Source organism: Aythya marila (genome assembly GCF_965140915.1).
Source record: "Aythya marila genome assembly, chromosome: 19".
Taxonomy (NCBI): domain Eukaryota; kingdom Metazoa; phylum Chordata; class Aves; order Anseriformes; family Anatidae; genus Aythya; species Aythya marila.
The window spans coordinates 9,894,229-10,306,454 of NC_139060.1; the positions used below are offsets into that span (position 1 = coordinate 9,894,229).

Consider the following 412,226-nt stretch of genomic DNA (forward strand, 5'->3'; position numbering starts at 1 on the left):
GTGGATGTAAAGACTGGAATAGTGATGGAAAAATTAAGAGTATGTATGGCATGAGAAACTGCACTAATCTGACTGAACATATCTTATGTTTCAATGTGATATATAACATGAAAGGACGGAGAAAAAAATAATCAAAACTCCATAAAAATGAGGAAAAGTGAAACTAGAAATTATTCTGAGCTATTAATCTTCCGTGTTAATGAAGTACTTAGGATGACTTCTAAAACTCACTTTCATTTAGATGCTTCATTTATTTTAATCTGGTAGATAATTAGAGGGAAATCAAATCCATCTCCACAGCTAAATATTTACCAGAGATGCAGCTCAGACTTCTCAACGTGTGTTCCCTGTGTTCAGATGTAGTGTTAAATATATTGTTAGAACTTTACCTAGATTAATGCCCGTTAACTAATTAGCATCAAAACTAGAGTCTGCAGTGTTTGCTGCCTTGTTATCTGTCAGAACAGGAAATCTTTTAGTGATTTTTTTTTTTTTTTTATACTAATAGGCCAAATTTTGCTTTCCCTGCTGCGAAGCACAATTAGACTAAAAGTACTAGAGCGGATAGATAAAATTCCATCCAGCTTTCTATATCCAGTCAACTATTATCTTCACCCTGCAAAGTTACAGGGATGCCATTTCTGTAGCTACTGGTAGGAACGTTTGGAGAAGGAATGGGGAAGCACACATTAGAAGTAACTAAAAGGCATTGAAAAGATGAAAAGAATAAGAGAAAAGACACAAAGAGAAAGTGTTGCAAAATCTTTGCTCGTGAAGACAAAGCAAACACAACCAGAGCTCAGATCTCACTTTGAATGCTTTTACTTTGGTGTTCTAATCACCCATGGAGATTTACAATGTCCTTCACTCGAAGCTTACAGTAAAACCATGTCTCTCTCAAGAAGCTCCACACACCATTCCCTCTTCAATGAAATGTACTTGGAAGCAGGAGGGGTAGATCTCAGCTGAGTGAGTATGGAGCTGTCACACAAGTTCCCATGTATCATACAAGGAGCTACAGGACAATCATTTTATGCACTAAGGCACAGGATTGTCTTATGGTGCAGATACACAGACATTATTCAATAGATTATGCTGAAAAAGCTGCATCACTGATGAATTCTTGCTGGGAAGAGCCCATGATTTTTCTCATGACTGACTAATCCTGTTTTAAATTATTTAGCAGTCTAAATGTATTGGAGAAGAATTCTCAGTTGAATAAGCTTTCCAGACACACACTAGCATTCCCCAGGATTTTTTTTGTTGTAATCATCACTTGCCTTTTTTCCATATTCAATATGTACTTAATGAATGCTTGACATGACATCAGCGTTAAAAAAAAATAGTTGCATAATTGCAGATGAAAAAAATCTTTTTCCAGCTCCAAGCACTGAAGTAATCTTAAGGGTGAAGGTTAAATGCAGGTAACACAGCACAGTTTGCTTTCCAAGACATTCTATACACTGATCACAGCAACCTATATGTGTAGCACTGTCTCTGAAAAAATATTTTGATCTAAAAATAGTATTACAATAGCACTTGTAGATATTATCAGTTATGTCTTGTTCAGGTGATTCTTTAACATGTATTAAAGAAATGTTCCTATACAACTCTTCTGAGTATCTCTTTCCAAAAAAGGACAGCAAAATTACCCTTGAAATCAAAACATACCATGAGAAACATATTTAAGCTTGCCAATAAGTGACAAAAGAAGAACCGAATAGATATCCTGATATAGAGGCAGGCTTATAAACATTAATAAATAAATACATCTCCCTCTCATGTCTTTAAAGAACGGCTTAAAACGAGGTGCTTCCTTAAAACAGAAGGCATCAAGTCTCTCAAACTGATCCTACCACAAGCATTTCTGTGCAAGCTGCAACAGGCAGTTCATCTCATTCCTAGATGAGTTTATACACTGGAAATAACCAACACATGTACCTAGCACTTCCACAAATGTGAGTATTCATTCTGTATCAAGCCACTGATTACTATCCTATAAGCGTTTTTTTGAATGAATTAACATTATGGATGCAAAAGGAGTCAAACAAAGACGGTTGGGACCATAGTTTCCTGGATAAACTAACATAATTGAGAAAAAGTATTTTGTTTTTGTAATTATTGCAAGGTGCAAAAAAAAAAAAAAAGTCAATACACTTACTGGATATCTTTTCTTTTCTTTTTCTGAGGGTCCACTAGACGAAGAGTGTCTCTGATAACAGCTACTTTCACTTCTTCATCAACAGGGCTTGGGACATTTTCAAATACCCCGGGAGAGAGCTTTAATTTACAAAAGGATACAATTATTCAGCGAAGAACAGGGCATTACCTACTCTACATCTTTTAAAACCTTTTGTATATAACATATGTTTTAAATACACAGTGATAGATTACAAAACACTTCTTAAAGAATAAGCAAATACCTTAATATTTTCAGTATATTACAGCAACTCTTAGTTATTTCTCTAGTAAATCAAGATTTAAAAAAGAGATTATTGCCAATGTTACCATTGATATTATTTATTCAAGCATGAAAAAAATATATTAGCAATCCTCTAAATACAATTAAGTCAACTGCAGAGGATGTTGAATAAATGTATTTATGACAAAGATGATGGAAAGCTTTCACAATTCCAATAAGTCATATTTTGAGGATATAAGATTAGCAATGATTTCAAAGCAGGGAATTACAAAAAACCTTGGAGGTTTCATATCAGCAAACAGCTTTCATCTTTCAAGCAAGGAAAAGGACCAGAAAAAAAAAAAAAAAAAAAAAAAAAAAAAAAAAAAAAAACAGAAAACCAACCCTAAACAATTTCATTCCAATATCACAGTCACATTGAGAGGCCTTACCTCTTGCTCATGTTCTATTCTCATGCTGGGATTTGCATTTACTTCTAGTAACATGGGCTTCAAGTTTTTCATCAGGAGAATGTCAAAGCCTAAAATCTGTGCATAACAACCAGCATGTTACTTTCCTTCTACTTATGGTGTTCTTCTGGAGAATGCAATGGTCATCCAAATATCAACATTTGGTTAGAATAAACATTGGAAGAACAACAGAAATAACTAAAAATCACAACATATTGCTGAATAATTACTCCAGCCATTTGTCTTTTGTCTTACTGCCTACTTTCACACTACCCACATCTCTAAATAGCGCATCTGTCAACACAGAATTTCAGCACCTATCACAATTGGGTCTTAAAACTGCCATTGTCATAGTTCCATTGGGCAATGGCAAAGCTTCATAGCTGTAACATCTAGAAGCTGGAACCTTGAGTGAATACTGATCTTAATGATTGATCCCCATTAAAAGTTCTCCATATGTTTACAGCCAGGAGTAACATAGGTCAGGTGACCGAGATTTGTCAGGTAAAACTTGGTTGAGGAGAACCTAAGCTAGGAGCTCACACAATGCATTGACCATTTTGCATCTGCTACTCCTCTTTTCCACTACATCCAACCACTGATCAGCAGCAAAACTAAGAGTAACTTTTAGAAAAGGAAGGACACATCCAGAAAATGAATCCATGTACATAGATAACAGCATCCCTAACAGAAATCTCAACCCACCTGGAAGCAAGTTGGCCCAGGCTTTCCCGCCGGTATGTCGGACTGATAGTAAACTTTCAGTTCTGGAGTCAGTGCAATAATTGTTTTAATCACCAGTGAAATTATATCTGACCAAACCTTTTTGACATCAGCTCCTCTGGAAGACAGTCTGCACAGAATGCTTGAAAAAGTCCTCTTGCTGCCAGTGTTTGCGTTGTCAGAATGGATGAAGTTCCCACTATGGATATTTAGTGAATAGTTGGTTAAGTGCATAAAAACCTGGTGCAAATTTTTTACAGTGGGCTCTTGATAGGGCTCTGTACAAAATCTAGAAAGTCCATCTTTGGCTACATAAATCTCTAAGGGTTCTAAAGATTTCAGTAGGACATAAAGACGAATATCAAATTTCAGCTTGTCAACAAGCAGGGGTTTGCAAATATATTCCTGGACCACAGCTGGTCGGTTCTGGAGGCTCCCCGTCAGTCTGACGTCACTTGGGTCTTTAACGAGGTAGATTCCATCCCCCTGGCACCCTCCATCAGGTTTTACAATAAAAGTGGGCTTCCAGGACGGATCGCTCTCTTTCATCATCTGAACCTAGGAGGAAAAGAATTATAATAAAGGACACTAACTAAGGGGGAAGAAGGGCTGATACTATGGACGCCAAAAAATCACATTCATAAACAATAAATCACACGATCACATCACTAAAGTAGTGAACACCATACAAAAAAGGCAGAAGATAAACAGTACTGACAAGCACAAAAACAAACACGAGTAGAGAGTTACCAGTGCAGACAAAAGGGCTTTTTATTTAACAAGCCATTGTATTAATGATTCCAGGAACTTCTTTTTAGTGTTACGCACCCATTTACAGAACGAAATGCTGTATAACTCATGAGGTCCATTCTACTAGTCATTAATGTGTATGAAACTGCAAAGTTAAACTTCTGTGTTGCATTTTGAACAATTATTGACAAAAATAATCATTAACCTAAGGAAAAAGCACCTTAATTATTGAGGCATGAATGCAATATAGGAAGAAAAGAAGATAAAGTAAAACTTCGACACCAATAATATCTTTTTCTACCACTAGATGTTTTTCCACAGTCAAGATACCCAATATTAGAAAACTCGGGACATGCAGATATTGAGCAAACATCACAAGTTTACAAAATAAAACATACGGTTTATTCCTCAGTTGCTACCTACCACCATTCTCCAAAATGAAGCTTTTTTTCTAAATTACACCATAATTCCTCTCAGGCCTGGCATGCGATTACCAGCTTTCTATCCAATACAAGAGAAAAAAAAAAAATCTATCACAATTTCAACAACTCATACCAGTGGCTTTGATTTGTATTAAGAAAATCTGTTCATATATCATGGAAGTTCAGATGCTTTCATTAGATGTGCCTAGTGTGAAATGAGGACAGAATAAGGCTGGGGGAGAATTTGATGGTGGTCAGTAACAAATGGAAACCTTTGGACGGATCTGCACAGCACTCCATGCCTGGACTGGCACTTCCTCCAGCTAGTGCAGATGTTCAGTCCGTCACCGTTTCTGTGCTGGTTCAGCATGAAACACAGTGCACTCTAGCGTATGAGCTCGCAAACAGCTAACACCAACATCTACACAGACATAACGCATTTTAATAGTCAAAAAATGCTTAGAGAAGTCAATAAAGAAGATACATTTCACCTCCTTTGCAGAGAATTGCTTCTAGTTTACATATTTCTTTAAAAATGTGTCAGTTACTCTGTAGTGCTAACAAATTATGTTAATAGAATACTTCCAGAAAACATTTCTACAGTCACACATTCACAAACGAACTTACTCTGTTACATCTTACTCAGACATGGCCTAGTAAGATGAAACTCCAGAGTGATTTCTATAGGGAGAATTATAGGATCACGGAAACAGTCTATATCCTCACAGAGAAAGCAGTAATAATCAAGTTCTAGAACTCTAATCTAGATCCAAATGCCTCATCTTCAAGAAGCCACTGAGTCTGAACCTTTTGTTCAATCCCTTTGTGATTTGTGTATGCCGACATCAGCAACTTGATTTCTGGGACATAAGCAGGGCTTGGCACTTTAACAGCAAACAGCCTTTTGCAGACACCAGCTTCTTGGAAGCAGCAATAATATATTTGAGGTTTGGGGGTTAAGAAACTAATGCGAGTCACACAAAGAAGTAACAAAAAAAAAAAAAAAAAAAAAAAGATGACAGACGTTTTTCTTTCCTAGAGAAGCAGTTATCTTTGAGAAAAATCAGTGTCTTTTGGAACAGACTGTGTTAATGGTTGGCAGAAATAAACATAAGTATTGTAACAAGGTTGTTTTGGCCTTTGAATGGTTAAGCTGATACATTCATTGTGCAGGAAAAGTTCGGAAGCTAGTATTATTCCCAACTGGATACAGTGAAACGGTTAAATCTGACACCAATAACCACCAGACTAAAATCTGCATTTTTGTAAACTACACATATTTACTCAAAACTTTTTCCATCAGAGAAAAGAGCAATTATGCCATCTAAATTGCCTACGAAGTTCACATTCCCAAGTAACAAACTTAAACTTTGCAAGCTTCAAAGCATTTTATTTGAAGACCAAAAAAAAATCAGAAAGATAAACTAGGTCACTGTAAGGACTTGACACAACTGCTGAATATCAGATCTCTGATGTTATATGCATATCTCCCGCTGCCTAAAAAAAGGTTTTGTTTATTTATCACTTGTAGAGCAAAAGTAAGAACAGTAGACATTTGGATGCCTCAAACAAGAGAAGTGAAATTGAGAATGAAAGTCAGGAAGGATTTCAAGTTACCTAAGATGAATTTTAAGCACTATTCGTATAAATAATTACAACATGTAGCAAGGAAGGAGTATGAACACAGTTAAGCCAGTGAAGTTAACACGTTTCAGCCTCCAGAGGCATCCAAGCCAAAAATGTAGCTACATGGGGTCCTGGCTGACCAAAGGCTTGTGTGCAATCTCTGCGAGTGCAGACAGCACCGGGGGTGCTCACACTGCCATCAGGGCCCGTTTGGCAACAGCAATGGTAATTTAGTGATCCACCTGGCATAGACTGAGAGAACCCAGGGGAATGGTATTATCTGCAATTGGTTTGGAGGTCAAAGACTGAGCAAGCAATGGAAAACAAGCTGCCACATCACCCTGGCAGTCCTTTAAGTTCACGGTAAAGCAACAGCACCCTAGTGAGGAGCCCGTTGCAGCTCAGTCTGGTTCTGTTGCTGTTCTCTGCATTCAGATACAATCCCCAAGGGTGCAAGTCTAGCAGTGCTGCATTCACAAACACTCAGCAAAAAGTACACTGTTAGAGAACAAACTGTAATTTTCAAAATGTAACTATAAAATTCAAATTTCAATTCATCTCCTGGGCCTTTTACCAGTTAAGAATAATCCTCCCATTCTATGACACAAAGCTACATACTGGAGGATTCTTCCTAGCTCACACTTTGTTCAAACCAGCATCCCAGAAAGATCCATGGCTAATCTTGAACCTCCACAACTAAACATGCTTTACTACGATTCGAGCCATACATACAAAGTGGCTATCATGGTCTACTAGGGCAGAAATAATAAAGAACCCTTTGAAACGAACAGGGCAATCTGCCTGCTGTTCCCCATGTCTATCATACACGCCTCAGGCTATTTTTGCTCTGCTGCAGCAGTACTTTTTCAAAAAAGATAATGCTTTCTGGGGACTATTGTTAAAGATGCAACAGCAACCTGCTTTTGAAATCCTGCGTTTTAACAATCATTGGTTGCTGTTTGAGGTCAGAACAAGATTTGTGTTTACTACAGAGAGAGGCCAGGATATCGTACAAGTCTAAATGCCATGTGCTCCTTACATGCTGGCTTCAAAGAATAAAGCAAGACAATTCTCTGTTTTGTTCTCATCATCAAACAAGATAACTCATTTCTCTGACCAGCAAAGGCAGCAGGAACATCATATAAGAAGTCTGCCGAGAGAACAGACAACTTGCATTTCAGTATAGACTAATTGAGGAGAGATGCAACGCGTTTCAGGTTTGTCTTCTTGTTTCTAAATTAAAATTCTTGTGATATTAAACGCAATCATGCTTCCATAACATACCACAAGGATACACAAATGACAAAGTAACCCCACTGATTCAGCCAGGGAAGTCATTCTAGGGGAATGATTAAGCCACCAAAAATACACTGTGCTGGAAATTAGACAGTCCAAATTAGATTTTTATTAAAAATTAATCACACTAAGCCTATTCATCATCTTCACAGACAACAGAAAGGTAGTAAGAGAGCAATCGAGGTCTTGGTTTGAATCCCAAGCTAGTTACTTTTCAGAAATTGGAATTTCCTAACAGAAATGAGTTATCAGACAGATTCTTCTCTAACAGTTAGTGAAGTAGTGACGACTGCAGCACTTGAGAGACTTGCTTATCTGTAACTCATCTCCAGTATAGTAACACCTTAGCAGGGAATGCTTTAGATGGTTTAAGAACAGTAAATAACTCAAATAGACACATTTACTAAGTAAAAACAACTTTTAACCCCTTATTAAAAAATCCCATCACCATTTCAGTTTAATATAAATGGCACTAAGGGCACTATTTATCTATACCATTTTCTTGGTATTTCCCAGTATGAAGCTTATCCACGACAAACTTACGAGTGCAGTTCTCTCATCGATTACTGTTTTTTAAAGCACAGAAGGTTAACGCTAGGTTAATTGCTGTGTTTTCTAGCTGGATGTAGGTATGCAGGAAAGTGGGAAAAATGAAGAAGCTGACAGCACTTTTGTTTTGTACTTTCTTGTTTTAGAGGACTTACATTACAAACTCACGTTAAGCCAAACACACTCTTACAACATAAAATATAATGTTTGATAACAAGAACTATGCTTCTCTCAAACACAGATGGAAAAACATATGCAAAGGAAACTCCTAGGAGTGTGTTACTGGACATCTGTTGTTCTTGGAACAAAAACCAAATCATTTTCACTCCAGCAACCGTTCAACCAGAGAAAAGCATTTATTCGCAGTGCCACCTGCTGACAGCGTGCATGTCTGCCTGTGCATTTACCCTGATGTACAGACCACATTGCTACGTGCTGCTCAGTTAATCAGTGCCTTGTAACTGAGACAGGCATGGTTCCCAAAAGAATCATTGCTAAAACCCCAGTGCGCCACTTTGAAAGTTTACTTCCAAGTTATTTTCACTTATCTACCTGTCATTTCTAAATTTATTGGATAATTTACACTCCTTTTTACAAATTGGCCTTACATCTAAAGCAATAAAGCTGTGAAGCACTGTTGGGATTTTATTCATTTTTACTGTTACCAGCAGCACCATGGCAGTGACCCAGCACACTTGAGGAGCATATATTTAAAGATAGATGTTCATGGATTTAATTGGATTGCGGGTACGGTAATTATCTAAGAAGTAACATACAGACTTCATTAGACTTCTACGCTGTATCTTCTTCTCTCACTTTTCCAAGCAAAGGACACTGTAGAATACAAGAATGCACTTGGCAAGTCAGATGAGGCTAAAACAAGCACATGTAATTTTAAAGCTATTCGTGATAATAGGACCGAGCACCAACACACAGCACTTTTTTATCCTCAGAAAAAAGCTGAATAAGCACTGCGTTTTATCACATTCTGAATAATTAAACAAAGAAACAGCTTGACGAGATTTAAAGAAGCATCTACTTAGGAAGATGCAAGTATATTTAACACACTACAAAACTTTGTTTTGAGAATTTAGATGAAATGGACAGGATGGACAAGAAACACTTCATCAGCAATGAACCTGATATCACATTCCACACCCTACAGTGCTGAAACTCCTTCAGTCCTTCTATACTCAGTACAATATGCAGGGAAAGGGATTATGTTTCTACCACCTAATTTCCAGACAACTCTTCTGGTATTGCAGAGAAGCTGAATTTTTATTTTGTTAAAGTTTGTTCTAGAACATAATCAAAAGCATTTCATCCTGTGTCTAATCACCTAAGTGTTATTTTAAATGATTTGGTATGTATGAAAAACTTAAGAATGACATGGTGACAACAAGTATACGATGTCTATGGTAATATCCAACAAGTTATATATATTGTTCTTAATAAAAGTAATCTACCTCGTCCACAAAGAGGGGAAATTCTTCTGGCAGAATCCAGGATCGAGGGTAGAAGTTATATTCTACAGGAAACAGATCTTGCATTGTTCTCACTGCCCGACTCAGTGTAATTTTACGTACCATCTCTGTCATGCCTGGGGAAAATAACAGACAGTATTTAAGAGTGATGAGGAATCCACACTGAAGCCTCATCCTGAAAGTAAATTGTCACATCATTACTCACCCTACTGGTAGGCACTACAGCCACTGCTTTCAGTAAAGCTGAAAACCTTTCCAAATTTTAAATCTGACAAAACACCTGTAGCATTTTCCTGACACATTACCTATTATACGTATTACCATATCATGTAAGAAAAAGATCAAGTTGATTATTCAAAACTTAGAATAAGGAGAGGGAAAGCCCTAGTCCAATAGCAACTTCTGTCTTTGCTACAATCCCAAGTTATTGCCCTAGCCTGCTAACATTCCAGGAATAGGAAACAATGCCACTTAAATATAATCTACCACTTTGTGTTTACTTCCCACTCCTTTATGTAACTATATCAGAAAGAATGGGCTGCTTTGTGAACAGCAGAACTTACAAAGCCTGCTTTCTGCAGCTTTCAATCTCATGCTTGGATCCTGCCTTCTCCCAGGACTAGGGCATTCCAGGTTATTCTCCTGTGTTGATTGCGAGCTTTTAAACATTACAGCAAGGTCATGCTGCAGCTTCTATCTCAGTGAGAGCAGCGTGTGTGGGCTTTCTTTACTAGACCTCTTCTTCAATAGAAGGAATTCGGTAAAACCCAGCATCAAGTTAGAGCAACGTTCCTGGAAACGACTTCTAGTTCTGAAGGACTCTGTTTCTTGACTACTGTGCATTCCATTCACTTACCACGCAGAACCCACAACACAGAGAGGGAAACAGTCAGGTAACGCTGAGATTTAAACCTCCAGAGAACTATACCATTTTTATTTGAATGTGAACTGCCCATAGACAGGAGAAATTTAGGGTAAATAGAGCATCAAGTTCGATATCTGAAGTTTCTTATTCTCACAGCACACTAACAGCACAGTAAATCTGAAGTAAAGTGCTTAGATAAGTCAATACCTAAGCTCCTAACTCTTATTTAGAGAGATTTCAACAGAGATTAAACAACAAAAAAGGGAGTTTAAAAAAAAAAAAAAAAAAGTAGAATAGCCATAATAAGATGAGGGCTTGCATGAACTCTTCAACGTTAAAAATCCATTTGAGAAGCTTTGCTTTGAGCTTCTTCCTGAGCTAGACCAGAGTATGAAGCAAAATAGATTTTCCAATCTGAAAAAAAATAAATAAATCCAAAGATACAACACTGCAATCAATGTTAGATAACAAAATAATTGCATACTCACTCCACTTAAATCATAACCAAAGACTTATTTTCCCCTAAATTCATGTATTAATATATTCTTTCCATCAAAACCTCTTCCTCTCTAAAACAAACTTCAGTTCATGAATTGCTTAAGATACGCATTCTGGTATTCACACCCCCCTAAGCAGATTTCACCTACCAAAAATAATATGCTAAAAATACTATCAGCTGGTTAGGCAGATGACTCACACAGAAAATAGTAAGCCCAAAAACAATTAATCATGTTTTTTAAGCACTCATTTAAAATAGAAACTTAAATAAGGTACAGTACCTGGAAACTTGTTGACTTGACCTGAGAATATATCGTTATCATGAAATGACACCCCGTGCCAATAGATATCGCATGGCAAGCGTCTGCCAAAAGGAAACTAGCAAAGAGAAGGAGACAAGTTTTGAAGCAAACTGGCAATACTCATTCCTCATTTTTCTAAATGCTCATATTACATACACATCATTCAAGAGCAGTACTGTCAATAGAAAGCATGCTCTGTATTGTGGTTGCAAAACTAAGAACATTTTTATCAGTTCAAGGCACTTATGTTCAAGATGTTGAATTGGAAAAGGTTTATAGAAGAAAAAAAAAAAAAACACCTCTGAGGCACACAATCTATCTGAGAAATTTAGAGCTTGTTATCAACCACAATTAAGGCATGACTCACTTGTAATTTGAAATACTATTACAGGGAATAAAGTTCATTAAGAAGCACTTAATTCTAGCACGCAAAGGCACAGCAATAGCAAGTGGCTACAGCTTGGAAGTAAACAAAACCTGAAAATGCTTTTTGGCTTGTTTTCCTTCCCAGTTTAAGGGGTGATAAGCAACCATCAAGGGAAAAAATCACTAGAGGTTAGGAATGAGTTGTCATACTGCCAGTTACTAAGTTCTATTGTTAAATAGACCACAATTCAGTACAAGCAATCCTGTGGCTTCTATTTCGTGCTCCCCCTCTACAGCTCGGTAATCCAAATCCCTTTTCGCAGGTCACACCCACACCAGTGGTGGCCTCGTCCCCACCACGTGCGGCACCCCCGCGTGCTCCAAGCCTCGCACGAGCAGGAGCCATCACCGCTCCCTATTTTGGGGAACAGACGTAGCCAGTTAGCAATGGTGTTGTAAAGTAAGAGTAAGCTGCAACTGCCACGGACTTCCTGAGCAAGCAGGCTTACATTGGTGTCCAAGCTGCAGTAAATTGAAAATGGATATTCAAGGCATTATCTATCTCTCTATATATATTTGATTATACGTATTCATATGGTATTAATTACAGGCTATTAGTAGCTGAAAGGAATTAAAAGAAAAGCTTACAATTCAACTAATCGTCTGTTGAGCTTTCAACTGGCAAGGACTAAGGCAATTATTTCAACCGTATTAAGTATTCCAGCAACTTAAGAGCTTCTTTTCCCATTCACACAGTATTTCATCATAAATGGTGAAATTGTAGAGCTAGCTTTCTGCTATCAGAAAGTTTGGTGGTTTTCAGCCTGAAGAGCCCTCAAACAGCATGGGCAATTACTGATAGCAAGCTTCTAATAGTAGTAGCTAAAAAAGGCTACCAGCAGTAAAAACAAATGCCCTAGATATTAGCAGTTCCAACTACCTAAAGCAAAAAAAATCACTAATAAAAATCAGACATGTATAAGCTCTGTTACAATAATAGTGGCTAGTTTTGTATAGAACAGGTACCCTGATTTTTCCTGCTGGTTCTCTTAGACATAGTCCCTTTATTCAAAGAAACCAAAGCCCAAATAACTTTATCTGCAACCCCCTGCAGATGCTGTTAATTACCACATGGAGCGCATTCACAGGAGCCTGCCCTGTTATTAGGTTACATCTTCTTCAAATGAGCAGGCTATACTTCTGACCACAGCACTTTCAGGATACAGAATTCATTCAAAAGCTTTATAAGTTTCATTTTTTTTTATTTCCTTCATTTGCTACTTTAATTAAAATTTCAGTTTCAGCAAATAGCTTTGAAAAATTAATCTCAAACGCTAATTTAGCGACACATCTTTTCTCTATTTCCGTACTCCTAAGGATGAAATACCCCAAAAAGCAGAGCTAGGGGATTCTTCACTTATTCCATTATTATTCAGCCTGCAAAAACTGGTTTTGTACATGTGGAAATTAATTCTGTTAGGCTCTGAAAGACAATCAGTGGCCTTAACCTTTCCACAGGTACGTCCAGAATACAGATTCCGTGTTAGGTCTCATACTACCCTTCCCACTAAAACCTGAGCAACTTATTTATTTATTAAATGAAATGGAAATGCAAAGAACAAAATTTGCATTTATATAACACCTTTCATCTGCTGAGGATATCAAAGCACTTTACAAACACTGCACAGAAATCATTTCACAACAGATGAAGAGGAAGCACCTCTGGACTGGAAAGCGGAAGCCATTCCAGCCCAGAATCAGCAATTCAGATAGCCCAGCAACTTTTCTTCTGACATATCAAGATTATTTGGATTTATCCAACAATGGGATCAAACTCACCTCCTGGACATGCTGGAAAGGATTCTTTATCATCTGCACTATACTTTCACATGAGAATAGTGTTTGGAAAGGAACAAACAAGTCAGGTTTATTTTGCTCACTCTGCAGTGCTTGGCAGACATGAATTAATCTTGCTGGGTAAAAGGGGTCTTCTGCCACCTCCCCAGCTTCTGACCGATGGCAAAGGCAGGGTGTAGGCAGCCCAAGGACTTGGGGTGCTCACTGCTGCCAGGGGACAGAGCTAAAAAACATGACCAAAGCCATCTCTGCCTCCATCTATCTGCTCAGCCCGGTCCTACAACCGACTGCCAAGCCTTCAAAGAACCCATTTAAAGTCTTTTTTATTCAGAGCTGGGGCATTTGTCAGAAAAGACAAACAGAAGGCCACAAAGTGAAGAGAAGTGTTTTCACAGCTTTGACACAATTAATAATCAATCACAGCCAAGTTGCCTGACAGGTCATTTCTACCTTTTGATTGGAAGCCAATAATTTAAATTGTCTCCTGGGTCACATCAGTCTGTTCCATCACATTTAATGACAAGTTAAATGACTCGTCTTCTAGTCAGCTTCTCCTAGCATAAAATTTCAAACTATTTTATGCCTCTGTGCAGCTCCTGAACAGCAAGACAAATGAAACGCATGATGTTGGGACAGTTGATGCCCGAGACATCTGCTTCTTCCATTTCCCTAGTAATTGAAAGCTAGCCAAATAAAATAATTTATTAAGCCATGAATAAACTCAGGATGCAAGCTCAATTTGTGCCCATTATTGCATTTGGCGTATCATGTTCATTTAAAAGAATCTGACACACTAAATCAGATCGTCCAATCTAGCAATACCAGTAATTGCTTCGCTGGCATGCCCATTAAGGTTCTGCAATGCTTTTTAAAAGGTCCGCCCTGTGCGTGGATAAACTGCTCACCGGTATTAGCCACGCTTAGAGCAGTCTTCCTCGGGTTTTGTTTTTTTCCTACAGTGGTATTTAACACTCATATAATCAGGGAGCATAGTGCAACTACAGCCTGTGACTGAAACAAAGCCCTTCTGGCAAGGCAAGGGAACCACAGAAAGGAACTTTCAGGATGTATGACTTAAAACAAAAGCCTGTGTGACACTGACATAATGCTATCCATCAGACAGAAAAAGCTATCAGGAAAACGTAGTCCACCTTAAAAACCTAGTGTAACATCTGCCCAAGAGAACATTCAAGACAGCACAGCCAGCAGCAAACGTGCAGAACAGAAACAGAATGACAGCAGCGATGGGAAAGGATGTAAGAAGTGGTGGGAGAGAAGGGCCAAATATACCAAATCAAAGCCCAAAATGCAAACAACTGGAGAAGTATCACAGAGTGAAAAAGAGTGAAACACCAGCCCCTAAACCAGCACTATTTCAATATACACGTTTCACTAATACTTCTAAGACTTTTTTCACATTATTTTTATGGACTGTACAAGAAATAATGTGTGGTCCCTCCACCAGTCCTGCTGTAATGGTGACCCTGTTTCCAAGGCTATTTGGACATCAGCGACAATTATTTGAACACCACAGTGCTATTTTGCTAAGTGTTTGAGAGGAAAAGCATTCAAAATGTTATGCAACTTGACCCAAAGAGGTTTCCCTGAATTTCTCTTCTTAAAGTCATTTACTTTTCTCTTCAAATCTAAACCAGATCTTGCCTACCAATTCCCTGCATCTACTGAGGTCTGCTACCTTGAAATCAATAGTTTGTCTTGCTCCCGTGCTAGATTTTCATCCTCATGTTTTCCACAATGCAACCAGTACTGGCAAGGAGATACTGCTAATACTTCCCCTTTCAGTACACCTGGGGGGATCTGAAAACTGATCTGACACATGAGAAAATACCTGCTTGACAAAAGATAACGTCACATCCATACATATTGACCTCTTCACTATAATAAGCTGAAAACCCTACAGAAATATATTGCAGGGACTTGTTTGAGAGGGATGAGTTATTAGCCACCTCCACGGTACAGGCAGATGTCCCACAGTTCCGTACCTGGTCATTTCTTTGTTAGGAATAAGAAAAGGCTGCAGGGGGAAGCAACAGACTAAATGAGAAATATTGACCATGCAAACAGATGGAGAAGAAAGGGTATTGAGGGAGACAGCAAACAGAAAAAGATTAAGTGACGCCAGAAGCAATTGCTGTTGGGGAATATGGAGCAGGAAGAACGCCGATGATGCAGTGTGGATATTTGGGAGGAAGGAGTCAGGCTGTAGGACAGCACAGCGTGCCTGCAAAATCCAGGGGGGGAGCTCACAAACTCTGAGCACAAAAACTTAGCCAAATAAGAACAACAAAGAAACATTAAATGTGAAGGATGTCGGTCAGCACAACGCAGAGCAAAGCTGCTGACGGACCCCCGCGGGGGACAAGAGGGAACCTCAGCAGCCTGGGGCTTCCTCCTCGGGGGCTCAGCTCCTGCTCTGCACTGAGAGCAGCAGGGAACGGGACGGAGCTCCTGAAGCTTCTAACTCCGAAGTTAGGGATAACACAGAAGGACTGCCTCCCCCAGGTCTGTACAAGTTTCCTTTACAAGGCACCAGGTGCAAAGAAACATCGGGATCTGGTGAGCCCAGGGACGGAGGGAGAGACAAAAGGCAGAAGCAGGGAGCTGCACAAAGGAACATTTCTTCATCCCAGCCCTCCACTTCGCTTCCCTCTTCCAAAAGAGTACAAGAGTAACCTAAAAAAAGAGTTACCTTTTTTCTTTTTTTAGAAAAGCTCCCAGAAGCCATCTGTTCCTATAAAAACACTTACAAAGATGCTGCAGAAAGCCGCTCTTCACCCCCAGAGAACCCTTTAACCCCTGCGCTACACCACCCAGCAGAAACCTCCTCAGGCTTCACGCGAGGAGTTCAAAACCCCCGATTCTGCCCCAATTCGCCTCTTCCCGTGCCACCACCCCCCCCTCCCCCTCCGGGCCGGGCCGCAGCCCCCCCGGCGCCCACCTCCCTCCAGCGCAGCTGCCTCAGGCTGATCTTCAGCGCCTCCAGCGACGTCTTGGCCTTGGAGCTGTCCACCGTGACGCGGGGCGGCCGCCGCCCGCCTCGGCCTCGGCCCCCGCCCGCCTCAGCTCCCCGCCGGCCCGAGGCCCGCCCGCGGCACGGCCCCGCTGCCTCCCGCTCCTCCTCCACCTCCTCTCTCCGGGAGGGCAGAGCCGGGGACCCCGGAGCCTCCACCGCCTCCCGGGCCGAGGCGCAGCCCCCCGGAGCGGTCCCAGTGCCGGTGCCGGTGCCGGTCCCGGCCGCCTCCATCCCTCCCCGCCGCCGCCTCAGCCCGGCCCCGGGCCCCGGCCCGCCCCCGCGCGTTGCCATGGCGACGCCGACGCCCGGGCGGGTGAGGCTGAGGACGGAGCGCGCGAGGGGCCAGCCGCCGGTGCGGTGACGTCACGACGCCGCCGCGGCCATGTTGGGAGCGGGCAGGGGGCCGCCCGCCCTTGCCGGGGAGGCCATTTCGGAAAGGGGCGGGGCGCGGCGGCCATGTTGGAAGCGGGCGGCCCAGCCCCTCAGCCGCCCCCTGTCAGCCGTGGGGCTGGGGGTTGACACATCCGTATCCGTGTCCCTGTCAGTGTGGGCAGGCGGTGCCCAAATCCCCTCACACCGAGATAAATCAGGGATTTTGTGCTGTGGGCTGCCACTGGGCCTCGGCCCCAGTCCCTTGTCCTTGTCCAGTAACACCCAGCTTGCTGCCCTGGCCACTGTGTGATTAAACAGTTTCTGTATCAACCCTTAAATAGTTTCTGTACCTACCCGAATTGTTTGTGCTGAAAGCCTCCTGCAGGAGCTGCTCGGGAGGTGTACGGCTGGCAGACCCGCACTGGGCCTGTTGCTCAGGGCCACGCTGCCGGAACGGCTCTGCAGCCCCAAATCCGCAGGGTTTGTACTCAAAACACCTCCCAGGGCTCCTGCACTCAGGGTGCGCTCGGTGCTACACTTCAGCTGAGCACTGTGCTTCTGGAGTCACTAAAGAGCAGTATCTGTACTTAAACACGCTCCTACACTGCTGGAGGGAATCAAAAGCACAGCAAGAAAACACAAAAACCATTTGTCTCTTATAGTGTCCATAGCTAACAATCTTACGTGCGGTTATATGAAGCCCCCACAATATTAATTTATGAGACGCGATGAATTTGAGGTCACACGAGTGACCTGCCCGGTGTCCCAAAGGACAGCAAAAATAGAGATGGGAAATGCCAAAAGCAGGACGGGCCGAGGAGGCTGCCTGGGGCCGGCTCGGGCAGGAGGTGGCGCTGCGCCCCCTGAAATGGGGCTGGAGGGGGGCAGAGACGGGAATCACCTGGATTGTGCGAAATTGCTGTCCTTAGACTCGTTTTCTCGGTCTGTAGAAGGGGCAGGACCGAAACAGGATGTCAGGGGGGGAAAAATCACTTAAATGAAAGCAAAATTTAAATAAATGCAGCAGAATTTGGGACTTTCCGTTAGCTGTGAGTTAAAATAATAAGGTCACGTCAGGAAGATTAAGATCCCGAGTCGGGAACTCCAAGGACCAGGATGAGACATGCACATATCTTCTACCTGCTACACCAGGTTTAGAAACATCTGGATTAATGTCTCACTCTCGTCTCATGCTTCCTGGTATTTTACAGAAATCAAAGCACAGTGTGTCACTACCTGTCACTGGACATCTGGGCCCTTTTCCACAAATTATCAGCAGTTTACAAAGAAGAAAGTTTGTTCACCCAGATTCTCTCTAATTTCAACAGCCAACTAGACCGTCACCTGCAAACAGTGCCTGCGTTTTTTCAGCGCCTCACCTATCTTCTGCCATTCACCCTTGTAGGCGAAGACACTCATTAATTAATTATTTACAACATTGTGTCTTACAATGTGACGTGACCAGGAAAGTGAGATCACATAGCTCACTCTTGGTTGCTATTAAATATGCATTTTTTTATAGCTGTGACAATTCATAACTGAAAAGTTGGGAGCATTTCACTGAGCCAACAGGAGCTCGGTGGGGCTATAACTTGAGCAACGATGTTCTGTCTGGGGATTGCCTTTTCCGCATGTTTCAAAAAAATGTGTAAGGGCGCATCCTGGCTGTCTCACCAACCACCACCAGATGGGAGCAATTGTTGGTGTCTGCCAACAGGAGTGTGATTTAAAGTGGTGACCTGACTCGGGCTGCCTCTGATTTTACTGCCAGGCCCCTGGATGAACACTTTTTAAAGCGTATTTTAGAGATTTATCATCACCAATATCAGCAGTGCTGAAGAAAAGCCAGGGAAATAGTTAAGATGGGTCAAGGCACTATGAGACTTCAGAGCACGGGAAATCCCAAACTAAATGATTGCAAAGGAAAAATATTTGTGTATCTAATTATTACACATCCACATTTCTTATAGCCTAATAAGGTACTAGTGCTTTCTCTACCAGAGCAGCTGTAATACATCAGATACCTGGTTTGCAGTGTGTAGTATGGATAAAACCTTCATTTCATGTTGAGATAAATAGGGATGGTCTGCGGTGTACAGCATGAAGTCTGACTGTGCGTGATACTCGGGTACTGCAAGGTAGGGGAGTAAAGTATAGGTTGAGTAGTAATGAGCTAGCAAGGTAATTCAGAGGGAGAGTGTATCCTGCTGAAAATTGCAAGCTGGATCTACCAGCAAGAGGACTCTTCGTTCATTTGCAGGGATATTCTCACTGAAAGCCTAATTTTTAATATTACACTTTCCAAGTCAGTAAATTGAGCAGTATGGGCTTCTCACCATGACAATGTCGATCCAAGCACCTCTCAAACTGGAGATGAACCATACTGCCTACCTGTGGCATACCAAACTCATGAATCACACATGGGCGCACACTAAGCTTATGAGTTTAATAGGTCACAATGGTTTTCTTAAATGGTGAATTTGAGTTCTAGTAAGCTTTTTTGTTGTGAGTCTGGATCAAAATTTCTAGTGTTTCTCTAGCATTGTAAGAACAATAAATGTATTTCTTCTATACTTTTTTAAAAAAGACAGCCCAGGGAAGTAAAACACCGTGGCACATAATGTGTAAAACGAACATACAATCTTTTTAAAATATCATATAAAACTGGGCTCCTTCCAGTCACAAAGTAAGAATTACTTGCAGAAATACTCTGGCTAACTGTTTTGAAAAAGAATACATTCTTCAAGCTCCTGTATAAAAATAAGTTACTCATTGAGAACTATCCATCCGTTTATGACGTTTATAGTTCCTTTTGCAATAATGGTGAATATCTTCTGACAATTGTACTTTCACAAATCAACAGGAAAGCAATGTTTTATAAAATGAAATGTCAGAAGAAAACATATCTAGTAAACAGACTTGGAAAACATCAGTGTTGTTATTATGCTTCTCAGACTGGGTTTAAATTTGTTTACATCAACCTATGCTTCCAACATTTATGTTAGACCACTGCAGATTTGTGGTTGACCTACATATGCAAACAAAACATTTGCTGCATATTTGGGGAGGGGGGATTTGCATGACAGAAGATGATGAAAATATGCATAATTATAGATGACATTTTTCATTCCCAAATCCTGCTGCACCAAACTTTGGAACTGGCCATGCATGAAAGAGGCTTGCAATTCTAATGGGCAGATTTCCTGGCTATGCTACAAAGCTGAACCGTGAAGACCTTAAGCTTCTGTTTCTTCTTGAGAGACACAAATCTGCTATAATCATCTAACGAAGCAGACCCTGTACTTGCAGAGAACACATGACGCTGACTGAGGAGGACTGAAAGAACGACGCTGGGGTAGCCTGTTCCACATGTCACTTTTGAGTTCACATCATATGGCACCCTCAGAGACTCACTGAAAGATTTTGCTTGTGATATTTTCCTTGTTTTCTTCAAATCCTTGATACGGCAGAGAGTAACATCACACAATTTCAGCTAACAGTACCTTGCCTCCATATTTCACCACACAGCACCATTTATAGGATGTGGTTGCTGCTTCCAGGCTTAACTGGTTAAACAAAGATTTTACTTTATCACCTAGTGATCACAGAGAGTTATCTGATGTAGGAGTAACTGCAGGACAAAATATGGTTCTGAATAACCTTTTTCTACCATTTCATCCACCTTTATTTTGATAATTTACTTATACAAAAAAGTTAAGCAGATATTCTGATTTGTTCCCAATGTTTACGTTAAACTGAAGGTCCAGACCAATTCATTTAAATGAAGGTTGGGCATCTGCATTGTTTGGAATAGAGTTCTCTACCTTCCTTTGCTTCCAGATCTTCTTTTCCACTAGAGGAGAGGGCAGCTTCTGAGAACAGAGGGAAAAACACATACATAACCCTCTGACCTCACAGTAGCTTTGTAAGACAACATTTCATGGCCTTGGAGAACTCCCGACATGCTGTTCCCCTTAAGTCTCTGTCTTAACTTTTGATCAGTGTTTTAAGATATCAAGAAAAGCCAACAAGCCTTGCTGTGTGGTAATGCTGTTTAATTTTGCTTCCCTTGAGTAAAGAAGTGACTGTGAAGGAAGTAGAACACATCTGAAATTTTAGAAATCCAAAAGCAACATACATTTTTTGCTTCCACTAGCAGAGCATGTTGTTCCTATAACAGCCTGTCCTCCCTTGCCTCCACATCAGCTCATCCTGCTCTGTAGAAGGAGGGGACAGAAGCTGGTTGTTAGCATTACGTACAGAAATAAGTCCGTTTGGTCTTAATCTATTAAATTTTACTGCAGTAACTGCTGATTCTCAGTAACTATAAATTGGGCATACTTTGCCTCATTCTGTCCCTTTATTAAATGTAAGCAGCATTTTTCTGTATTCAAGAGAATACACATCTGCTGAAGATTGGCAAGTGAATTCAGCTGCTTTATCTCACAAGGCTGTCCACTGGCACACTGAAAGTCTGCTACCATGAAAGTACATTGGAGATTTGCTGTAAAAATTGCAGCAGAACAAGTATTAATAATGCTAATAAAAATGACATGACAAAACCACATCCACTAAGATAGCAAACTTGTAGAGATCTCTCAGATCTTAGGAGCATGATATGGATGTGATTTCCCATAAAGGAGGTTTTATCGGCTGTTACTGGATGTCGGTGTGGTTGTTCTTGCTATGTCACATCTTATTTATCATTTAAAATCTTTGCAGTTCTGCAGAGCAGAAATAAGTGCTTAAAATGGTTAGCAGAAGGGAGGAAAATTTCTTGGCATCAAAACCAAGTCTCCTGTGGAAAGTGTGCAGCGTCTCTGCAACTTCCCTATCTGAATTGTGAAAGTGGGTTTTGGAAGAAACCTGACAGCATCGGATGGGAGCAACAGCTACCTTCCATGCAAATCAACCGAAGAAACAGTTAAAGGACATGCTATAAATACCCTCTACCTGATTTACATCTCATTCAAGGTCCCTTCAAATTAGGAAACTATAAATGAAGAGAGATTTCCATTTGGAGTGAATGTCGATGCAAAGATTGAAACGTGCATGTGTAAGAGAAAGAGAAGGAAAGAAACCTTGGTAGCTGTGCCTGAAAAAGAAAGCTGATACAAACCTGCTCTCCGCAAGAACACTTGAAGCTCTGAGCCAAGAAGCTGTCTTTGGTGCCTAACTCCCACCGTGTTCAGAGAAATGGGACTTTCTAAGTGTGCTTTGCACATCAAAGGAATAACTAGCTCAGTACCTCCATCTGATGCAAACACCCACTATGAAGTTTGGCTAACCGCTCACGTCAAGAAAGGGTAATGCTTCTAAGGATTTGTTTATACCAAATCTGTGATGATATACGGTGTAACAGTTTAATTCCACATATTTGCCCAGTTTTATTATCCAGAAGGAAAGACAGCTTTTCTTACCTGCAGTGGCGTCAGAGAATTTTCTTTGCCCAACAAAGAAACAGAAAACTAATGGCTTTGTAAGTTCAGCAGCCTTCAGACTCAAATCTCAAACACAGATCCAAACCATTAACCTTAGAAGAGCTAAGCCCTATGAAGAGTTCATGGAAGTTAATGAACACGGAATATTAAACAACTCCATTCAATTGTGATATAACAGTCTGGCACTGCAAGCTTTATTAAATCACAATTGCCTTATTTTTTCCCAGGATTCCTGTGAAATATTTCCGTCCCCCTACCCAAAGGATTTTATAATCTGCAGGATACCGGAGAGCATCAGAACTGAAATAAAAAGCCCATTCTTGTTATTTCATCCTGTCTACCAGATTAAAAGATTTGACTCTCCCAAGCAAAGTCCACATGCTCCCACTCACATGGGAACGCTCTTGTGTCAATGGGAGGGAAATGAGGAGGAGCTTTCAGCTGCTCAGTACCGTGACAGGTTCGTGCATGCCTCAGTTAAAATGCAGTATTGCAGAATCAATGTAGAGACTCGCTAGCAGTGGCTGTGTTAGGCTTTCTTCTCTTACTGGGTGAGCTTCACTGGCGTTAGCATCAAAGGAAGCACAAGCACAGGCTGTGCCCAGATGACTGAGTGGCATCTCCTACTCTTAGGGCTTAGGAGAACCAAGGACTGCACTTTGCTCCATCCCTCCAAGGCCATTTCCACACAAAATCTAGGTTTTTCATTCTGGTCAACAGATATTTTTTTATATCAGTATTTCTACAAGATAAGTGCCATGGAAGATTCTAAGTAGGCAAAATCAACAGATAGCTAAACCAATGACTCTGCAAGTGAGATGTGTATCTAGGCTGATTTTGAGTTATGCTGAATGAAAGAGTGTGTGTGGATATTAAAAAGAAAGGAAATGTAACATTTAAACTTTGAAATAATAATAATTAAAAAAAAAAAGCCTGTCTGGAAACAGAAAAACAGCACAGACGCTGACCACAGAACTCATCCCAGCACTACGTCCACAGTGCCAGAATGAGCTGCTAATACCACAAAGTACTGGAACATGTAGGCTCAGAGTCAATGAACCAACATTAATTTCTTGGACTTTTTCTCGCTCTCTTAATTGTAAGTTTCTGGATTTTTGGCTCCTGTCCATCTCCCTTCTGACTTACAAGTCTCCAGAGATGCCAAGAAACTCAAGATGATTACTCTCATGAGCTGGAGACAGGGAATAGTGCACTGTCTGCCTGTGGCCAAAATTTTCTCTCCTGCTAATGTTAAAGCCACACAAAAGGTGGTGTCCAGCAATGCCCAAGCATCCATCTGGGTGGATATTTGTATGAAAGTTATAACTGATCGCTCAGAAATTCATTCTGAGAAAGCCAAATGAAATCAGCCGGAGCAAATATAAGCCCCATCCCCTTGGGTTCTATGCAGTTGACATTTCTGATCGTTCCTGTAAATGACAGAGTGCGGCTGTACTAACAGCTGGAAGCCAAGTCCTGGGTCCTGCCACCAAGCCGTGCACGGCTCTGCACCCATCCGTACCTGTGCTGATGCCTGCTGAGATCCAGCTGCTCAGGCACGTCGGGCATCCCAGGGCGGCATCCGTGGGGGCTCTCCTGTGTGCTGGCAGAGCTGCACCACGAGACAAAGCTGGGAAGGAAAGAGAAGCCTAAGTGCACAGCAAAAGCCCCAAATCCCGGCAGTGTATTGAGTTGGTCAGTGGGCATCAACCATGCAGGCTTCGAGCAGAGGGCACGTGTTAATTGCTAACGAAGCTACGTCACGTTAAAATGGGACGTGTGTAATTGTTGTAGCCTACTGTTTGCGCACAGAAGTTGCTGCGAGAGCCCAGCTCGTTCTGCACAAAGTCTTTTTCAGAATTTCCAACGAAGGGCGTGCAGCAGGTGCTGCCGAAATTATACAGCGTGACTTAAACTGTCAAAAAAAAAAAGGAAAAAAGAAAAAAAAGGCAAACAATTCAACCAGGACGGGCCTGCATCCTTAACCCTCGGTCTCGCAGCACAGCTCCCAGCACCTGGGGACCGCAGTGTGGGGACCGGCGGGGCTTTTAGGCACAGGGGGCGCGGGGCAGCCCCCCCCGGGGGGCACAAACCCACCCCGACAAAACCTCCAAACCCCAAGCGGCTCCTTGCGGCCTCCCCTTCCCCGAGCCGCCCGGGGCTCGCCCCGTACCCTCTCGGGGGGCGCCTCCACAGCGGCTACGGCCGGGGCGGGCCCCCCACACGCCCCAACCACCCCGGGCCGGGTCCGGTGCCGGCGGCCGCCGCCCCCCGCATCACATGAGGCAACTTCGGGCCAATGGCGCCGCGGCGGGGGCCGGGGCCCCGCTGGGTGCCCGCGGACGCTCATTCAAAACGCGGCCGGGCTCGGGGCTCCTCCACCGCCGCCTCCTTCCCCTCCTTCCCCTCCTTCCCCTCCTCATGCCCCGGCCGCCGCCCGGAGCCGCCGCGCAGCCGGGGGGCGCCGCCACCACCTCCTCATCCTCCTCCTCCTCCTCCTCCTCCAGCCGCGGGGCTCCGCGGGGCCGGGCGCCCCCCCCCCCCGCCATGTCCCCCCCTTCTCCTCCTCCTCCTCCTCCTCCCGCCGCGGCCTGAGCCGCCCTCCCCGCCGCCGCCGCGATGCCGGTGAAGAACCGGTACAACCTGGTGGACGATGGCTGCGACTCCCGCGTCCCGCTGCACAACGAGGAGGCCTTCCAGCACGGCATCCACTTCCAGGCCAAGGTGAGCCGCGGCTCGGCACCGCTCCCCCCCCTGCCGGAGCCCCCTCCCCACCCCAAGGGACACCCGGAGGCTCCCCGGGGTCCCCCCCCCTGTGGTGCTGGGCCCCGTTACCGAGCAGCCCTGGGGGGGGGGGGGGGGGTCGAGGCCGGGGTCTCGCCGTGCTCCCCCCACCCCCCGGAGCATCCCTGAGGTGCCCCCAGCTGGGTGCTGGGCCTGAGGGAAGATGCTGATGAACTATGGAAGCTTTCTGCTTAAAATCACAAACAGGTTCTTTTATTTTTCCCATTTTTTTTTAAGCTGTTTTGGTGCTTACGAGCCTGGTGTGCTTCATTTATGTGCTGAGGACCCCCCCTGAGAGGGGCAGGCGCTGGCTGCACGCATCCTGGCTCTGTCCCCTCACTGTGCAGGGTCCTGCTCCTGCCACGACGAGGTGACAGCTCCCGATCCCTCAGAGAGCTGCAGGCTGCTACCTGCTGCTGAGGAACACCTCGTCCCTCACCCCCTTCCTCGTCCCACCTGAGCTGACCCCTGCTTGAGCAGCTAGACGTGGTAGGGCTCCGTTTAAACGCACGCAGTCGTGGGGTATCAAGGAAATAGGGATATCGTCAGAAACTTCACGCTGATCATGAAAGATGGTCTGGCACTGCACCACCGCCGAGTGAGCAACTCAGGGGAATTGGCATTCTGTGGGCAGCGCAGGGAATGGGTTTGTAATTCGCCTGGCAAGAGGAACTGCGTTTTGCTGGAGCAACTCTGGGGCTTTCTTCCCCTCTTTGCAGGTGGCCTAGCACAGATTAGAAATGGAATTCACGCCTGCTGTCTCCTGAGCTGGAAAGAAGGGGAATGTATTCAAATAAAGCTTTGGAACGTGGATTTTGTGCGGTCTGGTTTTCCTGCTAAGAGAGCTGCAAGATGTAAATGGGATGTGAGGATGAATCTGAACAGACAGTTGATCACATTTTAAAAACCTCTCTTCCTTGGGGAAGAAAAACAATTAATCTTTGTTTCTTTTTTTAAATTAACAGTTGCTACACCACAAACTGTGCCGAGAACAAAAATCCGTGTTTTTAAAAGATGTGAACAGGCTGTACCTTTAACTGAGTGCAATGGGCTTCGTAAGAGTGACAGCTTTAGGCACCCAGAGCTATTCAGAGAGCGGGTGGCTGCTGAAAGGCGTGTGGGTCTGAGATGGGGTGTGCATTACCTTAGTAACGTGCTGGCTCCGTTCTGTTCTCGCCTGCCTCTCCCAATGAGGACACTGACTGTGGGCACACCACTCAGCTGCAGCTCAGCGTGACAAGGCTGCAGCAAGCAGCCAGGTGTCTTACACCAGGCGATCTCCCTGGCCACTCAGTCTCTAATCTCCGCATACCAAACCGTATTGCTTGCCCTGTAATCTTCGGGGACAAATGTCACAAGGTCAGAAACGGGAGCTGCATGTGGAAAGGTGGCTGCGTGCACAGGAGCATGAGTGCCTCAGCTCTTCCAAAGCAGGGAGTTTGGGAGGATCTCGCGTGGCTCTGCTGTCACCAGTTCTCTTCCTGCCCCACCTGGGAATTCACCTTTGGCAGGGTGGCCTGTTCCTGTGCAGCTCTGCACAGACAAAAGCCCATTGGGAGTAGCCATGACCACACTGGCGGCCACCTCAGAGAACAAGATGCTTGCAAACAAACAGGCACAGCCCTTGAGAGACACTGACATGCCCTTGCAGTGAGGGCAGAGGGAAATCCTGGCTCCTCTCTCCCTTCCCTGCTGCCCTCCAGCTCTCTGGCTGGAGTGGTTTGGCTCTCCTGCGGTTTACCAAAGGACACGCCTGAAGTTGCTGCTCTCAAAAATGCCATTTTGCAAAGGCATTTACAGAAACATCAGAAAGAACAGATGACCTTTCAGATTGCTTGCGGTATTTATTTCAAGGCAGATAAAAGACCAGTAAATACCGAGCCAGGAGAACTCATCTCTGAAAAGCTCCATTATGCAAAAGTTTTCAGGATAAAACCCCTTGCAAGCTGCAAGTGTTATAGCAGAGAAATTAACACTGAACTGTGTCAGTAACAGTGACAGCTCTGCAGCTGCTCTCAAGGAACTATTTGGTCTCTGTTCATAGCTGTTATCACATTAAGTGTTTGCAGGGTTCTCCTGACTAGGTGCCTCCTTTTTCCTCCCCCTGTCACAGGGGAACAAACTCCAAAAAAAAACAACAACTTGGAGCCAAACACAACTCATGAACCAAGCGCTCAAGATGGGGACTAAGCTTTGTCACCTGCCCTCTGTCCTGACAGACCCCCCTGGGAAAATACCAGTGCCAAGCTCCTTGCTCAAGCCCCTGCTGTCGGATGAGGACACTTCTCCCCGCACCACTCAGCCTTGTGCTCAGGCAGCATCTCCCTGCCCTCTCCAGCACGCCCTGGACAAGTGAAGCCTCTCCTCAGCACAGCACTGACACAGCACGAGAGAACAGGCTGCCAGCTCGCAGAGAGCTGTAGGTTGGGGCCTGGCAGCCACCCCCTGCCTCACCTTTCAGCCCCAGAGCAAGGGGTGCTGCTGCCCTGCTAGGACTCGATGCTCAGGCACAAATCCTGGGTGCCACGGGAAGCTGCTGTGGCATCGGTGTGGACTCACCCAGCAGCTTGGTTGGGACTGCAGCTCCCGTAAGCTTAGTTAGGAGCAGCTGGTACAGGACACAGCTTGGAGCGTGTTTATGGGACTGCAGACAGGTGAATGCGTCCAGCCAAGCAGCAGCAGTGTCCAGGGGGAAGATGGTCCCAACTGAGAAGCTAGCCCAGACCTGTGAGCCCGTTCCAGCAGGGCTGGTTACCGCACATCCTGGTAACCCTCATGTGCTTTTAGCTCCGAGTCCTTTAAAAGATGTGGAAAGGAACAACAAAAGGTGGATGATCCCATTTTCAGACCCACGGGACTGTGATTTGAGTCATGCAGATGTTGCTGTGCAAAGCACGGGCAAAGGCACAGCCAGAACCTGAATCCGGTCAGACTCACACCCAAAGTTAGGAGTTAACATCTCCCTGCCTTCGATAGCACTATCCACAACACGCATCCCTACCATGCCCTGGATTAAGAGTATCTAACTATGCAGGGACTGACTTGATGAGAGATGCTGTTTGTTCTGAAGATGCCTACACCATTAACTCATGCATTGCTTCATGAACTTTCTCACTGTTCTGTCTTTCAGTACATCGGTAGCTTGGATGTGCCCAGGCCCAGCAGTCGCGTGGAGATTGTGGCAGCCATGAGAAGGATTCGGGTAAGTTCAAAAGAGCTGAGTCTCGGGTGAAATAAAAGGTTACCTTCACTGGAGTGATGTGCGCTGTTCTGCATTTTCCTCCATTTCCCCCTTCCTATCTGGAGCTCAAATCTCAATCAGGATTGTAACTCGCTTCTCTAGAAACTCCCAAGGCACGTTAGGATAGACCTGCCCCCCTGTTCTTTGCAGAATGATCAGTTAGCAGAGCTCAGGCATGAAACCCTAGCCTCTGCCGAGGAGGTATGGAGATTCTCCTTGAACCTAAGAGATTTATTTAGCCTGGTTTTTTTTTGTACAAAAAGCAAAATGAACACAATCTGCTTCACAAAAGCACTCAAATTCACTGACAGTTCTAGGTACATTATGTTATTATACGCTGAAGTATCAGTGACCTGGCAGATGTTATGGATGTAAATCCCATTAGACAAGACTTTGTGGATTCTGCTGCTCACAGAATAACTCGCTGTTTTTTCCCTGTCCTCCAATACAGTTTCCCAGTTCCTCTCTCTCATCATCACGTCTGCACTCTTCCTGTAGCCCTTTACTTTTCAGAACAGCCTGTGAATGGTCACCAGATTCAGCAGTGATAAGCTTTGTGGCTAGCTTACATCTGCTTCATGTTCAAGTGCACCTACCCCAGAAGGCAGTGCAGCCGTTGTGCCTTGTATTGTGCGGGTCTTAACTCTGAGGTTGTTTCTTTGGCTCACATCAGCTGAAGCAGGTTTGAGAATCTTCCATTTAGAGCTTTGAAGGGATTATCCTATTCTCCACCCTTCCCCCCGCAGTGTTTAACCATCTATTTTTCATTTAGAGTACTGCTTTTTAAACTTAGCCTGCGACTGACTGGTGGCTGATGTATTCATCTCCAGCCGGGCTCAGAAATGACATTCTGTGCCTGCTCAGGCTCTTAGCACAGCTCCTGCTCAGAACACGGTGCAGTCGCAATCTAAATTGCCCGGTTATTTATGGAGCAGGTGAACACCAACAGGAAGCAAAGGTGCGGAGTACTGGGCCAGTTCAGATACTGGTGCAGCTATTAATAAGTTTTGCTCTGAATCGATTTTTTGGCATTTTGACAATGCAGAGCAAAAGCGGCTTCTTATGATCTTTGAGCAGGTAACACCCTTGCAAGAAAAAGGTAATATTTTAAACCCAGTTTCCAGAAAGTGTTACGTTCTGTTTTCACACCTGCTATTGCCCCGGTGGCACCGTGTCTAGCTCTGAGTTGTGGCAATGCCATAACACGGTCAGGTGCTACGTGAGGCATGTAACAAACCACTCTGCATTTCTGGATGCCACCAATTAATCCGATCGCACAATATTTTTAAAGTGGGCACCCTGTATTCTATACTGGATTTTTAATCTTGGGAGCCCTTTCCAAAAAGGGAGGGCTTCCCTTTTCATGCGCGTATTGTACAGCAGGATCTCATTCAGACGCTTCCTGGCTGCTGAGCGGAAGATGCTCCTCTATTGAAGATAGTTAATTGGCACTGATCCTTAATTAGAGCATAAAGAATGAACTGGGAGGTCTTTGAAGAGCGTTCTAGTGCATGGAGTACACAACCTAGGAACTGAGGGAAGATGGGGGTTATTTATGTAGCATTCATTTGCATGCAGCGGCCTTGTCTATACCAGAGTCTTTTCCCATGGGCTCTCGGCAGAACCAGTTACAACTGGGAGGAAACACTGGGAGAAGCTATTGGGGGAAACCAGTATTTTGCTACCACCTTATTGTGAGCGGTAGCGCCTGTTTGCGCTGCGAGAGCGAGCAGGGTCCTGCGGCCCTGCCAGGCCTTGGTGAGGGCACGTTCTGCTGCAGCTTTCATCCTTTGTGCGCCCCAGTGTTCAGCTGGAATTCTCTGCTGGAGCAGAAGAGAAGAGACGTGCACGGTACAAGCCCCAGCACAGCATTGCTGGTGCTGCCCTGCGACACCACGGGAGGAGGCAGCACTGGGGCAGGCAGGGCTGGGAGCCAGCTGAGCACAGGGGCAGCCCCTGGCACAGCCCGGCTGTTATTTGTGGCTTCTGCTGCTCCGAGAGGGGAGCGGGGAGGAGGGTGAGGAGTTAGAGTGCCTCTCTTTAGGGAGTCACCACCAAACTCCACAGAGCTGGTTACTCTAGTTACTCATTAGTAAACTAACACAAGCTCTGAAACTGCCTTCCTACTCCTAGGCCTGATTCTGGTCTCCACTCTGTGATTAAAAGCACTTGCCCCAGGGAAAAAACAAGAGCTACCTCACGCTGAAAGTTGTCTGTACAGTGTGGGAAGAGAGAGAAGGTGGTAAGAGAAGCAGCAACTGGAGTTGCTAAGTCTACTCCTTGGCACCTTGCTGGCCTGTGTTTTGTACCGGGCTCTTTTGCCAGTTGCATATGAATTATGCCAGGGAGCCTAGGAGGAGTTCAGTGGCATTCTCCCCGCATCAGCAGAGCTGTCTGCTTGCAGAGTTCAGGACACGCAGCGTGCTGTGGGACGCTACTCCCAGAGAGCCTCAAATGACAAGCTTTAGGAGTAGCCTGCTGCAATCCTGATCAGTTCTTTTGCAGAAGGGATTTGAGATGCACTCTCATAGTAAAGCTTAAATCCGTATTTCTTACTGAATGGATGCTTGTGGATTGCTAGCAATACTCCATTAGTCACAGATTAGATTCCCATTTCATAACAGGCTGGAAAACCTTGTCTCGTCATGTTCTGTGCTTCCACTGAAGGGAATGCAAATGCAAGAGGTAGAACAGGGAAGTTGCTGTTCTTCGCTCCCCATTATGCAGAGCTAGACAACTTTAAATTTGCTAATCCTCCCCGTGGCTTATTAGCTGCGTACAGCTGCCATGTTATTATATGATTCTTTGAGTTCAAACTAATCCCTCTACCTCCTCCAAGACCTGGCAGGGGACGTGATGAAATTGGTTTGCCACTTGAATGAGCGCACTGTGCTCTGACAGGCACAGCAAGTTCCAGGTGCTGGTGAGGAGAGTCCAGCTCCCTGCGAGCACCCCGCGCTGCCAGGCGCCCCACCGGCTGCTGCCCGAAGCCGTGCAGCTCCGGGTGTCTGGCAGCACCCACTCGGCTCCTGCCCTTGGAGTCAGCACGCCAGCCCTGGCTTTCTGCTCGAGTGGATTCACCTGCAGATACTGAGCCTGCTCATCACTCTAGGAATTTATCTACAACACAAGATTTTTCTTCCTACAGCAGTCAAGTGGCAGCTAATATGACAAAGTGAAGTCCTTTCCAAGGGCCCAAATAGCACCGTGATTCAGTGGGGTCACCCTCTCCCTAGACACGCTACTCCTGGCTGCCTTTTAGAGGACAATTAAACAGACAAGTCCTCCCTTTAGCCAGGTGGAGGCTCTCAGTGGTTAGGAGGAGATGTTGTTGAGCCCAGGCAACAACAAAACTACAACAGCAGCAGGAAGTCTTTGCTGGCAATGCCTGTGGGTATGGCCCTGGGGGTACAGACGAGCTTTAACATTGCAGCATCCCCTGCATCCTTTCCCCAGCTTCCAGAGCTAACACTGACCAGAGGGAAGTCAGCTGTGACCTGCCTGGAGCAGCGCTACCCTCAGTGAGCCCTGCAGACAGCCCGGCAGCCCTGGTGAAGTGCTGCTATTTTGAGAGGCGAGTTTCCAAGGACACTGTAGGAACAGTGCCCAAGCCCATCACCCCTACAGACAACCTCCTGCCAGCAGTTCCCCAAGTCGCTCCATTTAATTACCTTTAAGGCAGAGAATCAGGCTCTCTGGAATTCGCACTTACTATGGAGCCTGGATGTTTCAGGCCTGTTTGGGACCTGAGCAGGTATTAACACTTGGAAAGCAGCCAGATGTTGGATTGCTAGCTCACTTTAATCATTTCATTAGGGGACTGGCTACTGGTGCTGGGCCCATCCAAGCACCAGGACGAACTAACAGGAGGGAGGCATCTCCAGACTAACATGTTTCTGCTGTTAACCTCCATATTTCTTAGACTTAATTTAACTGAGAAGGCTTTTCTCCAGAGATTAGTGTGCAACAAAAGCAGAGACATTTATAAATCTTGACACAGGACACATCAGAAATGCTGAGTTCTCCTTGGCGTGCGAACCAGCTTCTCACTCCAGCCTCCCCCTTATCCTGATAGGTTTTTTTTTGTTTTGTTTTTTTGCTGCATTCATGTTCTTAAGCAGAGGCTCAGCGAATTGCAGTTTCAGTGTAGTATTCTAGTGAGGAAGTTCAATCCAGCCACACAATAAATCATATTGACTGCCAAACATCAACTGGTAGTGTTGAAGTGTGACGTGACATCAGTTTAAATCCAGATGAGAGGAAGTCAGAGTCCCTCAGTGCACCCTGGTGAAGCAGAGGAGGCAGGGACAGCTGTGCACAACCTGCCTCTGCTGCAGCCCTGCAGCTCCCACCTGATGGCTGGGCAGGCTTCGTAGGGCAGCCTACGCTGAGAGCCATGCCGGGCTGTAAGTGGCAAGGGCTCAGGAGCAAACCTGGGTGTCATTTGTCTGCTCGTGCTATAGGAGAGGAACCAGGCAGACAGATGGCGGAGGACAGGGTGGCTGCCTTCAGTCATTTCAGTTTAATTTATCACTGTGTGGTGGGACTCCAGAAATAGAGATGTTTAACAGACTTGACAATGAGATTCTTCTAGAACACGGTTCCTCCAGTTTTCCTAGGCAGACACCCTTCCTACTACAGGAGAGAAGTTTGCCAAGATTATTGCTGCGTAGATTTCTCTGAAAGGTTCTGCCTATCAGCCCTTCTTTACTCACTATGCACGGAGCTAAGCTTTCCTACCAGTTTTGCATTAAGCTGAGCTGGAGCTGCATTCAGTACTTTAAAAAAAGGAAAAAAAAAAAAAAAGCTGAACTCGTAGCTTGTGGGTTTCTCTGTTAGTCTTTGCAGCCTCTCCCACTTTAATGAAGTGGTTGGCTCTGCTGCAGCTGAAGGACAGGCTCAAGCGTGGAAGTTCCCCTGTGCAGCGATGGAGCACTTGCCCTGGTATGGACCTCTGTAGCTGCATGCCAGGCTCTGTTGGTTTTGGATGGGAGTTTGTTCTGCTGCAGTTCCTGGAGGGCTTTTCCTTTCAGCCTCTTTGGAAGAACATCCAAGCACTCAGCTAATGACAGCCCTGAGCTGTGAAAGAAAACTATGCCAATGTCTTAAAATATTTCAGCAGTCCTCAAACTGCTGGTGTGGACCTTTAATTCTCAGGATGCCATGCACCTTCCTTTCGTTTACAGGATGGTACAGAAGAAACAGGTGACAGTTCTTACATGGTTAGGGTATAAAAACACCAGCATCTCATGTGTCTGCTCCAAACTGCTAGCACAGCCTGAGCCAGCTAAGGACAGTGCTGATAGAACAGTGTGGGGAATATGTTCCACGTCTGGGTGGGCAGCCAAGTCCCTTTTACTAGATGCCGTAAGAGAGCTGGCAGGAGAGGAGGGCCACCTCGGTTCACCCGAGGCCTTTACATAAATATTGTCATCACATAGTGGCATTCACTGATGAACAGCACTGTAGAAGACGGTCCCATGCTGTGAGCATGGGTCCAATCCACATTTATATTGACAAGCATACAGGCAGGCGTCAGGCCTTACAGAAAGAGGAGAGGAGTACTTCAGATAAACAAGTTTCCTAAGCCTGTACATTTCTCTTCCTCCCCTGTACAAAAAGGACAATATATGCTACCCCAAAGCATGCTCCAAAAGAGCAGATCTTTTTCTAGGATGCCTTCCCTTCTCCAGAGAACCTCACAGGGACTGCATACACATTAGATCAAGCCTCTAGCCTGCAGAGCTCAGTGGTTGTAGGTGTCCCAGTCTACATGAGCATGTTCAAACTTGCTCTCATACCTTTTGCAGAAAGTCTGCAGTCAGTTTTGGCTGTTCTACACAGCAGAGGCAGTACATGATCAGGCTACAGCCAGTCCTCAGCAGAGGCTGCAAGTCTACCTCAAAAATTTAACTGGAGAACTGACACTGGAGACTTCACTTGGAGAGAGATTTACAAGAGATCATTGCAAGCGTTTGTCCTCTGCCTACTCTCTGGATCTTTCTGTACTTCCATATCCCTGTCCAGCAGCCCGCACACCTTTGCCTGCATTGCCACCTGTTACCTGCTTTAACTAGGGGGGTACCATTCGACACAAGAAGGTACACAGAGAACAGCCTCAGCCAAGCAAGTTAAGAAAGCTGGGAACAGCACAAGGGCATCGAGAGCAGATGCCAAGCAAGGCATCCTCACCACGTGGCTCTCCTCCCTGGGGAACACAGCAGGGCCATCCCATTACCCACAGGAGGGCTCAGCCCCGGGGTCATTCCAGGTACTCCCAGGGTCCCATCCCCAACAGGCATCTGATGCAATTTAAGGTTTCTATCACACAAGATTAAGCTAATTGGTTTTACCTTTCTAGGCCCTGGCAAAATAGAGCAAGTGTTTTCAGGATGGTAATTAAGCGTTAATTGCAGCTAAGTTTAGCCCTAATGCTTCATTAGTTTGTTTTCCTCTATCTGTTACAGCTGAAGCAGAGTCTCCTGTGTGGGGATCAGGGGGGGCTTCCAGGGAGCCCCACTCCGAGGCACCCACCGAGCCACCCCTGCGCCTTCCAGCAGGAGGAAAGCTGTGGAGGCACTGGGATTGGGAAGCCCTAATCCCCATCCCAGCTGTGCAGGGCACTGGTACACCCAGACACATGTGCTAGCCTGCTTTTGTGGCACAGAGGATTTGGCATCCCTTCCTAGGGCTCCTTCACCAGAGCCATCACCCCAGTGGGCTCTTGGCCCACACCAGAGGAGGGCTCAAAACACACCCAGCTGGTACTGGAGCTGCTGATAGCAGCACCCTGCTCTGCTAAGAACCATTTTACTGTTCACCACCTGCACTGGGCTCCCCAGCACCCGTGCTGGTCTCTCAGCAGATAACAGACCCGAGGGACGTGCCCCAAGAAGGCCACGGCCGCATCGCAGGCCTTACCTTCTTGTGGCAAGGGTGCTATAGAGGGTCAGCAGTAGGGCCTCTACCAGGGCAGAGCTGCATCTCCTCACCTGGCCCCTGCCTTGTCTCCACTGAGGTCTCCTGAGCCCTGGGCAGACCTTTATAGGCTCCTGGGCCCAGCATGCCCTTAGGGGCCCAGCACCTCCCCTGCCATGGGGGCATCGGGGCCTTGGAGGCCCTGTGGAGGCCCTGTGGAGCTGCCTGTGTACTCCAGCCCATGGTCACCTCAGCAGGCTCAGGCACATTTCATATATACGCTTCTTTACTAGCCGTACAGAAACATTAGTTTTTATAAACTGAAGAATTAGCTTTAAAAATGTGGAAGCTGCTTTCCTAGACCTGTCTGCCATGTCTTGGACTGGCCCAAGCTTTTTCCATCTAATTTCTGTTCCTCACGTTATCATAATGCAAAGGGAAGAAGCTTTTAAAGAGTTGTTTTTGCAGTGGCATCGTGCGTGGTGTTTCTAAGCAGCACAGTGTGGCTGCGGTAGAGAACTGACTACACTGCTTGTGCATCTTGAGTGGGAGGAGAGGAATAAACACCTTTGAGATGGAACCCATCCGTCTGCTGGCTGCTTGGGGATGTCTCACTGTGCCACAGGCTTAGAACCTCCTGCAGGTTTCTACCATGCTTGTCTCCATCCCAAAATCATCTCTGGACTGCTTGCCACAGAATAATAAGCTGTCTTCAGCCACTTCTGAGCTGAAATTATGTGGGACTGGTTTAGCTGTGACTATGTGCCACTGTAACAGAAGTCATTTTAGAGCTTTTTTTCTGTAGCCTCATGCTATGACCTAGATTTCCAGAGGGGACTGGTTATTGTAGATGCTTCAGGTCTTATACCCTGTTCAGATAATGTACTATGTTTGATTGATAACAGATGGATGGAGGGACCACTCAGTGAAATGTGCCATCTCTAAGCAACAGCGACCTTTCAGTGCCTTTCTGAGAGAGCTGAAAACTGGATGGCTTCTCCGGTGAGGGGGTGGAACTAGACAGGCATATTCATATTGTTTTGCATAAGTCATGATGGATTGAAGTTTAGCTGAAGGCTAATAAAATCAGCAGTTAGATAAAAGCTAAATTAAAATGTTAGTACTAAATAGAACAAGACAGAGCTCTTTGTGTGATGTTAGATCTTGGCATTGAGGCAGGTACCTTTTAATTGTAAAATAAAGTGGCTTTAACAGTATGATCATTATTTTACAGAAGCTTTTGAGTTCACTAGCTAAAATATCGGCATATGAGATCTCTGCAAAGCTTTTATCTAGTTTGAAATAAAGTAGGATTTTTTTCAGCAATTATATCACTGGTTGTAGAGTGTTACAGAGATGAAATATAATGGCTTTCAAATTACATTCTGGTGTAGAGCAATCAGCCATGACTCAAAGCTCTTCTTTATTGGTGTCTGAAAAAATGTAATTGAGATGGCAACCAGAGTGGCTGCAAGCACATTGGATTAGCTCGTTAATGAGGAGGTGCCTAAATCTGAGTGACAACTGTGTGAGCAAGGGCACATAAACCGGGGTTGGCCGTGGCACGGAGTGCCTCCACTGTGCTGGTGGATTGGAGAGACCCTCCACGTGTGTCTAAGGAGCATACTCCTTGATTTCTGACAAAATGGTGTAACCTAGTGCTATGACTGCAACCTTACTGGTTCTTAGGCTGTCTCCATGGGAGAAAGGCTAGACCTAGTGCCTTTGTAGATGCTGTACTGATTGTTGTCTAGCACGACAGTCCTCTGTACTTTATGGATCCCTGTTCTGAGGAGAGGGAGCCCTGGGAGACCATGACCACAAAGCAAAGTCAAGCCTAGCAAAATAAGATTTGCAAACAAGAGCTTGGTTCTGCACTTGCTTTCTCCGTTCTTCTTTAGCTCTGTACTAAATGAGGCCCGAAGGCAAACAGAATCCATACTGCTTAACATAATACAGTGACAAGTTACTTCATGTTTTCACTAAATAACTCCATGATAAATCTACAGAATAAAAATCTTGAACAAGTCCCTGGAGGGAGGAATACTTTGATGAGGGAACAGGGATTTTTAATAGGCATCATGCAAAGGTTTTCTTTTTTTCCTGCAGCAATGATTAGACGTTCTCCAAATGGCCTTTCCATGGGCCAGATGGGTTGTTTGGACTAATTGGCAACCGCCTGTTTTCAGGACACCTGAGTCAGTTCCCCCTTCCTCCATCCTTCTGTCACTGCTGCTGCTGGTCATGCGTTACCGCCACGCGCTGGGGCTGCTGGAGAGGAGGATGTGGCCTCTTGCCTTGCAGAGAGCATCACAGCCCTGAATCGCAGCCACCTGCACGGTCAAGTTTGGCATACCCCCAGCTACCCCAACAAACCCCCTGAGCTCCAGAGGTTTCTTCTAAAAACAGCTTATTTTTGTGACAGGTGGAAGAGCAGTGAGATGTTAAGATGATGTAGCGTGGTGGGAGGACTGGGCACTTACAGCAGGCTCCAGGAGGGTGCTTACTGTTCAGGCACATGGGTGCTCTAGTAGAAGTGGCCCAAATGCTGGTGTCTGCCATCAATACCTGCCACCTCACCGAGAGCTGCTGGGGGTCTGCACCGTGCCCAAGCAGGCTGCCACAGGCAGCTGTCTGCAGGCTGCACAGCTCCATGCTTACTGACTGGTTTCATCCTTTAAGGGCTTTCAAGTATTGATTCCTGAGGAATCAGTGGGACCCCATAAATGCACCAACCCCCTCTCCTGTTAGAGAGCAGGAAACGTGGCATTGGGACATTGGCTTTGAGTAGGGCCCTTGTGTCCTGCACCTACTGCAAAATCAGCTGCTAAGGTTCAGTGATCCCAAGGCACCGTGGGCTGGTTCAGTCCTGCTGCGGCCTCCTGTGGTTAATGATTACAAGGACTAAACTTCCAGACCTGGAACATTGGGTTCTTCCCCTGTTTTTGTTTTTGCCTCGGGCAATGCCAGTCTCCACTCCACTTTCCCTGCATCCAAGCCCAGGCCGCTTGCCTTGGCCAGGTGCTCAGCTGTGATGCTCTGGTGCAGCTTTGGTGATAAATACTGATGCCACAAAACTCTCCTTATCCATACTTCCTGCTATCTAAACTTGGGCTATGTTTCTCATCATGATTCACTAACCTCATTAGCTCCCCTGAGGCTAAAAGAGTCCTTGAACTGTTTAATATTCTTGGGTTTGTAAATGACACAATTAGCACTGATTTTTTTTCTCTCACCTAGTAACAGCCTTGTTTCCAAATTGGAGAATAAGATTTTACAGACAGCTTGAGAACTCAGAGACCTTCCTTTAGATTTGGGGATTGCCACAGAGAAAGGTCACCACAGTCTGCTGGCGATTTTATTAGTGTTCAGTAATTTTTAACAAAGGACCACGTAGTGAGAAGCGGGTGCCAGCTGTGCTGTGCCTGGCTCTGCTCGGTGCCTTCGCATCAGGGCAGTGTTTGGATGCGACTGACCCCTGCCCACAGGCAGCCTGGCAGCAGAGGTGCGTGCTCCCTTCCCCGTTAGCTGTTGTTGCATTACAGAAATGCTCCTGGGCAAGTTTCTAAACCCATTTACATTCCCTGTGTGTTGTTCAGAACGACCATGATTCCTTCTAAAATCAATGGCGATTGCATGCTCTAGAAAATCCCGTACAAGCCACATCTGAGCATTAGACCTGCCTGCTGGTTTTACCAAGGAGGCAAGCTTCAGCTGGGAGCCCTGCACACTGGTCTTTGCTAACAGACATTGCAGGCAGGGCTGCAGTGGCCCTACAGCGACTGACACCCTCCAAGCTCCATGGCCTGTTCTGGCTGCACTGCTGGTGCCCGCAGATGCAGACCCATCCTTTTTGTGCATCTCTTGGAGGCCAACAATAACCCCAGGCTTTCTGTAAGAAATGTTTCCTCAAGTGGAACTGCTGGAGATTGATAGTATTAACAGCTACACGGGGAAAGTCTCCTCGCCTGGGAATAAAGCAGATTATTTCAGACCCTGACTGTCTCAGACCAGGACGTAGCAAGGCTGTTCATGAAAGTAGCTGGCACTGGGAAATGGAGCAGTTCATCTGCACCCGGGGCTTGAGCTAGCAAAGGGCTTTCTGCCCTGAAAGAGAAGGGAGCCTGATTGCACCTAGCAAATGAGGCATGAAACCTGGTCGGCACCGAGCAGCACACTAAGCAGCTCGGCATCCCTCACATTCTCATTCTGGTCTAGTTTGTAATCGAGCGCTGTTCCTGAATGCAAATGGAGCTCAGGTCTTCACTCTAGCTTAAATTCTGCTTGCTCATAGCTGGAGATGTACGACCAGCTTCCTACCTCTGCTGCAGCTACACAAAGGAAATGTTAATTTCTCAAGGTGGTGGCTAAGGGAAGCCACAAGGCACAGGGCTGGAGGACAGCACCCAAAACACGTTTGGTGCATGATAGCACGTTAGAAGCCAGGAGATGGTCCCTCCCTGCAGCATTTGTCAGAAGCAGGTGTTAGTCATGCAGATGTAGCTGCTCCAGCTTTTCTCAGGAGCAAACTAGATTCTTCCTAGGAACATCTCCCCTGCTGCCTCTGATCTCCCTCCCCAGGACTCACACATTTCACTGGTGTTGCCACGTGAGCAAGCGTGTCAGGCTCACGGGAAGGAGTGGGAAGGGACTGAGTGTACAACGGGACTTCAGAGGGAGCAGCAGAAATCCTCAGTTGCTCCCTGCTCGTGGATTTGTATGAGCAGCATCTCACGGCCTGGCCCTGCTGGCCTGGCGCTGTGGAACTGTCACTAGCAGGGGACAAGCTGTAACCAGAACAACCGAATGAAATAGAAAATGAGCATCCTTGTTTTGCATACGAGAAACCAATGCACAAAATATTGTTACCTTCCCACAGCCACATAGGGGGTCTGAGGCTTTTTCACGGAGCTCTGAGCCTGTTGCAGAGTCCTGGCTCCTGCTCGTCTTCTGAGCTTTGTTGTTGTTTGAGCATTTATGAACAAGGTTTAAAAAAAAAAAAAAAACAGTATCTTAACTTCTCTTGTCCTACATACCAGACTGGAGGGCAACTAGGATACAAAATAGCGTGTACAAGAACAGGAGACCTTCTCTGCCAGAGCCTCAGCAGTGATTTTTATAGGGAAATACAGAATTACTTGAAGGTGCCTCAGTGCATAATTGCAGTGTCACTTGTAAGGGTTATTTCAGGTGAATTTGACTTGCTTCTGATGAACCAAGCACTCCTTATCTGCAATAATTTAGCAGTTTTGGGGTAGGAGCTATGCTCACGTACACTCAGTGCCTGGTACATGAGATTCCTTTGGGGTAGGGTCTCAAGACACCACTTCAATTACTGAAACTAATTAATAACCCAAGCTTAAGAGCAGGGAAGAGCATTAGCTCCAAGCAGCTGCTGAAGGACAGCGTGGCACAATGACAGCTGTACCTGTGCACTGCACACAGCAGGTGCTCCCCCCAGGGTGAAGGCACATTGTGGGGCTCAGCACGGCCAGGAAGGCAGCAGTCAGGCTGCCCTCCTGGTTTTCAGTGCAAATTCACTGACAGAGCTTCACGGCTGGCTCCCCCAGCTCTCCCTCCAGCCTCCCCTTGCAGATGGGCAGCACTGTGGACAGAAAAGGTAATTTGTTTTTTCCTGCAAGTGAATAGAGGTAGGGAGAGAAAAAAGACCCAGCTTCCCTGTGAAGCGGGGCTGGCCCACGCTGGCAAGAGAAGGGCAGAATGGCTGTGTGTGGGAAAGCTCCCTATTAAACCTGGGGACAGCGGGGGGCTCCTGGAAGTGACAGTCACACAATGGTGCTTTTGTCAGAGAGGCACCAAAGGCCAGATGATGTCACCTTGCACTGGGCTGTGAGGCTGCTTGTGTGCCTCAGGATGGAGCTCAGCAGCATCACATATCTTTTTAACAGGGAGGAGGCAATGAAAAGGCTGCTTTTATCCCACCCTTTTTAAAAAGCAGATGAAGCAGCTTTGTCCCAGAACAGTTTGGCTGTTGTCAGAGGTAGAAACCCCCAGCTAAAGAGCTGCTGCCTGTACCCCACCAGCTCCCATCACCTGCAGAAGCTGTAGCCTCCCCCATGGGTGCAGCTTGGGGCGCTCTTTGCTCCACATCCTTTTGTGCTGGCTCAGAGGAACATCTAAACTCTGGCCACATTCTTCGCTTTGCCACCTCACCTTTTCATGGAAAGACCAGGCTGGCCTCAAAGGCTTCCTGGAGCTCCAGCAGCTGGAGACCTCCCGTGATAAGGTCTGTCAAAGACGGGGAGAAAAGGGTTGAAGAGGAAGGCCTAAACTAACATGCCCATCTGAATGCTTTGCAGAACCTCAGGAAGCAGGATTCCCTCAGAACTCAAAGGAGATGTGCATGAAAGGCAGTGCTTTTCTTTGCCTTGCCCTTGCCTGACCAACTTCAGCCGCAGGCAGCATCCTCACAGCCCGTGCACCATTTCTCTCCAAGCTCATCTGCCCTATAGGTAGGCACTCAGAGAGCATGGCTGAAGACAGCCTGCAGCACAGCCTCTTGCCAGCTTGGGACAGGGTCCTGAGCTGCTCTGGTGGTTACTGGGTGGGCTGCAGGGACTGCAGCCCCACGGGGGATCACAGGTTTGCACATGCTGTGCAGTGGGGATGTGTAATCCTTACCATGAGTGGGTGCTGGAAACTCCTGATTTCAGCTCTGCTGTGCCTCGACTTGCCCAGTGAGCTCCTGGTGAGTCGTCCTGCCTCAGTTTCCCATGCTGGGGCTCTGGTTAACATCTGCCCATCCCAGGGAGAAGCTACAGTTCAAGATTCTTGTCTGCAGAAGGACCTGAGTGGAAAACTGTGTTCAGGAGGAGGTCTTCAGATTAGTCAGCTCACAGTATGGCTGCTTTTGAATATTTATGAAAGCAGAAAACTGTCAGACATTTCTCCAAGCTGTACAGCTCCTTACCTGAAAGGAAGGGTTTTCTTAAAAGCAGTGCTTGCTTGCCTCAGTTTTTCCACAGAACCTCACTCTACCAGGGTGAGGGACAAAAGCCTGGGATAACAAAAGCAGGGTGTCTGCGAGGGGATGCAGCACAAGCTCCTTGAGCTGAAACCACCACACAGCATTGCTTTTTAATAACTAGAGCCTGAAAATTGTTGCAGAGAGGCAGCACCCAGAGAGCCTGGATCCACAGACTGCTCTCTGCAGCTTCCAAAACATCAGCGGGGGGGCAGTACGTGGTACAGCTTCCTACAAGTGATTGTTTGCTAGATGCTAAGCAGTTTTGTGGCTTCACTCTCATAAACCACCCCAGAGACTGACTACAAAGGAAAACCAGGAGTTTGCATGAGGCAGCCAGGCCAGGCATGCCCAGCATTCCTGGTGGTGCCTCGTCCATAGACCTTGGTCCCCTAAAGAGCATCCTAAAAAGAGACAGAAAATGCCTGTGTCTCTGCAGAGAGCTGAAACATGTCCAGAGCCAAAATTAAGAGGAGCTAGGCCAAGCTCACATGCCCCTTGCCATTTACAGGCAACTTTCAAGAAGTTTCTTTTCGAGCTGCAGCTGTGAACTAAGCCAGGACCAGGGCTGAAGTGCCCTCCTGCTGCCAGAGGGCTTGGCAGGTACATGGCCACAAAGACCTGCAGATTAGACCTATTCATACACTGCTGACAGTGCCAAATCAGAAAGTCCAGAAATGCAAATATTATCCTAGCTTAACTCAGGTTTTTATTTCATCCCTCTCCCAAACTGCAGCACAGCTTGGGTCTGGTTGCAGCAAGAGCTTGGCCACTAGCAAGAGGTTTGGACAACAGGGACTTCACCATCCTGGGCCCATCCCATAATACCTGAGCAAGGTGAGCAGAGCAGGCCTGGGGTAGCAGCCAGGAGTCCAGATCATCAGGCAGGTCCATGCTGATGAGACTGGAGAGAGGCCAAGCTGGGACATCAGCGGGTCCATAGCAGTCATGGCTGGGCTCAGCTGGAGACCAACGCTCCCACACCACAGCTCAGGAAAGGTTTCAAAGGCCCAGAGCCGAGCTTAAATGCAGCCCATGTGCCCGGTGTATGGGGGTGTGGTGGAGGCCCCAGGTGAAGCTGGTCAGGACCGTTAAGGCCTGCGGTGGCCTCAGGGCCCTGGCACTGGGTGCGTGTTGTCCAGCTGGAAACCAGCAGCTTAATTCTGCACCCTGCGGTCAGGGCAGAAAGCTGCAGAGCTGTTGGCATTGCACGTTTCTGCAGATAAATGCAAAGCTGTGCCTGTGCGCACTTGGTGTCGCTGTGAAGTTGTCAAAATGAGAATAACCCGAGGTGTCAGCACAGCCCACCAAGAATGAGCCCCAGCATGGAGCTGGGCTTGGTGGGAGGCTGTGAAGGACAAGGGCTGTCCTCCAGCTAGATCCAAGTGCTGGGGTTCAGTTATCCTGGAGTCCGTCCCCTGGACCTGTATGAGCCTGCCAGTACTTCTGCTTCCACCTCCCATCTCAAATTGCCTTTGCCTGCCTGCTGGACCCAGCCAGTGCCAGGAAGCAGATGGTTTCGCATACCTTGGCTGAGATGTGTTGAAGAAATGTTGAGCTCTAGACTGGATTTTCCCATTAATACTTTGAACACAGGCGTTTGACAAGTTGTCTCCAGCTCCAGCACCTGAGCAGAACCACCACGCGTGGGGCACTGGCTCCGGGCAGCCCGCAGTAGCCCCATAAATCAGTCCTTGGGGCCTGGCCTGGCCCCTGGGTTCCTCGCCAGCACTGATCAAAGCCCAGGCTGCAAGTTTCTGCAGCTCAGGCTGCGGTCGGGGCTGTCGGCACCGTGGGGTGGTTGCACACAGACTGACCACGGGCTGGAGGTGTAGGTGGAGACCTGGTGAAGGAGCGTGGAGCTCCCCAGGGACCCTGTGCCCACTGCCTGCATCTCCGAGGGCATTGTGCAGAGCTGATGGGCAGGAAAACACCCACGTACTGAGTCTTTCTGTGTGCCTTGGAGACCAGGCCAGAGCATGGAAAGACCTTCTGGGTGCATGAGCCTGCAGACACCATCCTTCCCCCCGGCACCACTGCACAAGCCCCAGTCCTCCCCGGTTCCCCAGGCAGCACAGCCGGAGTGCCGACGAGGGCAATGTAAATCCTGTGTGACAGCAGTGACCCCGCGTCCTCGCTGGGGCTGCTCCTGGCACCCCCCAGGTCACCGCTCGGGGACGGCCTGCAAAGAGCTTGCTGGGGGGGAAAGAGCTAATTTAAATGAGAAAAAAAAAAAAGACTTTGGGTCCGTTGCCAGCATTCTCCTTGCCTATTGTACTCCCTGCTCGGGTTCTGCTTTCCCCTGGGCAGCTTTATGTTTCCAAGGCCCATAAATTCTCGTTTTTCCACTGGGCAGGAGGTGTGCTCCTGGGCTGCGCCGCTTCCTGCCGGGTTTTGTGTCCGTGTTGCCCAGTTACTGCGGCGCAGCCCCGGGCTATGCCCAGCCCCATTCAGACCAGCTGTGGCCCCCAGCCCCGGCAGTGTGGAGGATTCGGGGCAGGAGCTTGCTTTCCAGGAGGAGAAAAGGGAAGGCTGAGAGCCCGTGGCTTCCAGACAGAGGCTGTGGGGCTCAGGGGTGACCTGAGAGGGTGTCCTCCCCAAGGGGCTGTCACCTGGAGGTGTGCTGCAGCTGGGGATGTGGTGACTTGCCAGGGGATTTGAGGCTGGGCTGCAGCCGGTGGCCCGAAGGCTGTGGGAACTGACAATGTTTGTTTGTCAGATCCAAAGCGCCCGTAATCTGCCCTTGCTGAGAGCAAAGCCCACAGGGTTTCTGTGGCATCATTTCCAAGCAGCAGCCCTCCAAGCATCAATAATTCAAACAGAAGTTGAGATAACACCGTGTCCCCATTCCGTGCGGGCCGGTTTGGTCAGAAATTAATAACATTCCTGAAGCAGAAATACTTGGATTCTCTGCGGTACTGACTCCTAGCACGGCACCCAGGCGGCACCAGAGGTTGCAGACTGTGGCCGGGGGGAGAGGCCTCACCCCCGGGTCCTGCCATGGGCCTGTTGCTGTGCGGGGCCACCAGGAGCCTTCTGTAGGGCTGAGCAGATCTCTTCCCCTCATTGCCGTGCCTCCGGTGTCCGTCAGCTGGGGCCGGGGCTGCGCCTCGCCGCAGGGTTCTTTAGGGACACAGAAATCCCAAGGCTGCTGTGCCAGGAGTGGGGCTGGACAGCTGCAGCAAGAAACAGTCCATCCCCAAGGCTGTGGAATCATCCTTCGGGCATGCAAACAAAGTACTTACCCACTTAACTCCTGTCTCAGGAACCCAGAGAGCCTCTGCCTCGCCTTCCCGTACTCACCGCTGCAAACCATGGCACCGAGCGGGTGCTGGCTCCCGCAGCTCCCCGGGGTCCGGCCCTCCTGCTCTTTGTTAATGAGGAAGGTGCATTTTTTGGAAACAGAGCCTGCCTCCAGGACTTGCAAACACTCTATTTTATGACATTTTTCATTTGCATAATGAAGGCCCTGATACCTTCGGTAATTAATCACATTAAGAATTGCTTCCTTGAATAACTCTATTCATGCAAGTTGTTCTTAGTGCTGGAAACTGCGTATGATTTCAGATGTGCATTAGCCCATCTCTTTCATCAGCAGATGGAAGCGGGTAACTGCATGTGTAATTTATATCTGCTTGGGTGGAATTATCAGATGAAATATGCATTACACAGCGCCATTAACATTTCTAGTCATACAGTCTTTAGCTCTTGGGTAAGTTAATATTACATGCCAACAGTGTGGGGGGACCGTGTGAGAGGCAAGGACCTGAACACAGGGATTTGAAAACAAAAATGGAAAGTATTCCAGGTCAGATGCATCAGAAATAGAATTAATGAAGCTGCTAAATTAGGTGAGATGCAGTGCCCTTTTTTGACCTGCATTTTTTATAAAACGTCCCCTCCTCTCTCCATAGCCAATAAAACCGCCAGGTTTGCCCACTGGATCTCCGCTTAGGGGCAGCTCCCGACTCCTTAACATCCAGAAAGATCCCCCAGAGGATAGCACAAGCAGCAGGGAAAAACTTGAATCTCAGAAGGCAGATTCGGGGGTCTCACCCTGCAAGAAGGATTTCAGGGCCCTGTGGATCCGAATCATTTTTAGGCCAAGCTCTGACCCTCCGGCTCAACATCAGCCCACAGGAGGAACAAGGGCAGGGCCGGGCAGCTCACAGCAGCCCTGTGGCTGCCTGCGGGGCTGATGTCCCCTGTGGGTCCCCTCCAGAGCCCGTCCCGAGGTCAGGCTGTGCAGGATTCAGGGCTGAAGGAGGCTCCCCCTTCACTTCTGGCAGTGCCCAGCCGTGCACTGCCGCTGCTCCCGGTCGTTTGCTTTCTGGCCAAGACAGAAAGAAAAAAAAATCTCTCTGCAAAACCCAGACTTGGACTTTGCTTAAAGCCTCTGAGTAAAGAGCCTTGTTTGAATGTAATTGCACCCCTGTTGCTACAAGGGGAAAATACACTGCATTGCTCTCTCTTTCTTGGAAAGCTCGGCTAGTATTTTCCCAGCCATTTGTGTACAAAGAAAGATAAATAGCTCTTTAGCGGGCAGAACAATCTCTCCGTTTTTTTGTTGTTTTTTTTTTTTTTCTTTTTTCTTTTTGACATCCATGCCAGCACATGAGGCGCAGCAGCTTGGCGGAGCTGAGAGCAGGGAGGGTGCAGCCTGGCGGAGCTGGGAGCAGCAGCAGGGCCAGGGCTGAGGCTGGGGTGTGTGCTGTCCGTGAGCTCCTGCAGGCTGCCCAAAATCCAAGGGATGCTCCTGCCACCTTGCCCATCGCTTTCACTCCTCCCTCCATATACATGTTCATCAGATTTAGCTCCAGCTTCACACGCTGTGGTGCTATAGATAGATTTTTAAAGAGCTCGTCTCAGAGTAATAATTCATGGGGAGATCAAAGGGCTATGGTTTAATCAGGGGTCTGTCTGATACCAGCAACCTTGCAGAGTGCTAAGAATTCAATGAGCATCATCAAAGGGCTGATAAGCACGAAAAGCCATCCAATTTTCTGCCCGTAAGGCTGGTGGGGCTTACAGGGGTGCTGAGGAGCTGGACAGACTCCTGGCTGCTGTGCCGACAGAGCCACGCACACTCCAACATCAGGCTCTGATGGAGCTGCCTGGACTCCCCTAATGACTGAGCTGCTGCCTGCAGCTCCACTGACTCCACGAAGAGATAAGATTGCTAATTACATGTCTAATTACACAGCATAGGTAAGCTTCAGTCTGCGCTCTGCCTCTTGGCATCCCCTTGTCCTCCACGTACCAGAATCACGTCCTCTGCAGGGATTCTCCGGAGCAAGGGGTCAGAAGCCATCCTGGGGGCTCACTGCTGCCGTGTACGTGGCCCCCCAGCCCTGCCACAGCACGGTTATGTTTTTAGGTTATCAAAATGGGGGATTTGGGATTTGTTCCCTCTGTTTTACAGGTACGGTAACTGTACATCGAGTTAATCCAAAGGATTTCTTTTTTTAATAGATGCATGGGGTCTGTCTCTACGGCTGCGCTGACAGTAATGGCTCTGTGCTGGTTTAGATAAACCGAGGGTCTGGCCCAGGAAAGCTGGGTTTCAGATAGGGACTGCCGAAAAAATATGGGGTATCAAAATGCTGTGTTTGGAAGCCAAAAACGGTGCCTAAAATGGGGCCGGCTGGGATCAGCATGGTTAACACAGGTCTCCAGAGTGGAAAAGGCTCTGCCATGCTTCTTAGCTATCATCACAAGCAACATTTAAAAGCCAGCAGTTTAATTTTTAACACAAATGGAGGCGAGTTCAAACTGCAGACACCTGCAGATAAGGAGTTGGTTTTTTCTCTAGAGATACGGAGCGCAGCGAGGTTAATGTGATTATGTCAATGACTGAGATATAATTGCGTTACCGCCACCCATCTGGCCCTCCCTGCGACTCGTAAGTGATTTTATATTCCCCGTGCACTGCAGCGCTGAGGCACAAGGGCACTGGAGATGCCAGAAATCGCTGCTTGGTGCCTGCTGCAAGAGCCACCCCTCGGCACGCCGCTGGTGCAGGTCCTGCTGGACTGTGCAAGGTGTTTCAAACGTCAGCATGTCAGGAAATTCCTTGTGGGTCTGGATTAACAGCCCCTGGGCTGCTGGGCTCTGGTGCAGCCACAAAGCCCCTCCTTGCCACCAGCACCCTCACCCCTGGGTGTCCTGCGCTGGGCTCCCCCAGGACGCTGCTCAGTGAGCTGGGTTCCCACCACAGGCTGGGACAACGTGGCTCCTGGTGTGGTCCAGAGGATGGAGCACTGCTTGTCCCCTCCCGAGGGGCACTCCTGACAAGGGCAGGATCCCACTGGCACCCCAGCTCCAGCACCGGGTCCCTCCAACAAGGATTTTCTCAGCAGCATAAGCAAGGACCGCTTCCCTCGGCAGCTGGGATTAAAAACAAAAACATTTTCATGTGAAGCACTGATTAATGCAGCACAGTCCGGTCCTACCTCTCTCCTAACCCGCCTTTGTCTTCCCATCAGTATGAATTCAAAGCCAAGAACATTAAGAAGAAGAAGGTGAGCATCATCGTGTCCGTGGACGGCGTGAAGGTGATCCTGCGCAAGAAGCAGAAGGTGAGGCTTCTCCAGCCCAGCATGCCCGGGACATTGGCCCTGACCATGGCAGAGCATTGCTGCTGCTCAGAGGAGTCAGACTTCTAACCAGAAGGGGCCTTTTCTCAAGAAACACCCAGAATTTTCACAAGGAAAAAAAAAAACTCAATTTTTCACAAAAAAAAAAGATAGCAAAATCTCACTGAAAAAAAAGAGTGGGAAAATTACACTGTGGGAGGAGGATTTTTTCTATCAGAAAATGTAAAGCTTTCAGGAAATGCAGTTTCTTTTCCTTGTTAATACCAGCAGGCTTCCTCCGCACTGCCTCGGCTGCGCACCGTCCCTGGGCTCACCCCCAAGGGGAGCCAGCGGCTGCCCCCGATGTCCCAAACCCCCTCTCAGAGCCTTGTTCCCCAAATGTGTTAATCTTCTGCATATTTGATGATATAAATTAATCTATAAATTAATCTTCGGAACAGTTTTCAGCCCTGGAGGCTATGATCAGATGACCAGATATGATAAATGATCAAAGAAATCTATTTTAATCCAAGATACCGACCAAGCAGCCACTGCTGACATGGTCACAGAATCATTTCAGCTGGAAAAGACCCCTAAGAAAATCCGGTCCAACCTTTAGCCTGGCACTGCCCAGTCCTCCACCATTAACCCAGTCCAGCTGTAGCCCCGATCTTGGCTTGGGGACAAACGTGCCTTTTTCCTGGGTCCTGCCCGTCGGCGTGGTGGAGTTTCAGTGCCTGAAATCCACTCTAACCGTGTTTCTGCCCCACGTACAGCGCAAGGAGTGGACCTGGGACGAGAGCAAGATGGTGGTGATGCACGATCCCGTGTACAGGTACGTGCCGGGGGTGCACCCCAGATGCTTTTATCCAGCCCTGGGGGGTGCAGAGCTGTCCTCCTGCTTGTTCCACCTCCGGGAGGGCTGGCGCTCAAAGATCCATGAAAAATTAACAAGGCCGCAAAATTACTGCTGGCGGAGAATCTATTTCATGCATTTTTGGGAGTGAGACAGACAGACTGAGCTGGCTTTGAAGCCTGCTCTGCGTTGAGCAGGGGTCAGACGGTGACCCGCAGAGATCCCTTCAGCCTGAATTGCTCTCTGATGCTAACGCAGAGGACAGGCTTCCTGTGGTCCCCAGCAGAGCACGGCTCGCTGTGAGCCTCTGAAGAAGGGCCTGATGTTGGGGCATGAGCTCTTGGAGGGAATTAACCCATATGGGATGCACCGATTGCCATAGCACCTGCTCTGGGATCTCCGGGTACCTGAGAAGAGAAGTCCCACCCAGAGGCATCTCCTGCTGCTCTGTGCCTGGTGGTGACAGCACTCAGAACATCCTGCAGGGCTCTGTCCGGGGGCTTTTCCAACAGGTCTGTCTGGGGAAAGAGCTTCTTCTGTGTGTTTAATTCCCCCTGTGTTTTCCCCCAGAATCTTCTACGTGTCTCACGACTCGCAAGACCTGAAAATATTCAGCTACATCGCGAGGGACGGCGCCAACAACTCCTTCAGGTGCAACGTCTTCAAATCCAAGAAGAAGGTAGGACGCTGCGTCCACCTCAGGCCCTGCACCCTATGCCGGGGGGGTGTTTGGGGCTGTGGGACCCTCCCCAGGGCTGACGGGGGGGGGGTCTCTGCCCCGCAGAGCCAGGCCATGCGCGTGGTGCGCACGGTGGGCCAGGCCTTCGAGGTGTGCCACAAGCTGAGCCTGCAGCACGCCCTGCAGAACGCCGACGGGCAGGCGGACGGCGCCAGCGACAAGTCGGCGGAGGAGCAGCCACCAGAAGGTGACGTCCAGCTCCCCGCGGGGTCTGGGAGGCAGGGATGTGTTGGGGTGGGGGGCTGTGCACGGTGACCTGTCCTCCTGGGCCAGCTCTGCTGACTGCGAGAGCTTCGTGGCCCATCTGGGGCCGTGGGGGATGCGGCTTTCCCACCTCCCCGTCCTGGGAACACGGAGGCTGAGCCTCCTTTTCCAGCAGGGTGGTGGCCTGGCACGCTGCCCTGCTCCTGCCCCACTGCAGCACACGGAGACTTGAAGCAAGGCTTGGCTGCTTGGCTCTTCTTCCTGGGCTGCTGGGGGGCTGGCGGCTGTGCCTGGTTCATTTTATCCGTCTCGTTTGAAGTGCACCAGATAAAGGGCTCCAAGAGCACAGATGTGGACGAGGTTGGCCTCGACTCCGATGGCATCTGTGTGTCTGAGAGGGGACCAGGAGAGCTGCCGGCTGCCAGGGGTGAGCTCAGCGTGCTGAAAGCTGGACAAGGCACCAAGGACAAGAACTGCCAGGTAAGAATCCTTGGGACCAGGCTGGGGACGCTGCCCCCACTGCAGAGCCAACCTTCCTGGTGTCCCGGGGCAGCTCAGCAGGCCCCTGTGCCCCATGCCATGAAGCAGCTGGGATTCTCAGGGCACACGGAGCTGGCCAGGGCTGTCACCACCATGGGTGAAGCACCCCAGTCTCCATGGGCAGACCCGTGGCAGGGCTGCCTGCTCAGCATCCAGCTGGTTTGTAGTTGGCTGTGTCAGAGCTTCCCCAGCCCGTGAGAGTCCCCTGGTGCAGGGCAGAGCCCCGGGGGGTCCTGACTGAGTGCACCAAGAGCTATCACACAGCACTGGAAAGGGAAAACGAGGCAGGGACCCCAGCTTGAGCAGCTCCCTGTTAATGGGGAGACTACAAGGTGTCTCCAGCAAGGTGAGCGTTTCTGTGCCGTGCAGGTTGGTTTCTGGGCCCCAGGGCTGGTCTGCAGCGGTCGCTCCTCTGTGCTCAGGCAGCGACCCCAGCTCCCTGCTTCCCCTGGGCAGCAGCATCCCTCGGGGCAGCCCGGCCTCTGCAGCGAAGGCACCGAGGGTGCGCTCGGTGCTGGCCGTGGGCAGCCCGTAATGAATAGCTGCTCTGCAGAGCCGATCAGCGAGCGTTTCCTGGCTGCCTTAATGGCACCATTTCATTTCACACAATTGTATCGCTTGCAGAGCCTGGCTGCAAACAGCTGCGATGAAATGCACTCAATTGGATTTATTTCCTTGGCTCGGAAGGCTGGGCTTTGCTCTGCTTTCCCGTTTAGATGTGGATCTGCCCGCTGCTGCCCTGGTGCCCCTGCGCTGCCCAGGAGCAGGGACGTGGCCGTGGGGTCACCGTCCCTGCGCTGCGCTGCCCGGGGCTCTGCAGGGCCCACGCTGGGATGCTGGGGGTGCAGGGGGTGCACGGCACAGCGTGGGCACGAGGGGGGTTTCTGGCAGCGAGCAGTGCCCAGCCTGGGTCTGGGTGGCTGCAGGGGCAGCTCTGCCTCCCCAGGCAGTGCCACAGGGCCCCAGCAAACTCCTGGGGAGCTTCTGTCTGGCAGCCCAAGCTAACCAACCCCCCTCACCGGGACTTTCTCCCCACTCCAGGACCCCGAGAGCTGCTCCCTGTGCCCGGCCGGCTCCCAGCAGCTGCTGAGCCCTGGCAGCCCCTGCTCCTCAGCCTCCATCACGCCGCTGGCCTCCCAGCACTGCCTCCAGCTCCTCCAGCAGCAGCTCCTCCAGCAGCAGCAGCAGACGCAGGTGGCGGTGGCTCAGGTACAAGTCCTGCATTCCCCGGGGACACCCCCAGCCCCTCTCCTCGCCCTGCGGGACCGGGACGGGACCGAGCGGCCGCTCCCTGCCCGTGGGGGCCCCGAGAACCGGCAGAGGGCGCCCAAGCCCCGCGCAGAGCCGGGGGGTGCCCGGGGAGCTGCTGGGGGGGACCCGGGGATGCTCCGGGGAGGGCCCTGGGGGAGCCGGGGATGCTCCGGGGGTACCCGGGGATGCTCCGGAGGTACCCGGGGATGCTCCGGCCCCGCAGCCCCGTCCCTTCCCGCAGGTGCAGCTGCTGAAGGACCAGCTGGCAGCGGAGACGGCGGCGCGCATCGAGGCACAAGCCCGGGTGCGGCAGCTGCTGCTGACCAACCGCGACCTGCTGCAGCACGTCTCGCTGCTGGTGCGGCAGCTGAAGGCGCTGGAGAGCCGGGCACAGCGCCGGCAGCCGGGTGAGAGGGCGCGGGGACCGGGTGCTGCCTTGCTCCGGGGTCAGTCACAGCGCCTCGCTCACCCCGCGGCTCTCTCCGTGTCGCCGCAGTTGACCGCTCGCTGCAGAACCTGTCCCTGGCGCAGTCGCTGTCCCTCAACCTGAAGAACCACTACAGCCTGGACATCGCCCTGCCCTCCACCTCCACGCCCGCCAGCGTCCTGGGCAGCCCCGTGGGCCCCCGCTCGCTGTCGGCTCTGGGCGCTGGGGATTCCTACCTCAACCTGCTGGGCCTGGAGAGGGGCGGCCCCCGCTTCGGCAGCAAGGAGGGGGACGAGGGCCTGGCCGCCGCGCTGGAGGGGCAGGAGGGGCTCAGCAGGCGCGTGGAGGGCTCCGAGGTCAGCGAGGTGGCTCTGCTCAACGGGAGCGGCCGGCAGAAGGCAGAGGACGCGGACAGAGGGGACGAGGACAGGTGGGGACCCGCTGCTTCTGCTCCCACCGGCCAGAGTGGGATCACCGTGCTGCTTCCATCACTAATTGCAGCACTACACGAATTAGTGTGAAGAAAATTAGCTTGATCCCAGCCAAAAGCAGTATGACAGCACAGCGCCTGCAGCAGGGTGCTCACAGCTGCCCCAGGGGAGGGAGGGAGGGAGGTGCTCTTGATCCCATGGCTCGAGGGTCTGTGTGCTGGCTGAGACCAGGAGGGCAGAGCCGGGTGTGGAATCCACCGTGTCCGCCCCTGGGGACAGGGATGGGGGTCACTGTCTGTGCTGCTTTTATCCTCCTGGAGCGAGGTGGTCAGTGCCACATCACTGCAGCACCCCAGCTCCAACACACACAGCAGCAGGTTGCACTGAACGCAAAAGGTGTCTGCCTTTTGGAGAGCCTGGGGCAGCCAGACTGAGCTATCCGCACAGGTAAGTAACTCCTTGCCCATCACCTCCTCTCTGCTCTCGCTTCCCAGGCGGCAGCAGCCCATTCCCAAGCTCAACCCGCCGCCACCCATCCTACGCAAGAGGTCCAGCAAGACCTCCCCGAGCCTGGAGGTGGAGGCCAAGCCCGAGAGCACTGCCCACGTCAGCCTTCCCAGCCCCAGCGTGTCCAGCCTCACCAACATCACTGCCAGCTCCCTCACCCTCTTGGACTCCGAGGCGAGGACTCCTGCTTGGAGCGCTGCCTCCAGCTCAGAGCCCGTCCCCTCCAGGACCTTCCAACGTGTTCTCAGCAAGGACAGGGCTGGGGAGAACGGGCACACATCCCCACCAGCCGGCTGCCACGACCCCGCAGCCAGTGAGGTCCTGGGCAAGGACTTGGCTGTGCTGGTGAGCCCCACGGACAGCACACTGCCCTTCTCTCCTGCGGACGACACCTGCCTACACATCAGCTTCTCGGAAGATGAGCTGCTGGAACCGGAGCTGGACGCTGCTGTGGGGCCCAGCAGAGTCCCCTCTTAGTTGGACCACGGCGTGTGGCAGCTGGCTGGAGGCAGTCCCAGCGGCTCCATCCACACCGCTGCGCTGGGGTTGGGGGCCCTCGTGCCCCAGCTGGGTGGCAGGTCCCTGCTCTGTCCCTGCCCGCTGCACCAGCTCACACTGCCCTCCCGCTGTCCCCTGTCCTTGTCTGTCTGTCCTGCCTCTGGTCGGGGTGCCGCGTGGGTCCCTGCCTCTGGGGAGCTCTCGCTGCTGCTGTCCGGCAGGGGCACAGACCACGCTCACTGCTACGTCCTTGCTGCTGGCTGCGGACAGCCTGGGGCCACCCCAAATTTCCTGCAGCAGGGGTGCCTCCCCCAGCCCCAGTGCAGTGGGGAGGCTGCAAACAGCACTGCTGGATGCCAGGGCACGCTGGATGCAGATGGCACTGGCTGGGCTCGCTCTGAGGCTGTTCCCAGCCAGCGGTCACTGCACGGTGCTCTGCTCGCTGTCACCCCGCCCATCCCACCCCAAACATCCCCAGAGCCCCTGGGCTGGGGCACGGCAGGGCTGTAAATACTTGGACACGAGGCTCCTGCTGCTACCCCTGCCCATCAGAGCCCAGCCACCCTAACACCGTGTGCCACCCCAGCGGGTGCCTCGCTGCCCCAACACCAGCCCTGTTCTGGGGATGCCACCACTGCCTCCCTCCAAAGGTGCCTTTTCCTGCTGCCCACGCGGGCTGGGGGCCCACAGGAGACCACCATGGGGCGATGGGGTGCAGGGGAGCCCGGGGAGCCCATTGCTGCAGTGGGTGCTGCCTGCACCTCAGGGTGGGGGCAGCAGCTGCTCCGTGGGAGAGCCTCACGTACCTCTGAGCAGCCAGGGGCTGAAGGTGGACGCTGCTACGTCGTGTTGGGGCGTTATGGTAGGGTTTGAGTTTGTTTGGGAAGTGTGAATGTCTGGGGATGAGTTTGTGTACTGAAGGTGTAAGGAAGAAACCCAGCCCTGGGGGAACATCCGAGGATGCCGGGTGCTGCCACGCATCCCCCAGCAGCACAGGGGCTGGGGCGGGTTTTGGGAGGGACCCCAGGAGGTGATCTTCATGTGGGTGCATGCGAGAGGGGTTTGGGAAGGTGCTAGAGGGTTGACATGGGGATGTGTCAAGAGATGGAGAATCGGAGCAGCTCTGCCTCAGTCCTGGTGCAGCGGGAGGGGGTGGTGGGACCCCAGGACCCCCCGGCTGTGCAGCACCGCGGGGCCCAGCGCTGGCTGGGAGCCACCAAGCAGGAGCTGATGGCAGAGGAGCTGTGTTCGGGCTGTGCGTTAGCGTGGTAGAGGCAGAGACCACTCCTTAGGAGCTAACCCACACTACGGTTTGGTAACTGACTTTTAAAGAAAATAAACGTCTCGGATTTGCAGAGCCAGTGCCGTGGTCCCTGTCCTGCTCGCGGGAAGCGTCTCGCCGCCCAGCCGTGTCGGTGCCCTGGGGTGCAGGATGAGGCTGTGGAGTTCTCCTGGTGCAATCAGATCCCAGCTGGATGCCAGGGCAGCCCCAAGCCTCCAGCCTGCTCCCCTGCCACGTGGGGAGCAGGTTTCTCCGGGACAGGGCCCATTTCCAGAGCAATCCCCACAAGAACACAGCACCTGCACCCGATGCTGCCACCCACTGCAGCCCCTACACCCTTTGGGGTTCCTGAGCAGGACGGGGCAGCCCCAGCTCCCTTTGCCCTTCCACACTCTGCTTTCTGCTCCCAAACTAAATCCTGGCCCCAAACCAAGCCCAGCCCAGGTGCACAGGGAGGGAGAGCCCCGGGTGAGGCAAAGCCCGGCCCTGTGGGTTGTGACCCAGGTGGGGACGGGGACCCCACAGCACTGTGCCCCCAGGCCCCCGGAGGGGCTGCAGCCAGCAGCAGAACGGGCTCAGGGTGAAGGCATCCTCAGGGCTCGGCCGAGGGGCGGGATGGAAACGCAGCCTCCGCAGAGACATCTGCCTGGCGGGGCCGCGCGGGGAGGGGGCACGTCCAACCCCACGTTTTTATTATGCTTCCTTCATGGGAAGAAACTTTTTCCTTTGCTGTCTGGTAAGCTGCTAGCAATCATCAGGCAGGCAGGTGGTAAAGATTCATATCCATCAAACAATGCCATTTAGTTTGTAACCTGTGACTAAATCTGGTGTTAGCTTTAATTTCAGAGTCTGCTTTAGGGCTCGCTTGTTAATCTCTATGCAAAGCAGATGAAATGAATATGCAGCATTTTGGATGTAATTGTACGGCTTCAATTCAGCACTATAATTTTCCAAACAGGATCTTGCAATCAAGCTTCTATTCATTAGTGTATAAACAATTTAGTTTCTCAGCTCTCCAGTATGCCAATCATTTCAATGGAGTGAGCATCTCTGACAAAAAGAGGAGGAAAGTTTCCTTTGTGTAACAGAGGTAAAAGTTGCTCCATACTTCAGGCAATTCCCACCCGGCAGACCCAGGCCATTTCTGCCGAGGCGGCCGCATCCCAGTGCCCCACGGCACCGGCACCAAACGCTGCTTGGGGGCAACATCTCCCAGCCAGCACAACCCTGAGCACCGCTGGTTCTGCCGGCGAGACCCCAGAAGGTGAGCAGGGACCCTGTAGGATCCCTCCTCCTGGAAAGGTGAGGCTGCACAGCACCTCCTGCATCCCTGGGCCGCTGCTGGGCATCGTGGTGCTCTCCCCGTGGCTCTGCTCAGGGCTCTGCTCCCCCACCAACGTGCCCAGGACGTGGCCGTGTCCCTGTCCCTCGAAGGAGAGGTGGGACCGGCCCCGAGGCTCCACAAAGGGAAGCACCGTCGGCAGAGACGCTTCGCGCGGTCTCGGTTTCCAAATGAATATCGACAGCACTAATTACAGGCCGCCATGCAGACAGCTTATTAGCTTGTCACAAAAAGACGGTATTGAACTCAAAGCCCGCGGTATTCACGGAGCGCAGCAAGACGCTCCCCAGACAGCACAGCGAACCAGGCAGGCGAACAACCTCCAGCAAAACTAATTACTTCCTGATTGTCTACGGCCACCCACTGGGTATAATAGTATAGACTAAATTTGGCATATACATAACTAAGCACTCGGCACCAATTTGGCGTACAATAATCATCCTCTGTGTTGCATAATTAAAATCTGATCACTCGGAATAATTATTTCATATTCCCGGCACTGGGTGAGGACTGCACGGTGCGGCGCGGTGGGGGCGCGGGAGCCTGGTGGGCAGGGATGGGACGGTGGCGACATGGTCCTACAGACGCTGCCCGCTCCCATGGCACGGGTGCCACAGAGCCACCTTCATGCTGCCCCTGTCTGGAGCCTGCTCGGGACAGGTCTGTCCCCATGTCCCCACAGCCGTGCATCGCGCTGACCTCCTGCAAGCCGGCTGCTGACCCCCCCGCCTGCCCGGCCGGGACACTCGCCGCCTGGCCCTATTGTCATCGCGCGTCTGCTAAAGGCGTTTGGAAAGACAGGGCAATAAAAAATAAAATAAAACGGAACGTGTGTGTCTAATCCATTAACTTCCTCTCGCGGGCTCCCCGGGGACCCGGTGAGGAGGAGAAAGAATACGTGGATATTGCACGCGCCCTGGCATTTTGTCCCCGGGCCAGCCCCACCGCTGGCCGCTGCCACGGCTTGCGCCATCCCGGGCTCATAAATCAGCGCGGGCGACAGCGTTTCACAGCTCGCTTCCCAGCCAGGATATTGCCATTCCTGCTGATTACACGGCCAGCGCGCGGGGGAAGCTGCATCTCCCACTTCCAGGAAGGGAGGCTCCGCAAGGAAAACGCATTGATAAAAAGAAGAACGAAATCAGCTTTGTTCACGTTGCGAATCTCCTATTGTTCCTGCTGCGACCGTCGGCCGTTGCTGGAGAAAGTATTTCCTCAGCGATAAATCTCCTGGGCTCCTCAGCAGCCCTCGCCTTGGCACCAGACCCTCCTTGGGTTGTTTTGCAAGAAAAAAGCAGCTTTCACCGCTACGCCAGCCCGGCACAAGAGCCCTCGACCACAGGACCAACCCAGCACCAATTTCTCAGCCAATTTTGGTAATTTTGCTCGTTGGCCAAGAGCAGGCAAAGTGGCATCGTGCCCCTGGGAGGGGTGTCGGGCAAATCAAGGTGTGAGCTCAGCCCCTAGCCCCTCATATTGGGGGATGAGGGCCGTTCCCAGTGCAGGGGGTCCAGGGCCATCCCAGGGGTCTCCTGCCCGTGTCTGCAGACAGCACTGCATCAGGGACCACTGGTCCCCAGTACCTCCCTGGCCCCTGCCCTCGGAGCACGCTATGGCCGGCACCACACACGTGCTCCTGGGCAGCACGTAGCAGCCGGCGCGGGCCGGGGAACGCGAGTCTGACCGGGGCCACGCTAATCCCAGCGCCGAAACGCAGAGCTGGCTCCGGCCAAGTGCTTGAAATACGGGAGTCAGGCTGACAGTTGTACAAGAAAAATAGATCAAGTTTCCAAGAAAATACAGGCGAGCTGATCTGATTTTCATCAGCATCTTCAGCTGCCTTTCGGGAAGCCCCAGCCCTCTCCTCATTCCTGGTCTCCGCTTTACAAACCACTTAATTCCTTGTTGCTTTGGAAACCCTCACAAAGACCCTCTGCATCCCCCAAAATAACGAGCAACAGATGCTGCTTTGACCTCAGCAACTTCCTGGAAACATACATTTGTCAAAATAAAAATAAAAAGATTAATGTGAGGAAGGCTCTTAAATTATAAGGAAATAGCAGACACGAGAGCCCAGGCGTGCACGCCTGCCATTTGTAAGGGCAGCGGAGCACTCGGACAGGCGGAGGAGCCCGGGGCCGGCCACGGGGGGCCGGGGAGATCCCCACATCCTTCGGGGTCCCCACACCCCTGCTGCCCCCCAAAGCCAGGAGCAGCCACAGGCACTGGGGCTGTCGGTGTGGGGGCACCCACAGGCTCTGTCAGCACCACAGGTCCCAACCGAGAGATAACTCACTGCCTTGCTTCAGCTTGGGCTAGCAAAGCAGTTTGAGGGTAAATATTGAAATTTACACTTCCAGCATGAAACAAAAGCATGGAGTTGCTTATGTTGGAAAAGCCCCTTAAGATCATCCAGTCCGACCACCAACCTAGCTCTGCCAAGTCCACCTCTAAGCCATGTCCCTCAGTGCCACAGCCGCACAGCCCTTAAATGCCTGCACCACCTCCCTGGGCAGCCCATTCCAGTGCTTGACCACCATCTCTGTGAGGAAATTCTTCCTGATGTCCAACCCAAACCGCCCCTGGTACAACCTGAGGCCATTTCTTTGCATCCTGTCACTTATCAACCAAGGACAAGACCAGCACCCTCCTCGTGCAGCCTCCTTTCAGGCAGGTGCAGAGAGCACGGACACCTCCCCTCAGCCTCCCCTGCTCCAGCTCCCTCAGCCGCTCCTCATCTCATTTCCCAGACCCTTCACCAGCTCCACTGCTCCTCTCTGACCACATCCAGCAGCTCACTGAGGAGCCCAAAACCAAGCACAGAGCTCCAGGTGGGACCTCACTACCACAGAGTACAGAGGGGCAAGCATCATGTTCCCAAGCAGCCCCTTCCCACACAAGGTTTAGGGTCGGTTCCACCCCACACACTCCCCAGTGTGCCATTTCTCAGCTTATCTAGGGTTTCTGCTTTCTTTTACAGAGTTTTTAAAGCACTTTGCTCGTGCTGCAGTGGCAGCGAGATGTGCAAGAAGCTGTCAGCCAGGACCTTTTCAGGTCAAGGTGCTGAAGACCAGAGGGTTTCACCTCCTCCCTCTGGTTGCAGCCACCCAGCAGGTCCTAGGGCTGGCACAGTAGCACTGCTGAGGGCACGAATGCCCTGGGGGCTCCTTGCTGTCAGGGCTCGTGAGAGCTTCAGGATAAGTGACACGATGTGAGGTGACACGACATGGCGCCCACAGCACTTATCAGGCCTGAGGGCAGGCAGGGGCAGCTCTGCAGGCTCCACCTGTATGGAGCCTCTTTCCCCTCCCAGCTTTATAGGATCAGGCAGCAATGAGCTGCGGGGAAGGGCTGCTGCTGGGCCTGGCATGAGGTGGGGCTGGGTGGCTCTGGGGGTTTGGTGCACCTGTGTGCAGGCCCCATCCCCGTCCCGCTCCCAGCTTTGTGCTGCTGTGTGGCCCCGTGGGACCGAGGAACATCGCTCCCTCGGGGTGATTCCTGCCAGGCAGGGGTGCCCAGATCTTGCTGGGGGTGCTGGGGACGCGGCGGTGCCATGGGGTGGGCTCAGCCTGGCGGCTCTGCACCAGCACCGCGGGGTGCCGGGGTGCCGCTGCGCCGCGAATGCAAATCCTGACCCGGGCTGGGCCGGGGGCTCTGCCTTCCCCAGCACCCGCGTAATGCCTCTGGTAGCCATGGCAACCGCCATATACATTTACATATTCTTCCCGTTAATCACAGGGACATCCAAGCAACTGTCTTTGCTGGGGGTTGTTTCCATCCCTCTGAATGAGGGCTGGAGCCTCACCCACCCCACGCAAATGAATCTACCACGTCCCCACTTCTAGCCTTCTAGCCCCATTTGCCTACCTGAGGAAGGAAAAGAAATGACAGAACCCAGGAGGTGCTTTCGTGTTGTGTCCTGCAGCCTCTTCCCTGCAGCTTTCGGGGCTGTGGTGGTGGGGCTGGGCCCTGAGCGCCTGGGCAGGGTGCTGGAGCCTGTGCCAGGGTGGAGAGGAAGGGGCCACTCGGGGAGCCTCAAAAACATTTTTCCATGGCATTAACGAGAGCCAGGAGCTTCCTGGTGAGCCCACTGGTGCCAGCAGGTGCGTGTGGGCGCTGCCAGCTCCCAGCACTGGTGCCAGAGGCCTCCTGTGCCAAGGGATAATGAGAGCTGTCCTGCGGCTCAGCGCAGCCGGCCCGGCTGGCTCCCGTCATGGCAGTACAGCACTGCCTCAGCCCCAGCTCCTTTTGCGCTCAGAGTTTCTCACCCAGAAGGTTTCGCCACGTTTTTCCCTTGTGGGGTACAGCTGGCAGCACCTCAGCACTGCCAGGGGAGCTGGGAAGGGACTCCGTTTACTGAGGTACAGGGAGGAGGAAAACCATTAGAGCGAGCCTTTCTGATTAATTGTACCCTTAAAGGGAGCATTGCATGGAGCTGTGTTCTCAGCCATGAACAGAGAAGGATCCTGCAGTGTGGAGCAGGGAGCAGCATGCTGAGAGCTGCAGGGACACTGTCCCTGTGCTGCCTCCTCCTGCTGAAGCCTCACGCTGCTCCTGGGGGCCTGCAGGGCCCTACACCCCCAGGGGGGCATCGCAGCATCGGTGCCAGCAGGACAGCCCCGGGCACGTCGTCTTTGCGTGCGTGGAGCAGCCCGGCCCCGGCCCCAGGCTGCCAGCATTGCAGACCCACCGGTTTCCTCTGCCCTTTCCACCGAACCAACCCGCAGAAAGTTTTATAAACTTGAGGAAACGCGAGTCAAAGCAGAAGGAGCCTGAAGCTGAGCCAAAGCGTGACCTCAGCAACCTCCCCTCTTTGTCCAGCCCGGGACCTCGTTATTATCTGTCAGCATTTGCTGAGTCTCCTCCTTCGGGGCCACACCAGACCCTTCCGGAGGCGCAGGGCCTCGCCGCAGCCCGTGCTCCTGATGCCTGCGTTATCTCTGCCGCTTCCAGCTCCGCTTCCCCCGCCGGCGGGGCGATGCCTGCTGGGGCTGGCAGCACCGGGGGCTGCGTGGGTGGGGGTCACCCCTCTGCACTGCGGGGCTGGCGGCAGGACACCAGGACGAGAGAACAGATTCCTTGCCGTGCCTCTTGGAGGGGACATGGGGACAGCGTTGATCCCAGTGTGATGCTCCCAGCCTGGCCGGAGGAGGCAGCGAGCCCCAGCAGAGCAGGGGCTGGGAGACAGCAGAGTGCAATTTGGTGTCTGAAGTATTGAGCTTGCCCGTCTGACATGAGGGCAGTGACAGGCAGGGAGTGTTTGGTGCAAAGGAAGGAAATGGAAGAATTAAATCCACAGAACTTCCCTGCTTTTGTTCTCCCTCCCACCCCCGCTCGCCTCCTTGGCCGCTTGCTCTTCTCGCTGGATGTGTACGGCTTGATACTACCCAACCAAGCTGGAAACGGGGTCTATCAGCTGAAAGCAATTTACTTTGAAATCCAGCTGCCAGATTTTCCTTCATTTGTTTACTTTTAAATGCTTTTTTAAAAGCCAAAGTACACAAGGCAGCCAAATTGCTGACATGTGTGCCGGGCCGGTACCCCGCAAACGCTGCATTCTTTCATGTCCTCCTGGGCTCAAATCCACTCATGTTTATTTAAAATACATAGAACACTTCAGCACTATTAAGGGCCATGTTTTATAGTAAATGGAAAAAGATTTCCTCGCAGGCCAAGGGGAGAGGGAAAGAATCACTTCAATTCAGTTTTGTTCTGCAGCACTTTGCCTACCACACGACAGCGCAGCCACCCACAGCTCACCAGCGGGCGGCTCAGCACAGCACCAGCACCTGGTAGCGGTGCACCGCGGGAGCTGCTCATCCTCCGTGGTGGCTGCCACCTGGCAGCACCGGGGACACGGGGCTCCGGCAGTGCCCAGGCTCAGGCCTCTTGCCCCAGGGATGTGCAGGGCAGCTGGACTGTGGTGGTTGAAGCAAGCCCTGAGATGGGGTTTGCAGTCACCGAGGTTTTCTGCTGCTTCTGAGTCTCTTGGGTGTCCTGCTGCCATCTCCATGCACCCGCTGCCAGCTCAGCCCAGGCCCCTCTCGTCACCTTCCCATGGCTGCTCACTCCCCTTGCTCCATCCCCACTGCGCCTCGCCCCATGGCAGCAGGCAAAGGGCAGCGCTTCTCCCCCAGGCACCCAGCGCCACTTCCAGATCCCTGTGCAGACGTCAGAAGGTGGCACAGGAAAATTTAGGGCCTGATTTGGAAAAACAGCTCTGACGGAAGCAGCACCACGTCACCCCTACAAGCTGAGGGTGTCCCCAGCCATGGCACAAGGGCAGCCCTTGCAGGCTGCAGGAGCGGGTGGGAGGATGGAGACATGAAGGTGGGCAGGTGTGGGTCTGCAGGAGCTCAGAGGTGGAGTGGGCAGAGGATGAGACACGGCAGGTTTACTACAACACATCTGATCAAAAATATGATAGAGATGCTGGCACAGAGAGCAAATATTTTAATGGCAATAACAGGTAAATGGGCTATACATGGAAGTAGATAATCAAAATTAAGAATTATTAAGTGTTTTGATAATGTGGGCATTTTGGGAGGAAAGGAACATGGAAGAGGTATTTTCTAAGGGTGCCTTTCCTTAAACCATCCCTCTGTGGTTGAGATGGCCTGAACTCTACAGGGTAATGTAAGGATGCGCATCAGAAAGCGAAAATGTCAACAAGCAGCAGATAAATCCTCCAGGCTGTTGTCACTACTCAAGCTTAAAGAAAGGCAGAGAAACAACAAACATAGAAAGAAGCAAGGAAATGACTTACATTTTTAATTGAATGATCTGCTACCACCAACAGAGATGGACAGTGGAGTTGTGAAAACCTGTTAGCACGCCTCTGGCAGATCTCCTTCCTAAAAGAAACCGCTAGTGACGTAGCCAGAATTGGTCTGTTTTGTTTCGTAGCAAAGAAAGTACAAGAAAGCAGAAACCTCCACTTATTAACTGTTAATCATTTAGACTGCAGCACCTTCAGAGTTTTACTGTAATTAGCCAGACTAGTAAATCTTCAAAAGGATTCCTCCAGTGGAATTCCCAGACTCTGATTATGTCATGCCCTTAACACGAAATCCCACAACTGGTTTCACTCATGGTTAGGAGAAACAAAGGCTCTAAGCGAGTGATGATGGGGAGCAGAGCAGGGTTTGCAAGGACAAGTGCTGAGCACTGCGTGCTGGTGCTGCCTGCGCGCTGGGGATGTCTACTGCAGCCAGCTCTGCCGCTCCTTGGGTCCCTGCACAGGTTTCCCCACTGCATCTCCCACTGCTGCCAGCACGGGCAGCATCTGCATGGGAACGGGGGCTGACTGCTGCGGGGCTGAGTGGCCAGGGCAGGGCTGGGCACAGCTCCTTCTGCTTGCTCCGGTGAAGGAGGGCAGCGAGCGGTGGGCCTGTGGCTGCCCTGACAGTACAAAGCTTTGCCCCAGACCCCTTGGAAGCATTTTACAAGGGCAGGGATGGTGAACAAGTGAAGGGCGGTGTGTCGGTAGAAGCACCCCAGGGCCCAGAGGGAAGCAGCACATCCTAAGGCCACATGAGGAGGCAGCGGCAGGCAGCAGGGGGAAGCTGGGCGGCCTGTCCCCTGGCACAGGGCTCTGCCCTGCAGACCGCACCGCTCCCAGATCGCTCTGTTCTTTCCCCTCCACAACGTGCTGGTGTAAAAGGCAGAAAAAACACAAGAGCTTGTAACAATAAAGAGCACAATAACTGATAGTAAAGACTCCGGCAGCTGTAGGGAGCCAAAAGCTTCTTGGAGGGGGTTGGATGGAAGCTGAGTTTCCCTCCCTGCTTGTATTGTATTTCTTTCCTCTGCCAAAATGTGCTTCCTGAGTCTTGGGCAGAGCTCTCTGCTGCTGACCCTCACCTTCCTCTGTTTAGCCTGGAGCGCAGGCTTGCCACGAGCGCCTGAGGCCGCGCCTGGGGACAGGCAGAGCCTCCCGCTGCGTGCACATGGCCGGGGTCAGGCCTGCTGTCAGCGGCTTCCTGCAAACTGCAGCCAAGTCGGGCCACACCTGACCGTGTCCCTCGGGAGCTGCCGGGCAGGGACCCGGCACGGGAGCCTGCGGAGAGCAGCGGGGGAACGGCTGCAGCCGCCACGGCTGGCGCTGATGGGGCTGCACGGGCTGCGTCCAGTCCTTCTCCCGCAGACAAAGATGGGTCAGGCTCGCTCCGCACAGCTGGGAACGGGAGGCAGCGCGAACAAAGCGGAGGTCAGACGGTGCTCGAACCAAAGGGGTAATTCTGACTCCATTAAAATGCTAGCTCCCGTTTGCGTGGAAGCAGAAGGCTGCGCTACTGCTCATAAAGGACTAAACCACCCTCGGGGTGACTCATAGCCCTTAACAGAGCTGCCACGCTGATTTTACAAATATTAGAGCAATGCCTCGAAGTCAGTGTTTTATACGTTTTAACCTATCAACTTGGGAGCAGACCCGTAGCTCTTTCAGAAAGCTCCCCTTCCCCTGTATTTTATTTCCCTTCTCAGTGCCAGAATCGGAGCCAAAGCCAAGCTTAACAAAGCAACAGGCATGGCCATTCTTCCCAGCCCTCATTTCCCCTGGTGAGATGGGAGAAATTAATTTAAACCCTATCAAAACAGCAAAAGCTGTTCACTATTTTGTGCAGCAGAACACAGCGTGAACAAAATACTCGCTTGAACCATCCGCATTTGCCAGCCCAGGCAAGAGCACAAGAACACGCAGGTTGGAATCCTTTTGTTTGGGCATCTGCAGTAGGCAAACGCAGACAAACGTGATCTAAGCTATTCCCCAAGCAGTGAGGGCAGCAGCAACGAGATGCTTGGGATGCAGGCAAGACAGAGGAGCCTTTACCTTATCCAATGCTCTTATTTCTTTTCTCTGAGCCCTCACTCCTGGATGCAGTCAGATGCAGCAAAGCTCCTCACTCCCACCAACTGCTTGTGCCCTAGCCCCGCAATAGCCTGGAGCGGCACGCGACCAGCTGAGCAGACTCAGAGCTCAGAGGCAATGCAGTACCGCTGCTGTCAACCCCAGATACCACACACAGGAGGAACCTGCACCAGTGCACACGTTAGCCTTGCCAACGCTTTTGCAATGTGTGTAAGGGAGTGGAAAAACTTGCCTTTGAAGCAGGAAAAAAAAAAAAAAATGGAAAAAAGGGAATAACCCCTGCACTGCCAAGCAAAGGGATGCTGACGTGCCTCTGGTACTCAGGAACCACCCCCGGCACAGCAGCTGGTTGCTGGGCTGATTTACTGCCTTAACAGCCAAAATAACACTGCAGGCTTTTTGCTTCCACTTTGCTGGGCTGTATTTTCTCAGCTCGTCTTGCCAAGGCACTACTCGGACCACTCTCAGCCACACAGGAGGTGTCTCACAGCAGTTACATCGAGACCCCACCCAGAAGGGCTCATGCAAAAGCACAGCCATAAAATTATTAACAGGAGGGCAAGGTTACATTATTAAGACCATTTGCTAAGGTCACATCCATTCCTCATAGAATAAAGAGAAATAATGGGTTTTTACATGAAGTTAAATATTGCAATTAACCTGCTTCCTGTGTTTGCCTGTCACCCACTGCTAACACTGGCCCAGCAGTTCAGGGCTGAGCACCATCCTGCGCTCTGCAGTGCCACAGACGCCTCTTCTCTGGATTCAGAGAAGCAAATGGAAATTGCACTGGGATTTCCCAACAACCTCCATCTACTTTAGCTGTCTTAACTTCCTGAACTCACATCAAATGTAATTGAGGTGATCAGAACTTTTCAACCAATTTTTCTTCCTCTTTTCACTTAAGAGTTTTTTTCCACCCGTAGAAAAAAATAAGTTGAGACAATGTTCAAGTGAGGCTCGTAGCAAAGAGAAATCTTTAATCAATTATCAAGTTTCTATTAGCAATACTGAATTAGCCTTAGGACTTGCATGATGGCAAAATCTTCATCACAAATGCCCAAGACCAGCTTAAAGCAGCCACAAGAGGGAGTCTCAAATCTCTTATTAATATCCAGATGGATTCTAGTTTCAAAATACTTCTAGTACAAAGTGCACAGCAAGCTTTCAAAAGGGTTTTACAAAGTCATCTCCAACTCCAAATCGTTCTCTCTGGATTCGCAAAGTATCCTTGTTCTGAAGGTAAAGGTTCTTGAAGGGTTTTCGTTACTTATGAATGGGCAAAAAAAAATCCATCTCATTTATTGTAGCTCCATTCTAGAACCATATTGCAATTGAAGGCAGGGAAGAATTTGTGAATGGCTTTGTCTGAGCAAATCTCAGCTTATGCATGCTCAGAAGGCTAGTTGCACCTAAACTGACTTTTTTTTTTTTTTTTTTTTACAGGAGTGATAATGGCATACAACAGATTTATGAAACTGTTAGGAGAGCTGAATAAAATCAGTTCCTTTCCACCACTTTCTCAGATGAACAATTTGGTGGCTGTAAGCAGAGCGGGCGTTGCTGTCAGGCTTCTGGTCTTTCTGGCTAGCGGTACACCTTCTCCAGTCCTTTTGCCTTGCGAGCTAAGCAGAACCACTTGAGATCAGAGCTTATCAAACTGCCAGGTATCATGGAGGGGGCCATTCCCCGTGGAACAATGCTGTCATGCTAGTGCCACCCAGTAACAGCTGGGCTAGAAATGAATGCACTCCTCCCTTACTAAGATTAGAAATTGCAGTATGATTTTTCTCTTGCCATCCATAATCTGACCGGGAGCAGGTACTGCCTAATCCAGCCTATGGTGCAGGGCAAGCTAGCATGACATTGGCTTGAAATTTTGTTAATTTCACATGTGATTAGAAGCTCTGGCAGAGCTTAGAGACGACAACATAACAAATAACACTTCTCACATTGCCAGTAAAATATCTGTGTTGGATCTGTGTGCGTCTGCTCTCCATCTGCCAAAAAAATGTCAGGATACATTCCTCAAAAATAGTTTTATGGTCTTTACTCAATCTTGACATTCACTTGTTCTAAAGTTTCCAAAAAAACATTACAGCTCCAAAGGGGGATCTGTGCTTGAGTAAAGCCACACAATTTTGAACAGAAATAGCTACATACAGGCACTGTCCAAAGCACCAAGAAACAGAACTTTGGCAAGACTTTTTTGCAGATTCAGCCAAGAGATGGAGACGAGAAGTAATTATCTCAAAGAAGTTAATGAAAGAAGTGCTCATAGTACAGCTGAGTTCTACTTGACTTTATGATCACTTCATTGTCCCCCTCTGCTGCTCTCTTTTGTTCATTCACCTTCCCACCCCTGCACGAAACTCACGTGGGAACCTAAGCAAGCAGTTAATTCTGACTTTTAAACATAATCAATGCATCATTATAGGATCAACAACCTCCAGTCCAAGAGGTAGTAGATTCAGCTGTCATGAAAGATGAACAATCTTAAACCTTTGAGACTGCAGCATAAGTCACCTTTTTTTTTTTCCTCCTTACAGTACCAGCCAATTTAAGGTTGGGTTTTGTAAGAGGCTGTTTAAAAAATGTCATCCCCTCACATTTATGAATGTCATTCTGTTCAGCATGAATTTAATTGAAAATGCTTTTTAATTATGATTAGGGACTGACTATGGGAATGCCTATGCAGCACTGCAGTATTTCATACATTATGCTGACAATAGCTATCAACAATACGTAGTATCTAAAAAGCCTTTTGGAAGGTTTGCCTAAGTGTTAGAATGGGTCAGCACAGAGATCAGATGTGATACATGTTAACATCCCCCTAAAACTGGTTCCTCTGCTTGGCCAAACTTCATTTTCACTCACTCAGCTGAATGTAATTAGACCTCAAGCTTTCAATCTCTAGAGAAGAGGTTATCTTTCTTCAGAAATACATTGCTGCTCTGAAATGCTGGCAGTCATCTGGAAGGAGAAACTGCGAAGGTTTAGACAAGGAGGCGCTAAGACTGCATGATACGGGCATTAAAATGCAAACATGTATGCCATAGCACCTGCTTGCTGAGTTTCAGTCAACATACCCAAACAGAAGTAGCAAGAACCCATCAGCCACACAGTACATGAGCTATTTTTAGATAAAGGTTATACAATTTTCCCTCTAGCTCCATGGATCAGAAACATATGCTGCAGCTACAGACCCATTACAACTTAATCCTACCCCAAACAAGGGGATGGTAAATCTTCAGATCCTGATTTCACTGCTAGTCTATTCGAGGAACAAAATACTATTTGAGCCTGCTATGGTTCAGACTACACCATCTGGTCTAGAGCAAGCTGAACTGCACATGGCTTTGTGAAAACAAGTTCATTTGTTTCTTCTGACCTTTGTAATAAGGTTCTTGCTATTAAAGGGGAAGAGCAGAGGAAAGACTAGATCCATGAAACATGCAACTTCTGGATATTGCAAACTAGCTGGAGGCGGCAGCCTTACTCCTCCCTCAGAAAGAATCACGGTGAGACTACAGGAAGGATCTGCCCCAAGCCCCTCACATCAGGCCATTAAAAACCAACGGAAGCAGCTAACCTATCTGCGGGAGATCTAAGTAGTTGGCCACTAGAATAAGGATCTGTATATCAGAAACAGCACTGACCTCATATCTATCCAAAACCACCAAGACTAAGGTCTTGCTCCAAGACAGGTTTTAGGTAAAAATCTATACAGAAGCAGTATCTTGGAAAAAATGCAGCATGATTAGTTGTAAGATTGTAAGGGAAGACGTGAATGACTTATTTGTGCTTAAAGCTTGCTTGATGCAAGTGACAGGGGTCTCAATAAGCAAATAAAGCCACACACCATCTTGATTGTTTAAAGCAGTGGCCAAAGACTCAGGCTGTATTCATATGCCTCTCAGACAGGCCTGGCAGCCACCGTTAGGAAACTGATGTCACTGTGTTCAGATGGTCCCAAAGGCTATAGGACTGCAGAGACCATAGCACAGAACAGGAAGATACTCATACAAAATAGTCACTTAAAAATATGTTTAAAGAAATCCACTAAGCCATGTAACTTTTTTGTTTGTTTTTTCTTTTTAATCATTACATTTAAAGTTATACCCAACGTATATTGAACAATTTACATTTGAGAGCAACGTATCTTTGCATTTTAATTACAGGATAGTTTGCCCACTTTACCAGGACCAGAAAAATAGCCTACTGCCATATGGAGAAGGCTTCAGCTCTCCTTCAATGGGTGGATTTGGTTCTGGTCTAGGCCTAGAATGATAGACATTCTCAGGGATAGGTCGGTCCGTCTTCACTTTTGTGACCTGGAAAGAAAAAGAAAGGAATGATACAACTCCTTACAGCATTTAACAGAAAAGCTAGATTAAGTCAGAATTTAATGGAGGTACCACAAAACCACACTAGGGATACATCATTGATCTGATAAGAGCTCCTATCTGCAAAGTACTTTAAATAAACAGAGAGGAGGGGCATTTTATTCATAGCTACATTGTAATTCCTCCTCAGCCTCACTCCTGAAGAAAAAGTCTCTGCATAAGAAGAAGCAACAAGACTAGCTAGAATTGTGTGAGAAAAGTGCAGGTCCTCCATGAAAGCAATGCATTCACTCCCAACCCTACAGAATGCTAGAAGAGTCCTGCACTTAGTAAAATCCACAATTTTCCAGTGTTGAGTTCATACATCACCTTCTAGGTGTGGAAAGTTTGAGACCCGGTCCGGAAAAATGCACATAGGGAAAGAAGAACCTGGCTATCCAACCCAAAAGATAGGAAGTTACCTTAGAGAGATCTCCCAGATCAGGTCTCACCCAACCCAACTTCTCTAGTACACAGTTATCAAACACTGCCTGCTGCTTTCGGCATCGACGAAGCTCCTGCAAGTTGGTATAGTCAATGCACGTCCAGTATTCAGTAAATGGCTCTGCACAGTGCGTCTTAATCTTCCTGCAAGACAACACAGAAAGAAAACGTTCAGCAACTGTTGTAGTTTTAATGTTTTCTCTCTTATTCATTCAAGCCTCAACTTGTGCTAAAATGTTTTTTGTAGTTGTTCTCAAGAACACTTAAAAACTTCAGAAGTCAGTATTTAAAGCACCATTAAACAGAACTTTGTACCAACACCACTGCAGTTTGTAGCACTGTAGCTACAAGTAGGGATAATGATAACTTCACCAGTACACGGAAGGTGTTCTTCCTACGTAGATGTACACAGCTCCCCCACATCGGGTGTTTGCTTTGCTAGGTAACATATTGAAGCGTTGTATAACATGCGCTACTTCCAAATTCGTTGAAAATCTTAAATTTGAGAAGACACACTTAGGACAGAGGTTTTTGATTACTGGCTGGCTGCTACGCTGGAAGAGGACGAACTTTGAGCTAATTAACACAGCCCTTTACCAGCAGCCCAAGATCCCAACACATGCCATGCCCTATGTTTTTGTCACAAGACATCGATTTCAAACCTAAGTTTCTCTAACAGCATGCATACAAAACCCAGGACAGATGAAGTAAAACTTAGGCTGGTTTCCTAGATCCCATAACACAGCTGCAAGGTGCAGAAACAGCAAGCCTATGACCCCTGAGGGCCTTCCTCTGTTAACCTGAGGAATCCCTGGAGCCACTCACCCTGCAGCTGAGCCCACAGAGCTCTGAGGGAAAGCACAACCCGAGATTTAACCATGCAAATAATAAGATAACAGCACAACCTTTTCTCCGGCGACTGCGCCCCTCCTCAAGGGCACCGGCCGTGCCTCCAGGAGCCGGGCAGCGGCAGCGAGACCCCGGGAGGGGGCTGCGGGGCGGCTCACCTGAAGAAGTCGAGGGCGCACTGGTTGACCTGGCGGCCCTCGCGCAGGCAGCGCCGCGGGTCCTTCTCCTCCCAGCGGCACAGCATGAACTCCTTGTTGGGCCGGTCGCACTGCGAGCCGTAGTGGTGGGCCGCGGCCTTCAGCACGGCCGAGCTGACTCTCACCTGCAGCGGGGCGGAGCAGAGCGGCAATGGAGGCCGGGCGGGGGCCGGGGGGCCGCCCCGCGGGGCCGCTCACTCACCTCAGGCACCTCCAGCTCCTCCAGCGAGGGCAGCCCCGTGCCGCCCGCCATGGCGGCGCCGTCTCCTTGAGCTCCCCTCAGCGCCCGGCCGGCACTGCGCATGCGCGGCCGCCTGAGGGGAGGGAGGGCGCGTGCGCGGGAGGCTCGGCGCGGGGCCGCCCCAGCGGTGTTGCCATGGCGACAACGGAGGCGCCGCCATGGAGGTGACGGGCGGGCGCTACTGCGGAGAGACCGTGCGCGGCAGGTGGGGGCGGTGGGGCCAAGAGGAGGGGGTGTTGCCGGGGGGCTCTCCTCGCTGACAGCCCCGTGTGCTCCCGCAGGATGGAAGGACGGGGCTCCTACACGCTGCCCACCGGCACCGAGTACCGGGGCGAGCTGAAGGACGGGATGTTTCACGGCGAGGGCGTGCTGCTCTTCCCCGGCGGCGGCAGATACCAGGCGGTGTGGCACCGCGGGGTGCCCGCTGAGGTACCGGGATCCCCGGGGCTGGGGGGCGGCTGTGGGGCGCTGGCGCTCGTCCCGTGTCCCCCACGGTTGTTCTGTCCCCCACGGTTGTTCTGTCCCCCCCAGTTTGTTCTGTCCCCCCCCAGTCTCCTCCCGTAACCCCCCATTTGTGTTGGCAGGGGAAATACACTTTCGCAGATGGGCTCGAGTACAAGGACGAGAAGTGGCATTACTGCGACGGCTACGACAGGAGGTTCTACACAGAAATCTGCTCCGGCCTCAAGCCCGCAGGTACCAAACCCCGGCTGTGGTCCTGAGCAAGGAGCCGAGCTCTAGAGTTCCTCTAGACGGGCACCGTGCAGCCGCAGCGTGTGGTTGATTTCGGCCTTACCAGTGCCTCGCCATACCCCAACGAATGGATTCCACCTTCCCCTACATTAAACACATGCTTTCAGTACAGGCATGTTGAACAGAAGCAGTTAACACCCAAGCACCAAACACCAAATAAAGTTTGAACGCACCTACCCTGCATAGCTTTTTAGCAGGAACCACCATGAACGCGTGTGTCTGGTCTGTATTTCCACAAAAGACTTTTAGAACTGTATTTGCCCATAGTAAAAACACAAAAAGATCTCTAAGGAACAAGGGAGTGAAACATGTAGCATAATACATAAAATACCCTTTATAAATAGAATATTTTAGGGATGACACGTAGGAGTTCTGCGAGGCCAGCAAGACTCTCCTGGCCCCATTCTGTAGTTTGGAGTCATATTTGTAATGTTGGCATAGTGGTCTGAGTCACAGGACTTTGAGGAAATCAAAATGCTATATTTTTACCCCATAAATTTTCTGCATAATTCCTCCATTTTCATTTTCTACATCTGCAAAATTGAAAAAAATGTTTTATAAAACTTGTTGTAAACCAATTATATTGTTTGTATAGCAAATGCTATGGAGATGTAACATTTGTTATTTATCTAGACAAAGGCATGAATACAGAAAAAAAAAAAAAAAAAAAAAAAACAACACAAAACAAAGCAAATCCTTTGTTGTTGTTGTTTTTAATTCAGGCATTTCTCAGCTTACAAATCTAGATCCTCCTAGAAAAATCCCAGCAGGATGTTACGACTGTGGTGATGGATTCTATAACCCTGAAACCAGAATTGTCGTTGACTACAAACTGAGGTTTCTGAGAAACACAGGTATGATTAACTTCTGTAAGGTAAATTTCAGTAAGTGTATTTGTCCTATCTTCTAGGATATATGATTAAAACTGAAGTTTTTTTAAAAGTCCATGATTGCGTCCTGTTATCACTGAGCTAAAGTATTTCTTAGGTTTTAATTTTATCAGCTATTTATGTTTCCTCAGAGTTGTACAAATTATATTTTGCAAAATTACAGTGAAGTAATACCTAAAGTTTATTACCATTGAATATCTTAATATCAGGAAAATCAATCCCTTCCATTACAATCTCAAGCAAAGGGACTGTACACTAAGATGTACATCATTGATCCTGAAAATGAATAAACTCTGTTGCGATCAGCAAAGAGGTTAAGTATGTGCTTATCGTTAAATGTTAGAACAGTCCACTTTATTTAAATGGGTCTTTGGGCTATGTTTAAATGCCTTGCTGAATAGGAAACTTTCTTGGCACCTTCTAGAGCTGTGTGTGTTTTGAGTAGAATCTGGCAAATATTAGGTCTTGTGGATCAGTCCTCAAATTAACAAACCTTGAGGAAAATTGAGAAATTTTTCAAATGAAATACACACAGAAGATTCCTAAATGGTTGACACTGGGATAACTCAAAAATGTAATATGACCTGAAGCAAATGCTTTGTGTTCTGTTTATTTAACCTATCACCCTTTTTTAACTGCAATTACTATTTTTTTTTTAATGAAAATGCTTTTCAAAGCAACCACCCACTTTTTTTTTTTTTTTTTTATTCCCCAAACATCTAAATTGGAAGACATGGTATTTCTAGAAGACAGAACATTTCAGTTTCAGTGTGCCGCAGTTTAACCGTTTTGTTTCTTGGAAACTATTTTTCAGCAAATTTACTATTTGTTGAAAAAAAATCTGCTCAGCTCTACTTTCAAGAGCTTTTGTAAGTATGCACTGTGATATTGGAGGAGGGAAGTGAAGGAGGGGGCTTAAATGAATTGGAGATACCATCTGCTATAAAATATACCCTATGATACATGGCCTGTTTTATAAACGTTGAATAAAAACTGATCTAGATTATTACAAATGGCATTGATCCAAAGTACTGGAATGCAGTGGGCCTACTGATGAGGAAGATAAGCAACATGCTTTCCAAAAACACAGGAACCTACACAGATTAGTACAGGAGGGAACGCCTTGGAATTCAATTTATTGTTTTTTAATCTGTTCTTTGAACTCATTGTCCTTGATGACATTTATCTCAAACTCTACAAATTATATCAATCAATATTCACCGACCAGACCAGCACAGCATGCAGTCCGACAGAGTTGTTGGGGGATGTGCTTTGTGTGACCGTTCCATTGAGAACCGTGTACACACAGTTAAACTTGTTGATGTGAGCGTGAAGAAGGAATGTGTCATGTAGGCCAGACCCTTCCTCTTAAGAACATGAACACAATTGAAAAACCCGGCACTTGTTCAACATCAGAGGAACTCTTTCTGCCCCAGGAGAGATGATTCAGGGCACAAGGCCACTGCAGTTTAAAAAAAAAAAATTAAAAACCCCAGCTGTAAGCAGAAGAAACTGAGGAAGAGGCTGGAATGACAGGGAACAGATCCAGAATTACTCCATTATAGGTTGGGCAGGAAGGAGCAGGAAAACCTCCAGGCTTCCAGCCAAGTCTTGAAAGCATCAAAAGCAGATGGTAGGAAGCATTCAGGAAGTTCTTACAACAGCTTGACAGGTTTACCAAAATGACACTATCTTCCTCAGGTCTGAAAGCAGGCTTTAAGAATACTCCAGTTCTCACCTTTCACCCTGGCCCTATTATGAAGCAATTGCTGATTGTTTCTTGGCTGTTGGGGAAACAGGGCAAGGAAGCATACTGCCTTGGCACTGGCTTTCCTGCCAAATTGGCAGCATCCAGGTATCATTCCAGAAGAGAAACAAATAGACTCCATTTGAAATTACTGAGTTTGCTTCCACCGCTTCTTTGTCAGGATGAGTGTTTGTAGAGTACCGTAGAGACTCCTGTTAGATTTGGCAAGCTTTGCATTTCACTAGCATGGAGGTCTGATCCTCATTTACTTAAAGCTCTTACAGTTAAAGCAGTGCAAAGGCCCATCATGAAAATATAATCAGGTCCAGGGAACGAAATGACAGCAACAGTTTTGTTATACTTTTTATCTAGCAAAGTTTTCCAAATTCTCATTGCAATCTTGCAGTTATTACTCCATCCCTAAACCTCCGTTTCCTTGGGGATGCTCAAATTTCTCTTGATTCCTCATGTGTTCCTCAATCTTTTCTTTTTTTTCCTCTTGTATTGTGAAGTACACAAAATTGGACACATAAATAAGAATAGGAATACTCATTTGTAAGAAGATACGTTGTTTATTTTGAGTAGGCTCTGGGACTAGCCTCCTGTTTCACTCTGAGTATTCCCCCCTAAAAAAAATTGGACTCCTGGCATCTTTGTGAACGAGTTTGGTCAATAGAAAGATGGGAAGATTTCCCATTTTTCCAGTGAAAAGTAGGAAATATATGACGTTATGTTTAATGCAAAGCAGGGAGGTACAAGAAGAGAAATGATTCAGATTTTAGGGCCCACAAATATTGGAGAGGCCCATAACTTTCAAAGAGAAAATACTGTCAGAAACAGAAATCCTGTTCTCCTGAGGAAAGGATGATAGGAGATTGCCTGAGTCACCTTTCTCCTGATGAAAAGCAAAGATACTTCTGATGAAAACTGATGTTTCTCCTGCACCTACCCTGATGCTGGGTTAAATAGTATACATCATACTACAAAGAGCAAGAGCATGATAATATTTGTGCTTCTATTTTCATGTTCCATTTTTAGGCTTAATTAGTATGAATATGGTGCATAGGGTAGCTTTCTATACTGCAGCCAGTATTACCTGAAATATGTGCATCTCTTCATATAAGATCAAGAACAGGAAGACCCAGAATCTGACTTTACACTTTAAACTCAGTAAGGTATCTGAATTAATATACGTGTAACTAAGAGCAGGATTAGGCCCAGAAAACCAAGGAAAAGTGCCTATTAGGAGGAGTGGTTTTGGTATTGCTGCAGTCCCAAGCCAGCCAGCAATCAGCTTAGGATTTCTACAAGCCTGAAAGTCTCATAAAAAGCAGCAGGGAAAGTCCTGCTGCTTCAGGAATCATTATAACCTGAAAAGGTCAAGACTCAAGAATATAATTTTATTCTAGTTTTAAGAAGACTGGTTTTAGGACATCCAAGGTTCCTTGGTTTTGAGGCTGACCCAACTCCACAGGCAAGTTTGAGAACACATTTTAATTCTAAGTTCTAGTAATCATGGCCTTAGAGTTTCCTCACGTTGTTACCTTGGCATGAAGGTTCTCATGCTTGGTCTGAAAGAATTTAGAAGCAATTTTTTTTTGAAAGTCAGCAGAGATCTATTCATCCATTTCAGGCTTATCCAAGTATGTAAATCCATGAGATGAATCTACATTTAGACTTTTTTTTTGTCTTAAGGCTCAGCAGTGACTTGCACCAAGTGCTTTCTGAGAAAAGTAGACTTTGACTTGTCTGAAAAATGTAGTTCAGAAACAGAGCCATAACCACTCAATAATTACGCAGGGTAATATTTCTGTACCTACCCTCATGTACCCCAAATACATGCAGATGTTTGCGTGCTCTTTCTCATAAACTACTGGAGAATTGGGTGTGGGATGAGGACCTGGCAATTTTTCAGGCCTGGAGTATTTCTGGAGAAAAGACAGCAAGTTTAACTTATAGTTGACTGTGGTGCAGGGAAGAAAAAAAAAAAAAGAAAAAAAAAAAAAAAAGATTGACTGCAGTTAGGGATCATGCACTGAGCTTTATTCCCTGTTCTTCTTTGAAATTGCCCATTCTGATGATGGAGGGAGTGGATGAACAGTCTGATTCCAGGCTAGTCCCTAGTCATTGCCTAAGAATGTAAGAGTTGTTTTGGCAGATGCCCTTAGCAGTGGAGAGGAAAGCCTCAGCAATACACATACACAGGGAATATAGTATTTTTGTTCGAATGAATTTAGCTTCCCATAGATTTAAATGTCTACTTATAACACAGGACCATTTAATCTTTTGTACATTTGTTTCTTTTTTATTTGACTTAAGATACTGAATTTAGATGAGGTTTAGTTCCTACATATTGAAACTCTTAAAAGCTCTTCAAATAATTGTTCTTTGGATACTTGTTAAGCTAAAGAAATCAGTTTTGATCGGCAGTAAAAGTTCATGCTATTTTAAGTGCAATGCTATAGCTATTTTCTGTTGTATATTTAATCATTTTGAATTATATGTCATGTAAAAGATTTTAGCTCTGGGGCATTTGCCAGATGGCTGATTCTGCATTTCACACAACAAAAGAAATAATGTTTGTGTAAAGCTCTTAAAAATAGTTGGTAATCAGTATATTCTACAACGAATAGGATCCAGACCTGTTTGAAAAAAAAAAAAAAAAAAAAAAAACAGCTTTTGCAGAAATTAATTTAGAGAATTTGGTCTCTACCTCTGGGCTCTGAACAAAACAAATTGTGTCTATTGTTTGCTGATTTTTTAACATTTGACAAGTTAACTGAATTGTAAATTTCATGTATTTTTATGTTAAATGCCATTTATTGCTCTCCATTGATCTTTTTCTCTTTACTTTGGCTAGCAAACTTATTTCTGAAAAAGGGGTTTAGTAAAATAGAGAGCCAATACTACTCTCCATTTACACCAGTCAAGCATGTGAAAGTCAGAAGCCTTTTGCTTTTCTTCCAACAGCTGAAGCTGTTGTCCTTCTCATGTTCTCCTCTGACTACTGCTGACCCATCTTTCTGGCCTGTTTTATAGAAATTCCTCCAAAACACCTTTGCAATAAGTATTTTGTCTCTCTGCCACTGCACTCAGCTTGTTTTCTTTACCCTCTAGGCTCTACACAAGTCCATACAAATTCACCGTTTGGTCTTGTCTCCTCCATCCCCCATATACTTTTTTGCCCTTGCAGTTAGTCCTAGGATAGCTGTTCTGCCAACATTCCTATAAAACTGCAGTTTTCTGGTACTTGCTTTCCAGACTCATTGCTTCTGTGATAGTAAGAAAACTTGAAAAATATTACACCACAAGGAAGGTTAGAAATTTTATCATAACACTTTCATCTGGATCTCCAAGTGTCTCTTGCCTATTTCCTACTTTTTTTTTTTTTTTTTAGATAGGTGGCTTTTGGCCTGATGTGAGAGCTTTGGACATAAATAATCCACAGTGCTCAACAAATAAATTAGTTGAGGACCCAAATGTTAGGAGGCAGAGAGGCAGAACATCAGCACATATCGTTCTGGAGATGGCTGAATGGGTACAACAAGAGAATGAATGTTGGAGAGAAGATGGCAGAAGGAAATTGAGTCTGCTTAAAGAGAAGATTCCAGACTCCTAAGAGAAGTAGCTTCATATCTTTTATTATTCTACCCTGAACACCTTTTTTAACGTTGGACTGATTCTCCTACCTTTTGTCTGCTCTTTTCCTTTCTTTTTATATAGACGTGTTAAGATTAGGCACATTTTGAATGCCATTGCAAAATGCATACTTACGTCTTTCTCTGTATCAATGTCTATTCAGGTGACAGGCATAGTTGGAGCCCCCTCGTTTGTGTAACCAAGAAAATATTTTTATATTAAATCTGGTTTTTGTGTTTTAATATAAAATATCTTCCATTCAGGAAAATAGATTATGAAACAACATGATTTATATTCAACACTATAACCAGCAATGATAATATTAATATATGCATCATGATACAAGTCATTACAGGAATTTCAGTAGCTATAGGTTTTGCAAGTATGTTGTTCCTTGTGGTTTCCTGGTCTTAAAATACTTATCGTTTTGAAAACTGTGAAAATCTCAGTTCCAAATAGTGGCATGCCAAGAAAAACAACTTTGTTTGTGTGCTAGCCATCCCATTGTGAATCCATTAGACAGGTTATACACAGTTCTTATAGGCGCTTATAGTCAGCTATACAGTTCATGTGCAAACAAGTTTTACAAGACATGGAAAGTTCATTTTTGGGCCATTTTGGAATTACAGTAATTAAATGTAAATGGAAGGGTGAGAATTTGTGGGTGGAAGCAAAGGTTAATTGAAAACATGTTTTCCATTTTCTTGCCAGCCTTGATGTTGGTGAGGTCAGGCACAGTAAGGAAAGTGGTGCTAGGGACCCAGAGGGGCAGTGGAAATGAAAGGGGTGTGCCAGGCAGAATCCATGGCTGAGATGCTATCACATATGATTGTAATTGTGCAGTGGAAGAACATGATAAACTGCACTGCGGGTGATGGGAGGAGTCAGGCATGTGAAAGAATTAACTGATATTGTTGTTTACAATGTTCTGTGTGTGCTTGGCCCTCTACAAACAGAGAGGAAACTCAGCTCTAGTTCAAGGATTGTCTACTGTAAACACCCGCTCTGACAAACCGTGTTCATGGAAAGCTGCTCTGACACACGGCCGTGACTGCACAGCTACAGGGGTGTTGTGAGCCTCCAGTCGTCCTGATGGAGGGACATTTCAGGGCACAGCTACTTCCCTCCTGGCTCACACGGCTTTGAACAGCAGCAAGAGAGAACAAAAGGATGATGCACACTCGTGCCTGGTCCCAGCTCGCCACTGGGCAGAGGAAGGAGCCAAGGATCTGAATTTTGGAGTGCAGCTGGGGTAGCACATCGAGCCTCCAGTGTAGATAAAGCCTTTAAGACACCAGAACCACATACAGCTGCAAAGTGCAGTATGAAGACCTAACACAGTCAGACCAGAAGGCTTTTAAGGTGAACAGTGTAGCTTCTCCTCTGGGTGAGCCACTAAATGTTCTAGGTTCAATGCAGTGCATCCTCCTGTGCACCTCTGGGTGGCTTCCTGAGGAAGCACTAGGTAGAGGGCAAATCCTGAAGCCTGCAAGATAAGAGTGCTCTTTGCTGGCAGTCTGCATCACGGCATACACCTAAGCATGAAGAGTCCCAAGAAATCTCTCACAGCTGAGGTTTCCAGAAGCAATACAGAAATGCGATAGCTAGGAGAAAATCATTCTAAACTTTGCAATATGCATTTAATATAGGAAGACTAAATGCACCTAAATTACAGTGTATTTTCAAGCCATCCTTTGGAAGCACCCTGAAGCAAGCCCACCCTGAATTTTCAGCTGTTTCTAATCCCCCTTGAGAGAGAAAATGGAGTGTGTAGTTGGGGAAGTCTCTTCTGCCACTATTAGCTGAACATTGGAAATTAGACAAATGGTTTCATTTTGCAGAAATGTTGAGCTCAAATCCACTGTTTTGAGGGGGATGCAGTTTGAGCCTACCTTGGAATATACCTAGCAGCATTTCTGACAGGCACTGCTTGAATTTTGCTGCTATTTGCAGCTTCCCCTAAAGCCACTCAGAACAAGGAAGAAACTTGCAAAGAAGTAGTTAAGAAGAATTAATACAAAAACGGCTACTTACAGAAACACAGTAGGACCAACAGGCTTAACGGGGTCTTAGTTGCCTAAAAATTCTCTGTCCCAACTGACCTGCTGACCATGTAAGCAGTGTCTAATAGCAGAGCACTAGGATTTCCACCCCAGGGCAATCATCCACTGGGGAAAGACGGTGTTCTGGGGATGCGTTGTGCAGGTGGCTACCAGGGTTGGCCCCATATGCTTTGGGCCTGCTTATGAAAACAGCTTGAATTAATTATATAAATTAAAGAGGAGCTGTCTCAGTTTGGGCTGGCTGAGGATGTGGCTCACAATATTCAAAATGTATCTTGTGGGTTGTAGAAAAACTGATTTTTTTTGATTGAGGCATAAGGAAATAATTCACAAGAATCAATCAATGCTTACGTGTATTCTAACAGCTCATCCATTAAGATCTAACTCAGTCTCTCTCTCTTTGAAGATCTCAGTTGTATGTCATGATAATGATTGTTACATTTCACTAACTTTTGAATAAATAATTTGTTAATGTTTACTAACTGAAAAGGGAGACACCAGACTGCAATAAAATTTTCAGCCAAAGCTGTTTTCTTTACCTTCAAACGTAAACATTAGTCCTGTTTCAGCAAAGTCTGTTCCATGACTGTATATTCTACTGAGGAAAATCTAAAAAAAATGGATAAACTTGTAAAGATAAATATGCTGACACAAAATTCAGTGCACAACGTGAAGAACCCCATACTACCTAATTGTGCACAGGGTGATAATTTACCACTGATTAAAGAGTTTGTATTTTTTTCAAATCTTTTTTAAAGGGAAAATTACTTCTGAAGGTGAAGATGTGCTTAGACAATCATATTAACATATTCAAACAATCGCAATTTGCAAAATAGTAATTACAACTCACTATCTGGTAGCATTAATCAAACTTCAAGGTTTAATTCCATTTTAAATATTGATGAAATGTGATTCTCCAATCTAACCCTGGTGTTGCAGGGTTATGGAAGCAGCCAGTGACAGAAAAAGAGGAACGTGTAGTTAACAAGCAGCTGCCACAAAGAAGGATCGGCATCTGTGATTTAAATTGTTAGCTGCACAGTCAGGTAGAGTGTAAAAAGGGTAGTCAAGAGGCTGTTAAGTCCATTGCTGCCAATTACTAACAATCAGGGAGGAGCTTTAAGACTTGTTCAGTACAATAAACCCAGTTTGTCTTGTTTCAGGGGTTACTACTGAAGAGGTTGCAGCTGCACTGATTCAAATAGCCCTAAAACTACAGTAATTATCAACCAGTCTTCTTTAGTGTAGCAAAAGTATGTTTTACCATAGCTTAACTCTTTACATTCTAATATTTCTCTGCCTCTTCTCACATAGCTAGCCCTGGAGCCATTCTGATGTCTGGTTTTGTGGTTCTTCTAGCTATGCTGGATCAAAGCTTTCATTTCCCCTTACCTAGACCAAGGAGCGGTTGTGCAGTGTGCTTGGGTTGGATGGCATCTCTGGGATTTGCTTTAGATTATTTTTTGAATATGAAGTCATTACATCTATTATTCATTTTCTTGTATAAAGTTGAAACTCATATAGCTCATTCAGTTTTTGCAGCTGATTAAACTATATGCAAGTTAAGCAGTGTTTATGAACATGAATTTAATTTGCCTGGGCTCAGATTCCTACATGTACTGAGATGTTTTGAGACTGGTTTGTGAAGGCTAAAATCCCTACCACAATCTGCCTTGTGTGCTTTCCTAGAAGATCATGAAAATATCGAGTGCAGAAGGAAACAACCTAGGCAAAGCAAGGATGTGGTGGAAATCCATAATACAAAGCCAAAAGTAGGATCTGCCTTTCTTAGTGCCTATAGCCCTGATGCTGTTGTGTGACCACAACAGATTTCTCACTAGGAAGGTGAACTGATTAGTACTTGGTGAGCCAATTATATCATTACCCAAATATGAGCTAGATAGTGCTGACGTGTAGCATGTGGAGGGTTTTTTTATTCCTTCACTGTGATGGAAATAGGCAAAGTTTCATTTCCTTGTGATTATTACAAGCTCAGATAAACTATTTTTCTTAGTCAGGGAGATCCCAGCTAAAACCGCAGAGATACCCGGACTGGACAACGTCTGTCACAGCCTGGGCTCACGTGATCGCATCATTACAGAGCCGGAACACCTAGTGCATAGAACAAAAGCCAGCACATTGATTATGGCTTTGATGTTGTTTTTAAGAAAGCTTAAGGACCACATTTGCATTCCTGCTGCAGCCCTCAATGGAATCTCTGCCTGTGTAAGGATTGTGTGGTCTGTAAGCAAGATTCACTGCTTATCTTTTTAATTTTCTTTTTAGCTTATTTCCCAGCATTTATTTTCTCCTAGTTTGTGCCTGAATAAGAAATGTGCCATAAATGGGGTGTTTTGTTACAGACCTTTCAATTCAAAGTAAATAACACAGAGTGAAAGAGGTATCATGTCCGCGACAGAAAGACCAGTACTTAGGTACTCTATCAAAATGATTCAGTCACTAAAGCAAACCTACAGCCTGGGCTGTTGGAACAACGGCAGTCCAGGGGTGTTTTCTACCCCATGCACAGTCACTGGGGCACGAGCAGACACATTGACTAGAGACCAGTGGCTGCAGGCAAAGACCAGACTGGGAAAGTGGCTTCTAGGAAAATCCTCCTGAAATTCACAGAGCTTTCTGACTACTGTTTGTCAAGGGTGTCAGACAAGTGCTGCCATTTAGACAAGGGGTGAATGCTTTGACACAGACCTCACTCTAGCAGGCTTTTACTAGGATGCCAATAGAGCTCCTTGTGAGCAGCACCTTATGAGAAGGGAAGACCTGCACTCAGCTCACTTAACAGAAAGGAGAAATAGGGAAGGGCAGCATTAAGGAAAAAAAATTAAAAAATAAAGAGACAAAGCTGACTTGATTCAAAACCCACTGGAGTCACTGAGATTTAGGCACATACCTGAACACTCTTGTACATCAGAACTAGTTTGTCACATACCCTTCTGCAACCATTCACTTCTGAGATGAGCACAGCTGCACTCCCAGGACCTTCCTACCTTTACATTCAAAATGCTACCATGTCACTTTAGCTGAAAGGTACAACTCCCCAGTCAAAAGGTTTCCAGGAAAATTTGACTCCTTACAAGCAGCATTCTTCTTTCTTGATCTGTTTTGACCTAACTGAGCAGGGCTCTCAGCTGTGCAAGGTGGGACCATGAGCTATGCCAAGTGGTGTTCACAGCACCACAATCACAGCTCCCTCTGCTCCATCTTTCTTGTAACCATCTGGGCTTTCAGGTAATAAAGGCTGCTACAAAAGCTTATAGTTTAGGAGGAAGCAAGTGAGAAGCACGTGTCACAAGCAGATAATGTGAATTTCTTAAGAGAGTGGTAAACACAAGAAGCAGCTCTAATATATTTCATTTATACAAAAATAAATACAAGTATTGTTTTAAGCAATACCTTGATTTTTCCCAAGGCTTTTTGAAGTTTGTTTTTTCCTGGTCTACTAGACAGATCACTTTTCCCCTAAGCAAGTGAAAAAAAAAAAAGTCTGCAGAACAGTTTTTGAAGACAAGATTGTTTAAGTCCCTGGAATAAAGAAGCCACAACTTATATTTGCCACGTTATTTTTTTGTAATCATACACACAATTTCTATTCAAACTTTGCTGGACAGTTGTTTTTTCCTACATTATCTTTGTGTTGTTTTTTTTTTTTCTTTTCACACTGTTATTCTCTGAGAATATGACAGACATGAATACTAACAAGGGACACAGAAGATGATCTATAACATGCCCATCAGTATTATATCAACTTATTGATACCGATCATAATGTACATTTCAAAAACAGCACCGAAAGAAAAACTGGAAGAGAATAACTTAGGCTTTGACTGTAGATTTTTCATTACCTTCACTTTTCATAACCTGACAAGCAATGCAGACATAGTATTCAAAAATGTGTAACTTCACTTCTGATATTTTCAACAGATTTCCTGTAAATGGTCATAAAAACTCCAAAAAGAGCATAAATTTCAGTTCTGCCCATGTTAATCCTATCAAATAGCTGAGTACTCAGAATCATTGCCATGTATTCAGTGTCTCCTGCCTTGACACATTCCAGCACAACAGCACAAAATCTTTTCAAGAAACAAAAATGTGTTCTAAGAGATGCCAATGGCTAAGAATGGATATTTTTTTCCTCAAAGGAAAAATTGTTTGAGCTGGACCCTGGTAATGCAAAAAGCAGGTGTGAAATGGTGATATTTGGCCTTCTCTTTCTCTCCCTTTTAGATGATGATGAGCATGAGTGGATCATTCGGACCTGCCGGAAAGCTGAGGATGAAACAACTGGGCATAAACCTAAACAATGAAAATTGGTTTTGCTAGACAATAATAATCTAAAGCAGGTAATCTGATTCACAATAAGTCTAATTTGTCCACACAGATTTATATCACCCCTTCCCTCTACAGGAATATAATCTTTTCGTCATCTTTGTCAGCATAAACAAAAATGGAAATAATCATTTAATCAGTCATGCTGAGAAAAAGCCATGGAAAAAGAGCAGACTGTACTCACAGTAATATTCCTGAGAGGTGTGTAGTGTGGTATATATACACGTTATTAAGCTTGAAAACAATTTGTTAAAAAGAGTGCCTCAGATTCAGTGTTGAAGTCATTCAAATCCATCTTAATCAACATTATTTTCCCAGATTTTAGTTAGCTGTCCTGGTGAATTCCTTTCCTCTCTTTTTGCTCAGTACTTTGATATTGATTGATCATTGTAATAATGTACACCAGAGGTATTCTTTAATGACTGGTTTGCTAACTAGGAAATTATATCCATTTACTACGAACGTTTGTTGAACTCTCCTGAAGCCAGAGTTTAACAAAATAATAAAAGAGGAAAACTGGGTGGGTTGCTGCTTGATTAGTAAGCCAGAAAGTATTTAAAAATAAAATAAAATGGAATTACATCATTTTCTGGATGTAAGTGCCAGCACTTCTACTTGCATTAACTTTATTTATTACACAAATAAGACATTTACAAAGCACAACATTAAAAGTATGTAACAAAACAGACATTGGTTTTACAAAAAAGTGCTTACAATTTAGTTTTAATTTTTAAAATAAATATTAGTCTTGACTGTCCATTCATTTAGAGAATTTTTTAACCATTGTAGCCAAGACATGCATAATTGCAACATGCTACAACAAAATGATTGGCTGATGAAATAAAACCGATGTGTCTATAGTTGGCATCCTACAGATATATCACTGATAGTAGTGCAGGATTGATTCCCACTCCCCCGTCCCAACTAGTAAGTTGTGTAAGCACCTTTAGCTAGGGCATTGGGGTTAACCAGCGTGAGCCAAAAGAAAAAAAAAAAAAAAAAGCAATAAAATTGTAAACCATTCCACTTTCAGACCCTCACTATATTTAGTTACCTTATTAAAATCGAGTGAAAAGCCTTTCACTGCCTATCTTCACCAGATTTTGTCTGCAAAAGTTTTTGTAAATAGCAACTGGAAAAGTTTAATACATGGAGTCTGCATTGCTGCACCAGGACTTATTTGGCAATTACTGAATAAACGAAGAAAATGAGAATGAGTTTTACTTTTTCTTTTCTTTTCTCTTTTTTTTTTTTTTAAATCTACAGACAGGAGATGAATGCAAATGACCTGAGATAAGGTTTGGTTCAGTGGCAACAGTCAGTGTGAAATATATTGTGAAACAACGTATTGAATAAATTAGAGAATTTCTTACATTCTTGGTAGAGTTGAGTATTTTCCATACACATAATTAGCTCTAAAACTGCACAAGCTGAATTGCTTCCAGTTTTTGCAAACAATTTGGGCTTAATATGAACAGAGCCTGATTTCTGAATTAGCAAAGCTGCTCCTGGCTACTTACGGGGGGAGCTGCCCTCGGGCAGGGTCTGTGCAGTGCAGGTCGCTGTGAGCACAGCGCGGCCGGGGAGAGACCTCCGCGTTACCCTGCGCTTCGCATGCTGGTCCCGTCCGTGGTATCAGCTACAAAAACTTTGACATACAGTACATTTCACAAGTGGTTCTCTTGGTCAGTGACTAAGCTGATATTTAGCAGATACATAGTTAATAGCCTCCCTTTCACTGCACTGCTGAGACAGAAGATAAATGCAACAGACCGTTTTCTCCCTCAACAAAACAGTTGTGGAAATCTCAAGTACTGGGGGGTGTCAGGTCAAGTTACAGCCTGAGGTCTCTCCTTCAGCCTTAAATTGGACAGCTACCCATTAGTTTATAGCACTAAGTCCACAACTAAACAATCATTCCAATGCGCGAGCACAAACGGAGAAGAAAGTGGGGCCCTGGTGACCCCGCCGACCACCCCCAGCATCTGAAGGCCGTTTCACGCGGACACAGCACGCCACGTACACCCCGCAGCCACCCATGCCGGGAAGCAGCACTCACAGCCAACAAAAGGTCTGCCAGTCCTTTCGCTCATCGCTACAGACAGGGAGAAAAGTGGCAGGAACGGGAGCAGCTTGTGACCGTTCCTGCCCCACGGAGACACTTTGGAGCGGTGGTTGCTGCCAGGCCACGCGTGCGGGAGTCCCTTGTGGTGGGTGACACGCTGGAAGTGGTTATTGGTGCGTCAGGAGGTGACAATAATACTTTACGGACCTAATTTCCTCCCTCCTTCCAAATGCTGTTTTAAAATGGAGGTAGAGCTGCTAGCTGCAGTTAGACAGAATACTGGCCTCACTGTCCGAATACTACCATCACTCTCCCTGCTTTACATACATACACACACAGAGGTTTGTATGTATTTGTTCCAACACATACCAGCGTGTGCTTGCATTTGGTTATTCCTCAAATCAAGAGATCTCGGTGGCCACCTCAGCAGATATCCATATCTCCTCACACAAGTCCCTGAGCAGCCCATGGTGACCGTGCAGGGCCACCAGCGCCCAGCAGGCCCGGCCCGGTGCCACCCACCCAGCTCAGCCACCAAGGGCTGCTGGAGATGGATCTCCCCGAGAGAAAAACACGTGTATCTGCAGCTTGAACCAAAAACAAGTTATGCAACCGATGGATTCCTGTCGTCTGTCCCGCAGGCACCGCTCAGTCACGTCACGCACTAACTGTGGCTCATGGTAGGCTTTCACATTCTTGGAAATGCCGCGCAGACACCGAGCAGCAAGACAGACCCATGAGCTCATGTGAAGAGAGGTTTTGTTATCGGCCTGCTCATGGCTTGGTGCAAGCTGAGAAGGGCTGGCAAACGCTAGCTGTTTACTTTTGTTCTTACTGTCAATGAAGTATCATTTCAGAGGCTTTTTCCTGATTTGGGGCCAGAGGGCCGAGTACTTCCTTTGTTGTTGCAGTGAGACTGCCTCTGAGGGTGAGCCCCGCATCACCCGCTCCTCTGCGAGCAGCCGGCTGGGGCTGCGCCTCCATCCCAGCCATGGCAGAAGCAACAGTCGTGCTTCAGGAAGGGGGAACAAGGCAAGGGCAGAGGTAATCGGGCGCTGCCAGACAAAGGAATACGCCGTCACCTTGCTGCCACTCAGCCAGGACCACTCCTGCCGGCCTTACCGCCGGCTGCACCTCCCTGACTGCTCCCGGGTTCCTCCCCTGCCGCCCTCAGCGAGCACTGGGCACAGCACTGGGTCCCTCTCCTGGGGCCCGTACCAGGGCAAGACTTTTCTACTCATTTACAATCAGCTTCCTTTAGGGATTCCCCAGGCCCAGTGTATGGAGTGCCTAAGTTTTGTGTAGGTACACTTTGAAATCACCCCTTTGTGATCCAACATGACTCCACGGAAATAAAGTAGCTTGTTAATAAAAAATGAGACTGATAATAAAAACAATGAAAGATTTGGCAGATGGCTATGAGAGGAGAGAGATATTCAGTGCTCTGAGAACAAGTCAGCAATCAAAACCTTCAGAGTGCTAAACCTGGCTCTGCCACCAACCCCCACCACTCCTTTCGGTTCAGGACATCTCCGTTTCCCCTCCTACAAAATGAGGGGGGGAAACACTAAGGTTTACTTACCTTACAGAGTGATCAAAGGACATGTGATTCTAAAGCACTTTGAGGAGGAAGGAAAACTGCCTATTTCCAGCTGGCATCATGTTTTCCACTTAGTGGAGCCACAGCTACCTGCGGCTTTGGCTCAGGAGTCCTGTGTGTATATTGAGTTGCTGAGCCAAAGAGCCCATTTCGGATTTCACACATGCAAGTGTAAATAAGGAGGGACGTCCGGGAACCAACACTGCTTCACTGGTGCAAAAAGAGAATCAGGCCAAACCACGTAAATTCCTCCTTTCTTTATATTCATAGGTGATCATCGAACCCCCTGTGACTCAGCGTAAACTGATCTGTTCATATTCCCGTGACTGGGGAGCAGGATTTGTAAGCACAGCAGAGTCACTAATTTTGGCTGTGTCTGGCATTGCCTTGGAGAGACTCACTGTCATTCTACAAGTCCACAAGAAACAAGTGAAAAATGTAACTCTGCACTCGACACACACATACACAGAGTGTTGCTGGAGAAATAATAGTGGATGTTAGATGCTGGTCAATGGGAACAACTGAGAGTGCTGGATCTGAGTTTCTCCTGCATGACTGAGAACAGTTGCCTCGGGCTGGACGCTGTTTCAGCGACTGAGGGGCAGTGGTGCTGGTAGCGCCGTGGGCAGATGAGGAAGAGCTCGCGCAGTCAGTACTGAAAGAGGATGACCTAGTGGGAGAAACGTGAACCAAGCATTAGCCACTTCCACAGACAAATGGCCCTCACCACGGAAATGGGCTCTCGGGGAACAGCCAGGCAGCACACACACCCAGCCAAAAGAGAGGGCAGCGACTTGCCCGTGGGACAAACTCCTTCTGAAGCCACTCTTGCCCCTGAACTCCACAGACCAGAGCTCACAGAGAAGGCAGCACACAGCATAACAAGCGGGAGGTAAAGGGAGCACAGCAGTGCACCCCTAAGGGAGTCACCAGCTCCCTGTTAGCCTGCAGAACTGCACTGCACGGCGCAGGGCAGCCTGTAGGTATCTTGTTTGCTCTCTGAGCAAATCTCACAGTCTATGAGGAAAAAGATGCTGCTTTAGGTTTCCAGAACTGAGCACAGCAGGAATTGTTTGGAAAAGGAACTGGTCTGGGGGGCAGCCCCATGTCCTGAGAACCCAGCCCTGCAACATCCACAAGTAATTGCACTGAAGTCACAGGAACCAGTTGCTGCTGGGGACTTTCTTTGAAGGACAGCGTCAGGACAGAGTAATATTTTCTGAAAACTCTCCAGTTTTCTGTGTAGATATCAAGATAAAATGCTATCATTTTGACCAAAAAAGTAACTTTGCTGTGTCCCTGCTTGCATTTATTGAAGCAGAGCTCAATAATCTCTGGTTGCTGCACTGAATAGAGAAAGATTTGGAAAGAGATGCTGAGAGCTTCTAAAAGTAAAGATGAAAGCTACAACAGTAAGAGTTGCCAAAGGCTCAGTATAGTATTTCCTCAAAATGAAGTCACTTAAATTGGGATCCTAAATAAAATCCTGAGCCTAGGCATGTATACATCATTTCAGGAGCCTTGTCCCAAAAATGAGCTCTACGTTAGAATGGGCAGATACTGAAGTACTGAAAAGAAAAAAAAATCTATATGCAATATTGTTTCTTAGCCAGGCATTGTGAAATAACATTCCTATTTAAGATATGATGATGGCCAGTTGTTATTCTTTAAGCAATACTGGAATCCCCAAGAAATGAATCCTTCTTATTAGCTCATGGAGAGCTGGAAGTCAGAACGTGGCGCGGGTCCTGCCCGCGCAGTCACTAGCAGACCAAGCGTGCTGACAGCAGGGCAGCAGAGCAGGGAAAGAAGCGAGTGACCACAGGGAAGGGAGAAACCAGAAACACAGGAGCTAAGGCAGGGGGAGGTTGGAGACTTGAGTGGCTCCAGGCATAGCATCCCACCCAGCACATGACAAGGAGGGGAACTTAGTGCAGAACAAATCGGTGCCATGTACCAACAGCTGGTACATCAGTCTAGGGCCACCAGAATGAAGCAAACACCATGAGCAGCTGGCAGCTGCTATAGATCACAGCGAAGCAACCCTGCTGGCACGAGCAGGCAGTGGCAACGACATTACACAAGCAGCAGTTTGGCCCCAAAGCCTGAAACAAAGAGTACAATTACCTTCTCACCCCTATTAGATAGTGGTCCTTCCATGTCTGCTTTGAGGTGCACTGGTGGAGCAGTGTAGGGAAGTCTACAGTGCACTTGTCCACACTGTACCTGACCTGTGGATGAGAAGAGGCTTCAGCCCCGTTACTGCCAACAACACAAGCCCTGAGAGCAGCACGGCTGGGCTCCTGGCAGGGAGCACCCAGGGACACGCATTGAGGAGCCTCGTCTGGTGTAGGCAAGGGTGGGGAGAAACCTCATGGGTTGCACAGAGCCCAGAGACTCCATCCTGGTGACCCTTCCCACCCCAACAACACTGCCCTACTCGCAAACAGTTCATCAGCAACCAGCAGTTATTAGGAAAAGCTCCTCTGACCTTGCGCAGGAGCACACCAGCTCCACAGGATGCACCCACGCTGCTCTCCACGACAAAGGGAACCCAAGGAAGGCCGAGGGCCCTAAAGCCAAGCCAAGCCAGGGACCTTTGTGGGACCAAACTGCTCAGCCCCTCCCCAGCCCCGCACTCACTCTCTATGTATCCGTGCAGCGTCACCATCCGGGCCCGCTCCGGGCTGCTGAAGGGCGAGTAGTGGATGTCCTCGGGGAGGGAGGAGGGGATGCGGGACGGGGGGGCCCCCGAGGGCGGCACCGTGTGCTGGGGCGTGTGTTTTTTATGGCGGGCTCTGCAGTTTTGAAACCAAACCTGAAAGGAAAGCAGCAGACACTACGTGAAGAGGGAATTGGGCTGAGCTGCGGTCGCTCACAAAGACCCTGTGAGAGCTGCCTCCACGGGGTATTTACAAAAAGGCATCGCATTTGGAGATCTCCGCGCTGAAACACCTTGTTAGCGTCCGCTGCCTCCCACTGCTTTTTTTCTGCGCTCGCTGGAGGAAGACTTTTGTCTCCAGAAAGCACAGACAATAGCATGCCTGAAGTGGCACCATTATGGTTAATTTGGTGTGGTCAGAACCGACACCATTCTTCAGTAAGGCAATGAAAACTTTCGTGCTTGGCGCAGGAGTCGCTGGGTGAAATGCCACGACCGGGCTGTGCAGGAGCTCTCGCTAAATATCACACCGCTCCCTTCCGCGCTGACAGCACATCCGCAGCGAGCTGCGTCTGCAACCGTAGGAATGACGAAAACAATTCAATCTCTTGTGGTTATTGTGTCCAGAAACCACATCAGCAGCACAATGAAGCTGAGAAATGAAGGTATGACAGGAGACAGCCCTACTGCATCCACCAGCAGGCAGGAGCCTTCTGACTGTATCTCACTGCTCCTAATTAAAGGAATAGTTAGGGGGTTACACCCTAGAACTAAAACATACAGAGAGGCTTTTTCCATGCTAATGTGGTGTTTTCTTTCTTATGCTTTAATTTCTGAAGGATAATTGGGAGTAGAAACCTTCCACAAGTCACAGCGAAGATCAGCGCCCTGAGGCCACGCACACTGGACCATGCGAAGGAAACAGTCACAAGCGTTTGACAAATTGTTTCCTGCTCGAAGCACCTTTAAAAAATACCCACATAAAAAACAGCCCAGCGTGCAGACCAGTTGATCTTTCTCTAAATGAAGAGTCTCAATAACCGAGGCTCGAGCCAGATTTTCACGCGCTAGAAATTTAAATGCGTCTTTGGCAAAACAATTCCTGGATGAAAGCTCCAAGTTTATTTTAATCACTCGTGCTCTCATTGTATGCAGAAAGTGTCAGCAGCACGCCGAAGTGAGGAGCATGAATGTGGCCGAGGGCACAGCTGGGGTGGCTGCAGGAGTGGCAGAGGTACTGTTTTCCTCCCAGCCCCTCTGTCACGGCTCTCCCATCCCTCACACACGGCACAGGGACAGGGATGTTGCTGCCCTCTTTTCTGCTGAAACTTCCCAACACCAATGGTGCAGCCTTGCAGGACCAGCACCTCGCTGCTGAAGCACCTGTCCTGCCTGTGCCCAGGTCAGTGACAGAGTGCTGCAGCCAGTGTGTTAGGGGCAGCTCCCTACCCCATAATTTGTTTGGATTGGCCAGGGCTGTATTTTTTTTTTCATTGCATTAAAAAGAGAAAAAAAATACTGAAAATCAAAGAGTGAGAAAGGGCAAGGGTGGTGCTGGCATTGCGAAACAATGCACCCAAAAGAGAGCACAAAGCTGCTGGATGCAGCAAGCCCGGCAGCCAGCAAGGGGCTAGGGGGATGTTCATCCCATTTAGAACCAGTGTTCCCATCACAGGGTCACCAGTGTCCCCCTCTGCCCCCTTCTCCATCCACCATGGGGGTGCTGGTGCCCGCACCTCACCTGTACCCCACGTCCCACACGCTCGCCCCACGGCTGCCCCTACCTGAATGACTCTCCGACTCAGCCCCGTCATGTCTGCGAGTTTCTGAAGCGTTTGTGCGTCGGGGTTGTTGTCCTGAGCAAACTGTGCCTGCATGACCTGGCGGGCGGCGAGCAGAGGGGTGAGGGTGAGGCCGGGCACCGCGGGCCCCCCCAGCCCCCGGCCCAGCCCCGCTACCTGCAGCTGCTCGGCGGTGAAGGAGGTGCGCGCCCTCTTGGCCGGCTTCGGCTGGCTGTCCTGCTCCGAGGGCACGGCCCCCTCCAGCGTGATCCCGTTGCCTGTGGAGAGAAGCCCAGAGTGCTGCAGTCAGCGCTGGGGGAGCTGAATAACAGCCGTGCACCTCCCAGCACACACACATGCAGCGTCCTCCCTGCCCTGCCCTGCCTGGGGACATCGCGGCACGGGGCAGTGGCACTGACCCAGAGAGGGACCACTGAGTCTCTCTGTCCCCAAGTGGTAATGCTGCCCCTGATGTGTTTGGAAAAAACAGCAGTTTTGTGGAAGAGGTGGGGAATGAGGGATGGGGAAAGGACAGAGGGAAGATGGACGTTGTGGTGTATAAAGGAAGGCACTGACGTCCTCGGCTTGTGGCACCACCAGGCTGCGTCCCCCCATGAGCAGCTCAGAAGAGGACCCTGCGTGCTGCTGAGCACACCGACACCCACGCTGTGCCCTGTGGCCCTGTCTCCACTGCAACACTGCCTCCATCACCCATCCCATTCACTCAGGGTGTGATTGAATGGGCTCCTTGCTCTTCCCCTGACCATGTCCAGGGCCCCACAGCAGTGGTGCCGGTGACCTTGCTCCGCGTGCTGCCACCACCCGAAGCAGCAGCCACACAGCAGGAGGACACACTGGGACAGGGACTGTCCCCCACTGCCCAAACAGGGCCTCGGGGCGAGCCTGGCCCCCCTCACACAGCCACGGAGACAGTGGGGGGACAGCCAGGGCCAGGGCCCCCACCCTGCTCTGGGGACCCCACCGGAGCCCACGTCCTGCCCGGAGGAGTGATGGATGAGGGAGGGTGCCTGCGCAGGGCTGGCGCTCGCCCCGCTCCCAGGATGTGCCTGCACACCACGACGTTTGCTCTGCAAGCTGGACCGGGCTGTGATTGTCTTGGCTTGAGTTGAAGGACTTTCTCATATAGTTTGACTTGTTCTTTTAGGATGATGAATGGGACTCTGACTTCAGCAACATCTGTTTATTTTTCTTGTGTGTAAAACCTCATGTGCTGAAGAAATTGCTGGGTAATTACTGGAGGGGGAAAAAAAAGTGTGGCCCTCTAACTCTGCAGCAACACTGCTCTCCAGAGCCTCCCCATCCCCTCCTGCAGCCAAGGGGCACTGCGCTCGAAGCCGGGCACCTGCCCGAGGACACTCGCCCTGTGCCCCAGCTCCGCAGGGCTCGCCAGCACTGGCAGGGACCTCCCCTGCAGTGCAAACCAAGCCCCAGCTGGGACCAGGGCACTGCAGGGCCCTGGAGCCAGACCCGGCCACGGTCACAGCCTGGCCCCACGCTCCCCCCGGACCCGCAGCCTCTCCCCACCACCCCCCGTGCCCGGCCTCAGCCCCGCGCCCCCACAGCCAGCCGACCACCGGCCCCGCGGCCGGGACCCTCCCAGCCCGACAGGGCACGCTGTTTCCATTCTCTTACTCAAAGGCTGTAAACAGAAACACTGATTATTTTCGTGTCAGGTTGTTAATAGCTTCCACATGCTGCACGGGCTGGGACGCGGCGTTTGCCTCCCCATGCCCATGAAGCACTAGCAAGGGGCAGCATGGGCAGGAGCCGTGCTCCCAGGCAGGCAATGCCCCAGCACAGCCCCATGGGGTCCCTGGGCATTTCTCTCAGCATTCCTATGGCCGCAGAGCATCTCCATGGGCAGCCTCTCAGTGCCCAACATAATAAAAGCAAGCAGCCCTGCCACAACCCTCACTCATCTCCTCACCACAGACATGAGCACGGGAGGGAGCCGGAGGCGGTTGCAGCCCGAGCATGTGGGGCAGGACCTGGCCAGGCTCCCTCCTGGCCCAGCCCGGTGGTAACGTGGCACGATGTGGCCTCGCAAATCTTACAAAGCCGTTTCTCTCCTCCAAGCACCCTCTGGGCCAGCACTGGGGCCAGGCCGCACTGGAGGAACCGCAGCGCTGCGTGACCTGGTGGCACCAGCCCAGCGCCGTGAGAGGGGGACTTGGGTGGGACCAGGAGGCCATTGGTGACGTGCCACAGCAGGGACAGCAGCACACAGCAATGAGAAACCCATCCCAGGGCCGGTGGAAAAAGACAGGAACAGTCTATCTGCCTGCCAGGTTCCCCACCTTCTAGGTTTATGACTCACGGCCTCAAAATCCCTGCGGTTTTCTGACTCGCCGCACGTGACAGCAAGACCAGGCGGTGCGGTGGGAGCTGGACCAGGGGCTGTGCCCAGCATTGCCCTCAGCACACGGCTCTGCCACCAGCAGCGCCAGCCCATCACACCCACGTGCACCCCAGGGCAGCAGCAGCCTCTGGGCAGGCACCGTCCCGCTCTCCACGTGCCCCCAGCAGCAGCGGGACCGGCCCCGACACCTCACCACGGCAGCGATGTCCCCGCACCGAGGGCTGCACCGCGGCTCCGTACCGTTTTCCGCCGCTCGCTTGAGGTTCTCTATCATGGTGTCGTAGTGGATCCGGCACAGCACCTTCTCCTCCACCAAGCCGAACTCCTCGCCGGTGGAGAGCTGCCGCTTGCAGGAGAAGCAGGCGAAGCAGGCGAGGTGGTAGGCGTTGCCCCGCGCCCGCCGCACCCAGTCGCTGGCGTAGATCTGCCTGCCGCAGCGGGCGCACTTGGTACCAAACCGGCTGCGGGAGGAGAGGAGACAGGGTGAGGGCGGGCAGCCCCCGCCGCCCCATCGCCCACCCCAACCAGCCCCAACCCCACAAAGCCCACGCGGGGAAGGGGCTGTGGGGAAACCGTCCCCCGGGGGCTACCGCGGGCAGGGGGCCCAGCGCGGCCCCGCAGCACCAGGCGCGGCCGCGGGGCTGAGCCGTGCGAGCGAGCGCTGAGGTCACGCAGTGCAATGAATCAGCCTCCAAGTTCGTGGGCTTTTTATTTTGATAACAGGCAGTGTGACACTCAGATGGAAATTTTGTTAGAGCCGTTTTTTCCCCTATTGCAATAAATCAAAACATGTGTTTTCTCCTCACACACACAGACGTATGCATCTGCTTTTTCCTCCTACGAGGAGGTCTCCTCGCGGCGAGAAGATGATGATCGCACTCGAGTTATTTATGCTAGGAAGTATTTCAGTGAAATGAAAAGGTAACGAGGCCGCCGCATCCCCACACACCGGGGGGGCCGTGCCTCGGCGCACGCTTCTGAGTGCCCCGCTGCCGGCAGCTCCACCAGGCCACCGCTCCTGCACCGAGCCCAGGCGGTGCCACCACAGCATGGGCACGGCCTCCACTAACGCGGGTGGGTTTTCACATTGTAGTTTTACTAAAACCGTTAAAAAAAAATACACGCAATGAGCAGTAAGCAGCAGGGAGAGAGCAGCGTCTCCTCCAGCTCCGCAGGGCTGGTGCTGGCCCCGACGCAGCCCTGCTCGCAGTCACCACGTCACGGGGCTCGCACCCGGCCCCGCGCTCCTCGTCCCCATCCCTGCCGGGAAGCAGCAGCCGCTGCCATCCCCTGCCCGAACAGCCCGAGCATTTCCTGCATTGCAGGCAGGGAACACGGAGGGGACTGCACCAAGGGCACCTCTCGCTGCAGCGCCTCGAGGCTGCAGAGCTGGGCAGGTGGCAGAGACCGCAACCGCTCCGGGCACCCTGAGACAGCCCCAGGTGGGAGCACGCCGCAGCCTCGTGCGCCACGGCTGAGCCGTCCCTGAGCTGCCACCCCTCCGTGACCCTGGGGAGATGCTGCAAGACCATCCTGTACCGAGTCGCTAGCTGCAAGACTGTTTGGGAGGAAGAGAAAGGTTTAAATTTTTCAGCCTGACCATAGCTGACCAAAAAAAAAATAAAAAACGAAACCCAACCAACAAAAAAAAAGGCTGCTTTAGAGAGGACATTTCTGTGCTGAAATTATACAGAGACTTAGCTAAGAGACTTCGCTAATTTACTTCAGATGGGAACATTGTAAACTGACTTTGTGCCAGCTCGTTTATATAAACGCACAAACAAAAGAACTGTATTAATTTTTTATTTAGAAGTAAAGATTGTTCCTGTAAGTCGAATTACTTTGAACAATGTGCTATATAAACAGTCGTATTTGCTGAACGCTATCAAACGAGGGGGCAGGCTTAAACGAACTAATAGCACGTGGTAATCGCCTCTCCCCGGTTCAATCGCTCCCTGCTCCGGAGCAGGCCAAGCTGCGCGCTGGGACGGGCACGGCCCGGGAAGATCACCCCACGCAGGCTGGGATCCACGGGGACACCCGGGTGGCTCAGACCTGCAGCACGGTGTCCCCGTGGCCAGGCAGGGTCCCTGGCCAGTGGCAGTTCCTGGCAGAGGCCACTCTGCTCGCCCCACGGAGACCCCGTGGTCCCGCAGGGGGACACGGGCACGGGGCCGTGCAGGAGGCAGCGCCGGCAGCCACCGATGCTGCGCCCGCAGCTCTCACGCCAGTGCCTGCTTCCAGCACTGGCTGCAGCTGGCGGGTTTTGATGGAAACCAAACCAAGCCAGGGCCGTGCATAGGCACCCGCTGTCACCCAGCAGGGGCTGTCACCACAGGGACATCACCACCCGTGGGGAGAGAAACCGCCCTGACCCATCGCTATGGGAAATGGTGTTTCAAAAATAAATCTGACTTCAATTCACTGAGCCTGTTCCTGCCACGGGCAGCGAGAGCCCAGGGAGCCCCGAGCACGCGGCAGCTGAGGGGCACCACGTGAGGGGCTTCTGGTGTCCTGCTGCCCGCATGGCACAGAGGGGACAAGGATGGAGCCACGCTGCAGCAGGAGACACAGAGCTGAAGGCTTTCCCCAAGCCCAGGTGGTTTCTCTGATGGCAAAGCTCAGCTCCGCAGCCTGGCCCATGCACCACAGCTTGGGCCAGGGCATCGCCAACACCGGCTGGATCCACAGCTCCGGCCCCGCATGTGGTTTGTGGTGGGTGAGCAGATGCTGCCAGCTCTCCGCACCCCCACCAGGAGATAGAAAGCAGCAGTGACATTACCAGGAGGGACTCATCCCAGAAAGACCCGTCCTGCCTCCTCCGGGGAGAGCAGAGGCAGGAGGGTGCCTGGTACGTGCAGGCTCACGGGCACCCGGGTGCCGCAGCTCCCCGAGCCCTGGCACCCCCATGCCTGTGGGGTTGGAGTGAGGGCCACCGACAGCTCCACACGTCCCCATCTCCCTGGGTGTGCTCTGTAGGAAGCTCCTAACACAGCCCCTAGAAGCAGCCGTGGCTGCGGCTTCCAGGATCTGTGCTGAACCACGCAGAGGAGCAGCAGCGCGCTGCCGAAGTGAGCCTGCCTGCGCGGCGAGCCACGGCTGCGCTCAGGCCGGAGCACAAAGGCACCCCAGGGGCACAAAGGCTGGGGGTGACAGCCCACGCTGGCCCTGGCCCACCCGTGGGCCTTGCGCTGCCCCAACCTGCAGGGACCCCAAGCTTTTGTGCCCCGGCGCTGCCCAGCACGGCCGGGTGCCCTGGGGGTCACACCAGGACCACGGCGGGGTGCTGGCCCTCCCCGAGACCGCAGCCGTGGGAGCTTGGCCGTGAGCAGCCCTCGCATCACCCGGGAACACAATGTTCCTCCGAAGGAGCTCCACGAGCTCCAATTTTAATTTGGTTCTCCTCGAAGCACTAGAGCCCTGGATGCCAAGTGCAATTATTTGACAAGACACAGGAAACGGCGACGCTTGCTTAAAGACGCGCACGGAGCTGCGGGGCCGTGGCAGCGCCAGCACAGCCTCTTGTGTGAACGGGAAGGGACAGGGGGACACAAGGGACAGGGGGACAGTTCTGCTCCTTTTTTAAAAACACGCTTTGGCAAATAATAATAATAATTTAAAAAGTCGGAAGAGTCGGATTTGTCCCTGGCCAAGCACTGGGTCCCTGCTGCCCGGGGCTGCAGGCCCTCCACGGGCACCAGCGGCTCCCGGGGGCTCCCCACCGGGCTGCGGGACCCCAGCCCGGGCAGTCCCCGCCGGCGGCCCCGCTCTGCCGGCCGGAGAGCCCCGCGGACCCCCACGCGAGGCGCGGGGTCCCGGCCATCCACGGCTCCCGATCGCGGCGCTGAAGCCCGGCCCCGGCCCCGCAGCAGCCGGGGCTCGGCCGCCCCCGGGCACCGACGGCAGCGCGGATCGGCACCGCCCGGGGCTCGCCGCGGGGACCGGCTCGGCTCGGCTCGGCACGGCAATGCCCGGCCCCGTACGGCTCGGCACGGCTCGGCAATGCCCGAACCGGCGCTTTGAGTCCCCCACCGGCAGCGCGGTGCCCGCGGGCTTCGGGGCCCCGGGGGCGGCCAGGAACGGGGCAGCCCCGTCCCCACCCGGTCGCGGCCCCGCCGGCGTCGTTCCGCGCTCGAGAAAAATTCAATAAAAATTAAAATCGTTTTGTGCAAACGGCAAACGCCACCTCCGGCTCTGCGGCCGCCCCAGCGCGGGCAGCCGGGGCCGGCCCGGCCAGCAGCGGCTCCGGCCGGGAACGTCCCCGGTGGAGCGGGCGGCGAGCGCCGCGATGCCGGGGTTCAGCCGCTGCTCGGAGCCCGTCCTTAAAAACCGCCCGTCTTTAAAAAAAAATAGCAATATCGTGCGAACGGTTATTAATTAACGGAAAGCGCTGGAATTGCTCCGAAGCAGCACAAAGGCACCCCAGGCTGCCCCGGTGCTTTCCGCCCCGGGTGAGGAGGATTCCGGTGGGATCCCCGGTTCCTCCCGCCGGCTGTTCGCGGACAACGGCGCGGCGGGGCCGGGGCGGGCGCGGGGGGAGCCGGGCTCGGAGCTGCCCCGCCGAGCACCGAGAGCACCGCGCCGGAGGGCCGGGGGGCACGGCCCCCTTCCTGCCGCATCTGGAGACCCTCTTAAAAATAATGAGATAAAACTAAAACCAAATTAAATAAAATAAAGCCCCTGGAGGCACCTAAATACGCCGCCCGCGGAGCACGCCCTGCCCGAAGCACCTCTGCCCGGGGGAGCTGCCGAGCCGTGCCAAGCCGAGCCGAGCCGAATCGCGGCCGTCGTGGCGAGCCCCACACAGCCCCGCCGGGGTCATTCTCATTTCCTGCCTGCGATTTCCCCTTCCTCCTGGGGCAAACTGCGCTCCCTCGGCGGGCGAGATGGGCGAAGCCGGAGCGGGGGGCTCTGCCGGCAGCCAAACCCCGGCGCGGAGCTCGGGAACGCTCCATCCCCGCGCCTCTCTTTCAGGGGATGGTTCCCGATTTGGGGTTCTCCACCCGAAGGCTGCCGCAGCCCCAACAAGCGGCCCCCAGCGGGACCCGCTCCTCCGGCCGCCGGAGTCCCGAGCTGCCCCGGTTCCGGTGCCGGCCGGGCGCTCCCCGCCACCGGGGACTCGATTCGCCGCTTTCTCGCCCTAACGCCAACGACGCCGCGGCGTTTTTTGGTGCTACGCGACAGGAGAAGGCTTGGAGCAACGGCTCAGCCTTGCCGACGGCTCGGTGCGGGCTCAGCCTGCCCGCAGCCGCCGGGCCGGTGCCGTCCGACGCCTCCCGGTCCCTGCCCGGGCGCCGCGGGGCCGGCGAGGACCGGAGCCGCCGAGGGCACGGGACCGGCTGCGGTGCCTCGGCCGTGCCCGGGGAGCCGCCGCTTCTCCCGGCCGCCGCGAAGCAGCCCCGGGGCTCTCTGCCCCGCGGCCCCGCAGCTTCGCGGCCCCTTCCCCGGCAGCACCGGGGCCGGCGCGGCCGCTCCGCTCCCGACGGGGCCGCTCCCCCCGCGCCCCTCTTAGCCCCGGCGGCCCGGCCCCTACCTGAAGTAGTCCATCTTGCAGAAGATCTCCTTGTTCTTGATGTAGCAGCTGTGCTGCTGCCGCAGCGAGGTGCGGCACACGGAGCACTCGAGGCAGCGGACATGCCAGATGAGGTTGTTCACCTGCGGCAAGAAGGGGGCTGAGACCCGGGGCCGCCCGCCCGCCGCCGCCGCCGCCTCCCCCGCCGCCCCCGCCGCTCACCTTGAGCAGGTACCGGTCGAGGATCTCCAGCCCGCAGCTGGAGCACACGTTCTTGCCGGCCGACGGCGTGGACGAGGAGGAGGAGGACGGCGGCGAGCAGACGGACGGCGTGGACGGGGTGCTGGGCGCCGAGCGGGCGTCCTCCTTCTCCAGGGCGCCGGGCAGCGGCTCCCCGTCGGGCTGCGACTGCGGGCACAGCCGGGGGGCCGTGAGCCGCGGCCCCGCCTCGGCCGCCCGGGACCCCCACCCCCCCGGGGCCCGGCGCTCTCCCCGCGTGTCCCGGCCCGGCTCGGCCCGGCGGGTCCCGGTGCCCCCGGTGCCCCCGGCAGCCCCGGCGCGGCCCCGGCCCCGCTTACCATGGCGCGGGCGTGCGGGTCGAGGCAGCGGGCGCTCCCCTTGGGCAGCGGCTCCGGCGGCATCACCTTGCGGGAGAGAGCGGGAGAGGGAGGCTGCGGCTCCATGCGCCGGGCGAGCGCGGGGCACCCTATATAAACCGCCTCAAAACAATAAATAAGAACTTTCTAGTGGCCATTTAAATCCTTTGCAACAAAAGCTGCGTCTCTTTAATGAAGCAATTTGAATGTGGATTGAATTCTCTCCCTGCCTGCACTTAACCCGGGCCTCTTGAAGTAATCGCTCGGTTCCCATGCGAGCCAAAGCGCTGAAAAAACCCCACAAACTACCTGCAATTAGAAATTGCCGTAAATGCCCGAGATAAGAGGTACCCAGAGTGTCAATTCCGGCTGTCAATCAGGGAATCCATCAGGCCACCCAAAGAATTGCAAATTTGATTTTTTTAATGGTAGTAATTAAAAATCGAAATTCTTCCCCCTCTCCCTCCGCCGAGCACAAAACGCCCCAGAAAGCGCCGGGATGGAAAAATCCTCCCCTTCGGCGCGGGAGGCGGCGAGCGGCCCCGGCCCCGGTCCCGACCCCGGTCCCGGCCCCACCGCTCCCCCCCCCCCCCACCACCACCCGGTACCGGCCCCGCCGCCGCCGCCGCCGCTCTCCGGCCCCGCTCCCGGCCCCGACGGCGCTCACCTTGCCCGCCTCGGCGCCGGCCGGGGCGCGGCGGCCCGGGCCCCGGGGCTGCCCGCCCTCATGGCTCCGGTGCATGGGGCGGGCGCGCCCCGCTCCGCCCGCCGCCGCCGCCGCGCTCCGTGCCCGCGGGCGGCGCGTCCCGCGGCCGCGGCAGGAAGGGCGGGGAGCCGCGCCGGCCCCGCTCCCCCGCCGGGGGCGGCCGCGGGCCGGGCAGGAAGCGGCGCCCCCCCGCCGAGCCCCGGGGGCCGCCCGCCCCGCCGGGCCCCGCTACCTGCGGCGGCACCGGCACCGCCCGCGGGGTGGAGAGGGGATGGGATGGGATGGGAGGGGAGGTTGGGGGGGGAACGGGGGTGGTCGCCGGGCCCCCCTCCCGGCCCCGGCGCTGCCCGCCCCGACGGGGCGCACGGGGCCGCCGCGGGCAGCGCCGCCCCGCCGGGAGCGGCCTCGGTCCCGGAGCCCCCCCCCCCCCCCACGGCGGGGCCGGGCCGGGTGCCGCAGCCGGGCCCGCACCCACCGCCGCGGTGTCTCGCCGCCCGCCGCTGCCCGGGCTTCATTAGTAACCTGATAATTCCCCGGCAAAGCCCCAGCAGCGGTTCCACCATGAAGTAATTGGAGGACGGTAACGTGAGCTGATGGCGGCCGGGGATGGATCCTCGCCGTTATTGGTTTTGACAGCTAAATTGTTAACCGAGAGGGAAAATCAGATGAAAGCCCTTTCGGAATAAATACAAGACATTAGGTTTAAACATCGAGGCTGTAAGAAAGCCTGCGAAAACCCCAGGAAATCCAACCTGAGGCCTGCCCGCGGATCCTCCCCGCCATCCTCGGCAGCGCAGGAGGGACGCGGGTGAGAGACGAGCGCTGGGAAGGCGGCTGGAAACCCCTGAGCCCCACCGGGGGCTGCAGTCAGCTCCTGCTGCTCCTGCAGGAACACGGAGGAGCTCTCACAGAGCAGCGAACGCTGCCCCGAGCAGGGCCGTACGGCTTCTGTCTGCAGCCCAGGAGGATGCAGGGCTGTAAGGCCCCGGCACGCCGTCACGCAGTGACACCGGGGCTGGCTGTACACCCTCATTAAACCCCAAGCAATAAGGGCCCAGTGAAGTCAGAACAGGCTGAGGTGTAGCCCAGCCCCTGGCTCACGTCTGATGAGAGCAGACAGGGGCTGGAGCCCTCATTACAGAGCTGGGGGCACTGCAGGGCCCAGGGGAGGCAGAGCAGCACAAGAGCCAGGTGCTCGCACCGACCTTAGCCCCATTCTCACCCCTCCCTGCGCTCCCCACCAGCACTGCAGGAGCACAGACAGGGAACCCACATCGATGAGCAACTGAGCCAGGACCCTGAGACTTGAGGTCAGGCATCTTACACGTCCCCAGAGGTGAAAGCGTGATGGGGGCAGGTCTCACCACCAGCAGGAAAACTGAAATATTGGGGAAAAAATAAGGAAAAGCCCACATTGTGGGCATGGTAAACATGTTCCTTGGAATCCCATGTGGCTGGCAGTAGAGTGGAGCCAAAGAAACCCCAACAGGACAGGACCGTAGGTGAAAGACCCCCAGACCCCTCCCCAAAAGTGAGTGGCCGCAGAGCTCTGCTCCTGCTCCCTGCCTGCCACCCTCTGTGCTCACAGCTTCAGAGCCAGCCACGTCCTCCGCCAAAGGCACAGCAGTGCCACATCTCCCGTGTCTCCGGGTGCTTTTCCAACCTAGCTCATGGTGGCTGACAGGGCCTGAGCACTGGTGCTCGTGAGTTCACCCCTCCCACAGCTCGTGGGAGAAACTCCTTGGGGTTTGGCATTGCCATCAGTGGCGGCTGCTGAGGGCCGTGGGGGCTTCAGGAGGCCGTGACATTCCTGGGCAGCACGAGCAGCCGACAGACAGGGACCTGCAGTAAAGCTCCCCCAGGTCTGGGTCTGGCCGACAGACACACAAGGCACTTCTGTTACCGAGGGGGCAGTGGGGAAAAAAAATGACTGCTGCTATTGTACGCGGCCTCGTAGCAGCAGCCTGCGGCTGATGCCAAGCATTTACCACCCTCACGTCCTGGGAGAAGACAGGCGTTTTGGACGTTTATTTAGAGCGGTAAGAATTTCAACAAGTTCGATTTAAATACAAATAAATATCAAAGCATGTTTCTGAAGAGAATGCAACCGCATGCCTGACTTGGATTTAGATACTTTTTAAATTCTTATTAAAAACAAAAACTGTTGTTGGAAATAATGCTGATGCACATCCTGAGGAGTACAAGTGTTAGACCACGTAAGAACAAAACACAGGCTGTTCACAGAGGAATGTAAATGGGTGTTATTGACATTCACAGGGGTACAAACTCCAAATGACACCACTTTCTCTTTACTCAGGTACCCAAAGAAAATTAGAAAGCAAATATTTAACAGTACAAGACCTACTTTTTAACAATTCAGGCTTTTAATCTATCCATCATACACATGCACAGCTTCATTCTAGATGCTAAGTTGGGAAGCAGGAAGCGTGCTCAGCACTTGAAGGCAGGTGCACCGCTTTGGGAATACAAACCTTACTTTGCTATACAAGTGAGCAACACCTGTGCACAGAAATGGAGGCTGTTTAAAAATCACTTTCTTCCTCTTGTTTGAGACCACTGTTCGCCAGCTTGGGGAAGCAACTCAAGAGTGACAGACAAGGTAAAGACCGCTAAAAGGACTTGAGAAAGTGAACATCAACAAAATCAGAACAGTATCTACCACACCTGAAAACACAAGTTCTCCTATTTCCCTCTTGCACACGCAGTCACAGTACCATGTACACAGGAGAAAACACTGCCAGAGTGGTCCTTCTTCAGATCTTTCAATTTTGCAGAGAACGTTTAAGGAAAAGAACAAGCTGCAGATCAAATGATTTCAGTAAAACGCCACCCATTAGACCTCTCCATTAAACACCTTGCACAGGTAAGCCTCAGCAGGCAGTAGAACCAATTTTGTCACAAACACCTGGGTCACTTTAATTACACTGAGAGACAATCAACCTCCCTTACCAGCCAGTGGAAAGAACAGGAGCTGGACTGGTTGGTGGGCAAGTGCTGAGGTCATGTGCTTGACAGATGTCTCTGAGGCTGCAACGTTATTCTCACGCTGTCACATCTGGTTTAGGAAGAGCTACCACTACAGGGGATTACTGAACGCAAACATCAGATATGCCACTGCTGCACTCCGAAGCTTATGGCACAGAACAAACCTCAGTGGTGTGTAAATACCCCAATTCCAACACAGAGGCACATACCTACAGCCCAGATGACACTGCAAATACCCGTGCTGTGTCACGACTTATCTTGAAGTTAGCAAGTCAAAATGCAAAGTAAATTTGCTTTGGTGCATATGAACTATTGCATGCACAGTTACTTAAAGTGTTGCAAAGTCTATTTAAAATGAGTTTTATTAAGATGAAAAAGTTTTCCATGGTAACTACAGAATGCTAATCGAAACCAAGTGCTTCCCCTCCATTTAAAACACAAATTGGAATATTTTTTGTTAAAAAAAAACTTTAAAAAATAATCAGTTAACTGGAGTTTTTTGGATGTGCTTTACTCCATACATTGGTTACTGTTTCTAATCTTGCTAATGAATGTGGGCTAACAAGAGGTTGTCTGGATGTTCACCAGAGGCTTTGAATGCAACCTGCTTTTCTGAACAGTGTTCAGCTGTGGAGCTACACTGGCAGTAAGGAGTATTCAGCAGACCACCTAAGGTGTTACAAAGCCCTGTGCCATGTGCAGTGGTGTTGTGCTCAGGTGGCAGTATCCTTCTCACTCTAGAAGAGTACAAAAGCATTGGAGGATTCCAGATACACAAAGCAGTGTTTCTTGCTACCATCATCCATTCATAAGCATCATCTCCTAGATTTCCAGGCAGCTCTGGAATAAGGAGTAGTCCTTTTCTTATCTGGTGGTTTGAAGTAAGAATAAACAGGTGCTGCTGGATATTCGGCATCTGGATTTTCTGCCATCATTTTCAGCTTCGCTTCAATGGCCTTTATTTTTGCGCTGACACTGGAAAGAGAAGGGGGAAAAAAAAAAGAGAAATTGAGCTTGATCTCAGCATGGAAACACACTACAGCAATCCAAAAATTGTGTTGACAGCTGAATACCTCGTTGCACCAGGAGCAGCTGGGCAGACCCCATCACTGCCTCCGCAAGCGTGAAATCAGGAAGCAGGAATCTACTGCCGAAGGCCCACGCTATTTCACTTGAATTCTCAGCATGGATTTGCTTAGGAAAGGCCCTCCATGGCACAACACAGCACCACGAAACAGCAGTCCTTGCACCTACTCAGCACTTTCTTGAGGATTCTGAGCTAGATGAGTACAGAACAGGGCTTCCTACTTCACGCAAAATGAAGTCATCCGAGGAGCTCTGAGCATGTGCAGCAGAGTGCAGCTCAGACAAGGCTGCTGGAAGCAGCAGAGAAATGAAAGCCAGACTTCCTCCCAGCTACACGACCATTCGGGATGGGAAAACCCCAGACTCTAATTGGGCCAGGAAGAAACATTATTTCATCATTACCAGAGTTCATCCCAGAGGGAGAAGCTATCCTAGTTTACACCCCAAATTCCTAGGACTTTTGTTATCCACTACCCTCTGCTGGGTACAGACTGAGGAACGTTCCCTTCTCCACGGCAGCTCCTTGCGGCATCCGTCCTCACTGAACAGCTCCTTTGTGTCACTGAGGTAGCTAGCAACCTGCACGACTCCGTCTCTCTGCTCATTACTTCCCTAGCACGGTACTTCTGAATTTCAATCTCATTTTATCTGTAGGCAAATTAATTATCCCAAGTCTCAGTTCCTTATAAGGTTCCACCGACAGAACACCGGGGGGTGGGGTTGGAAATCACACACACCTTTAACCAAACCGTAAACCAAAGCAGCCCTGGGGTTGGAGAATTTAACCACATCCCACAGACACGACCTACTAATCCTAATGCCGGCAGCATTTTATTTATTTTTTTTTTTTGTAACTTAATGGAGAAAGATTTTTAAAAATCTTTCACCATTATAAAGGAAGTTCTTGTTCATAAGCGTTTTGCTTAATGAAATTAGTCGAGTACAAAACCTCTCGCTGAAATTCATGTGAAGTACAAAGCACGTTCTGGCTAAGTGAGCTGGAGTATTGCATATTTCCAATTCCTCTCTCTACCACTTCTCCCTTAAGTGTCCCAGCAGTTTAATACATTAGAAAATGAACATCAAGTCTTAAGTAACTCATCTGGGACACTTCGCAGCATGCTGCCCATCTACAAACAGCTTCACTGCCATGTTAGATTTTTAGTACAAAGATAATGCCAACTCTAGATCTTACTGAAATCTAAGACATTAACTCCTTATCACTCCCACAATTTGGTCACCTCTCACCCACTCCATCTCCTACCTTAGGTTAGACTGGGGTGGCTCCGTGCTGGAAGATGGCTCCAGGCTGATTGGAAGAATCTTCTCATTTTTATTATGATCGTATCTCTGCAAACAGAAAACCAACATTCAAGTCAACTGGAATTACAAACAAAAACATTTGCTTATGGATATGCTTTAAATCTGGATTAATATCACCTTGGGTTTTGTGAATCTTTCAACTGAATGATTTTCATGGCCAAACACTACAACAAGCCCTAACCACGATGCTTGTTTAGTGCCAACATGATGTGTAGATACTGCACACTTATGTACATTGTACTATGGATCCTTACACCTCATCCCATTTTATTACTTCCTGTTCCCAACTATATAAGACAAAGTAAAGATGTTAAATTTTAAGGCAACTACTGCACTGCATCACTACAGCCTTTATAGACATCGTTCAGAGTGAGAAGATAACCCAAGCACCCAACTCCTCTGAATTGTGCAGTGCTGGAAGAAAAACGCATTCCAGATCAGTTGGGAACCACCTCCTTTCTGTAAAAAGCAGCTTGTGAGCCTGTCTTCTCTGTGGGCAATGGGCCTCCTGAACTATTCACAGTGCTCCGCTTCCTTGTTGAGCTTGGCACAAATTCAGGTTTGTTTTTCAGCAGAGCTGCTCAAATTGACAGTGTCTGGTAAGCCTTGGCTGCTCATCTTAAAGCTACTTAGCACAGTGCTGCTATTGCCTAAAATAAACACTTGTTGCAATAAGCTAAGGTTGTGTGTTGTTAAATTTTTCCAGTCACAGATTAGAAATTGCTTGTTTATGTATGCTCTGTGCCATGCCCTGGCCAGCCCAGCACTGAGCTACCCTCTGAAGTCCCAGCTGAGCCACCGCCTGCTCCTCTGGCTGAAGCTCCTTTGTGGCCCAAACGCTCATCAGGCACCCAGAGGTGCCTGTGGCTCCAGTGCCCAAGAAAACGGAGACTGGATCTGCACACATTTGGAGGCGCTGACAAGAGCCTGGAGCCCTCAAAGCCAGTAATTAAAACAACATGGTCTCCTTTAACAAAGATACCTGCCCTTGGTTTTCATTTTTTGTTCCCTTTTCCCTTTATAACACTCCAAAACAAACGCACTGCTACACTCAGTAAGAGAAAGGCTAGGAAGTCATCTATAAGATAATCAACACATGTTTAAAAGCAAACTACCCACAGGCAAATAGCAATAAGCAGGTTCCCCTGCCTCCCCCCAACCTTCTGCACAGAAAGTTATTCAAACTACGTTGCTTTATCAAATAGCAGTTAGCAAATAACTGCAAGAGAAACAAGAAAAGACTTCAGTGACATTAAAACAAGGATGTTCCAGAAGGTACTGCTTAGGTTAATACTAAACACTTAATGTTTTATGCAATAGAGCAAGCAATAAAATGATATTTAGTTTAGAAGTGAACTACCTTGCTTTAGAAGTCAGAAGTAATTAGAGCTGCTGCCACATAAGTGCTTTCACAAGTGGAACAAAGTAACAGAGCGCCTAGTAATTGGGAATTTCCATGCATCTCCGATCCAAAAAGGGAGCAAAACCACAAAGGGAAGGATACAGACTTTCAGCCAATCATTCCCTACGCTTGGGAAAAGTTGAAATGCAGACATTTACAGAGTAACCTGTTCACAGCGCTCTGATTAGAAGCTCCTTTACAAAGAACATCAGGTTAAACGGCCTATTCTCATTCATAGCTGATCCAGCACAGCTTAGGTGGAAGAGAGGAGTGACAGATCGTTCGTGCTATTTCCATGAGAATTATTTCCCAGAACAGACTGAAATTATCTTGCCAGGATAAGGCGGCCTTGATAAGAATTGTTCCTTAATATTAAAGATTTTTGCCTTCAGAAACTAAACACAGTTTTCATTTAGAGCAAGAGGCTTACCTTGACTTGTGCGTGTGCCCACCGCACCACCAGTTTCTTGGAAAGGGCCAGCTTCCCATTGAGGCACTGGATCGCCTTTTCTGCTTCCTGCACAGGACGCACAGGAAGACAGTTCAATAAACAAACTGAGTCCTCAGTCAAAACTGTCGCAGACGTAAAGACCCTTTTCTCTTTGTAACTCAGCCTTCTGTAAGTAAAGCTAACGGACAGCAAAGAAAGTCTATCCCATTGTATCCCAACCCAGGAATATCTGGAAGCCTCCCACACCCACCTGAGTAACCAGACTTTTATAAACCAGCAGGGCAGACTCCTTCAGCTGTTGGGGGAAGGAAATGGGGAAGACGAACACAGGTTTTGAAAAGCTCAGCTGCAGGAGCTGTTGGAACAGCGTGCCGGGGGAGGTTTGTGCTACAGGGGTTTCTCTCGAAAATGCCATGATTCATTACAGTGATTACACGTCTCATAAACACCTACCTATGCTTATCCCAGATCTTGCTAGCGCACACTGGGGATGTTAGCCACTTGGCCCTGATCTAGGTTAAGCAGTGAAACCTCACTTCTGGGACAGTCCCATAAAACTTAATTCACAGCAGTGAAAAATGCACATTGCAGTGCTGCTCTGCCTGGCTATGAATAATCATTCCAGCAGAGCTTCCAGAGCGCTGGCACCGCGTCACGGCTCTTCTGACATCCTTAGGGAGGGTTTCACAGCAAAAGGACGAGGGCACACCATCTCCAAAAACGCTGTTTTACATAACTTTTTAACAATTTAGCAGAATTTTGACAAATAACTACAGCTCTGGTGTTAGAGCTAGCATGACTTGAATTTTAGACTGCAAGAGATAAACCCCAAATGGGCACCCAGAGGCAGTTCCCTCCAGGATGCTGCAGATGTAGCATGTTGTGTATCTGGCAGCATCACACGAGGTGTTTGCATGTTCATGAAGCCTGGGAGGGCTTCCGAGCAGTTCTGGGTCTGGCAGGCTGATCCAAGGCTCTGCATGGATCGCAGCACCACCAGTGCACACCTCCACCAGCTCGCGAGAGAAAGGAAACAAAGAACCAGCCCTATGCAATCAGCACGAGAAAGCATTTAATTTAAGTATTTAATTAATCCCTTCCTGGTTTAGATTTTTATTGACATAAAGGAGATGGGGAAAGAAGCCAGTCATTTAAAACAAAATCCTACATAAAAGCATCATACCTGTTTGGTTTCAAAGTTCACAAAGCAGTAACCCCTCGGCTGCCCCTCCAGAGCACCGGACTTGTGAAAGAGAAAATCAAACTGCTTCACTTTGCCAAACTTCTGGAGGAGCTTGAGGAGGTGGTACCTGAAGGGGAAAGGAGACATTTACTGCACCTAGCTGTGCTTGGAAAGCAAGGACACACACATAGGCACACGTTTCACACTCAGCCCCACCATCCATCCCCCTCCAGCCTGGGCTCCCTCTCCTTTATTCCCTCTCCCCACACGTTGATATTTTAGCACATTTGGAACAGCCCGAGTACATTTGTCTGCTCAGCCTCTAGTGCAACGAGCAGCCTAAAATCGGGAGCCTGTTTGCTGCAGAGGCCACATCTAAACCTGGAAGATCCTTACAGCTTTTTTGGTTCCCCCAATCCCAGCTGAGCACCGCTGGCTGACCTACAAGGCAAACTGCACCTGCTAGGGCAGGCACCGGCTGACCCCAAACCTGGAGACCAAGAACTGTCTAAGGGCTTACAAAGGGCATCTTAGGACTCAACTTCTCCTGGCAATTAGCTGTATAGCATTAGCAGGCGTGTAACCCAGCCCAATTTCCAGCTTCCCTGACGAGAGAACAGTCGCAGCTCCCAAACCCACAGGGACAAATCCTGCTGCACACGGGCAGGCAGTGCCCAGAACAGCGTGTGTCCAGACACAGAGATCAGCAGTGTCCCAGGACACCCAAGTGCATCGTGTAACTTTAGGGACAGTCCGAACGGGAAGGACAGGACAATATTTTTCCTAATAAAGCCCGATAGGATGTCTGAAACGGGCTGTGGCCCTTTGTAAGCTTCAGGAGCCAAGCAAGAAAGTTCCAGGAACGTGAGTCATCTCCCAGCACGGGCACGGCGGACGTTCAGGATGTGCACTTTCAAAGAGGTGAAGGTACAGAAAGTGTTCAGGCCCGCAGTGCAGGAGGGCCAGGTTATCTTCCAGGGGAATAAACACATTGTAAGTGATTAGGGGACGCTTCCTACGTCCTTCAAAACACAGATGAAGCACTGAAGTGCTGGGGTCTTCCAAGAGGCCCGCGGACACTCAGCCTCCGCTTAGCAGGCAGGAGAGACAGAAAAACAAGAGCAGGAAGAGAAGGGAGCCGGTTCCACAGAAACCAGGCGTCAGCGCTGCACCTCAAGCAGTCACAGCTGTACCAGTAAAAGCACCAGCTTTGGAGGTGCGACATAAATCCCACGTGTTGAATTGTCAGAGCCTCCAAAGCGTGTAAATGCCCCAGGTTTGTTTCTGTGAACATATTTCTACAAGAAGAGCTTGCAATTTCAGCAGCATGGAGATGAAGTCCTTACTACCAGAGCGCTGTTCCCTTTTTGCAATGAGAGCCGTGGGACGGGCAGCAAGGATCCTCTCTGCGCCCCGTTCAGCAACGAGGGAAAGCCCTGCAGCTACCTCATGGTGGCGGCTGTCCCCCCGCACACCTCTGCACTCAAATAACAATGTTTATTTCTGCTTTCTTGGCAGCAGAGCAGGAGTCATTCCTTTAAAATACATTTTATTAGAAGAGCCTGGAAGCGACCTACGCAGTCTATTTAATTTACGAGCTTTAAATCTTAGATGATACAAAGAGGGATTTCCAACCACACACGCGATTTTTACCACTGGGAGTCATCTACCCCACAAGGAACCGCTCAGACCTCAAGCTGTGTGCACCCAAAAGTTTCGGGCTGTGGCTACAAGCCGATGTTAACACAGCGAGGCATTGACAGCGGCTTGACTCATCTCCAAGCGAAGAAGACTTCAGTATTCAAGGGAGACCTGTAGTGGAAAACCCCAAGTGTAAAAAAAAAAAGAAGTGTGACCATGTTGGAAGCGTTTTTATGGCACTGACCCAGGCTACCCAGAGCCTCGGAGCCGCTCGCACAGATGCGGCCCCGCGGCCAGCCCCAGTTTCCACTTCCTCTCATCTGATGTGAACGCGAGACAAACCCGCAGCTCCCCCGTTTCCTTTTCCTCCAGCCTTCCTCCTGGCACCCCGAGTGCTATTCAAACCCCGGCGAGGCTTCCTCTGAACAATGCCGTCCCAAGGATGCCGCGAAGGTAGCGGGCCACATGCTAAACCTATTACTGCGAGGAATTCTGCCCCGCTGGGAGCCAGGAGGAGGCTGCAACAACAACTCGTGCACACATTGTTTTTGAGGTGAGACTCATCGAGATGGGACCCCAGACAAGCGGCAGAGCAGCCGAGGAAGTCGGACACCCACGACTTCATACCTGCAGGCAATTAATGGTCATTCAAAGGCTGCTGGGGACCAGGCAGCATGTGTGTAGCTGCAGCGCTGGAAGCACAGCGTTTGGACACAAAATGTGGGTCTCTGAAGGCTTTTCCACCACGTAGCAGCACAAAGCATCTCCCACCTCCCCCGGGCGACAAATGCTGCACCAGAGGCTTGCAGCGGTGGTGAGGGAACCCCGCAGCCTCCTTGCTCACTGACACCAAACCCAGAGGCTGACCACCCAAAAGAAGCCCCCCAGTACCCGGTACCAGTAAGGACACCCACCAGAAGGTGCCCCAAACCCTGCCACGTAAGAGGCATTGGTGCTCGACCCCCTCCGAGCCCCCCGTTGGAGCCACAGCTGCTCGGTACACGCACAAACCTCCCGAAAGCCACCGGCGTGCAGGCTGTAATTTGCAGGCAGCCCTACATTTATAAATCCCTATTACCACAGCTTGTGCTCGAACGTGCACGTTACCCATTAACTCCCCAGTGCATGATTGCAGCTGTAGGCTGCTCGCTAAGCGGAAGTCTCGGATTAATCCGAGACTTTCTGAACTCATTTCTGCTGGAGGAAGTCACAATGATTAGCCCTACCAACAGCCCCGCCGGCTTCACTCCACCTTAAGGGAATCGAACGCAGGCATTGCAGGGGCAATGCTCTAAAATCAGATAAAAGCTGGAAAAGAAGGAAGAGCTATTTTAGCGTTCAGGTGCATGGCTCCAGCCACACGATCCGTAGGCTCAACGGGGATAATCCAGGTGAGCAGGGACGGGTGTGGAGCCTCGGACCAGGAACACACGGGTCAGTGTGGACATGCAGGGTCTGTAAGGACTTGCAGCAGTGACACGGTCACCCCTTTATTTCCGTGCACCGCAAGGAGCTCCCTCTGTGTTTTTTTTGCAAGGAGACGGAGCTGCCGATGCCACCTTCAGCGGGGTAAAACCTTCCGTAAAGCCAAACCAAGAGCAGGACGCGGGTCTGGAGCCTGGATGATGGATCCTGGAGCGGGCAGCACGCCCCCAGCCGAGCCCCGGCACCGGGTGGCACCCCCGGACCCCCCCAGTGCCCCCCGGGCCGGGGCTCAGCGCAGCCACGGAGCCCCCGCGGGTGGCGGGGAGGGGCAGAGGGGGGCTCGGCCGCTGCAGGGGGGTACCGGGGGGGGTAACGGGGATTGGGGGGCACCGGGAGGGGGCACCGGGGAGTACCGGGAGGGGGTAACGGGGAACGAGGGTACCGGGAGGGGTAAAGGGGGCGGTGCCGGGGGGGATGGGGTGGTCTGAAGGGGGAACGGGAACACCGGGGGTGGCACCAGGGGGTCCCGGGGGTGTCACCGGGGGGTTGGGGGGTGTCGGGGCCCCTCCCGCGGCACTCACTCGGTGATCTTGGGGTCGAGGTTCCCGATCCAGAGGCGGTGCCCGTCCTGCAGGGCTCCCTCGCACAGGATGGACGCGTTCTCCAGCGGCAGCGCCTGGCGGCCCGGCTCCATGGCGGCGCGGGGCGGACCGGGACCGGCCCCCACCATCACCTCCCCCCCCCCCCCACCTCCTCCTCCTCCCGCCGCCGCCGCCGCCCCGGGCCCCGCGCAGGCCTCGCCCCGCCCTCGGCGCCCGGCGGTGACGTAGGCGGCGCGGGGCCGTGACGTCAGCGGCGCGCGCGCGGGGCCCGAGCGACGGTGAGCGGGGAGGCGGCGGCGGACGGAGCCCCCCCCGCCCCCCCAACCGGGGCTCCCGGCACGGCCCCAACGGGGCGGGGGAGGGGGGCGAGGAGGGGAGGGGCGAGGGGAACGGGCCGGGAGGGGCGGGGCCAGCAGAAGGGGCGGGGCTACGCGAGGGGGCGGGGCCGCGTGGGGCGTGGGCTGCAGGGGCGAGGTCGCGGAGGGGCGGGGCGGTGTGCGGGGGGCGTGGCCGTGTGGGTGGGGGCGTGGTCGGGGGCGGGGCTTGGGGCGGAGGGCGCGCCACGGACCCGGCGGGTGGCGCGCCCTGGGCGGCGTGGCTCGGCAGGACGCTGTGCGGCATGGCACGGCTCGGCACGGCACGGCACGGCTCTGTAGGGCTCTGTAGGGCTCTGTAGGGCACGGCACGGCTCGGAATTGCACACCCTGCTCAGCACAGCCCAGCCCAGCCCAGCCCAGCCGGCCTTCCACCTCCTTCCCCTTCAGTTCTTTTGCAGCTCGGATCTCCGAGCCCCAGCCTGCCCTTGTGCTGCAACAACACCTCAGAGCTCCCCGCAGCAAACGTCCTGAAATAAGGGCTTTAAAATAAGAATGCCTTTCAGCCTCAGAGCGGGTAGGATGGAAGCCAAAGTTGCCACAAGCGCCCTGTCCCCCGGCGAGGAGTGTCCTCCCGCTGTGGCTCCCCAGGCTGTGCCCTTCGGGTGGCTGGGACAGCACCGTGTCCCTGGGCCTGAGCCACGCAGCTGCAGGGGCACCAGGAGCAGCCTGCAGCACTCAGCTGTCACCACTGAGCTGTCACTGCTCAGCTGTCACCACTCTGCTGTCACCGTGCCCTGACACACACAGCCAAGGCTTGAAGCCGTTTCTGCTCAGCGAGCTGAGCACCCCACCCTTCTTTTCTCTTTCCAGGTGAGCTGTAAACAATGGCCATGGCACTGAGATGCTTTCGGCACCTGCACTCCCTGCTGTATTCACCGTTGGCCATGATGAGGAGGCTGCCACAGGCTCCTGCAGGCTGCCCAGCCCTGCTGCTGGAGGGCTGCAGGCAGTGTGTCCACCAGGTGCTGCTGACCCGGCAGCTGGCCACCAAAAAAGGTACAGGCAGCTATTCTGCCCGGGTCTGCAACCCCCAGAGGTGTTGCCAGATACTGCTGAAAGCAGAACCTCTTACTCCTTTTCACTCCTGTACCAGTATCGATCTAACTTAGGCAGAACACAGCCCTGAAGGAGCTAGCTTTCCCGAGTGCACTGCAGTGTAAAGGAGACTTTAGTCCTTCCTCAGGGAGAAGTGCTGCGTGGAGCTGTCACTGCAGCAGCAAGTAGCCATCGACACCGTCCAGGCTGTGGAGTTAGAGTTCGTGCACACAGCACAGCCTTCAAATGTACCTTGCCCGTGTGCTCAAGTGCTGGGCAATTTACTCATTTAGGAATATCAGTTTATCTTAGACTCAACTCTGAATCTAACAGTGGTTCTAACGTCTTCTTTCTGCTTTCTAATACAACAACTAAGTGTTCTCAGAAACAGAAAATATTTTTTGTGTAATCCTCAGCTAAAGGTAAAGGGCAGACTCAAGCCAAAGTGAATATCAATGCTGCCTTAGTTGAAGATATTATCAATTTGGAGGCAACCAATGAAGACATGCAGGCGGTGGTGGAAGCTCTGAAAGAAGATTTCAACAGAAATGTCAGCGTTAGAACCTCACCAGGTTGGTAAATTTCTTGTACGGTGCTCTACTGCCTGTAAGGAAGGATACCCATCCTAGTAACAGAGAAGTCCGTTTTTTTCAAAATTGATTTTCTTTTTATTGAGTTATTCACTGGGCACCCGATTACTGCAACCTTGACATCCCCAACTGAAGGCTCTCTTCACCCTGAGCTTGACCAGGAAGAATCTATTTTTGTTAATAGCTTCCTGGAAATAGCTTTTCTAAGTGGGAGATGTCAAAAGTGTCTAACTGAACTGTTTGCAGATGTGATGAAGAAGCAGGTTGTCAGCTAATGGTGCAGTAGGGCAGGAAAAATCCAATTGCCATTAAATTAGCCTTTTGGAAATTGCCATCAGGCTGGTGTCTGGCATATACAAACTTTTTTTTTTGCTATGCATCTTTGTGGTTACTGACCTTTACAAGCCTTATTCACTTACTGAATTTTGTGTTTCAGGAAGAAACGTGAATATATTTGACTAAGCTACAGTTACTATAACACTCTGAACATATGTATTTGTAAGTAGTATCAAGTTTCAGGGATAAAATTTAACATTAAACAATGACCAAATTTGAATCATTCACCACCCCTGCTCTGGCAGGGGCACTTCAGTTTTTAATGGAGTTGGAAAGTGTAGCTCAGTCTCTTAACTATTTATTTTAACCATAGGTATTTTTTTTAATTGCACTGATAAAGTACCTCTTGTCCCATGTGCCTTTTGGCCTGTTAACATTTTGCAGCAGAAACAAGAGAGCAGATTAAGAGTAGCTCAGGGAGAAACTGAATACTTTAAATTAGGCAGTGTATAGCACCTCCTCTTGGGACTTGGAAAAAATGAGGGGTTTAAGGGAACGTTGCTAAGTTAAAGACAATCATTTTCTAGATCTTTGTAATAACATTTTAATGTTTAAGTTTTAAGAATTAAAAATATTTCCTTTTTATTCTTTGCAATCTTTGTTTAGTTTTCCTATTCTAGTAACAAGTGAGTTTTGTTTTCACGTTTTTGTGCTCTACAGCAGTGTTAAAATAATTAACTTGCAAATACCGCAGGGGATGCATAAATACAAAGAGCACCTGAAGTATGAAAAAAAATACATAATTTCTTTATTAACATCTATATTTTGCACAACAGAAGGAAAATGGGACCCTCTATTCATGTTTTTACTACAGCATCATCCTGAAGTGCTGTATCGTACTGAAATTCCCGTGTGTTTGGTTCTTTTGAGGGGCCCTTGATCACATAATTGTCGTGACGAAAGATGGGAAGTTTCCGCTGAACCAGCTTGGGCAAATCTCACTGAAGTCACCTCAGCTCATCATAGTCAACATGACCAATTTTCCAGAGGTAAGGACACGTTACCGAAGGCATGGCAAGGGAGGTAATTACTGACAGAACAAACGGGTTGATACCGAGCAAAGAAGCAATTGGACAAAATCAATCAAATCGGAAAGGGTCAGAGAGCTCTGACCGCACTGAGTATCACTTCTTGTCTGAAACAAAACAGAAGCCGTATTTTGCTGCTGACTGCACGCTGCACATGGCAAGTGCTCTGTCTGGAGCAGGGCATCTCCCACGTGTGGCAGCACTGGGGTCAGGCAGGAGTGGTGTGCTGCACATCAGGCCGTGAGGGCCCTCAGGCTCATACCCAGAGCACACCACTGACCGGTCAGCTTGCTTTGGGGGTTAGGGTGCTGTCAGCTGCATCTGTAAGTTAGGGTGCTGCAGTGCTTGGCAGGACACCTGCACACACCGTGCCCTGACAGGTCTCTGCTTCCCCTGCTTTTTCTGCACCCAGTAGTCCTACACTCACCCTCTCCTTTGGTTGACCTGATCTCCACATGTGGGAGCAGTGCTGGATCGGCCCTGATGTTTTATATCAGCACAGCTACTTGAGGAGACATGGCCATGTGCTGAACCACAAGTGCAGTTGGAGTAGTCTGTACTTGTGCTGGGGGCACCATCAAACTCCTATAAAGCTTGCTTACTGAGCACAGAGGCTGAGGGCACCCCCTGGAAGGTCGTGGAAAGCAGCTGCTGATGTTGCCTCTGAGCTGGGCCTGGGCTAACGGGAGCAAGGCCTAACACAGGCCCTGCTGTAGTTAGTGAGCTCCTCCATTAACAGCGCCTTCAGATCAGAACCCCTAAATTAGGGTCAGTTTCCCTTAGTCTTCTGCAGGAGGCTTAGACTTGCCCCCAAATTAAGCAGCAAGTATGAATCACACCTCAGGATCAGGCGTTAGCAGTCCCTCACAGGGGGCTCCTGCAGATCGACCTGCAGATGCGAGCGGCAGCGACCGCAAGGTTAGTTATTCATCCCGCTCCGGGTCTGGAGGCTTGCCAAAGCTTATCTCTATTTATTTTGCAAAGGCTTTCCCCAATTAATTAAGTCAGCAAAGTCTCAGAGGAGGTCAGCATAAGGCACTTGATGCCTAAGTGTTTCTTAAAGTGTATCCAGCACATATAATGACTTCGAAGACTGAAGGCCCCTCATCAGCGAGTGCACCGAGGTCCCTCAGAGTGCCAGAGCTGAGAGGGCCGGAGGAGCCATGGCATGATGCAGCTTCTGTCCATGCAGATCAAGATACCAATATCGTCATGTCTACCATTGCCTGCATTTGCTTTCTAAGCCAAAGGACCACTTTTCATTTGAACCAGAGCTGTAACTGTTTCTCTCAATGCAATATTTTATACCACAACTGTTCCATGGATAGGCTGAACTGCTTAATAACATTATACTCACTTTCATGTGATGTCATTATTTATAGAATATAGCCAATACTTCATAGCATTGAAAAGCACATAAAAATCCCTGAAGAGTCTAGAAAAGAAAATAATTATAGAAGAGGACTTACAGGGCCAAATCCCGTTTGCCCAAGAGTTACAAAAACAAACAAGATCATGTCTTTTAACTACAGCTATTTTATGTGCTGCGATAGGATGGAGACAATATTTTCACTATTTCTATCTCTTCTAGAATGTATGTTAAACAACGCAACTTCTAGCGAGCATTCTCTTCCTACAGAGCATGCACTGTGCATAGAATAACACGTTACAGTCCTAACATGCTGAAATCTTCTTTGTTATGTTTTCTCTGCACTTTTTGTGTTTTAGAGTATGGCCGTTGTGTTTTACAGAACACTGAGACCAGCATTAATTTCATTCAGTGACATCACGCATTGCAGAGCTAAATGAATGTGCAGAGCTTTAGTTTGTGCCTCGGTTGATAGAAACTGAACTTCATAAACACGGTCTACTGTAGCAGCCTGGAGCTAAAGTTAACAATGGGAAAGAATATCAGAAATAGCAATGCGCCTTGTAGGAAATGCCACACTAGTGCCAAAGGAATAGACTAGTTCGGTCTTGTTATTGTCAATGTCAAAGAACGAAACAAACTGGCAGAGCACTGTGGGAGTTGCCAGCAAAGCTGTGATTTAACCATAACGTTTGATGCTGTGTGAAAGTTCACCAGCGCTCTAAAACAGGGAAGGAAGCATTTTACTCACTTTGTAGTTCCCAAGCAAACCTGCACACCTCACCTTTTAAGCAGAGCAGTGTCAGTCAGCAGTGATGGAGTTTTGAAAACTTAATCCTAAGTAATAAGCTGTAAAATAAACAGAGCTGGGCACAGGCTCCGTTCTCAGCCAACTGCTACTGATGTAATGTGGTTAGGTTGTAGTGCTGAAGTGGTTAAGTTAGTTAACTTTTCTAAATTGGCACTGTGTGATTTCTAGTGGAAAACATTCAACTGGAATTTTTAAATGCTCAGAATCTTTCATCTCCTTTGCCACAGTCAGGCTATGCCTAGGGAATTTATTGCGGTTTCACTCTGCATTGCCTCAAACCATTCAAATAGTTTCAAAGAAGCAAAACAGTTTTCTTTTGTTGTTGCTTCCCTTCCCCTCTCCCCCCTTTGTGCCCTTCCTACCCCGATACCGAGCACAGCCATAGTTTCCCATTCAGTTTGATCAAAGCTCTCCGCACCAATGTAACTTCCTGATCTTACTGGTAACAGAAGTAAATGTTTCCATGTTCTGTGGAGATGGATTGCCAACTATTGACAGAGTTCTGGCATATGGGAATGATTATTTCCTAATTCTCTTTACCTTTTGATCTGTTTTACAGAGCACAGCTGCAGCTATGAAGGCTATAAGGGAGAGTGGAATGAACCTGAACCCAGAAGTGGATGGGACGTTGATTCGGGTGCCGATTCCGAAGTAAGTGCCCACAGCTGCCCAAGTTCACCCTCACATAAGATAACACAGAGGGCTGCGGTGAGGGCCCTTCAGAGGGCAAGCTCACCCACATTCAATCCCTGGGACCAGAGCAGCCCTTGCACCTGTGCATGCTCAGACCCTGCAGTGACGGAGCCCTCAAAATGCCCTGGTCAGACGCAGAGGCACAAAGTCCCCACTGTGTGATCTGCCATCCCAGGGTTACATGGCCCTGGGGTGCTGTGAACAGCTCCCACAAAGGGATGGCTGCACATGCAAACCCTGCACACGTGCGCTGTGTTTTAGGAGCAGGTGACTGCTAAGTAAAGATGAACCGAGTATTTCTCGTGCCTTAGATCTACTTTAGAAATTCTCTGATCAAAATGCTAGATAAAATTCAAGAGAAGTCTAATTGCAGCTTTCTGTTGCTGTCGGTGAAAGGGAATGACATTATCATTCTATTTGCTGATTTTCTTTTTCCCCCCGTGCTCTCTGCCCTTCCCCCATTCCTCAGGAGAGGAGGCAGAGGAGGAGGGCACCATTATCTTCATAATTGCTGAGGCTCCCGGTTTGCTGCACAGTGGTTTGATTGTTAATGGGCACTTGGGTCATCCTTGAATATGAATTGCAGGGGAGGAAACTCCAAAACTACAAATCTTGATCTTTAAAAAAATATTGTTTTTCAAACAAATATATACGTTCTGTCACTTTCTTTTGTGGTGTCGTGGATCAAAACCAGGTCTTCTCTCCCCAAGAAAGATCTAATGTGCTCCCTTGTTCCTCTGGTGCACAAGGGTTGCTGCTCTTGGTCGCTTTCTTCCTGGACAGTCGGCAGCCCAGGGAGTCCTAAGTTAAATTGATTTTCAGCTTGGAAAACTTGCCTTGCAGGTCTGCCTCATGGGCGCCTCTAGTTCCATTTTCTGACCCACTCTATTGACACAACTAAATCTGTCAGAGTTTCATCCACTTATCAAGAAGTGAAGCAGACTGTTTCAATCTTTAAAACCTAATGCAAATGGAAGAAAAATAAGCAAGTTCAGCCAGAGACTACTCTTCAATATTATCTCTCTGAATTGATTTTTTCTACTCTGAACTGTTTTTTCTATATTTTTCTGAAATATTTAATTTTCTCAACTCTCTAAAAATATTTGCAAAGAACATACAACAGATGGAGGCAGTGAAATCATCAAAATTACAGCAGGTGTGCAAAACAGGCAAACAATGAAGAGACAGTGTTTCTGCAGAAAGGGATTATTTCATGAGGGAAGATGTTAAAAGTAAATCAAACACAAACAATCTTTGCCTGTTACTAAAAACACTTTTTCATCAGACTTAACAGGTGAACACCCATGCATTATATTTTGCCTCGTATGTGCAGCTACACATCAGGGCTTGAGATTGTTTTGACTGAGCATTTAAAAATGAAATTTACTTTTCAGTATTTATTCTATTAAATAAGTTTTTGCACTGCAGTTAAGATGTACACTAGTTTTAAAAATACACTGTTTTGTTGGTGTTTATTTCTGCTTCCTGCTAGGATCCCCTCTACTCCCTAAGGTATTAGCCTGTTTGTGTTGCTAGCACTGCATAGGCAATATTTATTTATATAAAAATTATTCCCTGAGGGTTTAAAAAAAAGAAGAAAAAAACACAGCCATGGGAACATTTGTATTGGTCGATCTCGTGGCCGAATTTGACCTGACCTTGTGTCTTTTATGGTATTGCCTCATTTTTAGATTCATCTTTTTTGGACCCATTGTGTTACACTGGATATTGTTTGTAAATTAGTAATATTTTTACACATGCTTTACTGAAAGCCAGATGACTCATTTGAAAGTTTAATGACTCATTGTGAGCTTTTATTTTCCTTTGCCCTTTAAGAAATATGCAAAGATACCTACTATGGGGAGAAGGGACTTGAGAAATTTCATTTGAAGAAAACAAAGCTGTTTGAGCTGCGTTGCTCCAGATCGCTCATCATAATAAGTCTTTTTCATGCTTTTTGTTGAATAATATATTTTGCACCCTATGTTTATCTGCAATTATGCATGCAGAGTATCTAGTTAAGCCTACTTTCCTTGAACTGATCCCTCTCATTCACAGGAAATTCCTAGCATTTGAGATACAGAAATTATTCTTACCCGCATAAACGCCTTGTGTTGGAGATGAGATGTGGCCTGCATTGTTTTCACTGTGGGTGTGCTCATGCCATATGCTGGGAAAGGAGCATCCAAGTGCTGCAGTGCTTAAACCACTGGTTGCTGACTGAAGCAGAAACAGAGGAGACGTTACCCATGGTGTAGGGTGCATTTCTGAACGCACTGGTGTGCGGTCACCAGGCTCTGTGGTGATCCTGGCAGGACAGGATCGTCCCTGGAAACCCACGGGGTTTGAGCCTTGCCACTTTACCTGTGGTGGTGGCACTGATCCAGCAGCTGCCCCTGGATGGGAACCTTGTCCTTGCGCCCTGCTTCTGGCACCCCTTCCCCAGGTTTGCTTCATGCTTTTGGGGGATTAAAGAGGAAGCAGCTGCAACAGTTACTAGACAGCTTAAGAGTCCCAGATCTGGGTACAGGAATAAACAACTGTCCTTAAAAACCATGGGCCTGGCTCATGTTGATGGATTCCTTAACCAGAAACAGCATCTGACTGAAAAAGTGTCCGTTTCTGGCATCGGTGGTAGCATTGCTGAGAATTTACATACGGTCTGGTTGGAACGTAAAACCCGCTGAGAAACTCCACGGCACTGCGCAGTGATAAAAAGAAATTGGTGTTAATAAAGACAGACAAGGAGGCACAAAAGCTGTGACCCTGTGCCAAGAAGCATAGGAAATCTGGCAGCCCTGCATAAACAAAAACATTTCCTTAAAGGCTCGGCAGCCCCGAGCAGGCGAGTGATACCCTCAGCACAATTCGCACAAGCTGAAGCGAGTGGGGAGGTGAAAAGCGAAGGGCAAACTCTGCCTCCCCCAGCTGAGGCCGTCCTCCTGGACCAGCTCGCCCCACCGCCCAGCAGGAGAGCAGAGGTTTCCAGCTCCCTCCTCCCAGTTTAGCAGCCATGGATTTTATTTTTTTTTCCCCTCCCTGCCCCCTCAGAAAGCTGCCTGAGAACCTGACCTCACCCAGACCTCTGTTTATGAGCTGGCTTTGCATGTGCCGCAGGACCTCTGGCTTGGGATTTTAAACAAAAGAAGCCCTAAAGGCATCGGCGTTGGGATGCACAGGAAACCACAAGTAACCCCGCTCGCTTCTAATTAGGCCTTCGAGTCCCAGTCCCAGCCTGTGCTGCCCAGAAGCCCCTCGCTGTCTGTGTGCTGGTCGCCCCCCTTGGCAGCAAGGACAGGGCCACATCGCTGTCCCCAGGGTGTCCCCTGGGTGCGAGGGGGGCACCACAGTGCCGCAGCTGGGTCCCAGCTCTACATCTGTCAGCCCTTCCAGGGATACCAAGTCCCTGCAGTCGCTGATCAGTTCAGGAAAGCTTATTCCCTCCTGTACCTCAAAGTAAAAACAGCCGGCGGTGCTGAGTGGCGGTCGGAGCCCCTGCAAACATCTGCTGCAGGACGGTGCCAGAGGCAGCGCGACGCATGGGGCTGCAGCAAGCTCCGAGAGGCGCAGGGCGATGCACGCTGACAGCCTCCCCGTAAGCAATACCCGCGAGGGGGCAGAGCTGGCGCTGCTGCGGGAGCCCTCGCCCCAGGTTTCCTGACTTCTTTGCAGGAAGAGTCTTGGCCTCAGTGTTTTGGTGACCCAGGCTGTTGCAGCCAATTTCTAAATATTCGCGTGAAATGTTTATTTTGCAATATCTTCCGCGAGCAGACGGGAGCTCTCTGCATAGCAAGTCTCAGCGAGAGCACTGCGTTTATTCTCAAGGTGATGTGGAAACCGCAATAGCCATGAAAATAATTTACAATATTATTGTTAAGCACTAACAGTTGATGCTGACAGTGATCAGCTGTAAGTGCTGGAACACTACTGGAGCTAAGATGACATGTCAGCCGATCCCAGGCTCCCTCATCACCTTCAGGTTTCAGTTTGGGATGGAAAGTTGGAAGTTTTCTGTGACTGGCACTGTGTCAGGGGAGCTCTGTGCCACATCACCTGCGGCTGTACGAGCTGCTAATGTCAGATCCATTTCTGGTGTCACCTCCTTGTCAGACAGGGTGTTACACACGGTCGCGGTGGAGATGCCTGGTCACGATGAGCTGGAATAAGGTCAAGTGAAATACAAGCTCTATAGGTTCCAGATAAATGATTCAGCCTCTTCCAGTTGCAGGGAGACGGCTCTGAGTTTCAGGAATGGATGGAGGTTTCCTCACAGCTTTGCAGGGAAATTACACTTCTCAGCTCTGTCTCAGGTCTGGAGCTGGATTTTCCCTCTTCCCTGCAGATGCTTTGGCAGGAGAAAAAAGAAATTAAACATTTCAGCATGACTTTCAGGCACTGCAGCGACAACCATAAAACAAGTGAGATTCAGTCCAAGTCCCTAAGCTTAGAGCTGTGCTGGGAACTTTCTGTTCTAGGCTCGAGACTCTCTGTGCCGAGATGTGTTGCCATGGCAGATGTGCAGAGGTAGCTGAGCTGCCTCAGGGTGACCAAAGCAGGATAAAAGCATGCCCTGGGCAGCACCGTTGCAACGTGAAGCCTTGCACAGAACCAGCACCATCGTAACACCTGCACAGCACCATGCAGGTGCTCTCTCACAGCCCATCAGCCCCAGAGGAAGGGGAGTTGTCTGAAAGGTGCCACAGCAGAGATGGCCACTGAATTTACCCCAAGTCCAGTCTGCCAATCGCAGGAAATAAATCTGGCTGTGCTACATGTGACACTTTTCTCTTCCCTTCTTTGTTGATAGGGTCACCAGAGAGCATAGGGAGAGCCTGGCCAAGCTTGCCAAACAGTCCACCAACAAATCCAAAGACGCCTTGAGAAAGGTGCGAAGCAAAAGCATGAACCAGGTAAAGAAGTTCAAGAGCAAAGTGTCTGAAGATACCATCTGGCTGCTAGAAAAGCAGGTAATTTTTTTTCCTTTTAGCATATCACGTTTCACAGCTCAGTAGTGTGAACACACAGTGAGCGTTTATGCCAGAGCTTGCTGACAAGCCTCCAGCACTGAGAACCTGGCTGGAAAAGAAGTGACCCTGGGTTGAATTTTTGGAGTAGGCAACAGCTGTTGTATTTGCTTTTTTCTTTGTGAGATTTCAGGCTTGAATCTCAAAGCCAAATTTATGGTATGAACCATAAGCTGAAACAGGAAAAAACATTTTCCCCGAAAGCTTTTGTAGTCCAACGGATTGTTACACAAACCAGCTGATCTTGGGGAGCAAAGCTACCCAAAGTTTTACCACCACTTAAGCAGTGCCTGGACATCAGAAAACAGCTGGCATTAATGAGGATTGCTCCAGTTTGTTGTTAATGAAAAGGCTAGCAAGATTCTCTGTTAGGAGTTTTTTGGCTCTGATTCAGGAAAATACTTAAGCACACGCCTAATTCCCTAAGAGCAGATGTCACTAAAGTCAATTACTTGGGCAAAAACTCAGGCACAAGCATAAGTGTTTTGCTGAATTGATGCCTCTGAAGGCAGGCCATTACTTTTTAGCTGTTTGTTTATTAACAGCTAAAGTTAGATACGTTGCAAATGCTTCAGAACTGTTCTCTGAGCGCTCAAAAAAATAAACATTGATATACAGAGCATTTGTGCAAGCAGGAAAAATGGCCATGCTATTGTAACTGAATCCTGTTGGGAAGCAGTTGTCCCACAGCACACAGATGGTTTTCTGCATTTAGAGAGGTAGCATCTCAAGTCTAATTTTCACTTGTACCCAAATTTTTTTTTTGGCATGAAAGGTCTTATATGCCTTGGAATCGAGTGCACCTTAATTAGTGCTATAAAAGTAGTACACAAAACTCCCAGAGGCTCCAACCTTTCTCTGCACATGCACCCTTCACTCAGTCAAATACACGCATGCCCATTTTGGAACTGTTTGCCTTGTCCATCCCATGTTACCATGATCAATGGACAGGGCTTTAGCAATAGCTGTTTACTTCTTTTTACAAGAAATCTATTACACAAGGAAAAGAAACTTACAGTTTACAAGAATTTTCTTTTTTTTTTTTTTTTTTTTTTTTTACAAGCAGTAACAAGTCTGTTTATTTCATGTATGAATTCTTAGTGTGCTAAGGCTGTGTTCCTGCTGTGACCTGGTCTGTTCTAATAATAGAAGGCTGTAGAGATAAGCCCTCTCTGCTCTGGTGCAGACACCAGCTGGTCTCTGACTCTGCCTTTCCCTGAAGTAAATAAGGTCTTGACCAAGTAACTTGTGAAGCACAGCCAAGGTTTTTGCCAGGAGCCTTGGAAAGGAGAGCAAGGATTGCAGCAAGCGTAAATTAGATACAGGGCATTTGCACGTGCAGACATCTTTGGGTGCTGAGCGGGTCTAACTGAAACAGCAGAGCACTGATGGGGAAGTCCCCCAGATCCCTCACCATGCTGTACTCCAGCATCCAAGTCTGTTGGCAGTTAAGTAGGAGTTGCACAGACAGTCCATGTTGAGCTTCTCTTTTCAGAGCCTTTGACCGATCCCTGTTATCACTGTGCAGATGTAGCACTGGCAAAGACTCACCCAGGGCAGCTGTGAGCTCTAGGAAGAGTCAGCTATTGCCCAAGCACTATTTTGGATTTTATGAGGGCTTTAGGCTTTCTTTCAGGAAATGGTCTGGTCGTTCCTTTCCTTTAAACTGTGACATTACCTAGTACGTGACTCAAACTTGTGCTGTGTTGCCACAGATCCAGCAAATGGCAGACAACGCTGCAGCAGAGATGGACAAGTTGCTGGCAGCAAAGACCAAGGAGCTGCTTGGATAAATGTCATCCATATGGACATGCTCTCCCCCTCACAAGCAAGAACAGACTGCCACATACCCCACTGGCCATCCCTGCCTGGAGTCAGGCAGCCTCAGGTGATGGGCAGGGATAGATCTCCCAGACCTCCAGAGCAGATATGGGCTTTGGGATCCCCTGGCCACAGGGATTCCTGAACCTGGATGGTGCTGGAGGGAAGGGGGAAACTCTCCTTGCTGTTCTTCATTCAGGCATCAGCAGAATTGGCATCAATTCAGCAGGAGTGGGTGAAGCTCATACCACCAGACATGTCACCTCCTTGCTGGCCTGTTTCCTGCACACCCTACCCTCTGCAGGGCTGTGGAATCGCCTCGCACCCTGGCCTGGTTGTGCTTCTAGCAGCAGTCAGCCTAGAGCTGGTTGAAGCATGCACCACATGCAGGAGGAACTTCACACTCCTGTTGTTACCCTCATTTATTCTTGCTTAAAATAAAGCAAAAGTGAGTTCACCCCTCTCCAGAGAAGCAGCTGGGACAGCACAGCTACCTGCGACCTGGCCACCAGCCGCTCCTGGAGGGTGTGTGGCAACTCATCACCACCTGCTGCACACCAGCCAGCAGGAACCATGGCTTTGCAGTTCCCTAGGCTTCATAGATAGAGAATTGAAATTAATACTGTGAGCATGGCTGTTTTTGCCAGGAGTAAAACAACCAACAGTCAGCACAGGAGTCTACAAAGCCAACATCTTCCCGCACGCACTGCTTGCTCCACATTCCAGAGGTTAGAGAAGGGAGAATCATGACATGGTCCTGAGCACATACTATAACCCTTGGTTACCAGCAGGTACTTTCCAACAGCAGCAAGCAGCCTCAGGCAATGGCAAGACGGAGGGAAGGTGGTGGCCAGCACCACAGCCCCACTCCCAAAGCATTTGGGTTCAAAGAGCACCAAGCCTCTGCAGTCCTTAAATAAACAACTCCCAAAAAGTTAGTTTGTGCACAGTGGGGAGGGGGAGAAGGATGAAGGATTTGCTCTGCTAGGGCCCCACATGTCAACAATTTCTCTGCTTTGTGTATTTTGGCCAAAGCACTTACCATGATAAATGAATAAAGGAAAATGGCGAGCCCAGGGCGGTTACATGGCTCAGTAAATTGCTTTCAGCTGATTACTGTATTTCTTCTGACATTTATCAACTGGGCTTTTTTGCTGTTGTTGCAGCCTCTACATCCCAGCAGCAGCCTGGGGCCAAAGGGTTTCCCCTGTACCTGCCTGGGACCGTTGTGGCTGCGACGTGCACTTGGAAGGGAAGGCACAGGGGCTCCTCCGGCCTCCTCCTGTTCTCCCAGCCTTAAAGGCAGTAGTGATGGGATGGCAGCAAAGCTGCAGGGAGCCATTGCATGGGGGAATTCCTCAAGTATTTACTGCTATTGTCGCATCTCACTCCACATTAGTTAGAAACAGAGGTAAAACCAGAGCTGCTGTACAGGCACCTGAGCACCATCCAAAATGGCTGCCCCAGGCCTCCCACAGGCACCGGCAGCCATGTGCTGTGGGGACAGGGCCGCCTGTCCCTGGTGTGGGTACCCGGTGTCTTTGCGAGGCAAGGGCGGAGATGCAGGCCTCAGTGGCACAGCAACACAGGTGCAGAGGTAGGTTTTGTGCCAGGAAATAGAGACAAAGAGCTGATCACCACACAGTAGGGCACCAGGCAGGGGAGGCAGCCCCTGCGTCCTCCCGCAGCCCCCAGTACTCTGTGCCACCAGCAGCCACTGTTGCCCCAGCACACACTGACCAGAGCCACACCATTCACCTGTCCTTCAAACAGCAGGACAGGCACCTTCCAGCCACACAGGACCACCATGGCACCAAACACATGCAAGGCAGGGAGACCACCCCATGCCTGCCACAGCACTGGCAGCCTGCAGCAGGGTCACTGCTAGTCCAGGAGAGAAGACAGAGGACATCACACTTACTGTCACCACATCCAGCAGGCTCACAGGGGTGGCTCTGGGCTGGTCCTGCTGAATATCTGCTCTGTTGCTGCCCCAGCATCTCCAGCACACAGCAATGCAAGGTGGAAATAAAAAGGCTCCCTCCACCAGTGCCAGAAGCAACCCTTCAGTTAGCTGGAGCCTGGATTGTGCCCAGCGCTGATAAGAAGCTGCAGCTGATGCTGTTGGAGGGTGGAGAAGGAGCTCCAGCTGCGCCAAATAACCCAGGAGGAACAGAGATTGCAGCCAGAAAACATTTGGGTGTAACAGCACTGATTTCAGCAAGCTGCTTTGGCCATCAAACAGTTTGGGTGCAGCAGCAGCAGCAGGAGGGGGGTTCACAGGAGGGTGGTGGGATGTGAAGGGGGCTTTGCCCAGAACCCCAAGTGCCCTACCCCAGCACCGTGGGTGCCAGCACGATGGCCAAGGACGGCAGCTCCACGCTCTGCTCCCCTCCGGGCTGCTGCTCGGTGGAGCCGCAGCAGCGCCATCGGGCTCCTGCCACCCACACGTTGAGAGCCGCGGCCACGGGGAAAGCAGGGTGGAAGCGAAAGGCAGGAAAAACTCCGAGGAAGCTGGAAGCTCTCGACACAGTTAAAAAACAACATTGCTCTTCAAAATAGATGTGATTGCACTCCTTATGACTCATCGAGCAGAGACACCAAGATTGCTTTGTGCCAGGGACGAGCCCAGGCTCTGATTGTGTGCCTCCCGGATTTGTATAAAACAGACCATGGATGGCATGTCAGAGTTTACAGCTCGCATACATTTTCAACAGTGAGCTTTGCAAAATGTATCAATGTAATCTCTGCCTCCTATATTCCGTGTTGATTAGACACGATTTCTGGCTGGATTTTCAGAAAGCTCAAGTGCTTTTTTAATCACTACAGAAGCTCATTATTGCTTTCCAGTGACTCTTATGTCCTTCACTTCTCCTTTCAGATTAGAGTCTATAGTCAGATGAATATTGGATGATTTCATTACATACAAATGCAATCAACAGTTTTGCATAAATTTCTCCTCTTTTCTTGAGTTTCAATTGACCTCAGCACCCGTGGAGGCAGGCGCAATACACATGTAAATGAGCTGGCGTTGCTGCAAAGACACGGATGCGGAGAAACAAGATAAACTGTCAGATAATATTCAGGATTTTAAGAGATCAAAAAAATACTTCCTTGCTCAGCCAAGCCGTAAAAATGGCACCTTCAGCTGCCGGGGAATTCGCTTTTGTTTCACTTGTTGTCTGGCTGTGGACGAAGGCCAGGAGTGGCTCTGGGAGCGAAGGGCTGAGGCGATACGGCCAGCACCACAGAGCGATGCAGTGGGTGCTGCTGCACTGCATGGGCACCTCTGGGGGGCATGGGACACTCTGGGGGGCACAGGGCTCTCCAGGGGGCATGGGAACACCACGTGCGAGGGGGATGCCCACTGAAGCCCAGTGCTCGGTGGCTGGGCCCCTGCAGGGTGCCTGCTGCTGCATCGAGGCTGGCCCAGGCAGGGGATGCTCGATTTGGGAGCCCCCATCCCCGTGCCCACCCGGGACCCCCGTCCCCAATCCCCTCGCTGGGTGCGGGGGTACCTGCCCCAGGCACAGGGCTCAGCCAGGGGCAGCCCCCCCAAACCCCGGCAGGGTGAACAATGCCTTCAGAATATATTTAAACTAGCACTCCATGCTAACAATCAGGGCTAATTTAAACAAACTATAATTAAACATAAAGGACCTCTTGGTGGGGAAGTCAGGGAAAACTGTCAGCAGTTACTTTGGATGTGGAGCCCTTACCTTTAAAAGAATAATTTTTGTGCTAATGCGAGCAATCCAGCACTCCCACACTCGCCTTCGGGGGCCGGTGGGGAAAGAAACTCTTGGGTTTCTTTTGATACCTTTACGTGCTAATCTTCTTAACAGATTTTTAATTAATGGGAACAGAGCACTTTGCAGCCGTGAAATCTATTGGTGTAATTGCCTGGTGGATTAGTCCCATTAACCACACAAATTACCTGTCTCCAGGCCGCCAGCCCCACCAGGGAGCTCCCCACACTGGACACACTGAGCGGCCCCATTCTGAAGCAATTTTGATAAAATAAACTCTCTAATCAGGTAAATAATTCCATAAGGGAAATTGCTGCCTTCCCGCAGCCCCCTCCTCCAGCGGGGACCTGGCTAGTTTCAGGGGAATGAAACATGCCTCCAATTACAGACAAATCTCCAGCACAAAAACCGTTTGGGAGAAGCTCTCGGCGCACGGGACCCCCTTGAAACGCAGCGTCCGAAGAATTAAAGCATTTAAGCTGTCAGCCGGAATCTGGCCAAGCCCCTGATTACCTGGGGGCGACGCACGGTGTATTTAGGTTTGTGTCCGCTGCAATTTCCTGGCCCCCAGCGTTGATGCTGAGTGACTCGCGTCCGTGCCGGGCTCCTGCCCGGGGTCCCTCCGCCACGTGGCCCCGGGTGCGGGGACGCCGACCTTTGGGCCCATTAAGGACATCCCAGCCGGCGGCAGCCCGGAGCGGTGGAAACGTGCAGCGCCCCAAAGAGCCGCCGTGTGAGCACGACCGCCTGCACCCATTTTACAGCAGCACTCGTCCAGGACCCCATGGCTGCTCCTACCGTGGTTATGACCTGGGGGAGTTGAGCCCTAGCGGGGACATGTGCTCCAGCCATGGTGGGGACGGTCACACAGAGGGGTGTCCCCTGGAACATCCCCGGTCCCCATTCCCATCACGGAGGAGCCATCACCAGTGGCACGGGGCTGCTCTTCCACCTGCAAGAGATGGGAGCCCCAGACTCCCCCCTTGGTCCCCAAAGGACGAGGGCTGGGCAGGGGCCAGGACCCCGAAGGCCACAGGGAGAGGTGGGCACATGGACTGGAGAACCTCGCTGTGCAGGGCCGGCGAGAGCGGCCGGGGAACCCTACACCGCAGGTAATTGGCATCAGATGCTCCCTGACCTGCCGCATCCACCGGGAAGCTGGAAGCATTTATTTGTCTGGGCCGGCAGCTCTATCTGCGTGCGGGAGGCGTTGGCAGCGGCGGGGCTGGGCTCGGCGAGCCTAATGAGCCTGGGCTGAAGATGATGAATATGATTGCTGAAAGCGCTTTCCTGAGTCCTTCTTTCCTGGGGCTCAGGTTACGAGTTCCCAGACAGCCTGTCCAGCCTGGGCTTTTCAGCTCTGATTTGTAGCCCCCCAAACAGCGCCCGTCAGCTCCCCGTGATGGAGGAAGAGCTCGGTCCTCCGCCACCGTGCCCCGAAGGGCTGGGCTGGGCATTGAGGTGAGGGCTGGGCACAGTGTGGGCACCTCAGACCCTGCCTGGATGTAAGGGAGGGTTGTGGCCCCAGCTGTCCCTCTGCTGCCCAGCCCCATGCCCTACACATCCTGCTGAGCCTCATGTGGGGTGGATGGGAGCAGTGCCACAGGGCGGGCTGTGGCCATCAGCTCTTCCCGTGCCACTGTGAAGGAGTTAAGGATAGCTCAAGCACTGTCACGGGGTGCTGGGCACGAGTCCTCTCAGCCTCCAAAGGGGTGAGGCAGAACCAGACCAGTTCTGTCCCGCAACGCCTCGGCCCTGGTCTGCCCCTGAGCCACATCCCCACCCAGCGCGCCTCTCAGGGGGGTGCACGAAGCCAGGGCAGGCTGGGGATGCTCCCAGGGCAGTGGGGGAGCCACGCTCCCTCCAGGCACGGCCACCCCGAGCAGGGGGCTGAGGGGCAGTGGGGACCTGCATGGGCTGAGGGGTCTCGATGCCTGCCCCCCTTGGATGTCACCCTTCCAGGAGGGGCTCCCAGCGCTGCCCCACTGCTGCTGGTTTGGGGACACGAAGCAGCCGGGACAGGAGGGGTCCTGCAGTGCCAGCCCACTGCAGGTTTGGGGGTCCTGCCATCCCACCCCCCAGCACAGGGGGACAAAACACCGCTGCAGACCCCGGGGAGAAGTGGAACCCAGCGGGCTGGGGATGAGCTTTGCTCTGAGCCTTCCCGCGTTCCCCGGCCGGCTGCGCGCTGCCATAGACGGTGTTTTGCTGCCTCCCTACGGGAGGACGCAGCCGGCAGCGCTGGGCCTCCACACGTGGCCAGCCCGCACTGGGGGCCCTGGTCCCAGCCCCAGGGACACGCACATGGGGTGGGGACACCACGCAGTGACTCTGGGAGGGGGTCCCAGGCCCAGCTCCGCAGGAGGGGCTCGATGGGTGTCCCACTGCTGCTGCGGCTCCCCGGGGACACATGGCCAGGAAGCACCCGATGGAGCTGGAGACAGAGTGGGGCCAGAGTTGTGCCCCCCCTTGCGTGGGGGCTAAAGAAAAAGGAAGCAAAACTTGGGAGATGCCTCCCGAAGGAGGAAGAAAGGCGTGAGAGGAACGGGAGCAAAGCTGTGACCCCTGGCCACTGCTGAGAAAAGTGGAAGAGCGGCGAGAAAACAGCACAGGGAGGGTGCAGGAGGAGAGGGGAGACCCCTGGGGCTCCTCAGAGGTTTTCAGGATAGCAGCGTGCGGGGCTGAAACCCTCTGGCTGGACCCCGACCCCCCCAGGCATCCTGTGCCACACGGGCCGTGCCCTTTTGCCACGGCACTGTGATGGAGAGGGCACGGAGAGGGCACGGAGAGGGCATGGCACAGGACCCACGGCGTCTCGCTCCCCACAGGGTGCAGGGCAGGGCTCAGCACCACGGCCCCGCTGCAGCTGCGAGCTCAGCCCAGCTGCGGCCACATCTGCGCCGCCCGCCCGGCTCCAGGGAGGCTCCCGCGGCCTTTCTGAAGTCACCGGGGGTGTGTGTGGGGGGGTGATGTTATTTTCCCAGTGCAAACCCCAGGTTGTTTGTACAATTTAGGAACTCGCATGCTCCATTTCCCAGCCCTGTGACCTGTGAAACTAGGGCCACGGTGCTGCGGCTGGCACAGCTGGGGGGTCCCAGGGTCCCTCCCACCTGTGCCTCCCCCTTTGGCACCCCCATCCCACAGCGAGGCGGGGAGGGGGTCCCTCTTCAAAGACAAGGCTTGCCAGGCCAAAAGAGATCTTTTAATTGCCCTGGTTTCCCACCAGGGCCACCCCCTGTCTGGGTGACACACCATGGGTGCCAGCAGTACCCTGGCAGCACCGTCCCGCTGCCACCGCGCTGGTGCTTCCCCTTCCACCACCCTGGCCATGGAGGAGTGATGTTGGTGCACCTGCTGGCCAGCTCCAGCTCCAGCTCCAACATCTGCACTGCCCCTGCCTCGTTTCTTCCCTCGGAGCACATGAGAAGCCCGGGATGCTGCGTGCTGCCCCCCCACTCCTCCCACTTGTGCCATGGGACGAGCAGCAGCGTCCCTCGCCCTGGGCCTGTGCGTGGCGCAGGTTATAAAAAGTCCTGGCGAGACAGTGAGGCTGGGGCTGTTGCAATTGCTTCCTGTATTGTGCAAGCAAATGATTATTGAATCCTGATGAAAGGGAAGGGAGCGGGAGATGTGAACACTGTGGGCAGCCAGCTCCAGCCACCTCCCCTGCCGCCACGTGGGGCTGTCGGCGTCGGCCGGTCCCAAGCAGCGTGGGGCTGGCTGTGGGGCCGCGGGCTCAGCCAGGTCCTACACGTGCTGAGGCTGGGTGCTGGGCACGTGCGAGGGGGACAGCACCAGAGCTGGCAGGATGGGGAAAAAGAGCTTCTCTATGGGGTAAACCGCTTGGTTTCCTGAGCCAGCCCGCAGGGCTGTGGTGCTGTGGGGCCACTGGGGGCCGGAGGGGCAGGAAACGCCGGTGGCCTGCTGCTGGATGGAGCACAGAGAAACAGCCTCCAAATCCACAGTGCTGAGCTGCAGGGCTCAGCCTGAAGCACTTTGCTGCCAGGGCTCCAAGCTGGGAGCACCAGGAGGGCCCCACAGCACTTGTTTGGTGCAGCGTGGCTGCATTTCGTTTTGGGGAGCAGAAACGTGGCACGAGCTTGGCACGTGTGCTGCCCAGTGGGGTGCTGGCAGCACCGTTACAGCAAAACCAGTCCCTCGGTGCTGGTCCCTCGCTGCCAGTACTCATTCACCAGGAGCAGCCAGCACCTCCACCCTGCTGGAGCCCACCGAGGGCACGCTCAGCTCACATTGGGGTCAGGCTCGCGCACTTGCCCACGGGGCACTCACAAACCCCTCCGCCACCCATCCCCGGCCACCCCCAGCACGGGCAGGTCGCCGCCGAGAGGGACGACTGCGGCACGAAGCCGCCGTGGAGCCGCGTGCACCTTCCCAGCAGCAATTTGGAGCCGGCTGTTCCAGCAGCAGCACCTTTCCACTTTCCAGTTCAGCAGGCTCCTGGCTCGGCCCTGCTGCGCCCCGCTGCAGCCGCTTCCACCGCGGGTGCCGGAAAAACGCGGCCACCCCCGGGGTGCCCGGGGCTGCTGCTGCGCTGCGGGGGGTGACGGCAAAACCCCCCGGGACGTGCCCTGGGGCTCTGCCACGGCCCTCTGCCAGCACGGGAGAGCGCGAGCGGCCAGACACGGTGCCAGGCTCATGGTGCCACCGTGCTCTGGGTGCCACCGTGCTCAGGGTGCCACCAGGCTCCGGGTGCCACCACGCTGGGGGTGCCACCAGGCTCCCTGGGGCTGTCGCAGCGGGGGCTGCAGCGAGGAAACGCTCGGGGCGAGGGGACCGGGGGGAGGATGCGGAGAGCCGGGGGTGGGCACGGCGATGCCGGGGCCGCGGGGACCGGGGCACGGAGGCGGCCCCGTCCCGTCGGGGGCGGGCGGAGGCGCGGCGGGGGCGGGGGCGGCGGGGCCGGGCCGGGCAGCGGCGGCCCGCGGCGGAGCTGCCTCTCGCCATGGGCGGTGGGTGCCGGCCCCGGGCCCCCCCGGCCGGGCTGCGGCTTCTGCTCGGCCCCGCGCTGCTGCTCTGCGCCGCCGGGAGCGCCGCGGCCGCCGGCACCGGCACCGGTACGGGGCGGAGGGGGGGGGGGGGGAGCCCGAGGAGGGACCGGGCGGGGATGCGGGGGGGTCCGGGGGATGTGGGGGGGTCCGGGGGGATCCGGTTTGGGGAGGGGAATGCGCCGGGATCCGGCAGGGGCCGGGGACCCGGAGGGATGTTGCGGGGTGGGGGGCGCGGGGCTGGGGGCGCTGCCCCCGAAAAGGGCACGGGGGGAGAGCTCGGGGTCCCCCCGGATCCCCTCGGTGCTCCCGGCGCTGGCTGTGTCCGAGGGGGCCACGCGTGTGTCCCGGGGCAGGATCGTGCCCACGTCCTGCTGGTGCCCGGCCCCGTGGGATCGGGACACGGAGGGGAAAAGAGCCAGGTCCCGGGGGTCTCCCCCCATCTGCTGCCCACCCCCGGGGCCACGGGCAGGGGCTGGAGGAGCCCCCACGTGTCCGTGGCCGTGGGAGCCCCCCGGGGCCGCAGCCCGGGGCATCGAGGGGCACCTCTGCTTGCAGCCTCGTGGGCCACCTCCCTCCACGTGCTACCCCGGAGCAGCTTCCTCCAGGTCCCCAGAAGGACCCTGCCTCTGGTCCTGCTTCCAGGAGATGATTTTCCTCCCTTCCATGGAGAAAAGCCCACCCCGGGTCCAGCTCAGGGAACTTCTTGGGTTTTGCAGCTCCCCACTAGCTCAGGCTGCGTTTGGTGTGATGGATGCTGCCCCCGTCTCCATGGCCTGGGGCTGGGGCAGGACGTGGGTGCAGTGACCCAAAGGGAGCTGGCTGGGGCTGAGCGGGGCAGAGGGGGCTGCTGGAACAGGGCACGGCTTCCTTCCCCCTGCCCCGCACCCCTTCCCCGCAGCCATCCTGCTGGGACTTATCGGCGTTGAGGCGGCTGTTCCTGCCCAGAAACAATGCCCCTAAGGTGGAGACTTCCCTCTTTCGGCACCGTGTGTGTCCGAAACGGGAACATGAGCTGAGGGTTACGGCACTTTGAGGCATGGGAGCGAGTGCTGCAGGAGGAGGAACAGCGCCCGGACCGACACGGGGCTGTGGCACCCCACTGCGGGTCCCGGCGGCAGGGCTGAGCGCACTGGGTGCCACAGGATGGGGCCAGGACTGGTTGGGGACACCCAACCCATGGTGGCTGGGACGGGCACACGCCGGGCTGGTGCAGCCACGGGCAGCCCCAAGCTGCTGGCTGCAGGACGGGGCCAAAGCAGAGCTCACCACGTGGGGAAAGAACCCGTAGCTGGGATGTACGCAAAGGGATGCTTATCTTCCGAGCTCTAATTAGCAAGGGAGATACCTGATGGAATTAGGGGAACCGTGCTGTGCCCCGAGGGGCTGCCAGCAGAGCAGATGGGCTGCGGGAGGTGTGCAGCTGGAGGACCACGGCCTTAATCTTGTGCTCAGATCTGCTCTAGAAGACAGAATAACAGGATGCTGGGCTTCGCCTGCAGCCTCCTGCCCGCTTGATGGTTGCTGCTCTGAGCACTTCTCAGCCCCTCGCAGGCTCCACCTTGCCTCTGAGCAGCGATGTTTGCTCCCCGTTGAGGTTTTTCCCAGGCTGTGAGCTGAGCCAGCCTGGTCCCGTGGCGTTTCTCCATTTGCCCCCATGGATATTGCCCTTGGGAGCTCGTCTGCAGCCTTACCCTCGGGGCTGTGCTTCTGTTCGAGAGCAAACCTTCCAGCAAAACAACCCCACGGCCCCTCCAGCTGCTCCTCGTGCAGGTCCCACACCGTGGAGGCCCCTGGATGCCAGCACCGTGCCTGGGGTCCCACCACGGGGAGGTCGGTCGGGCTCAGACCCCGCGGGTGCCTTCGTCAGAGCCGATTTTGATTTGTGCCCATTTCCGCCACCTGCGGTCGGGTTCCCTCCCCCGTCCCTGTCGGGGTTTTGGCTCCGCTGCACGGAGGGGATGGCGGAGCACGGGCACAGCACGGGGCTGCTGCTGGGGCATGGCCACGTCCCCCCCCAGCCCCGCTGCTGGGAGCAGCCCCCGTGCGTGGCCGCAGGTGCGGGAGGAGGAGCCGCCAGCCCCATGTGCGGCGCAGCTGCGGCCCTGGCAGGTTGCTGTCGCTGGCGGTGCGGTCACAAGTGGTTGCAGATGACAATCTGGCTCCGTGGCGTGGGCTGGGAGCAGCTCACGGAAAACCCAAGGAAACCATCCCCGATCCGAAAAACAAGCGTGTGAGCCGTTTGTTGTCTTCGCAGCCCGCAGCCGTGCGCAAGACGGGAATGTCCCACCGGGCAAGCCCGGCTCCAGCCCGCACATGATTCACCCCACGTCGCTTTGGCTGCGGTTTGCAGAGCGGATGTCGTCCCCCAAAACCTGGCATTTCTCAGCGCTGATCGCACGTGTTCACCGGCTCAGCTGTCACGGAGGGGGCCGCGATCCAGCGCGGGGGCTGGGAGCAGCTTTCTCCACACCTGGAGCCGTCCCGGCCGGATTCCTGCCCGGGGTGGAGAGAGGCCGGGAGCGCCGCGGGGGGCGGCTGTCGCGGGCTGGGACACGCCGCGTCCCCTCGCGCCCTTGTGGCTGGGACATGCCGCTCCCGCCCCACCTCGGGGCCCCCACGGCGCTGACACCGCTGTGACCCCGGCAGGAGGCAGCTGCCTGCGGGGCCCTGGCAGGGAGCAGCCACCCAGCCCCACAGCAGCATCCCTGTGTCCCCCCCCCCCCCCCCGAGCTGGCTGGGGCAGGGAGCAGGGCCGCTCCTGCAGATGTTTGTGGTGGAGCCAAGCGCGGAGCTACTGGCGCGGGAACTGTTCCGGGGATGCTCTGGCTGTGCTGCGGCACGGTAAAAGTTTCCGTGCTACAAAAAGCTGCAGGCGGGTGGTCTGAAGTTAATTTGTCTGAGATAAATAAGGACCTGCCTGCTGCCGCCCGTCTGGATGCGTAACGGAGGCTGGGATGGAAAGAGCTGGGATGAAAGGGAGCCCGAAGGAAGGGCTGGGAGCTGAACTCTGCGAGCTGCCCCCCTGTAGCATGAGGGGTTTGGGATCCCAGGGCTGAGAGCAGTTGTGAGAGCTGCCAGCCCCCAGGCAGCCCCCACCCTGTCCCGGCCCCGAGCTGCCTGGGAAACTGGGAGACTTTGCAAAATGAGCTTGATTTTTCAAAGATGTTCATTTTTAGCTTCAATTTCCTATGGAAAAATGTGCTGCGCGTTGTGCCTGCCCACCTCCCCTGGCGTTAGAGCCTGGCTCCGGCCTCCAGCAGGACTTGGAGCCGACTGGGCTGAGCCCCGCAGGGCCGAGGATGCTGCAGCCACCCCCCGGTCACAGCTCCTGGAGCCTTCTGCGGGGTGGCACCGGGGTAGAGCCCGGTGGGTGCCGTGGCTGTCCCCGCGTGTCCCCACCACCCCCGTGCCCCATCCCTCCAGTACACGCAGGGGCTGTTTTATCCCACCGAGACGTGGTTTTGCTCCTCTCCAGCTTTGTCATCCCCGTTTGGGGCAGGGAAAGCAGCAGATAGCGGGGTGCCGGCGCTGCTGGGGCTGTGTCTCTCCAAGCCCCGACCTCCCACGCCGACGCCGTGCAGGGCGGCCGGGGAAGGTCCTGGCGGGGGGGCAGCGGCTCCAGGCCGCCCACGCGTCTGCAGGAGCCGGCCCCAACGCGCTGCCCGGTGACACCGGGGGGGCACCGGCAGCTGATGGGACCCCGGTGGCCACAGGCAGGGCAGGACGGGGCCCTTAGCCCCTTAGCCCCTTATCTGGAGGCTGCAGCTGGGGCACGCGGGCAAGGAGGTGGCTGCGGAGGAAGCGGCAGGGCCAGGGCTGGAGCCAGGAGGAAGGAGCCCCGTGGTCAGCCCCTTCCACCAGCACACGGGGCCGGGGCAAAGCAGCCGCGTGCCAAAGCAAACTCCAGCCCAGACAATTGCCATTATTAACAAAGCTGACATTGTGTTTACAGGGGTTTGCCAGCTCCTGGGCTCTCGGGGCACAGGGACCCCATGCGGGATGCTCTGGCAGCACCTTTCGGCCTTTCTTTCTTTCCCAGCTGCGTTCGGGGCAGCGGTGGCGCCGTGGATGGCCGGTGACCTCTCTGTCTCTCTCCCCGCAGTGAACCCGTGTTGCTATTACCCCTGCCAGCACCAAGGGGTGTGCGTGCGGGTCGGCCTGGAAGGCTACGAGTGCGACTGCACGCGGACAGGGTACTTCGGGACTAACTGCACCTCGCGTAAGTCCCCCTCCTGGAGGAGCCCCAGCACCACACGGGCTGCATTAGCAGGGTGAGCGCTGCAGCATCCAGTGCTGAGCCGTGTGCCCGGGTTTGTCTCCCCCCAGCCGAGCTCTGGACGCGCCTCCACAACGTGCTGAAGCCCAGTCCTGCCTTCTACCACTTCGTCCTGACTCACTTCAGGTGGTTTTGGGACATCATCAACAGCACCTTCATCAGGGACACGCTGATGAGGCTCGTGCTCACAGGTGCGGGGGGCGATTCCCGGGAGGGTTTGGGACGGGTCCTGGGGCCGAGCAGGACTCCAGCAGCACCATCACAGGCAGGGGACAGCGGGGCCACCGAGCATCTCCTGGTGGCTCCAGTTTGGGGCCTCCTCCCCGCGAGACGGCCCGCAGGGGACATTAGCAGGGGGGGCCCAGGGGGCTGAGCCCCGCACGCACCGGGCTGGGAGCCAGCTGAGACACATGAGCTGCTCTCGGCACGCTGCGCTCCCCTTCCCGAGGGCTCTCCAGCAGACACAGGGAGCAGCTGGTGGAAATATGGAGCTGGCCCATGTTAATTCTGTCCCTACATTTATCACTTTGCGTAAATATTTAGGTTCCAGCTCTTGGAGCTGTAGGAACACATTCGCGAGGCTCCGGCTGTTGGTTTCCCCATTTCTGCGTGTTTGTCATCTAATTCATCATGCAGGAATCCACTTAGTGCAGCAGCACAACCCCCCTGCTCCTGCAGGGAACTGCAGCCCCTAAAAGGCTGGGTGTGGGGGGGGGGCACAGCACAGCAGGACGTGGCCGGGCTCTGCCCACCACCTCCTTGTTCCTGGGGGTCTGGGTGCTGCCCCACGGCACTGACTGCTCTCTCCTTCCAGTTCGTGCCAACCTCATCCCCAGCCCCCCCACCTTTAACTCCAACTACGGCTACATCAGCTGGGAGGCGTACGCCAACGTCAGCTACTACACCCGCATCCTCCCGCCGGTGCCGGACGACTGCCCCACGCCCATGGGGACCAAAGGTACGTGCCCGGCGCAGGACCGGCACCGCGAGGCGATGAACACGGCTGGGTTTGCAGAGCAGCACCGGGTCTGTCCCTGCTGCAGCACCACCGCATCCCAGTGCCCGTGCCTGGCTGCGGGGCTGAGCCCGCACGGCACCGCTGGCACCCGCCGGGGCACCGGCGTCACCCCCGTCCTCCGCAGGGAAGCAGCAGCTCCCCGACGCCCAGCTCCTGGCGGAGAGGTTCCTGCTGCGGCACAAGTTCGAAGCCGATCCCCGGGGCACCAACCTGATGTTTGCCTTCTTCGCCCAGCATTTCACCCACCAGTTCTTCAAGACGTCCGGGAAGATGGGGCGAGGCTTCACCAAGGCGCTGGGGCACGGGGTGAGGGCGCGATGCGAGGGCGGCTGGCGCAGGGCGAGGGGAGCTGGGGGTGGGCATGGCTGGGCTGGTGGTCCCATCACACGGCGCTGTCTCGCAGGTGGACCTGGGGCACTTGTACGGGGACAACCTGCAGCGCCAGCACCAGCTGCGGCTCTTCAGGGACGGGAAGCTCAAATTCCAGGTACCACGTGGCGCCATGTGCCAAAATGCGTCTCAGTTCTGTGCTCCAAGGTTGTTTGAAGCCCACGTCCCTCTGGTAGCTGCCAGGACAGGGTGGTTTTCTCCCCTCTTCCCTTTCTACCACCCCGTCCTTGTCTCCCCAAGGTGGTGGATGGAGAGGTGTACCCCCCCTCGGTCACCGAAGCACCAGTCCACATGGTGTACCCACCTGCTGTCCCCAAGGAGAAGCAGCTGGCGATGGGTCAGGAGGTGTTCGGGCTTCTGCCGGGGCTCTGCATGTACGCCACGCTCTGGCTGCGGGAGCACAACCGCGTCTGCGACATCCTGAAGCGGGAGCACCCCACCTGGAGCGACGAGCAGCTCTTCCAGACGGCTCGGCTCATCCTCATCGGTGAGAGCCGGCAGCACCGCGGGTCCCCGCGTCCCACCTCCCACGGTGACCTGGTGCTGTCGGGCTCTGCGGGGGCCAGCCCGGCTGTAAAGGCTGGAGGAGTTCCTCTGGCAGCCTTCTGGGGATCATTGGCTTTAGTCCATCAGAAAATTTACTTTTGAGCAATTCAGCCATCATTCTGAACTATTCCATTTTAATGGTCTGGATTTTGGATGGAGGCGACTGTGTGGAATTACAGTAGACTTACGAAAGACCCACAATGCCACCACACTGCCTCTAAGCTCCAGGCCGAGCTCAGCTTTCTCAGAAACCATTTTGTTTTTGGCAAGCTGACTTTTCCCGGCGAAAAAGATAAATGACAGAAACTCCCAGCCAACAACAAGCCCGATGTCAGGCAGGTCCGGGCGTCAGAGGGTGCGGGGGTGCAGGGACAGGCTGCCGCGGGGAGCCTCGCTCAGCACATGAGTAACAGGGGCTGCCCCGAGCCCTGGGGGAGCCGGGGCTGATCCGGGGCTGTGGCTGCTCCTGTTGCCAGCTGACGCCTCCTCCTCTCGCCTCCTGCCCAGGGGAGACCATCAAGATCGTCATTGAAGACTACGTGCAGCACCTCAGCGGGTACTTCCTCAGCCTCAAGTTCGACCCCGAGCTGCTGTTCGGGAGGCAGTTCCAGTACCGGAATCGCATCGCGGTGGAGTTCAACCAGCTCTATCACTGGCACGGGCTGATGCCGGACTCCTTCGTCATCCAGGGGGAAGAGTACAGCTACGAGCAGTTTCTCTACAACACCTCCATGCTCCTGGACTATGGCGTGGAGGCCCTGGTGGAGTCCTTTTCCAAGCAGACCGCGGGGATGGTAAGGTCCTGCTCTCTGCAGCACGTCCCATGGGGGGCTGCGGGACCCTGGGCCCAAGGCATCATCAGAGCACAGCCACAGCCCACCCATAACGAATGTCCCGGTTGTGTGCAGCATTTGCAGCCTGTTCCCAAGGGCAGCAGGCAGCCTGTGTGTGTTGGGGAGTCCTCCCCACAAGCAGTGGGGTGAGTTTGGGTCTTGGCAGCCCCATTTGCTTGATCCCGGGACACTGGAATAAGCATCAGGGCGAAGCCAGCAGCGTGCAGCACCCTGCTGGGTGCAGCCTGGGCACGGGAACAGCTCGCCTCACGCTGTTCTTTGCTGCCATCACATGGATGTTTTCTTCCAAGTGTTTACATCAACGCTTCTGACTTGGGCAAAGCGACACTGCTGACACACAGCCCTGCTGCTCTTGGGGTGTGCAGGCTCCCTCTGCGACCCCAGACCCCCAGACCCAGTGATCCCTTCCCTCCTTCCTGGCCGGTGGGACACTGCCATCCAGGGCTTCTCCTGCAGGAGATGGGCTCTAGCCCGAGCTGTGCCACCACCGGTCTTTGGCACTGCCCTTGGCTCCCCCTCGTCCCGCTGCGGCCGCGCCATGCCCAGGATGCAGGCAGGGAGGCCGGGCTGTGCCTCCATGGATGCTGGTGCCTCCCCATGTCTCACGTGAGCGTGCCCCTCCTTGTCTTCTTGCCCTCCAGATTGGCGGGGGACAAACCATCAACGCCAATGTCCTGAAAGTGGCTGTCGGGGTCATCATGGAGTCGCGGCAGCTGAGGCTGCAGCCCTTCAATGAGTATCGGAAGAGGTTTGGCATGAAGCCCTACACGTCCTTCCAGGAGCTAACAGGTATGAGCACCGTGCTGCCAGCAGGGCCCGCAGGTCTCCCTCCTGCCACGTCCCCGTGCCCCATGGCAAGGCCAGACCCTTGCTGACGCGTCTGGTGTTCACCTGGTGCAGGAGAGGAGGAGAAGGCTGCAGAGCTGGAGGAGCTCTATGGAGACATCGACGCGCTGGAGTTTTATCCGGGCTTGCTGCTTGAGAAACCCCAACCCAACGGCATTTTCGGAGAAAGCATGGTGGAGATCGGAGCTCCCTTTTCCCTGAAGGGGCTTCTCGGAAACCCCATCTGCTCCCCAGAGTACTGGAAGCCCAGTACCTTTGGCGGAGCAACTGGCTTTGAGATCGTCAAGACAGCATCCCTGGAGAAGCTGGTGTGCCTCAACGTGAAGAGGTGCCCGTACGTGGCCTTCCGTGTGCCGGACGCCGCGGCAGGAGGCACGGCCAGCAGCAGACGGGGTGGTGGGCCCTCTATGGAGCTCTAGCACCTCCACCCTGCACAGGTAGGGTCTGTCCTTGTCCAGGGCTTGGGGGAACAAGCCCCCCGCCCAGTGCTGAGTGCCTTCTTTGTCCCTGCAGGCAGCGTTGGGGTTGGGGAACCCACCCCGTGCCCGGCAGGAGCAGGACCGACGATCGTCCACCCTGGGCAGGCTCCAGCCCAGCCCCACGCCAGCAGGGAGAGGCTGGTGCCCGCTCTGGGAAGAGCTCAAGAGCCCAGGAAGAAGAGCTGCCATCGCCCGTGCTCAGCAGAACTGTTCCTCTTCCCAGCCCCTGCCTTGTGCTAAGCCACGTTCGGGGCTCTCCGGGGATCCCCAGCACCCAGGGGTGCTCCCGGCTCCTCTGCTCCTGCTCAGCCTCAGCTCCCGCTGCTTCCCAGCACCAGCAGCCCCTCTTCTGCAGGGGCGTCCCCGCTCAGATGGAGAGGGGCACAGCACACAGGGAGCCCTCCCAGCCTTGTCTTCCACACGTGGCAACAAGGGAGGGATGGGGATGGTGCACTGCAGACGTCCGTCTGTCCTTCCTTCCTTTCTGGCCCAGCTCGGGCTGCGCTCTCACCTGGCTCTCCTGCAGCCTGCTCAGCTCTGGCTCGGCCAAGCCCAGCCCAGCAGCCTCATTTGTCTGGGCTGGGACAAACAAGCATCCCAGGCATGCTGGGTGCAGTGCTGTGGCCGTGCCAGCTGCCCAGCCCTGGGTCTCAGTGGGATTCCCAGGCCCCCGTGCCCCTGGCACCACGCTGGCCCCGTCACACACGATGCCACCTCTGTGCCAATCACCCGTTAAGGCTCTTGCACCCTATGCTCGTTACACTGCCCTGCACTAATAGCTGAGTAAATGGCGTCCCCCAAGGCACACTGAACTTGCTTGTCCCACTCCACAGCTCGCAGATGTAAGCCATCGCCGGCAACGTGATGCGATCGCTGGAAGCCAGGGTCGCTGGCCTTGGTCCCAGTCAGATCCCAGAAAATGGACCTCTCGAATAAACATTGTTAAAAACCACTCTCATTTCCTCCAGCAAGTTTTCAAGCTCTCCCTCGGCAGAGCCAGGCCAAGGCAGGGTGCCCAGGGCCAGCAGGAGCTGGGAGAGCAGACGTCTCGGTGGCGCTGGTGGACGGTGAGTGCTCAGCCAGGCTGTCAATGTGAGCCATGCTCACCAGCACCGTGCCCGTGTCATTAACCAGCTGTGTGAGAAGAAACAAGCGGAGCTTCCCGGCTCCCTGTGCCTCAGCAGGGGCCGTACCACAGCCTCCATGAAGGTTTTGGCCCCGCTGCTTCCCACCGGCCACCAGCGCCCCACAAACCTGCTGCTGGTGACGCAGAGCTTAAGCCCAGCACCGGGTACCTCTATCATGTGAAATCCACCCCTGAGGGCACAAACAGCCCCAGCTGCAGGCGAGGCTGCAGCTCCCCTCTGTGCTGAGTGGCTGGAGTGACCCCGGTGCTGTGCTTCTGCTCTGCCCCTGCACTGGGGCTTGAGACAGCAGCATGTGGCCAATTCACCAGTGAAACCTGGCAATATCGTCTGCTAGGTGGGCAGTGCTCCTGCTCTTGGTGCTCTTGGGTGAGAAAACTTCCAGAAAAAACGCCCAGAGAAGCTGTCCCACCACGTCCCTCCATCTGGAGGGCCTAGTCCCCTGCAGACCCCTGCTCTGCTGCACTGCACACGCTGCTGCTGAGGAAGGCACGGGTGTGCAGGACGTGCCTGGGCACCAACACACCCAGCCCACCACAGCCCAAAATGTGGTGGCTTCATGCTCCAGGGGCTGCCAGCCTGCCAGAGGGTCCCAGCCCTCACTCAGGTGGCAACACTGCTGAAAAGCAGAGTGAGCAGCACCCAGGCTGGCTGCTGGCATCTCCCCGTAGGGGAACGCACCCCGCGAGCTGTGCGCTGTGCTCCCACATCACCTCCAGGGCACGCACACGACTGCCCTCGCCGTGCAGAGCTCCAGCCTCTGAGCATCCTTCAGCATCTGGTTAGCAGCACAAGCTCGGCTCGTTTCAGTTAGACCACAAACATCCTGCTTTTGTTTGTCGCTATCGCAGCCTGCCAGCACGGCCTTGCTACCAGCCGATAAGCGCGCTGCGGCCCGGCAGGCACATGGGGAGAGCTGCCTAGGTGCTCCCTGCTGCCACAGAGGAACATCCTGCCAGGAATAGTGCAGCTGAGGCAGCCCTGCCAAACCTGACAGAGTACAAACGGCGGCAGCTTGCGGCTCTGGAACAGCCCAGCATCACCCAGGGGGGCTGCCCAATGCATCCAGGGTTCAGCACGGAGCCGGGGGCTGCCGGACACCCAGCTCCGACAGACACCCAGCTCCGACGGACTCCGTTCTGCTGCTCCCTGCTCCTGGCCCGCCTAGAAGACGCCTTCATACAAGCACCATTTTTTAAACAAGCGCCTCCGGGGAGCACAGCTGCAGCTCGCCTGCCCGCGGGCTGATCTGGAGAGGAGACCGCTGCCGCTGTGCTGCGTACGTGCGGTGCGCGAAACGGCAGCGCCAACATCTGCCCGTGTTTGTGTGACCTTTGGAGCAGTGATTCACCGAGCACAATGACCGGAGTGGACGGGAGGAGGAGATCAGCTGCCCGCAGCGCTGCTGCATGCAAAGGGGGCCTCAAGGTGTGAGCTGTGCACGGCCATCACCTGGGCGGGATCGGGGGCATCCAGCAGCGTTTTCACCCTCATCAGATGAGTTCTTCAGCCAGGCTGGGGCACTTCACCAGGCACCAGAGCAGGAATGGCTGCTTGGATGTTTCAAGAAAGGCATACTTTGAATGCTTTTAAGTAAGAAGATGTAAATCCACGAGCATCTAGCACTTTTTAGCTATGTTAAGATATTTATCCGTAACAATGATATTGAAGACAAAAAGCATAATCAGCACAAGCTTTGATTTTTTTAAATCTTGTCCTTGGGGTGACAACCTGATTATCTGGCTCCGATAAAACATCAAGGAACCTTACAGTACTAATTCACTTCTTGGTGTCCCTGCAAATAAACCCCCAGCACTCCAAAAGCAATGCAACATGGCTGCATGACCAGAAGAGACAGATGCAGACAAGCAAACGGACAGCCCGTCAGGGGAGCTGTGGTTTTTCAGGCTCCACGGGTACACACAGGACTAAGCAGAGCTACACCAACAGGCAGAAAAAGCCCAAATCACCTTGGCCATATCTGCATGTTTGTCCTAGGCTTGAGAAGCAGCAGACAGAAAACACGGCACAGAAAGGACAGACTGCAGACAGAGCACGTAACAGCTCAGTAGAAGTCTTACTCACCAAATCCTCACCATGCATTACCTTGCTGTCGTATTTCAGATACACAGACTAGTACAAATGTCTCAAAACATTTAAAGGTAGTAAGTACCAACCTTGTTTTCCAGCACCAGTTGTTTTCCTTCTGAACTCTCTTGCCCCACTGAAATAATGGATTTAAGAAGTCTTGCATTCATTTGATGCTGGTAGAACTGCATCCCAAAACATTAAAACCTGAGCAGTGCCTGCACAAGCTCTGCCACGGCACGAGAGAGGCAACCAACCCCAGTCGCTTTGCACTGACACTCCAGCCTCCCTCGACTTTCACATTTATAGCTCAGACCAGTTTCATCAGACGCACTAATGAAAGGAACAGAATTGCTGGTGGCAGTAGCTGGGGCAGGGAACAACTGCTAGAGCTCAAGGGACGTCACCCTCAGGCCGGTACCTGCCCAGCTTCATAGCCCCGGGCTCTGCATCATCCACCAAGCCCCCAGGAGGCGCAGGGTCAGCAGTTCTCGGCTAGCAGGGAGAGCTGGGCAAACTCTTTCCCAGCTTCTGCTGGTCCCTGAGAGCACTGAGGACTTTTGGCCCAGACAAGATAAGGTGCATTGCTAGAGACAAAACATTTGAGTGCATAACCCAATTCAGACAACCCACTTCAGACATCGCAGCCAACTTCTCTCTGCCACCTCCTGCACCAGAGCCATTTGTGGTACCAAAAATGCCATCACGTTTCTGCCAGGAGCTATGTTTTATGCTAGGGAAGTTGCTGTGCCAGAAAAGATAGATGAAATATCTGACAAAATTAAAAAGCATCCTTTATTCAAAACCAAACCATTTAGTAGAGCACATCAACATAAATGGAGTTCTGATGGTGGCAGGATGCAATAGCTTTGGGGCAAGGAGAGGCACCTGCACCAAACCAAAAACCTGACGCTCCCAATGCCAAACTGGATGTTTCAGAACTATTTTATTGTATGTAGGGGTTGGTACAATTTCATTTTATTTTCAGTCCTCTAATGCATATATATACACAAATACACTCCAGTTTTTAGCCTGGTCAGGGCCTTACCTAAAATTAGATAAATAAATAGACTTCAGCATTTCAGCTATAACATTTACAGACAGGAGTTGTAGTTTTGAGTTCTATTGAACAGACAGGGGACAAACAAATAGCTAACATATCTTAAAAAGCACCGGCAGCACTACCCAGCCCTGCCCACAACGCTTCTCAGCAGCTCCAGCAGCCAACCTCTGACTGCTCAGATTTGTGTTGTCTGTGTTGACAATGAGAAGCAGCATCCTAACACATCTTCTCTCTATCCCTCTCTCCCTTATGCTTATTGTATTCTCCAAGATTAGTGATTAATTGAATTCAGACTTCTTTCCCACACGCCTTTTTTTTTTTTCCTTTTGCTATTGGCACCATGAAACATCTGTCATGTAGCTGAGCACTGAAGATTAATAACTGAGTCCCCTTGCTGCAGGCCATCTGACACAGAGCAGCAGGAGAGGTTTTGATCCTATTACAGCTTTACTGACGTAGGGATTAAAAAACAAAAACAAACAAAAAACACTTTGTACAAATAAAACTTCAAAGCACTTCAAGCAGTCAGCTCTCACCCCTCCAAATCATTTTATTATGATGCTAATATGCACCCTGTCTGTGCTACAGACTTAACTGAACCTCCTCCTAAATATAAATTACAGCTGCTTTGACTTTTTTTCTTAAATGTGCTGATACCCACGCTCAATGATTTAATTTCACGTAACTTTCATGTGTTTGTTTTTTTCCGCAATTCTAAAAAGAAAAGAATCCCTTATCACATTTTAATATTTGGGTTTCTGCCAGTTCCCTTAAAACAGCTACAATTTGTGCCAATTCAGTAATTTTTAATTACAAACTACTTATCTTCCTGCTTATCGCACTTTTAGTAATATAGTTCAAATAGATACAATTGCCAACACTTATTCTTCTCTATTAAGATCTAGTCTTACTGTGAACCAAGAGCTTACACAGACATTTGCATTTCTTCCTGGTGTTCCGAAGTGCCTTCAACTTACAAAAAAGCTAAACAACAACGAAAATTAAAAAAAAAAAACATAATTAAATTTAATCATTAAACATGGCATTACACTGGGTCGTATATTCAGGTAACTATAGTCTACTTTCCTCACAATTAAAAAATAACGAGCAACATAAGGAATGCATGAGAAAGCAGAAGTGTTGTAACATCCAATTAAGTATGCAGAAGACACGTAATTCAGTAACAACTACGTACAGAGTGCACGCATTCAACATGCTCATTTGTACCAGGTACATTGTTTGAGTCATTCAGCCATAACCTGGCCAGGAAAACCTTTGCGTTGCTCTGCATCGCTGGAGGTTTTCATGCTTGCGCTCACTGTAAATTGCTAATGGTTTCTAATGCTACTCAGGTTATCTCACGGCTACCTAGCGCTAGACTTGCTGGAGTCAGGATGAACTGTAACGTACTAGAAACCCTGAAAATTACTTCCCCATATTACCTCTGATATACAAAGTTAGTAGAGCATAAACAAAACAAACACTTTAATAAAAACGTAACCACTAACAAATGGTAATGACGAAGCGCAATATACAGCTCTTGTGTGCAGGAGCAATAATGATCATGAAAAGACAAACGGGCTCAGCCAGTGCTGCACGGCTTTCACCGTGCCCAGCAGTAGGAGCCCCCCTGTGTTCTGGGGGAGAGGAGAACTTTAAGATCAATGTCACTGGGCAGCTGAAAGAGCTGTGATAGCTCCTGAAGAGCTGCCATCAGAGGAAGAACAGGACAGTGGCCATGGTTTTGATCAAGCCAAGCCCTCTGTGCAAGAACAAGTCCCTGTGCTTCAGACAAGGGAATCAGCTGTGCTACTGAACGCCTGCCTAGGGACCTGGTCTATCGGCTCAAGGATGATTTCCCACAGAGCCTTCCAGTCATCTGTCAGGTCCAGGGGTTATTAATATTCAAAATGCAGCTGAAGACTCATCTTAGCAGATAATCTGAAGACAGACAGAAATGACCATCAGCAGTGATTTAACAATTTTAGAGATGTACGAAATTCTGAGGCTATTCAAATTCTAATTCTGCATTTTGCCAACAAAGTTCTCCTTGATGCTATTCAGCATGTCCTTTGGAGCTCTTCATAAAAGGTCTCTTTCTCTTAAGAGGCAGAGCTTATTTTCTGCAGAAGTAACTACTATGAACTAATGGTAGGTATTTTAAAACCCAAGAATACATTAAGAGCTGTAACAGAAGGAAGATTTTCTCATTTAAGTCTCGGGTTAAGGTTAAAGAACCCTCTCCAGCTGAAAAGTAATTTTCAGTATCAAGTCAGGAGCTGTTGTTATTTGTAAGTGAGAAAAGAACAAAAATATGATACCAATTGTTAGAACAATGGTACTTCCAAGAAGGGGACTACAAATGGAAGATGGGACCTAGCATTGTTAATTCGCTGGCAGCAGTTCAACTGCAGGTTAATAAAAGATTTGAGCACTTCAAAACACGTTTGTCTTAGTAACTAGGTGCCCACTTTCTGATCCAATTGGTATTCGCATTGTTTAAGCAAATCTTTAAGGAGACTGACTATTAACAACTGATCCAAGAACAAAATGTTTACAAAATTTAAGTGAGAGATGACAACAGAATACACAATTTCCTAAATTTACTGAATTGTGTTAGAAATTCAGGATTAGTATAATACATTTGAACTGCATAAAAGCAAGACAGTTTTAGTGTGCACTTTACTGAATTAATTTAAGAAAATGTTAGGAATTCCTTGTATTATTTTAAACAAAATTTTAACGAGCAAAAGTCGAAGTGCATGGAGGGGAAGAATAATATACCCACGCTAAGAAAGGAAGAAACCAGCCCCTAGCACAACAACATCCCGCTGTACAACTACACCTACTGGCCCGTCGGTGTAAGTGATTCAGTCTATTTCCAGATCACTGTCTTCACTGTAACACGCAGATGGGTTATGTATAGAAGTCAGGAGCACTAGGTCTTTTTCTGGAAGCAGACCACACTCCTGCAAAAAAGCCTCCAGGTCTACAGCAAAAAAATCTTCTCCAAGCTGGTCAGTGATTCGCACAAAGTTGCCAATGAGCTCACCCGCCTTATAGATCAGCAAAGCCGGCAGAGCATTATTAGTAAAGCGGGTGCTGGCACCAATGAGCGAACTCTTTACTCTGCAAAATTTAACGGTTGGATACTCAGCAGCCAGGCAGATCATACAGCCATTCAGGGATTCACTGCCAGGGATATCATCTTCGTAAATATGGATCATGATCAGTGTGCTTTTATGCTCTTTATCAACCGTGTCCAAAAATGCTTCTCCACTGGTAATCTCAAAAACCTTTTTAAATTGCTGCCCACTGTACAACTGCTGTCTCATCTCCTCCATCCGCTGCTTCCTGTATCGCTGTAAGAATTCCTCATCATCTTCATCGTTGTGAATCATGTTATATTCTTGTAATGTCATCTAAAAAATACACAGAAAGATATATGACAAAAAGAAAAGGTCTACATCACTATGTGGGTCACTTACATAATTGATTTAAATCAAGAGGATTAATGTGGGTTGCTCATCTTTAATAATACCAAAGTGCAACCCACGAAGGCTCAAGCACCCTCTGTATTACATTCCATTTTGATCTAATTAGGAACTATGTCCAGTGGGAACAGTGATTTCAGCCTTGGGTATTCCTGTTTCCACAGGCTGCACTAATAACACAAGTGGCTGCTCCCACTTTAATTCAGGTTAATGGCAGCTCTGTGCTTTCACTAAGCTATGAGCACCGCTTTGGGTAAGGTGTCTGACCTCAGTCTATGCTGTCAAACAGCTTCCTTCTCTCATCAGCTTTTTCATTTAGTTTTTCAGTAAACAACTTTTGCCAAAACAAATTCACTGTCTTGTCTGCAGAACTGAAACGAACAGAGTTTTATGCATTTTGTCTGTTCACCTCCTCTGCTAAACAGACCTGCTGACCAGATAATGATTCCTATCTGCTTCACATACACAAACGATGAAACAAAAAATGTCAAACATTTAAATGGCATTTTAATTCCTTTGGGCCATGTTACCTTTCCATTGATTTTTTCCTGGATCTCTTTCTGCTTCTGTTTCTCAGACTCTTCATCTAAGTGAGATCTACAAGTCATAGATAACTTCTTTATGAGTCGCTCCATTTCTCTGCGCTGCTCCTGTCTCTGTTCTGTCTCCAGTTGTTTAAATCTCCGCCAGTCATTAATGACTCCTTTCGGACCTGAAATTAAATGGCATTTACTACAAAATTACAAACATCATTTCGTAACGTACAATACAATTACATCTCTCATTTAAAAGTACAGTCATACTATACAAGGCAGCAGTAAAATAGTGGGCCTGTCATAAACTTTTTATACACTGTGCAAAATGCTGTAATTAAATGAAATAAAAGTAGCTTGCCATTTACATGTCCTTGCGTGCGTATCTGGGTGCTGGGTTATCTTTTTTTTTCTTTTTTTTTTGGTACATCTGGGAAGACTAAAGCTTATCTAACTAGGCTACTCTCATAATTGTCCCAAAGGTTATTTCAAAGATTAATATCTGGGCTCTTGAAATAGAATCACCAGCCCTCAAGAATTCCACTACTGTGTGACTTTTCATAAGAACAAAAAGAATGCGATGGGAAACTATAATCAAGTTTGTCGATATTCCTGTACAGAAGTACATTCTGTGACATACAATAGCGTTAGTTCTCACAGACCTCACCTTGCAATGTGCTACCATGCTACTGGGGCCCTGTGGAAAGAAGTACTTTTTCAGGTCCTCTCTAAATATGCCAGTTTAGTACCATAATGCTTCCATTCTTCCTTCTCAGGTGATGCATGGGAACACACGCAAGGAAGTTTTTTTATGGTTCTTAAAAAACACACTGTGAAATACAGAGGGCCAGTATTTCACAAGAATGTAAAAAATACCCTCTGGATCCTACCAATTGTCTGCAAAGACCAGTACCGTGCCTCTGACAGTGCCCGTACAGAATGCTGCTTTAGGAGAGCCTGGCCACTTTCTGTTCCTCGCATACTTGTTCAGCACCTACATCTGTCACATCAGGACTGCTAGTGGTTAACAACTGGCGGTTTACAGGAAAGAAATTTATGGATTATCAGCCAAATTGCATAAATCTCTTTAGTCTGCAGAGACTAACTGCCCTAGATATAAAGCCAAAGCCTCTCAAAGCGTAAGGCAAACGCTAAAATAAAGAACCAGCTATTAACTAAGGTTAGACTATAGCCAGGAAATGATCAATCTCTGACTCGAGTATACATAAAAATAGGACTTTCATTACCAAAAAAAACACACAAAACTTCCAGTAAGCAAAGTATTACAAAACAGTTAGCTTGATATAACAATACCTGTGTTGACTGCACTTCCATCACTGCTGAGCTCTATTTCCCCAACAGTTTCAGGAATGGAGCTCTCCCCTTCTTTATCTTCTTTCTCACTGTCTTCATCCTCACCCTCACTACTGCTGTAATAATACTGGAGCTTCTCGCCAAGTAGTTTATCGTCCAAAGCAGTCATTATGTTCTAAAAAATAAATTAACAAAACAGACATTTCTCTTACTCAAACATGCAGCACAAGAAACCCCTCGAAACGTGTAACAACAGTACTCTACTTTTTCATGTTTTTTTAGCCACATAAGAAGGTAATGGCCCACTATCTACAGAGCAGTCAGTCACGGGTTAATTCTTGGTCACAATTTCATATGTATTTAAGTTAAAAACCTTTATGAACCAAGCTTTGAGGCTCACTACTAAAAAAAGTTGTTATAGAACCCGTTTCTGCACTACAGTGTACTTTAGTATATATCTAAATATTTTTACCCATGCAGAATGAATTTTCTAACCGTGACTTGGGCGTCTTGAAAGCCCCAATAGGATAGCTCCGTTAGGTTGATTTCCCAATTATTTACATTTTAATTTCCAATATTATTTGAATTATTTTAACAATGATTCCTCTAAGCTAAAAAATGCTCAATGTAATTAATCAAATTCAAACGTTCTGACCTTTATTCCTTTCCAGTCTCTCAGAAACAAGCTTCCAACAAAACCTGGAGGAAGAGATTTCAGGTTGTATTAATTCAAGCTGTTGAAGACAAACCCATGAAAACTTCTGCAGGCAGTCCGTGCATTTAAACAATGAAATGCATGGAAGGAAAGACGTTTAGAGAAAACACAACCGCTTTTTCTGTTAAAAACAGACGCGTTATTGGAACAGGAAGCACATACGTGTTAAATACGGGGACAAACCAGGCAGACGCTCGGTGCTGACGGCTCTGACCTGGGATTTGCGCTGCGGATCAGGGCACCACCGGCGAGGTCTCCGCGGCTGCCATGGTCCCAGCGGTGCCGGTTCCTGTTGGCAGGGACGGGGCCGCTGAGGCAACGGCCGCCACCTCCACAGCCTCCTGCCCCCCTCCGCAGCGCTGCTCCGTGCCTGCTGCGGGTTTACCGCCGGGATTACCGGGATTATCGCCCGGATTACCGGGAGGCGGCCGCTGCCCCCCTCCCGTCCCCACCCGGTCCCGGCCCCAGCCCCGGCCCCAGCCCCGGCCCCGCCGCCCCCTCACCGCCAGCCGAGGCCGCTCCGGTACGCGCGGGGAAGGCCGGGAAGAAGGCGGAGCAGGGGAGGCCGCACCCCCCTCCCCCAGCCCAATGGACCCGCCCGGACGCCACCACCCCGCGGGCAGGGACTGGGCCCGCCCGGGCGCTACCACCGCGCGGCGAGGGGGGAGCCGGGCCCGCACCACCTCCTCTCATCCCTCCCTCCCGGCCCTTCCCCGGGTTGAGGCACGGAGGCGGTGAAGGTGGACAAATAATTTTTATTTGTGCATGCAAATACATGTCAATACTGCAAACTTCTTCCATCGATTCTCTCAAACACTGAAAACCATGATGCTCTACTCTGTGACCAGCCAAAGCTAAAACCTCTTCACTTCAGTGCTACAGCAAACACGCACAGAGCGCCCCGCCGGGCCCTGCCCTACTTCTAACACAAAGGGAAACAGTACAAGTCGGGAATAAAACCGAAATAAACGGAATAGAATTTACTCCCCCATATAACCCCATTTCATTTTACAGATTTTAAATTATAGTTTTAAATAGAAGCTGAGAATGCGCCATAAAAATGAGCATTAAATCCATCGTAGCGATGGTGCCTGCTTTATACATGATGGGTGTACACCATCTTTTATTTCATTTACATTTCAATCGAACAATAGATTTGCAAAGAAAATGTCTAATACAGACGTAAAAATATTCACACTAGAGCTTCACAATCGGTTGTACAATTGACAAACAGGCCTCTTTTCCCAAACTTTCCAGCTAAGCAAATTTATAAAATGTAATCAATGCAACAAGAAAAAAAATTTCCTTAAAACTTCCAGGGAAAAGAATACGCAGTAAACAGTATAAATGCGGACAGCAGATGCTGCAAGCTAACCACAATACTTCTGAGTGGCTGTACAGTGGGTATGTGCAGTACAAATAAAAGCCACGTGTGTTGTATCACAACTACCGTATAATGTACTTGTTTGCCCAGCTAAGAAAATGCATGCATTTCCATGCCTTGGATTAACTGAGATCTACTCTGGATAAATTGATGGGCTATGTGCAAATGACCCTGGCTTTTGGCAGTAGTGAATGCAGGCTCTGTTTTATTTCAGCTTTTACAGCAACCTCTTGACTGATTAAAAGCTTCCACAAACCTACTCCTCAAGTAACGGGGTGTAGCGCTACGGTTCGATACAGGGAATTTGGAATATTCACATTTGTTTTTATCCCATCACTGCTAGTTCTTTTCCCTTGTTGTGCTCCCTTGCAAGCAAAGAGATACAGTGACGACTACTGCCAATTTTAGCTGTTCATTTATACTGGAGAATTGGGTCATTTAAAAAGCACATTTGTGTTCTGCTTGCAGAAGAGGTCCCTCAATTAGAGGGAATTTCCTAACAAAAGGGATTAAGCTACAACATAAATAATGGACTTTTACATACTATATGTCGATCATTTCTCATTTTGTTACACTCTCAAATTCAGCATCTTCCTTTAATAAGTCTAATAATAATGAAAAATCTGTTCACAAATATGATCAAGGAGCTGCTGGCATACAGTGTTTATGTACAGCAACAGGTACAACTTGACAACTTGTGCTTTAAGAAAGCAAACAGAAAACATGTTTGGAACTATTCTGAGTTTAGATAGTTATTTTTAAGTGTTCTTTCCTCAGCTGTTTATGACCGCTGTGTATTATTTTGTACCTCATCCAGCCTAGTACACTATTATACAAGAACAGCATTCAGCTCTTGAGTACAGGATAAATTAAAATCTCAATCATGTTATCAAAGCACTAAAACCTCCCAAATTAGACTTATACAATGAGCAATGAAGAGCTTATTTAACATAATCAGCTGTATACAATCTTTCTTCTTTGAAATCAAGTGTCAAACTTTAGCGTCCCTGTACTAGACTACCAAGAACCAACGCCAGTTTGCTTTGCAAAGAGTCTAACCTTTCCTTTGAAGGGTCTAGTATACATTCTACAATGCAAAATCTGCATAAACACTAAGATTCATTTCTTGTCACCTGTTTACAGGAACAAAATATCAGTAGCAGGGCGATCACTCTGCTATAATTACACGTTAAGAATGTACAGATAACTACTTTTCACACAAGCATTCTCCCAGCACAAGCATTAGTCTCTATTAAGACCTATGTGGGAAATGAGGCAAAACAAGGAATGAATCCAGGTAGTGAGGCAACACAATTAACTTAGATACTAATAACTCCTGTATCTCTTGCATGTGAAATCCCTGCTGTACCCCTAGTAGGGGTGGGGAAAAACAAACAAAAACAAAAATAATAAAAAATGCTTGTCCAAGCAAAGCAAAAGAGCCAATCTCTTTTCCCCAATCTGCTATGGGCCTTTTTTTTTTTTTTTTTTTCTTCTGACAGCAAAGGCCAAAACCTAAATGGGAATCACTGCTATTAATGCACGAAGATTAGTCACTATATCTCAGTGTCAGAAAATAAGCCCTTCCGTAGCCCAAAGGCACCTGATTTGCAACTAGACAAATGAATACATACTTGTTTATATAGGGTCAAGGGATGAAACTCCACCAAAGAAGAAAGCCAGAACTAGGTTCCCACCTGTAGCTTCTACTTGTCAGGGCACTGGAGGGCATAGTTTCATGGCAAAAATCACATAGTCAGTGTTAAAACTGCAAGACAAAAGCTGACATGCTATTTAAACCCCCAAGTAACTTTTTGCCTTTCATTCTCTATATTAAAAATTTGAGAAAATAACTAGCCTCAGTTAAGAACCAACTTTCCATATGAAGTGTATGGTCATCCTAGAGAAATACTATTATCATGGGACCTCCTGCTGCAGACAAGAGTATATAGATACATTTGTTCTTAAATATGCCAATATGGTTGGCAGGAATATGTTAGGCTTATGTAACTTCACTGGACAAACAGGCAAATGTGTGTAAGCAGCTTATCCCAATCCCCCTCCAGCAGAGCACAACCAAGTTTTTAAAATTGCAATTTTAAAATTAAAAAGTTAAGGTAAATACACAATCAATTTATGTAGTATATATTCACCCTCAGATCATGCTGAAGATGTTCTGTGGAGTTCTGGTGCACAGAGGGCTCTTTCCCTGAGGGCAAATAAGGACTTCTCAAACCTTTATATTTTCTCTATTTTTGTAACAAAATAGCAATTTAAAATTTAAAAATCTTTTAAAAAAATTACATCACCTTCAACATGGAAGATCTCACTGTTTAAATATCCATGAAAGAGACATACTTGTTTGCATATCTGTTTTGGAATTACATTGTACAGCAAATAATAGTATCTCAGAAGCATTTCAAAAGTAATATAAATTCATATTTACAGAATGGTCTTGGTATAAAATATACAACAATCATATTTATGTCTAACATTCTAAGTTAAATTTAACATCAATAGGAAATAAGTTAAGGTGACAAAGGTGGTCTGGTTCTTGTATCCATTCACTTTGAGTTGCAAGTGAAACAAAGCATCAATCTAATCCTAGCTATGAGGTGGCACTGGCTATAGGAAGGTACAGCAACAGCCAGAGAACACTAGAAGACTACTTGACTGTTTTTCTACATACATTCCTTAACATTTGAGTATTAAATAGATGTGTAAGATCTTCCATACTGACACCAGAATATCAAAACTAACCCTTGGATTTTCATGTATATTTACAACATAATTATTTCATGGACAGGTTCGTTAGGAGAGATATCAAACACCAATATTTACTTAGTCTAATCAGTAACCCTCAGGGAAACGCCAACCCCCACCCCCCAGAAACGTGCACAAAACAGTTATCAAAATCTTACCCGACCACATAGCTGTGATTTTGTAAAATAACAACTCAGACGACCAGTAACATGATCCTCTTTAAGCATTTTGCTAGCAGGAAAAGCCCTTACATGCAGTACACCTGGTGAAAGATCAGCTTGGCTTAAAATATTCCAGTACAATTTTCAGAGTAAACAACTTCACAGAAGTTAATAAAACATAAAAAAAAGTAAAACTTGTCACAAAGAAAAGTAAGAGGACAAACAAGATAGTAATTATCAGGAGGGAGAGTCCTGCTTTCTTTTCTGAAAAAAAGTCAATTTTTAAGCTTCTTAAAAAAAATATGCCCAGGGCTCTAGATTGTGTGTATTTATGAAAAACTCTTTTCAGTTGACATGTCTAACATGATTCTCAGTCACATCTTAACAGGGCATAAATTCATACACTTTTCCGTACTCTGAAGGTCAGATAATGCTATATTATTGTATTTTCAAGGTCTTTGAAAATAAGTTGCCACTGAACAAGCAAAAATTAAACCTGAATACAAAATAATGATTAACAACATTAAACAAAAGGTAATAACTGCCTTAAATTCCCAATATTTAGTTTAAATTAAAAACAAAACAGTACAAAAACAGCAATACCATCTTGTTAGTCAGTGCAAACACTACATACAGGGTTTTCAAAGGAAAGCCAAGAGCACCTGATACTTTTTGCCAAGTCATCTGGATTCTATAATCTGCAAGTTGAGAACTATTAATAAAAAAAAAAATGCTGTTACATTAGTGCATAACCTCTCAAAATGGTTGACAATTGTTTCATGTATAACTTGGGGAGATCAATACCTAGTACATTAGCTGGAGGACTTAGGCACTTGGTTTACTTCTGGTGACTTTACTTGGACAAGTAGCCTGTGTATGTGTATCTACAGTACTAAAGCAGAAACTGGGTGGGGGGATGGAAACAAAAAGCTGCAGCAAAGCACTGCACCACAGACCTGCAAATAATGCAGCAGTGCAAAGCTAATGGTGTGTTAACCCTGTAAAAAGTCTCAAGTCCAAATCCCCACCTCTCAGTCTTCAAACAGGAAACAATACTCCATGCAAAGTTCCACAACTAAGGAAAAAGCAGCTGCAACGAGACACAAGTTCTTCTCTCATGAAACAAAATAGAGACAAATAAGTTAGTCTTCCTTTCACTAGATGTATCATTGTAGGATCCTGCTAGTTTAAATAACTGAGTTGTTAGTTTTCTACAGAAGCCATTTTAAACAAGAATGGCTCAGATACCGCACCGGATTGCTACAAACTCATAAAAAGCTGCTTTAAGCTTAAGTAAAACAATGTCCAAATTCCATTCATTTGTGGAAAGTGAACGCCTTACCCTAGTAAAGTAAGTTTTTTTTCTTCAGAATGCTAATGCGAGAGGGGCTTGAAGTATCAAAGAGTCCACAGGAAATGCATGACCCCAATATTATTTTTTTTAAAAAAAATATACATTATATAATATATATTATATATATAAAAAGCTAGTGTAAATGCTTCCATGGTGTGGTCACAAGCTGGAAAGATGAATGCCTTTCAGCTGTTAACCATCCTGCCATTTGCAACAGGCTTTAAAAAGTCATTTTTATCCTCAGACATAATGTGAGCAGTTTTCAAAATGAGGCTGCCAACACTGACTGATGTGCTGATGGGCAGGCAGCTTGCATTGCTAACAGATGTTGTGATCGGCTGACTGAAGCAAGAAGTTACGGGCAGGATTGTTTTCTGCTCCTCCCTGAGGAGAAAAATAAGTTACAAATATTAAACAAGTACATGCACAAGTATCCGGAACTGAATTTCTGTGCATTAAATAAATACTGACAAACTCAATTTTAGCAACAGGAATAACATCTTACTAGGGAAGGGTATGCTCAAGATGTTAAATGCAGTCTGCCTCATTTTCAAGGGCTGCATTATACATTAAAAACTAAAGAACATGTAAACCTAAAATAGTGTATTTTAAAAACTACCTCTCTATGGAGATTTGTGCAAACAGTCTGAAACTTAACCTTTTGAAATTTTTCGAAATTTCTGGCAACTATAAAAATACTTCTGCATTTTTTGCTTACTGAACATGTGAAAGGTATTTTTAACAGCTGTGACACGTTTCAGCATATATGATAACAACAATGCGTACAAACAATGGTACCATCCTGTGACTTTCACATTTGTGACCTAACTTGATTTCTTAACAGGTTCTTCTCACTTCACCATGTATACACAATGCAGATGTCTACCCCAAGTCTGAGAAGGTATGTAGTTCATCCTTAAACAACCACACTTCAACTACTTTGATGCTGCTGTTTGTCTAAGACTGGCAGACACTGCTGTTTTGTCTAACACTCACAGAATCACAAGGTCTTCACCTAAACTTTGTCTCTTCTGTTCCATAGATTCTTTCTGGTGCTGCTTTAGTGGATGCCCGTTCTCTACAGTTGTTCCATTGAGCAGCTGATCATCTTGAGAACTAATACCTAGCTGTATATCCAGAATCTCCTACAGGAGAAAAGGAGAAAATGTCCATCAACACTGTTGCTAACAACTTCAAATTCTCCTATTATGTTCCACTACATAAAGCTGCTGGAAACTGTCTCCATGTGACTTTTGATTTTTATTTCAGACTATTGGTACGTCTATCACATTTTAATATAGAAGTGCTCATGTTTCATTTTTGCCTATCACTTCAGGTATCTCTAACGTAGCTTTTTTTTTTTTTTTTTTTTTTTTAATAGAAGTAATGTGATATAAACTGTGAATTGACTGAAATTGAAACAGAACTTATTCAAGAAGCTCCTTAGCTGCAGGTGTGACCTCCTCATCAGGCATTTCAGGAGTACTTTGACCATCTCCATCATTTTCCAGCTATAAAGCTGACATAAGAGGCAGATTACAGAAGAGATCATAAGATCATATCTAGATTACACGCTGATCAACTGTTTGAAATTACAGCTAATCCCAGAAGTTTAGGCACCATATTCTGTTTATTAGAATTCACAAGGGACACACAATTATTTGTCCTTACACAATTATTTGTATAAGAAGGAAGGAAAATAGCTTCCAAATTCTTCAGTCCTTTTCAAACAAAGGATATCAAAAAGGAAAAAAAAAGATTAAAAAATAAAATGTGATCTTAAAAAATTTAAGATCACATTTAAATGTGATTTTCAATGTAAAACATTCTTAAATTATAGCTTCAATGCTGAAGAGGAAGGGGAAAGGAATAGATTTCCCACATGACTAATGCTATTAAAAAGTAAAGAGTAAAAAACTGAAAGCTACCACAGCAACAGTCAGCTGGCTTTTAACTTAGCTATTATTAACAGCCACATATTAACAGTATCTGAATAAGAAGTATGAGATCCCTAGTGTTAAAGTAAGACAAATGCTTGATATCAGTACAAAGAGTAAGACAAAAGGCTTTGCTATCAACATAATCTACTACTGCACAAAGAAAAGTGTTAAATTGTTTTTGACTAATTAATGAAAGGATCCAGAGACCTTTTTAGACACAGATTGTTAACTTACTTCTATTTGTTCACCCTGCCCATCAGGTTCATCTGTATCTAGGGCTGACAGCTCCAATTCAATGTCTCGATCTGGCTTTGCATCTGCACAGTCTTCAGTATAATCAGTCTAGAAAAGAATAAAATACTTTCTGTAAATATCAAGTTGGCTTTTCACCTGCTTCACACAACACTTAAATACTAAAGTGAAAACAGAAGGTGCATTTCTAGGACACAACAATTCTATGATACAAAAGAGCTAGTTAATCACAAAACTTTGGGTATAGGCAAAACAGGACACACAGCATAATCTGTTCACAAAGCAGTGATACAGACAACAAATACTGATTTGAAATTTCTGTAGCCAATTAACAGAAGTTTTAGATTTTTAACATGCACAAGTAGAGCAAAGAGAAAGTATCACATGAAGATCAATGGTCACATTCTTCCCATTTTGCAAATGGAAGACTGGAGCAACAGCACAGCAGGTGTACCTACTTGATCTTGGGAAACAACTGGGTGTAATAACAATAGCAACTTAACTTGCACAGAACAAATTATAAATGTTTGGGAACATTAGATTTGAGAGGGTGTTTGTGTGTGCATATGTACATATATACACACAAAAAAAAAACAACAAAGATTTGTTTAATCCCAATTACCCCTTGCTTTACCTCACCATTCCTCAAATCAATTTCCTTGCTTAAAAGATTTAAGGTAAGGCGACTGCCTTCATCTAGAGAATTCCACTTCTGCTGCATGGCTAGTGCATTCGCCTCTCTCTGAAGTAATAACGAGTTACTTTTGGCCTATGGAAAGAAACATACCAGTTACCTACCAGTATACTTGGAACACATTGTCAAACAGCAATATAAAAACAGCTTACAAATGAACAGCTCTCACTCCAGATGGGTAATTATGTATTCCTTTGATGTCCAACATCTATTTTGCTCTTTATCTACTGACATTTACCAAGTCCACTACTTTATCCCAAAAATGGTCTTATTGATGTCAACGGAACAGGTCATACTAGCTGTCCTTATGCACCTGCACCCCAGGAAGCACCGTGGTACTCATGCCTAGGTAACTTACTTATCATCTTGTTAATCGCACTATTTTCTGTAGGTTATATCAAGAATGTTTATTTGATCTTTTTTTTTTTTTAAGCACATGGTATATCTGATCTTACCTGCTGTAATTCAATACTTAATAAATCTCCAGTGCTGGAATGCTTTCTGTGACCAGACAAATCTGTAACTATGAATCTGTCCCTTTAAGAGAAAAGAAGGTAAAACTGGGAATTAAAAGCAAGTTTTCTAAATCAAAGGACAAAAAAAACAGTCTATCAATATCAGGTTTTTGGACAAACTACATGACTAAGGTACTACATGACTCTTCATCTTCATGGCAAGGGAGGAAAGGGGTATATTAACAGTACCCCAAAGCATCATATGAAGCAAACATACTTATTGGTAAGAAGTGGTAAGAAAATTTGAACTAGTCAAGATCAGATTTGGACATGATAGCTTGGCAGTACCTGACTAATTCTTTGATTAGGTGTCTCAAGAGTAACATTGCTAGTAATCTGATATTATTCCTGTATTTAGTATTAAAGACTACACAAGTTTTAACTTAGTTTTTCAAAGTCTTTATGATGGATAGAAAAAATCTATTGCTTTAAAAATTAAGAAGGTCTATTAGTAAATATTTTTTTAAATTACATTCAGGGATATTAAACATTAGCCAGCTACAAAAAAAAAAATTAACTGACTATACCAAGGACAAGTCCATACCGTTCTGCGTAACGTGCTGATGAAGTGGAATCTGAGCCATACGAACTCCATCTCGAGTCAACGGCATTGACATAAGGGACATAATCTGTAACAATTTAAAATATGTTTGCATTATCTTATATTTTTTTTTATATATATATATATATATATATACACATATATATATATATATACACACATATATATATATATGTATCTGTTCTTAAGAAGTAGAACATACAGGTATTTTAGTTTTTTACATCTTCATTGCTGTAATAAATATAAGCATGAAGAAATGCTCGTGATATATGCTACGTTGTCAATAGGAAGCCTGTACTTGTACCTGATACACTGATGGGCTTAGTTGCACTTCCTTGGGAAGCAGTGGCCTGAATAGGATCTGTTGTGTGATAACCTGTACGGGATGACCTGGAGATTGCACCCCACTTGGAAATGATCGGTCCATCGCTAAACGGGATTATAGGATCTTCTTCCTTTGCCCTTCTCTGAGTTTCAAATAAATGCACTCTTCTTTTAACATCCCCGCTGTCCAAATCCTATGTATTTAAGGAACAAAGAGATACACAGACTTGTTTGAGGTCATTCCTATAACTCAGATGGCAAATGACTTTCTGACTACTGTTGCTGAATACAGTGAAGAAAAACAGTTCCACTAGAGAGCCAGGATGGACCACGATGATTTCACTATTGCCTTTTAACAGCAAACTGACCGTAAGAAAGCTATTGCCAGTATTAGAACTATTTTTTTTCCAAGCTAGTATTTCCAGGCAGAAAATGTTCCACTATTGCTTTAAGGTCCTTCAGTACCATTTCCTGTATTAGGAGGAAGTATTAAAAACACTTGAGAAATTATAAGATTTGGTTGTATGTTCTACACAGGACATAAAGGTAACCTGCTACACTGTGTAACAGAAAGTCTCTAAAAAGCATAAGCTCTCAGCCTTCCAAAAGTAAGCTGTGTGCCACGATTCCTACTACATTTCTTTTTTTGTTTCCTGAAGTACTTCATTTTTTTCCCCTCACTCATTAAAATCAGATGATAAAAAGTTGATAAAAGAGACAGGATTGAGAAGTCAACATTTTTATCCCATCACTCCAATAATTAGAGAATACATTTAAAGAAAATTAGTGAATCCAATCCATTTATAGACCATCTACTCAAAACATTTTGAATACAAATTTGATTTAGAGGGATGTGTTATTAACATGGTTGCTTCAGATGTCTGAGAATTTTATTCCTGGCACTACGTCCTGTCACTGACATAAACATGTAGTTTGTTTACAAAACTGGGAAGAGGTACTCCAAACAATTTCAGATGGGCCAAGCTACTTTAAACTAAAATACTAAGAATAGAAGTTGTCAATAAAAGAAAAAAAGGCTTGTTTAATCAAACAGAAGACACTTCAGCATGTAAGTATCATTACACTAATGAGATAACATGCAGAAAACCCCTACCATTAACACGGCATTTGAATTGGCAATCACATCCTTGGGCTCTGAGTCGATAGCATTTATACAAGAGCCAATAGTGCCACAAGACCACGGTGAATAGTGAGAGAGATGGTCTTCCTCAAATTTAGTTCCACTCAAATCACTGACACTCTCTGAGAACTACAGAAAAGGGAATAAATAAGTAATAAATAAGAAAAACAGGGAATTCAGTCTTAAAATAAGAAAAGACATTTACTGCTATTTAATCATATTATCTCAAAAGTCAACCAAGGAGGTATATCCATGTTCAAGACTTGACTCAGGGACAGCATAACCCATGCAACAATCAAATTTTAAACCAGTGCAGCTGACAGCTGTCCAAGAAGGGTAAGGCTTTCCCAGTACAAGTAACTGTCTGACCTGCCAAGATAAGAGGCTGAAATCAGTGTCGCTATATTAGCAGTGGGTTTCTCCGTGTGATTACCTACAGTAAGTTAATTCAGAGGAAGCCATGCATTTTTCTTTACTGTAGAAGCCAGTGGCAGATAGAAGTACGACTCAGAACACTCCAACCTGGATGAAGACCTAAATCCTGATATACCTTGAATACACCCATGAAGGACTTCAGGTTTATCTACCTTACAAGACCTATTCTGAATAATTACAGTAGAACGCCTCAAATGTGAACAGTGAAACCAGTAATCTACAGCAAAGAGTGCTTGGTACAGTGGTTCTCATTCTCAAAAGAGTTTCTTGGATGCATTTAAGTTACATGTATAGAAAACAATGATTTTTTTCATTTATTATTTTTTACCCCCCACACTTAAAGCACACAATTCCTATTTGGTAAATTTCCATTCTTGCTTACAGAACTGTGTTGCATAGGTACACAATATTCTGCCAGTATCTTTTGTCACTTTTAATGGGTATATATTCTCTAGGATTTGACAAGCATTTTTGCAGGTTGATTCAGTCTACACATCATGCCATAATGCCAATTTGGAATATGATAAGGAAGGTCCTTAGTGGAAAACAACCATTGTTTCCTATGTGTGGAGAACAAAAAAAAAACAAACACAAAACAACAAACTCACTCTGTGAAATTCACAAAGCAAGTTCAACGTAGTTATATTTCCTTTAATGAAAGGAAATTGAATTGACCTCTTTGCTTTTTGAAGTTTTTCAGCAATCACGTTTAGCATCAGCTTAATAACAAATTGAATGTATTCATGATTAGATACTACTCTCCTCTTGCTAAAAGAAGGAATTCATTTTCTGAACAATAGATGGCAGAAGGAAAATCTTTACTAGAAATATTAAATGGCTTCTTACAGAAATAGGAAGGGAAAATAAAGAAGTTCTTTGGCTTCCCACCTCTGTGCTGAAATCTACACTGAAGAGAGGAGAAGGTGGTGTTGGAGATGGTGTTGCCATATGAAGGGCTGACGACACAAGAGGAGTTTTCTGTGTGTGGTATTGTGCCCATTGCTCTGGCTTCCGTCTTAACTGCTCATCGTAACCAGTCTTCAAGTGACCACAAGGCTCCTAGCAATAATAAAGATAGTTCTGTTTATTCTGCCATACTCTAACCAAAAGGTAAATACTTGCAGTAGACACACCTGGACAACATATTCCCTTGGGACTGTAATTTTCCAGTGATATTACTAGAAGAATCCTGCAAGGATCTGGAGGAAAATCCAGTCCATGTATGGTAAATCAAATCTTAAAATATGTAATGAACTCAATCAATATGTAATGAATTCAATCGACCTGTACAGGAATTCCAGAGGCAGCACTGCTCTGGTCCTAATCCAGATTACAGTAATCTATTTCACAGGCTCAATTTATTTTGTTTGTAAAACAGAACAAAAACTTTGTCCAGGTCTTATTTCTTATCTCTGTAACCTCAACTAAACAGAGGAGGCCTATGCTAATTATTTACCAACTCTTCAGTAATGACCTTTAGAATAAAGCCTTAATCTCTCCCTTTCTGGCTCTCACTTACCCTTGGTAAAGGCACAGTCCTCTGTTCATTTGGGGGTTGACAAGCCACAGAGTAATACCCATCCAAAGAGTTGTATCTCTCACGTAATGATGTCTGATAGACAGATGAGTGCATCACATCCATGGGAGGTAAAGAATTGCTCCTAATCATATCATCTCGTGGATACATCTGTGGGCGCCAGATGCGCCTGCTGTCATAAACTGGAGCATACATTCCAGAAGGGACAGGAGGAACTGGTCCATACGGCTGCGGAGGAGGAGGTTGGTAAGGAGAATTCAGTCGATCTCGAGGGGGAAATGTACTGTAATGATCGGCATATGGCACGGAAGCAGGTGGGAGGGAGGATTCTGGAACATTATTGGACCTCACAAAGCGAGGAACACAGGGAGCCACGCCAGCTGGTACTGTTGGAGGTGGTGGATAATAGCCTTGAAAATTGGAAAAAGGTATATTTAATGTGACCACAAATGACCCATAAATTTACACCTTCTAAAACTGCAAATAGCATTAAGTAAAGCATTACACCTTTAGAGAATGAAGTGTCACATTTCTACAAACTCACTACTGACCCTATCATCTCTTTAATGGAATATAATTTCATGTATGACAACCACATTTGCAGTTGCAGTGCTGACCCTTTACTAGCACGACCCAATCTGGAAAACCAACTTTCTCTGCCATTGCTCCCAGATACTGCAGTTTAACTGTCTATGTAACTAAAAAGTCAGCATTTTAAACACTTCTTTATATACACAGTTAAAATAGCACCTCTAAAATAAAAGCTATACTGCTAAAAATAAATAATTTCAAAGGTTTCTAAGTAACCATTTCACACTTGGTTTACTCCTTTTCATTGGAGAGAGTTGCCTGAACACCTCTAACATTTGTTCTGATAGCTTGTGAATGACCTGATGCTAGAACGAAGTCTTAATAGTTTGAATATAAACATGCATATGGCAACCTAAAAAGATAATTGAAACCTTTCAAAAACATCTGAGCAAATACAAAGAGGTAAGAGCATCATAGTACATGAAAACACTGTTCTTCCCCATGACTCTGAATGACTAAAGCAGGAAAAAAAAAACACTCCTAATAATACATGTAATCTAGCAGGGCATTTCTCTTGTTTATTAAACACTACTAGAAGCAAGCAATGCCTCTGGGTCTGAATCCTGGCTACAGCTATCCTCCATGGATAGGGCACAAGGTGAGTGAGCCTAACTAAACCTGTTTAAATGCTAATGAAGGAAAAAGTACATGAGAGATACTGAGGTTCAAGCTCTGGATTATCAAGGTACAAGTTGCATAATATACAGCACTCAAAACCAAGAATCACCAATACTGGAAGCAGACTACAGGTCCCTCCCATATTCAGCAGTGGAACAGTATTCTACTAAATGAAGATTCAGCTGATATGAAATCCACAAAACTGAAAGAAATCCACTAAAATGAAACCAGTTATTTCTTAGCACACAACACGCAGGTTTATCTAGATGAGAATTCAGACCTATCGTATTGGTGTGCATCTCACTCACCTGTCTGGGGGTACTGTGGAACTTCATACGACAACTGAGTCCTGGGATCTTGGAAATATTGAACATTATCAGAATGTGGAGGGTAGACAGGTACTCTGGGAACAAACTGGCTGGATTTTGGAGGCACAGAGTTCACTTCTGTTCCAATGTTGGGAGGACCAGCTGAGGTAGCTGCCGCCTGGCTTACAGGAGTCTTGGGTGGAGAACCAATTTTACTGAAAAAGGATTACCAAGGAATTTTTAAGCAGACCTTAACTTATTTCAGGTAATCAGCATTCTGTGTACACACTCCTATGGATAGTGAAAAGTTAGGTGAAGTCATTTGCTCTGAAATTTTAATTTAACACCCCAAACTGATGATATTATCAAATCTCAGACTCTCATAAAAGAACTCAAAAGCATATATAGATGGTTCTGGTATACCCTCATAAGCTTACGTACTACTTCTAAGCGTACTCTGGTAAAGACAAAGGCTTTGAAAAATTGAGAGGTTCAGTGTTTCTTAAAGAAGTACCTAAGCATTTTTAAGGGAAAACCCGAAACCTGGAAGGTTTCCAGGACTATAAAGGGATTTATTATAAAGAGATTTTTCTTGATTTAAGGAAAAAAAACACAAACTTCTGCATGAATATCAAATTTTGAGTACCATTTTTTTGTTTTGTTTTTATGTAATAGCTCAATACTAAGTTATATATCAGTTGAGAACAACAGAGTAAAAGATATAGAGAGAGATTTGCAAAATTTATATTACATAGAACTATTCAACAGCTAAAACAACTGATGTTTGCTCTGACTGCTTGAATCCAAATTCTGTATGATGTCCGCACTACAGTACAAGATCTTGCACAACTCCATAGTCAATAAGCAACACCAGCAACAGTAAGCTAGGACCAGAATTGTACCTATTATCTCTGATCCACAAGCTTTCTTGCCTTGATAATCTAAAGACAAAATATTGTGGTTAGTTATTTTTATGAAAAAAAAAATGTTACCAACTTTTCAGGTAGTGATTCTGTAGGGGATCCCGAAACGTTCTGGCCATTGGCTCCAGTCTTCCCTCCCTTCTTGGTGTTCTCCAAAGCTCTCAAAGAGGTGTCTGCACAGCGAGGGATCAACTGGGGAACACCACTTTCTAGATTAGCTATTCCATTACTACTCGGCACCATCTTCCCTGTTGCTTCAGGGCTTCCTATGACAGAAATTACGTTTCCCGTAGTGGTCGAGACAGTGCTATTTACGCCAACTTTATTTAGAAGGGGGAACGTTCTCACTGTTGCACTGATTTTTTTGTTCCTCAGGCGGTATCTACAAACAAACATATGCAAACACAGAAAAGACAGATGATTAAAGAAATGCTTATTGTACAGTTTGATTTATTTGTAAAACTGACTAAAGAGAGGGATTGAGATAAATATTATAACCAAAAATTACAGGAGCTTACACTGGTATTTATTTTCAACAGTTTGGCCGAATCTGCAAGTAGAACATCAGTGTTTTCCCTGTAACCAAAAACCACCTCCTCTAAGAAGATTCACTTCTGCAGTTCTTTGGAAGTGGATTTGCAGGAAAACAGTTTTAAAAATGCATATGTTACATATTATGTAAAAAACTCAATTTACTACTTAATTAAAATATAATTAACATTCTTTCCCCTGTGGACAGTATAACCAATCCCTGACAGACTGAACCTACGATGTTTCATAATACATAGTGATAATATAAAGTAAAGTTCTATTTAAAAAAAAAAATGCAATTAGTTTCCAGGCATTGCTTTACTGTACCTTCAAGTTCACATTACAAGTTGTCACTTCAAGACATTCATGAACCCATTCAGAATGAATAAATGCATAGAAGAAACCATTTTCAAAGTTCTAAGGAAAACTGCTTGGATTTAAATTGGGTAAAAAAAAAAAAAAAAAAAGAGTCTCCTATACTCACTTTTCAAGCTCTTCCTGAGAATGAGCAAAAGTACAGTTGGTTCCTCTTGGACATCCCCCTTGTTGTCGAAGGTCTCGGCACATACTTGTTTTGTATTTGCTATTTGGTTGTGGCTTAAGAAACACAAATAAAAGACACTCCGCTTATACACCAATAAAAAGACAAAAATAGCCTAAAAATACACACATTTAAGAAGTTTTAAAATTTTGCATCTTTAATCAGAAAACTCAGAAATCTCTTGTTGATGGGTTAAGTACTATGCTATTATACGAATCTCACTTCAGTAAGCTCTCCTGTATTCCATATTCAGAAACTTTACGTTTTCAAAACCTGAATGCAGCAGTTAACAGTACCACTGATTATTCCACAGAAAACGCCATTAATATTTCAGGTTAACCATTTTTTTATTTTTATTTTTTTTCCAAAGTTGCATCTTTCTGTAAGTGGTAGATTAAGACATGTCATACAATAGTCAAATATAGTTACCTGTGGAGTTTCATGTCCTTTTCTACTGTAATTCTGAATGAAATCCACCAATCCATGTACCACAGTCTTTACAGCCACCATTGCATTTTCCAGCTGCTCCCATGTTGGAGATGCTGCATCTAAAGTTATTAAAAAGCAGGCTTGTCTCTGTCAATAATTCTAAGTGTATCATAAATGAGACAACTCTACCAAAACACTAAAGTAGCATAGAATTCAGAGAATCCTGAAGAAGAGTTTATGACACACTACATTAATTAACAGGAATTTTGAAACTAGGAACAGGGGTTATCTTATATAATTTACTTTGCTAGATAGGAAGAATGTGAAGAGATCTTAAAATAAGATTCATTTGCATACCTGGATTTGGATCTATATTTGCCAGGAGCTCCAAATGAGGCCTGAGCCTGTTTAAATTTGCAGGATCGCCCGTGCGCTGCAAGACAATTGTCAATTCTTGTACACTCTTCGCAAAAGACTCTGGAGATTGGAGCTGAAAACAAACTAAGTATTAGTGTGTTGCATCATACAGCTGTGAACCGCTAATGTTAAGAAGATTTTCATTACATTGGTTCCTAAATGCAATAAGCAGTGTCTTCAGATAGTACATAGCAAGTATCAGTGGAGAGAAATTTCATTTCTCAACTCAGAATCTGCCCTATGAAGCTTCATCATAAGACACAAAAAAACACTATACTAGAAAACAAAATGTCTTCATATGAAGAGTACACTACAGTGAGGAAAAGTCTTCATTCTAGTTTTAATCAATATTTGATAAAACCAAAGACAAAAAAGTAACTGAAGTAGTTCTTGGATTTTCAGTATAACATTTAACAGTCAACTATAATATTACAAAGATACTAAAACCATCCCCTTGACAAACCTTGTCGATAATGGATTGCATGTGTGATTTATGTGCCAAGTCACCATAAAGAAGGGAAGACCATTGTTCTGGTGATATTCGAAGTCCTGCTTCCATGGCAATGTGAACAATTTGGGCATCATGCTCTCTCCGCAAAGCCTCGTAACTCCGAAACTCTTCTTTAAGTTGCATCAGAGAAGAATCTTCATCCCTTTTAGTGACCTAATAAACAGCGATATGTAAACACTCCTTCTTTAACAAAAAAATCTCTAAGGCTACCAGAAAAAGAGCTACCCAGCACAAAACACAGAATTATATTACTGCTGGATATTTACCATATGCTTTTTTTTTTTGTGTGTGTTTGTTCATCTGCTTGCAGCGCATACAGGCAAAACAGCCAGCTCTTCAAGATTTTACAGGGTCACTAGTAAAAAAAACCTGTGATATCAACTCCACTACTTCCAACTTAGTAGTCAATCAGATTTGCTTAAGTCACAGAACATACAAATCAGTTATCTGATAAGATATTTACTAGTTCTACCAGTAGCTGTTGCTGCCCAGCAATAGTAGATGACTAAGAAACAAGAAAGACTCCAGAATTGACTTAAATGATACAGAAGAAGAAAAAATTGAAGATAGTGGCATTTAAGGAGTACAATATTAACCTGAGAGGCCACTATAAATATTAAGACAGTTGTCATAAAAGGCGGCAACAGATTTCACGATGTTTGTTTAGTGACATTAAATATTAGATATTATGATAACCGTGTTCTTAACTGTGATTCAAAAACAAACAAAAAACAAAGCCAAAAGTGACAATATTTTACTTCTTCCTGACGCAGGCTCGGAGTGTCATGTTTCATGCCTCTGTATTTAGGAGAGAATTTCCAGAGGAAGAACAGCAATTAGGAATGAGTGGTAATTCCAGAATTGATTCCAGCTACTTCCACATGTGACTATTTGTTCCTTTGGCAGAGAACTTCAATATTTAAACTACTTCATGTCAGTTTTATGCTATATTCTCTACACTATTCCAATGTGTAGAAACTGAATTTATGTAACATTTTATAGATGAAGGATTAATCACAGGAAGGGTTCTTTGGAATTGCACTAGTTCACAGTAACAAACTTCAAATATTTTGAAGTTAATTGAGGTGTTTTACCTTAAAGCATGATGCTCTATACAGTAGCTGCACAACATGACCAATGCTTGTTTTAGAGGCCTGAGGAAATCTTGGTTCTAGCCTTTGCACAACAAAAAGTACCAGAACTTTTCTTGAGAGCGCAGAGCCATCTTCCAATGCCAGTAATACAAGTTTCAGTGCTTCTTCTTGCATAGCTTTAACACAGAAAAACATAAGATAGGCATAGAAATACGTTGCCAGAAACCAGTAAGGCTACCACACATTAACACCGTAAGTAGGAACATATGAATTATCTCGAACTTAACTCGTTACTACTTTATTTCACTAATCATTAAAACAAAGCTTTGTAAACATATTTTAAGAAATTTAGAAAGATTATTTAGAACAATACTTATACAGCAAATTTAAAGAGCTAAGACTGATTTTCAGTAATAAAAGTATCACTGGTGCACCTTTTATATTTTTTTCTACTGTGTAGTCTTATAGCCTTTGTCATTTTGGACATTTCAACAACGCTACACCATGAAGCTGTACAGAATATGAGAATGGCACAGCAACGCTACCATCAATTATCAGAATCATGAGAGGAATACTTCCAGTTTAAACGCAACTTCCTTCCCATCTCCGTGCTTACTTCTGCAGCATACTTTAAGAATTTGTTGTTTGTATTGAAGATAGAAACACCATCATTATAAAATTTAAAAATAAAGTATGCTGCAATTAAAGTTAGGCTGAGTGTACTTACACCTACTGGATGAACAAGAGAACATTTGCAGTTTTCTATCAAATTCTGATCACAGGTAGCAGTACAACTAGTCTATGTTAGTTGCACTGCATTACAGGCTGTGCAGAAAGCATGTTTATTTACTCTTCTTTGCTGGGAGTTTTTAAATAATTCCTCAGCATTTCAAAGAACAGTCAATAAGGCAGAAAAAAACCCAAACCTTTTAAGAAAGCAAGTTCTATTAACTTGTAGGTTTTTTTTTTTCTTCTTTTCCCTTTCTTCTTAGCTTAAAGTTGAAAACCAGAAGTAATTGCACTTTCAGCTGCACAGAAGAAACTTCCAAGGAACGTTTTTGCATTAGGAAAAGGTACAGCTGAACATACTCTGTTGCAGATTCTGCAATTACCTTACCTGGCCCTAGAAACTGACATCCCCGTGCCCTGACAGCAGCCCAAAGGTTGGCAGAAAGCTGCTGAGGATTTTGGTGCTGCAAGATCAGTTCTGTAACAGTTCTCTCTCCCAGTGATCGAGCTGCCCTCATAGCTCGAACCCGACCCTCTTCCTCTACCAGTTGACAATTCACTAGTGTCACAAGCTTCCTTTGCATTGGACGGCTCAGTGCACTCTGATTCAAGCTAGCAACACCTACGAGGAAGGAAAGAAAAGGTAAACTACTGCTTTTTATCAGGCAAATTAATCTAAACAAGGCAAACAAAAATGTCTAATAGTATATGTATGTCTCTCGGACTTGAATCTAATCACAGGTATCTTCCTTTCTCTTGGGCAATTCTGGGCAACTCATTATCAAAAAGAATTTTAATTAGAGTCTTAAATTGACGTCAAACCCTTCCTTTGAGGAAAGTTCTGCTTTAATACAAAGTTAGTACATGGAAATATTATTAAATAAGAGTATTTTGTAAACTTGAAATTAAGAACCAAGTGTGACAGGTGTGAATAAGCTTTTAAAGACATAAGGGAAATTTTATTCTGAAAATGAGAATTATCCCACTGAAGCCTAAAATCAATGCTGAAAACATAATGCTGTTAAAAGTAAGCCAATCTGCTGCATCAAAATTCTGCTGTTCAGGAGAAACTCACCTTTTCCTCCACTTAATGGCTTTAAGTAGAGTGCTAAATCCTCAACACATTTCTTTGCTACTTCATAATGTTTGTTCTCTCCTACATTACTCAACTTTACTGTCTGATGATCAGGTACCTACAAAAATGCAAGGAAGAGGGTAGAAAAAAATTAAATATATCCATCTGACAAGCCTATGATGGTACCAACATCACTACTGTTAATTACATAACACTGCAGATGTACGATGCTTTTTAGAGAAGACAGGACCCACCCATGTTGTCTGGAATGCAATAAGGAATAACAGAAAGGACTAAAGACAAAGATCATGGTGGTAATGAAAGATTACTTTTGTTAGTATTTAACACATGAAAAACAAAAGGTAGGATAAAAAAAAAAAACAAACACAAAAAACAATAACCAAGGCCTCATGAGAATGTAGTTAACAGATAAATGAAGAACACAAGATTTGTGAGATGATCAGTGTACAAGACCAGCATGATTTACTACAGACAGGGAAGTTATAATTCAATTGGCAAGAATACAGTATGAAAAAGTCAAAAACAAATTTAAAAAAAATAATTTAAGCACAAAGGCACATAGACATACAAATAGCTTTGAAGTCTTCAAAGAGAAGAACTAGAAAACTTAACTGGTGGAAAAACTCAAAGTGGATTAACAAGGTCAGACTATGAAAATAGAAGGAACATTAGTCATAATACAGTCAATTGTTTGAAAGACGTAGCAAGAAGTTAGGAGACCATGAAAACAAACGTTGTAAGATCAAGGCAGTGACTAGACACAAATTTAGAAACAAAAAAAAAAAAGAAAGAAAGGAACAGATGAATTTGAGAAATGAGAACACTGACACATAGTGTTATTACCAATCGTTGTGTCTAGGCATGTGATAAGGCATTAAAAAGGAAAGTAAAAAGCGTCCTTACTGCATCACCTAGGTGTTATTACCAGAGTAAAACGAAAAAGCACATGAATCAGCAGAAGGTGAACAGACTTATTTAGTCCCCATAAAGCACAGTACTGATTATATAATCGCTGTTTTGCCACTGCTACGAGACAGCACTGGGAACATTCCTGGCCTGATTAGCCACTATCTGAAAATGCAACTGAAAAGCCATCATGCATATTTAAAAAAATTACACACACATTTCTGGAACTTGGTTGAACAGCTAGCTACTTCGAACATGTGACATGTAGAAATGAGACTCCTTGCAAGAAAATTTAGAATGAATGAGTGTAGTCTGCAGGCTTCCTTTTCTAGTGACACATAATTGTTTATATCCTAATAGGCTTTTTTTCTCCAGTCACAGTTCAAGAGCCTTTTTAAACCAGAATTCAGCTTACAAGTAGAATAAGTTTTCATTTCCTGAGAAGTGGATGGTTCTGAAAATGGTGTAGCTCCTTTTAGGGTACACATGGACTTTAACATAGCACAAAGTCAAAGCCTTGCCATTTCTCAGCCTAAAATGAGGGGAAAATATCAGCACATGTACTGCACGTAAATGCTAATAACACGGAGTGGCAAAACAAAAAGCTGCTTAAATCATACCTGGGCTCCAACTAACTGGAGGAGTGCAAAGTTTACAGGAAGCACATCGATGTCTGTATTGATGGCAGTCTGGTCGAAAGGACATGCCTTGCGATGAAGCTTGTTCAGGCAGGTCTTACAGACAGTGTGAGAGCAACCTAAGCTGATGGGTTTGTGCACATTCTCATCAAACTCGTTGTAGCAGATTGGGCAGGACAGAAATTCTGTCCACTGAGCTGCCTGCACAGGCATTGTGGAAGCTGGACACTTGTTTAGCAGGCTAGCAGACCATTATTTCACTGTACTACGTTTTGGCAGCTGTAAGTGAATAACAGATTATTTAAAACATGCTTTCTGATAATTTAGAATAATTTTTAATAAAAATACAATTTCAATATTTTACAGAATAAAAATGAATCATGTCAAAAAAAACCAACAACTTAATTTTAGTAACTGAACGAAAAAAGGCTCATGAACTGAATCAACGCAGACTACCAGAAATTAAATTTAAACATATTCACAATAAACGGCATTAAAGTTCTTCTCATGGGATTATATACACTGTTGGTGGAGGAAAAGGAAGACATTTATTGGCGCAGAAAGTGTGTAAGCATGAATCAATCCCATCTAAACTCAAATTTTCAAAATGCTAAAAACATTCCCTGATTGCAGAAGGGGCCTGGGGAGACGGCACACAAAATGAGGGAGTATAAAACATTACATGTTTTCATCTAAAGTAGAACAATGCCTTCCTTCTGAAGTTCTTATTCGGATTTAATCAGACACCAAACTAAACATTGCCTTTCACTTTTTTAAAGAAGCATTTTCTGTTTCTCTAAGGCATTTCTGTTGAGAGTTAGAAGATACTAAAGGAGTAAGATTAGTTTTACGATTCTCTTATGCCTTTTCCCCTTTTTTCCTGAGAACCCCTCAGAAGGGCTCTTCTCCCAGGCAGAGATATCGGTGTTCAGTGTTGCTTGTCACATCTCTACCCGACAACAACGCGACTCCACTTCAGTAAGCTTGAAAGAAAATACCCGATATACTGAACATCCAGGCATTTTGGACAACAGTCTTGATAAAGCAAGCAACAACTTCAGCTGACTTGTTATTAAGTCTTTTGTCTTAAAAATCAGCACTCTGTCTAGCAGTACCATGTAATTCTGTCACGTAATTGTATTCCAGAGAAAAAACAGAGACATTGTTCTGAAAGATAGACAATTTTATATAATTTAAGTTCTACAGAAAAGATAACAGGCCTAAGAAATTCATCGAAACCGCTCCCATTGAAGCTTTCGTCAGGCAGATTTACATTCACAGCTTCATCTAGGAGCTGAGCAGCCCCACCCTTCCCTGCAATGTGCCGCGATGTTGACTTTCCATGCAACCCAGAGACCAGTTAGTTCACTTCAAGGCAATGAACAAGCCTACCCTAGCAGCTTGTTAGAAATGCAAATACACAAATGTTTTAATTACGCGTTTAGGATTCTATTTTTCTTTTCCATTGATGGAAAAAGGGAAGCTGAGCTCTCCCCTCTGCATTTGAATTCAGTGACTTTTCACGGCGATCCCATTGTTGGCTGTGCTACAGTTTAATTAATGCTAAAGTATCGGACCATTGAAATAATTACCAGAACACCAAATAGACTTGATGTGTGGATGTATTTTATGTTAATTATGACCATCTGTTTAGAAATCCTATTTAGTACTATGAACATTCAGTGGCCTTTAAGTAACAGGACACTTGTACAGGATGTCCTTATCTCAGTGAGCTTTTCAATATTATGCAGAGATTTTACATTTACTATGGGAATTCATTTGGGGAGGGAAAACAAAAACTGAAAGTTGAACCTGTCCCTCCAAAGCCAGACTGCTGAGACAACGCTTGCAGCATCAGCCAGAATATTCACATCCACAGGACAAAATAGATTTTCATCCAACTTCTACAAAAGCACAGGCAAAGCTCTTGCAGAGGTGAAAAAGGCGCTCATCTTTAATCCACTGCTGCTACATTTATCTTTTAACCAAGGAAATGCAGAAGACGAGCAAATAATTGCAAAAATAAACAATGAGCCAACGTGCCTGGGAAGATTTTCAATTCCTCAGTAAAGAATCCCACCATTTCCTCCAGCTTCCCGACCAAAACAGCAGGACAAGATGCACAGAATCGCAGTGCAGAGCCTTGCAGTAAACACTTAAATCTTTTTGCCAGCGTTACCAGAAGCAGCAAGGTACTAACCCCACGTTACTGCTGACCTAGAGCAATTCTCAGTGGCTTTCCAGCCAGCTGACTGCACAGCACAGGTAGCAGCACGGCCCAGGCTACGTGGGGAGGCGTGCTGCCACCGTGACTCACAGAGGGAAAAGTTTAAGGAAAGGCCAGCACACACGCAGCTCGACGGCTACCATGCTGTTGGGCACTGACAATCTCCTAATAAACAGTCTCTATTTCCACACCACTCATTAACTAACTCGAATGCAGGAATCCCTTCTCTGACACAGTAGCCACATTCAGTTTCCACAGATACTTCAGAGCCTTGCACAAACAGCCACCTCTCTATTTACAAGCTCCTACAATATAGCCGCTTGTTTTCCAGGCCAACACAGAACTGAAACAAAACAGATCCTTTAAGAGAGCACCACTGATTTTTGAAGATCTGTCTCTGAGTATTTAATCATCATAAATGACAGATTCTTCTAAGCATGTGTTGACCTTCATATTTCTTGACAGGAAAAAGTCTAATTAAATCAGCAAACAGCTGGGGAAAGCTCTCAACTCTGAAAACTTCGAGCAGCCAAAGACAGAGGAAGTCTCCATACTCTATTAAACATGCCAGATATCCTGCCATTCTTGCACTCCAGTGCGTTAAGAAAACAATCTCATATCTACTAATTATCATGTTGACTTCTACAAAAAGCATAAGCCACATGTTTAATAGACTCTTGCTCCTTGTCAGAAACAATGTATTTCAGGGATGCTCTCTTGAAGAACAAATTGCTCCAGTGCTCTGCACTGAACAAAGACAAGGAAGGGAACACAATAAAGAAGGTGAATGAGAAATCAGTGGCATCACTTTTTTTGTTTTGTTTTAAAAAACAGAAAATATACTCGGTAGAATTCACCTTGGTCTACCTATTCATTCTGTTAGATACGCTATGTCAGCACACAACACCAGGCTTCTCTTCCCTGTCAAAGTTGAAGCACCCTGCAAAAAGGAAACAGCTGACACAGAAACTGGCCAAATATACAAGTAAAGATTTTAAAAAGAAATGGTAATTTTTACCTAAAATATATTTACATACTATCACTCCAATACATGCCATACTATTACTACTAAGAGCAATCTCGGACAACAAATTGAAAAACACAAGTGCCTAAGTTCAAAGTTACATAATAAATAAAAACTATTACAGTTGAGTCATTTTGTTTGTAACACAATAAGGTCTTCCCATTGCAGTAAAGGTTACAATGGAGCACAATAACAATCAGGAGAAAGTCAGGCATTAATCATTATTTTAGATGGGATGCTTGATGGAATTGAAAGCAGGGATGGGGGGAGCAGGTGCGAAGCCCCAAAGCCTTTCCCAAGCAGCGGTACAGTGTACAAATAATGGAAGTTTTAAGATTTGGACATTCTTATTTTACATTAACTTGTAGCTACCTAATTCTAGTCCCATGACACTCTTTGCAACTAATCACAGTGATCGTACGGATTCAACAACCTCTTGATACGGCCCCACAGGCAGCATGCAGGCCTGGTTTCCTAGGGAAGCCAAGCTTAGGTGACCAGACTTCTGTCAGCAGCTTCCCCTCCCAAAGGAGCCTTGGCACCCCGGGCAGCTTTCACGTAAATGCGACAGGGATGCTTCACATCTGAAATGCATTCACATCACAAAGTTGGTATCCAGAGACCGATCCAAGTCCGCACACATCTCAGGGCAGGCGATGGCACCATGCACAGCAGCTCCCTGCCTGCGCTTACTTGCCAGGCCTGCAAGGCAGATCCCAGCCCTACCACCCCGCTTTGCCCAGTATGGCACAGGACTGTTTGGAAGGCAGGGCTGGGACAACTCCGCGGGAATTCCAACATTTGTCCTGTCACAGAAGTACTGGCAACCTCTGGCTTTGTGAAGGCAGGGCGGATCTGTGGAGAAGAGCAGCAAACGCCTGGTGCTCAGAACAGGACTCAAACCGTGAGGACAGCGAGGCACTGTGCTGAGCAGCGTGCTCAGGACTTGCTAATTAGAAACTGTGATGCCAGCGCTTTATCTGGGAGTCGATCCACATCCAGAACTGGGAGCCCTCACGCCAGGAGCCATTCACTTCTCCACGGCAGAAGTTAACGACCTGAGGAGGCCAACGCCGTTACACAGGAAGAGAAAGGGACACGCTTCAGGTAGCCGTGCTGGTGCCTTACGCTTTAATTCACTGACTAGGTTTCTCACCCACACAGAGATACAAACCCAATTCCTTGTAAGTGCTTTTAACCCACATTTCCACCTTCCAAAAAAGCAGCCAAACACATGCCTCAAGACAGAGCAATTTCAGCCCCTCCATCTGAAGCTGTTCTTCACGCCAAAGGACTCAAAGATAACTGCAGCCTCGTCTGCAGCTGCCCAAGCAGATGACTTGGATTTTCCTTCATTTTAAAGATTATTTGAGCATTTTGACCAGCCAGCCATTGCACCAGATCGAGCTGTAGTTCTTTGAGCAAGGAAGAAAAGAGCCAGTGCCTCCTCCCCAGCTAGGTGCCCCAACTCCTGGGTGGCATGGTGAGCATGCGTCTTGTTCTGCAACTGCTTTATTTTGTCCAAAGCGCAGGGTGTGCAAGTACCAGCCCTGGTCAAGGGGAAGGTCAAAGGCTTGAACTCAGTTCCCCACAGCCCAGGCAAACACCTAGGAAGAAAAAAGAGCAGCAGCCTGGGAGAGCCACATGAGGTCTGCCCTGGCCTGCTGCTCACGTCCCCTGTGGGACACCCACAAGGGACAGTGTCAAAAGCCGACTTTGTATGAGAATGGGACGGGGCTGGATGGAGGAGAGTCTCCTCTGCAGATGAAGGAAAATCTTAAAAAACTTACAGCGGCTCATTATATGGAGCTGTCATAAACAAAGACAGTACAGCCCACTGTGGATTTAATCCACAGTCTTAGACATAAATTGATTTTTAATCTCTAAATTAAATAGTCTTTGATATTGACTTGCTCTTAAATTTGACTGCAGAGATCATGCTATCTTCTTTCTTTTTTTTTTTTTTTTTTTAAATCCCCATTTTAACATCCCACTTATTCAGATTGTTCTCACTGCAAGGAGGTAACTTCTTCAAGCCTTCCTTCCCAAGTTAGGCAGTTCTGAGAGCATCCTGCCTGGGTCAAAAAATTAGAGTGTCTGCCTAATCAAGTTATTGGTATTACGTTATTCTCTGCAAAGGCTAGAATCTTTCATTCGTTTCTCTTCAGCAGCCATCATCTACAGATCTACAAAACTAGCTTCATTAAAGGCTTAGAAAGGGGCTACCCTCGCAATAGCTTTGCACCATTCAGCGGTGGACTTGAAATTAAAACAAATCCTCTTTGCAGAGCAGACTTGCTTATTTCTACCTTCCATAGCATCTGTCACAGGTAAATCGACCATTGGAGACGGCATTTCGATCCTTTTTTCCACTGAACATTAATGGTACTGGGAACACTACAGCCCAGCTTCAACTCCAGAAAAGTTATCATCAAGAGAAAACCTGGTGACATCTCTGAATCTGTAACTTCACCTGGACTACGCGTAGCTAAAACGCCCACCAGATACTTCGCTAGCCAGCTTCAGAAACTAAAACAGATCGCCTCTCCCTCCCTAAACACGTGGCTGAGGAATAATTCACAACAAACAGCAGCACAATTCACCGACAGAAACGTCGGTTTGCTGGTACTCAGCGGTGGCCAAAGTTCATTCAGTTCTGATGGAAATCTCCCCACCCTGCTCAGCACCAGAGTCAGTGCATCCCCAGCAGCCGACACCTGCTTGTTCCTGTTCAAGTGCTGCCAGCAGAAGTCCTGCCGCTGGATTTGAAGTTTCCTAGGTACTTATGTAATGCTACCGTGGGTTTTTTGTGCTCTGTAGGTGTCACTGAGAGGAGAGCTTGCCCTTGCCACAAGCTTGATACGAATTCAGCTCCTGTGACAGTATCGACTTTTCAGAACTAACTGAAGGGCAAATAAACGAAAAATTTTCTTTGCCACTAAAATTGGTTGAACTTGCACTGGACGCAGACTAAGGGAATCTATTTCTAAACAGACCCACATTGACGCAAGTACTTTGGTAAGAGATACTCTGAAGGATTCCCTATTCTTCATGCGTAATTTCAGAGAATGAGGACTCTCACGTGTGGCTTAGTTCCTTAGGTCTTTCAAATCCTTGGGGTGTTTGTTTTTTTAAACACCACCTCCACTGCAATGCTTCAACTATAAGTTTACAAAAGAGAGGTTCCATGCTCTAACGTTTTTCAATTACAATTGTTATGAAATACTAATGCCATTCTGAGACATTAGCAAGAAAACAGAGGGCTTCCATAAGGGGCAGAAAGCCTTTTAAAATTTGCACAGAATAGCTTAATATTCCCATGGATATAAATTTTATTCTTTTCTTCAGGTCCAGCCAGTAAAGAGAGCCCACTTCTCTTCATCCCACTAAGAGAATTACATTTTGTTTTTGTTTTGGAAGCTTTCGTATCACACACCTGGCAAAATAAACACTCCTAGCTATTACCCTCTGGACACTGTAAATATTGTAAATCAGCAAAAGCCTTAAATAAAAGAAGATGAATATTCAAGACCATGACTTAAGTTCAGGATATCCCAAGAACTGTCAGTAAAATTGTTAGAATTTAATATTTGTGAGAGAAACGGCCGTGACCTCAAACAAGACAGCAACATGATTAAATAAGAAACCTTTTCTTGAGGAAATCTTTGCCCACACTGCAGATATAAGAAAAATTTCATTAAAAACGCGCACAGCCCTTGGGAAAGTGATTAATTACAGAAATTGAGAATTTGGTGCTGGACGGAATAATACCTGTGCCAGCAAGACAAGCTTCAATTTCTAGAAATTCCACAGATGTTTAACACAGAGCAGAGGGCAAATGACAGCATCCCGATTCAGGAGATGTGAGTGGTACGTTCTGATTGAAAATTAAAATCCTGCCACGATCGCAAGCTCGCACCCCGGTGAAGCTGGGGCTTGTTCTGACCGTGCCCTGCAGCGCTGGGACGCGGCTGTGCAGGGGACCGAGCACAGCCCCACAAAACCCCTCAGCGGCCGATCCTACAGTGGGGCCCTGTCAGCGGGGCCGCGCCGTTCCCTCACGGCAGGCAGCCCCCGGCCCCCCCCCCAAGGGCCATCCCCGCCGCTCCTGCCCGCGGTTATTCCCTTATTTATTTATTTATTATTATTATTATTTTTAAAAGGCCCCCGAATGGCGACGCGGGGCCGGGCCCTGCCTCCCACCACGGCTCCTCCAGCCTCACCCTCAGCAAGGCGCCGCGGGGGCGGCTCCCGCTCCCACCCCCCCCCCCCGCCTCAGCACCTCAGGGCTCCGCGGGCCGTGCCGGGGCCGTGCCGGGGCCGTTGCGGGCGGGCTCCGCCTCCCCCCGCTCCCTCAGGCCGCCGCCCGCGGGCCCGGCCCCAGCACCTGCCCCGGGCCCGGCCCCGCTCCGCCGCCGCCCCCAAATGGCCGCCGCCGCCTCACGGATGGGAAAGGGGAGAACGGGAGGGGGGGGAGGGGGGGGCGGCCGTTAGGGCCCGGATTCCGCAGCGACGGGAACCGGGGAGGGAGGGGGGGGGGGGGGCAGTGCGGGCGGGGCCCTACCGGGTCACCGCGTCCCCCCCCGTCGCCACCACCGCCGCCGCCCCGGCTCGCAGCTCGGCCGAAGCGGCCCCGCTCCTACCTGCGAGGCGCGGGCGGCGGGGCCGGGAGCTGGGGGCCGGGCCGGCCTCTCAGACGCCATGGGGCGGGCAGCGCGGCGCGGCCCGGCGGAGGCAGCGGCGGGGGCCCCGGCGGCGCCGCCTCATCGCGCTGACAGCCGGGAGCGCCCCGCCCCCGCCCCGCCCCTCTCGCGAGAGCGCCGCGGGCCCCCGCGTGACTTCGGGGAGGGAGGGGGGGGGGGAGCGGCGGCACCACAGAGCGGCCGCCGGCAGCGCCTCCCCGCGGCGCGTCGCGAAATGGCGGCGCCGCCTGTGACGGGCGGGAGGCGTCCCCCAGGTGAACGCGGGCACAAAATGTTTCCCTCACGGCGCTGCAGGCGCCTCACGGTGGCTCCCAACAAAGGTGCGCTTCAAAAGTCTCCCTCTCTTCCCTTTGAGGCAGGGAAATCCCCTTCGCACGCCTCTAAAAACACCTCATCATTCCTTCTATTTCATTGGTCTGATTGCCAGTGATAGCCATACGTCTGTCAAAAATGAGTACACACAGTACAAATTTAACCACATTTGAAACGAATCTGTGCCATAACTGCGCATTTATTGAACGGTAATGGCAACCCGGTGTAAAAGGTTGAGGTGTGGGGGAGAAATAAGCTTTTTCCTTGTTTTATGACCTCTTTCAAGTATGAAGTTTATTTAAAATAAGGATGTGGACACAAAGGAAAAGTTACATACAAACCTGTACATATACCCCAGTTAATACCTGTAAATACAGGAAGGGTGAGTGCAGGGTATTAGCATGCTTTTCAAGGTCAGGCTCATAATTTTGAAGCAATTAAGAACCAAAAATTAATACTTTTCTGTGAAAAACAAGCAAACTCAATATTAATCACAAGGTCAAAAAGGCTGACAGTGACAGACTAATGAATGCAAACAGAAGACATTGCTCAGAAATGCTTTTTTTCTCCCAAACGTGAGGCAGTTGCACCATAAACAAGATGGCTCCCAAACCTCAGCGTGACAATTACTGCAGATAAAAATCACCAAAATAAAACAAACAATCACCTTTTAACATTAAGTAAGAACAGAGATTTTGAAGGCAAGGCCTCATGCTCAAAGTACTGGATAAAACAGGTGACTTTAATCCAGTTGCACAGCTACTTGCCTTGGGTGCATCTTTTTTGTCTCTACTCGTACACACCCAGGTAGGCAGACTTTGCACACGTGTATGACTTGAATTTCCAATGGATCAATACAATCAAATCACTCACAAGAAAACTTACACAAGTTAAAACTTTTTGTGAATTTTTGAAGGAATACCACACTGGTGGCTCACTCAGCTTCAGAACACAGTACTTGCCCATTTTTACTCCATGATATTGGAGGAAGGCATACACACACAAAAGGCCTACTATGAACTGGGACTTGCAAATATTACAATCCAACTAATATGTACTTTAAGTACTGAATAATATCAAATTAAGAGATTGAAAAACATCTTGTGAAGCAAGTTCTTAAAAACTCCTCAATTAAAGTTTCTAATACACAATGGCAATGCTAACGCTGGCGTGGCTGATTGTTCCCATTACAGGTAGTACCAGGAAACTGCACCCAACCCCTCACATTACTGATAACTAAAACCCAAACAACAACTGGTACAGTCACAGTTAAGTAAATTAAGTTAAACTTGTTAATTGACATTAAAAATTGTCTTTTATTTTCAAAAGAGCCAAGCTATGGAGCACAAGCGTCACACTTCTGGACTCATCAAGAACTTCACAGCAGCACTTCTGACATTTGAAGGAAAGCAAACCCTCGTGATACAGACAAGATTAAGAACGACTGCTTTTTGCTAATTGGAGAGAGTCTAATGTGAGTACCATTATCTTGTAATTGAATTGCAACTGAATTGACTCTTTATTCATATCACGTTAAGTGAAAGAAACATATACCAGTCAAAGACAGGTACCGGATAAAGATTCTGCATTACAGGGCCTTCACTACTTATGATGAAACTGAAATGACCTTTGACAAAGTACAAACACAGCTATCCAAACACACGCAGTTACTGTTTTACTGTATCACAGAACCAGAGTATATAAGACTTCTATGTCTATGTTGTTCCTTTCAAGATATAAAAGAATTGTTTTTCAAAATGAACATAGCAAATGTTGTTACATAACAGCATACAGTTTAAGTTTTCACATTGGTATATGTATCTAAGATCTGTAAAAGAAAAAAAGACAAATGTTATAACTCAGCAGATAGGACTAACTTAGTAAGTCAAATACAGGCACTAAACACTGGTATGACAAAAAAAAAAAAAAAAAAAAAAAAGATCAACCAAAAGTTTAGAACCATTCAGAACTCATTCATAAAACTGAATGCATGTCAGTCTTATGAGACTATCCAGTTTAAAAAAAATAAATGAACTGCAAGGCAATACTTTTTTTTTTTTTTTCCCCTATTTGCAAAAGGCAACTTGAAAGCTTCCTTGATTTTGTTTGTTGGGTGTTGTTTTTTAAATATCACAGATTTGAGTATGAGACTGTGCCTTTCTTTTGGTGAAAGATCCAGCAAAATTTGGTCAAGTTAAGGAGATGATTTCACCATAAGTGACACATGAGCAGGGTGGGAGCGAATGACTCGCTGAATAAGTACAAGAATCTCCTTCCCTTAGCAATTATAGATCAGGAGCGTCGTGGCTCAGGCTTCAGCTTATTGCAGTGTCAGTAAGAGTTTGAAGTCGGCAGCGCCCACCCTTGAAAAACGGGAGCGTAGAACATAATTAGCTGCATGAAAATTAGATATTTCAGGGACACTAGAAGAGAAGCATGGAACATTTTCCCCTATTTTATGGTTTACTTTCAACCAGTAAACGCATTTTGAACGCCTACAGCAATAGTAGCCTCAATACAAGCAAGATCGCTGTTCTCAGGTGTCTCTGCTCACCAGTCACATATCCGTCCTCTCCATTACGTGGGAATCTGTTAAAACATCTAGAGTTTCACTAGGTGGGAGCGCTTGGTGTAACGCAGCTCCACAGCCATCCATCTATTCATCATAGTCAATTTTAATTTTTGTAATAGCGCTCAGGTTTGTTTTTTCGCTGCTGCTCCTCCCGTGAACAGATGTTAAGTGTTTTTTAAGAGCAGACTTGTGTTTAAAGTCCATGTCACAACAATGGCACTTGTAGGGCCTGTCACCGCTGTGTATATTCAAGTGGTCCTGCAGAGTACTTTTGGCAGTAAACGTCTTCAAGCACACCATGCACTGGAAGGGGCGGATACCCATGTGCCCCCGGATGTGTCTGTTGAGATTCTTTTTTTGAGTAAACGTTTTACCACACTGCAAACACAGGAAGAGCTTGTGCATTTTTAGATGCCTCAGATAGTTCTCAAGATGCAGAAATCCCCTCGGACACTTTGGACACTGGTGCCGCCATGAATTACCGGAATCATTCAGACTTTGAAACCCATTCATCTGACTCGAAGTCCCTTCTGGGTTGTCATTGACAAAAGCCTGGAAGTGATTTCCTGACGTTTCAGTATTTCTGCTTTCAACCGTAGAATTTATCAAGGAGTGCTGGGTTTCTGGAAAGTATAAATTTGTTTTAGAGGAGGTGCAAGGCTGAGGAAAGTGATCGTTTTCTACGCTAGGGACACTCACAGAGTCCATCCTGAAGATACAAATTTCGTCATCCTTATATCCTATTTCAACCGTTGATATTTCCGGGGTTTTCGTTTCCTTCCTTTCCGAGTCCACGCTCTCTGCTGTAGGCTGCGAGACATCCCCGTTTTCCTCTTTAATGGAGAACTCTAAATTAGCCGGGCTATCTTCCGCAATCTCAATTATTTCACAATCTTTATCCACCGCGTCCTCCCTGCTCCTCAGCTCCGTGTCCGAAGAGTGGCACCTCTCCGCAGCCTGGCCGCCGTTCTCCATGGACGCGTCGATTTCCAGGTACTTCGACAGCGCCTCGGTGCACTTCTCCACGATGTGAACCATCTGGAGGTAGCTGGCGGCGGTCAGGTACTTGAGCAGCTCCTTCTTCTTGACCTCCAGCGCGCCGGTGTAGCAGGAGAGCAGCAGCTTCCTGCCCACCTCGGCGCTCTGCAGGATGGTGATGCGCACCTGCCGCGACTGGTTGAGGAGGAACTGGTCCCGCATGAAGGTGGAGCAGGCGGCGAAGATCACCTTGTGGCCCGGGAACTCGGTGTCGTTGATGTAGATGGAGACGTCGCAGAAGAGGTTCTGCTGCCGCAGCAGGTTCATCTTCTGCAGCACCGCGTCGCCCTGCTGCTCGAACTGGAAGTGCAGCACCTCCGAGTCCGCAGCCATGGCGGAGCTCCCGGGGGGGGGGGGGTCGCCGCCACCGGGGCCGCCTCTCTCCGCCGGGACCGGGTTGGGCCGGGCCGAGCCCTCCCCTCGCAGCCCCACGGAGCTCTACGGAACCTCACGGAGCCCTCGCAGCCCCTCGGAGCCTCCCCGCTCCTCGCCGCCGGTGCCCCCGCGCCCGCCGCCCGCTGGAGCCGCCTCCCCCGGCCCCTCCCCTCCCCTCCCCGCCCGCCCTTTCCGGTACCGGCACCGGCTCCGGAAGCGCCCCCGCCCCGTCCCGTCCCGCCCCGCCCCGGCGGACAAACGAGAGGCGGCGGAGGCAGAGTTAGCAGCACGTTTATTGCGGGACTTGGCACTGCTACGGCGGCGGCCGCGGGGCGCAGCGCCCGGTAGAGGTAGCGAGGCAGCGGCCCCCTCCCGCGGCCCCGGCCCCGCCTGCTTTGGTAACGCCGCTGGGGACGAGGGACGAGCCTCCTGCCCGGTCCCTGAAGAGGTAGCTGATGCTCGGTCCGCCGGGGGCAGTCCCACAGCACGGCGTCGCTCGGCCTCCTCCGCTCCTCGCCGAGCGCCGGCTGTTTTCCTCCTTCTTTCTCCTCTCTCTCCGAAAGCGAGGTTTAACCTTAGATCCGTTCACGGCTCGGTCGGCATCGAGTTTTGATTCTCCCTCCTCGCCTTCGCTCCTCCCAGCGAGTCCAGAACCAAAACCGGCCCCGCACCATTTGTAAGTTACTTCAGGAGTTCAGCGGCAGCTTTCCAAGTTTTTGCCACAAAGCTGGGGAAGAGAGACTGACGCTTCGGTTACATCAGTTAGTAACTTGCAACACACGTCCTCGGAACGAAAAATGACAGAAAGACTCATCCCTGATCTCTACAGGAGGCCATGCAGCTGCCCCACGTTCAGTGGGGCCGTGGGCTGCACGAGCTACCACCCCTCAGCAGGGCGGTGAGCCTCAGCCTCTGGTAAATCTAAGAGTTCTAAGAATTCTCCTCTATATCAAATAAATAAAATGCCAACATAAAAAATCCTATTATATTCAAGGAGTTATTAAAATACTTTTGTAATAGACCAGTTATTTTTAGGATATGCAGGAAGTTGTACAGCACATTAAGTTGTGAGACTATCCACTTACCAGCAAATAGTATTCTACACATTAACACACAGATTATAACTGCCAGAGTCCTTGTCTGAATACGCAGCATCAGCAGCAACAACCACTGGATCTAGTCTTTCACTAACTGGAACATTGCAATGAAGACAACATTTTACATACGTGGACAATTAAGTTCATCTCATTCTATAATCACACTGCCTCTGTATATTCCATTTATAATCATTTTCATTCCATTTTAATCTAATTCAGCGAAGAGGCAATAGCCAGATTTTGCTTTTCTAATACCTCTTCTGTACTCTTCACTCATCTGTTCCATATGGGGGCAAATCTTACATGAACTCTTACCACTGGCACACTTCACATTGTGCCATCAGCACGTTGCCTTCTTAATCTCTAGTGCTTCTGGAGCTACATTGCTGTCTCCTGCATAAATCTTTTGGTCTGCACCCTTCTGCCAGGCCAAAAGCACAGACATTTGTAAGAAGACACTTTTCATCCAACAGATCTTGCTTTCATTGAAGAAGCAGTCTTCTGCATTTTCGCTTTTTCCCATTTATTTTTGCTGTGGTTTCACCAAATGACACAAGCAGCCTTTCAAATGAACAGCCAGCAGTCTCGGCCTTCTCAGAAGTTGGTATCACCAATGCACAGGGTGGATGGAAAACCTGGATGTCCTGATCAAATCATTTTTTTTGTTTCTTAGGATAACCCTTTGTCTCTTCAAGTCAGCTTCAGGTCACCCATGGCTACTTCAACAAGCTATATCCATCCTCCTTGCAGTAGCATTACAGCTTGGTAATTCCATGAAGAAACTTCCCAGACAAAGTTCTCAATGCTGTCCATTTTGCTGCCACTTTTCCTCTAGCATTTGCAGTTCTATTCCTTTCTCTGGCAGAAGACCATTTTCTTTATCATATCTGTATCCGTGTATTGTTAGATTTGTCACTAAACCCTTACAGTATGTTGACCGGCAAGTTCTGATTCTCCATTTCTATCTTCTTTTTGACATTAGAGCTGTAACTTATTTCCATGTAGCAGGTAACGTTATAAAAATGTTACAACACAGAGGATTCTGCCTGAAGTCAGAATACAAGGGACTGTCACGGCCTGTTTTAGCTCAAAATGATTCTGGAAGCAGGTTACTGAAGAGGAAAACAGCTTTGCTTCCCATGCCTACCCATTTTTTGCCCCTGGAACCTGAACAATACTTCTTAAAAGTCCCAAATAGTTATTTTTTAGGCCTAAATATATTTGCTACAACTTGAAAGACGTAATGCCCTGACTCCATTTCCATTGCTTACTTCATAGCTGTCCATGTAATAATATAATAGTTAATGTAACAGTCAAGTACAGTAGTTTAAAAACTCAATTGCAAAAACTGATTCACAGAATCACCTTGCTTTGCTACTCGAAGGTATGTGGATTTCTGAACACGTTCTGCAAGATAAACACTTTCTACTGTCCATCAGTGAAATGTCTGCATAAAGAAATCCTGGTTTCTACATACACGTATCTGAAGATCAAGACCAACTTTCGATAAGTACGTACAAAACATTTTTTTGCTCTAACACACCTTTGGTCATACCTGTTTAGCATTTTTAACCATACAGTAGCAGCCTCCCCCCACCCCTACCCCTCATTCAGACACACAGACAGTACTACTTTTAGGTAGGAAGCATTATCTCAGCCTCACGGCAAACCTTGAGGAAAAGAGCTGCATTGGAAGAAATACTTATTCCACATACACACAGCAGCTCTCCACCAAGGATCAGCCACTTGATTATTAGTCTATGCTACACTTCAACAGAATGAGTGCTCTTCTACTGGGAATGGTGTCCTTCAGATGAGAAATTAGTTTCTTTCAGCCCAATTGGGATGTGGATAATTCCACGGCACTTTTGAGAAGTAATACAGTATCATCCTAGAATCCCAATTAATATGCCATTCCCGCTACATTTGATGTTTAAGGCGGTATACAAGAGGTATTGCTGAGTACAGTCAATAGCTGATACACTAAACTATGGAAATTGTGCTACCTATACCTCATCGTAGGCTCTGTAAAACACTAATGGTCATGAACTATGTAGGTCACTTAAAAAAAAAAAAAAAAAAAAAGTGTTCTTTGAGTATCCAAGAAATCAAAAAAACTTCATGTTAATATTCCTGTGGCAGGTACTTTTTTTTTCTTTTTTTTTTTTTTTTTTAAACTGACATGTGGCCCTTACTAGTTATCAAGGAGAGATATACAAGAACTAAGGAAAAAAAAGGAAAAGCATGGAGTTACTATACATTGCAGCTTTTAAAAAACAGAGTATTTTCACAGTGTCAAAAAGCAGTATTTCTCCATTCCAACTTTGCTCTAAAACCTATTAGGAAAGTAGCAACTGTTGTGGTTATTTGAAGCAAAATTTATGGAAGATAGATAATAACTTCTAGTTCTGAAGTGCTTAGCTTGTCTCAGTACATACAACGTAAGTGCCCTTTAGCGACCCTCGGTATGACGGCCTGTGAAATCGGTCACACCGGCACCCCAGGTGCCACGCTCGCAGATTTCAGAGCTGCAACTTATTTCAAACAGTCCTATGCAACCATCAGCTAACCCTGCCAAATCCTTCAGGGTTTTACCTTTTCAAAACGCATGCCAACATTAAAAACCCTGAGAGCTTTTAAGATAGTGTTGATTGGCAGTAGTAGTTTCTTGAAATAGTGTAGGAAGGGCAAAAAAAGTGACGTAAAAATACTTCATTTCAACTGTAGGGGTCTAGGGGTAAGATTGGGAAAAGATAATTTTAAGAGGTAAGTTTGAAACAAATTAGCACTATGTGGAGTGCTTTCTCAGTGATCCAGTGCTTTAAAAAATAGTAACTGGGTTATCTCACAGACTTGTCCTCTTTGCTCTTTCCTCCATCTGCCCAGACACAGAGAAGCCTCTGACTGTACAGCAGATGGCTCACTTGCAGCCCACAGCAACAGTCTCTCACAAGGTGTTAGTCTTGAGTCTCCTGATCAGAGAGAAATGAAACAATTAACCCCTTAATCCACAGTAGAGACACAGACAGAAACCTGAAGGAAGATTGTTATTCACAGAAGGTATCAAGTAAGACTAAGAACGATGGCTGAAGACCTGCCAGTTTCTGCAATCCAACCCTCCATCCATCCATCTATCCGTAGCCTTTCAGAGCAAACCACTAGTTTAGGTAAGAGCCCAAGCCAACTGTTTGCTCCTCTCAGTCATGATCCCCACAAAGGGCTGCTTTTAATTGCTTAATTGACGCAGGTGCTATCATTTCTTAAACTGAGCACAGCCTGAGGCAGCTTCCCTGCATCCAGTACCTGGCTTGCGTCAGCTTGCTGACAGACCTTACTGTCTGTAGCAGCGCTACACGTGAATGAATCGAAGTCCACCGTTATGTCTTGAACGTTTCTTTCATTGGCATTGTCAAAGCTATTTTTACCATGTAGCTGTTTAAGATGTTTCCTCAGAACGGGTTTATGCGCAAAAACCATGTCACAGTAGTTACATTTATGGGGCTTGTCCCCACTGTGCAGGTTGAGATGGTCCTGTAAGGAACATTTCTGAGAGAAGGTTTTCCCACAGATCTTACATTGGAACGGTTTGATGCCTGCATGCACCCTCATGTGCCGGTGGAGATTGCCTTTCTGAGTGAATGTCTTGCCACAGAGTAGACACATGAATAGTTTATGCATCTTTAAGTGATTAGCATAGTTTTCCAGATGCCGAAATACTCTCGTGCACTTTGGGCACTGATGGTGCCACTGGAGGCCTTTGTCTATACCTCGGTTGTTAGGCCCAAACATATCTTTAGAGGCCAGAATGATGTTATCGCTGCCGGCATACGAAAGGGCATAGTTGTGGAGGTGGTTTTGCTCTATTTCACTTGCTCTGTTTTCAACGGTGGAGTTGATTAGAAAGTGTTGAGGCTCTGAGGAATGCAAAGCAGTTTGTTCAGATGAAATAAACTGGTTCTGATCCTTCTTGTTCCTAACTTCTGTTACCTCCCCAATGGACTCCACCTTGATGATCTGAATATCGCTGTCCTCCATGTCCATACTGTCTTCTGAGGGCTGGATACAAGGTGAATCTTGTGGAAGAGAGTCTTCATCTTCTGGGTGCTCCTTCAGCTCGGAGGAGTCGCTTTGCTGTTCGCATTCCTTGCTCTCCAACGGCTGCTTCGGTTTGATGAACTTCCAGAGCGCCTGTGTGCAGCGTTCCACGATGTGGCTCATCTGCAGAAAGCTTGCAGCAGTTAAGTAGTTCACCAGTTCCATTTCGGGAAACTCCAGAATGCCACTGTAACAGGATAAAAGCAACTGCCTCCCCACTTCCGAACTTTGCAGTATGGAGATTTTTACATCTCTGGAGTCGTTTAATAAGAACTGATCTCTTAAAAAGGGAGAGCCAGCAGCAAATACAATTTTATGCCCGTGAACTTCAACATCATCTATATGGACCACAACATCACAAAATTTGTTTTCTTCCCTCAGCTTGTTCATTTTCTGTAACATTGAATCTCCATAATTGTCAAACTTGAAGTGAAGAATGTCTGATCTTTCTGACATTTTGGCACACCTAAAGAAAAGCAGCAAGGAAAAAAAAAAAGCAAGTGAGAAACTAAAAACTAAAAAGTTTCTAGAATGCAAGTCAGAAGGTTCTGAAGTAAATCGTGCTCAATGAGACACCATGTTTTGCCCTAGGTAAACAGTCAAGCATGTTAGACTTTAAAACTGAAAAAAAAAAAAATCAGGTTTGCACGTTGCCTTGCAGTTACATTTTTGTTTTTAATTTGATGCAGTCTGAATATGAAGTAGAAATGATGACAGAAATCCTCTTGAGGCAGTATCTTAAAGAGTTAAGATGTTTTCCACACTCCTTGTATGGAATTTAAAAGGAAACTCTGGAAGTATTTTTAGCAGTCTTAACTCTTTTTAAGTTTTGCTTCCACATTGCAACTCTTGAGATTTTGTCTTTACCAAATACAACAACGTTCCCTTAGCTTCTTTAGCTTGATTTACTTTTGCGCTAAGTGGCTTTCATAACACATTAATTCAAGGAGAGATAGAACCTGGAACCTGCCAGACAGAGAATTCCCTCTTAGTTGTCTATCTACTACACACTACTCATAAGAGTTACAGTTCCTCTAAGACACTTCATGATTTTCAGGAGTATTGATATAGGAGAAATTGTCTCACTGGAAGAAACTAACTTTGGCTAACCTGAATTTTATAGAAAGGACTACACAGGCACTTCAGTATCTGCAGCACTGGGTTGAAGTGACTTTTACATGGCCCTGAAGTTTTTTTAATGATTTTTTTTTTTTTTTTGGGGGGGGAGGAAGGCAGGGGATAAGCCTGATGTTTTTTAAGATTTAAGAAAAAATCTCCTGTATGACCCCTCATTATATAAATCACACCTCCTAGCCTCCCTGCTTTGAATACCTGGGGAATGTAGGAAGTCTTGTTTCTTGTCTTCTTCCTTGAAAGATCACTCCTCTAGGAAGTTTGTTCTTCTCTGATAGTATTTGGGAACGAAGAACAGTAACCTTTCATAAGACAAGTATCAATATTTTGTCTTTCAACAGTTCTCTTAAGAACCCATAAGGCTACACTGATTCTTGATGAAACTGTTAAATAATCCTGCCAGAGAACTGGGATTGCAGGAAGTGAACAAATCACAGGAGACTAAATGATGCAAGGTTTGGTGAGATAAAGTAACAAAACAAAGCAAAAAACTTACACCTCACCACTATTACGAACACCACATAAAGCTTGAAAAGAAGCTTTGAAGTTTATACATAAAAGCAGATGCTGCTCTCTTGGGACATGAAATATTAGGTCAATGAACACAACAGGAAACAGTCATGCCTAGGGTAAATGAACGAATAAACAAGACAGGGGACCAAGAACATTTTTAGCAGTGTTTGGTGATGCTGTTGTCAGAGTTGTTTCAATTTCGGGATCAGGCATAATTCTGAGCCTCGCTACTTGAATGCATCAAGTCTATCTTCCAGCGTATGACACACACAAACTACAAACAGATTTCAAGAGTTTTCAGGAACAAGGCACCGACTGCTCAGAAGCAGCAGCACCGTTTGAGGCACAATTCTGTTAAACCTACAGAAGGGAAAGCCACGGGGCTCTCGGTCACCCTGCGGCCAGCGCTGCCTGCCTCAGCTGCTCTGCAGGACAACAAGGCTGCAGCAAACAACTTTGGTGAATCTCAGCAATTACCAAACGACTTTTTCCCGTTACTCTGTAGGAAGCTCCGAGCTCTACGCGTGAGCCTGCCCCGGGTTACCCGGGCCGAGGCAGCGGCAGTGCCGATCCGGCTACCGGAGCACGGCTGTGCCAGCCCCTTCCCCGCGGTGTCCCCCCGGTGTCCCCCCGGGCTCGGGGAGCCGCCGCCGGGCCCGGCCACGCGCAAATCCCGGGGGGACCCCACGGCACGGCCCGGGAGGGAAGGGGCCGGGCCCGGGACCAGAACCGTGACCGGGGCCGGTACCTGGAGCGTCTGGCCGCGTCCCCCCGCTGGCACCCGCTGCCGCCGCCCCCGCCGCGGGCTCCGGCTACGGACCTAGAGAGGGGAGGAGGAGGAGAGCCGCCGTCAGCCGCCGCCCGGGGCCGGCACCGCGCCGCCCCAGCGCCGGGCCCGGCCGCGCCCCCCGGCCGGCCCCGCGCCCCCCCGCGCTCCCGGACGGGCCCGGCCGCGGCGGGGGGGGCCGAGGAGGAGGCGGCGGCGGCGGCGGGGCCGGGGCCGGGGCCGGGGCCGGGGGGGACGGCGGCGGGGGCAGCGGCAGCCGCGCCCCGCTGCGGGCCCCCGCTCGGGGCCGCCGCCCCCCGCGCGCCGCGCGCCCGCCGGGCCCGGGGCCGGGCCCCAGCGCTGCCCCCAGCGCCGCCCCCGCGGCTGCACCTACAGCTGCCGCCTGGCCCCGCCGCCGCGCCGCGGGCCCGCATTGTTCGGCCGCCGGAAGCGGCCCCGCGCCCCCCGCCCCCGGAAGCGCCTCGCGGGGCGCCCGCCCCTCGGCCCGGTCACGTGGGGCGCGGCAGCGGCGGCCCAGGCCCGGCACCGGGAGGAGGCGGCGGCGGCGGCGGCGGCCGGGGTAGGTGGGGGCCGCCCCCTCCCCTCCGTTCCCCTCCCTTCCCCTCCCCCTCCCCCGGTACCGTTGCGCCCCCTCCCGCCGCGCACGGGGCAGGGCCCGGGGCTCCGGGGGTCCCCGCCCCGCTGCCGGAGCCGCCCCGGCCTCGCCGTGCCCCGAACAGCGGAGGGGAGGGGAGGGGAAGGTGGCAACGGGGAGAAAACCGCGGCGGGGGCTGTAAAACCGGGGGCAGCCCCGCACCCCGCTTGGCCCGGTCGTTCAGCTCGGGATCCATCACGGAGCGGCCGGGGGGGGGGCGGGGAGCGGCGCGGGGCTCCCCACATCCCCGCTGGGGACCGGGCGCTGCCGCGGTGTGCGGGTGGGGGGAGCTGAAACCGCGCTGCCCACCCCGGCCGGGTCCCGGGGCTTTGCTGAGCCCGGCCGAGATTTGTGGCTGCGTCGGTAAAAAGGGCCGGGCTGCACCCGCCTGCCCGGGGCTGGTTAAGTTACAGAAACGCTGATTTTTTTTAAAAAGGTCTCTGCTGAACGTGAAAAGGTCAAGGGCTTGAACAAACTGCGTTTTGTGTACACAGTAAATAAATTAACAAATTGAGCTTGGCGCAGGGCTCTCCTTTCACTTTCCACGTCCAAGCGCAGGCAGCTTGTAGCAGCGCCCGGCTCCTGCTCCAGCTCCCTCACAGCGATTTCCCAGCGCTGTGTCTGCCCGCTGAGCGTAACGCTGCGCCTCTCGTTGAATCCTGGTGAGAGGGGAACCACAGAAGTGTGTGGAGCGTGATCAGAGTGTGCCCAGCACCGGCTGTGCTGCCTCTCGCTCTGCCCTGGCCACCAGACCGTCCGTCTGTCCATCCCTCCCGTGTGTCCAGCCCTGCACAGGCAGCCCCTGGATGTGCCCGATGCTGGCAAAGCATCAGCCGCAGGGTGTGGATGTTGGGGTTAATTCATCCCGGCCACGTTCTTGTGACGGGCGAGCTAAGGCAGCGTCAGCATTTCTGTCACCAGCCACGGCTCCCCAGGACCTGCAGCGTGTTCCTGGGGCTGGGGAATCGGCCTCTTCCAAGAGCCTGAAATGACAGTGCTGTCCTCTGAGCAAATGGCTCAAAGCAAGGGTAAACACAAAATGATTTTGGCACCAACTTGGAATCTGCTAAGGGTTGTTAACAAAGATTGCATTATCTTAACTCTTGTGTTTGTCCAAATTCCTGGCTCTGCGTGAATGCGGAGTGACTCCGCCAGCTCCCCGCGGTGGCTGTGCTCTGCTCTCGAGGAGCGGCGGTGACATCGGAGGCAGCGTTATCTGCAGATAAAAACCTTTCCGCTTGTCTCTGGAGGTTAGCGGGAACATCTGTGGCTGTCAGAGTCTTTTAAAATGAACAGAAAATCTAGTATTGCAGTTGCTATTTTGCGAATTAATTGCTCTCTTCAGTTATCCTAAATCTTGATTTTTCACACGCAGCGTTCCATTGCCTCTCTTGCTTCACTTGGAGTGCAAAAATACTTCCCGGTGCTTTTGAGAGGGATTTGCCCAGGGAAGGGAAGGCTGTAGCTGTCTCCTTGAAAGAGCGGTGGGTAAAGATCAAACGTGCGATTATGCAGACTAATCATATGATATGTGAGAAGAAAAAGGTTGCTAGTGACTGATCTTCCCTGTATGATTTTTTTCCCAGAGCTGCAGTAAAATCCAGGCTCTGTGCATATGCTCAAGGAAAGTTGACCTGCAGCTCCTTTCCCACGTCTGTCAGTGCGACACCGGTTTTGTTCTGAAAATTTCTTAGGCTGCTCAGACAAACATCTGGATGACTGCCTGCAGTGGCAGCATTGTGCTGTAGCATTTTCCACACTCTTTCACTCACTGTACTTATAAAAATAATAAATATGGCCCATTTGAATTGAGCAGGAGGAGGAATCACAGCTGTCAAAGCCTGTAAGGAGCTAGAAATCCTAAAGGATGCTGGCTTATTCTTCCTAAACCAGCTTTGGGATGTGTACCTTAAAGCTGCTGAACTCTACAACAAATTCCACATTTCACTCACACCGAGTTGCTGCTGCTGAAAACCAGGAAAGTGAAGGCCGAGAAGTAGAACCAGAAAAGATGTTATTTTTCAGTGAATGAATCCGTTCTCAGTCAGTCACCTCAGCTTCTTGGCTGTAAGCTACCTCCTTTTTCATGTTTTTTAATGCTACACGTACTGGGTTTTTATTTGTAGAGGGTAGAGGTTTGTTCTGCATGACGAGCTTTTTGCCTTTGTTGCTTCAGGTAGCTTTTTGAATTAAAATCTTCTTCAGTAATTTAATTAACGTTACCGTATCATTCTCCTGTACCTGGTGCATTCATCAGCTGCGCCCTCACCGTGGGATTGCTAAAGGAGCTGCTGCTGATGGATAAAAGCCGAGAGGTTTGGAATGGGGAAAAAATCACCTTTTGTCTCCAGCTTGCACACCCTTCTCATGCTGCTTCTCTCTCCTGCCCTGAGCCCCCTCCCCAAATTGTTCTGTGTTGCGTTCGTGTCCAAATTCAGTGCTGAGCGCGCTGCTGCCGTAAAGGTAATGCTGTTCTGAGCAGCCAGGGAAGCTCACAGCTGGGGCATTGATTTTCTGCTCTCCTGCCTTTTGGTGTGGCTTTGGGCTTCCTAAACACTGGAGAACAGGCGCTCCGTGGAGTGAAACCAGCCGCAGTTATGAGTGCTCGGCTCTCACGGTGGCATTCAGGCCTCTGTGTCTCACAGCACTGTAAGGTGGAAGGTTTTATCTTCTGTATCCTGTTGGCTCGAAGCTCTTCTAAGTTCTTGCAGGGGAGAATTTAGATCTCAAGTTGCAGGCCAGGTGGCAGATACTTGGGAAAAGGGTAGGAAAGGAAAGGATAAATGTCTTATAAATCTGCTGAACTATCATTGAAATTTCATAGGTGTCTCCCCATTGCTTGAGATCTTACCCGGTGCAGGGTGTCCTTGCTGTCCGTGTGCGCGTTATCTTAAACAGTGACAGTAAGGTGGGCTGCCTCAGCTGGTTGGCTGCTGTGGTGGTGAATGAGACTGCTGCTGGAGGAGAGCTTGGTTCTTGGGCACGCGTTGTGCAACGAGAGCAAGTGCAGGGTGAGGGTGAGTTGTCCTGAGACCCAGAATTTTAAGCAGAGCTGAAGGCAGTGGCCCAAGAGGCGGCCGTGGTGCCTCTCAGCTCGCAGCCTTCTCCAATGGTCTCTCGCCTGGGGAGGGGCCAGGATACCCCTTTAATTAATGGCTAAGCAAAGTAGTTAATAAAAATTTGCCTCTTGGTCTGCGTTTTACCCAGACATTCTGACTCCCATGGAGGTGTAAAGACACCTTCGGGCAAATGCATTGCTGAGGTGTAGGTTTGTGTCCTAAGCTGTGCTGAACTTGAAAGCTCCCATTTTCCTCGTGTTGAGACACACCGGGCCCTTTCCTAGTACGGGATGAGACACTGGCTTCTTCTGGGAAACACTACAGCTTGAGGCCTGCACTGGGCTGGAGGTCTTCTCTCCCGACTCCCAAAAATCCCAGCAGAGAAAGCTTCGGTTCGCCAGGAGCTGCAGATAGCACTAATGAGCGCTGTCCCTGTCCTTGGCTCTTCCTTTGATTCCAGAGGAGCCGTAAGCCTGCCACACGTAATTGCTCTGCTGCTGCTCTTTGATGTGCACCCCTCTGTAGGCGCTTTAAGGAGCTCCTGGGCTTTGGGGTGTGGGTGCTGCCGCGTTCGGTTTCCTGGTTCGGGTACAACGGTCCGTGAGGAAATCTGCCCGAAACAAAGGGCTCCCAAGCACCAGGGGAATAAAGCGCGTGCAGAGCGAGGTATGGGATTGTGCACGTTCGGGTTAACCCCAGGCAATGCTGTAGTGTTGGTAGCATTTGAAGGCAGTGCTTTTGCAACCCCACCGTTGGGTGTCAATCTGATGAACCTCTGCTGCTGATTCCAGAGGGTTGGGTAACCGAGCCTCGCCTGCCGGTGCGTTGCTGCGGGACAGAAGCTTCGTCCAGCAACCTACTGCGCTCTCCCCTTTCCTGTGCTTTCTTGTGTAATCTCAGTAAGGCTTTTGCTCAACGTAAGGTTGGTGAAGTTGGGCTAATCAGGGCCTTCTGCTGTTGCAATTCTGTGTTGTGCAACCGCTGCGGGGGTTCGGCTAAGCCAGCTGTGCTCCAGGACCACGGGTGCTGTGTTTCCACCACGCTACCACAAAAAGGAGTACACAACAGCACAGCGTAATTTTTCCTTAATTGAGGTTAATGCTGGTGAAAGGTGACAGACTGAAGGGCTTTGGAAGCAGGTGAAATTAACACTTCAAGACAGGCACGCTGTGCCAAAATAAATTGCTGAATTGATCCTTGCCTGGGTGATCCTCACCGCTGCTGGTGATCAAAGCCTGCTCTTCTACTCGTGTCTTAGAGTGGCAAACGAGTTTGCTCTGTTTGAATGAAAGCAGTAAAGCTGGGGGCATGTTACGTGTTTTAAGCTTATTTTTATTCGGTGTTTCAATACATTTGATTTTAGTGTCAGATAATGTGTGTATGATGTAGATAGCGCGATAAGGAGCTTCTTGAGAACCGTTTTGATACTGACATTTTAAACAACACCAACTTAAAAATGAGAACAATGCCCTGCCTTTAAGGTTGCTGCTCATAATATCAGAGACACACAGTGCATAAAACTTCTCAAACTGTCTGTGTTTCTCAGCCAGTAACTTTCATGGAAAGCCAGTGCAGCTTAAAATGGTTTTGAAAGGGATATGTGAACATCGTGCAATTGAAAAGGCAAGACAGTAATCACAGGTATGCTGTTACACGTGAACAACCCACATCCATTATTCATCTTATGCGTAGCTTCAGATGTCCAGCTGAACGTTTTCAGGACCACGAAGTGACTGGATTGGGAAAGTAATCAGGTTAAAAATAACCCAGAGGAAAAAAATGTTGTTGTCGTCCTGGCCGATTTTCAAGTCCTGTTGGTAGCTGCGGAGACGGGTATTGACAGAAATAAAAGCAGGCTTTGCTATTTTCAGATGCATTGTTCTTGGTTCAGAGAGGAATGTGATGAGCTGTGCCTGTGGCTAGCCCAGGTGCCTTTGTTGGTCGCTGCTCTGCTGGAGCCAGGCTGGGACAGCGCTCCCCGAGTGCAAGGCCGAGCTTGAGGTGGAAAAGGCCTCTGGGTTTGGTCCTGCTCGGGAGTAAGTAAAGACCCAAGCCGTCACGATAAGGGTGTAATCGGGTTTCTGGGAAATGTAATCGGCCCTTTTATCACGGCCGTCTGTTTTGAGCCATGGATTCTGAGAATCTGTGCTGTAGAGTTCAAGGTGTGCAGCTGAACTTCACCTTTTGTTCCTTTCTTCAGCTGCCTCTCAGTGCCAGTTCCAGCTTTTAAAATTCTCTGCTGGCTCCGATTCTCAGTACTGATCCAGCCCACACTGTTCTTCCTGCTTCTTGGAATCTTTTATTGTTCCGTCCAGTGCAGAAGATTCAGCACAGATTGACAGCCCTTCGGCCCGAGGTTCTGGAGCAGCCTCAGTGCAAAACGTCACGAGTTGGATCCAACTCTTTTTCGGGGAGGGGAGTTGAATGTGACTGCACATGCAGCGTGCTCCAATAGCTACAGAAATACTTTGCATGAACGTAGATGAAGGCAGAGGGATTCTGCCTTATCAGAAAGTAAATGGACTGAATAGTTCCGGCCCTAAGACAAGTCCCTTGTCACCAGGTGTAGCAGGTGCTCCGAGGGCCTGCTTTGTGCTGGGATTGAGCGGTGCCTGACACAGTCATGAAATGCTGCAAAAAGGTTTATTAACGTCCCAGCTGTGAGCTGTGGAAACCAGTGATCTAATAGCAGTGTGCTTCTTAGCAAAACCAAAGCAGGACAATGAGTGTGCGCTGGCAGGGGAGTTGTAACGTGGTTGTGCTGTCAGATGTGTTGCTTTCCTTTTATTTTTTTAACTAGTCCGCAGGTTTCTGTAAAGAAACATTTGAGCATTTTAGCATGAAGTTTTATATAAGTATTTTTATGATTTTTGTTTTTCAGGAGTTTATAAAATATTTAATCTCATTCATGAGTCGAACTTCCTTTTTAAGTCATGGATGACAAGGCTTCTGTTGGAAAAATCAGTGTCTCATCAGACTCGGTATCCACTCTTAACAGTGAAGATTTTGTCTTGGTTTCCAGGCAAGGGGATGAAACACCATCTACAAATAATGGTAGTGATGATGAAAAAACAGGACTGAAGGTAAGAATCAGTAACCTGAGTTTGTTCTCTATTCTTCTAACCCTAACTAACCATAGAAGAGCTTAAAGAGGGACTTCTTTATTGTGGAAAACTTGACAGAAAGGAGAGCTTATTCAAGAATTGATTTTGCCAGTAGTTTCTGCATTACTTTTGCTGATGTGAAAGGTGATAATTAGGTTTTGAGTAAAAGCTTTCTCCATCACTACCTGTGGGTTTTTTTTCCCACTTCACTTAATCCTTCATGAAGTGTTTAGGATGAAAGAGACTGTCAAGAGCTTGGAGCTGTGATTTCCACACAGATTTCAGGTAGAAAGCAGTATTATCATACACTTGATTTGAACGTATCTGTTAATTCAAAGTTTATTATTAAAGTTTTCCCCAATGTGAAATGTTCTCTTTAAGAACCGTAGAAGTGTAGTTATAACTAACAACTTGGCATGAAACTGAGAATACAAGCCTGTGTGGGTAGGCTTGTGTGAACTGGAAGGGTATTGACGTCTTCTCGCTTTTAAAAGTGCTGTTCTGGAAGGAGACCCTCGCCATTCTTTTTCCTTTTTTTGTCTACTTAAGAAAATCTTCCATTCCAGTACGTATTTGAGCAGCCTTTAGGCAGAGTGTCACTAGTAAGGTGGTCACTCAGAATTCTGTCTTTTTAACCTGTTGAAAACCAGGTATTTCCTAGAGCAAGTCAAGTTGGTGTGTTCTTTGTGGGAGATGGAAAGACGTTCCACCACTGCAAGAAGCTGAAACCTACGGTCACATCTGTGTCTTCAGAATAATGTCTTCAGAGATGATAAGAAATTGTGTTCTGCTGGTAGACTGTGCATTCCTCTTTTCCTTACCAGTAGTTGGAACAGAGACTTTACTGAACATTCCTTGATGTCTGTGCTCATCTTGCTTTTACATCCAGTGGCCTTACTTGCTTTTTGTGCATTGATTTGAGTCCCACGCAAGATGGGCCACTATAGCGTCTGTTTTCTTTTACATAAGACTTCCAGCTAAATCTGTGAGTTAAGTCTCAATATTTTTATTTAATCTGGCAAAAATACTCACTTATGTTTTATTGCAGTTGCAGAAGATTGATTTTTCTCTTCACATTATAGAAGGATAGTCTGCAAAAATTTGAAAATTTCTTGAATAATCAGCCTGATGTTCTGTAAAACCTGCTGGAAGACTGTCACCTCGTGCTTATCTTTCTAGATGCTGCATATACCTGCAGCTATAAATACTTAAGAATTCAGAATAGTCTCCACAGTGGTCCTTACCTCGAGAACACATATGTGGAAGTTGTGTCTGGTTTAGCTCCCAAAGTCAAAATGCATCATTTGAGACCCCAGGAGACAGACATGGTCTACCAAATTTTTCATTCAATCTTGTTATTCCTAAAGAAGCTTTGGAAACATGAAATGCTTTGGTCTGCAACACTCCCTGCTCCACGAGGGAGCTGTTTGAGCTGTTCGTCTAATGACTGCCTTGTTGTGGCTGTCCTGTTGTGATAGTTTGACAGGACGTATCTTGTTTAGTACAGTCACAGACCTTAAAGAGACTTGTATGCGAAGCCATCTTCATTAAAGCACACCAATATTTGTGAAGAATATCCTTAATCAATTTCAGACCGACTCCCGAAACTTACTACTAAAATTTTCTTCGTGTTTACTTCCAAAGCAGTCCCAGAACGCTGGCTGCAGGCATGCCGTTCCTCTCAATGAGGAAAGGCCATTGCCATTGCTGCCCCCAGCTGAACAACAGCTGAACAGGAAAGTTACACTCTTTCCTGGCTTGGCACTGAATGTCACAGAGCTTCACAGGTCTTAAAGATAAGCTTCTTTATGAATTTGGTGCCAAGACTGAGCACAATCCCTGAACAGAGTGCTTCACCTTGAGCCTTTCCATATTCTGCCGTTTGGGAGCGTGTGCTGGTTTGGTAGTGGCTGCAGTCGGCGTGGTTAGTGGAAGCACTACACCTGAGATAAGCAGTGGAAGTTCTCTCATGCAGGAATTTTCCTGTTAACCTCCTTTCTTCTGGGTAAGGTTGTAAGAACAATTACCATCAGGAATGGAAGGTCTTTTAGCTGGCCTTAAGGATAGAAATTGTCTTCTGGTATTGTTCTGCAAGAAAAGAGATACTGCCCCCGAAAGCACCTCTGTTCTTGATGTCTTTTTGGTTTTAGTTTGATGATAACCATTTAGCAGACACTTTTACTGTATTATTGACCTGTTTAGGAATAGATAAATGGAGTTTTGAAGGTTGTCAGGTATGTTAAAAGTACTGTTGCAGTGATAGGTAAAAGTACTGAAGTGGTATATGGAAAATTAATGTGACTACAAAACGAGCACGAGGTTATGCATTTCATGGGGACAAACAGGGAGAAGGGGCTCTTCAAGGAGAAGCAATTGCTTTGGTTTGTGGAACTAAGTTAAACTGTAGATGTCAAAACCCATTTGCCTTGATGAGCCCACCAAGAAAAGCAGAAAATAAGTTTCGGTTTGTATTTGAGCTTTTGTCTTTTTTCTGCTGCTTTAGAAGAGCAGTTTGAGGATCCTGCTGGTTTACATTTGCTGAGCACAGTCTGACGATGGTGCTAGAAGTTTAGGCTTGTGTTGGCTGAATGCAGTAGGCTGTCAGATGTGTAGATCAAATCTGAGCCTTTCATTGTGCATTCTTTGCTAAGCTGTCGTGTTAAGGAATAGTGCTGTGGACTGAACTAGTGCACAGTTTTATTCTTGGTCTTTCTCAAGTCCGAACAGGTGGATATTTCTTTGGAATAGTCATGTTTTTCTTTAGTTGGTTGTAATTTGTACTTTTTCTTTGGCTTTTTTATATAGAAAAACATGATTCGACAATTACAGAACAGGCTTGTCACTGATATGTTTGCAGAAATATCATTTGCTAGCTGTCTCTGCTTTCCAGTATTATTTCTGTCTGCTTTTGCTTGCTGCCAGTGGGACTGAGCTGGATTTACAAAAGCCTTGCTTCTGGAGCCCACTAACTCCTCGAGTTCTCTGACAGCAGAGGCCAGCAGCACATGAGTAAGGAGAAGGGAATAAACTACATCTCTAATAAATCCTTTGTGCTGTCATAAAGGAAGTTTTGAAGGAGGCTGCGTACTGTTTCAAAGTTAAGTCAAACTCGTTTTCAGTGCTGTGAGAAATGGGGGAAACGCCGTCTAGGCTAAATGGTTTCTCTCTTCCATCTCAAGTGGACCTACATGAAGACGTTTGTTAGATCCACTTGGATTCTTCTCCCCTTCTGCCCTTGGTTCTGCTGCACTCTGTCCTGCTGCATCTTACTGGTTTTGGGGTTGCAGCAGAGCTTCAGACAGGGTAGCACCTAACACTCGCTTTCCCCACAAGGTGGTTACAGCTGTGTAAAAGACTCTGCTGCACCCGAAATCAGCCAGACTTTGGATGTTTGGCCTCCTTTGGGCAGCTTTGTTGCAACTGGCTGCTAAGCTGTGAGAACAGAGGCCTCCAGTCCAGAAGTATCACTGATGTTGCTTTTGGAGTTGGTTTTGGAGGGCAGTGCCTGGCTTGAGAAGGAGGGCTTCCTTGGAGGCATTACTTTTTAAATGAGGAGTTGGAGTTTTTAGAATTTTTGCTAGATAGGCTCCTCAGTGGGCTGCGCTGCTCTCTGCTGATGCTGTGGGCTTCACATGTCTGCTGTCATATTATTTTTGTCTACTTATCTTTGTTAGAACAGTTAAATCTAGACTTACCTTGGATCTTAGAATATATGGAGGCAGGCAGTAATTTTGCTTGTCTTTATGGAGAGCTTAAATGTTACACTGGATCCAAGCAGTGCCTCGGAGCCGAGTTCTGTTGCTTGTTGGCTACTTTGCATTTCATGTAAATCTCCCCTAGCCCTTTCTTCTTCTTCCCGTACCTGTTCAGTGTCTCACTGTAAACAACGTGGCCTCACGTTTTATCTGTCCCTGCTGCTTTTATGATTTTTTTTTAGATCATGTTTTATAGGGCAGTATCAAGGTATAGTTTTTAATACAATTTGTTGTACCTAATACAGTGGGTCAGCATTCGGAGTTCTGTCTTGTAAGCCTGATGGGATGGAATGTTTTTCACCTGCGTTTCAAGTTAAGACCATTACAACATTGAATTCTTTTTGGATAGAAATTCCCCACCATCCCTCCCCAAACTATGGTCTGTTTAATCCTTGTGAACAAAAGCATGTGAGGAGCAGGTTTGTGCCCGAATTGGGAATTCCTGTTCCTTAGAATCCCTGCCCTGTAAAATAGAAGTTACAGGCTTCAGTGGGGCTGGTGGAACACTGATTGATTCATTATAGTTTGCTGCAAGACATAAACAGGGCGCAGTAAAACAACATGTAGCATCTTCCATCATCATCACCACCTTTCTGAGGAAAGCCTGCACAAACCTGAATAATAAACTTGATACTTACAGAGGTTATGTCTTTGACCACATATTGTGCAAGATTTTTTCATTGCTTCTGTGATGAATCACAGAAAAGAACGCTAACATTAGTGTGGGGGGGAATGGGAATCTGTGCTTGTAACTAGCTACAGGTTACAGGTGCTTCTGTGTGTTTCCAGCTGAGTAAAGCAGTTGCTGTTCTGCTCCTGGCAGGTGATCCCAGATAGCACGTCAGTACGTTTTAATCCATACTAGAAAGTTGGTTTCTGTTTGAGCATCAGTTTCAGGAGGATAAACGTTCATTTTTTTTACTGTATTTATTTATTTGTTTATTTATTGTTAAAATATGAGAACCTTGTCCGTTGTTTCAGATACTTTCAAGATAATTTATTTTTCTCTGATGAAATGTGGGTTTTGAGGCAGATGGAGTTTGCTTTAATACTGAGATTGTGTTATGGGTAGACGTCTGTTTGCCCTGAATTCTTCCTCCTGCTTTTAACCACTTCCTTTTTTTTTTTTTTTTTAACTCTTTTATTTTAAAGAGAAAAAGAAAGAACCCAAATTTTCTCTAATAGGGTTTGTCTGGCAGTCTTTTTAGGTAGTTGCACAATTTGGATTTTATTAGCTTGCACGTAGTGCCCTAAGTCAATAAGCTTCGGGAAACATAAGGGCATAGAAATGTGTATCTGCTCGTAGGGCGAGTTTTGGTGCCAACAACAACAACCAGCAGCCAGCAGCTGAAGTGTTGGAATCAGGTACGTTGCTCTGGCTGCCATCTGGTAAAATACTTCCAGTAAACTCAATTTCCACGCTTAATTTCTGACCTGTGTAAAGCATCACTCACTTCCTATTAATTGCAAACGAACAGGCAAAGAATTTAGGGGTTTACTGTGAGGGTGACAGAGCATGGGGACAGGCTGCTCAGGGATGTTGTGAGTCTCCTCTGGAGATACTCAAACCCTCCTGGATGCCATCCTGCACAACGTGCACTGGCTGATCCTGCTCGGCAGAGGGCTTGGACCAGATGATTTTCAGGGGTCCCTTCCAACCTCGGCCATTCTGTGGTTCTGTGAAACTGCAGGAACGCAGTAACGCAGGGTCCTGCTGCTGTGACTGGTGTCCTGCATTTGTATGACTTTGGTACGCAAGCTCTTAGAGAGCTCCTGTCCACTGAGACAAAAATGTTCACATCCTTCCAGTGGGATCGCTTGTTACAGTGGAAGACTGCTGAGAGCACAGGTCTCCGTGTCACGTTGGAAGGGACCAGGAGGTCTCAGGTCCTGTTCAAAGCAACGTGCGGTGCGGGGTCAGACCAGGTTAGGCTGTCGTGGCTGTCACCCAGTCAGGTCTTGAAAACCTCCAAGGATGGAGACTGCACAGCCTCTCTGGGTGACACGCTTCGATATGGTACTGTCCTCATGGTGAAGGAATGTGTCCTGCTATCCAGCTGGAACATCTTGCTCTTTATGCCACTTTCTCTCCTTCTCCTGCTGTGCAGCACTGTGAGCCTGGTTCTGTCATCCCTCGCAGCTATGGAAGGCTGCTGTTGGGGACCCCCAAAGCCTTTTCTCCTTCCCTGTCCAGCCTGGTGCCCCTCTCTGGGACCTGCTGCAGCTCACGGGTGTCTTTCTTGCACTGGGGAATCCAAAATTGGATGTGGCCTTCTAGACGTGGTCTTAGGAGAGCTGAGCAGAGGAGAAAGCCACATCCCTGTGGCTGCTGGCTGTGCTGCTGTTAGCATAGCCCACTGCTGCTACAGCCTGTGCTGATCTTCTCTAAGGGACAGAACCTGGAGTCTCTTCGGTCTTTTTGCACAAAGATTGAACATCTCTGCCCAGATGTGACTAGAGAACAATGCAGTGGGATCGTCTTTGTCAGCAGGAGGTAGTGCAGGAATTCCAGTTCTTCTCTTTCTCTTTCTCTCTCTCTTCAGTGAACATGAACAGTTCCCTGCATATTGCCTACAAACTAAAAACAAAACCAACAAAACAAAACACAAACCCAACAAACAAACAAACAAACAAAAAAAAACGAACAAAACCAGTACTGTAGCACTTAATATCTTCATCCTCTTCCTAGCTTAGGACCTAATTTTGCACCACCTGGGCTGCTGCACTTTTTCCTGTTGACTTCAGCGAGTGCAAGGTCAGGCTGCAGATGAGTGCCAGGAAATAAACCAACACTGCTCCTCAGGCATAATCCTGTTCCAGATTCTTCTCTTCCTGTGAAACCTTGCTATCTTCCCCATGAACCGTGTTGCATATTAATTATATTTGGTCCTTTCTGGAACTATTCTGAGAATTGTAATAGACCGATGAACTGTGGACTTCTCTAAGTCTCCTGTGCCATAAGCTAGTCTTTGTAGTACTAGGAGATTCCTGCTTTAACAGACTAACAGAGGGAGCTCAAAGTGAGGGGGATAGAATCTGAACTGGGGAACATTTTCACATTGCAATTTGTGTTTACGGTTGTAACTAAATGAAATCTGTTGCCTGCTGTTTTGGTTGGTGGAGGCAGCCAAATGAATGACCGTGTACCCAAAAGCTGTTTTTTTGCTTTTTTTTTTTTCCTTTTTCATTTGAACAGTCTTTTTTCTTGTGTGTGTGTCCCAACTCTGTTTGTGCTCTTAGATTGTGGGGAATGGAAGCGAACAGCAGCTGCAGAGGGAACTTGAGGACGTGCTGATGGATCCACCCATAGAAGATCAGTCAAGTGACCGGGACCATGGAGAAGAAATCAGGACGGATGGCGATGGGGAAGAACCTGTTGTCCTCGAAGCTTCAGCATCTTCTACCATTAACCCAGTGTCGGTGGCAGGACTCCAGAAACCAGGAATGAGTTTGCCAGTGAAACCATCCCAGGGAGGTTAGAAAAAAATGGGGAATGCCTGGTGGTATCTTCTGAACTATCTTTATCTGGGGAAAGGAAGGAGGATTTAGGTACAGCTGTGTCCATCTACCTTTCCCCGTTTCTCCCATTATAATCACCTAGTGCAGGTTATGTGATGCAGGAGTTACCATGTGCTGAGACATTGTCTCTTCTGAAAACACTTTCTCTACTGGCCTTGTGCAAAAATACTATGGTTATTTGCCTGGCTGTATAAAGTATTAATTTGTTTAGCTTGTCTGTGCATCTTATTGCTGTAGTGAAAATTGGTGCACTCATATTGAAAAGCTGTCTGAGTGAACTGATTGTAGAGTTTCGGTAGCAGTGTTAGCAATCAGTAACTTCCTTTCAGGAAGGTTTTGCTGTAGTATTTTGGCCTGACCTGACTTTCTATAATATGTTCCTTAGTCATTTTTTGCATGCAGTTAGTCAATCTCTGGTAATTTACTGCTGTTAACCTGGTCTTGCTTCTTATGTTCAACTTTGTCTCTTACCCTAGACTGTGAGGATTTGAGCCCTTTTACACCTGTGACTGATGAGGACAGTGTGGTGTTCAGCAAGCTCACCTACTTAGGCTGTGCCTCTGTGAATGCTCCTCGGAGTGAAGTGGAAGCCCTCAGAATGATGTGCATCTTACGAAGCCAGTGCCAGATTTCTTTAGATGTGACTCTGTCAGTGCCTAATGTCTCTGAAGGAACAGTGAGGTACAAAGTTAATTCAAGAGTACTCTGACTTTGTGCATTTAATATTACTTTCTTTTAGCAACAGAAACAATTTACCAATTTATCTGGGAGGAGTCATGAGCAACTTAGCATTTCTTTTAGTGGAAAAAGTGGTTTTTAAAGAGATCTGTGGAAAGTGATGCTTTGATTTTGTTTCCTGAAGGCATTTTTTTGCCCAGGAATCCGTATGGAATACTGTGATGATCCAAGGCATCCCAAAAGCTACAGTGGGAGTGGTTATTAATGAACACTTTGGAAATAGCCTGAGAAGTGTTTAGTTTGTAGGGCTGGAATATTGCTGGTACATTAGGCTTAACAGGGATGAGGCTATCCACTGCTGCATATTAATTATTTTATTCATGATGTACATTCTCCAGTAGCTATGAAATTGTCAAGGCTTGCAAGTTATTGGCTGGCTGAAATAATTCTTCTAAAGGGTGCAGGTTCTTTCTCTCTCTTCCTTGCCCCCCAGACTTCTAGATTCTCAGACAAACACAGAAATCACAAATTATCCAATTTTTCTCTCTCTTTTAACAGACTTTTAGATCCTCAGACAAACACAGAAATCGCAAATTATCCAATCTATAAAATCCTTTTCTGTGTACGAGGGCATGATGGAACCCCTGAAAGTGATTGCTTTGCTTTCACTGAAAGCCACTACAATGCAGAACTCTTTAGGATTCATGTCTTCCGATGTGAAATCCAAGAGGCTGTAAGTTGAATCTTTTTGTCAAATAATTATTATGTAAACGTAAAAGTTATTACTGAGATAGAGCAGAATTATGTCAGGCACTTCAGAAGTAATTCAATTCATGACTTTTTGTTCCTTTTATACCCCAAGTTAAGATAATTTTATGAATCTTGGATATGAAATGAGAACACATTTAATGGTTTATTCTTTAAAAAAGTGTAGAAAAGCAGTTAGATGCTAAAGCTGCCAGCATCTTTATTTCTCATTGTGTTATATAGTGAAGATTCAGGTAGGTTTTCACCTGCTACATGCTGTACACCTGTATCTTTCTGAACTTTCTTTGGTGCTGTCTAAATGCAGGTGAGCCGAATACTGTACAGCTTTGCCACTGCCTTCCGTCGTTCTGCCAAACAAACTCCACTCTCAGCCATCGCCACCCCACAGACTCCAGACAGCGATATTTTCACCTTCTCTGTGTCACTGGAAATCAAAGAAGATGATGGCAAAGGTTATTTCAGGTATAGATTCTTCATTCATTTGAACCTGATGCTACCTGCAAAGTGCTGTTTCTATTTTGTGTTCTTCTTTTGTCTTCAAAACCTTTTCTGTGCAATGTGTTTTAAGTGGTGCTCAGCTCATTAGTCCAAGCCGAAATCATAGAATCATTCAGGTTGGAAAAGATCATCTAGTCCAACATTTGATCTTCCAGTGCTGCTCAGTAAAGGTAAATGTTTGGAATAACATGGCCTGTGTAGATGTGCTGTTATTTTTTATCCTAGGAAGAACCCAGCTTTCCTTATTTCCCCCTCATGTTTGCAACTTTTAGTTACATCATGCAATTTTAAGCTTAAGAAGGTCAAATTGGTCATCCTTATCCATTTCCCTGTGATTTCCTAGGGCTGATCTGTATATTAGGTATTGAAAGCAGAAAAGAAGGCAGAAATGAAATTTATTATCAAAAATCATCAATATAGATTCTCTTTGGTTTTGCTGTGGTCCATTTATTTAAATTACTCACCTGTTCTGATCTGTAAAGTAGTGCTTTCTTGTCTGGATCAAAAAAGCTTTATGAACAAATGTTGCTTCTGTTTCTGAACGTTTCTGTTTTCTGATCCAGTTCTCAAAATACCATAAATCTTTTCCCAGGTAGGCTTGTTTGTTTCCTTATCCAGGTGTTATGGCAAGTGGTATTGGGTGAGGGTGTTTGAGCAGCTTTTCACATTGTTTTAGTTAGTGCCATTTTCATGTTAAGTCTGCTAATGGATAACCTTGGTTTCTAAAAAGACTTTTTAAATTTTTTGCTAGAAGTTTTTTTTCTGCTTCGCCTATATACAGTGCCCTTAGATGTTTTATGCAACCATTTATAGTGTTCTGTAATTGCTGAAGTGTCTTTATTACAGTACAACATGTCTGCCAAATACTCTGACTTGTTGAGAACATTGGCTCCTAGCCACAGCTTCAGCAGTGTTTCTCCTCTTGGATTTGCATCCAGCTCATGCTTTATTTATTAAATAAATAAATAAATCACATCTAATAATCCAATATTTATTCAGCACCTTCCATTGTAGACAATCCAAAAGACTGCTCATGTGCTAGCGACAGAAAAATGGTTTAGCTCAGAGCCTGAGCGTGAAAGCTGCTGATGGTTCTTGGGCTTGGGCGCAGCAGCAGCCGCCAGGGTGCGTGGCTGCAGCACACAGCGGTACTCTAGGTGATGTTCAGGCTCTCTGGCCCGGTACCAATAGCAGTGTAGTCACAGCTGTGCAGGTGCTGTAAGCCGTCCCTAGGATTTGACGCTTGGAGTGTTTTTCAGAAACCATGCTGCCAAGAGCTGCTTCAGTCATAGCCAGCTCAGGTATGTCAGCATGGACTGCACTGAATCTCAGCCTTGCTGGAGGTCTCACAAGAATAAGCAAAGCGATATACAAAATACAATTTTTATTTTGAAAACTAAATTTCCTTGGTTTCACCTAATTGTGATAAAATACTAACATTTATTATGCGTCTATTTCTTCCCAAGTTACTGTTAGCAGTGTGCAAGGAAGAAAGGTCTTAAGTGCTTTAGTGTAAGAAGCTGGCTTCACCGAGTGTCTGATGCTGTTTTTAATACATAAAAGGAATACAGTTAAGTGATGCTCTGATAATTTTTTTTTTTTTTCCTTTTTTTGGTAAATAACAGCGCAGTTCCCAAAGACAAGGACAGGCAATGCTTTAAACTCCGCCAAGGAATTGATAAGAAGATAGTGATTTACGTCCAACAGACAACTAATAAAGAACTTGCTATTGAGAGGTAATTTTATAGATTTTAAAAAATACATCTTTAATTGATATTTTGTGTTCTTTCTTCTGAGGCAGCAGCTTACTGCCTGTTTCATTAATGCTCCGTTTATGTAATTTATTTCGACACCTCTGTGTTGAGTGGGATTGTGCAGAAGATCTGATTGGTTTGTTCAGCACGTGTGTGACAAGACACAATGCAGGTGCAGTGGAATCTGCATGGATCTGATTGTTGAGTCAGTGTCATATCTACTCTAGCCCATTCAAAAACTTTGTATAAAAATGTACTATTTCCATTTTAAACGGTCAATATGTCTAAAATGCAGAGGCTGTAATCAGCAACTGAGTTATTTAAAGTATTTTGCTTTCCTTTTTTCTCAGTTGCATCTGAGAATATCTTGGTATGTGCACTTAGAATCTGCTGCAGTCTGGAATTCTAGAACATGAAGCACCTGTGTAGGGAAGGGAGAGTTCAGACTTCAAATCTTTCGCTGCTTGGAAATAAACTAGCAATTTTTGGTTACTGCCAGAGTTTTGCACTGCTCACAATACAGAGAAAAGATGCATCTTCTGCCAGACTGCAGTCTGACATGAAACGTAGGAACTTCAGAAAGTGTGGTAAACCACAGGATGAGGTGGAATACCTCTATGGGCCAAAGGTATTTCCAAATTAAACCCATAGAACACAGGTCTATGCACTTCACGTAGGATTTCCTGATTCTTGTCTGTTAAAAGGTTAAATTGTATGCAAATCTGTAGCAAAACCAGAACAAAACAACAACAAAAATAAAATAAACTAAGGGAAGAGAAATGGTGGCAATATTGCCCTACCTACAGGATAGGGAACTCATCAGCAGAGTCTGTTTGACAAACAGTTATCTTTGTTTGGAGGCATCTGAAGGCAGGATACAATCATGCTGTAAATATGTTCATGAAATCTTTCTTGACATTTTCAATATTGGCTTAACATTGTTTTGGTGTACATGGTTGATACTACTCTCAAATGTCAAGAGTTGTTCACATTTGTTACTGCATTCGTGGGCTGCTTGTGGTGTATGACAGAATATTCAGATAAGGAATGCTAATGGTTTGTTTATAAGTAGTAATTTTTGCAGATTAATTTTTTTGTCTGGTTTTGCAGATGTTTTGGCCTCCTCCTGAGCCGTGGGAAAGATGTTCGGAGTGGTGACATGCACCTTTTAGATTTGGTAAGGATCTCTTATTAACAAAATTCTATAATAACTTTTATTACAATTGCTTGTGATCTCTGGATAGACAGAAAAGATTGAGCTTCTTAGGCACACTTGTTTTGGGTTGCTGCTGTAGTGTATGCTCTTTAGTGTAGCCCTGTGAAACTGGGATGAATCACTGCTGCTAGAGTTACATGACATGACATAATGTCGGTCAAGGGAGTTGCCCAATTCTGCAGTTAGCCATGACTGTTCTTGTTTAGGGGCCTGGAATAAGAAACGTGGAAGCATCCCCCTCAGTGGCAGGGGTTGGGTTTAGATGATCTTTAAGGTCCCTTCCAACTGAGCCATTCTGTGATTCATTTTGTTTTTGGAAGTACTGAATGTTGAAGAGCTGTGCCTTGAGCTTCGAAAGTTTTACAGCATACTTACTGCTGTAAAAAAAAAAAGGTCCAAGAGCTTCCTGTATAACTCTGAGAATTAGTGGGCACTTTGTTATTATAACTCACTTTTTCATCCATAAAATGATGTTAGAAGTTTTCTGACTTCACAAGTGTGCTGTAAAAACAAACTTGGTTAGTGTTTATGAAGTACATACTTGTTGCAGTAGTGACTACCCCAAATGATTCCATACTTCATGAATAATTTTGCTTTTTACCAGGCTTTGAGTTGCTCAGAAAATAAGGTTGATGGGAAGACAGATACATTGAACACTAAGGATAAAATACTGACTCAGTTTCTAATAGCTGAGCAACATGTTTTGTTTGCTGAATGAAGCTGGATCTCAAGATGTTTTAGAGTAAAATTTACTTATATAAAATAGCTATTTAGGATAAAATAAAACACAGCTAGTTTATTAAAACATCATAGCGAAGTAGAGAAATGTTGATGTGAAACATCTGCCAAGTTTAGTAGAGAAATGTTGATGTGAAACATCTGCCAAGTTTACAAGTTTAGTAGCTTGTAGGACAGTGTTCTGGTTTATTTTGTTCTTTTAGAAGCAACGAACTACATTCCTTAAGTGCGTGATTAAAGCTTTATGTGTTTAAATGCTTTGCCAGTCAAGCAGCTGTCATTCAGAGACTCACGACACAAAATAAGGCCAGAATAACTGGATTGCCTTGGATTTCCCAGAAAAAAAAATTAAAAAAAAGTTTGAAAAACTTTAATTTGTTTTTGTTTTTTTTCCCCAAACAACAGCAGCAACAAGGGAAATAAAAAAAAGTAAGAGCAAAACCTGTGAAACTTGGGCAGCTGGTGTACTTGCACCTACAGCTTTGTGAGCTTAAAGTTGCTGTCAAATAGCCACCTCCAAAATGAGCTATTGATCTTCAGGTGTCACCAGACAGGTGTTCGTACTACGTACACACAAAACAATTATCAGTAGTTGGCCTTTTTGTGTCATCAGCAAAGGAGGAGAGACTCTCTGGGAACTCGGCTCTTACCTTCAGAGATGATCTCTGTTATAGGACTATGTAAAATGGACTACACGTGCTTGCCCTTCTCTTGCTAGTGCAGGAGCTGTTTTATGCAGCTGAGACTCCTGTAATGTAGAGATTGTTGTAATTTAAATAAAGTTGCATTAAAATTCCTTGTTTCCAGGAGTCCATGGGTAAAAGTTCTGATGGGAAATCATACGTGATCACTGGGAGCTGGAATCAAAAATCTCCACACTTCCAGTTTGTAAATGAAGAAACACCAAAAGGTATGAACCTTGCCAGATTTTATTCCTAGTTAGGGCAGATGACTTATGTAGGGAGCATTGGCTCAATTCTCCTTTCTTTAAGATGAACGAAAAAGAAATTATTCTGTTCTTTTGTGTTACTAGGAAAGAGGTTACAGAGTACTTTGTTTGAAATATTTCTCTTGATACTAATGCTTTGGTTCTTCTCTCTAGATAAAGTACTTTTCATGACTACAGCTGTGGATTTGGTGATAACTGAGGTTCAGGAACCTGTTCGATTCATTCTGGAGACTAAAGTCAGAGTTTGCTCACCTAACGAGAGATTGTTCTGGCCTTTCAGCAAACGTAGCTCGACTGAAAATTTTTTCCTAAAATTGAAACAGGTAACACTTTGAAAAACAATAATAATAATCTACAGTTAATGTGGGATTTGGCTGGGCTGATTTTCAAGGTTAATTTTGGTGCAGTCGATTATATTGTTTGGGAACTTGAGAGGTAAACTTACGGCGTAATGCTGAATAAATGCAAATGCATTGAAGATAAAGAATTGTATTTACTGGTGCCTGTTAGCAGATCAAAATTTCACTACAGTTTTTTCTCCCTGGGATTGGACTGCATCAAAAACCCTTACTAATATAACGTTTATATTTCAACATTTTTCTCCTGAAATAGACGTGTAATAAGTGGTCTTCGATTTTTAGAAAAGCTAAAATCATCACGCTAATTGTTGGTGGTTATCAAAACTTCCCATAAAGAGCTGGGTGTCCTCATTTCAAAGCAAATTTTGACAGCTTTGACGAGGCTGTGAAGTTATACATAGGCTTATGGATTTTCCAGCCAAACCTCAGAAATAAAAGGAACAGAGAATTTATCTGCAGTCCAAGGCTGTGCCAAGAGTTGGTTGCATTTGGGTTACATAGGGCAAACATAAAATAAAGGGTTAATGGGGGAAAAAAGCTTTTAACATAATCCTGGTGACATGCTATCCAGTATGACGCTAGGATGATTTTATCATACAAATTAAACTTTTTTTTATATGAGCAAACATCCACCTGAAATTAGGAGGGAAAAAGACGTATGTGAAAGCCTCTTTTCCCACTTGTACATGGTTGAGAGCAGAGATTTCACACATACCCCAAGTTTCCCCTGGGGGAAAAAAAATCTAAGCAACCACAAAAAATCCCTAGAACTTGTTAAAAATTTTTACTGTTTCTTCCAACTTTTTTTTTTTAACCGTATCTACTAAAAAGGAGAGGATATTTCTGTCTATAATATTCATAATAACAATACAAGGCAATAACTTAGTCTCAAAATAAGTTTGGAAAGTTGAAGGTCCACATTACTGAAGAGGTGATGTACTTGAAGTTCTCCTGCTTTAGAAGTCACTGTTCTGAACTGAAAGTCCTGTTTAAAGGAATTGAAAGATAGAAACAAACATCTGTGTGGGTGTATGTACTTTCTCAAGGTTTAATAATTCTGAGTGAAGCTCAAAAAAGCAAGGTTGGAGTCCATCTCATTTCTTGATATTCTTTTTTTTAATGATGTTTTGAATGAAATTGAAAGCTTTTCTGAGCTTTTTTTTTTTGTGTGTGTGTGCGTGTGCACTTGTCTTAAAGTGCTAGCACTCTTTCTTTGTAGTAACAAAGATGAGGTTTGCTAAGGATTCATTTTTTGTGCGTGTCCTATCTTTTGTGTAAAGTATGAATAAATACTTCGGAAACTTTCCTTCAAAATTTCCTTCACAACGTAAGGTGGAAAAAATCTTCATGATTGAGATCAGTCTTTTTACTTGGAATGTTTGTGAGGAGTAGCATGGAGATGTTGAGCTGATAGAGCTGCTGAACTATAAATATTTTACTACCTCCAGCAGACACCTTCTTGGATTGGTAGTTTAAAGGAAGTTTATCTTACTTAGCTAATTCTGTATCTTTTGTCTCACCAAATTCACAGGCATTGTGACTTATCTTAGCTAATTCTCATTTTTCCACAGGCACTGTCAGGCTGTCCAACTTCCAGTGTTTACTAATGGAAGATTATCAAAATTCATAGTGGAAGCAACAAATATAGAATGTACTGCTTGATAAGCCTGGAAGGGAAACCTGTTTCTATGGAGTCATGATTAGCCTATTAAAATACAGCTGTGTAGAATTGGCTTATCTTACCTTGGCAGTGTTTCTTTATTCGGAAATGGTGAAAGCAGAGGGATTTTATTTTCTCAGAGTACATTTAGTAATTTAGTCCTGTTTAGTTTTGATGCATTTCTCTTCATTTTAAGTACTACAAGGGATAAAACTGAGCACAGGGAGCTTAATGTAGAGCGTGATTATAAATCTTATCTTCCTCTTTTCTTCACCTTTCTTTTTCTATTTTCTATTTTATTACTTTATGACAAAAAAATGAAATTCTTGGACTGCATCAAAAATTTGAAACAATTTCACAGAGAAGGGCCTTCCTTTTAAAGGAAACATTGAAAACTAAGGATGAAGCAGGTCCACGTAATAAGCCTGGGGACCCCCCAGTTCGTATATCCGTGTTCTCCCCAGCAATACATAATCACAGATAGCTGACTTGGAGGTATTGCTCAGGACATTGTCATGTTGGGAAACTAAATGTGAACAATTTTTATTAGAATTCTCCCTTTGCTCTCCCACCAGTATCCCCAGAAAGTTAAAAAAGATAAATTAGACTGCACCTGAAAGGTATGAAAGTATGCTTAGGGTTTGTTACACAGTATTAGGGATGGGAACATTTGCAGGCCGGCGTGATGCATTGAGGGTGCTGCAAGGATTGAACGTTTTTCACTGCAGAATGTGATGAAAATTGTTTCTTTCTTAGCTCTCCGATTCTAAAAAGAGGAGGTAGAGCCTTATGAAGTAATACGGAGATTCGTATGCTTTTTCTTGGTAAAAGGAAGCTTCTTTTTTCCTAGATAAAGCAAAAGGACAGAAAGAATAACTCCGACACCCTGTATGAAGTTGTGTGTCTAGAAAGCGAATCAGAGAGGGAGAGAAGAAAAACTACAGCAAGCCCTTCTCTTCGCCTGCCCCAGTCTGGGTCACAGGGCTCGATGATTCCTTCTCCTCCAGAGGATGATGAAGAGGAGGGTAAGATGTGGATTGTGTAATTTGTATACTTCAAAAGAAAGGGTAGCTTTTAAGTAATAGCTATGAAACTTGTTGAATACTTTATCAGCAGGACAGAGTCTGACTGGAGTTTTTGCTGTTGTTGTTTGGTTGGTTGTTTTTTTCTTGTTTAAATTTTGCTTTAATGCTGTGAGTATTCAGTAACCAGTGCCCCTGCATTCCTGGATCAGCCTCTCCGTCTGCCACTTCTGTGCTCTGTCTGTGCTTTGCTCAGCACAGGCCTCACGAAGCCTCGTGTGTGATATATTTGGAACAACGTGAAAAGAAGCTGCTAAAAATTTGGGATTATCATGTAGCTTCTGCCCCTCCCTGAGCAGCTGTGAAAAGATTTGAGAGTGAAAATGAGAAGCTGATATTTAGAAATGTAAGCAAGCAGCATTTTTAGAGAAGAGAAAAATAAAGACATCTGTAATACATAAAACTCTATCAGGAGCAGCCTAGTCTGAACCCTAATGCATTTTCAATATATCTTTCTGGCTTCTTTATTTATTTTTTTATTCTCTTAAGCCAAAATATGGACTAGTTCTGAGTATATAAACATCTGGTTTTACAGCTTTGAGCTGAAGTGCAGATGACTTTATGCTTTTTTGCTTTTTCTGCTGGCCTTCTGTGTGACCTTAGGTGAATTGTTTCACTTCTGTGCCTTACCTCCCCTTTATTTAAACAAAACAAACAAACAACAAAAAAAAAGGTTTGAAATTTAACTCCTTTTTGCAAAGTAATATTCATAAGGAATCTCCAACCACTGTGTTACCACAGTGGTATTCCTTTCAAGACCAGGAACATAGATATTTTGTCTACAGAAGACAGAACTTGCAGCATTGCAAGAGTTTGCTGACAATTTCAGGCGTCAGCTGAGCTACAGTCTTTTTTACTAAATCTGTGCGATTTCCTCAATAATGCAAAAGCGATGTTGACTGCTCTATTGATGAAATGTAGTTTTTGTGTGTGATACACGCTATTAGCATTTTAAAATATCTGGGAGTACATCAGTTTAATATTGGTTTCAAAAAGAATTACTGCGATTATGCTAATCTGTGCACCCTCCACCCCCAGTTGAAAATGTTTGGTTCAGAAAGCTGTTTACTTTAAGTCAGGGATGTTATCAGAAAGTACCAGGTTTCAAAGGAAAACTACAAAACAGTTAAAATGAAATAGCTTGTGGACTGTCATGGATCTGCAACAACAGGGCTGAGCCTGCAGCTGGTCAGCGGAACCGTATTGCTTTTATTGTGTTTTTAGCTTTTTTTATTATTTTATTTTTTTATACAGAAAGTTGTGCTCTTTGAGAATTTTTGTGATCCTCCAAAAGTCTGGGATAGAGTAATAGAAGTACTTTTATGGGAGAGGACCTGTGGAAGTCTCTAGTCCTGCCTCAGTGTGGGTCCAGCTAGTTAGGTTGTTTAGGGCTGTGCTGTAGTATTTGACAGCCTCCAATGATGGAGTTTCCGCAGCCTCTCTGGATCCTTCTGTCCAGGTATTTCGACACCCTTGTGGTAATTTTTTTACCTTATTTTTTTTAACCAGAATTTCACGTTAAAGCTTGTCTTCTGTGTTTTATCACATCTGTGCTCCTTTGAAAAGACTTCTGGCATTTCTGGGTGGAGTGCACAAGCAGTGCATCCGCAAACGAGGAATTCTTCTTGCCACACACAGTTAGGAGAGCAATATTTATATCTGCAGAGGTAGCGTTATGGTTCTTGGTCTCATAGCATCTCCTTTATTCTGCTGGCAGACAACGATGAACCTCTCTTGAGTGGTTCTGGAGATGTTTCCAAAGAGTGTGCAGAAAAAATTCTTGAGACGTGGGGAGAGCTGCTGTCCAAATGGTAAGTTGCAAATTTGCATTCTGAAAGTTAAAATTCTGAATATTCTCATCCTGTTTGCTCCTTCTGCCTGGATTTTTTAGTATTTCCAGAAGCCAGTTAAGTTTAGTGTGGATTTAGTCCTCTTTTGTCCCCACAACACTCCATATTCTTTGGCTTTGTGTTTTCTGATTTCTTCAGAGAGAGTTTCAAGTATTTTCATTTTTGAGTGCATGTTTAAATACAGTACAGAAATTCATTTATGCTGCTTCTTTAGATGGTTATCTCTTAAAATAAGTGTTACTTATATGTAAGCTTGACTAGAATTCTATTGAAGAAAAATCTAAACTAAGTAATATAAAGAAAATACAGCTCTTTTGTCTTTATTTTGCTTAGATCACTTCCATTCCTGTCTGTAATTCTTATGTAGTTCACAGCCATTTTTCCTGCAGCTGTCATATCTTAGTAACTGCAGCTTAAGAGTACAGGAGATTTGTACTTGGACAGAAGATGCTTTTCTTCCCTTCTCTGAAGTGAGATGGCTCCAGAGCCTGCCAAGAAGGAAGTATATGAGTTCTTCTATTTTTTTCCTCCAAAATGCCAATTTGCAAGAAGCACGTTTCTCAACAGTCAAGTTGCTAATGCAACACCTGCCTTCCCTTCGTGAAGGATCTTTTAGTCGCCTTGAAGTAGCCTGAGTGGTTTTAAGAAAGTGATGCTAGTCATTGAAAAATTCATTATTATTATTATTATTTATTTTTCTTTTGCAAAACAGGACAACAATCACAACATTGGATTGAGCTCCAATGTGCTACATTTCAGGTCTTGCTTTAGTTGTTGCCTTCTGCTTCCTAATGTTATTGAGCAGGGCAAGGAGCGTACAGCAACTGGTCTTAGCAGAGTATTAGATCTAAGGAGAAGGAGAGCAGAGATTAAATGAAGTCATGCACTTCAGATGAGGGAAAATGACCTGGCTGAGAGGTCACATCAGCCTTTAAATTAAGGTTATCACAACGTGGTATTATTTCTTATTTTTGCTATTGCTTAGTGCTTATTTAAATAAGTACTTTTGCTACCATTTGGTTTTGCAGTACTGTGTTGCACTAATTTGATAGGAAAGGGCACATCTGATATGGCCACCTTTGTAAGAAGGGGAAGGCTGTGCTAAGAAGATACACGATCCCTTTTTCTTCCCTTTCTTAGACTTGTAGGAACATCGTTAACAGATGAGCTGTATGCATCTGCTGCTATGGGAAAGTTTCTTTCAACTTGCATTTTCTGTAATTCTTCCAAGGGCTGAAAGATAATTAAGCCACCTGACTCCCATTGAAAATGTTTTGGCAGCTTTAAGAGGATATGAAGTGCTTCTTTGCTAATGCTGGCAACAACAGCTTTAATATGTGTTAAAGGGCTTTCCTTCTTAACTAACAATAAGCATTTGGAAGTAATGATCCTTGAGCTTTTAACATAAGAGGATTGAAAATCATAAAAATCAGATTTCAGGTAGTTTCATGCTAGGTTTTTAGAATCCTATTGTTAGATTTGTATAGCAATTAAATGTGTTGGTATTTTGTGATTTCTTAATATCTGGCTCATTTTATAACTGGTGAGTCAGTTTTTTCACCTCAAAATAGTTTGGAAAAATCTAGTAGTGTATGGCCACAGCCTTATAGCTCATGGCTGTCTTCATTAGAGTTACTGTTGTATTTGTTCTGGCCTGAGATTAAGGTAAAGCTTTCATTGAACAGGCCTTTGCAAACCACTCTGTGATTTGAGTATTTTGTATAGTGAGTATATAAATATTCATATAAATAGGAAATATCAGTATGTATATATAGATATAAGTGTAACTATTATAGAAATATTATCTTGATTATAGTTGATTTTGTTTAGAGAAAACAAAGTGAAGGTGGACTTTACGGTATGAGCTGATTTAAGTGTCCAGGATGGCTGGGCTCCAGCTTATTGTGTGGGAACACTGTAGGCAGGAAGAAAGCAGCAAGGATTCCCAGCATGTGTAAAATTATCAGCCACGTATGTTGGATGGTTAATAAAAGTTGTTAAGCACGAGTTTATTATTAATAGAATGCAGTCAATGTTGACAAGTTCAGTTTTTGCCTGGTTTGTCTATCACTCCTCTTAACCATTTTACAAAGAAGTTTTCTTTCAATAACAGTAGAAAAAAAAATGTGATTTCTTTGATTTAAGGACTCTGTTTTTTGGGATTTTAATGTTTGAGCCACAAATGGACTGTTCAGCTTAACTTTCTGTAACTGCATAAATTAAGTTCAGTTTTTTACAACTTGCAGTGCTGTAATTTATGGGCTGTCAACCAGTTTCACTCGAAAAAAAATGTTTAGATGGGACTAGCTTGTGTAACAGTGAAAGCTGTTCAAATGTGTGGATGCAGTTAGAAAGCCCTACAAGATTTTTTGATAGGTTAGCTGGTTACCTGCCTACTCTGGCATAGAAGGACCAGAGAGCAGTACGTGCTTCTGCAAGCTCTTTCTGTTTGTGCAGCTTGAGATTTACACAATGTGGTACTTGTCCTCCAGTTCTAGTTTTTGCTGTGGACTTCTGTCTTCTTGAGTGTTTTATAGCTTATGCTTATATTGTATTTAAATTTAATAGGAATCAAAGAGTTTGCAGAGTGCTTCTCTAAATCTGTTTTTTTTTTTTTTCATAACTTTTTACTCTTCAGAAAAATTTCATGTACTCTTGACAACATGTGGAGTATCTTGAGCTTCTGCCATTTGTCATGTTAGGTGTTGCACATCAGTTGTTGTTCATGTACTCGTTTATTTGTACTTGGATACTAGTAACAACCGCTTCCCCCACGCCCAGGCACCTCAATCTGAGCGTCAGGCCAAAGACATTGTCAGCGCTGGTGAGAAGTGGTGTCCCCGAGGCCCTGAGAGGAGAAGTGTGGCAGCTGCTGGCAGGGTGTCATAACAATGATCACCTGGTGGAGAAGTACCGAATTCTCATCACAAAGGTAGAGTGCTGTTTTATTTTTCATCTTCCTCCCAACGCCCATAAGTTCATGAATGGAAGTACAGAGACTTCCAAGTATGGAACCTCTTGTTTAAAGGCTTATGAGTATATCTGAATATATGTGAACTAGTGAGGATAATTCAAATAATTCAACCCCCCTCTCCCTAAAAACATAAAAATAAAAAATAGTTGTTACATTATTTGTAGAGTGCTTTCATTTCATAGTTTTGCTTCTGTTACACTTGGATTGCTTCTGAATTAGTTTGTCAAAAATTAAAATTCTATTAATTGCATTCGTAATTGAGAGATTCAGGAAGCTCTTTTCCTGTGCTTGTTTGGATTTCCTGAAAGAAGGCTGAATTTTTTTCTGTTGTCTTAATGTTTATGCTGAAAATCCAGTGCTGGTTGAAATGGCAGGGTGGTTTTTTGTTTGTTTGTTTGGTTTGTTGGTTTATTTGTTTGTTTGTTTTCTGAAGATAGAAAAAACAGAGCACTTTGGATATTTTGCATTACTAGCAGTTTTTTAACTTCTCATCTTGAATGCTGACCTCAATAATATAGGAAAAGAAAAGAAAACAAAAAAAAAAAAACAGACACAGACATCATTCAGTGTTTCTCAGAGTTCTAGAGTAACAAATGTGTCACAAAATCAAATCTCTCTTTCCTACCAATACACTGGTTTGGATTTGATCTTTATAGATAAGCTGTTTTACTACTTTCATCAAATGTGCATGTCTAGAAGGACTATATTAGACATTGTTAATGATGCAGGTTTAGTACTAAAATAACAAACTAATTGTTCACCAGCTAAAAAAGCGAAACAACTGAATCAGGCACTGTATATTTATGTTCTGATGGCACAGATTCACAGGGAGCAATTAAAGATCTTATTCTCAGGGTAAGAGGGCTTCTGAATTTAAACTTGGTTTCTGCTGGCATCCTGTAGGAAGGATCCTACATGATTCAAATGAATCATGTTAGATTAGCTAAAAATGTTCTGCCATAAATACTCACACACGCTTACTGAACGTAGGAGAAGCTTGATGTGAATTCCTTAATATTGGTACCTGCATAGTAGAACTTGTACCTATGGTACATAAATCATACAAATATTACAGAGGTTGAGTGCTCTTGCAAGGAGCATACCAGAGATATTCTTGCTGTGTTGTTTTAATTGCCTAGTGAGTAGGTGACCATGTCCCTTGTTTCTGTTTGAATATTTTGGTATCAGAATGGAAAAGGTGATCTCTGTAGCACAGTTGATGACACATACCGGTGCTATCTTTGTGATCTAAAAAGGAATTGTGTAACAATTTTTAAATCTGTGAAACCTTTCCACTCACTCACATTTAGCAGACACAAAGGAAATAACCTGGATCTAATGTGCTGGAAGCGTCTCTAGAGTCCAAGTACAAGGGAGAGGAAAAGAACTGACCAGCAAAGAACTGGCTACACTTGCAGTGGTCATTCAGCATGTAAACTAATTAAGGAATTAAACAAAGAAAATGAGCACTGAATGTCTATTTTCAGACTCTGCTGCAGTCATATGATTTCTGCCGTACACAGAGGCCATGAGTTCAGGACCTGGGAAGATGATGCTTGCAGACCCATCATATATACTATACACGGACAGTATAATCATGCTGAATAGCATCTTGGCCTTATTTTTTTATTATTTTCATATCTTTCATAGATTATTTGATAATTTTGGAGTTCTGATGTGACTGGTTATTCTTACAGCTCTGAAAATAGCAGCTCAGTTGTAGTCAAAATGCACCAGTGCACGAGAGAATGTCCAAAAAAGAAAGTCATGAGTCATGTGAAGGCAAGGGTCTTTCTGATCTGTTCCGTCCTCGTAATGCTCCGTCATGTTTTGCATGTCACAAAGGCTAATCCTGCTCTGGCAGGAGTGCAGTTATTTCTGCTAACATCCACTGAAAATGTTCTATATGGAAATAGCTGCTGTGGCGCAGAGCTGAAGCATGACTTGATGCAAAACCTTTGCTCTTCAGTGCAGGTAGGAGGTGCAGTAAGCCAGTCTGAGCACTCCTGATCCCGTGCCCCTGCTCTCTTCATGTTGACCTCTATTTCTGTAGCTGCATTTGATTTCTGCCATGCTTTTCACGACCCCATGTGGCAGAACAGTCCCAAATTAATAAGGATCTGTGTTGACAGCCGCTTCAAAAGCGTCTGGCCTCTTTCAGTGATTTTTTTTATTTCTTTTTCTTGTGAGCAGGGTGTTGGATGCAGGCTCTCCAGTATTTCTTTTGATGTTTGATGCTTTCCAATGGAATTCTGGTCGCTGGTGCTTGGAGGACTGCTTCTAGCTTTCTTTTGCAAATTAACTGCTGCAAGAATAATTTCTTGTTTACTACTGAAGTGTGACTACTGAGTGATGAAAAGAGAAGTGTCTTCCAGTGGGTTTCACCAGTGAAGGCTGTATCTAGTTCTCTTCTTGAATCTGACTTGTGCATAAAACCCAGCATTGAAACCAGGCCTCAAGGTGCAGTGCTGTGTCCTAGCCATGGTGACCATGTTTATTAATTATTTGTTCCGCGTTTCTTTGGTATGCGCTGGTTGGGTTTGTGCTCTCTGCTTTTGTTATTGCAGAAGTGTTGCACCATTGTGGTATTTCAAATTACTTTTGAGAATTTGCACACCATCTGTGTGCAATAACAAAGCTTTTAGCAACTCCAGATTGCCATGCTCGTGATGGGGAGTGTGGATGAAAGCCAGCCCAATGAATTAAGGTCATGTCCCTACTGGGGACAGAAAGGAAACTCTAGGTAAAACGATCTAGACAATCCTTTGAGAGGCATCTGTTCCTGATAGGACTTTGGCAGTCGTGGTTACGGCTGTTAATCCTTAGGCTTTCAGCCACTGAACAGTAGGAGGGGAGAGATGAGGACTTGCTCCAGGTGTTAATGGGTACCTGAAGGAGAAATACTTAATGTTTTTGACAGCCATAGATGGATGGAGAGTATTGTTGGATGGAAGACTTGTAAAGCTACCACACAAGTTTTAAAAAAATAAATCATGATACAAAGCAAAATAGACATCACCTACTTTTCAGACAATGTTTCTAAAGAGGATTAATACAGCTACTGAATCTCTCAGATCAGTGGAGGTCTTTTAGTGGATAAGTACTCCATAATACGAAAAATTTAAAAACCTGACATTTACAATATTGAGGAGAAACTAAAAGCTTCTGCATATAGGTCTGTGTGGGAGGAAATAAGGTTGAAAGATTAAAATATAAAAAAAAAGAAAACAATCAACTGTTGTACCAGATAAATAAACTATATTAAGAAAAATCCAACATGAGAGGGACATCTGGTGGCACAAATTTAAATAATAATAATAATAAAACAGTGGCAGAATGGGTGTCCTGGGATGTTACCCTGCAGTAACATTTCTGGTAGAAATTCTACACCTAGTTAGATTTTTCTTAGAGCAGCACTCTTGCTATTCCCTTTCTCATCTTCCCCCTTTTTTGTCTCCATGAGCAGAGGATTGTAGTACATGGAAGTTCTACCAAATGCACCCTGAGTCTTGGTGCAAATTATACGAATTTTTAAGGAAGAAATAGGTTGAGGTGTCACTACCATTATTTGACTGAATTTGTTGCTTCATCAGTGGCGTAAAATGTAACAGTACTTTACCTGTGGGTGTCTGGCATTTATTTTCCATGTGTATCACAGTCAGGTTTCCACGTGTTCATTTAATTCAGAAGTGTCCATTGAGTTTTCAGGAGTGCAGAGGGCCACAACTGTGTGTGATCCATCAAAATGAACCTTAACACACATCTGTGAGTCGCGGCGTAAGAGAAGTATGACAGTCTTGGTGTTGGTGCGCTTGAACTTGTAGCTCCCTTCTTTGATTAGTTTTGATCACGTGGTGATAAAAGTTTAATTATCTTTTAGAAGCAGGAGGTCTCCCAGGAGCTCTCGCTGTAACTTCATGGAGCAGCAGTGAGTTGGCTTGGGCTCTGGGCTGAGCTGTCACTCTGTTAAGAACCAACACGCTGTCAGTTAAAGGGAAAAAACTTTTTACATAGAAATACCTGTCAGCTATAAAGGAGTTAAGCTTGGACTTAATAAAATAGTAATAAAAATAAAACACTGAAGACTATTTTGATTTGGTGGAACATCTTTTGTTTTGAAATTCGAGCAAGCAGATGTTGTTTTGGGCAGTCTCAGGGTTTCCAATACCACCTTACTTTTATATCTGAGATATATTTAAGGTTCAATGTGTGCTGTTTTACTAAGGATGTTTATAATGTGCCTATTCATGCTTAAGGATCCAGAAATACTATGTGAATCAATTGGTATGTAAATCATTCCCCGCTTTGGAAAGATAGGAGATCATTTCTCCAGCAGTAATTCAATCAGAGCTTGTTTTTTGTACAACCACAATGCACTTGCCTAAATTTAATTCAAAGTTTATGTTTCCTAGCTACAGTTCTAGTACTTAACTTTCCATGAGTAGAAATGCCATAAATTATAACAGAAATGAAGGACAACAGTGAAGTGATCTTTGGGGGCTGGGGAGTGGAATAAGGTGCAAAAATGAGATTTTGGTTTTGAGAGTTTAGCAGGAGACTGCCTATGGATTTGCCAAGTCATGGTGTTGTCCAGCCAAGGTTTTTGAGTAGTACAAATACATTGTAGAATGGTTTTTCTACCTACAGGTGAAGTGAAATCCCACGTGCAGCAGTGTGATTGCCCCGAGACTCATCCCTTTGGCTAATTCCTTTCCCATTAGAGATCCCACAGTGCGACAAGCACTTGGCTTGCATTAACTAAACCCTTGCGCTTGTTGGTACCGATGGAATTGGGTGTGTGGACTTGCACTGGTACACAATGGCTGCGTGCTTGTGTTTTTGGTGAAAGGACTTCAGTTGTTGAAGAGCCTCGTTCCAGTCCCTTACTGGTTTGAGGGGCTCGACGCCCAGTTCCTATAAGGACAGCCTGCCTGCATCGTGGCTGTGGAGCAGTCGGTTTGGTGTCAGAATGATCTTCGGCAGCTTATGGGGATGTGTTTTCCAGTGCACTGAGCGAGCAGAAGGCTCTTGGGTGTTTTTCTCTGGCCTTGCAGATCGGGTGCCCGTATCGTGTTGTGACACCAGTGCCTGTGTGCGTACACGAGGTTTTTCGCCGTACATGTGCGTGACGCGTTACTGTGCGGTGCAAAGTCACTTAAAAGTGCTGGTGTGAATCCCTTGCATGCTTACCAACGGGAATGCCCTCAGGTTTTCCAGTCCGTGTAGCTGCTTTGGGCTCCATCAGCAGTTGGTTTGGGATTTCTCGTGCACCATAAGCGGTCGGACAGCCGGCCGTGGGGCTGGGAGCCTGCAGGAGCCCCCCAGGCTGGTGAGCCACCTCGGGGCTTGCGTGCCCTCACTTTCAGGTGCCTCCTGAGCAACGCAGACCGCGGCAGGCAGGAAGACACAGAATGGGTTTCCTTCCTCCCCCCTGAATGAGCGCTTGTGCCCTGGGGAAGAGCCTCAACGGAGCCTGGGGTGCTCATTTCACACCCAGGCTCGGGCTGCTCAAAGCCGGCAGGGCAGGTGTCCATCCATCCATCTGTCCGTCCATCCATCCATCCATCCATCCAACCATCCATCTGTCTGTCTGTCCGTCCATCTATCCATCCGTTTGTCCGTCCATCCATCCATCCATCCATCCGTCCACCCCTCCGTCTGGGTTGCGCCGTGCAGGAGGGGACCCGGGGGGGGTTTTACCGGTGTGGGGGGGAGGCTGCGGGGTCCCCGCCGGCGGCGCCGCGCCCTCGGCGCGCTCCTGGCCGCCGCCCTCCCCTTCCTGCCGCCCTCCCCTCCCCTCCCCTCCCTTCCCCTCCCCTCCCCTCCCGTCCCCTCCCCTCCCTCCCGGCTCCGCAGTGCCGGGCCCGAGCTCCGCCGCCGCGCTCGGCCGGGGCCGCGCCGGGGCTGGGTGGCGGCGGCAGGTGAGGGGCGGGGGGCGGCGGCGGAGGCTGGGGGGGGGGACACCGGAGGCTGGGGGGGGGCCGGGGCGGCGGGCGGCGGCGGGGGGGAGCCGGGAACAAAGCGGCGGGCAAGATGGAGCCAGGAGGGAGAGGGGCCGGGACCCCCGCCCCGCCGCGCATCCCGGGAACGGGGGGACCGGGGGGGGCACCGGGGGGGAACCGGGGGGGGGGGGGCCGGGGCGGGCGGCGGGGAGCGCCCGGGGAGGGGGCCGGGGGAGCAGGGCGGGGATGATGCTGTAAAACGCTTTCCCCTTCTCTTCTGTCAGCTGCGGGAGGAGTCCCGCCCGGGCCCGGGGATCGTCCCTGCTGCTGCCCCCCGGCCCCGCAGCCCCCCCCCCCCCCAGCCCCCCGGGGCCGGCAGCAGCCCCCCTACCCCCCGGGGCGGCTGCCCGAAGTTGCTGCCATGCCCCCCGCCCGGTCCCGGTGCGGCGGCGGCGGCGGCGGGGAGCCGGCTTGCGAGGGGGATTGTGCTGCAGACAATGCGCGGCGGCATCTGGAGCAGCCCCGGGGACCCGAGCTCCGGTTTTGACATTGCTGCACACACGGCACCAGCCGCAATGACAGCGGCTGCCTGGAGCGGCTGCAGGCAGCAGGCAGGAGCATGAAGTGAGGAGACCACTGCAGTGCTCAAGATGAACTCCTCCTTGGTCGGCAACCAGAGTGGCCGGCCCTTCTGCCTCCTGGCCATTAGCTACCTGGAGACCATCAATTTTTGCCTGCTGGAAGTGGTCGTTATCGTGTTCCTCATGGTGCTGATTATTTCGGGCAACATCATCGTGATATTTGTCTTTCACTGTGCACCTCTGCTGAACCACCACACCACCAGTTACTTCATACAGACCATGGCGTATGCTGACCTCCTGGTGGGCGTGAGCTGTCTGGTGCCTTCTTTGTCTCTGCTGCACTATCCTATTGTGTTAAGTGAGTCCTTGGTTTGCCAAATCTTCGGTTACGTGGTGTCGGTGCTGAAGAGCGTCTCCATGGCCTCTTTGGCGTGCATTAGTATTGACAGATACATCGCCATCACAAAGCCGCTGACCTACAACACGCTGGTCACCCCGTGGAGACTGCGGATCTGCATCCTGATCATCTGGCTGTACTCCTGCCTCGTCTTCTTACCCTCCTTCCACTGGGGAAAGCCTGGATATCACGGGGACGTGTTCCAGTGGTGTGCCAATTCCTGGAACACCGATCCCTATTTCACTCTCTTCATCGTGGTGATGCTCTACGCCCCGGCTGCTTTCACCGTCTGCTTCACGTACTTCAACATCTTCCGCATCTGCCAGCAGCACACCAAGGAGATCAACGAGAGGCGAGTGCGCTTCAGCTCTCAGGACGGGGAGACTGGGGAGGCCCAGCCCTGCCCGGACAAGCGCTACGCCATGGTTCTTTTCCGTATCACCAGTGTCTTCTACATCCTCTGGCTGCCCTACATCATCTATTTTCTGCTGGAGAGCTCCAATGTCTATAGTAACCGCGTGGCGTCCTTCTTGACCACTTGGCTTGCCATTAGCAACAGTTTCTGCAACTGTGTCATTTACAGTCTCTCCAACAGTGTCTTTCAGAAGGGGCTCAAGCGTCTCTCGGGGGCTATTTGTGCCTCTTGTGCTAGACAGAGGGTGGCTAAGGACTCCTCTACCTCTAGGAGCAAAAGATCTTCCAATGGATGTCATGTCTAAGACACCTATCAGCTTGACTGGGAAGTGCAGGGACAACTCTGTAGATTGCAAAAAATTAAATACGATTTTAAGATGTCCAGATTTGCAAAAAGGTTTCTGAGAAATGCTGCTGACATAGAAGAATCAGGAGCACATATCATTGTGATTTCACTTTTAAAAATTTATTGCTGTGGAGGCGGCCGTGGAGTTTCACCTCCATGTTCATTTTTAAGAATAAAGCTGTATCTTGACAGTTACCTCTCCAGCTGGTGTGACTGAATGGAGTGGGTGTCTGAGAGCTTCAGCAAAATGTAGTCTTTCTTACAGCTCTACTAGGTTCTTTGGAGATTCGTGCTTCACATGTAAATGATAGATCTGAAGTGGAAATGTCACGGTATATGGTGTATTACAGGGATTTTTTAATATATGCCAAAGTATATTGACACAATTTTCCAGCGTCGTAAGAGAAGGGGCCAAACAATTTGTTTTTCAGTGCTACCTAGACAGGATTTCTAGAACAGTAGTGAACAATGTGAACATTGCAGCATGAACTTAAAGTCTTACTGAGCCATGGGTGCAGCAGCCTGGTCTGGGCAGTCGTACGCGCAGGGGGAGTGATCCGGCTTCTGTGCCCCTTCCTCTGGTAGGCTGCCTGCGTGCGATCAGCGTGGCATCTGCGTTCTCCTATTTGTTGTGAAGTAGGAAGAAAAACTTGGATCAGACCAAATCTAGCAGTTAAATAAAATGTGTTTTGATAAGCTAAGAGAAAATACTTGTCGTTTTATGATAGCAGAGTTGTGGCAGTCACTCGAGGATGATGCCAACATGTGAAAATTATTCCCAAAACAGTGGAGAAATGCCACATTTTTGTGTGGAAATTTTCTCAAGAACGACTTTAAAAATAACATCTCCCCCCCCCCTTTTTTTTAATCTAAATTCTTCTGATATTTTACATACTGGAACTTAAGGGGAAAGGAAAGAAAACAATTGTCTTCTAAACAGCTAAGGGAACTATGTTGTAAATTTAACTGTAGTATTTGAGTTATTCATAAGTGCACAGAGCTAAATCAGAGACATTTTTCTTTAGGCTGCAGGGGATTAAAGATGGTTCGAATATAGCAGGAGCTAAATCCTGTTGGCAAACGCATATTTAACTGGTCAAACAACGTACGGTATCTGAGAAACAAAGTCTCATTGACCACGGCTTTTTCCAAGCTCGCTTAGGTGAGGTGTTTCCGAGTATTGTGATGCTGTTAGAATGCAGTGCGGCCCTCAGCTGATTGGTTTTTCTAAAGAACATCTCTGTCTCTTTACCATATTGGAATATGAAAGTATTTGTGAACCATGTTTTCCTGTAATAACGGGTTACATCTGCATCACCTTTCCTAGCTGCAGCTCTGCGGCTCAGGGGGTCCCCGGCAGGCACAGCTCTGCTCTGCAGCTGGAGCTGCGCCCACGGTCACCGCGTTGTGCTCCCCCCCTGTGCCCCACTGCTGTGACCTGGGGGGAACCTTGGAGCTCTTGTGTTAGAGTTGCTGTTGGTGGACGCTGTTAGCCATACGGGGAAAGGAAAAAAAAATAGGGAAAATAAATTTCAGAGGAATATTTTCAAAGCAGGGTAATTCTTTTGGCCGAAGGGAAGACTCTGTGTATTTGTTAATTAGTTTCAGCTCTACTGTTGTCATTGACTGAGATGATCTGTTTTAAAGTGGTCTACCCTGCCCCTCCCGCAAGCATCTACATACCCTGCTCTGATGTGCTGCGTGCTCCAGCCCCTGGTTTTCCACGCTGTGCCCGGAGGATGGCAGGGCACTGCCAGAGGGCACCAGGGTGCTCTCGGCGTGCCTGGTCCTGCTCAGCAGCAGGCGTTGATGCACGAGTCCCCCATGAGCACGGCGTGTGTCCCACTCCTGGGGACACCCCGACTGCTGCTCCTGAGTTTGGGTTGAGAGCCGCTGCTACAAACCGTGTCTAAGTCATGTCGTGGTCGGCGTTCAGAATGTCATCCATCACCCAAACCTCTCCAAATAAGCTTCCTCCTTCGTTCATCCGAAATCTTGAGGATGAATGCTGTTTAAATCCTGATTCCTTCACGACGTTACTTGTGATCTTCTGTATTAAGACAGCGTCGAGAGCGAGGGCGTTCGCCGTGGCCTTCCCACAGACGTAGCAGAGGTGGTTCTTGCAGTTCTTGCAGTCTGACTTCTGGTTAGAGGCACCTGAATATGCCAGACAGCCGTGGGGGAGCAGAGCATAACGGTGTAGTGAGTCACTCATAAACGGTGTAATAAGCTCACGGCACACCAGCTGGCTAATTGTTCCTAGTGTTTTGTAGGTATTACGGCATGGGGGGGCAATGGAAGGGCTTGAGTCACCAGTATCAAAGCATTTCTGCGTGGCAGTTTTTGGAACAGCATCTCAGGTAAACTCCCCAGTAGCTTTTCTCTGACTCTTCACCTGAGCTAACATTTCCATGTCTTTGAAGTGATGCAATCTCGTGTTAAAATAACACTTGAATGAATTTAATAGAAGAAACTAATCTGCTAGGGCCTGAAACCCTAAAAATGGCAGTTCCAGGTTTAAGTGGGAGCTGGGCTACAAATATTGTGGCTTTTATTTCAATTTTTGTGGCATGAGTAAAAGATTTATGTAGGAGTATTGTATGTTAGTTTTTGAGAAAGTTGGGAAGTTTAAAATAAATCAAGGGCTGTAAACGATGGCATGGAGATTTAACTTGAGTTGAAGCAGTTGCTACTTCAGCTGTAAGCCTGGAGCTGTGCTCGGTGCAGTGGTTGTTAGGATGTGGATGCATTTTTGCAGCTGTTGTTGCTTTGCAGCTAAAGTTCTAGTCAATATTCCTGACAGCTAGGTTTTTCTTCAGTCACCATACTCATCTCAAAGTCTTCATCGGCTCAGGTGTTTTCCATAAGAGGTGAAAATCAGAACCTGGAAGTCTGCGAGATGAAGGGCAGAGCTGCGGCCAGCTGATGTGCTCAGGTTCCGTCCGGTATGTCCAGAGGCACTTCTGAAATTGCCTCAGTAGCCTCGTTTGTTTAGTTTCAGATATTTCTAGTTTTGTCTATGTTCATTTATCTTTTTTTTTTTTTTTTTAATTTCCCCTGTCAGTTAATTTAAGGTTGGTTGAGTTTAGTAGGTGATTAGATGTTTTAAATACTCACAACATTTGAGCCTGTTGCCTTCAGTGAAACCACACGGGGTGGATCTTGCTCACAGTGCCAGCTGTGGAAGAAATAATTTTGAAATGCATTACCTTGTTTGCTCGGCATTCCATTTAACATCCTTTGCCATGGACTTAACGTGAGGCACTGTAGTCCTTTTCATCACAATATGTGCTATGAATTGTTAGGCAGCTAACTTTCCAGCCGGATCGCTTTCATCGTTGTACATATGAAACTAATCCCTTCTTGGCTCTATTTGTATCCGAGTGTGCCTAGTGATTTAGAAATTGGTATCAAGAGCACTGCACATATGAATGCCACGATGAAGAGAACATAGAAATCAAATTCTGTCTTCATAAAAATGGCATGTTGGAGTACAGTTAAATGAACTAATCTTGAAATTCCATCTCAGACTCGACATTTATTTCTTATTAGGGTTATCTGCCTTACTTTCAAATTAAGCTGCTAGAAGGTTCAATTTACGGGATGGAATTCAGTGGCATTTTTTTAGTATCATGGGAAAGGATTTCTATACGCACAACTTCTCAGTGTGATTAATTTGCTTCATCTAGTACTCTTGATTAAAAAAAAAGTTTACTGGGTGTTGAGGCAGTGATGATATTGTCATTTTCCAAATGGGCTAGGAGAAAACCTGTGAAGTATTAATTTTATAATCTTGAATCAGGTGACAATATTTTTTAATTCGTGTGAAGCAAAATTATTGTTGTTGTCTACCATCTATTTTTAATATTAAATATTACTGGTTTCTACAGTCATTATTTGCTGTTAGGGATTTTTTACTTTTTTTTTTTTTTTTTAAGCTGCTTATTACTCAGAAATTTGTTTCTCCTAGTTGGAATTCTGACGTGGCTCAGTGTCAGAGTGCCACAATTTTGAATATTTGTCATAAATCTACAAGAAGAAAGTGGTATAAAGTACTGAGGCTCGGAGAATCTCAGTAGTTCAGGTTGAATGAAGGGTCTTTCACAGAGCAAAGACTTAAATGAGAATTCCCGAATTTCAGTCTTGCCCTGCATCTCTGTGGCAGCACCCCTTTCCCTTTTGCATAAAGCTTTCACCTTTAAGTCCTCAATTTCAACAGCTTGTTTGTTCTGAAAAAAACACTTCCAAAGCATATATGTAATGTCAGGTGGAAATATTCAGTATGTGAAATTGATGAGTAGTCTTTGTATTTATTTTGTGGTATCACCGGCTGCTGGATGTTAACAGCAGCATTGAACCTTCCTGAGCCAGGAGGCCTGAAACTTTTCAGTCTGTTCTTATTCCTCATCAGGGTTTGAAGTTGATTGAGCTTCTACTTCTAATCTGGCTGGTGCTTTAGGAAGTATTTTTTGTAGGAACTAATACTTGAGCATAGGAGCCTGCCTTCAGACATCACAAACAAAGCATCCAATTAAAATTTTTCTAGTGACTTTCTTCATCTGTTGTAGGTAATCGTAACTCTCTATGAGGAGATGGAGAGTTTGGAAGTTTTAGCTTATTGTTGTTCTAACACATCTTTAGTTCTGGGTACTTGAAGCACCTGCTAAACTTTTGCTGACCTGGTCCTTATTTTTGTGTTATTTCCCTTACTGCCCTGGCATTGCAGGGTTACCAATCTGTAAGACGTCTTCTGCAGATAAGCAAAGGCAGATGATTTAATGCTAAAATTATATCAGTAAAATGCTCTTGGAAGAGGAGAGGTCTTCTAAATTAAAATCTAGTACGTGTAAAAACAGGTGCCATTATATTTAGAGAAAGAAACTGAAAGCTGTTGGAAACAAACAAAAGAAGCCTGTGGGCCAGCAGTGTGTCTGCGCTGGCGGTATGATGTAAGTTGTTAACACAATGGAGTATTTAACCTGGGTGTATCCCTTACGGCTCGCTTGTAAGGGTGATGGAGGTCACCCTTCTTGCTGGGCTGTGCTCTGAGGACAGCTCGTGTAAGCCTCGGGTTCCCCACGCCTGCAGCGCTCGGATCCCATCTGCAGCAGTTGTGTGGGCTGAGGCAGCTTCCCAGTTCCTTGTTGTGGCACGGGGTTTTCTAGGTATGCGAGATGTTGGTCACACAGACAGCTACATCACAGTTCTCTGCTCGTTATTGACTTCTGTCGCCTTCCAGTTTTTATTCCCATTCCCGTGCACGGCCTGGGAGGGCGGCCTGGGCTCCTCGTTGGGCTGCTTTCTCTGTGTGAACATGTGAGACGAGGGCAGTAGCTTTGGAATCCAAATCCTCAGCTTCTCAGGCGTTGCTGGTGTTCTTCGGTTAAAAGGTTACACAAATTCGAGCAGCCCTTCCTAAAGATGAACTCGGACAAGTCTTGCTGTGCACACGTGGGTCATCCTCCAACATCCCGAGGGTGGCGTGCTACCGGCAGCCGGATGGGTGGCACAACAAGTCAGCACTTCTTGTCCAAATTGGGGGAAACAAAGGTTCTTTCAGGATTTCAACTGTACATGAATCCTTAAAAATCAATAATTAGATTAGTAAAGGATGATGTTTTAATATGCTGGCAGGAATATAGAGGGATTTGTCAGGGGAAGCAAAAACAGACTTTGCACTAAAGTGGCTTAGGTATTATTTATAGTGTTAGTGATATTTGTGTGCGTGAAAACTTTGGACAATTTTAATATAATGTAAGGCTTTGAGCTTTAGCTGACTAAAGTTGCTTGTTTTATGAAGTTACATTAGTACAACACTGTGAAGTATTTTTAAATATTAGCATTACTGGGTATTAAAAGTATTTCATAAAAACATTTTTTAAAACATTTTCTGTAGATGCTGTCAAAGGAGTTGATGTTTAGTGTACAAAGAAATAAAACCCTGAGGGCTGTAAGGTACATGTGTGGTTCTGATCACCTCAGTTTTTGAGGGATCAGGGATTTTTTGGGATAAATTTTTGTCGTTAAAACCTACTAAAAATAATGGTGCATTTAATCCTTTCAGCTACAGGAAGCAGCATTACCTCCAGCCATGCTTTTGAACTGTCTGAAAGGATTTGCCATCGCGTTTATTGTCTTCATAGACTGATGTCTTTAGCAATGCTGTACAGCACAGTGTTTTGCAAGTTGCTATGCTGATAAATTTCTCTCCATGTGTAACCTTTGGAATCAAGTTTCTATTGTAATTCTAGCATGTAAACACTAGGTTCAATTTTGTATTCCTCTAATGAATGCAACAGGATGGAAATGAGTTTGCAATTGCTAATGATGAGCTTTCTTACTGTTCTTAATACTCGTGGGTATGTCTTTACTTCAGGGAGTTCAAAATTGTATTAGTACCTTTTTTAATTGTTTCTTTTTTTTTTTTTTTTTTCCCCACATGCTGTTTACAATTAACCTGCAAGCATGGGAGGCTATGCATGCATGTGCTTCTAGGTTGCTTTGCTGAACAAAATGCAGTGGAGCGATCTGACTTTACGGATGCTCTCTTGTCCTTACATTCCACCTGTGTCTGCTCCTTCACAGTCACTGGGACAGCAGAAGCCACCGGTCAGATAATTTCAGTGTTCTGCGGGATGGGGCATCTGCCTGAGGGCTGTCAGGAGGAGTTTTTCTGGGGGAGATGATCCAGCTCTGTACATGAGTAGTGTTACAACTGGTACTTTTCTTCCGAGCGTCAGCGAAAAGGCCAGGAATAGACAAAATCACACGTAAGAGTGTGTATGTGTGTTTGTAAGAAATTTGTGCACCTTTTTAATGCTGGAATTTTTTTATTTTTTAATTAAAAGATGAGAAAGAGGTGTGAGTGTGAAACCCCTGCTGTGAAAAAACTACAGGGAAAAAAAATCCACCAAAGCAGATGAGAAGAGCAAACAGGTGAATTCGAGGCAGTCCAACCCGTGAGACTCGGTGATGCTGTGTGTAGCTGTGACACAGGGTGGAACATTGGGGTGGCCTAGGCCCCTTAATGTTCCCCACCTCTGCCCGATTTGTTCTGTTTTGTACCCTGCAGGGGAAGGGGGGAGTAGTGAAGATGGGCATTTTGATGTTCATGGCAGCTGAGGAACGGTTATTGTTGTGGGTCCAAAAATGTGTATTTTGTGCCAACTCAGAATTGTTGTTAAAATACAGGGGGGAGAGGTACTTCTGCCCAATTATTTTAATAGACATTTCTGTAGCTGATTTTTCAGCTAAGGCTAATATAGGAAAAACTATAGTTAAGCCAAAAATTACAAATGTCACTGATTTAAAATAACCTACGTATTTTTAAAGATGAAATGGAACCGCATTAAAGCGAAGTATGTACATATCTGATCCTCAGTCTTTGCATAATTATTTCCAAGAGATAATTTTGCTATGAGCTGTTGAAACTCAAAGCAATGTATTATTCCCTTTGAGCCGACCTGTACTCTAGCTGTGTCATCCATCTCTTGGTTCGTTTCCTTTTTGCTGTAGATGTACGTACATACATAGCTATGTATGTATCTCAGAGTAAGCGATTTAACGTGGCAGTAATTGTACAGTCACACAGTTTAGGGCTTTGTAAAATATGTAATTTTAAGAATGTCAATGTGGTTCTTAGCGAATTTTATAAACACTTTTCTGAATCTGTTATCAGCACTTCCCATCCTAAGAAAAACTGCACATATTTCAGTGATTGTTCCACTGGTTACATTTTTGTCTGCCATTCGTTTTGGATTGATGTAATCTTGATACTACTACAATTTCAAGGGCTGTTGACGCATTTCACATAGCCTGGGATTGCCTGTTCTCCAAATGTATGGATCGTGCATCAACAGTACTACGTAGCCTTACTGTTTTGCCTAAAAGCCTAGCTAATTTATTTAACATTCTCTCTTTAAAGAGAGCTCGTCGGAAGGGGTAGCGTATTTTAGGATGCTCCTTCTCTTTAAAGGGAAACCTGGAATTGAATAGCAGTACTCGTTGATCAGTGATATTATTGTAGCCAAAGGATGCATGGGTGGTTTAATAGGAAGTTTTTGCTTCAAGTTTCTTGATGAAATGTAGTGTTCTACAGAGCTGTGTGAAGAGTGTAGTTTTTTATTCGGAAATGCACTTGTACACTTTATTTGAAAGGTCTGAATGGATCATAAATACATTTAAGAAATAAATGATATGTCACATGTTTTCATGTCTTGTCTCAGATGACTTCTGTGTAACCGGGCTGATAAAGGTGTGTTCGTTCTGGAGTGGGTGGCTTTCCCCTCTTATCTTTACTGCTCCAAATATTCTGCTTTTTACGTAAGTGCCAAGATCAGGAAAACCTTCCATCATACATTTTGTGTTTATGCGTTATCCATACATGATGCAGGGCACTGTAGGCAAGCTTCTCTCTATAATTTTCCTGTGGGAAACTTGAGCCCTAAAAGGAAATGAACACAGCTAAAGGGCTGGATATCACAAGGGATTCACTTTTATTTTTAGAAGTGCACTATATTGCCATATTTGGACTGAAAGTATGCTGTATCAATGCACTATTGTATCAAATTGCAGCTGTTTGCCCATTCTGAATTTCTCTAAATTATTATTTTTTTCTTCCCCCCAAATACTACTGTTTATTTGGGAGTGTTCTGGGTGCGTGCTGACTCCAGGTAACACCCGTGTTCTGGGGACAGCATTTCTTGTGGGAAGCTAACCAGCGTGTTGCTTTGCAAGTGGGATCTGTGGGGCTTCCTCAAGGTCTCGGTAACAGGTGCAATTCTCCTTCCTAAATCCTTACAGTGCTCTGGTCCAGGACACGCAGGAGATGCACTCACTGTAAATGTTCCTGTCAAAAGCAATGGTGGGAATGCCATTAACCTCGTTAACCTGCAGAATGAATTTGGTGACGTGGTGTCCTACCAACATCCAAAATAGCCATTGAAAGACCTTTGAATATTGCAGGATGTACTTGAAATGCACAGATCGCCAAATAACGTACCCATAGCATGTATCACTACCCTTGATGCTGCCCATGGAAGTTTGACAGCTTCGTTTTCCCCGCTTGTTAGAGCTTCTGGAAGCTGTCAGCAGATGTGCTGCTTCCTTCAATGTCTTGTGTGTGCCTTGCATCGATACAATGCGCCTTGCAACACCGCGCCGCATGCTGATCAGCCCTGGGCCAAAGCATCTGAAATGTGACCGACGGATGGGATTTTTAGGCCTTTCTTTTCACAATAATCTCTGCCTGTATGACAAAAGCTCTGCAAAGTCAGCGCGACCTCCTGAGAAGCAATTGCAGTGTGAAAATTTACTCCATGGTGCCAAGAGTGAGAATTGAGCAGAGTTTGGGTTTTGTTTTCTAACGGGAATGGTGTTTGAATTCAGGTTTATGCCAAGGAAATTCGTAATTTCCTTCATTTTTGTATTTTATTTGGCATTTCACAGAATCACAGAATGGTTGAGGCTGGAAGGGACCCCAGGAGGTGATCTGGTCCATCCCCAGGCTCAGGCAGGGACACCTTGAGCAGCTTGCCCAGGACATGTCCAGACAGCTTTTTCCTTGGACAGTTTTCTTTAATTCTTTTTAATTTCTTTAATTCTCTTAACTTTTTTGAACCTTTTAATTTTGGTAAGCTTTAAATGTTTAGAATTTTAATCATTTATTGGGCGGATGTGTCACCCCAGTGAACAAACTGTATTTTGATTTTTTTGGGAGATGGTCTTAAGTTTTAGACCTTATAGTTTTTCCGTTTTTATATCACTTTTTGAAGTCAGCCTGTGTCTCGGTAAGGGCTCTGTTTTATGTCCACACCTGATTTCTCCAGGTGTGACAGGAGGAGTTGTTCCTCGAGTGGTGAGCCAATTTGAGCAGGTAACTTCCTCTACTGAAATAGATCATTTTAGTTTTCTTTCATCACAGCTCTTGTCCCTTCAGCAATTCTTTGCTGCTGCTGCTTTGTCTTTTCAGTTTTATGTAGGGGATTAGGAAGAATAAATCTGACCTACTGAAAACTACAAGTATTTCAGCCCTGTGAAGAGGTCCTCCTGACTCCAGCTCTTCGAGATCTTTGAAGTGTGGCTTAAGCTCCTGAAAAAGCTTCCAGTGCACCAGTCTCACTCTGAAGATGTTGATCGAGATTGTGACTGCACGATGCAATTTGCAGATCCTGGGATGCTCAATCAACCGGAGAGGAAGTTTTTAGTATAACCCCACTAATATTTTAAAGTGCATGAAAGGGGGAGGAAGGCTGTGTTCAGAGCATCCATATTTCCCTGCTTTCCTTCAGAGCAGTGAACTGTTGTGAGAATTTTAATCTTTACTGCGCTTGCCTCAGTTCTCATGGCTGTTTTCCATTCTGTTTTCTTTATTACTTTCTTTTTCTTCCTGTCATTCTTAGCTTTCTATTTTTCAATCCCAGTTTGTGAAGGGTGTGGGTTCAGAAGGGTTTCCTTCAGTTCCCAGTCCCCTGAAAGCATGAGAAATTGCCCATTGAGCCAATTCTCACAGCAAGGTATAAAAATAGGAGTAAAGAAAAGGTTACACAATGCTTGGATTGCAGCAGTTTGTACTAACGGAGAGATTTCAAAGCCACGGTTTGAAAAACATTTTTAAAACCTTATCATTTCCGTTAATTTTTCTCTCACCAAGCTATGTTTGAGCTGCAGGAACTAGCTTTCCAGATTACTTGAGGAATTGTACTGAAATACAGGAGTCAAGTGCTCAACAAGTCACGCAAAGTCAGAGGGACCACTAATTGCTCTCTTTAGTCAAAATGAGTGATTTCTTTGAGAATCCTGTCCTAAGAGTTTCCAACCAGACGCTTTTGTGTCTTCTATTAAATAAGGGAATTAAAAGACAGGTGGATTTAAGGTTATTTTCTGTCATCTGTGCCCTTGCAGCAGACCACATGTAACTCCCAGGAAATCCACTTGTTTGGTGCCACAGACTGCTATCAGCAGTGGACACTGTCTGCACCCTTGCAAAGAAGGGCACTTCGCTGTAATTCAGCCTCACAAACTTCTAAGAAACTGGAAGTTATCACAAAGGCGTTATTCGCATGCTTTAAAATTCTGGATTTATTTCTGAGCGTTTGTTTTCTCTTCTTGTGAAATGAGCTGAAGCTGACAGCCAGCCATCATCTGACTTGTCTTTGTTGACTTAAAAGGATTTTTAATGCGTGTGTGTGTATATTTATAAATATGAAATTTCTTTAGTATTGGCTTCTCTTTGCTTCTGATTTCCTTGTAATGAAATGGGCCTCTTTGGCATATTAATTATTACCAAATTGAAATGCTGTACAGTACTTTTGATATCATTTCCAAAACAATCCAATAACTTGATTCTAATAGCAGTGTAATGCTTTCCTAATGAAATGTCTGTATTAAGCCACAGAGAGGAGCATTAAACTTGGATAAAATCTGAAGAGACAATGAAGTCCACTGCTGCAGTTTTGTTCCTGTTTGCAACATTGAAAAAGATCAACTAAAATCTGTATTCCTGCAGATTATTTCATGCTCTCTGAAGTTACTTTACTTCTGAACTTTCTTCCCTTTGTCGAACAAACCCACAAGTTATCTGGCTGTAGTAAACCAGCCAACAACAACCACCCACCTCTTCCAGTGGGGTTCTGCGGGGCACCGTGGATGTTTGCAGCTGCATCCTGGTGTGCTGCTCTGTGATGGCCTCAGGTGTGAAGCCGACCAGGGTTTTATTTGAGAGTTCAGCCAGTCGGCAGTGCCACCTAGTAAGGGAGCCTGGATCCTTCCCGGAGCAACAGTTGCTGATTTATTGTTGTGGGATCTTTTCAGCGAGTTTCTCACTGCCGAGATCCCCCTACCGAGGAGCTCTTGTTCCATGCCGAGGAAAAGCCCTCTTTATGGCAGCAGAAAGAGGCACCAGTTGTAGGCAAAAAGAAATACCTACAGATAAAGAGGGCTTTGTTTCTGTTTTGTTTCCAGCGTAATGGCCTCTCCTGATTTGGTGGTGGTCACAGGCTTGCTGCGGGGTGTTCCCCCGTGCATGTTCCTGAGCCACGTCCAGCAGTGCTGGTGCCAGCGCTGGTCTGAGGGCTCTCACCAGTTACTGGCCTCCAGCTGGACCTGCACCGCTGCTCACAGCTATTGGAGCCCAGCAGCCCAGGCAATTTTCCACCCACTTTCTGCTCCAATTACCTAGCCTACGTCTCACTAATTTGATTTTAAGGAGAAAGTGGGAGACTGTGTCAAAGGCCTTGCAATCTGCTGGCCTCTCCTTATCCACAGCTCCTGTCACCTCACCGTTTAGTTCCAGGAGGTTGGTTAGGAGTGTTTTGCCCTTGTTACATCCACGTTGCAGCTCCCAGTCACCTTCCTGACCTTTGTGAGTTTAGAAGTGGCTTCTGAGAGGTGTGTGGTGCTGTTGCACCATGTGTTAAGCTCTGGGTGGTTAGTGTCTTCCTTGGGCTCATACTCAGTTTTCTATTTTTGTATTGCCTAATTTTTGAGGGAGGATGAAGAGTGATTTCTCTAGCTAACACATTTAAGAGAATAAATGAAAGAACTTAGGATGGCAGCATGCAGCTGCTTACAATTGCTTGTTACCCTCTGCAGTTGTAAGAAAAATGAGATGCGACTAGGCAGCATTTGTGTTCAAGACTGAGAGGGAAGGCTGCTGTCTGCACTGCAACGTCCTGGAACGCTTTTGTGTGTGCGCTTTTTCTGCCACTCACTGACTGTTCCCAGATGTGCTTAGGTAACCAAATCTATCAAGATTGTGATCTGGAGCTGCCAGCCTGCAGGCAGGCTGTTCTGGCTGAGTAGACTGTATTTTGTTAAATTTAGAACAGTGCACTGAACACAATGCCAATCTCTTAACTCTCAGTCCTAGCATATTGTAATTTAGTCTCTTTTGATGTGTTTTCATTTACGTTACCTGAAGTTTTATTTTTGTCTAATAGGAATCTCCGCAAGACAGTGCTATCACCCGAGACATCAATCGAACGTTCCCTGCGCATGATTATTTTAAAGATACCGGGGGAGATGGTCAGGACTCCCTGTATAAAATATGCAAGGTATTCTTTAAATTCTTCTTCACTTATTTTGGTAACTTATGTTTAAAATCATTAACAGATGTAACTGTTACCTGAGAAGAGTCTGGAGGGTATTATCGTTAACTGTATCGTGGAGACAGACTGGTGCTAGGCTCAGGTTGGTCCTTAATTGTAGATGTTTGTCTGGTTGTAGTTACATTCAGGTAGGAGATCTAAAGTAGTAAGCCCTCTGGATCCTGAACACTAATTTGTTTCGTACTGAAACTTCATGTCAGTCTGGATCGGTCTGGACAAATTATATGCTGTTATGGAGATGAGGACTAATTCCGTAGTGATCAAGAACAGCTTGTCACTCTAGCATGCTCCCTGGTTGTCAATATTGTCTAAACAATTCCAGCAAAGTTGGGGACACATGCAGGAAATCATGCTGATGTTGCCTCTTGAATTTGATTTTGATTGACATTAATGTATTTTACATTAATGTGTACTAGCAAGTGTGAATGCAACATCTACGTGAAATAAATGAAAGATGTTGAATTTCTTCTGTTCAGCTTTCTCAGCATTCTTTAATGAATATATTTGGATCTAAAATGGAGATGGTGAACATTTGCAAATTAATTCAAGAGACCAGTTTGTAATTTCACAAAGATGGGAGACCCCTTCCCTATAGCAGCAGGAAGGCTGCTCATCACAGTGTAGTTGGTTAGAGATGGTGAAAGGAACCTGTAGGTGTGTTTGTGACAGGCCTCCCTGACCAACACTACTACAGGTAGTTATTCTAGGAGAAAAACCTGAGTGATTTGAGTGCATCAAACACAGGCAAAATACAGCCATGAAGAAACGGTAAGAAATCTTAGAGTTTTTATCAGAACAGGGCAAATGTGGATAACTGCCTTTCTATAGATCACACCTCCACATCAAAAAAAAAAAAATCTGAAATCCAAACAGGGGGTGAAACTTTTCCAAAATTTGACTAATGAACCTGTAGGGTGTCATCTGAGATATGCTAGTCTAGCAAAGAGCAAAGATGTTGGGGAAAATGCACAGTGGTCTTTAAGACTGGAGATAGCTATGCTATAAAGCCACAGGCATGCACTGGAGTTGTTTATTAAAAGGCAGAAATAAGCAGCACAAGTGGGCAGCTTTTTGTCTGTGTCTTGACCAGAATATTTTAAGCTTCCAGCACTCCTTCTTTTGTGTTTCTTGTGTTTCTCCATCTTCCACATCTGACCTCCTAACACTCCTGTAGCAGCTGGTCAGAGGTAAAAGCACTGGGATAAATGGAGAGGCTGCAGCAGTCCTGGTGCATTGCTGTAATCAGCCACTGCCACTACGTGCCATGGTTGGATTCTTCACACGGGTTGTCCCCTCATTTCCCCCTCAGTAGATGATGTCTACTGGCACCAGTACACCTCATGAAACTTTCATGGAGCTGTGTTTAATGTAGCATTCATTCTCATTGTGCTTTTAGGTTGAGACAGATATGCTGTAAAATTTGATTCCTTTTTTAGGCCTATTCTGTCTATGATGAAGAGATTGGCTACTGTCAAGGCCAGTCGTTTCTTGCTGCTGTGCTGCTTCTACATGTAAGTGGTGTTTTTTTTTTCCAGTTTGTCTTAAGCTTAAGAATAAATATTGCTCCACATGTCTGGGACAGACATTGGTAACTCCCAAACTAGCGGGATTGCAGGCTGCTTATCCACTTAAATGTTGGTCAATAACAATGTGATTTTAGACTGAGAAGAGTAAATTGTTTAAAACTTACTGGGATATTCGTAACAAATGCTGCCTTTATTTGGAGGCATTGTAGGGCTTTGTACTTCTTGGATTTAGAGGTTATTGAAGGATAACATAGTTTTTATATTTGCTTTGTTAATATACTCAAGAATACTTTTTTTAAACTTAATTGTTGGTAAAAGTGACCTCGGCAGAGTAATATCCTTTAATTGCTTGCGTGTTCAGAAGCCAAGAGATTTATGGTTACTGTAAATCAGAAAAAGTTTTAGATTCACTCATGCTTGGGAAATATGAGAGGATTAGAAATCTGTACAAATTATTTATAGACCGTTCTTTTTTAAAGGAAGGTCTGCTTTTTATCACTGTGTGTCTTGCAGCCATGGGCAGTTGAAACTGACCAGTTCCTAAGCCCAGCAGAGCTCTGAGATTTCTTTTCCCAAGTTGATTTTTAGTTGCTACCAGTGAGAACTGAGCATGAAGTCTTCTCTGCAGTTTCCAGTGGAAGGGGATGTCTGATCTTCGGTGTAGTGTTTTCCACAATGTTATGAAGTCGGTGGAGGATGTCAAAGATACTGTAAACTCCATTCTTTTCAGACATCAAGCAAATGACTAAGCAGAGCAACCTTTTAATTCTTTGTGACTGCAGTCTGAAATATTTACTTGATGACCAATTAATCCTTTACTGCTGTACTGAATCAGATCAAGAAGGATGATACTTTCTGACTGGAGAATTGAACCATTTTACTGAAACATACGTGCTTTCTTTTATCTTTTTCATTGTCTTATGTCCATTTTTTGAATATCCATTGCATTAGAGAGAGTGGCTGTCAAGAACAGACCATGAGTTATTCCAGAATTCTTTCTTAATAATAATTGTTGCCTGTGGGAATGAAGCTTGCATTAAAAAGGTTGAATTTGAAATAAGTTTCTTTTTATTTGATTCTCTTTGAAATCAGTCCTTGGAGTATGGCTGCTAGGGAAAACAAATATTAAGAAAGTGTTGCAGAGAAGGAGCCCTTCACTACCAGTTTGGCATGTCTCAGCAAAGTTTTCATTTTTAACAGACTCCATCTGCAGATTAATAATAGAATACTTGAGATGGATGTTCTGGCCTTTACAGGAACAAGTGATCGACCTGAAGCCAGCCTTCACTATTACTGAATTTTGATGTTCGGGAGAAATGTCTAAACACTGACAAGCCATGATGAGTGTTCCTTCAGTTTTTGGCAGGAAAGGGATATTGAACATTCCCAAACCAATGCTGAGTTGTGATAAATAGAGCTTTTGGTAGCAGTTACTGGTCTCTCGTAGTTGTGGCATCTGAAAAATAAACATCAAATGTAATAATGTCATTTAAAAAGGTAAATATACAGTTAAAAATAAGGGAAAGATCCAGTTAAACATCATCTGATATTGTTTTTTTCTTGGTTACATAGGTGACAGAGTTAGGCTGTTTAAAATCTGTAGGATTCTGACACAATTTGGAAAAAATATGGCAAGAAGCTTCTTTGGTCTCGATGTCTGAAAGACGTGTTTTCAGTTGGGCATTGGGAGATGGTTCATTCCACAGAATAAGAATGAAGTGCAGTTTCCAATGCTAGGCCTCCTTTTGTGTGTTAATACTCTTGTTTACTTTTAAACTGGTTTGGGCCAGATTAAATAGTAGTAATAATCTGGCATTCTGTAAGAGGGAGGAGAAACAGCAAGGGCAAATGGACCCAGTATGAAAGATTTAAATGCTCTGTGATAAATACACTTTCCTCTCACAGATGCCTGAAGAGCAAGCTTTCAGTGTTCTGGTCAAAATCATGTTTGATTATGGACTCAGGGAACTTTTCAAACAAAACTTCGAAGATTTGCACTGCAAGTTTTACCAGCTGGAGCGCCTCATGCAGGTAGGTGCTCAAACTTGTGTGAACTGAATGGATCAGAGCCTGCAATTCGAAGGGTTAGCAAAATCAGCCATTTGTTTTACACATTAATGTTTGTAACCTCTTAGTAAGGATGAAGAGTGAGGATTATCCATGCTGGAGGTTTTCTGAGACTAGAGAGTGCTGACCTGAGACAGTCGGATAGCACTGGCCACGTGCAGTAAGTCTGAAGGCAGAGGTGTGTGAGAGCTGGAGTGGCTCTCGTACAGACTGTCCTGCCAGTGACTTTTGAGCTCACTGCGGACATGCCGCAGAGTGGCTTTGCAGGGTCAGCACATCTCCTGTCCGGGTTTCTTGCTAGGGTGAGAGCATGGAGACTGGGCTCATTGTGCATGTAATACAGTGGCCTTTTGAGCATCTGCACTGGGACATGCCTTCAGCATCCTTGGAAGGTTCTTTAACAAGTCATACAGCTGGCTTGTCAGGCATGAGTGGATACAGAGCCTGCCTATCTGCACTGATTGTCACTGTAAGGGCTCTACCCGACTTCTGTTACTTTGGGATTTTATCTAATGCTCCAAAATAGTATAAATTAACTTTTTTTTTTTTTTTTTTTTTTGGTAATATTATTCTTAGGAATACATTCCTGATCTCTATAACCACTTTCTGGACATTAGCCTTGAAGCACACATGTATGCTTCCCAGTGGTTCCTTACATTGTTCACTGCAAAATTCCCTCTCTACATGGTCTTCCATATTATCGACTTACTCTTATGTGAGGTACGTGTTATAACTGGAGATTTGTACTACTAGTAACTTTTGACAGGTTTTTACTATCTTGGTTCATGTCCTTGTTACTATCTGTTCTTTCAGAGCTAGGCAAGTGATACTTATTTTTATGTAGAAGTGTTATGTTTTTGCAGTGAAAAAGAGATCTCAGCGTTTTAAAGGTATGAATTGGGAACATATGTGATTATAATATCCCATTTCATTGAATACTGTTTAATCTGTATGTATAATTCCATACAGTGCTCATGGAATGGAAATTAATTTACAAATACGTGGATGAAAGATTCCAAATTTATTTCATGGTTAAATTGTATTATACATGATACCATTTTTTTGTAGAACACTGTTGCAAGAAGGCCATTGCATATAAAATTGCTCAGCTAACTTCTGTGCTGGTAACCTCACAAGCTTGGGGCTCTTTTTCCAGGAGACTTGACGTCTCTTTATACTTCCCAGCATATAAGGAGGAAAGCAAATTCTTTACTTTGAGGTTTTGTACGTAATCATGTTTAAAACAATATATTTGATGGTATGTTGGTAAGTAGTGTAGTTTCAGTTGGAGCTTATTAAAATATATGAACAATTCACATTTTGTACTGAAGCATCCCTGAGTTAACTAATGATTTACTTTTATACTTGCTGATTAATATTATTCATGCATTCTTCACCAGATCTGCAGTTGCTGCTGTGAAGTGGCACAGTTTGTCTGCATTCCCTACACGGAGGGGTTTCAGCATTCATAAACCTCCTGGTCAATGTTTTTACCCTTTCACTGTTATCTGTCTGCTGCTTGATTTGTCCATGTGCCAATGAAACAGAAAGTAACAGATGGTATCTAGAAAATCAGTTTTATTTGTTTAGAAACACATTTTAAATTCATAAATAGTAAATGTGTTCATAGTGAAGGCTTAGGGGTTTCTTTGTCATTTAGAAAAAATAATTCATTGGGGAAGAGAAAGACAATCTTGAAACAATATCAGCAATGTGTGTCGATTTTTGAAGGTACCACTTAAATTGCATGCTGCTGTTGACTTTTCATAATTAATTGCTCAATTTAAATAAAACACTTCTAAAAAGTAGTGGCAAAGGTTAGATGATGTAGGACTCTGTCCTAAAGTGATGACTTTCTTTGTCATTAATGACTTTCTTTGTCATTAAAAGAATTATTCCAGGTTTTGAATACCAGAAATTGATGTATTCATGCATATATTGCTGCATATGACTCCAGTGTTTTCTGAAGTTGCTATATGAAAATTAAGGGACCTTGAGCTGACCGACTAGTCGTTAAAAATAAAGTACAGTGCTCTCATCATTCTGGAGTTTCAGACTACTAAGGAGATAGTAAAACCTGTGCTGAAAGATTGGTTTGCTATCACATAATGTCAGTCCAGTAAAATACCTTCCTCATTTTTTGCAAAGTCATTCTCAGGGCCTTTGATTTCATGTAGTACCTGTAGTTACCTACAAGTGTAAACTTGTATCCTGGTTCTCAACTTCACAAAAACTAGACAAACAACAAAACCCACCAAATAACTAGAGTTGTAAATACCGAGAAATTAATTTATTTTGTTATTATTTTTCTCTTTAGGGAATAAGTGTTATTTTTAATGTTGCACTGGGATTATTAAAAGTGAGTATCCAATTTTTAAAGTGTTTTATGCTACATCATTCACAGTATCAAAACTTAAGATGTTTATTAAAAACTATTTAATAATAATAATAATAATAATAATAATAATAATAATAATAATAATAATAATAATAATAATAATAATAATAATAATAATAATAATATATATATATATATTTAAAGCGAACAACTTCCTGTATTACATATACTGTTGTGTGGCTTGCTCAGTGCAGCAGGGTGCTTTTGGGGGATGGGGTGGCAGGGAATAGAAGGTTGCAGAAATAGAAACAAACAGAGTTTTTAGAAGGTTAAAAAGTAAATATGTTCTTGGAAGCTTTACAAAACTGTTGTTGCGTTGTCTCTGGGAATTCAGTATTTGTTCAAAATCTGCTTTGCAATTACTGGGTCTTCTGTCCTTGTCTCCAGACTACCAAGGATGATCTGTTACTGACTGACTTTGAAGGGGCATTAAAATTCTTCCGTGTACAGCTGCCCAAGAGATACCGTTCAGAGGAAAATGCAAAGAAGCTGATGGAATTAGCCTGTAATATGAAGGTAAAGATGTGGTGATAGCAATTGTGACTATATCTTGAATGGGTACAATTTCAGTCTCCATATGTAACTTCACAATTTATTTGTCCAAGTGAAAATAATTGCAGATTTTTTTGCAGAGAAATACAGTAAAGCCCTGAGATTTTCAGTGATAGAGGCCCACATGGAGAAATAAGAGACTGGCTTTCAGAGAGCAATATTCAGTGCTACTAAAATCAGACTTAAAAACAAACAAACAGAAAACAACACAACAACAACAAAAACGCCACTAATGGCACTAAAATAAAATACTGACATAGCTGCAGTTCTTTGAAGTTCTCGTCTAGTAGTAGGTGCAAAAAGGGTAGTATCTTTAACTGAGAAGAAGGGGGGAGGTTTTATTTAAAATGGAGTATATAATGCACAAACAAAGTGTTATCTTTCAGAGTGTGGCTATTTTTAATTGGGCACACATGATACTGTAATAAAAAAAATACTGAGAATGGTTAGCCTTATGACTTACAGAACAGAAAACGTGTATCACGGGAAAATATGTCATCTCTGATCCTTTTAGGAGCCTTCTTTTGGACAGAATAGAAGCTAGAGTTCGGTATGTACTGTAGACTGGAGAGATGTTGTCCCAGAAATTTTCTCTCTGTAAATGAATTAATCTCAATAGTTCCTGTTTTCTGAGATAATTTATTCAGAGAGCTCTGTGGGCTTCCTTGTGTGTTTGAATTGCCGAGGTACACAGTGGAGTTCTTTTGTTTGATGTTTTTTGTTACATTTCAGTTGCCCATTAAGCCCTATTTATTAAGTATAACTACATGAAATGAAAGTTCTAGCCTTTGACATTAAGACTTTAGTTATATACATCAAGTATTGCATTATCTTGTAGCTGAAAGTCAATTGCTTTTATAATCAATAAATACTCTAGCTAAAGCTTTATATTGGCATTTTGGAATAGGCCCTTAAAATAGAATTTCAGAATGAAGTTACTGTAAGAAATGTATCCTTTCCTCTTTATAGACGGGATGATTGAGTTCTAAAATGGAACTTTGATAATTTATTTTGTATATTTTAAGGAAGCTGTGATTCTTTCTTTATAATTTCACATAGATTAATGTTTGGTCAAATATACTGGTATGATTCTTTTTTTTATTTTTATATTTCTTTAAATTCACTGGAGGAATTCTTTTGTAGCGTCAGTTTATAAGTACACATCTTCCCTAGTATGTTAACATTCAAGACATCAAGTAGTAGCGATATTCTCCATAGAATTCAAGCATGTCTTAAATGACACTAGTGTAGAAATTAGGAAATCATTGAGAAGTAAGCAAACTGTTTTAGCTCATCCAAACATTTGATGTTAGCCACAGATCAGACATGGATATACATCTGGTTAAGATCATGTAATGGGTGCATTTGCTTTTCATGTTTCCAAATAACTTGTTCCTCTTCCCACTCTGCCAAATTTCCCTTCGTTCTCAGTGCTGTGTGAAGTAGTTAAGGCAAACAGTCAAGGTCGTACACTGCTTTCTTGAGTGCTTCATGTTTTCAGGGGATTAAATGGAAAGTTATGGAGAAAGTGCAGGCTGCACTGCTCTGTGCAGGCTCTGCACAGATGCTGCACACTTCTGTATCTCATCCATGTTTGTTGCCTCTGATTGGAGTGCTGCATGTAATAGCCTTCTTTGACTTAAAATACAAGTCCTTTGCTGTCAGTAGAAATCTCCAGCTCTGTGTCTGGAAGTGTTTTTGAGCAGAAAAGGGTCTGATGTCAAAATAAATCATTTATAGGAAGGGAGAAGTAGCTTGGCTAAGGCATTGTGATTACAACAGCATTCTGCTGAAAAGGAGGTCAGTAAATGATGAGCTTGAGACAACACTAATTCCTTAAAGTCACTCCTCAGTGGTGCAGTCAAATGTTAACAGAGTTACTGCTGCCTTCTGTGCCCCTGGAGAACTGGTGGGACTCCAGCGTTCGTTTCTGCCTTCCATCACCACACACACCCAAAGGCCTTGCAGACTCCCAGAGCACGGCACCCCCTCGGGCTCCAGAGTCAAGAACCAGTGACAACAGCAAATGTTCTCATGATCACCTCGCTATTAGTATCTGGAGGCAAAACTGGTTTAATGCACTCAGAAAAGTTGAAGATGAAATCATAGTGGTGTGACTTCCTTCTCTTCCTCTTGCACAGCTGGATGCCTCACTTTGAAGAGCTAACCTTTACACAGCTTGAGGTTTGGTGTATGAAACACAGCAACTTGGGCAGTGTTTTGGCAGAACAGTGACATAACCTCCTGAAGTTACTGGCTGTATCGTCAGTAGGGTTAATACTCTCAGTATTTGTCTGGGCTGCTTAGTAAGAATAACTTCTGCACTTGTGATGGGGCTGGCTGACTCTACTTAAATGGGTTGGCTTCTCCAAAAAAATGTCACCTGAAGTACATTCAGCGAAATGTTTCTGTGCAACTCTCACTAGGGGGAGCCTACCTACCAGTTATCTACAGCTCATTTCAAGTAAGAGTATTAGTGATAAAAAACACAGATAAGGGAAATTAAAGTGTGCTTTCCATTGTCTGCCATTCATGCATGTAAAGTTTGTTTAATATGTTTCTCAGACAAAACCTGTTTTTAAGAGGAAAACATATCCATAGCTGTTCAATTTTCTTGGTTTACTAAGATAACAATAAAGGCTCAGCAGCTTTTCTTACTAGCAGTTTAATTTAGATGGGTGCTGCCTTGCATGTGAAATGCTTGCAGCAGTGTGAGCATAGCCTGTCCTGCTAAACCATGGTGGTGTACAGCGTGCCTGGCTGCGGACCCCTGGAAATACACTGGTCAGGATCTGTTGTAGATCCCGTGGTCTCTGTCCCTGAAGGACTTGGACAGTGTGCACAAAATACTGAATTTAACACTGCCTTTCTCTCCCCTCTCACAGAAAGGGAAACTGTGACCCTGAGGGAGTCACCTGCCTAGTGTTGTGCAGTTGTTGTCAGAAATGAGAACAGAATTCCTGTCTTCTGAATCCCAGAGCAGCAGGAGACACAGCATGTTTGCTTCTGAGGTGTTGCTGCTTGCCTGAAACACCTAGACAGCTTTAGGACTGGATTGTTTTCTACTGGGCTTGAGCAGCACTAGCAGAAAAGTCAGCTGAGCCTGCGCTTGCCCTTTCAGCATTTGCAGCCTCATGCAAAGTAAAGCAAACATTTCTGCATGATGATGAATGTCACAGCTGAAAAAACAGCTGAAGAAACATTGCCATCATGCTAAGTTGGAAATTAAACACATGCTGTGGGCCTCAAAGCAATCTTGTTTTGCTAAGCCACTGTAGTATTTGGAGCATCAAATACGTTGTACATTGTACAGTACCAAGGAGAACTTGGGTAGGCTGCTCCATGGGATCCCTTTCAACAAATTTTCTGTTTCACAAAACAGTAAGAGAAAGTGATACTTCTGTGATTATATTGAGTGGAATGGAATAGAATTTTGGACTCTGTCTAATGGTTTGACACTCAAAATTTGAGTGAACGTGTTAGCTGTGTTTTGTAGAAGGCAGGAGTTGCCCAAAGCTTGTACCATAACCCTTTGTGAATTGTGTGTTCTTTTATTGATGTTCTGGACAGGAACTAATGGGCTGCTTTAATTTAGATTAGCCAGAAGAAGCTGAAGAAATATGAAAAGGAATATCATACCATGAGAGAGCAGCAAGCTCAACAGGAGGATCCTATAGAAAGATTTGAGGTAATGCCTACCTACTGCAATCTGTTTTAACACAGTGTACCTGCAAGTTCCCACTTGGGCTTTTTCTTCAAGCTGTTTTCTTTGTTTTGTGACTAGTTTTTGATGTAGCAGGAAAATAGACTACGTGAACATCAAGTACATTTCTTTGTATTGGCAATGTTAATTGTGGCAGGGTTCTTGTGGGCCCAGCTTCTCAGTGAAAAAAGGAATAGTGTGAATTTTTATTTGGGCTTATAGAACTGTTTCACTAGAGCCAGGTTTTGGCACTTAAATAATGTGCTGATTGTGCCAATGTCAGGAACAGAAAGAAAACTCCTAATTGATTATAGCTCTATTTTCCATTGATTATAATCTTTGCCTTTACTCCTCTGCCTGATTTTAAATGATGTATGTTGTGGTAAGTATATAATTTTATAAATATTTGTTTTGCAAAATATAGGAATATATTTTATATATAATATTGTGTGCTTATACATTACACATCAACACATACATGCGTACATTTATATATTTTAAGCTGAAAAGTTGTATATAAACTTTAACATCTGTCTGTGTGCTGGAAATTGTAGCAGGAGAGTATAGAGTGGCCTTCCCAGTACCATCCTCTCTCACCTTTTTCTAGCATGCAAATTTTATTTTCAGCCAAGAAAATCAGTTTTTGTAGGAATCTCCTTGCAAGATATTGATGGCAGAAAGACACCCCTATCATTGCATTCTTCAAAACCAGTTCTCCAAGAAAACAAGTAATAGATGAGCAATGTTATTTATATATGGTTTCTTTTCAAGGCTAACATTTAATTTATATTAACAATACAGCTAGCTGCTTTTGTCCTCAGTAAATTCAATGCAGGTAGAGAGTTCTCTTTCAATACTTGAGATATAAGGTAGCTTTTGGATTCAGCCACAGTAAGCATTGTGTTTTATAGACAAATACCTGGTAAGACTTTTTTCTTGACTTCTTTTTTTTCCCCATAGCGTGAAAACCGTCGTCTGCAAGAAGCAAACATGAGGCTTGAGCAAGAAAATGATGATCTTGCACATGAACTGGTGACCAGCAAGATTGCTCTGCGAAAAGATTTAGACAATGTAAGACTTCTTTTATGCTCTGTAGTAGAGACAAAGTACTGGGCTAATTCCTAGTTACTCCTCTCATTGAAGGTATCATAGAATGTTTTCACACTTAGTACATTTGCATTTTCTGTTCACAGGACTGATAAATCCTATTCTTTGTTCCTTACGGAATGTATCTTCACTCATGTCTTGCCTTCCGGCTTAGGGATTGCCTTTATGTTTATTTCTGAGACTACTGGGCTACTTGCAGTCCTGTCAGGTCCATAGGCTGAGCAGGTGCAGGTTTTCACATTACATGGTGTGGGGGGGCATGTTTACAGGGTATCTGATACGCTGCAGAATGTGGTGGTATTGATTTGGATGGGATAGGATTCTTTCCTCCTCCATGTTTCTCGTGCAGAACGGTGATATGTAGACCTGTGTCAGATATCCACAAGCAATAGGACTGCTGACTGAAATACTGATTGCTCTGAAAAGCATTCAGTGTAATCTGAGGAAGAAGGCAGGTTCTAAACCTGTACTTGAGTAATTACTTTCTGCTGTATGTATATTGAAAGAAAGTATGGCAGGAGCCAAGTCTTTGAATTGTTACAAAAAATAATAGCATGTATTCTGTTTTCCTTCAACTGGTATTTTCATGTGTATGATCTCACAGGAGATGGGCTTTTCTAAAGTAGCTAATAAATTTGAAAGTCTGAGTCTGTCTGGCTCTTAGATACCTCAGGCAACTCTGAGAAAGTTACTGTGGTTTGGGTTTGGCTTGTTGAAATCTGCCCATGAAATCTGCCCACTCACTGTCAGTGGTTGTTTCCCATATCAGTAGAGCTCTCAGGAGGAAGCATCAGGTTTGCTTTGTTGTAGGTTTTGGGTTTTTTTAAGCGTACTCTCCCATTCCCTTCTTTACATAGTCATATCTGGGAGAGTTTATCAGGTTATGTTTTTTTACAAGACATGCAGAGGCAGCAAGATACTGGCATTGTAGTGCACGTAGTAGGCTAGAACACATTTGGTCTATCTGCTTAGAGACATGAAGAGTTCACGTACTTGGTGTTTGGCATTTTCGTTCTGTACTGAGATAAGTACAGAAAAAAAAAAGGAAAATAACTTTCAAAAATCATATAGTGCAGGAGTTGACGGGCTTTAAAGCATTTCAACTTACCTGCTGCAGAGAACATTAAGGTTTCTCACAGTCTCCTGGAAACTTGGTGTTAGAAAAATATTCATAGTAAATGTTGACGCTAATGGATGAATGTTGCTCTTAATGAGGTTTGTTTTGTGACTTTCAGGTTTGTTACATCTACTGCTCTATAATGTTAAATGTGGAATCATAGAAGTATGTTCCATACAGGGTTTTCAGAAAGCATTGCTATGTCCTCTTCCTATTACCTATGCTTTTTTACTTCATTAAAGATAGCTCATAGAAGGCTACACAGACTGCCCAGTAGTTGCACTCAGAGGGTGATCTGTGGCAAATAAAATGTACTGAAGAAGCTTTTTGTATCTGTTTTTAGCAGTTGTTTGTGGCTGCTTCAGTACATGTAACCCAGTTATGCTTTTATATTGATTTGTTGAAGTGGAGAGCTAAGAGAGGAACAAAATTAAGCATAATCTTTGAGATACCTCAGTGGATATATAACAGTGATGCCTTCAAAGATAGTAAACGATTGGTAGCATTCAGGTTATCCCCCAGGAGGAGATAGGTAGGTTTGATCCCACTTTAGGACCCTGATTAATTCTTCTAATTGGAACCTGAAATGGTAAGTTTCGTTCTACTAGCCAGATGTCCTGAAAGAAAAGTACCAAAGGACATTGTTTAACACACCTTTTCTAATACCTTCATGGTGTGTCTGAAATCTTGCAGCCTAAAAGATCAAAGCAAAGCATTTGGGAATATGAGAATTTCCTTAATAACCTTTGCACTAGACCAGCAAATAGGCTTCATTTTTCTGCTGTTGCTAGACTCTCACCATCCCAGTTATCTTTAACTTTAAAACAGCCTTAAAAACCATGTATAATGAAAGGATATTCTCTTTGCCTTTGCCATCTGTTTTAAAGGATCAGCAGGACTTTAAGGGACTAAAATTCGCTTTCTGATTTTCTTCCTTTGAAAGGAAATGGTACAGCTACTCTCTGAACATTTTATATATCAGTTGAGTTATTGATCTATTTTTATGTAGAATTCGTACACCTGTTGGGAAGTACTGGGCTGCCGTGTATAAGACTGGAAAAAGATGTCTTACTTTGCAGAGGTATTTTTGCGTGACTTATGAAGAGCACAAGATTTTTCAGCTCTACAGCTTTATTACAAAAAAAGTTAAAAAATAAAAAATGTATGCTTTCTGGTGGGACATCTCTTTTCTTAAAAGAGAGGAGTCTGACATTTATTTTGGCAGCTAAATTTTTTCATGCATTTTCTGGGTGACATTAAGGTGGTATCAAATCCATTGGTAGGCGTCAGAGAGGTGTGTCTTTAATGTTACAGAGACATTTTTCATGAATTCTGTTTGCATTACAAGTTTGGATGCTTGCAAATTGAACTTAGGTCTAAGCTGATTAGAGTTGTTTATTGATCTTGCACATTATGAGCTGTTTTGTACCTTTCATTGTCTTCAAAATGTATTGGTCAGCTTCCAGCTTGGATGAGAAAACAAAGCTTAATTCTGTAATTGGATTTCTTTGGAGCAAGCCCCACTCCAGTTTTGCTAAAAATAATCACTGAATTCAGGAGAGGCTTTTGGGGTGATGGAGTATAGTGGTGTACTCTGTTAATTATAATTTATTGTTGCTTTGCCATTGTAGATGGTACTTTTTCAGAAAAATAATTACAATTAAATGTTTATTTATTTATGATGAAAATAAAACAACACCACAATAATCCAGCTATTGTTATTAGTAACAATGAACAGACTTTTATTAATAAGAATTAAAAGACTGTTTTCTTGGTTGTGCCCTAATGGAGCCTCCGCCCATGGCTGCCTCACAGCATCAGCACAGCAAGAAAGCATCTCTTTAGTGCTGTAAACTTCTCTGTGTTTCAGGCGGAGGAGAAGGCAGATGCTCTGAATAAGGAACTGCTAATGACCAAGCAGAAGCTGATTGATGCAGAAGAAGAAAAGCGGCGCTTAGAAGAAGAATCAGCTCAGGTTAGGGGCATTTCTGTCATTTTCACATTTCTGTGCAGTACAGAGAGAGAGGGAAAAAAAAGTGACAAGCGTGGGCAGAGCGTAATGTTCGAAGTCATGTTTGTGCCTCTTCTGTAGTGTAAAGGACGTCAGCAAAGCAGAATTCTTTGCTTTCCTGTCAGGTGCTTCATAGAGTAGTGAATTTTTAACTTGAATTTGCGAAGGCGCAGACTGTGCCAGAGACTGCTGCACAGAGAGGCAGCATAGGACTTCACCTGTCAGTACATTTAATACTTTCTTCTCTAAAATAGTTATTTTTCTAGCAATGAGAGCCACCAAAGTCCAGCTTTTCCATGTTCCCATGTAGGTGAGATAGACCCTTGTTCCCTATAGAGTACTGCCCTGTGCAAAAAGTATTGAGGTTAAGGAGAAGGAGAAAATACCAACCATTTATTTTTTCAGTTTGTCACAAACCTTTTACCTTTTTTCCTACAGCTGAAGGAAATGTGTCGTAGGGAACTAGATAAAGCAGAGTCAGAGATCAAAAAGAACAGCTCTATTATTGGTGACTACAAACAGGTAAGCACAATTTAAAGATTACGTGTTTGGCAATCTAATCCCAAGACTTTCTCATGAACATTAGGAGACTTCTTTGCCATGCATTCAAGGAGATGTTTTATCTATTTTAAGCAGGAAACTTGCTCTTGCTTTGTGTTTATTTTGCTGAGATAGTGATAGCCAGTTCTGTTTACCCCTGACATAGGTATTTGTAGATCACCAGTCACCACTGCCTCGGTGACAGCCTAACGTTGTTCAAGTTGGCTCTCATATATCAAAGTTGTACCTTATTATAAAAGCTCTCCAATCTTCACTTCTTCAATCAGGTGGTAATTGCAGTTAAGAAGAAAAAAAAGATGTCTTTTTTTCTTTTCAAAGGTTTTGCTTTAGAATTCAAGCACCTGATCATCAGGTATCAGGGGAGTGAATTCGTGCATCTTTTTGTTTTTTTAGACTTTTTCTTTGTACTGTTTTTGGGTCTTGGCTGGTGCCTTTTGTCCCAAAGACAGTAAGAAGAGCCATGCTTTTCCTAATCTTTTTGGATTCCTTTGGCAAGACCAAACAGAAGGCCAATAACTTATGTTGAAACTGCACCTTTTCCTATAGGCATAGGAGAATATGTATAGAATGAGACAACTTAATGTAGTATCCCAATTTTCCGGATTTTTCTCGGAGCCTTCAAACAATCCATATTAACATTCTTGTAGCACTTACCTGTGCTTTAGCATTCATCTTGGAGAAAACGTACATTTATAAATGATCTGGTAACATAATTTTGCTTTCAGATTTGTTCTCAGCTGAGTGAGCGACTGGAAAAGCAACAAACAGCAAATAAAGCTGAAATTGAGAAAATACGGGTAAGAGACCAGATAGAACCACAGTCTGCATTGTTTAAATCTTTTAATCAAATCATAAACAGAAAGCATATAATTTGTCATTACTAAAATGATGGTTGAAAGAGCATTCATTGTTGACTTACAGTTTTGGAAATAAGATTATGAGGGGGAGATCTTGGAGGAGGGATGGACAGCTGTCATCTTTCTCCAATGCTGTATTGGTTACATTTTCATGCTGTGCAGTAATAAATGTTAATTATTCCGAGGGGTCTTTTTTTAAAATTTAATTTTATTTATTTTTTATTGGAGGAGATTGCTCTGGCTATCTTTTCCAGAGCCCACTATCTTAGCCAGTTTTACCAAAAATACAGGAGTGTTTGTACAGCCCACAGATCTGGGCATGGCTGGAACCTACTTGGCTGTGCTCCCTGGTAGTTAAGAGTTTGCAGGCCATTGGTGGTCGCTTGCATTGTGCTGCTCTGCCAGAGCAGAGGCAGGAAAAGGCTGTGATAATATCGTCAGTGCTTCAGTACAAGCATTCACAATCAGGTATTTACTTTAGCAAAAAGTGGATGACTGTGAACATTGCCGGGAGTTCTTCAATAAAGAAGGCCGTGTGAAGGTTGCTAGTTCAGCCAAGGATGGTTCAGATGAGGACACAGATGAGGAGAAGGAAACGCTGAAAAACCAGCTGAGGGAGATGGAGCTTGAGCTGGCCCAGACCAAATTGCAGCTTGTGGAAGCAGAATGTAAAATACAGGTAATACTTTGGGGGTTCATTCTGTAGTGTGTATGGTGTGTCTGCATTCCTGGAAAAGTGTGTTTGTTGTAGAGGGGTTGGAATAGATCCTCTTGGTTGAAACTGTAACCTGCTGTTTCCTGTATGGCTTATTTAACCAAACATTGTCTGAAACCAGATAAAATAATTGAAATTGCATGAACTGTATTTACCAGCTACCACAACTTCCAGACATTTGCCTGGCTGCAGTGCAGTACTTACTGACTGACCTTCTGCAACTTCTTGGATGAAATCCAAGTTCTGACAAACTACTGAACCATGCATTTCTTTATCTCACAATGTTAAATGAAGAGCTAATGTGACAAATGCTAGACATATTTCTTAAAACATGACTGAAAAGCACTCCAGGTATTTGAGGTACTAGTGTAAAATATGACAATGTTGTTCTTTTAGCCTAAAACTGGTATGTTAGTGCTTCTTCACAGAAACTTAAAAATTAGTCTGTAGGAACGTCCACTTTTTGTGGGAACACCTCCTTCTCAGATAGAAAGAATTAATGGATTTACATGTACTAAAGAAGGCTGCATGTTTCACTGTGGGCAATGACAAATGCTTGTTTTGCTTTTCAAAGCTTTTTTTTTTTTTTTAATCTGGTTATATTACTTCTAATTTATGTAAGACTCGTTCAGCTTCTACAGTAGCCAAGAGATTGTAGATGTCCTATAGCCTTCTAAGTTTAACTCCTGTAGCTTTGTGTTGTGAATGCATACCAAATTAAAGAAATTACTCTTCTGTTTGCAGGATTTGGAACACCATTTGGGTCTGGCATTGAATGAAGTACAAGCTGCAAAGAAAACATGGTTCAACAGAACAATAAGCTCTATAAAAACAGTGACTGGAGTCCAAGGAAAAGAGACTTGTTGAAAAGCAGTTTGGTCAAACACACCTTCTTAACACAACACCTTTTGTTGCCTTCCTTGGCCAGATGTTTAATTCTGTGACATGAGAGGACCAGAATGTAAATACAATAGAAACACAGCATGTCAGGATTTCAATAGGTCAGTGATAAAAAAAGATGGAAACACAAAAACGGCTTTATTGCTAGACACGGGATCTTCATACTACTGATATTTAACAGGTGATGTAGCTAGATTGAAGCTCTTCAGAGAAACACTCCATTCTGCGGTCTGGCTGGAGGCTTTTCACAGACTAGGTACGAGAACTTACCAAACCCTAATCGTTAAGTTTACATATGATAGGTTTTTTTACAGTTATAATCTTTTTTAATATTTTATTTGAAAGGAAAAGTGTCACTAACAAAGTTTAAAAAAAAAAAAGAAAAAAAAAAAGAAAAAAAAAAGAAAAAGAAAAAAGATAACTTTAACAAGAACTACATCAGTGCCAGAAAGCAGTCCCCAGAGGTAGGATATGGAGAGTAGGAGGTGACATGTTTTGCTTTATGAATGGGGATGATGATTTCAGCATTCCTGTCGGAGCAACCCCACTTTGGTTTAGTTAGATGCAGCATCCATCTCTCTGTGTTTGGCATTTCTTTCTGTTACTAATCAATTCTATGCAACTCTGGGCTTTTTTTTTTTTTTTTTTTGGCATGGACTGCCAAACAAATTCACAACCTGAGGTTGGGAGCCTTGTCTAAGTGCTAGACAAGAATAATCGGAATTCTTGGCAAATTTCCGTTTCACTTCTGTGTCATATTGTTTGATCCACATATCAACAGCGTTAAAATCCCCAACACCAGAACTGCTAATAAGTACTAGTTATGTGGATGGTCTGACAATTAAGTCTTTTTGTTTGTTCTTTTTGTCCATTTTTGTTTTGTTTTAGTTGTTTTGTTGTTGTTGATGTTTTGTTTTGTTTTTAACTGGCTGTAGCAGGCCTTCTGTGAAGCTCTGAGAAAGCTTCCAGGATTTAGTTTTGCACATAGGTATGAATGGGACAAAGAAACAATAAACTGAGATATATATGAGGCAAAAATCACTGCGTGAGTGTAGCTGCGAGCATCTATAGCTGTCCAACTGGCTTCCCTGTTAACATGTTCAGAGGTTGTGTAGGTCATTTTCCACGCTCGATGCAGTTGCACTAATAGGTGCTAAACGTGCTTGGATTTCTTATTCTTTGGATTGTCTTGAGTTCTCACCAGAAAGCTGTAGAATGGAGTTTGCACCTTGTAATTTTTTTTTTAATTTATAATGGTTTGTGTTATGCTGAAGTATCTATTGCATCAGTGGATAAATTTTGTGTGCAGTGTGAGTATAAGCTGGTAACAATAAGAGGCACTGGTTTGTATATAAAGATATTTGGTTTATTTTGTATTTCTACCTTTTTCTTGTTTACTGTACTAATGCTAGCTAATGTACTCTGTAACTACAGAATAGAACATGCTATGTCCAAGCTTTTTTCCTTAACTGCATACATTATCTCTATTGTTTAATACCAAAACAAAACAAAACCTGTAACTCCATCAATATTAGATGCGTGGACATTGTGGTAGCATAGTTGCAGTGTGTATACTTTATGAATTGAAATATAAACTAGTAAAATTGTATAACTACTTTGTTGTTTCATTTCATTTTAACAGGAAATTCATTAAATATTTTGCAATATGAAACCAATTTTCTTCTTAAAATAGAAGCATTAGGATCTGCAAGCTTCTGTAAGACCAAAACTATATTCATGCTGCAAAGGGCTTTGCTAAAAAAGACTGCATGTTCTTCATGTTGCCAACACTGCTTTATATAATAAAATCTAGGTTTTGCTTAGAAAAAAGAAACTGCAAAAATGACCTTGTGCAGCTTGAGGCTTGTGACTCAGTATTTCTCAAATATGTCCAATTTAGAACGCTTTTTTCCATGACCCTCCAAATTCTGCTTGGATCTGCAAAATAAATGTAGCCTAGCTCTGCTTATCATCAGGAACATAAATTCTGTGGGGTCAAGTGTTGTTCACGTCATCTTCACTAGGATCTTCTAGTCATAGCTGAATGTAGGGTTTAGCAGTGCAACCGGATGAATGCACTAATTGGGTCACAGTGCAGATCAGGCTCCCCTAACTGCATGTGTTCTGCAGAGATAACAAGGAGTAAAAATGTATTTTTGTCACCAAAATGACTAAAGGTGACTCTGAAAGCAGCCCTACTCTGGGAAGCTGTTATCACACTGTCATTTTTCTAACCATACTTTGCTGTAAGAGAATGGTATTATAAGGCTGCGTGTAGTCTTTGCTGCTTTGTCTTTCACAGACTGGTATCCCTTGGCAATTTCAACTCTGCAGTTTCTCAGTAATTACACCTTTTTGAGAAAGTTTGAAGGCAAATAGGTGAAAGATGGGGAAGAAGAAACAACCAAAGACCAAAGGAATTAATCCATTTGCCTTTCCCAAGGGGAATGGTAAATAGTATAGCTTCCTTTCCTCCAAAAATTAGGTACTTAAAGGAGGGGAAAAGTTGCTTTATTCCACTAAGTAAACATAACCTAAAAACTTCATGCAGCATATATTCCTTTTAGTATGGCCATGGAATGTGGATTTTGATGCTCAGAAATGAATGTTACCAGTATATTTCACATCTGACTCCATCTAAAATATTCACAACTAATTAAGAAAATTGGATCCTCCATTGAGAGGCATATCTTCTGAATCTTAGTTACATGTGAAATACAAGGAAACAGGTCATTTTGAAGATGAGGAAGATGAATTTACAGATATTCGAAACTATGTATTAGCAAGGTTAAAAAAAAACACATTGTGTCAAAGCTGCTATAAGCTTTGTATTTACAGGCATGTAAGCAAAGAATGAATGTATTAGTTAGCATTTTTGGCATTAATAAGATGTCTAGTTATCTCCTGGTAGTTAATTATCTTTCTATTCACATATGCCTCTCAGCTGGCTTTGTGCACAAAACTGAAAATAAGTGCCACTTTTTTTAAGGAGTTTGGTGTGGCCCAGGCTCCAGATTTGCATGTTCTGTGCTGCGTCATTGTGTTCCCAGGGTTCTGTAGCGTTGGTAGCTCCAGTGTTACGATCTCCTTTCTGTTGCAGATCTTCTGCTTCTTGGCTGTGCAGGGTCTTCAGATGGAAGTGAATATTCTAGATCTATCAAAATCTTTACCTTTAAGTGTTGCTGGTAAGCCTTCTTGAAATTTATATAACCATCTCCTTGACTTTTTTTAGCTGCCCTTCTTATCCATGGCAGTGATATAAAGTTCCTGTTATCAAGAGGAGGATTTCACTCCATCTGTTCAACAGCTTGGCTCGTGTTCATCCAACCTAACTTTAGACTCTTCACGGAGGTGCCTCACTTAAGAGCTTAATCGGCCTGGGTTGCTCGGCAGTCCCTGGACATGCCGGCCCGCGTGCTGCGCTATGACTGAGTGAGGAGGCTAATGGCAACCAGCTGCATGAAGGCTCTGCTTAAATCAAAAAATAATAATGAAAATAAGGCATTGTGTACACAGCAAGAATTGCTTTCTAGTTTAGATCCCCGCCCTCCGCCTTATTTTTTCTTACTGTGCATTATCTTTCCTAACCCTAACACTATCCCTAAGGGCAATGAAAGACTGTACAAAAACCTTTAGAGTTTTACTAGAATTTACAGCTACGTGTCCAAAATGACTTTGAGGAATGAGAATTTGATTTGGCTGCATTTTCTGCATGCTAATGAAATAAAGTGTAATCCCATGCTGAAGGACTGTTCTGAGGATAATCCAGGCACTCAGCTGCAGTCCAGTCACAGAGATGGTGGGAAAGCATGGACTAGGTATGACTATGTTTTAAGAAAGCATCTTTAATATTTGTAGCGTTTAAAGTCGTGTTCTACAATGGCGTAAGGTCTTGCTGAACACGGGCTAAGCGGAACCGAGTTCACTTTGGAGCCTCACACATGGCTGAGGGAGGGGCAGTGAGAGCCCGGGGCCGCCGCCCCCTCAGGGGCACTCCCGGTTCCCGCCTGAGGAGGGGGGCGTGTCCCGCGTGTGGCAGAGCGGCCTCTGATAGGCCGCTTGCTGATTGGCGGCAGGAGCAACCTATGGGAGACGGCAGCTCGTGAGGCAGGTGCTAAGGCGTCGCCCACAGGGCTCCCGCTCCGCCGCCATTTTGTGAGCTGCGGGGCTGTGGTGAGTGAGGCGCGGCGGGCGCTGTGGGGCAGGGCCTCGGGTGGTCGCGCTTCAGAGGAAAAGCGTGCTGAACGTGGCAGGGCATTAATGGCTGTTGTGGAAAAGACACGTATGTACACGTATTTTCTAACTTACATGGCATTTATATTGCGTTGTCCTCTGTAGGCTCCCTGGGTTGAGGAAGGGGTTGGGTCTTCGTGTGGTGTGGGATCAGCACCTGCTGTTGCAGGGGGTTGTTTTTATGTCATTTTGTCACAGTTGCAGTTAGGTTTGTTCTTCTCTTGTGCCAGCTTTGCTGAGAGGGGAACTGAGGCCTCCTAACGTGACAAGCTTTGAACTAGCACTTGAGAACTGGCAAAGCGCCGTGTGCTCAAACCGTTTGGTTCGTGATGTTATGAGCAGTGCCATTGTGCCCACGATGAGAACCCAGGGAAGTCGCTGGCTGCTGCACAGGGTGAGGCAGATCCTGGTCTCCTCCACCCTTTGTGGGCTCTGCTGAGTGTCAGCTGTGTTCTGAGGCTGGAGGTAAAGAAAGCTGGAATAAGAAAAAAGCCCTACCCCTGTAAATCGTAGAATCACTGAGACAATGGTTGTACAGGTGTGTAAAAGGAAGCTATTTCTATGCAGAAATTAATTTTTTACAGGTAAAAAATCAATAGCCTGTGTGTTTTCACATCTAATGCATACAGATGCATTTCTATAGGGTACAAGCTGCTGTAAATAGAACTTTTCTTGTTTCTAATCCTGAGGTAATGGGAGGCGAATATGATTTATCAGATCTTCTGAGAACTGCAGAAGCAGTTTGTTAAGCAATTCTTTGAAATTATTTTTGTTTTTAATTGAGTAATTATATTATGAGATTTGGCCCAAATTGGCATAGATGAAATTATTGCAGATGGTACTGTAAAAATTCTGGACCCTGCAAGACTTCTAAAGAGCAATGTTAAATAACAAGATTCTTAACAGAAATGATCTTTGTTAAATGATCTTTTAATGCTTAATTAAAAGTTTGCCATACTTGCAGGGAGCTAAAATCTATTTCAATAAAATTCAGCAATTAGGCAATTCAAGCAATGGAACTATAAAAGACAGGATCTGTCAGGATGCCAAACAGCATCCAGCCAGAGATGCAGATTTCAAGATAATATTTATCTTGGTGCTGTCTTGTCCTTACTACACGTATTATTCAGTGTGCTTGGCATATCATATTAATTCTGGATATCAGAGAAGAGTTGAAGAAGGAAAACCGTGGCCTGATGTTTATTTGTTATGGAATCAATTCGTTAGTCTGCAGCAGCAGAGACAGTTTTAATGTGTGCTTAGGCTCTTCTCAAAGGCTCAGATCATTAGGTCTGGAGTTTTCCAAGGAATCTGAGGACAGTAGGTGCCCAGCATTAGCAAAAGCCTCTGTGTGAACCCTCATTTCCTTTTAGCAAATCCAAAATCTACAATCTGTGAGATAACCAGGGGGTATTTACAAGACTAGGACATTCCATGTTAGTGTCCTGTGAGTTTCTGTTCTGAAAGCTGTGTTGTTATAGCCTTGTATGAAAAAGATCTGCTAGGATGGAGTGTGATTAAATTTAAGTATGTATGAAGTAAATCTGTGAGATGTATTTGTAGTACATCTTAGACTTGGCTTAGCGTACTGATAAGTTTTTCTGCTGCTCTCTTGCTTTAAGAGTACTGCTTTAGATATGAGGCAGAGCATACTAGAGCAACATTTTATCATGTTACAGTGAAAAAAAAAGAATATGATTAAAAAAATCAGCTTAATTAAAACGTTAAGACAAAAGTATTTTTTAATCAGCTTTAGTGATGAGTTAGTTCGTGTGATGTGACCTAAGTTGTTTGTTTGCTCTACTGTTATCCTGCCACATGGGCCTTCCATGTGCAGGTAACTCTGTACGTGGCTGTCTCCAGAGGTGGTAAGTAGAGTATCGGCTGGTTTATAGAAATGAGCACACTGTTTTCGTTCCAAGGTTGCAGAGTTTCTCCTAATCAACAGCTCATAAGACAAATGTCTTGATTTGTAGCAAGGTTCTGTAGTGCTTCAGGTAGAATCACAGCCGCTGCGGACTCTCAAGACGCCAGAAGGTGCAGAAGTGATGAAATTTGCAGCCTGCCAGATAGGAAGCAGAAGCCCTCATGCAGAGTGCGCAGTTAGCGTAAAACCATGAATACATCAAAGTTGTGTGTTTAAACTCCCTGCTGTGAGCATCTGTTAATGCACAGAGTTGTCTGTGATCCAGGGTAAGGGGGGGCCTCAGAGCCACACTGATAAATGAACTTTGGGAGGTGACACTGGAATGATTCCTGATGAGGTTTTCTGATCTGTTGTGTGACCAGTTGATCTCATGTAGGGAAAAGAAAATTCTGCAGATTTCACTCAGCTTCTGTGCGTGAGAAAAGGCAGTAAAATACTTGCTGAGATGAGGCTGAGAGCTGTGTTTGCTATCAGCTTTCACAGTGTGAAAGTTTTTTATCAGTTCTTTTAGAATACTGTAGAAACCCATTGTGGTTTTGGCACAGTTCTTGGCTGACAAGAAAAGAGGGAAGTGACTTAATGCCTTCTGTGCCCTGAAGGCTTGTACTAGTTTAAAGAAGTTGTTTTATGGTAATTTAATAACAATGCACCAGATCAAATGGGTAGGGAAGAGGAGAAGAATGAAGGCTTTAACAGAGTAGTGTGTGTCTGAGCTCTCCACCGGCCCGGGATGTAGTAGGGCTGCTGCATAATCCCACTGAGAATCACTTGTGGAACACAATCTTGTCTAGCACAGAGGGGAAGGGACAGTGTTCCTAAGAGGTGATGACTGTGCATCTCCTTAAAGTGCTTTTTGCATGGTACGGTGAAAACCCCAGCATGCCAGAGGGGCTATGGAAGCCTGTGCCAGACTTCTGTGAATTATGAATGAGATAGCTGCTGCTAGTACAGACATGAACAGCGAACTGTAGAGCTCCTGGGTGCCGTCAGTCTCAGCAGCACAGTAAAAGACTGAGTTTAGAGTCAGGTAGCTGCTCAGCAGCCTGCTCTGAGCTCATTTCAATGTCTTTAGATGTCGCAGGTACTGCTGGTGCACATGGGTAGGGCAGAGTGAGAAGGCCAGTGATGAGTAGCATAACTGGGAAGCTGCAAATCTTGTCCAAGTCTTCACTCATTTGTTCCCAGGGAGATCTGTTTAACATGTTTGAATTTAACTTGTTCGTCATCTTTCACCTGAACACTGCTTTGTTTTCCTAGTCTGAGTGTGCGCTAGTCTGGCCTGTTTTGTTCTGTAAGTTTTGCGGAGGATATTGTCTTTCCTTCAGGTGTTTAATTTGTACTTTGTTCCAGTAATGAAACAAAGCAGTTGTAGTCCCAGACAGCCCTGAGTAACCCTTGTGCCCTTCGTGAACATAGCAAGCAAGGTGAGAGAATAAATAGAGCGTAAAATATCTTGAGATAGCTTCTCGGACATGCAGCCCAGCCTTGGCGGACTGGTTCCACTGGGCTTCTGTCAGTGTTCTAACAGATGCCTCCTTTAAGGAGCTCAGCTGTATGCAGAGAAAAATTAGTGAAGGAAAGATTGGTATAATGGCAAAGAAGTTGTGATGCTCAGCTTTCTGTACGGTTAGAGGTACGAGGGAGAGATTTTATTTATTTATTTTATTTTATTACATTTTGGTATCACTGGTGTGGTTTGTTGACTTCTGTGCCTTCTGTCTCCAGGTACAAAGCTGTTGTGTAAGAGCAATCACTCGTCAGCCAGGCACAGTGCCGACAGGGCTCTGCTTTCGCTCTTCTGAGATAAATTGCCCCGAATGAGAGCTGGCAGGTGGAGCTGAGGCGTGCAGACTGCCTCCTGGCTTTCTCTGAAGCACCTTTCCTCTTAGACCACATAGAAACGAAGCCCTCAAAGTCACTTTGGACCAGGCTACTCCTCTGGGGTTTTAAACCTTTCAAACTTTCAACCTTTTTAAATCTGGTTAAGAAACCAGCATAAGAAAGGTTTTTTGAATAACTGTCTTAACAGTAAATGTAACTAACAGTAGATGGAGAAAGCTCTCTTCATACTTACCTGGTCACTGGGACTGGGTCTCACCTTTGTCTTTCGGAGTTTTTTATTCATTGCTGAAACGGAGGCACCCACAGATCTCTGCAGTCCCCAGGCTGCAGGCTATGTATCTTCAGCATTTAACAGCATCTTTCATTAAAACGGGGATAACTGACCTGCATTTTGCAGCTGATAGCCCTGTCCCCAGGCTCTTTGTGCTGCATGCAGTGATTCTGCTACACCAAGCCCTGCAGTGTCACCATGTAGGAGTTTGGAACTGCTTTGGAGGGCAACGTAATTTCATTTGCTTGAGCTGTAGTTTGTCTTCTGCTGTAATCAGAATTGCCTAGTTTAAAAAACAATCCTTTTGGAATAACTTCTAATGAGCAGGGGGCTGAGCCTGCTCTTCCTGCGAGCAGGAAATCCTATCTTTGGTGTGTGTCAGCACCTAAGGAAGGGGCACTAGAGGGAAGTGTGAGTTGTGCTAGGGTGTGTGACCCTTTTTGGGGATCCAGAGGCCTCTTCAGGTTTTTGCTCTGTGTTCATATCTGGACCAAGAAAGGGCCTTTTTGTGCTGCTGTGACAGGAGCACACGCAGGCTTTTTGTACCTTTACAAATCTGCTGGAACGTATACCCCAAAATGGGGATGAATTCAGGGCCCTGAAAATGTTAGCAGCTCCAGTTTCTTTCAGTGGAGTACCAAGGATTGGGTTGACAAAAGGCAAAGATAATTTACAGCTTGGCAAGAGGGAAAGAGCTCTTTCTAGCTGACTTGCTGGAACTCAATCTGCAGCAGAGGACCAAAGTCAGCATTAAGTGGTGAGCAATTAAGCGAGGTGACATTTCTCATCTCGCAGCAGGGGTGCTGTTCAGAAAGAATTGGTGCTAGCTTGGCAGGGGGGACAGGCATGGTGAAGGAATTACTGTTGTGATTTATTGACAGCTAGCCCCATGAGGATGGGTGGTACTCGAGTAAGCCTCAAATTCTGGTTGGGAGCTGTGCAGTGGTGAGGGAGATTGCGTGGCACTGGGGAGAGCAGGGGCTCGGTGGTGGGCCGGATGCAGAGTGCTAAAGTTGTGTGTTGGATGACATTTTGAGGACTACATCGGCATCCAGCGGGTAGCTCCGTGGTCGGGCTTCTTACCGGCTCCCTGCAGAACAAAACAGGTTGCTCCCATGCTTACATCTGCAGTGGGTGACACGTGGGGGCTGTAACCAAGCTGCCCGTCTCTGCTGGCAAGGTGTGGCTCAGACTGCTGGCTTCGGAAGTTTTCAGAGACCTGAACGCTGAACCAAGAGCCTTCTGATCTTTTGTCAAGGAAACCTGGCAACATGAGTTGTGTCTAGCAGCCTTGTGGGAGGTATCTGTGAGCCTGGGGAAGGCAGACATCCTTGTTTGAGGCACTATCAAGATCTCTACTTCACTCTGCATTAACTGCTTTTCCTTACCATTTTCCAGTTCTTTTGAAACAGACCAGCATTAGAGGAGACCACCGTGAGGGATGGTTTAGTGGCTGCTGTACACAGGCTGCGAGCGTGCCCTTGAGTAAATAGGAGCCACTGGCATCCCCGCTGCCTGGGACAAAAATTTGCAGCTGGGACCTGTTCTGTATTCATGAGGAAAGGGAACTGATGCCTAGATAAATCAAACTGCATCGATAAGTTAAGAGGCAGTAGGACACGGAATGTGCATTATTTGGTGTTGTGTGCTTATTGCACAGTGAGACTAGAGCTGGTTCTCTGCATTTTGGGGCAGGTTTAGAGATGCATCAGGCCATGTGGAAGCGACAAGCTGGGTTGCTAGTTACATGGACATCAGTCAATAAATCATTTATTCAGCTTTGTTTGTATCAAATACAGTTCTTCAAGGTGATGCTGATTGCAGCAAGAGAAACCGGGCTTCCTGCCCATTAAGAAGCTGGTTCCTGCCGCATGGTCCCTTCGGTGCTGTGCCTGCAAGGGATGAGGCTGGTGCAGTCCAGCGACTGTGGGCTGCTGAAGAGTTCCCTGCCTGCCTTTAGCCCCAGGCTGGTGGCACTGGGTGTTGGCGTGGTAAAGACATTGCGTTACCCAGAGAGAAAGCAGACAGACTTGGGTGCTCGTTTGTGGTTCCTTTTGGTTGTTTGGCAGGGAGTAGGTGGAGCAGTGTTGTGTCCATGGGGCCACGATGAGCAGCCTCCTGTTCTACGCAAGGCTCCATGCAGCTGCCTCGACAAGTTCAGGTTAGCTACAGCAGGACAGGGAACGTCTGTCGGCGACCTCAGGCAGTTTCACAGGGAGGAAGGGTGGTGTGCTAGCCTCCCTTATTGATCTGGAACCAAATCATACTGTCTCCTGCGTGCCACTCTCCTGCCTACCCCTTGTTCCATTCCTCTGAGGCAACAGCTATCCGCCAGCTCCTGGAGCGGGCCCAGGGCATTTCTGTAGCTGGCACTGAACAGCACTTGTCAGGCTATGGCTGAAGAGCTGTCAGCCTTCCTGGCACCTCTGCGATGCTAATCCTGAGGTAGCTTTCTGAATGACCTCTCAGTAAGCCAGGCAGCATGTACAGAGGCACGGTATGATGTCAGTGTACAGGGTAAAGCGGCCTCTGTTTCAGCCAAGTGTTAATGGTGTTTTCTTAAATGGCTAAGGCCAGTTCTTTATGGCTCTTACTTGCTAAATATTTGATGCAGCTCTGCATTTTTAAAAGGAAACATGGTTTAGTCAGTTTTGGCACAGAGGTCCCTCAATAGCTCTTACGTGCACAACTGACTTTTTTGCCTCACAACAGCAGACTCAGCTGGCTGCCCACTGTGTTGTTGAGTACAGAAGTCACACACCACATCTTACTCCCAGTGCCATACATGCTAAGCTGTGGGTTTCCACAATTCTCATGTTTAAGAGCGCTCTCAACTATAGTCAGCTCACAGTGGTTTTAAAACCTTCCTCGAGGTTGAACTCCTCTGAATTTGATTAATGAGCTCTGCACTTAGACTTGAAAAGCTGAATTAAAGACCATGAAAAGACTTTGAAGGAAAGGTAAGGCCATCTGGTAAAACACCTTTTCTATCTTGGTTTCTAGACTAAAAGCGTGTGCTCTAACTGCAGACACCTGGACATACACATGTTCAGTAAAGCCTGCTGTGGGATTCAGCCTCAAGCAAACAGGCACACAGTTCTCCCTCTGCCCTCAGGGCCTTCAGTGGCTGTGGACAGGGAAGTGGCTTGGGTTTGCTCCAGACCTCAGAGGGCAAACCAGGACCATGAGAATTGAATGTTCTAGGAAATGCAGTGAAGGGAGAGCAACAAGAATAGAAGTTATAGAAAGAACTTAACTGGTTCTTCGTTTGTGTAATTTATATTTTAAGAAAATAAGCATCCCACTATCCCACTTTACCAATTAACTACATGCTAGAAAATGAATGTTTTTATTCTGAAGTACAGCTTGCTTTCCTGGCTAGTCTCATCACAGCCTTTCCTGAGCTTTTGTTACTGCTGCCACTGGCTAACACCAGGCGGTGTTTCTGTGCAGCAGCCCTTCACGTCAGTGTGTGTGTCAGACATTAGTCCTGCATGCTTTATTCACCTCTGTGACGGAAGGCATTCCGCTGGGTACAGGCGGTGTAAATGTGCTTTACGTTTCCATCTCCATGACACAGCTCTGCTAACAATCGCCTCTGATCAGACGGCAGCCTTGGAAGCCTGTCTTAGCCTCCTGCCTAAAGCAGAATGGACTTCTGTGGTTTGGCTCCCCAGGCTTCAGAAAAACCTTAAAGCCAATTTCCTCGCTGAAGACAAAAAGAATAATTAAAAAAAGAGTCATAAGGACATAATTCCCATTTACAGAGATAAGCCTTTATTGTGTGCTATTGGAAGCAAATGGGACATGGTTATGGTTTTATATACAGAGAAGTCCGTAGCATTGGGTTACAATCAGTGGCAAATGAATCAAGGTTACAGTGCAAATATCGGTGTTGTGTACAGTTCAGAACAGTGGCTGGCATATAAACCACAACACAGAAGCCAAATGAAGCCAAGTGTACTGGGTACAGCATCACATGAGGAAGCAACTTCATGTCCAAAGAGCATTCCATTTACTTTACATTTGCAGGCTTTTTTAGCTAGTGAGTACGTACAGCTCACTTTATTAAAAAATATTTAAGATGCCTCCTGATTTGTAAAGTATTCTGTAATTAGACCACAAGGATCTCCTGTACTTCATTTGGAAATTTATTTCTGAGTAACTTCTTTTGAGAGGGAGACTTATTAGGAAGAAGGATGGAATTGTCCACCGTATTACTTAACTTATGGAATTTGGTGATAGGATTTAAGGTTTAGATAGTTCAAAGGCCATATTTTGTATTATTCAATATCATATGTAATCTTAGTGTAAAAATAAACACTCTGTCCTCTATGGATAATTAAGTCCATCTGGTGGCTGCAGGTCAGACCTCTCTATTGGTGAAAGAGATTTATAAAAATAGTCCTTTTCTTTAATGTTTACTATGCTGACCCACAAAGGAAAAGTGAAATTCATTCAAGTCTAGAAACAGAAATACAGTACAAGTGATTTATAGAATTGCATTCCTTCCCTCTGCGAACTTGCTGAGCATGAAACACTGCCCCAAAGCACTGCCTCAGTCTTTTTCTTGTCTTGTAGGCGTAATTGTCATCAGAAAAGGAGCACTGCACTGCATTGCCAGAGCTCCTGTCTGCCTTGCAGTATGCATACTCTTAGCAGTGATCTGCCTCCAGATGATCCTTCGTTTAAAAAAAAAAAAAATTCTTCAGGTGGATTGGTGGTGGTAGTTTGGGTTACACAAGGGGGATATTTTAGCCCAAATTAGCAGTAATTATTTGAACAGATTAGACTGACAGTGAATGGTGGATGGAAGCTCAACTGTTTGGGGAACAAAAGGATTGTGAGATGAGTTGGACTTGGAAGACACCAACCTTTCCTCAAGGTCACCAGATTCACATCTCCTTCCCATAGATGTCCTCATTAAAGGGCAGGAGTTTTGGTGGTACAGGTTTCATGCTCAGCTTTGTCACTAAGACCTGGGTGGGACTTGAGAAAGCATACAGCCCAGCGGGGGTTGCGCTGCTGTGTTACTGCAGCACTTCTGCTGGGTGCCCCCACAGCAGCGCTGCTCTGAGAAGTGCAAGTGTCCCAGAACGCCTGGGCCAGCTGGAGGACAGGTGACATTCTGCAGTGGAAGCAGTAGTTAAGCACCAGTTGTTGGCCCCTGCAGAGGCTTGAGAGGAGAACAGAATTGCTTTGCGGAGAGCTCATCGACCTAAAAAGCTTAGTCAGTTTGATCAATAAATACTGCTCTAGGGTTAGGATCAGAAATAAGACACTGAGCTTTGGAACTGGAAGACGGCGTCAACTTCCTTTCTTTTCCGGCCGAAAGGAGACTATCTGTAAAACACTCATCCTTAAGGGCCTTTGTGTCACCTGGTTTGTAACTCAGTAAGCACATCTGGATGTACCTGTCTCTTTTTTTCAGGGAAGAATAGGTGTATGACTGGACAAAGGTTCGAGGCTTTTTTCTGGTTTTTGTTTTGATTTTTTTTGTGTATTTAAAAAAAAAAAACAAAAACAAAAAAAAATCTGTTTGGTGTTCTGTTGTCCCTGAAGGCATGTTTACCCACTCTTAAATTATGCAGCATTGCCCAGAGAATGGCTCTGTATAGTAGAATATGCTCTCAGCAGTACAGCCTCCATTTTCATCCAGTACATTTCCATGCAATACGCGTTACTGGAAAACTACACTTGTCTTATCCTGTTACTTTGAGCAGGGAAGCAGGGATACTAGTTTGAAAACACAAGAAATAATCTGTATGGTAGAGTTGTTTCATCATTAAATTTATATCACTGCTAATTTTCCAAAAGCTGACTAATTTTCCAATAGCTATTCTGCTTTGAGTAGTATCACTTTGCAACTGCTTATAAACAGCCCTTTGTGGAAATAACGAGGGAATAATACTTGCTTCTACACTGACCACATTTTACTTTGTTACAGGATGATCTTGCAGAACTCTAACTTATACTGGGAGTGCAGGAATACACACATTTCCATATGCATAGATCATTAAATTGTAACAGTGCCAGTAGTAAAGCAAACCTGCCAAGATGTTCTTTTCCTCTTAATTAAGCTTGATTTATATGTGCCTGTTGACTGAAGATGCAAGTTGGTGTCCACTGCTGAGATGACACAGTACCCTGAGTAACTTTGTGTTGATTATGCTTATAGAAGCTTGTGCTTTTCTAAGAACATAGAAATGAGCACAAAGAAAATAAGTACGTCAGGTTGTTTCCATGGAACACTGTTAATCGACTTATTTGCAGCAGTTTCGAAGCACAAAGCTGAAACTTACCTTCTGCTCTACTGCCTTAGAAAAATTACTGTGCTATAATTAACTCCCTTGTAGCTTAAAAGATAGAAGCAGATAAAATGTCAAAATAAGCTTTTCTGGTAAGATGAACTGATCTTGTCATAACTAGTTATGCCAGTATTAGTGACCTGAAGTATGTACATTACAACATGTAGTTGTGAGAGCAGTATCAGCTTTCCCTTGTTACCATGCTGCTCTTCTCAAAGGCAGGTTGTCTAGAATACCATGGTCATTGTATCAATAAGTTACTAGTATTCCTTTAGGGAAAACTACTAGTATTCCTTTCCCTGACAAAATTCAGTTGTATGCTTTATATACTGCATGGAGGAGTCTCCCTGTTGCGGATAGCAATGCATCAGCAAATACAATTTTAAACTACAAGAGGGTACCTTTAGATTAGATATGAAGAATGGGCTTGCAGTATCCTGGTCTAGTGGGAGGTGTCCCTGCCCATGGCAGGGGGTTGGAATTAGGTAATATTTAAGGTCCCTTCCAACTCAAACCCTTTTGTGATTCATTGGATTGCTCCTGTTCCTCTTTCCAACCTATACCTGTTTATTGAAGCAGGAAAAAAGTATTATCTGCTCCAGCAGATTTTTAGCTTGTAATATGGGTAGCTTAAATCTCTTACCTAATTTCATACAAGCTATTGAAAAAACAATACCGCTTCCTCATTGCTCTTAGTGTACTAAGGCTGCTGATTTACCACCATAGACAAACGTCCTGTTTTTTCCAGAGACTGTATTTATGGCCTTGGAAAAGGCAGTGCAGCTTTCCATGCAACTTCCTTTTCTATTTAACCGAAGACTGGAGAGGTGCACTCTACCTTCATTGTTTTCTTCTCTCTCTCTCTCTTCTGCCTCAGTCCATTCTACCAGGACCAGGTGCATTCAGCAAGCAAATGTGTGTTCAAGTAGAAGCTGTGCTACACCTTGCAAACTGCAAAGCAGCATAAGGCACCTGGAGCTTCTAGATTCAGGTAAGAGGCAGGAATGAGGCTTAAGTTCACATGCTATTTTGGACTTAAACATTAACTGCAAATCTGACACATTCCAAGCCCCCTGTACCAGTGGATAAAGGATAATTGACTACATTCCATTAATACCCTTCTAAACTACATTCAGTTAATACCTTCTAGTGCAATTTGTTCTAGTAAAGATAAGAGTCCATAGGTTTTCACAAACACACACTTCTGGCCAGTTTGAAGTTTACTTACACAACATAGAAGAGATTGTACCTTTATCTCATTGCCACAAACCTTTGAAGTTGGAAATTGGATACATTCAGTCCCAATTCGTAGTTAAAAAGTTTATATAGTCTTTAAATTCTTCAGGTTTTGTTTATCAGTGGATTATTAGTTAAACATGCAGGAGAACTCACACTGAGAAGGCTTGTCGTTGCTACAGTTTCTGTAGCCTAGCTTGATGACTTCTCTTAAAATACACTTACCCACTAAACTACCTGTGGTACAGTATAGATAACATTAGATTGTACAGAGTTAAGGCACCGAATACATGTTAAAACAACATACAACATAAGAAATTTGATTTAGAACTGCACATCTCTACTTAGCACTTTAGATCACTCAACTCCTCTTAAGTGTCAAGGTAAGCATTTAGTCTGAATGTTTTCACATAGCCACAGAACTTGGAGAAAAATATACTGAATTTAAGTCTTAAGAACTTTTTTATTAAAAAGATCACAGAACTACTTTTAGTAAGCTATTGTACTGCCTACACAGTATTAGACAGGTCTAGCAGAAAGAGCATCCTCTCTCGTAGAAAACACCAGGCTAAAGGAACAGGTCTGTATGTGTCCTACTCATGCTGTTTTATTATCTTGAGCATCAGTTGCACATAAATAACTGAATCACTCTTGTTTCTGTGAGTACAGTGGGAAACAGAGAGATGTCTTGGGGCACTAAAGAACCTACACACAGATAGGTATGGAATTAGATGAGAGAAGCTAAGCTAAGGAGACTTAACTTCAGGGGTTAAGTAATAAAGCAGCTTTGTGATGTGAATTCTCTTAATGTCAAACAATAAATTACCAGCTGAAGTGGTTAATGTTCAAAAGAAAATAGAGGTGAAAACTGCTGCCACAACCTGTAAGGGTAGGACTCCAGTGCTGAGTTTCTTCAGTGAATTGCTCTAAAATGACTGCAACAGCATTTCTACTTTACAGTAGGGCTCAGTTTCACAGCAAACCAGATCTCCTAAAACAGGAGACTGGAACCAATGAGCTGTTAGACAAGCTGTCTATATACTAAGAATAGTGGCTGCAACTATGCTATACCTTTGCATCTCTTTAAACAAGTCAGCAAAGTATCTAATTTTTCCGTAACTTCTTCCAGCAGGACACTTGAGAAGGTCTGTGTCCTGAAAATTCAAGCTCAGTTACTGGTTCTTAAGACAGTACAACTGTACGTTAACGGAACTTCTCTGTAAGTCCAGCAGAGACTTCATTTTCATTCTTTTGTTGCCAGAGAAGAGGCCCCAGTGTGATTCATGACTGAGAACAGCAGTCTAAACTTTATATTTGTGTATCTCATCATGTATCCAAAAGAATCTGCCCTGGCAGAGTTCTTGTGCTATTTCCCAGAGCCTCAGGAAGTAGGAGCCTTTTTTTTGTAAGCTGCTGATGTGACTTGGAACTCATTTGAAGGTGGAAGACATATTTTTCCCTTTATTTATTAGCAAGCAACTGACTACAGAGGATTTATCTAAAGGCACTAAGTTCTAATACAAAATGATTGTATCTTAGCCTACAGAGCAAAGGATGCAGAGGGAAACTTGGAATTTTGTCTAAGGCTCAAATATTATAATGTTGTGCTAGCTCTTAATTTACATAGTTCTGGTGAGATGTTTGGGAATCTCATCGCTAGACTGTGATGACCCATGGACTCTTGAAGTACAGATGGAGAATTAAAAACAAAGCAAGGGACCCATGTGCTTCTACACTGTTTCTGTCAGAGATCAGTGACTGAAAACACAGGGACTGTCAGACTCGTTCTCTGAGGACATTGCTGGATTGGATCAAAGATAGTACATTGAAGCTGCTCACATTTATTGCTATCTTGGAATTTTAGAATTGCCGGGAGATTGGTGTCCCATAGTTGAACAGCCAAACAAGGAGATTTTTTTCTTAGAACACCTGAAAAGTCTTCGTGCCACTCCTTCATTTTCTACTTCCTATTAATACAAGAAACTTGTGGTCAGGGAAATTTCTCTTAGTAGTCCAATGGAAGGAAAAATGCACAAATAATTTTAGAACTAAGACAAACATTAAATAAATCTACTTTTTCTGCCAGAAGGCAAGTATCCTTAAAGAAGGAGTACTAGTGCCCTTTCAAGTGATCAGAGATACCAGAGTATTTCTCACAGATGTTTGCATATGAGTAAAAATAGTAGTGTCTTGGCACATTAATAAGTTTGTAGGAAAACTTGTTCCCTAAAGCTTTTCATTGGCTTATTAGAAATTCTCAACAATCTAGAAACAGCTACATAAAGATTCTGTAACTTCAGAGACTTGGTTATTTACTGGAATGCTAGAGGAGATCAGAAAAGGCAGCGGGAAGCACAGCATTCACAGAAGCAAAGGTATTCAGCTCCAGTGAAACTTAGGACAGCAGGGTTTACAGCACATTAACTGGGAACCACGACAATTGCTGAATCATCTAATTAACTCACATTGGCTGCATGACAGCAAATTAGACAGATTAGGAACCACCTACCCAGGCACTAAATTGCCTTTGTGAGGGTTGGATTGTGTACTGTGTCCAAGAGAAATTGCTTGGGCAACAGAGGCCGCGTGTTACACAGTCCCTTCATGGGTATAGGCTGGCCTCCCTCCATCCGTATGGCTCAATGCCCAGGAATAAGGTCACCATGTTCCAGCTCCAGAATGCATGCGTAAAGTATACAGCAAGCACTGGCAGAGAGAGGATACGATGGCAGGAAGCATCGTGTGCCATGCTTTCAGCTCGCCAAGTCCTTTCACAGTCATTCAACCCTGGTACTTTAATGTACAGGCTTTCAAGCAAAGGCTGGTGATGGAGTTATGTCTCAAAAGGTTTAGGCAGATTTTTGTATGGTGTTTGTATCATGTACAATTAAGACACTAGCTCAAGATAACACTTTCCTTCCAAAGTCACCTTGTTGCCTTAAACCCTTCTTTAGACAGACCATGCCTGTAGAAATTCCATGTAGCTGGCAAAGTAGAATTTAAGTTCCCTTGTCAAATATGTTATTTCTTCACAAATCACAGTTTCCTATTTGGAAAAATGACAACCATTCCAGCTGCCACTCAACCATCAGGAAGAAAAATGCTGAGGTATGGCTAGCAGTATACTGTACTTAGAGGTTTCCATCTGTGAAGACTGCTGTCCTGCACGGCCACTTCAGATACCAATCTGACAACTCAAAAGGCTGCTTGTGCATTTCTCCCTCACATGGTTCCAGAAAATCCAAACTGTTAGAAAGGGAAAGCCACTGTGTGTGATTGTGGATTTGTATGCAAGAACAGCTATATAAAAGCAAACAAAGAACAGCCTGTATTTTAATCTCGCTATTCTGTAAATAGCCTCACTTCCCTCCATGTCAACCAACCAGGCCACCCAAGCTCATATTTATACTTCCAAAGTCATTGTTAATGCCATTCATCTCTAGTCCAGGTAACACACTAAACAGGTCAGTTTTTCATTGTAAAGCTCTGGTTTCTTTTAATCCTTTAAGTGCCAGACATCATCTCCCAAAATACATACTGGCATCTGGTTAGCTAAAACTAGAATTAAGGTGGGAAGTGAATAGATACAGACTTTCCCAAGTGTCCTATTGATATGTAGTAGTTGAAAGGAACTTTTTCAGAATTCTTTTCCATGAACCAGAAATTCAAACTGTAAAATATTTTTGCTTCACATAAATGGTACTGCAGAATTGGCAAAGATAGCAGCAGCTACACAGAGCACATGGAACCAGGTTTCCACATTGACTGCTGCATATATCCAGAAAGACAAAGCTTGGTAGCCATCAAATAACAGACCTCAATTTCTCAGAAAAGGCACTTCAGACCATTCTCTTGGTGAGGTGGATTTTCAAAGGAAACCTGCAAGTGTTAGGCAAAAGAAAGCAGTTTCTAATTCTGCCTTAGCAAAACAGTGGCTGTGATGACATTGATCAAGTAGATGTTATCCAAATCACTCATCAAATAATAGCCTGGTATTTTGGTTAGGGTAATACCTGCTGGAATAGAATGCAGTCTGTAACAGTTCTATCAAATGCCAATGTATTAGGCACTTGTGGAACCTCTATGAAAGATGTTTCAGAACATGTGAATATTTTGCTCAAGTACCACCGTGAATGAGACAGTCCTAGGCACTAGGCAGTCTTAGCACCCACATTAGGGTCTTGTCACTAACTCCAAATGGCTTCAAAACCAGGATTTAGGAGTTTCAAGTACAGCATGTACTTCATGTCAGGAAATGGTGTCCTTCCTATTGCGAAGGCATGCAGCAAAGCCAAGGGGACAATTTTGGGACCTAAGTGTTTGTCTACCGAGCAAAAATATACCAAAGAAATTTAGTATCTTTTCATTGAAAAAGAGGAGAAGATCCAAGAACGTGAAAATGCCAAAAAAGCAGAAGGGCAGAATGCTTACAATTCTAAGAGTTAAAAGGGTAATGACAGAAAAATATGGAAATTCACAGTCAAAACAATGCTGATGCAAACCAATACAAATGGATAAAGCTGCCAAATCCAGGCCACAAAGAGAGATCAAAGAAGTCAGTTAAGAAGTTATTAATCAGTCCTTGAACTGGACAGATAAGCTGCTTGTCAGACTGTTATCAGTTAAACCTACAAAAGGAATACTCAAGAGAAGTTCATTATAATGTGCCTTAACATCGCCTTGAAGCATATAAAACACTGTCTTTCAGAGGAAACAGAGCAGCCTGCTGCTCCACTATCAGGATTGCTTTGCCTTACAGGCTGAACAAATAATTGAACATTAAGTGAGCTTCAGACCAAACCCTATATTTATACCTTGAAGATAACAGCAGATGAAAATCTGCACCACCAAACAGAAAGGTCATGCTGATGGCTCATCAATTGCACCTGCAAATGTAATCAAACAGTTATGTGCTTTGGTGGGCAAGTCACTGGTAAAGTTCCTGAACTTAAATTTCTCCAGGTGCAGATACATAGGCCACTTGCAACATCAGGTTTCCTCCAACATTACTAAAACCAACAATATTTGACAGCTATTTTTCTACATCAACCTATGTATTTTATCCAGGCATATCCTGAGTTATGGAGAACCTACACATGCAGTTATTTACTGAATTTGATATTTTCAATATTGAAAAGAAATATAGTTTATTTTTGCTGTTATATTTTGATGCAAAACAACAAGCTTTAGGCTCGATTTACTACATATTTCATACCAAGTATTTTTCTGTTTTACATCAGTATAAACCGTGATAATCAGGGTTTTTTAATGCTTTCATGTCTGAATTGAGACCCTAAAACACTAACACATCATCAACCCCCTGCTTTTTTTTTGCTTTTTTTTTTTTTAATATAAAAGAGTTGTTTCCAGCAACTTCAAGTACTGCAGGTACTGCAGTTGTGCAGTACTGTGCTATGCAATCTTGCATAATGTAAGGTTATATAAATGCAAATTAAGAAAACAAGTATCTTAAAACTACACATATCATGTGCACCATATAAGTCATAATCCAAAATCATTTTACTCCAAGTAAAATATCATCTAAAACATTTACTACAGAACTGAAGATAATTATTTATGGAGGCCCCTGTCTTAATTTCTAGCTTTAGAAAACTACAGCCAAACAATTTATTCATGCACAGTTAGATCTTTTCCTGCCTGCCTGCCTTCCACTGCACCCACAAGAGGAAAGCAAACCTGGCTGCTTCATGAATTAATTTGGCCTAATGTAATTTGATCTCTGCAGATTTAAACTAACATCATCAAAGTCTTTCATTTTCCGTTTGGAGTTTGGCTTTATTAGTTTAGGGAAATAATTTCTCTCTTGTTAGTTAGATAATACCACACATTCCACTTCACATTTTTATTTCACATAACTGTAACCATGGTATGGCTTTCAGTGCGGGCCATGGCCAGGCTTTAGTACCTATCTAAATGTTTTCCACAAGTATGCAAGGAATGCGGTGCCTGATACACAGCATTATCAATACAGCTTTTTAGGCTATGCTAGAGAAAGATACTTGAAGAACAGTCTGTTGATAAAACCAAACTATTTCTTAAAAGTATTAAGAAATATATATATTTTTAACTGAAACTGGAATATTTGAAGTGGCCTTGAAAAACATGAAGTTGGAATCCAAAACTGCATATTACTTGTTTACAGTTAAACAAAACATAATAAAAATCTGCCATATACAAGATTGTCACAGGTATGTGAGATTTTTAGAAAAAATCAATAAAAATATTCTTTAAGCTTAAAATAAAATTTCTTACCTTTTACATCACGATCTCAGCTTACAGTCATTACATTTCTGCTTATTTTATACAAGTGCATATGGCTATGGAGGTCCGGAGAGAATGAGAATAAAGTGGTATTAACCTGCTGAAAACTGCTTAAAAGTCTTAACTGCAATATACAGATGTTCCAATACCATTTAAATAAACAAGGACATTTACCTTTTAGTTATTGCTGATTACTGATTCACAATCTCAGAATATCAACATACAAGTTTAAGAGGAAAAAAAAAACACTCACTAGTAAATTTAGAGAAGAAAAGATTTTGAATTGAAGATTTATCAAATACTACAATTTCCTATCATTTGGTGATGATTTTAAGAGACACAGAAGAACTATTTCAAAGTCAAATTCAGGCCTACCCTTTTTGTGCCTCATATTAATGATGTGGTAAAGAAAGAGAGAGAGAGAGAGAGAAAGAATAACATTTAGTTATATTTTGGAGAAAAATAGACTATTTTTTCTTCCAGCTTTTTGCTACATTTCATGTCTGCTGACATGTACAATGGTACAAAGCACTACTGCTTCAAGAGCGACCATTGCAACTGTTCGTAGCAGTTTTTATAGGAAACATGCAAATACAGTCATAGTATTAAAATTCTGAAATACTTAAATAGTGAAAGTAAATGTGGGTTCACTGCTTAAAGCAAGCACCCTATGAGGTTTAAAGTCTTGTTTTGTTCCCCCCCTCTTCCCTTCTAGTGTAAAGAAATAACCAGAAGTATATACACATCTATTGCTATGTACCCAAAGAAAGGACTGTGGCTTGAAGTAAGTATTGCTTTTCATTAAATGGAACAAAGTTCAAGAAGTGAGAAACACTTTTGAGAGAAAAAAGAAAAAAAAAAACAAAAACAAAACACCTCAGATTCCATGTCTGAAGTTGAGAAACCTCAAAACGAGCCAGTTTTGTTCTTGCTTTTAAGACATGTACAAAATGCCATTTGGAGCCACACAACCTGATGGTTCTAGAAGTCAGAGAAGAAATCTTGAGGGCCCAAGTGAATAATAAAAGGTGCGATGCTGAGAGGCTGGCAATAGGGACTGTCAATGAAAAAACCACCTACAGTGGGAAAAGAGCAGAGAAGCAAAAACTTCATGTTAATTTCAGAGAGTGGCTGAAGCTAAAGCTCCATTTAAATTTCTCTGCTCTTTCAGCTGCAAGTGGAATTTTCATTGTAAAATGGGCACTTTTAATTCTGTGAAGGTATTGAAACATCTAACACTTCCAAGGTTACCACTTTCTAAACAAAGAACTGACAGCTCATTCATATTTCAGTAAAGCAGAGAAATGTAAAATATGCAGCAAGGGGGCAAGTTTACAATGTGGTTAGTAACTCCCAACAAATGACAAAAAAAAAAAAAAAAAGACTTCTATCAATCATCTGAAATGACTGCCATCATGTTGGAAAAGAGCATAGCGCCCTCCTTGTTTTTGAAATAAGGAACAAGTTATCGGGCATACAAATGTTTATTGTATAGAATTGGTTCAGACAATATTTTGTTAGAAATTTTACAAATCCAGGGATTAAAGAAAAAAGAAAACAGTTGCCAATCAGGGGAACTCCAAAAGGGGGGTGGGAGGGGGTGGAACGTGTGCAGAGGAAAGATTCCTTTAATGAATATTTGATTAACAAAAATGGGCTCTTATCAGCCATGCTTTTTCTGCTCCGTGATGGCTTCCTTTCATCCATAGGCCAGCAAAATGTATTGGTGACTTACGAGCACCACTCAATTTGATTACATCCCCAAGACCCTGCTCTTTATTTCAACACTATCACATGGATGAGAACAGCAGGCTCACCGCTACTTGTCAGTAGAGCTGCATTTTTTATTAAAGTACCACCAACACCAAACAAAAGCGAGAGCTATGTCAGAAGGAAAACCATATAAGATATGAACACAATTCTAAGCATAGATATTAGTTTATCAGGTGCAGTTAATTCCAAGAAGAGCAGCTTGTTAAATAAGCTGCCCTTTGTTATGCTGTTCTACTATTTGTTTCCCTGTAATGGGTGGTGAAAGGGAGGAGGAACTTTACATGGCTTTAAGCACTGTTCTTACACCCTCTTCATAAATATAGCTTCCCCCTGCCTCAACAGCAAAATCTGTTGGAGAACAGAGTGTATAAATTCAGTCTTGGAAAGAGCATGAACTAAAGCAAACCTCCTGAAAAGCAACTTAAAAGAGTAGAGAAGTACAACCAGCAACGCTACTTATTTGTGGGGGTGATACCTTAATAAAGACTACTTGAATCCCTCAGTAGAGCCCACAGCAGTTTTTCTGCAGGAGTCTAAAACACATGGAGCCAGCACAGAGCTGGGGCCTGTCCTGGAATTTGACAGGTGCACCCGCTCCTTATCTGAAAGGAAATTCTTTTGGTTTGAGCACCAACTCTTAAGAAAAGTACTGGCCTATGGCTGAAGTGTGTCACTTTCCACAGCAGCACTCAACAAGAACTGGGACAATTAAATAGCAAGTTTTCATGGGGACCTTGTTGCTGCTTTAGATTCTTGTAAATGTAAGGGGAAAAAGGAGAACCCTTTGTTTTAATACAAGATTGACAACTAAAATGCTTTCTGCAAAAATGGTGAATGGAAAATCAAGGGTGGGCAGACAATCTTAAAAGTGAAGAAGGCCACAAGAACAAGTGCAATTTTTTATTTTTTTTTTGGTCAAAAACAAAAGAAAGGAAAACAAGCAGCTTTTGAGCTCTAAAGAATGAGATTGTAACATTATTGACGTCCTTTCTCTGGGCAATACGGACTGAACTGTGTATCCCTGTAATTATGAGCTCTTCTGTGGGAACTTCCTTTGTTTAGTATGTGTTTCACAGAATGTAACCTAATACAAAGAGGCTGTCTAGGATTAATTCCCTTTGCTTTGTTTGTTTTTCAGTATTCTGTGTACAAACGAAAAGCCTTCTTAGATAATTAAGACTCTAAAGTCACTGAGAGTTACAGGATGCTGATTTTAAAGATTCTAAGAAAACTCACATACTGATGCTTAGCTCTATAAGATAAAACAATATTTAACCCATATTTTACTAACTTTATTACACACCATAATATTTACGAAGTTATATTTTAACTGAAGTTTCTTTTTTTAATTTTTATTTTTATAATTTTTTAAAGAACTATGCCCTGCATTAAATAACCCTACAACAAGTACAGGTCACTAACTGAATCTGTGTGACTGCATTAGGAAACAGGCAGTACTCTTGTGTTACAACAAAACAGTTTATTTGTGATCAGTGTTTTATATTCTATACATCCTTCACAAATTTAATTTTACATAATCGGATACTTCATTTAAAACGTAAGATTTAAGCTTCTAGTTCTTCCCTATAACAGAAGGCTGGTATAAGTTATTTGAAAATGAGGTAACATTTCACAGAACATTTTTTTCAAGTTTTAGAGAACTAAATTTGCATTTTGTTAAAATCAAAAAGTAGGAAAAAGATGTTTCTTTACAAATGACTTTGCTCAAGTATGTGTTCAAAGAAAACAGGATAAAAAGGCTCTTTTTTCTTCTAACATTCTGCACTGTACTGTGTTGTTCAATCAATAGGAATTAGCTTCTGCCATTTGCTAAAAGAATGAGTAGTGGGGAACAGGATAAGTTGGGAATTTCATAACTGGTAACAGAACCATTCTCTTGGGTAAACCTACAGAGAGAAAAAAGGGAGAGGACTCCAAATAAGTTCAGTGATCCAAGGAAGTCAGATATGAGCTTACAGTAGTGTTCTCATTAACCTTTTCCAGATCAGTCAATGTGACTTTAGGGTACAGGGCCCCATAAACAGTAACACTTCAACACTTTGTACTACTTCAAACAGATGGTTAGCTTAAAGTTTGCTTTTATTTTTGTCCCGGTGTTTGTTAAAATTAAAGCAAGCAGTAGTCTCAAAAATAGAGTGTGTTTTGTTGAAAAGAGGTTGGACTTGAAGCTATTTCATAATCTTTATGATAATTAATCTCTACTACCTTGTTCTGTGTTTGTATTTCACAGGCCAGTAACAATTGCAGATACTCTTGACAGGATCTGCTATGCATAAAAGAAAATTCATAGAGAAACTGTCCAGCAGTTTTGATAAGCTTCCACATAGGTCAGCCAAATAATTCAGTACCTACAGTAAATTTTGTATCTGCTGCTTTATTTTGCTTTTGCTATCCTGTATTGAAGTGGCAAATCTGGAAAGATTAATATTTGCCTGATTTCATGGTTATTACAGAGTTCTTGTGGCCTCACAAGCTTCTGCACAATTAAATCCTTTTTTTTTTTTTTTAATAATTCTTTCCTATTTAAGTTCTAGTGTTTATCCTATGTGTCCATTTAGAAATCACAAAGCAGCAACAGCAGGTATTCCAGAGCACCAGATGATCAAAGTGAAGTTTCCCAACATGCAACAGCTTACAAAGGCAGAGACATGTTTACCTTACAGCCAAAAAGCATTATCCCAGTACTTTGCATCACAATCATAAGACATTAAAAACAGAAACTCTTTATGTGAAAAATGGGGGCATTCAATTCCACAGTGTTTTGAAGTCAGCGATATGTCACATGTACACAGTTAGTTGATTAAAATCTAGCTCCCAAAATACTCATCATGAGAAAAAAAAAAAACACAAAGCAGAAGGAGTAAAGGAAGACAAAAAAAGCTGTAAGTAAAACTCATGCTGCAGGAGCATTGATAAGTTGTACTGTCTTCTTCAGCCCGAAAAAGATTCATGTTACATCACTGCAAGCCCCTGGCTTGTAAAAATACACAAGTGCATATACCACTGGATCGTGGTTATAGCCAGTCACTACAGCTTGGAAAGAACTAGAGGTTTTTTTAAAAATCCATGCCTTGAAGTAAGCCATAAACTAAACTTCCTTTGATTTTTCCTTGAAAAACAAATAACTGTTCCTTCCATTTTCAGTAATACAACACAGAAGACAATGTAGAGCACACTCTGTAGGAAAGCACAGCTGTCAGCTGCCATTTTGTCAAAGCACTTGGCCGGTCAACGGGGCAGGATTTGCAGAACTAGTGAGGTTTGCTTATATTTTGAAGGGAGAATTCCCACTGTTAAGTGCAGCCCATTGGCCCATTGTACTTCCCCTCTCCACTGCATGAGTACAGAATAGGGCCGGCTGCTCTTAGTCAAGCAAAGAGAATGTTTTCAATAAAGCAGCAGCATTTTATTTTCTATAGCTCATACCTCTAAAAGAAAGTAATGAAATAAACATTTGAAAATATTTCTAACTTTTATAATGCTATCAGGGGAGTTGGTATTGCCCAAGCTATAAAAGCTATGCAAATTAGAGAGGAATAAGTATTACAAATACTACAAAAGCTAGAAAATGAGTAGGAAATTGCAAAGCTCAGTTTCCCATATGAAAAAACTGCAGGCCTTGAAATGTACTTATTGTCATTTGAGTAGCAGAATTTCCCTCCTGTCCTGTGACAGGAGAGGACAGTGGGATGGGTTCTGGTAGGTAGGTGCTGGTGTTTTTTTTGTGTGCCAGGACATATCACTGACTCCAAACTGCTTTGCTCCCATTGCCACATAAACCTCATTCAAAGTAACCAAAAGGGCCGGTTAGAGGTAAATACACTTTGTTAGTCTAGCATTAAAAAAAAAAAAAAAAAAAAAAAAAAAAAAGCAGGTTGGTAGGGAGAAGCTGAGGTAAGAAAAACCTTTCCATCAGTGCTGATTTTTAGTTTATTTTACAGTCTTAACCAATGCTTTGCCAGCCTAATTTCACTATGCTTCTTAGTAAAATCATCGTGGCAAATTCCTGTATCCTAGCTTCCTTGCAGTCTAATCACCAGCGATATAAGCTACACAAAATCGTTCTGCTTGTCCCAAGCAGCAGTGGTTTAGCCTGCAGCAGGGGGAGCGGGGTGGGGCAGGGATGGGATTGTATGCACATAGACTTCTCTATGAAATAATCTCTGATATAGTAGTTGACAGCACTAGGGGAGCTTGGTCCACAGGCCAATTAAAACTTGTAGGCAAACATTGCCAATTATTTGTAAAGCCATTTAGATAAATATTGCTCAGAGATGCTGACATAGGCCCTTAGGTAGTCTTTGAATGGAGCACAGATTGGCTGTAAAAAGTAAGAAAACTATTTCAGTTCAGTTTCAGTATGAAAGGGAACAGGCAATTAGAACAAGCGGTCCTTCCACAGATCAGGCAAAGCATAGGCAAAAAACTACTCCAACCAAAAAAGAACCACAAGGTTATGGCAAGGTGTTGTCATCATGGTTTAAGAGCTTTAATCTCTTAAATTTCTCCTGCAAAACCTAAACCAACTTGGACTGCCACATTTGGACTGGCACAATGGTTTCTGTATAATTTCTAATTTGTCAATCACTGGGCTATACATACCGTAAGCTGGCGCAGCTGTACTATACCCATATGGTGCTCCATAGCCTGCAATATAAACAGATGGGGAATGGGTTTTCATTTCTTGTGATACCTGAAGACAATTGGTATTCGCGTATCAATACACAGGGACACTTTCTGGTATACAAAGAAGGACCACAGAAAAAAACAAAAACTCATATTAATGCATGTGAAAACTGCTGAAAACACTAAAATCCTTCTACACAGTGTCTTAAAGAACAAGCTACCCAATGACTTTCTTAAACCTCAGCTCTTGAGTCTGTACTGTCAGAGCATGGATCCAGTTACACATCCCGTATTTGCTTATGCTACCTCTGAAGTACAAATACAGTCTGACACAAAGAAAAATCATCGTCCTCAATTTGCATTATAAAGAGGGGAATGCCTGCAGCAGATACCACATTGTCATCAATAAAGTTCCTGTGTGAATTCAGCGTGCTCTGCCACTTCTGCAGCCAAAAAGGACAAAGGACATGGGAACAACTAGATGCAAACAGAAACAGTATCTTTTTTCCAAAGGGCTAGGTGTTACTGTGGAGTGAGACAAACAGGAACAGTGGAGAACACCAATCTTGGTTACTGTATCTCAGTAATTAAGATTGTACAGGGTTGTGTCCTCTCCCCGCCCCACCTGCTGGAATCGCTTTAGTCCATCAGAAAAAGCAATAGATTTCTGAGAAGAGGATGAAGAGAAATAATCTGTGTAGGCCAAGACCAATAAAAGCTTAACTACTGCAATGACTTGGAAATCAAACCTATTTCTGGAGTAATTCCATGCTGGCAAGGAGAATGCCCTTGACAGGTTAAAATGTCTCATAAATGACTCCTCAGGCAGCAAGACAGTTCCAAAAACAATGTTAACAGCCATTAAAAATGAATTACTGGTTTTTAATATTTATAATTACATCAACATACAGGAACAATGAAGACATCATGCTGTTGACTGTGCCAGAAAGCAGGTCTAGCAAACAACAGGGCTATGCTATTAGTATGTGTGAATGGATGAAGAGTATAATTAGAGTTCTTGCTGTATTCAGAAAACTTGAGTATGAGTATACATACTACTTTTGGAAGCTATTGGATTTGCTTTGACTAAGGGATCTCCAAGCATCTCATTCTTAAAAATCTGTGATTCATATTCAAAGTCAAAACAACGTCTAGACTCCCTTTACATTACTTGCAAGCCTCAGATCTGATGCAGAGTCACAAAAAAAACAATGCACTTTAAGAAGTAAGGAGAATGTTAACGTTTCATTAAAGTTTTCTTGTCTGTGGATTGTAACAGCTTACACTCTGTATGCCCTTCGTATCTGCTTGCAACCTACTGGTTAATAAAAACCATCACTATTTTGGACCAGCCACTAATAGTTGAGCACGTAAGCTCTTCAGAAGCTCAAATAGTTTTGCCTCTGATGGTTGCAAATCTGCCCTGAGGAGTCAGCAGTGAAATAACCTGATTAGTAACTCACCTGCTGTGTACAGAAAGTACCACGTATGTGAACCACAAGGCCTTTGGTTTTCAAAAGATCCTTTGCTACTCAGAACAATACAGCACGGATGATGAAGATGAATTAACAGAGTATGAACACAAATTCTTTTTTTTTTTTTTTTTTTAGGCTAGCATAGAAGCTACTGATAGATATTGTTCTCGCATGCCCGATTCACGTGGAAAGTTTCTGGGATCACAGTGACTGCCAGTTCTATCCCTGCAAGGGTTTATTGGGCAAGCCAATCCTACTGCTACAGGACATGTGATGCAAGAGGTTCCTGACCCAGGAAGAAAGTTCAGGAAATTGTTTGGCAGTCAACTACAAAGACAGATAATAGAATGATAAAGCCAGGAAAGCCATTATGGGGATAACTGTGTACTCATGCCCTGTACACATGGAGTTTTAAGTTGCAGACTTATAAAGGATAGGTACCGCCAGTTGTTCAGCTCTTTGATTTATTAAAACACCCATGAATTCTCTCTTCTGCTTCATCTCAGATGACTGAACCTGAAGAGGTCACTTGCATAGTTGACTGACAAATGGAATAGGGCACACCAGTAGTCAGAATTAAAGTATTAGCTGTTAGTGCCATGCCTTACCTGGTGTTATGTATCCAGTAGCAGCAGCTGCCCCAACAAATGCCCCTCGTGTTAAAGCACCTCTTCCTCTACCTCGAACAGCCTGGACTGCTGCCGAAACAGCTGTATTGACAACCCCTTTAGTCTGCTCAGAGTAATAAAAACAATAGCAATTCAGAAGGTGGAAGTGTTGCTGGAAATACAAGGCCATCTGCATTAAATCACCACCTTTCCCAAATCTCTTTAAGAATGCTTGCTGCACAAGCCTTATTTAAGGCAGAGTACAAAATGGAGAAGTAACATTTAAAAAAAAAAAAAAGACTGACAGAAAGAGTCCTTTCTGAGAGCTCACTGCGTAGCAGTCTGAATCTAAGAGCGTGGTCACTTCACTGTGTCCTGGCAGTTGGCATAGTCAGGCCGTATTTATTTCCTTCCTTAAGTTTTGGCTGTGTGAGCGTGATCAAACGTGACTAGTTTCTGCCCTATTCTCTGATGTGCCTTGCCGCTATCTTTTCCACATCCTTACAAACTGCCTCTCCCTGATCTACAACGTGGTCTTTGCTTTTTTCCTACAACCCTGAATCTGCAAATTTTCAGCAGAGCCAGGACTTCACCACAAAAGCAAAACCACCTCATGACAATGCTGGATTAGTTTAGACCAGCTTCTTCTAGAATGCCATCTTCCTTTCCCATTGTCACGAGTGAAAGAATTCAGAGTACAGCAAGGAGCTGCAGACACTGGTGTTGCTCACTGCATCAGAGCAGAGCTTTGCTGTACTACATGCCCCCCGGCTACCTTCTGAAAACACAGTAAAATCAAGCATATCTAGGTATTTCAAAGACAAGTTTGGCCATAAACACAGAGGAAAAAAATTTAAAAAAGAAAAGATTTAGTTAAGTGCCAGAATCAGAAGTCATTCTCATATTTTAGCTGCCTATGGAACATTGTCCTGTGAGGTACCATTTCTTCTGATCTACTAGACTTTCAACACAGTAATAAAACTGAAATACTCCTAACCAAAAGTCTTAGTGAGTTGAGGAGGACTTAGTAATTACAGACAAAAATAGAGTTGACTTTTAATTTTTGTAAGTGTATTTGGGGATACATTCTGCTCCTGTGAAATAAGAAAATCCTAATTCTAACACATTTGCACAAAAGAGAACCAAATGGTAACCCTCAAGGGTGTTTTTTTTCCCTGATAACAGTTCTTTGGAGGAGGAACACTGTTGATAGTTTCTGCTCTGTTCAACCTTAAACTTAATAGACTTGAGAAATCACTGTGGCTATTAAACCTAATGGACAAGACCAAGCTTTGTATTACAGAAGCGTCCTGACTAAATAAAATGTCTCATTTGAAAACTCTGGTGCAAAAATCTCAACTTACTCCAGAACATAGACTTAATGCCTTTGCCAAGCTATAAATGATTTATTCTCTATGTATCTTAGATGGTGGAGGAGCACAGTATGGCTCTGGCCTTACACACAAGAGACTTCCATGTCATCAGCAAACCTGATTGTATTTCCTCTAGCTAATCACCACCTCTCTTTGTGCCTCCTTTTCTACTCTTGTGTCCTCTAGGTTAAACCCCTTAATAATAAATAGGAAAATATTTTGTAATAGCACTAGCGCAATACAGTCCCAGCTACCATACTATATGCTACAACAATTACTATATAAGAATAAAAATAGAAACTTTACAGTGTGTGCACAAGGCAAGAAAATGAAATTACCTGCTTCCTCTAGAAGGTCATGTGTCATAAAACCATCCAAGAGCTGTGGTAACAGAGTGATCCAAAAAGCAAGTAACAATTCTTACCTGAGGAAGAATCTTCTTCTTCTTGTTGTTTGCTGCATTAGGCCCAGAAAACAGTTTCTCAAGTGCAGCTAATGCAGCGCTTGCTTTTGCTACTTTCTTATTTGGACCTGCACCTCTGAATTTCTGGCCATCTACTTCTACCTGAAAATTAAGATACAAATTTATGTTAAGATATGAATTTATGTCTAGTATTTTATCCTTGGGAATACCATGCTGCACCTACTGGTCAGTGATGAGAGAGCCTCAATAGTTAAAAAACAAACAAACAACTAAACACCATTCCATGTTCTGTATGACAGATTTCTCATTTTATTTTCCTAAAGCATAAGACATTCCCTTCCCCAGTCACATCACAGCTGTAATAAGAGATACAAAAGCCTGAAAAACATCACTACAGCTGTGCGGTGCAAAAAGCACAACAAAAAAATCTACAATCATAGCAGCAAGAACCCCAAAGACTGAAGCACAGTTGCTAAAACCACATACCAACTCTACAAGCTTGTTTCACTCACCTCCATCACAAAGCGCTTGTCGTGGCTTCCACCCGTCTCGGAGATGAGCTCATACTTCAGACCTCTTCTTTTTTCATTAAGCTCCATCACTGGGTTTTTGCCACTTGCTGTCAGTATAGGACCCTGAGTTCTTACCTAGAGACACATTTATGGTGTTGCTTTAGAGCCTTTTATCTTCCTATGGCAGACATCTACAGTGGTATAGCTTACAGCATCAAACGGCCAGCCCCTTGGAGAAGGCTGGCATTATCACCGTGTCAAGCCTCTGCAACAGCTCGTTGTTCCCAGTACGTACACCGCACTGGACGTTCCAGTGGCAGACCTGTATCACAGATAACACTGCCTTGGCTTCAGTAGAACATGCTGCACCAGAATAGTGGACAACTCAGGCAATTCTATGACTCTGTGATCCTAGCATGATTTCTGGGGACGTTCTGCCAAGACTGCTAAAGTTACTGGAATTTTGTCCTTTGTGGAATACCGTATTTGTTACAACTTCAGTGAGGAAACAAGCACTGCATACTGCTTCGTAGCAAGCGACTTCAGTCAGCTACAAGTGCTGAAGTTAACGTAAATGATCCAATTTCAATGTAATCTTCAGTGTGGCTTTTTCTAGGTCATTCAATATGCACAGAGGTATTAGGTTTTACGTTTCCTAACATCCCTTGATGAATTGTTTTGTTTTCATTGGTCTTCATGTGTATCAGTAAGATACTGTCTACAGAACTATACGTTTTTGACAAACCTATTACACGAAATAAAATACCAAAATTGCATTACCAAAGCCCAAAGGTAACAAACAAGATTATGGTGTCCCACTCCTAGGACTGGACTGTATGTGAGCAAAGTAGAAGAGACAACACCTGTCAAAGAGTTTATGGTCTTAAAAGCATAATATGGCTACTTTACCTTAAATTTTAGGAAAGGAGGCATAAAAATCAAGCTATTCGTGCACAGTGACAAAGCCTATGGAAGGTCTGAGACTGGAAACTCAGTTTCTTATCTGCTGCCATAAAGAAAACATCATCCTTTTCTAAGACAGGAAATAAAAACCCCACACCTCTCCATCACTTGTACTTTTCTATGTAATGTTTACCTCTAGGGTAGTGGAGGTGTCAGATGTAGAATTTCCAGTATTATTGCTTGAGATTGAAGACACTGTTTCATTTTTGCCTTCGGTATCTGATTTTTCATCAGAACTTACACACTCAACATCTGCATCAAAACCAGTTGGATACCCCATTGCTTGTAAAACCTACAATAAAAGCACATGAAATGAACTGTAAAATAGGCTAATGCTACCGAAGCAAGTATAAACAAATAGAGGCCTAATCACAACACAAAAGAATGGCCACTATACACTTAATAAAGGCAGATTGCTTAGAAAATGCATTTTCTCCTGTGTGAAATGGAGAAAAGCACAGCAGCAATGGGGGAAATAGTTCCAGGTTTCCAGAAGTGGAATCAACACAAACAGAAATGTTTGTCTCAAAGACAGCAATTACTCATGAGCATCATTCATCTTGATAATTCCATGCAAAAGAATAGGGTAAAATTAAAAAGTTCATCCACTCCATGATACTGCTTAACAGTATGATAAGATTGTTTTGCATACTTTTTCCTCTCTGTATATAGACAGGTGAACAGATTGACTGCAGGGCAAACAGGACAAACAGTCTCATGAGAATCAAAGCACTGCACTTCTAGAAGATGGCACTTCTGGAGCTTCCTAGAAAAGTGCAGTGACAGCTGGTCATGCAAAGTGTATCCCTAGAGCTACAGGGCTGACATCACCTTCCTTGCTCGCATCTTTCAGAACACTGGAGGGTAGATGCTTCCAAAGTTCCACAGGGAACAAGCTCGGGTGTCCTGAGCTGTGAGATGAAGGAGGGTCCAGCTGGCAGAGCAACAAACCACTCCATCTGCAGTAAATTTTAGTGGAGCATTCCACAACTTCCTAGTTGTTGCTTCCAGCAGCTGCACACCAAATGAAATTTTACTCTCCAATTAAGGTACTAATCGGTTCCTTCAAAAACATCCTCCGCTAGCAACGTCAGCCTCTCCTTTAACCAGCTACCTAACCTAGCTGGACAGAGGTACCGGACACAGCCCCAGGGAATCTGAAACCAACTTGAAGCTCCACTGAAAACGCAGTCCCAAGAAGAAAGTGCAAAAATCACTGTTTAAACACCGAACTGAAAACTATACAGAGGTTATCCCAGCCTCAGCTCCCGTACAATTGCTGTATATTTAGGTGAATTTTCAAGGCTTCTATGTTTTAAAAAGATCAGATCTGGAAACTGAAATGGTTACACTAAGCTCTCTTGTAAGTCTGCGAAAAAAGGCCCCAGATTTGCTCAGGGGAAAAAAAAAAAATAATTGTATCTACACACCATCCATTTGCCCTTGGCTTGAATCGGGGATGTTTTGAAATTCAACCCAGGATTTGTGTACGTGTAGACTGAGAGAGAACAGAGCTGGGTGTGTACCAGCGCAGATATGGCAGATACAGAGAGGTTCAGTGGCAGAGAAACTGCAGCTTTTCAGGGCAAGTTTTGTTAAAAAATAAAAAATCTCTCCCTATATATAGATACATCTTTTTTCTTTTTTTTTTTTTTTTCCTCCAAACGACTGCAGGGAGTGAGGTAAAATAAAAGTATGAGGAAGAAGGTCTGGAAGGACACACATGCAGAGAGATGCTTTTCCTGAGGAACAACACATTCCCTCAGATAGTTCTGGACACTTTGAACTTGAAAGCACAAGGGACAATGGGATTTTCAAAACGGAAATCAAAAGAAAGCAGAAAGTTGCCAGATGAAGCTTCTAAAAAGGCAGTTCTTAAAAACACAAAACGAAGCACAGAATGACAGATGCGCTTGCTCCTATCATAAGTGCAGTTCTATTAGAAGAGGTTCTCTTTCACATGAAAAATCTGTAGGAAACTTTCCTTTCTTCCCAGAAACCCAGAAGGCTCGGTCTGCTTTAGCAGTCTGAACTGTCCTCTTGCCATACAACAAGGGTGTTCATGTTGGGCATTCCAGTCTATTACTGCTTAACAGACAAAAGCTCTGCCATGTACAGCACCTACAAGAAGCAACAGTAGGTTGACTAGCGACTGCATGAGATTAGTCTTACTGAAAAACTGACTGGAGACCAACCATTTACGTTCAGCCCAGTGCACAAAGGTACTCTTCAAACACTCGGGACAGGAAACAACTCCATGTTTCAAGGAGTTTCACAACCCAGGAATGGACAGACAGAGAAGGAAGGGGAGAAAGAAGGAGCCATCAACATGCTGTTTTCTAGCCAACAGGAGAAAGGAGGAGAACAGAACAAAACCAGCACGTACACCCCCCCCAATCCAGAGCTTAGACACTGCGTTCAGTCCTCTGGCACATGAGCTGACCTGCAGAGCCCTGGGACGTTTTTCCTTCACATTTCCACATTGTCCCTCTCCACTAGTCTAAAAGGAGTGGTGCCCTTTGAACCTCTGTTTCAAGTACATTGGTAGCACCTCAGCTTCATCCATTTTTAAAATTCAGTTTTAAAATTTTATTCGTTACTGAGTTTTACTAGTATTACTAGTTCTAAACATATTTCATGCTCTATGTTCCAAGATTTGGGGTTAGCAGAGTATTTTAGGCTGCCTTACCTTCACTGCCACATGGAGCTTGGCTGTTTTCTTAGAAGGTCCTGATGCTTCATATGTCGTACCATCAACATCTACAGACATTGTGAAGACTGGGGCATGGACTGGACCAGACTGTGACAGCAGCTTATACTGAAGCCCTGGCCTGATTTGGTTCAGCCTCATCAGAGCATTCATGAGATCTATTGCTTTACTATCTAGTACTAGTACAAGATAGTGGGGAAGGAAGGGGAGAAGGGGGGAAAAAAAGGGTGAGGGGAGATGAACAAAACAAAATGAACAGCAAAATGAAACAGTTTGCATTTAAGAGCTTTCTGTCTGTATAAAGGAGCAAAACAACCCCTCAGCCTCTCAAAGATTGAGGGTAGTCATGACACTGTTAAGTCTGTAATATGCCATTCCACTTTTGGGTAACTATAATTACCCATCTTTTAATATTGTTAGTGCAATTCCTTTGCAGCTACCTGTATTTTTCCTGGTTGATATCAGAGTAACAAGTTTCATTGGTAGTGAAGAACCAGACATAGAATTGGCACCAATGTAGCACAATCAAAACAGCCTCTGGAATTGACTGGATCCCAGAAATGCTGAGAGTTTTAGTCTGTGCATTTTCATCATCATTTTGTAGATTAAGCGTTTTATTTTTCTTGAGAACGGAAGAATGCAAAAAGGCGAATCTTCACACAGCAAAATCACTGCAGTATTTGGCAGAAAAAAAGCTGGTAGAGGATAGTAATCAATAAAATATCTCAGTTGCTTGGGCAACTTAAATTTTCCTATGACCTGACAAGCAATCCTATTTAGATTGCAAATCATTCAGTTAGTAAAACATGTCAGGGGAAATTCAAATGCCCCATAAGAAATATATATTCTCAATGTGAGGCAAGAGAGGCACCATTTCTTGTTCCAAAGACTTCCTCGCATGCTATTCCACACCAACAGTGAGAAGCTTTTAAGCCAGCTCCCACTGTACAATGGGTCTTTGAAAAGAGAATGGAGGAGCATTGCACTTACTTTTCCTCAGATTACGCTTCATCTTTTTATTTGGATCTTTCTCATCCCCAACACCATCTTCAAATGGTCTCTTGAGAGCAGATGAGCCTGTACCTAGAGTATAAATTTCCTTGTAATATGAATAAACTATTAAAAAAATTCCATTGCAGGAATCTGATTAGTCCCATACTGTTCTTTCCACATTTATAACTAAGAAAAGAACTCAACCTTCAGTCAAAGCTTTGTTACTGTTACATGTAAACCAATAATAGCTCATTACTCGTTGCACCAGGCCATGCAAGATGTCTGTTTCTAATATTACGTGTACTGTAAGTACTGTAATTCTGTAGTGACTTTTTTTGTTTGTTTTATATTTAGTCTATGGCAAGACCTATAACAATTTTGTTTTTCCAAAAAAGAAATACATGGAAAGTTTTTTTTGTTAGATGTATACTATTTTCTAGGAAAAACATGAGTAATTCTCATTATGGACATTCGTTATACATTTTTCGACCAGTCTGAAGTCTCTCCTTCCCCAGCACAAGAATCGTAAATATTAATTTTACTCTTCAGACGCCAAAAGGATTTGTGCTTTAAAGAAAGTCATCAGCTATTCCCTAACTGCTCCTTTGTTGGTACTTCTGGAGAACAGAACATTCAGATTTTCTCCTAACAATAAAATACGTATATTAAAAAGCAACAAACCAAGCCACCAAAAAAGAACCCAAACAGCAAACCAACCAACCAAAACAAAACAACAAGGCAAACAACTAAAACAAACCAACCAACCAACAACAGCAAAAAAAAAAACAACAAAAAAACAGACAACAAACCAAGTAAAAAAACGAAACAAAAAAACATTTGACAAAGAAAAATCTTTGCTGTAAATTCATAGCACGGAACTCAGGAATTTCACTCATTCTATATTAACCCCCTAGTTTACTTCCAAATTAGTGATTTTTAGAGCATACAATACCTACCTTCTTTGTCAGTTACTGACCAGGAATATTTCTGAAATGACTTATTTGATGGGAGAGGATCCATTTCCAAAACCTTATAGATTTGACCAAAGGCTGATAATCTGAGGGCATGCTATAAAATGACAGTAGAAATACAAGTTACATCACAATGTTATTTTATCTGAGTTGTCTAAGTTTGTAGACACAAAGTAACTTCTTCTATGAAAATGTTAATTTCTAGAAATCTTAAACACATCAGTTTCTGTAATATGAAGTGCAGGACACATTGACAGGGAGCCTACCCAAGGACTGTGCCTTAAGTGTTTGAAGTAGGATGCAAATGGTGCACACACATTAGGCTGCCTCGTGTAAGGATTGTATTTCATCTGTATTTAACTCTTGCACTCATAAAATATTATTTCATCTTTCCAGTGCAGGGCACCGTAAGAACCATCAGGACCACCACTAAAATAAGCCATCATGCCAGAGAATAAGTTGAATTAATTAGCTGAAATCTCGAGTATTATAGCACCTAGCTCCTCCATGTGAGTTTTCTACCTGAGCACTGTGCGTAATGGCTTCTTTTTGCTGAACTGTCATATACGACAAAGCATCTGTTGGCTCCCGTTCACAGGGGTCATGCAGACCAGGGCCTCCTGGGAAGGAAAAATGTAAGACAGATTATTGAGAGTAAACACGAAGCAACATGAAAGAAGAGAGTAATGAATATTCTAACAGCTAGCCTTCATCTTCAGCAGAGTGGGAAGTGCACCCTTCCCAATAAGGGATTCAAATATTATACAAAGCAAGCTAACCCATGAAGCAAGAGGCCACAGAACTTATCAGTGTGAACACTGCATGGGTACAACAATGTGAATTAAAAGCAGGAGGTTTAAAAGGAAATAATGATGTTTTGGGTAGATATGCTGATTTCAGTAAATCTATATGAAGTAGCTAGTCATTAGGTCCACATTTGTTTGGAACCCCTTAATGAGATCAAGGTTCATTTATAAACAAACCTAACATTCCCCATGAACTCCTAACTGTGTTGGAAGTACTTCATTCAGTTTGACCATGCAATTTCCTTTTATCTTTCAATTTTAAATAATAAGCCATATTCATTCAGTTCCACTGCAGATGGGAAGCACAAGGCAGGTGTTTTTCATCTAATCATACAGCAGCATACTTTTAAATGGGTTTGGGCTGCCCGAACAACAGTCTGTATTCCTGAGGTTAATCTGGCCCCTTACCAGGAAGCAGAATTCCAGATGCCAAACACTCCATCACTCGTCGTAATGCTTCCCCAGCGCCCAAAGGTCTATTACAAGTACCTATAGATTTTTCACATATAAGCTCGAGTGGCTAGAAGACATTAAATTATGATTAGTATGGACACAAGGGTAACTGTAACTGCAGTTAAATATGGAGAGGTAGAGGGGAAGAATATTCACATCAGCTTACTTCAGCTTTAATCCACTACAGGTCTAACTGACAGAGGCTGTCCATCTCAGAGGACAGTTACAGCACATATATTTGTTCCCTGCTTTGAGTCACCTTTTGAGGAAACCAACTGCTCTCCGTTAACTGCACTGTTAGTCTAAAAGGAAAAGCCTTCTACAGCCAAATCATGTGAATATTCTCCTCCTGTCAAAGGGATATCAATTCTATGCAAGAGAAAATGCTGCCTCCGCTGACCTCCAAAGTGTTCCTCTCTGGACACAGAGAGCATTTTGCCTTCCGCAGAGCTGCTAGCATGAAGTGGCTGCTCTGACAGGACCAGCTCTGTCATGGTAGCAGAAGACTTGAAAAACTGAGGTTGGAAGCAACAAGTGGGATTCTACTGCTAATCCATGAGGACGTGCAAGGCCCCACAATGTCACGCCTCTTCCCATGGTGTCAGTACATCTTACAGACTGAACAGGACTCATTCTCTTTCCTCCCGGTAAGCACTTTTCTACACAGCTTGCAGTTAGTGAGGAGCGGGGAGAAAAGGGGGAGGGAGGCAGGTTAAAGGGAGGAGTGTCATACAATGCACTGCTTCTCCCAGTCCAAACACCGCTACAATCCGTAGAAAATTTGAGATCTGACCAGGTTGCCTTCAGCTCTTTCTGTACTTACCCATCCTTTCAGTGGTGCCCATGTGGGGACTCTGTTGCACAAATCCCGTAGAATACGAAGCACAATTACACATGATTTTAGTCCATTTGCCCTGGCCTAAAACAAACAAAAGGGTTCCAGTATACCTGCAAAGACCTGGCCTTCAATTTTGCCTTTTTTTTTTTTTAAAAAAAAAAAAAAAGCAGAGTCCTGGGATAGACTTTTTTTTTTTACGATAACTATTTAATACTTAATCAGCTTCATGCAAAACAACAGTTATATTAAGTAAAATATTTCAACTTATAGAGAGACAAAGAAAAGGAAGCAAGATATCAAGATTGCTCTCGTAGCCTCATGACAACTCTAGACCAGTTGGCTGTCTACCTGTCATGCCTGCCCCTTATACAGTACAGCACTGAATTCGGAAATCTAGACCTTTGCTCTACTAGGGACTAATCAGAAGTTAAAGAGGCATTAAAATTAAATATCTGAAATTAAACCTCATAAGGCTACAGTAACAACAAGGTAAGAACAAATAGCCAACCTGAAACCATTTGGCGTGCCGCAGAGACGCCAAGGCCTCCAGGCATTTCTGCCTGTCCAATAAGTCCGGAGGATCTTTCATCGCAACATTATCTACTGGTAAAAATGGGATAAAAAGAGACAGATACAATTTGACCAAGGGGTTTCTGTCACAATACAAAAAGAGCGGCAGCATCTCAATGAGGTAATAAGACTCCCAGAATTTAAGTGCACTGTTACTTAATTTAAACAAGCCGTTAAAAGGTAGTAAATGTGCACGTGTGCAACAGAAGCAAAGGCATTCACTCCTCATACAATAATAGTAATAATAGAGATGGCCACTGCTACAGACAATCTGGGATCTTATTAAAAATGTAGAACATTTCAGGGCAGAAAATAGCTATATAGCACTTCTTTCATTGTTATTTTTCTCTTCTTTGTGACTTCCAAGTGCAAAAAGTAGCACAGAATTTCAGAAACATGCTTCTTTTGACAAGGGGAATATTTTCTTGAGGGACACAGAATATTGAGAAAAATTATAATAGGTAGAAACACTTTGAAGTTATTCCCATGCAATTGCTGAGAATTAAAAAAAATTGAGTACATTTGAAATACTTTTTCTTGAATAGTATTAGTCAATATAATTCAATGAAAGAAATATGTAAATGCTAACAATAATCTTTCATATAGGCAGAACGTATGAAAGAATTTTGTTAACTACCAGATTATTAATATATTGAGATGTAGTCTCCACTTATATAAAGCTTCTCTTCCCAACAGCAACCAAAATTGACACGTGAAGTTCAAAGAAGGGTTTTAGAGACAAGACATCTTCTGTGGAGCTTTACACTCTCCACCCTTCCCTTTCTCTTTTTTTTTTCTTTTTTATCCAGCACACAACAAACTGCTTTTAGCAGTCACAAGCAATTCTGTAATGAGGGATATTATACAACAGTCCTTTCTTCCCCGATTTGTATTTATTTATTTTTTCTTAAATGTGTGATCAGCACTCAGATTCACTGGAAGCTATGTACAAATGACAAATTTTGCATATCAGAGAGTTCAGGTTACAAGGATTTTAGATTTCAGCCGACATGAGAAGAACATAGCGGAAGAGCTAAATGAATCCATGGCTCAACTAAAACCATGAATATGTTATTTTTCTATGAATACACGATTATTCTTAATTTCAAAATAATTTGGAAAAAACTCTCTTTTCATTATTCACAATGGACAACTCTGCAGGTTTCAAGAGAGATCCTGGAATGCCTCACTGAAATGCAGCATCCAGTCCAAAATCTTTGCCAGATAAGCAAAATCCAGTACCCAGAAAGACATTTAAAATATCAGGTTGTTAGGAGAAAAAAAGTAAAATCAGTTTATATGCATAATTTAGTTACATCTCAATATACCTTTACATAGATTAATTTGGGTAGTATTGACTGCAAATGTAATTGCATCTTTAATGTTCAGTTACTCTACCTCCTATGCCGTTTACCAGGAAGGTTACTCTGGTAAAAGCACATTATGTTACGATGGATAAAAGAACCCAAAGCAAAAAAAAAAAAAAAAAAAAAAAGAAGTGTAAAACTGAACAGAAGCAGGTATCTTGTCTGATTGGTCATGGTTGCATTTTGTACCTGCTGGCTCTGCTGTCTGCAGAATGAAGACTTAAAGTGCTATAAGCTTATTTTCTGACCCTGATGAACTTCACAGCAGATATTTGCATTGTTTCTTATTGCCCTCACCAACATTATTACAATATTGAGCTTAATCACTCGTCTTGCCTGCTATTCAAATAAAAGCTGCAAAGTCTCAAGGCACTTGATTTCTGTGAGCACAAAAGGTCACCTTGAAACAAAATTTACTTCCAAGTTTCCTTCGCAGTTTCATTTATTTTCAGGAGTAATGTTTTGTGGCACACAATTATTAAATGTACTTCTATGTGGCTGCATAAAAAAAACCTTTATTTTGGACAATATAAACATCTGCTTAAAGCTCACGTACTGTATAAAACAGCTACTGTCAATGAATGATCAGAATCTTATTTTAAAACGTTAGAATTAGCAAAGATGACTGATTGCAAAATCATTGAATTTTGGCAATATTTTCACATACCTAGGGACTTCACTTAGTATTGTACAAGACTGCTAAAGCACGTGGCAGCTGTTGACAAAGTAAATTAATTTTGACTTTAAAGTACAAGGCCATAAACAGAATGTTATCAGTCATTCCGGTGAATTAAAGGCCTTTTCTGTTCTCATAAGGATTGTTTTCAGCAGACTGAAATGTTACTTCTCCAGCAGGATCAAGGCTATTTCCAAAGGTCTAAATTACAAGTAACTTGGAGAATTTTGCCAATTGCAACTTCCATACTAGTGTTGTGAACACCTTTTGCAGATGTTGCAGTCAGCCAGCTTTTGATGCAAGATTCTATTAAACAGAAAGATGAAGAGAACAGGCAGTGAAGAGGGTGAGCGGCTTGCAGCAGACTCCCTTTCGACATCCTCAGTAGAATGGCATGTTTCTTCATGCTCTGCCAGTCAGGAAAGTGAGACCCAATCAAAATTTTTAAACGTGATTGCAAAGCTTTCCTTTTTCTCTTGTGGTTTTAACAAGGGCAAAGATACAGAGTTTAATAAACAGCTCATAATCAAGCCCTGACATTAGCTCACACTCTGCAACTTAGAACCAATCCTTCAGTAATTCTCTCCCCACTTGCTGCATTTACTCTCTTCATACGGTGGCTGCTGACTTCATTCCTTACAGCCAGCCACACAAGGAGTGCTGCCTTCTCCACAGAGGCAAGGTACATCAGTGGCTTGTTGCCCCTTCAGAGGGGCTTGGCACCTTTGGAGCATCGCTGGCTGCCTGCAAAGGCAGGCTGTTTATGCAGTAGTTGCTCAGTTCCAGAGCAAGGCTGATTTCAGCACCACTTCAGTGACTGAACTTGTTTATTATTATAATTATAATTATATAAGCTTGTTTTACTGTAGTGCTCAGTAACAAGAATTGATTTGCAAGGTACCACATTCTGGCCTGGAAAGCCCAATTTGCATTTGATGTTGTGACTAAAAATTTAGTTTCTTAAGTTTAAAATTTAAACTGATGCAAAATGCAGAAATTTTAGATGCTTGACTTCTTAACATGACAAAGCAGAGCTTTATGGATAGCCATTTGTGAGAAACACTGAAATGCACACACACACACACACACACTGGTCTGCTATTTATTTTTGCTAACAAGCAGCAAAAACAAATAGGGCAAACACCACAGTTTAAACAAGAACACTTTTCCAAAAGAGGTGGGGACTGAAGAGAAATCCAGGAACGTTTTTCGATACATTCTGACATCAGGGCATGAAGGTACACACAGCATTCCTACAGAACAGATGGGAGCACTGGTAACGAGGTCATTGCACCTAACCTTGCTGATTTGGTTAGAGGACAGATTAGTGACCAACACCGAACTGCTGGAAACCTTGGTCAGTTTCACACAGCCTCTGCTCACTGGGAGCTGCTGCAGGGGCCCGCAGGCTCTAGGGCAAACCCGCAGCAGCACCTGGACCCAAAGGGCCTATCTTACAAGGAAGATGAACGGCAAGCTGACCAGCATTCAGAGCCCCTTCATCCAGAAGGATGTACAGAATAAACTCGAGGCCATTTTTAGAACTGCACAGAAGCTGTATTATGTTTGGTTGGCATTTTTTTGGGAGCATTGGAAAAAATATGGCAATACTTTGGAAATCTTTCCCAAAAAAAGGTTTTTTCACCTGATGGTTTCTCTGAGTATTTTCCATTGATAGATAGAAAACTTTTTTGGTCTGAACCCAAGTTAAAGTGACTAAAAACAGTTGCAAATATTATGAAAAAAAGTATTTTTTTTAAACTCTTTAAAACCTGCATTTAGTGATATCTGCATAATGTTTCACATACCTTTGATAAAGGAATACAGTAAATTCCAATTGCACTTGTGATGAATCAACATCAAAGCACCTGGACTTTGACAGGATCCAATTATCCTGCAAATACTTATTAGCTTTACAGCAATGATAGTGCAATGCTGCTCTAACAAAGGCAGTGAAACCATTTTAAGTCTTTAAAAAATAGTACAATATTTTGAAAAATATTCAAAGACACTGAAAATAGGACACATACACTTTAAATATAAGAAAGCATAAAAATTCAAATCCTCATTCATTTTAGGATGAATTCAGGAGTCCTGAGAGTTTACTGCCACAATGCTATCATTTTGGTGCAAGAAAATATTTGGATGGAAGCCTTTGCACAAAACTATTCCCTTATGGGAATCTTACAAATCTTTTATCATTAAAATTTGTTCTGCACTTTGTGCTCCTCCTTACAAACATCCGTCAGCTGCAGTAACACCAGGCCTGACCTCAACATCTTACAGAAAGTTGAAGAATAACTGAAGTAATGTGCAATTTATTTTAATGGTCTTGCAAAAGAGCATGGTTACTAATTTGAGAATAAAACAGACATCACAATTAGGAAATCTTTGCCATTCATCTGTTTTGTAAGATTTTTCTGCATCCAACTGCTGCCAGAGGGCTCTGTTTCCTTTCAAGGTTATCCTTCTTGCCCTCGCCTCAAACAAAAGTGAAGGGAAACTGACCAACATTTCCCATTGTATCGGTAGTTCATGTGGGAGGGGGGGAGAAGCAAAGGGCTTGTGGCAAGTCTAGAATGGGAAGAGAGCGACAGGGAGTTCCCTAGCCCACGCGGGCCCAGCTGCCTCAGTTGTCATGACAGAGAGTGGCCAGTTGGTCAAAGGTCTGACATCGTCCGGTGGCAAAGTTTCTAGGGATAGGTTTGGGAAGCGGAAGCAGAAATTACTGACAAGATTTGAAAAATAAAATAAAATATGGCTACATTTGCTCTTCTCTATTGCTCGTTTTGTTTCCAGCCTCGTTGATACTACCCGTCCTTACCAAGGGGCTGAGGACTAGATTGGAAGTCAGGCAGTTAGGGGGAAGGAATAGAAAGAAACTAAGTTACAGTTTTCTAAATCTATTTGGGACTAGGGGCATGAGGAACAATACTCAACTCAGAAGCAAAAGTACTGCATTATAGCACCCTAATTTCATTGACAAGGAAACTCAAAGCTAGAACCATACACATGTATCAGCAATTGATAAGAATTGAGGGCCAGGAGGATATACTTGTGAGCTTTGCAGTTATTTTATGCAAAAAGAGGAACAATTTTACAAGTTTGTCAAGATACTAGAACCAATCCCACTTGACTGACTGAATTTAAAAACAAGACTGTGCAGCGCTAGGGTGCTCCAGAATTAACCACTAAGTCTGAAAGAAAGAACTAAGATCTGGTTGTGTGTCAAAGTTAACACTGTAGCAATGCTGCTTGCAAATGAAAACCATTGGATACTTACAGGACAATTAAGTGGCTGCTATCTTTTTAAGGTACAAATAACGTAACCTATTGTGGCAAAAGCCAGTCTAGTTAGTATAGAATACACAATTAAAAACCTATTTCCTAATTATCCCTGTGCTGCACAGTCAGGGCATTTTGATAGAACAGTCTTAGAAACACGTTAAAACGCTCCATGTACCTCCTTCCTTCTTCTCTGCTTCATCTCGAATGAGAGGGGATGTAAGTATCACCTTCAAGGTTAGCTTGGGCTCCTTTGTGTTACGAATAATAATAGCTGCCTCATTTACATGCTCCTCCACGAGATACTTCTCTTCTGTAAGTTTCTGAAAGTCACCAAGAAAGATTTCAAGAATCTCCTAATCAACTGAAAAACCGCAGAATCTCTTTACGTGCATACACCTCTTGAACTAGTGAGACGCCTGCAAACATTGCAATAGCAACTATGGCCCTGCCTCCTTCATTAAAAACAAACTGGAAAACCCCAGGAACGTGACTTTTAAAAAAGCTAAGAAAATTCTACAGCAAATGTAATGGCAGTACTAAGTAGTCCCACTACAAAGGCACTACTATCACTTTTTTTTTTTTTTTTAATTAAAAGATAGAAGCTAACTTTTGTAGCTGCCAGTATGTGAAATACCACCAGCAACTTCTGTTCTTAGAAGTAGAGACCTCTGGTAATGCTGCCTCTAAACGTAAAAGCTCTCGTATGCAGAATGACTGACACAACTGTGCCTGCCAGTGCGAACGGACAGCAGGCTGCAGTGCAAGCGCCACAGTGGCTCACCTGGCCCATTTCTTACCATGTCTAAGCCAGTCTTCAATGCCCCAGCAAAAAGGATTTCACCACTTTGCCAAACAGTTTATTCTGATTCCCACATATATAGACAACTTTTTTTTTTTTTTTTTTTTTTTAAACAACACAACTGCCCCTTGCTATACTTCCAATTACTTTTTAAATTACACTTTAAATTACCTTTGGTAGCCATACAAGGTACTGAATGCCTGTCCCTTTATAAAAAGCCATTAATGTCTTTTTGAAGCTTACACCTGCATTCCATCTTGCCTTTTTCCAAACACAATCATTTTCACCTTTCTTCAGTGTTTTTCTAGGTGCTCATTCTCAGTCTTCTCTTTTGATTTTCTCCAACTTGACTGTCCATCTGTCTCACTCCCTTTTCACACAGCACTTGAAACTGAATGCAAGACTCTCCAGCATCACCCACCTCATTAATACCAGCCCCAGAAGATTCCTGAGAATGCCTGGAAAACCTAACCTTCCTCTCTTGACAAGACATCAGTAAGTGCATTTTTAAAACTGATTTGTTCTCATGCATTTTATTTCTTGCTTAGACTTCTTTTGTAGATAGTAATGTAAGTTGCCTAATAATGCGTTCCACTAGTTTGTGTCAGAATTCTCTCAACTGATCTGTGTCTGAAAGGTATTTCAGTGCCCTTTGGGTCTTCTCTCAACCTTCAGAAGTACAGAGATAACCAAAGATGAATCCTAAAGTCAGCTGCTTGTATTTGTATGTTTAAGCAAGATTATGAAGTTAGAACATATTTAACTTGTGTTCTAACTACTGCTTCTCTTGTTGTGGCCTGCACTTCATCTTCTTTATTTTTGGGATGAAATTCTTTAAGCATGCTCACAGCTAGCTTTCAAAGAAAGATAAAGCAGAAGTTGTTTATGTCTCTGTACATCATGTGCTGGTTTTGCCCACTAATGAACCTGCACCTTCCTCGTCTCTCCAATGTGTTTGCAGAACCTCTCCTTATTGCCATAATAGTTGTAGCTTGTTTCACTAGATTCCTCTTACCCCAACTATTCTGTAATCCTTTCCGTCAGGTTGCTTCCCCATAAGACCTTACCTGCTGTCCCCAGAGTTTATTGCAGTCTGTATGTCTTATAGTTATGGCTGTTCTGCTGTTCTTGCCTTTTTTTTTTATTAAAAAAAAACAAGCATATGTCAACTTTTCTTATTTTCAACCCTTCTCAACTCACACCTGAATATAAACAGTGAAGTTTACTCTCTACCATTCAATATATTCCTATCATTTTCAGCTATGGATAGGGCTACATCTGCAGGCACGGTATTACCTCATTAAAACAAGCCCTTTGTGTGAACAAATGAACAGTGAAAACAAACAACTGTCAAAAATGGCAGATCACATTGTCTATGTAAAAATAAACACAAGGCAGAAAAGCAGATCAGGAGAGAAACCAATCCCCTTTGGACCTGGTTTGGAGAGAGGCACCTGCACTGGAGTATTTTGGGGCTCGGTGTCTCATGAACAGGGCACGTCTCAATCTGGAAGCTGGACTCAAGCTCAGAACTCTGTCAAAAAGGTATTAACCCTGGCTGCTTTACAGAGACCAACATTAGCTTTAAGTGATGCCTATTGAATGCCAACTTTAGAATGAAATAGCTGTAGATAAAAAAGAATTATGAGCTCATGAGTAACATAAGCTAAAATGAGTGATCACCTAAATTGTCTTGTTCTCACTTCAGAAGTGGAGAGGCACTTATTTTGGAAAAGCCTAAGCAAAGCAAAGCAAAGCTGCTGCAATGTAGAACTTAGTTCAGGCAGGGGGACAGGGGACAACAACGTAGACCAACTCACATGCTTGAGCAGGGAAGATTTCTGGGACTGCAATTTAGCTCACGTTAGTGGATTGGAGCAGAGAACAAAAATCAGCTTGGTTAGTTACCAAATAGAAAGGTTAGCTGCCAGCACAGGAAAACTGACATCACAAATTGGGATTAGGCAGCATCAGGAGTAAGATGTTAAGTTTTGTAAATAGCTACTTCATAACACCCCATTAAAGATGTTACATTCCTTAGATGTCCTAGATTCAAAGCATATTCTTTAATCTCTGTCATTTGCCTCTTTTGCTGGAAGAAGTTCCAGCCTTTACCCAAATACACCTTGCAGTGCTGTCAGTCATTATTACAGGACTACCCTAAATTAACTCACCTGAATTTGAACTGGGAGATTGTCTTTGACTATACATAACAACGTCTTTGTGGGTTTTTCTTTGCACATGAGAACCAGCTCCAAATCCATATCATCTTTTATCAGCAAGCCCTTTGCAACCAAGCCAATTCTCATAACACCACACAAGGTCCGACCACTTTGATCCCTGGAAACGAAATAATTCTGAGTAATTAAAATGGTATTTTCACATGTTCAAAATACTTGCATTATGCTATCACAGTGAAGAGACGAATGGATTGGTCTGATTACAGTGCTAAAGTGGCATACCACTGATCAGAAAATGAAAAGCATAGAGTGCTTTTATACAAGTAGCTCCTATGGAAAAAAAGGACAAAATTGAAACACTGATTTGCAATTCACATGAATGCAGAAGTTGCCTAGCTTAAGACACAAAGCACACACAAAAAAAAGCACCAAAATTAACTATCTGCATATCTACCAAGAGTACAATAATTAAACCGACAAAGTTTTTCCTGTTAGCAGAAGTGATCTGAGTTGTCTTTTAGGAATGCTTCAACTCCAAACATGGCCACATACCTTTTCAATGCTTCTTTAGTTGACCCATAAACTCAATCTTAAAAATTGTAAAATCAACTTCTGAAGTTTTAGCACATAGTACAAACTGATGTTTCAGGAAAGCTTCTAATTCTAGAAAGACTTCCAGGCCCAATTTCTTCAACAAGTCTCACCACTGAAACCTACAGGAACAGATGCCTGAATACTCGGTTCTACTCCCCACTAACTTTCAGGGTAACTTTTACAGATCACAGCAAGCAACTTTCAGAGCAACATAAGAACATTTTAGTTCTGAGTATCAAGAAGAAAAATGCAACAAAAAACAATTTATTAGGCTACAAAAAAATAACACAAAACTTGCATAAAAACAGCAAGGAAAAAAATGCAAGAAAAGCACCTTTGATAGTTCAAAGCCAGGTATTGCCACATGATGCATCTCAAACACTGTGGCACCAACTAGTGGCAAATTTCTGTTATAAAAACCACAGAAAGTATGTAATAAGTGAAAGTGGCAAGCCACTGCTGCCAGAAGGACAGCACCCCGCTCCTGTCATTCTTATCGTCCAAAAGGATAGACCGGATAAAAACAAAACCAAACCAACCAATCCCATTGTGATCAATGATCATCAAATAGATCCTGAGAAATCCTAAGCTTCACTCAGAAGTATCTTCATCAAATCATTTTACTAACTTTGCCTATGCATTTTAAACGGAAATGCAGCAATGGATGCTTACACAACAGAGTAGAAAATAAAGCGACTTGGAAAACCAAGGGTAATTCCACTCTTCTTGAAACAGCCAGAAGCAAACAAGCAAATACTGTTAAAAAAACAAACAGCCTCTCAACTTCCAGCATGCTCTGCTTCTTTACCAGTACCTTGATGCAAGTAAGTGTGAAAACGTAGAATTCCTTTAGATACAGTTTGTAACTGCCATAAAGATGTTTTACATTGTGGGGAAATATACTATTTTAGCCCCTCTTAGCTTGTAAAGAGATTAGTAAAATAATCTGCCCCAAAGCAAATGCATAAATTCACAAACTATTTTATAAATCTAATACTACATGGATAGTTACTCCAGATTTGTAACAGAGCTCAAGCACAAAACATCCTGCACACACAGGTGTGAAAGCAAGAAGGCTATCCAGTTATCTCAAAAGCATTTAATGCAGGTCCTCAATTTTTTATTTTTTGAAGAATCCATCCTGTGCCTATGTTATCCCCTTTAGAAGACATGCAGATATGCTGCCAGTAATGCTAGGAAATCACCCACAAAACATACAGTACACTGCATGGCAAGAAAGGAAAGAAAGACAGTCCTTCAGCAGGACACTGAACCTTTCTCAAGAAGATGACAGAACCTAATTGTCCGTCTGTGGAGAAGCAGCCTATCAGTCTACTGCAATTATTCTCCAGCGGCAATACAATCCCTCTGTCTTAAACCAATTTGTACGTTAATTTATGTAAAAATATTCATGAATTTAAGTGTTTTGCTATTTCTATTTGAATAGATTTCACACCAAAAAAGTGATATAACACAGCTCGGCCTAACACAAAAATGCTAGTGTTCATGAGTGTGTCTGTTAAATATTTATTAGGGGAAACAGAAAGCCACAGAATCAAAATGAGGGACTGTTTGTACATTTACTTTTTCAAGGCTATCATATGATGGTCTTCATGCTGCTGACCGTTTCTGATGTAGATCAGTGTATCCTGAGTAGGTGGTGCTCCATTTAAACTTCATGCAGAGCAAGCACTTTCTTTCAATAGTTCCCAAACCCATAACTTTGTAGTAGAGGTAATCAAAGAATTTCCCGAATGCTACTCTGAAAATCTGAGAGGCCTGGCAAGAAGTAGGAACCCCAATGTTAAAAAACAGGAAGCAACATTTCTCTTATACTTTCAGACATACATCACTATGAATTTAGAAATAACTGATAAATACAACAGTGATCGGTGTCTTTCACTTTAAGCCGGTAAACTGTATTTTCAATTTGTGAACTGACACAGTCTTCCCGATTCAGTTAGCTCTTCCTCCATTATCTGCACTGAACCATATCCTACTCCAGAAGCACATAGCATAGAGCATCTGCATTTCCATTTCCTACTGCTAGTGCAGGCTGTACCTCCTCCTGCCCCCAAATGTGAACAACTTAATTTTTGGTGTCCTGGTAAATAATACATATTTTTAAAAGGCCTCGATAAAATTTTCACTACCGTAAAAGGTGTCAGAAAACGTAACTAATACAAATGGATAAAGAATACACTTTATTTATCAGCTTTGAGAACACAGTATAAGTGGGCAAAGCCCATGTAGCAGCAGACATTCTTAATACTGCACACAACATAGGAAAGGAGATTGGAAGAGCCCTTGTCTACACCTTTGGCGCAGGTTATGTTACAGATGTAACCAGACTAAGTTCAGTGGAGAAGAATTCTCTAACAGGAAGAGAACAGGAAATCAGATTTTTCAAGTCATGACAACTTTGCTGTTAGTCTCACAGAATCAGAGAGCTAAAGAACACCTTGGGTTGGAAGAGACCTTAAAGATCACCTAGGTGATCTTAGCCCCATGTCTGGGGCTGCCCCGGCCCAGGTGCAGCACCTTGCAACTTGCTGAGCCTCATTGGGTTTGTATGGGCCAATTCTCCAGCTTGTGCAGGTAGCCACCTAGTGCTTCACTTCCTCATCCACAGACCTGAGAGAACACTGACAGGAGCTGCAGAGCACATGACGAATTAGCCAGGAAGTGTTGAAGAACTGGAAGCACCCAAGTTAAGAAGTCATACATCAAGAAACCTAAAATAAGAAGCCATTTGTTTCAGCTTCTTCCTCAACTACTGGAGTTATGCTACAACAACAAAACTGGGCACCTGGTCAGGGAGTTGACTCAGAAATACTGCAGACAGATGTTTCACTCAGGAGAGCACTACATAACAGTAGATAATGAATCCTTAGAAAAGTTAGTTTGCTGGATAAACAATGAGAGTTTACAAAAAAAAAAAAGTCTTTTATTTCTTAAACTGAGGGAGTCCCTAAGCTACACAGCTGTGGATTTGCATTCGTGTGTTACAGGGACATATATTCACTTACAATTGCTGAGAAGTTTGTCTGCTAAAATGCAACCCGACTGTATCACATTAAAATAAATAATGAAATAGAAAGCAATTGCTGCCTACATTGGACGTATTACTATTCCCTGCACTCATCCTGTGTGCTCCACCTCAAAAAGTGCAAATATATCCACTTCCTTCTATGAATGCTCGTATGCAACAGAATCAAGGAACACTACAACACTTATTTAGGAGGAAAAGAACCCATTCAAAGCCGTACAGTAACACATTATGAGGTTCAACTCACTCACTTGGCATTGCTTTCTGCAGCTTCCTCTGCTTCCACGTCACCCTCACATTTTGCAGACTTGTTCTTTTCATCCAACCAGTCAGAGACATGTTTAAGGGCACATTCTACTGTTGATACCATGTTCTGGACAGCTTCAAGTTCTTCTGGAGATGGATAAATGGTTGAATGTTTCACCATAACATGGCGGTCATCGTTAGCAAAAGATCGGATAGATCTCTGTTACAAAGTGGGAAAGGGGGGAAAAGAAAGTTATTGGGTTATCAACAGAAGGACATCATCTGAAGGGGAATCCTCTCTGACAGATGCAGGCAGGTGTTTTTTCATGATCATGGATTATAATCTTGGAAGATTACCAGAGGGAGGGAGAGACCAAACACTAATGCAGAATCAGCATTAAACTGGTAAAATGTATAAGGCCTTTGGTAGGTTTTATGGCACCTAGATTAGATGCCTACAAGCAACTCTTCTAGAATCACTTTGTTGGCAACTCCAACAGTCACATCTGGAGCACAGTTCATGTTTATCCCACTTTAGGATGAAATTAATTGTACTTCAGAAGTACACTCCTCTCCTGCCTATCCCCCTTCTCTTTGAAGAAGCTGTGTATAAGACTACGGTGCTGAAGCAGGGGACCAGAAAAACCTGAGTTTCATTCCCAGCTTTGCAACAGCCAATCCAGGGTCCTGGACAACTCCCTTCACTTTCAAGTGTCTCTGACTTTCCTCATCCTAGGGATGACTTGCTTGTTAGTTTAGATTACGTTTTCAAAGCCAGTGAGAACAGACGTAGGCCCTGATCTTGCTCAAAGCAAGATCTTCATTATCCTGGAGATACAGGCTGAGTAACAGAACTGGGAGAAACACCCTGCCCGGGAATACTTGCAGGAACTCTAAAGATCCTGAACTTCAGTGATCTTTGCTGACTTGTCTCAAGCTTCAGTGGCTCGATAGCTCAAAGCATAGAGAAAAACTAGGGCCTTGATTCCAAAAGGTAATCACATTTCAAAGCAGGGAAATTCAGAACTTAAGTAGCCCAGGGTGAAAGCACATGGGGCAATACCCATGTAGAGGAGGGCAGATGAGGAGAACACTCATGTTTACAGAAGGCATCGATGCTCTCCAAATACAACTTTGCTTGTTCAGGATAGGCTGAATGCAGCTGTACCTCTCCTCAGTTTATGCTAGAGCCAATGGCAACCCCTTTAGAAGGCAGTGAAATAGCCAGTCCCGTATGGTTTTGTTGCTGCTGCACATGAAGTCACAGGCACCACCTAGTACTGAGAGAGGCTTAGCAAACTGCACTGGGATTTACAAAGGCATGAACGAAAATTAGGACAGAGAGAAACTGGTAAGAAATGACATAAAAATAGTTTATTAAGAATTTGAAAGAATAGAAAGGGATTAGACTGCTAATTAAAGAGTTTACAGTGAGACTGTAATACCTGAGTGACAGCGCTGAGAGAGGTAAATGTAACTGATGGGGTGACTTGTGCCAGGAGGTTATGGTTTGCCACACACTTATCCAAGTGAGACTTAGCTGATCTAAACAGGGACCTGGACCTGCTTTACCTCAGTTGTACCTCCACTTCATGAGTTTAACAGCACATACCCTGGAACCGCACACACTCTTGGGGGCTGTGAAAGATCTGAAAGGCCTCTGGGTTGAATCCTTGTTAAGGAACTGGTCAAGGCTTCCTGGCTTATCACATCCATAGGTCCCTCAAAGGTCTGTGTCACAATTTGCTCCCTAACTTCTGCACTCCTACCCAAATAGACAATTCAGATAGTAAAACCTCATCAGACAGGAGTCTGGTGTCATCCCCAGCACTTTCATAGGTTGCAAAATGTTGCCAGAAGGCCCCTCCTGAGGCTTATCTGCAGCCTGGTACACAAAGAAGCTGCGTTTCACTTCAGCAGTGAAAACTGACAAGCTGGAGTTCCTAATTCACACACACACACACACACACACAATCTCTTATTTCATGAAATATCCATCAGGAAAACAGTCAAATCAGTAACTCAGTTTAGAAGACATTTGTGTTCTTTTCTAACAGACAGGGACTGGCAGAATCAATTCTTCATTACAATTTAAGCCAAAAATAATAGCAAAACAAGACTTTTTAAAGCACAACGTATTGACAACTCTGGTGTGTCACAAGTTCATCCTCTCTGTGCTCTGTAACAGGTAAAATCCTGTCTCAGGTCTTCTACATTGTTTTTTTTGTTTGTTTGTTTTGCTTTTAAATATAAACGCACGTCCTGGATATCATCCACAAGCAGCTACACAAATGTTAGAGAGCTGTATTTACAGTTTATTGCATTTACTCTCATTTTGTTTCTCTCAGCAGTAATGCTGCCCTTTTGTGAACGTGACTTTAGGACCTTATCATCGCGATCCTTGATCACAATCCATTGTCTCACACAATCCCAATTTGCAACTAATACTGGGCAGACAGGAAACGACCCCTCAGCCTGTCAGATACACTCGGTGTGTACTGTTTACACACATCTCATCTACGCTATTAACAAAGCGTGCACAGAACTACTTGCAATCAGCTTTTCATGCACACACACACAAGTATGAATAATCAACACTCGCTTTTGTGAGGGAGGGTGGAAAGGGAAGAGCAGCATTCAGTTACGCAGTCTGCAAGTTCAAGGTCATTCGTGCTGTCTGCTACAGCTTGCCAATGCTGGTTTTATTAGAAAACCTTATGAGCATCCCCTTCATTCATATTTAATAATTCATGTAATGCAGGCTCACAAGACAACTCTCTGGTTTAAAAAGGCTGACAAAATATCAAACCTCATTTGCTTTGCTCAAAGCATGCAGTACCATCTCTCATTTAGTGCAAGGTCAGAATATCCCTTCAGTCTTGTTTTATCAGGCCCCACGCAAGACTGTCAGCAGAGAATATTACTAAAGCAGCCCTATGAAGATGACAGATACCTACCATGGTTTGTTAGTGTTTCAGCTTTTCTCTTCCTTTCTCCTTTTCCCTCCTCCTTGGTGTCTTTGCTAAGCGCTGTTTTGCCTGACAGAACCTCTTCATAAGCCTCTCAGTCCCTTGACAGCTCAAGAGTTCATAAAGCCAAGATGCTCTGAGAGTCACTTTCTGTAATTCACCTGGAAGAAAAAAAAACAACACACAAAACACAAACAGACACGAAAAAAGAACTTGAAACCAGAAGAAACAACATGGTAATTCCAAAAAGTGCTCAGTGCAGAACACGATATCGAACCGCAGAATAAAGCGAGCTGGATTCATGGTGGGGAAGGACTCGCTGAACTGTTTATCTCAGAGCAATACAAGATGTTAGAGAAAGAAACTTTTTGTGAGGTGCCCACACGTATGTAACCACTGTCCCATGCCAGTTAGAGCTCCCCTCAGCACGGTTTGTCAGCCAACTGGCAATCCCAGTTTCTGTTATGAGGAAGACAGGAAATCCAAAGTCTCAAATATGTTCTGTATGAAAGCAACTTGAAAAGACTTCTATTTTTACACTATATTTAATTATCAAAAAGTAATTATCAGCTGAAATTCCCAGTGCATCGTTTGATCCTAAGTGCGTCAGCTGCTGTACAACATGAGCTAAGACTCCAGGTAGCAATAACTGTACGCTGTTATTAAAAAAAAACTAAGTGCATTACAACAAACTGAAGGCATACTAGTTGTGACAACGTTCAGCTGAAATAATTCGCACTGCTTTTTCTGCCCTTGTATGTCTTTTTGCAGCACACAACAGCTGAAAGAGCCTGTAAGAGCAGCCCTCTTGTACTAGACTGGGAGAATGACCAAGTGGTTGGTGTGCAAGAGAAGAAAGGCTAAGCTCACTGCACAGCACAACATGCAAGTCCTTGCAGAAAACTGTTTTCCTTTCATTGCACATACTGTTGCATCAGCTTTTCAGCAACATCTTGAAGGAACTGGAAGCCCTGTCAGTAAATTTCCGCAGACACGCACTCAACACACACACAAATATTTTACTTTTCTTCTATGTCAGTCCTGCTTCTCTAGTTAGAAATTAAAGGCAAGTTTGGCAGCTACACAGGTATAGGTGAGATGACTTGAAAGTTGAGTAGATGTTTAAACTTCAGAGGTGTAACAGGAAATAATTAAAATACTGTATCTGATAGAGACTTAAGCATTCCAAGGGAAGGGCAAAGGCAACCACAAATTCTTCTTTATGATTTTCTCCATCAAGAAGAAATGCAGTGGGTTTACAGGACCAATAGCTTTGATAGTAAGTGCCTTATAATTATTTATTTGTATCTCATGCCACAGGATTTAGGATGCAAATCTGAGTTTAAAAAAAAGCAGCCAGACAAGAACACTATGCCGAGGCCTGTCTGCTTCAGCAGCTGAAGACTGCCAGGGAAGAAACCCCAAGAGAGTTAAATGCACTCATACTAAAAATGCTTGGGAAAAGCAAGCTAATAAAAACCCTGAAGGATCTAATTTCTCCTCACAAAGGCTATATATCCTACCAAGTTATGTTAACACTCAACCAAATCGCTTCCTAGAAGCAATCAAGGAAGATGTTCTTTAATGGGACCGGATTCCTACCTTAAGAGACCCTGAAAGCCAAGCAGGGTCAGCCAGGAGCACAAACAAGGCAGGATTACTGCTTTGGCACTATTTGGGCTATGAGCTAGTCGTAAGCACTTCCAAACTCACTAGCTTTACACCATCTCCAGAACTGACCAGACCCTGAGGTCTTTTTGCTTAGCTCTTCTATAACAGCAGTAGTAATAATAAATAATATTCTTTTGAGTCAGCAGATGGCAAGCTAGAGAGACTTTTACCAGACATGTTTCCAGATCATCTATTTCGAATTAGATGGGATTTAGTTTGAAGAGAGAACCACCTTCACATACCCCGTTCTTCCCTGCGACTCCTACATTTCACATTTCCAGTTTGCTGTCTTCTCTGGTAACTGTAACTTGGCAATTCCAGGCAGAGAGAAGGGCATTGGAATGTGTTGCTGACTTTAGCATATGCCCAGCACGACGTCTCTAGACTCCAAGCAACACCCCAGCCTGGACTCCCTCCTAAGACTACTGCAAGCTGTTGCTTATCAGCTTGTGCAGTGTATTGAAAGCAGATGGACAAGGATAGCTGGCTGAGCAAATTCTGGTGCTTCAGTACGTTACTGAGCAGCCTGCTGTCTAGAGGGCAAGTCTACAGGCTCTCTCACAAGCTCTGAAAACTGCCATACCTCAGGGTGCAATTCTGCGTGTATTGAGAGCTTTTCAGTGTTCTTTGAAAATCTGAAACAGGCTGAAAAGGAATGTTTCACAGCTGTGAATCTTTTACTAGAAAGACAAAGCAAAACCACCACCATCTCCCAATACTTTGCCTTAAACGGGCCATAGCCATCTTGTCTTTAAGAAAGAACCTTTGAGACAAGGTTCAAGTTTCAGTGACGAGCAATAGCTGCATGAAGACATTTATGATTTCCATTCTACCTACCCTTTTTCTCAGCGGTGAATGGCTGAGGTCTGGGCATACACAGCTGAAATAAAAAGGGACTTTATTTTCCACTAGTGCCTGTCATTATAACAACTCAACTAAAAAAAAATCCCGCAAGCTGAGTTGAAGCTGACATACATGAAAGTCACGTTAATGACTTGCAAGTCACTGACATCCTAAGAATATTTCACAGAAACACGCAACGGAATGAAAGCCTAATTTGGTCCAGACTTCAGAGATTTTTTTAAAATAAAGGACTAAACAGGAAGTTTACTACAAAAACGCAGACGCAACGTACAGAACAAAGTACGTTTGACAACACGCAGAATTAAGGAAAACTAAAAATCAAATCTGCTCCAACCATATGGACCAAGGCAGCAGAACACGGCTCAGCACTGAACACATCAGAAAGCATTATGTGGAGCGAGCAGCAATCCCATAAATCCAACAGCCCCATTTTACTTGCAGGTTACAGCAGGATACGTGTCCCCGCGTCCTCAGGGAGCAGCAGCTGAGGCCCAGACTAATGGCACAATAGCGTAACGCACGGTTGTCCGAGGCAAGGGCTGCCACCTACCCTTGCAAAAAACTTCTAGACAAAGCTCCTAGCGCTAGTGAGCCCTTGGTGAACTCAAGACAGTCACTTTACCTGTAGATCATGTTGACCTAAAGCACAAAACAGAGTAAACACTCGCTGTCTCCTGATCTGGAGGAGCTGAGCAGAGTCTGCAGGGTGGTTTTACACCACTGGGGATCTGACACATTAGAAATGTTACTAAAACACCATGACAGTCTCTCAGTGTTTCCATTAAACATCCCATCCCGCACAGAGGCAGTTTATGCATTGGCACAAGACAAACAAGGAAAAGAATTTCAGACAAGGCCTTTGCATAGGGCACATTCCTGCATCTGGCACTTGTGCCCTGGGAAGGAGGCGTTTAAACAGCCAGGAGCACCGAACCTGCTCCCCTACCTTTAGGTGCAGGCAAGTGAAAAGCAGAAGCAGGTACTTGCCCTCCGTAAAAGCTGACCGGTAAATCCCAAGCCCAGAGATTTAGAAGGCCCTGAGCGAGGTAGCAGCCAGCTGAAGCAAAACCACCCCCCCAGCCTATCCCCTTACCGATGGCTGCTCCTGGAAACTACAGCTTACAGCCCACACCACCCCGAGATTGCTCCATGTTTGTGTCAGCAGCACAGCAAGGACAGCGCAGGGTGCTCATAACAAACGGGTGAGCGTCCAGCACAGACTGGGGAGCATCACACAAGGCAGTGGAGCAGAACTGGGATTTACACAGAGTGGGTGAGAAAAGGTGTAACCTATCTTTTTGTTACTTTTACAAATCGGAATAAGAGGCTTGCAACTTGAAATTGCAGGTTGATTTTAACTTCTGCTTCGCATTGGGCAGACAGGTAGGTTTTCGTCACACTGCACATGGTGCTGCCGAAAATATGCTGTGTTTTTCTGCAGTAAATTTTTTTGTTGGCCTTCTGCCAAGAGCCTTTCTGGCAGCATCTCCCACAGTTGGAAACTGTGTATCTGGGTCAGAAAAGACAAGTCGCTTTTCAGAACGGCTCAATACATTTGGCAGAGATGCTGATATTATAATTGAACTCTTTCAGCAACTCTTTTTGTGATGTACCCAGACACCAAACAAAACAAGATCTGCAAAGTTGATTAGTGTCAAAATAACAGACAGAGAAATAGCAAAATAGTTTTCCCTCATGTTAAAAGTATCAACAAACCAAGAGATACAGATAAAAACCACAATTCACAGGGACTGAATGCAGCATGGGGCATAAATATCTGCAGAGTATGAGCAGCCTTCAACTTGTGCAGATGTTTGCTATTTTAGATCCTGACACCCTGCATGCTGTACAGCATTGCTTTCTTCACCGCTGAAGAGAAACCCTTGCCGCTCACCATCACATAAGCAACCTGTGAAGGAAGGCGATGGTAGCACTAGGAACCATACCTAATAAAAGACTCAGATCGCTTCTACCAACATGCTCAGCATCCAGCTTCACCTGCAGACTGTACAGCCATACGAGTTTTATTATTTTCCAAGTAATACAATTCCTGGCAAAGCTGCATCTGGTTTAGCCTTCAGAAGGCTGGAATTTTCCAGCCAAATAAATAATTACAAAGCAACAGTCCAGCTAAGAGCTGGGAAGGTACTTCCCACAGCAAACCCGGACACTGCACACAACACACACTGAGTCTAGCATTGCTCCTGCTTGCTCAGTTCTCATGCCAGTTTGAGAAAAGGCTCCTGTGTTCCAGGTTCTCAGGAGCAGCCAGGCAGGCACACACTTGGTAAACAGACGTGCAGTGATAACACCAGAACGCAGGAACTACCCAAGCCACCTCCCGGGGCTAGAGCTCACAGTGCAAGGACAGCAGCGTTCAGACAAGACTGGGGAGGAAGCTACTGGAAGAGCTCCTAGAGAGGATTTGGCTGCACTGAGGAGGACAGAGATGGGGACGGAACTTGGGGACCTTCGGTTGCAGTGATGCAAACAAGTATGTGTAACTGCAAACAGGTGAACACACGGATTCCTCCAGGTAGTAGAGCAAAAAATAAAAAAAAGAGGGAAAAAAAACACCAGCCAAAATAAGTCACTCCAGTAAAGAAATCCAAGTTTAAGAATTAAAACCAATCAATCAGTTCATTAGATTAATTGATTAAGGTAAAAGGAAACAGCAATGTACAGAGCATAACTCACATTTTTAGTTCGTGGATAAGTTAAATAAAAAGATTGGTCTAAGAGGAAAACATCACTACCCTAGCAGGAAGGCTAAAAAGGAACATGGAAGCACGGCGTAAGCAAGTGCACAATCCTTGGAAGAAAGAAAACACCGTGGTCTGGAGAACCACACCAGGCAACCTCTGAAAGGAACGCACATCAGTAGGAATAACTGCAGATATCAAATTATGATGTAACAAAAGAAAAAAATAGTTTGAGGGCTCAACCAGTCAGAAACATCCAAAACAGAATGCCTGTGAAATTGAGTCCTATAAATAAAAACTAAAATATCTTAAAAGGAGAACTTCTTGGCAGCATCTTTAAAAAAATCGCAATTAGATGGTACATAAATAATTAATAGTGAAGCATTCATCTTGAGACTAGACAGAAACCACTACTAGACTCTCCATGTCTGAAATGTTAAACTGATTTCTGACTTCCAGCAGGCATTCCTGCTCTTCTGGCTAAACTGAGTGCTGGAAACCAGAAGCTACTTTGAAGTACTCACCTGTTAGTGAAGCAGTCAGAATTTGACATCAACATTCAGAATCAGAGAATTCCATAGAACAGACTACATTGAGTTACAGTTGAAGAATTAACTAAATTAATAAAAAGAATTACATTACACTGAAATGAAACCATCTGCAATGTCACTTTTCCCAGAGACAGATTTGGCTTAAGCGAAGTTCTGGATCTATGCCCGAAGTTACATCACGTTCCCCAAAACAGAATCGCAGCTCTACCTCCTCAAGCACACAGCGCAGCTTAGCGCCATGCTGGGCTTCTTACTGCCCAAGCCTTGCCCTGCGCTCGGATCCCAGCACCTTTACAGACCTTCATCTCCTAGCCACTTTCCATCCCCGTATTTCTGTCCAAAGCCTTACTTTTGAGGCTTTTTGTTCCAGAAACATAGCGGGAAGCAGCCACAATATTGAGGAGAAGAAGAACTGGGACACTCCTTCCCTAGCATCCTCCAGCTTAACTCAAAAAGCTGCAGTGCCCCAGTTTCTTTCCTGTTGTGATTCACACCCCAAAGACTGCGGGTTGACCTACGCTGCAGCCTGCCAACCAGCAGCATTTGACACACAACCGGGATGGGGAAAAGACCAAGAGGTCACTCATCAACCCAGGAGAATGAGTTCTCCGCAGGACAGCGAGGCCGAAGCAGCACACACACGGAGCAGCAGGTGCTGCAGCCTGCATGCTGGAAATCACGGCATTCCTTCCCCATGTGGGAAATGAAACGGGGAGTGAGACAGACAAACAGAACTAGATCAGCTTGGTGGTTTGCACTTCTCATCAAGTGAAGGAAGGATAATTGCATGAAGCAGTAACTTCTTACCTCACCCAAGGACAGCCTTTTGGGTGACACGCTAGATCTCAGCAATGAGTCTATTCCTGTATAATTTCATATTCAGAAAAGCCCTATTTGTACTTAATCAAAAACACTCTTATGCTTCAAACTAAAATCAGAGCAGACTTTTTTTTTTTATTCTAGGCACATCAGATAGGATAAAATAGCTTATTCTAAAAGACTAATGATCTTATCTGTTAATATTTGTAAAGGCGTTAAAAAGAAACACACGCAAGCTCACAAATAGGCTATACATGAAACGTATCTGGTATCTCACACAGTTGCTTCTCTCACAACAAGGCAACACAACCCTCCCAGGAAATATCTATTCAATTTGAATTCCTAGAAGATAGTCTCTGCAGGTATCATTTAACATACAGGCTTACTGCCATGAAGTATCATTAGCCACTTCCTGGGCTCTCCAACAGGTTGGTGTTTTGTGACCACTCACCAACGTAGAGGAAAGCATTTCAGACATTCCTACGTAAGAGATGCAGACCTTTTTCCTTTGAGCTACCCACTAGTTCCTCCATCAGTAGGTTAGACCATGGAAGAACCATGGAAAAATTTCTCCTTGCACACTCTGAAGCACCATGTCCTGCTTCCCCTGTCTTGTCTGCATTACCAATCCCTGTTCAACAGAAGCACAGCCACAGCAGCACGTTCACAAGTTCACCAACACATACAGGTTGCTTACAATACACGATCTGCCTCTCCCTTTAGTACGACAGCAAGAACTCCCCAACAGCTCCTGCATCAGCTTTCCGTCTGCATCCAATCCAAAACATTTTGCTGAACAAGAGCAACGACACAAAGAGCTGAGGTACAGGTCAGCTGCAGCGGGCACTGCGAACAGACAAACACCCAGCGCAGCAGTAAGGCTGTGGTCGTGCTTTGTGGGGTAGCGTCAAAGTTAGGGGCATTCTCCTTCAAGCCAGGTCCTGCCCCAAACCCACAGAAACTCTCAAGCACCAATGCTGCTCATTACAAGTTTCTTACTGTAGAGGATGCTCAGATCTATGAGTTTTCAAAAGATCTTATCTTATTTCAATAAAGAGCGTTCAGTTAAAACTGCTTGCAAAACCATTCAGCAGCAGAACACATTTGCTGTAGTAGGTGATCCCTGCTCCTGGTCTCAAGCGAATATATAACTCAGCAATTTGCGAGATGAAGGAGAAAAGTAACACGACTTTTTTTACAACAAAAGTCTGCGCTGTAGATAATACATATTTAGTAATTCTGTCTTACAAATAAGAATGTAAATACTGTATTTTAGACAGCATTGAGATCTGTATTTTTCCAATGCTAACAAAAAGTTTTAATTTCAAAGGATTAAGAAGTTTTTAAGAACAAATGCTGTTCTGATTAAATCCCAGCAACTCTTAATAGCAAAATTAACCAACAGCTTCTCCTCTAGAATTTCTTCCTTGAGGTCCCCAGTGGCAGCACATGAGGAAGCTGGCATTTTCAATATTGCAAATTCATGCTGGATATGGTGCACATTAGCCAGTTTAAACATTCATGACTCTCCACTTAAATGCATTTTCTAGTATGTCAGTCTTGCTGCCTCGGTGACTTTTTTTAAAAAAGAGAAAAGATTCACAAGAATTTGGAAGAGAAGACTGCTAGCTAGTCTCTGCTAGCGTTATGCAAAGAGCTCTTGTGGTCTCTGCCAGTCCACATCTGCCATCAGACTTGACCACATTCTAGCGCCACTTGGATGACCAGACAATGCTCCAGTCCCGGTATTTTCAGCCTGTTCCTCTGTTACCATGCATTGTCTCAGTATTCTTCTTTGTCTTATATCATTATTTCCAGGGAAGCCCGAAGCTCAGTGGCACAGTATGTAATGCCACAGAAGCGTTTAAAACAAAAACTGTGACTACCATTGTAGGCTGCTTAGGAAACAGAAGCCTCCTCTTTGGAAACTCTCCCTCACAATGCTGCAGCTCCGCAGACAGTCTGAGCTACCCAGAGGAGCAGGGCCGAGCGCTGCAGAGTGCCCTGGCTGCCATCTCCTTTCAGCCTCAGGATGGATTTACTTCAAAGGCACGATAAACCTATGAAAATATTTGAAGTAGTTTATTTAGGCATGAAAGCTAGCAACAACACCCATGATGAGAATAAAAACCAACGCCACATCCACATTAGATGGCAGAGAAGAACAGTCAGCCTGACCTCAGCAATCAGCACAAAGCCAGCAACCCCCCAGGATGTTGTTACGAGAACATGGATCCAGCTTCGTTGCTTCCCTTAAGTTTTTACATGGTGCCATGAATTCCTTTAATCTCTCTTCATAGGTAACAATGTCATCTCCAGTGCCGCTTCACTCGGAGCAGCAGGCACACTCCTGGTTCTTGGTTCATTACCAGAAGGCTCCCTCATCTTCACCATTCCCCACTGTTTTCCTTAGGCCCTGTAATTGCCAACCTACCTTGCTCTCTCTCTCAACGTTAAGCAACACCTCTGAACATCAAAATATAAGGCTATGACCAACACCAGAGGCTTGGAGGCAACTTGCTTGCCACAAGCCAAAGGACTGAGCCATTTGGGGGGTTTGTGGAGGTTAGGAAGATGACATCCAGGTTAGGAAACAGAAGTGCGTGACAGCAACTGCAATGTAAAACAGGGTGCATGCCCATTCTTCTCTGAGGGAAGCAAATAGAGTGTGTAATCGATAGCAGCACTCAAAATGCTCTCAGCTTTACAGGAAGATCAATTTACAACAACAACAAAAATCTCACTTTCTCCCCAAAGCCCCCTCTGTACACTATAGCTGCTAGAAGTAACACTTGAAATTGTTATCGAGGGAAAGACTGTAGAAAAACAATCTAAGTTTGTTTATTTTGGGTCATTAACTATTTTGTGTCTAGCCACATCAGCTTCCCCTGATAACAGGGAACCTGCTGTTCCCAAAAGCAACAGTGAATGTGTTTTTTTTTTTTAATTTTATTTTTTTCAAAGAAGGTGTACTTGGGAAGCCACAACACGTCAGGGTATGACTGCACAGATCAAATGCACAGGGCAACATCAAAACCTAAATAGAAAAACAGCTACTTTATAAATCAATGGAATTTCTCCTAAGCTGGGCAATAGGATACAAAACCTTTCAGCCATCAGTCAGATGTTATGACAGAGCTGTATTACAGTCCTAATGTTTTGCTTACCTGCTTAGCCATCTGTGTCTGTGCCATGTCACTACACCATCATTATTACAGGATACCACGGCAAAGGGAAAAAAAAAAAAAAAAAAAAGAGGGACATGAACACTGAACTCTAATCTTCAGAGCACAAAGAATCTCCTTAGTTTTTACAGTCTAGAACTATACTTCTGGTGGTAAAAAGAAAAAAAAAAAAATCAGATCCTAATGTTCTCAATATAACTGCTTCTACCTACATAGACCTCTCAGCACAAGAAAAGAAAGGTTACTCCCTGGAATTCAATGGACAAATTTTACCAGACAGTTTCCTGCTTTACCAAGACAAAATCTGCAAGTTAAATTTAGAATGATGATTTCTGCAGGCACTCAGATGTTTCTGCTCTAAATTTTCTAGAAATTGCAAATTAGAAGTTGGCAGACTTTAAACTGACCCAGCATGTGTCTGCTGCAATCCAAATCATATTCTGTTCTATTACTCTGCAAAACTGTTAGGAAAAAATCATGCCTTTCAACACATGGTTTCAGACAAGTGACAGAGACATTCCATTTATCCCTGTGCTGAGAACAAAACTTTAGTGTTTTTTCTTCTTGGAAAAACACCATGAAAATTAAAGCTAATAGAGGAGTCAAAGGCAAGCTCCATGGCACTCCAAGCACTGTTGCTCAATAGGACTACTTATACAACTAGGTTCATTTCGAGTGCTTGGGGTAATTTTTTTCCATGTACCACGGGGCAAATATGTCACACTTCTAGACTCTGGCCTCATTCTTAAATCTGATGAGCAGACACGGACCAAAACAGGCAGGTGTCACCAGGCTGCTCTGTGGAAGTGACCGGCAGTCCCCGCAAGTTCCCTGCAGCCCCTGCGAGTCCCTAGCACTCTGCTGCCATTCAAGAGATTTTTTTTTTTGCAGCACCATGAACAATAAATTGAATGAAACAGCTCGGAGGTTACAAACTAAAGAAATATGGGTCATTACTTCTCCATCTACTGGTAAACAGACAGTACTACCCAGTGCTCCACCGCTGACCTGTGGGAAACAGCAATCTTCGGCTTAACCTAGCAGCAGGGACTGAAGCATAATAAGCTCTTCCATTTTGATTGCAGTAGGAAGCTCCGATGTGCTTTTTCGTTAGAGAGCAAAACGCTCCCTGAACGTAGCTGTGCGTGCAAGAATTTCACAGCACTTCCTAGCCATTACTTCCCCAGCCCTGGTAACAGGTACACGTTTGATGCTGTTTGCATTTAGAAGAGACCCCGTCTCCAAAGACTCAAGTGACATTCCCAATGTCATTGTAAATCTATGGCAGGACTTGGAAAATAAATTAGTTTTTCACTTACCATACACACTAAGCCCTGGAGTGTGCCACAGCCCCCACCCCACCAGCTTTCCACCCCTTACTCAGCCTTCTTTAGTCCAATTTGCACAGACGCTGCGCTGCTGGCTGCCCTCACTCGCAGGAGCGGAGCCATCCTTTGCAGGCCAGCTTGGCAAAGAGTCCCAGCTAAATGCTTGACAACAATTACCTGCAGATTCATGGCATCCAAATTAGCAATTCAGTATCTGAATATGGGGTGATTAATCTCAGGAACTGAATTCAGAATGTGTCCTATTTTCAGACATCAGATTTTTTGAGCACTCCACTCTTTGGAAAGTCAGACTGACACAGACTCAGTGACCCCCCCGTCTTTTTCAGAAGAGGACAATGGAGTCCCTCTTTTGTTAGGCAGCAAGAGGCACACAGTCTGTTCTCGGGAAGAACAGAAGCCAGCAAAATGAGGACATCTCAGGACACCAGCAAGGGCCATGAGCCGTTCAGCAAGGTGAGGGGAAGCTCTGCAGCCCCATTCCATCCAGCAACCCCTTCCTCAGCATCACGCATCGCGCCCTGGACACCAAGTTCCAGCACAGTATTTTGGTTTTGAAGGAAATTAATTTCAGGCACGCTCAACAATTTGAATCCAAGTCAGTATTGACATGAGACACAAACCACAGAAAAAAATCTTTGTCATTCAAGGACCGGTGTCCCGTTTTCCCCCAGATTTTGAGCTCAGAAGATTTCCTCTGATAACAGGCTGGGCAGGAGGAACCCTGCCCCCAGTTCTGGGGCATTTAGCTCATAAATGTTGAGATTAAATCTTACAAATGCTGCTTCTTGCAAGCATGGACACACGTTGAGGGCTTCACTGCACAAGCCTCCCAGGAATAACTTCAAAGGCAGCAGTAAGAACCCAGCAGCACATCATGTTCACATCTCACGGCTGTTACCAACTCTGCCAGAGACAAAAGGCTAAACTTTTTAAAAGTTGTGTGCTATTGGCACCTTAAAGGCTCTCCAAATTCCTCTCCTAGCACCACTGCTGGGAAAAGGAGGAAAAGAAGCAACTTCTGCTTTCATTGGGACATGCCTGTTTCTGTCACCTGGCAAACGTCAGGTTTTACACTGTCACCATGATTTTGCTTTAAAATAACAAAAAAGGAAACCAAAGACATGCAAGTATATGTAGATGCCTACAGACAATGCACATGTAAAAAACCAACTAATTTCTCCTATTAGCCAAGTCACCAACACACCAATTTAGGCCTCAAAGACTTCTGAGTCCTCGCAGTCACCCAGTCACAGCACATTGCAGCCTGCCAGCAGCCCCGGCACAGGGATGCGATGAATTAGAGCCACACACAAGAAAAGACCGAAAGACCAGCGCAGATCCTAGCCTGCAGTAGCCTGTGGTTACTGCGGAGAGCACTGCAAGGGAATCAGGCCGTTGGCTTTGCCACGCAGCATTTCTGAAGCTCTACATGGCACAGGCTACGGAAGATAGGGGAGCTCACTCCCCTCAGAACAACAAAAGCAGCCTTCACACTAGATACCGGCTGGCCCTCTATGTGGCCCCAACCCCATCAGCCTGACAGCACCTCTCTTACGAACTAAAGAAGAAAGCCGAAACTCCAGGATGACCAGGAGAGCAGATGTCAGCACTTCGCTTCCCCCTCCTGTGCCCACATCACACACCTCAAACAGCATCCCTTCGATGTCACGATCCCTACACGAAGCCCAGCTCTGCCAGAGCACCACTTTCCATCGCTGTTTGTTATGTGACTCTACCCTCCTTCTAAAAACATCTCTTAGGCGCCTAAGAAACAAACAAAAGGAAAGCAAACACAGCCAACAGTTACTGCTTCCCTCGGGCTCCACGCACTCTGCACATGTGGTTCTCTGGGCAATTTTCTCTCCCTCCCGTGAGCAGCACAGCGAGCGCCGCCAGAGCTCCCTGCTCTTCTCCTCCCCCCGCATGAGGCTCCGCAGCAGCCACCGTTCCATCACTCCTATGCTGAATACCTGCAAGCTGTTCTTGTGCTGCAGTGCTGAACAGCCACGGCCCTCTTACAGCATCCAGGATGACAGTTTTCTGATCTGTTCCAACATTTTGAAGTATGAAGGAGACTTAGGGCTGTATTTTGTGCATGCACATTACCCAATTATTAACCAATCTGCCAATAAAAACGCTAAACACACACAAAGTCCTTTCAGGAAACATTCCAAACTTTGTGAACACAAGAGGAGCACAAATAGAAACAGAACAAGAAAAAGAAAAGAGAGGAAAAGTACAGCAAATCCCTGTACTCCTCAGCTCTCAGCCAAAACTGAATCTTCTCTGTACCGAGCATGAGACTTGCTACTGTACTGCACGAAGGGGGTGAAGAGCCCCCATTCAGGCACGGCGCACCTGCTAAAGCTGGCAGTGAAATCAGTCGACTCCTGCAAATCAGTAGTGCCCAGTGCAAACAGAAAGCCAGTTTTTATTTTTCTGGCACAAGAGTATGGCAAGTTCCACGTGCAGATCAAACATTTACAAGCAAAAGAAAAGAACCCAGCCAAGGGGGTCACATTAAAATAAAGATTACAGATCTCAGTGTGAAAGCAAACAGTAAGCCTACCATTGAGTCCGTCCCAAGCCCAGATGAGCTCTCCACAAGCAGCTCCTCCAAGGAAGAACTGCAGGGAGGCAGGCTGAGCCAACTTCAGCAACTGCAGAAGCACCGGCGTGACAGTCAAACACTGCAGTAACTGTACAAGCATCAGGAGCAAACGGATACTCAAACTACTGAAGGAACTTCTGGCAGCTTCATCTGGACTCTACCTACCTACAGGCAAATCACTGATCCAAATCAGCTTAATTCAACTCTCTGCTCGCCTGTTTCTCTTCTACCTTAACGTTCTTTCAGAACGCTTGCTTCTTCCAAAATTTCATGGAACTTGACAGAGCCTTCACAGAAAGTTTTGCAGACATGGTGCTGCAAGAATGACTGACATCCTGTAAGGAAAAGACCGATGGCACCTTCCTACAGTGCTGCTGCAACTTCTCACCAGGGGTGGAATGCTGTTATGACAATGACACTATGCTTATGTTGCTTTACTAAAAGCACACTTGGAAACATCTCAACGGAAACCAAAACAGAGGTGTGTTATTTTTCAACTACACAGAAAAATCAGATTCATTTGTAACATGCAGTTATTCCAACACTAATGTGGAATCTCTATTAAGTGGCCTGAAACACTGCACTTACGCACTTGGGAAGTTGTTCAGCTAAGAACTGTAGTTCACCCAACGATGTTTAAGGCAGGCCATATCTCATCTCCCTTTTAAGAATTTCTGTATTAAAGTCAAAGTTTCTCAAAGTTGTGGCTTTATCAGCAGTCCTGTTCAAACCCTCCTTATAAGAAGTTTTTTTCTCCTCTCAACTCTGCAGTCCTATTTTGTTTCTTACTGAAACTTGGCACAAAGCTCAGGCTCCCGACCCATAGCAAGAAATTAAACAACACAGTTTTGCTCATTTGTTTTTGAAAGAGTCAGGAAGTCTCCAGTTTCAGGTTCTTCAGTGTTCTGGCTGAGGAGAAACAATATATGTCAAGCTTCAGAAGCATTCAGTTCTCAATCACTATCTGCAAAGTTAATCAGAGACCTGCCAAAGGCACACTTGGTAAAGTACTCTTGTTATTGGTCTATTACACAAGGCCACGTCCACAAAAACAGACTTTTGGTCAAGAGCTCACTACTTATATAATAATGACTCCCATCTACTTGGAATAAGCCACATCCTACATCCCATGGGCTAACAGAGAAAAATTACTAGATTCCCCCAAAAGATAAAGCAGATGGTAGGGAAACAGCCAACCTACTAAATATTACAATCTCATTCCCACAATACTGTTAGAAGAAAAGAAACATAAGGAAGAAAATAGTTTATTTCTATTTTTGTGCCTTTTCTGATGATCGTTTCAAACAGTACCATCACTATTTAGATGGTGACACTTGTTTTTTTCTAAAACGTGTAGTACTGTGAAATCTCAAAAGGAAAATTATCATATTGGTAAGTTGTTACAGCATAAGCATGCAAAGAAGTGCTCTGAATCCAACTGGTTCCTTAGCAGGAGAGTTTTGACAGGAATGGAGTCCAGTTGCATCCAACCATCTTTTAACACAACACAGTGTAAAAATTATGTATTTAGAAGTTACAACAGCGTCAGGTTTCACGTAATTTGCTAAGACTGAAAATTCAACCAAACTTTTAAAATTGTCAGAAATACCACAGTTGCAAGAGGTTCTTATTCGCCTTCAAGGTGGGAGTCATGATTCTTTTCTCTTACACAAATTTAGGCAACTGTGTTCTCTTTTCAGCCTCCTGGCCATCTGTGGAGATGGGGAGGTGTGTGCAGATGTGGGCTCCGAGCAGAACAAGCGACTTGTCTGAGCTCATATTTTTGGCAGCCGCCAATTTCACCCTCACCCACCAGAAGCGGAGAAGTTATCAGCCTTGTCTCCAACCCCCCTTTTCCCAGTGTTTGCCTTTCTTTCTGGCTTTTCTAGAACACTTGTCACCATATTTACCCAAGTACATATATTAGTGGTTTCAAACTAACAGTTTTTGTGACAGAGGGAAACATTTCAGGTCTTTAAAGGGGAACCTGAGACATGAAGAAATGAAATCATGTGGTAAATCCACAGCAGAACCTGAAAAGGAGCCAAATGCTCCCATAATCAATACTTTCAGTTTAATCACCAGACTTCTTCACCAGATCAGTGCTGCTCTGTGCCTGGTTCTGAAGAGTTTATTCTCCGGGCTTTTTATCAATGTCCAGTTGGAGAAAGAACACTCGCAGTTCTCCTGGGCTTGAGCGTGATGCGCCTAACACAACAGCCCCTGTTCCATACATAACAAGTGGCACTTCTACAGCGAAACAGCCACCCATCCTTAAGGTCATCCAAGTGGCATAGCTGACCACTTTGAAGCAACAAATTACATCTCTATACGATTAAATACTGGGACAGCATGACTGAGTAACCAAAGAAACCCTAATGTATTTGTTAAGTCCAATTATCCAGACATCAAATCAAGAGATCATGAAGCTTTAGGACATTAAATAGCTGCTCCACAGCGCACTGCCCTCTGCCCAGCTCCAGGCCAGGCGTAGGACCAGGTCATCAAGAACATAAACAGCTGGCCCTTAAACTTGGCTCCAAATTGATTAAATGTTAACACACATTAGTCAGCACTTTTACATCAACTGATTACACGTTATTTGTTTCTAGGGTTAAGAAAAACATCCACAACCCAATTCTATTCATCTTATCTTGTAAGGTTGCCCGGTGGGACCCTTTATCACCACGCTACATGCTCTAACAGACACACAGACCCAGCAGCGCTCTGGACAGCTGAATCTCCTACCACAGAGAAATCAAATGTTGTTTTTTTCTGTCTAGTACAAGCTATAATTTTTTTTTTTTTTTTTTTTTTTTGAAATGGACTTGTGCAACCTTTACTGTAGACTTCCATCCAATGTCCAGGTGATGCATTTAGTACCACCATTCGGGGTTTTGCTAAGCAGGCTGTAAGAAGAGCGGCTGTTCAAATTAAATGCCTTCTTTAGTCCTGCACATACTAGCCAGCAGTTTTAAAAGCTTCACCCATTTCAACAACAGCGACTAAATTCAGCAGGATGCAGCATGCTGGCTTCTTTTCTTGCTCAATTTTGTGTATGCTTTTAAAAGAACAAAGATAGGAACACTCAAGAGACAGCACGTTTATGGGACAGGTTAAATAGGTAGACAGGTAACCAAAGTTTGGGCTGCTACCTCATAACAAAAGCCAGTGCCCTGCAACAAATAGCAAAATTTTTCATGCCTCCTCAAAGGTTAACTCTGTGACTTTACAAAATCCACAGCTAAAGATCCTCCCCCTAAATATATATATATATTTCAGTTTCTGAGTGTTGTTGCCACTAGGATAAACCCTTCTGCAGTGAAATCTCACTAGACAAGATCAGCAGTGTTGCGTGCCCATGAAAATCCTGCTCCCAAGCCTCAAGTGTGTGACTGCTTTGCCAAGGCTCATTTGTAGAAACAGGCAGCCCTTGTTCCCAAACCAGCTCTGCACAGCACCCGTGTCTGTGCTTCACGCTCACCTGGAGCCCATTTGTGCTTTTCCAGGAAGACAGACACTGCCAGCTGAGAGCTATGATTAGGGGAAGACTCTGGTTAAGGTTATAATCATCTGAATTAATGCAATAGCTTGGGAGAAACATTTCCCCATGTAACAACATACCTGTGGCTCAGAGAACACTAAAAACACCTCCGGGCCCAGCACTTAAAACACTGTGCTAATGCTCTGCTTTGCTGTGCTACAAGTCAAACAAGAAGTACCTTTAGTGAAAGTGTCTCCCCTCCCAGGAATCAGAGGAAGGAGAGAAGTAAAGGCCTCCCAAACCAACTTGTGCTTCTCTGCTCCTGCTATGGGACACGAATGCCTGAGAGGCGGTGGCAGCTCCTCACCACTGAGCTCACTGAGTGCTCAGCTTCGGTCACTGCTTCGCCTCTCACACCACTAACTACATCGGGAAATTCAAGGTCTAAAACCTTAATGGATATTGTTTTCTAAGATTTCTCGAGGTTCTTTGACATCTCTTGACCACCCACTAGTGAGAGTGTTGCTCCCAATCAGCTATTCAAGCATTTAATTTTTCAATAAAGTCAATTTAAAGTAAATGCACAATAAGAATGTGAAGCAGCAAAATTTAATTTACTGTGATAGCCAGACATGCCCCAATTTTATTTTATTTTTAAGCATACAATTAAGAGTAATTCAATTCCCCTATGCAGATATTAAATGGAAGAGAAGCATTGCTGTAAAAAGAGCTTAGTACTATTGGTACACAAACCTTACGACAGATAAATTAGAGCCTAGTAAAACAGCATATAATTTACATTTTGTTATGTCAATCACAAGTAGCATCTTGAGGCTCTTAAGCAGTATGCCAAGCCACAACATAAGAGCACTGCTTTAATTCAACCCGTGCAGCAGGATCACTTAAGTTTCCCCAGTCTGAGAGATCTGCTAAACTTAGGCAGCAACTGGATTTCCTAAGATTATTCCTCCTGTAGGCACCTGTAGTTTGCCAGCACATTGAGAAAACATTTTACTACGAAAGAGAAAAATTTTGCTTAGCTATGAAAAAAATCAATTAAGTAAAACAACGAGGGCATGGGTTTTAATAATCCATGGTCTTTACCACTTGAGAAACCAATCAGCAAATGTGCAGATGGCCCAGTAACAAAGCAGCCTCGCTCGGCTGCATGGAAAATCCACGCGTAGGATTAGGCTCAATTCTTGCTTTTAGCTGGCAGAGCAGGAGGGAGGGAGCAGCTCAGTACCATGCTTTACATACCTTTCAGTAGCAGCAGAACAAACCACATACTCCGAATTTTTTGTAACATTTCTCCTATACCCAGCACCTTGTCTACATTCCTATAGTGCATAGGAAATTAACGGAAAGGTCAGTATATGCCTTGCAAAGCCGAAGTATGAGTACAAGGCAACAGACCAACACGGAGCGAGGTCCAAATCCTCCTTCATTCCGTGATGTTTAACATTAAAGGACTAGAAACATAAGGTAATATAGCTACAAAATAAAGTCCAAAAATACAAAGTGCGAGAAGTCTAACTCACTCATATCATTCGCAACAATTCTTATGCATGCCTTTTCTTAAAGGGACATCAATTTAAAGTTTTTTGAAAAAGCTAAATAGAAACACTGTCTGTGAGTTGACACAGTGCATGCGCCACTATCTATGTCTTCTGTCATCATTGCGCTGTGAAAGACTCGCACATAAGAAGGAAAAACTATACAACTGCCAAGAAATGCAAAAGGACAAGTGAAGAAATACTGTCTCTTGTCTTGTAGTTTGTATTAATCATTGCTTTTAATAAAAATAGAAGCAAATATTTTCAGGTAGGACAGCACAGGCTTCTCTTTCCTTAAATATCAAGTGCTAAGTTTCTATTTGCCAAGTGCACACTGCAAGTACAACATACGCAGTAAAACTATGATTCCTGTAGAAACGTTTGAGATTTGCATTTTTCTGCCATTTAAATCTGTAACTGTAATTTTCACGTTGCTTTAAGCAGGATTTTTCCCTTTAATTTCATGGCTGCGGCGTATACAGCAGTAAAATCACCTTCACTTGCCAATATTGCTCAGTTTACAGCAAATCCAGGACACTGCCTCAGCCAAGTGCTCCTCATGCATATGTTGTCAGAACAGAAAAGCCTCCTCTCCCTGACCTCGATACAAAATAAGTTACAGAAATCAAAATGCGGTGCTCCAGTCCTCTGCTGGCATGGCTACATTTATCTTAAACCCTAACCCACCAACAGCTGCCAGCTGCCATGTTCGGCACAGACAGGACCCCGGCCTGCACACCTTCTGAGCGCCTCCTGCAACGCTGGCACCTCTGGGGGATGCTTCCCCTCCCTGGCTCCAGGTATTCACCCTCATCCAGCCCAAGCTACAGAAATCCTCAAACTGCCTGCTTTTCTTGCAGCTCCATATTTATACTCACCCCTAGAAGCGGCCAGCGTGCCTACACACATCAGCACAGCCAAGGACGAGACCCTGCAAACTTTTCTTTCTGTTCCAACAGGTCCGTCAGTGAGCACGCTCACGGTGGCTTTTTACACACACGCAAGCTTGTTAACCAGCCAGGGCATTTCCCTCTCCCTTCTTTCCAGCCATGGACGTGCTCTTCAAAGAGCTCTATTTACATGCCAAGTTACAAAGTTCAGCTGCTTCCAAAGCAACGTGGAAAAAGCGCAGCTTTTATGATTCTACAGTGAGGCTTTTTCACAAGATGAAGCAGCCTGGACTAGCTCCCCCCTCCCCTTTTTCCTTTACTCTCCCCTCCTCCCCCAACAGGCTTCACTTTTTAGATGAGACAGTTCAAAAAAATGCCTGCCCAGCCACAGACCTCGGAGGAACAGAGTGGCTTCAAAAGAAAAGAACTCTGCAACCTTAAGCATCACTGCTACCGAATGAACACCCATGGGAAAGACTCCGCTCACAAGCTGGAAACCAGTTCCCAAACTCTGCATCTGCACCGAGTTTCAGTTCTACGCTAATATTTACGGAAGGCATACCTTTTGCCCTCTGCTCCCACACTGCTCCTCTCCGCCCAATGGCTTTCTATACGATTGCTTAGCTAGCTCAAGCCTCTGTTGTAGGGATCTGCACACCAGGCCCACCTTGTGTTACACCTTTCCACTTGCCTACCACTTCTTCTCACTTGCAATTGGTTTTACAGCAGCAGCAACCAGAAGCAGCTGGAATTCCATCTTCTAGGACAAGCCACGAGGCTGGACTCAGCAACCTTCAGTCACCAGCTGGGGCTCACCCAAACACAGGGGTATTTCTAGGTAGAAGCTTCCTCCGGTTCCAAGAAATTCAGTCCTAGATTCCTACCTTCCATTTAGCCCGTGAACCCTTGGGAGCAAGACCTGGTGCTTCCTCAGCATCCTCTGGGAGGAGACGACAATACTGTCGATAGTTCAATAATAGCGATCGGCGTGGACAAACGGCCCTTTTATAAAACAGGAGTAAGAAACTTTGCCAGAACAAAAGATTCTACGAGGAATGCGAAAACAGCACTAGACTTGTGCTATCAATGACAAGATAATGAGAAACAGAAAACAAAATATTAAAACCTGACCATTAGCGATCCGTGCCCAATCTTTTACCCATTCCTTCCTTCATTCTACACTAATGTGAAGCAGAAGAAAATGATTGGAAAGTTCCAGAGAGACAAAATGACACACGCCAAGAACTTCCAGAGTCCAACTTCCTAAAAATGACCAGGAACGTAGTACAAGTCACAGCCAGCCCGTTTGCTGACACGACCTTCTACTACTTCTTCTCCAGACTGGCAGGAAATAACCTCAACCCATCCTTTACACATTTTTGATGGCCCATCTAAGAGGCAGACTATCCAAATTCTTGGAGAACTCTTCTGCTTTCTGAGAGGCTGCAAGCAACCAGCACACACTTATAAAGGAAAACACCAGTACAACCTCTACGGACACAGCCTGGCCTTACTCCTTCCCTCAGATATTTTCAAGGCCTCCCCCTGTCCCCCACCACAGGCAGCACTTTTCCACCTTCACTCCCTTGCTGCAAACACCAGGCCCTCTCTGCCTCCTCAGTTGCTTCCTTTGGGTCTCCCAAAGAGAGGTCATCACATCCTCAAAACCAAAACACAGTGAGACCGAAGTTTTCAGAGTCCTTCCTTCCCTGTTCTTTCCAAGAACAGAAAATTATTCTGCACGAGTGAAGGAAGGGAGGTTAACTTTCTGCCTTTACTGGGTTTCAGATGCTTGCCAGGACACACGGCTGTGTAAGCACAACTATTTTGACTTACGTTCCAGTGGTGCAAGCACTTTTTAGAACTGGAGATCTGAAACACCTTACGTCACGTTACGACCACCTGACAGCAGCGTGCACCTCAGTCTTCCCTCGCCTTAACCATGCTCAGAAACGTTAAGTCTTCTGTAAGAAATACCCTAAGCCTTGTATGGAAAATGAAAGGTCTGTAGGACACAGCCACGCAAATTCAGACCCATCCCAACTCCACCATTTTACCAGCCCTTCCAACGCTCTGCTCTGTGCTCTTTGGAGCAGGACGTTCTCCCCGTCCTTTCTGGGATCGCACAGCGCCATGGGATCACCAGGGAGCCCTTTGGCCGGGCAGCGGCACATCCAGCCCCACACAGAACTGGCGTTTTGCCCCCCCTGGGGACCCTCCAGCGGATCCCCAGCCTCAGAACTTCTCCCCTGCACACCAAGCAGCGGCTCCACAGCCCCCGGCGCGGGGCGAACCCAGGAAGGGGAATAAAAGGTAACAAACCCCGACCCCAACCCGACCCCAACCCCAGCGCGGGGCAGGGCGCGGGCGGCTCCTCCCGCACCCCGCGGGGCTGCGGCGCTGGGGGGGGCCCCGGGGACGCACCGGGGGGGGGCCGGGGCCGGGCTCCCCCCCCCCGCCCCCCGCTGGCCCCGCGCCGCCCCCAGCCCCCCCCCTCCCGCGCTAACGGCCCCTCAGGGCGCGCGGCCGCACCCCCCCTTCCCTCACATCTCCCCCCCCCACCCCAACGGTCCCAACGGTCCTAACGGTCCTAACGGTCCCCACGCCCCCCCCGCCCCCCCCCGGCCCTAACGGCCCCGCCGCCCCCGTCCTGCCCTTGCCTGCTGCCCGCAGTGCCCGGTGCAGTGGGCGGAGCGGTGCCCGGCGCCCGCCTCCCCTCAGGGTAGCACCGAGCCCCCTCCCCCCCCCCCACCACCGGTCCCCCCCCGTCCCCGCTCCCCCCCCACCCCCTCACCCCGCCGGCCGCCGGCCCCGCCGCAGCCCCCGGCCCGGCCCGGCCCCGTCCGGCTCCTCCGGCTCCGCAGCGGCGAGCGGGGCTCGGGCACGTGACAGCGCCCCGCGCCCCCATAGGCTGCGGCTGCCGGGCAACGTGAGCCCGCCCCCTGCCTGCACCTGAGAGGGAGCCTTACGCCGCCGGCGTAGAAGGATGCCGCGCCGCCGCGCAGAGTGCGTAGCGGAGCCCCGCCGGGCCGCCCGCTCCTCCTCCCCACCCTCTCTCCCTCCCTCCCCTCACCGCGGCGGCCTCGCGGGGCTGACGTAAAGGTGCTCGGCCCGGCCCTACCTGCGGCCACCGCGCCCCGCGTACCCCGCCTTAGCCCCGGCCGCCGCCCGCGGGGAGCGCTCCCGGCGCCTCAGGGAGCTCCCGCGGCCGTGCGAGGCGGGAGCGGCCGAGCCCGCAGCTCGGTACGCCGCTTGCGTAAAGCCCCTCAAAGAGGGCAGTGTTCCTTACGGAATCTCCGTAACGCCGCCGAGGCGGGCGCTGCACCTGAGAGGCTTCCCGTTGCGCAAGTGGCGTAGGTGCCGGCGTGCCGTGCGCAGGGTACGCAAGCGGCGCGGCGGGGCCTGGCGGAGGCGGCCGCAGGTGCGCGCGGGGAGCCGCGGCCACGGCCCCTCAGAGCGGGGGCGCCGCGGCCCCGCCTCAGGGCGCTCCTGTGAGGGCCGGTCCCGGGCCGTGCCCGTCCCGTCCCCGCCCGGCCGCTCGGCTCGGACAGGGCCCGGCCCGGGGTGAGGTGTGAGGTGAGGCCCCGGCGCTTCCCCAGCCCCTCGGTGGGAGGGAGCGGCCTGCGCTGCGCTGAGGAGCGGGGTGACCGTGCGGGCTGCTCGCCACACGGATCCCGCAGCGGCTGTCAGGCCGTTAAAATCAGGACTTGTGGGTGAGCCTGGGCAGGGTGGGCACCACAAGGAATACAGCGTGCAGTAATACACGTCTTTCTCCTCTAGAAATCAAGACAAAGGCTGACGTTCTCAGTTCCAGTTAGATTTCAGCTGCCCTGTGGTAATTCTTCCCAGCCCCAGACATCTGACGGTTCTAGAGCTCCATCTGCCACGGGCACTAACACAAAGTCAGAGAGAGAGTTCCAGTAATGTGCTTCAAACGCTTCAGAGCAGCGCTAGCATGCTGAAACCTTTAGGTATGAGGAGGGAAGATTGGGTCTGGGTTTTTTTGTTTGTTGGTATGCGTGTCAAAGAACCTCAGTACTTCTGCTTCAACATTCAAATGGCCAATATCATTACATTTGAGTGCCTCAAATGAGGATATTTGACCCATAATTTGTGCAAAAATATTATTTTTTCCTCTCAAGACTTGGCACTCCAGGATCAATGTAAGAGACAAATGTTTCCAGAGCTGTTTGCGCGAGCGCTTCAAAATTTCTGCAAGGTTTTCTAGTTTAAGTGCCTTTCAGGCTCAGCTTTGAACATATTAGTTCATGGCGATTGTACTATGTAATATAATTTCTCACACTTTTCAAAACCATAGGCTGCAGGGATGAAAGGCAATTGACTGGGGAGTGCCATGCCAAACTAATCAACGTGCAACATGCTGTGCTAAAGCAGCCTGTGAGGGAACTTTGGTAAAAGGCGGTAGTTTTTGGAATTCTGCAGTGCTGAAGATAAGCAGTAACGTTCATTCTAAAGAGAAGTAGAAAACACACGTGCATGAATAACTTTACATGTAGTGGGAGGCCTAGCTTGTTCAAACTGAACCGCTGATAGTTTGTAGGCTTCTTTGCAAGGCTGTGGTGTCAAGGGGATGCTTGAACATTATCTGGTATTTTTGAATTTTCCCAGCATCCCCTAAACAACTGAGGGAATCACAAAGGCTGTAGAGACACAGAGACAAAAAATGAGCTGAAGCACTTTGCCAGAGGTAACACGCCCAACTCATGTAGTCTGGGTTAGACTTCCAAGCTGAGTATGGAAAGGAAACTCACAACCTGAGTACTGCACAGCGATTTCTTCTTTCTCCTGAATGGTCAGACTAGCTGAGGGTGGTCTGACTTGTGCTGTGTAGATTTTGTACTGTGACAAGTATATAATGGGTTATAACCAGTTATATGGAAAAACATACCGATCTGAGATGTTAATGTAGAGCACACAGAGTAAGTGACTGAACTCTTCTATTTATTTCAGAGACATTTAATATAGAATTAGCTTGTAAAAATATCCATGCCAAGACTGATTTTACAGCTTGCAGATCTCATATGTGGTTATGTTGCATTCTGTACATCTGATAATTTTATTACCAGTATTAAATAAAAAATAGAGGAAAGGAAGGGGTTGGTATATATGACCAACAGTTCTCATGGGGACCGAAAACAACCAAACAAAAGCCAGAATAACAGAGGAACTCTTTGCAAGAAGCTGTTGATAGTTACTGATTTTAAGCTTGGAATGAACCAGGCACTGAGATCCTGTGAGGCAGCCCCATGGGACGGTGTACTTGGATGATCCAGCATCAGCTACAAATGCTACATTGAGGACTAAATGGCTATTAGCTATAGCAAAGAGAAAAATCCTACGTGAGCAAGGATGAAATGTAACCTATCAATTTTCAAGTGTCTGGTATTGTTTACAGACAAATGGGCATGTTCACACAGTGCCTGAGGGAAGAGGCATTCTCTTGTTATAAAACAGAAAAGAAATCTCTGTTTGAGACTTGCCATTGTCCAGTGACCCAGTTCTTTACAGGTTTCAAATTCTGCCTTCAGACATATGTACCAAAGTTAATGGGATTTGTGCAAAAGTATCTGAGGACAGACTTTGAATTGGAAAAAAAAAAAAAAAAGCTGTTTGAGGCATATATTTTAGAAATCTTCATGAAAAAAAACAAAAAACAAAAAACAAAAAACTCTTTATATGTGCAATTAGTTTCTTCAGGTTCTAAGAACTAAAAAAAAAAACAACAAACAAAAACAACAGAGAATTTGAAAACGAACTTGTTTGACTTTACATCTTTTTAACCTATAAAACCAAATAATTTCATGTGCTTAACTTTAATTTCAGTGGGAGTAATGACATTTAATGTGACCGTTTGCATGCTTTGAAGTTTGGCAGTGTCTGAATACTTTCCACACAGGAGACTTGGATTTAGACAGGTGATAAGTTAAGATGATGGTTTGCAACTGCAAAGTATTTTGAAGAAAATACTGAAGTTTGACAAAGCAGCTCGTCTTTAATGATAGGAATGAAGTCAGAAACAATTCCATATAATGTAAAACAATGTCTAGAGCTTTGTTACATCTTGTATATTTGGTAGTAAGGAGAAAAGTAACGAAGGGAAGTAGAATGCCAAAGGATACAGGAAACAAAGTGGAAAGTCATGATGTCATCTGGCTTCTACAGGAAAAAAAATAAAAGAGCAGAAGGTGAAGGTTAAAGGGTTGTAATGTAAGCAACATGAAGTAGATGGAGAGTGGATTAAAGCAGTAGTCATGAAAGGTAAACATAAAACAAAGTCCCTATCTTTGTAGGGCAACTGTGCAGATATTAAAACCAATATTTCTGCAAATCTGCATTAAAATCAAAAGCTCAGTACCCGTGTAGTCAATTTGTGGTTGTGGTCCGGAGTGCGGGAAGGGAAAAACCAGCATCTCAGAAGAAGGGAGAGAATCAAACAGATGACTTTCTGGGGTAGAGGCTACTTAAAAATCTCAAATCTATGCTGCAAAACAAATGACAGTATGCGTGAATCTGATTCTTTGTGTACCTAAGTCATTACTAAGAGTTTGACAGATTACTCACTAGTATTTTGTGTAATCCTGAACAATAGTTGTTTAGTTGTTTGACTTTGGACTGGAAGCAAAGGAGATAAAATTGTACTGGAGGAAAATTAGACTCCGAGGGGAGAAATCATACAGTGAAATGTGCCACAGTGCTCTTCAGGTCCCAGAGCAGGCTCTGTGGGGTTACATTTCAGAGATCTTTTTAGCGATAGGGATGAGGATCAGCCTGAAAAGCAAGCAGAACTGGAACCAAGTAAGTGGGAAACACTTTCAGGTTATGACTAATGCAATTATTAGAGACTACTGCATGCGCTGAGGTGGATTTAGCTTCAAATAAGAACAGAAGCTATGCCATGTGTGATTGATTCCAGGTTGGGTTACAATTTAGAAGTGCAATTAGTGAGTCATTTGCTATTTTGTATCAATTATTAAAAACAACAAAGGTCTAGGTTAAAAAAAAAAAGGTGCATATTCCAGTCTGTGCTACTCTACCTGTTAATCTTCTGACTCCACGTCTTTGTTTAATGTCTTAGCTTTGCAGAGTGTTGTGATGTAGTGCTCCTCCTATTAACAAGTGAATTTCTGAGCTCTGTACCAGCACTCAGCATATCAGTCCCTTTGGTCTGCCCCCATCACTGCATCCCTTACTCCTTTCTTTGGCTAGAACCAGCCCAGGTGAAGTTGTCTATAGTGAACCTGCACATCAGCAGCTTCCTGAACCAAAAGTGCTTTCATCTTGTCTTTATAGATGCTGTTTAGGACACGGCGCAGTGTAGCTAGTCTTGGGCATCCCAACATCTAGCCGGTTCTGCGGGCTGTGCTGCCGTCAGTCCCCTTGTTCCCTCACCACCCCCTGGCAGCTGCTGAGCCTGTAACTCCAACTTTCCACTGGTGCTCATGACAAAACGCAGAGCAGTGAACAGCTGGCTTTGAAACTGAGCATGCTTATGCAGACGTCTTTTCTGCTGAGGTTGTTTTGTTGTGGCAGGTATTCCAGGTGTGTTTCCTGAGAAATTAAAGCTATGGAGTTAACTTAATACTTTTTTTTTTTTAAATACCTGTAGCGTCCCCCAAGAGGGGAAAGAGAATTTTTTAGGACTGTTGCAGTATTGCTTATCACTTGCATATGTTGTCACGTGTGAACATAGGTCAGTGTGGAGGAAAAAAAAGTAATTTTGATTCTTGTCTCAAAGTGTTTCTGCAAGTTGGTAGAACTTAAATTCTTGCTGATAGTATGGTGTCAGTCCCTACTGAGAGGCAAGTGAGAAGGAGCAGTAGTTACTGGCGTTTGACATCACTCGTACAACAATTGTGGACCTTCAGGGGAAAACAGAAAACATGTAACAACCTTAAATGAGCATTTAATTAAAATTTCTGATAAAGGTGAGGCAGTAATCATCTGAAGTCTCCTGATCCTTAGCATCTCTCCCTTGGGAAATGGGGTGTTGTTATATGATCTGACTTCTAACATTTGTCTTTTATCATGAAAGGAAGTGCTTTCACCTGTTGTGTGCACAGATAAATATTTTGATGTACATTCGGAGGAAAATTTGTGTCTTTCTAGAGAAATGGTTATACAGTTGTCAGGGTAATGACTTTCAGGGAGGAATGTGATTGGACAAGAGAAAGGAAGACAGCAGTTCGGTGAAGGGTCTCAGTTTGATATATTACATTGTTCTTGGTTTTGTTTTCCTTTATCTTTGAAGTTTAGGACAGAAAACCTGCCATCATCCCAGAGTAGCAACACCCTGGGTGGCCTTTTTATCACTAAGTCAGAGTAACTGGGCAGGACCGTGCCTCCACTGTAAAGAGACCCTGTCACAGAGGAGGTTTTCCAGGTCAAGATTAAAAGCAAAATATCTATCGTCACGTGAGCCTTTCTACTGCGCCCATATTTTTCTAAATGCTTGTGGCTTATCTTTAATGTTTGTACTGCTATCAAAAATAAACCCAGCTTCCATCTCCGCGGGTGTTGTATGTAACGTCAACACTGAATAGGCTTTTTCATTCTTAAATGCTAATTTTCTTTCCGTTTTCAATCTGTTTCTGGTACAAAAGGTTTTTGTTTTCAGTGCTTTTTTTTTTTTTCTCTTTTGTTTTGTGACTGCATGTTTTCTTCTCCCCATATCTGTTTTTGTCTATAGCAGTCTGTATTTTTTGATGAAAGCAATAGCTGAGTGTCCATCAATGACCCTGAAGCCTAGAGCCAGAGTCAGAGTTTGTGTGAGTGCAGCTGGCGATACAGTCATAATAAGAAACAAAGCAGAAGAAAAAAGCTTTTACCAAGATTCATTTTCATCAACAGAAAGAGGAGAATTCTTAGGAATAAGAGTAGTCAGACAAAAATAAAAAGCTTTGAACCATGCTCAAAAATCCAGTCTAAAAGTCTTGCTGTAATGAGGACTGTGGTTATAATGCAGTAGTTTTACAACATCATTAAAAAATTTGTGAGACTACAACAAGAATTCAATAGCATTTGGAAAATGTTCACAGGCATAAAATTCCCTTGGCATAAAATCCTGGCCTTGCTGAAGCTGGTGCGAGTATTTCCTGAATGGAGTGCTGTCCAGATCCAGGAGCTCAGCATGGGGACAGGACAGTTCCTGATGTTTATTCATCCTTGAGTAGTAAAACTTTGGAGCAAACAGATGTGGTCCTGTACACCAAAACCTAGATCTGACAAATGAGTATTGATATATACATATATATATGTATCTCTCTCTAACTAGAATCATGGGAGAAGACATACCTTATAATGTTTTACCTTTTTCATGATGTTGTGATGTGTTCCTTGTGTTGTATAAACTAGAAGCAGCCTGTCAGTGTTTGAGAATATTTACCCAAAATGCTGCTGCTTAACTACCTGGTATTATCATATAAAGTGATAAATGGAGAGAGATCTGCAACAGGTACGGGTCATCTTCCAGACATTAGGTGTGTACTTCAAAATTTCGTAAACTTCGATTGATATCCTGAGGTGTTGTCTAGATGTAGAGTACGCAGTAGCTGGAGATTTCAGTAAGCCTTTACTAGCGAACGAGTTGTGTGTGCTGCTGGAGCAGCAGGAAGATTTGTATGTCTGCGTCATATGAGTTATGTAGATGGAAATGCTGATCATCAATTTTGAAGTGTATCAGATTTCCCCATTAAGGGAAAGTTGAGCCCAGTCTGTAAAGATGATCCTCGGGGCAGCCCAAAGTGTTTGGTAGGGCAGATACCCTCATGACGATCACACAGCAGCAAAGAAGCTCCCAGGGTTTACCTGCCCAAATGCAAGCCTAAAGCGGTCAGGTCATTAGTCTCAGCAGTCTAATCAGCTGTAATTTAGAGTCTTCCAACCGGATATGGGTAGGAAACTTTTTCTTCTCCTAAGCCATTTTGAGGAAGCAGGAGCCTGTACAGATGTGGAAGGTGGAGTTACTGTGTAAGAATGTGGAAATAAGTGAATGAAATGTTTAAAAATGTAGAAGACCAATTTCCCTGCTGAGGCTGAAGAGACTGCAGGTTGGAGGCCTCCTTGAGGGAAGACAGTAAAGGACTTTAAAGTCAGACAAGCTGTCTCTGTAACGGGGTAAGGCAGTGGGGCAGGTACCTCCTCTAGGTATGACAGGGCAATGTGCTGGAGTAGGGTAGATGTCATAAAATAGATTAAACCTGAGACATCCAAACAGATATACTGCTGTATTTTCACTAGAGTGTATTTTACATTCATTTTCTCATTGTTAGTGCAGCACATCTGTGAGTGTAGAAGTGCCTCGTGCTGCACGTGGTCTTTGCTCCATGGCTCAGATTTGCCCCGAGGAGCTGGGGAGGCCCCGTCCCTGGCAGGGCTCAAGGCCAAGCTGGATGGGGCTGGGGGCAGCCTGGGCTAGTGGAAGGTGGAACCAGATGGTTGTAAAGGTCCCTTCCAACCCAACCCATTCTGTGATTAGAAGATAGATTCCAAGTCCTCAATTTCAGATTGTCTTGCATTAGACTGGGAGAATGAAGGCTTTCGTTATATCTTCTTTTTTTTTTTTTTTCCCCCAGTTAAAGTACCAAGTACCTTTGATGTAGATATGTGTTGTTATCCTTTTTTTTTTCCTATTCTGGGTTCTGGTTTGTCAGTTCTGCCTCTTACACTTCCGTGTGCAGTGTCTATCATTTAACTCAACAAATGAATGTAAAAATCCTATTATACACAGATGTTCGTGGAGCTGTGACTTTTTATTTATCCCACTTGCTATTTGATAACCTACATGATTTTAGCTCTTCTGATTACTTATTTAAGGGCTATTGATCTCTCAGGTTCCTTCTGAGGGGCTGCACAGAACAGTGGATAACACAAATCGCATGATAGCTGCCTGCAAATTCAGGCAAGCTGTAACAGTGTAGTAACAAGGCAAGTGGCTTATCGCAGGCTAAGTTCTATGTGAAATATTTATGTACTGATTTAAATACTAAAGAGCTGGAGTTCATGTAATACTGGGAATACAGCTATAGGACAGTCCACCGTTGAATCTTAGCAATTTTGATCATGCTTAAATGTTACTGATAATGTTACTCTCCCTTTGCTAATAAAACCCAGGAAAACTTTTCTGAGATTCAGTAAAGATTTCTTTTAATTTATTTTTGCATATTCACAATTAATCTTTACAGACTAACTAATCACAAGTTTGCTAAGTGATTAAGTGAGATGTGTGAAAAGCAGAAAATATTTTAAAGGATAATTTCCTATGGGGCACTAACAAACACTCATAGCTTGAAACCAGCATGGTGTATTTGCTGTAGATATTTAGTGTAACAAGAATTCACTGTATGTAAAATTAAACTGTTCTTAAATTACTGGAAAATTGTAAATGGGGAAGACAAAGGAAAGAGGAGATTTTCCTGTATCCTTTCCGTCCTCCATTTTGCATCCTGCAGTTAGTAACCAGCCTGAGTATCAGCACTCCCACTGGATAACAATCTTCCAGGTTTGTGCTGCTTTTACCCTGAAGCATAGCTGTTCTTCCCAAGGGACAGGCAGAATGCAGTCAATGCTGCTTCTCTATTCTGTACTCACTAATTGATCTCTGGCTTGGTGACTTCCAGCAAGGTCACAGAATTGGCAGCTAAAAAAACCAACGTCCTGTGGAAAATTTAAAGGGAAAGAGTAGAAGTACATAACACGGGCTGGTTTTTTAATATATATATTTTAAATATTTATTTATAAATATAATCAAAGATCCTACAAATACATATAATTCTGCAGTAGTCTAAAACTTGGATAGAACCGGTACCAGCAGTTTGCCCACTGTGACCTGTTTCTTCAGTTTGTGAGTGATGCCCTCCCCTGAAAGCTGCTTTGTTCTCTCTGTAACTCTGCTTCTGTCTCCGTTCTAACAGGGCATCAGCAGTCTAAGTATAGTTCAAATCCTGTAAAGGTAGAACGATTTCTAAGCAAGTACAGTTTGATCTTCTCCAGTTTTCTTTGCAGAAGGCTTGTCATCATGCTGGTCTTCAGAGACACCCAGGTGTGCTTTCTGCAAAAGGGCTTGAAATCATACTCTGCTTCCTCAGGAACAACTGATTCGTTCAAGCATTTTATTGTTTGAATGGTGATTGAAATTTGGTTAAAACACAAAATACCTGAACTGTCAGTCTCCAAATGCCAGCCTGTATCGCTCATTTAGACACTGTACAAGTAGTGCTCACTGTCTTTGTCATTGTTACAGTAATGCGCCTTTTACAGTGCTCTGAATGCTGGCGGCTGTGCTCAGCAGGTAGCAGTACAATGAGCACAGCCCGTGTTCCAGGGCCACATACGGTCTGTTACGCTGTTGAGCCATTCTAAGGATATTTACGTGCTTTTTTTTAAAGCTGTGTAGCATGCTGCATGTGTCTGGTCTAGCAGAAACATGGGAGAAATGCAAATCAAAAGGTGCATTAGTGAAACGTCAGTGCTTACATATATGAAAGGCGGAAGAATGCACAAGGTTTGAGTAAGGTAAATAGTCCAAACTGCATTGCCAGACTGGAATCCTCGGGGTAGAATGAAGGGATTTTATGAGGGGTGTAGCAGAGACTGGAAAAGCTCTTTGGTTGACCGGGTGCAACTGGTGTGGGATACATATGGGCATCTTCTGAAAATGTTGTGAAGATACAGATCTGTTGTAGGAAGAAGCTAGAGAGGCTTTGGATGGATGCAGAGGCCAATGCTGTTGGCATCATAAGTTAAGAGCTTGGATACCCTGGTGCTAAGAGCCATATGAATAGGAAACATATGTTTTATTACCTGGGAACTCCTCCGTGCAGATTTGTGTTCTCACCTGAGCTTTTCCAAAAGAAAGGCTTGCAGCAATTCAGCAAATCCTGGATTTATTGTATTATGTAATAATGTTCCAAGTGACATCATTTTGAATTACTGGAAGTTTGGTAGATGGCATGTTTGATCCCTGCAGTAACTACTCCCATTGCGAATTTGTGAATTGTGCAGAAGAGTTGGTTTCTCTCCTACATGTACACAGTTAGTCTGCTCTGTATGTTAGCTCATATTTATTTCTTCATGGAAAGCTAACACATCTTCAGTAGCAGCAATAATTATTCTAGAGCCTGAAAGTTACCAGTATCAAAACATCTTGGTGTTTTCATGCTCCTTTTCTCAGCAACCATTTAGTGTGTCAGAAGAGGCCCCGAATATTTGGATTAATGCATGCTTTGTAAATAGAGCACTCCTATTTGATGAAGTGCAGCTGGTATACACAGAGCCAGCTTGGCTAACCTGGTAAGTCAGCTAGATGAAGTTTAATTAAAGTTTTATGAAATGGTTTATACTGAGATGATCTTTAATTATGTCAGTGTTTCTAGATTAGAGTTTGTTTGTGTGGACTAAACAAACAGTAACAGCTATGGTTAGGTGAAATTATCATTATTCAGGAGGCTGAGTTATTTATTTCTGAGGTTAAATGCCTGTGGTTTATAAACTCTGTCCTGAACTTCAACTTGTACAATCTGTACAAAGATTCCTGTCAGAAAAAAAAAAAACAGTTGACAGAAGTGACTTGGCCTTGAAAAGCCTTTTTCCTAATCCTGCTCTGCTAAATACCGTCCAGTTGGAAGCGTTCTGGCTTGCAGCTTGTCAGCAGGGATGTTCTGGAACCGTGTGTGTAACTTTCTCTGACTGCCACTGGAATTATTGTGGAGTTGGAGACTTGGGTAGAGAGGAGTAAACGCCGGGGTCCCAAATGTGTAGGGAGCAGAAAGTCCTGTGGCCAAAGTTAGGCATAAACTCAGCTCCGGGTTCAGCTTGGTCCTTCTGTAAAAGTCCTGCAAAGGTGAATTTGTCTGCTCCCTGTCGCTTGTAGATCAGGTGGGTAGTTATTGCTGTGTGCATTTATCAGTTCGCAATGTTGTGATGGTTTCAAAAAGATTCTGAAACAAGAAGGGGAAAACACAGATGCAGAAAAGGAAATGTAAATTCAGTCATGTAAATTCAGGTAGGTCCCTTGACTTGCTCCCTTGCTCCTGTGTTGGGCAAAACCACTGCAGTCATGGGGTTGCTCCTCTCAAGGGAAAGAAGGTTGTGGCCATAGAATCAAAAACTTTTGCAGCATATGTATAATAAAATATGCAGCTTCCTCACATGTGGAATGATGAGCTAGGTCTCATGAGGCTGACAGCAGCATCTGGTTGGAGAATACTGTTTATTCACATTGTGAAAGGAATCACAGTTAGGAACATACACTGTGCTTACAATTGCTCTCAGTAAAATAGCAATCGAATTATCTGCTAAAGGCTTAAAGATTAGACACGATGTTTTTGGAAGAGGGTGTGGAACAAGCTTAATTCCATAACTGCAGGAAATCCATTTTCTGTTCATTGTGACTTGCAGCAAACAGTTTGGTGGTTCAGAACTTCTAATGCTCTTTCTTGTACAAAGATAGCTGCTGGTGTTTGATGTTTTAACTCGTGTGAGACGTGCTGCCGCAGAGAGGAGGCAGAAAATGGATGTGTTAAATTATCACGAACCCCCGAGCTAATACGGTTTATTCTACTACAACTCGAAGTGATTAATTGAATAAATGTTTGTTTGAATCTTTAATTTGTCTATAAATATGGATAGTAATTAATGCGGCGGCAAGAAATTATCTTCAGAGTCACCTTGAGCAGAGAATAAGCATGCACGATGCATTCCTGGGAACCAGGAACGTGCTGATGGTATCCAACCTCTGCCACCAAGTGGCAGCGGGGTATCACTGCCCGGCATTGGCCCCAGCCGGAGGAGGCCTGGCAGCAGGGCTGCGCTGCTCAGCCTGCCAGCATGGCCCTGGTTTCAAGGGAAGAAGGGCATCGTGCTAAGGGGAAGGAAGACAAAAGCAGATTCTTTAAGCAAAAGTAGACCTGAAGTTTCAGAAGTTTTTCTCAGCGCAAAGCAAACACCAGCCTGCATGCGTGACTCTGACAGCTGCTGTTTTCTGCTTCAAACTTGTGCTGGGGGAGCAGCATTCAGTATTTTGCTCAGTGCAGGGTACAGACCTAATCTAGAGAAGCAGCAGGGTGGGGAGAATGCTTCTGGCTGCTGTCTGATGAAATGGACGAGGAGAGATCAACCTGTAAAACGCTCAGAGGGTTAATCGTTTATCTATGAAAAACAGAAGAAATGGAAAGAAGGGGATGGGATTAAGGATAGACCAGAGATGGGAGCTTTTATACTGAAGGGATCATTTGTGTATGTGTATGGTACTTACAGATTCATTCTAGGCAGAACTTGATACAGTGATTAATGTAGGTGTTAGCACCACTGCGTGTGATGCTGACATGACAACACTGGAAAAAAAAAAAGAAAAAGAAAAAAAAACCTTTTGTTTCCACGTGACAGTAGAACTAGATTATATGAACGTTATGAGAGCTGATTCATTTCTGTCCTTCACAGAAAATGGCAGAGATGTAAATATTGAATTAGAATAGCAAGAGCAGTCATGCTTTTCAACAGAATAGTAAAACTACTGATTAGAGCAAGTCCCAAAATAATCTGAACAGTTCTGGGGTTTGGCATATGTTGTAAAACCACTGCCTGATGTGAAAAACACAGTGTGTATTCTGTATTTAAACACTTCGCATCTACTGTAGAGAGGCTGCTAGAGTGGTGAACAGGTTAGGCCTTGTAGGCTTATAGGTGTAAAGTGCTTACATGTTAGGTTATTCTTGAACAGAATTTGGGCTAAATAAGAGTACAGCGGGATACAGGAGGAAGTTTTTGCTCACCAGCAAAGTGTTTTCTTCTGAGAGGGCTGCAGTCAATTACTTGCAGTGAGGACGGGTACACAGATCGTCCCTGGGAACGGCAGCAGCCTGGTCAGCCAGGGCAAACCCGTCGTAGGGCATTTTCCTGTCTTACCCTGGGTGAGGAGGCATTGCTGCACAGGGCTGTTTTTTTCCAGCAGAATTCCTGTGTGCCCTCTGTTCAATACATAATTCAGACGCGATGCATAATTAAAGGACTATAAGGCAGCACTTACTCGTGTGTATTTAAATTACTTGGTAAGGCAGCGATGGTGTTGGCCGTGTCTGTGCTTTGCTTTGCCTGTTCCTGTAGAATGTTGAAGAATGGGAACCATCCAAAGTCCAGCATTTTCAAAGCTAGGAAAAAAACCTAACTTTTTTTTCCACTCGAAGTGTAAAGATCTTGCAGAAACGGTAAAAAACCCTGCACTGAACCACTTAGACTAGCACCCCTCCTAGGAACAGCATCTAGGGAGTAGATGAGTGTGTAACATCTGTTGTCTCACAGCGGTCTGCAACGAAGAGTGGCTTACATGTGAAATGAAGAGGAACAAAGAGTCCTGCCTCTTGAACCTCCTCACTTCCTTTCTGTTCTGTTCTCTTTCCTTTGGAGCAGAGGTTTGTGACTGATCCTGTTACAGGACTCAGTGGGCTGGGCTGGGAGCAGGGCTCTTTAAGGAAAGCATTTTTAGGTGCCCTGGGCCTTTTGTTTCAAACATTGGACAAGTAACATTTCCTATATTTAATCACCATCAAGCAAAGTGATCGGATACAGACTATTTTGAGTGACTGATGTCTCTGTTTTCACAACCCACTCAGACACCTATGAACAAAAAAGCCTCCTTTCTTTGAACAATGCAGTATTGCCAAATATTTTGGTTTGTTTTGGCTGCTGGGATTGGGGATAAACTAGCATTGGGAAGATCTGTTCAGAGATCAGTCTGTTTAAACAAACAAAAACTCTTCAGACACTTGATGAAGATGTGGCAAATGCTGCTTCTCTGCTCTGAGCACCAGAAGATTAGGCTGTAACTATGAAGAAAACATCAGTTATGTTGAGCATGAGGTAAAATCAATACCTGAAACGTAATTCAAAAGCAGAATTGAAAACTTAATGTCCTTTTATACTGCATGGCAGAAGTGTTCTGTAGTTGATCAAGTGACCGTTCACAGTGGCGTTAGTAAAGGACATCCTGCAGACAGACTCAGTTGTAGCATCTTGTCATGTGTTTAATAGATAACCCAGTGTGTCCCTCTGTACTGCTCAGTTAAAACTTGATTCTGCACTTTGTGGTGCAGATCCATAGTCTTTATAGGCCATGTGGTTATCATTAAAGCTTCCCATTATGTGCTGATAACATCAGTTATTTAGTTCCTTCCACTTAGAGGACGTTTTCATTTCTGTGCTTTCCACGGTTGTTTTTTTTTGGCTGGCTGGCCATTGGCCTGGCCAGCCCTGTGCTGTGCCGTGCCGTGCTGTGCTGTGCTGTGCCCCACTTTCTGGAGTGGCAAACCAGTCCATCCCAGGACATCTTCCCTCTGAGGTTAAGGATTTAGGCTTATCCTATTGCTTGTCCCGACCTGGGGGAGCTGAGCCATTTTCCTGACAGATCATTGCAAGCAAGACTTCACAGCATGATAATCTCCAGCAGTGGGACTCTCACTTTTTTCTTTTTTTTTTTCCTTTCCTTTTTCACACTTTGCTTATGACACCTCCATCTGTTTGCTGTACTGTGCTTGTATAATTACTGTGAAAAAAATAAATGCAACCATGTCTTTTCTCTAGAGACAGAACAGATGAGATTAAAAGTTCCCACAAAGTTTACATTATCTGGTAGTTCTAATGCATTGAACGAGGCTTATTCAGGCCTTACTCTGTCTCTTAGTTATTTTTACAGCCTTTGGCAGTCTCATGTTTGTCAGGATCTGCTGCAATGTGGAAGGATTGAGCTTCCTGGCAGTGTAGTCTCTGTGGGCCTGAACCAAAGCCTGCTGTAATTGCAAGGGATCTTTAATTACTTCTCTGGCCTTTGAGTCAGATGGTAAGTGTAGAAGACTCTTCAGTAACTAGCAGGCTTTTTCTGGTCCTTTGACTTCTACCCCTTGTCCTGTGAACACCTCAACATTTCTTTGTTACTTTTCTTTTAATTTTCCTATTTTAATATCTCTGCCTTTATGTTCCGCAAGCTAAAGCTGCACAAACTTTTTGATGTGATTTCTGTGCACTCCAGCCCTTCCCCTTGACCTCCACAGAAATTCAATCTGCTCTGGGCTCCATGCTGAATGTCAGCACAAGAAATCCTGTCTGGTTTTGGCACCTGGGGGGGCTTTCTTCCAGGTGGTGGAGTTACAGGTTTGTACACCCTCAGGACAGAACTGGTTGGGGATACACACGCGTGCACACACACACAAAATACGTAATTATCTGGAGTCCCAAACTTGCTTGTGACTTGTTTCCTTTTTCCTTCAACCCCACTTCTTTCTCTCCTTTTTGCCCTCACTACTGGGAGTCCAAATTGTGGTCTTTATCCTGATACTGCATTAGGGAACTAGGGAAGAGGAATGCCATACTTCTGTGATTAATGTCTAATGGCAGGCGGTTGGGCATGTCTAAGTACTTTTTTCCTGTTTTTCTTCTGCAAATAGCAACTGCTTTCCAGGCAGGGAGGCCACTAACGCGCAGCCTTTTATTGGGATGAAGATTTGCTTCTCTGCTCCCTCCTATTTTTTCATGGACTGATACTTGCATGTTATATACCAACATGGCACAGTGCAATGGCAGGCTGGGACTAGAGAAGCGTGTGGCCTAACAGGGGAGTCTGAACCTTACAGTAGGCTGCCATGCTTTGGGCCCTACTCTGCTTTGAGAGTGGTTGTCCTGTAGAGAAACAAGCCAAGCAACACAAAAAAAAAAAATGCACAAGCAAAGTGCTTCTCTTCTATCAGAAGGTTATTTTTCTCTTAAATGTTTATTTTACTTTTTTTTTTTTTTTTTTTTTTTTTTTTTTATCTTCCACTTATTCATTTTAAATAAGACGCCTTGTAGATGAAAGGCACAATATGTAGAAATTGAGAGACCAAAGAACCTACAGAACAAGCCCTTTCTATATCCATGGGTTTGTGCTGCTTCTCCCCGCGTCTCAATTCTTCAGCAGCAGGAACGAATCCCAGTGATTCTGCATTGATGGAGAATTTTGAGCATGTGTTTTATTTTTCACAGAGGCTTCTGCATTTTAAAGCACGAGAGCTGGGCTGTGCAATGTTTTACCTCTCGTGTAGTTGTATGTAATTGTTCCTGAGCCGCCTTTTACCGAAGCAATTCACATCGGCTTAAGCACTTTCAATGGCTGAGTTAATATTCTCGAGCATGTTACCAGCATCTGTTCGGGGAGGTATCGCAGCTGCAGTTATGCCGGCGGAGCCAAGAGGGAGCCCTCCTGTGGAGCTGGGTGGTGAGCAGCCGGGTAGCAGCACTCCCCTAACGCCGTGGAAGCAGGACCACCGCAGCATGCTCATCATGTACTCGTTGGATAGGTTCGTGTGACCTGAACGACGGTTTTGTGGCAAGGGATGGGCATTGCTGTTACGTTTAGCACGGGGTAGTCCACCCCCTCCTCCTCAACACTTTAATTTGAAAAAAAAAAAACTAAGTTTTTCTTCTTGTCGTTGCTTTTGTACCTTAGTAATTGTGGTTCTCCATGCTGGTATACACAGCGACTGTCCTCTGGTGCGCTCAGCATCTATGCCTTGGTACAGTTTTCAGGAAATGATGTATTTTTTTCCATATAATGGTGATGTAGCAGGCCAGGAAGCAGGGGTGTCCTTAAGGAGTGTGTCAGTATACCTTTCTGCATAAATTGTTACCTGCTGGCTTATGCTATAGCTGCCGATCTCACAGGCTAGTCACGAAGCAAGGAGTTCTGGAAAGGCGCTGTGCCAGGAAAGGAGCTGCCGTGATTTCTGGAAGGAGTGCATTGCTATTGCTCTGCTGCAGATCAGAATAATTCAGAGCATTGTATGAAAAGTACAATGGTGAGAGGAGACACAATAACAGCTGCATCAAATATTGATAAAGTAGGATTATTAATTAGAGCAGGGGTGCAGGATTAAAATGTCCCCCGAGTTTCATTCCCCATTTGATATGAGAGCGTGGTTTTGCGGTCAGAGAATGGGAAGCTCAGGACAACTGGAATCTCTTCTCAGCTCTTCAAAGTGTTTGCTTAATGTCCTTAGTGGTTCGGTGGATATGTAATGCTATTGACCGGAGTTCTTACAGTTATGATATGCTCCTATGGTGGCACTGCTGAGAGCCAGCTTTACAGTGATCTTTCTGTTAGTGCAGCTTAGTCTGATGTATAGCTAATAGAAATGGAAAACACCTCTGAATAAGCTGGTAATCTGCAGGCCTGGCATCCTGCAGTCTCAACCTTCTTCAGCGAGCTCTGTTCTGTGAGATGGAGAAAACAAACTGGATCAGTACCATGGAGCAGAGAGCTTACACTGTCAGACTGTTTGGCCCTCTGGTGCAGAGCAGAGGACATCATTTCCCTTCTGACAGTGTGTGTAATGCTGATCTAAACAGATATCAAAGCGAGGAGAATGAATTAATTTTTCCAGTTATATAGCCCTTGTTTAAAAAAGCTTTCAAATGTCTTGCACTTGAAAAAGAAACTGTAGGTTAGAAATTAGATTTCCTTTTAGAACAAAGTCCTGATCTGCATTACTAATAACAGAGGAGGTTATTAAAATAGAAAGAATTTCCCTTTGATTTTCTTCTGAACAGCATCTGTATTCTCTGCATAACTGGTTCTTCTTTTTTTTTTTTTTTTTTCCCTCCCCATACAGTTCTGCTCCACCAGGGCAGCACAGTGAGGATTATTTTTCATCTTTAGGTTCTTCCTGGTTCTAACATACCTCGAAGAAATGGTTTAAACCTGTTAGTCTCACAGTTCTGTAAATTCATTCTTTGATTCTCATGTACTAAGTGTTCATTCTTGGCACACTTCGATGCGTGTCTGGGTTGTAGCATTTTAACATACCCTGTGTGCCCCAGAGATTCGACAGATAAAATATCCAATCTTAAAGCAGCTTTTTTTTTCTTCCTTTTTCCCTTGAGTGTTTCTCTTGCTCTCTCTAGAGCTATTAGATGTTCTAACTATGCACTTCAGAAGATCAATATGTTTTTGGTATTCACAGGCATTATCATTCTGAGACTGTACAACTAGGATGTACTCATCCTATTAACATCTGCTCAAAATTCCCAACATCCCACCGCAGCTAATAGAGAATGACCACTTTGTCCTTGGTCAGGCTCTGTGGGTTGGACACCTGACATCTGGCTGGTTGTCACTGAGAGGACGGATTCCATCTCACTCTTCATTTTGTTTTGACTTTTTTTCTTTGCTCTTGGAAGCTCAGTTTCAGCTGAAGATGGATAAATGAGTGAGGAAGCATTGTGTCTATTGCTGCTGTGGCAATTCCTGTGTGTTGATGCCCAATAAATTCTTCTGGTTCCTAAACCGTAAGTACTTGTTCTGACCGTACAGGGAGATTCCATCAGCCCATGAGGATGTGCTGATAATTGAAGTACCAATTCTGTTAAGCAGTAGAAAAAGACAGGAGACCAAGTCCTCTGCTGGGCAGAATCAGCTAATCAGCTAGTTTAATGGAGGGTTATGAGCTTAAAGTCATAGAAAGGGGAGGAACCTTGGTTTTGACATCAGTGTAAACTCCAAGGGACCTGTGATGGTGGGAATACAAAGTGTCAGTTTTATGGTTTAAACAGAAATTGACAGTAGAGTTAAGTGAGTGAGGGGAAATAAACAAGGAAATTGGAGTTAAGTATGTAGCAGTTTTGATGTATCTAATGGCCAGGAGTGGATTCATAATTTTAAATTCATGTTTACAGGACATAGCCTCTTCCTGAATGAGAAGAAACTGTTCCAAGGCAGAGAAACAATGTGTTGACATTCCTAGTTTTCTCCTGTGCCTTTTGGTCATTCACATATTCCTGAAAGTTGGCTGCATTCACAAGAAGCATGCATTCCTGAAGGCTACTTTGGGTTAAGTCTGAGTGACAAAGGAAAGCTCACGGTAATCATTACCTCGTTCAAGATTTCAGGGAAGTAGCTGTATTCCCCGGGTTATAAGAGGAAATGTAACAGCCCTGACAACTGACAGTTTTGCAGGTTGTCTTTCTACCTTTCTAAGCCAAATGAAATCTCAGAAATCTCAGAAATCCCAGGTGCTCTGTAATGATTAGTCCCCATGTTACATCGTCTGGTCTGAATCAAAGAAAATGCAGACGCAAAGGGAGCATGTTTTAACAAGCTTTGCAAAGGGAGGTGGAACCAGAACTGAAGAAATTTTCATTTAATCTCTTGTACTCCAAGTGACAGTGATTTTGTCTTTTTCTCTGAGGAGGTTTCGTCCTTACTTCTCAGGTTCCATTTTTTCCAGAGCAGTTGCCCTACTGACTTCCAGAAGTCAGACGAGCAGAAATAAGCAAGGTCCTTTGGTTCAGAGTCATGCATTAAAAAAGACTTGGGATCAAATGGAGTTTACATCTTCAACCAAAGGCGTTTTCTGGAAAGCATTGATGGGCCCTCACCAAACATCAGTGACTCACTGAATGTACAAGCTAAAGATCCAGAGATTGATCCAAATACCATGCAGTGAAACGAAATTTCTGTACCCGTTCTCCTATTACGGGAAGCTCAGCCATATATACTTTGGCTTGCCTTCTGGTTGCAGATACAGGAAACAAAATTTTTCTGAAGTCAAGTCCTTTAATAGAAAGAGGAGGAGCTAAGGCTGAATTGGAAGCAGAAAGAGTCATCGTTTGCCCAAACAGGAGAGCCAGGCTGGTGCATTCAGCCATTCCCAAAGCGAACGAGAATTAAATTGTCATGTTTGTGACTTCTGTCTCTTAAGGCATTCAGGCATAATAAATGATGCTGGCAACCTGGCCTTGGCATGGAAATCTTTCAAGATACAAGATGCTGCTTCTTGCTGTGATAAATATAGGGGTGACTTAGTTGCAGTGGAGTTTCTCAGGGAGAAAATGGATAGTGTTCCAATAAGCTGTCAATTATCATGTTTCTTTCCAGAGATATGTATCATTGGTGAATGGCAAGGCTGAACTGGCATCAGTTCAGATTTAAAGTGATAGAATGCTTTCCATGTTTCTTGCCGTAGTTCTTGGGAAGATTCTGGATCCATCCTCTTGAATATTGTATATACAACCTCAGAAGAAGCCTTCCATGTCTCCTGTCAAAGAGAGGTGTCTTGCTGCTTGTTCTTGCTCTTACTGAAGCAATCATACTTGTGATGTAGCTACCATTGTGCTTTAACAAGGATTTACCAGGGCTCTGTTCCTATGGTTGTGTTCAGAAGTATGTTGGAAGAGTTGAAAATGGTTCCCAGTGTGTCTGCTTCCATCTGCTGAGGTCACTTTCTACTGGAAGTTTTTGAGCATTCATATGGAGATGAACTCTTCTGCTTCAGATTCTGCTGCTGCTGCTTCCACTTCCCACGCCTGAAGCCTTTGACAATGCAGCCACAGATCGGATGGCTCTTGGTGCATGAGCAACAGAGTCCCTTGGCTTAAAATGTTCCGTTTAATAAAACGCTCGGTCAGACACCCAGAACTGCCGCACTCCCTCGGATTCGGTGCGTTGTCAGCACCGCTGGTGCACTGCACAGCCTCACTTAGCTGCCACGCCTCCACTTGCCCAGTGTAGCACAAAGCAGTAATGACTTCATGCAGTGCGGTGTGCTGGGTCCTTAAAGGTTGGTTTACATCACGGTTGTATTCCTGAATTATAAATCAGGATTATAGATTGTGTTTTAATTCAGCATGCTACTGCAGCTTTGTTTTCCTTTTGTTCAGTCCACGAAGTAGTTTTTGTTTCTGACGTACTGATGGGCTCCTGTGCACATCCAGCACACCAGTTACCAGAGCCAAGGATTCGAACACCTGTGAGCAGATCACGGGCACCTTTTAGCAGAGCCTCGGCAGGGCTTTGTTTTGTCTGCTGTTGGAAGGCATGGAGTAGGAAATGGACACAAACTGCTCCCTAAGAGAAGTGGAACAACCTAGAGCTTCTCTTGGGACAGAGAAGTGCTGAAGTCCTAAAAGCTTCAGCCTACCTGTATCTCCGGTCCAGTTAGGCAACTAGTAGCAAATAAAGATATTTTCAGAAAAGGATTTGAGGGATTAAATGGGGGATTTTCTCTCACCTCTTATTGTTCTGATATGACATCAGTGCTGCCAAGTTGGTCATCACCAAAACATTTCTATAGCAGAAGAAAACAGGAGTGCAAGCTTATGTCCTTATTAAGTTAATTTTGCTTAGATAATTCTTTTTTACTTAAATAGAGATGTACATGTACAGAGGAGGTCTGGAAGTGTCATTGCCACTGTGATGACAAGATAATTCTTCAGGTTCTAATTACAAAATAAATTCAGTGTTACTGATACTGGGATGCAGCACCGTTTGAGGATCATGAAAACACACTTGATGCTGTCGTGTTGACAGTTGTGTAAAGCTCTGTATTTGTCGTTCTTGAAATTCGTTAAGCAATCTGACAAATGGATGGTGATGGAGATCACAGGGTATGGCATCTCAGCAAAATGAAATGTCTCTGCCCACATGCCAGTGCATACTGCAGTAATCCTTGTGAGACTTGCAGACTCTCTTATCCAAGCGATGGTGGATCCAGCAGCTGTTGCACACCCCGTATAGGTACGGCCATTCTTCTGGGACAGCTCGGAAGAAGAAACAATTGACTCAAATGGGAGCTCCAGTTAGTGAACTATTCTTAAAATAGAAGGTAACTTAGGAGATGTTTGCTGCTCTGTCTCGCTGTGGCTCAGTCAGTGGTTATAATGATATTGATGGCCTAGAAAGTCATGAGTGTGCAGGCCTGAGATACTGAGAGAGCTGGGCAATGTCCCCGGCTTGTGAGTGGAAAAATGGCTCTCAGTAGAGTTGTCCCGTGTCTTCATGGCAACAGGCATGTCTGTTTAGTTACCTGGGTTAGAATAGGAGGTGGTGAGAATATTGAATGGAGTGTTTATTGAGATGCAAATGTGCAAAAGAGAGCCCCACATCTTTGTTGTCCTGGAGAAAATGACTCACTCCTCAGCATTTGGCACATGTGAGGTCTGCATCCATTCTACTCCTTGCTACCGACTGTGGTAAGAACGCACATTTTGTGGAGCCCCAATTACAGAGCATAATGTGTGCATGAAGGCTGTGAGAGATCACAGAGATTGCATCTGGAAGGAAAATGAGGCAGTGCTTGCTGATTTATGCAGCTTTCAGAGGTGTAATTTCCGTGACACACTTGCCAAACACAGTGCAGCAGGCCTTTGAGGCCAGGCTGCCTCAGAGCACAGCAGCTCTGCATGCTCACACAGTGCAGCTAGATGCAGTTGTTTTTCAGGTCCAGCTGGGAGCTTTCCCAAAGTTCCCTTTTCTCCACCCCCTGCTTTGACTTCCACAAAGTGCTAAATTTTGCATTAAAAGGTTCCTTTCCCCCAGACTCTGCTGCAGAGGTTACTTACTCACTCCTTTCCTTTGGCTCTGATTGCAGGTTGCACTGCTTCTGGCTGAGCATTTAACTCTTCCCCTGGAGCCTGCTGAGCCCCTAGGGAGCACTGGGACTCCAGGGTTGCCAACAATGCAGACAGTCGCAACAAACATGCTGATGGATCTAGGAGGGTGCCTCTCAAAGCTGGATTTTGGCTGGCAGATCAGAACGCTGCCCGGCACTGCCCTCTCGTGGCCCGAAAGGCTCTGTCTGGGCAGTGCTGGTCGTGATAAAAAAAAATAGACATAAAGACGTATTTCATTTACAAGCATGTTGGATCATTTTGACAAAAACAGCAGCAAAAAGTCCTTGTAATACTCACCTTCAAAACCCTCTTGGATCCAGGCAGCATATTGGACACATGCTTCTCCCAGCTCTAGCACTTTACGTACAGAATATCCTCCTGAGGGGCGTCCAGGCAGTTAGCTGCTGCCTGTTAGCTGCTCAGCGTTCTCATCGCCCCGTCTGCCAAGAGAGGCCTCCTGGAAGGGGTTCGCCTCCACTGATGCAGCTGTAAGCAGTGGAAGAGGATCAAAGGGGCTTCAACTTGACCTGTAGCACTCCAGCAGAGTCTCACATAGATCAAAAGAGACGTCCATGGCTAGAGCCTGACTTCTGTAACTTCTCGTGGAGATAACTTGGCAGAAGCTTGGCTCTGTCTTTATGATGGCCTAGGCTGCACGTAATGTGAATGGCCTCGCGCGGTGGAGGGGAAGCCATAAAGTGTTGTGTGTGTGCTGGATATCCTTGTTCCGGTTCTTCCAATTTGTTCTTTTCTGAAATGAGGCATGTCCTGGGGATCTCTGCACAGGCGGCTGATGCTGCAAGGCAGAGGAGGTGATTCCAGGCTTCAGGCACTCTGCTTCCATTTCGTCCCCTCACACCCTAACCTCAGACCTTCCGTAGTCTGCAGACAAACCGGGGGGGTCTTCCCAGAACTGGGCGGTAATGCTGATTAGAAGAACTGAGACTTAAGATGTCACTTCTCTTAAGAGGACCTGGTGTTGTCCCAGTTTCTCAGTTAAAGCAGGATTTCACAGAGGCTTTCTTGCTAGTTTGTGCTGTGGGTGCCAGGAGTCCTTTCTGTGTTTGAGCCAGTCTCTGGTGCATCACAGGACTGAGAGTCTGCTGCCACAGGATGGCGCCTGCTGGCCGGGCTTTCAGGGCTGCACGTGTGGGAGGAGGCAGACCACACACCTACGTGTGATTGTGTGCTATATTCAGTCCTAACTCACACAGATATTTCCGATGAAATTCCCATACGTGTTTGCTCTGCCTTCGTTTTACAGGTCTGCTCCTCTGCCTTAACACCGCAGTTCTAGCTGAAATCAATTGCTGTGTTCAGGGAAGTGAGACTGGCTCAGAAACTCTGACCATCCTTCATATTTCTACATGTCTGTATGTCTTGAGAGTGTAAATTTTGTGTGGTTGTTCCCAACTTTTAGTAGCAACTTCGAGGTTTTGATTTGCAGACAAAGCTTGGCTCGTCTGCCGTGTGGGTGTTGCAGCGGCTCGCGGAGCGTTCGCTGTGCGGCTTGGCACCGTCCTGCCGCGCTGCAGCCTGTGCCTGCTGGCGTTGGGCTGACAGCGCTGCTGGTACAGGAATTTCTTTTCAACTCCCGTTCTCACACAGTGGCCTTTGCTTGAATTCATGCAGTGCAGAAGGGACATCTAGTGGCCAAATGGGAAAGTGGTGACATGAATTCTAAGGGTAATTGTGATTTGCAAGAAAGCGAATTTTGAAAGACTGGGCCCCCGAGAACCCTCAAGCATTACATCACCGTAAGGTCTTTGAACCCTTCCGTATGCAGAATTGGCCTGTGGGTCTGTAAGCTTGAAATTCGAGAACTTTAAGTCTTTTTGAATATATCTGGCACTTCTCAGCTGTGATTGAGAGCAGAGGAGTGTACCAAAGTAGTGATTTTTTCTCACAAGTGTTTTGAGTGGAACTGGACATTTGCTTCTTAACCAGCTTAACTTCCCTTGTACCAGGCCTGCAGTCACCGAGGGCTGTGCCTAACAACACTCAGAGGAAGCTGATGAAAAAAAAAAATCAGAAGATTCTGATCCCGTTAGATTGCATCGCTCAGTTCAGAAAAGCAGAAATTTTTGTTCAGTGAGGTTCCAGAACTGGAAGGAGGGAAGGTGAGGCTCTGCGGCAAGTACCTGATGTGCATAGAAAGGAGGCGTGGATGGCCCTGTTCTTACCAGCTTCTGTCTGTGGTACTGACTGTCACCTCACTCGTGTAGTCTCTAGTATCCGGTCTGTAATTTTAGCACTATATAAGCCCTGTGTGAGGAAAAATAGTGCAACCATGCCACCATGCATAGTTCTTGGAATGGAAAGCACAGGCTGTTTTGCTCTGGTACTTTGCTGTGCATTCATTGTGAACTGTTCATGGAGAAATGTGTAAGATTGTTTTCTGAAAAGTGTGCAGAAAAGGAGGTAATACAGAAAACAGCAAGGTTCTGCAGGGTACCCCAGACCTTCTCTCTCCTTTTTCCCTAATCCAGCTTGCCCGCTGCTGCCCCATTTTCCTGGCATGCATTTCCGGCTTGCAAAGTTCCCTGCCTGCTTGCTGAGAATAGAAGCCTCGCTGTTACGCTGTCCTTAAGTCTCTCGTAATGAGTGTTACACAGACGAAAGCAGCTGTGTCCTTTGGCTCTAATTTTAATACTATGTTAAAGAGCAGATTATACTGGCGTTGGGCTGCAGCAGTGCCGAGGTAGCACAAACCATGGCCAGTGTGGGGAAGGCTTTAGCAAGGATGACTAAGGACTTGGAGCTTATTCTTTAGATAACAAATCCACCCAATTGTGCTCTTTCTTTGGAAATGTAGTCAAGCCTAACAAATCAGGGCCTTGAAGAGTTGCATTAAAGTCCTTTAATTGGACTAAGCTGGTTAATACCTGCACTGGTTGCTGTATGCCCCAGGGCCCAGCACAGAAGTGGTCTGCCATTTATGCTGGCAAAATCCCATACAATTGCAAGCGTGACTGTTGAAAAATTAAATTCTAATATCCGCATAGGTGGATGCCGGATTAAGGTATTTTACTTAGGATAATGAAGCAGATGTCTTGACCTATGCAGGCTTTGGTAGCTTGGGCTAAATGAGCCTTAAGTCCCAGCAGACCTCTTAGATGTGCTACCAGTTAACATTGTCTGAAATATACTGAGGGACACCAGGAATGTTCCTCTCAAGTTCTTTTAATTGTTCAGCCTCTGCTAAACTGTTCTGCTCTTTGAGTCTAGCTGGCAGGTACCAGGTCTTCAGGAGCCAGTGGCTCCGACAGGGGTGTCAGGACCCCGCCGCAGCAGCACGTGAGACCTTAGCCTCTGGGGGAAGGCCTCTACCAGTTGGTTACACTGCCTCTGTTGTATGAACAATGCATGGCCTGCAGGTAGACACGTGAACCAGCAGTTACTGTGGGTAGTTGTGGAGCATTGCAGTATTCAGCTTGGAGAAGGGGCAGTGTCTGGCGGAGGAAGAGCGGTGCTCCTTGCAGCGTGGCCGTGCAGTGGGTTCGCACGTATTGCTTTGACAAGGCAAGCTGTTGGCAGCATCATTCACCCAGGTGAGGCAAAAAATTCTGGGCAGAAAGATTCTGCACGTGAGTGCTTGGTTACGTCCCCTGGCAGCAAAATGAGAATCTAAGGAGGGAAAATGAGTTCCAGATGGCTGCCGTAGCTGGCAAAAAAAAAAAAAACGATGCTGAGGCTGGTCTTGAGAAAACAGAGCGGAGACACCAGAGCTGGCAGTGGGGGCAGGGTGGTCCAGATAAGGTTGATTACACGATGCATCATCTGTGGAGCGATCCGAGGCAGGGTAGTGAGGTGAAGCATTTGTTACCAACCATCAGCCTGGCCAGTGTAAACTGCTCAGTGCAGGATTCCTGTTGCTTTCATCAGATTCTCGGGGGGTTGCCTTTATTTTTGTCCTGCCATAAAAGGTCTCACAGTGGACAAACATGGCAGTAACGGCAGAAGCACGGGGCAGTCTCACAGCTCTGTCTGAACCCCTGCTGTAGTTTCGCATACACCTTTGTGCACAGCAAACGTCACAGAGACCCTGCCAGAGACTGACCCCTAGTTTTACCTTTGCTCTTAGTTTTAGCTTTAGAATATACGGAGCACTGACTGCAACTTGGAAGCGTGTTTATTTTGTTCCACATTATCCTGCATTTTCAAGTTAAAATTGGTGACGGTTTGCATGAACCTGAGCTTGCTCTGGGGGTTGTTGAATTCTTTACCTTGATAGTTTGCAGCTGGGACCTATTTGTGGTACTGGTAACCTGTATTTAATGGTAGGATACCTGTGGGAAAGAGCCCATGCTTTAGTACGGAACTTGTCCAAAACAGGAACTATTTTTTCATCAATTTCTGCACTTGCTTTCCAAGTCTGGTACAGGTATTGTTAAGAGTTTGGAAAGGAAGAGAACTGATGAAGCACTGCAATGGATTTGCAGCACAGGTCTGTCCGCGCTGACTCCTTGCTCTCTTTCATGCTGCCTTTTTAAGCTCGTACGGCATCTTACCTGCCTTCTATTTTTAGTTGTCACTGGAGGGGTGAGGCAGTGTACGTAATTCTCATTAGGGTTAATTTAATCCAATTGTGATGTGGATTTGAGGTACTTAGGAGGTCACAACTGAGCGTGAGCTCTGTCTGCTTCCAGGGGCTCCCAAAAACCGATGGACCCTGACAATTTTTTCTGCTTGTAAAACTCTAAGCACATGCATGTAAATGTGGGGGTGTGATCTGGTGCTTGTGTTACACGGCCGTGTCTGTTGGTCTCTGTGACCGTTCCCTAACCAGAGAAGAGGGCTCGTGTACGTCTCAGGGGTTTGTGTGCTTCGGGGGCTCACAGACCTCATGAGGCAGCCGTAAGGACCGATGTCTCTGCTCTTTGGAATTACTAGTGAGCTTTTTGTGTCTTTTGGCTTTTATTCTCTTTGGACAAGTCATCCCCTTCTGGAAGGTCCTTGTTGGTCCTCACCTGCAACAGTGGACGGTGCCTGACACAGCACCTGCACCCGGCCGTACCCCCAGCGCTGGGCTCCTGTCCCAGCCGTGCAGCTCCCAGCTTTGTGACCTTCCTCAGTCGGAGGAGTGCAGGGGAGCCACAAGCCGGGGCCACCCGCGGGGTCCTGCCCCTTCTGGCCTCCAGCAGCGCCGGGGTGCCCGTGGGGCCGGAGCTGTGCCCCCGGCAGTTCGCTCCAGGCGATCCAGGCAGCGTTTTCCCTGTGCTCGGCAAGGCAGCGGAGCGCTGCAAGGCGCACGGGGACTCTGTCCACAGCCATAGTGCTGGGCCCGCTCCGGCACAGCATGGACGGGGTGCCGCAGAGCCCGTGATGTAGGGAGAGCTGCTGCGCCTGACCTGCAGCCTCCCGTCCTCCCGGAGGCTTTCACGACAGCCACCCGTAGACTTGTCATGGAATTAAAGAAAACTACATCCAGGGTGTGCAGCGCTGCGCTCCTGCTGCCACTTTTCCTCTTGTTTTGGGGTAAGTTTTTGTCTTCTGTGCCTGATTCTTACCCAGATAATGTGCGGTAACTTTAGATCAGGTCTGTGATCTGTGCTTGTATTGCAGACGTAACTGAACGAAATGCCACTGTCATGGTTAGATTGGGAGCCTGAAAACTTCTTGTCAGGAAGATAAAAGACATTTGATTCTAGATAGGCTTTTCCTTCTATTTATTTCTTGTCTCCTTTTGTCCTTCTCCCTGTGCACTTGGGAGTGCATTTATTCACTAGAGCTAAAAGCGTGTGCACTTTCGTGTAAAGAAGTACTCAGCTATTGTAATAACCACTTGCTCCACTGAAAAGTTCTAAATTTCACAGCTGTGCCCACACAGAAGAAACACAGCTTTATTCCCAGTCTGTATCCTTCAGAAATATGTCAAGGCAGGAGAGGAGTGTATCTAGGGGAGTACAGCAGTACGTTCAAGTGTCAGGTATCTCTGGTGCAAAGTGTGGAGGAAGAAGACAGTGCATGAGTTTTCTCTTAGAGATGTTGAAGAAAGTAGATCTGTCCTGAAAGTGCAAGAAGTGACGAGGTAACAGAAGAGCTAATGAGGTGATGAGGTAACAACATTGCTGCTTGTTGTTGTTGGTTGGTTGCTTGCTTTTTTTAGTATTTTCTTCCACATTGAAAACTTACTTTATAGACACAGAACATACTTGAGCATACTGGGGTCTTGCAGCTCCACAGCAATGTGTCTTTGGGCTTCAGAAGTCACCCTTGTATATAATTCCTTATGGTCCCTAAAAAATATATTTGTTTCTTCTGGAATTGGGTGCTTGGAGATCTGCTGGGCCTAGACATCTGTTTTAGTCATCTAGGGATTATAAGGTTGTGTCAGGAACATGTCCAACCTTTTACTGGAAAATATGATTGGGATTGAACAGGCCTCCTTATGCTCTTTTCAGCACTGCCAGGCCAATACATGTATATACAAGTCCTCTTTGGTTGCCACTCAGAACAGCAATGAACAAGGGTGTGAAAAAGTAAAGATAAAACTACAATCCAAGTGCCTTCTCTCTGCTCATACCTGCTGGATGCTGCATTTGGGTGTTTCTTGCACTAGTGGGTGATGTTTATGGCCTTTTTCAGCTTTCTTTTTATTCCCCAACAATTTATTTTTTCTTCCTCTGAAGCCTCCCTAAATTGACTTTTCTGTGATCACCTCCAACCATGAATATGAAAGTCAAACTCTGTTGTTTCTGGGTTCTTTTTTTCCCCTCCTACCAGCTTCTTTGTGTGGTGGGTTGGCTCCAAGTGCCTGGAATTCCTCTGGCCACAGGGAAGCAGCAGGACTGTCTTTTGTATCTAGTAACCATAGCTACTGGTTTGAAGTGGGAGGCAGTCATGGAGCCTTTGTGCTGTGCAGGGAAGGCCGGCTGGGCTGCACAGACCCCGTATGTGGCTGCTGGAGTTGGCGTGGGCTTGGGGGTTGGTGCTGTTTGGCCGCTGCACCAATAACTTTCCTCTTCTGGGTGAAGCTCTTCTCTGGAACAGTATTTTCCTGAGAATGTCCTTTTCTTTTGGATGGTGGATGACATATCAACGTAGCCAGTAAAGCTGAAGGCAAGCCCAGGTTTCCACACCTGCTCTATTTTGCAAGGGGAGTTCAGCCAGGATTTACCTGTACGACTGGTGGTATTTATGTGGCACCTGTAGAGCTCTTAAGGCCATAAGGAAATGCCTTTTCTTGCCCTCGTGAGGCATAGGACTACTTTTGTGATTTCTAATGGGCTGAGTCAAAATACCATGGAGGCACAGTATGGCCAAGTTATCCAGTCATGGTGCTGGTTATCTCAATGGCCAGTTGCAAGCTGTAACTGCAAGACCACCCGGCTCCCAGATCCACGCTATCTCCAGTGGTTTAACATAAACTCTGGAGGGAGAGTGGAGGAGCCTCTGCATGTGCCTGCAGTTTTAGTGCTGCTTGCTGCGTAATGGACAGGACGGCTCTCAGCCTAAGGTGTGTTGGAAAGTAGATTCTGGAGAGCAGAACCAAGTGTCTACTCCTCTCTGTTTCCACAACTCCAGGCAACAACAAGCACAGTAACTCATGTACCTTTGGCCTGTAAAATGCTTTGGGTGCCTACTGAGAGAGAACACGTGCAGACAAAAGTTTTTTCTGGCAGTTTGCTGTTTGCTATAACGCGAGCTCTTGAGATTAGCTGGGACATCCAGCCAGTTTAAGCCTTACGCTCTTTTAAACACGGAAACAAAGAGATGCAATCCTTTCAACTCTGTTGATTGTCAGTAAATTTAAATTAGAATTGGAAATTAAAGCTTATGACTCATTTTATTTAACTGGCCATGCAGGAAACCCCCGTCTCAGTATTTGATCTGTGGAAATGGCTGAGAGATCAGAGAAGTGTAAGCCATGAAGGTCAGCTTGGAGGAGTGTTTATGGAGGGGAAATACGGGGATGTTGTAAGAACAGATCAAAGAGTTACTGTGGCAATATATGCAACACTATCAAACCCAGTTATTTATAGCCTGTGTCTTTCTCTAGGTTCTAGAGAAAGATAGTGGGAGGTACATCTTCATAGATGTGCTAAAACATTGAACAGATCATGAGAAAGATGGCCATTTCCACGGCAAACAGGACAAGGAATATCAGTTAGGGAATACTTCAGGTCAAATGAAATCAGTGCCAGTTGCTGGCGTTTCCTAAACTTGTCAGTGGTCTCAGAGAATGCCAGGGCCTTGCTTTCTGGTTATTATTTCTGGCTCCTATTACTAGGAGCACGTGCTTTGACTGTGTCCAGGGAGAAGGGGCTTAATCTCACTCTCCCCCATGCTAAACACCTCAATATTTAGCTTGTAGTGAGGATGGCAGCGTTCTGCTGTGCCAACAACAACGTGGGGCTTCTAAGGGCCTAGGATGCAAAAAGCATCCCCTGAAGAGGGGCGGTGTGCCCCCAGGGCAGGTAAACTGAAGGCTCTTCCTAGGGAAGGACTGGGTTTTGTCAGGTCGCTGCCTTCCCCGGCAGATAGGCTCACCCTCTGCAGTTAGCAGGCCTGGGGGGAGGGAGGGCAAGCAGCAGCAAAGCCCCCCTCAGCCTGCCCAGGCCTCCTTGTGCTGTGTGGGACCCGGGAGCAGGCAGTGGTGTGCGCCCTGTCACTAATCCCAAACACTGACCAGGACAGGGAAAGATCAGCAGAGGTCGGCAGGGATTTACTAACATAAGCACATGCCTTCCCGTTGGCATGGAAACCCAACTCTTTCCATTCCTTCAGTGGGTGACACAACCACTAACTAAGCTCTCGGATACCCGGGGTGCAGGGCTCCTCTCTACCTTCGGCCTCGCTGCCTTTCCCCAGCAGGCAACGTGCCAGGGTGGTCAGCGGGAGCCCTGCTGGAGTCGCATCAGGGTGGGCTCCTGAGCCTTCACCCCTCAGGCTCTTGAGAGTTCCTCGAGCTCAGCTGTTGCGGTGCAGCCAGGGGCTGCTGCTGGGAAGGCTGCTTTTCTCTCCTCTCCGTTGTAATCTGTCTTTTTTTGAGTTGTAGTGAGCGGGCGGGTGAAATCCGCCTGAAGGAAGCCCTTTTCTCCACAAGGCTCCCGAACCTTTTCATGAATGATGACAACCAGAGGGGGTAAGATGTAAAACAGCATGAAGGCCAAGGAATTCAACAGGGCAGATCCATGCACAAACATACATAGTGCTCCATGTACGGATTGTAACTTTGGAAACAGAAAGTAAGACTTGTAAACATGAAGTAGTCCTTTCCCAAAGTACATCATTAAGACAATATGCCTAAATCCTGTCTGATGCAAGCTGAATAATAGAAGACAAAAGTGCTAATTTAGGAGATGAAGTGTGTAAACTCTTTTCTCCCCGCTGTAGGAGCCCTGCTCCTCCAGGAGCTGACTGTACATTCCCGACCCGTGCTTGGCGTGGGACCTGGTTGAGGCTGTTGGTGCTGCCTGGAGCCTGGTTCCCTGCCAGAAGCCTTGCAGCTTCCCCATGGCATTTCACATCCCTGCTGGCCTTCTGGGAGAGGGAGGCTGAGGGGGATGACAAAAGTTAGAGCCATGCAGGCTAGGTTCTCATCCTTTTGTCTCAAAAAGCCCCACTTCAGATTGACCCAAAGGTAGGAAAGACAATTCCTTCTATCATTAGTGCTCCCATAATTAGGCCAGGTAAAGTACCCAATCTGACATTGCCCCGGGCTCCAGAGCCTACCTTCTGCTGGGCATTGTCTGTTTCCGGAGGTGATTCAGGCCTCTGGGAATGCTCAAAGCCACACCAGGCAGGTGTAGAAGTGGGCAAGTTTCACATCCTGGAACTAGTGAAAATGCATTTGGTAGTGTTGGTATGAACCCAGAAACAGGAACAAAGCGCACCCTTTTCTGTGACCACCTCTCCTTGTGATAGGCAGCTGTGATACTTATATTATGCGCAGAAATAAAGCATGTCAGGGAGAAGAGAAAAATCTAACTTTTAAATTCTGTAATACCTCTGACGTAGAGCATTAAAGGCTTGGAATAATTCAATCTTAGAGGAGACTTGTGAGAATATGTAATAGTATCTATTGTATAAGCTGGGCAATCTGATAAGGAAAATGAAATTGGCCTGCCTAAGCTCACATCGAGTTTTTGCCAGGCCAGGTAATAATTTTCTGGCATCCTGACTCATAAGGCATTTGTGTCTAGGATTGGGAGCATTAGTAAGAGGTGGTCGTCAGGTGAGAATGTGCTGGGTGCAGGGCACATGTGTGCACAGGTGTTCAGGGAGGTGCCGCTGACTGCTTGGAATTTTCTAGTGTGTGTTGAGATGATGTTGTGCCATTTGAATGAAGCATTAAATATAATTAAAAGCCAAACAAATGACAGTAGTCACATGTCAATGCTGTCCTTCAGTGTGAAGAAGACAAGACGGTCTCTGGGCTGATAACCTAACACAGCCACTTCCCTGCTGGAATTTTAAGTGACTGCTAAGAGCACCTCGAAGGTAGTTATCAGGGAGGCACGATATCGTTGTCAGTGAGTACGTGCTAGAGTGCCAGTTAAGGGGTGCCTTCAGCTGGTAGTGCTAACAAAATACCAGAACGGAGAGCAATCTGTGAAAGAAGTCACTTCACTGCAACTTGTGGGCTTTAAAAACAAGATTGCCCTGTATCTCAGTAATTGCTGATTTCTTATTTTATAGATACAAAGCTGGCTGTTGCTACTGCCCTTTGACAAGAATATTTAATAAAGATATAAAGTATAAAACTATTAAAGCCAATTATTAAAGCCCAGAAAAGCAGCTCATTTGCCTTAAAGTGATACAAAAGGTCACAAACCCCCTCTTCTAGGGAAAACCTTTGTCAGCTTCTTTTAAAGTGCAAAACCAGACCTATTCTGACAGAGCTCAAGGAATGCTTTATATCTGACTCTATAGCCTTTGAAGTTCCTCTTAATCCACCCCTAAATGCCTGGAACATATTCTTCAAAGAAACTGTGTCTTCTCCAGTTTCATTCCAGCGTAGGGCTGCAGGATGGCATGACTGCAATATAGTGGTCATTGTTTTTCCACTTTAAAACATCACTGATTTGTAATGTTCTTGTGAAAGGTAAAGGAGAAATCCTGAATGCCGATGTTGAACTAGCAACAGAAACTTTTTGTGGAAAGCTATAAACTCCAGTGACTTCTTTTGACTTTATTTTCACAATTGTTATAAAACAGCATGGTCTGAATTGTCTGCTTTTACAGTCACATGGATGTGGTGCAGCAGGAAACGCTAATTCATTTGTTATGCTTCATTAGCATTTGTTGCATATTCATATGCAATTCACATTCACGTAGTAATTTATTCCAAAATTTAGAGGAATTACTGTATGCCCTTGGGCTGATTGATGAAAATATCAAAAACCGAGCTAAAAAAATCAGACTTGTTCTCAGTGTAGGTGGCAGCCTCCATCCTCGATACCCGTTCAGGACACTGGATTCTTGCAGGCTGTGTGTAGCTCTCTGGCGATGCCACAAGTGCTCCTCTCACTTCTCACTGCTGAAGTCCCCCTTTCTGAGATTGCTTTGTAATAAATTCTGCTGAAGAGTAATGTCTCCTCTGTGACAAAGTATTTGGCCAAAACTTTAGCATTGCCACTGGCTGGATGTTAGGGCTGTGCTGTATTTACACGGGGTCATGTTTTGTCCAGGAATATTGCAGTAGTAGTGTGGCTGGCTGCCTGGGCATCCCTGCCAGAGGCCAGCTGCTTAGCTCCGCAGGGCAATTCAGGCTTTGGGGGAGAGATGGAAATAGAAATGTGTTTTCCTTCTTGTTTTGAGAACTTTGCTGTCTCTGGTAATTACCTGTCTCCTTGCCTAGCAGCGGGGTGCTAAGGGAAGAGGTTAATTGACGCACACAGGTAACGTTCATCTTTTGATGTGGAAAGGTGCCAGTGCTGTGCTTGAAGCATCTCCAGGCAGAGTTCTCATGGGGGCTAAAGTGGAGTGGAAAGGAGCCTTTACTAATTACCTGTTTGATATTAAATTCCAAAGGTGCCACGGTGCTTTAATGACCACTGCCGTGTTCAGCCCGAGCTGAGACTAGTTAGGAAGATCAAGTAGTGAAGAGGGTTTTTACTTTCAACTTGGCTCAGCACTCAGTGCATCCAGCTGCCTTTTCTGCCTGAGGCCACGAATGTTTTAAATTTACAATTAGAAGATTAAATCCAGAAAGCAGAATTTTTTTTTGCTAACCGTGGAGACCCCTGACAGATGGAATCAGAAGCGTTGGACCAAAGCGACAACACAGAGCGTTCATTAATAACCAAACCAAAAAGGCAATGTTTCTCTGCAGAGTAAGGTCCTGCTGAAGTCACCACTGTTAGACGTAACTCAGGAAACATTTGGTCACATGTAGCTAAAGGTAATCCAGTAACAGTGCAGTGAACCTGTCTCTCTGCAATCCTGCACATACCTGACGTGAAGATACAGCTGGCTGTGAGTACACATAGCAAGGTAGCTGCTGCTGCTGTTCACAACCATAGTGACTACAGAGGAGTTGGGATTCTCCCTCTCTTCTGCCTTTTTTTGGTAAGCCAGGAGGGCCTTCGGACTTTTTAATGAAGCTTCATGTTTGCTGGACTTGGTATGTCTTCGGCCCTGTTTTATCTCCAAGTGTGCACAGGTGGGGACATGCAGTTCTCACCCAGTTCTGGTGCCACGGACAGGCGTTAGCGGCTAACCCAGGTGAGTGAGCACTGCAGCCGTGTGATGAACCAACTCAGAGGGGGGACCAAGAGGTACGTGTGTTGTGAAAGGGCTTTGGAGACGACAGGAAATGTTGAAGGAATTTGCTATTTAACTTTATTTGCAATAAACGTGTAGCCAGTCTGCTTATAATGGGAACAGAACAGCGCACGTAGTCCCTGAAGTGACTGCAGCCAGTCTGTGCCGGCAGTGCTGGGGTGACTGCGGAAATGTCAATTCCTGTGCTGCAAACCAGAGAAATCGTCCTGAGCACGCAGTGGGCTTGGGCTCTTTTTGTCACAGGCTCCTGGCCTCTGGAAGGCACGGGCTGGGCCTGGCTCCTCATTAAGCGTACAAAGGCTCGGATCTCCTGCCTAGGAAAGCTTTTGGGAATGGTTTCCTGGGCTCCCACTCTAATTGCTACAGGGATTCCAGGCAGATTCCGTCATCCTTGTTTTCTGCCTGACTGGGAATCTGAGAATAAAAGGGTTCACGGCAGAATAATGAGCCTGCTGGACAGTGCACGCTCAGCAGCAATCCCCGGCATCACATGGGAGAGGAAGGGGAGGCTGGGCGGGGGGGATGATGCTGGGAAGGAGGGGAAGGGGCCGGCTAAATCCCTGAGCACCCTCCCTCCCCCATCGGCACTGCCTCTTAAAAGAAGACTTAGAAACACCGCAGTCCTTCGGTGGGAGGAATTAGGGGGAGGTCAGGGTAGGGGCAGGCTTTTGTAAACCAAAGTCTCCTCTAAATCCCTTTCAGGCCCTAAAGCCGGATGCCTCCACCTTCGTGCACAAAGGGACCGGGGAGCTGATGGGGCCGGGAGCTGACAGAAAGCCACTGATGCAGATTAACTGCTGGCTGTGTAGGAGGTGCACCAGGGCACGGCAAACAGAACCAAAAATGGGCTGGGGGGCTGATGGCACGAATGAGAGAATAACTAAGGTCAGCCCAGAAGGGGTACGGTGGTGGTGCTGCTGTGTGACCCCGGCACGTCCTCAGCGTGGAGCACAGCGTGCTGAAACCTCTCCGTGCTGGCAGAAACGTGGCAAGGGCCGGGGGCAGTGAGCTGCAGTGCTGAGAGCTCTGCGGGCCCGGTTTGAGTGACTGCACGTGCTCTGCCAGTGGCTGGGGACCTGTCACGGGCTGCACGCAGGTACACACACGACAGCAAAAATGGCAGAGCATGGCATGCAAAAAGAAGTGATTTTTCCAAGAGAGAAGCGTTTTTTCCAAAACACCTGCTGTATAGTTGTTTGCAGAGTTACTTCCATGTCGGATGCTTTGTAACAGCTATGCGGGAACCAGCCTGGGGTTGGCCCCTCAGCTTCTCTCCTGTGCGTCCTGTAATGGGAACCAAAGCAGAAGCTGCCTGATACCAGAAAGCTGCAGTGGGATGGGAAGCTAATGACTGCTGTCTTTGTGAGGGGGGACTGTCTGCATTGCCTTTCTCCCTTTGTGCTATTTTTATTTTTCTTCTTTTGCAAGTATATCATTGTGTCATCGAGTCCAGGGTGTGTATCCTAACTCCAGTACCAAGGCAGCAAGCTCTTGTTCCCTGGGCCATTTTTGCCTTTGACCAGTTAGATCATTTCACAAAGTGAATTTAAAATTTCATTTGGAAAAGATATGAGGATTCCCCCTATTCTGCCATTCTCCATTGACAAATACACACATTGAACGTTTTTTGTTGTTTTCTCTATCACGTACCTGTGTAATCTTGTTTATAAGAATTAAATTTGCAGATATTAATAGTTAGGGCCATCAGCATGAACCTCATCCATCTCTGCTCTTCTAACACCTAAGGATTTCCTGCTGTGTAAGGTTGTAGGCTGACACCCTCTGAGATGCACGTGGTGATCAGCAGAAGGGCTTTCTTCTTTAGGGCTACTTAATGCTGACTAATACAGCGTCCGTTTTCTCAACAGGAACTTCATCCTCTGAAAATGACAGCAGCTGTTCATCGTCCCCGTGTGAAAACGGAGGGAGCTGCAAGGATTTGGAAGTGGGTTATCAGTGCACCTGCCCTGTGCAGCCTGTAGCCTACACGGGCACAAACTGTGAAATTCTCTATGATGCATGCGTCAAACATGATTGCCCTGCCCACAGCGTTTGCAACAGGACTGAAGGACTCCTGGAATACGAGTGCATCTGTATGCCTGGCTTTACAGGTAGTGATTGTGACATTAATATTAACGAGTGCGAGAGCAACCCCTGTAAAGATCCTCGTTTTGAATGCGTAGATAGTATAAACGGATACACCTGTAAATGCCGAATGGGACTGGATGGAGAAGGCTGCCAAACAGAAAGCTCTGTGTGCTCTAGCCACCCCTGCCTAAATAACGGGACGTGTGTTGAGGGTCCTGGGGACTATGCCTGCGTCTGCCAGCCTGGCTTCACCGGGGCCCACTGCAAAGACAACATTGATGAGTGCGCCTCCAACCCGTGCCAGAATGGAGCCATCTGCCGAGACAGGGTGAATGAGTATAGCTGTTTCTGTGTGCCTGGGTTCCAAGGATACAACTGTGAAATAGACATCAACGAGTGTGCGTCCCGGCCCTGTAAAAACAATGGCACCTGCCTGAATGAGATGGATCACTATTTGTGCAAGTGCATCCCTGGCTACACAGGTACCTTTCATGCTCGTGTACTGGCCTGGTGGTTGGGTTACATCTCGCTGCTTTTGGTGCTCCACAACGTGCCTGGTCGTGGTAGGAGCTGTCCCGAGAAGCTGTTGTTCTACAGCTGAGTCTTTGATGCACAACTTAGATTTTTTGAGCGTTTTGTACTGTGTGTGAATGATGGCATGGTGCTTGTTTTCATGGCTCCCAGGCAGTAGCTGAGAATTTGATTTCCAGGGACGGTGTGGATGTTGAGAGACACGGATATAAGAGTGAAGGTGGGGGCGTTGCCTGAGCCAGGAGTGCTAGATGCCAAGGAGATGTGATTAGCTTCAGTAGGAAATTACGGGAGATGTACAAGGAAAGAGATTTAGTATCAGGAAGAATACGCTTAGTGTTATAACTAAGTCCCAACAGGCATAACTGTCTGACTTGTAGTTCTTTGTCCTGTCCTGCAGGACTTGTCTGAGGGGAGTAGGCTTTTCTGGAAGAGAGTGGCTTTTAGGTGGAGATTTCTTTTCCAGTTCTTTGATGTCTGGAGAATGTTTTTGGCATGTGGCATAAGTATCCCTTTTATGTGCATCTGTGCTAATGGTGACTCGGAGAGTAATCTCCACCTGTGAGTTATCTGTGAGGGAGGCAGCGGGGGGTTCTCCTTTCTCTAGCCCTGCTTATCGGAGAGGAATGCGGCTGTGCTGCGCCCATGGCTGCCTGGTACCACTTAGCACATGAACTTTCTCAGCCTTCCTTACTGACACAGACTGAAGTGATTCAAGAGTTAGGTTGCTGCGAAGGAATGCTGCTGATTACCAGTGGAATGAAGAGAAGTTACAACATCAGGAATGCGGTCAGTGATGCTGAGTCACTCTCTGATAAAACTGAACAGAGCCAAGGGAGGAAAAAAGCAGAATTCTGTAGGCCTTACAATTACCACTGATTTTGAGTATTAAACGTGATTCTCTTTGCAAATCAGCTTCTTCTGTACCTTTTCCTGAATCTTCAAATAAGGATTGTGGGATTCCCCTGCCAGGGAAGTGATAAAATAACCCAGGTAGCTGGAGGAGTTTGTTCTCTGAGTTACTCTGATGTTGTGTATGAGCCTATGATCTAGTACTTCGTCCTGAACTCAGAGGCTCTGCCACCACTGGCTGCCAAGGCAGGTTGTTTCCTGGTGTTCTCAGCCGGAATTTGGGTGAAGGAAGTTTTGTATGGGTATTGACAGGTTTGAAACAGCAGCTTAGGGGGCCCACATTCCTGAGGATTAGGATGGCCTTGTCCATGTTTTTAGCCTTTACCAAGCAGAAGAGATTAGATGGATTGGCAGGTGCCACTGCGATGACTAATGTTTGGAGGTGATGTCAGGCCACAGACAGCCTGAAGTGGTTGAATACAGTACGGCAAGATTGCTGCAGAGCAGTGTGCATGGCAGGTCTTACTCTGTCAGTGAAAGCTGAGGTTTTGGACCAAAAATGCCTGACTTAATACTCTTCACAAGTAACAACAGCTAATGCCTAATTTTTAGTAACGTTTCATAATATGATGGCTTACTATTACCTAGTATCACTGTAATTAGCATTTTGCATTGCTTTAATGTTTTTTTCCCAGGTATCTCAAAGCAAGTTACAAATATTATTTAAATAAATGGAACAGTGTTTTGGAGAAGCAGGTAGAGATCACTTTTCCCATTCCCAAAATGCATCTGCCTCTGATGTGGAACACTGGATCTGGTTAATAGCAGCACAACACAAGTGAGGAGTACCATGTCTAACTAAAAGTGTAAGGGTTATATCATATATAGAAGTTTAAATAACGCTAACTAGCAGCGAGATTCTTCTTTCCTCATCCCTGTCCTCCCTCCCCCAAAAGGATCCCCAGCCAAAACAGCTGTCCTTAGATTTTTAAGGAGTGCAGGCAAGTAAGATCAAGATTTTATGGCTTATTCAGCAAATGGATGTCATTTGTGAAGTGCTGATTGATTGACTACTTCAATGAATCTGCATGAAAGAAACAAAACCTTCATAAATTCTGGAAACTTTTCTTAGTTTTGTTGTAAGACTGAAATCCAAAATCCTAAACAAAACAATTTTGTTTCTAAGTAAAAATTAAAGGTCCTTAATTTGTAAGAATCGCATACTGTTCAAAAGCTCCCAATGTTCTTATGGCAAAATTAGAAAAGATCATTATGGTAACCAGTTAGAGTTGGTAACCTTAGGATTGATGGCTTTAGTGATTCCAGCTCAGAAGTGGAGGCAGCACAGATATGCTTAGCTGGATTTTTAACACAGTTATTTCTCTCTTTTGTAACCAAGGTATAAACTGTGATGCTGAAATAGATGAATGTGCTTCATACCCTTGCCAGAATGGGGCCTCGTGCATAGATCACGTTGGGTTCTACACCTGCACCTGTGCACCCGGTTACCGAGGAATCCAGTGTGAGGTGGACATCAACGAGTGTGAGAGCCAGCCATGCCAGCACAACGGGACATGCCATGACCTCATTAACAGGTGAGAAATCAGTGTTTGGACAGTCGGATACTGGTACTGATCTAAAGTTCTGCTTAGTGGAGCCTGTCAAATTAGAGTAGACATCCACTGGGAGAATTGGAGTTAGTCTTTCATACCTCCCAGTGGTTCCAGTGGCAGTACCCGAGAGTGATTAATAGCAATATGTGAGAGGACCCCTACCAGTAGCAAAACTCCTAGGATGCTCAAAGAAAGGTAGAAGATGGCTCCTGTTATTGCTTCCAGCTGACATATCAGATGCAAAGGGAAGTGATTTGCAGATCTTGATCAGCAAAAGCAGCTGCTGAGAACATACCTGTGTGTGTGTGTGAATCTGCCTTTTCACAGACATTGTGAGCTCCCAGACTGCTGGGGTTGGTCTGCTCTCTCATTAGCGTGGCCTGTTTGTGTGGATGGAAATGTCTTTTTCCTCTGCCCCACAAGTGGGTTTGAGGATGAACTCCAGCTTCATTTGCTCTTTTCTCACACGGGACTCAGCAGTGAAATGAAGAGCATTCTGCATTGCTGTTTTGTTGTCCCACAGCTACCAGTGTGACTGCAGTGACACAGGCTTTGAAGGGGACCACTGTGAGTTGGATATCCTGGAGTGTGCCTCTGAGCCCTGTCTGAACAATGCCACGTGTGTTGAAGGAATCAAGAACTACAGCTGTGCCTGTTGGCCAGGTAGGTTAGAAATCTATTCTGTTATACCAGCATGTAGGCACATTGCAATGGAGAGGGCATTATAAATTGTCCTGTTGACGAAGTAAGGAATGAACAATTGTACTGCATGGTCCAGCATGATTGTTTTTTTGATTATCCAAAACAGTGAGGCTGCCACCACTTGTCTTTACAGTTCATTCCAAGATCTAATTGATCCCTTTGTTGAGAAAGGCACACTGATTCTCAACCATAAAATTTCCCTTCTCCTCTTTTCTGCCTTTTCCCATCATATGTTTATTTTATAATTAATAGTTCTCTGCAAATTGGCTATCTGGCTCTTGCCTTTGACATACTGAAGAAACTGGAGGACTCTGAGACTCCCTACTTGATGAGCTGCAGGGTCATTTGGCTTTTATTCTCACTTTCAAGACAACCACAGTAATTGGGTGACCACTTCTAGTGAAGTGGTACGTGATGTTTACACTGTCTCCTGGCAGGTTACACAGGACAGCACTGTGAAGAGGACGTGGATGAGTGTGCAGCAGATCCCTGTTACAACGGAGGTGTATGCCTCGAACGATCCAACCAGTCCTACTATGGAACACGACCTGACTTCCCCAGTGATTTCAGCTATAGCCAAGCAGCTGGTTTCCAGTGTTGGTGCCAGCCAGGCTTTGCAGGTGAACTATGCAGTACATGTTGCATCCTCACTGCACCTGTGGTTTGAGTAGATAGAAATGATGTTCAACTGAAATACTACCCACCATTTCCGTGGTTTATAAATAACTATAAAACATGGATTTAAGAGCTGTGGAAATTCCCTGGAAAGAGGAGCTAACAATAATAGTTCATTCTTTTTTAAAGAAAAAAATGAGTATGGTCCACAGTTGTGCAGAGGGAAATGGTTCAGAAGTTCTGATCCTGCCCCACTCCCTTTCATGACACTGGCAAATCACTCAACCTTTCCTTACTTCATTTTTCAGAATTGTTTCAATGATGGTATCTATTAACCAGAGTGTCTGCAGAGACACGCTATAGTTCAAGGAATTCTTCTGCCTTTTGAGGTGACAAAAAGAGCTGCAAAACGTTAGGTGTCATTCATATCGTTTCCTTCACTGATGCATGCATGCACTCAAGATGGGTGTTTGTGTTTTCACTTCAAAGGGGAGACCTGCTTTACGAACATTGATGAGTGCGAGTCCCAGCCGTGTCAGAATGGAGGGCACTGCATGGACCTTGTTGATGGCTTTCTTTGCCGTTGCCTACCAGGTTATTCAGGTAATGCTGGCGAAGGCGGGTGGCTGGAATCAGGTCAGTCTGTTTAATGCTGAGTCGCTGTATTACTGCCTGGCTGCAGGACTGGACTCCAGCCTTGGGTAGCCCGGGCTGCTAAGCAGGACTGAGATAAATTGTGGAGGGCTCAGTAGTTGTGCAGAGGGAATTCTGCAGTTCAGGGCTCAAATGCCATGAGAAAATCATGTGATTTTGGTCAAGCAAGTAGATTAGACTATGGACTAGATTTTGAGAGAGAACATCAACTATGTAGAAGAGTCTAAGACTCTTAGATCTAGCAGGCCCGTATCCTGGAGTGAAAGTTCACCAGGAGAACTATTTTTTTTTTTGTATATATGCATGATGAATGTGAACAAAAAACACTTTCAAATAAAAAAATATAAATGGAAAAAAAAAAAACACTTAAAACTCTGGATGTCACAAGCCACTGATCGTAGCAGGTTGGATCCACCGGCACATAAAACATCTGTAAAACATATCTATTCCCTAACACCCCTGGATAATAAGAGCCAGGGATTTGGGGTTGAAGGCAGTAATTTGCAATGTTAGGAGGTCAAAAGGTCTTTGTGATGTGAGCAAATGAAGCCTCCTCTGTTTACAAGGGAGTGGGGAGTCTGGATTCTTACGCAAATGCCCTTCCTGACCCTAATGGGTCTCTGTTTTCTAGCTGAGAAACCAGGGGATAGTGAGTACTGCACGTCAGCCTTGTTGGGAAGGTGCGCTGCTGACTGATACTAAACCTCATCTCAGTTTAGAATAGTTGTTTTCAGTCGTCTTCATCTTCAGATTCTATATGTACTCTCTGTTTTGAACAATTTAACACCAAAATAGTTTATAAGAAGGTAGAAGGTGGCCCCTAGCACGATCTCCCATTTGTGCATCGTGTATGTGGATGTAACCTTTCCGTGGTGTTCTTAGGCTGCCATCTCGTGGGGAAAAAAGAAAAATTTCCAACCTGAGTAAAGAAGTTTTTAACTTCTTGGAATAGCAGGTAGCAGCATTCCAGGGTCTTAGGTCCTTATTACATGGGAGAGTTTCCTGTTTTCCCTCTCTAGTCATAATGGTTGAGCTGTGTAGGAGTAAGTCTGTCCAGTTGTTTCCTGGGAAGACCCATTACACAGGGGCTTTCACTCTCAGAATCTCAAGTCCACTCGTAGTTATCGCATTCTGTTAGTGGGCTGAATTCTTTGTATGGTTTTGTGGTGTATGTGGTTTGCTTTGGATTCCTGATGTAGGTTAGGCCAAGAAAAAAAATGCTTTTTTTAGGTGAGGCTTTTGAAAATAGGTTTTTACCTAAACTCTGCATTGCTACTTCTTGGGTAGTTACCGTGCTGCACTCGTGAACTGAGATCTTGTTCAAAGTGATGGCTTAACGTTCATCCTACTTGTCAAAATTCCCTCTCACGTACGTGCCCTATTCCCTTTTCTTCCTGCAGTGCCCCAGTACCCCTCAGAGTGTTCAGAATTTCATTTTGCCTTGCCAGACTGATCTGTTTAATCCTTTCCAATTCTTAGCATGCTCATAGGCGGAAAAGCTGACAGGAACAGGATGGTGAGCAAAGGAGTGCTGGAGTTCATTCTGGTGCATCAAATTTGGGTTCATTAGTACTTGAAGGGGATTAGAAGCAGGTTGCTCTTCTGGATATTGCTTTTGGTGAAGGACTTTGTTTCAGCTGAGGTAGTTCTGACACATTAACACAGTGAAAGGCTGGGAGCAGCCTCTGTGAGATCGGCGAGTGCATGTGGAGGAGTGAAGCTGACAGGGAAATAATAGCAATTAATCTCCCCTCCTTTGTCAATTAATCTCAGTACAGTCATGCTGGGTAAACAGCTTATTACTTCGTATTAGGATCACAGAACAACTTTGTGAAGCTTCCCATAACGTTTCTGCTCCAAACACATTTCTGTGGCAGCTTAGATCTGCCATGAACTTGGGTTTAAGCTGCCTCCGCTGATTAAAGTGAACTCGCTACTCCGAGGAATGCTTTCTTGGGGCGGCAGGAGGTTCTTTCGGCATTTTTTTTCTTCAGTCTGAAGAATCTGGGGGGTGTTGGGATAACAATGCAAGTCAGGAGAAATTCATTCTTTGCAAATTAACTGCCTCAGTGCTGTCTTAGGCTACAGCATTGGAGGGAGATGAGAAAGTTCTTTCTCTGAAATGTGGTTGTTGCAGAAGCAGTGCCTTGTTCTTGGGAGAAGTACGTAATAGGTCCTGAAGAGTCAGTCCAGCGCATTAGTTTGTGCTTTATAGAGGATGTGCCCTGAGAGGATGTAAGAAGTGTGAATTAAAAGATTTCATGGGTATTAAATGAAGTGAGAAGGAGGAAGAGTCTTGCATAGTCTTGGAAATTATGTCAGTTGTGGCCAAGAGAAAAAGCATACTAGGAAAGGTCAATCTTTTAGGAAAAAAAAGAGACAAAATTAGTTATTTACATGTAGGAATAATTTCAGTCCATCATGTATATCGTATATAATAGTTTAGGCCAGGACAAAAAGAAAGACTGGTGCCTCTGCTTGGAAAGAGAACTGACTTTTAACCTGCAACATGTTACCACTTAGGTAGAATTTGGCTATTTTTAAAACATTTCAATTGCTTGAGCAGAAGTAAGATGTGTGAAAACTGGAAATTTCTATCTATCGCATTCCACTTTCTGTCATTTTTCTGTTACAAACCCTCTGAAATATTTAACGTTATTTTGACCTTCCTCAAGAATTTTTACAAATGATTAGGTACAAAATAATTCTCTGAATTTAAACTGCATGACTTAATCTTGTAACTCTCACAACTGCCAGCGTGTAAGAATGGGGAATTAAAACATCTAGAAAACGAATCACCTGATCCTTTAATTTCTTTAGAATCCTTCTGTTTCAAAGAACATTATAAGCTGGTTTGGAAGACATCGTATTTAAGTATTTTATCTTCCATATCATTGTACTATTTAGAATTTTCATGACAGTGGATTTTCCCATCTTCGTGATATGTCTCTAACAGAACCTAGTCTGTACATATCCTTAAGTTGACCCCGGGAATAGAAGCAAAAGCAGATTGTAATTAGCAATATTTAATATAATGTATCTAGAAATATGCAGTGACAAGTAGGGGGTCAGAATCTGTGCTGCCTTGTGCTACACGGATGAGTTCAATATCTGTATTTCCAATCGGCAGTGTACAGAGGCTGTGTGTGTATGTAAATGCATACCTGTATGTAAATGCATACCTGTGCGTGTACAGAAATCAAAACGTGGATCTTCCTGAAGAGGTGTAATGTTCTCTGGTCTTCACACTGTTATACTTTATTGTTGCAGTGGACAGTTGAATGAGCACAGTTGAACAAGCACCACTCTTGTTTTCTCTTGAACAGGAACAGAAGGGTCATCCTAGCTGTTATAAATAGCATTTAAAATTGGGGCTGGGATAGGACGATGCATACATACAACCAGCTGTGACTATCTGGGAAGTTTTAACTCCAAACAAATACTCACCATATCCCTCCCACTTCAAATATGTATGAAATTGACTGGTATGTTTGGACTGAGCTCACTCAGAAGAAAGTAAACAAACAGCCAGAGTTCTTGGAATGCTTTCTTTTAATACCTCAAAGTCATACTGCTAATACTCTGATTTCTGGGAGCTTGTGTTTGTTTGGACCTGAAATTGATACTAACAGAATCCTGAAGTTTGGGGAGAAGCTCCCAGATAACATCTCTTCACAGAAATAACAACCTTCTCCATGTTCCTCACAACATGGAAGTGCAGTTCCTCTTCTAGAAACTTTACAGTGTCAGAGTAGCCACTTTTTTTTTTTTTTTTTTTCCAAAACCAGATCCACAGAGGAAAAAATGAAATTGCAACATCTGATTTGATAAGGTTGCTAATGGAGAGAGCGAGCTTTGATTCTGCAGTCCCATGGTTGAGCTGGTGCACTCAGCATGGAGCAGGGAATTTGCTTCCATTCCATTCAATTTCAGAGACACAGATTGTGGTAGTTAAACCTTGAGACTTGTCTTTGTGACTGTTGTCCAGTGGAAATGTTTGTGCACACACACACACAGAAAGGGGCAGATGGAGGGAGAAAACTGCACAAAGTGCTGGTCCCCTGGTCCAGGCAATGAAAGCACTGCAGAGCAGGGGCTGCGCGCTGCCTTCGGAACTCCCCGTACTGTGTGGTTTGGGGATGGAAACACAGCTTTTGGTCTTAGCCTGTTAAAAGGAAAATCCGTACTTTGGCCTTGATGATGGAACTTGGCAGATTCACCTGAGGGGTGGAGAGGACAGGAGATTGTCTCCTGACTCTCTGCTGCTGGCGCTAATGCTGCGGGCACTGCAGGGTATTAGCGTAATGCAGCGCGCACCCCCTGCCATACACATTCTTCGTGTCAGCACTGACAGAGGCCAGCTGGGGAGGTTTAGAGCAGGGCTGGATTAGATCTCGCAGCGGCGCAGGTCTCTCTGCTATATTGGCCGGTTCCATCTCCAATCCCTTTTTGTCTGACTGGCATCGGGGAGCTCACACACATCCTGCTGTTCCAGTGCAGCCTTTTTGCCATTCCCCACCCCCGTTCGTCCCCACTTTTCTTCCTTTACTGTCACAAATGTCCACAAGGAGCCGGCCATGAAATCTGTGCTGATTGGCGTGATCCTGAAGGGAGTTTTTCTGCTAGCAGGTAACGAGCTCTGTACAGTAATTGCAGTGTGTCCTGAATGCTTGCGTGCCTGCCCAGGGCAGGGGGCTGGTCGTGCGCGTAGTGGTAGCTGGTGGCATGCGAAGGACTGAATTCACTAGGAAGGCAGAATGTTTTTATTTTGAAGAGACCTGAAGTTTTGTTTTGGAAACTTTAAGGCCAGGAATTTCCTCGTTGCCTCAAGATAAATGCAGAGCAGCCAGCATGCTCCTGTAGGAGCATCTGCGCTATGATTCTGACTTGTTCGGAAAGCCTGGAGCCTGCAGCAGTCAGTCGGGGAGTTGTTCTGAGGCACGGGTCCCTGGGTTGTGCTCAGGTGTCCTTTGTGAACACACCGGTGTCTCCTGCTCGTTCTCTGAAACATTACATTTGCTTTGCAGAGAATCGTTTTGCAATTTCCCTTTTTCTTTTAATGATTTTTAAACTCTTCTATTGAGAAGTAGTTTTTGTTTTAAGTCAGGGGACAAACCCTCTGCTGCCCTGTGCACTTCTCCATCTCCTCCCCCACTGTCTCCTTGAGCAGTAGTGCACGGTGGGAGAGAGGTCAAATCAGCGAGTTGCCATGGAAATGGCAGTAATTGTGCAAATATAATTGTGGCTGGGTCTGTTTGGTGCTGCTAATTCTCTCTCTCCTCCCACCTCTCCCTTCCTCCCCCCCCATTTTTCTTTTGGTCATAATACAAACCCTAATTAGGATGCACCAGGGAAAGGTTGTGAGGAATTCAGTTGTCTTATGGGGAGAGGGCACACCAGCGCTGGCCGGGAAGCCCTGCTGAACTCGCATGTTTCAAGAGCTGGGCCCATGAATAGTCCTCATCCTTCAGGTTTTTTGGCACGTGACAGATAAATTAGAATCTTTCTGTTTATGTGAGTTTTTTCTTTTAATTTATGTATCTGTTGAGCGTACTGCAGGAGTCACACACTTCAATGAATCTCTGCTCACTGATAGCAACCAGTAAATCCTGACCTACAGTCAGAGAGTGCTGAACACTCGGATTTGCAGAACACAGCTATGGAACAAGACCGTTCTTACCACATCAGTAACACATCGGAATTTAGAGAATAGATTCCTATTTGAAAATAATGCGGACTGTTAAAGCTCATCAACTTGTGGCTGTATGTTTCTGACCCAGCCCCTGTGGTTGCTGGGACTGTTAGCTTGAATGCTGCTAAATTAGCTGGACTGTTTGAAAATAATTGTCTCCAGGCAGCAGCCTTTTAACTAACACTTGTCTCATTTTTCAGATAACGAATTCCATTATTTTGCATTTTTTAATCTTTATAAGAAACTCATTACATATTTTAAAATCTAATGATATAGTGAATCACGTTGGCAGCCTTATTTGTTCTTACTATCAAGAGTAAGAACAATAGTAAACATTTGAGATAAGAAATGTAAATGGTACATAAAAGACTTGGTAAGAGTAAATTGTTTTTAATATATACTTAGAAAAAGATGCTTAGGCTTTCCTTAGAGAAGCAAATTAGTTTTAAACTTCCTTTTTCAAAATCTTGTTTTTTTCCTGAAGTAGGGAAAGTTCCTTTACTTTGCTGGAATCCCTTTCTTCATTTACACCCGGTTCTCTGCAGCCAAACCCAAAACTACAGACCCCTCTGCTGAGATAAAACTAGCACCTAGGAAGCAATATGCAGTAGAAATCTCCTTCTGTCTTACTGTGGTGTAACTGAAGAATTTGACAAACTGGTGATCTTCAAACAAATCTGACAAAAATCATTGGTGGTAATAGAGGAGAAAAGAGGGCAAGAAAGCTGGCTGATGAAGGGTTTGATCATCACCAGGCACATAACAAGCCAGGGAAGCAGCACTGGGCTAACTGCTAAGCAAGGGCTCATGGCAGCTTCCAGGAAAAATCTGTTGTTAGCCAGATTTGGAGAACTCTGGTGCAGTCTCCTCTGTTCCCAGTTTGTTTTAAAAACTGCTTCAAAATCAAGGCTGACGCTGCACCGGCTTCTAGGAGAGGCAGAATATGTTGTGTTGTTTTAGAGGCCTTTTCCTTCTCCTGCCTTAGTGCTCTGAAGGCTGGCTGTTTGCAGGCAGGAACAATGGCAGCAAGAAAGACAACGCTTGTTTTTAGCTTCTCTAGGAAAAGCTGCCCTTCGCTCTGCTGCTAGGTGTTTCCTTTGCCTGCTCGTGAGCTGTGAGGTTAGACAGCAGCGTGTAAAGACCTGAAGTGCCAGCTTGTTCTTTTCACCCATTTCCAACAAATAATCGAGAAATCAAACCAGCTGCATCCCATGGGAGCTCGGTGTTTAATTAGCCACCAGCCCGGGGTTGTGCACTCCCCATGGGGACTAATTTGCCACCTGGTGTGCAGCGCTCACCCACAGGTGTCAGCTGGGAGCCTGGGAAGCAGCGCAGGCAGGAGTTGTGCTGCTGTTTCGTGGGCTGAGTGTGGCAAGAGGAGACACGGTCGGGCTGGGAGGGGAACAGGGGGCACTGGGGCTTTCTCCTGCTGCCAGCTGGCGCCTGCCTGCCTGCCCAGGTTTCGCAGAAAGGCAAAAATCCGTGGCATCTCTGCTTTTGTTACTCAGTCTAATGCTCTTTTCTTCTCTTTGCCCTGGTAAATTTTAACAGCTCTGATCTCAAACGGGCGGCATGTCAAGCACTCGGGACTGCGCTCAGCCTAACTGCCTCTCCAGTACATTTGACAGCCTCTGCCCCTAAGTCCGACTGCAAATCTGCCTCTTGCAGCTTGGAGAGTCCTTCAATCCACTGATAAGTCAGGAAACCCACTCTCTGTAATTCTACTGCTCTGCTGTTTTTTCTGAATTCCAGCTGATTTCTTCCCCTCTTCTCCCACCCTGGGATTCTCCAGGTCTAGAGACATCCCGTATGTTCATTATTCCAACGCATTTCCTTCAGTGCAGCCGTAATGTTGTCCCAGGATCTCGATTCTTCTCTTATTTCTTCCTTGACTGTCTCGGTTTCCTCAAGAGTTTTCTTGCCAGTTAAGATCACACCCCAGGGTCTGTACGCTGAGCACTAATTGCTGGGGAAAAAAAGCTGTGCTGATGTGGTATTAACAACTCTGATATCAGCTGAGCTCCCCTTCAAGGCAGACATTACTGGCCAAATTCCATGCTTTTGTACAGTCACTACACACAGTAGTTCTCTTCTAGGTTAGGAAGAGAGGTGCAGCCATGTCCTAGAGGAATCTGAGGTAATGTTGGTGACAGAACAGCTCCAGCACAGCTGGAAGAGCAGAATTACCAGAGCCTCCCTGTTCTGTTTCAATGCTTCACAGAGCATGATAGGTGTTACAGCCTTACACTGATACAAAAGAACACTTTGGAGCTGGGAGCTGGTGCTGAGCCTTCACCTATCTGCACAGATTGCAGTGCCAACAGCAGCCAAACGCTCTCTCTGAAAGGAGTAAGCTGGTCAGGCAGCAGGGTTGTAGGGGTTTGTGCAGGACTGTCACTGCTGGGGTGAGAGGTGGTTCCCAACATCAGCATACAGGTTCAAGAAGCTTCGTATCTTTTAAAATTTCTTTTTTCACATTTCATCAAGTCCAGCTCCAGTACTTCTACTGCACCATCTCCCCTCATCTCTTTTTCCCTCAGGCAACTCTCTAATCTCTTTGACATGCTCATTCTGGCTAGTGGCTTTTCTTTACAAATGTCTTTTGTGTTTTGATTCCTCTCCTTTGTGCGTGAATTCCTTCTTTTTCTTTCTGCTGTCCTCATTCTGCTTGCTGGGTAGATTCTGTGTGTAATACTATTAGATCAGGATAATCCATGCTTGGCTTATCTGTGTGACTGTCTCTGAAGATTAGTGAAAACCGATGTTATGGGCCAGATAAACAGTGAACTGGTTCAGGAGGGCTCTTCTGTCAGTCTGGAGATGCTCAGGAAAATGACAGCTGATTTTCATTAACCAGATTTGAGTGTAATGGCTTGTAATTTACTTCAGCCCTGTTGGGATCCATGTGCCTCGAGGAGACGTGCTAACTGCACTGCAGTGCTTTTTACCCAGTTCACTTCTGCAGGACTGGACGAAACTGAAATCAGCTTCAGTGCGAGTATGACTAAGTGCCTGTGGAGCATGTTTTGTTTGTTGTTTGGTAATGACCTGAGTTTTGTGAATGTCTTACAACTGGAGGGTTGGTTGTCTGGGATTGTTTTCCAAAGTACGGAATTTGAATTTTCTTAACTGAGGCTTCCCAATAACTTCCTTGGCTGGTGATCCAGTTTGATGCTGTCTGCAACAATGGTGCCCAGAACATGCTCCAGTCAGATCTGTAGACTTAATGTGAATCTAAATGTACCAAACCTGTGTATGAAAGGCATAAAATCCTCATCTGTGCTGTCTTGTCCCTTTAATATCCTCTGCTTGCTCTCTGTGCACACTGATCAGCTGTGGTGTCTGAGATCCTCTGGGAGAGGGCAGTGGGGCTGTTGGATGAGGCAGGCTGACTGGATGAAGCTCTGCAGACAGCACCCTCTTTGCAGCACCTGGAAGGGCAGCACAGAATCATCTCTGTTGCTTGTATGTTAATGGTAGGCCTCTCTGGTGAGTGCAGGCGCTTCTCACTGGCAGCCCTAGGGCTTCTTGTGGCTTCCTGAAGAGAAGAGCTCAGGGCCTGGCAGTGCTGGGGAGGGCGGTCTGTGCCTCGCCGGCTTGCTCAGGGGAAGGGAGTCACAATCCCCTGCAGTGAGATCCCGTTTCTAAATCTCTTTCGCAGGTGTGGAATGTGCTGTTAACATCAATGAGTGTGAGGAGGGTCCCTGCAAGAATGGAGCTGTCTGTGAGGATGGCATTGCTGACTATACCTGCCACTGTGCCCCTAGCCAGGATGGCATTGTATGGGGAGGGAAGAACTGCTCTGTCAAGCTCACTGGGTGCCAGACGCATGACTGCCAAAATGAGGCCTTGTGCATCCCCACCTACCAAGCTGAGAGCCATGGCCACCTGTGCCAATGCCAGCCTGGTTTCTCTGATGCCACATGCTCAACACCAACAACATTTTCCTTTGCTTCCAGAGGGTATCTCCTCATTGAGCTGCCCGTGAACAATCAGAGCAGGAGGGAGATAGCAGGAGATCAGCTTGCCAGTGTGTCCCTCCGGTTCCGAACCACCTTGCCCAGCGCCATCCTTTTTTACCGAGGCCATGAAGCTGAATACTTGTTCCTGGAGCTCTTTGATGGCATTCTGCATGTGGGACTGAAGAGGGAGGATGTTGGGTACCTGCTGCTCCTGGAGGGGCTGAGAGTTGATGATGGCCATTGGCATAAAGTCGAAGTTGTTTTGCAGAGCGCCGTGCAGCTGAAGCTCTGGCATGACTCTTGTGAAGCAGGCGTCTGCCTGCGGAGCTCTCCTGCCCCTCACGGCACGGCTTCCATCCCTCACACCTTCCTCAGCGTGTATATCGGAGGTGCTGGGGATCCAATGGCCAGCAACACACACAGCCAGCAGGGCTTCGTCGGCTGCCTGCAAGACGTGCGGGTGGATGCTGAAGCTGTGCTGCCGGAGGACCTCCCGGTGAACGAGTCGTCCCCGGTGCGGCTGGGCTGTGAGCGGACGGAGTGGTGCCTCTCCGGGCCCTGCTCACACGGCGGGCTGTGCGTGGACCTCTGGGCAACGTTCAGGTGCGACTGCTCCAGGCCTTACGGAGGCCCTGCGTGCTCCTACGGTAAGTGCCACGGGATTTACATCTGCCAGCTCATCTGTCAGCTGCGGCTTCAAACATGCTAGATCAGCACTGATGTTAGCTCCAGAAGCAGTATTTTCTACTTGACCAGAGAGAGGAATAAAGCAAATGCCTCTGTAAATAAAATTCTCATTGATCCCTTGTCTGTCACTTGCTCCTGCAGGAAAGACTGTCAGATTTGTGGTTCAGGCGTGATTCCTTGTTGAGCCAGAGGCTCTGACTTCCACTTTGTATCAGATCTAAGTGACTGTAGGAGGGCAGGGAAGTTGCTGAACTACAAAAAGCTGAGCTTGAGATTTTAGGGTTAATGGGAATGTATTGCTTTATAAATAACAGCGTTAAAGGAAGCTCTGTGACAATTTGCAGTTAAAACCACACCCATTTGCACTGTTGTGTTCCTGCAAGGCTTATATTAACATTGCCCATTTTTGTTTAATTCCTGAGCCTAAACGTACCAAGTACAAAGTTGTTCTGCTGTTACCAAATTTACAAGTTTCAAAAGCAACTTGGTGGTTTAGAAGTCCTTGACTAAATCTGCTGGGTGGCAAGGTCTCTGCTAGATCTGCTTTTCCCTCTTCTGCTACTTGCGTGTTCTAAGTTCTTCCCCTCCAGGGAAACCAAGGACACTTTCACCTACATCCTAATTTTAGACCTATGTGGGGAGGAAGCAAAATTACCCTGATACATGTTGACAATGTGGGGAAGAAAGGTCTTGTCTCATTCACAGAGGTTACAGTGCCCTGTGCCAGCTGCATTGCCCTTGTCATGGAGCTGATGCACATTTCTTTTTCTCTTCTAGAGCGCCCAGCAGCAACATTTGGCCTGGAGAATTCTACCAGCTTTGCCTCTTTCATCCTTTCTGATAGCCTTGGTGCTGACTTCAACATCTCCTTTTTCATTCGTAGTTTGAAACCTAGTGGTTTGCTATTGCAGATCAGCAATGGAACAGACCCTTGCCTCACGATATACTTGAAGAATGGCAAGCTAAAGATAGAGATGTTATCTACAGATACTGTGACATTTCCAGAAAATGTAGTTGATGGGAGAAGACATTTGGTAGCTCTGTCTGTCCAAGGAGGAATTGTTGGTGCCCACCAATCAGACACATACGTGGAGCTGGGACACCTTGTAGGAACACCTCTTTTAGCTGGCTATGAAGTGTATATCGGTGGGCATCCGAACCCAGGCAGCACTGATGCGTGGGGAGGCTACTTCAAAGGCTGTTTGCAAGACATCCAGCTGAACAACCATGAAATAGAGTTTTTTCAGGTTGAGAACTACAGCCTCCCACAGGAACAAAATGTGAATCTGGTAAATGGATGCATCTCTGATAACACCTGCAAGGTAAGAAGTCTCTTGTTTCTCTCTACGTTTGTGCAGTAGTTTATTATAGGTCTGTGATTACAAAAGAGTTTGCTGCTTTTACCAGCAAACTGATTTTTTTTTAAAGCATTGAAGAAAATGGTACATGGTCCCAGATGCACTTGTTTCACTCAATATCCTACACACAGTTTAAGCACCAGGTTTTATTCTCTAGTTCCTTTTCCTTTTTTTTTTTTTTTATTTTTTTATTTTTTTTAGCTTGTAGAACTTGGGCAGCTCTGCTCTCCTGCTGCCCACCTCCGTATTGCCATTGCCAAGCCCACGCAGGCATTCCAGGCACTACCCTCTAACCAGTAAATCTTCCAGTTCCTCCCCTCTTCCTGTTTCAGTTGCACAGCCTCTTCAACCAAGAATTCATCAGTTCAGCACCAACAGCTTAAGGAACTGTCCTCGTTGTGCCCTTAGAGGAAGGTGCCTCTCCTTTATGCCACCATAAAGCAGGGGAGCCCCGCTCCCTAGTGTTTGTCCTTCCTGCTCGTAGTGCTACAAAGTGTTGTCACTTCTTTGGCATTGGGTGTGTCCTGCCAGTGACAGAACACTGCGAGGCTCTCAGGAGCCTTAAAGCTGCTTTCACTTGTTTCACGCCTTTCCTCTTGTGTCTCATGTTTGTTTTCATTCCTTCTGTGAAATGTTGGTTACTTTAGTTGGCTATAATTAGGCACTGTTTGCACAGTGTGTTGCTGTAGGGGTGTTAAGGATTATAATGGTGCTGGAGTGTGTTTTGATGTCATGAGATGTCAAATACTTTGACTAAATGAGGCCGAACCTGCAGGGATTGGTGCCTGATCTATTTGTTTCTAATAATTTAGAATTGCCTTTAGCTTATGATAACTTTTCTCAATTTTATGTATTTAATCAGCAATTACCTGACTTCATTAGGCTTCTTAGTAGATAAAGCACCATTATTTCCATGCTGTCTGATTTTTATTTTTCCTTTTTTGTTCAGGCGGGAAAGGAAAACAGAACAGGACATCTGTACTCTTAGACCTCACTCTTAAGATGTAACTCCTGTCTCTCTATCCTTTTTTCAGAGGATAACTTTTCAAATCTGAGAGCTGCAGACTTCTTTAATGTGAAACTATGGGGAAAACTCTCTCATACGTCCTGTAATGTTACTGATCTGGGCAGCTGTTTGCTTGGATTTGAACACAGACAAATGAACCAAAAAACTCACCTGAAGAATAGCAGACTCTGGTAGATAATTTGTATCAGAGGCCAAAACAACAAAAATAGTGGCAAGGAAGGATGTGTTTCCTTCTCTCAAATAACTAAATACAAACCATCAGTAGTAACATTGTACTGCCTGGTGATACGCAAGCACAAAACCCCTCTTTCACAGAGTGATGAGGACTGGTGCCCAAACCCTGACTGCTGTGCGTGTGTGCACCTGCATCTGTAGATTTTGCAACAGTTTGAAGGTCAGCATGTGCAGACCAGTAGCAGTAGGTGAGATGCTCTCTGAAGTACAGGGTGCTGCAGATGTCCTGTCAGCTGTCCTGTTCCACACTAATGGAGTTCTGCCTAGAGTTTCTGTCGATCAGCAGTGTGTATGGGGAGAGGCATGGTCTCAGGAATTGCTTGCATAGGGACCCTTGTGCTTCCTTTCCTACCATTGATTCACTATTTTAATTACCCTTATTTCTCATTCACTCACTGCTTGTAGTAATCTCTGTTGTCACGTTTCCTTCTACCAAAATCTCATAGATCTGAACATGAACGGCACTGCTCCTGCACTGCACTGTTTTGTTTTTCAGTCCGAGCCATGTCAGAATGGTGGCCGATGCATCGTCACTTGGAATGATTTCCATTGTATCTGTCCAGCAAATTTCACTGGGAAATTTTGTGAAGAGAGAGTCTGGTGTGAAAGTGACCCGTGTCCTGAAGCTACCACATGTGTAGACGTTCTAGCAGGATATGTGTGTAAGTACTGTTCTCCTGTGTATGTTAGTAAAGTCTGTGTGTGTGTTAGCAAAGTGCCTACAGTCAGTATTTCTAGTTTGTACTGTTGCAATAAATACAAACACGTGCTGCAATAACAGTGCTGCAATTAGCAAGCTGGGAATGATGCCCAAGTATGCACTCTTACAGGCAGCATGCATTTTATGGATTTACTACCACTTTGTGCTAGAGCAAAGACTGTACTCAAAGGTGTATTTTTTTTTCCTGTCGCCATGACTGTATCAGGGAGGAGCCAGTTCACTGTTACTCCTGCCTTATCATCACTGCAATGCAAGGGCCATCTTGTTTTCCGTAATGTTCCTCCCTTTCAAGAGTCTCAGTTGTTTGACCAAGTAAGACACAATTAAGTATTGCAAATGTGTCTGTTTTCACCTAAGACAGAACCATGAGTAATGAAGAAAGCTAGTTAGCTAACGATTCCCTGCTGGGGAGGGAATGTTGTTAGAGGCTACAAAATGTCCTGAACTCGGTGTTGGTGTGTTCCCTGCTCTGCCACTTCTCAGCAGCCTTTGATGTATTACTTTCCTGACTTGCATTCTAGTTTTCTATACTAGCATAAGGGCAATAGTTGTATTTTTGTGCTGTGCTGTGACACTAATGAGTAAAAATCGGTACGCAATAGCTGGATATTATTATTAGAAGTGTAAGTGTAAACAGGAAGAGCTTTAATGATGCCAGCCGCTAGGCCTGTAATCCTACTTACACTAAGCTTACATGATTCTTAAGGAAGGGAACCTGCCAAGAGTTTGCCATTGGTCTGTCTCTAATGTTACACCTGCTGTCTTACAAATCCCTGATGCTCTACCCCTTTATCTATAGGTCTGGCTAATGCAACATTTACTAGTGACGGTGCCATTGAATTTACCACCAACACATCAGTGACCAGAACGCTGAGCAGCCTCCACGTGGATTTCAGAACCAGGGACAAAGATGCTGTTTTGCTTCGGGCTGTGGAAGAAGTGGATTCCCTCCAGATAGCCATTAAGAACTCCTCCCTCCTTGTTGCCATCAGGAGTGGGAACAGTATTGAAGGTGTCAGCTTCCTGAGTAAGGAGTCTGTCACGGATGGTGCCTGGCACACAATCTCTGTGTCTATGGAAGAGCCGTCTGCTCTTTCGTCCAGATGGGTGGTTGACTTGGATGGGGCTGTTAATGTGACTCTGCAGGGAAGTGCTGGGAACTTGGACTTCTTAAAGAACAATGCACCGATTGTTCTAGGTGAAAACTTCACTGGCTGCCTCGGACAAGTGAAGATAGGGGGGATCTACCTGCCATTCACTGCCCACCTCTCGTACCCTCAGCCAGAGCAGTTCCAGCAGTCGAGCAGAAGGACCGTCCCCCTGGGCTGCACGGGGGCTGATGTTTGTGCTTCCAGCCCGTGCCTCAATGCCGGCACCTGCCAGGACTTGTTCAACTCCTTCAGCTGCGCCTGCAGTGCTGGCTGGGGAGGGCTGCTCTGCGAGTCTAACATTGACGACTGCCAGCCAAACCCTTGTGTTCATGGCAACTGTGTTGATGCAGTAGCAGATTTTCAGTGTGATTGCTTCCGGGGATACATTGGGAAAAAGTGTGACATCAACGTGGATGACTGTGTGCGGCACCAGTGCCAAAATGGAGCCACCTGCATTGATGGGGTTTATGGCTACTCCTGCAAGTGCCTGCCCCATTTTTCAGGACCTCGCTGCGAGTAGGTGCCTTGCTTGTTTTGAAGGGGGATAGAGAAGCACCCAGATAAATTGGACTTTTGCTTTGGGACACTCTGGGAAAAATTTTCCCTGTGGGTATCTGGTAGATAAAAGCACCTAAATTCTGATGTTAATTTGAAGGTGCTGTCCAGGTCCAAATCCTCACAGAACGGTTCTTGCCCTAGGATAAGGAGCCTTCTTTCTTATGTGGGTCTCATGTTACATTTCAGAGCCATTTAAAGTGAAAGTCCTATAGCCTGTTGCCACATCCATCTTGCATTCCTATAAAAATCCATCTTCTCCAGGATTTGACATCCACCTGGCATGTTGTTGTATTGATTTAACGAAACCAACCCACTTCCATGCTTATGAACTGACAGGAGCCTCATGGCCCCCAGAGGATGGAGGCAGGTTGTGTCCTGAAGTTTCAGGTGTACTGAGTGGCCTAGAGTGCTAGAAATGGTTCCATAGAAGATGGGTTTCTGGGCAGTGTGCAGGAGAGAGACAATCTAATCTGTGCTGAAAATGGTACATAAGGTTTATCTTTATAGCACTTGTATTTGTTTGGAAAAACTCCAGCATATTTTAGTCACAAAGGTATGTCTCATATTGGTAAAGGAAGCAGAAACCAACATATTCTTTAGACTTCCATGTACTCATGCCTGTTCAAATTGAACACCGAGATAGATGCTTACATGGTTGAACTTCAGTTTTCAGGTCTACCCAGGTTGCACTTCCTGTTGTTTTACTTTGTTTCTGGTGCAGGTAATTATCTAGTGCATGCATTATTCTTTTTGTGGCCTAGCTGCACTACAGTTTGGTATTCCTGTCTCTGCATATATTTTTCTCAGCAAGAATAGGAAACTGTGTGAGAAGAGTCCTAGTACTGATAATGCTTGTGTGTATTGTGCTAGCAGCACAAACTTGTTTCTGGGCACATTTAAAATCATATGCTGATATTATGGATTATTTTTGACGCTTTTCCCTTCTCAACTCATGTCAAAGTCCTTCCCAGAAAAAGCAATGACTATGCTTATGACCCTTGTCAGCACAGTCTCCACTGAATCCAAGTATATTTTTACCTTCCCCCAAAGTGACTGCTTTAAAGGCTGCCTTTTGTTTTTCCCAGATGGCCGTTCCCACCTGAGCAGTGTGGTAAGAACTTCACTTGTCTGAATGGTGGCAGGTGCATCACTGAGACCTGGGGAGCCAACTGCAGCTGCAAGCCAGGTTTCACTGGAAGAAAGTAAGTGCTATTTTTCTGCAAAGGAGCTTGTGCTCTGATTCTCACATCCATGGGATAGCTGAAAAGGTTCAAATGTTTCATCCTCCTATATATCTGTTTGCCAACTGCTCCAAAATTTTAAACCAGGTTTTATTTCTAGAAGAGGTGGGCTTGGTATGATACTGCTCACATGACCAATTTCACAGTATGGAATGCTTCTAAGTATTTCTTTTACCTCACGAGGATTTGTTAACTGTGCTAGAGCACCTTACTGGGTTCAGTCATCCAGAAACGACAAAAGGAGGATTGGTGCAAAAGGGTAAAACTTCCATGATGCTGGACCTGCAGAAAGCACGATACAACAGGAGCTTTTCAAATAAATGAGGCTTTTGTAGGCTGTATGATCTTGTGTTCTATTGCACAAAAACATGTATGAGAAATTTCATTTAATTCTAATACTTTTCTTTTCCAGTTGTCAAATTAATATAAATGAGTGTGATCCAAATCCTTGCCAGAACGGAGGTACATGTCAAGACTCTGAGAACAAATATGAATGTTTGTGCAGTGCCAGCTACACTGGAGAGCGCTGTGACATTAACGTAAGCACTTCCTTGTCTTTTCTTTTGGAAGCTCCTGTCTGTTCTTCCAAACTTCGAGTTGTGAGAAGCAGCAGAAGTAGGCTCAGCAGAATCCTTGGTAGTAGGACATCAGTGGTACTGCCTGTGTATTGTATGTGTCTTGGCTAAAGCGCACTGGTAAGCACAGTTGGCACCAAAAAAATGAAGCGAGAAATAATTTTTTGGCAATGCTGTTGTATGTTAGTCTTCAGCATACAAGTAATTGCAGCAAATACTTCTCAGAATCTGCATGTTCTGCCAGATGGTTTCCAGGGCTGTCTCTTGGACTTCCCTTAGATTTTTACTTTGGACAATAATCAAACTATTGCAGTTGGACCTACAAAAAGGAGATATTACTTATCTGCCTTATGCTCATAGCGGTGGTACAAAAAGAAAACTAGGGATTTTAGTTACATCATTTTTAAAATAAGAACAAAGAAGACAAATTTGATTCAAAGCCAGGAATGACTGGCAGCAGATTTGATTCTTGTGGCTTGTTAAGGCTGTTTTCACTTTCACAGTATAAATAAGGAGGTAAGAATAGACAAAAAATACGAAGGGGTGGGGAGGAACAGTTAACAGTGAATGAAAACTTCTGCAGGTTCTATTAAATAGGAAGTTGTTGGGTAATATAAAATGCACAAATTGCAGGAAAACCAGGAATGGCCAGCTGAGTTACTGGGTGTGACAGAGGTGTGTAATGTACCAAATAAAGGGACAGTGCCTCAATAGTGAGATATTCAGTTGTTAAAGGGTTACAAATACTTTTTTATGCTGATACTTTTTTAATATGAATGGAATACTTTCCGTTCACCATCTTGCACAGCCTCCCAGTTTCCTAGAGCATGGGGTTTCAGCTAGCATTTTATCATTTTTTCTGCATGAGAGTCTCTGTCTCTCCAAAAATCATCTGGGTAGAAGTAGATGTATTTGAGATGGGAAGTCAAGTGAAATCAAGCTAAGTGTGATTCAAGTCTAAGTGAAAATGTAGCATGCTTCTTTCTGCTGAGTCTGCTTCTGACCAGATGGGCAGCCTTTGTGATGCTTTACTTTTCCTCCATAAGCAAAGCATTGTTTTCTGAGCCTGGAATCCTTCCTGCATGGAAGCTGTTAAATCATACGCTTACTTTTTCTCTGTAAAGATGTTGCATGGACAGGTGGCTTGTCTGGTAACCTGGGAATGCACTAACCCATACTGCATGGAACAGCCTGCGCACCAAGGCGGGGTCTGCTGCTGTTGCTGTTACTAAGACTCATGTAGTGCATGTGCCGTGAGGTCGCTCCTGACACTTCCAGTTTACGTGCATAGATTCCTTCAGGTACCTCTGCTTCTTCTATCCAAAGACACTTCTTGTAGATTCCTTCTGTTCATTCTCATCATCCACATGACTTTTTGCAGAACAGTCTTTCCTTTCCCTCTTAATAGGACAGTTCCTGTGGTGGGGGGGCAGGGAGAAGGACATGCTGCAGCTTACAGGCGTTTGCTGTTAACGGTGGCTGTAGAAGCAGAGGGGCCAGCTGCGTTCTTGCTCTTCCTCCCTCCCACCAACAGTAGCAAGTAAGGAGCATGCAGCAGGCAGTAGGAGCAGACTTCTAAAACCTCCTGTAGCACTGGTACTGTGTGACTAATCTGCATGCTTGTGCAAAACGAGAACTAACCAGTAGCACATGGCTTGAATTTTGGCAGTCTTAGAGAGACGACTTTAGCTTCAGTCACTGGAAATGGCAGAAGGACCTCCCAGAAGGTAGTCTGGGGCTATTCCTTCTGTGTATTGCTGTGTGACGTGGGCAGAGACTGCATGGCATCCAAAAGCTGTGAATAATTGAGCTTGAGCTTGAATTCTTTTGCTTTTATCTGTGAGATGGCAGATACTATTTTTAACAGTAAGAAGTATTTCCCATTTTTAGGCTTATTGTAATTTTAAAGGTTTCTTTAATGATAAAAATTCCTCTTTTTTTTCTTTTTCATTCTTTATTGTTGTGCTCCATACTATCCTTAATTCTACCAGCAGCTGAAGAATGTTCACTTGACTGCATTTCTCTGCTCTGTATTTGGGCCTTTAGTCTTCTCCATCTCCCATCCATGTACTGACTTTAACATCATCCCCTTCCTGCTGCATGTTGTTTTCAACTTCTTTCTGCTGAAGAATGTCATTGCTGAATGTCACTAATTTTGAATTAGGAGAAAATTTCAGATGTCGTTACTAGCTGTTCTTTGTATAAAAAGTGTTCCATTAAAAAAAAAAAAAAGACATTTTGCTGAGCGATTAAGCAAGCATTCTCTGTGCAGGTGCCCTCAAACCCTGTGCTTGTCCTTTTCCATTCAGGTACACATCTGCTTTTTTTTTCCTCTTTTTACTTCCTCAACTTTGACCATGTTGGGCTCTTCAACTTTATTGTAACCACTGGAGTTTCATTGTTTCTCCATTAATTTCTTTTACAGAAAGGGACTCCAGGTGCTTTCTTCCCCTCCCCACTAATTGAAGTAGCTGTCCCTGTAGCCTGTGGCTCTTTACTGCTCCTCAGTATTGCTCTCATATTCATGGTTCTCACTGCAAGGAAGAGGCGCCAGTCAGAGGGAACCTACAGCCCAAGTCAGCAAGAAGTGGCAGGAGCTCGGCTGGAGATGGACAGTGTCCTAAAGGTGCCACCTGAAGAGCGGTTAATATAGGCACTATCCTGACAAGGAGATGTACCTGCAAGGTCTGCTTTGACCTTGATCTTTTTCCAGCACTTGCAGCAGCAGATCCACTCTTATCTCAGTTTCCTTAAGGCATGGTAATGAAGACCTGGATTTAGAAGTACAAGGCAGACTGTATATGCGATAGCTGTTCCAGCTGGTTTCATTTAATTGAGTCAGTTGCACACCAGTGGCTCATAGTGAGCCTCTTTACCCCCTTCTGTCCTGCCCCATGGGCTGCCCCCATACTTTTACCCCAGTAGGAGCTGTTGAAGTGCACCGGCTTTGAAGTTGGCATGTTTAAATCTGCAATGGCACATTTAAATCTGTTTAAAAGGCAGGGTTAAATTGGGCACTAACTTAGAGCCAAAGGTCTCTATGTAGTTTTAAGGAGAGTTGGGTGGAGGATATTTACAGTTGCTTTATATATTCTGCTCTGTTTTTTGTTAACAACTGAACACACTCAAAGGCATATGAGGTTTTTACAAAGCAATCTTCAACAGCAACAGCAGCTGTGACCTCCTGTCCTGTGATGGACACTGTTTCAGGGAATTGTCATTAATTACGGAAATCATTGTACAAATCAATGTTTTATGAAGTAATGTTAGACATTCCCATGGGTACCATACAAGAAAGGTACAGCCACAATGACGTGGGTTTGTGAACCAGTGCTGGAGCTGGCTGCAGTCTTGGGGTGCCAAGTACTGAACTTGTGCCTTGCATGGGGCAGGGGGTGGGTGGGATGAGCAGGAAAACTTCTGCAGTGCCTGGACTCGTGTGATAGAGCAGGGACTAGGGTACCTAGTGAGGGAAAGGGGGTGGGGGAACTCAGGGCGAGCATTGCTGTCATCACCCTGACAGTACCGATGCAGTTTAGTGAGGCAGGGGGACGGGAAGGAGGGATGTGGAATGCTGTGCTGTCCATGGGGAAGCTCTCAGTAACACCCTGTTCTACCGCAGCAGCCAGTGTGGGCGCACCTTAGTAACTCCTCCATTGTGGGAGCTGTCGGGGCTGCAGGGGCTGCCCTTCTCCTTGCAGTTGGTGCAGCCACGGTGATTGCCATGAAGAGGAGGAGAGCAACTCAGGGAAGATACAGTCCAAGCCGGCAGGAAAAAGACGGGGCTCGAGTGGAAATGTGGAACGTAATCAAGCTGCCACCAACTGAGAGGCTGATATAACAAGTGGGGTCACAGGTGGTGTCGTCCTTTCACAGTCATGGAACTGTTGCAGCATTTCGGTCTTAGGCCAACTCGTTTTTGTTTTAGTTTTTGTTTTGTAGGACAGGTCTGTACTGCTTTAAGCTACTTACAGGACCCTTGGCAGTAAGATTCAACTGCTTAAATGAACTTGGTAATTTTATGTTATTCCAGTTCATCCCACAAAAGCTTTGTATAAAATTGGTCTGCAAGCAAGAGCAGTAAAGTCTGGGGAGAAAAGAAAAGCCCTGGAGGCGGTGACAGCAAGGAAGCAAGTAGTGGCTATGGCGCAGCAGAGGTAAGGTGTGTGGACCCATACCAGAACACAGTGCCACTGGTCCCTAGTGAGCTGGTAGAGGCAGCTGTGTGCTGCCAGCCTTACCCATTGCATCCATCCGTCATTTCTGCAGTAACTGTCACTGCTGGCAGTCAGGGTCACTGGACCATGCAGCTAAGTGAGGAAGGTCTAAGGGTGGGGAACAACTCACTGTATTAAGAAATTACAAAACAGTGTGCCTGTGCCACGGCAGGTGACTGATGGAAGGTAACTCCTAGAGCAGCTGCTGTCCTTCCACAAGAGGACCACAGTGAAATACCAATATGCTATAGTGCACTTCTACTAAAGCTTTTTTCCTAAGACTAGACTAAACCATAGGAATATATTAAGTGCCTTTCTAAGACTGCCTCACCGGTTACAGTATTAATGTTCTTGAAAGTAGGATGCTTATATGTAGAAAAACTGATCACTTGCTTTGATCAGACTACAATGTTGACATTAGCAGGCTGGGTGGTTTGTTTTTTTCCCCCCTCAATCTGTTCCTAGGTCTAGTATCTGCCAACCACACAGAGCAGACTGCGGTGACTCAGGCGTTGACATTAAAAAGCAGGACCACACAATAGTCCTTAGTAAGAGCTTTAACGTTTGAATGTCAAGTGATACTTGCGTGAGAAGGGGGTGAAAGACATTTTTCAAGACTTGTAGCCTTCTGGACACCCAGGTTTGGGCCTGTCGATACAGAAGAGTGGAATTTAGTTAATTAATATACTGAACTTTAACATGAAACTGGTTTGTTGTTGTAGTGAGACAGCATTTATTTTCCACTTTGCTCCAAAAGGGATATTTATTTTTGTGGCTTTACTGCTCCTTTGTTACTGTTTTAGCTGATGAATGTGCAAGTTTGTCTTTAACATAATGTGTCAAAGCCTGAAGAAAGAACTACAGCAGAGCAGGCCAAATAAGGCTTAAAATCAGTAGCATCTCAGAATAATTACTACATATATCTGTGAGAAATATTTAGAAAACAGTGTCTGCTTTTTAATCTCCAAAATACTATTAATAAGCAGGGTGTGAATATGCACACCGTAGCTAATTGCCACTGGAAGACAACGCTATACTGTTTTATGCTTTTTGCTCTTAGATTTTTTTAAAAGTGTAGTTGTAAACATTTTTTTTGTGTAATTCTAAGCAAAGGGAAGAGATGAAACTACTGATCAGGGCTGTCCAATTAAGAACAGGTCTTCTGCATGTGTGCAACTGTGGACGTAAGGTAAGGAATGAAATATTTGGAAAAGCAGAACACAAGAAGTCATTAGGAGGTGAAGCAATTAATATTTTGTCTTTAAAGTCACTTTTCTCTAATATTTAGGAGAATTTAAAAGAGCAAGTGGTGATGTCACCCTGGCTGTGGTTTGGAAAGGAATTGGACATAGTACTGATAAGTTAGTGCACGTCTGCATTTCAGGTCAGGGAGCTTGCTATCACTTTTATTTATTTATCAGCAGTAATGCTGCTGTTATTTGTAACATGGATGATTTGCTCTGTGTATGTTCCAGATACTATTTAGGAAGGTCTAACATACTTTTAGAATAGAGACAGCTCTACTGCCCACTAACCTTGCTACAGGGGAACAAGTTAAACTGCACACCTTAATAAAATGATGAGTAAAATTTTGCCCAGCAGCATCTGGGCAACAGGACTAAAGCAATGAAGCAGGAAGGCCTTTTCTGGCAGAGCAGGTCTGAAGGGGAGGGCCCCACATGCAGAGCTGGTTACTGTGTCTCTAGAGAAACAAAAATTCACTCTTGGTCTGAGACTGCCCCATCTTAAGGGTGGTGTTTGGGGTTATCTCCTGGTGAGAAGGGACTCAGACCCCACACCAGCAGCCATGGGCAGAGTGCAGCTGCATCTAAACCTTTACTTAAATGCAAAGGTAGGTGTGTTTTTCTTTATCCCATAATGACATACAGTAAAGCTACAGCAAGCTTAGAATACATGTATGTTGCTTTGGGTTTCCCAAATCTCAGGCCTGATTAAACTCCAGGTTGTTACCAGGAGAGGTGTGTACTTTGACTTTTTAGCTCTGTTCCATTTTTTCATAGATATAAAAATGTAGAAAAATGAAGGCAGCAATGGGATCTAAATATTATCAATCGGTATTACTCTAGCCTGTGTTATTTTCAGAAGAACAGAATTGTGTTGGAAGAGCTGAATATTACTAAGCTGCTGACCTATCCTGAAAGGCAACAAGTAGCTACAAAACCCACAATAGTAAAGACACCTGAAAACCCAGCAAACTGCAAGCAGTGAATCTGTCTGCATCCCCTGCTGCTGCTGGGTAGTCAGCAGGAAGGCTGCTGCTCAGTCACTTTACGAGATTAGGAGCAGACATTTGTACTTCAAGCACCCAAAGCCAGTACTAGTAAAAGTGTTAAAATATTTTTGTCAGTGTCTTGAGCATTTCTGCAAAAATAATTTATGAAAGTAAGTTTTTTTCAATAATGAACTTAACTTTCTTTTGATATTTAATTTTTAAATATATTTTTTCACAAAACTGGATTTGCTGTAGTTAATGGTCACAGTCCTGATCTTTTGTAATTGTAAATTTTATAAGTTGTAAAAAAATAAATAAAAAATAGAATGTCCCTCGAAAGAAATTTACAATAAAAATGGATAAAAATAGACTTCGTTATCATGACCTGTGATTGCTTTCTCTCTTCACCTGTACTGAAGCACATGCTACTAGGTGTTATTACACACATACTACATGTACTTACTTGCTAAGGAAAGCTAGCCGTGATACTATTAACCCTTGGATTTATGACAAAGACGCACTGTCAGACTGCATTTAGAGCTGTGACATACCTAAGAGTCGTAGATCTCTGGCCTAAGTCAGGACAGGTACCTGCAGCAGCAAAAATCCTATTCTGGAGAAAAGGGGGACAGCAACCTCCAAGAGAAGGGAGAAAGCCAGAGAGGATGAACACTCCTGTCTGTACCACCCCATCTGACCCAGCATGTCTGGAGAGAACCAGGACTGAATATCAAAGGCAAGTCTCATTTAAGCTTTTAGAAGACCATTTCCTACATCAAAAGCCTACACAGATATCTCCCCTCCAGTGGTCTGAAGACCTCTTCTGCAATCCCCAGCTGTACAGCAAGATGCAGCAGCTGGGGCTGGGACCAGCTGGACTTCTTACCTTGGTAAGTGTCTGGTGGCAGTGCCGCAGCAGCTGTGGGAGGCAGCAATGTGCCCGCTGCAGGGCACGCTGCGAGCCCTTTCCTGGCAGGAGAGCATTACGCGGACAGAGCTTGGGGAGCAGCCTGTTGAATTGCAGCGGAAAGTGTTTTTCTTTTCCTTTATAGAGTAATTCAAAGTAATAGAAGTTATAACACGTAGCCTTCACTATAACAGATAAAAGGTGGGTCTGATTGACAGCTTCCAATTCCAATGTCTAACACGCTTCCAAAGCCAATGAAGTGAAAACAATAAAAATACGGGTTTACAACAGTTCTTAAACTCTGGGTCAGAAACATAACCCTATTTCTAAGAGGAAAACATCTGTAAATAAGTGGTACCAAACAAGCAAACAGTATGGACAGTACAGGAAACTGTATAAAGCTGGACCTAAAAGTCATTGATGAAAAATAACAGACAAGAAGTAGTACTTCTTATACTAGATGACTACAACTATCAAAAATACTTCTACAACAGAAAAAAAATGTTTTACATCTGATCTTGCCCTCCCAGGCATACTTTGTTTATGTTTGGCACTATTAGGGCTTAATCGTTCCAGGAATTCCTGAGTTTAAGACAGACGACTATTCAAGGAGGTGAGGAAGGACACAAACTCCAGCATCGTGCTGCCTTGTACCCCTTGATCTCAGAGGTGTGTTCAACCTCCACCCTTCCCACCTTCAAAATAAAATGAAAGGTGATTAATGCCATTTATATTAAACGTTAGTTACGAAGCACTTAAAACTACTGACCTAAAATAAATCCAAGAGTGCTTGTTTGACTAAAAAGAGCAACTTCAAAAATATTTAATTTGGGAATTATACTATACAATATGGGAAGAGTAAAATAATCAACAATTGAAAATGATTTGCAGTGATACAGAATTACCTGAGTGTTTTCCTATCTAGTTAAGCATGTGTATTACACCTACTGAGTATAGCCTCAGTGTGTGACAAAAAAAGAAAAAAAGTATGTGAAATTCAAATTACACATCATATGCAGAACTATATGGTGTTTGTACATATCCGTTATAGTTGGAAAAGTTTTATCATCTAGCTCATAGTGAAGGAAATCTGAAAATTACAGACTGCATTTATATATAATGTTCATTTTCTAAACTGTATAAAATAAAATGGAGCTATTGTCTTAGACTTTAAATATTTTACTATGCAATACTAAAACCATCTGTCTTCCAACACAAAAAGAAAATACAAATCCAACTGAATGGCTCGTAAGAGTAACAGTGCTTTACAGAAATAGAGTATTATTAATGCAATACTATGGTCTTTCCCAAACTGTTGGCATTTCAGATAATATTTTTCTTTTGTATTGCACAGACTCAAACGCACAGACAGCCATTTTCATACACTAGAGTAAGAAAACCTCCAAGATTATATGAGTAAAATAGATACATTGGAAATAATTCAGATAAAGCTTTACAAGATTTTCCCCGTGTGTCCAAAATGATTTCCTTTACCAAAGGCTTAATGGCGATGTGATTATGTCTTCTGAAGTAACATGTTTTAAATTGGACTGTGCCAAAATACAAAACAAAACAAAAAAGCACCACTTAAGTAAAACAAAAATGATAACTGCAAAGACAGCAAATTTTAAAGGAGTTGCTAAGACTAATATGAAATTTCTTGAGAATACTATTGCCACAGAAGTGTCTTAGAAAATCAGAATGAATGTACCCTTTAACCTTCTTGTTGCAT

The 412,226-nt window shown here is 45.5% G+C and overlaps 16 protein-coding genes and 1 long non-coding RNA gene across 40 annotated transcripts in view; 7 read left to right on the forward strand and 10 right to left on the reverse strand.

Annotated features, from left to right (window-relative positions):
• The window catches only part of TTLL11 (tubulin tyrosine ligase like 11), a 45,091-nt gene extending 28,275 nt beyond the window's left edge, over positions 1-16,816 (reverse strand). The window contains 6 exon segments of the mRNA XM_082775578.1: positions 2,162-2,280; positions 2,854-2,949; positions 3,577-4,152; positions 9,704-9,837; positions 11,366-11,462; positions 16,569-16,816. Coding sequence (XP_082631704.1) covers positions 2,162-2,280; positions 2,854-2,949; positions 3,577-4,152; positions 9,704-9,835 — 923 coding nt within the window. The 5' untranslated portion in view covers positions 9,836-9,837; positions 11,366-11,462; positions 16,569-16,816.
• A 3,948-nt stretch (positions 16,817-20,764) lies between these two features.
• On the reverse strand, positions 20,765-24,987 carry LOC309885464. Of its 2 annotated transcripts, XR_014318802.1 has the most exons (4): positions 24,931-24,987; positions 24,256-24,371; positions 23,979-24,086; positions 20,765-20,887 (listed from the first exon to the last, which is right to left on the reverse strand). It is a non-coding gene; the product is annotated as an uncharacterized lncRNA (long non-coding RNA). The 2 variants fall into 2 exon arrangements; XR_014318803.1 differs by lacking the exon at positions 24,931-24,987 and having other exon boundaries at positions 24,256-24,398.
• A 71-nt stretch (positions 24,988-25,058) lies between these two features.
• Positions 25,059-55,768, forward strand: LOC309885670 (carboxyl-terminal PDZ ligand of neuronal nitric oxide synthase protein-like). Its single transcript, XM_082775893.1, has 11 exons — positions 25,059-25,180; positions 28,371-28,442; positions 48,870-48,962; positions 49,736-49,794; positions 50,386-50,494; positions 50,600-50,741; positions 51,078-51,238; positions 52,340-52,507; positions 52,791-52,956; positions 53,046-53,406; positions 53,902-55,768. Exons 1-11 carry the CDS (start codon positions 25,076-25,078, stop codon positions 54,389-54,391), a joined length of 1,926 nt encoding a protein of 641 aa, XP_082632019.1. The 5' UTR covers positions 25,059-25,075; the 3' UTR covers positions 54,392-55,768.
• Positions 55,769-69,977: 14,209 nt separating this feature from the next.
• NDUFA8 (NADH:ubiquinone oxidoreductase subunit A8) lies at positions 69,978-72,077 on the reverse strand. Its single transcript, XM_082775762.1, has 4 exons — positions 71,983-72,077; positions 71,742-71,905; positions 70,713-70,878; positions 69,978-70,239 (listed from the first exon to the last, which is right to left on the reverse strand). Exons 1-4 carry the CDS (start codon positions 72,031-72,033, stop codon positions 70,102-70,104), a joined length of 519 nt encoding a protein of 172 aa, XP_082631888.1. The 5' UTR covers positions 72,034-72,077; the 3' UTR covers positions 69,978-70,101.
• Positions 72,078-72,166: 89 nt separating this feature from the next.
• Positions 72,167-85,484, forward strand: MORN5 (MORN repeat containing 5). 2 transcript variants are annotated; one of them, XM_082775863.1, is made up of 6 exons: positions 72,167-72,226; positions 72,303-72,450; positions 72,606-72,717; positions 73,497-73,628; positions 74,479-74,533; positions 85,358-85,484. In XM_082775863.1, the coding sequence occupies exons 1-6, from the start codon at positions 72,180-72,182 to the stop codon at positions 85,359-85,361; spliced, it is 498 nt and encodes a 165-aa protein (XP_082631989.1). In that variant the 5' UTR covers positions 72,167-72,179; the 3' UTR covers positions 85,362-85,484. The 2 variants fall into 2 exon arrangements, with proteins under 2 accessions (XP_082631989.1, XP_082631988.1); XM_082775862.1 differs by lacking the exon at positions 74,479-74,533 and having other exon boundaries at positions 85,358-85,450.
• Positions 85,485-85,495: 11 nt separating this feature from the next.
• LHX6 (LIM homeobox 6) lies at positions 85,496-102,851 on the reverse strand. 5 transcript variants are annotated; one of them, XM_082775859.1, is made up of 10 exons: positions 102,723-102,851; positions 102,038-102,103; positions 101,682-101,867; positions 101,481-101,602; positions 96,188-96,408; positions 93,745-93,845; positions 93,571-93,666; positions 91,768-91,942; positions 91,260-91,355; positions 85,496-89,794 (listed from the first exon to the last, which is right to left on the reverse strand). In XM_082775859.1, exons 1-10 carry the CDS (start codon positions 102,795-102,797, stop codon positions 89,712-89,714), a joined length of 1,221 nt encoding a protein of 406 aa, XP_082631985.1. In that variant the 5' UTR covers positions 102,798-102,851; the 3' UTR covers positions 85,496-89,711. The 5 variants fall into 5 exon arrangements, with proteins under 5 accessions (XP_082631985.1, XP_082631983.1, XP_082631984.1 ...); XM_082775857.1 differs by having other exon boundaries at positions 102,038-102,178; positions 102,723-102,846; XM_082775858.1 differs by having other exon boundaries at positions 91,252-91,355; positions 102,038-102,178; positions 102,723-102,846.
• A 1,922-nt stretch (positions 102,852-104,773) lies between these two features.
• On the reverse strand, positions 104,774-115,008 carry RBM18 (RNA binding motif protein 18; the record flags this gene model as incomplete). Its single annotated transcript, XM_082775523.1, has 5 exons — positions 104,774-106,742; positions 108,118-108,203; positions 110,009-110,095; positions 111,213-111,339; positions 114,860-115,008. 5 exons carry the CDS (start codon positions 115,006-115,008, stop codon positions 106,583-106,585), a joined length of 609 nt encoding a protein of 202 aa, XP_082631649.1. The 3' UTR covers positions 104,774-106,582.
• A 20-nt stretch (positions 115,009-115,028) lies between these two features.
• On the forward strand, positions 115,029-129,047 carry MRRF (mitochondrial ribosome recycling factor). 2 transcript variants are annotated; one of them, XR_014318809.1, is made up of 8 exons: positions 115,029-115,158; positions 116,068-116,253; positions 116,709-116,864; positions 118,089-118,207; positions 120,986-121,077; positions 125,927-126,086; positions 127,859-128,031; positions 128,164-129,047. XR_014318809.1 is itself a non-coding variant. In XM_082775522.1 (7 exons), exons 2-7 carry the CDS (start codon positions 116,082-116,084, stop codon positions 127,934-127,936), a joined length of 777 nt encoding a protein of 258 aa, XP_082631648.1. In that variant the 5' UTR covers positions 115,029-115,158; positions 116,068-116,081; the 3' UTR covers positions 127,937-129,047. The 2 variants fall into 2 exon arrangements, 1 of the variants encoding a protein (XP_082631648.1); XM_082775522.1 differs by having other exon boundaries at positions 127,859-129,047.
• Positions 129,048-136,642: 7,595 nt separating this feature from the next.
• Positions 136,643-146,067, forward strand: PTGS1 (prostaglandin-endoperoxide synthase 1). Its single transcript, XM_082775698.1, has 11 exons — positions 136,643-136,788; positions 140,825-140,941; positions 141,049-141,189; positions 141,813-141,956; positions 142,141-142,322; positions 142,420-142,503; positions 142,647-142,893; positions 143,460-143,746; positions 144,448-144,595; positions 144,707-145,089; positions 145,166-146,067. The coding sequence occupies exons 1-10, from the start codon at positions 136,677-136,679 to the stop codon at positions 145,069-145,071; spliced, it is 1,827 nt and encodes a 608-aa protein (XP_082631824.1). The 5' UTR covers positions 136,643-136,676; the 3' UTR covers positions 145,072-145,089; positions 145,166-146,067.
• Positions 146,068-146,209: 142 nt separating this feature from the next.
• Positions 146,210-156,034, reverse strand: PDCL (phosducin like). 5 transcript variants are annotated; one of them, XM_082775702.1, is made up of 6 exons: positions 155,987-156,034; positions 155,667-155,772; positions 155,424-155,467; positions 154,769-154,943; positions 153,452-153,633; positions 146,210-152,849 (listed from the first exon to the last, which is right to left on the reverse strand). In XM_082775702.1, exons 4-6 carry the CDS (start codon positions 154,935-154,937, stop codon positions 152,298-152,300), a joined length of 903 nt encoding a protein of 300 aa, XP_082631828.1. In that variant the 5' UTR covers positions 154,938-154,943; positions 155,424-155,467; positions 155,667-155,772; positions 155,987-156,034; the 3' UTR covers positions 146,210-152,297. The 5 variants fall into 5 exon arrangements, with proteins under 5 accessions (XP_082631828.1, XP_082631826.1, XP_082631825.1 ...); XM_082775700.1 differs by having other exon boundaries at positions 155,657-155,772; XM_082775699.1 differs by having other exon boundaries at positions 155,646-155,772.
• A 193-nt stretch (positions 156,035-156,227) lies between these two features.
• RC3H2 (ring finger and CCCH-type domains 2) lies at positions 156,228-185,910 on the reverse strand. Of its 3 annotated transcripts, none has more exons than XM_082775652.1 (21): positions 185,772-185,910; positions 177,860-178,156; positions 176,313-176,430; positions 175,626-175,859; positions 174,509-174,684; positions 173,367-173,567; positions 172,844-172,976; positions 172,487-172,605; positions 172,001-172,113; positions 171,059-171,367; positions 170,063-170,277; positions 168,528-168,955; positions 167,897-168,067; positions 166,547-166,702; positions 165,413-165,626; positions 165,091-165,175; positions 164,487-164,568; positions 163,972-164,106; positions 163,320-163,427; positions 162,142-162,290; positions 156,228-161,529 (listed from the first exon to the last, which is right to left on the reverse strand). In XM_082775652.1, the coding sequence occupies exons 2-21, from the start codon at positions 178,088-178,090 to the stop codon at positions 161,331-161,333; spliced, it is 3,576 nt and encodes a 1,191-aa protein (XP_082631778.1). In that variant the 5' UTR covers positions 178,091-178,156; positions 185,772-185,910; the 3' UTR covers positions 156,228-161,330. The 3 variants fall into 3 exon arrangements, with proteins under 3 accessions (XP_082631778.1, XP_082631779.1, XP_082631780.1); XM_082775654.1 differs by having other exon boundaries at positions 161,372-161,529; positions 162,161-162,290; XM_082775653.1 differs by lacking the exon at positions 166,547-166,702.
• Positions 185,911-186,346: 436 nt separating this feature from the next.
• On the reverse strand, positions 186,347-190,265 carry ZBTB6 (zinc finger and BTB domain containing 6). Its single transcript, XM_082775325.1, has one exon. It carries the CDS (start codon positions 190,084-190,086, stop codon positions 188,800-188,802), a length of 1,287 nt encoding a protein of 428 aa, XP_082631451.1. The 5' UTR covers positions 190,087-190,265; the 3' UTR covers positions 186,347-188,799.
• A 134-nt stretch (positions 190,266-190,399) lies between these two features.
• Positions 190,400-198,186, reverse strand: ZBTB26 (zinc finger and BTB domain containing 26). 4 transcript variants are annotated; one of them, XM_082775579.1, is made up of 4 exons: positions 198,124-198,153; positions 197,716-197,787; positions 196,653-196,756; positions 190,400-195,786 (listed from the first exon to the last, which is right to left on the reverse strand). In XM_082775579.1, exon 4 carries the CDS (start codon positions 195,774-195,776, stop codon positions 194,460-194,462), a length of 1,317 nt encoding a protein of 438 aa, XP_082631705.1. In that variant the 5' UTR covers positions 195,777-195,786; positions 196,653-196,756; positions 197,716-197,787; positions 198,124-198,153; the 3' UTR covers positions 190,400-194,459. The 4 variants fall into 4 exon arrangements, with proteins under 4 accessions (XP_082631705.1, XP_082631706.1, XP_082631707.1 ...); XM_082775580.1 differs by having other exon boundaries at positions 196,653-196,725; positions 198,128-198,146; XM_082775581.1 differs by lacking the exon at positions 196,653-196,756 and having other exon boundaries at positions 198,128-198,186.
• A 46-nt stretch (positions 198,187-198,232) lies between these two features.
• RABGAP1 (RAB GTPase activating protein 1) lies at positions 198,233-266,320 on the forward strand. Its single transcript, XM_082775583.1, has 26 exons — positions 198,233-198,313; positions 204,329-204,530; positions 211,547-211,781; positions 212,302-212,506; positions 213,062-213,236; positions 213,576-213,733; positions 215,395-215,505; positions 216,634-216,700; positions 218,285-218,387; positions 218,580-218,749; positions 221,296-221,470; positions 223,245-223,338; positions 226,159-226,309; positions 246,970-247,083; positions 248,574-248,648; positions 250,569-250,694; positions 251,307-251,450; positions 253,048-253,089; positions 253,516-253,644; positions 257,276-257,368; positions 258,344-258,454; positions 261,478-261,582; positions 262,057-262,140; positions 262,905-262,976; positions 263,518-263,715; positions 264,496-266,320. The coding sequence occupies exons 2-26, from the start codon at positions 204,381-204,383 to the stop codon at positions 264,616-264,618; spliced, it is 3,210 nt and encodes a 1,069-aa protein (XP_082631709.1). The 5' UTR covers positions 198,233-198,313; positions 204,329-204,380; the 3' UTR covers positions 264,619-266,320.
• Positions 232,209-234,220, forward strand: GPR21 (G protein-coupled receptor 21). Its single transcript, XM_082775953.1, has 2 exons — positions 232,209-232,272; positions 232,578-234,220. The coding sequence occupies exon 2, from the start codon at positions 232,944-232,946 to the stop codon at positions 233,988-233,990; it is 1,047 nt and encodes a 348-aa protein (XP_082632079.1). The 5' UTR covers positions 232,209-232,272; positions 232,578-232,943; the 3' UTR covers positions 233,991-234,220.
• A 10,368-nt stretch (positions 266,321-276,688) lies between the features above and the next one.
• Positions 276,689-343,587, reverse strand: STRBP (spermatid perinuclear RNA binding protein). 7 transcript variants are annotated; one of them, XR_014318808.1, is made up of 20 exons: positions 343,511-343,587; positions 321,023-321,195; positions 318,071-318,285; positions 314,171-314,336; positions 311,373-311,517; positions 305,805-305,899; positions 305,282-305,377; positions 304,414-304,525; positions 303,722-303,819; positions 303,185-303,296; positions 302,226-302,318; positions 301,215-301,414; positions 298,659-298,817; positions 297,563-297,697; positions 297,051-297,191; positions 295,254-295,377; positions 293,147-293,191; positions 286,742-286,806; positions 285,283-285,354; positions 276,689-282,435 (listed from the first exon to the last, which is right to left on the reverse strand). XR_014318808.1 is itself a non-coding variant. In XM_082775502.1 (19 exons), exons 2-18 carry the CDS (start codon positions 321,023-321,025, stop codon positions 286,784-286,786), a joined length of 1,962 nt encoding a protein of 653 aa, XP_082631628.1. In that variant the 5' UTR covers positions 321,026-321,195; positions 343,511-343,587; the 3' UTR covers positions 276,689-285,354; positions 286,742-286,783. The 7 variants fall into 7 exon arrangements, 6 of the variants coding, with proteins under 6 accessions (XP_082631628.1, XP_082631625.1, XP_082631624.1 ...); XM_082775502.1 differs by having other exon boundaries at positions 276,689-285,354; XM_082775499.1 differs by lacking the exons at positions 276,689-282,435; positions 285,283-285,354; positions 286,742-286,806 and adding an exon at positions 287,619-287,826 and having other exon boundaries at positions 305,805-305,896.
• A 665-nt stretch (positions 343,588-344,252) lies between these two features.
• Positions 344,253-406,849, forward strand: CRB2 (crumbs cell polarity complex component 2). Of its 2 annotated transcripts, none has more exons than XM_082775497.1 (13): positions 344,253-344,292; positions 380,745-381,446; positions 383,747-383,942; positions 384,484-384,623; positions 385,100-385,282; positions 385,767-385,880; positions 395,285-396,232; positions 397,050-397,594; positions 399,388-399,553; positions 400,412-401,279; positions 402,407-402,523; positions 402,975-403,101; positions 405,563-406,849. In XM_082775497.1, the coding sequence occupies exons 2-13, from the start codon at positions 380,972-380,974 to the stop codon at positions 405,788-405,790; spliced, it is 4,107 nt and encodes a 1,368-aa protein (XP_082631623.1). In that variant the 5' UTR covers positions 344,253-344,292; positions 380,745-380,971; the 3' UTR covers positions 405,791-406,849. The 2 variants fall into 2 exon arrangements, with proteins under 2 accessions (XP_082631623.1, XP_082631622.1); XM_082775496.1 differs by lacking the exon at positions 344,253-344,292 and adding an exon at positions 371,491-371,622.
• Positions 406,850-412,226: the final 5,377 nt, after the last annotated feature.

Bases quoted from the DNA above. Each gene is read 5' to 3' on its own strand.
- LOC309885670 (XM_082775893.1), top strand. From the start codon at position 25,076: ATGCCGGTGAAGAACCGGTACAACCTGGTGGACGATGGCTGCGACTCC. The intron at 25,181-28,370 runs GTGAGCCGCGGC...TCTGTCTTTCAG, and splicing joins GCATCCACTTCCAGGCCAAG to TACATCGGTAGCTTGGATGT. The intron at 48,963-49,735 runs GTGAGGCTTCTC...CCCCACGTACAG, and splicing joins TCCTGCGCAAGAAGCAGAAG to CGCAAGGAGTGGACCTGGGA.
- NDUFA8 (XM_082775762.1), bottom strand. From the start codon at position 72,033: ATGGCGGGCGGCACGGGGCTGCCCTCGCTGGAGGAGCTGGAGGTGCCT. The intron at 71,906-71,982 runs GTGAGTGAGCGG...GCCCCGCTGCAG, and splicing joins AGGAGCTGGAGGTGCCTGAG to GTGAGAGTCAGCTCGGCCGT. The intron at 70,879-71,741 runs GTGAGCCGCCCC...GTTGTCTTGCAG, and splicing joins TGCGCCCTCGACTTCTTCAG to GAAGATTAAGACGCACTGTG.
- MORN5 (XM_082775862.1), top strand. From the start codon at position 72,180: ATGGAGGTGACGGGCGGGCGCTACTGCGGAGAGACCGTGCGCGGCAG. The intron at 72,718-73,496 runs GTACCAAACCCC...TTTTTAATTCAG, and splicing joins CTCCGGCCTCAAGCCCGCAG to GCATTTCTCAGCTTACAAAT. The intron at 73,629-85,357 runs GTATGATTAACT...TCTCCCTTTTAG, and splicing joins GAGGTTTCTGAGAAACACAG to ATGATGATGAGCATGAGTGG.
- LHX6 (XM_082775857.1), bottom strand. From the start codon at position 102,797: ATGCACCGGAGCCATGAGGGCGGGCAGCCCCGGGGCCCGGGCCGCCGC. The intron at 93,846-96,187 runs GTACGGAGCCGC...TTCTCTCCACAG, and splicing joins CAAGCGAGCGGCGGAAAACG to GCAACGGGATCACGCTGGAG. The intron at 89,795-91,259 runs GTGAGAAGGTAA...TTCTCCCACTAG, and splicing joins AGGACCACTATCTAATAGGG to GTCATCCTCTTTCAGTACTG.
- MRRF (XM_082775522.1), top strand. From the start codon at position 116,082: ATGGCCATGGCACTGAGATGCTTTCGGCACCTGCACTCCCTGCTGTAT. The intron at 116,865-118,088 runs GTTGGTAAATTT...GGTTCTTTTGAG, and splicing joins CAGCGTTAGAACCTCACCAG to GGGCCCTTGATCACATAATT. The intron at 121,078-125,926 runs GTAAGTGCCCAC...CTTTGTTGATAG, and splicing joins ATTCGGGTGCCGATTCCGAA to GGTCACCAGAGAGCATAGGG.
- PTGS1 (XM_082775698.1), top strand. From the start codon at position 136,677: ATGGGCGGTGGGTGCCGGCCCCGGGCCCCCCCGGCCGGGCTGCGGCTT. The intron at 141,190-141,812 runs GTGCGGGGGGCG...CTCTCCTTCCAG, and splicing joins GATGAGGCTCGTGCTCACAG to TTCGTGCCAACCTCATCCCC. The intron at 144,596-144,706 runs GTATGAGCACCG...CACCTGGTGCAG, and splicing joins GTCCTTCCAGGAGCTAACAG to GAGAGGAGGAGAAGGCTGCA.
- PDCL (XM_082775702.1), bottom strand. From the start codon at position 154,937: ATGACTGCTTTGGACGATAAACTACTTGGCGAGAAGCTCCAGTATTAT. The intron at 153,634-154,768 runs GTATTGTTATAT...ATTTAATTTCAG, and splicing joins TGGAAGTGCAGTCAACACAG to GTCCGAAAGGAGTCATTAAT. The intron at 152,850-153,451 runs GTAACATGGCCC...TGTATTTTTTAG, and splicing joins AGGAAAAAATCAATGGAAAG to ATGACATTACAAGAATATAA.
- RC3H2 (XM_082775652.1), bottom strand. From the start codon at position 178,090: ATGCCTGTGCAGGCAGCTCAGTGGACAGAATTTCTGTCCTGCCCAATC. The intron at 175,860-176,312 runs GTGAGTTTCTCC...CCTTCCTCGTAG, and splicing joins GCCATTAAGTGGAGGAAAAG to GTGTTGCTAGCTTGAATCAG. The intron at 161,530-162,141 runs GTGAGTGTTAGA...TTTTCTCCTCAG, and splicing joins GGTGAAGACCTTGTGATTCT to GGAGGAGCAGAAAACAATCC.
- ZBTB6 (XM_082775325.1), bottom strand. From the start codon at position 190,086: ATGGCTGCGGACTCGGAGGTGCTGCACTTCCAGTTCGAGCAGCAGGGC.
- ZBTB26 (XM_082775581.1), bottom strand. From the start codon at position 195,776: ATGTCAGAAAGATCAGACATTCTTCACTTCAAGTTTGACAATTATGGA.
- RABGAP1 (XM_082775583.1), top strand. From the start codon at position 204,381: ATGGATGACAAGGCTTCTGTTGGAAAAATCAGTGTCTCATCAGACTCG. The intron at 215,506-216,633 runs GTAATTTTATAG...CTGGTTTTGCAG, and splicing joins AAAGAACTTGCTATTGAGAG to ATGTTTTGGCCTCCTCCTGA. The intron at 248,649-250,568 runs GTAAGTGGTGTT...TTCCTCTCACAG, and splicing joins CTGCTGTGCTGCTTCTACAT to ATGCCTGAAGAGCAAGCTTT.
- GPR21 (XM_082775953.1), top strand. From the start codon at position 232,944: ATGAACTCCTCCTTGGTCGGCAACCAGAGTGGCCGGCCCTTCTGCCTC.
- STRBP (XM_082775498.1), bottom strand. The intron at 302,319-303,184 runs GTAGGTATTGTA...TTTATACTCTAG, and splicing joins GTCAGTAACTGACAAAGAAG to GTACAGGCTCATCTGCTCTC. The intron at 301,415-302,225 runs GTAAGTGCAATG...ATCTTGTACTAG, and splicing joins GAAGCGTAATCTGAGGAAAA to TACTAGATAGTAAAGCAATA.
- CRB2 (XM_082775496.1), top strand. From the start codon at position 371,550: ATGGAATTAAAGAAAACTACATCCAGGGTGTGCAGCGCTGCGCTCCTG. The intron at 381,447-383,746 runs GTACCTTTCATG...TTTGTAACCAAG, and splicing joins GTGCATCCCTGGCTACACAG to GTATAAACTGTGATGCTGAA. The intron at 396,233-397,049 runs GTAAGTGCCACG...TTTCTCTTCTAG, and splicing joins AGGCCCTGCGTGCTCCTACG to AGCGCCCAGCAGCAACATTT.